Raw genomic sequence first — 529,248 nt, 5'->3', positions numbered from 1 at the left:
CTCTCCTGGTATCAAGAGCTTGAAAAACTGGTAATTTTGGCGAGTTTTCTGTCTCGATTGACACGAAAAAGCATCCTCCTGCGTTGGATGCTCTCCTGGTATCAGGAGCATGAAGAGCTGGTAATTTTTGGCGAGTTTTCTGTCTCGATTGACACGGAAAAAGCATCCTCCCTGCGTTGGATGCTCTCCTGGTATCAGGAGCTTGATAAACTGGTAATTTTGGCGAGTTTTCTGTCTCGATTGACACGGAAAAAAGCATCCTCCTGCGTTGGATGCTCTCCTGGTATCAGGAGCATGAAGAGCTGGTAATTTTTTGGCGAGTTTTCTGTCTCGATTGACACGGAAAAAGCATCCTCCTGCGTTGGATGCTCTCCTGGTATCAGGAGCATGAAAAGCTGGTAATTTTTTGGCAAGTTTTCTGTCTCGATTGACACGGAAAAAAGCATCCTCCTGCGTTGGCTGCTCTCCTGGTATCAGGAGCTTGAAAAACTGGTAATTTTGGCGAGTTTTCTGTCTCGATTGACACGGAAAAAGCATCCTCCTGCGTTGGATGCTCTCCTGGTATCAAGAGCTTGAAAAACTGGTAATTTTTTGGCGAGTTTTCTGTCTCGATTGACACGGAAAAAGCATCCTCCTGCGTTGGATGCTCTCCGGGTATCAGGAGCTTGAAAAACTGGTAATTTTGGCGAGTTTTCTGTCTCGATTGACACGGAAAAAGCATCCTCCTGCGTTGGATGCTCTCCTGGTATCAGGAGCATGAAGAGCTGGTAATTTTTGGCGAGTTTTCTGTCTCGATTGACACGGAAAAAGCATCCTCCTGCGTTGGATGCTCTCCTGGTATCAGGAGCATGAAAAACTGGTAATTTTTGGCGAGTTTTCTGTCTCGATTGACACGGAAAAAGCATCCTCCTGCGTTGGATGCTCTCCTGGTATCAGGAGCTTGATAAACTGGTAATTTTTGGCGAGTTTTCTGTCTCGATTGACACGGAAAAAGCATCCTCCTGCGTTGGATGCTCTCCTGGTGTCAGGAGCATGAAGAGCTGGTAATTTTTGGCGAGTTTTCTGTCTCGATTGACACGGAAAAAGCATCCTCCTGCGTTGGATGCTCTCCTGGTATCAGGAGCATGAAAAGCTGGTAATTTTTGGCAAGTTTTCTGTCTCGATTGACACGGAAAAAGCACCCTCCTGCGTTGGATGCTCTCCTGGTATCAGGAACATGAAAAACTGGTAATTTTTTGGCGAGTTTTCTGTCTCGATTGACACGGAAAAAGCATCCTCCTGCGTTGGATGCTCTCCTGGTATCAGGAGCTTGAAAAACTGGTAATTTTTGGCGAGTTTTCTGTCTCGATTGACACGGAAAAAGCATCCTCCTGCGTTGGATGCTCTCCTGGTATCAGGAGCTTGAAAAACTGGTAATTTTTGGTCAGTTTTCTGTCTCGATTGACACGGAAAAAGCATCCTCCTGCGTTGGATGCTCTCCTGGTATCAAGAGCTTGAAAAACTGGTAATTTTTAGCGAGTTTTCTGTCTCGATTGACACGGAAAAAGCATCCTCCTGCGTTGGATGCTCTCCTGGTATCAAGAGCTTGAAAAACTGGTAATTTTGGCGAGTTTTCTGTCTCGATTGACACGGAAAAAGCATCCTCCTGCGTTGGATGCTCTCCTGGTATCAGGAGCATGAAAAACTGGTAATTTTTGGCGAGTTTTTTGTCTCGATTGACACGGAAAAAGCATCCTCCTGCGTTGGATGCTCTCCTGGTATCAGGAGCATGAAAAGCTGGTAATTTTTGGCGAGTTTTCTGTCTCGATTGACACGGAAAAAGCACCCCTCCTGCGTTGGATGCTCTCCTGGTATCAGGAGCTTGAAAAACTGGTAATTTTTGGCGAGTTTTCTGTCTCGATTGACACGGAAAAAGCATCCTCCTGCGTTGGATGCTCTCCTGGTATCAGGAGCTTGAAAAACTGGTAATTTTTGGCGAGTTTTCTGTCTCGATTGACACGGAAAAGCATCCTCCTGCGTTGGATGCTCTCCTGGTATCAGGAGCTTGAAAAATTGGTGATTTTTGGCGAGTTTTCTGTCTCGGTTGACACGGAAAAAGCATCCTCCTGCGTTGGATGCTCTCCTGGTATCAGGAGCATGAAAAACTGGTAATTTTTGGCGAGTTTTCTGTCTCGATTGACACGGAAAAAGCATCCTCCTGCGTTGGATGCTCTCCTGGTATCAGGAGCTTGAAAAACTGGTAATTTTTGGCGAGTTTTCTGTCATGATCGACACGGAAAAGCACCCTCCTGCGTTGGATGCTCTCCTGGTATCAGGAGCATGAAGAGCTGGTAATTTTTGGCGAGTTTTCTGTCTCGATTGACACGGAAAAAGCATCCTCCTGCGTTGGATGCTCTTCCTGGTATCAGGAGCATGAAAAACTGGTAATTTTTGGCGAGTTTTCTGTCTCGATTGGACACGGAAAAAAGCATCCTCCTGCGTTGGATGCTCTCCTGGTATCAAGAGCATGAAAAACTGGTAATTTTTGGCGAGTTTTCTGTCTCGATTGACACGGAAAAAGCATCCTCCTGCGTTGGATGCTCTCCTGGTATCAAGAGCTTGAAAAACTGGTAATTTTGGCGAGTTTTCTGTCTCGATTGACACGGAAAAAGCATCCTCCTGCGTTGGATGCTCTCCTGGTATCAGGAGCATGAAAAACTGGTAATTTTTGGCGAGTTTTCTGTCTCGATTGACACGGAAAAGCATCCTCCTGCGTTGGATGCTCTCCTGGTATCAAGAGCTTGAAAAACTGGTAATTTTTGGCGAGTTTTCTGTCTCGATTGACACGGAAAAAGCATCCTCCTGCGTTGGATGCTCTCCTGGTATCAAGAGCTTGAAAAACTGGTAATTTTGGCGAGTTTTCTGTCTCGATTGACACGGAAAAAGCACCCTCCTGCGTTGGATGCTCTCCTGGTATCAGGAACATGAAAAACTGGTAATTTTTGGCGAGTTTTCTGTCTCGATTGACACGAAAAAAAGCATCCTCCTGCGTTGGATGCTCTCCTGGTATCAGGAGCATGAAAAACTGGTAATTTTTGGCGAGTTTTCTGTCTCGGTTGACACGGAAAAAGCATCCTCCTGCGTTGGATCCTCTCCTGGTATTAGGAGCTTGAAAATCTGGTTATTTTTGGCGAGTTTTCTGTCTCGATTGACACGGAAAAAGCATCCTCCTGCGTTGGATGCTCTCCTGGTATCAGGAGCTTGAAAAACTGGTAATTTTGGCGAGTTTTCTGTCTCGATTGACACGGAAAAAGCATCCTCCTGCGTTGGATGCTCTCCTGGTATCAGGAGCATGAAAAGCTGGTAATTTTTGGCGAGTTTTCTGTCTCGATTGACACGGAAAAAGCATCCTCCTGCGTTGGATGCTCTCCTGGTATCAGGAGCTTGAAAAACTGGTAATTTTGGAGAGTTTTCTGTCTCGATTGACACGGAAAAAGCATCCTCCTGCGTTGGATGCTCTCCTGGTATCAGGAGCATGAAAAAGCTGGTAATTTTTGGCGAGTTTTCTGTCTCGATTGACACGGAAAAAGCATCCTCCTGCGTTGGATGCTCTCCTGGTATCAGGAGCTTGAAAAACTGGTAATTTTTGGCGAGTTTTCTGTCTCAATTGACACGGAAAAAGCATCCTCCTGCGTTGGATGCTCTCCTGGTATCAGGAGCTTGAAAAACTGGTAATTTTGGCGAATTTACTAACTCGATTGGCATGGAAACAGCATTTTCCTGGTTTGCATGCTCTCCTGGTATCAGGAGCTTGAAAAACTGGTAATTTTGGCGAGTTTTCTGTCTCGATTGACACGGAAAAAGCATCCTCCTGCGTTGGATGCTCTCCTGGTATCAGGAGCATGAAAAGCTGGTAATTTTTGGCGAGTTTTCTGTCTCGATTGACACGGAAAAAGCATCCTCCTGCGTTGGATGCTCTCCTGGTATCAGGAGCATGAAGAGCTGGTAATTTTTGGCGAGTTTTCTGTCTCGATTGACACGGAAAAAGCATCCTCCTGCGTTGGATGCTCTCCTGGTATCAGGAGCATGAAAAACTGGTAGTTTTTGGCGAGTTTTCTGTCTCGATCGACACGGAAAAAGCATCCTCCTGCGTTGGATGCTCTCCTGGTATCAGGAGCTTGAAAAACTTGTAATTTTTGGCGAGTTTTCTGTCTCGATTGACACGGAAAAAGCATCCTCCTGCGTTGGATGCTCTCCTGGTATCAGGAGCATGAAAAACGGGTAATTTTTGGCGAGTTTTCTGTCTCGATTGACACGGAAAAAGCATCCTCCTGCAGTGGATGTTTTGCTGGTATCAGGAGCTTGAAAAACTGGTAGTTTTTGGCGAGTTTTCTGTCTCGATTGACACGGAAAAAGCATCCTCCTGCGTTGGATGCTCTCCTGGTATCAGGAGCATGAAAAACTGGTAATTTTAGCCAGTTTTCTGTCTCGATTGACACGGAAAAAGCATCCTCCTGCGTTGGATGCTCTCCTGGTATCAGGAGCTTGAAAAACTGGTAATTTTTGGCGAGTTTTATGTCTCGATTGACACGGAAAAAGCATCCTCCTGCGTTAGATGCTCTCCTGGTATCAGGAGCTTGAAAAACTGGTAATTTTGGCGAGTTTTCTGTCTCGATTGACACGGAAAAAGCATCCTCCTGCGTTGGATGCTCTCCTGGTATCAGAAGAATGAAAAACTGGTAATTTTGGCCAGTTTTCTGTCTCGATTGACACGGAAAAAGCATCCTCCTGCGTTGCATGCTCTCCTGGTATCAGGAGCATGAAAAACTGGTAATTTTTGGCGAGTTTTATGTCTCGATTGACACGGAAAAAGCATCCTCCTGCGTTGGATGCTCTCCTGGTATCAGGAGCATGAAAAACTGGTAATTTTGGCGAGTTTTCTGTCTCGATTGACACGGAAAAAGCATCCTCCTGCGTTGGATGCTCTCCTGGTATCAGGAGCTTGAAAAACTGGTAATTTTGATCGAGTTTTCTGTCTCGATTGACACGGAAAAAGCATCCTCCTGCGTTGGATGCTCTCCTGGTATCAGGAGCTTGAAAAACTGCTAATTTTGGAGAGTTTTCTGTCTCGATTGACACGGAAAAAGCATCCTCCTGCGTTTCTGCGTCGCCAAAAATTACCAGTTTTTCAAGCTCCTGATACCAGGAGAGTTTCCAACGCAAGGTTATGCTTTTTCCGTGTCAATCGAGACAGAAAACTCGCCTTGTCTAATTGCACGGTAACGATTTTGCTTAGAGCAAAATTTCGCAAAGTAGTTCAATCTTGCAAAAGACCCACATCTCATTTCGTGACAATTTACAGCCTACTGAGGCTGTCAAATCATTACATTGTTTTACAAGCCGGCAGCGGCGGATCAAACGGTAGGCGGAGTAGGCGTTCGCCTACGGCCTCGCCGTGTTGGGGGCCCCAAACAACTTGTGCCGATTGTGCGATTTTTGGAAATTTAGCAGCAGAGTTAATTTATAGCCTAAAATCTAATTAAAAAGGTAGAAAATTGATCGAAAATATCCTTATCCTTTAACGGCACGACATCCTCAGGATGTTTTATCGTACCATTTCTATTTTTTTTTTACTTTATTTACCCCTAGGATAGTCAGTGCTGCTTACGGAGGTTTGGTGGTCCAAATGAATTTTTTCCGTGATCCTGTCTTGTGCAGACCGGCTGCGCTACCAATACACCATCTGACCGCCCCGTGAACCCTTATATGCCCTTTTACTTCAACCTTTTCATGTATTCTATTTCTTGAACGGGATTTTTTCATCTGTTCGTTAATGATCCTACCGTTAGATGCTAGAATAGAAACCATGCTTATTTTCGCGTACGCAATATTCGCAAGCTATTGCCATTGCGATACTCAGCGGCGGATCAAACGGTAGGCGGAGTAGGCGGTCGCCTAGGGCCTCGCCGTGTTGGGGGCCCCAAAAAATTTGTGCCTATTGTTTAATTTTTGAAAATTTTAAAACAAAGTTAAATTATAGCAAAAAATAAATTAATTTACAAGGTAGAAAATTGATTAAAAATATCTTCCTTGGTTATATAAAACATTTTTTTCTATGTGATAAATTAAATGCAGAGAAGAATATCGACTTTGTGACTTTAAAGTATAAACGAAATTGCACCAGGACCAGGACACTAATTTTCCCGTTGGTCGTGAAAAATTTCTTCGAAAACCACCAGTTTCCGAATTTAAAGTACCAGGAGAGCATGCACGGAAGAGGTAGCTCCTGGTACTGCGCCGTAAGGTATGCAATGTTTATACACTAACTTTGCAACCAACTTGCAACGCAATGCGCCGTAAGGTATGCAATGTTTATACACTAACCTTGCAACCAACTTGCAATGCAAGTTTGGTGCATGCAAGAAACTTGCAGCAAGATGGCGCCCAACTCCGTACTTGCATGCAAGCTTGCATGTAAACTTGCATGCAAACTTGCATACAAGAACTTGCATGCAAACTTGCATACAAGAACTTGCATGCAAACTTGCATGCAAACTTGCATACAAACTTGCATGCAAACTTGCATGCAAACTTGCATACAAGAACTTGCATACAAGAACTTGCATGCAAACTTGCATGCAAACTTGCATACAAACTTGCATGCAAACTTGCATGCAAGAACTTGCATGCAGACTTGCATACAAGAACTTGCATGCAATCTTGCATGCAAACTTGCATACAAACTTGCATGCAAACTTGCATGCAAGTTTGCATGCAAGAATTTGCTTGCAAGAACTTGCATGCAAGTTTGCATGCAAGTTTGTTGCATGCAAGTACGAAGTTGGGCGCCATCTTGCGCGCCATCTTGCTGCAAGTTTCTTGCTTGCACCAAACTTGCATTGCAAGTTGGTTGCAAGGTTAGTGTATAAACATTGCATACCTTACGGCGCATTGCGTTGCAAGTTGGTTGCAAAGTTAGTGTATAAACATTGCATACCTTACGGCGCAGTACCAGGAGCTACCTCTTCCGTGCATGCTCTCCTGGTACTTTAAATTCGGAAACTGGTGGTTTTCGAAGAATTTTTTCACGACCAACGGGAAAGTTAGTGTTTAAAACATTGCATACCTTTCGGCGGTTTTTGAGCAAAATTGCTGCAAAATTTTAACTTGACCAACGGGAAAGTAAGTGTTTAAATATTGCATACTTTTCGGCGGTTTTCGACCAAAATTGCTGTACAAGGTGCTACCTCTTCCGTGGATGCTCTCCTGGTATCGGCAATCTGAAAACAGCTGGTTTTGTATGGAATTTCGTACCAGCCGACGGAAAGTTTGAGCGAGATGAAGGATGCTTTCCGCTTTATTGATTTTACTTATTAGCGATCGTTCTCACGTGTTTGATAGTATGCAATAGCAATTGTGATGGGCAAATTTGTCCCAAGTTGCAGATGTCACCTCTTTTCATGAAATTTTCAATGTTTCATGAAATATTTCATGAAACTTTTAATGAACAGCCAGGTGTCACCAATTGAAAAACATGCTCTCCTGGTATCGAAAGTCTGAAAACAGATGGTTGATTTGCAGAAGTTGGTTTGAAAATTATTACAAAATATTAATACCAAAAATTATCAATTTTTCAAGCTCCTGATACCAGGAGAACATCCAACGCAGGAGGATGCTTTTCCGTTTCAATCGAGATCGAAAACTCGCCAAAAACTACCAGTTTTTCAAGCTCCTGATACCAGCAGAGCATCCAACGCAGGAGGATGCTTTTTCCGTGTCAATCGAGACAGAAAACTCGCCAAAAATTTCAGTTTTTCATGCTCCTGATACCAGGAGAGCATCCAACGCAGGAGGATGCTTCTTTCGTGTCAATCGAGACAGAAAACTCGCCAAAATTACCAGTTTTTCAAGCTCCTGATACCAGGAGAGCATCCAACGCAGGAGGATGCTTTTTCCGTGTCAATCGTGACAGAAAACTGACCAAAAATTACCAGCTTTTCATGCTCCTGATACCAGGAGAGCATCCAACGCAGGAGGATGCTTTTTCCGTGTCAGTTGAGACAGAAAACTCGCCAAAAATTACCAGTTTTTCAAGCTCCTGATACCAGGAGAGCATCCAACGCAGGAGGATGCTTTTTCCGTGTCAACCGAGACAACAATCTAGCCAAAAATTACCAGTTTTTCAAGCTCCTGATACCAGGAGAGCATCCAACGCAGGAGGATGCTTTTTCCGTGTCAATCGAGACAGAAAACTCGCCAAAATTACCAGTTTTTCAAGCTCCTGATACCAGGAGAGCATCCAACGCAGGAGGATGCTTTTTCCGTGTCAATCGAGGCAGAAAACTCGCCAAAACTTACCAGTTTTTCATGCTCCTGATACCAGGAGAGCATCCAACGCAGGAGGATGCTTTTTCCGTGCAATCGAAACAGAAAACTCGCCAAAAATTACCAGTTTTTCATGCTCCTGATACCAGGAGAGCATCCAACGCAGGAGGATGCTTTTTCCGTGTCAATCGAGACAGAAAACTCGCCAAAAACTACCAGTTTTTCATGCTCCTGATACCAGGAGAGCATTCAACGCAGGAGGATGCTTTTTCCGTGTCAATCGAGACAGAAAACTCGCCAAAAATTACCAGTTTTTCATGCTCCTGATACCAGGAGAGCATCCAACGCAGGAGGATGCTTTTTCCGTGTCAATCAAGACAGAAAACTCGCCAAAACTTACCAGTTTTTCAAGCTCCTGATACCAAGAGAGCATGCAACGCAGGATAATGCTTTTTCCGCGTCAATCGAGACAGAAAACTCACCACTGATACCAGCAAAACATCCACTGCAGGAGGATGCTTTTTTCGTGAAGATCGAGTTAGAAAACTCGCCAAAAATTCCAGTTTTTCAAGCTCCTGATACCAGGAGAGCATCCAACGCAGGAGGATGCTTTTTCCGTGTCAATCGAGACAGAAAACTCGCCAAAAATTACCAGTTTTTCAAGCTCCTGATACCAGGAGAGCATCCAACGCAGGAGAATGCTTTTTCCGTGTCAATCGAGACAACAATCTAGCCAAAAATTACCAGTTTTTCAAGCTCCTGATACTAGGAGAGCATCCAACGCAGGAGGGTGCTTTTCCGTGCCGATCGTGAGAGATAACTTGTCAAAAATTACCAGTTTTTCAAGCTCCTGATACCAGGAGAGCATCCAACGCAGGAGGATGCTTCTTCCGTGTCAATCGAGACAGAAAACTCGCCCAAAATTACCAGTTTTTCATGCTCCTGATACCAGCAAAACATCCACTGCAGGAAGATGCTTTTTCCGTGTCAATCGAGACGGAAAACTCGCCAAAATTACCAGTTTTTCAAGCTCTTGATACCAGGAGAGCATCCAACGCAGGAGGGTGCTTCTTTCGTGTCAATCGAGACAGAAAACTCGCCAAAATTACCAGTTTTTCAAGCTCCTGATACCAGGAGAGCATCCAACGCAGGAGGATGCTTTTTCCGTGTCAATCGAGACAGAAAACTCGCCAAAAATTACCAATTTTTCAAGCTCCTGATACCAGGAGAGCATCCAACGCAGGAGGATGCATTTTCCGTGTCGATCGAGACAGAAAACTCGCCAAAAATTCCAGTTTTTCAAGCTCCTGATACCAGGAGAGCATCCAACGCAGGAGGGTGCTTTTCCGTGCCGATCGTGAGAGATAACTTGTCAAAAATTACCAGTTTTTCAAGCTCCTGATACCAGGAGAGCATCCAACGCAGGAGGATGCTTCTTCCGTGTCAATCGAGACAGAAAACTCGCCAAAAATTACCAGTTTTTCAAGCTCCTGATACCAGGAGAGCATCCAACGCAGGAGGATGCTTTTTCCGTGTCAATCGAGACAGAAAACTCGCCAAAACCTACCAGTTTTTCAAGCTCCTGATACCAGGAAAGCATCCAACGCAGGAGGATGCTTTTTCCGTGTCAATCGAGGCAGAAAACTGACCAAAAATTACCAGTTTTTCATGCTCCTGATACCAGGAGAGCATCCAACGCAGGAGGATGCTTTTTCCGTGTCAATCGAGACAGAAAACTCGCCGAAAATTACCAGTTTTTCATGCTCCTGATACCAGGAGAGCATCCAACGCAGGAGGGTGCTTTTCCGTGCCGATCGTGAGAGATAACTTGTCAAAAATTACCAGTTTTTCAAGCTCCTGATACCAGGAGAGCATCCAACGCAGGAGGATGCTTCTTCCGTGTCAATCGAGACAGAAAACTCGCCAAAAATTACCAGTTTTTCAAGCTCCTGATACCAGGAGAGCATCCAACGCAGGAGGATGCTTTTTCCGTGTCAATCGAGACAGAAAACTCGCCAAAACCTACCAGTTTTTCAAGCTCTTGATACCAGGAAAGCATCCAACGCAGGAGGATGCTTTTTCCGTGTCAATCGAGGCAGAAAACTGACCAAAAATTACCAGTTTTTCATGCTCCTGATACCAGGAGAGCATCCAACGCAGGAGGATGCATTTTCCGTGTCGATCGAGACAGAAAACTCGCCAAAAATTCCAGTTTTTCAAGCTCCTGATACCAGGAGAGCATCCAACGCAGGAGGGTGCTTTTTCCGTGCCGATCGTGAGAGATAACTTGTCAAAAATTACCAGTTTTTCAAGCTCCTGATACCAGGAGAGCATCCAACGCAGGAGGATGCTTCTTCCGTGTCAATCGAGACAGAAAACTCGCCAAAAACTACCAGTTTTTCAAGCTCCTGATACCAGGAGAGCATTCAACGCAGGAGGATGCTTTTTCCGTGTCAATCGTGACAGAAAACTCGCCAAAACCTACCAGTTTTTCATGCTCCTGATACCAGGAGAGCATCCAACGCAGGAGGATGCTTTTTCCGTGTCAATCGAGACCGAAAACTCTCCAAAAACTACCCGTTTTTCATGCTCCTGATACCAGGAGAGCATCCAACGCAGGAGGATGCTTTTTCCGTGTCAATCGAGACAGAAAACTCGCCAAAAATTATCAGTTTTTCTAGCTCCTGATACCAGGAGAGCATCCATTGCAGGAGGATGCTTTTTCCGTGTCAATCGAGACAGAAAACTCGCCAAAAATTACCAGTTTTTCATGCTCCTGATACCAGGAGAGCATCCAACGCAGGAGGATGCTTTTTCCGTGTCAATCAAGACAGAAAACTCGCCAAAACTTACCAGTTTTTCAAGCTCCTGATACCAAGAGAGCATGCAACGCAGGATAATGCTTTTTCCGCGTCAATCGAGACAGAAAACTCACCACTGATACCAGCAAAACATCCACTGCAGGAGGATGCTTTTTTCGTGAAGATCGAGTTAGAAAACTCGCCAAAAATTCCAGTTTTTCAAGCTCCTGATACCAGGAGAGCATCCAACGCAGGAGGATGCTTTTTCCGTGTCAATCGAGACAGAAAACTCGCCAAAAATTACCAGTTTTTCAAGCTCCTGATACCAGGAGAGCATCCAACGCAGGAGAATGCTTTTTCCGTGTCAATCGAGACAACAATCTAGCCAAAAATTACCAGTTTTTCAAGCTCCTGATACTAGGAGAGCATCCAACGCAGGAGGGTGCTTTTCCGTGCCGATCGTGAGAGATAACTTGTCAAAAATTACCAGTTTTTCAAGCTCCTGATACCAGGAGAGCATCCAACGCAGGAGGATGCTTCTTCCGTGTCAATCGAGACAGAAAACTCGCCCAAAATTACCAGTTTTTCATGCTCCTGATACCAGCAAAACATCCACTGCAGGAAGATGCTTTTTCCGTGTCAATCGAGACGGAAAACTCGCCAAAATTACCAGTTTTTCAAGCTCTTGATACCAGGAGAGCATCCAACGCAGGAGGGTGCTTCTTTCGTGTCAATCGAGACAGAAAACTCGCCAAAATTACCAGTTTTTCAAGCTCCTGATACCAGGAGAGCATCCAACGCAGGAGGATGCTTTTTCCGTGTCAATCGAGACAGAAAACTCGCCAAAAATTACCAATTTTTCAAGCTCCTGATACCAGGAGAGCATCCAACGCAGGAGGATGCATTTTCCGTGTCGATCGAGACAGAAAACTCGCCAAAAATTCCAGTTTTTCAAGCTCCTGATACCAGGAGAGCATCCAACGCAGGAGGGTGCTTTTCCGTGCCGATCGTGAGAGATAACTTGTCAAAAATTACCAGTTTTTCAAGCTCCTGATACCAGGAGAGCATCCAACGCAGGAGGATGCTTCTTCCGTGTCAATCGAGACAGAAAACTCGCCAAAAATTACCAGTTTTTCAAGCTCCTGATACCAGGAGAGCATCCAACGCAGGAGGATGCTTTTTCCGTGTCAATCGAGACAGAAAACTCGCCAAAACCTACCAGTTTTTCAAGCTCCTGATACCAGGAAAGCATCCAACGCAGGAGGATGCTTTTTCCGTGTCAATCGAGGCAGAAAACTGACCAAAAATTACCAGTTTTTCATGCTCCTGATACCAGGAGAGCATCCAACGCAGGAGGATGCTTTTTCCGTGTCAATCGAGACAGAAAACTCGCCGAAAATTACCAGTTTTTCATGCTCCTGATACCAGGAGAGCATCCAACGCAGGAGGGTGCTTTTCCGTGCCGATCGTGAGAGATAACTTGTCAAAAATTACCAGTTTTTCAAGCTCCTGATACCAGGAGAGCATCCAACGCAGGAGGATGCTTCTTCCGTGTCAATCGAGACAGAAAACTCGCCAAAAACTACCAGTTTTTCAAGCTCCTGATACCAGGAGAGCATTCAACGCAGGAGGATGCTTTTTCCGTGTCAATCGTGACAGAAAACTCGCCAAAACCTACCAGTTTTTCATGCTCCTGATACCAGGAGAGCATCCAACGCAGGAGGATGCTTTTTCCGTGTCAATCGAGACCGAAAACTCTCCAAAAACTACCCGTTTTTCATGCTCCTGATACCAGGAGAGCATCCAACGCAGGAGGATGCTTTTTCCGTGTCAATCGAGACAGAAAACTCGCCAAAAATTATCAGTTTTTCTAGCTCCTGATACCAGGAGAGCATCCATTGCAGGAGGATGCTTTTTCCGTGTCAATCGAGACAGAAAACTCGCCAAAAATTACCAGTTTTTCATGCTCCTGATACCAGGAGAGCATCCAACGCAGGAGGATGCTTTTTCCGTGTCAATCAAGACAGAAAACTCGCCAAAACTTACCAGTTTTTCAAGCTCCTGATACCAAGAGAGCATGCAACGCAGGATAATGCTTTTTCCGCGTCAATCGAGACAGAAAACTCACCACTGATACCAGCAAAACATCCACTGCAGGAGGATGCTTTTTTCGTGAAGATCGAGTTAGAAAACTCGCCAAAAATTCCAGTTTTTCAAGCTCCTGATACCAGGAGAGCATCCAACGCAGGAGGATGCTTTTTCCGTGTCAATCGAGACAGAAAACTCGCCAAAAATTACCAGTTTTTCAAGCTCCTGATACCAGGAGAGCATCCAACGCAGGAGAATGCTTTTTCCGTGTCAATCGAGACAACAATCTAGCCAAAAATTACCAGTTTTTCAAGCTCCTGATACTAGGAGAGCATCCAACGCAGGAGGGTGCTTTTCCGTGCCGATCGTGAGAGATAACTTGTCAAAAATTACCAGTTTTTCAAGCTCCTGATACCAGGAGAGCATCCAACGCAGGAGGATGCTTCTTCCGTGTCAATCGAGACAGAAAACTCGCCCAAAATTACCAGTTTTTCATGCTCCTGATACCAGCAAAACATCCACTGCAGGAAGATGCTTTTTCCGTGTCAATCGAGACGGAAAACTCGCCAAAATTACCAGTTTTTCAAGCTCTTGATACCAGGAGAGCATCCAACGCAGGAGGGTGCTTTTTCCGTGTCAATCGAGACAGAAAACTCGCCAAAACCTACCAGTTTTTCAAGCTCTTGATACCAGGAAAGCATCCAACGCAGGAGGATGCTTTTTCCGTGTCAATCGAGGCAGAAAACTCGCCAAAAATTACCAATTTTTCAAGCTCCTGATACCAGGAGAGCATCCAACGCAGGAGGATGCATTTTCCGTGTCGATCGAGACAGAAAACTCGCCAAAAATTCCAGTTTTTCAAGCTCCTGATACCAGGAGAGCATCCAACGCAGGAGGGTGCTTTTTCCGTGCCGATCGTGAGAGATAACTTGTCAAAAATTACCAGTTTTTCAAGCTCCTGATACCAGGAGAGCATCCAACGCAGGAGGATGCTTCTTCCGTGTCAATCGAGACAGAAAACTCGCCAAAAATTACCAGTTTTTCAAGCTCCTGATACCAGGAGAGCATCCAACGCAGGAGGATGCTTTTTCCGTGTCAATCGAGACAGAAAACTCGCCAAAACCTACCAGTTTTTCAAGCTCCTGATACCAGGAAAGCATCCAACGCAGGAGGATGCTTTTTCCGTGTCAATCGAGGCAGAAAACTGACCAAAAATTACCAGTTTTTCATGCTCCTGATACCAGGAGAGCATCCAACGCAGGAGGATGCTTTTTCCGTGTCAATCGAGACAGAAAACTCGCCGAAAATTACCAGTTTTTCATGCTCCTGATACCAGGAGAGCATCCAACGCAGGAGGGTGCTTTTCCGTGCCGATCGTGAGAGATAACTTGTCAAAAATTACCAGTTTTTCAAGCTCCTGATACCAGGAGAGCATCCAACGCAGGAGGATGCTTCTTCCGTGTCAATCGAGACAGAAAACTCGCCAAAAATTACCAGTTTTTCAAGCTCCTGATACCAGGAGAGCATCCAACGCAGGAGGATGCTTTTTCCGTGTCAATCGAGACAGAAAACTCGCCAAAACCTACCAGTTTTTCAAGCTCTTGATACCAGGAAAGCATCCAACGCAGGAGGATGCTTTTTCCGTGTCAATCGAGGCAGAAAACTGACCAAAAATTACCAGTTTTTCATGCTCCTGATACCAGGAGAGCATCCAACGCAGGAGGATGCATTTTCCGTGTCGATCGAGACAGAAAACTCGCCAAAAATTCCAGTTTTTCAAGCTCCTGATACCAGGAGAGCATCCAACGCAGGAGGGTGCTTTTTCCGTGCCGATCGTGAGAGATAACTTGTCAAAAATTACCAGTTTTTCAAGCTCCTGATACCAGGAGAGCATCCAACGCAGGAGGATGCTTCTTCCGTGTCAATCGAGACAGAAAACTCGCCAAAAACTACCAGTTTTTCAAGCTCCTGATACCAGGAGAGCATTCAACGCAGGAGGATGCTTTTTCCGTGTCAATCCTGACAGAAAACTCGCCAAAACCTACCAGTTTTTCATGCTCCTGATACCAGGAGAGCATCCAACGCAGGAGGATGCTTTTTCCGTGTCAATCGAGACCGAAAACTCTCCAAAAACTACCCGTTTTTCATGCTCCTGATACCAGGAGAGCATCCAACGCAGGAGGATGCTTTTTCCGTGTCAATCGAGACAGAAAACTCGCCAAAAATTACCAGTTTTTCAAGCTCCTGATACCAAGAGAGCGTGCAACGCTGGATAATGCGTTTTCCGTGTCAATCGAGGCAGAAAACTCGCCACTGATACCAGCAAAACTTCCACTGCAGGAGGATGCTTTTTTCGTGAATATCGAGACAGAAAACTCGCCACAAATTACCAGTTTTTCAAGCTCCTGATACCAGGAGAGCATCCAACGCAGGAGGATGCTTTTTCCGTGTCAATCGAGACAACAATCTAGCCAAAAATTACCAGTTTTTCAAGCTCCTGATACTAGGAGAGCATCTAACGCAGGAGGATGCTTTTTCCGTGTCAATCGAGACAGAAAACTCGCCAAAAATTACCAGTTTTTCAAGCTCCTGATACCAGCAAAACATCCACTGCAGGAAGATGCTTTTTCCGTGTCAATCGAGACGGAAAACTCGCCAAAATTACCAGTTTTTCATGCCCCTGATACCAGGAGAGCATCCAACGCAGGAGGATGCTTTTTCCGTGTCAATCGAGACAACCATCCAACCAAAAAATACCAGTTTTTCAAGCTCCTGATACCAGGAGAGCATCCAACGCAGGAGGATGCTTTTTCCGTGTCAATCGAGACAGAAAACTCGCCGATAATTACCAGTTTTTCATGCTCCTGATACCAGGAGAGCAGCCTACGCAGGAGGGTGCTTCTTTCGTGTCAATCGAGGCAGAAAACTCGCCAAAACCTACCAGTTTTTCAAGCTCCTGATACCAGGAGAGCATTCAACGCAGGAGGATGCTTTTTCCGTGTCAATCGTGACAGAAAACTCGCCAAAACCTACCAGTTTTTCATGCTCCTGATACCAGGAGAGCATCCAACGCAGGAGGATGCTTTTTCCGTGTCAGTTGAGACAGAAAACTCGCCAAAAATTACCAGTTTTTCAAGCTTCTGATACCAGGAGAGCATCCAACGCAGGAGGATGCTTTTTTCGTGAAGATCGAGTTAGAAAACTCGCCAAAAATTCCAGTTTTTCAAGCTCCTGATACCAGGAGAGCATCCAACGCAGGAGGATGCTTTTTCCGTGTCAATCGAGACAGAAAACTCGCCAAAAATTACCAGTTTTTCATGCTCCTGATACCAGGAGAGCATCCAACGCAGGAGGATGCTTCTTTCGTGTCAATCGAGACAGAAAACTCGCCAAAACCTACCAGTTTTTCAAGCTCCTGATACCAGGAGAGCATCCAACGCAGGAGGATGCTTTTTCCGTGTCAGTCGTGACAGAAAACTGACCAAAAATTACCAGTTTTTCATGCTCCTGATACCAGGAGAGCATCCAACGCAGGAGGATGCTTTTTCCGTGTCAGTTGAGACAGAAAACTCGCCAAAAATTACCAGTTTTTCAAGCTTCTGATACCAGGAGAGCATCCAACGCAGGAGGATGCTTTTTTCGTGAAGATCGAGTTAGAAAACTCGCCAAAAATTCCAGTTTTTCAAGCTCCTGATACCAGGAGAGCATCCAACGCAGGAGGATGCTTTTTCCGTGTCAATCGAGACAGAAAACTCGCCAAAAATTACCAGTTTTTCAAGCTCCTGATACCAGGAGAGCATCCAACGCAGGAGAATGCTTTTTCCGTGTCAATCGAGACAACAATCTAGCCAAAAATTACCAGTTTTTCAAGCTCCTGATACTAGGAGAGCATCCAACGCAGGAGGGTGCTTTTCCGTGCCGATCGTGAGAGATAACTTGTCAAAAATTACCAGTTTTTCAAGCTCCTGATACCAGGAGAGCATCCAACGCAGGAGGATGCTTCTTCCGTGTCAATCGAGACAGAAAACTCGCCCAAAATTACCAGTTTTTCATGCTCCTGATACCAGCAAAACATCCACTGCAGGAAGATGCTTTTTCCGTGTCAATCGAGACGGAAAACTCGCCAAAATTACCAGTTTTTCAAGCTCTTGATACCAGGAGAGCATCCAACGCAGGAGGGTGCTTCTTTCGTGTCAATCGAGACAGAAAACTCGCCAAAATTACCAGTTTTTCAAGCTCCTGATACCAGGAGAGCATCCAACGCAGGAGGATGCTTTTTCCGTGTCAATCGAGACAGAAAACTCGCCAAAAATTACCAATTTTTCAAGCTCCTGATACCAGGAGAGCATCCAACGCAGGAGGATGCATTTTCCGTGTCGATCGAGACAGAAAACTCGCCAAAAATTCCAGTTTTTCAAGCTCCTGATACCAGGAGAGCATCCAACGCAGGAGGGTGCTTTTCCGTGCCGATCGTGAGAGATAACTTGTCAAAAATTACCAGTTTTTCAAGCTCCTGATACCAGGAGAGCATCCAACGCAGGAGGATGCTTCTTCCGTGTCAATCGAGACAGAAAACTCGCCAAAAATTACCAGTTTTTCAAGCTCCTGATACCAGGAGAGCATCCAACGCAGGAGGATGCTTTTCCCGTGTCAATCGAGACAGAAAACTCGCCAAAACCTACCAGTTTTTCAAGCTCCTGATACCAGGAAAGCATCCAACGCAGGAGGATGCTATTTCCGTGTCAATCGAGGCAGAAAACTGACCAAAAATTACCAGTTTTTCATGCTCCTGATACCAGGAGAGCATCCAACGCAGGAGGATGCTTTTTCCGTGTCAATCGAGACAGAAAACTCGCCGAAAATTACCAGTTTTTCATGCTCCTGATACCAGGAGAGCATCCAACGCAGGAGGGTGCTTTTCCGTGCCGATCGTGAGAGATAACTTGTCAAAAATTACCAGTTTTTCAAGCTCCTGATACCAGGAGAGCATCCAACGCAGGAGGATGCTTCTTCCGTGTCAATCGAGACAGAAAACTCGCCAAAAATTACCAGTTTTTCAAGCTCCTGATACCAGGAGAGCATCCAACGCAGGAGGATGCTTTTTCCGTGTCAATCGAGACAGAAAACTCGCCAAAACCTACCAGTTTTTCAAGCTCTTGATACCAGGAAAGCATCCAACGCAGGAGGATGCTTTTTCCGTGTCAATCGAGGCAGAAAACTGACCAAAAATTACCAGTTTTTCATGCTCCTGATACCAGGAGAGCATCCAACGCAGGAGGATGCATTTTCCGTGTCGATCGAGACAGAAAACTCGCCAAAAATTCCAGTTTTTCAAGCTCCTGATACCAGGAGAGCATCCAACGCAGGAGGGTGCTTTTTCCGTGCCGATCGTGAGAGATAACTTGTCAAAAATTACCAGTTTTTCAAGCTCCTGATACCAGGAGAGCATCCAACGCAGGAGGATGCTTCTTCCGTGTCAATCGAGACAGAAAACTCGCCAAAAACTACCAGTTTTTCAAGCTCCTGATACCAGGAGAGCATTCAACGCAGGAGGATGCTTTTTCCGTGTCAATCGAGACAGAAAACTCGCCAAAACCTACCAGTTTTTCATGCTCCTGATACCAGGAGAGCATCCAACGCAGGAGGATGCTTTTTCCGTGTCAATCGAGACCGAAAACTCTCCAAAAATTACCCGTTTTTCATGCTCCTGATACCAGGAGAGCATCCAACGCAGGAGGATGCTTTTTCCGTGTCAATCGAGACAGAAAACTCGCCAAAAATTACCAGTTTTTCAAGCTCCTGATACCAGGAGAGCATCCAACGCAGGAGGATGCTTTTTCCGTGTCAATCGAGGCAGAAAACTCGCCACTGATACCAGCAAAACATCCACTGCAGGAGGATGCTTTTTTCGTGAATATCGAGACAGAAAACTCGCCACAAATTACCAGTTTTTCAAGCTCCTGATACCAGGAGAGCATCCAACGCAGGAGGATGCTTTTTCCGTGTCAATCGAGACAACAATCTAGCCAAAAATTACCAGTTTTTCAAGCTCCTGATACTAGGAGAGCATCTAACGCAGGAGGATGCTTTTTCCGTGTCAATCGAGACAGAAAACTTGCCAAAAATTACCAGTTTTTCAAGCTCCTGATACCAGGAGAGCAGCCTACGCAGGAGGGTGCTTCTTTCGTGTCAATCGAGGCAGAAAACTCGCCAAAAATTACCAGTTTTTCATGCTCCTGATACCAGCAAAACATCCACTGCAGGAAGATGCTTTTTCCGTGTCAATCGAGACGGAAAACTCGCCAAAATTACCAGTTTTTCATGCCCCTGATACCAGGAGAGCATCCAACGCAGGAGGATGCTTTTTCCGTGTCAATCGAGACAACCATCCAACCAAAAAATACCAGTTTTTCAAGCTCCTGATACCAGGAGAGCATCCAACGCAGGAGGATGCTTTTTCCGTGTCAATCGAGACAGAAAACTCGCCGAAAATTACCAGTTTTTCATGCTCCTGATACCAGGAGAGCAGCCTACGCAGGAGGGTGCTTCTTTCGTGTCAATCGAGGCAGAAAACTCGCCAAAACCTACCAGTTTTTCATGCTCCTGATACCAGGAGAGCATCCAACGCAGGAGGATGCTTTTTCCGTGTCAATCGAGACAGAAAACTCGCCAAAAATTACCAGTTTTTCAAGCTCCTGATACCAGGAGAGCATCCAACGCAGGAGGATGCTTTTTCCGTGTCAATCGAGGCAGAAAACTCGTCAAAAATTACCAGTTTTTCAAGCTCCTGATACCAGGAGAGCATCCAACGCTGGAGGATGCTTTTTCCGTGTCAACCGAGACAACAATCTAGCCAAAAATTACCAGTTTTTCAAGCTCCTGATACCAGGAGAGCATCCAACGCAGGAGGGTGCTTTTCCGTGTCAATCGAGACAGAAAACTTGCCAAAATTACCAGTTTTTCATGCTCTTGACACCAGCAAAACAACCACTGCAGGAGGATGCTTTTTCCGTGTCAATCGAGGCAGAAAACTCGCCAAAAATTACCAGTTTTTCAAGCTCCTGATACCAGGATAGCATCCAACGCAGGAGGATGCTTCTTCCGTGTCAATCGAGACAGAAAACTCGCCACAAATTACCAGCTTTTCAAGCTCCTGATACCAGGAGAGCATCCAACGCAGGAGGATGCTTTTTCCGTGTCAATCGATACAGAAAACTCGCCAAAAATTACCAGTTTTTCAAGCTCCTGATACCAGGAAAGCATCCAACGCAGGAGGATGCTTTTTCCGTGTCAATCGAGGCAGAAAACTCACCAAAAATTACCAGGTTTTCAAGCTCCTGATACCAGGAGACAATCCAACGCAGGAGGGTGCTTTTTCCGTGTCAATCGAGACAGAAAACTCGCCAAAATTACCAGTTTTTCTAGCTCCTGATACCAGGAGAGCATCCAACGCAGGAGGGTGCTTTTCCGTGTCAATCGAGACAAAAAACTTGCCACAAATTACCAGTTTTTCATGCTCTTGATACCAGCAAAACAACCTCTGCAGGAGGATGCTTTTCCGTGTCAATCGAGACAGAAAACTCGCCAAAAATTACCCGTTTTTCATGCTCCTGATACCAGGAGAGCATCCAACGCAGGAGGATGCTTTTTCCGTGTCAATCGAGACAGAAAACTCGCCAAAAATTACCAGTTTTTCAAGCTGCTGATACCAGGAGAGCATCCAACGCAGGAGGATGCTTTTTCCGTGTCAATCGAGACAGAAAACTCGCCAAAAATTATCAGTTTTTCAAGCTCCTGATACCAGGAGAGCATCCAACGAAGGAGGATGCTTTTTCCGTGTCAACCGAGACAGAAAACTCGCCAAAACCTACCAGTTTTTCATGCTCCTGATACCAGGAGAGCATCCAACGCAGGAGGATACTTTTCCGTGTCAATCGAGACAGAAAACTCGCCAAAAATTACCAGTTTTTCAAGCTCCTGATACCAGCAAAACATCCACTGCAGGAGGATGCTTTTTCCGTGTCAATCGAGACAGAAAACTCGCCACAAATTACCCGTTTTTCAAGCTCCTGATACCAGGAGAGCATCCAACGCTGGAGGATGCTTTTCCGTATCAATCGAGGCAGAAAACTCGCCACAAATTACCAGCTTTTCAAGCTCCTGATACCAGGAGAGCATCCAACGCAGGAGGATGCTTTTTCCGTGTCGATCGAGACAGAAAACTCGCCAAAAATTCCAGTTTTTCAAGCTCCTGATACCAGGAGAGCATCCAACGCAGGAGGGTGCTTTTCCGTGCCGATCGTGACAGAAAACTCGCCAAAAATTATCAGTTTTTCAAGCTCCTGATACCAGGAGAGCATCCAACGCAGGAGGATGCTTTTTCCGTGTCGATCGAGGCAGAAAACTTGCCAAAACCTACCAGTTTTTCAAGCTCCTGATACCAGGAAAGCATCCAATGCAGGAGGATACTTTTTCCGTGTCAATCGAGACAGAAAACTTGCCAAAAACCAGGAGCATCCAACGCAGGAGGATGCTTTTTCCGTGTCGATCGAGGCAGAAAACTTGCCAAAAATTACCAGTTTTTCAAGCTCCTGATACCAGGAGAGTATCCAACGCAGAAGGGTGCTTTTCCGTGTCAATCGAGACAGAAAACTCGCCAAAAATTACCAGTTTTTCATGCTCTTGACACCAGCAAAACATCCACTGCAGGAGGATGCTTTTTCCGTGTCAATCGAGACAGAAAACTCGCCAAAACCTACCAGTTTTTCATGCTCCTGATACCAGGAGAGCATCCAACGCAGGAGGATGCTTTTTCCGTGTCAATCGAGGCAGAAAACTCGCCAACGCAAGAGGGTGCTTTTCCCGAGTCGATCAAGACAGAAAACTCGCCAAAAATTACCAGTTTTTTCAAGCTCCTGATACCAGGAGAGCATCCAACGCAGGGGGATGCTTTCCCGTTTCGATCGAGACGGAAAACTCCACAAAAATTACCAGTTTTTCAAGCTTCTGATACCAGGAGAGCATCCAACGCAGGAGGGTGCTTCTTTCGTGTCGATCATGACAGAAAACTTGCCAAAAATTACCAGGTTTTCAAGCTCCTGATACCAGGAGAGCATCCAACGCAGGAGGATGCTTTTCCGTGTCAATCCAGGCAAAAAACTCGCCAAAAATTACCAGTTTTTCAAGCTTCTGATACCAGGAGAGCATCCAACGCAGGAGGATGCTTTTTCCGTGTCAATCGAGACAGAAAACCCGCCAAAAATTACCAGTTTTTCAAGCTCCTGATACCAGGAGAGCATCCAACGCAGGAGGATGCTTTTTCCGTGTCAATCGAGGCAGAAAACTCGCCAAAAATTCCAGTTTTTCAAGCTCCTGATACCAGGAGAGCATCCAACGCAGGAGGATGCTTCTTCCGTGTCAGTTAAGACAGAAAACTCGCCAAAAATTACCAGTTTTTCATGCTCCTGATACCAGGAGAGCATCCAACGCAGGAGGATGCTTTTTCCGTGTCAATCGAGACAGAAAACTCGCCAAAAATTATCAGTTTTTCATGCTCCTGATACCAGGAGAGCATCCAACGCAGGAGGATGCTTTTCCGTGTCGGTCGAGACAGAAAACTCGCCAAAAATTACCAGTTTTTCAAGCTCCTGATACCAGGAGAGCATCTAACGCAGAAGGATGCTTTTCCGTGTCAATCGAGACAGAAAACTCGCCACAAATTACCAGGTTTTCAAGCTCCTGATACCAGGAGACAATCCAACGCAGGAGGGTGCTTTTTCCGTGTCAATCGAGACAGAAAACTCGCCAAAATTACCAGTTTTTCAAGCTCCTGATACCAGGAGAGCATCTAACGCAGAAGGATGCTTTTCCGTGTCAATCGAGACAGAAAACTCGCCACAAATTACCAGGTTTTCAAGCTCCTGATACCAGGAGACAATCCAACGCAGGAGGGTGCTTTTCCGTGTCAATCGAGACAAAAAACTCGCCACAAATTACCAGCTTTTCAAGCTCCTGATACCAGGAGAGCATCCAACGCAGGAGGGTGCTTTTCCGTGTCAATCGAGACAGAAAACTCGCCAAAAATTACCCGCTTTTCAAGCTCCTGATACCAGGAGAGCATCCAACGCAGGAGGATGCTTTTTCCGTGTCAATCGATACAGAAAACTCGCCAAAAATTACCAGTTTTTCAAGCTCCTGATACCAGGAAAGCATCCAACGCAGGGAAATGCTTTTTCCGTGTCAATCGAGGCAGAAAACTCACCAAAATTACCAGGTTTTCAAGCTCCTGATACCAGGAGACAATCCAACGCAGGAGGATGCTTTTTCCGTGTCAATCGAGACAGAAAACTCGCCAAAATTACCAGTTTTTCAAGCTCCTGATACCAGGAGAGCATCCAACGCAGGAGGGTGCTTTTCCGTGTCAATCGAGACAAAAAACTTGCCACAAATTACCAGTTTTTCATGCTCCTGATACCAGCAAAACAACCACTGCAGGAGGATGCTTTTCCGTGTCAATCGAGACAGAAAACTCGCCAAAAATTACCCGTTTTTCATGCTCCTGATACCAGGAGAGCATTCAACGCAGGAGGATGCTTTTTCCGTGTCAATCGAGACAGAAAACTCGCCAAAAATTACCAGTTTTTCAAGCTCCTGATACCAGGAGAGCATCCAACGCAGGAGGATGCTATTTCCGTGTCAATCGAGGCAGAAAACTCGCCAAAAATTATCAGTTTTTCAAGCTCCTGATACCAGGAGAGCATCCAACGAAGGAGGATGCTTTTTCCGTGTCAACCGAGACAGAAAACTCGCCAAAACCTACCAGTTTTTCATGCTCCTGATACCAGGAGAGCATCCAACGCAGGAGGATGCTTTTTCCGTGTCAGTTGAGACAGAAAACTCGCCAAAAATTACCAGTTTTTCAAGCTCCTGATACCAGCAAAACATCCACTGCAGGAGGATGCTTTTTCCGTGTCAATCGAGACAGAAAACTCGCCACAAATTACCCGTTTTTCATGCTCCTGATACCAGTAGAGCATCCAACGCAGGAGGATGCTTTTCCGTGTCAATCGAGGCAGAAAACTCGCCAAAACCTACCAGTTTTTCAAGCTCCTGATACCAGGAGAGCATCCAACGCATGAGGATGCTTTTTTCGTGTTAATCGAAACAACAATCTAGCCAAAAATTATCAGTTTTTCAAGCTCCTGATACCAGGAGAGCATCCAACGCAGGATGATGCTTTTTCCGTGTCAATCGAGACAGAAAACTCGCCAAAAATTACCAGTTTTTCATGCCCCTGATACCAGCAAAACATCCACTGCAGGAGGATGCTTTTTCCGTGTCAATCGAGACGGAAAACACGCCAAAATTACCAGTTTTTCAAGCTTCTGATACCAGGAGTGCATCCAACGCAGGAGGATGCTTTTTCCGTGTCAATCGAGACAACAATCAAGCCAAAAATAACCCGTTTTTCAAGCTCCTGATACTAGGAGAGCATCCAACGCAGGAGGATGCTTTTTCCGTGTCAATCGAGACAGAAAACTCGCCAAACATTTCAGTTTTTCATGCTCCTGATACCAGGAGAGCATCCAACGCAGGAGGGTGCTTCTTTCGTGTCAATCGAGACAGAAAACTCGCCAAAATTAGCAGTTTTTCAAGCTCCTGATACCAGGAGAGCATCCAACGCAGGAGGATGCTTTTTCCGTGTCAATCGAGGCAGAAAACTCGCCAAAAATTACCAGTTTTTCATGTTCCTGATACCAGGAGACAATCCAACGCAGGAGGATGCTTTTTCCGTGTCGATCGAGACAGAAAACTCGCCAAAAATTCCAGTTTTTCAAGCTCCTGATACCAGGAGAGCATGCAACGCAGGAGGGTTCTTTTCCGTGCCGATCGTGACAGAAAACTCGCCAAAAATTATCAGTTTTTCAAGCTCCTGATACCAGGAGAGCATCCAACGCAGGAGGATGCTTTTTCCGTGTCGATCGAGGCAGAAAACTTGCCAAAACCTACCAGTTTTTCAAGCTCCTGATACCAGGAAAGCATCCAATGCAGGAGGATGCTTTTTCCGTGTCAATCGAGACAGAAAACTTGCCAAAAACCAGGAGCATCCAACGCAGGAGGATGCTTTTTCCGTGTCGATCGAGGCAGAAAACTTGCCAAAAATTACCAGTTTTTCAAGCTCCTGATACCAGGAGAGTATCCAACGCAGGAGGGTGCTTTTCCGTGTCAATCGAGACAGAAAACTCGCCAAAAATTACCAGTTTTTCAAGCTCCTGATACCAGCAAAACATCCACTGCAGGAGGATGCTTTTTCCGTGTCAATGGAGACAGAAAACTCGCCACAAATTACCCGTTTTTCATGCTCCTGATACCAGTAGAGCATCCAACGCAGGAGGATGCTTTTCCGTGTCAATCGAGGCAGAAAACTCGCCAAAACCTACCAGTTTTTCATGCTCCTGATACCAGGAGAGCATCCAACGCAGGAGGATGCTTTTTCCGTGTCAATCGAGGCAGAAAACACGCCAAAAATTATCAGTTTTTCAAGCTCCTGATACATCCAACGCAGGAGGGTGCTTTTCCGTGTCGATCGAGACAGAAAACTTGCCAAAAATTATCAGTTTTTCAAGCTCCTGATACCAGGAGAGCATCCAACGCAAGAGGGTGCTTTTCCCGAGTCGATCGAGACAGAAAACTCGCCAAAAATTACCAGTTTTTTCAAGCTCCTGATACCACGAGAGCATCCAACGCAGGGGGATGCTTTCCCGTTTCGATCGAGACGGAAAACTCCACAAAAATTACCAGTTTTTCAAGCTTCTGATACCAGGAGAGCATCCAACGCAGTAGGGTGCTTCTTTCGTGTCGATCATGACAGAAAACTTGCCAAAAATTACCAGGTTTTCAAGCTCCTGATACCAGGAGAGCATCCAACGCAGGAGGATGCTTTTCCGTGTCAATCCAGGCAAAAAACTCGCCAAAAATTTGTAGCAGCTCACTGCATATTGCATGCAAGCGTAAATAGGAACACTCAACTCGCGAGTATAAATTATCTGCGTGAGCCTAGCGTTATGCGCAGATTCGCGATGTCACAGATTTATGTGATAGAATAAAAATTAGCTCTCTTGCTTCTTGACCAGCGAACCGATAGCACGTACGTATACCACATCATCCGAAGGACACATTTTCCGCTACCATCGATTCCCAAAACTGGTGACCCCGACCGTTCGATTGAACAAACATCCGAAGAAGTGAATTCCTGCACGAGAATACCGCGTAGTGAACGACCGAAACCGCGAAAGATTCCTTTTGTCTCATAGAACCGTCACGTTGTTAAGTGTGCCGCGATAATTATCACCCCGTGTACGCGTAGGTTACCGCACTCTTAGTTTTGCTAAAATGCCCGAGACAACGATCGACACCAAGCCGAAAGAGGAAGCAACCCAGATCGCCGTTACGCACACAAAAATTAACTTTCCGGATTTCGATTCCGAAGACGTTGAGACGTGGTTCGTCTGTTTAGAAGCAGCATTTTATGTCAATGGAGTTAAGCTAGATCGACATAAATTTAATGCTGTAATCGTTGCACTTGGCACTCGCGCGAAATTCTTCCATTCCGCCATCGCAAAATGCAATAGATCGGAAACGTCCGACAGATACGATACGATGAAGAATGCTGTCTTGGAATATTTTCGGCCGACGGAAAACCAACGATTAACAAGCCTACTTTCCGGCGTTTCATTAGGCGATCGGAAGCCTAGTATGCTCCTTTCAGAGATGCGCCGTCTGGGCGGAGAGGGATGCTCTGATAATGTCCTTGCTAATATATGGCTGCGGGCTTTGCCGATCACTGCACGTTCCATCATCGTCGCTATGCCGTCAGTGTCATTAGATGATCAAGCAAAGGTAGCAGACAAAATCCTCGAAGCTCCGAGTAGTGTAACGTCTACCCCAAGTGAAACGAGTGCAAGTGCATGTGCAACCATAAGCACGTTAGAGGCTCGCATCGAAGCTCTCTCACGCCGATTGGATGAAGTTCTAACAGCTGATCGATGCTGCTCATTTTCGGAAAGAGACACACACACACCATCCCGATCTAGACAGCGACACGCGTCGGGATCAAGGCAATCATGGGGACAACGAACCTCAAGTCCAGTGCGATCACGCACACCATCGAGAGCACCGCGCCGATGGCTCTGTTGGTTTCACTATCGCCATGGAAACAAGGCTGAAAAGTGCGAGAAAGAGCATCCTAACGATACTTCCACCAAGTGTATTTTTTTCGAAGAGCGTCTGCCGGTTTACTCCCGAAAAAAGTAGTTCGTTTCTCTCTTCGAAACACAAACCATCCCGAATCGCTCACGAACGATTATTCATCCGATAACGCAAGCACCAGCTATTATCGAACGCCACGCATAATGCACACCAAATCACACACTACACTCAGCACCAGCTCACCTTTAAACTCAAGCACTACTCACCATGAGAAAAATACCAGCATCAAGCTGAACCGTATGACCCGTGAACCGCACGAAAACATTGATCGCATTTTTGTTAACGATCACAGAACGCACAGTAAATACCTAATCGACACTGGTGCGGAGATTTCGGTAATACCACCATCCTACAGAGAAAGGATGAACCCTACGCCGACACGCAAGCTTTTTGCTGCAAACGGTAGCCAGATCGCTACTTATGGCACTAAAAATATCACACTCGATATTGGATTGAACCAACAGTTTACCTGGCCTTTCACTATTGCTGATGTTGATTCGCACATAATAGGAGCAGACTTTCTAAAACACTTCGACCTGCTCGTAGATATCAAACGCGACCGAGTGATAAAGAACGTAAACAGCACAGCATCTCTTTCCGTAGCCACATGCAGTGCCTCCGACAGGTTTACACAAATACTGAAAGAATTCAGCGATATTACGATACTCAACCTGAAAAGTCGATCGACAAAATCGAACGTTACGCATCAAATCTTAACGAAAGGGCCACCCATTTTTTGCCAACCACGCAGACTACCAATAGACAAATTGAAAGAAGCCCAAGCGGAATTTAAATTTATGATAGAACAAGGTATTTGTCAACCTTCAAAAAGCTCATGGTCCAGTCCATTACACATGGTTAGAAAATCAAATGGGAAGTGGAGACCGTGTGGAGATTATAGAAACCTGAACGCAGTAACAGAACCGGACAGATACCCGATACCACACATTCAAGACTTCGGTAGTATATTACACGGCACAAGCGTATTTTCCTGCATAGATCTCCAAAGAGCTTACCATCAAATCCCTGTTGCGGAACAGGATATACCGAAGACAGCGATAACCACCCCATTTGGTCTGTTCGAGTTTCGTTATATGACGTTCGGATTAAGAAATGCCGGTCAAACGCTACAAAGACATCTCCATTCTATTTTTCGCGATCTACCGTACGTTTTCCCGTATATCGATGACCTATGCATCGCTTCGTCGAATGAAGAACAGCACCTGAAACATCTACGAACGGTTTTTCAACGCCTAAGAGAAAACAGTTTGACCATCAATGTAGAGAAGTGCCAAATAGGTAAATCTTCAGTAATTTTTCTCGGTCACGCGATCACACCAAATGGTGTCAAACCAAATCCCGAAAAAATCCAAGCGATTCTTGATTTTCCACGCCCTAAGGTTGCAAAGCAGTTAAAAACATTCATTGGAACGATAAATTTCTATCGACGTTTTATTCCACATGCAGCAAGTAACCAACAACTTTTGCAACAGATGATTCATGGTAACGTTAAGAATGACCACACACCGCTAAAATGGGACAACAACACCGAAACGGCCTTTTTGAAATGTAAGGAAGATTTAGCTAATGCGACACTCCTTGCACACCCTTCGCCGCAAGCAAATTTGTGTTTGCATGTGGACGCGTCAAATGTAGCAGTTGGGGGCGCACTACACCAAGTAACTAACCATGGCCTCGAACCTCTGGCATTTTTTTCAAAAAAGTTGACACCAACGATGCAGAAGGCTAGCACGTACGATCGCGAGCTTTATGCAATGTACGAGTCGGTACGATACTTTAAGGACCTTCTTGAAGCACGTGTTTTTTGTATTTACACCGATCATAAGCCACTCGTGACAGCTTTCCTCCAACGACCTGAACGAGCCAACCCTACACAACAGCGTCGATTATGTTTTATAAGCGAGTACACAACGGATATTCGTCACATTCCAGGGGAAGGAAACAATGTTGCAGATATGTTAAGCCGGATAGAATCCATCTTTTCCGAACCCATCGACTACGTCCAAATGGCGGAGATGCAACGAACGGATGCCGAAATCGCCGAGTTTATCCAACAACCTCCCGCAGGCACCACGATTCGTGTGAAACCTTTCATACTTCCATCGAAACAAGGCACATTGTATTGTGATGTGTCAACCCCTGAGATTCGTCCTTTGGTCCCGAAAACACTCCGTAAGCAAATCATCGCCAAAATACACCACATTTCGCACCCTGGCATCAGAGGTACAACACATTTGGTGAGTAAACGGTTTGTTTGGCCATCCATGAGGAAAGATTGCAGGAACTTTGTCACCACCTGCATTCAGTGCCAAAGAAACAAAGTAACCAGGCACAACCTCACCAAACCGGAACAGATTACCGTACCACCAGATCGTTTTCATCACGTACACATGGACCTGATTGGACCTCTACCTCCTTCAGAAGGCAATATGTATTGCCTTACAATGATTGACAAATTCACCAGATGGCCAGAGGTTGTACCACTACCCAACATGACAGCAGAGACGGTATCCCGAGCATTCATCGCAACCTGGATTGCGAGATTTGGAGTACCAGCTAAAATCACCACCGACCGCGGCAGGCAGTTTGAAAGCGAGCTTTTCAAAAAGCTATCTGAAACACTGGGCATCGACCATTTAAAAACATCCCCTTACCATCCACAGGCAAACGGTCAGATAGAACGTCTTCATCGCCAATTGAAAGCAGCCCTCATTAGCCATGATCGAGCCAGATGGACAGAAGCACTCCCGTTGGTGTTGTTAGGGATGCGCTCCACGATTAAGGACGACCTAGGAGCAACGGTAGCCGAGCTGACGTATGGCACCAACTTGCGTTTGCCTGGAGAATTTTTTGAGAATAGCAGTACTGTCCCTAACCTAACACCCGAGTTTATTTCGAATCTTAGAGCTATCATGAGACGATTGAAACCCATCCAAACATCCAATCATGACACTAACAGAAAAACCTTTGTAAACTCTAATCTGCAGTTTTGTAGTCACGTATTTGTACGCATAGATAACGTTAGACCGTCCCTCACGCCACCTTACGACGGTCCATACAAAGTATGTAAGAAAGGAAAAAAGACTTATACAGTAGAAATTAAGGGTAGGAAAACGGCAATCTCGATTGATCGCCTTAAACCAGCATTTTTGAGTGAATTCACCAAGCCACTCGCCAAACATGATGGCCAAAAGATGTAACTCCCAGACAGCCGTCGTACCAAACCCGTTATGGCAGGAATATTTTTCGTCCACGAAAAAATTAAAGAAAGGAGGATGTGATGTAGCAGCTCACTGCATATTGCATGCAAGCGTAAATAGGAACACTCAACTCGCGAGTATAAATTATCTGCGTGAGCCTAGCGTTATGCGCAGATTCGCGAGGTCACAGATTTATGTGATAGAATAAAAATTAGCTCTCTTGCTTCTTGACCAGCGAACCGATAGCACGTACGTATACCACATCATCCGAAGGACACATTTTCCGCTACCATCGATTCCCAAAAATTACCAGTTTTTCAAGCTTCTGATACCAGGAGAGCATCCAACGCAGGAGGATGCTTTTTCCGTGTCAATCGAGACAGAAAACTCTCCAAAAATTACCAGTTTTTCAAGCTCCTGATACCAGGAGAGCATGCAACGCAGGAGGATGCTTTTTCCGTGTCAATCGAGACAGAAAACTCGCCAAAAATTATCAGTTTTTCTAGCTCCTGATACCAGGAGAGCATCCATTGCAGGAGGATGCTTTTTCCGTGTCAATCGAGACAGAAAACTCGCCAAAAATTACCAGTTTTTCAAGCTCCTGATACCAGGAGAGCATCCAACGCAGGAGAATGCTTTTTCCGTGTCAATCGAGGCAGAAAACTCGCCAAAAATTATCAGTTTTTCAAGCTCCTGATACCAGGAGAGCATCCAACGCAGGAGGATGCTTCTTCCGTGTCAGTTGAGACAGAAAACTCGCCAAAAATTACCAGTTTTTCATGCTCCTGATACCAGGAGAGCATCCAACGCAGGAGGATGCTTTTTCCGTGTCAATCGAGACAGAAAACTCGCCAAAAATTATCAGTTTTTCAAGCTCCTGATACCAGGAGAGCATCTAACGCAGGAGGATGCTTTTCCGTGTCAATCGAGACAGAAAACTCGCCACAAATTACCAGTTTTTCAAGCTCCTGATACCAGGAGAGCATCCAATGCAGGAGGGTGCTTTTTCGTGTCAATCGAGACAGAAAACTCGCCAAAAATTGCCCGTTTTTCAAGCTCCTGATACCAGGAGAGCATCCAACGCAGGAGGATGCTTTTTCCGTGTCGATCGAAACAGAAAACTCGCCAAAAATTACAAGTTTTTCAACCTCCTGATACCAGGAGAGCATGCAACGCAGGAGGATGCTTTTTCCGTGTCAATCGAGACAGAAAACTCGCCAAAAATTACCAGTTTTTCAAGCTCCTGATACCAGGAGAGCATGCAACGCAGGAGGATGCTTTTTCCGTGTCAATCGAGACAGAAAACTCGCCAAAAATTATCAGTTTTTCTAGCTCCTGATACCAGGAGAGCATCCAATGCGGGAGGGTGCTTTTTCGTGTCAATCGAGACAGAAAACTCGCCAAAATTATCAGTTTTTCATGTTCCTGATACCAGGCGAGCATCCAACGCAGGAGGATGCTTCTTCCGTGTCAATCGAGACAGAAAACTCGCCAAAAATTACCAGTTTTTCAAGCTCCTGATACCAAGAGAGCATCTAACGCAGGAGGATGCATTTCCGTATCAATCGAAACGGAAAACTTGACAAAAATTACCAGTTTTTCAAGCTCCTGATACCAGGAGAGCATCCAACGCAGGAGGATGCTTTTTCCGTGTCGATCGAAACAGAAAACTCGCCAAAATTACCAGTTTTTCAAGCTCCTGATACCAGGAGAGCATGCAACGCAGGAGGATGCTTTTTCCGTGTCAGTTGAGACAGAAAACTCGCCAAAAATTACCAGTTTTTCAAGCTCCTGATACCAGCAAAACATCCACTGCAGGAGGATGCTTTTTCCGTGTCAATCGAGACAGAAAACTCGCCACAAATTACCCGTTTTTCATGCTCCTGATACCAGTAGAGCATCCAACGCAGGAGGGTGCTTTTCCGTGTCAATCGAGACAAAAAACTCGCCACAAATTACCAGCTTTTCAAGCTCCTGATACCAGGAGAGCATCCAACGCAGGAGGGTGCTTTTCCGTGTCAATCGAGACAGAAAACTCGCCAAAATTACCAGTTTTTCATGCTCTTGACACCAGCAAAACAACCACTGCAGGAGGATGCTTTTTCCGTGTCAATCGAGGCAGAAAACTCGCCAAAAATTACCAGTTTTTCAAGCTCCTGATACCAGGATAGCATCCAACGCAGGAGGATGCTTCTTCCGTGTCAATCGAGACAGAAAACTCGCCACAAATTACCAGCTTTTCAAGCTCCTGATACCAGGAGAGCATCCAACGCAGGAGGATGCTTTTTCCGTGTCAATCGATACAGAAAACTCGCCAAAAATTACCAGTTTTTCAAGCTCCTGATACCAGGAAAGCATCCAACGCAGGGGGATGCTTTTTCCGTGTCAATCGAGGCAGAAAACTCACCAAAAATTACCAGGTTTTCAAGCTCCTGATACCAGGAGACAATCCAACGCAGAAGGGTGCTTTTTCCGTGTCAATCGAGACAGAAAACTCGCCAAAATTACCAGTTTTTCAAGATCCTGATACCAGGAGAGCATCCAACGCAGGAGGGTGCTTTTCCGTGTCAATCGAGACAAAAAACTTGCCACAAATTACCAGTTTTTCATGCTCCTGATACCAGCAAAACAACCACTGCAGGAGGATGCTTTTCCGTGTCAATCGAGACAGAAAACTCGCCAAAAATTACCCGTTTTTCATGCTCCTGATACCAGGAGAGCATCCAACGCAGGAGGATGCTTTTTCCGTGTCAATCGAGACAGAAAACTCGCCAAAAATTACCAGTTTTTCATGCTGCTGATACCAGGAGAGCATCCAACGCAGGAGGATGCTTTTTCCGTGTCAATCGAGGCAGAAAACTCGCCAAAAATTATCAGTTTTTCAAGCTCCTGATACCAGGAGAGCATCCAACGAAGGAGGATGCTTTTTCCGTGTCAACCGAGACAGAAAACTCGCCAAAACCTACCAGTTTTTCTAGCTCCTGATACCAGGAGAGCATCCAACGCAGGAGGATGCTTTTTCCGTGTCAGTTGAGACAGAAAACTCGCCACAAATTACCAGTTTTTCAAGCTCCTGATACCAGCAAAACATCCACTGCAGGAGGATGCTTTTTCCGTGTCAATCGAGACAGAAAACTCGCCACAAATTACCCGTTTTTCATGCTCCTGATACCAGTAGAGCATCCAACGCAGGAGGATGCTTTTCCGTGTCAATCGAGGCAGAAAACTCGCCAAAACCTACCAGTTTTTCAAGCTCCTGATACCAGGAGAGCATCCAACGCAGGAGGATGCTTTTTCCGTGTTAATCGAAACAACAATCTAGCCAAAAATTATCAGTTTTTCAAGCTCCTGATACCAGGAGAGCATCCAACGCAGGATGATGCTTTTTCCGTGTCAATCGAGACAGAAAACTCGCCAAAAATTACCAGTTTTTCATGCCCCTGATACCAGCAAAACATCCACTGCAGGAGGATGCTTTTTCCGTGTCAATCGAGACGGAAAACACGCCAAAATTACCAGTTTTTCAAGCTTCTGATACCAGGAGTGCATCCAACGCAGGAGGATGCTTTTTCCGTGTCAATCGAGACAACAATCAAGCCAAAAATAACCCGTTTTTCAAGCTTCTGATACCAGCAGAGCATCCAACGCAGGAGGATGCTTTTTCCGTGTCAATCGAGACAGAAAACTCGCCAAACATTTCAGTTTTTCATGCTCCTGATACCAGGAGAGCATCCAACGCAGGAGGGTGCTTCTTTCGTGTCAATCGAGACAGAAAACTCGCCAAAATTAGCAGTTTTTCAAGCTCCTGATACCAGGAGAGCATCCAACGCAGGAGGATGCTTTTTCCGTGTCAATCGAGGCAGAAAACTCGCCAAAAATTACCAGTTTTTCATGTTCCTGATACCAGGAGACAATCCAACGCAGGAGGATGCTTTTTCCGTGTCGATCGAGACAAAAAACTCGCCAAAAATTCCAGTTTTTCAAGCTCCTGATACCAGGAGAGCATCCAACGCAGGAGGGTGCTTTTCCGTGCCGATCGTGACAGAAAACTCGCCAAAAATTATCAGTTTTTCAAGCTCCTGATACCAGGAGAGCATCCAACGCAGGAGGATGCTTTTTCCGTGTCGATTGAGGCAGAAAACTTGCCAAAACCTACCAGTTTTTCAAGCTCCTGATACCAGGAAAGCATCCAATGCAGGAGGATGCTTTTTCCGTGTCAATCGAGACAGAAAACTTGCCAAAAACCAGGAGCATCCAACGCAGGAGGATGCTTTTTCCGTGTCAATCGAGACAGAAAACTCGCCAAACATTTCAGTTTTTCATGCTCCTGATACCAGGAGAGCATCCAACGCAGGAGGGTGCTTCTTTCGTGTCAATCGAGACAGAAAACTCGCCAAAAACTACCAGTTTTTCAAGCTCCTGATACCAGGAGAGCATCCAACGCAGGAGGATGCTTTTTCCGTGTCAATCGAGGCAGAAAACTCGCCAAAAATTACCAGTTTTTCATGTTCCTGATACCAGGAGACAATCCAACGCAGGAGGATGCTTTTTCCGTGTCGATCGAGACAGAAAACTCGCCAAAAATTACCAGTTTTTCAAGCTCCTGATACCAGGAGAGTATCCAACGCAGGAGGGTGCTTTTCCGTGTCAATCGAGACAGAAAACTCGCCAAAAATTACCAGTTTTTCAAGCTCCTGATACCAGCAAAACATCCACTGCAGGAGGATGCTTTTTCCGTGTCAATGGAGACAGAAAACTCGCCAAAAATTACCCGTTTTTCATGCTCCTGATACCAGTAGAGCATCCAACGCAGGAGGATGCTTTTCCGTGTCAATCGAGGCAGAAAACTCGCCAAAACCTACCAGTTTTTCATGCTCCTGATACCAGGAGAGCATCCAACGCAGGAGGATGCTTTTTCCGTGTCAATCGAGGCAGAAAACACGCCAAAAATCATCAGTTTTTCAAGCTCCTGATACATCCAACGCAGGAGGGTGCTTTTCCGTGTCGATCGAGACAGAAAACTTGCCAAAAATTATCAGTTTTTCAAGCTCCTGATACCAGGAGAGCATCCAACGCAAGAGGGTGCTTTTCCCGAGTCGATCGAGACAGAAAACTCGCCAAAAATTACCAGTTTTTTCAAGCTCCTGATACCACGAGAGCATCCAACGCAGGGGGATGCTTTCCCGTTTCGATCGAGACGGAAAACTCCACAAAAATTACCAGTTTTTCAAGCTTCTGATACCAGGAGAGCATCCAACGCAGTAGGGTGCTTCTTTCGTGTCGATCATGACAGAAAACTTGCTAAAAATTACCAGGTTTTCAAGCTCCTGATACCAGGAGAGCATCCAACGCAGGAGGATGCTTTTCCGTGTCAATCGAGACAGAAAACTTGCCAAAAACCAGGAGCATCCAACGCAGGAGGATGCTTTTTCCGTGTCGATCGAGGCAGAAAACTTGCCAAAAATTACCAGTTTTTCAAGCTCCTGATACCAGGAGAGTATCCAACGCAGGAGGGTGCTTTTCCGTGTCAATCGAGGCAGAAAACTCGCCAAAAATTACCAGTTTTTCAAGCTCCTGATACATCCAACGCAGGATGATGCTTTTTCCGTGTCAATCGAGACAGAAAACTCGCCAAAAATTACCAGTTTTTCAAGTTCCTTATACCAGGAGAGCATCCAACGCAGGAGGATGCTTTTCCCGTGTCGATCGAGACAGAAAACTCGCCAAAAATTACCAGTTTTTCAAGCTCCTGATACCAGGAGAGCATGCAACGCAGGAGGATGCTTTTTCCGTGTCAATCGAGACAGAAAACTCGCCAAAAATTACCAGTTTTTCAAGCTCCTGATACCAGGAGAGCATCCAATGCAGGAGGGTGCTTTTTCGTGTCAATCGAGACAGAAAACTCGCCAAAAATTGCCCGTTTTTCAAGCTCCTGATACCAGGAGAGCATCCAACGCAGGAGGATGCTTTTTCCGTGTCGATCGAAACAGAAAACTCGCCAAAAATTACCAGTTTTTCAAGCTCCTGATACCAGGAGAGCATGCAACGCAGGAGGATGCTTTTTCCGTGTCAATCGAGACAGAAAACTCGCCAAAAATTACCAGTTTTTCAAGCTCCTGATACCAGGAGAGCATGCAACGCAGGAGGATGCTTTTTCCGTGTCAATCGAGACAGAAAACTCGCCAAAAATTATCAGTTTTTCTAGCTCCTGATACCAGGAGAGCATCCAATGCAGGAGGGTGCTTTTTCGTGTCAATCGAGACAGAAAACTCGCCACAAATTATCAGTTTTTCATGTTCCTGATACCAGGAGAGCATGCAACGCAGGAGGATGCTTTTTCCGTGTCAATCGAGACAGAAAACTCGCCAAAAATTATCAGTTTTTCTAGCTCCTGATACCAGGAGAGCATCCATTGCAGGAGGATGCTTTTTCCGTGTCAATCGAGACAGAAAACTCGCCAAAAATTACCAGTTTTTCAAGCTCCTGATACCAGGAGAGCATCCAACGCAGGAGAATGCTTTTTCCGTGTCAATCGAGGCAGAAAACTCGCCAAAAATTATCAGTTTTTCAAGCTCCTGATACCAGGAGAGCATCCAACGCAGGAGGATGCTTCTTCCGTGTCAGTTGAGACAGAAAACTCGCCAAAAATTACCAGTTTTTCATGCTCCTGATACCAGGAGAGCATCCAACGCAGGAGGATGCTTTTTCCGTGTCAATCGAGACAGAAAACTCGCCAAAAATTATCAGTTTTTCAAGCTCCTGATACCAGGAGAGCATCCAACGCAGGAGGATGCTTTTCCGTGTCGGTCGAGACAGAAAACTCGCCACAAATTACCAGTTTTTCAAGCTCCTGATACCAGGAGAGCATCTAACGCAGGAGGATGCTTTTCCGTGTCAATCGAGACAGAAAACTCGCCACAAATTACCAGTTTTTCAAGCTCCTGATACCAGGAGAGCATCCAATGCAGGAGGGTGCTTTTTCGTGCCAATCGAGACAGAAAACTCGCCAAAAATTGCCCGTTTTTCAAGCTCCTGATACCAGGAGAGCATCCAACGCAGGAGGATGCTTTTTCCGTGTCGATCGAAACAGAAAACTCGCCAAAAATTACCAGTTTTTCAAGCTCCTGATACCAGGAGACCATGCAACGCAGGAGGATGCTTTTTCCGTGTCAATCGAGACAGAAAACTCGCCAAAAATTACCAGTTTTTCAAGCTCCTGATACCAGGGGAGCATGCAACGCAGGAGGATGCTTTTTCCGTGTCAATCGAGACAGAAAACTCGCCAAAAATTACCAGTTTTTCTAGCTCCTGATACCAGGAGAGCATCCAATGCAGGAGGGTGCTTTTTCGTGTCAATCGAGACAGAAAACTCGCCACAAATTATCAGTTTTTCATGTTCCTGATACCAGGAGAGCATCCAACGCAGGAGGATGCTTCTTCCGTGTCAATCGAGACAGAAAACTCGCCAAAAATTACCAGTTTTTCAAGCTCCTGATACCAAGAGAGCATCTAACGCAGGAGGATGCATTTCCGTATCAATCGAAACGGAAAACTTGACAAAAATTACCAGTTTTTCAAGCTCCTGATACCAGGAGAGCATCCAACGCAGGAGGATGCTTTTTCCGTGTCAATCGAGGCAGAAAACTCGCCAAAAATTACCAGTTTTTCAAGCTCCTGATACATCCAACGCAGGATGATGCTTTTTCCGTGTCAATCGAGACAGAAAACTCGCCAAAAATTACCAGTTTTTCAAGCTCCTTATACCAGGAGAGCATCCAACGCAGGAGGATGCTTTTCCCGTGTCGATCGAGACAGAAAACTCGCCAAAAATTACCAGTTTTTCAAGCTCCTGATACCAGGAGAGCATCCAACGCAGGAGGATGCTTTTTCCGTGTCAATCGTGACAGAAAACTCGCCAAAAATTACCAGTTTTTCAAGCTACTGATACCAGGAGAGCATCCAACGCAGGAGGATGCTTTTTCCGTGTCAATCGAGGCAGAAAACTCGCCAAAAATTCCAGTTTTTCAAGCTCCTGATACATCCAACGCAGGATGATGCTTTTTCCGTGTCAATCGAGACAGAAAACTTGCCAAAAATTACCAGTTTTTCAAGCTCCTGATACCAGGAGACAATCCAACGCAGGAGGATGCTTTTCCGTGTCGGTCGAGACAGAAAACTCGCCACAAATTACCAGTTTTTCAAGCTCCTGATACCAGGAGAGCATCTAACGCAGGAGGATGCTTTTTCCGTGTCAATCGAGACAGAAAACTCGCCAAAAATTACCAGTTTTTCAAGCTCCTGATACCAGGAGAGCATCCAACGCAGGAGGATGCTTCTTCCGTGTCAAGCGAGACAGAAAACTCGCCACAAATTACCAGTTTTTCAAGCTCTTGATACCAGGAGAGCATCCAACGCAGGAGGATGCTTTTTCCGTGTCAATCGAGACAGAAAACTCGCCAAAAATTACCAGTTTTTCAAGCTCCTGATACCAGGAGAGCATCCAACGCAGGAGGATGCTTTTTCCGTGTCAATCGAGACAGAAAACTGACCGAAAATTACCAGTTTTTCTAGCTCCTGATACCAGGAGAGCATCCAATGCAGGAGGGTGCTTTTTCGTGTCAATCGAGACAGAAAACTCGCCAAAAATTATCAGTTTTTCATGTTCCTGATACCAGGAGAGCATCCAACGCAGAAGGATGCTTTTTCCGTGTCAATCGAGACAGAAAACTCGCCAAAAATTACCAGTTTTTCAAGCTCCTGATACCAAGAGAGCATCTAACGCAGGAGGATGCTTTTCCATATCAATCGAAACGGAAAACTTGACAAAAATTACCAGTTTTTCAAGCTCCTGATACCAGGAGAGCATCCAACGCAGGAGGATGCTTTTTCCGTGTCAATCGAGGCAGAAAACTCGCCAAAAATTACCAGTTTTTCAAGCTCCTGATACATCCAACGCAGGATGATGCTTTTTCCGTGTCAATCGAGACAGAAAACTCGCCAAAAATTACCAGTTTTTCAAGCTCCTTATATCAGGAGAGCATCCAACGCAGGAGGATGCTTTTCCCGTGTCGATCGAGACAGAAAACTCGCCAAAAATTACCAGTTTTTCAAGCTCCTGATACCAGGAGAGCAGCCAACGCAGGAGGATGCTTTTCCGTATCAATCGAAACGGAAAACTTGACAAAAATTACCAGTTGTTCAAGCTTCTGATACCAGGAGAGCATCCAACGCAGGAGGATGTTTTTTCCGTGTCAATCGAGACAGAAAACTCGCCACAAATTACCAGTTTTTCAAGCTCCTGATACCAGGAGAGCATCCAACGCAGGAGGATGCTTTTCCGTGTCAATCGAGACAGAAAACTCGCCACAAATTACCAGTTTTTCAAGCTACTGATACCAGGAGAGCATCCAACGCAGGAGGATGCTTTTTCCGTGTCAATCGAGGCAGAAAACTCGCCAAAAATTCCAGTTTTTCAAGCTCCTGATACATCCAACGCAGGATGATGCTTTTTCCGTGTCAATCGAGACAGAAAACTTGCCAAAAATTACCAGTTTTTCAAGCTCCTTATACCAGGAGAGCATCCAACGCAGGAGGATGCTTTTCCCGTGTCGATCGAGACAGAAAACTCGCCAAAAATTACCAGTTTTTCAAGCTCCTGATACCAGGAGAGCAGCCAACGCAGGAGGATGCTTTTCCGTATCAATCGAAACGGAAAACTTGACAAAAATTACCAGTTGTTCAAGCTTCTGATACCAGGAGAGCATCCAACGCAGGAGGATGTTTTTTCCGTGTCAATCGAGACAGAAAACTCGCCAAAAATTACCAGTTTTTCAAGCTCCTGATACCAGGAGAGCATCCAACGCAGGAGGATGCTTTTCCGTGTCAATCGAGACAGAAAACTCGCCAAAAATTCCAGTTTTTCAAGCTCCTGATACATCCAACGCAGGATGATGCTTTTTCCGTGTCAATCAAGACAGAAAACTCGCCAAAAATTACCAGTTTTTCAAGCTCCTGATACCAGGAGAGCATCCAACGCAGGAGGATGCTTTTTCCGTGTCAATCGAGACAGAAAACTCGCCAAAAATTACCAGTTTTTCAAGCTCCTGATACCAGGAGAGCATCAAACGCAGGAGGATGCTTCTTCCGTGTCAAGCGAGACAGAAAACTCGCCACAAATTACCAGTTTTTCAAGCTCCTGATACCAGGAGAGCATCCAACGCAGGAGGATGCTTTTTCCGTGTGAATCGAGACAGAAAACTTGCCAAAAATTACCAGTTTTTCAAGCTCCTGATACCAGGAGAGCATCCAACGCAGGAGGATGCTTCTTCCGTGTCAAGCGAGACAGAAAACTCGCCAAAAATTACCAGTTTTTCAAGCTCCTGATACCAGGAGAGCATGCAAACCATGAAAATGCTTTTTCCATGCCAATCGAGACAGAAAACTCGCCAAACATTATCCGTTTTTCAAGCTCCTGATACCAGGAGACAATCCAACGCAGGAGGATGCTTTTTCCGTGTCGGTCGAGACAGAAAACTCGCCACAAATTACCAGTTTTTCAAGCTCCTGATACCAGGAGAGCATCCAACGCAGGAGGGTGCTTTTCCGTGTCGATCGTGAGAGATAACTTGTCAAAAATTACCAGTTTTTCAAGCTCTTGATACCAGGAGAGCATCCAACGCAGGAGGATGCTTTTTCCGTGTCAATCGAGACAGAAAACTCGCCACAAATTACCGGTTTTTCAAGCTCCTGATACCAGGAGAGCATCCAACGCAGGAGGATGCTTTTCCGTGTCAATCGAGACAGAAAACTCGCCACAAATTACCAGTTTTTCAAGCTCCTGATACCAGGAGAGCATCCAAAGCAGGAGGATGCTTTTTCCGTGTCAATCGAGGCAGAAAACTCGCCAAAAATTACCAGTTTTTCAAGCTCTTGATACCAGGAGAGCATCCAACGCAGGAGGATGCTTTTCCGTATCAATCGAGACGGAAAACTCCACAAAAATTACCGGGTTTTCAAGCTTCTGATACCAGGAGAGCATCCAACGCAGGAGGATGCTTTTTCCGTGTCGATCATGACAGAAAACTTGCCACAAATTACCAGGTTTTCGAGCTCCTGATACCAGGAGAGCATCCAACGCAGGGGGATGCTTTTTCCGTGTCAATCGAGACAGAAAACTCGCCAAAAATTACCAAGTTTGCAAGCTCCTGATACCAGGAGAGCATCCAACGCAGGAGGATGCTTTTCCCGTGTCAATCCAGGCAAAAAACTCGCCAAAAATTATCAGTTTTTCAAGCTCCTGATACCAGGAGAGCATCCAACGCAGGAGGATGCTTTTTCCGTGTCAATCGAGACAGAAAACTCGCCAAAAATTCCAGTATTTCATGCTCCTGATACCAGGAGAGCATCCAACGCAGGAGGATGCTTTTTCCGTGTCAATCGAGACAGAAAACTCGCCAAAAATTACCAGTTTTTCAAGCTCCTGATACCAGGAGAGCATCCAACGCAGGAGGATGCTTTTCCGTGTCAATCGAGACAGAAAACTCGCCAAAAATTATCAGTTTTTCAAGCTCCTGATACCAAGAGAGCATTAAACGCAGGAGGATGCTATTTCCGTGTCAATCGAGACAGAAAACTCGCCAAAAATTATCAGTTTTCAAGCTCCTGATACCAGGAGAGCATCCAATGCAGGAGGGTGCTTTTTCGTGTCAATCGAGACAGAAAACTCGCCAAAAATTATCAGTTTTTCAAGCTCTTGATACCAGGAGAGCATCCAACGCAGGAGGATGCTTTTCCGTGTCGATCGTGAGAGATAACTTGTCAAAAATTACCAGTTTTTCAAGCTCCTGATACCAGGAGAGCATCCATTGCAGGAGGATGCTTCTTCCGTGTCAATTGAGACAGAAAACCCGCCAAAAATTACCAGTTTTTCAAGCTCCTGATACCAGGAGAGCATCCAACGCAGAAGGATGCTTCTTCCGTGTCAATCGAGACAGAAAACTCGCCACAAATTACCAGTTTTTCATGCTCCTGATACCAGGAGAGCATCCAACGCAGCAGGATGCTTTTACGTGTCAATTGAGACAGAAAACTCGCCAAAAATTCCAGTTTTTCAAGCTCCTGATACCAGGAGAGCATCCAACGCAGGAGGATGCTTTTTCCGTGTCAATCGAAGCAGAAAACTCGCCAAAAATTACCAGTTTTTCAAGCTCCTGATACATCCAACGCAGGATGATGCTTTTTCCGTGTCAATCGAGACAGAAAACTCGCCAAAAACTACCAGTTTTTCAAGCTCCTGATACCAGGAGAGCATCCAACGCAGGAGGATGCTTTTTCCGTGTCGATCGAGACAGAAAACTCGCCAAAAATTACCAGTTTTTCAAGCTCCTGATACCAGGAGAGCAGCCAACGCAGGAGGATGCTTTTCCGTATCAATCGAGACAGAAAACTCGCCAAAAATTACCAGTTTTTCAAGCTCCTGATACCAGGAGAGCAGCCAACGCAGGAGGATGCTTTTCCGTATCAATCGAAACGGAAAACTTGACAAAAATTACCAGTTTTTCAAGCTCCTGATACATCCAACGCAGGAGGGTGCTTTTCCGTGTCGATCATGACAGAAAACTCGCCAAAATTACCAGTTTTTCAAGCTCCTGATAGCAGGAGAGCATCCAACGCAGGAGGATGCTTTTCCGTGTAAAAGGACGTTTAGGTTTATTAAAATGTTACCTGCATGTGTGTTCTTCGCTCCTGTTACTTTTCCGATTTTCGGGATAAAATTTCCGTCCGATCGAAGTGTCCGAACACGGCTGATAAACATGCTGAAGTTCATTGGAAATGTAATATAGTGTTACCTCCATGCCTGTTCTTCGCTCCTGTTAAAAAAATGAAAAATAGAAAAATAATAAAGTGTTACCTCCATGCGTGTTTTTCGCTCCTGATACTTTTCCGATTTTCGGGATAAACTTTTCGTCCAATCACAGTGTTCGATCACGGGTGATAAACATGCTGAAGTTGGTATAAAATTAATAAAATGTTACCTCCACGCGTGTTCTTCGCTCCTGTTACTTTTTCGATGTTTTGGGATAACATTTCCTTCTGATCGAAGTGTCTTACTCACTCCTGAGTGAATTTCTAGTCGGCACAGAGAGTGAGAGTGAGTATAAATGCAAAAGAGTGGTTAAAGGAGCCATAAAAACTCTTCGTGCTGATTTATACTCATTCACTCTCTCGAAGGTCTCAACTCACTCACTCACTCTTACTCAGCGCGCACATCTCTTGTCGCTGAAGTGCAAGTGAAATGGAAGAAATGGAAAGCTTCCGCGATCTCTCTCGAACTTCCCATCCGCAGATGCGAAATGCCATTCAAACGAGCCACAATCGCATTCTATCATACTCGTGAGAACGATCGCGAGAAACGACGACTATGGGATCTACTATATCGTGCGGAGGATTAGCTCTTGGTATCACAAATAAGAAAACTGTTCATTTTGTTAGTATTTTTTGTACGACGACGGAGAGTTTATCGGATGGAAAGAGACAGAGGAATCGCTCCGCTTCTACCGATATACTCACACTAAACTAAAACGGAACAAGATGAAGGGATATTTCACTACTACTTATTTCGTTCTCGGTGATGTATTCTTTCCTGTAAAAAAGGAAATATCCAATTCCGTTCCATTAGTGTGGCCTACGTAAATGAAGGCTCTGTGTTCTGCTTAACATTTCATATTTCCTTTGTTAAATTTTGCATCACAGCAAATATATTATTGCGAACTCGTTTAATCTGCATACATACCCAATCAAAGATCGAAAGACTGTGTCGAACCGTTATCTTCTCTCACACCAGCAGCCCCATCATCCATGTGTCCATTGCCCTTGGAAGGAAAACAGTGCCCGGAACCGGAAAAAGATTTCGATGACAAAAGCAGATAAAAATCGGAACGTTTCGCTCGGTTTAAGCATGTTTCGTATGGGTGGCACGTACCAACCGCATGAGGTCTCACTTTCGATGCCGTTTTTACGCCATCCTGGAGTAGTTTCTCTGCATTTTTCCCCGTAGACCCGGTTGGTTTGGGAACGGATTCAACCCATCCCCCAACAAAACCTTCTCTTTTAGGTTCCAAAGTGACCAAAACCCTTCGGCATGCCGTAAAAAAAGGACTCCGGATAAACCAAAAACCAATATTCCGATTGTCAATGCGTTATTAGAATTAATGAACTCTAACTCGAGAGAGAGAGAGAGAGAGAGAGAGAGAGAGAGAGAGAGAAAAGGGATACTCGAATGATGTGGTAATTGAGTTGGGGATGATGTTGGGGCACCAAACAGTGAGTGGGGATCCTTTTTTTCACATCCCATCTCAAAAAAACCACAAACGCAAGAAAGCAACATACCAATCAGATTATCGATTATCCTGCCTGACGAGTCCTGCACTACGGGTGGCGTGGTGTAGCCATACGGGCCCCACAAAACCACCAAACGGCCTCTCACACTTGTGTTTGTTGTTTTTGCTTTGTTCAGGTTTTTATGTGTGAGTGAGGCTTTGGTTTTTTTTTTTTTGGAGTTGACTTCAACTCAATCCGAACGCTGCTGGACGCAGCCTTAGGACGTAGGCTGATAGACGGAGTATTCAGCACGGGTCTACTCCCCAATTTGCGAGACAATGCTCCATCGTGTCGTGTACTTCAATGCACAGATACAAAGTGCCCGTTCTTCCCTGTTCCGAAGCGAACGGGAAGTGTCCCCTTTCTGTTTTCTAAATATAATTAAATCGTAATTACATTTTAATGGATTGGTAATTATTTCAATTATTTCGACGTCAAAACAGCTGAGCACCAGGCATCCCGGCCCGGGCGCTGGTCGATTTCGAGCTCTCCCGACCACTCTTGAGGGTGTACTTACTGACGGACTCCTCCTGCAGGACGTGAGGAATGTGGCCTGGATTTCATGAGCTACTAGAACCTGCGGTTCGTTTCTCGTGTGCCTCGTACAATCCAATCCCCCAAAAGCAAGCCGTCAGCGTGCTGGATTTTGGGCAGTCTTCAGTTTGTTGGAATCGAGATGAGAACACTGCTCGGTATACTTCCGGCGAACGGTGGCGTCCTGAGGAAGGAAATTCATTTCAAAGCAGATGAAATCGACTGAAGCGAGAATTTAATTCATTCTTCAATGGAATATCGCAGAAGGCCCGCTTAAAATATTGCGTCCGTATGCCCGAACACTAGACGTTTGCCTTGGAAGAGCGGGTGTGCATTTTACAGATGTCCTACCCTATTCTTCCGAGCCACTTCCAAGCATCCTTGGTTATACGTTCGGTTTAATATTATAACCCCGTTTGTCGTTCTGTTTCCGGCGGCTCGCAATGTTGGTCGGATGTTTTGTTTCGGAAGTAACCTTCAAAAATGCGTCTCTTTGGAGCGAGCGTGGTGTGACAGTCCCCGCAGAAAGGTGGAAAATATCGCGGTACGCTCGATTATAATATTCATTCAAATTTAAAGCGAATGCAAATGCGAGTTGCTGATTAAATATTAATAAAAATGGAGCAGGAGACTTTTGGGGCAGGACTACTCGCTGTGGACTTGCTACCCACCCTCCAGTTGAGATATCAGGCCCCCGTTCCCCTACCCCAGGAAATACATAATGGAGCGTGGTGTCGATGGGAAAAGCCAACAACGGCCAGCCAACTGATGCCGAAACGCAGGGGTATTGTGACGAGTGCTGCGTTGGGGAAGAGTCGTCACGCTGGAAGTTTATAATTTATATTGCAAACTTTCGCCATAGCCATAACAATTATGACAGTTAGTTTTACACTCCATCCAGAAGACAGCAGCACCTCGGGATATATTCCCAAATATTGCTTGTCTTTCACGATGATGATGACGATGTTGATGATGATGGTGATGGTGGTGGTGGCCTGCCTGTATTGTGCCGCCGGAATAGAATTCTACCATCAAAAAGCGTGCCCAAATTGGGTACCGATTGCTTTTAGACAGTGGAATTCAATGTACGCGAAATGCGAATCATTTTTATTCGCTTTTTAAATTCGCACCGGACGAAAGTGTACGACGTTCGCTTTTGGATTTCCATCCGCGTTCGTTGGACTTTGTAGCGTTACAACGTAGTGCGATTAAATATTTATTATTTAACAAACAAACAATCAATCCATTTGCCGGTTTGGTGTACGCGCAACGTCGGAATATTGTTTTTTTTTTCTGCCGTTGGAGCACGTCCAATGTTGACCGCAGGCCAATCATCCCACACCAACATCGGGGTTTCGTCGTTTTGGGTTCTGCAAGGTACCGTGATTTTTTTGGCGATCTTTGTAAGGTCTCAATTTGCTCGCTTTTTTCGGGTTCTCGGCGAACATCGCACGGGCCCACGCATGGTCGATGGTCTAAGCTGAGGCCATTTGGAGCGGTTTATGCTGCTTCGCCAAAGTATTCGCCGCGCCAGAGCCACCGGAGAGTGAATTAATGAACGGTCGTACGTGGCCACCAGGCCTGCCCTCACAACAAGGGACAAGGGTGGCAGAATGCAGAATGAACAGTCATCGACAGGCGTGTGCAACAGCGCGTCGTCCAAAACAGCGTCGTTCCAACAACGACGAGGGGCAGATCTGTGCACAGCAAAGCGCGGAGAATGTGTCTGTTTTGTCCCGGTTTTGTTAGCTTTTCATTTTCCAAACGGTCCCCGGTGGTGGCCATCGGGGAAGTTTGGAGCAGCAGAATTAGAGCGCCCCCGATCGACAAACAGCACCAACCAAACGAAACCATCGCATGGGAACACACGCGACCCGGGCGGGATGGGCGTCAAAAAAAGGCTTATAGAACTAGCTTTGAATCGTCACCCTTGCCAGTACAGTTTATGGTCCCGGTTGGATATTTTAATTTCGTGTCCATAGCGTACCTGCTCCCGTTGCGTTCGGTCCGATCCATCCGGTATGCGTGTATGTATTTATTGAATGAATGTACAGCTCAGTGGTGGCTTGCTGTGTCTGCTGCCAACTATTACTGCACCAATCTGTGTACTGTGTACCATAAAGCGGCAATAGGGGCAATGTCGACCCCGGGGTCGCCCGCAATGTTTGCCGAAGCACTAAAAACTGGATGGGACTCCAGTGACACAAACAAAAAAAAACCTCCCCAAAGGAACCCATCCATCCGGCGGCTGGTTTTAGTGCGGGATTATAAAAAATAATACACACTTGCTGCGGTGCTCTTTCCCAGGGTGTCCGGTGCAAAAAACTAACCTGGCATCGGGTCCGGAGGTCCTCCAAAAAGTGCATGACAATACCGTCTCCTCCTACCCCGGGGAGCCCGCTCCGGGCGCATTGATGGAGGAAAAAAAAACGGAAAATTCTGCACAGATTCTATATGCCTCTCCTTTGCTCGGTTGAATAAGGATCGCGCGTACGTGAAAATTCCCCCTCCACCACCACCGAGAAGCGCTGCAGAATGTAGAACGGAACGGAACATTCCACAAGCCCAAAAATATCTGCACACAGCAAACAACCAGCCTCAATAGCAATAAGGATAACAAAAACAACAAACCGCCACATACAACATCCAGACGACTATGGAGTGCCCTTTGATGGCAATAGACGAATTGGCTGATCGTGCCAACAGATAGTTACGGGACCAGGCGGGTGGGCTGGTGGTAATTTCGTGGCAGGCTCAACATTTTTAATGAACAACTCGTCAACCAAACAGTTGTTTTTCGGTTTTTATTTGTACAATTTGTTTTTTTGATTTGTTGCTGCTGTGTGCTGATGTAAGGAAATTGTGGATGATGTTTTGATGAATACTATTTGGCGCAAGCGATGCGGAACGAGCCATGGATCAGATTGTTGTACAATTAATTGAAGCTTGCTTCAAAGCTAAGCCGACGGTAAAGCGTATGTTGTTGTAAGTGGAAAGTTCTTCCTTTTTTTGCCCGTTTTCCCTCCTAGTTGGCAGAAATTTGCTCTGTGATGCATACGTTGACATGTGCGGTGCAGTGTTTATGGGGGGTGGTATGATTGAATTTGGGGATGGCTCGTGCTGGTGATGGCACACCGGAAGAGTTATGAATTAATCCCATATAGTGCAGGGCTTAGCATAAGCCCTGTTTAAAACACAAATCTCTCCAGATTGAAAGAATATTGTAGGGATTTTCAATGCAAAAGGCACCCCCCAACAGACAGTTGGGATATGAAAAAAACTTCAATGTCCACGTGGGATGTGGTCTTGACTTCTACCTTATAGTTGCACGTATTGAAGCTAACATGTAGGAGTCTTGGACGAAGGAATATATTAGCTGGTAAAGAAGTGGCAACACGTGTTTTAAAGGTCGAAGGTGAATTCTTAATTCAATTTCATTATCCACACGAATAGCTTCCTTTCACACTTAAGAAGAACATAAGTTGAAACTGTAAAATGTTCCTTAAACAAGAAGCAGGTTCAGATTCAGTTTAGAGCAGTGACCGGCGAACTTTTGAGACAAAGGGCCAAATTGAAGCCAGGAGAATACATTTTTTTATTAGCTCACTCGATTAATTCCATTACAAAATTCTAGATACAGGAGAATCAGTAAATATTATCAATCAATGCGATTGATTATATTTTTTTTTTTTCAGCCATTATATCCTCTAAACGAGGTTCAAATAATTTGCATCCTATCATTAATTATCATTGCCGATGGTCATCAGTTAATAAGGGCTCATTCAATTATTACGTAACGCAAAAACTGTCAATTTTCGACCCCCTCCCCCGCTATTGTAACAAAACGTAACACTGGACGCAACCCCCCTCCATTAATTACGTAACATTTCGTTGACCCTCCCCCCCCCCTTGTTTAAAAAAAATGAAATTTTCTTAAGTAATCCATGTAATTCCATCGTGTTTCGACTAATGCAAAAAGAAACAAACAACAACTGCCTAATAAATATACTACTCACGCCAGGTTGACTTGCTTGTTCGTTGCTAATATTTTGAAGCGGTTTTAGAACCCACTTCAATGTATACAACTACGATTGTGCGTACGATACTTCATTAACCATGTTTGTTTTCAGCTGTCCGTATCTTTCATCAATATAATTCATCATTGGCATGTACAAAGTGAACTAAACCTAGGCCGGATAAGTTCTGGTTAAAGATAGTAATTTCTGGAAGACGCTTCGTAAAAAAGTCTTTGACACCACAGATCCCTAACGAAGGATTCATTAGCTAATCGTCCACTGAGAGAAGCTTAAGAAGCTCGTTTTAAAGTTTATATTACATGACGAATCGATGTAATCTATTTAGAGAAAGAATTCGCACGTAAATTATTTATCAGTACTATTCCTTTCTTATGTATCCAGCAACCTTTCTTTTGCGTAGTTGTCTTCTGTTAATTCTCATTATTCATTCTCTTTTTTAACTAATTTTTTTTTTGATAAAACACAGATTTAAAGGATCTAAAAAAATAACGAAAGTATAAATACATTTATTGGTAAAGTAGATTTAGTAAATAATTTTCAGTTGTACGAAGCTGGAAGCATATAGAACTTATATAGCTCTAGTACTTACTTAGTCCTGTGAGACATGGACTTTGTCCAAAACTGACGAAACCCTTTTAGCCGAGTTCGAGAGGAAGATGCTCAGAAGGTTTTTTGGTTCCGTATGTGTGGAAGGACAATGGAGCCGCTACAATGATGAGCTCTATGAGTTGTACGACGAACCTACAGTCGTACAGAATAGTTGACCCAACAATTTTAGCCGGTATGCTGACTTCAAACACGGCCATACAAGCACCGAGCACGATGTTGCACGTTATAGTTGTTGAAAGTTATTAATTGTACCCTGAATCAGCTTCCGAGCACTAAATGATATCGAATAATTAACTGATGTATGGTTAATGATTGATGTATGATTGTATGAAACTCTTTACGATAGTGGATATCTTGGATGCATCATTCTGAGTCTATTTAGAGCTCTTCAAGCTCAATGTAAGTTTTAATAGTCGACGATGCTTGCTATGTGACAATGGATGCATACTGGATCCACTACAACACACAGGATTCCAAAATCACCATCTGAGTGGACATCAGAAGATATCAATGAGTGGGTATCAAAAGATACCAAGAAACTTGACCTTTAAATAATCGAAAAGTAGATAGGTAATATAGAGTTTGTATAAAAATCCCTTAAATAAGTAAATTTTCCATACATATACTATGAAGTGGGAATCTAAGTATAATCTTATTATATGTTACGTAACAAAAAGTTAAACCCCCCCTCTCCCTTATGTAACAAATCGTAACGCTGGTACTGACTCCTCCCTCCCCCCCCCCCCCCTATCAGCGTTACGTAATAATTGAATGAGCCCTAATGATCTCTAATGGGATTTTGTAAACTTCATTTTTGAAAATGTTTGTTTTTTCACATTCACATGTGCTGTCAAACATTGAAATATAGCTTATTAGCAAATGGTTTTAAATTATTGTACTGTTCTTGAGGCAGCAGCTGATAGAAAGTTATGAGATTTGAATCTTAAAATTTTGTTTGCAGACTGTAATTGTTTTGTAAATCAAATAATTAGTTTTATACTTCAAAGCTTCAGAAAAAAGGCACTAGAGACGTTAAAAGTAAAATATATAAAATAAAATGGGTAATATGATGAACCATTCTTAGTATACATACCTGACTGTAATGTTAGTTAAAGTATGTTTGAATATACCCATCTTTGGGGTGGCCGATGGTATTTTTGGTAGTGATGTCGGTTTTCACAAGAGCGGACCGATCCAAAATCCCATCCGGACCTATCCTCCATAGTAAGGACCGACTATCCAGCTGCAAAGAAGTCAAAGCAAATCAGAAATAGCACAGTTCTAGGCCTCTCGAGGTTGTTGTGTCTGTAAAGAAGAATGAAGAAAGCCTATATTTTAATGTGGTAGAAGCACGTTCATTGTTTGCAATTAAAATAATTCAGAAATATTGTAGACAATGTAACTGCATGATTCTAAATAATATAGCACATTTTGGAGATTCTTATTAGCGTAGAAATTTAAATGATACTTAATAAAATTGAAATGATACATTTATTTATTTTCAAGCATACGGATATAAGATTGCTATTGTATTGTAGATTGTATTAGGTACCATCGCAAGGGGCCTCGAAAAGTGTAAATCCGCCCCTCTGGTTGGCATAAAGGTTTTCCATTAGGTGAGGGTTAGCACACTAAAGCATACGACTTCACGTGTTCGTAGAACAAGAACTAGAAGGAATGCTACTGACCTAAATGATTATATAAAAATATAAACTCACTGAATTTTCCTCAATTCAATTTAAGTCACACAACCCCCCGGCTCCACATTCCATCTTTAAATATGTGTTTGAGTAATGCATCCCATTTACTGCTTCCTCGGAGTGTCAAAATCACTTCCATCAAGTAACCGATACCGAAATTCGGTGGTTCATGTCAGACCAGAGGGCCACACGAGTTCGAATGTGGAATGTACAGCCGAATTGTCACGTGCCTCTATAGAAGGGGACTAGGGCTTCTTCAGTGCGATGCAGCATTCAGCTGGGGCACCAGGAAATGCCTAACTAATTAACAACCTTTCAAACCTAGTTCCGTTGGAATATCGGAAGCAACGCAAAGGAAGGTGTGGAGACAATAAAATTAGAACTCGGTTACGCGTTTTTCCATTACGCAATGGAATGTATTTTTCTTCGCTTCAACGAAAAAGTTCGGGAACTCATGAATTCCAATTTCCACGGGCGAGAAATAATAAATCGACCTCATTAGCAGGGGAAGAGCGCACGTCGATAGGAATGCATTCCTTCCACAGGGAAAAAATATTAATTAGAAAGGCATCGACACACAGACGCACATGTGACTGCGGAGAGCGGAACCGATGGGTGTTTTTAAAAATAAAACATAAAACCGACGTAATACCCACAAAGAATCACAAAGAAAAGTTCACTCTTCAATATTTATGTACCATTTTCCCCTGAACAAACGTCATTTGTTCCAATTCGCTGTTCTGCTGTGGACATAAATTTCCCTTCCAGTGCCGTACCGGCCAGCATCGCGTTTAAAATAAATCCTCACGGCCAACAAGAAGAAGGAGAAGAGGACGGATCGAACTGAGCGATTGATTTTTGAAGTGCGTACCGTTTAATGTTCATTGGTCATTAAAAGTTTTGCACATCAAAACCGGGGCCCGGGCACGGGTCGCATATCTCCCACGGTGCCGGGTTTCCTTCTGCACACAGGACGGTGCGTGAGCGTTTAGTCGCGCGAGCGAACTACGGGAACAAAAAAAGTGGGTCGATAGGCGCTTTAAAGCGGCGATGGACGAATGGACACGACGAACCGGACCCTGGACACAACCAGTGTACCGGTTGGGGGAGAGACCATCGATGGAGATCGGTTCAAAGTTCGAACGGTTTGTAGATTATGTTTGGTACGCGCCCGTTGCCGCGTGTTGCTGTTGCTGTACGCTCGTTTGTGTTCGCTTTATTTAACATTTTCCTTTTCTTCCTTGGCTCTTCTTTGCCGGGTTTACTTTTCTTGAAGTCAGCATAAATTGCTCCACCTCGCCAACGACGGACTCTCCTCGTCCTCGGGTACCAACTTTGAAGCTGATTCGCTCTTGCGCTTTGGCCCGGCCTATCCGTTCGAAATCCGCGCTTTGGAACGCATTTTAATCGAATCGAATCGATCAAAAAGCTCGCACGACGAACACAAAACACGATGGACCGACCGACCCGACTCGGCCCGGTCCCGATGGATTGGATTGGATTATGGGACCGGCACGACACGATACGGCACCAACCCACTCGTGCGCGAATGATTCGACGTGAACGGTGTTGCGTAACGAGTGCCGAGAAGGATAGCGACCAAAAGCTAACCAAACACACACCTAAAAAGCGTGTTATATTATTCCTCAAAAAAGGGAGCATTAGCACAACGGAAGGAAGCACTGTCCAACCTATCGCGGCCGCTTCCAAGGGTAAGAATCGCATTCATTCTATTTTCCCAACCCCCTTTTCCTTTAACGCTTATCACATCTTTGGCCTCAGGATTCAGCGCAACACAGCGAAGAGGGCAGCACCCACTCACAGGAACTGTGGCCGCACGACGAGCACGCGATTCGACTTTGGCACGCGAGGCGCGAAAGGGCAACTTTCACACGCGCTTTTCCTGGCATCACGCGAAAGCTTTTCCAGCACCGGGCGCGCTGGGTGTCGGATCACGCGATCCACTTGGTCAACGGTCATCCCGTCTTCGGGGTCTATCGTACCATCAGGGCACCAGGGAACCCGTTGGCGAACGACACACGAACCGCGAACGAGTGTGGGAAAGCATCAGATAGCTTTCATCTGGAGTAACGGTGGGACTCCCGGGTCCCGGGTCCCGGGTGGGACAACGAGCAGGTGCAGTAACCTGAGCCGAGGGCAGGGAGAACCGCTGCCCGGTTAATGATGAGAAGCAGCACGATAAGACGCGTGGTACTTACTGCTGTTTGTTTTAAGGCGAAAGTCAAACAGGACGTAAATTAATCAATGTATCGTTCAATATCTATCCAAACAGCAGTTCGACGTTTCGAAGTTGATGAATGTGGTTTTACGACTTCGATATGTTAGAATTGGAAATAACTAACGAAATACCAAGTTACAAAGACAACGAGGTTCTCTATTTAGATGCCTGCGATTTAAAAGCTATCGAATATTCGCCATTGTATTCTGATGTATGCGAAGTCCATGCCAAAACAATGATTTGTGGATTTGGTGGAATAGCCTTCAGGTTGTGTATTATGAGCTAAAATTCGCAACTGTAATAGATTAAATGGTTTTAAGTTATTACGATGCTCTATGAGATTTAGAAATAGTTATGAATAGTTATTAAAAAAAATACTCTAAAAGAAACGATGGAGAAAATTTAGTGTAAAAGTTTGAAGTTTAAACAATGTGTCCAACTACATTGTTATACTTCTACCTCAAAAAGCAACTGTTATTATTTTTTGTTGAGCGCGCGCTCGCTTACGACTTATGAGTCCGTCAGTGGAATGTGGAATGTTTGACGCCTTTCCTGTGGGAAGGTATACCCGCCAACATCGGTCGCCACACGGTGATTTATGCGCCCTAACCAGTGGGTGTTGTGCATTGCGTCATTTGACGAATGACGTGTCGGAATAGTCATTAATTTCTTTCATTTTTTTTGCCTGAACTGCAGGAACAGTTTAAAAGTTGTAGGTTTAAAATGTTTTCTGTGCGAATTCAACACGTTCACGTTGAATGGACTTTATAAAAGCAAAAAAAAAACACGTGACAAGGAATATGATTCATAGATCGATTGCTCCCTTTCAAGTAGGCACCGAAGACGTCAATTTATTGGGTCACACAAAAATAACGTCCCTCACCACAACCGATCACTTTCATTCGATTTCGATTCACATTTAAATCAAGCTCCGCTCCATTCAGCATTCAATCAGCGCGCGTTCGCGTTTCTAATGCGTTATTACATTTTCATTTCCATTTCCATACCGACAGCCAGTATGGCTGTCCGAGAGGTGATGAATCAACCGGTCGGACCGCAAGCACAAGCGACAAGCGACCCAGGTTCAAACCCCTGGCGGTAATGGTAATGGATCTTACCGCCAGGGCCCACCCGCTGACGGCTGGACCAGTTCTGGGAAAGGGGCCCGGACAGAGGACACCCAGCCAAAGGTACAGAGAAACAGGGAACGACCGATCGCGCATATACTTTATTGCACGCGGCTTTGTTGTTGCAGATTGAGACGACAAAATAGCTCGCGTCTACGTGCGCCGCTCCGTCGGTACGAGATGAAGAAATCATTTTAAAATGCAACGGAAATCGGCACGGCACGAGATCGGCGACACACAAAAATAAAAGGGCGGAACATTAGCAACGGAGGGAATTCGGACCGGACTGGTCAGTGGTGTGTCAGCTCGGACATTGTGGAGGAGACTCATTGCTGGCTGCAAAATCTCCTCCACAGGGTCCAGTCACCTACACGGCACGGAACTAGGCCAAAAACAACTCGAACCATTCGACCCGGTTGGCAGTGCTATGACACACATTTTTTTTAGCGAATTTCCGGCCACGACATGACGACGGCTGCTGGAGTGTCTCCTCGGGCTGGAGTCGGGCTGGAAACAGAAGTGAGGGGGGAGCTCACGAAACACGCGTCCATAGATCTGGCGATCAATTTGTCCAGTGAGTTATGAGTCACACAGACGGCGATATGTGTGTGAGTCTGGAGAAGGATTTAGAGTGGGGAGGTAGGAGGAAACCTAGGGGGTAGGGGGACACATGGTTCCACCCCAGTCTAACCCAGCTGGCGGCATGGAAGTGGAATGTTAATTGATAATTCACGTTGCATTAACGCCGCTGTTTGACATCTTTAGCACTTCATTTAGGAGAGATCTCGCTCGTTGTTTTGTGTGTTCCAGGGCAAAAAAAAAGGTAGAAACATTAGACAGGAGAAGCCAGGTCCAGGAATGCATCGGGTATCCGGAGGGAATGAAAACGTAGCGTAAGGAGATAAAAATATAACACCTTGAAGCTGATTTGCTGGGGCGTTAAAAATAGAGCGTATTAACACGTTTATGTTTACCGGCAATTGAAAAAGCGGGCAGAAATATTAAACTTCAGAATTCATTTTAGTGTAACTGCTTAATATGTTCAACGTGTGCCACAACACCATTAAAACTGTCAATTCCGATTCATCACTACAATGTGCATCGAAGCTGTTCGGCTTCGGGGCCGGAATCGATTAGAACTCAACGAGAATGTGTGGTGGGTGAGTCAACACAATGAAATGAGTAAAGCTCCTTTCCGATGCAGGCTGCTAATTTATTGCTCCGGGTTGAGCGCTTCAGCCTACAGCCAATGAGTACGTACTGCTGTACGTCACATTCAATCACTTTGAACACCTTCTCGGACACAGGTTCGTCTTATCACGTTGTTTGTCGCTCGGTAGGCATCAGTGCGACCGAATCCGGAAAACCGATTCATCAATACGCGCCGTACACACGGACGCCAGGGTCCAGTGGTCAAAGGAGCGCGTACGGTCGGTGTCCACATTGTGCTTGAGGTCGGCAAAACCCGGCTGCGGTGAGATGCATCTGATTGTTTCCGGGTGGCGATTAATTGGGGCTGTAGTTGCCGATGAAAGATGCCTCATCAAAATCCCGCCAGCAGAAGGTCGGTGAAAATGGATGAAACCGTGTAGATTAGCTGGCAGTGGGATGCAACGTCATCACGTGTTTAATGGTGGAAAGATATATTGCAGTGAGCATGCTTCACAATTTAGGGGCGTATAATGGAGCCATAAATTAGAATTATGAAGCAAATGGTCAAAAAATGTGTTACTTATCGTAATTTATTACCACAGTACGTAACACAATTAGCTCGCTGTTATGCTCATACGATGGTGGAACGCATGTAGCTGTACAAACAGGGTAAGTTTTGCAAATTATTTCATCATGATTTCTTGCAAATTCATACTTTACTATTAAGAAAATTTAAAAGAACGATTTTATACAGCTCAGAACCAGAAATATTCGGTAACTATCTTAACTTACGAATAAAATTACTTTTTCGTGCAATACGGTTAGGTTACTTGACAAAAATTGTGGGACCAACATGATCTCTAGAGTGTTCTTCAATCATTCTCCATGATCAGTAAATGTTTTTTGGTAGTAAATAGTACAGCACATACTGGGCATGTCACCGAAGAAAATGAATAAATATAGAAATTCGGCGAAAGAAGGTGCCAATTCTATTATAAAATCACTTCACAATGACAACAGCTAAAATTAGACACTTAAATCATCAACGATAGCAAAAAGACAGAAATACAACCAACACACCAAGTATAGCACGCACTGTGAGGTGTGATAAGCTCTATGAATATAATCTCTCACCAAATGATTTTTTAATAGCCTCATCTCAACACGCATCGGTGGTTCAGTGGTAGAATGCTCGCCTGCCACGCGGGCGGCCCGGGTTCGATTCCCGGCCGATGCAAATTGGAATTTTCTTTTTTACTACAACGCAACTCTTGTTGTAATTAGTTGCCTCTCAGGGTTAAACTCATCGTTATCGTTTGCCCGTCATCATTACCGCATTGTAAACACAATCCTTCAACGATATACACATTATATGCCCATGTCTCCCCTCACCTTTACTAAACCTCTGGCGCACGGCCATCCACGCCATCCATTCCCGTTCGGGTTTTGTAATCCTATGTTCACCCGATAACTGTACAGAAGCTGTAAATGCCACACGCAAATACCGCTGACTCGGAAGCGAATTCCCGTGTGCTCTCGCTCTCCTTCCTTTGAACCCCCTTCAGTTGCAGCACCCGGGTATGGCAACATTATTCGCAAACATCATTATCGCCGGTTTGACTGAGTGATCCTGCCCGTTCTGCCCTGCGTTCTGCAACCCAACAGACAATGGCCAAGGTGCATATCAGCCTCCCTTACGCATCGATGCACTACGATGTGGTTGGGTAGTACGGGGTCCGACCACGCTTATTTCATCCCATGCGTACGCCACGCCCGGAACGCCAATTTACCGTCTGTGTTCGGTTCGTCGGGCGAATTATTGGGATTTTCGGTACGGGCAACAGTGACACGCGGTTACGCAACGGCATCATCATCTACCGGGGGCGGGTGGATGATGATTTGACATATTGGCCACATGTCTTTCCATCCTTCCATCCGGGTACACAGGTTGTAATCAGTACGGGCATCGTAGAATTTCCGTGGCATCTTTTTTTACCGATCGCCTTTGAATGGGCACATTGGATTGATGATGGTTGTGTGCAGCATCGTGATGGATTCATTCGCTCATAATTCGAACGGAAAAGGCGGGATTAGGCTTAGTTGGCATTATCGGTTGAGACTCTCTGTGGCTGCAGCTGCATTTTTCTGCCATCAGCAATCTGTAAACCCGTAAAGTGCATCCGATTGATCGTAATGTAAGTAGTAACCAGGATCACTAAGAACTATCTCACGAGTTAAGCATCTCCGAGTGGTTTATACTTGAGTGACTTGGATCATACAATTTGTTACATTTTCCACTACTTGCACTTGAAGGGTTAACGCCACCCGATTTCTATTTCCCGTGCAACTTTCGCTATCCGCTTGTATTGCTTGTCCGCTAATGGAGAGATCCTTGTGTTCTACTACTACAAAGTACCTCTCCAATTACATAGCCCGCCCAAACCCAGCCCACAGCCCGTCAACTGCAATCATGCATCGGCTGCATCCAGTCTGAAAATCAAAACCAACGAGCCCTCCCCTATCCTCCCTTCTCCACCCCAGAAAGTGCCCCCTTTTGCCGATGCCAATCGAACTCGAACGCGCATCTCCGGCTTTATTTCACTCACGATAAATTACTGTCCACCTGCGACAACATCAGCCTCCCTTCGCCTCCTTCCGACAACGCATCCGAGAGAAACTCGCAGCCGCTTTGAACGACAAACGGTTTTCGGTCTCCAAAAATTTAACTCCGAGGTAAATGACGCTGGGAGGATGGATTTGGGTGAAATCGCAACCCAATGAATAGGTGCGATGGAGAGGTTGGTGCATCCCCTTTGCGCACAACTCCACTGCCAACTCCACCGGTGCGTATGGTATGACATTACTATTCACTTTCAGACAGGTGGTAATAACCCTTCATTGGATGGCCGGTCGATCCCCTGCCCCCATGGGCGATCGATCCGGGAACTCGAACCCGGTGCAATTGGCTGAGGCCTAATGATGACAGATTGGAGGGAAATTTCGGTGGAAAACGATTTTTACCAATGCATGCAGGAACCTTCCATGTCCAAAGGGGTCAATCGAGGAGGGGAGGGGGGGGGGTGAGTTTTGGGATGGAATGGCAATAGCCGACCGGTGGGTGGATTTCATGCCATTGATTTTCTCGATTTGCCCAGCCAGTAACGTGATCTTCCGGGAAGTGAGTTCTGTGTTTAAAGCGAATCCCTCGGTGAAAAATCTCATTTCGGCAAATACGTAGAATTACCCTTCATTAACTGAGCGGTTTGTTTTTTGGGGCTTACGATTTTACTGTAATTTCATTACTGATATACTGAAACTGTCTGGAATTTGAGAGGCTGAATCTAAAACGAACATTTAATCCTGTCTAAATTTGAGGTAGTTTATCTAATGTTGGTGAAGTTATATTTATCTATGCTTACTGACTATACGGTATAACAGTTTGGAAAGAATGTGCTAGCTCCATCCATGTGGAGCATAAATAAATGCTCCATTTAAGATTAGACTTACAGATCTATATTGTTCAACTTGGTTCGTAAAATTACAGAATGTACAATGAAGGCGTTATTACATTCAGAACATGAAAAAATACGAAATACTTCCTTATGAATTTAATTAGTTTTAGTGCGTTGAGTTAGGTGTAGTTTAAGTTTAAGATTAAGATATTAGTTGTTAGGATTTATGCAAATGATCGTTAAAAAACGTACCTGAAACGTTAAAACGGCCTGAAAATACAACTAATCTATTTCATTAGTTGTTTCAAATAGTCGTTGAAAAGCAAGAGTGCTGTATCTCGCGGAACTAAATTTTGTAACTGATCTGGGAAAAAATAAATAAAACAAAATGAAACATTAAAAAAATACTTACTGACTTAGTGATCTTATAGATATTTTTATTTATCTAGCCTTGAATAATATGCAATACATCAGGAGAATTAAATGTCCTATATTCGTTGATAACCCTTATAGGAGTTTAAGAGATCATTGCTATTGATGTGAGTATTTAATAGTCACCTTGATATAATGACGATATACTGGGGTAGACCAGCTATCTCATATCTGGAACTCACCATCCAGTCATACCAGATTTGATCCACGATAGGACCAAACACTGAGGTGCGAAGGCACCACGAACCATTAACATTTTAGTAAGTAATATTCATTGCGCTATCATCAAAAATGTCAATCTTTTTTAATAGATTGCGCAATAAAATCTTAATGTAACAATGTGAATTGACAGGGCGGTGAAAGTAACGCACCGAACTTCACATTTTTGGTTCATTATGGTTGTCATTGCATTCGCGCTGGTGGAATGTGAACTTTCTCGTTTAATAATCTGCGGCTAGTGTTGACATGCTTGTGCCGCGATTCCCCTGGCCATTCAATTCATGATCTTTTGACCTCCTTCCTTTGGACTTTCCACCCTCTACTCTCCCATTCTTTTGGAGAAACAGCCCAGACAGTGGGTATAATCCTTTCTAATAGTCCAACATTGCTTCAACATTGCTTCAGGTGAGGAACGAAGTTTACGGTCAGCACGGTCAGCGCCTTCACTTTCAATCCGTCGAAACGAAACAGAAACCATTTTCCGCCACAAATCTCGCCACCCCTAATCCGGGTACCCGGAGATATCCAAACACTACGGGCCAGAACAATTCGTTCCGCACACGAATCAATATCAATTTCCCATCCGGGCGATCGGGAGAGCCACGTCTTCTCCTGGGCGACAATTAAACCCTTTTTTTTCGCTCGCTCACCCTCACCCATGTTCGTCTAATCTGGGCTTAGTGTGTCCCACTCTGCTGCACCGTACCACTCCCCTGACAACCCCCCCTTCTCATCCGTTAAAAAACCGTTACGAAAGGGCCATTTTGACGTGACGTTTCCGTTTCTTTCCGGGGTTTTTGTTGTGTGTTTGGCTATTTACTGTCGATCCTTCGACGTGACGACCCTTTAACCGTCCCCCCCTTCGGGTCGGTCTTCTCAATACAACCCCAGAAATTCCAGCAATATTTGACTGGTTGTAGCTTAATGCTGTTTCTTGTGTGTTTTGTTTTCGTTTCACCACTGTGTCCACTGTGGGTTCGTTCACATCTTGCCATCGCGGAAGTTACTGCCTCATGACGCACACGAGCGTAGGAGATGAATCCCAAAAAAAAAAACACCAACACCCTACCCATACTGGCCAGTGATTGCATCGGCATTTAGCATCGACAACCCGAACCCCGCGTTCGCGTCTCGCCTTAGTCGGAAATTCATACGCGATCGCACTTAAATCGGAACCCCGACGAAACATTATGGCGAGAAGCGGCACCGTACGGCAAGCCACTCTCAAATTGCCTCCCTGTCCATTCGGGTCCATGTTGATGGTGTCACCCCTCCCCCACCCACCCCTCTCCCCCTCTTTGGGTTGCTTTTCTTCGCTGTCCAGTGGCGTGTTGTGCCCAGCGGTTGTGGAATCCGTGCACGGCCACTCCAACACACTAACAAACAAGCCACAGATGTGAAGTTATCCGTACGAACGGACAGCGGAAGGGCAGCGAAACAGGGAAATGAGCTAGGAAAAATTGTGGGCCAAAATGGCTTGACGCTGCAGTAAATGACGTTTTGTAACTTCCAGCTCTCCGTGCGTCAAAGCATCACGGGGGCCTCCAGCGAGCTCTAGCAGCCCTGACCTCCTACCACCGGTACGGCCTGGTCACGAACTGGTCGGCGACCAGCGCAAAACATATCGCACTCTCGGTCCAACAAAAGCCCATTACTGCGCTCAAACAACAACAACGCCAAAAAGAAGGTACGAACGACAGCGAAAAAAAGCACTCCCGCGCGTCCCGGGTTCGTTCAGCTCGCTTGCATGATGTAAACAAATAAATAGAAAAAAGTGTGCAAAAGAATAGTAATAACAATGAACGGCGGGGCTTGCAGTGGGTGACCAGATGCCGGGAGTGGTTCAACTTATCACGATGCGCCCGCAGAGGGAAAATTGCCCATTCGCGAAAAGTGCCCACTCTACGCTTCGACGTACCGAAACGGCTACTTGTGTGCCGTTTGCTAGTTCCGCTTCGGTAGGGAAATGCAGGTGACTTCCCTATGGTCCACCGTGGTCTGGTGCCCTTATTGTACGGTGCTTTTGGGCATAAGCCGGAAAAAAAAAAATAGATGCGAACGCTGGCGTTGTGTTTCTATTTCATTAACCCTTGGGTGTATGAGCGCTTTTCGGTGTATAAGGGTCATATCGGACATATATTTTGAATATATATAAAAAAAAGGTTCTTAAATAATCGAAGAATTTTTCGACTAAAACATAAATGACTTGTGAGCTTAACATTCCTGAAATTGAAATGGTGGCTTTGCTTTACAGAGAGCTATGTACAAGTGCATTAGTTTCACGTTTTTCGATTTTGCAAGGTGAAATCAAGTTGATTATTTAGGATTATAATCAGATTTGTTAAAATTGTTGACATGTCGGATGAGTTGAGAAAGTCGCAAGTTGCTGACTTCAAAATGTTAGATAATTAGACAAGTTTTTTTTCGAGTTACGCAAATAATGCGTGCCAGAGAATTTTACGTAGCTCGAATTTCCTTTAAAATATTGTTTTTAATTAGTATTCAAATTTTTACAATAAATTTCAATTTTACATGATGATTCACATTCAAAATTACACGAACTGTCAAAATTTTGAGATTCGCGTATCTCGAGTTTGCGCAACTCGAGTGTCATGTTACTCGGAAAATGACTGTACAGTATAACGTCGATTATCTGGAACCCGATTAACCAGCGATCGGATTATCCGTGAGTTAAAAAAATGACAGCTGGCAAAATAGTTTGTTTTTCTTACCGGTTTACCGGTTGGCCTGAGAGGAACTTCAGCGTTTTCTGTAAAGAGTTTATTTAGTTAAACTCCCTGGAAAAATGTTCCATATTGTTAAATATAAACATACAAACATATAAACAATAACTTCTAATATTAAAAACATATGAATGCTTTTAGCGTTGACCTGTCATCTTCTGACCTTAAGACTGTCTGGCTGTTGCACAAATTGAAGTTGCTAATGTGCTGAGCATTTATATGCAAAGACTTTAATGCGTGAGAATTAGGCAAGCTTTGTACAGAACTGATATATCTGGAAATAATACCATCTTTGATAATTGGAATATTTAAACTATGTACAGTTTTTCGGCAAATAAAACCATTATAAAACGAAGTTATTATACGGTCAGCACTTTAAAGGTTAATTCTAGTACCACCGTCCGTGCTTCAAATGACAAATGCAACAACAAAAAAACAACAACAACAACATATACAATTATGATACCATCAAGCGGACAACAACCAACGGAACAAAGCGAAAAATATACCGTACCGTACCGTTGGTCTACCATCGTCATCATCATCCATCTGCCATGTTTGGTCCATCAGCAACCCGGCGTACCGAGGTCAGTTCGTCAGCATTTCCCCGAATTTCCCCACGCTTCCATGGCAATGACAGAGCCATTGCATTCGTGGCCGTATTATGCGCACAGTCAGCACACACCTTTTTCGGATTAAATCGGCCAGATCTTTGACCAATCCGTCGCATCGTTCGCGCGCGTACCACCTTCCATCTTGCCACCCTGACCTACCCTGATCCAGCCAAAGTGCAACCAGCGCTCGGAGGGAGCTCGCGAGTTCAAAAACTTTTCCCTAGCGTCAGACTAGCGGCGTGGGCAAAAGGTTGAAGTTTGAAGGTTTGCTATTTTTCCCGCTCTTACTGATGCTCGCATGCACTTTTTGTCCCCCCCCCCCCCCCTCCCCCCACGTGTGATTGAGGGGTTGTTGATGAGTGCTCGGTATTTAATCCAACCGTGTGTGTGTGTGTGTCCGTGCCCTTGCGCGGGAGATGGAGTGAAAGAGATTTAGAGGATTTGAGAGTTTGGGATTTTATTTTACCGAGGTGTTGATACTAAACAATCGACTCGAGTGCTAAAGTTGCCCCAACCTGCTGAAGGGGTTTGGGTTGTTAGCAACGATAGGTTGGCTTGTTTGCTATACGCTTTTTGTTTTTGTTTGCTGATGATGCCTTTTAATCACCGGGATTTGTGATGATTTGCGCATCGTGTGTTGCGCTGCTGCTGCTGGGAGAATGATAGTGGTTCGATGCCTTTTTTTCTTGCTTGCATCGCGCCGTGCTTTGGTCGAATTGTTTTAGAATGAGTTTCATCGTGTGTATCATAATGTAATTTGTTTTCCAATTAGCATGCATTGATGCTGAGCAGTGGAAAGTGTTCTGTAATTGTAACCAAGTGTAAAAACAATTGTACAAAGCAAATTATCCATATTGTTGTAGCAACTGACGAGGAAAAACATGTTTCAGCTTCGCGGAACAATTACGTAAATTAAAAGCACGCAATCATATCCAATTGAAATGAATTTCATTTTTTAGTTACTTTTTCCACTTAATTGGACGCATTGTTTTATAATTTATAGGGAAATAAAACAATGTCTATTTCAACGTCAGTGACATAAACCGATTTTATCACAAACAAACTGCTGCAATTGAAGACTCTTGAGAGCTCTGGAGACTTCGTTCTGTTCAACGTGTTTCGCTTCGAGAGACTTAGAAACGAGGATGTCTATAGCAACTAATCTTTAGAATACATTAATGAAGACGCACTTCAATGTTGCACTGCAGACCTTAGACTTTAGTGAAGTACTTTGAACTGTGGATTAAAGGAATAAACTTATCCTATCCAAAGTTCTGAGTCGCTATTTTTGCCCTACAAGTATGGATACTATGGAACAATAAGATCCAATTAATTTTACACTAGAAATGCAAATCTGACCTCGTTCAGAAAATCCTCAACTCCATGAGCCATCTTTTATTGAACTTCAAAACCCTGTAACGGTAACTATTGAAAGACCATTAACAATATCGACTTAGTATCGAGTGCAGTTACCATTTCCAACCGCAGCTTTAGACACCCGAAATGCATACCAAATGCACGCGAAACAACAGGCGCACACTCGATCGTATCGTCGCTAAATTGCGACTCCATTTAGATTTTTAATTATTCTACCCATTTCAACCAACACCATTCACTTTTATTTCACACCACTTACCGAGGTTATGATAGGGAAACTAGTGTCCCAACCAACAGCGTCCGGGCTCAGGCATCCGCACGGGTCCACAATTCGCCTCGAACGGAATTCGTTCGACCGATCGCGCTCCGGTCGATTTCCTCGCCGGTGCAGTTTTGCAACCAATTCCGATTTTAATTAATTAAATCTAGGAAAATAGTTCGATTTGTCCATCTAACGGTCCGTGTCGTCGTCCTGTTACCGTCCACTTTACCGAAAAACAGTCTAGACCAAAGAGTGAGAGAGAGACTGGGTGCGAGGTCGTCCTGCTAGTCATCCGAGGCTCGTCTTTGGTTGTGGTCTGCATCTGCGGAAAGAGATTGCGAACTGTACCAACCATTCGAAACCGAACGGAGCTACGTCGAGACGGATGCAAAAATGAAAATGGAACTCAATTTCCTACCACTTCCACTCGCTTCCGCTCCCCTTTCCGTGGTCAAAACTTTCCGAAGTAACATAGAAAAAAAAGGGGGCACTAGAGAAAGATGCATTCGAACACGACGGGGGCACACTTGGCCCGGGAAAACCCGTTCATGTTGATGACAGGCAGTTAATAATTTAAATGGCTACCATTTTGCACTCCCAGAGTGCCTTTGCTGCCGTTGTCCGGCAGCTCAAACCGACGGGGCTGCATTCGGGGAGGAGTATTGTGGTGGGGAGGGATGAAACGGGTAAGGTTAATTTTCGTAATCGCCACTAACGTGCGAGATGATTCGCATTCGGAGTTGCCGTGATTCGAAGAAGTGTTCCAGCAGCCTGAAGGGGTTTATTTTTGTATCCTGATCTCTGCCTCGTTCGCACCCGGTTGCCCGGGGACAGTGAGGCGTTGATGCCTGAGATTGTGATGGCCTGCTTGGTGATGGTTTGAGTGGGAGAATGTAACAAAGAGTGCAGGAAATGATAAAAACGAACATACCCAAGCGACAGAGTTATCTTGAGATGTCTTGAAAAAATAATTCGTGTTACTTTTAGCCGTGAATCCTTCATCCGGCCCGGATAATTCGCCTAAAGTTATGCTTTCTACATGACAATATTGTCTTATTAACAGCTTCTTAACTACTTGTTGGCGTATTCGACTAACAAAAAACAAAAGCTTCTTTTAGCTTCATTTCGCAAAAAAAGGACCCCGAAACAATGGTTCAAACAGATTGCTCCTATTCACAACAGACGATATCGACACCCGTTGTGCGGTACGTAAGCCGTGTGAATCTCTCTACTCTCCAGAAATCTAGCGGAAGGATTACCGGAAAGCTCCCCGGAAAGGTGAAAAGGACAAGAAACAATCCTTTCTACGCTACGATACCACAGGTCAGGTGTCATAAATTTGGCAATCGTGAAATATTTCCCCATTAGCGTTTTCTATTGTTTTGCCCGGTTTGCTCTCTCTAGCATCCCTTTGGAGCACACTTGAGAACAATCGTTCGCAGCATTCCGAGTTCCGCGCGAGTCGGAAGTACCATCAATGGTGAAACGAACCCGCACAGAGCGGGGATAGAATGGCTTTACAAACGAAACCCCGCCGGAAACGGCCTTTTGTTTTTTGTTTTGGTGGGATCGGCTTTTTTTATTCCTGTTGTTGATGACGGTTTGTTGTCCGTCCTGTAGGTTTACCTCAGCCTTTTCGTCAAGTGCCATGAAAATAAAACCAACGAAAAACAAAAAACGAAACAACCATCAGCCAAGAATTGATGGTGACGATATTTTACGTTCTCTTTGGTTTCGTTCCGTCTTCCGGCATCGTGTGACAGCAGCACACCGAGGGACGATATCACAGCCGAAGCCGTCAAGCCAGGATGATGGCATCTTCACACCTTGTAACGATCAAAATCCAACCTGCTCGAAACAAAGCATCCCCATTATGGGTGGTCGTAGAAAATGCATTCTTCCCAGCGCTTCCCAATATCTCTCTAGGTGAGTTGGGTAATTTGTTTCGTAAAAGTAAAAGAATTTATTAGCATCGACAAAACCATTTCTCGAGCATGAAAGATAAGTCGGAGGATAGATTCGACCAAAAAAAAGAAAAGAAAAAGCATCACTGAAAAGAACAGGCAAAAGGCACAAGAAGAATGGATCTTTGTGGACCTTTGCAGCCCTTGGGTGGCGTTTCGGATGTTTCAATTATCAGCCAAAAGGAGCCAAACACTCTCCCAGAAGGCGCATATGCGTGGTCGCGTTGTGTGTGGTTGGGTTGTTTGTTTGCTAGCCTGCTGGATGAAACAACAGCGAAAAGGCGCCATTCGAACCATAATGGACCGGGAACCGCACCATCCCACCCGATAAGCGTCGGAAAAGGTCCGAGAATGAGGGGGAAAATATCTCACCCAGAACCCTAAGTTTGAAGCTGTTCAACCTTCGATGCGCTTGTTTTGATGATTCTAAGTTTGCTTTGGTTTTGTTTGCTGTTTGCAGCCACAAGCTGAAAAATTGACCCATTAGGATGGTTTTATCGCAGGACTTTAATGATTCCCGCTTTGACAGGTTCGATCCCTTTCGGGCCGATCGCCATCGCGGCGGTTCGGGGGTTTGGAATGCGATAGTGTCGAGGCTCGAGACATCGGTGTGGCCTTTGAGCAGTTTGAAACCGGTGACAAATGAAACGGTTAACGCCTTTATGTGTGGGGGCAAGTCAGATATTTATTCTTTTCGTAGGGCGGCTTTTGCTTTCAGCGAGCGGTATTTGAAAGGAATTCGCTTTAATCATGAAAAAAAAGGTTACAAGAGCTTTTCCTGTTTTCCAAATGGGAGTTTGTTCGAAATTTAGAACTTAGCATAACAATTACAAAATATTACAAATACTTCTAAATGCACCAACAAATAACAAACATAAAACGTATCTTCATTTGATATCATTCTGTTTAAATATTTATAACACATTATTTTTTGAGTTTTCTATTTTAAGGAGATTATGGAGATTGAGCTGGGATTCGTTCAAGACAGCTTATCTAATCTTCAACCTAACCAACCTAGGGTCATCCGCGAATCGGAGGATCCAAAATTGGGAGTCATTTTCTTTAACTCAATCCAGATCTCTATGTACGCTGATGACATAGACCTCGTTGGATTCGGTTCTCTTTCTGGATTCGGCTCTCAAAATTTAAATTAGTGGTGAAACGCAGAGGTGACGCATAGATAAGGGAACGAACCTTTGAAATCGCCCACTAATCTTGGCCAACCAGTATTTCTTCAATCCGAGTAAGCTTCTCTACACAGAACACCTGTCGCGACGTAAGAGGTTAGGATCTAGATAGAACTTTACTGTTCTATTACTCACATATGTCTATGAGATATGGTATTTGTCCAAAACCATCTACACCAGACATGTCAAACATACATCCGGCCCGCGAGGTCTTTGAATCCGGCGCGCAAAGGAATAACGAGAACATCGATTTTTATATCAATATTTATATATTTTATTGCATAAAATAAAAACAATAAAAACATTCATAAAAATAAGAGAAAGCAGGTATCAGGAATATCAAGAAATTTATAATGTTAAACATTTACATGCGGAAAAATATAATTTTTAAAGTTCTTTACTGTTACTGATACTATAATACGACTGAATTTAATTTTCTTACCAACTCTTCCCATGATTGCTTACAATGGAATAAATGTATCTAAGAAAAATAGTAACTTAGGACATAGAAATGTATCTTAAGTGTCAATTTTTGGAATTTGAATGTTTTTGCAAGATTGTTATGTACATACATATTAAGTATATCCAAATATAATGGGATATGCATTATGCCGTGTGTAACTTTTATTTTAAATCGCGAAAAATGTCCAGGCTGGATGCATGTAAAGTAAATAGTCAGGCCGGTTTTGCAATACAAAAGGGATATTTTAAGACTTGGCCCGTAAGATCATTTTTGTCAGCAAACCGACCCGCAAGCCAAAATGAGTTTGACATCACTGATCTAGACCCTCTCAGTCGCGTTCGAGTTGAAGATGTTTGGGAGGATTTTTGGAAGAACACAACTAATTAGACTTGCCGGGTTTCGGAGAATGACACCGGACAACTCAACCCGTCAGGTCCTTTTCGGTCGTACACATGGACAGAGGTGGTGTGGTAGGTCCATTTTAAAATCGAGTGTGTCCGTCAAAATGTCCGGATGGCCTGACCGTGAGGGGTTTAGAGGATTCTTGTGGCAGGTCAAGATTGTGAAGCAGCTGTAGTCATTGATATCTTAGCAAAATTGGCTCCATCCAGCTCAAATCGTCTTCATTTACCTTAAAATGGTATGCTTGTTTCATGACATACTTTAATTCATGGTAAACAAAATTCTCAACATAAACACATTTTATTAAAACTTTAACTTCATTTACCGGAACCAAACACAACAGAACGCGTTCCTTTGTTTGCAATTGCAATAATGTTGTCCCCGTTGCAGTATGGGGCAAAACAAGAATGAATAAAATAAGCCCGATTAAATATCAATTCCCGAACAAGCGATGTACTAATAAAACCCATCCAGCTGAAAAGTTGCGTTTGCTTGCCTGCGATGGAAAATATGTAGCGCGTTTGCAATTTCCGCTTCCCAACACCTCCCCTCCCAAAAACGGCACGGACACGGGTGGGAACCATTTTTCTACTACATCGATCAAACGCTGAAGCACAATTAATGCATTGTTCAATTTATCAAAAATTACAATTTCCATGTATTACTACTCGGCAGGCGCACAATATTGACTGTGGCAAACAACCGGGTACTCCCTCCCCCCCCCCCCCCCCCCCAAAAAAAAAAACCGGAACTCCTTTCTGTCCTTCCCCGGGGTGGTCGGGGGTGGTGCATCGAAATACAATAAAGAAAATATCGTTTTTTCCAGCAAACTACTTTCATCGAATTTGCTGAAGTGTGTAACTGCTTGTCCTCTTCTGCCTTCCCATTCCATCGACTGGTTCGGTGGGGGGCTGGCTGTGCAATATTTTAAATGCATTGCACTTGTTTGTGAACGCATGATGCCCCACACTCCCACCTCCACTCCCCGCCAGTTTCCCTTTGGTGGAAATTTATCCTCGGGAACCACGATCGCACAAACACACAGCCCCATAACAAAGCGCTTTGAGAGAAGCAACAGCGAGCACACAAAAACCCATACAAAAATGAGCCCTCCTTGCCGAGCTGCATTCAACCGCCCAATACGGAGGTACCGTGATTGGCTGGCAGCTGTGAAAAATCAGGATGCTTCCAGCGGGGTTCCAGCGGGGTGCCACGGTGAAATTAATACGCGAAAATCGAAAAGAAAAACATCCACCATGACGACGGGCGAACGTGGAACGTGACTCTCGCGAACTATGGAGTAATCAATTTATCATCCACAGAAATTGATTCAAACATTAACACACAACAATCACGAGCTTCTTTTTCCACTCCGCTTTGGGGCAACCTCCCTTTTGTACCGCTTTATCCCTCTGTCGGAGCTTGGAGAGCTTCGAATACGCTTTCCCGGAAAATTACATGCCCATGCACTGCTCTGCCCAATCAGAATGCTGATGATCCCGATGATGAAGAAAGGCAATTCAGTACGCACAGTCCTCTCCTTCCCTCCTTTGGATGAAAGAAAGATGTACGAAAAACAAGCTCCCTCCAAAAAAAACCAAAACCGAACCATATTTCCGACGAGTATTCCGCATTCGTTTGTTGTTTGATTACTGAAAAATTTAATAATTCCACTCATCGTGCCATAGCGACTTTTCACTCCACTCAACCAACCGTTGGGCGCACTTGCTTAAATTTGGTTTCCCCTGGAAATGTGAAATGCAATCGAAAATTCTCGTCGATCAATTTTCCCGCTGTTTTCCACCGTTTTGAGCAGTAACGTCATCGCTTGCCACAGATATTTTTGGGGAGGGGGATGGGGGGGTGGAAGAAAAAATTTTTACACAAATTTATCATTCAAATAAATATTCACCTCCTCCCGTTCATCCTCCATCCCAACTCGTCCTCCTAACCCGCTGCTGCTTGGCGTTCGACCGTCTGGCAGCTGTCAGTTGATTGGGTATACATAATTTAATTAAAATCGTTTCCCAACATTACTTGTAATATTTTATTTATTGTTATGATGATCCACCGCTGCGAGCTGATCGGTGTACGGCATTACGCATTACGGCCGGTCTGAATGTGTTTTCCCAACTTCAACTTCAACTCTCCCCATTTGTTGTCTCACCCGATCAAACCGCGTGCAATGCATTTCATCAATTCCGTTTCCGTTTTTCCGTTGCTTTTTTTTGTTTGGTCCGGGCGGCGTACACAACTTACTTACGCCCGGTGATGAGTTTTCGATTGTTTTCATCGGTTTGCTTTCGTGCTTGTGGACACACGGTGCGTATTAATTGCTGCCACAACAACAACAACGACAACGACAAAAAGTCTTCGCTTCAACGCCATTGCCAGATCAACCGTGGGATGGGTGTCGGTTGCAAGGCAACAAAACAAACAGTAAGGAGTTAAATTGTCGCACACAATCTGGCCGATCGGTTCCCATTGATAAGATTATCGGTGCACTCCCGATAGTGATGGGAGAGAGAGAGAGGGGTAAATAAATAAACAGAACATTACAACAGCAGCAAAAAAACAAGAAGTATTGAGTAACAAATTTTAAACGAAGCTTAAGCACATTCCATTGCATTTAATTATCGTGACAGTGGATGTCGGTGCAAAATGGAAAGCTCTCAAGGAAATGGCATTGAGAGGCGTATTTTTATCTTGACTGCGATGAGGTGTTTTGGAAAGTTGGTTACTGATTATTATTACGATATCAAAACCTTTGCAAGGGTAAAGGTGAGATTTACAGGTGGATATGTTCGAATAATTTGAACAATTTTGTTTACATTCTCTTGAAGCTTGTGATTAAATCGTTTTATTGAAGAATGAAGCAGTTAAGGTCTAAGAAGAAAATAAAGACAAGGAGAGAGATGTGTAATGTAAACAGAAAAAGCTTCTGACACTGCTAATTTATTTACGTTAGGAGCTGTTGTTGTCCAGTATCTCCGATATGATGCTAAAGGAGTCATCTATAATATACTTATGGAACTAATGTAAACTTAGAGCCTTTCTTCTTCTTCTTTTTCTTTTTCTTCTTTACGGTCGTTGCGGCTTTTATTTTATTTCTAACTTATGATTATTTGTTTCATAGTCACCATTTTTTGACAGTCTGCAACATTTCTTTTCTCGTAGGCATTTCACCATTTATAACTTTTGAAAGTAGGCATACATTTTTGTCTCGTGACCACCAATTTTTGACAGTGAGCATCAATTTTTATCTCAAGTTGTGAAGTACTCCACGTAGGAAGAAAGTTTGAATGATTGCCTCACATGTATGGAATCTTTGATGGAATTAGATCAATGAAACATTAAAAGCAATTAACATTGTTGTTATGTTTTATTCAGCATAAACGAATAAAGTTGAAATTTAAATTGATTTTCACCTATTTAAATTAAAAAAATGGTTGCAAGCCTATTTATTTTTTTATATGTAAAACGGCCAGGCAAACAAGACTATTTCAGTACTGCAAATTTAACGATAAAATTCTATGTTTTTACCCTTTATTCACAACAAACTAATTAATTTCTTTATTTTTTTATACGGCAAATAAGGCCAAGCCGTATTATTTAAAACAAGAGGTAGCTTATATTACTAGTAGTCAAAAATTGGTGATCACAAAACAAAAATAATGCCCACTATCAAAAATTTATGGATACTAGATAAAATTTAGTGTCAACGACTGTATTAAAACAACAAACTCTAGAAGTCTAAGCCTGTCATTTCTGTTTTATTTTTCTTTACATTATTCTAGTAGTCATTCCCGCATTTGGAACGGCCCGGTGGCATAATGCTAGCAACGCCGGTCTTCACACGAACGAACCGGAACAAAATCCCATCCGGACCCAATCTCTCGTACGTAGGACTAACTGTCCAGCTACGGGTAAATAAAGACACAGATAGCCAGATATGGCAAGCCTCTCTCTCTGGCAACAGAGGTTGTTGTACTGATAAAGAAGAAGCCATTTCTGCATACTTGGAAGTCTTTGGAACCTTGCTCTCGTTAATAATCATTCTACGTAAGGATCTAGGGCAGATCTAGTGATCTCATTCTGGACACGTTAAACGGTAATCTAGTCCAATGGCATTCACCATCAAAGCTTCCTCTTTTTCTGCTATAGAACTCAAAATATCCATCCAAATCAACCGCAATACAATAATTAGAACCTAATCAACTTTTCCGTCAACCCAACATTTCCCAACCAAGCCAGTGCCGTACTTCACGTGCCACACTGCAGCAAAACCGTGGCAACATTGTAACAGCCGCCCTTTGGTGACGAAAGTGCGATCGCTAAGATGCCTCGCAAGATTGGAAATGATTTTTCTCCCAAGGCGATGAAGGGTTACTTAAGTCCGGCCAGGGCTCCAGCAAACGGGCACCAGAACCACGGACGAAAAACCAGAACCACGGCCCCAGGGCGCGCCACCGGATGGGATGGGTTTTCTGTTTCCGATGCAGAAGAAAATGAAGCATTTTCATTTCCCCTTCTATTTTTGTGCTCAATTTTAATTTCTGTGCGGTCCACACTTTTGTGTGTACGTGTGTTTAAGCTGATGCTGCTCGCACTTGCTTTTTTTTTTTGTTGTTGCTGTATTTTAGCAGCAGCAGCAAGAATTAACGAGTTAAAAACGGCAGACTCCAAAGCCCTGCGCGAAACGGGGGAGCGTTGTCTTTAGTGTTTTTTTGTACCGAATGCAACCAAGAGGAAGTTTCCAGCTCGTTCACAAATAATAAAAGAAAACCCTTCATCGGAGATTGCGAGTCGGGCTGCTGGTGCTTCCCATGACAAACGAGATGTAAATCTTGACGTCTTATGGAGCAGGGGAGTAGTAGCAACAAGAGAAAAAAAATGCGAGTAAAATAAAATTAAAAATCCAAAGCGGCTCGTGGTTCTGGTTTTTTCCTTAAACGATTCCGAGCCGCTCCCGACCCGGGGCCGAATGCCTGCCCTAAGCCCGTTTTTGCTAATGGTGCGAGTAACAGATCCACAGAAGGTGATATAAACCACTCCATAATGGCAATCGTCTTAAAGAAAACTCGGGTCCATCTCCACGGTGGAAAGGGTTTGTGTGCCACCATCACCAGCGGTCTCTGATGTCACTCTGCTTGCGGAACTCAAACTAGCAGAAACGATTCCTTTATGACTTTCGTTCCATTTCGTCCCCGCAGGGCATCCGCATCCATCTGCGACACACTCTCCTCCTTCTTGCCCCAAAAGCCAAGGCCACCGTGGATCGTGGAATGGAAACGGAAATTATTCCTGCGGCCGGCAAAGTACGAGACGCGCGCGCTAATTAACTCACTCGTCGTTTGCGAATTGATACTCCGCCGGTGTTTCTTTCCACGCCGCTTCACAGTGTTGCTGTCAGCGCGGATGGCATTTGTGGCGTGTGACGTGTGTGCGTGTTTGTGCACCTCCACCTTACACGGTTGGAATGTTTAATACAACTCCACGGAAAAGGACCGTTCAAGCATTAGAAGGGGTGGTTGACGAGGGAGGTTTATTTATTTTTGAGGGCTTTTTACATTCAAGTTGGGGTATAAAAACAAAAAAAAACCTCATCAGCAGTTTAACAAAGCTAACCCAACCGAAACGGTACGAAAACACGGCCATTAAACACATTCCCATTTTCTCGGGCAGTGAGCAGTTACCAAACATTAATTGATATCTGTTAAACACCTTCTTAACACCGCGACCCGTTTCTCACATTTTCGCGTCCAGTACGCGTACCGCTCAGTGTGAAGCAAAAATTGAAAGTGTTACGGCCACATAAACCGCGTACACAGAAGCACATCCTACATAAACACACCCAAAACATACATCCTCCTACCACCCACCTCCCCCACTCGCCCCCAAAAAAAAAGCCCAAACATTTCTGCTCCAACATGAAACCCCTTTAATGCGAGTTTATGCGTTGGATCGAGTCTGGCGACCGGCGATGTGCTGAACGAAAAGAGCAATTGCAAAATAAAAAGGAACAAGATGGCCAAAGACCAACAACCTTCGCCACAAAAGCAACACCGTTCGCCATCCTAATCATTAAAGCGCGCAGTTACGGTGATACGCAACAAGGGGGAAACGTCCGCACGTACATCAAAAGTTATGCTCTTCGAAGGGGAGCTCTACACACTTGGTATGAGTTTGGGGGTGCAAAGAATCTTTTAGCAAACTCGATTTATGATTGTGCAGTGATTTATTCAAATGCTCACTTTATCTCTCACACAACCGGCTGCATAATCAAACGGTGGTGAATGCGATATGCACCGAAATTGCACTCCTTCCAGGGACCCATTCTGTCTGGGTTCTGTTTTTTATGGAGGAGGCATTCATTGGGAGTGCACCAGTTGCGCATTATGGCTGCACATTTTGACGGACATTTGATGGTTGCGCAAACCAGAGTTTTATGTCACTTTAATGTCACCCGTAGCAGTTTTATTGAGTATTTTCTTAGCTCTACTATAACGCATGACAGGAGGAGTAAGCAATTTATTTCAGAATTTTCAAAACTTTTGAGTATTTTACTACTTAAAAGGTGAAAAAAACTATTTTTTCTTTCATGTCAGGAATTTATTTTTTTTGGGATTGAGTAAGTTTCTAATGAAGAAACTATTTTCAGTATATAATTAAGCTTTAGTGTTTTGAAACATATAAGGGAACATATCAGCAGATCGGGGGAAATTTGCAATTTCAGTCGTTGAAGAGAATTTTGCAATCACAAACAGGCAAACAAACAGCCCAAGGAACATTTCCTATGCTTTTTAGTCTTAGACATGTTTTAATAGAGTTTTATCATGGTTGTTCCACATCAGTTTTATGATGTCTTTTAATTGTGCTTATCAGTGTTTACATTTTTAACGTCTTTAAAATCCCTTAAAGATAACTACAAAACTGACCATTAAAACTATTTCCCAGTTAACTTAAAAGTATTGTTTAAAGCACTGATAAATGCGCCTTAAAAATTATTCATAAAACCAGTTGGATTTTTCGTGTCTTTAGTCTTTTTACTACCAATATTAAAACCAATCAGTATTTGTTTACATTTTTGACAGTTCGGTGGATATTTAAAAGTTATTGGACGTGATAAGTGCCGTTATAAAATATTATTGCTTTACCATTGCATGAAACGCTACGTTTAAAGGCTATTTTGAGATAATGCGGTATTGTGTTGATACAGTATTTGCAGTTTTAATATGGCTGTAATAATATTCTTCTTAAATCAAAGAAGAATTTTGGTAAGATTTTAGTTTTTTTATTTACAGTAAATATTGGACTTACCGGCGCGGTCCGGTGGTGTATTGGTAGCGGCGTCGGTCTTCACTCAACAGGACCGAGAGAAAAAATCTCATCCGGAACAAACCCCCGTAGCTAGGACTGACTATCCGGCTACGTGGTAAAAATAAGTCGATACGGCCTGGAAGTTTTAGAGAAACAAAACAAAATGTTAGCCATACTGATTTTTGAATAACAATTTCATGTATGAGCATGCGAAATTGATGATTTTGAAATAAAAGAAACCATTTTTAATCACGACAAATATAGCGCACTCATACAAAATGATTTTCGATCAGGCTTTAGGAACTGGATGTCTTCAAATAAGACTTTAGGGCATGGAAATAGCAACATCGTCAGAACCATGATAAAACTTAAAATGTTATTTGGGAGGACAATTTTGATAAAAACGCTGTGGAGAGCAATCTGTTGATTGTCATCGTTTCATCGCCAAATTTTTATCGACTGAGCACGTCAATAGAATGACACCGGAAGATCTAATGCGTTATGGCTTTGGCCTCATGGATCCGGTGGAGGTGTGTCGTACAGATATTAGACCAAACCATGCGATTTAAATAACGATCGCTTCGCCATTCGGAATACGACAAGATCACTACTAAATCAGATCCCAGCTGTCTCTCAAATGGAGGACTTTGAAACAAATATAGGAAAATGGTGTGGACGCGTTGCTGATGGGTGAATCTTAGGGAATTTGGCAGTAGTCAACATGTGTGCAATACACCTCAGTTGAAAGAACTTCTTAATGAAGTTGTGCATGAGAAACCAGATAAAGCACAACCATCATTAAGCGTTAAAACTGCACAACTGTTAATGTTATGGATTAGTTTCCCACTAGCAAAACTTCACAAACAAATTAACAACGAAGCAACTAGAAAACAGAGCTGTAGTTTAGCACCTTCGCTTCACGTCCCAATTAAAGCTTTCCCACTTCACCCTAATTAATGTCCCGTTTGCCAACCTTTCCGCCAACACCCAAAAACAAGCAAAGAAATAAACACAATCTTTAAGAGACCCATTTTAGATTGTTTGCCCATGCCACAGCAACCCTTCACCCGTCACTGTTGTTGTGTTGTTGCGTTTGCGTACCGGATAAGTGATGCAATCGTGGCTGTTTTTTTTTTGTTTGCACGTCTTCTGTTCCGTTCCCATCATCACGTCACCGATCGTTCTGACACCTCGGAATGGAGGTAAATTAAAATTCGCTTACCAAGGTTCGCCAAGGCCCAGGGCCCCCATCGGTGGTGACGCGTTTCTTCCGGGAAGGTGCGAGGCCACTTTCATAATTGCCGCCTTACCAACCCACCACCACCACCTAATGCCAACCAGGGTTTCCCGTGCCGCATGGCAAAGCATACCGTTACACAGATGGTGGGCCACGGTTGTGGTTCGTTTTGTCATTCTCTTACACTCTTACCAGGGGCGATTTTCTCAGGTGCGAGATTAATACCACGGTGTGGTTTTCTACTTTTCTACTTTTGCGGTCCGTGTTTTGTTCTCTGTGTGCCGCGCAAAAAGGAGGTCAGTTCGCGGTGGTAAATTCGCCAAACTGATGCCAGATGGTCAAAGTGGCCACGGCCGGCCGCGCGAGAACAGGGAAGCTGGCCCGAGCGCTCGCTAATGATGCCGATAGGTGCAAATATTCAAATTGAGTCATAAATTGAATAATTGCCCGAAATCACTCTCCAAACCCGCCTCCGGCACCACAACCGGGAGAGATCGGGGCCACGGACCCCGATGGTAGGTGGTGGTGCGCAAAAAAAAAACCAGGCACTACAAACGCACTATTATAGCACCCCCCCCCCCCCCCCCCTCAGTTTTACACGTGATCGGGGGATGGTTCTCTCCTTCTCGCACTCGTGTGCGTGCCCTGCGGCGTCTAACATTCTGGCGGTCCTTTTGGCAGACCGGTGCGGATTGTGGTCCACCCGGTGTTCCGGCGGCTCGCAAGCGATTATTGGAGGCAATTAACAACGTCGAGGGTGTCATAAATCACTACGGAATCATTGCAGATGGATGCCTATGATTTAGCTGGAGCGAAGAGGAGAGAGAGAGAGGGAAAAAACGTGGAAGAAACATAAAAAAAAACGCATGGAATCCGGAATGAGGGGCATCCGCATCTCGCGCATCAATTTTGAAATATATGCATAGATTATTAATATTCTGCGTGATTAGTTTTTTTCCCTCCCCTCACCCCGGTTGCTGTTGTACTTCCATGTCCGGTTCGTTCTTACTTTTTTACGATGATACCCCTTGTGGACCTATCCTATGCCCACCCCTAAGCTGGATGCTGGTATGGGAGAGAGATTAGAGGGAATTTTGTCTGGCTTTGTCAGTCGGCGGCCGGGGCGAATGCGCTTAGAGCGAGAGTCGCGCGTTGTTTATGGACTTAATTAAATTAATTGCTTTATTATTTCGAAATTGCAACGGTGTAATTAACGAGCTCGAGATTTCTGTCTGCACTAGAAAAGGAATGGAAAGCGAGGTAAGAGGAGGGATGGACTTTTTCCTATATTGCCCGCCTCGCGGCAACCGAGGTCAACGCATCCGCATCGCATTTATGTGGTGAAATGATGAATTCTCTCCTGCAAAACTCCATCAATTCCTAAGCGGTTGTAGTTAGTTGGTCTGCCTACCCTCCCTCGGGGGGAGTTGGGTTGTAGGTTCGAAGTCAATTAATTTACTGTGAACCAATAAAAGCTCCGTCACGTCAGGTAAGAGGGTGGAAAATTTGTACCAGCAGCAACATTAGACAGAGAGAAATAAACAGAGAGAGGGAGAGAGAAGATAAAAAAAATGATAGAAACAAAATGGCACGTTAAGCACTCTAATCCCTAATTGCTTCTCTGTTTGTGGAATTGATTATCATTATTGTGTGTGTGTGTGTGTGCTGTTGTTGTTTTTCTATTCTGCTTTTTTCTGCTTGTTGCTACTTCCGAGGAAAACTACTACCAATCTTGTACACTGTCTCTTGCAATGTGCATGTCGCAATGTACAGCTTCCGGAGAAAAGTAAACAAGTCTACCTGTTGGCAATGGTAGGAGTGAAGATTGGTTGTGAAGAGATGGACCGAGAAGGTAAATGACTTGACGATAGTTACATTAGACAGCGTAGAAGAAGAAAAATAAATCAAAAGTAACATGGACAGTGCGAGAAGGACATGCAAAGCAAAAACATGCCCTGGAAATGTTGCAATCAGGTTGATTGTATTGCAGGAAGACGTATATTTTTAAACAGCATGTATTTAATACTATTTCCGGAAGTTTATCAATCAAAGTAGAGTTTTACCGGTCTGTCTGGTTTGCTGGTCATATCAAGCGGCAACTCAAACAAGGAACTTCTATTTGCTTTATCAAGTGAAAATTATGAACGGTAAACGAGTCAGATGATAAGGCAAAAGTATTAAGTAAATATGGAACTAGCTATGAAACCATGTTGACTGTTTCCGTGACGTCAATGTGTTAAGGTGTTTTTTTTTTAATAACAGAGATGGAAAAAAATGTTCAATATTTTAGTTTCATTTTAAACGACACTTTATGTATGTAGGAATAAATTCTTTATTGGTTCCACGTGTCCTTCGACTGTCGTTTGCTATTAAAATCATAGCAGGCACCCATTTAACATTTTTCGTACAGCTATATTTCACTATAATCCCACATGTATGTGATTTTTCAAACGAATTACCAAGAGCAAAACAACAGCATCAAAAGTTTACTTAATTTTTCGTAGACATATTTTTTAACAAATATAAATTTAAATAGAGCTATCTCTTCAAAGTTAGACAGCTTGAACGGTTTGATCATTAGGATATTTTCACACTATCTCCATCATAAATATAAAAATTGTGAATATTCTTCTCGAAAATATCACACACTTGAAAAGAAGCGTCATAAATGGAATACGTATTAGTTCGCTTCAGTACGAATATCGGTTTTAATTGCAATAAAAGCAAGAAAAGCAATAAAAACGAATCCCCTTTTTAAAATGCATGATACGAAGTTTCTATTCAGCATTCAGTACCACAGTCAGCTAAATTGTCTAGTCAATGCTCGAACGATCAACGCAATACCATACCGCTCGGAAGCCGCTCGGAAGCCTACATTCATACAGTGCCTGTAAAGAGTGATCTCCTCACATAAAGGAACTCCACTCAACAACCCAACCAGTCGCTAATTGATAATATTGCCCATTTACATAAGACCCAGCTGCTGCTGCTGCTGCTGCTGGCTGCACCATTCCAAAGAAGCGAAGCGAGCGTCAGGTTGTATTGTACCGTTTCCCGCAAAAGGTAACCTTTTCCACGCCATCCTTATCCATCCCTACGTACATGGCACACAGGCGTATGCGAACGTTTATGACGCTTTTTCCAGCGGGCAATTGCAGATGCACATGACTTACACAAAAGTTGGCCCGCATATGCTGAAAGATGCTTTTGTGCCGTTTGGCCCACGTTTGATGTTTGTTCGCCGCCTCCCACAACACACACACACACCGGGCGCTTGTCCCGCGCACGAACCGGAAAAGTGATAACCGTGCACTTGCGTGTGTGTGAGTGCGATAGAGTGGTTCCGGTTTCGATGCTTGTGCCGGCGATATTCACAAAACGGGATGACGGCGACTTTATTGAATCGGTGCCACCTCACCGGTTCGCTTCGCGCTACGAATGGGAAGCCTATGCAAACCCCCGATTCGGAAAACGCAACATATCCGCCGGGATGTATATTGAGACATCCGCAAGCATCACCTCGTTCCATTTTCCAATTACGGTCGCGTCGTTCCTGCGCAACCCGGAACCAGAAGGATGCATGCAGTTTGATAACGAAACTATAAGCTTTGTTCCGGCGCAATGTTGTTTATTGTTATCTCGACCCCGGTCTCGTCCTTCTGCGCTGTCGAGCCTCAGTCATGCGGATGACTCAAGAGATGAACGCATAAATGCACAAAGTTTCGTTTTTCTCCCGTGTACGGTTCTTCACTGCGACCTGTGGGCGTATGGGCCACCAGCACTGCGGGAATGAACCGCATATTTTGGGAAATATTGAATGCACGTAATATTAAAACTTCATAAGCAAATTATTGGAAAAATGTATGGATTTTATTAACTTTATCAATAAAAGCAGATAGAGGACCACTCCGAATTTTATAGAAAAATTACATGGTCAGAAAATTATGGCAAAATTGGAATTAATTTGGAATTCGATTAGTTCAATTAATTTGTGTACACGGCTGAAGGTTACGGAAGTCTTCAAATAGAAATTAAATATACAGACAGTCCCCGAGATACGCTATTATAGCGGACCGCTATAATCCGGAAAAAAATCGCGTAACTCAAATTTCCGCGTAATCCGCTATGAAAAGTGTTTGCCAAACAAAAGTTTGTCAAAGGTGTGCCAATTTGTATGCCAAACAATTTTTCGGTAAACAAATGATTTTGTTTTCCGCAGTTTGCCAAACAGAATTTTGACAGTTTCTCCATACGATTGACACTTTATGTTTGGCAAACACTTTTCATAGACCAGCGGGTAATTCGAATACAGGTGCAATTTCGTTTATACTTCAAAGTCACAGAGCCGACTTCCTTTTCTAGACTTAATGTTTTCAACGAATCAGGCGATTTTAAGTAAGAATACATTAAAATAAGTTAGAAAGAAATGTTTTATGTGATAAAAAAAGGTATTTTCGACCAATTTTTCACTATTTTGCTTAAATTTTGTGCTATAAACTAGCTCATCTGTCAAATTTCCAAAAACCGTGTATCTCCGAATCCGCGTATAAGAGGAACCGCGTATTTCGGGGACTGCCAATATTGCTGCAGTCCTTTCATTGTGGATCTCATCCTGAAGCCTTCTTTATTACATAATAAATGCTACTAAATTACATGCAGATTGCTGCAATCTCAGTCGTTCGTAAGAGTTTAGTAATTTTCAAAAATATAATATCTGAAGCTGTCCAGATACTTTGATATCGGATTAATAAAAAAAAACATTACTTAAAATTAGATAAAGTTAAAGAAAAAGATTCCAATAACTGAACATATAAAACAATTTTTGATCTTGTAAAAATGTCGTCATCTTTTATAGCATTTCAGCCGTGCGCACGGAAAACAAATTATAACCCCCTTTGTGCTCTGCCTTTACCCATCGTGAATCATGCTTTTATGATGGTCCTGAATCGAATTCCCGGGCCAAACCAAAAAAAGAAAAAGAACGAAACAGAAAATCTCACATCCGCTCAACGCAGAGATGAAGAGTCTCCCGTCAGTCAATCGTACGACGCAACGCAACGGAACGGCACTCGGGGCAGCTATCATTGTAATTTAATATTTTACCTCCTCAATCAATCGCGAAATAAAATTCCTTACCGTGCTGCCTTTGCTTCCATTTCGTGCACTGATTTACTGCATTACCCCTCCGGTGCAGGGTTTTGCTTCCAAGGAGCAGCAAGCAGCAGTAGCAGGGTCCCGCCTCAGTTGCATTTCCTGAATGCATTTAGCGAATGGATAGGAGTTTCCCAAGTTTAAGAGGAACAGCGTTGCAGCGTTTTTTTTCTCTCTTTTCTTTATTTAATTTTTCTAACCATTGCGCTATGCTGGTGACAAGCTTTCAAGTGTAAGCGTTATCCTTTAGCATTCAGTATGGATCGCTAATGGTGCTCGCGTACGGGTTTCCAGCGCATCTCGAGTGCTGGTGGGTGATGCAATGCAGCACGGCACGAGCAAAGATATCCTTTTCGTTGCATCACTCCGAAGACGAGGCACAGAAAGGAATTAAATCAACGCGACAAATGGAACGGAATCAAGGAGCAAGTAAATGGACCTTTTAAGCCATTTCTTCCTGCGATAAGGTTTTATCCACCTGATTGCCTTTTGTAGTAGCGAATGCAATTAAATTTAGTTTATTTATTACAAATATTTTACGGACTGCAAGAAATATGCTACAGTTAGCTAACACAACACAACCAGCGTGCCCCGAAATGGGCCGCGAAACGAATCGAAATCCTTCCCTAAAACTAATGGACACTGTTAAACAAATAGCATTAGATGTCCATCGGAATGATTTTGTTAATTAGATTGCCCAAATCAATTATTGTCCCTTTTAGCCCCCCGGCGGGAATTTTGATCTTTTGATGCGTTATTCAGCTATGTGGGATTTGTGCGATCACACCATCATCAGCGAATCAATCAAAACCACGCGTTTGTGCATTTGACGGATGATTCTTTAATCAGCTCAACCCGCTGCCCGCGATCCTCCGTTGATTCTATCACGCTCCATCACAGTGTGTTGTGTCCTTTTGTTTCCGTTTTGGTAAATGGTAATCCACCAAAAGACCCCCTATTACGCATTCCGCATTCCAGTGTAATGAAGTCCTTTCGTGTGTAAACTGTTCACTCGCATGTTCATCCAAAAACCCGCCGGTCGAATGAATCGTTAATAGGATGGCAAATCGATGGAAACAGTTTTGTACTTGCACAAATTGCATCGCGATGCATTAATTAGAAACAATACCGGGTGAACGGTGAAGACACATAGCAACCACCCTCATCATCCCACACGTCCCACCAAACACATGGAAACAGAAACACACATAACCGTGTTACACGGGCCAGTGCGTTTACATTCATACATGATCGTGACTTTTGATTAATAAATGACAAATGAATGACGCATTCTGCTGTAATAGCGGAAATTAAGCGATGACAGTGGATTCATTCAAGCGAACAGCCCCACTATTGCACTGTTGCAAGGAACTCGAACCCATTGCGACAGAAGTGGTATAACCTGAAGAAAACTGTCCACTTACCGCCAGCCATTTAGAGTAATTTTATGTTAAATTATTCATTTTTGTACTCTATCAGAATGACAGCGGTGTGTCGTATGGGAAGGAAACAAAATTATTGACCTCAATAAAGGAGCGTCCCCCCCCTTTCAATCGATATGATTATTGGCCTTCACTTAAATTGATCCTGGGAATGGTTTTTTTTTTCGATCGATCCTGGGAAGGTTCGAAGGGAACATTTTATTTATTTACCAAACCAAAAAAACAGAATGTGGTCTTCGATTGGTGTGACGACGGACACACCACGCAGAAACCTGATGTCAATTATTCTTGCTCTTTTTTATCAACAATCAATCTTTTCTTTTCTTTTTTCTTAGTTTGATGTAAACGTTTCTGTGTTATTTTATTCACTCCAAACAATTAGATAATCATGAGGCCGGTAAAGGCACGATTTTATCCACAACCGGTGGAGTAAAAGTATCAAAGCTGAGGCACGAGGCCATTACATCAACAGGAATAAAGTCGTTTAATCGTGGTAGGCATTGTACTCCCAATCAAAGGAAATGATTTGTTTCCCAACATTCCGAACTTGAATAAATATAAAGTTCATTCAATTTAAGACATTGTTTTGTTTACTAAACTATGCAGCTTATAATTATATAAATATATAACTTTATAATTATATAAATATTATAAAGTTTAATAATATTAATAACATAATAATAATAATTGTAATAAAAATAATAATACTTTAAAATTAAATTATAATTCTATATTACATAAATAAAAAACAATACTTATTGCATTTACTGTACTAAATAATTATTGCATTTAATGTTATTGGGTTTAATTTTGTTGATTTAAAAACCAATAATAATTCAATAATATTGTGCCCCCGGTCTAACCGTAAGATAAAGTGACACATTTATTCCAAAATTTGCACTAACCATGAGCTGTGGCTTTATGCAATGACCGAACCTTATACTGACACACAAATTTTCTAATGCCCCATACAACCACGGACGTTTGCTGGTGCAAATTAATTTTCTATTCCTTTCGGCCAAAGCAACTCCTTCGCCGACCATAACGGCTAAAAATCCTCCTGGGTCTACTTCTGTAAAACCGAAGCAACAGTGGCACCGCACCACGGAGCGTGTGGACCGAAAGTTCTTCCACCCAAAACAAAACAAAAAAAAACGAGCTCCTCCCAAAACCATCCAGCGCAGCAGCTTAGGGACCGAGGCGGTCACCTACTTGGCCGCTTCCGTTCGTGCCACGGTCAAATTAAAGTAACATTCCTGCACGGTGGTTGTTTGGGGCGCGATGTGGTTTTGTCACACCAGCGAAACATTTTCGGCCAAGGACACATTTGCGCGCGTGTGGACACATGCGTTGTGATAGAAATTTTTTGATAATATTTTTCACCTCCAACTCCCACCTCCCCACACGCTAACCCGTATGAATCAGCGCGCTCCGTTCCGTTGGGCGAGAAGGGGCGTCGCGGTACTCGCGATGTGGTCACGGGAGACGGAACAGGAAGCCGAGAGTAATGAATTTTTAATCCAGAAAACCTCTTTAACCGAAACCGTTTTCATTCGCGCGTTGATGCGTTGACTTGTGGCAGGAAAACCCAGGTGGAGCTGGGGAAGGTGTGGAGTAGGAGGTCGATGAAGGATGAAGGGAGGTAACTCAGCGGTGGTCATAACTGCCCACCTGAGGGTACGGGCAAAAGGGTGAGGGCGTAAGGGGGAGTGGGGTATGGTAATTGATGGATGAATTGATAGACCACTCAAAATGGGCGAAACGCACACAAGGAAAACGCGGAAAAGCGTAGAAACGGGGAAAGGAAAACCCATCAGTCAAGCGCCTGTCGGAATATGGAAAACTCGACACCGGGGTGCAGAGAACAAAAATAAAAGCCAAAACATCCTTTCCACTTCCCTCTTCCTCCCCCTCCTTCCTCCCCTCTCACACCATGCCATCCGTAACATCTTCTTATCATGTTTCCACAAACGCACACAACGGAACAAAGTGGCTGTCTCTCCCGGACTCGAAAAAACGGGTGGAAAGGATGTGGATCAACATTTTATTACGGCTTTGTGTGAAGTGGCCACCTGTCCGAATGGGCACTGGAGTTGGGAAGGGGGGTGAGTTACTAGGGGTGATGGGGTGTGATGAAAAGTGAAGAGCGAGTATTTATCGGAAAATATTAATTATTTAAAATTAAAAGCTCTCCATGCGTGCGGACGGTCCTCGGGGGGTGGTGGTGGTGCAAGGATGTGAAGTTTGTTAAAAATTAATTCCCTCCCACGGTTTTGCTTTTGTGTGTCGGTTTTTTTTTCTCTCTCTTCAGTTCCATTGAGTATTTTTCCCCCTTTTGAGAGGGAGTCATTTGTGAGAGCTTAAAAATAAAAATGTAACATGCGAAGGATGTCTGCAGACGCAAGCCCCGCGTGTGTCCGTGGGTGATGCTTTATTTTTAAGCTCCTCACTGTATGCTTGGTTACCTTGGTTACGTGCGAGCTGGTTCGAAGGGCCAAAACAAGTCCAACCTCACATCGAGCTGGCGGCGGCTCCTTAATGGAAGCGAAACACTTTCGCCCTGTATGATGTAAATTGTTTGATGCCATGTTTTGACATTGTGGGAGCCGTGCGAAGTGGAGGTGCCTTTTTTCCGCAATGTTTGTCCTTTCCACATGAATATCCGGCGTCCTGGCTAAATGAGTCCCTTCAGGCAACGCGCCAGTATAATGAATTGATAAATGGCAAGCTGGGAATAGAGCAATTTTGGAATGGCCGTTTTGGGGCATTGTAGCGGGTGACCGTTCGCTGGTACATGCAGGCCAAAATGGGGAACGCGATTGTAATAATGAAAATGGACTTGAAACACACAACACATGGCCACGATCCGGGTATCCTGGATATGTGTGTGAACCCCCTCCTGCCTATAACCCGTCCAATCGATACAATTCATCGAGTTTTCCCGAACAATGGACTGGGGCTTCAATTATTGGGTGTCATTTCCTGACTGTATACTCAACCCCGCGGCCCACTGTCACAATACGACCTCGTTCATTAGGAAATCACTGCCTGAAGAAATGTTACACGGGCATTCACAGCGAAACGCCTTTGTTCGGAATGAGTTTTTTTTTGTTGTGTTGTTGCCATTGTATGTTTCACCGTTTTCACTATCGTGCTATTTTCGAATGAATTTTGCAGTAGAAAGGTCTGATTTGTGCGTAAAATGCGTCAACCGCGTAATGAGCGCTACAGCGAAGCGTGCTAGCACTCGCATTGCCTCGAAAGCTCTACTGCCGGTTTGACAAGTTAACAATAGCAACACTTCCATAATGAACATTCTATGGATTTTCCACGTACGAAGAATGCCACCCCGAGGTAATATGGAACAAAGCTTTCGCAGTTTGGAACCAGCAAGCAGAACTAGCGGCCGCTTTTTTCCGCAAACTAGAACGGGTAGAAGAACAGGAAGGATTTAAAAACGGATTCCTCTAAATAGTACTCAAACACCCATTGATGCTGCGGATGCTAATTTTATCACCGTTCATCTCATTAGCGCGTGTGCTGCCTGCCGGGAAAAACACATTTGTCGTAAAATTGATGATTAATTCTTTGAATCGCGTTTGAAGTTGCAGCTCTGTTTCGAGTTCGGACAACTTTTCGAAACCAAGCTGGATTGAAGTGTGTTACGGAGTAGTTGGTTAATATGGATCATTTGGACTGTTTCCAGTTAACAGTTTACATGGTACATGTTATTATATCAAGTAATTCATTTATAACGACAATAATAGCATCAGATTTTCTGAGATCGTTTTTTATGAAAATACTGAGAATAATTAAAATATGTGTAACAAATTTTGCAGAAAGATTCTGTGTGCAAAACAATTAGTGGACGAAATATTACCGTTGGACATTAATTCCATAGTCGATTTTTATGATCGGTTCAAAGATCGTACAGATAAAAATGTATCGAGCTTCACGATTAATTAATTTGTAGAGGCAAAATGTTCTCTACTTCGAAAGTTTATCCAGAGGGAACAATCTCAGCAGCAGATTTAATTTGGATGAACTTTTTTTCCAACTGTCCCATCTCTAACTGATGATCGTGCACCTCCATACAAGACCTTAGAAATCCGTAAATTTGTCAACGATTTAAAGTCCGTCTGGTCATTTCGAGGCTAACTGATGGAAAGACAATAACAGGTCGGCTGATACACATAGATCGTGCTAGTAGATTTAAATCCATATCATTTTTAGTTTGTACTAACCTTCAAACGAGTTCTGTCAAAATTTGACAGCACGCGAACAATAACTTAGTAGGCTAGAGCATTGTGTGACGCAGCTTTTGTGTTTTGAATAATCAAGGAAAAGAAGGAATTTCGCGTGATAATAAAGTATTGGTTTTTGAAGGGGAAAAATGCAGTCGAAGCTAAAAATTGGCTTGATGTAAAGTTTTTGGACACTGCTCAACCAAAATCAACCTTAAAATTTTGGTATGCTAAATTTAATTGTGGTGAAATGAGCGCTGAGGATGGTGAACACAGTGGACGAACAAAAGAGGTGATTACAGAAGAAAACATTTTAAAAAACCATTTAAATTTTTTACAAGCAACCGTAATGTGAAGTTGATCGAGGTAGCTGACACCCTAAAAATGTCTTTGCAAAAAATTTTACAAAAAAAAGTGTTTTACTGTCATAGGCCAAACAATTATCAGCCCACCTGTTACATCAATCTTCAACACAGCGTATCGTTAGCTGTTAATGTATGAAGTTGATGAGTTACAGCAATGCAATTTCCGGTTTGTATGACTTTAGACCTCACGATACACCGAGACATAGAATGTATTGCATCAAGGTCTGTGTAGGATAGAGGTCGAGTAATATAGAGCGATTTGACAAGTAGCCAAAAGTTCGTTACACGTGATTTGACGTTTGGACGCCCTTTTAAATTCAAATGTTTTGTTGATTAAACGGACCAGTCATGTTAACAAGATTTTTAAAGTTTTAGATTTGGTTGGAAATTTGTGTCGCTGTTTTTCGATTCTAGTCCGGAATAAGATCTGCAGATTTTATTGGCGATTGGGTGTTAGGTATGATTGGTGTTCAAGGTAGGTGAGAATGGCAGAGAATCGGATTTTGTAAAGCGATCATTTGGCAATGAGTAAGTGAGGCTCTTCACATATGAGGAAGAGGATGAGGCTCATCATATCTCCCGGTTCACAGTACGACGTGAAAGTCCGGTACCGTGTGATCAACCCTTGGTTTCAGAACACTAATAGGTGATGACCACACACCACTTTATAAAACCATCAACAGTTTGCTGTTTTAACTAAAGTCATTCAAAACGAAGGAAAACTTTAACGAACAAGCTAATTGTTAAAACTTCGCAATATACTTAACAAGTAGGCTAGACGCAAGGAATCTTACACGGGCGACCAAACGTCAAATGAAATCCAAAATGGCGAACCTCTATCTCGGCTATTACTCGACCTCTATCCTACACAGACCTTGGTATTGCATATAATTTATGGTTAATAAAGTGTGAACTCTTGTGGAGAATTGCTATCCGAGTGTGTTGGTATTTCAGTAAGTTTTCCAAATATTTCTATCCAAGCATGGCACTTTTAGCTCAGCATGAAACTAAAGTTATTAAAGAATAAATACGTAAACATAAATACGAAACTCTGTTTTGGCAGTTTTTCAGTAATGATTTTTACAGCTTTCGTTAATTATCCCTCAAACCAGAACCTCAAACATAGTGTAATTCCAGATTTTTTACATAGACATATTAAAGAAGTTCAGGAAAAAAAACAACTCTTCCCTAACACATATTCTTTCATCTGTGAAAGCGTGTGTTGCAACCAATAGCTGAGAGGAGGAAATGCACCGCTCCGAAACCAATCGCCTAGATGTGACAATGTTTTCATCAACTCGATTAACACAATTAAGACAACTGTAAACTACATGAACACCATCCGAAAAAAAACACACACACACAACATCCATCCAGTTACGAGTTTTACGACGCCGACTATCTAATCGGCCACACCATGTTATGCCTTTTCGCCTTGGACGTCGCACCGCATCGGCCGCTCGTAGTCCAAAAAACGGGAAAATTAAACGCACTAACCATCGAAAACAACGACCCCGCCCCAGTTCCGGTTCCCCGTCACGGTTCCAGTCGCACACGTCTTAATCAGGGAACCACACTCATGCACATGCCGCGCTCCTTTATCCGGCCGTGTTCCAATTTGTATCACCAACAAACGAAAACGAAAAAAATACACTCTCAACAAACCCAAGCAGGGACCCCTCGCTCGAGATCACAAAATTTAAACACAACTGCATTTAATGTTGGTTCCGTTCCGTTGCAGTGTGCGAGAACGTGTTTCGGTGTGCAACTGATGTATATATGTATGCTTACATGGATGGGTTTTTACTTTCTTTTCTGGCCCTCTCCCTTAGCGAGCATCATATGCCCCTGTTACTGCAGCCGGAAATGTTAAAGTTTTGTTGTTAAGTTGTGGAAATTTCTTTACCACACTTTCACCGCCCTTGCCCCCACATTGAAAAGCGGCCCCTGGAACTTTCATCCCTAATTTCGACTGCGGCTTATCTAAAATCTACCGGTTTCGATGGCGCGCCGTCCTTGTTTTCTGTGTCGTTGCGGTGTTTTTTCCCCTTCCCTAGGCTAGCCGGCCTATTAATTGCTGATACCTTTATCTATGACATATGGCGATGAAGGGCCGGCCGTGTGCGCACACCGGATCGGCCGGATCGAAAACCGGGACAGCTGATTTTTAAAGGACCACCGAAATATTTCCAAGTGGCCCTCATAAACGATGTTGCTACGTCGTTGCGGTGATGCTCGGTGGCTTTTTTTTTATTTCGGTGGGTAATAAATATGCTCGCACACACAAAAGGCAAAGGAGACCCCATCTAATGGCGAACAGCGAACAATGATACGCACAAAGAAATTGGATGCGCTTGAAGTGGGAATGATCACCCTTTTCCGGGCATTGGCGATCGAGACACGGATGATCAATCGGTTCGATGCTGTGTGTGTTTTTTTAAGGTTGAACAGTTTTGAGAAATGTCTCGTTCGGGAAATTGCGTGTTTTATTATCCCCTTAAAATTGAGCCCATATTTTTTCCTTCAAATCCTCATACCTTTCTCGGATGCTTTGACACATAACCTCCAAACGATAAGATGGGGCTTAGGTTTGGCATAAAAAAGATATCTATTTCAATTAATTCCCACTCAACAACACGGCGGGCGGAATGAAATATTATTGCATTGTTTTGCTGTCTCGCCGCTGAAATGGGCGGATAAACAACCGAAAAACCCCCCATGTAAGAAGCGGATCACAACCGTGTCAAAGAGTACCTCCAGCAAAGCGCCCATTTCCATTATCATCTTAAGCTACTTAGTGTCCGGCCTCTAACTGCGGCGGCTCATAAATTCGCCTTTAAAACACCTTTAAAACTTACGGACGTGTGGATGGCGAGAAATATGAGCCCGGAGAATAGATAAAAAACAGACTTCCACGAGTCTGACCAAAAAAAAAACAACAACAACACAACAAACCAAAACCACATCACGGCGCTTCATAAATATTGCATACATCTTCATTAGATGGCCGCGTCACTTCACGTCACGATTTTTACCACCATCTCGTGTGCTCGGTGTACCAACTGGCCAGTGCCTCGGTCCGGCACACATTGTATGTTAACTTGCGCACGCTTAGAAGCAAAGGGAGGAACACCTTGGAAGAAGCAGGATGGGAAAACCGAGCTTACGCAAAACCCTCCGGCCATACTCACGGTCGGCAGAAATAGACGCGCTGATAAAATTGGACCACAGGCCGACCCCACCCTCCCCAAAAACTCCCCCCCCCCCCCCCCCCCTTTTCTGGCTGCGGGATCTTCTTCGGCAGGGCGCCCGGAAACGGAGTCCCGAATACGGTCCAAATTGAATTAATTGACTAATATTCATAAACAAGAATTAATCATCGGGTTTATCACGTTTCTGTTTTCTTCGCTTCGGTGTAGCTAGGTTTAGGGCACGCTTAATTCGGTGCTTCCGCCCAACTGGTCTAGTTGATCTAGTTCTGACCATCTCTGACAGTGGTCGGCAAACTAGTGGCGCGTGTGCGGGAAGATCAGTTTGTATTTTTAAGTAGCGGAACGGCAAACAATTCTGCTTAGTTAGCTGCATTAAATGTCTAAATGTTTTAAAGTAACTAAATATCATATCTGAATATATTACGTTTCAACCGTAGAATTGTCAACCAAATTTACACACTTAAGTTGGCCATACGTTTTGACGTATACAATTAACGGTTTTCGTAGGTAAACAATGCTTTCTAATTCTTTCTGACAACTATTTCTAAATTATATATATATATTTTATCACACATATTATAATATAAAAAAGAAACAAGTAATAAAACATGCATTGTATTACAATCTATTGCCTCTATAGTCTATTTCGCTCTATTTCGCTATAGTCAGCATATTCATTGTCTTTATATTTTTAATTTTATGTAATGTATTTATTTTTAGTTTATTTATTTATTCTAGACATTTTATTGCATTTGCATATCTAAAATCTATTTGATTCATTCATTCAAAACTAACGATTCATATTTCAAATCCATTAAAATTGACTAGAAAATTAGCACAATATGAAAAGAAGAAGAAGAGAAACGTCATGTCAACGTCATGTCGTCAACGTCAAACAAAATGTATGGAATACCCGGGTATCCTGGTTGCCAACTTACGTGGTAATGTTTATAATAAATCAAAATACTTTCTTATTGTTGAAAATTACAATTTATCGCACCAAAAAATCGGAAATAAAAAGTTGGGAGGCTGCTGAAAATTTCAGGTATAAGCAATGAATCAAACGTAATTGTAGTTTAAAGTCGAACAAAAATACCTGGGTATCCGGTTGCCTGCTTGAAGGTTAAGCGGAAATCTTAATAGAAGAATTTTTTCAGAGCTTTAATTTTATTGACTTATGAACATATTTTTAAATCAACAGAATGATTTTTATCTACTTTACGAAGTGTTTTATGGTCTAGAAAGGAAGTTGACTTTCCCTTTGTAGGCTTTCTATGCTTTCTAAGTCCTACCTCTTATAAAAGATTGCTAAACGAATAGATTATACGAAGTTTTTTTTCGGGCAAAGCATAAACAAACAGGTTTTATAACCTTTAAGGCGCCAAAGAAACTTCTCATTCGGAAGACAAATAAGTAGAAAAATTATTGACATTCTGCTCGTGACTTTGCCGACCACTGACCACTGAATCCAGCGGACGCGGTGTGACCATGGAGGGGAACCGCCTGAATGTTGTGTGAATATGGAAGAAAAATGGACCGAATTCACCGTCATGTCGAGTGGACGCTCTCGCTAATGATCGATGTATGAACTTGAAAATGGACCATCATTAGAGTAAGAGGGTTTGCTTTTTTTTTCGGGTACGAACTTCAACTTTCAACGCCAGTTGGGAGGTTGTTTGCGGAGGGAAAACTTTGCCATAACGGTACGTATGCGTGCGTGTGTGTTTGTATTTTTAGAAGGAAAATTCGATGGAAAACCTCTTGAGTTGACTGTCGTCCTTCCATTCCGATTAGTTGAGAGTGGGGGAAGTTTTTTTCTTTCTCTCGGTCTCTCTGACTGCTCGTTCTGCCCCGTTTGCAGAACTTCAACCGCTCAAGGACACCGCGCACATGACCACAGTGACAGATGAACGTTCTGACCACTTGAGTGCATCTGTCGTGGATCGTCTAAGTGGGTCCCTTTCCCTTTGCGGGATGGAAGTAATAGAGGGTTGCAAACAAAAACAACACAAAAAATAATGGCAACATCCCGAACCACCCGTTGGAAGCAAAATGGATGCGTACCGAGCGATGGAAAAGGATTCTCCGTAGTCGGAACCTAGGATCGAATGGACTCGTTTTTTCCCCGGGTGTTGAAAAATCGATCCTCACCACGGCGGGAGGTCGGTCGAGCCAAAACCATTAAGAGGGTTCACCCGAAAACGCGCATCTCCCCGGGGGTGATTATTATTAGTGTGATCGTTTTTCAACGCAATTTGTTCCACACGCAGACGTCACCGGGCACAAAACCGTTACCCGATTGGGAAAACGGGGTGCTTCAAGTGTTTTAACAAAATTAAACTCAATCCCGGCTAGGTAGGCAGCAAGTAGGGGAGGAAGGGTTGGAAAACATTTCGAAGAATTTTACCCAAAAGTCTCGGTCCTTTTTACTTGTTGGCGTTAAAATATTTCACTTGACGGTAAGTAATTAAAATTTGGAGCAGCAAATTTTGATCGATATCGTCGCTTTGCCCCGCCTCGCGATGATAAATATTAAAGAACGTTTAATCATGTCTCGAAGCGTGTTGGCTGTCGCTAAACAGCGCCTAGATGTGGAAGAGGATGCGCCAAGGAGCGCAGGGCGAGTTAACACTTACTGCAAACGCTGCTTATCAAACGGTTCCGATCGGCCAGTTGCCATGTTCGAGAGCGCGCGGCAAACTTTCCGGAGCAAGGATCCGTCCATCCCGTCCCCGGCAAATCGCCATCTATCAAAACCGTGCGCCATCACTTTGACAAAAGCAAATGTTAGCGTGTCCCCGAGCACCCATCAGGGACCCATCACCGATGGCTGCAGCAGCACCCTGTGAAAAGTTTACATTCCGCAACACCTCTTGGTTGTGTTATCCGTTCTTGTTTTTTTGCCTCAGCTTTGTTTGATATAGTGGTTCGTGTTCATCATCATCATCATCACTTCCTTTTGTGGAGCACCACAGGATGGTAAGAATCTTGTTATTCTCTCTCTCTCTCCTTCTCTCTCCTTCTCTCTATATTTTCCTGCATGGTCCACTGCAAACCCGGGGAACCGGATGTAATGAGAATGAAGTGTAAACGGCTCACCGGACAACCGGAGGTGGAAAACTCTCAAGAAAGCAACCCCCCCGGTAAGTGCTTTCGTTGCTATCTCTCGGTACCGGGCTGTGGCACACGTCGCGTTCATCCCCGGCCTTCCCGAGCGGGTTTTCAAGAGCCGGTTGCTAAACACTGCGCTAAGAGCACTAAAAAGACACTAAAAACGAACCCCAAGCAATCGTACGCCCGCGGTTGGGCCAGAATTGTGGGACGTGTGTTCGGAAAGTTTTGCCCAAAGTTCTCCGTCGTCAGGCTACGCCATCGTACTTGGCGCAAAGTTCCGCTTGACCAGCTTATATACCGCTTATATTCGCACGGATCTCTTGTCTGTACCGATGGAATAATCGATTATTGATGTCGTTCCAGTGGCCATCATCGGCTGGACGGACGGTCGGACGCCAACGGTGGCTATTACTGTGTGGAAAAGCTTCTCCTCCTCAGGATCTTCACACTGATACGCCACCGAACGCACGTACCATGCCAGGACGCGATCGATAACGCAAAGCAGACCGCCTGCGGCAACCTGATCCATCGGCGAATCGGTTCCGAAGAAGCAGCGGTGGAGGTGGCGAGGTGTCACTCACTTACATCAAGTTTGCCTGCTACTTCTGGCCACTTCTTGACTTGAGCTGAATGTTGCCCCAACCGCACCAAACCATCCCGACACATCCACTAACGACCGTCTGCGGGGTTGAATCCCAATCTCCGCCCAAACCACCCCAAACCGACGGCATTGCATCGTCCGGGTACGTCGGGAAAAACCAGAATGGACGGATGAATGAATGATTAATGGACTGCACGCACACGCATCATCTCCCCGGGATGGTTCCAACCTCTCTCCACTAGAACTAATAGAGACTCGGGCCACATACACTGCTTACTGGTTTGGGCTTTGAATGGCCAGAAGAAAGTGGGCTGGCCCCGGAAGGGGGAAAACGGAAAACAAGAAAACCATCCCCATTTGCTCGTTACGAATCGTTTGGCGTATTTTTGCGGACCAGAACATGCCACAGATGCGTGTGCCGGACTACGCGCCCCTGTGTGTTTGTGCGTGAGTTTTGTTTGAAGTGGGTCGTCCGGGCGTTACGCATCCCCAAAAAGCGCGTCCCGGGGTTGTATTTCTAGTCAATCTGTTTTTTTTTCTTCTTTCTTTCATCTCCTCACTCAGTGTTTTGGTTTCTTTGGTCGTACTGGTGCCGTTTGGTGGAGCCATTTCTTTGGAGGTTCCCCACGTTCCCCAGTCGTCGTCGAGTGCCTACGAAGAAAAGGTTCGATGCCACGACAGAAAAAAAGCACATAAACAGACATGGGGAATTACACGGGAGAACACGAAACCGAACCTTGCCGTTGATTTGCCAGCTAGCTCCAGCTTGCCAGGAGGATGGACGGACAAATTAAATCGCACCGCAGTACACCAACGCTATGGTGTATTCAAATTAACCTACCGAAATGGTAGTCCCAGACACGTTGGCACACACCTCGTCAGAATTAACCGTGAAGCATAATCCTCCTGGAGGGCACTGACGCATTCAGTGTGTTCCAGAGAGCATTTTTTCTGGGTACCCGAAAATATTGGCAGTGAGCAATCTTTCCACGACTTGTTTTGTGAGAGAATTGCAAAATTTAATTCAATTCAATTCCTGGGAGAAAGATTACGCACGGAAAATTACTTTTGTGTTCGGTGAAAATCCCAACAAACAGGATATGATTTGCGATGCAATGCAGCTACCACTTCGAGCCTTTGGCTTTTTGGGGAACTGTAGCTGTACGTGTATGCGATTTGTTTAATTAATCTTTTAATTCCACTTGAAACATGCTTTGTTGAACGATGAATTAAAACACAGCAATATTATCATAAAATCACCGACCAGTAGCATCTAATTCATCGCAATGGAATATCGAAACAACCATGGAGATAATAATTGGAAGTTGAATAATTTTTCCTTACCAATATTTGCAATCTCTGCATAACAAATTGTTTATTTGGTTGCTCAGAAGTTAATACCATTCGTCAGAAACTCGGAGTATTAGTAGTAGTAAAATGAGATTAAATCAAGCACAAATGTTTTATGATGCTGTAGGTCAACTGTTTCCTATGGTCCTATAGTCACAAAGAACTTAACAATTTATTTATTTTTTTCACTGGGAATTATGTAAGTTTTTTTGTGCTGTTTGCAAATTTATTGAAGTAACATTAAACGAGTGACAATATAAATCGTCGCTATAAAAGCCAAAGGTCGTACACGAAAGTAAGCAATTTAATTTAAGCAATTTACGGCCACGAGATTTGACAAAATGCTAACATATTTGTCAAATGTCAAAATCAGTTTGTCAACTGCAAAAAATCACATTACCGTTGCCGCGCACACAATTGTACTACTTGACAAAGTTAAATGACAAGAATATCCACATGATCGAAGGAGCATTCGACAGTTGTTACCAAAAAAATAAATGATTTTATTATTTTTTTTTACTTAAATATTAAGATATTTGAAGAATAATGATAAAATAAAAGTTATAGTTCATTCAAAAATCAAGCTTATGTACTTTAAATGCAAAATAAAATATTATTTTCCTATAAAAAATAATATTAACATAATGCTTTAATTAGCAAGCGGTGCAAAATATTGTCAACTTTTTGTCGTGAATTTTCTACAAAACGAAATTTGACAAAAGCTCACCTAAAAGTGACAAATGCTTCGTTTTGACAAATTTTTCAGCATTTTGTCAGCTCTCGTGGTCCTGCATCGATTGGGAAGTATTTGAAATAATAATTCAAATTGATCATTTGGTTCTGTCGCCTAAATGAACAAACGAATTTCAATACTTTTCCTCGTATTTTTCTATTTTCGTACCACCTTAAGTAATTGGATGTCCGCTTCGTGGCGACAAAAAAAAAACACAGGCGACACTCACACACATCATGTTTGACATTGTTGGCGTTACCGTGCGGTGAAATTAAAACACAGTCAGTGGCACAAAAAAAAGAAAGGTACTGCCAGAAGGGGAGTAGAAGATGCTGTGGATGAGTTGTCTTTTTTTTTTGTTATTTGAGTGTCATCTAACTTCAAATCAGCCCCCAAAACCCGGGAGGCGCGCTGTGTTGCGAACGATAAAAACAAATAAAGGACACCTTAAAGAAGCAGTAAAACCAAGCCGTCTTCCAACCATCAGGCCGGCGCGCCAACCACCCCGAAAAAAACTATAAACCGACCGACCGAAAGAAAAAAAACGGTCGCGACATAAAACAAACCGAAATCTGGCTGGTTACGTTTGGTTAGCCGGCGTCTAAACGGGGATTGATTGGGGTTGACGCGCGAGGGCACCCAACAGGTATGGTAGCAAAGTTGGCCTCCCTACCTGGGGGGCAGGAGAGTTCAAGGCACCCAGCCAGCCAGCCAGCAAACCCCGGTAAGACAATGCTGTTTCGGGGGCCCGGAGCCCGGGGTACAAGAAATGAGATGTAAAACACATCTTGATTTCTTCGCCTTGGTCGCGCACACACACCGCGAAGACACTCGCGGAAAAGGGATCGGTGGTTTCGTGACGTGGGTTTTGGTGGGCCGTTTCAGTTTTTTGTTTTGTTTTTCGCTTCTCTCTGCTGTTGGGGATGCTGCCACACTCGCGACCACAGTTCGTTTTGCGGTTGAAGCCCGTTCGGATGAGAAGCTTTCTTCCGCAGTAGCATCACGCGATGGGTTGGCGAGCCTGCTAGCCCAACAGCATCATCTAGTCGTCGGCAGAATGCAGAAGTGTCTTTCGGATTTTATACCACACCACACTCTGTGGGGCCGCGTCTTCGGAAGACGCGTCTAAATTGCCCAACAATTGGGCCAGCTCTCTGGTGTTCCGCTTTGCCCCACAAAGCGGTCGGTCTGTGTATGCTTTATCGTTGGCCAAGACGATGACTTTGTACGACTCAGCAGAAAAAAAAACACTGAAAACCTAGGTTGACTCAGAGTAACTTGGATGCTTGGATGCTTGGATGGACCGAACGGCATTACCACATTTTGCGTGATTCGCCACCTCGAAAAAACCACCCGTAAAACTAACCCAAATCCCACCGTGAAAGTTTGCTCTAAATCGGGAAACGATCATGATGATGATTTTTCGGTTAGTTTGACCCTGGACGTGGACTTTTTCTTTGTCCTCTAGATGTCTCCAGATCCTCGGGATTTCGGTTACATCTCGGGCGGCTTATCGCGCATTGGTGCGCATCGTCGCTTCGAGTTTGGTTTGGAGTTGGCCTTTTGGTTGGCGTTTCATCGCGATAGGCGGTATGTGTCTGGTAAGGCCCGGACACGTTCGCCAACGCTTGCTCCAATAAATTCTGAGATCTCTGAAGTTCCGTAAAATATTAAGGCATTTTCGGAGATTGTTGTTTCCGAACTGCAATGGGGAAAAACCCACACATTTCATGCAAAAACCCCACTCGGGCTGCACACTGCGCTGTGCATGTGCATTATGCAGTGACCGTATCGATAGTACCAACTTCTCCCCAACAAACCCCAAATGCCTGTGGGTGACCAATTTTCCATAAACACCATTTTCCCATCGAACCATAACCACAGCAACAAACCATTCCTACCTTTTTCGACCAGGCAACCATCACACAGCTCAACCTCGACCGGTGCGAGGGAGTGCGAAGATTTCAAAGAAAAGAGAGAGAGAGAGAGAGAGACGAAAAAATCAAGAACTACTCTTACACACTTGCACTACTTCTTCCACTCTCTTTTGCTCCCTTTAGCCCTTGCACCACCCTCCATCATCAAGTTCCTGGGGAAACGAGTCTCGGCAAAGTGGTCAGCAATGCTGCCGACGGGCAAAAATGGTCGGGAGATCCGGAGACCGAATGCTGGACCGAATGCTCGAAAACAAATCAGCCGGAAAAAGGGAGCATCACTACGGTGTTCTTTTTTAGGTGGGCCAGGAGGCGTTCCAGGAGATGTTGTTGTCGGTGAGTCGCGAAAAAACGACACCAAAAACGGCATTCTGAGCAACGAGAGACAGAGCAGCACTTGGACGGTGTGAGGGAAGTTTTCACAGTTTCTTCGTTGCACTCACACAGACTTGGAACTTCATGGTCAGTTTGGTACATGGGAGGAAAAATGGAAAGAAGATTGCTGGAGGAAGGAGGAGAGGGCATGAGGTCAGACCAAGGCAATCCGGAACGGTATGCTAACGCCAAGCATTCAACCCTCCCCCCTAAAGCATAAGCGTACCGAGAGTGACCGAACGATAGCGCTGGAAAGAGTGCGAAAGACCCTTGGAAAGACTTGGAGCACGGAATTTGTATACAACTTAGATGCGATCGGAAAGCTTTCCGGTTTTGTTTGGTATGGTTTGAGTTGGATGGCAGCATCGCAGCAGGCGGAAGGAACCAAGGAGAGAAGAAGTACCATTCAATTTGGATGTACTGACCGATTGGTTCGTTTGGGGGGAAGCATCCGGGACTCCAGGTGGCGAGGAGACCTCAGGAAAAGTGGAAACGATCCGTTTATTCCATTCCCCAAATGGTGCGGGCCTGCGTCATTTCTATCTCTCTCATGCTTCATGATTTCCCATTTCGTTCCGTTTCGGTGCAGCGAAGGCGATGCTGTACGATGAGAGATGGCCGATGGCTCGGCTTGTTGTTGTGGCCTCAGCTGGGAAAAAGGCAATCCTTCACAGCGATTGGAGTAACCCATGGCAACGGGGCACAGACTGAGGTGGGAAGCACTCCGACCATCTTCCCAGTTCCAAACTTCTAGGCCACGAGACGCCGTTTAGAAGTTGCTACAGAAAAGGTGAGCAATAAATCTTCGCATCAATGAGCCGGCAGATGAGCATTGCGGACCCACTTCGGTGAGATGCTTGAAGGGGTGAGAATTAAAGATCATGAGCAGTGCAGTGAGTGCAGTAATTGCAACGTAACCCAAAAATACAACTGATCGGGTGGGGAACTACTGGAATTAATCTTTCCACTCGGTTGTTTTGCTAGATCTGTCTTTTAATGGCAATCGCCCATATTACTTCCTCCCGGTTTTTGAAAAGGGTCAGTACATCTTTATTCCCTGTACCAACATCCGCCTTTTTCTCGCATTACCTTTGATGAAGAAATATTTCCTTATCCTCGCTATAAAGCTCGCTATTATCTTTAGTGGCCATTTTTCCTTTTTTAAAAACTTTATTCCCAACACAAGATGAAGAAGATGGAAGATGACGCCCGGTCTGGTCCGGTATGCACAAGGCAGAAGGCGCTAAAAATGGCCAAAAACTTTAAAAGTTTAATGAGATATAAAAATGGATGGCTGCTCACCATTTTGCGGGAGCTTAAAGCGAGCAGAAGGACGGATTTGTCGGATCCCGAGAATAGAGGGTGAGAAAATGCGGATTGCCTTCCAATTGCGAGAATCAAATAACGTGCCCGGAAGGTTATGTGTTAGGACGAGAAGCTTAAGAATGGAAAATGGGGAGAAACAATCCAACACCCGGTGGCAAGTGCTTTAATTCCTTGGGAGCACTTCTTTCTTGATGACAATTGGGCCCCTTCTTAAAAGGGGATTAGGAAGCTTCATTCTCTTTATCGGTCGGTGGCTAAAAATAATCAATTATTAAACATTTCTTCTTGGTTGAGCCTTTTAAATCCTGTCTCCCGCATCATTCGCATCATTGCACTCGGTCCGGAATCAAACCTTTTTTTCGGATTTGATTTTTTTCCTGTTTGGTTCCCCCCCCCCCCCCCCCCCCCCCCCTGGTGTCAGAATTCTGTTGGTGCAGGGGAAAAAAACAAAGAAAAAGCTGTAGTTTTCCATCCCGAATGGTGCATCTTCGGTGTCCTTACAGTCCGCATCTTTAACCGCAGGTAACACGTAACGAGTGTCACCGGAGGAGTTGGGGGATGGGAGAGGATCGGGAGAAGCGGGAGAAAGAAAAACGGTTTCCTCTTCTGCACGGTGTGCAGAACGGCAAGTTCCCATTCGAAACCGTACCAAAACTGATCCTAATTTATTGAAAATTAGATTTTGGACTTGGTTCGACCACTTTCGGTCCCTGCCACTGTGCCCCGCGACGCTGCTTACATCCCATATAAAAAAAAGGACAACCACCATCAGGGAAAACTGTCGGAAAATGGGTTTTTCGTACACTTTGGAATGCTTGCAACCGGTGCATCGTAACAGTAATTTGCATCTCCACCAGGGGGAGAAAGATGTCGCACAAACGGAGCGGGAGCAGCGAGAAAAAAACAGGAAAGATTCGCATCCGAAATTCGAGAATGTTTTATGGAATTTCATCTGATTTTATCGGAAGGTGGAAAGAATCCACTTTCCACGTGGGGATGCAGCCACGGCGGGTGTGTGCCAACGAGCTGCGGGTGTGAAATTTACCGCTCAAAGTGAAATTACGGCTTCGGGGTTGGAACGTGGTCATGTTGCAGAAAAGTTGGAACGTTCGCTCGGCAGAACACAAACCCGGGATTGAAATCGCATCAGCAGCAGCAGCAGCAGTATGGGGACAAACACAAAATCTGATCGCCACCCGAAGAGAAATGAGATCGGGGAAAAAGTTAATCTTAAATTTAGCAAGAAAAAGGGATATTGCGCGCGCGCTGTGTGTTGTTTGTTCCATAAATTTGAGGGCAATGTTTAGTGGCCAATAAAATAAAAAGAAACACAGCAGAAACACAACCTTTTTCTAGTACAAAACAACCGTTGGATACATAATTTTGGAAAACGTTAATACAACGTCCGCATTACCGCTCAGGCTGCAGCAAGGGGGACCACTTTTGCAAATGAGTTTCCCCCCTTTACGTAGATCCGACGATCATCCCGGGACCGGACCTCCCACATTTTAAACATTATTTAGGATCGAAGAAATTAACTACCTTTCATCAATCTGGGATTGCGGCGCATACAGGTAGAAAGAGCCGCAGTTCGGTCAACAAAATCGTTTGCTTTCTGGGAATCGTCAGGTTCGATATAAAATGATAGATTAAATGGTTTGGCTTCGATGCTCTTCCGAAACCGATTTGTCCGCACCCAATGTGCGTTTAGGTTTTTGAGAGAGTTGCTTGTGTGCTGGTAAGGTTCGACCTTTGTGCGATTTATTAAAAATTTGGCATAATCATTGTAAAATTTGAAAGAATAAAAATAGTTGGAAATACAGTCTTTTCCCGAGCAATTCGCGTAACTCAAATTCCCTTTATAATATCGTTTACATTTAGTATTCAGAGATCGATTTCTTCTTTTCACGGTAAAATGCACATTAATAATTGATATTTTTACGTTTATTTCGACAATCAGGTTAAATTTGTAAAAAAAATAATTTTTCTAATATTGAAATGTTACGTATTTTTGGAAAATATTCAATTCTACATTCAAAATTACACGAACGGTCAAAATTTTGAGATTATGTCGAATTCGCTTACGATTATATTCTGTAGATTTATATAATATAATTTAATAACTAAAAAATCAAGCCCAAAATCATATTAAAAGTGTATTGAACAATTCAACCAGAGGAATTGAAGAATTTGAACGAAATAACCATACATTCTGACATAAGAAGCAGAACCTTACAAATGTCTGAATTGAAGATTTAAAATAACACTCACTAACTCCCTTCTGACGAAGGAAGGTGGGAGATGAATTAAACAGTTTTTCTCATTTGATGTTGGAATCGTTATATTTCCAACATGATTCCTATACAATATTGTCCTTCAAGAGCAATTTAGATTTGTTTTTGCCATCGCACTCAACCTTCTGTTCATGTTTACCCAAAAGCCGTCAACTTTTCCACACACCCAACATAACACAGCATTCGGGTTGTTTTCCTTTAATCAAATCGAACAAAGCTAGACAACCAGGAAGGACTAGCCTCCGGTACAGACGTTGTGGGAAGCAAATTAAAAATAGTCAAAAGAATTATGACCCTCAATCACGGACGATTTTTATTATTATTTTTTCTGCTCTCATCTGTCCGCCATCTTCTAATCGTATGTCGAAGATGATTTGTCTGCCGCTTTGTAACGTACCGAAACGGTCCCGAAACGGTCATTACCACGGAAAGGCGCAACGCACATGCTAAACGCGAAAACCCTGCCCCAAGACGCGAAACACCGTGGGCAATAAGATTTTTGATTTGTGACCCCCGGTAAGTCTTTGAAAATTGGAGAATCGTGGCAAAAAGTGGAAAAAGGGTTGCTCGTCCATTTGTTTTCGGCGAAATGTTGGCGATTCTTTTTTTTTTTTTGGTTCGACAATCTTTTCAGCTCAGTTTCAGCGTCGTCTTCATGCGTCAAATCATGCCGAAACTGTCCAAAAGCAGGAATGACCGAATGACAGTAATAAACTCATCCACACTGTCGCCTGCACCATTGACGTTCCGCGAAGGAGTGTGTAATGGAAAGGTTCACTCATCGGAGGGCCGGATCGCTGGAGAAAATTCCGGCTGCTATTTATGACCTTCTCCGGACCACAAGCTTTTTTTGCTGGCGTTTTTTTGTTTGTTAGTGATGTATTTTTTTTCAACCCAACACTCGATTTCGATAACGTTTCGTATCTGTATGTGTGTGTGTTTCTTCACTCTTCATTCCCATGTTTTTCTCGCTTAATTTTATTTCCATTCTGTTATTCGTTGTTTTATCTCGTCTCCCATTGCAATCGGGCGCTCCCGCTTGTGTCCGACTTTTTCGGTCGGAAGTTACCATACCCGGGGCCCGTGCTTTTATCTTTATCGCTTTCGCTGCCCTTCCGAGCGCCAAAAGGCTGTGGCATCTTTTCCGTGTCGTGTAGTTATGTTTCCACAGCGCCCGAAAACTTGGCCGTAACCCCACGGCCCACACAAATCCCCCAGAAGCCGCACCGGCCCGAGCGCCAAAACGGCGAATGAATGAACAACGGTAACGAAGAAACAAATAACAACAACCAAAAAAACGACAACATAATGCGCGTCTGTCCTTGCCTCAATCAATCCCTCTCCTCGGGGCTCTGGACTATTGATAATATTTTTACAGCTCTTCGTCGCCGTACGCTGTCGTCGAAATCGCGCCTTCCCGTACGTACCGCGGCGGCAGTAAAATTAAATTACGAGCAAACGAGCGATAGTTTGTGGACCTTGGTCGTGGATCAAAATGTTTCGCTGCAGGTCCAAAAGGGGATCTCGGAAAGGGGTCGAAGGGAGGGGGTGAGGTTGGGGGATTGGGGAGTAGTGGTTAAGCGCCGGGGAAATCTCAAAGCTACGAAGGGATGATAATGATAATTTCGTTAGCGTTAGCATAGCGAACGGGACAGGACAGTGCAGTGCAGAGGCTGGTGGAAATCTTTTCCATCCTCTTTTTTTTCCATTCCCCCCTTTTGTCCTATTCTCGTTTATGTTCTCGTGCCCAATTTCTATAATGAAAAGAAAAAAACCGAAACACCCCGCAAAAGAAAGAGACACAGTTACTAAAACTTCAACAAGATTTGTGCGACGGTTTGTGAAGTTAACGAGCGGAGTTTTTCGCTTAAGCTTTTGTTCTATTTTGACATATGCAAAAAAGTGCGCCGCCCGGTCCCTTTTGCGCGCAAGCAAAGTGGAACTTAAATCAAAACGCCCCGTCTGCTGCGCCCCTTGTTCACGTGCACGGTCGCGGAAAAGAAAATGTGACCGAAAATATGAAAAACACTAAACCAAAAACAATCATTTGCTTTATAACAGTATCAACAGCAGCAGTATCAACCCTCTGCCTTTGGCCTCCCCCAGTGGGGAGAAACTTTGCGACAGGAGGTTGCCGGGAATGAATGAACCTTAGGACAACAGCAACACAGACAGCAGATGTGTCAAACTCGATGCGTAACATGAATATATTATTGCAAACAAAAAAAGTAAGCTATTTGTAAAGTTATATCATAGCTGCTCTTTATGCAGGAATTTAGAAGACGATCTGCAGTGACTGAATCTCGTCTGATGAAAGTATGGTCCCTTAAAGTAATTGGTACAGACAATGAATAAAAATAAACCAATTATGAGAAATATTTATTTTTGAATTAACATTGAAGAAGAAAATTATTATTAATATTTAAGAAGTAAAAACTGAAAAATTTTGTAGCTCAGAATTGTTGTATACGATATGAGCAATTAATTAACATTCATACAAATGCAGAGGATCTTCCTTCTTCAAAAAATTAGAAAAAAATATATTCCAGGGTTGTCCGATCATTAACCATAATTTAATACATTTCTCGTACAAACTCTACCTATTCTTCTCCAAATAAAAAATTAAACAAGATTTACATTAAACTATTTTTTCCAAAACATCCTCCAAGTGTTCTTCCGCTAGGTGCATTTGGCAACACGTTTGACTCCCAGGACGAAATCGGACCACTGCTACTGTTCTTTCCGTCAGCGCGCGTGAAGGATAAGCGAGTCCACAACAGACAGGAAAAGTGAGCCACCCAACCATACTAGCGCTCACGACAGACAGTTTTATTGTTTTCGTTTCGGTAAGCGAAGCAACTGTGCGGCCACCAAACCATTTGCACTGCACAACTATCGTCGCGGTAAAGCGCGCGCGTAAAGTCACTGCCTTCCGCCACAACAGGGTTTCAGTTCGGTTCACACACCGTGCTTTACCGGCGTTGGTTTAATCTTCCCGCTTTTTTGTTTTAAGTTCCAGGTTCCTCAGCCAGAACCCAGCATCCCTGGTTGTCGTTCCCTTTTTTTGATGATCTATTGTTTATCTTTGGAAAGGGAGAAAGTCATATTGCGGATGTGCCGATGCTTTCTGCAGGATTCAGAATTTTATGGCACCTTGCAATTGCCAAAAAAAGGCACAAAAAAAAAACAGGAGAACACGCAAGGGAGGGGGGGGGGGAAGATTCTCCGCAGGGCCAGTGCTAAAACAAAAAGAAAGTTCAGAAGGATAAAGCTAACGCCATTACCAAATGTTTACCCATAATAGGTAAGGCACGGATCTGGTTCGAGCTTGGGGAAAACCCTTTCGGGGGACATATTAAACATGGGCACATAAACTTTTGATTGCATTAATTAATTGACAGTAAAACACGGAGTTTGTTAACTTTGTTCAATGGCAGAGAAAAAAGGATAACTTAACACATAAACTTATGTGCTAAATATGTTAAATTATAAATAAAAACTTTTTTTTTAAATACAACGAATAAAGTTATGAATTAAGCAACCTTATGGGTAATGTTCATAGCCCAGACACCTTACAATATTTGTATTAAAACCCTAACGACCACTTCAAGGGTTAGATCATCAATATCCCAACCGTACACCATTTATCTAGCGACTAACGATTTTAAAGAAATCCAAATTTATGGAGTGGAATTATTAAAACCAAACCATTCCACACGTAAATCCACTAGCCTGGTCGAGGCATGTTTTCCCCCCCTGCCTTCGCCTTCGTTATTTGGAAAGAATGTGCGCCACCTGTGCCCACCCCCTGGCCGCCCAAACGGCCCCTATCGCGTTGCGGAAATGCTCGAGAAAACTATACATACATATGCAATTTTGCGGTCACTTGAAGCACCGATGAAAGATGAACGCGCAACGATAACTTCCCCGTGCGCTGTAAAATGTTTATCCTGTGTGTAAAATTTCATGTTACCGTCATGTTATCCGACAGCCCCGAACCGAGGACCGTTGGAACATTTCACGCGAGACCCAATCTTGGGTACCCCGTATACCGCTCCATCATGCAATGGAGTGATGGGTCAAAAACGCTGCCTCGGGGTGTGTCTCGGGAGTAGTGTGTGTGTGTGTGTTTGTGTGGATTTTTATTTTCTCCTTTTTGTTTGCTTTATTATACGCAAACTGCATCTTATCGGCGTCCAGCATCGGGTGGCGCATTTTTTGTATTATCTTGTTGCTGTTATTATTTCCATGCCGCTGCCATCAACGGATCTGCGCTGAGGGTGGCTGATGCTTCACCCGGCCCCGGTATAGGTGTGCATTTTATTAGACAAATAAAGATATGCAAAAAAGGCACACACACACAACCTGCAAATATACATCCCCGTCCATGTCCGGAGTTGGCAGCCGTGCTAGATAAACGAATCATCCCGACTGCCAGCAGCAAACGAATGGGAAATCATCTTGCCCCTTCCGAATCTTCCACCTTCCACAAAAGGCGAGTCGGTTCCGTAGCGGGCTAGTAGGTATTTCCTACACCGTTTACCTTTCCCATTCCGGCTGATGGAATTTATTTGTTTCGCTTGTCTGACTTGGTTGCTTTCCGCGACTTCTCACCTTCTCGTTAGGCGCAGATAAAAGTAAAACAAGACAACAACATAAAAAAACACAATACTCGCGGGCATACAAAAAAAAACAGTGAAAAGGCAACACACGAAGCCGCACACAAACACACAAAATTGAAAATCAACGACAAAACGCAATAAACTAAAACAAAGAGAAACGGGAGGAGATAAAACAAAGCGTGGAAGCGATGAATCACACAACAACAACAATTGGTACCGGAGATGAAAAGTGAAGTTTCGAAAAAGGAAAAAAAGAAACAGTAAGAAAGTGAAGATCGCAAAAGATGAAACAAAAAAACACGGCAAAAGAGACATTGCTCTCCTCAGTCGCTTTTAAAAAAGAGAGACAAAAAAAATAAATAAACACGCGAAGCGCGAAATTAAATTACTACACTATTTAATTAAAAGTATAAATAGACGCAAGAGAAAGTGTGTGTGTCGGTGTGCTGCCTTGTTTCGTTTGGTGAGGCAGACAAAAGGATTAGGATTGGGACGCTTTTTGCGCTTGGGGTGAGACGCTCTGGGTGAGAGAGCGAGCGCTCACTAGTGACATCCAACTCAAGGGGGGTGTAACAAATTGTACTCCCGGGGATGTGCGCCTCCTTGCGGGAATTGCATTCAGCATCTGCAGTTGATGCATGCACGAAACTTCTTCGTGCCGATCTTGTTAATCCGTAATAATAAGTTTGCGGCACGATACCAAGGATTGCCAACTAGATGGATTTGGTCTATTATTAGAGTATATGAGTGTGCTTTCGCACTTATGGCGCGAATGGTTCGAAAGTTTCTGGATCGCGACACGTCTGGGTCGTCAAAAGATCAGATGGCAAAGAAGTGCATAAGAACAGTTGGAGCTTCAGTTGGAGCATCGTTTTTTCCCCACAGCTGCTGTACATCCACTAACTTCATTGAAGCAAAAAAAAAAACCATGTGGCATCACAAACAAAATGAAAAATTTCATCAAAATAATAATATGACTAACTCGCTGGGAAAACTCGCTGGGCGATCCCGTAAAAGGATCCCGTGCTTTTTTTTTTCTTTAAAGGAAAACTTACCGCTTGAATGTCTGCCATACACGACAGTGTGCCGAGATTTACGCTCACCCCGAGCGATGGTGGACAGAAGAAGAAAAAAAAACCGGGAAGTGGTGCGACTTTTGTGTGGTGCAAGTTTTGCGTGATGCCAAACCGAAAGCAGCATAAAAGGTGCTATAAGGCATGCGAGCAACATACATCGCTCGTGCGACCAACCAAAACAAAAAAAAAAGCTCACTGTCCGGGTTCGTTTCCGATGGATTCATAGAAGAGCTGGAAGCTTTTCTTGTGCTTTTCCCGCGTGGCAGAGGCGAGACGATAAGAGGATGGAGGTCACGCGAAATAAAAACCAATGCTGAATAGAACGAACCGCCGCACGCGTTCCCTGGGCTGGGAAACCAGGAAAAAGAGACCGGAATAAAAATGGCTTGCCCGAAAGGAATGGAGGTCCCGAACAGAGAAAGGTCGCGGCGCTACTTCGCGTAGCCTCCATTGGGTCATGGATGTAAACGCGTGCGTTTTGCGATTTTTACTTCTTTGCTTTTGCACATCCATAGCGTCGCAGTAAAAACACTAATGGTCACATACCCGAAAGTGCGGGTGCCGGAGATGGAACAGCGCGACTTGAGGGGCAGCAGAGGGTTTTTTTGGAGGGAGCATCGAAGGGAATTCAGCCAAACAGCCGAAGGAGGGACATGGAGGGTAATGGAATATTCGCCCAAAGTGGCGTGGATTGTATGGCACAACAATAGAGAATCGTTAATCATTTTATAACCCACCCAACGAACCGTCCCCCCCAAAAAAAAAAGCCACCCCCGGCACGACACTCCTCGTAGATAAACTGGGACCGACGAGAAAATAACGCACGCGTATGTGCAAAATGGCCCCCCTGCTTTCCGCTCACTGTTAACCTAGCCCCTAGCCCCTAGAGCTTTCGGTCCGAATGGCACATGACCTCCTACCCCGGTACGTATTTTTTAATACACGCCTCGCCATCTTCACCCAACAAACGCAAAACCGCAGAACAGCAACAACAACAGCAGCAGCAAAAAAACACTCCTTATACAATGGCTACCATGTGTGTGGGAGCAGCATAATGGTACACAGTGCAGCATAGCATAGCAAGAACACAAACACACACGGCAAAAAATAAACACGAACGATTCAAGCCATCACTATAACAGCAGCAGCAAGCAGGCAGCAGCAGCCAGGCACGAATCGAATGGTCAGTAACGCATGTCTTTTGCGTTCGGTGGGGTTTTTTTTTTTTTTTTGGGGGGGGGGGGGGGGTGGTGGTACCGGTTCCACCAAACAAAAACAAATTCCCGCCAGTATGTGAGAAAGATTAGAAACAAATGAACCGCACACACCATCCACATACGGATCACCACTAACAAATGGGGTAATTTCCGTTGAGGGTGCAAGGAGGACGGACGGGGAGATAGGCGGCCAGTTGCGGGCTGCATGCGTTGGAGTGTATGTGATTTGAATGGTACGATTGGGGTATGTTCTAATGGTTTGCTAGAGAAAACGGGCACGACCACAGAAAAAGTCGTATCGGCGACCACAGAAAAACACTAAAAACCCCCAGGCACTGGGAAAATCTCACTGCGCTGTAGCCAAAGTTCTGGGCACCCTAGAGGGTAGCGCAGATAATTTTGTCGCAATCGGAGTATATGGAATGGGGGAGTAATGGAATAAATCTTGAATAGATCCAACTACGTCTGGTCCATCCAACTTCAATGTCTGGTGGAACTTGATCGCTATTTTATACTAAAAGCTAAGGAAAATTGCCAAATTTCCCAGTAAACTCCTTCGCAACAAGACATTTTCTTCTCGGCGTATCGCCAAGCATCGTCTTTTGGGCAAAATCTCGTCATCGAAATGGGAGGCAAATTTGCACAGCCCAAATTACGTACCAAAACCAGGCCCTGTCGGAATGATTTCCTTACCACAGCACGCGGAAAAGCGCAACGCAACGGTTCCAATACATCAATATCCGAACCCCGCATCCATCAATCATTTACTTCGATAACAATAATATTTTCAATAATCGTCACGAAGGAGAAAAACGCGAACTCATCTGCATTTTTCGGTTTCCCGCGCTTTTATTGCGGGGCCTTCTTGTTGCTTTACTGCTTTCCTCTACTTTGATGGATCAAGGGAAGCCTCCCATTGCAGATAATACTTCCGGGTTCCGGGAAACGGGGATGGTTGTTTGCATTGGGTGCGTTATTAAAAAATCCGGCAGTGACAAATGCATCCACATCCACACCGCTGTCATCAATATCAATCCATCAATCAATACATTGAGGGAACAGAATGGGGCCATGCCACCATGCCATTGCCGATAAGATGCGTAAGCCGCAGTGAGCATCTTTCCGGACAGGTTTCGTTTGTTGACAATATTAAATTGAATTACTTAACCTCAATTTCAGCGGTGGAAAGCAGCAGTCAGGGGTATTATAAAACAAAATCTAAAAACATCCGAAAATTGATCACTTCTTAGCTCGTCCGAAAGCTACACACTTTTGCTGGTGACTTTTGCGGTAAGCCGTTGTCGTACGGAAGCTTATTGCATTTTTGTGTTACCGTAACACACCAGCAGAGACTTCATGACTTTTCTTGTGATGTAAAACGGGGCGGCGAACAGTAACACACGGAGAGTTAGCTGCTCAACGGCAGATAGGATCTTCGACTGCAGCGAAAGAAGTGTCGAAACTCACACCATCTTCTGTCCTGGTACGCCACCTGGACACTCCATCCCCTGCCCCTCCCCAACCCCAGCTCGTTGCCCAGCGGGATCAAGAGGTCTCGCACCGTTGGACCGAGCAGTCATTTGTTTGATTTAATTTGAGGATAAAATTCCGCAAAGATTTGTGTTGCTTCGATGCTCGTTGCTTGGAACCGGGCCAGAGCCCGTCGGAACCCCCGATCGGTTCCGACACCGATTCACCGTCCACACAAACACATTTGTTTCGAGGGGGGGGGGGGTGATTTCTGGGGGTTTTGTTTTGATTCCTTTTGGAATAGTTAGCTCCATTTCCTCCCCCTTTCTCCCTCCTGCCACTTGCCCCACTTTTGCCCACGATGCTATTCAGCCAGGCCAGGACACCGAAACCGAAAGAAAATCCGTGTTCCGTGCCGCTCAATTCGGGGTGACTTGTTTCGGGGGATGATAAATTAACCTCAAAAATGGAAACCTCACCACCAGCGCGCGCGCGCCCGTGATCCACCTCTGCTGCTGCGCTGGTAGTCTTTTAGCCACCCCGAAATTGCCACCACAATTTCACAATTCTCGGCTCATTGTGTTTTTTCCGACGGTGCGACGTTGGTCGCTCTATCTTTAGAGTGTTCCCAGCTGCCAAGAACGCCTAGATTCTCCCGAAACCCGCCGAGGAGGGGGGGGGGGGGCAAAAGGGGTCACGGTAGTTAGTTACCGGCATCCGACTGGGTGCTATTGTTTATGGGGAAGTTTGGACGAATTGATGGTGCCGTTGATGAGTGTGTGCCCGGTACCCGGGCCAAGGGAAGGAATTTCGCGCGGCCTACGGGACTTCGGTACGCACAACAATCGGACGTCAAAACAACGGTGCCCGATGATGATGCTCTTCGGAGATGGAGAGCCGTCGAGCCCGAGCCGGTAAACCGGGGAGCTACTTCGTACCGTGCGCGCTGGCGGAATACGACTCGGGAAGGATTTGTGGGGAAGGAAGCCCCAGCTTTGGGGGGGGGGAGTGAGATTTGGTGTCTGACAACTCTATGAAAAATGGATTAGCTGCCAGCTAGAAGTGCTAGGGTACGTTTTTGTAAAGGAACGTTGCGAAAGAGATCTTGATCCGTGGAGATCGTTCGATCCGACCTATTGACAGTGGGTTCAGCGCGGACGAGCGTTTGGACAGAATGATGGATTCCAGCTCAAGGTGATGTACAGTTAGGGCTATTGCTGTTGCAGGTACGAAAGCAACCAAAAAAATCCAAATGTGCTTGACTTCCAATCAATATCTGCACTATCGTCTCACGTTGACTGGAGCATTGATTCATTTTGGAAAAGAATGGTCCTGAGGTGCGTGTAGTTGAGTATCTTGAGAATTTCCACAAATTCCTCTAGTCATTATGGAAAAGAACTCATTTTTGAAATGTGCTGATTCCATTAAATATTTCATTTATAGACTTGGTCTCTATTTTCCTGACTATCAACCAAGCATTTTACAATCGTACAACTACTGTACAACTGATATAAATTATAAATTATTACAAATTATTTTATCATTATTATTTTTCTTATTTTGTTATTAAATTTTATAAAGTATACATTTTTAAGAGTACAGGTAGTCCCCGAGATACGCTAATATAGCGGATCGCTATAACCGGGAAAAATCCGCGTAACTCGAATTTCTACTTAAGTCGAATCCTGGTGCAATTTCGTTTATACTTCAAAGTTAGCGAGTCGAATTCCTTCTCTGCACTTGGTTTATTTAGCGAATAAGGCGATTTTTAGAAAGATTGCATTAAAATAAGTTAAAATCATACGTTTTATATGACGAAAAAGGTATTTTCGACCAAATTTTCACCTTTTCGCTTAGTTTTTGTGCTATAAACTAGCTCATCTGTCAAATTTCCAAAAACCGCGTATCTCCGAATCCGCGTATAAGAGGAACCGCGTATCTCGGGGACTGCCTGTACTCAGAATACCTAACCTAAAAAGAATTTCTCAACTTCTTTTCCTTCCATTTTTCCTTGCAAAGGAATGGAACTGATGGAAGCAATCTATTCTCCCAATTCAATTCAATTTAGAATAGAATAGTCCTGAGGTGCGTGTAGTTGAGTATCTCCAGACTAGTTTCACCAATTCCTCTAGTCATTATGGAAAAGAACTCATAGAATAAAAATGTTTGAGTTTTTGTGTTAATTTCATTAAATATGTAACTTATAGACTTGGTCCCTATTTTCCTGATTTTTATCAACCAAGCATTTTACAATCGTACAACTACTGTACAACGTATAAAAATTATAATTTTTTAAGTATATTTTAATATAGTTTAATTTTTAAATACTTAAAATTAATTACATTTAACATAACATGTTTTTTATATATTTTTAATTATTTTTTCAAAGTATAATTTTTTAAGAGTACTCAGAATACCTAACCTAAAAAAAAATTCTCAACAAACTTTCCTTTTTCCTTGCACATAAAAACGCGTTTCTCTCAGAGAAGAAATATTGCCTAACTTTTCGTCACACTGATGGAAGCAATCTATTCTTCCCAATTTCTGACCACTTCAATTTACCATATTCCACCCTGCGCGGATCAACACGCGCTTACAACAATAAACCAAACCATTATCCATCGACGTGAGCCGACGTAGGGTAGTGTATTGCGTTAGAAAAAAAAATGAAGATTCATCGCCTGGATGGAACCTGGAGTAGACCAACAAGCCAGGCCAGAAGCGGAGGCCCTTTGGTGCAATGGAAATGAATTAATCATTTACATTGGATGAGGGACATGATGGGAGGAAAATTTTTCTCACCTGGTATGTTGGCACCTCGCACTGGGAACCGGTTGGAAGGGGGGATGGCCGGGACGGATGCGAGATTGAGAGATCGTAATGATTAAACCAGCAGCAAATAGGCAGCAGGCCGTGGTGGAGTCGCCTGGTGTGCAGGGGTATTCGCCTGAACCCCGGAGGTCATTTCGAACCGCTCCGAGGATCGATCGATCCCAATCGAAGTGAGCGCAATCTTTTTTCAGTTCCCCCCCCCCCTCCCACACACACACTCCCTCTCCTTCCCTTCCCTTTTCCCACCGATTGCAAAACGTTTGCACCCCTGCCGTGTCGTTGCGCGAGGGAAGAAAAAAACATTAAACATAACTGGCCCTGGTGTTTGTATGGCTATCCCCAATAGTAGCTACAAACAAAAACAAACCGAAACAAAAACCTAATGCTGATGGTGGCTTGGTGGAACTGGTGGGATGGTTGTTTGGGCAGCATCATTTTTCATGCACTTCACATCATCCATCCGCGGGGTGATCTGGATGAAATCTGAAGGGATGGCCGAGTCTTCCCGCCACTAACGGTGGATCTAATGACAGAAGACCCTCCGGAGATGGGTGGCGTATCCCCCAATGCTCCAGACGGAGCTCCAAAGCTACCGTTAAAACCCCTCTCTAACAGAGGCGACTAGAAACGTCCCAAAATTAATGCTCCCTTCGCCTCCAAGGGATTGCGATGCACTCGATACACCGATGTGGCAATAAGTCGCCCGTGGCCAACTGTCACGGGGTAACGTACTTCGGACGCCTTCCAAAAGCGCCTTCCACACCCTCACATAACAAGCGGACCCGATACAATCGTTTAATTGTGTGTCTTACCCGCCGTCGCCGGGGCAAATTGCGAGCCGCGTTTGGTGCCTTTTTTATCATTGCTGTTCGAGCTGTGTCCCGACTTCGGTGTGGTACTCGATCGCGTGAACGATCAGATTTGCTTTTTTTTTACGCCTGAATGCCTCTTTCACCCCCGGGGGGGAGGATGGAAAGGAATGGTGTTGGATGTCGAGATTTGTGATTGATGGATCTCTGGGCGTATCGAAGCATTAGCGCCAAACACCACCAGCAAAAGCCAAGCCAGAAAGAAAAACCAAAACCTTCCTCTACTGCAGCCGCCGATTGGGGTATTGGGTATTGGGAGAGCTCGCATTGTGAGAAGCGGCGACCTAGTACCGCGGACACACGAGGTTGACACTATTTTGACGTTGACGTTTCACGTTTCGCTTTCGATTTTATCTTTATCGGTTGGGTTGCCTTTTTTCCGAAATCTGGCCGCGCTCAAAATCCAGACCCTATTGCAGGGTTGGCCAATGGAATTGTTTCTTATTTTTCTTTTCTTTTTTCGTTTTGCAAAACGAGAACTGAGACGGGCGCATTACATAAATCTAAAGCGACACACACACAAAAAGTCCTAAGCTCGCTAAACGATTTCGTAAACGGTTTTGGTGTGTATTTTTTCGAGAGAGCGCTCTTTAACCTCCAACGGGGGAGCGCATTCGTCCAGAAATAGAAGATAAATGACAATTGAAGTATAGATAATTAAATAGTCGCACCGGCTTGGCTGTGTGAAGCTATCTTCACTGGGTAGGATTACGGTTACCGTGTGGTAATAAGGTGGGGTGGATTTCGTTTGGAATGTTTCTGTGCGGGAATGGGAATTCGACGACTAACTCGAGGGTAACTATTAGACATACAGGGTTTACCAGTCCTGAAAACAACTGTCCACTTGATTATAACAACCGTCTCTTTGATTAGTCACCACTGTCTACCACTTGTACACACGACACACAGCGTAAGCTACTCTGTCCAAATGATTAACACAATTGTCAATTTCAATTGAACAACTGTCATTCTTGCTATTCAAGCTATATCTTTATCATGTACATGCACATGTATACCTGCTTTTCTAGATTGCTTAAATTATTGTGTAAAGATGAGATCTGCGAAAGGATAATCACTTTTTTCTAGTACTTAAAATACCAATTATCCTTTTTATTTCTAAAGATGAAGACGTTCTTTTTATTTTTTGCCTTACTCAACTCTACAAAATAATTAAGGTAATATAGAAATGCTAGGTGCATGTACATGATAAAGATATAGCTTGAATGGCAAGGATGACAGTTGTTCAATTGAAATTGACAATTGTGTTAATCATTTGGACAGAGTAGCTTACGCCGTGTGACGTGTGTACAAGTGGTAGACAGTGGTGACTAATCAAAGAGACGGTTGTTATAATCAAGTGGACAGTTGTTTTCAGGACTGTAAACCCTGTAAATCCCTTTTTTTTGCCGAATGTTGTGTAATACACTATTCACTATTCACTGCGCTGCTGTCAGTTGTAGATGTAAATGTGTAATGTGATTAAATGTGTCCAGATTTGTTGGGTGTTCCATTAAGGAAGATTAATTATGCGCAGTTTGAAGAAATGCACAGGCACAACATCAGGAACACTGGGAGAGCAAGTTGCATTCGAAAGTCATTTATAATCGCAACATAAACAAAACAACACACACCGAACTGTTGTGTTGTGAGTGATAAAAATGTTTACCAATGAAGTTCAAAATCAATTCGTACTACCACACTGAGCACCACAATGCGAAGGAAACTAAAGGGTTTTCGATTAGATTGGATTTCAGTTTCGATTTTTTTTTTTCCCCCACGTGTGTTTTCGGACCCCAACTGCGAGTGTGTGCGAGTAATTTTACAAATATTTTCTGCAACTTACCCGCAAGGTTTTCCGAAACCCGACCGTCCGTGCCGGTGGACCAGTCCACTGTTGGCGCAGTGACGTCCATTTTTATTTCTTTTCTTCTCTGCTGCTATTTGCTGCTGCTGCTGCTGTTGTGGTTACCGAATTTCGCCTGCAGGTCACCGGGCCATTGGAATTTTCAATTTTATTTCCCCCCTCAAATCCCCCTTTTTGAAGCGGGAAATCGCCAGCAAATACTCAGTTCAGTTCAGATTGTCTAGCACACACACAAACTAGGCTGCCGGAGTTTTACGTCGGATGTCCTTGTTCCGTACGGACACAAAAACGACCATCAAACGCACACCTCATTGCGGACGGAATCTCTCTCGCTCTCTGTTGCTGGCAGTGCAGTTACGGGGTTTTAATATACGAACTCAAACAGCTTCAGGCGCACCATCGATGATCGGTGAGGCCATAAAAATATCCTCCAGTATCCGATAATGCGGACATCCTGAATGTCGGGCGGGCTAAAAGCGGAGAAGATGCTGGGTAAGCACTGGTAAGGTGGGCTAATAATATTTCAAATATCAACACCTTGAACTGGAATGGAAATGTAATGTGGCGGCCATGGCGCCGAGATTTCCTTCGCACACAGACACCACCAGTCAGGATCCGGGTTTTTTGTATGTGTGTCCTTCTACAAGGAACTCTGTGTATGGCGGACAGCATCAAAGGCAAACTCGGGAACCGTACGCCAAGCTCACTCAATCAATCCGGTACGTGTATTTGTGTTTTATTAGATTATTTATTCTATAAATATTCATTTCCCCCGTTTGGCTTTGGAGATTACCTTTTCCGCCATGACACTAGCGCGACAAAAAAAGGGCTCCCTGCTCAGATTTACCTTCACGACTCGATCTAACCACTGGTGCGAATATAGAGGGCAAAACCTTTCCAGGATGGCCCCGTTCTTCCGTTACTCTCGCACTGGTCCCCCCGTTCGGTGATCGAAACCGTTTGATTTCTGTGTCAAAGACACACGAAACGTTTTATGGCGCAAAGAGCACAGCACACAGGGTTGACCGCCGTGGTCTTGTCGATAACGGATTGGGTCAGGATTTTTATATCCAGCGGAGAGAGAGAGAGCCAGCCAAATCTGGCTAAACCAATTTGTTCCTTTTTGGTCCTAGGCAACAAATAAAAAAAATAAAAAAAGGAAAACAAAATCACGACGCTTGAATGGTTTATTCGAATTCCATTTCGGGGTATATCTCGGGTTTGTGAACCATCGGATCCCCATCCCGAAAAATACGTCGGACAAATATAGACGAAAAATTCCCAGAAACACTTTTCTGGTGGTTTTTTTTTTTTTTTTGATACACCTTACTAGAGATAGGAGTTTTCCTATTTTCCATGACCGGGCGAAAAAAAAAAACCTCCACACGCGATGACCCCACTCAGATCGGATCTCCTCTAGCCGTTCAATTATTCATTCGTGTAGCTTTTCCCCTATTTGCGGAACTCGGAGCACAGTGAAACTTCAATTCCCGTACCGCCCGCTAGATGGCGTGACAGTGCCGCAGTTTTGCCGGACCTGACGAGCGTTTCGGAACGGTCAAGCTGAAGTGAACATTCTGACACTTTATCGTCCCCCCGAGTGCCAACTAACAAATAAAGCGGCCGAGTAATATGAAAAATAAATATTAGTTCAATATTCTAACTAACCTCAGCGTTCCAAGCAAAAAAAAATCCGCTTTTTCGGTCCGTGTTTGTTTTCCATACATTCCAGGCCGAAGTAATTGCCGGCTGGAAGAGCTTACAGAAATAAATCGTGGAAATTCGCAAACGATTGAATACGGGACTGGATGACGTAGAAGAGGAAGAGAAAAAAACCACCCCATCCCCCCGAAGTACGCTTTCATCTGAAAAAAAGCCCTGAAAGGACCAAAGTGGGCAGAAAACGATGAACGGCAGCTTTTTCACGCGCCGTTGTTTTTTTTTTCGTTGTTGTTGAAGAAAGCGTGCACATTTTTACAGAAGCTGCCCTCGATTGATCTTAAAGGTCCCAGCTCATCTCACACTGCCACACTGCAAACCCTATGCGAGACGGAACGATTGACAAAAGCCATCACTTATCACCCGGTTCGTACGTGCGCCTTTGCGCGTTGCTGCTCCGCGTGGTCACTGAGGTCGCTTGTTTTGCCTCCAAAAAAAAAAAACCAGCGCTCCCCAAGTAAGGAAGCGAACAGACGACATTCCATTCCACAGGAACGGGCGCATCGAGTCTCACTTTTGGGGGCCGTTTGTGCCGTAGCTTTTATTTGCTTCACTCGCCTCTGGTTTTTTTTATTGCAAGCGATTATCGAAGCAGCTTTGATGTATGGTTATGTCGCCTGCTTCGGGTGTGTTCTTTTGCGCATTCTTGGCTCAATTTTGACGTACCGAATGACGTTCTTCGTTTAAACTCCCCCCCCCCCCCCCCCATCCGGAGAGAGGTGGTGTGGGCGAGAGCGCGGGATGAACAGAAAAGTGGGCGCTTTTGTTTGTTTTGTGGCACGACGGAAGTGTACGACCGGAGGAAATAAATAAAGGAGCAATCTTACGAACAAGCAAACGACAAAAAAACCGATGACCATCAGGTTGGACAATTTCCAGACGAATGGCATCGTGTGTAAATCATCACGGTGGCGAAATGCAGGCCCCTGCAGTGGTGGTGCCACAATTGACGGTTTAATTGAAGATATAAAAGCCAAACGTTGCGGTTAAGGAAATAATTCACTTTAAAGAGACGGTAATTGTGGTGGGATTTTTGTTTTTTTTGTGCGAAATTCCATAATGTCTGAACGGACATTATTATAACATTGTAACGGAGGCTGCTTCTTATATGTCTACCTGCGGAGCATAAGACATCCGAGAACTTTCGGTAAGCCCGTGTCCGCCAGGAACCTGCACCTTTCATTCCAAAAAAGATCATAAAACTTATTTAATCTGTAAACCAATCCTAAGCTCCCGGTGTTACTGGAACCTTCCCTCGGGGGGCAACAGGGCATTGCCAGAGAGAGAGAGAGAGAGAGAGAGTAAAGACAAAATTATCGTCTTACACCGATTTGATGCAACTCCAAACCGAGTCAAATCCCGTACCTAATACCGATAAGAACACACCTAGAAAATCCCAAAAACCCAGAACTCTCACAAGGGGCCTCACCTCTGGGCGAGGAACTTCATCCGATCGTTCGCAAAAACACCCCCACTTGCTCAGCTTCCACCCAAGGTGGCCAAAAAAGGGAAATCGTTTGCCACCGTAAGGACCCAACTATCTTGGGTTTTTGAGTGTGGAGTTTGAGAATCTTCCCGTTCCCGTCTTGATGTGCTGTCCACCTTTTCTTGTGTCCAATTTTCCGACTCCTTATCCACATGACTCAGGTCTTGCGAGGAGGTTAGATTTCCCCAACATCTTTCGACCCACGCGAAAATTCTACCGTTTTTTCCCGTTTTTGTTTTGAAGCTCCTGCAAGGTCTCCACCTACTCTACTCTACTAAACCACAATTTCTTGCCGTCCGTGGACGCTTACCGTGTGACATATTGGTAGAATATATTCACGGAAAAGTCGTCTCATCTGGGGAATCATTGTCGTAATCTGTCGGTAAGGGATGGACTGGGATGGGGGCGAGGGAGATGGAGAATGTCCGGGGGTGGACGTAAAGCAGCTTCAGGGGGATTTAAGCATAAAATCGTAATCCGATCGTAGGGCGCCTCAGTGATCTCAGTGTGTAGGTGTGTGGGTGTGTGTGCTGGTTTTAAAGCTTTCGACACTAGGAACGACCTCGACCTGGACCACAGCCAATCTGCGTGACTTTCGGTCCCTCTACCAAACCAAAAGTCTTCCTACATCTTCCCGCACGGGTAAAACCGGAAATGACCCAGAACCGGATCTGAATCTCAGGTTTGAATACCCACACTAATGCACACATCTACATCGAACGACCGGCGCGCTAATGGCCGCAAAACTTTGTACAAACTTCCTATTCCGGTCATACTTTCCAGCAGTGTAATTGGATGGAAAAACTTTCGTCATCTTCCACTGGGTTGGTATCTCCAGTGTCTCCGGTACCATATCCTGGACCAGCTTTACACACAGCTTCCTTGTTTTTTTTTTTTTGCTCAACAGCTGCTCCCGTCCTATTTCTTTAACTTGCTTTCATCAACACTTTCTATTCGCAAAAAAAAACCCCCCACGACCCGATTCGGTCATTGACTGTCCAACCGCCCCAGTGCAGTGCGCACCAGCAATGGTAACCCGTTCCGGTATTGGCAAAACAAACTGCACCGACCACGGTGGTGCATTAAACGCAACGACAACGGAAGAAACCGCGTGCGGTAAGTGACTGACGGATTTAATATTTAATTTTATCGTCCACCTCGCCACACCGTCACCCCGCCGGGTGTTGTTCCTCTCTGTCCGTAAAGGAAGCGGCTTACATCATACCGTACAAAGTACTTTTTTATGGCGCTTCACGAAGAACTAACGCAAGCGCGAAAACGTGAAAGCTCTGCCCCACCTTCTTCAAGGTGGTTCTGGTGGATTCTGGTGGTGGAAATTAACCCTTAAGGTTGTAAAGTCTTGAACAGATGCTTCCTTGGCGGAGTATATCTCAGACATCTAGGTGGAATTGGATTCCAATTACTATGACAAAAATCTATTATTAATTAGAATATTGAAGTATTAAAATGTGAGGTGACTCATCGATCGCTACTCCACCATCTGTCTCATCTGAAAGGTTTAGCCGAAGGTTCATTGTGCCTTCCGGATGATGCCATGCAGCCGATGGCATACTCATGGCCAATAAGTGTGTATGCACTTGTAACACAAAGAAAAAGGACACACCACTTCCACCCCGGGGTCTCGTTCGTTTCGCGCACAATTAGCATTAAAAATATAGCACCATCTTCGTTGAAAAATGGCCGCTTAATCCGCGTGCGGTATTTTTGTAGGTCGCACAGTCGCACCCGCTTTTAGTACCGGTGCGCTAAAGCCAATCGGTTCGTTAGCATGTTTTGGGCATGGGAACCCGTGTGGTCACTGTCATACTTTGCAGCAGGAAGCTTCTGTTTGGCACTCAGCTTCAAACCCCACCAACGGTCCCGTTGATCGTTCAGCTTACAAAGCTACAAACTGCTACAAGTCATTTTAGGGTTTTAAATATTTAATGCGACTGATCATTTGCTTCAAATGTGATTTCTCTCCCCACCCCACGGATGGGCCCGGATGACAATCGAACGGTCGAACGGTTTTTGCAGCAAAAATCACGGGACGAAACGGGATATGCACGAATACGAAGTAAATCAAATGTGATTGAAATTTGCATCCTTTCTTCGCTTGGGTCGGGGGCCGCACAGGTCACCGCACACAGCAACCTCGACCACGAAATTCGGTATCATTATAATCGGATTAATAATGCATGAATTTTCGCTCCCCGAAAAACCCCCCGAAAATGCTGAAACCACGAACTGCATCACCCTTGGTTAAGAGGGCCGCAGAGTCGAAAGCGCAAGGGAGAGACAATGGCCGCGAGATTGTTCAACCTCCGGTTCACCCGTATCAGCACGCAAGAGGGAGAAAGAGAGGGAGAGAGAGAGAGAGAGAGAGAGAGGGTTCAAGAGGGTGCAAGGGGTCAGAGGCATTGCATTCGTCAGTTTGCAAAACTGCATTTGCACTTTGCAACACAGCTCGAAAGTTTCTTTTTTTCTGTGTTTACCAAAGCAAGATAGATACGGGGCGGGCAAAGTATGGACACAATGGCACGGCGGAAGTGACAGTTTTCAAAGCCAAGCACGAGGTCACTCCCTTCCACACCCCAAACCGCTTCCCAGCCGCAGTCCATCCATTTTATCCCGCAAGGAATGAGGTCAAAGTTGGATGACTTTTGCCGGACTTTAACCGAAACCGTTTTCAAACAGGAACAACTTTCAACGTCAACGTCCTATCATATGATATGGAATGGGGATGAAATGGGTGAAAAAGTTGCATCATCACAGTGAATGATCGAACACCCCCGTTTTCAACCAACCCCCTGCTCCGCTTTCTCCCATTCACCCTTCCCTGCACATGTGGGTCGTGAGTGCGTGGGAGTGCACTTTGCGTTCGGTTTGATCGAGCGGTCATTTCAACATTCAACACCGATAAATGGTGGCGCTATCGAGCGGAATGAAAAATTATGCCACCAGCAATGCAAAAAGGACTCGAGCGCATCACGAGACACACACGGACACGGGCGAGACTGACAGGGTTGGGACGTGTATTAGCGAGGACAAAAACCCCGGGACAACTGTACGTCCACCATCGCTCGTGGTGGCTCGTGGCTAACAGGAGGGTTGGGCGGGAAAAGTTTCCGAAACGATAGAAACCGTTTAATGATACAAAGTAGCAACGGGGAAATCGATGACGCCAGGCGATGTGTTTCGCAGGCGTTGGGTTAATCGAGCGTGGTATTAAAACTTTTCTCTGGCCCCCTCCCCGTATCCGATACCAATCGCTTGAGGTTATGAGCGGTGTCGAAGTTTGGCGAAAAGTGTGCTTTTTGAAGTACGGGGACCTAACGGGGGCTTAACGGATAACGTCGAAAAACAATCATTGAGACATGGGATACTTCGATAAATAAGTCCTGCTTAACCGGATGAAAGGAGGTGAAAATGGGTAATTGAAGGTTATGGTTTTAATTATGAACTTAAAGTGAAGTGAAAAAAAATCCTTGGAGGACTTGTAGACGAGGAATTGTGACGCTCTTCCAACAAAAGAACGTAAGGAAAGATATTTGAACATTATTTCATATGTTGGCATCCATTAATAATGAAACAATGGCTTCAAAATATACCCAAGTCTATAAAGCCATACGTGAACTAAGTAACAAGATTGATTGGCCTAACATATAGATCGTGCTAGTAGATCTAAATTCATATCATATTTAGTTTGTACCAACCAAGGTCTGTGTAGGATAGAGGTCGAGTAATAGCCAAGATAGAGGTTCGCCATTTTGGATTTCATTTGACATTTCGTCGCCCGTCCTTACGTCTAGCCTACTTGTTTACTATATCCCGATTAATCAACACAACTACACACAAAACATTTGAATGGAAAAGGGCGTCCAAACGTCAAATCACGTGTAACGAACTTTTGGCTACTTGTCAAATTGCTCTATATTACTCGACCTCATATCCTACACAGACCTTGGTACCAACCTTCAAACGAGTTCTGTCAAAATTTGACAGCACGCGGACAATAATCTAGTAGGCTAGAGCATTTTGTGTGACGCAGCTTTTGTGTTTTGAGTAATCAAGGAAAAGGAGGAATTTGGCGCGATAATAAAGTGTTGCTTTTTGAAGGGGAAAATACAGTCGAAGCCAAAAATTGGCTTGATGAAGAGTTTTTGGACACTGCTTCACCAAAATCAACCATAAAATATTGGTATGCTAAATTTAAAAGTGGTGAAATGAGCACTGAAGGTGGTGAACACAGTGGACGCCCAAAAGAGGGAGTTACAGAAGAAAACATTAAAAAAAATCCCCAAAAGCAACCGTAATGTGAAGTTGATCGAGAGAGCTGACACCCTAAAGATGTCTAAGGAACGTGTTGGACATATCGTTCACAAGTATTTGGATATGAGATAGCTCTGTGCAAAATGCCTGCCGCGCGAGCTCACATTTGACCAAAAACAACAACGAGTTGATGATTCGGAGCAGTGTTTGGAGCTGTTTGAGCGAGATAAATCCAAGTTTTTGCATCAGTATGTTACCATGGATGAGTCTTGGCTTCTCCACTTCACTCCAAAGTCCAATAGACAGTCATCCGAGTGGACAGAACGCGATGAACCTGCTCCAAAGCGGGAGAAACGCAACAATCAATTGGCAAGGTTAGGACGTCAGGTTTTTGGGATTCGCAAGGAATAATCTTCATCGATTATCTTGAGAACGGAATGATCATTAACAACGACTTCTATATCAAGGTATTGGAGCGTTTGAAGGACGAAATCGCCAAAAAAACGGCTACATTTGAAGAAAAAATAAGTTTTGTTTCATCAAGACAACGCACCGTGCCACAAATCAGTGAAAACAATGGCAAAAATTCATGAATTAGGCCATGAATTGCTTCGCCACCCACCCACCGTATTCCCCAGATCTGGCTCCCAACAACTATTTTCTCTTCTTGCATCTCAAAAGGATGCTCGGTGGGAAGAAATTTTCGTCGGATGAAGAGGTGATCCCCGAAACTTAGGCCTTTTTTGCGGTGAAGAACAAATACTACTACAAAAATAGTATCGCAAAATTGAAAGATCGCTTTAATCGATGTACCACCCTGCATGGGGATGTACGTTGAATAAAACAAATAATAATTTGGCCAAAAACAGTGTTTTACTGTCATAGAAAAAAAACAATTATCAGTTCACCTGTTAGATCATCAACATAAGTGACACCTGGTTGTTTATTTGTTACATGAAGATAATCCACAAGAAATCCTTTTTTAATGCCGACGTTTTTGGAATAAAAAAAAGCGGGATTTTGTGTGTGTTACCAGCTATTGATGCATAGCGACTGAAAAATAAATAAAACACTTAAGGTACGATCATTCTCAGAAAATTCACAGAAGCTTTAATGGAAATCGGTTGAAATAGAATTGTATCGAAAAAGGTGTTGGTAAGCGGATTTTATTTTATTTTCTTTTTATTAATTGAAGTGTGAAGTGAGAAAAAGTATACCTGAGATGCTCTTATGCAACCAGGTATGTAAAGTATGTAACAAATAAGAGCATCTCAGGTATACTTTTTCTCACTTCACACTTCAATTAATAAAAAGAAAATAAAATAAAATCCGCTTACCAACACCTTTTTCGATACAATTCTATTTCAACCGATTTCCATTAAAGCTTCTGTGAATTTTCTGAGAATGATCGTACCTTAAGTGTTTTTCTTTATTTTTCAGTCGCTATGCATCAATAGCCGGGAACACACGAAAAATCCCACCTTTTTTATTCCAAAAACGTCGGCATTAAAAAAGGATTTCTTGTGGATTATCTTCATGTAACAAATAAACAACCAGGAACTGCAGACCCGCCCGGTGGTACTGCACATAAAGTAGAATTATTTGCCCCAAATCCACTGTATCAATATTTACGAGATGAGATTGCGTTCGGCATAAATAAAAGCCGAGAGAGAACGATAAAAACTTTGTAATGCTTTGGCCATTTCCGTTTCGTGGCCGTCTCGATCGCCATTATTGATATGATTAAAGTCTCCGGCCAGGGCGTGCGCGCCCCAAAGATGATGTGCTCCGAACCGGGCACCGGGGCAGTTGTGGAAAAGTGTTTAGATTAGTGTTAATGCACATGCACCGAATGCAACGCGAGCGCTCAGGTTAATAAATGTTCCTCCCCCGTTACCAAGGCGACCTCCCCAACTCGGCGAAGATGAAGGTGGAATGATTTAAGACACCGAACACCGTGTTGGGTGGGTATGATTATTTTTATGGAGCGCGCTCAGTTCGGCGCCGGTAAAGAATAAACAGACCCGCGCACCGGGACTCTCCGGGACACCGGTGATGATTCCGGTCAGCTGGTTGTAGTCATCTATCGGAACTATTTTTCCTACACTCACAATCGTTTTCGAAGAGAGGGGGGAAAAATTCGTTTATAAACAAATCCGCCAAAGAAAGAAATCATAACACGACTGCCCCGTAAAATGACCCCCAGTCCCGGGGGTAAGTCAGTTCGAGTGATGAGCTAGCTGAAAGTGATCTTCAAATAAATAATTATACGGAAAAATAATTGGACATGCACCAGCACTATGCACACCGGAACCGTCCGGCAGACGGTGGGCCCGTAAGTACATCGGCTTCGGGGGAAGATTCCCCCGGTGGTTTTGGTGGAAATCCATCTTCCAATGGAACGGACCGAGTGCGAGTGTGTGTAAGTGAGCTAAAATGTTTACCAGAAATGTAAAAACACATTCAAGCAACAAGGTATAATTAATCAAGAATTTACAAAACACACATCTGCATCTGAAACGAGCAAAGGAAGAACGTGTGGGAGAAGCCGAAGGAAGAAAAGAAATAAACACACACCCGAACGAAGAGTTAAAGGAAGGCATTAAGCGGCAGCACCACGCTGTTGCGCTTCCTGTCCGCCATGCTTTCGCGTTTCGGCTCATTATGGCCCGGGCGGAACATAACAAAAAAAACCCCCCCGGTGTACGAGAAACAGCGAGAGTGAGGCTCGCAGCAACAGAAGCACAGAGGCGGCCGCAGCATAAACTTAACGCCATAAAAACGCGTCCACCCTCCCTTCCCCCAGCTCCATCATCATTCCCTTTTTTTCCCTTGAAGCATGGATCTCCCACAACCCGGGTAAGCGCTAAATTGGGATCACTTTCCTAATGTTCTTGCCTTTCCGCTTTCGCTCGATCGCATGTGAGCTCATAAAATCATAAACATCATCATGACCATCAACCCCTTGGCAGCGTTGTTCTTTCACCTATCTAGAGGGGCCCCGAGAGCCTGTATCGATGATCCCGTTTTCCACTAGCTCCGAAACTAGCTACAAAACCCACATACACCAATGCAGCCAGAAAATAACCGCCCCAAAAGCTTTTATGCTGCACACCGGGCAGGCGCGTGCCGCCTTGCGTTTGCGATCGGTGAAGTGAGAGGGAAAGTGGTGGCTGGGAAGCGAATGGTGGACATATGCTGGAGCAACGCATAAAACATCACCTTCCAGCACTATTCCCAGTACGGAGAGGGGTGAGTCACATCCGTTTAGACGAAAGGAAGCATAAATGCCAGTGTTTTTTCCCCCGTGTAGGAGAACCTGAATTCCTAGAAGCTAAGAAACCTGTCTAGGAGCACCATCACCGTGTGCAGATGTGTCAACTCGTAAAGCTGTACATGAAGTTCTAATTTCTGCTAATGATTTGACGCGATACTTTTCCAATTTTCCTACCACCCGGTTAACTGATTCTTTTCTAGCAACTTTACAGCCATGCCACTTCCCACCAAATAGCACATAGACGACCGAGATTTACGGTTTACGAAACCCACGGCCAACGCTCGCTGATACCGAGATGGGATGGAAGCTTCGCCTGGATGTTGTACTTTAATTGTCCCCTTGCTACCAAACCACAAACCTGACACTATAAACGACACGGCCTTTAACTGCCTTCCACGTGCGCCTTAACGCACCCGCGCTCACTTAAAGTCCACACTGCTGTGGAATCTCCTACACGCCATCACCACCACCAGCAGCAGTCGGTGAACTCGTCGAGATGTCTCGTAAAATCATAAATTCTAATACCACCGTTTTTCGCCCCCCACTTCCTATAAAGCTTTACGATCAATAAACCGACCCCCTGGACCAAAAAAAAAAGTATAGCAAACACCACGAGGACGACACATTCACGCAACTCTTCGCGTGCACATTATCGCCAATGTGCGGTAGGGGTTGCGCACAATTTCAACGGGCCACTCACGGCGCACGGAAACATAAACGAAGAATGGGGGGGAGGTTTTTAATTGTGAAATAATTTACCCAATAAGGCACAGTAAGGTGGCAAGGTTGTAAATGTGCGTACAGTAAAACGTGTTCGAGTCGTATTGTTTTTTTTTTTTTATTTGTTTCGGGGGAAGAAGAAGCTCTCTATTTATTTATCGGCCAATCATGATGCCAATTTGATAAATGGTACAATTTTCTGCTGTTTTGGTTTGGCCCAAAAGACATCAAACCTGGGAGAGCGTGGGAAACAGGGCACGAAAATCATTACCTTAATTGAGTGTCTCTTTTAGGTGTTTTAAATTGAGGTTAGGATTCCGGTAAAGAATACGACTATGCGTAAGTGGATCGTATACTACCGTACAGGTCGTGGGTGAAAATTGTCAAGATGGATCTAATTTCTTCGAGCGAGAGAAGCATTCTGTTCAGTTTTTGATACAAAAAAAGTGATGAAACATCTCGTTTGAAAAATGTCTTATTTAACTATTTAAAGAAAGTGTTTTGTGGCAATAAAACGAAGTAAAATGCCCAAAACCTGCAAAACCTTTCTCTGGAGAATTGGACTGTGACGTTAATGCAATCGTATCACAGGTGTAGATGAATTATGGATTATGGATTACATTACATGGATTGTATTACGTTTATTATAGTACGTACGTTAAATTATAGTAAAATAATTATAGCGAGACATAGGTTCGTTTGTATTTGTTAGTCTGTTAGTATTTAAAAGTGAAGTGCGTGATTGGTAGTTGTGCAGGCAGTCCCCGAGATACGCTATTATAGCGAACCGCTGTAACCCGGGAAAAATCCGCGTAAGTCGAATCCAGGTGTAATTTCGTTTATACCTCAAAGTCACAGAGTCACGACTTCCTCCTCTGCATTTAATTAAGGCAGCGAATCAGGCGATTTTTAGACAGATTACATTAAAATAAGTTAAAAACAAATGTTTTATGTGACATAAAAGATATTTTTGACCAATTTTTCACCTGTTTGCTTAAATTTTGTGCTATAAACAAGCTCATCTGTCAAGTTTTCAAAAACCGCGTATCTCCGGGACTGCCTGTATAGTGAAATAGGATAGAATAGGATCAGGATTACATAAAGATAGGGATAGCATTTAGAATAGTTAGCATAAGAAAATTAGGAATACATTATGTTAGCTAGGACTAGATAGGTAGGGTTTTAGTATAAATAGCGGTTAAAGATTAACGAAGCGCGTTTAAAAATTATATCCGTGGAAGGGGGGGGGGGGGGGGGTATCCCGTCACTAAGCAGGAATTCGTCATCCGTAGAAATAAATAGAAGCCCTACACTAAAAACGTAAATTCCTGACTTCGCCTAATTTTATACCAAAGGACCTTTATGGCATCATCTACTATAAATTCTGACAGCTGTCAGACAACTAAGTATCATTTTATGCTCCTATTTCTCTTGAAACATTTCGTCTACCATCATCAAAGTAGGGTTCTGGTCGAATCATATGGAAAGACAGAGGTCTACTTGAGACTCCAAAGAATAGTTCCTGCATGGTTCATCAGCAAAACAATTTTCTTCGTGCGACTACTATGAACTACGATAGCAAGTATCGCTTTCATACACCTCTTCACTTTCCTTCACAGAAACAAAGCAAAAGCATCCACAACGGAGCTTATTCTTCGAGGCATTCACAGACTCCCATTACATGGGCCGTCTCATTTCAAAACATCATGCCGCCCTCGTGCTCTGCTGCATCCAAGCTACTAGAAACATATTTGTCAGCAGAGCAACATTCTCCCATTATGGTCGTTGGACTTACGCAGAAAAATAACATTATTTAAAATTGCAAACAACACCGCGACCACCGGGAGATAGCAGTCACATCATCAGCAACCGCTCCGGCAGCCCGCCAGATTACATTCAATTCGATGTGTAGCCAGCCATTTATTACCGCACTCGGTGGTTCGGACCTGGGGGTGGAAACCCGGACGTGCTGGGTTTTCGTTTTTGTTTAAGTTCTTTCCGGGTTTTGCTTTCGCGTGTACGCGAAGCAGACAGCCGAGAGTTTCCGAAGTGTCCGCTGGTGGCCAAAAACGTGTAGAAAATGGAATTTTACATTCAAACAAACCTTCCGCAGAGAAAGCATGCCGACCGGGACCGGCGCTGTATTTTTCTCCTCGCTGGTCAGTGCAAATTGTAGGTCTGATGTTTTTATTTGTTCCACTTGCACCTCAACCCAAACCATCGCCTTGCGCCCTTTCGCCCATTTTAAAGTCTCGCCCTCGCACGAATCATCCGATCGGGGGCAGGGTGGGTTTTTTTTGTGCTTCGTCCAAGCCAGACGATCTAACCACACACAACCCGGCGCGCCAACAGTTCCCGATGGTAGGGAAAAAATTGGCCGGCAACGCGCGCGCGACGGAATTCTGCACAAACCCGTTCGGTTCCTTTGTGTTCCTTTGCACGACGACGATATTTGCTGCCCGCGGGCGCCCTTTAGTTTCTTCGGTTCGGTGAAGCGTTTTCTATTGCACACGCTCTGCAGCGCTTTTCCGGACCCTCCCTGGGACCCCCCCTGGGGAAGGGGTTGAAAAAAAAACATCGAAAAACTCCGGTTGGTTTAGAGCATGGTCAGCTGGGCCTCCCCCACCACCCCACCCCCCCACAAAACCGGGGGTGTATCGCACGTCGTAAATCGGAACGCTTCAGCGAGGCGCGAACGTGAGGTTATGCGCTGTTTCGCGAATCCATCCGAAACGTTCATCTGAACCCATGTACTAATAATGCATCATGGCCCGCCGGGGGCTTCGCTGTCGTCAGCTTATTTTGTGTGTTCAGCCTCAAGGCACCAACTACCAACTATGGCACCGAAAAAAAAAACAAGCAAGTCGCTCACAGTAAATGGATGCACATTCTCAACCCGCTGTCGTCCGCTCCGTTCGCGCTTAATGCGCTTGATGGTGTATGGAAGTTTTAGCTTTATTGCACCCCGTAGGAGATTTTTCTACTTTTTCTACGATGAATTGGTAAAATGCGCATCGAAAAGTATGCCCCACGACTGCCAAATACGGCCACAACACACTAAAACGATGAGTGACACCCTGCTGACAGGCGGAATGGTATATTCACCCAGTGATGCTGTGACGAAAAATGGTATCAGTTTCTTGGGTGACCCCTCCGCGGCTTTATGGTTCGCTCGCTCAAGATGATTAATTTGCTTGCGACATTAGCGACATCGGGGGATCTCCGGGATCCGGGAGGGGGACGTTGGGGGGAAAGCATTGTCACCCTGACATTTCATCGACCACAAAGCCATTACGAAAGGACATCATCGACGCTAGTGCTAGTGTTTAGATGTAAAGTGAATAAAATAATAATCCACCTTCTTGTGATGAAATAACAATGTCGAACTGGAACGAATGGGGCGATGGTGGTGTTATATATCTAGGGGATAATGGAGCTATATCCCTTTTGTACAAAAGTTTGTTAAATTAATTTTTTTAATGTAGTTAAGGCAAGAATTAAAATTGTTTAGATGAATAGAAACAAATAGGATAATCTATTCAAAACGAATATTTAACATATTTTATAAATTTGTTAAAATAAAATTCCTGATAAATATTGGAATTGGAGTGTCATGTATGGCATCTGCGAAATATGAGTCGTTGTCAATGAGCGACAATTAGAAACGGACTCTAGGAGGCCGTGCTTTTCACTTTGGTATTACGCGTATCGAAGTAACCTTGAGTATTGTAAGTTGCATGAAATAAAGTAGTTGGCATAAGAAAAAACACAACATGGAGGAAATTTAATAAAAATAATGTAATATTTTCCATTAACCAGTTATTGAATTTTCAAACAATCCAAAGTTTGTTTAATAATTTTTTTTTAATATAGTTAAGGCAAGAATTAAAATTGTTCAGATGAATAGAAACAAATAGGATAATCTATTCAAAACGAATATTTTAAATTAAATATTTTATAAATTTGATAAAATAAAATTCCTGATAAATAACTGGAATTGGAGGAAAGTCAATAAAAATAATGTAATATTTTCCATTAACCAGTTATTGAATTTTCAAACAATCCAATAATTCAGTAGTCTAATGCATTTATCATTACCAGGTGCTTTGAGCTTCGCTTTCCCGTTTGTAAAGAACGCGAAGCAAAGAAAGTGCCGCCTTCACTCAACCACCCTCCTAAGCCTCTACCAGCCAGCATTAATTCCTTCCTATCACAATACGGGGCGAGGTTCTGTTTTCATTTCCAGCACACTTTCTAATGGTAACGAAAACAGAACAACACACGCACAATGAGATCGATAGTAAACGGTTAGGATCGGTAAGGAAGAAATTAAAAGAATAACATCCTGTGCCCGTTGTTCACCACTTAGCCACCACTACCCGTGAACATAACCATCCCTTGGAGGGAGTGAGGGGGGTGAATGAGAATATGAAAAGTACACTTGAAGAAACGCAAAATTGCTGAGTAAATAGTTTTGAAAAAAAAACCTTTTTAGCTGGGTGGCGAAGGGAGCGAACGGCCGGGGCGGAAAAATCAACCTAGGATGAGATGAAGGTCGGGATGATCGAAGGTTTGTGCAGACGGAAGAGTCATAGACACACACACACGCACACGGACACCTGGACCACTTAAGGTTGGTGCTTCTGCCTCACTGTCAAACCGATTGTCTTACCGCCGCCGACGGGTCTTTGTTTGCCGAGTTCGGTTTGTTTAGCTTCTCCGTTCCCGTAGCCTTCCATTAGCGTGGATGGATGAGGGGAATAAAAAGAAAACAACATCCTAATCCACTGGCCATTCGAACGGGGAAGGGATAAGCCACCGAAGGAACCTGGGAGCAAAGAATCATACAAATAAGTAGGTTTATAAATGGCAATTAACGAGAAGTGGAAGTGATGCCATTACCTTGTAACCGGACATTGGAGTTCAGGGGTTTGGAGTTTGATGGGGTGAGTGTTTGATACACTATTAAATATCTATTAGAAGTGTATCGGCGCTGTTGGGCAACCCCATACGGTCTAGCGGTCTAGACTCAAGAACTAGGGAGGATTAAAAAAAAATGAAGGTAAACAACAAAACACAAAAACAATCAACAATTCCACGAGGTCTTGGTCGGTCCGGTAAGGGAGGCATTTGGTTCCCGTCCAGCCAGGCCAGGGTGTGTTTACTTTCCTTCCTCCCGGGGTCCATCTTGCAACAGCCTCTTTAGCTGTCTGGAATGTGTGTGTTTCCGTTGAAAAAACACTATACAGTGCGATCTCCTCAGAAACGGGAAGAATGTTGCCATCTTTGCAAACTGAGTGAACCACTCTGTGGAGGCTCGACGAAAAAAAAACCCATTTGCGCCATTTCGCCTTAGTTTAATGTACCCTTCCACCAATGGCAGATGTTGCCTTAGCGTCTGGTCCGGCTAAAGTTTGTGAAAGAAAATCCATCCTCTCACTAGCAATACGTGAAGCAGCAGACAACAAAGTGGAGTGGATAAAACAATAGCGGGTTAAGGCACTGTAGCGCATAGGCCATAGACAGCGGTGAGAATTTTAATGGCCATACCCACCCGCACTTTTGGGACTCTAAAATTTAACTATTCTATTCACATTCACATCCTGTGGTTTGGATGTCCTGCAGCCTCTATACCCATCCAAAGGGCATCCAAAGAGACCCTGCTGAAAGCATTGCAAACAGCTGCCCAAAAACCGGGGAAAATACAGATCAGATGACGTTTGTTTCGTTCTCCATTCCATCCGCTTCGTAGAACAGTAGACCCACACCAAGACGGCACTAGGGCCGGCACCGACAAAGCGTCCACTGTCAATGACACACTGCGGGTGGCGCCTTGCACTTGTGAACACCGTGACGCAAGCCGGGCCTGCAATCGAAAGCGAACCCACGGGGTCCGAGGGTGAAAAGAATGCAACAGATTTAAATTGTTTACTGCAGAACCGCAGAAGTCACCAGAAGGTCATCATTTCATTTCCCTCGATGCATGCAAGATGCACATCGTGTTGCAGCTGCAGTTTTCGAAACCCCGCAATAACAACAGCAGCGCGCCGGTCGCAACCCGATGATTGCGCGTCATGGTGGCGGCTAATGGCCTTGTAAATACGACTCACCGCTGGTACTGTTTGTTGTCTTGAGAGAACGTGTTCTCTCCATCGTTCGAGTTCGAGCCGGCAGGTAGTAGCGGTGAGGGAGAGTTCATTTTTCACTGCGGATTAGGGTTCGGATCGGCTTTCGGGAAATAATGAGCTGCACCACCAAGGATTAGCCTATGCTAATGCGTACTGATCGGTGACATTCATTAAACGAAGTGATTATCCGTTTTATCATCACCGAGAAGAATGGATATGAGTGTGTGTTTCGCATGAGACTTTGTACACGATACGCTGGATACGGATATGCAGCTTAATAATTTGACAAGACGCACTCTAAGTGTGAAAGTGACAGAAATAAATGACGTTAGAAAGGAAATAGGAAATTCGAGATTATCACAATAGACAACAACACAGAACGAACCTTCAAGACGGCACATGACTTTCCAACTATATTATATATGCCTGACTTCATGAGGAAATAGATTGCGGCTAGTAGATTGCCATATCTTTCCATGTGTCCAACTTCGTTAATATCCAGGTGAACTCCAGGTTAGTACTCCAGGTGAAGCCATTTACAAATGCTTAAGGCATAGGCAGAGTCCAACGACTGTTATGTAATCTCCTTGTTTGAACCAAGATTTTAGATTCAGTCCGAGATGGTCTAGAACAGAAATGTCAAACATACGGCCCGTTGAAACTTGGAGGTATTTGAATCTGGCCCGCAAAAGAATAACTAGAACATCGATTGATATATTGATATTTTTATATTTTAATGAATATTAATAAAATCAAAATTCGTTCAAAATTATCACAAAATCATTTCAATAGTGTATTAAAAGGTGCTTGCGCCCACACGATGAAACCTAATATTCAAAAGTTAGTCGAAGATAAGAGGAAGCAGGTGTCAGGAAAATCAGGAAATTTATAATGTCAAACATTTACATACGGAAAAATATAATTTTTAAAGTTCTTCGCTGTTATTGATACTATAATACGACTGAATTAAAGTTTCTTACTAACTTCTTCCCATGATTGCCTACAATGGAATAAATGTATCTAAAAAACATATATGCCTGACTTCATGAGGAAATAGATTACGACTAGTAGATTGCCATATCTTTCCATGTGTCCCATAATGGGATATGAATATGCCTTGAATTATATGAATTATGCCGTGTGTAACTATTATTTTAAATCACGAAAAATGGCCAGGCTGGATGGATGTAAAGTAAATAATCAGGCAAGTTTTGCAATACAAAAGTGATATTTTTAGAGTTGGCCCGTAAGATCATTTTTGTCAGCAAACCGACCCGCAAGCCAAAATGAGTTTGACATCACTGGTCCAGAAGCTTGTTTGAGAGGAGTATTGGTACAATCTTAACACATATTGCGTATGACAGAAAATTACAAAAGGTCAATCAATAAAAAATTCTCTTTCAGTTGCCAATTGACTCTTGATTGACCCAGTTGCCAAGCAATTGTTGAATTTAGAATAAAAATAAAGTGGGAATTATTCAAGAATTTTGTATCTTTAGATCAACTTCTTCTAAACCATGAAGGAACAGATATTTTATTCCTGGTAAAGATTTCAGGATGTGCACAAATTAACAATGATGGAAACAATCTATTAAAATTCATTCATTACTTTAATTGCTAGGAATATCAAGATTAATTACACTAGTTTTCAAAACAACACAAAAAAAACGATACAAACAATCATATAAAATGGACGCATGTAAAAGTAAATAAGTATTTTTAAATTAAACAACCTATCCTTTTTATCCACTTTAGCAAAAAAAAAACCAGTTTGGTTTGTTGATAAAAGCTATGTTTGCGACTACAAATATCAATTAACCAAATACGGTAGCTTTTTAAAGCATGCGTGTAAATGTACTATCTGTGCCCCACAGGACCAATGCATTCCGCATCTTTCAAATCCGAAGCATACCCAACTCGTTACGCACCGAAACCCATGCCCATGTTGACAGAAGTAATAAATGCAAACGTGAGCCGGATTTTTCTCTTAGCACCATTTGTAGCGCATAAATATGAAACCCGTCCGCTTTTTTGTTTTTTCGACAAAAACAAGTCTTCCCCAAAGTTCCAAAAAACCTCCTACGACACGACAGACAGAACTGGCTGCTAATAATCCACCAGCCATTAATGTATTTGTCACACACCCAGCACCCATGCAGGCGCGTTTCGCCGCAAAAGGCCGCGAAAGGGGAAACAAATCGAAACGTCAACAACCGAAATAAAAACGCAGTCCCGAGTCGCACAGAAAGTATAACCAAAGCGCGGTAGCCAGAACGAAACTAAAAAATCAACCAACATCCATCATCACTCCACCCGATGAAATCCGGTCAACCTTTGCACACCCCGGCGTGCTGCAGTCCACCTTGGTTGCGTCGCCTACGCTACGCTACGCCAGGACATCCGGTGACAATATCCGGCCGATGTGGATGGGCGACGGTGGCAGCAGCAGGAACCGAAACAACGGCGGGAGTGCCAGATCGGAATGGCATTTTAGCGCATCGAATTCATCGGAACAGGACACCAACGTCCATAGCACGCAACAGAAGCAGCACCGGCTTCACACGCGCTCGTCAGAGATATTTGCATGTTTTTTTTTTCGCTCCGATTTTCATCTTTGTATAGCTACATGATTCAGGTTTTTTTTATTACATTTTGTTCTCTAGTCTACTGCATGAAAATGCGGGAACAGTGATATTTTCCATTTGGGCAAGAATTGCACAATGGGAAACAATCAGTCATATCACGCTTCAATAAAACTAAACTACTAAAAGTAGTAAATAATAAATTTGATTCAGGAAGGGCATTTTAAGCAAATCTAGTAAAAACAATCTTATAAATACTGTAAGTATAAATATGATTTAAGGAAGATATTAAAATAATAATAGTTCTTTTGTTTTATTCTGCATCAACAAGGAGACAAAATTTCAGGACAATAATTTGAAAGCTCGTAATAACATTACCAGCAACAAATTGATTATTTGCTGACAGTACTTTAGTCAAATTGAGAACCGATACAAACAAATTCTCTTTTTCGCTCGGTTTAACGACCTACTAGATCATGCCTGCCATTTCTAGCCTACTAGATTTAATTTTACCACTTAGCCGAAATAGTCAGTCCTTGCTACGGGGGATTGGTCCGGTCCGTTAGTGTGAAGACCGGTGCCCCATAGAAATAAATTAGGTTTGCCGAACACTATTTTATTACTCCAAATGAATTTTAACAATCTGATTGTTGGAATTATTTTGCATGAAAGGTTTCACGCACTTGACGACAGACTAGTTGATAAATAATGAATTTTAGAATAAGAAAAGGAAGACAACCGAATAAATAGTAGCAAACAGAACACGGAGATTGTAGGACACGTTTTTTTGGTTTCGGTTACAGAAACATTTTTTGCAGTGCGCGGATAACAAACATTAAGTGAGATTTCTCATACTGATAATAAACACCTTTACACAATATGCAATAGTTTTAAAATTGTCTCAACAAAAAACAAGTAATTCAAACGATAAACATAAAAATGAAATAACTCCATAAGAGCTTTTTAATAGTTAGAATGAAAAATAAAACCAGAAAAAAATGCCCTTGTTAAATCTTGTATCATTCTGTTAAACAATTCAGACAATCCAAAGGTTTCCCAAACCCTTCTTGTTCTATCAGGATCATGAAGGAACAAACATTTTTGTCCTAAATTTTTCCCACCGTGTGATCACGTGCTGGGACACGATTGGGGAACGGGTTGGGAAGAGAAGAAATTATTTGAAACATTTTTTCACCCAACCATTATTCATTATGCCATATTTTATGTCTCATGCCGCAACCCTTTAGCCTAACCACCGCCACCCTAACTCACGGCAGTCCCGTAGGCAAGAAAGTGGTTTTGTCGAAACTGATTTGCTAGCTTCCTGCATTTTTCGGTAAAAAGTGTGGGTGTGTGTGGGTGGGTGTGTATGTGTGTGAGAGAGATCGGTTTTTTTTATTCGATACTTTTCCACCACGCCAAGGACGTGCGGTAGAGGCATGTGTGTGTCAGGGACACTGCGCTACAGTTGCCGCCTAGGAATTTCGTTACAGTGTGCTACAAAACTTTCGCTGATGACGACGACGACGAGGTGGGAAGGAAATTCCGTGCGAATTCGCTACCACGCATACCAGGAAAATATGATTACCGATTCATGTGCACCGGCACCAACGATAGTCGAAACATTGCCGGTAGGCCGTGTACAAGTGAGGCAGAAAAGCATAACCACTACCCGGTAGTGCGAAAATACCCACAAAATAGCAGACAGCCGCTCCCGGAACAGACAGCTCCCAGTAACTACTTTTGGGCAAATATGTGCTGATGTAGCTGGCGCAACAAAAAAAAAAAAAAGATTCCCATTTGCTTCACAGGATCGTCACTGTTCGGAACGTTCGGAAGATCGTTAGGATGCTCGGATGGAAAGAATATGGCCCCAACCGTTTTCGCTGCCGCCCTGCATCCCGATCATTCTCCACCATGGTCGATGAAACTTTGTACGCTTTTCGCACCGTCGTCACTCAGGGTTACAAAGAGCGAAGCGAACTACCGGCCGGCAGTCCTTTTGGCTGGATGCAGAAAAGTTTAGAATTTCAACCCGCATTCGAGCAACTACCGGGCGCGGGGTTCTTCCATCTTGCACCCACTCGCCCCCGCCGTTACGCCTTATCAACACGCCGGAAGCTGAAACCGGAAGTAAGTGTTCTACTTCCACCCATCGGGAATGGGCGTTGCACAGGGAAGATACCCAACGCAACAAAAAACCCAACTCCAACTGGCCAGACGGTACACTTTGGAGGATGGAAAGCGAGAGAGACAGAGAGAGAAAGTGTACTTCTGGCGGGTGTTTGGTGAAAATCTGATGCATAGGCGTCCTCACCCGAACCCAAACCATCGAAAAACCGGACGCGAATCCGAAAAGTTCGGTGCGAAAATCGGTAAAAATGGCCGAAAGGAGAGAAGTTTCAACCCGCTGCAGCAGCAGCACCACTGACTGCACTTTGGCAACTAGTGCTTCCGGATTTGGGGGATGGATGGCTGGATGGGGCGGAAAATGCAACCGGGGATGGGCAGGTAGGTGGATATCGCTCCCCTTTCAGTCGGATGCATTCGGGTGGGACGTTATTTGAATTTATCTTACGAAACAATGGACGGATGGGAAAAGGCGATGGAAATCCCCCTCCCCCTTCCCCCCCCCCTTCCCCACACTGAACCTCACCGGAACGGAAAACTCGAACGCAACGCACCCAAAACCACACCACCCGTACTGCGCACTTTTCCACGCTTTTCCATGCTGCGAAAAAAAAGGCAACAGAGTGAGCGGCGAGGAAAAAAGAAATAAAATAAACAGACACCGTGGAGCACAGAGCGATATGAAATTAATTTCCCGTCCAACGTCCTTTCCCCGTCCCACACACACACTCATATACATATATCCTTTCGGTCTCGGTCTCGGGATCGGTCCTGAAATGGGGTTTCCTATCAGTTGTCGGGGTCGGTTTTTGGAAACGGTCGAAAAAGTTCGCTAAAGTCCTTTTTCGTCCAGCGCCCGGAGTCCCGGGTGTCTGAGAAGAAAAAAATAGTGTGAGTGGGTGTTACTGGTGTTGTTGGTGTGTGTGTGTGTGTGTGTGCTGTTGTTGAATGAAGCGTTTTTTTATTCCTCTAGTTACTTTCACTTTAAGAGTTGGAGCACTATTTTACCGCAAAATTGCCGTCGCTGCATGGGTGCAACAATGCGACGATGGGGCGGGCGTTGCAGCATCGCATGCGACCGGGATAATGTCGCATTTCCACTGTGACATCCGGCGGCTGCTATCTAGTCGAGATGTGTAATCAAATAGCGCTTAATAATTGTTTCTTTTTCCTTTCATTCTGCCCACGCTCGGTAGCATTCGTGGTACTTGTTTACTGATTTTGATATAAATTGTGGAATGAAGCTTAATAAATTTGTTTGAAATAGTTTCTTTTTGCAAGTCGTTTTAAATGCATTACCCACGTGACAGTGGTGTTGATTTAAGCAGGTTTTTATAACAATTTTTAGACTAGTTCGTTTGTATTCAAGGACTTCATGTCCTGCTTGTAAAGGAATATGAATGGTAGGCTATTTTTAAAATCAGTGTGCAGAAATTTTAATATGATTATTTGAAACTCCAACAATTAAAACTCTTTTACGGTGTGTTAGATTACTTTCCATAAAATTTGGTAATTTTATTACAAAAAATAATTATTTATCTTAAAAATCTACACATAATCAAAATTTTATCTAATTCAAAAACTAAAAATATTAAGATTGAAAGTTAAAAGTAGACAAAAGAAGCAAACAAAATCAATGAAGAAACAACAACTGTTGTTAAATAAAAAAAAAAGAAGTCAAAGTAAAAACATCTCTCTAGTTCATATTTCTTATTCCTAGCAAAATATTATATTTGTGGCACAATATGCACCGCAACAACTTGCCACGGTAAAACATTGCGCACAAAACAAACCGAGTAGTTGCTAAATGAACGATTTTCGTTGCATGTTCACAAGGGAGAAACGTTCTTTTCTCGCTTTCCCCCCTCCCCATTGGGGATTTGAACGATTTCCCTTAAAAGCGGTTTAATTGGTGCGCACCGTGCGTTACAGTTCGGGCCCGACGATCGATTCTACCCCAGCACTGTCGAAACATTTTCTGCCGAATTTTACAAAATTGGAACACCCAATCAAAGCGAGTTTTTCCAACCCTTTCCCGGGGCAGTTTTCCTCTTGGCCGTGCGGGTACGGGAACAGGTTTTGTGTTTCTTGCAGTTTTTTCGAGCGAGTAGAACACTACCGACAAAGCCTCTGCCTCTCGCCCCGTTCAGTACACAGACACAATAAAGTGCAAACTTTTCCAAACCCCCACCGATCAAAAGAAAAAAAAAACGTGGACCAGAACGAGCGATCCAGGGATGGGCACAAAATGTTTAGGTACAGCTTCCCGGGAAACCGCATCGAATCATCCATCCTAAACTGCACACTGCAAAGCGAATGAGCGAATCGTTACGGGGTGGCAGCAGAGTATTGAAAACACCACCACCACGGCACGGGGGGGGGGGTTGGGCGCAAAAAACTTTACACAACATAATTAAAAGTTGCAATACGCAAACGATGACGATGATGCAGAATCCGAGGCAAAAAAAACAAAAAGTACACTACAACTCCTGCGCTGCACGTGCCCACACCGGGTTGGCATTCGGGAAATGGGGAAAAACTAAAGACACCGAAGCGATACACACCGCTGCGGGTCGATCTATTTTGAAATATGATGTTAACGATTTATAAATAGGAAAAGTTTTGTGCCACGCTCGCTTCACATTGTCCATTTCCACTTAGAAAATCCTTTGCAAAACTCCGTTTGGTGCGGGAGGGAGTTTTTTTTTATTATCCTTTTTCCCATAAAAGAAATCGAGCTGCAGTTTTCGATTGAAAATATGCATCCAAACACCTACAGGAAACACAATCGTAACACAAAACAACAACGCATCAAAGCAACCAGGGGCAAAAGGGAATATTTATTGGTTCCAGGGAAGAACAATCGAGTTAAGCTGTTTTTTTTTTATTGGAACTTTTTGGTAAAACATTTTCCATATTTTTTTCGCCTTTTTTCCTCCTCCGTACAACAGTCGATTTTGTGTCCCAACCGGCCCAACACAACCAGGGCGGAATGGGGGATGAAGGCAAGGCTCCCCCCCCATCCCCCCCCCCCCCCACCGGTTTTATTGTCAGGAATGGTATTTTGCAACAAAACTTTATCTCTTCACCGGTTGAGTTTGCTCATTTCTCACTGTTCACGATCATATACCCACACTACTGCCCGCGCTTTTCGGGAAGGTGTCACCAAGGCGGCAGGCAGCCTCCAGTGAGCCGGAAATGTTGTTCCAATTTTTCGCTGATCAGGACCCGTTTTCTCTCTCTCCCTCTGCAAAACCTTCCTCCAACCTCCCGGGCTGGCAGGACCAAACAAAAGTTACTGGCATGAAAAGTTTTCCAAATGACTCAAAATTAACCTGTTCGTGCGGAATGAGGACGAGCTTTTGATAGAACAGGCAGGTAAGCGAGATAGAGAACAGAGCGAGAGGTTTTTCCGACAGGAAAAGTTTCCCTTCTTTTTTCGTTTTTTGGTTTTTCTGCTAGAAATGATTTCTCCCTCCTCTGTTCTTGGCTTCGTAAATAGTTTGACTCTTTGCCATTGATACCGTGATGTGGTGGTGGTGGTGGTGGTGTGTGTGTTTCTCATGGTAAGTTTTATGCAATTTATGGACCTTCTTGCAGCGAGGAATGCGACAGAAGGCTTCATTTCGGGGAACTGCTTCCCACAACTTCCGATTGAATGGAAAAAAGCCAAACCTTGCATTGATAGAAAAATAAGTATTCGGAAATGACGTTTCGTTTGGTAAGATTGATCCTGGATCCGTGGTGTTTCCGTGTGTTGCCACGTACCAACAATTATGCTGTAGATCATGGGATCAGTGTCACAGTAATGTGTTTATTAGCATCCTTAAAAGGGGGAAGATAATCACATTCGAAATTAATAATAATCTCATAATCCTGTCCTTTTGTTTCGTGACGTTCGGCTCGAGAGCCGTAATAATTCGTTCCTTATTTGGTTTTTCGATCAGCTCAGGCCTAAAAGCGTCGATTAGGTTTACGTCGATGGTAGAACATTTACACTAGTTGGTGCAGATGAGTTGAAGCACCCCAAAAGTTAGCTTTTCACCAATAAATGATATTATTTATTTATTCCATGATGACGGCTTTCGCCGTATTATCCAATAAATGATATAGTTGTACTTGTTTTCTTTACTTGAAATTTATACATAAGGATGGAATAAGAATTTTTTTATGAGGTTGTCTTCTTCATGAAACAGTACTACACCGAAGATTGTTAACTAAATTAAAATTGTGACGATAAATAACGTAGCCAATAAAGGATATACATATTTAAGAACAAATAACATTATTGCTTCTTAATAAAATTCTTAAAAATAAATAATAAATAAATTTAAAAAAATTGCTCGTTAATAAATAAAAAAATAATAAAATTAAAAATTAAAAAAATATTAAAAGATTAATTAGTAATTATGCAAAATGAAATTATTAAGCTTTGTTTCGAGTGTAATAAAAAGAAATCATGATAATTTGATGATAAATTCAAAAAAAAATAAAAAGTTAATCAGTAATTATGCAAAATAAAATTTTTGAGCTTTGTTTCGAGTGTAATAATAAATTTTCATGATAATTTGATGATAAATTCCAAAAAAAATGTATAATGTTGATTAGTAATTATGCAAAATAAAATTATTAAGCTTTGTTTCGAGTGTAATAAAAAATTGTCATGATGTTTTGGTTTTTCAGGAAAAATTTAACAGGAATTAAATACTTTTCGGTTGCCAGTGTGTTTTCTGTTAAGCGGGTCATGTTCGACACAAATTATTTTATATGTTATGTATTAATTAATTTAAGTTAATTTCAATACCTCAACAACACCACAATGTTCTCAAAATTATCGAAATAATCATCATCAAAATTACATTCCAGCTGAGAATTGATCAGAATGAACCCATTCACACCGATTAGTGTGCAATGTAAGTTATTCCAGAAGCAACCGGCTTAGATCGAACTTCAATCTTCTTAGCAACATTATCGTTACAATAAAGGAGAAGGTTCTTACGATGATTCCAGTGCCCGTTTGCTCCAATCCCACCACACTCCAAGACACAATCAAGAAATGGTCGTTTTATACCCTTATTATTGTTTCTTATTCTACCTCTTGGTCCTCCGTTTTTGAGCGGTCGACCCCCAGTGGATGGTCGCCGGTGGCAACATATCTAATCATCACTCTTACGGCCCAAAGATTGCATACTAATCGTCACAATTATGTGGCCCTTCCGTGCCCACCTTCTCATGCGATTTCGGGGTAAACTCCGCTGTGTCTCCGGGAATTGCGGTTCCAATGCCAATGACACGTACCGTATGGTACCGGGACGGTGCGTGCGTGCGTGAGCTGGTTTGATTGAATTTCATTTTCGGTTTCCCGATTTTCGATTCCCCCCACTTTACTTTTCTCTCTTTCTCTCACACACAACCACCAAAAAAGGGGGAAACACACCAACCAACACGCTTTTTGTATGGAAATTGCCTTTTTTGCCTCCCTCCAATAAAAGCAAGAACGACAGCGTCCCTGCGTCCGTTTTCCCTTTTCACTTTCGCTGCCAGGCACAGGGAGGTCAGTTTTCAGGGTGCGCTGAGAATTGGTCCGTTCCACGACGTGTTGTTGTTTTGGGTAACGCTAACGAAGCACGGATTCTTTCTCACCGACGTTGGATGAAATGGAAATCACCCCAGCAACGCGAGCGCAATGAAACAAATCCCGGAAGTTCCATTACATGTCGGGAATGGGCCGAGTTCCTGGGGAGACGGGGGTGAAGCAAACACTGCTCATTTGAATGCAATCGCCATGGTGGTTCCTTTTTGGGCAGGCGCTACGACATCTCCCGGCAGGGGCCGTCCGTGCGTGGTCGGCTTTCTCCTTTGGTCTTCTATTGGCGTCCAGCGGGCCGTGATTTCTCACCAAATAATTCGTCCCTCCAACCCCCCCGGGAGCCACCTCGCACGACACACCGAAGGCGAACAGTCTGGTGTAATAGTTATGGGGGATTTTTGGGGGGAGGCTTGATTTCTTACTGCTGTCCCTGCTGAGATGGTGGACCCGGCCGCTACTTACAGTGATTCTAAGGGGTGCTCCAAATGCACCCATCCCCGACCCAGCGAGCGACCGGCAAAGCGACCCATGCTCTTGGTGACGACTGTCGTGGGCCAGAAGCAAAAGGGGGCACATTACGATGACTTACATTCCAATCACGATCACGATGGTGTGTGATGATTTTTTTTTCTTTCGCCTGCTTTCGCCGCTTCTACTCCACCATCGTGTTCTGTTACAAGAAAGGGGAGCGAATGTGCTCGTTACCACAAATCATAAACACACGGCTCATAATGCTACCGAACCGTGGTGGTGGTGAAGAATGTGGAGGAATAGTGGCAGATTGTGTTCGTACAATCCGGTGCGGTGCCCTCGAGCGGCCATGGTTCGATAGAAACATATTTCCACCTTATTATTGCTTCAATTGCATCAAAACATGCGAAGAACGGTTCGGTACGGCGGCGGCTCGTACCCGTTTGTTCATGGCTTCGGTACGGTTCTCCTACCCGAAAACATGCTCCGATTCGTTTCATTTCCCACCAAATTGCACTTAGAACAGCACACAGTGGGATGCACTTTTCCACAAGGATAAAAAGGTGAAAATAACAAAAAAAAACTAACAAACAGCAGCACTAGATTGAAATTTGATTTATGAGCGTGTTGAAGGTTAAACTTTAAGCTTTGGTGCCGTGACCAGGATTTAATTAAAAACCACATTTGAGAGCTTTTCCGAGGCCGTTTTTGGTTGCAATTTTTGGACGCTTACACAAAAGCAAACAGATGAACCATGCTTAGATGGAAATGCTACAGAATTGAAGTGGTTTCCACATGCACCCCCCCTGTTTACTGCAGCCACACACACACACACACATTGAAGGCAACCAATTGCCAACAATAAACGGCTCGAAAACTCGTTCCTCACAAACCAGTCAATCCCGGTTTCCCAAAAGAAAAGAAAAGAAAAAAGCGAACATAGGCTCGTCGTACCGTGTGCATGTAATGTGCTCACACCCGGAAGGCATTCGCGTTTCGATATTTATGTGTGTGTGTGTGTGTGTGTAACTGCAAAACTATCAAACCAGTTGTAAGTCGATCGTGCCAGGTCGCGCACAATAGATTCAGGCACAATTGTTTTGTTATTGCTTGTTTTCCTTCCGGGTCAAAGGGTCACAAAGGGCAGGCAGCGCAGGAAGAGGGTGGGGCGCGGGATGGAAAAGTCGAAATAAATACCTGTAACCATCATCCCTGAAGCATCCGGTAGCATTCCATCCGTGTACCATCGTCAGCCGATAATATGCAGCCGAAGTACCGGAAGAAAAGTGCCGTACCTTCGTGGTACGTGGAACAGAAAAAGTAGGAAAAAGGTAGGAAAAATTGAAATCACGCCGGGCGTCGAAAATTCCTTACCCACCCACCCACACACTTTCCCATTTCCCGAGAATGCACACTGGAAAACACTGCCGGAAAGTAGCCGGGTTTTTCCTGTGCCTGCAAGTCCACACGGCGAGAACGGAATGTGTTTTGTTCGAACTAATATTAATAAATTTTATCGTTCCCTTGAAGGGCTGGAGGGAAATGTGGAAATTGTAGGGTTACGATAATCTTGCTAGCGACGGGAAGCGTTGGAGTGGAGAGCTTTCGGTGGCGTTTGTTGTAAAGAATCACGTTTCCTTTTGTCCAGTTCCAGCGGAATGGTATTGGGGGTTTTTTGGGTGGAAGTAAATCTTAAGCACAGCAAGGTGGTGGTTGTATCGATCGATTGGCCATTCAATACCCGCCGCCCGGTCCCAAAGCAGCAGGAAGGAAAAAGGGTATTTTACCTTCCATGCTGCGTTTGATCCTTTGAACGACCATGTACCGGTGTGACAGTGTGGGGATAGTGGGATAGGCGACGGTCACAAATTGGACAAAAAATTGGTGTCATAATAAACATTGATTAAAACGAGAAAAAAAAAACGCTAATTAACAGATACTGTAATCATTTTCTGCTCCACCCAATCAACCCTCACTGGTGAGTGACGCAACAACGATGCCCACCCGAAACGAACTCATCATTATGTGGCCAGACAGCAAGTCTCCGTTCTATGAATAGCACAAACATACGAACAACAACAGAAAAAAAAACACGCACAAACTCCGAGACTCAATCAGTCATTGGCTGTTTGTTCTAGCAAACTGTCATCCAGCTTCTGATTAAAATAAGCCACCTTATCAACCCCGCAGCACCAAGCGAATCCGGCGACCATTAATCAGACGAAATGTTGTGTTCCACTTGAAGCAGAAATGGCCGCACGGACACAACGTGCCCCACGATTGACAGGGACAACGAAAATAATGATGAAATTTTAACGACAGCGCAGCTAAAAATCCCGAAACCCGGTAATGCTTGTCAAAGGCGTCAAAGGTGAAAGACGGCCACAAAACCCGTGACAGCACAAAGCAAGACCGAGCAGGGGCAGCGCTGGCCCCGGGTGTGGCAGAGTGCGGTCAACTTTAAAGCGTTGTGACACAGACGATTATCGGCTATTTCCGGTCGGCTAGGACCGTTCGTTTGGTGGACATTGGAGGTGACTTTTTACTCTACACGTGATGTCCAAAATAGACCTGGCTAACGAACGACACAGATTGTCATCTTGATGAACTCATCGTGGGGAACATCACCGTTTTTTTTTTTTATTGCTGGTTCTGGCTCGACAACCATTTACCGCTACGGACGTATGGTAGGTGGTAGAATTTCTCGCAAGTTGAACTGACAGAAAACACAAAACCCCGTTTGTCCCCATGATCAATGGATGCGGCGTTAATCATTCCGCAAGCGATGAACTTGACCTATTAGCTCTGTATGTAAGCAGTTTAAAATGTCTCACTCGACAAAAACCCGTCCCGTTCCCTTACCGCATGCTACAGCATGGCGCAATGGTGGCACAAAAACCCCCAACACACCGGCAACAACTCTCATCACAAGAACATTAAGTATGTGGCCATCGGAGAAAAACGCTTCCCCCAAAAAAACAGTGGGTAAGGTAAAAACTAAATAAATCACACTCAATCCTTTAACGATCTTGCTTTTTTTTGGTGGACGCTTCTTGAGTTCCGCTGTCGCCTTGCCTCCGCTGAGCACAATCAAATCAAACACGCTCGCCCGATTCGGATTTGGAAAATTCATCCCACACAAAAAAGCACTTCCTCAAAATGAAGGTGAAGTGTCGTAAATTAACCTTCACCGGCGGGGGTTGTGGATGTGTTGTGGATGGCAGTGTGTATCATCATCCTTACCAGGCGATAGGTTCCACCCGGTTCGCTCTCGGAGCCCAAAAAAAGGGCAGCCACGCAAAAAAGCCCTTCTCAATCCGCAAGTCTTGGAGGAAAGTTCGTTCTACGGCGTGTCGTTCTTCTGCGAATGTAATAATCTTTAAACGGTGTTGTTGGTCGGTTTTTCCCTCTGTTACGCGGATTTGACGCTGTATTTTTTTGTTTGTTTGGTTGCCGGATAGTCGGCAGATAATTTCCAGGTGATGTACACACCCACTGAGAAGGCAGAAGGAGGAAGAGTGGAAGAGTGGCTGTGCGCGTAAGAAAATACGCAGCAAAGGAGGAAAATGCTCGCTCCTGAAGTGGCAAAGGAAAGATAAATCGTTAAGCCACCGAAATGAGCTTCAAGCATTGCGATGCTAACCGTACCCATCCGTAGCACCGAGTCGGATTGGAATAAGTTGCCGTTCTTCATTGTGTCGGGGGGTGTTTTTTTTTTTTTTGTTCGCCAGAGCCCAACACCGGAATGCGAACAGGAATTTACGGATTTTCGTGTTTTTGTGTGTGCGCGAGTTTGAGCGCTTTTTTTTTGTTTGTGCTCTTCCAGCGTCACACACATTTGTGACGCAATTTGAAAACTACCAACAACCACAGTGTACCACCGCACGCGACATTCCCTTTGCGACGTTCCACCCAGGATCCCTGGTCCCACTGCTGGTTCCAGGGAGCCTGTGCTGAAGGAATAAAATAATATTAACATACCATAAAAAGGGCAATAAAAAGCAGACCACTCACTGGCAACAGGCAAGATGGTGAGGTAGGGCGGAGTTGGAAGGCTGATGGATACATGGATGCTGAAAAATCAGGACAATTCGGTTGTCCGGGTGGTTCTCCTCGATGCAGAGTGTCTCCCCGTTCGATTGGGATCATCAAATGGAATATTGGTCAGGGTGCTACCGAAAATCAACAAAATAAAAGAGATCACTTTGAAAGAGAGAGAGAGAGATGGAGAGAAAGAGAAACCCGGAAAGGGAAAATAAAATGTTCCAAGAAAACCCCCAAAAACTCCGAAATCTGAGAAGACATAGAATTTCTACAGTACCCGGCGAAGAATTTGGATTCGTTGTTCTGTGGAGCTTTTCCTTTTTTTGTTTTGCGGTCCTCGCGCAATTTCTCTCTCCCACTATCTTGGTATTAAGATTTCGGTCATATTATCCGGAACTCCGGCGATGCAATGGAGAAACGAAGGGATCTCAAACATTGGACGTCTTGTTGCTACGAAGAGGTCGTAGCTTTTAGATGCCGCTGTCAAACCGGACGATCAGTTTTGCTGTCATGCGAAGGTGACATAGGGAGTGTGTCCCTTTGCCGCTGCCGTGTACCCATTTCCTCACTGGGACACACGCGGTGCGGTCCTGGAGTGCTCCACAAAACAAGAGAACTCCATTTCTTTACCCCGATCCCTTAAAATAAGCAAACAAAAAAGATGGCGAATTTAGAACGGTTGGGGGCTGTTTGGTAATGTTGGCCGTATTCGATGCTTTATGTATTCTTCCGGAAGCTGTTTTCCTACGGTTGCATACACAGCACACACATACACACATCATTCTTGGGTTTCCGAATGTCTTCGGTTCAACATCCGAACCTCCAAGACGTACCAGGGAGTGGATACAGTTTTCCTTGTGTATCTCAAAGAGGAAGGCGAAAAAAAAAGCATTGGACACATTGGAATTGCAAGATCAAAACTGCAAAGCACGAAGGTACACGAGAAATGGGAAGCCGTCGTTCTTTCCGTCCACCTCAATACCTCAATTTCCTTTTTATCTCTTGCGCTCCTTTTTTTAAATGCCTGGCGCCTCGCTTCGAGATGCCAGGAGCAATTTTGTTGTCGCTACAAGAAAGCAACTGGACAGAATATGTAGGCCAGCGTGTATCCAAAACTGCTTCCCAGTTCCGTCGAACGCCGAAATGTACACGCACCCAACGGGGGGGAGTTTTCTCTCCTTTTGCGTATTTTTATGCTCCTTCTCCAATAAAAAAAAAGGAAGTCAACAACACGCATCAAAGAACACATCCATCGTTGAAGCGAACGGCAATGGATTGAGTTATGGGGGAAATTGAATTTCGATTCACAAGGACATCCTGGAGATTCGAGGTTTGCTTGCCTTGGGGGCGCTTCCAGACGCTACGAGTACGCCGGCTTTCCGGCGTATGATTGACGTGTTACCTTCGAGCGGGACTGTTCGTTTTTTTTGCTTGGGGAGAGCTTCTCGATAAAAGAAAACCTTCAAGTCAAGGTTATAAACCCAAACGCCGGCGAACGGTGGAAAAATGACAGGTGTCTCTCGACTCGAAGTCAACGCCTACTGCATCCGTTTCTACGCGACACACTCCGGCACACAGTGTACTCTTGAAGGATAATATTCGTAAAGTTGTCCAATAGTAACGCCAGAGATCTAAAAAGGCGCCGACCTGATATTCGCGTCCGGAGTGCAACCTTACTTTAAAGGTGTGTCTACTTTACGCTAACATTAGAACCTTTCCTTGACCATTTGCTTGCTACAATTATAGGTTGTGCAGTGAAGATCCCTATTTACAGCCGTCGGACATCGTATCCTAATCGCATCGACGGAATCGACGCTAGGCGCAAAAGGAGCCTCCATCAACCCGGAGTAGACCGGTGGCTATAATAGGACAGATAATAAGGTGTCCTCTTGCTCTCAACCGACTTTCGGGTCTCGGGTCGCTTTCCTTGCGGTTGTTTAGGTCAACCTCACGCACCAGGACAAACCTACCGGTCACGTACACCCGCTGTAGACAAACATTCACACACATACACACACACAGATAGACCGCCCCTTATTAGATCCGAACCAGCAACGCTGTAACGGTAAGATTATTAGAAAATTATATATAATTATCGTCCATAAAAAGGGCAGCTGCGTGGAAACCGGAAAACGTGCCGGAACGGCGTGTGTTTGGTTTCAGTTTCCGGGCCGGGAATTCTTCGGTTTCTTCGCCATTGGCATCATAGGCACCATGTGTCCGAGTGATATATACCACTGCCATTAGTAAAAAATAAATAAAAAGAAAAAGAGCAGCTCAACACACACACCTACTAGTGTAGCTCCTGGAACACAAATACAAAACACTGGCCCCCGGGGGGGGGGGCGGGTTGCGTTGGGAAATGTTTGTATGTGTGTATGTGAAACGAGCGAACCCTGCTTTTAATGTGATTTTGCTCACGCGTTCTTCACGGTGTGCGGTAGTTTGAAATTCTAACCTCACTTTTAACCACTAAGCTCACGCTTTCGCTTCGGCTTTCGCGCGGCGTGGTTTTGCACCGGGCCCCGGCCTGGAAACGGAAAATTAATTTAATTAAATCAAGCCCACCTCACCGTTGGTGTTGGGGTGTTAGTTGGCGTTGTACGGCGTTGCTGTGCTCGGTGTGCTGGGTCTTTAGAATGCGCTTGGCTCTTGGTAACGTATCGCTTCGTGGACCCGGGGGTAAGACCGTATGGTTTCACATGATGCGTCGCTGGGGTGTTTTGGGTGCCAAAGTAAAAAAGGTGTCCATGTCCACCACCGCGTGAGACTTTGCCACTGTGCAAAACAGATACCCCCTGCTGCGGTGGCTTTTTCTGGTAGTGCCGTGTGTGTGTGTATGTAAAAATAAAAGGAAACCATCACCAAACAATATTGCAATATGTGTGTGTGTGTGTGTGTGTGTGGAGGAAGGGGGAGGAGGGGGGGGGGGGAAGGGAGAGTTTGTTGTCGCTCTGTCAAGGGAGGTATATAGGGCGACATTGTCGGTTGTACGAACACCGGTATATGGATACTAATTCCCCATTTTAACCTAATTAATACCACTTTTCCGTGCACTGAACTGTACAACGATGGCGCCATACTCGCGCACACACCACGCTCACCCTCTTTCACCCCACACCCGGATCGGTGATCCTCTTAGCCCCCATGACAACACGAAATGGTTTTTGGGGCCGATTAGCGCAAAAGCACACAAATCCTTAAAGCGTTGTCAGGTGGGTGGGTGGTTGGTTGGTGGGAGACCGGATGAAGGAAAGGATTTTCCACAATTTTCCCAATCAACATGGCGACACGGCGGATTCGGCGGAACTCAACTCGCTCGCACGTGTGGAGGGCGCTAATTTTAATCACCCCCTTATGGTGCTGTGTCGAACCTTTCGCAAAAAAACCTTCCTAACCTACAAAATTGACAAACAAACGAACGGCGGTTCGAGACACCCGAAAACCCAATCGAGCGGATCCGCTTCCGGGATGGATTTCTTCTCGCCGTTTGGTGCGATTTTGGCGGCTTGGGGTGGTTGTTGTTTTCCTTGCCTTTGCTGGGCGGTAAATCGTAATCCTGTGCGCGATGAAGCAATGCTAAGTCCCGTAACCAACAGCAAAGTCAGACGACAGTGTCAAAAACGCACGAAAACATTCGTGGGACGATGCAGGGGGACACGTCCGCCTTAATGAGTGATCCAAATCTTTTTTTCCACCTCCCCGCCCCCCGCCCTGTCCTTGGGTGGGGAACTTTTCCATGCGTACGTGTGCAGACACACAACCACACACGCACACACGTAAATTGTGCTGAAAGACTTTGGTGAAGTGAAACCAAAAGCTTTGGGAAACCTTTGCCCAGGGTCGAGGGGGAAAGTTCGTACGAACACGTTTTTCCGGTACTTCCACTTCAACGCTCGCCATATCCCAGGGACGGAATTTCCCGCGTGTTTACTGGCGGTCGGTTTTTGTTTTTCTTTGCCATCCTCGCTCCGTTAAGATGCCAAGCAGAGAGAGAGAGAGAAAGCTTCAAACAACGTCGCTCGTGAAGGAGAGTCACTCGGGCAAGGATAATCGGTTCGTGTCACTAATTCGTGTGTAACTTTTCCCTGATACGTCTTTTGACGTCCGGTTGCTACCTTTCCCCGAGGAGAAAAAGGTAAATACCGATTTCCCGACTTATGGGGGGAGGAGGGAGGGGGGGCACAACCACACACACACACACCCACCTGGTACAGCAACATCCGGGGTCGTCGTGTGATGAGTGTTTGCAGAACGTTTGACATTTTGTCGAATACAAATTCAATTTGGGGGCCCCCCGCCGTTCCAAATGAGGTAAATAAAACATTTACGTGAAGCAAAATAATTTGTAATACAATTAAAAGCGATAGTGGCAATGGGAATGGGTCGTTTTTTTTTTCTTCTCCGAGCTTCAAACCATCGAAGGAGGTTGATTCGGGGGGGGGCCCGCATTTTTCCGCTCGATTAGCCGTATTCCGGAATGTAGTACTACCTTGCGTTATTTACATGAGGGTACTGGAATTCTTTATCTTCACATCGTGGAATTTCATCCAAATCTGTCTGCCTTCGGCCGTAAACCTATCCCGATATCCCTGTCCGAGTACCGACGACCCCGCCGGCCATCGCCACCAATCAATCACCTCGCGGAGATGGGTCCCCCGGATTCGGATTCGATGACTCACTAGGCGCTATCGCGCGCGCATCATCAAACGATCATTTAACAACACGCACAGAAATCAACTGGACGTGGTGCGCGTTTTGGGGTGGCTGTCGAAATCTGGCCAACTCACGCTCACGGACCAAATGAATCACTGTTCCACTGCGTCGTCACTGTCATCGGTGGAACGACGGCCGATACGACGATGATGCTGATGATGATGATGATGATACATCACAAAGCGCGTTCGATGTGGACTTTTCCCGCATGCCCGTGGGCCGCTGTTGCGTAGACTTTCGGATACGCGGGCCCCGCGATGAGTGATTGTGATTGATGCAAACATGCATTTCCTGTCCCTCGCTTCGGCTTGCTGCAGAAGACGAAACAGAAACTGTAACATTCCAGCGGCAAAGCACGCACTATCGCAATGTCGGGGAATGTCCACTATGCGTGGATCATGGTTTTGCGGTGTGCGTGGGAAAAGGTGGTTTACCCTTTAATTACATCGTGTAGGTTGATGAATCATGAGGTTAAAATTGTTTCACTAAATTACGCTCTCAAACAGGCGTTGTGAATCATTCTTTGCGACACAATTTGGTTTCTTTTGCCAGTTCGATATCAATGAGTTTTAATTCTGCTACAAAAATTAAGGACTGTTTGGTGGTATTTTCATGACGTGTCCGGGGTATTGAAGCTGCTTTTAAAGCCAAATTCTCTTTATTGTAGTGTTGGGCGGATCGGATCGGATCGGATTCTGGGATTGGATCCTTCATTGGATCAATCCGGATTCGATCCCAGATCCAGGATCCTCTGGATTGTAATCCCAAACAATCCTTTTCGATCCGGATCTGTCACGACGGGAATCCGGGATCGAAATCCAAAACAAGAGTCCGGATTCGGATCCTTCAGGATCCGGATTTGTCAATACGAGAATCCGGGATCGAAATCCAAAACAAGAGTCCGGATTCGGATCCTTCAGGATCCGGATTTGTCAATACGAGAATCCGGGATCGAAATCCAAAACAAGAGTCCAGATCCGGATCTGTCATGATTGGAATGTGGGATTGTGGTAGGGATTGTTTTCGGATGCGGATATTTTTTGATTTATTGCCTTTTTATTCTGTTCCATGTGAACGTATTTTCTCTAAGGCAGGACAAATTTACACGGACAGAAGAAATAGGCTGCTCCCCGGAGCTGCTGCTTCGGAGGATCGATCCCAAGGCGGATCCGTATCGGTCGGATCGAATCCCACATGGGAGTGATTTTTCCCATCACTACTTTATTGACTTTTTTAAATTAACAAAACTTTACAACCTTCTCAAAAATGTCCATTTGAGCGAATGCTATAGGGAACCTAGTTATGTAAAAATAAAAATCATGTCTAGTACTAAATTTCCCACCAAAAGATGTACCTGTACTTCAACATTTCACCTATTTGTTAAAGATGCTGCTTGATAAATGCTTTGTTTGCATTTCTATATTAAGCCGACCACCCCCGTCCGGCCATGATCTGATTGTCCTCTTGTCCAAAAGTAATAATACCTAACGTCAACTTCTCGTCGTCAAATATCGAGCCTTTCGCCAATTTTCTTCAGTTCAACCGGCACACTTCAGGACTTAAATAAGTAATGAGCGTTACTGAGCCTGAGACAGGCTCGATTCGACCACCAACCGGTGCCGGTGGTAACGGAACCGTTCGACTGCTTGGAGTGGTTTTTCGGTCTCGGCTGCCAATCGCTTCATCGTTGCCGCATTACGAGGGCACGAGGTTAAGAGATGAGCACCAAGTAGTAGTACCCGGCCGTCCTCGAGAAAACCCATTTCCCCACACCCCATTCACGGGTATGATCCGTCCGCTTTCTTGTATCGGGACAATCTTCACCACCGCGTCCCTTGTCGCTTTTGTGTTTGTCAGCCTGGGCCACCACCATATCTCGAGTGTCAACTTTCATGCTATCGAATAACCACCCGATGATCAGCCCTTTTAAGCGGTTCGAAGAAAAAGCTTTCATCCACCACCCCCAAACACCGATGACAACAAATTGCGGACGGCCAACCGTAAATGGTTATAAATATTTGAACAGAAAAGTGTGCCATTGGCAATGTTGCTTTTGTGCGCGATTAGTTAAATAAAACGCAATTTAGTATTAATCGATGAGGAAAATTCAAGCGATTGCCGCTAACCAGCAGCAAGCGAACGGATGTCGTAAACGGCGGCTAGAAAAGTGTTACAAACTCGTAAAAAAAACACCGACGAACGTCGTGAAGATGTTTTGGCCCCTAAAACCCAAACTACCCATCGAAAGATACGGTCTGGTACGAGCTAATAACAGAAAGTTAGCAACACAAAGGTTAATAAATATGACACTTACCTGGACCTGCCGTCGACTCCTCTGCAGCAAGGGACAGAGCGCCAGGAAGCGACAGCTTATCGATTGTCGCTTACCGTTTGGTGTCCGGGCAGTAGAATACCCCTCCGGAGACACCTCAACGCTACACTGGATCGATGGTTCAAAAGTCTTTCCAAACCCAACCAAAAGGGAAAAGGAACCCCAGCACCACAGCAAGAGTAGCCATAGAGAGCCGAAACCCATAACCGAACGATACAACACCCGAGATAAGACGTACAACGACACATCGTAAGACAAAAAAGGGCCAACAAAATGGAACAGATTTTTCCGCGAACTCATCATACGAGGTTTGTTGCGTTGTTTGGGAAGGGGGGGAAGGCATCAGGGTCGTCCCGGAAGTGGACAAATTATGATGCGCCCACATACGACGGTGGGCGAGAAGATGTATCTCAGGAGACATATCGAACAAGAGAAACAACCCACGGACCACGCGGTTGGGGTTTTGGTGATATTATTCGACCCAATTGACATCCTTTCGGTGCCACAGGCAATCAAAACACTGAGGATGTAATTTTTTATTTGACTTTTTTTTTACGATAAAACTGTTTATTTCTGCAGGTTTCTTTTTTTTTTTTGCTTCCGTTTTTCATCCTTTTTCATCTTTCACAATGGGGGTTGCGGTTGTATCTTTTTTTTTTGTTGTTGTTGTTATTCTTTTCTTCTTCCTTTTCTCCTGTTGGAATTTAAATGCTGCCTGGAGGAGGAGGGCTTCGTGAAGGGATCGGTTTGTTTTTTTCCATTTCATTATGTTACTCTCATCTGCTATTGTTGTGTTTCTCTTGTATGTATTTGTTGCGTTGTTTCAACATCTTTCGCTATTTCTTGTTTTCATTTCCTTCTTCTCGCAATATGTTTCGTTTACTTGTCTATTTAATGTTCCTCTCTTGTGATCATGTACATTTCTGTTATATTTATTGTTTGTTTGATAATTACATCTGTTCGTTCAAACAGATTTACTATTTTCAGTGTCATTACAATCGCTCAGATCATGTTGTTTTTTCTTTTCATTTTGTTTTCCTTTCTTACATTTAAAAAAAACAACGCTGAGCGGTTGAACATTCATGTGAGTTGCTATGTTTCGATGTTTATTTGCATTCTCGCTCTTTAGTGGCTGTCGATGAGAAACGGTTTGCATATGAGAGTTGCTGTGGAGAGTTGCTTGATGGTGGAGGTGGATTCCAACAGGGGCAAATGTTCTGTTGCAATCTGTGCTGCTTTGTATACTTCCTGTACCTATTGTTTTGTTCTGTTTGTTTGGATTCGATTCGATTTGCTGTTTATTTGCTTGCTTGCTTTGGGGGTTTTGTTGATACCGGGGAGCATCATTTTCGGATGCTCCTTTTCACTGTAAACTATTGCATTTTTATGATTTATGTATTGTTGTTGATACTGTTGCTTGTTTGTTGTTCGGGGGTGGGGGTTCTACTATATTTGCTGTCTGTTTTTTTTTTTTGCTATCGGATTGAAAACCTTCATCTTACCGATTTAGGCGTTCTTTGTTCAGGTTTTGTATTTGCATCTGATGTGGATCGGGGGCTGTTTTTTTTGTTTTTTTGTGTGTTCTTTTATTTTCTTTTCGAAGGATGCTTCTGTTGCATCTGTTGTTCACAATTTGCGGTGTTCTTTTAGAGTCATTTATTCGAGCCACCTTACTTTCTTCCCCGTTTTGTGATTTTCTCTTTATTCTTTCCTTTTTTTATTTTCTTCCTACAGCTTGGTTTTACCTTAGTTTTACAATTTTACCATCGTCTACTAGTTATTTTTTCAGTTTTTTTTCTCCACTTTTGCATTACGCCTGTTTCTTCTGTCCTGGTCTTTCGTCCTTTATACAGCATATTTATTTTTCTGTCACATTTTATCATTCCACATCCCAGTTCACTCGCACACACACACACCCATCCGACACTTAACGATACAATCTTACCTCAATTATGTGTTTTTTGTTCTTGTTTTGTTTAATTTTCGCAACATTCGCACTTATCACACATGCATACACACACACGCTCACTTACACTCATGTGTATATATATTTATATGTTGTTTCCGCATCTAAGACGGAAAATCACGACGGACTGGAGATTTCTTGATTTATCCTTGTTCGCTACATCCACCTACGGTTTTTCTTCCGGTGTTTATCTAAACGTTTAATTTTTCTGGTTTAGTTTAGTTCTCACGCTTCCTGCCCCTGGTTGCTACTACTTATATATATATATATATATATATATATGTAAACGACTTACATCATGTGTGGACACTTGACTCCGTCTCTGGTTCCATGACTACGCTCCTGCTCGTTCGTATTCCTTTAGTTCTCGAAACTCCCCGCCAATTTGCACCCATTCCCGGGGTGCTGCTGTAACCTACATTTCTTTACCATTACAATAAATTACTTCTCTTTTGCATTGCCCTCCCCTCTTCTCTGCACCCCCCTCACGTGTCCCGCCACGACACCCCGAATGTGGTGCGGGACTTAAAAGTTATGACAGCATGACTTACTCACCTAGCTTCACATCATCTTCGCACACGTCTATCGGGTTTAACGCTTTATACAACATTGAAGTTTTACACCGTTTTACAGGGTTCCACGCGAAACACATGTTCCGCCCGCCACGTACGCGATGCAATGTGCAACAAATCCGCTCAGAACTTTCCAACAGCAAAGAACAAAAAAAAAAACACAGGAAAGCAACGAGAAAACAAACTCCAACGAATACTGCCCCGAACACGTGGGCATGATGTGGGAGCAGCGGGACATGATACGGCGGGACAAAAACCGACCATTTTTCCCCCATCCATCATTAGTTTATGTTTGTTTGTGAAACATTTCCCGTTCCGTTTTTCTCCTTGCATGCTGCTCCAGTATTCCACACCTCGCTCGTGTGTGTGTTTTTTACAGCTTTGTTTGCATTTTAGTAGTGGTTTCGACTTTGTTTATCCGCACATTCACCATTTCGTGTTATCCTAATGCATTGTTTTTACTTTCATGAGTTGTGTTTGTTTTAGTTTCACTACGCGTTTGTTAGGGTTTATTTTCTTTACAACACTTTACAGCTTAGGTGTGTTTTGTTTTGCTTCGTTTGACTATTCTTTCCTCCCTCCCGCTGTTTTTTCACATGTGTCCGATTTTTGTTACTCTTACTTTTACATCCGAATGTGGCTTTTACGTGTTTTGCATTGCACCTTAATACATTTAAATATACTTTTTTTATACTTGCATGTGTGTGTGTGTGAGTGTGTATGTTTTCTTTATGCTGTGTGTGCCCGTTCACGTATCACAAGCACAGAGACATACACTTTGGGTGAATTTTTGCGCCAAATTCAGGCCGTTAGTAAAATTTGAAGGCAGTTCAGTAAAATCGTCCTCCTCCTCCTCCTCCTCCTCTTTCTTCTTCTCCTCGTCGTCGGGGGGTTTGCTTTCCCCATCCACTCATTTCCTGCATTCATCTCAACTTTAAAGCCCTTATACGTCCCATTTCAATGGCGCTAGACACTAACTGTGGTAGAATTCTGAATCCATGATCTATGTCGATTTGTTCCATCATTAATGCTTTCCCCCATTCTTCGAAATCACAATTAAATACAGTCATTCGCGGTTCGGTAATTGTTTCCTGTGCTATGAGTGTGTGTTTTTTTTGTTCTTTATCTACTACATTTCTTGGCTCCAATTTCAAAACTTAATTCACACACATTCGGTTACGTCCGAGCCGCAAAAACAGACTCCCAACCTGGGCTGAAATGGCTATCATCGAACCGTTTGGTTGCCCCCGTCCGTTTATAGCAACGATTTCATTTTTCGGCTCATTATTCCCTTCCAATCGTCCCAGTTTTTGAGTCTCGTTCTCTCTGTTTTATCTTGTCTTAATAGTTTGTTTTGTTTGTTTTCCCGTTTTTGGTAGATTTATTGGACAAACATCATTAATGGTACGCTCAAACAAACGCCCTCTCGCGAATCAAAATCCACATGTCCACATGCACATCCAGGCCAACAACCGAACCGACTTTTTCGTTCCACTTTGCTGCTTCACTTGACGACGACGACGACGACGACGGTTTTTTTTTCTTATACACATTTTTACTAACGAGCTTTCTTATAGCTATAATCCAGCGCCCCACTGAACGCGGATTGATCGCGATTTAAATCAACACGGTCGCGACATTTTATTCCGTTTTCAGTTTTTTATTTTTTTTTTCTTCTGTCACGCTTTCATTTCGGCCGCTAGTGTTCGTGTGGTTTCATGTCGTTGCAAAATTTACGTGACCGACTTCTTCTTCAACGTGTAATAATACTTTCGCGCTCACCGAATCGTCACACCACCACCGGTCGGGAAAATGGTTACACTCGACGAAGGACGAATTCCTTCACCGGCGAATGATCCCGTCCGAATAAATTGTCGACGTTTCGTGGCAAAAACGAGAAAGCTCGTCCCCGACTCTGCACCGAGTCGATTTTCGGATAAATTAATTTATTAATAGCTACACTCTACTATTTACAACCGTCGGCGGTACGGTGGGTGTGGAAAAAGGGAGGACGGGTTGGGGGTGGAAAGATGGCGGTTTCTTTTGGGTGGAAGGATATTTTAAGGATGCTCCAGAAGACGCAGCACCGGGTTCGCGTGTGTCAATGCAGCAGAGTGAAATGACCTTATTAATGGAATGCCGGAGCAAACATTGAAGAGATGCACAGAGATATTCAAATTTGTCGCTAATCCCAAAACTAAATGTAAAGAAATGGAACCCCCCCCCCCCCCCCCCCCCCAGCACCGTTGCGTAGCTTACATTACCCGCTCTTTCCATCCACAGGATTGAAACGAATTTTTGATTGTGAAAATTTATCCCGATTCCACTTCTACCCTTTTCACCCACGGTTGACATGGCGGCACTTCAATCCTTCTCGGAAGGTTTCGGCACAGAAGACTCGCGAACTTTCAATAACTTTTAGCTTGGCGCTTCAACTTTTAGCGCTTGGATGCAGCTTCGTTCTTCTTCGGGGTCACTTGACAGCGCGACCAGCGACCGCGACTCGCCAACTGAATGAGCTTTAATGAGCGAATGGATGTTTGCTGTCATTAGGACAAAATTGGTACGGTAATTGCTTTCCAGTTCTGTTGTGGCGAATGGAATTCTTTAAAATTGGGTGGTTTACTCATGCACAAATAAGGGCAGCGCGCTGGATGGTGTCATTCTTCGGGTGTTGATGGAGTGATCTTGGTGCTACAAAGTGTTGAAGCAAGTCAGAGAAGGAGAAGATCACAAACAGAAATAATCGGATTACTTTTAATGTGTTAATTTGCCTGGCGAAGCATAAGGCAAATGAGCAGTGGAACTAAACAGGTCGATATTAAAAACATATTCTACTTGCTTCATAAAAGCTTCGAAATTAGGAATCTCTGGAAGTTTAAATAAAAATAGATAAACTGCAACACATTCGCAAAATATTTGCTAGTGAGTATTTGATTGAAGGATCTGAAGCCTGCTTATTAAATATTAACAGCACTACACATGATCATTCAACGCTCATTATATCCTCTTCAAACTTTCCCATCTGTGGCTGTGGATCACCTTGACACATAAATAAAATGCACGGCACGAGAACAAACCGGGACCTAATGCAGCTGACACGTTTCACAGTGCAGCGCGCCGAACCATCATTGCATACCCACACACTATCGCATACACCGACCTCGCCATTCATTCAGAATTAGCAGGCGATCCTTTGAGGTCGTACCGAATCCTTGAAGACGCACACGATATCCCGTGGCGTTCCTGTCACCCTGTGTACGTACCGAACGCTCGCAAGGTAGCCACTTCACACAAACGACCCCTGGTCGATGACGACTCGGCTGCAGCTGCACCGGAATGTGGGCCCTTTTTCGCAACCACGGCACTTGAAGAGGCACCCTTCGCCCCGGTCCGGTACAGGCCAGGTAAAGGCCCAAAAACCCGAAAGCGAAACATAAAAGGTAACACATTATTCACCTTCCCGGAACAGAGGGAGAAAAGATCGTAGCGAAAACGAGAGAAACGGGGTAGGTTGGGAACACGGCGACAGTACGGCTGCGGGGACGGGTGATCCGATGAATGATCTTCTCCGTGGCGGATCGCCCAAACACGGGTCCCGTCACTACAATTCCATTCCAATTCTTCCCTCATTCAACGGGGGCCCCCCCCACAAAATAATCACAAAAGTCGAATCTTTTCGGTTTGCCCGTTTCCACTGCATACCTGGGTAACCATGTGCCCCGGGTTCGGTGGTGTTCCCTTTCCTATATTCCACTTTAAACGCCAAAACGAATTCTAACAACAATTTGGGATTCGACTCGAACCGTCTGTGTGTGTGTTTGTATGTGTGTCTCCCTTTTAGTCAATGTGGTTTTGTCTTTCAACGTCTTTTGAGATCAAAAATGCGTAAAAAGACTGTTGAGACCGAAATGGTAAACGATTTCCAATGGCATACAAGTAGGTAAAAGGAATAATCGTGTGTAAAACAAGCCTCACACGGGTCTGCTCACATGGGGAGGTTCCTAGTTTTTTCGTGATGCAATCGAAGAACCAGCTTCGGTGCTGAGTTACGGATGTCTTTTTCCGTTTTTACTTTTTTTTGTTCAACGCATTTTATCGCTCTTTTTTATCAGCTGTAAATTATAAGTTTTACGCTTATTAAAATTTAAAAAAGATTTACTTTAAATACTAAAAGTTGAAAATCTAATATATAGACGTAAATAATTATAAATAATGAAATAACAACTTATTTAAAGTTTTCCTTTAAATCACATGAAAACCTTTTTAATATGTTCTATTAAACGGTGGGACCAATTCTGCGTAGTGTATTATGAGCCAGATGTAACAAAGCTTAAAGTTGTACCTGTGAGGTGTTATTTTTCAAATCAACTTGGTACACAGTTCGAAAACTCTTTAATTCTGTTATGCGATAAAAAATACAAGAACCTTCTCATCGGACCTAATAATTCCCACTTTGGGTATTCTAATCCCAACCGTATGTTCGGGCCCGCAGAAGATATAAAGAATCCCGTGCCTTCGATTGTGCTGAGACCCTTGGAACCCCCCGGAGACGCACTCAACGGCACTCGATGGCACCTTTCTCTACCACATACAAGCACATATGTAGCACTGATTGTGTGTGTGTGTGTGCGTGCGGTAGTCTATTGTTCCCTTCAGTTCAGCCACCGCCAGCCGACCACTGGAAGGGAGAAAAGGAACGACGAAGCAAGCACCCGAACGGTGATCAATTTTCAAGAGGCCACCTTTTCTTCCCTTTTTCATCCGGTTTCCGAGCCGCTATCTTTCGGGCCCTGAGAGACTTCTCGAGAGTCTTATTTATCTCAGCGGATACCTTTACACGCATACGCGCCACTATGCGCTTATCCTACGCCAAAAACCAAGACCCTGCCCTAAATCTTTTAAACGGTTTAAAGAAAAATTAGGAAACAAGCTGGACCGAACAAGAAACAGGAATTGCGTACACATTATCATTTGCAGGGGTTCTTGTGTTTCGTTTCGTTTTTTTTTTGTTGTCGCTCTATTTCGCCATTTTCCAAGCATTTAATTCGAACGGATATTCTATCCCAAAGTTCAACAGGCAGAAAGAATTTCAAACCCCCCTCCGGTAAACTTCTCGGTCGGTCGGTGGAAAATATGTTGCAAGTTAATTATGGTACACGCTACCGGAGCGGAGACAAACCGGGAGGTCGATTAGTAATGTGTTTCGGTCACCCGGTTGGAAATCCTAATTTTGAAATCTCAACATACGGGTGTAACAACAAAAAAAAAAAACACCAACGGGGGAAAATAAAAGAAAAGCAATAGGGATGTGGTGATTTTTTTTGTTTCGTTGTTCCTTGTCTCACTTCTCTAATTTTATTTTGCAACAGTCAGCTCCGGAAAGGGGAGTTTTCTACCGGGTTTCGACCGGCTGATAAGGAGCGAAAGAAAAAAAAAAGCAACAGCATAAAACAGGGATCAGGATATTTGTTTCCTGCTATTGCCTAGCGCGATACGCTTCATTTAGCTTTAATGCGTTTTCCGAAGAAAAGGGCAAAAAAAAACAGACACAGGGTGATTTTTCTCATCGCTCTGCGTTCACCGGCAAGCTACAAACAGTTTTATTGGCCACTTGCGATCGTGCTTAAGCGTGCCCGATCGCGCTCACCGCGCCACTCTACGGCTCAAGACACGGTTTCCTTTCCCCCCCTCCTCGAGAGTGGTTTTGTTTTAATTAATTTTTTAATCAAACAAATTGATTTCACTTCTCGGCTGTGCGCGATCGAGCGTGGAGAATTGAAATTCCTTCGAAATCGGATTCGCCTTCCTCCCCCGGCACTACTAAACGGTAGCAGAATATTGATTCTCGCTCAGTCCCGTTTTAATCCATTCCGTATTTTCCGATGCGATGATTCCAGCGACGGCGACGACAGCGACGAATGGCTGCACTCGGCGCCAAAGTACGCCAAAACGGCATAAATTAAAATCACTTAACGCGCGCGCACACTAAAACGTCGCCCGGGTGGTGGTTCTGGGGTTTGACGCAGCAGCGATATAAACAATTCCACGGGGATTGATTGATGAATGAATGCGCGTGTACTTTTATTTCTTCCACCCATCCGGCAACGGCGACTGAGTGGCGCGCCAGTTGTTGCGCAACAATGCAAGGGAACGCCGATGTCTCTTGAAGTGTCCTGTGCGTTTGCGTTCGAATCAAACCCCAAAAACCACCCACCATTATTTTGTTGTGCCCAGTCCCGGTCAAGGGCACCAACGCACATTAATGGAAGTCAAATGAAAAAGGATGGCAGCGCACAGGGCGCGCAACAAAACGAATCGCTTTGCGACACACGAAAGGCGAAGGACAATCACTGCACAATGAAGACAAATTGATGCGACAGTCATACCTCTTGCAGTGGCTTCAGTGCGCTGCAGTTGCACAGTAATGGGTGCAACATTAATTGATATACATTTAAGAAAACAATTGTAGTCGGGAGTTTTGCTGCTATGTGTGTGACCCAATTTGCTGTCCGGGTCTTTAGTCATCACCGGGACATGCACATCCGTAAAGGTCATCAACGAATTCGTGTGCGTTTAAAACGCCCGAAAAGGGGGGGTAAGAGACCAGGCGAAGGCCTGGCGGTTGTTTTCCAGGCTACCATAAACTGCCATCAATTAATTGCACTTTTGTGCAGCAGCCGGAGCCGGAATTCTCACACTCCGAGCATCATCCGTGCGTGCTGCAGAGACCAAGGAAGTGCAAGGAACTCTTTCTTCATTAAAATGCTACGGGGCTTTGCCTTACTGGAAGCTAGAAGCAGGATAGCATTAAATTATAAAAGCTTTTGTTCACATGTAGCCCAATGCCGACAGGATAAAGTGCACCCGAAAGATATCACATCCTTGAGAAAATGACCGAAAGGCAGGGTTTGCCGCATTCAAATGTTCATTTGATCCACATTGAAAAGGTGTTTCAGAGTTTCAATGATACAATTTGACTAAAACGAAAGAAGATAATCGGATTATCATCGTTAAGAAAATAGAGACTATTTTAAGGTGGGTAGCACACAATAATTAAATAATGTTATGCAGCGCCATCTGTTGGTGGCAATATAAAGTACTAAGAAAGCATATAGGTTTAAGGTAATATCAACTTCAAAGTTTAACTCGGCTAAATGATTTTACGTATACAGGCTGTCCCCGATATACGCGGTTCTTCTTATACGCGGATTCGGAGATATGCGATTTTTGAAAATTTGACAGATGAGCTAGTTTATAGCACAACATCAATGCAAAATGGTCAAAAATTGGTGGAAAATACCTTTTACGTATTTATAAAACATTTCTTTCTAACTTATTTTAATGTATTCTTTCTAAAAATTGTCTGATTCGATGAAAAAATTAAGTCCAGAGACGAAAGTCGACTCAGTGACTATGAGGTATAAACGAAATTGCACCAGGATTCGACTTACGCGGAAATTCGACTTACGCGGAAATTCGACTTACGCGGATTTTTCCCGGGGTTAAAGCGGTCCGCTATAAAAGCGTATCTCGGGGACTGCCTGTACATTTAAATCTTCACACGGGGAAGCACAATTACAGGAATATTACAATCCAACAGCAAACCCCTGTAAAGGAGCGAATTTCTGCAGGACCTTCCAGCGATACTCACGGCACGGTGCCGCCGAGCACGCAACAAAACGTATCCCTGGGTATAAAACCCATCTAGCGGACCTTTAGAAATGGCCTTTCCAATATTAGTCGACACTACACTAAAACCCCTGTCACAAAAGAGGCTTCCGTGCTTCTGAGCACACCGGACAAGATACACGATCCGGGCCCGCAAATCCTCGGTCCTCGGTCGCTGCCCGCCGTCAGTGTAAAGGCGAAGGATTAAGACTCTACCGTCCGCCACCAAATCACCCGGGGGAAACGATGGGATGCACAGGGTAAAAAGGTAAAATACCATCCATATGGGAACGTCCATCCAGCAAACTCGTCCCTGCCTTTGTTGACGTGTATGGCACCCTTCCCAACTGTGTGCTTTCCACCATACCCGGTGGTGGTTGAATATACCCCGACGCACACGCACCAAATCTCCATTTTGCGATAAACATTTAATTAAAATTAATAATAAATAATCTATTCATCTTTTCATTCGGCCGCTTCGGTCCCTGCTGCCTGTCTGGGCCTGCTGGCCTGGTCTTACCGGTTGGGTGTTTAACGTGTGCGATCGCCGAGCTTCTGGTATGCCGCCGCCGCGCGTTACCGTTGTGCCTCTCTTACGGAAGCGAAGCAGCAGAGTAATGAACGCAGGCGTTAAACCAAGTCGGCGTTAGCGTCGCGTAGGCGAGCGGTGTTGGTCGTCGTCGAAAGCCGCCCCGGTATGATGATGTCTAGCTATTCCTGCTAAGCGTCAAAAAACGGGGGTGCGCAACCCCTGGAAGGTGGATGGATGGGTTAAGATAAGACGAAGTAATTGAGCCTACACAACGACCGAACGAACCAGCCAGCCAGCCAGGGGAAGGGAGGAATTTTGCACCGGAGAGTCACCGGACGCAAAGTGAATGGCGAGAGATAGATTGCGAATGTAAATTGAATAGATGTGTATGTGTCTGTCAACATTAGCTAAAAGCATTGTGTGCGATGCAGAATGCCGGAGACCCCCGTAATGGAACATCGGGCCAACCGAACCCGACACCCTTCCGCGGGTATCGCCGGACCTGTTTTACCAACTACCGGTTCTACCACAGACAGGTCTCGCCGTTGTTATGCTTGCATCCAAGTAGCTGGATGTCGGGGAGAGTGACAGCGGCGGAATAATGAGCCCCGGAGCACACAAGAATCCCCGATCAAGATTACCCAGAACCACCGGGGGGAGTTACTACCAGGGTAGGCATCCGGGTGTGACTTCCAAACCGGACGTTTAACCATACAAACACACGCCGTACCGTTGCCCCAAAACTGCATCGTTCGAACAACCAATCTATCATCTTTCATTTAAATTTTTAACAACCAGCGCTCTCCCCTTCTCCAAGCAATTGATCAGGCACGCGATCGGTACGGCAAGATATGTGTTTATGTTTGGGGGAGACTGGAAGGGACTCACCCGTCCCCCATATAACGGGGTGACACTTTGTTTGTTTGAGAGATTCCTCCCACCCTCGCTGTTCTCGTTTCGGGTGATCCAAGCAATTGTCCAGCTTCTTCCCGCATCTGGAATGCTCTCATCAAACGTCAACCATCGTTAGCGATGTTGCGCGGGAGTTCCGTTCCGTTTTGAAGTTTGATGAAACAGGGGCGCGCGCTTCGTACAGGGTTCGCATCGATCTCCATCTCCCGGAGCCAATTCAGTAGCCATTGTTATGCAAAGCAGCAGGCGCACACACAAAACAAACGCACTAAAAAGAAACAAGAAGACGCACTCACACATACAGGTCTCGAATTGTTGGACATTAACGGTGGCTCTCACCCTTATTGTTGTCTTTTGGAAAGCATAAGCGAAGGAACCTTATCTGCGCCGTACCCAATCGGCGGTCTTCCTCACGCTGCTCGTTCTTACACCGTGGCCGGACAACCTGGGCTCCAAAGCATTCCGAAAAAGAACACCGAACAAGGAAGCAACACATAACGGAAAAAAATACGGGAAGCGACAAACAACAGCTCGCAGCAAGCAAAGCGAGCATATTGCGCCCGAGATAAGAGTGAAGGCAATGTCGGTGGCCGGGACATTGGGCGGTTGGAGGAAGTAGCAGTAAAACGGTACAGATCGAAGCAAAACGACATGAAAACGATGCGGATCGATTGCCATTGTTACACCGTCGTTGCTGTCGCTTCTCTTCCTTTTCCTGAATGATTTTTCCTCATCAGAGCGACGAAAACCGTGAGCAAAAATGACAATCACCCGCGTTACGCTTTTCCCCCCCTCGAGCTTTCCATCCTAAATTAGCACCTTCACCAAGCAAACCCCCGAGAATGGCGCTTCCTTGCCTTGCCTCCTTCCACAAGGCTTCTTTCATTTTGTCCTCATTACAACAAATCACGCAGTGTCGAAATCGGTCCTGCCATTAAAAGCGAAAAATCGAACCATTTTTTTTTGTTGTGTCCCCCTCAGTAACGGGCACGGGAAAGGAACGACAACAAAATACCTATTCTGCAGCCTCCCGGCTTCACCTTCGGGCTGATAATGCTGATGATGATGGGTGGGTGGGGGGACACTGTGCATTGATGATTGAAAGCACATCCGGAAAATGGCACTTCTGGAGAAAGACCGTGCGCCAATAATGCCAGCGTTCCCGGCTGGATGATGGAGAAGAGGAGACAAAAATAGAGCCCCGAAATCAACGCCGCACGGAAGAAGCGGTACAGTGCGTGACGTAAAAAGAGGTTCACTCGAAGGAATCATTTTTATTGTCGCGTTGGGAAAATTCGAGTGGAAATTTTTAAACTTTATTATTAATATTTGTATTCAAAAGGGACGCTTGAGAAAGATTTTATCTCAAAATCGTGATATTATGACGTTCTTTTGCGTCACCTACTGTACGTCGCGCGCAGGAAGATAAATTGAAATACATGAAAGAAATCAACGGTTTACAAATTTTGCACCCAGCATAAATGGGAAAGTAGTAACCTGCAAAATCTCAACACGATGCAGTCAAAAAAAAATAAATATACAGCAAAAGGTGCCCTTTTTTTGTTGCTTTGTGTGCGATTTTTATCTATCGAGCGTCCCACCCCGCTTTCCGTTGGCCCCATTGTACCGGCGGCAACCAAAATGGTGGAAGAAGCGTTGTTTTGTTCTGAGACAGTAGAAGGGAAAACAATAATAATACCACGCAAACCGAACGACGAAAGGGACATCATCCCACGTGTTTTGTTGCGCTACCAAACGTTTCCTCGGGTGCTCCCCGATTTGGGCTTCTTCTTGCGTACCGTTTTTCCACCGAAAGAGCGATTTCAATTGATTCCCAGCATTGTTCCTGCATTGTCTATTATTCCGACTGGCCTCCTTTTGTGGTGCTTTCCTCCGACAGTTTGTCAAAAATCGTATCGTTTGCATAGGCGAATGTAGTGCCAGTTCCTTCCGGTGTTGCTGTCACTGTTCCGTTTGCGTCTTCCAGCATCCCTGCGGCAGAAGAGTTCCTGTTCCTGAGCCACCCCAGCGTTCCCGTCCCCGCCCAAGGGCACACAAATAAATCCGGACCAATTACTCGCCCAGTCAAGCGCCACGAACATCGTCCATAACAGAAGGGGGAGATGTCGACGGACGCGTAAAGAAAAAGGAAACCGGGAAAGATTTTCGATTTCCTGCTTCGTAATTCTCGATTCTCGCTCATTTGCCCCAAATAAGTAGCAACGAATCTCTATGCGGAAAGAAAATTGATACTTTTTTCCCTCCCTTTACACGGTACACGATTATTTTGTCGGCGTTTTCCCAGGAACGTCCCCCCGGAAGGACAGATCGATGGAAAATTAATTATCCTGACGAAAATGTTGTTGCTCGTTCGTTTCTGTTGTCCCTTTCTGGCGACTTCTCATCAGGCGCCACCTGTTTCCTTCTTCTATTGTCACTCCCTGGAGGGGTCACAAGGGGAGGATGGAAGGATGGGATAGACAGTGGTGTCCTCCCAATCGATTTCCTTGCTTTTCTTGAGGATGTTAAGAAAAAGGACACTTCTGGGTTATGCAAGTCCAGGACCGGATTCCCATTGACCGGCTACAATGCAAGGGTGACGCGGAACGAGGCGACGGAGAGGTATTAAATTATTTTGGGGAAGAATTTTCCATTTCCATGTGTCTTCGTCTTCCATTTTGTTTTTTTTTTACAATTACAATAACCTGAAAAACACGTAGCCTGCCCGAAAAGCAATAATAATGACGACATTTAAGTCACAGTCTATTTCTCATCACCTTTGCGCCTCGCTGTTGGTGCCGGTTTGGTGCCTGGTGAAAACAGAAGATTTAAGGGGTTTTCCCGGTGGAAAATCCCGGTGGAAAATTAAAGGCATGAAGTAGAAATTGGGCCCATTCCTTGCTTTCGGTGATTATTGATTTCTGTTTCGATTTCGATTGATTTTAATCCACCTGCATCGAGTGTCTCGTGGAGAGAGAGAGAGAAATGAGTTAATAAGAGGATTTTGACATACAGATTGCCTAACTTTAGGCGTTTGTTATTGTGGCTTTCAAACTCCCGATGTATATAAGTGTCACATTTGCTCCCGAAGCGTGCATTCTGTAGGACACAGTAATTTACAGCTTATTTGGTTTAACAATTCCATCTACTTGTTTAACTTCTTAAATAAGACTTTCAACGATGGCATATTCTCTCTCTCTCTCTCTCTCTTTCCAGCAACAATGCTGACGTGGGGGGTCTTGTGCTTATTTTCATCGGTTTTATTGCAATTTTTGCCGCTTGATCCGAAAGACCACAACCGAACCACTGCCCGCTGCAAACGAGCCCCGCATAAACAGTCGTGGTTGGATCGGTTCCAAGCGTTCGGGAACGCATCACTGTATGCTACGAGCTGCTGCGCCCCAAACGTGTACACAGCACACAGCTTGGCCGTCTTTATCGCCGTCGTCGCCGCGTACTATTTAATTATTTGTTTAATGTTTATTTTATACGATCCAACCAACCGGGGCACAAAACCCCCCCCCCCGGGTACCAGGAGCCGCCAGCCAGGGCGGTGCGCACCAGATGTGGGCCATAATAATTTCACTTTACCCCATTTGGTTTCGGCCGTAGTACCCCCGGGCCCGCTTGGGTCACGTACCGCCCCCCTGGCGGATGTCGCGGTTGGTGTAAAATGAGAAATTTGTCCCGTTTAACTGCCGTTTTGGATTGCCTTCTGTGCTGCCTAATTAAAGCGCACACTTTTACTCCCGGTGAGTGTGAAAAACAAACGTTGCGGGAAAGTGTGATTAAAAATACATCTTTTGCGTCTCGCAAAACCGAAAAACACATTATTATCGTATTACGCACGTACCAGATCATGTCGGTGGCATACGCCTCAAAGTGTGTTTTTTCGTTGACGCTTTTTGGTTCGACATGTGTTACAGAGTTGACTTTCGCGCGGGGAGGGGGAGAGAAAATCCATGAAAAACCAATTCTTTTTGCATGAAATTTTCCCAAAGCTCGGTATGAGAAATAAAACTAGGCGAAGAACTTTTCACCGGGCAAAGGATCACAAAAAACACTTCAGGGTCCGGATTGCTTTTTGCCGTGGGTGGGTGTTTGAAATTCATTTCCTCCACCCCGGACGACCCCTGCACTAGCTGGTTGGCAGTAACACACGCTGTTGGAATTTATACGTTAAGATTAGGAAAGATTTCATGAATTTATGTGTTGTATTTGTTACCCTTTGACAACACTACGAGCTAGCAGTATAAACGGACGCGTCATGACAGATTAGGAACACTAGAGAAATGAAACGAATGAACTACATGTAAAATGAATTTATGGAACGATCGAATAAACAGTTGAAAATTGTAAGCCCGCGAGAAAAGACATACACACCACGGATAAATCACACTATTGGCTACGCCACATCCTAGCATCCTGCCAGTGGAAATTTCTTACATTTTGGTCCTTCGAGCCGGATTTTAAAGGGTGCTATTTTGCAGTGTGATATCTTCATTACGTGAAGAACGGAATTTGATCTTCGTCAATTTGTTCCGTGTGTGCTCGTGTGTGTGTGTATGTGTAAGGCATAACGTTCGTTGCTAATCGAATATTGCCTTAAACATTAAAAGTCCTTACATTGAAGTTTTGTGTTACTTGCTACGCAAGGGCACAGTTTGTCGTGTGTGATTAGATACTCCGTATCAATAACATTCGTGTATCGTTAGCTTCGCGTCCCGCAAGCTTAGCGTTCCTTTGGCAACAGCCAGCGACGCATGTGCCCATTTTGAACTTGTGGTTTCCCGCGTTAAACTCCCGTGAACTCTATCTTGTGCGCAAGTTGTGTGCAACGTTCCCGCGCCCGAGTGCAATACGTGACCGTGCTCACTACTACATACACCAGGACTTGACTTTAAGTGCGCGACAATTGGTGTAATACGTGTTCGAGTGTGAGTGATAAAGCGTCCTGATTTGAAAATGGAGAAGAAGATCAAAGCCGCGCAATTGAAAAAGCGCCAAGCGCATGCGTTAATACAAAACCTGGAACAGTTTAAGGATTCCTACACGGCTAGGGATAGTGGCGATATTCCGGTATGCTTGGAACAGTTGGAATGCCACAAGGCGGATTTTATGGATGCTATCTCTAAGCTGGAAGAGTTAGATGACCGTCCCGAAGCCATCGACGGTTACATACAGGAACGGTGTGATATGGATTCGCGTTTCCGACGCTTAAAGGGTTTCTTTCTTCAGCAACAGCCTACGGAGGCTAACCCCCTTAATGCTTCTCTTCTGTATGCCAACGCGAGTGCCCTGTCGACCAGCCATACTGGGTCGATTAATCTCCGCCTACCGAAAATCGAATTACCAACGTTCGACGGTGATTCGACAAAATGGTTGACGTTCCGGGACAGATTCGTGGCTATGATTGATTCTTCTGTGGACATCCCATCGATTATGAAGCTACAGTATTTGCTGTCGTCACTGAAGGGTGATGCCGGTTTGCTCTTCGAGCATACCACTCTGACGGCAGATAATTACGCCGTCACTTGGAACTCTCTGCTGAAACGTTATGACAACCCGCGAATGCTGACCCGTGAATATTACAGGAAGATTCACTATCTTCCCGCTGTGCAGTCGGAGAACGTGGATGAACTCGCGCAGCTAGTCGATGAATTCACGCGGCATGTCAACGGATTGAGGAAGCTGAACGAGCCGATCGAGACATGGGACACCCCGTTGACGAATATGCTGTTCCTGAAGCTGGATTCGAGCACCATCCTTGCCTGGGAAAAATTTTCTGCGCATCATGAAAAAGATAAGTACAAACAATTGATAGATTTCCTACAGGATCGCGTCCGAATCCTTCGGTCGACGAGGACATATGCGCAGGAAACGGAGTTGCATTCGAGAAAAATGACCGGCAGTGAACAGAAAATGAGACTAAAGGCTGGGGTGAATGCAGCAACGGCACGGAGGCCGCAACCCAATCCAGCAACCGTACCATCGTCGTCGTGTCCGTTAGGTTGTGCAGAAATGCACAATCTCCGGACCTGTCCGGAATTTGCAAAGAAAGAACTGCATCAGCGGCGACAAATCATCGTTAGTGAACGGTTGTGCTGGAATTGTTTGAACAGAGGGCATCAAGTAAAATCCTGCAGCTCGAGTCATCGATGCAATACATGCAATGCACGTCACCACAGCATGTTGCATGATCATCTACATCCGAAAGCTATATTGAGTGTTCATGCGGATGTCGATGCAGTATGCCTCGAAACGGTCGTTCTCAACCTAGTAGATGATCATGGATTTAGATACGAAGCTCGAGCATTGTTGGACTCTGGGTCCATGTGTAATTTGATTTCGGATTCATTGGCAAGGCGAATGTTATCAACGCAGTCAAAAGTTAACGTCACGGTGTCGGGTATCGGACAGGCATCACAGCAGATTAAGGGCTGCATTGTAGCCACCGTAGAGTCGAAATCGCAGCAATTTTCGAGTCAGCTTGAGTTCCTCGTGCTGAAAAATCCAGTAATGGACATTCCTACGGAACCGATAGATGTGACTGCGTGGAAATTCCCAACAGACAATCTAGCAGATGAGGCATTCAACATCCCTGCCAAAATCGATGTTGTGATAGGAAGTGAAGCATATTGGGAGATGCACACCGGTAGGAAACTTTCATTGGGAAAGGGCAAACCGTGGCTGGTTGAAACTCCCTTCGGTTGGGCAGTTGCTGGCAATACCTCCCTTGTATCGACATCCATTCAGCGGTCATGTCACACAACGACCATTCAAGCTACGCTTGATGGGATGCTACAACGATTTTGGGAGACAGAGAGCATCATGGAGGGTCCAGCTATGTCAGTGGAAGAGAACATGTGTGAAAAACATTACGTTGCCACTACTCATCGTAATGCACAAGGTCGGTACGTCGTTTCTCTACCTCAGAATCTAAGTTCATCCCGTGTGCTTGGACTATCAAGGGCGATCGCCGATCGTCGACTGCTAGGTGTGGAACGTCGTTTGAAGAGCAATCCTGAAATGGATATTGAATACAAACGGTTCATGAGAGAGTACGAGGAGCTGGGGCATATGAGGAAACTTACAGAACCGGTGGATGACAGCATAACACATTGTTACATACCTCATCATGCAGTGCTGAAGGAATCCAGCACAAGCACCAAAGTACGAGTCGTCTTTGATGCATCCTGCAAAACGACTTCGGGATACTCCCTCAATGACACCCTGTTAGTTGGGCCAATCGTTCAAGAGGATCTCTTGTCGATCATCTTGCGATTCCGGTCTCATGCCATAGCAATCGTTGCGGATGTAGAGAAAATGTATCGGCAGATTCTCCACAGTGATCAGGACCGGAATCTTTTGCGTATACGATACAGAGAGAGCCAAGTAGATCCCATTGCAACGTATGAGCTGACAACAGTCACGTACGGTACGGCGTCGGCTCCGTTTCTAGCCACTCGAACACTGCAGCAGATTGCCCATGACCATAAGGTCAAGTTCCCGAAGGCTGTAAATCCCGTCCTGCATGATTTTTATGTTGACGATCTGCTTACCGGAGCGACCGATATAAACGAAGCCATAGCAGTTCGGAAGCAAATTTCAGCTATGCTGAATTCAGCTGGCTTCACTTTGAAGAAATGGGCTTCTAACGTTCCGGAGTCACTACGAGACGTGCCGCAGGAGGATCTTGCGATTCAATCCTTGCACGAGTGGAAGGATGGACAAGCAGTCAGCACATTAGGGTTAGTTTGGGAACCCGGAAACGATATGTTTTGCTTCAAGGTCGATCTTCCATCACCGGCAGAAGTATTAACAAGGAGCCTTGTATTGTCGTATACCGCAAGCATTTTTGACCCTATTGGCCTACTGGGTCCGACCATCATCCTGGCGAAAGTCTTTCTGCAGCGGTTGTGGTGTTTAAGGCATGATGGAAAGGCATACGATTGGGATCGTGCACTACCCAACGACCTCCAAGAAGAGTGGAGAAAGTTTCACTCTACCTTATATTTGCTACGCAAACTCCGAGTGCCTCGATTTGTTGCTCATCCAAAGACGGTCAACCTACAACTGCACGTTTTTGCTGATGCGTCACAAACTGCTTATGGAGCTTGCTGCTATGTGCGTGCAGAGTCGATGCACACAACTTCAGTGAAACTATTGGCTGCCAAATCCAAGGTAGTTTCATTGGCAAATACGCACTCAATTGCCAAGTTGGAGCTCTGTGCCGCACGATTGGCAATTCAATTGTACCAGAAGGTGAGTCGGGCTCTTACGACTTCTACGATAGCCGTTTGCTGGACAGACTCGATGACGGTGTTATACTGGCTGAATTCCCCACCACGTCGGTGGAACCCGTTTGTTGCCAACAGGGTGGCACAGATCCAGGAAGAGATAAGAGTGGCAGAATGGCGTCATGTTCCTGGTAGTGACAATCCGGCGGACGACATATCACGAGGACTAAAGCCGGAAGAACTGTTGGAGTGTAATCGTTGGTGGCGTGGGCCTCAGTGGTTGGCTTACGGCCAAGACAAATGGCCAAAATCTGCACCAATCCCAAAGAAGCACGACGGGGACATTGAAGAACGAGTAGCTGCGTCACGGATCGTAACAGTTTCTACGAAGTGTGAATTCCGTGGCACCTTCTTCAAGCGGTTCTCCGTTTACAACAGAATGAGACGTGTGATGGCATACTGTCTACGATTCATTGATTGTCTTCGCAATGCATCAATGGTCAGGTGCAAGAAGCAGACTATCATCGGGAAGCTTGAGAACACTATTCCACCGCTTACGGCTTTGGAACTGCGAAGAGCGGAGTTGAAGCTATGCTTCTTGGCTCAACAGGACTCATTTGCCGATGAGATAACATACCTGAAAAAGGAAAAACAGATTTCATCGAGCTCCAAATTGAAATGGTTGTCACCTTACCTCGATCATACCGGTATGTTACGCATCGGTGGCCGGCTTGGTAATGCTGAATTACCAGAAGAAGGCAAACACCCAATTATTCTATCGTCGAAGCATCCATTGAGTGTTTTACTGGCAGTGGCGTATCATGTAAAGTTGTTACATGCTGGTCCCCAGCTATTACTAGCCACACTTCGCCAAAGGTTTTGGATGATTGGTGGTAGAAACCTTTCAAAGGCTGTTTTCCATCGCTGCCAGGTTTGTTTCAAAAACAAGCCCACACTGATAAAACAAGCCATAGCTGATTTGCCGACATCAAGGGTTTCTCCAAATAGACCCTTCTCGATCAGCGGAGTGGACTACTGTGGCCCATTCATGATCAAGTCAACAGTCCGAAACCGAAGTCCTACGAAAGCATATATTGCTATCTTCGTTTGTTTTGCGACCAGGGCAGTTCACATCGAGTTGGTCAGTGATTTGACAACAACAGCGTTCTTGGCAGCACTACGTCGATTTGTTGCCCGCCGTGGCAAGGTGTGTGAGTTACACTCAGACAACGCGACAACGTTCAAGGGAGCTGCCAACGAACTACGTCGTCTCTACGAGATGCTGAAGACCAACGATGAGGACCGCAGGAGCATAGTCGACTGGTGTGCCAACAATGAAATGGATTGGAAGTTCATACCTCCACGGGCACCTCATTTTGGAGGACTTTGGGAAGCGGCGGTGAAGTCGGCTAAAAAGCATATGATGAAGATAATTGGCACTACTAGCATAACGCAGGAGAATATGCTCACCCTTCTTGCTCAGGAAGCAATATGCAGGCTGTCCCAGAGGTTGACATGAGGTACATTCCGAGCAACCGCCTAAAGGAATACCAACTCGTGCAGAAGCAAGTCCAGCAAATCTGGTCACGATGGTATCCGGAGTATCTGCAGCAGCTTCAGGCTCGAGCTAAGCACTACAACAACGCGCCGGTTGAGCTGGAGATCAATCAGCTCGCGATCATAAAGGAGGACAATCTCCACCCGACCGTGTGGCCGCTGGGACGCATTACAGCGCTACACCCTGGCAAGGACGGAGTCACACGCGTAGTTACGTTGCGCACAGCCGGGGGAAAAGCAATAACACGAGCCGCGAATAGGTTAGCTCTATTACCACGACCGATTGATCCAATAGAACGTGTGATCACAGAGTAAACAATGAGCGATCATTGCTGAGACAACTGTCATCAGTTGTAAACACTGAGTGGAAAGTGGTAGGATAGTGCTAACGAGCATATTTAGGATTTTTGCTGCATGAATTACCTTAGAATCATAAGTATAGTTAAGGGTTTAAAAGAATTCTCTTTTGGTGGCCGGAATGTTGGAATTTATACGTTAAGATTAGGAAAGATTTCATGAATTTATGTGTTGTATTTGTTACCCTTTGACAACACTACGAGCTAGCAGTATAAACGGACGCGTCATGACAGATTAGGAACACTAGAGAAATGAAACGAATGAACTACATGTAAAATGAATTTATGGAACGATCGAATAAACAGTTGAAAATTGTAAGCCCGCGAGAAAAGACATACACACCACGGATAAATCACACTATTGGCTACGCCACATCCTAGCATCCTGCCAGTGGAAATTTCTTACACACGCATAGGAAAGTAATAAAAATTGAACAAAATAACCCTTAAAATGGTTACACCTTTCGGCGGGCCGAGAAGCGCCTGACGGGGGGGTGCGGAAGAATTTCGGTCCCGGCCGGCCCCCTCACACACGTATCGATCGGTTTGGCGTGTGTGCGTTTTGTGTGCTACTCCCCCCTGCTGCTACCCATTCCATCCGTCCGCTTTTCCTTTAGCCCACCGCATCATCATCACCAACGTAAAAGCGTGAAGTGAAAACGTCATAAAGTCAGTTACAAATGTGTTTCGGCATTTTTTCCCCCGGCCCTGAGGGTTTGACTCGTAAAAGGTGTAAAAGCTCCCTACAGTGGAAATTCGAAGGATTAGGGGTTCGGAGACCGGGAGACGGGGCTAGAGCTCAGGTAACGGCAAGGTGGGGCCGCTCCATTAGGGTGCTAGAAAAAGGAAACGTTGAAGGTAGCACCTTACACAGCACCTCGTTTTGTGGAGGACGAATCGAAGAAGAAAAAAAAAACCCTTTCACAGTCGGGTTCACCCAGTTCACACATTGCTCCCGTGCACAGTTCTAGCCGCGGCGTATGTAGGGAGTGTCGTAAAATTGAAAAATAATGCCAAATACTCACCCTTAAAAGGTGCTGAAATAAACCCTTCGCCAACGGTGGGTTGATGGTGATGATGGGGGGAACAAGTGTGGCCGGGGGATTAGCCCAAATTTGTACCTCTGTCCCGAAAAGGTGTAAACTTTCATGTAACTGCAGTGTGTTACACCACGTTCCTCTAGTCACTTTCAGCAGACAAAACAAGGTTGAGGTGCACCCTGCCCGAAAAGAAAAACAGAAGCAGAGCGGGATGAAATACATATTTTTTGTTTTTTTTTCAAACGATGGCTGGCAACACTGCCACACTCTGACGTTCCAGAAGCAAACAACCATGCTAGGTAGGCTTTGGAGGAGCCATTTAAGAAATGAACATGGCTTTATAAACTCGCCAACCCAACGCCATCCTCGATTCACAGGATTCACATACCATACACACACGCACGCACACACACTAGCACCACATATGGGAGGATGTGTAAGACTCAGACAGACGGAAGCTCCCCAAAAGAATGGAAGTGGGTTTGAGGGTTTTTTCTCTTCCAGACATCGACATCAACGACTGGGGCTGTCGCCTGATGCATTGGCGCTTTTTTTTTGTGAAGGGAGGAGAATGTGGCGGTGGTGTTGAAAAGAAGCAAATGTGACTAAAACGGATGACTCTTGAACGGGGACGAACACCATCCTTACACACACACACACTCACGCGCGTGTGTCTCTGTGGAACATCGGTGGCCCAAGCGCGTGGCCGAACAGAAGAGGTAAAAATGCAACGACGTGTGAAGAGCGCATACAAGTGCATAACCCACCGTGTTTTTCTTGTCCCCTCGTGACACACACACACATAAACTCCGGGAAGTCTTTTCTTCTTTGCACATGTGTGTGGTGCTTGTCGACTTTTTTTGTTGTCTTTCTTCCTAACACATCCTTTCAACATTTTGTTCAATGTACTTACTTTTTCCGGTGGACACACTGACGGTGTTTTTTGTGTGTGTGTTCCAGAAGTAAGAGACAACACGAGGAAGAGAGAGAGAGCATGAATTCAGCGCCATTTTCATGTCCTGCCGAATGCAGAAACCAAAAACTGCATCACACGGGCATGCATGCCACCCCCCGTCCTAAGTGCAATGCATTTACACTCCACGCCTGAGCGTGCAGAAATGTGTGCATTTTACATTGTAAGGGATTTAACCCGTAAACTGCTAACTTTTCCCCCCCAGTCAGCCGCCAGTCCACGGTCGTGTTATTTCATTACCGTAAACGTAAAAGAATCTTCCTCTTCACATGCTTAACGAAACGTGAACGAATGCTTTTAGCATAAGTTTTGGGTTTAGAATCTTTACCGGGGTTGTTGTTTTGTAACTATTTTTGTTTGTACGCTTTCGTTGTCGCTGGCTTTATTTTAAGTTCTTCTGGGTCGAAGCACAGTGAAGACGACGAGTAGACGAGTTTTTTGTAGTTTTCCGAGAAGATTCTGGGACTCCTTCTTCGAACTTGATTTTGAACTTCGCAAATTTGGGACAGAATTTTCATATTTTTGAGCAGTGCTTTACTGACGCTTGCGGAATTTCGCTACTGAATCCGATATTAAATTTGAAAAAACGACAACCACTTCCATTCACAGCCCATTGTAATTATTAGCCTTTTATGTCACAGTAGAATAATTTGTGAAGAAATAGAATACAACCCCCGTGCTACATTTTAATGACTTAAAATCCCCCACATGTTGTGTTGTGAGTATTGTCCGCAGAGGGAAGACTCATAAAAAAGGAAGCAAAAGCAGCACAAAAACAACATCAGCCACAAAGCCCAACGATCGCGAAGAAGCTGTGGAGCTGTGGAACCTAGAGCACCTAGAAAAGGAGGTGTAAATCGCGCCTGGTGGCCACTCCAAATATGGAGCGTACCATCATCACGCCACCTAAAGGCGTCGCGTGTTTGTCTCTCTCTCTCTCTCTTTTTCACCCTGTGGGTGTGTGTAGGCGTCACAACAGAGGGGCAGTGCCGAGGCTGTACGCTTCTGCGTTTGCCACACCGTATCTTGATCTATATCCCGCGTGTCGCTCGCATGTTCCGCTGAATGGTATAAAGGCACGCGAAAGGCGAAATGGGTTAGGTGACAAGAGTACGGTAATTGAAACAAGCAGCCTTTGATAGGTCTTGCCATGGTCTTGCCATGCCTGTCTATAACGCTGGAAATCAGCGCCGCGTCTACACATCAAGCTCATCTATCGGACGCACTGCCACAGACATGACATCATGCGAGGTCGTTCCTTATTTGTTATTCATCCTCAAAGGCGTGTACGGGCGATGGGCGACGAAGGAAAAGCTGCTGTGTCGGCTCCTTACTTACTGCTGCTGCTAATATAACAGCTCAGCAGAGGTGTTGTGTTGCAGCACTTTTTTCCCCGTTTTGGTGAGTCTTTTGGGACACTGTTTTTTTTTTTTTTTATTATTCGCCAATCTTCATCGGAAGCTTTCAAGCTGTATACGGCGCGGTCTCTCCACGCAGCGTTTCTCCATTCCCATACAGACATCAATCATTCCGATCGGACCAAAAAAAAAACCACCACCGTACGGTTGACAACAACAACAACAACGCACATGTGAAAGATTGGTTGACAAACGCGAGTCGCTCTCTCTCGCTCTCTCTCTCTCTCTCCCTCTCTCTCGCTTTTTGAAGTTTCTAAAAAGGAAAACCATTGCGTGCATGTGGTGGATGGTTTTCCAGCATGTGTCGCCTTTGTGTGTGTGTGTGTGTGTGTGTGTGTGTGTGTGTGTGTGTGTGTGTGTGTATGTTGGTCACCATCCATCTTCGGTAACGTGTGTGTGTGTGTGTGCTGCTAAGCGTGGCCTTTGGTGTCAGGTGTGGAATCGAACACCGTTTTCTCAGCTGTCAGTGTGGCGTGAACGGCAGCAAATGATGGCGCGTCACCGTACGCATTTGACAGACAGCACACTGACACTAGCCCAGGAAGGGGAGGGGAGTTGTCATCCCTTTTTTTTCCCCCGCTGGTCCAAAGGGGAACCATGCGTCTCCATCGGTAGGAAAATGCCGCTGCAAACGATGGGAAGGGAGGGTTTGCAATAAATTCGTTCACTAGTGAAGCACCATCATTTTAGGAGCGAAACATACTTCCAAACACCTAACGACGACTATTAGCCCTCGGTTGCGGCACATTTTATCGGTTATCCTCTGGCCACCTTCTGGCGGGTTGGTTCCCCAACACCCCTCCCCCCACCCCCAAAAACGATCAGCCGGAGCCAATCAACCGCACTCAAAGTGGCATAGCGAGCGCGCGCGCGTGTGACAGGCAAGTGTGACACTTTTCCGTGCCACCGTGCGCACCGTGGCACCCGCCTGTAGATCACAACCAAACCCCGGGTCCATGAAAACCGAGGGGGGTTTGCTCTCGCGCGAGCTAAAAAGGTCATAGAGGCATAATATTATTTTTGCCCACCCCAAATGGGCGCTGGGACGCGCTGTTTGCCGGCTTTAAGCGGCCAATTTTGCCAACGATAATGTCCCGCCATCTTGTTTCCTGTTTTTTTCTCTCTCTCTCTCTCTCTCTCTCTCTCTCTCTCTCTCTCTAGTTGCTATTTTCCATACCCCAAAACTCATATCTACTCGGCGCAATTTTGAAATAGGAAAGATTTCATTATGCGAACGCATAAATCAAACGGCTCTAACGAAAGGTGCGGGGTTTCAGCAAAATAAAAAAAAATGGCAACTCGAAGATGGGCTAACTTTTCAACTCCCCCGGGGGCCGCGCTTTCGGAGCTTTTTATGACGGTGGGCGAGAGAGGGGGGCACCGTGAATTAACGGTCTCAAAAGGCTTCATCGATCCCCGGCGCGGTGGTGGTGGTTACGCACTCCGCAACTCCAGAAGAATGTATTTTCCTACTCAGTAGGCTGCGCGTGTTGCCTATCGGGCACGTGCTGCTTGCCGAACGAAACCTTATTGTGGTGCGGATTGCATACTTTACGGCAAAAGCAAGCCAGTAAGCTAATCTTCCGCGAAGATGCGTTCGATTCACTCGATCAAGCGCCTTAAAGTATGCAATTTGCTTCGCAAAAGTGATGTTTTAAAACGGAGCTTCATCTGCCAGCTTGTTTGTCACGCCTAACGAGACAGTTGGCTGGGTTATGTTTTCCCTCCCCCTAAAGGGAACACAGAAAGGGAAAGTTGAACACCGGTGGCCATGAATTTACGTATTGTGAAGCAATTCCTACACAATCACGGGACGGGATCTTCGGTGCGGTTTCGGGAATGAAAAATGTCACCAATCATTTCCTCATTCCAGCGCCATTATAAAACATTCCATTTCACAGATTGGACGGAATCGGTGAAAAGCCGAAACTAGACTTTTCCAGCAACAGCAAATAAGGTTATAAAATACAACAAAAAAAAACCCCCATAACCCCCTAGAGCCTTTTTTTTATTTTTCACCCAATTTTTCCTATTGCCTAACTCGCAAAAAAAATAAGAATCCCAATCGTTTCCATTAACCACGAAACGGATACAAACAGCGGAAAAACTCCTAGAAACAGGCGCTGGTTTTTATCGGTTTGTTAAGAGATAATGCAGCACGCAGTGCGGTGGGTGGATGGGTGGGTGTGAATAGTAAAAAGCTCTGCCTGCACGAAAAGAAGCGCCGAAGATAAAACCTTTCTCCAAAACCATGAACTTTACCGTGTATGTGTATTTTTCGGTTTGTTTTTCCCGGGGTGGTTTTTTTTTTTGTTTTGCTCCACGGAAACGTTACAAATCGCTTACACGATTGCAGGATTGCGTGCCGGGAAAGCAAAATCTACAACACCCACCCGGCACTCGCGTAAAGAAAAAAACAAAACGCGGAGGAGTCTGTGGAATGCTAGCACAGAACGTGGCCAAAACAAGCGACAATCGGAAAATTTCCGCCCCGTCCCCAAAGCAGCAGAAAACCTTCGCTTTAATCACATTGCGCCTTGCGGAAAGTTCGACGGAACGCGATGAAAACGGGAAGTAAAGTTTGGCGTGGGCTAAAGCAAAATAAATTTGTGCCCGCGGAAACCCAAAATTCACGTTCCGCCGCCGTCGTCGTTGTTGTTCCCTTGTCAAACTTTTCTTCCCGATTTGGCGGAAAAGTGAAACTTTGGATCCCTTTTTTGTCCCCTGTCCCGGATTTGGTTTTCTTGCTCCGTCCCCGGCTTCTTCCTCTGTCCCCTTACCATTCTGTAGACAAATCCCTTGGCTGTTGATCCGGAGACGATGTGTTCTTTTTCACGTTCTGCGGAGAAATAAATCTCGCTTTTTTTTTGGCCAACGACCAATCCCCCCCACATAAAAATGCGCTCGGTTTGCATATCTTGTGCTGGCGATGTGTGTTTGCCACACAACCACACAATCCATAAACAGGAAGGGGAAATCCTGATTTCCTTTTAGGGCGCCCACACTCACACTCACACACCTTCACAAACAAACGCCCACAAATGGGCGGAAAATTGAAGACATCAAGAGATTGGAACACGAAGGAGCAGATACGAGGCGAAAGATGCTGGAAAAAACCCCCACACATTTCACCTTATCAGCCCAACCAAGGCCTTCCATCCGAGGATTGTAATATATGAGGTTGTTTGCAGATGGCAGCGTTCTTCAGGAATGCGATTTGTGACAAAGCGTTGCGTCCCTGACCGGCCTGATCAAACAAAAGATTGATTATGTGAGGAGAGTCGTACTAGAATAAATCACGCATCCAAATCAAGTCATCGGACAGTGCACACGAAAAAAAAATGGAAAATCAATTTCCCTCTCCGAACAAAGAAGAAAGCTTGGAGCCTCTCGCACTGACCCCCTCCCCGTGAGTAAAGAATTATTAATTTTACTCCAATAGAAAATAGTGATCTATTCCTCAAGAATTCACCTCTACGTGGTATTTGAATTTCCTCCATTCCGGGCCACATTTGGCCACACTAAATAATAAACGGCTGTCGAACGCGTTGCGTTCCGCTGTCAACCGACGCACACAAATGGTCGCCCACCGATAACGATGACGCAATGGCGCGCGGGTAACATGGGTATTCAATGATCGACGACAGGCAAGATTTATGGGAAAATGCTCCCTGGGTTGTTGTTTTTTTTTTTTCTGTGATCATCCCATCGGAAAATAGAAAAGACGACACGCAACAAAAACCCTAAAGATGATTAATCATACACTGTCTTTTGCCTTAAAACACATGTCAACACACACACGCACTGGCATGGCCTGGATGTGTGGCCCTCATTTTTCATGCGCAAAAAAAGGGAGCACAGAGCTTTGCATATTACTTCCTTTCAATCAGTGTATGACACAACGATTGAAAACCGTTCTCGGTTCACCTTCCATGTGACCCAAACCGTTTTGGGGGGCCTTTCCGCTTTTCTCTAACAAATCGCGTCCTTCATCACAGAACGGTGGGTTGTTGCCAACCAGCCAGTTTGAAACATCGATTAAATGTCAACCCGACTGCGAGACACCAGCATCAGCAGCAAAACAGGATGGAAACCCAAAACAAGTAGGGGGGAGTTGCCCCTCAAAAATGGTCTAAAATACCGTAACAACCGGCATTTTTGGGAAAAGACGCACACACACTAGAACGCATAGACGAGAAAATCGGCGTGTGGTGGTGGTGGTGGTGGCGAAGGAGTCAAGGAGGAGGAAACGTTTTCCGATGAAAGTTTTCAATCGTCCTCATTTCGGATGAATGATTTCTCCCGGAGCTAGGGCGGTGGTGATGGAGGAGGGACAAGCGCGCCAGGAACACAATTAGTGTCTGACGGATGTGAAAAAAGGTTGGCCCTCACTGCGCCCCCTTGGTCCGTTTCCTCCCCCCACCCCCTTTATCGATTGGGGAAGAAATGTTTGGTGTAGAAAAAAAATAAGCAAAACCACACAAAAATATAACCTGAAAATGAGGCCACGCAGCAACAAACAAACACCCACCCCAACAAAAAAAAAACATAGAGCCCGAAACAACCGGACGTCCGATTTTCTGCCCATCCCGAAACGCGGGAGGAGGAGGACACATTTGGTGGCAAAAAGAGATGAGATTGTTTATGGAAGTGCCATCAATAATTCATGGCCAATGCCAAACGGGGCCGCACGATGAGAGACAAGGATGTCCCAATGTACCCTCCGTAAGGTGTCCTTCCGGTTTTTTTTTTGACAGGTGTCATACAGTGAAACGAAGCGTCGTTTTTTTTGTTTGGCCTTATCGCGCAGTATCAACGCTCGACCTTTTTGCTTGTTTTTCATTTCCCGGTGGGTTTTATTTTGTTGCTAGCAACTTTTTCTTTTTCGCTCTCTCTTCTCTAAACGGAAAACTTCGGAAATGGACGGTCCAGCCAAGCTGTCAGGCCCCCCCCCCTCTCAGCAGCCCTCGGGTTTTCCTTCCGGGTAGTATTTTTCCGGTCTTCTTGTTTTCGGCCGAAAAGTGGACAGCATAATCGGGGGAGGGAGTGCGAAAAATATGTTAAAAAACCTACAAAACACCTCACTTTAAAACGTGAAAAGTTTTTGCGTGGCGGCATTTGTTTGGAAGGTGGAAAACGCGGAATGGGAAGAATTTTAAGTAGTTTAAACGGTTTTTTTTCAAAAAGGGGGCTTTTGCCGTTAAGGTTAATTTGATATCCGCTTGAAGTTGTGTTATTTGTGTGTTCCTTGTTTTATGTTATTTTATGTTAGATGAATTTTCCACCGATGATTCTATGGCACACACGCGCACTAAATCACAGGCACAATTTAATAAACCATAAATCACATCACCGACTGCAAAAAACCGTCAGTGCCCGCACATATACACGCCACAGGCCAGCTAATGCGTTCATCCAACTGTTCCAACGTGCGTGTTATTGCAAGTCCTGCCAGCGCGTAAAGTCAACACACGTAGTAACTAGCCCCTGATGCCCGTCGCGAAAAGAACCCACCGTTCCTCCATATTCCCCTGCACACCACCTACCTGCCGAATTGACTTAACGTGGCTTTGTATGTTATTTTTCCCCCTTTTGGTTTGCACTATGTAATTCTTGATGTTGGAGGGTTTGTTTTCTTTTTTTTTTGCATCACAAAAACACCCCAGGAATTAGTCCCGGTGGAAGAAGAAGGGCAGTTTTCCTTCTTCCTACGCTTCCCGCTTCCATATGTGCACGTGTGTGTGTGTGTGTATGTCTGGAGAGGGTAGGCTTCACCGTGACGTTCCAGACGCACATAAGATGGCTTATGCACCGCCACCACTCACTGTCCACAACCCCTTGTGTTGCCGCACACACCACACATCACTCACGATGGGGTTTTGTTTCACGAGGGCTTTCCCGCCGTAGCCCCGAAGGATTCACCGTCCCAATGGTAGGAAGTCTTACTGCACACCACTGTATTCACGATTACTACGGGTCGCAGAAACGGTCGCTAGAAAAATGCTTTAAATAAGTAACAAATAGATTTCGCCCCCACTTTCTGGCTCATAATACGCAACCTAATAAAAGGTCCCACCAAACGCAATTTTTTTTTTTGTTAAAAAAAACCCCTCAAATTGAGTGTTGTACAGTATGGAAAGTTTTCCTAGCAATTCCTACCCCGTTATGATGCAACCATCTAGCACATTCATCAGCTACAGAGAGAATGCCTTCCCAGCGCACAACCAATTTTCAAGTACCGCCCCACCACCACCACCGTGCGTGAAAGTGATCTTTTGTCAGTTGTTCTTAATTGCCCGGTGATCATCTTTTACGGCTGCTCGTCTTTTAAAACCACGTCTTCGGTCCCCGGGGGGAAGATACGGAAGATACGGAAGCTTCGGGCACGAAAAACTTTCAACGATTGGTAGCGCGACGAACAACACGCGACATTAAAGCCCTACCTAAGGCTAGCTCCCACCATATTTCCTCCACCTAGTGGGAAGAAAAGATGGCGAGAGAGAGAGAAGGAAATTAAAGAAGAAATAAATCATTGAAGACGATGGATAGCTCGCTGTGTGTTGTGCCCGAGCGCGCGCGTGATGTCCCAAACCAACAAGATGCTGATGCTTTTCCCGTTCAAGATCTGAGGACAAGCTCACAGACACAACGCACCACCACTACCACCGCACATCGATAACTTTGTTGCACCAGAAAAGGGACCTAAAGGGAAAGCTAGCAGACAGGGGGGGGGAAAAAATAACTGCACGTGCATTGCTGCTTTAAGTATGTTCTGTCACATGTTTTCTCTCTCTCTCTCACTTCTCACCACACTTCAGCTGATCGGTTTTTTTTTTCTCGGACCGGTGATGGGAAACAAACGAGCTTACGAATGTGCCGCATGCGTTTCCACTTCCACTGTTAGCTTCTCATAAATTCCAGCTCGTCAGCCAAAAGTACCCAAAAGAAGAAGGACCCTAAAAACATCACCCAAAAAAAAAAAACCATTCACACACACACACACGGCAATCGTTCTAATTTTCCTGTTGCGGACATACAAACACACACATTTTGGGAGCATAAAGCCAATCCCCATCCATCCGTACGGGGTTTTTTTATGTTGTTACGGAGCCCCCGCCGAAACGCAGAAGATGGAGCACGCCACGGAGCAACATAGCACACAACACCACTTAATTTATGTCTGTGTTACCGAAGCCTTCCACCGGGCTGCGAGGCGTCAGTGTGGTGATCACCAAAGCCCAAAATACCCTCGCCGCTCCTCCAACCACCACCTGCCTGCCTCCTCACCTTTAAAAAAACGAGGGAAGAAGTAAGTAACGAATGAAAATCATAAGCCTGAAACCCTTTTTGTGTGTTGAAAAGTGACCACCGGCAACACCACCAGAGAACCAGCGCGCCCAGCAGAACATCTTCGCCGTCTCTTCGTGTCGTCGCGGTCGGATCGATTTGTGAGCCTCCGCCGTTTTCGTTTCGCGTTCATCGCTCTGCGCCGTAACCGGTTTTCTTTTCGTTTTGCTTCTCTCCCTTTCTCTCTCTTTCTCTCTCACACACAAATACCCCCCCCCCCCCCCCCGCCCGTGACATGGAGCACACGCACACAAAAGCATACGCACCACCTTCAGCATAACACCCTGCAACATTTTATGGCTCCCATGCTTCGTGGAGCTGAAGGTGGCCACAAGTCTCGCGGGAGGAAGGCGGGGGCCTTGGAAGAAGGTACTTATGGCTACTCTCGGCACGGTGCAGAACCCGAATGGGGAGCTAAAGAATGAATGAAGGCAAAAAAGGCAAAACCCCTTGCAGCAACACACGAGGAAGGGGTCCCTCCGTCCCCCCTCCTTTGGGTCCCCTTTGGCCTGTGTTCGAGAAAAGAACGGACACCAACACCGGCAACCGAGAAGCCCTGATATGATGGCGAAAGGTGGACCATACTGGCCAGCAGCAGTAACGGGGGCAAGTGAGTGTCCTACCCCTCCTCGAGATCGCACTTTGTTTGCGCTTTGTTTCAAGGAAAGGAGGTCGATATTTACATGAGGCCTCCAACAGTGTCTGGAGACACTCTCCAGACCAAGTCTGCCCAACCGAGAAGAAGACCGTCTGATGTCTATCGGCGGAGAGGCATCCCCGCGAAAGGGTCACTTTTGTTTGCCTTTTTTAATACACCCGCGTCCATCCACCATCCCCAGACAGACGGACCCAAGCAAACACCTAGGAGCCTGCACCCTGTTTCGCTTCGTTCCAAAAAAGCCATCCCCGGAATTCCTGGGGCGCGAACGCATTTCATTGCGCGCCATGAATTGAAATTTCTTCCAATTCAGTCCGTGCGGTCATGAGCCGTTTGAGACTCCCAGGCCTCTAGGCCTAGAGTTAGTCACACAGTGGCCCGCCGGAAAAACAATGACAGCGATTAAAAATAGTGACATGACATTAATTGCACCGTGGCGAAGATGATGAGTGTGGTGATGGGCCGTGTTTGCCGTGGGGTGTGGAACTTAAGTGGCTAATGAAAATAAAGCAAACAAATCATGATTAGCATGACGAGCGTGCGCTGTACCTTCTTGCTGGTAGCAAAAAAAAAACATGAAGACATACCCACCAAGTGTCAATCATGGTGTACCGAGTGAGAGAGAGAGTGAGACAGCACCAACCAAGGCTCATTATGCAAATACACCACCAAAACTATGTTTACCGATGTCCAACACACATCAAACTAACCCTTCTCGCAAACTGGCCATCCTTAAAAAAACCGGGGGGTTACGGGATTATCTGCCTCGAAAAATCAACCAAACTGCAGGGTTCTTCTGCCTTGCCACAGGGTGTGAGACAACAACAGGGTGAGGGTGAGAGGGAAAAACAAGTGAGCTGCTAAAGTGAGTTAAATTAATATGTAAAACCTTTTCCACCGTTTTTTTTTTTGTTTTGCTTCAAATTCTTCACAAAATGCCCTCGATTTTTGTGCTTTTTTTTTGGGGTGCTTGTTTGTTTTCTCCTCTCAAGCAATCCAGAGGCATCATGACCAGTCATGGCCGGAAAAGACGACCCCCTTTGTAAGCTTGAGACATTGTACTGGTTGTTCCCAGACAGGGCGCGATGGATGTTGTTTTGTTTTATTAGTGAAGCTTGTCACGTCCCGTGCCAAATCAACCACGAAAAGCTCGCCAGAAGAATCGGGAGAAGGGGGGGGGTCCAGGTTCGATTCATTAATTATTCCACAGACGAACACGGGCGCGCCGCCACGGTTTGGGTTTGGGTTTGGGGCGAACACTTCAAAAACATTGGCCAGAAAAACGTGATTCGTCATGTTTCGGTTTGCTGCAAAAGGGTGACGGTATCCTTGGCACTGTGTTACGCCACCACGGGAGAAAACACAGGGAACTATTTCGTTATGTTACTTTTTAGCCCCGCCACCGAAGAGCAAGCTATCAGTCGCTGTCAGTGTGCTGCTGCTGCTTCAAACAATTCACAACAAACAAAACGGGACCACAAGCGGAGGAAAATGCACTTTTCCAGCTGCAGACTGCAAGAGTAAATTGAACCCGAAACACCGGAATGACAATACAGTATGTAAATGCGGAAGAAGATGGTCTCCATCATCTCGAAGACGAGTTCCTTCACGTTCGGAACGGACGTCCTATAGGACGACCGATTGTGTTGGTTTAGAGCACATCTCACCCGACTCTTTCGAGGACTTTCTGTTTGTCAGTGTGTGTGTCCGTCCTCTTTTCCAGGGTTAGTGATTCCAGCTCAGAATCCTTAATGCCGGATCCGGTGTCACAAAAACAAAACGCACAAAAAGCGCTGTGGACGAGGGTTTTTGGAAACCGATACTTGGAGACGGGGCCAATCACCACCATCCGTATTCCAGAGCGGTTGTGTATTATTGGAGATGATAGTTCTGAACTCTGTGTGGCTCTGAAGGTGGAATTCATTTCAAATTCATCACACGTACGTGTTAAGTTCGCATCGCTACAAACTTCTTTGGCCGGACTCTGCCGGTGGACGATAAATGGTTGTTTAAACAGCAACATAAGAGACACGATTTTAACACGTCAATTTCCCCGTACCCGTACGCTGTTTTTTTTTCCTTAAAAGGGTTTTGTTTTTTTTCTCCCCCTGCTTTTCTCCCTGTTTCTACTGGGTAACAACAGACGGAGAAAGATTAGTGGCTGGACTCTAAAAAAAAAAAAAGAAAAAAACATAAACACACACACAAAACCACAAAGTCATTCGAGCGTTTTTCGGTTAAAAGAAACGACCGTTTATAGCTCGGAAAATAAAAAGTACAAATAAAGCCAACCGTTTAAGCGAGGCGAGCCACTACTCAGGTGTTGTTGCAGCACCTGGGGGTGTTGCTCCTTGTACCGGCGCGTTGGACATGCAATCAATTCATCAGCACCACAACTCCAAAACAGGGTACCAGGGATCTCACAGAGTCTGCAATAAAACCGAACCGAACGAATAGCACCAACCTACAGCAAGCAACCAACACCGTCCCCAAAATTACTTTTTTTTTCGGTGGGAATTCATCTCGAGTCCCCCTTGCGAGTCCGGGGAGGGCCCGGTACCAGCAAGAAATTGAATTTCTCACCCGAAAAAAAAAACCCGGTTTCCCATTCTTTGGTAAAACATAATCAAGAGAATGGAAAAAAATTAGTGCAGACAGAATGCGAAATATGGCACTGCAGACACATTTGTCGCTTCCGCGTAATGAGGTTCCGGAAGTGTGCGGGAACATGCAGGAACGGCAAAGAGACCAAAACCCCAAATGCAAGTTTCCCTTTGTCATCCAGGTTGTGTGTGTCGAAGGGGAGGGGTTTGTTATTTGCGAGCAGGAGAGAAGAAATGCAATATCGAAAATAACTAATTTGAATATTCATCTCTGTGTGTCGGTCGGAAGGAGGAACGATAAAATGTTTCCCCAAAAACCGAAACCGAGCGACGACGACTTTGGTCGATCGGGGAGAGCATCATCTGCAGTGGGGCAAATTGTTTGTCTTGCCGAGTTATCAGACGAAGTCATTTACTCAGTACGGGTATTTTTTTTTGTTTTCTCGTTGGTTCATCATAACATATAAATGGCAGACAAGATGGTTTGTCACAATATGTTTTGTCTGCTTAGATTTTCCAGTAATTTGGCAAAGATGTTCTTTTTTTTGTGTGTATGTGTGGGACTTTAGTTAATTCAACGAAAGCACACCTTAAGATGATTCGTTTCGATCTGTCTCGATGCATGTTGCTAGGAGATCTTCTTGCGTACCAAAGAGTTCCTAACATACGTCTCTAATGTATCCTCCTTTAAGGACAAACATTGGCCATCGTGTGGTGTGGAGGTGTTTTTTTTTCCACGGCTGATCCAATCGGTGCTCGGATGACCTGAATATGGGACAAAACAGCAGACACAAGAGACTCAAAAGTCAATTTACTTAACCCAGTAAATCCGCAGCAGGAAGTAGCAAAGCAACCAAGATAAACCACGTCCATCGTCTTTGTGACCGAAGAACCTTACGGGATATTCGCCATCTTTCACAGCGGGGAAAGGAGTAGCAGTAGAAAAAAAAACAGGATTGATTCAATTCCCAACGGCTTATCCAGGAAACTTCCCACCCACTTGCATCGTCACCGTACAGGGACCCGGAGAGACTTTGCTGGAACAATCCTTTTTAAATGTCCTCCAAGTTGCTCGCGCCACTACTAGTGCACAGCGAACGACGCGTAAACGCTTTCCCTCTGCGCTGGTAGCAGAAACAAAGCAAATAAAAGTTGAAAGCGCATCAGTGACAACCCATTTGCATGGCTACTGTCAACCACGGTACCGCACAAGCACACCCACAGTGAGACATTATTGCCCGGTCCCTCCTGACACGCCGGGGACGGGTTATCTTGCGACTCAAGCTTGACTGAGTTTTCCGACATCCGTTTTCGGAGTTCCACGTCGTTCAGAGTTCCTCCCCTGAGTTGGACCGGGTGAGATGTTGTGCGACGGTTTCACATTGGTGCACTGCACTGATATCCTCCCCAACTTGGTGACATTTCCGACGTCTGTTCGTCCCGGGGAAAAAAACACCTCCACCACCATTCACGCGCCGTCTTCACGCGCTCGTCTATTCCGGGTGCGTTTGTACCCTGGGCTGCTGCATCTCGGAGGCTTCAAATTTCGGGGAGTATGAATGCGTGTCTACTCGATTTGCATTCCAACGATACCATTCCTTCGCTCCGGGGAAGAAGTCGGCTAGAAGTCGGCGGGGACTTTCGCGTGCCAAAACGGGAACCGTTCCTCCGCTGCTTCTTTTTTTGTTTTTTAGCTCCTCGACGCAGCGTTGCAAATTATTGCCAAGTTAAGGGGGGGGGGAGATGGGTAGTAAAAAGAACCAGACTCCGGACTCACCCAGACAGTGTCGGCATCATCAAGGCAACAAACGGTGAGCAGAGCGCAACTAAAATAAAACCAAAAAAAAAAAAAAACAAGCATAACTTTACCATGTAAATTACCAGCACCACACACCATTTTTTTCGCGTGTGTGTGTGCGTTCTGTTTTGCTTTTTTGCACTGCAGATGCACCGCATACTGCAGAGCGCCGTTGCACTAGGCGCTAGAAACTGCATCAAAACGAGAAGGCTTTTGCGTTTTGTCTCATCGAGCATGCACTGAGCACCAGAGCCTGCTGTTTGATTTTCCCCGGTGTGGAAAATAACATTCATTCGCTCTCTTTCCAACGCGGTGCTCTCTCTCTCTCTCTCTCGCACGCTCACTTCCACTCAAACAGGAAGAAGGCAAGCACGTTGTACGGGCTGCGATTTGCTTTAGCGATTTCTCACCTTTTTCCACTCACTCGACAGTTTCGCCACCGCTTTTTCTCGCTCGCTCACGCTCACGCTTTTTGTGGCGGGGATGGACGAGAAAACTTCACACTCATACACACACACACAGCGACACGGTACGGGGAGGGGGGGGGGGGGGGGGACTGCAAAAACCCCAAACTGCAGAAGCAAAATGGTTGAAGCCAAGTAGCCGTAGGCGGCGGAAAACTCGCTCATCGTTTTTCCACTTTTCCACACTCTCCCCCTCACACTCCAAGAGACCCCGACACACACATGTGCAAGCGAAAAAACACCTTGGTGCTCTAGCCCTTCTATTGCACATACGTGCAGCGCCCACACACGCGCGCCACCACCATCTCACACGAAATGCATCAGGCACGCGCACGCATGGATGCACCATTATGTGTTGTAGGCGCGCGCCCGGGTTGCAGGCAGTTGTGGGCCTGTTTTGCGCGACCGTTTCCCCGTTTCCTCCCGACCCGCACCACGCCGCTCCCCGGGACACGGTGGCAACGGTGTTGTGTGTTGGGTGGAAAAGCCCGATTTTCCTCCCTTGTGCGGGAGGCAATATGGAAAGGAAACTAGGCACGGCTAGGCATGTGTCCATGTGTGCCATACATGTACACAGTCTCGCACACACCTCCACCACTCGACAGACGTTTATTCTATCGCGTTAGTAAGAGCGAGAGCGAGAGACAGGTAGAGGATTTTCCCGTTCGCATGGAAAACTGCTGCTGTCGTCTGAATCGAATGGGGGGGAGGGTTGCGATTCAGAGGGGGCAGCTGGAGGGGGGAGTTTTCGTTATCACGTAATTTCCGCCGTCGCCGGTCGGCCCGAAGTTTTTGTCTGTGGATGGGCCGCTTTCTTGGTGGAATGTTGTTGGCTGGTGAAGCAAATGTGTCCCGCATGTATCCTGTGTGTAGGTACACGGAGTGGCACATACAGCACCGCACTCACACACATACACACACATGCAGCCAACAGCGCATTTTCCGATAATCACAACGTCAATCCTGCCCATCCTGCCGTTTACAGCTTCCCTGGTTGGTGAATGCTTTAGCAAGCGAAAAGGAGCACACACACGCACACACACACATACGTATTACATGGGCGAAGAAAAAGAAGTAGAAAAGAAATTATGTTTTCCCTGTTTGCACCCTTTCCCTAGTCCTTGGACCCATCACCACCACCACCACGACGGAAAAGCCTTGACGCGTAAAACGAAAGAAACCCGATGCCCTGGTTGGGTTTTCTTCTCCGTTTTTTTTTCCTCTTTTGCTTGTTAGTACTGTGCATACCTACCATACACTGACTTTTCACAACCGGGGCCTAATGCTTACAGTCCGCAGGCATACACTCACACGGCAACAGCGTCATCGTGTACCGTTGTCACTTTTGCTGACATTTTCCCATTTCCTGTGGTGTCTTCGACCAGAAAAAAAAACACAGAAAAGCCACCCACCTACGTACCACGCGCTGTGGGCGAGATTTATCCTTTCCGCTTTTGCAAAGTACATGTTTTTTTTCTGTTTGTCCTTTTACCGATTTTGTTGGTTTTTTTCTTTCATCCCAAGGCCAGCAACGTCGAGGAAACGAAAATTATCACCAACTGATGTAACGTTGCGTTTTTATGGAGGAAAAGCAACATTAACAATTAGTCGCACCAAATAATTTACACGAAATTAACGCAATTGTTGCAGAAATTTATTTTAGTATTGGTAGTAGCGCCGGTCTTTACACTCCCATCCGGGTTAATCCTTCGTACGCTGGACTAACTATCTGGCTTACTCACGTACTTATCAACGCCATCACTCCATCTCAATTTGAGCCTTCATCACGCCTCCTCTGTCCAGGCAACTACGTGGAAAATAAAGTCAAATTAATTGACCGCTTGAGGTTTTTTTTGCCGATAAAGAATAACTAAAACTATTGCCAGCAAATGCAATATCAAAAAAAGGCTCACAATACACTACCCCAACTGTGTCCCACCACCAACGCGAAATCTAGTTACCGTTTGCTGCTGCATCTCGCAGTGGAATGAAATTGGTTTTTTTGCATTTTAAGAAACCCTGAATGGATTTCTCAAAACTCAGGGGTAGCACACACCATGTCCCACCAGAAAAATCAGTTTGATCAACCCGTTTTTCAGCGCGCATTACAGGCAAACGCGATTCCTGTAATAATTTTCTACACAATCAAAAGCACTTAATGGAAAATGCCATTCTGGTGAAGGTGGAATAACAAAGCGAACCTTCCACAAAATTCCGCTAGGCCTACTACCACCACGTGGCAACCGGTGGTAAGCGCTGGTTTCTGCTGGTGGCATTTTCATCGTTACTTCCCAGAATTTTGGTTCGTACTCCGAAATAGACAGATTATCGGAGAGACACGAGTGCAAACAAGAAAAAAAAACAACAACGTTGGTCTACAAACAACCCAATCCTTCGTGTGCTGTTGTGTTTCGTAGCTCGTACAGGGTTTTTCCTTTCTTTAGTGATTTTTGGTGCCGTGTGTGTTTTTTTTTCTTCTTCTGTGAAGGCCCTTTCCGCACGGGAAGCGAAACCTTGCGAAAGACCAAATGGGTGCCATGTGAACCATTTGCCACCCATTCTACGCCCCGCGGAAGTATTGGAAGTGATACCCACACGCGTACGCACGCGTGGTAAATATCGAACATCATTCCACGAGGCAAAAATTGCAACCCAACGGGCATCATCATCATGGCTTTAGTGCGGAGTGCGCGTCGAGATCTCTTAAAATATTCATACCCCATTCGTCCCCCAATAACCCGCAATGCCTTAAAGGGGGATGTAATTCTTTTACCTTTATCGCTTCTTCCCGGTTCGGTTGTTTGTTATTGTTAGCCACGAGCGGAAAATGCGACAGGACGAGACGACAGTGCGAACAATAGGCGAACCCCCCAACAAAACAGATAATGTGCCTACTTTGTTTTGTTCTCCGTGCCCGTGTACCAACCAAGCAACCAATAAAAGAAGACTCATGCAGCTCTTATTCTGTCATTAGTCGAACATAAAACCACGATCAACGGGAAGGGGGGGGACCCCGCCGGTATACCGCTGGAAGTTGAATAATTTCAACGAAATACCTTCAAACCGGCTTTTCTTGACATTGCACACGCGCGCTCCTGTCACCCCATTGGGCGCAATCGTCTTATCAGGTTAAGTTGAAGTAACAGTGGTATATTTTAGGAGCTAGAGCGAAAGACATTTCCCAGAATGTCACCACTGTCTTGGTGACCTTATCAACCGAATCGGGTGAAGTCAGAAGGAGGAACAACAACAACGAAAAACCGCTAGGAAAATAAATCAGACGATACGATACAGCACTCGATGCGAAACAGCGTGAGCAGCAAAAGCAACGAACAAAACCAAAGCCATTTACCCAAACGTTGGCGGCAGTCACCTACCTTTCACACATCCGTCTGACGGGGGCATCTTGGGTGTGCGCGCGCGTGAGTGTCACACTTCAACCACATCATCAAAACCGTTCGGGAAAAAGTTGAAATTGAACAGCCACCAGGTGTGACACACGAACCGGGTACCGCGCGTCTCCATCAATTGCATGTCAATTTCCCTGACAGACGACATCTTCATTCCCTTGCGGGGGGGGATGGGAGAGGACGATGGTTTTTTTTTTGGGGGGATCCGATACACGCAGGCTACTTACTTCATTTGGGACTCGCATTTTTTCTTTGTGCCCTAGAGAAACATACTTCCCGACTAGAAAAAACCGACGACGACTTTCCTTTTTTTTTCGACAACAATTTCCTCCACTCTGTCAAGGTTAGAGGACACGTCCAAAAGTGAGGAATGTTTTTTTGTTTGCGAGGAGCAGGGTGAACATTGAATAATCCTGTATTTGGTTTTAATAAACAGCAAACATTTCTTTGAACGATATACTTCGACCCACAACCCACAAACCCACCCAAACAAAGGAAGGGGTGATCGTCGTTTGGGGGGCTCGGGGTCATGATAAAAGACGGAACACAAGGCAGTTTGTTGTTGTTGTTGTGTTTGATAATTTTTTGCGAAAATATTCACTATATTTACAAAAATAAACATTAAAAAGAAAAAGGACAAGGTTTTTTGTTTTGCATTCGCTTTTCCCCCGGCTGGGGTGTGTAGTACCAACCGGAAAAGCAAAAGCAAAAGGCCTCCCCCCCCACAAGCTACTAAAAATCGACATATTAAATTATTGGTTTTTTGTTTGTTACTTAACATCGAACATAGGTTCCACCCGAAATATAACGTTACGCTTTCGTTTTTTCCTTCTTTTCTTATTTTTTCTCTCTCTTTCTCTCTCTCTCTCACTTTTCCCACTTTTGCCCCTGTGTGTTTTTTTGTTTGTTTGTTTGTTTGTTCTACATTTTACACCCTTTACTGCCTATTCAATTTGCTTTGCTTCGTTAGGATTTAGAACACTATTTATACACACAACGTTTTCATCAATCCGTGTCCTTCCCACCATTTCTATCGTCGTCTTTTCGTTTCTTTTTCCACCTGTTTTAGTGGAAACTAATAGTGTGTGCGGGTGGCGTTGTGATGTGATAAGGATGATGCACGATTTGCCATTTAACGTACGCGAGATACACGCGAGATGTGACTTAGAGTATAGTAGTGCCGGCAAACCGAAGCAACTACCCGGACTTTCGACTTTCGCTCCCAAATTCGCCCCACGGCACGCGGTAAGGATTTGCATCATCGAGAGATTCATCGGTTGTGTCGGTTTGTATGGTACGGAAAACATGGCCATCTCGCACAGCACCGCACTCTACCGTGTTCCAATGCGGAAGTGTTTATAGCAAAACAACAACGATAGCGAGAGAGAGACGAAAAATGAAACTCCATTAAACCGATTGTTCCACAAGCAATAAAAGTACCATCTTCACTATTTCCACGCTAATACTCTGGTCTGGGAGTAGGTTTAGACCGTGTGTGTTTGACTTTTGGATGGCAATACGAGTTGGAGGGGTTTTACGGGAATATAAAATAAAATAACTTAAAGCAAACACAGTGCGTGCAAAGCGCAGTGTGATCGCTGCCTACATAATACCGTTCCACTGTGAACATATAAGCTTTATATAAGTGTTTAAATTACACACAAATAGTGGAGTTGATTGCATGGTGGTGGTGGTGGTGGTGGTGGTTGCGGGGATAATATTGATTTTGCTTCTCTTAATGGATAAACATTAGGAAAAACACGCACATTTAAAAGATTAGATACACACACACGCACACACTGCGATGCACTTCGGTTGGACACACAAATGCATATTGGTTGGGGTTTGTTGTGGCATTAAAAAAAAAAGAAATACGACAGCGTGAAGGAGCCATTGGTCAGTCTTTTAAATGTCTCTATATCTCATGCTCACTCGCGAACACCTTTGCTTTCGGGAGGGATGGAAAAAGACTTATGGGAAAATAAATGCGAACAAGGTGTTTAAAGGAATCCTTTTCTCAATAGTAGTCCAATTCTTAACCAAGCTTTATACAGGTTGTATGTTTGGTCTTGTGGCTGTGGGTTATTATGAGACAGCGCTTATGCTCCCGACCGCGAGAACATATTCACAATTTCACTAAACTGGATGGCGACCAAGATGTGTACAGATGTTGTGCGCGAAGGCTTCCAACAATTTTCTGTCACATAAGTGTCATCCATTAAAACGTATAAAATAAAAAATATGCCTCGTTTTGGAATACCAAGGTGTGCACAGCGCCAATACTAATGTATATAAGTATTCAAACATGAAATTCATGAAACCATGAGTTGGAATTCATGGAACTGTAACAAACAAATAAATTTTACATAATTGTAAATGAATGAAATAAGCATATAACTCCGTGTCAGCAAAGATGGCAACCATTCAGAAACAAATTAATAGAAGTTTTTATCAAAATTTGTTTTTAAAAAGCGTAGACCTCAGTTCTTCCTTTCCAAAAACGAGAAATAATGCAAAGAAACTGCCATTAAAAAAAAAACCTACGAAGTGTATTAAGCTTGGTCAAAAATGACATAAATACTCCCCAAGAAGAAACACCTTTAATGCCTACTTTAAACACCTTGAGTACTAGGAAATGTATGGCGCATTACAGGGTTTTCCGTTTGTTGCAATTTCGTTCCGTTTCCAATTTATGCTAGGCTCACTTAAGGTGATGTGATCATCATTACAATTAATTTAACTTTCTTTACCGAATCGGGCCGAATTAGGAGGTCGAATTAACAGTGACGCACGTTTGCTGGGGGTTTTTTTTTTGTTTGTTTTGTCCGTGGGAATTTTGTTCTTAAATTTTCGTTTCTATTTTTTTTTACAGGGTTCCAATTTTCATACTTTGTCCTACTTAGTTGCGCAGTGTTAAAATAACATCTTCCTCCCGCTGTATCAAATCTCCGAAAGGTTTCCTTTTTGTCTTTCTGTTCACCTTTCTTACATACTTTTTAATCGTTTCGTTTCGTTTTGCTTTAAATTAATATCACTCTGCTCTACTACACGACTACATGGTTGGTGTGATCCTAATTTTGGGAATCGGGGGAACTGGGGAAGATTAATGGGAAAGGGAATTAGGATGCGCACTCACACACAAACACACGTACACATACACTCATATATCCCTTCTTCTTGCAGTTTTTCACTAATAAAGAAAAATCGCGTGCATCTACTGAAGACTTTAAAATACCGCCGTGTGGACGAGTCATCGCTAGCTCTCCTAATAGAATTGTGTGGGGGAAAGGGAAGGGGAATGGGGGGGTTTATATTAAACGGGATCTCTTCTTCTCGCGTGACTATAATGAACGGGATGGTGTTACGTATACGTACGTAACTTGCCTGTTCTTCCTCAACAAACAAAAAAAGGATCTATCTACATGGCGCAGCCTTCCCTCGACCCAGGACACCTTGTGGAGACAGCAAAAGCGTCCATCATCGCCAGCGTTTCAGCCACCGCGGACCAACAGCTAACTGCCAACCACGGCCCTGCAGCATCCGTCACATCCTCATTATATCCGGACATTGAGGGGGGAATCAGGATTGCCCGGAGGGAGGGAAGGTAAGGACACACTCACACACACACACACACACGCGGACTACTGCAGCGAAAGGGATGTCGTGACAGGACCGTCGGCGAACGGTGGTGATGGTGGTGGTACATCGCCTGCGTGACCTCCGCCTTCGCCTCCATCTACGCCCGGTTCTTCTGCACCTTCCTCACACAATCCTCAGCTCGTCAGCAATCGCCAACCGGTGGTGGTGGTGGTGGTGGTGCCGATCGGTGTGGCAGACGACCACCATCCGAACACTAGCGAAATGGCCACTACCAGCACCACTACCGAGCGGGATGAACACCGCGCTGGTGCCATTGCGCCATTGTTGTACGTAAGCTCCTCATTCTTCACCACCTCGTTCGGGTGCTTGTCGTACTCTTTCGTCTTCTTCGTCGGTTTGCTCTGGCCCGGATGCACATTGGACGGTGGACTGTTTATGTTGTAGTTATGGTTATTAAGGTTACCGTTACCGTACAGACCGCCGGAACCGCCCGACCCCACACCCATCCCCGTGCCGCTGTTGATCGAGGTGCGGGGTGGTGACGCGGTGTAGTGATGGTTGTGGCGCCCGTTCACACCGATGATGGCGGGCGTCGCGGGTGGCGGACGTACGTGCGGTGGTAGATGCGGGGGCTGCTGATGCTGCTGACCATCGTTCCACACCGGCCAGTTGACGGTGTTCTGCACGATGTTGCCCTGGCTGGTGTTGATGGCGGGTGGCAGCAGCCGGGAGTTCGGATCGAACGCGTCGATCGAGATGGTGTTGTTGGTGTTGATCGACACACCGCCACTGCTGGAACCGTCATGGGAGTGGCCACCACCGAGCACGGTGCCGTTCGAGGGCAGATGGCCATGATGTTGCTGCTGCTGCTGCTGGTCATCCGCACAGCACACCTTGAAGACGACCTTCATGTTGTCGGTGGTGCAGCGGCCCCCTATCCGCCGGTGCAGATCATCCTTGGAGGAGGTCGAGATGAAGTAGTAGTCATTGCCCGGTAGGAACTCGAGACCGCCCGGCTGCGGCGTGAACGGGCGGAACGTGATGGTGAAGAACATCAGCTTGTTCGGTTTGTCGCAGATCGCGATGATGCGCGGATCGTGGTTCGTGATCCGGCACGTCTCGTACTCCACCTTCGACACGTTGTAGATGATGTACTTCTCCGTCTCGTTGTCGAACGTGCCCGGCTCGTACACCGGACAGATGATATGCACCTGGTCGTACTCGAACTGCGCGTTGCCCTTGTTCACGTCGATGATGTGGTCGGTGTTGTCGATCCGGAAGATGCTGTTCGTCGTGTTCCAGTGCATGTAGAACGTTTTGGCACAGTGCAGCACGGTCGGTTGCAGGGCGACCAGCTGCAGCGCGATCACCAGCGCGATCGTCAGGGCGGAGCTGGTGCCAACACCGGGCAGGCAACACCTTAACCGGGCATTTACGTTTCTGTACCGGCGCCGTTTGCTGGTGAGCGTGTTGCTGTCATCTTCCCGGGGAGGTTCACTGTCCACCGCTCTACTGCTTCTCCTTCGCCAGCCAGTCCCGGAGGTACGGCTGCCGTTATTACTGTGCACTGTCGACGACGTTCGCCTCTGCCACCGAAGATTCCGTCCATTAGTTGCTACTGTTGTGGTCGTCGACGATACTGCTGCCGTTCTACTACACCGTCGTCGATCGATGGCATCTGTGTCTACTACCCTCAAAGCCATACTGCTGCTGCTGCTGCTGCTGCTACTACTGTAGCAACCTTTGTCACTCTTGGTACCGTGATGAGAATGATGCCGGACTTTCATTCTGTTAGCATTTCACACCACCACACACACTCGTTTCACTAAAGATCTCCCTCCTATACTGAAAGTTCTCCGTTTCTCTCTCTCTCTTTTACGCGTTGCACAGTGCGGAAAACACACGATCAAGATCAAGGCTCACCGATGACAGCTGTCATCAGCTGATGGTGTGTCTTTCGTTTATCTACCCACTTATCAGCAAACCGGAGTCATCCATCGCGGAATCTCACACAGAACACACAACACTGTCTGGCACAGCGTATCCGCAAATGTCAAACGGTTTCCTCGCAAAACACGATTAGGTTTATGCGTTCCAACAGGGACCCGACGCGAATTGACACCATCCAAGCAGCCGGGAGAAGATGGCGGATGTACTGCATATATATGTTTATCGCATCAACCCCGCAAGGCCAACTCAGAGCTCAGCTTTACCGCTCGGTGAGATTTATGCTGAGTGCTTTCCGTTGTTTCTCACACGCACACTTCGATGTGTAGGGTAGGCAACGGATAAAAAATAAAGAAAAACACCGCACAAATCAAGAGCCTCCCAAACACAACAAACAAGCGCCGGCAGGAACGATAAATTGAATTTTCACGAACGCGAGTTTTTTTTTTTCGTTTTGTTTGCTGCTTCCCTTCCGCTCACACCGTGGGCATTCGATTTGCCAATTTTAATCTTCCTTTTTTTGGTGGGGGTGGGGGATGCTCTTTTTAGCTCACTAAACGCCACACAATCTACGCATATTTCATTCTTCTACACTGCTAAGGGAAACAATAGGGAGTAGGAAAAAAAAGGTGCGTTAATACACACACACCCAAATACACATCCTATTCACGCATCATCAATACGGTCGCCTGCACACATACACACTGTGTAATTTCCACTCCACACACCGTGTATGTGTGTGTGTGTATGTTGTGTAATTCTATTCCTTCTTTTCCATTGTGTACAACATCACACATACACCCACACACACACACACGCACACGTTTCCATAAACACACGAGTGCACACGTACGGTGGTGCACACATACACTCACGCACTCACGCAATGAAGGTGGTGTGTGCGGGCACGGCTCAAATATTTTCGACCATTTTCTTTTTGCTTTTCTTTTCCCGTTTTTTTTTTCGTTGCTTTTGTTATTCCACTTCACGGCTTCTTTTTTTCGGGCTTTACAAATTATTTTTCTCTTTTCTTTCTCTCGCTCTCTCTCTCTCTTTTTCCTTTCTGCTCTCGTTTGCTTTTTCTTCTTCAAACGCACAATGTGCCGGTAACAACACAACACACCGTGTCTGGGTTGTCGAGAAGGGAGCGGCGTGTGAGGGTGGTGTGTTGTGTAGACGGCGGCACACACTTGCTCACACACTCATTCACGGAATGCACACAAACGCACACACATACACACGCTCGCAGCAAAACACTGCGTGAAGAAGCGAAGAGCCACACAGGCACGTACGCACACACTTCCTGAATTATTCTTCGTTTCGGGACCCACCAAAACCACCTTTTCTTCTCTTTCCTTCGCTGCTGCTCGCTCTCGCTTCTCACTCGCGACCACGCAACGCAAAGCCTTCTCGCTTACACTCGCGCGCCGTACTCGCTACTCGCTGTGCGTGTGTTTTAATTTGGGATTCTTTTTTACTTTCCTACTACAGGAAACAACGAATGTAAAAAAAGAGGCAACACACACACACACATAAGCACACACACACAGAACGCTACTGCTGCTGCATTGGTTTCAACTCAAGCTGGCTTGAGTGCCATGCCATTGGGTGTCTGGATGTGGGCTCCGGAGGATTGGTAACAAATTATTCAAATCCACCTACGGGGGCGCACATCATCCATCCTCGGGGTTTGGGTTTGCTTGCTTGCGGTCGAGGGCATCGGCTGGTAGAAACACAAGCAGCATAAATCATTTACACCTCGTTTACACACTCTCGCGCCGGTGGTATGCCGAAAAAAGACACACTTTCTTCTTCTTGCCCCTGGCTGCCTACAACACCAAAAGGCAGATGAGATTTGTTGGGGTGCCTCTTTTTTTTTGCTCACTTTTCGGCTTCCTTCACAAGTTGAGTTGTCGTATATTGGTGGGTTAAGAAGTGGAGAGAAAAAACAACAACAAAATCCAATTTATCACGCAACGAGCACCCAAGCACCAACAGTGTTTCGTTTCTCACGCCCGTTAAACACGCTTATTTCACCACGCTCTGTGAAAACTGTTGACAAGTAGGCTTTGCCTACGGCCAAACGAAGAAAAGAAGTGAACTTGAGTGTGTATGGTAGCAACAATACGCACTCACTCGCATCACGAACCTTTTTTCACGAACCGATTAACCGGAGATCTATTCCCGTGGACTTCTTAGCACGCACGCACGCACGCAAAGAGAAATAAATTCCTTCCACAGATCCGACCGATGGTAATATGGCAGCATCCAGCACCACCACGCAAGGCCCGGTGAGGAGGTGATGTGTGCAGGTAAAGACGCGCGCGCCCGGTTTTCAAGATCACACACAACTTGAAAAACCAGTACCTTTTGCTTTTTCCCAAATAAAAACCAACCGTCTGGGAATGTCTTCGAACTGTTCCGTCTTCCCGTTCTCTCGCTTGCTCACGCACACTTTACACATGCAACCATTTATCGACACTCACTACTCACTTTGCTGCCAAACAACAGACCGGGCCCCCCAAAACCACTAACAAAACACACACACTCACACACCTTTCTGTTCGAGTACTGCTGCTGCCGTTGTTCCGCAATTGGGAAAATGGTGAATTTCTTCTCACGCGGTGACACGCGGTTCCGGGCACAACACTAATTTGTTCTGCTTTTTTTTTCTTTGCTTTCTTCACTCCTGTTTGGCTTGGTATGCCCTCCCCTTGCTATTGTTTTCGTTTCCCGTGCGTGAAAAAGTACGGGCCAAGTACGCAGCACACACGGCACAACCGCTCGGCGCGACGTTCCGATTGCAAGTGAGCGTGAGAGCGTACGAAAGCCGTGCGAAGAAACATTTTACACTGCGTCGGGTCGCTTCTCGCGGCTCGGCTGTGCGCGCGTGCGTGTGTACCTGTGTGTGCGGTGTGTTCGCGCATACCTTCGGGAGAATATTTCTCCCGAGTGTAGGCAGCGAGAGCGGTTCCGCATGCTATCGCTCTTCCGCTCACCATTCGAGCAGCTCACGAAGTGAATCGAGCAGCGCGCGAAGTGAGAACATGATCGGGTGCTCCACACACGGTGCGTTTCAATTTGTGCTTCTCACTATACAATTACGAGCCGGGCTCGGTGAAAACTTCGCGTTACAAAACTCGTGCCTGCATGGGTGTGCGTGTCAGCAGCGGCTCGCGAAAGCCGAATGGAATGGGCCGTGTTTAAGTGTGTGCGTGAGATTGGGAAAACAATTCGCTTCTGGCTCGCTTTCGGGTCGGTTCTTACTCGCGCAAACCATTTCCGTGGATGAATCATTTTTGGTGATGCGGTTTTTGTTCTACCGACGGGAAAATTCTAAACCTTCAGTGTTCCATAAAACATGTTTCTTCCGGTTCTCGGCACTACACGTTCTGCAGGATTTGGAATGCAGTAGTGCTACAAGCTTATCAGCTATCGTTTTGTGCAGATAAATCTTTGCTTCAAGATGAAGTAATTACTGATATCAGCAGGCTTTGAGGTGTAATTTTAACTCTCGTAAATGAGTAATCATTATTATTCATCCTCGACATTCTTCCAACTCTCACACGAAATCAGATCTGAACACATTTTTCAAGGTGTTTATTTTATTCTAGCGTGAGACATGATCTAAGATATTTCTGAAAATTACTTCATAAATGAGTTCGAGCGCGTGTGTTTGCACATAAAACTTCTTGTCGAAAGGCGTTACACCAGTTCCTGGTCGAGTTCGACCGTCCCCAGTGCCTTATCAAGCCGTAACTGCGCCGCCCAAAACAGCTACGCATCTTACACGCCCGCAATCCCGGTGTGGACCGGTTTGTCGTTAAAAAAGCCCCAAAGTGTCGTTGATCGTTTTAACGATTTTATCCTTGGCCAGATTCTTTCACTTCACCAACACCACTGTACAAAAACTCACCCAGGGCAGTAGAAGTAGTTGACTCGTGTGCTGCGGTGTGCGCTGATTTTGTCACTGATTGGCCAACGGCCCACATCATCACCACCGTACCACCCATAAAAGAAACGTTCCACTTCCGGTCCGGAAGGGGCCCACATAACCCGAAATTAAGCCCACGAAAGTGGAGACCTGAGCGTAGACGGGCCATTTCCCTGCGCGACCGAGAAGCAAAGGGGTTAAATCGACGAAGGGCGGAAAGAGGAACAAAGGTGTGGAAATGGAAAAATCCTTCACTATTTGCCGTAATAATTAAAGTCTTTATCGCTCGCAACGAATCACTAGCCCTCCTTCAATGGGGAACCAACCAACCCCCACCGTCGCAACTTCCTTCCCAATAAAAGAAGTATGGGGAAAAAGCGTCCCCCCCACCTCAAAAAAAAAACCCGGAAAAACCCTCCCCACCCGAGGAGTTTCCCTACCAGAAATGTCCTCCCTCAGGGTAGAGCAATCGATTTTCTGATTAATTTATGCTCCTGCGTTGTCGGAAAAGGAGGCGCCCTCGGGTTAATACGCCGGCGTTGAGAGGGCGCTTTGCCACATGTAACGTTGCAATTTAGCTTCCAGACGGTGGACTGTTTGCTGAAGAAATAAAATTAGCCAAACAGTCCCGGACAGGGTGTGCTGCAGTTTTACCTTTCCACCTCCCCCATCCGGGCAAATGGGCAAAACCCGTCGCAATCGCATCGTGGTCGGATCGTTCCGTTGATTATAGACATTACACACTGCACTAAATCGGATATCCCGAGCATTGGCAGGTGGTCCTTGCTGGAGGTGTGCTGGAGACCCCAGCCCTCCTTTGCCCGCCCGGTCTGGGCTTCTGGGGGTGGTTCCAGCTTTGCAGCAAGGAAGTATCGATTTCGGACGACGGAAAGACCCCGAGCAGCGTCGGGAGAGTGTGAGGTTTGCTCCTTCCAAGGAATTCCCCCCAACCTCGGGACGCTTTGATGGTGGTCAGGCGTGGTCAGGAATCATCAGACTCATGATTACCGGGCTTCCTTAAATGGTTTACGAGCCGCTCACCGGTATTCAACGTGATCGAGACGGTGATGCAAGATGGATACACGAGGTCCTTTTTCCCTTTTTGCAGCCCAGGGAGCACAGTCCCGGCATAGTCCGTTAAGCCACCATTACGAAATCTATCCGTCCGTCGATGAAACATCAATTTTTGCAACGGGTCTCCTTTTGCTATTTATTCACTCAAACCCATCCTCGTTGTGCGTCGGTGGTGTGTGCGGCACAAACCACCCTTGGCCGTTCCGGTGCCATAACATATTGGATATTGAACAAAAAAAGGAAGAAGCGGGAAAAAAGGTACGATACAAAAAAAAACATCCAACAAACAAACAAACAAATGCACACATACACACATGCCAGGGCCGAAAGGAGAACTGGACGGGGAAGAGATCCTTTCCAGTCAATTACGTCAATTTATACATCGACCGGTGGAGCAGCACAACACGAGGACCGGCATCGGTACGTATTTTGGGTCCGTAAATGGCAAACCGACCATTAACAACCAAAAGGCCTGGCGCTGGCTTTTGGTAGACGTTTTCCTCCCATCTCTCTCTCTTTTTTTTTTGTTGGTACACCAGTAGTATTCATTTATTTCTAGTTTTCTTTCAAAACTCCAACCGAGGTCCTGTTTTCATCGCTATCGCCTCCCCCAAAGCCGCCACAATCCTGCGGACAGGTTAGAGGGCACAACAAGAAACGGCAAATATTGAGTAAATATGCTGCTTCTTGCGTAAATCATCCTTTTCCAGATGGGTTTTTGTCTGTGGAAGATTTCAATTTGATTTTGCCTTTATTTTTCGCTAGAAGAAATTAATGTGTAGCTGTGCTTGAGAACGATTTCATCCGTTATGGCTTCATTGATAAAATTGATCAATAAAAGGATAGTGTTCCTTTAGGCAAGGAAACTCATGACTTTTTTTAAAATTAGAAATTAGAGTCTTACACTAGACTGATATTAATTTATGTGACTGTAGTAAGTAATTACAATATACAACAAATCACAAGTAACATAACAGTAAACGGAAGCAATTCGAACTGTTCGTTTGTAATTTAAAAAAACAAATACATTAAACCACAAAGAACAATAAAAAGTTAAATAACTAAGAAGTAATTGAAAATAGTACGAAATAAATAACAGTGAATAAATAAATGATTAAATGAAGGAATGAAAAAATAATACAATATTTAATATATGGATAAATACATCCATAAACAAGTAAACAAATCATGTAAATGAATGCAAAAGAATACAAAAATACAAAATGCACACAAGAAACGAAGAAAAAAATAAATAAATAAATAAATAAATAAATAAATAAATAAATAAATAAATAAATAAATAAATAAATAAATAAATAAATAGCTTAAATAAAAGTGGTTCGTGTAGGAAAGTAAAGTATAGGAAGAAATGAACAAATAGTTCAGCAATGAGAATATCTGATCTGCCAGTTCTGATTCAGTTTAATTTTTGTAACGATCTGCAAGACATTTGACAGTAGTCTCTCTCTTACTCTCTCTCTTCTTGGCGTAACGACCTACTAGATCATGCCTGCCATTTCTGGCTTACTAGATTTAATTTTACCACGTAGCTTAAATTTTCAGTCCTTGCGCTACGTGGGATTTGGTCCCGTCCCGTTCGTGTGAAAACCGGCGCCGGCCCGCCCCAATAATAGTAGTCCTTTCCTGCAGAAAATCATCTCCACTTTTACTAATTTATCTCGGGCAGGCAACAAAACTGGTTTGTGTGTTTACCAGCGTTTCTAAAAACTATTATTAGAATCAGTTCGAACACCGATCCCATCACACAGTCTTTTAACTACCAACCAGGGAACTAATAGACCACCCAGTTACCCTGTATCAAATCATCTAAATTGTTCTAGCATTTTAAAAATTCAATATTAAACCCAGCGGCGATTACAGCACACACCGTGGTATTGGGTTTAATTTTCCAATTACTTTCAAATCGTGCTCATTTCATTCGCTGGCATTTTCTTTCCACCCAGCGCGTCCTTATTAGTGATAAAAATGGCACAACACAACCACACGCCAGAGAAAACCACGAGAACCAAAGAAAAGGTGTCTGTCCGCTTCATGACTAAGCCGACCAGAACCAGAAGACCGGTCGCTCGCTTAATAAATGATGATGACTGGGCGCAAGTAGGACTGGCAAGTAAACATTTTCCCCACGGCTAATGTAAATCCTTCGGTTTCGGCGGTCCAACGGCCACAACGGGAAGCCAATGGACATGATCGAGCATTGGGAACGGAACATTCATCCTCTGTGTGTGTGTGTGTGTGTGTGGGGTGGTTGGCAATGGGTAGGATAAATAAGGATCAAATTCATTCAGGACAACTAAAGGCGCGGAGCGCGCTGTACTGTATCTCGGCGGGTAACGTAATTACCAAAAATCAATACTCGCCAGTACAAAGCGAGTTTACCGTGGAAATGTGCAGGTCAGCACCAGTTTCGGTGTGTACGGGTCCTGTTGTACAATGTTCCGTCCGTGTGGACGTGGTTCCGAAGGTGGGACACCCTCTGCTCCCGCCCCGCACAAAAAGAGACAAGGTGGTCCCCGTGGGTTTCCATTCACTTCGTTTCGCGTGCTGGGCCCAGAGTGTGGCCGAGCTTCGCGAACTTTGCCTGTGTTTTTTTGTCGAAGAAAAAGTGATTAAGGATGCAAACTATCATAAATCATGCGATGTTGATGATTAAATTAAATTACTTCGAGACCCATCCACGGCCCTTAAATAGGCCGCCGCCGCCACCGTGTATTTGTCCGGGCAGTGAGGAAGCAGCGGGAAGAAGCGAAGAACTCCTTGAACCTGCGGTTTGGGAGGCCATTGATGATAATTTGAGCCATTTTGAACCCACCACTCCTTATCCTTCCTTCGCGTCGCCCTGCTTGAGATTGGATCGGGATCTTTTATTCCTCGCACGTTTTCACGCTCCGACGGGCCGACGGAGTGGTTTGAAATCGGTGGGGTGGGAGGGTTTGGAAAATCCTGGCCGATTTCCTTACAATTTAGAAGCTTAGAATCACCGCTCCGCTCTTACAATAAAACCTCAGCACGGTGTAGAAGAAGCATGACCGCGGGAAGCGGAGAGAAAAGCGATCCGTTTTTCTTTCGAGCCCGAATGTAATTTGCATACGGAGGGAAAATTATTAAAAACCACACAAAAACCCCCCAACATCCGCTAACAGCTAAGCGTTCTGGCACATACACACACACACACACAATCAGTATCCCGTATCATCACCATCATTCACCGTCATCGTAACGTGCGTTAAAAACATATAGACGATTAACGTGTGCGAATGTGTGCTTTTGCTGGCGTGAAATTAAACTACGGAGGAATACAATGCTGCGGCGCTGCGGAATAGTTTCGACGCGAAAACAAAGCACTCGTCGTTTCGGGCACAACAATTTTTAACGCACCAGAAAGTAAATAGTTTGATAAATGGTTTTTACGAAATGCGAATGACATGTGCTCAACTTGGTTGAAACTGTTCACTTTAAAGTAAATTGTGGAGTCCTGGGGGGAAAACATTATAAACATTATCCTTTTCTATTTAATTTTAGCATCACTGGAGGTCCTTTTTAGAGGTGAACGAAGCTGCCCAGCTCAAAGTCTCTATAAAAACAGCAAACAACAACACAACTGGAGTTCCATGTTAAACTACAACGTAAGGAATATAATGAACTTGTAGCGGTTAAACACCAGCAACCAAACATAGCATATAAACGTAAACGTAACATAACTGTCAGTCAAACTAAAATTTGACAGTTCACTCACAGACGGGAAATAAAACAGAGTGGACACACAGCGACATCAACGACAGGCAAAATCACGTGTTCTTTTATTGAATGCGCAAGAAATTAGAGAGTATCGCATTAAACTCCAATTGATAAAATAAGATAACACTAAAAAGTAAAATCACCCCTACACACATCCCCATATCCTATCCGGAAAATCCCTTATTACTATTAAAAAATGGTACCTGTTCTAAAACAGAATAGCCAAATAGATCATTATATGTTGCAAAACGATAAATAATAATAAGTTAAGATTAGCTAGGATTAGAACTATGAATAGGATTAGACTCTGGATTTGTTTTAGTTTCATTATTATTAATTTTTTCCTCTATGTTTCCTTTAAACTAATGCAGGTTTTTACATTCAAATTTTTTCCCCGCACAACTCCCGTCAGAACGCCTAAACAGGTAACTCAAAATCCACAACGACAGGCTCAAAGATTTGTTACAAATAACGAGGAAAGACAGGGTCGAACCCGTTACATAATTATCAAATAATGTGTACACTGTACTAATTAATGTCGCAATCAAATATATTCTTCTACTACTACTACAACTGGAGGTCCTAATTCAAAGAGAGATGACTTCATCCAGTGTTGTAAAACTGGACCATATATACTCAAATAATTTTATTTATTCTATTGTGATGTTTAATTTAAGTAACACTTAATTCCCCTTGATGGGTGCATCACTTTTATTGAAATATTTGATAAATAATGCAGTAATTCTTCAACATAAAAAATTAACAACATCAACATAACTTCCTGCGCAAGCTCCATTAGTAAAAGGAAAATTAACACCGCACAGTAGCAAAGCAAAAAGACATACACAATTTGCGAACTTTTATCTAGCCCATGCTGCCCACATTAACCATTAATTCAGTTTTATTTTTTCTATTGCAACAAAAATTATGTACCAAAAAAACAAACTATCTTTTATCGTCCGAAAGTAAAGTAACTGTACCGCGCCGGAGCATTTTTATTGCAACCGAAAAAGGGATAACTTTTGCTAGAATGTCGAAAATTAAAAGCATTTTCCCGGCTGCCTTTTCCAACCGAATGGTGGCCCGAATTGTGCGTAGTAAAAATGAAGTGCAAAATTTCCAACTCCTCTACACCAACTCCCCCTTACTCACCTCCTTTTTTTATGTTCCTCCTCCCCCCCTGTACCACCCGGGGCCCATTTATTTACCCCCACGATTTTAACAGCAAAAGTTGTAACGGAACATCGTCATGTAATTATTTCCGTTGCGTTTCTCTCTTTACTCTGATTGTGTGTGTGTGTGTGTGTGTGTGTGTGTGTTTTGAAAAAAAAATTCATACAAAACTAGTGCAGAAAGGGAATGGATCCCTGTTTTTTTTGTGGCCGGATTTCAGGCTCACTTGGTTGGGGGGTGGTGGTGTTTTTAGGACTTCTCGAAGCAACTCCGTGTTTGCCTCGATTGCATCCACAAATTGCACCATTTCTTCACGTTCTGCCACGTGGCGTCGTGTGTGAGCGTTGGAAAAGTCAACCGCACACGATGAACAGTCCTGAGGTGAGTCCTCTTCAAACGGCCCATGGACACAACCATGGAGTGTGGTGGTGCAGGGTGTATCGAAGAAACGCTTCCGCCAAACCGGGACAAAAAGTGGTAAAATACCTTGGAAAGCAAGAAGGAATAACAAAAAAACACACACACAAACCCTCCCATAAAGCACACGCACCATTCCTGGCGCGCTGTTGTCGCTGGAAGTTGATGATTTTCCTGCCTCTTTTTTCCCGGCTTTCTTCCCGGCTGCTCAGAAAGAGCCTCGGGTAATTATCGTAACGTAAGCATCGGTTTTCCAAACGGTGTACAGCCCATGCACCACCGAAAGGGCCAAAAGGAAAGAAAAGACGTGTGTTGGGAATGTAAAAAAAAAAATGAAATAGTACCGGAAAAGTTGACAAATTGGACGGTGGAAACTCACCGTGTACCGGGTCGAAACCCAGCGCACGGGAAATCACATACGCATCGCACATAAGCTGCCCCCCCCCCCCCCCCCCCCCCCCCGCCCGAAGTACATATTTTGCTGGCCCCGGAGCAAAACAACGACAAGTCGCACTGGTAACAAAAAAAATCAAGAAAAAGGAAAAAAAATACGCACAGAACCAACGTCAACTGCAATTGCAACTGCGTCAGCCGTTTGCACTTGGTAGGATGCTTCCCCGTGGTCAGAACCATAAAGAGCGAACGGAGCGCGCGGTTAGGCTTTGCTGTGGCCAAAGGGGGAAAGGTTTGTTTTACCGAGTACACACACACACACACACACACACACAGACACACACACACCGGCGTACAGCATAAATTTATGGAAACCCCCAAAACCGGTAAAGGTGTGAAAATTTGGGGATTGTTAGTTTTACACACGCGAGCTCAAAAACAAAAGTGTGTCCTACACATATGGCTTTCCTGTGGGGTTTTACAGCAATTTGTACCAGCAATGGGACACACTAAGTCATTAGAAACATAAAACTCTCGGTAGAAATTACCTTTTGCAGGGGTTCATCGCTTGCGTTGAAGTCTTTCCAAGCATTCCGGTGTTTGGATGTTGTTTTCGTGCGTTTTATGCAAATTCCTCAAAATTTACATTCGTACATCCCATTTACGTCTAAATTAACCGGATGTGTGTGTGTGTGTGTGTGTGCGAAGGTGTGTTTGTTGTGTCATTTCAAGTTTGAATGCATTTTTCATACAGCGCCCACTTCTGGCTGCAGCTGCTGCTGCTGCCTAATGATGCATTTGCATTGCAGAATGAATGGTTTGCAAATTGATGTTTTTCTTCCTCGGTTCTCTCTGCTGGGTGTGGTAATGTTTATTGATCTTGGGTTAGTCATTTGTTGTCATTAGTCGTTGAAGCTCATTTTTTTAATAATTCCAAAGAAATGATTATTAATAAAAAAAAACCACATAACATCACTTTTCCATATGGAATAATTGACAATTAAAATGCAATAAACGAGCGTGGGATCAGGTCGCCGTGGTCTACTATGACCTATTGCGGTTTTTACCCATACCATCGCAAATGTTCCAGAAGTTGCCGATGTGATTCGTGAAACAAACTAATACGCAACTAAAAAAGCAATTTTGTTTGTTTGGTGGGATCAATCCGTAGGTTTCTATTATGAGCTGTATCAAGTGTTTTACTGATATCTAGAGGCGGAATTATCCCTTTTCGGAGTCCCAAGCGGTGCTACTTAATGGAGCACCTAACCGTCTCTCGTAATAATTACAATCTAATATCAGTAATGCTTGAAAATAAATAAATAAATCATTTTAGTTTTTTTAGGTATCATTTAAATTTCTATGCAAATTAGAATCTTCAAAATATGGTATAGCCCTAATTTAGTAAAATGTCTTAAAATGTCTTTAATATTTCTGAATTATTTTAATTGCAAACGATGACCGTGCTTCTGTCACATTGAAAGATAGGCTTTCTTCTTTCTTCTTTACTGACACAACAACCTCGAGAGGCCTAGAGCTATTTCGGCCTTTATTTGACTTCTTTGCAGCTGGATAGTCGGTCCTTACTACGGAGGATAGGTCCGGATGGGATTTTGTAACGGTGCGCTCTTGTGAAAACCGATATCACTACCAAAAATACCATCGGGTGACCCCGAAGATGGGTATAATCAAACATATTTTAACTAACATTACAGTCAGATAAATATAATAAGAATGGTTCATAATATTACCCATGCTGTTTTATTCTGTGCTAGTTTTAACGCTTCTAGCACACTTTTCTGAAGCTTAGAAGTATAAAACTAATTATTTTCTGTGTACGTAGGTTTTTAATAAAAAAATCTTTAAGAATATATCATATATCCTCGATACAATCATTCAGCGATACTCACAAATTAAAACATATTCCTTCGTACCACAACTATACTGCTCGATATGGTGTTTAAGGCTTAGATGTACATTACTCAACAAGTTTATTGTATGAACTAGCATCAACTTAATTTTCACTAAGAGACCAAATAAAATTTTTAATATTTCTTGATTGGTACATGCAACAAAAAAAGCTTCTCTAACACTAAAGCCGAAATAAAATGTTTTCTGGAAGCACGTCTTGCACTCACGACTCGGGTCCCCTTAAGGTCGGGGCCTTCCGGCGGCCACTCATTACAATGCCATAACAGGAGCTTCACAAAACGTTTCATTTATTTGATTAATCATATCGGAAAAAATATTATACAGAAGAAAACATTATAGCAGCTTGTATCTATGGAAACTATTCAAAACAAAATCTCTCTTCCCAATGCGGAATGTCCCATTTCTAAAAAAAAACAATCCCAATCCTTTTGGCTTCTCCTGACAGTGTATGTGTGTTCCGATTTGCATCCAGCAGTGTTATGCATGTGGCGGTACGGAATCGGTTCTCCTGGCACAACGCAAGGCACAACCAAGCGAAAGGGGGGCGGGCGGTTGCAGCAGTAGAAACAAAAAGGTGTGAAAAGGTACTTTTCGTTCGGTTTTAAAACGAAAACAGAAAACCTGGAACATTTTCCCCCATCTTGTCTCCCCGCACCATTTCAAGCCACCACCATTCGGTTCGGTCGATCGGCGTTGTTTTCGCAGGTTTTGCTTCAAAGCAGAGTGACAGCCAGCTCCCGACAGCTCCACCCAAGCGGGTAGCGGGGATGGGATGGTCGATGGGGGGAAGGCTCACAGGAGGCGTTTTAAAAAAGGACAGGAATGTAGCAGAAGAAATTCGATATGGAGAATTTGTTAAAACAAAACAGCAACAGCAACAACCCTCTAAAACGCGTACTACAATGCAACCTTTTCGAAGGGTTGTTTTTTCTCTCTCTCTCTCTCTCTCTCTCTCTCTCTCTCTCTCTCTCTTCTTCACATAAACGCACACACTCACTCACAAGTATGGAGTATTGCGTTAAGGGTCAAGGGAGGAGAGACCCACAACCGATCAGGCGTGACACGCTGGCCGCAACCGATGGTGGAAGCGCAGTGGATGCAGTTCGGCTTGCATATTATGCATTTTTTTCCTTTTATGTGTGTGTGTGTGTGTATTTTTTTTACACCCTTTTGCACCATCACTTGCATCACATCACAAATTGCGCTCGCCTACTTCGGTAATGCACCGATGAGGGCAAAATAATGAAGCCCGAGAAGGAGTGGAAGAGATGATGGTGAAAAACGGGTGAAGCTCCTGCGTGCGTGCGTGTGTGGGCGGGGCCGGATTTAGAGAGTGAGGAAAATTAAGAAGAAAAGTGGTGCAAAAAGCAGCAGGGAATTTGCAAGAAAAAAAAAACAAAAACATACTCAGAAAGAAGCTACGAGAGGAAAAAATAAAACAAAAGTTTCCTCCCCCTCACCCCCACAACACTACGAAGGAGGAAAAGCAGGGGGGGAGCTGGAACATGATGCTGGATGGAGGCATGAAGCGGCAATGAGTGGGGTCTGTAATTCGATCCTCCCTTTTGTGCGTGTATGTGTCTGGAAGTTTATCTTTTACCTTTTCGCCCTCACACACTGCGCGTAAGTGAAAATGAGTTTCATAGGTTCAAAGCTTAAAGAGTGGCGATGCAAGTGACGGCGGGAAGGGCCAGAAGGGTTTTTGAATGCTCTACCTGCCCAAATGCATGCAAACCATGCACTGGGAGTTCTGTTAGTATGTGTTGGGGAGTTGTGGGCAGTTTTAATCTTCTTTCGCCGCTTCCTCACTTTACATTTTGCACTTTTGCACAAAACCCACACGCACCCACCGTGAGGGCATTAAGGAGAAATGGCAGGGAACACGGGACGGATGCGTACGTCGGTAGTGCGAAATGTGTGTGCATGATTGAAGGTGATGTGGTGGACCTTTTTTCCCAACTTTTCTCTTGGTGTGTGTGTGTGTTCTTGAAGGGAACTCGAGCTTCGAAATGGGGCACCAGAATGGACCCAATTTAAAGTATTGTATTTCAGCATCATTTGAGCCGTTTTCGTGTTCGCAACAAAAATATAAAACTTACCGAACGACGGTAGCACAGCACCACGCTTCACGAAAGGATAATCGATTCTTTTTTAGGAAGAAAATATTGTCTAAAAGTGTGCTCTTAAATCGCTACAATTTTTGTTCGTTTTTACTTAAGAGCCGTGTCTCTGCAAAGAGTATTTATTCTATAAGCTGTGTTCTAAAAAAATATCCATTTGAGAGGTCCATTCCAAACACTCTTCAGATCTGATTTATTCATTTAAAACATTTTAAAAAGTGTTTTTTGTTTTAATAAAACCAACTCAACACAATTAAACAACGGGTTCAAAGTGTTTCTTTATCGCTTCACAACGCTTGATAAAACGGCAATACGAAAACAATTTCCAATAAAAATTCTTCCATCTCGAGCACCCAACCCCACGATGGTTACATGCAAAAACCTTCCTTCAACCGAAGAAGGCTTAAATCAAAATTGGATGGACCTGAAAAGTGGATGGATTGTAGTACAAACCGGTGAGCTGATTTGCACACAATATCCAACCACCCCGTTGGCACAGCAACCCATCCGAACATGGGCTACTGCGTTCTGATGTGAACCTACAAACGAATCCAAACGATTTGCTCCACAAAGCCTATCCATCCATCCATCCATCCATCCGTCCATCGCGCATCCATTGATCGAACCCCACAAGGACGGGCAATTTGCGTGATGTGGGGAGAGGAAATCAAAACCGAACTGTCCCCCCGAAATGGGAAAGGGAAATACACAAAACGTAGATAAAAATTGTCACAAGCTGAATGAAAGAAAAAAAAAAGGCAACGAGCACGAAGAAACGGAATGTAAAGCAAAAGGGCACATTGTGAAAAACAAAGCCCAAAACGATTCGCTCATTTTTCGCCCACATCTCTGCTGCGTCCAGCAATCCTCCTACGGTGAACTTTGAGATAGAGCGCGAAAGAAATAGGAAAAGCACACGGAGAGACTGCCGATAAGGGCCGTAAAAGGACTTCCGTGGCATTGTTCCGTGGCGACGTTCGCGCGAGGACTTTTGCACGGTTTCGTTCGATTGTGGTCGCGAGGTCTTGCGCTTACGCGTTCGGAGGACAATACGCTGCGGCGTCCGTTCAACTACACTGTGCTGTATTAAATTGTGGTATAGATGGGCAAGCTTATTTTATGGTTTTAAGAAGCTGTTTTGCAGTACAGGGCAGCCCTCGAGATACGCGTTTCCTATTTTAAGTTGTTTTAGGAAATTTGACAGATGAGTTAATTTATGGCACAAAATTTAATTAAAATGGTGATAAATTGGTCAAAAATACCTTCCTTTTTCCATATAAAATATTTGGTTTTATTTGATTTTATTGTACTATTTCAAAAAGTCGCATAATTTGAAGAAAAAATTAAATGCAGACAAGAAAGTCGACTCTGTGCCTTTGAAGTATAAACGAAATTGGACCAGAATTCGACTTACGCGGATATTCGAGATACGCAGATTTTATACAGGGTAATAGACGTCCGCTATAATAGTGTATCGCGGGGACTGCCTGTACAGTCATCTCCCAACTTACGCGATACTCGAGTTTTGACAGTTCGTGCAGTTTTGTTTGTGGAATTCAACTTTTGATTTGTCAAACTTCAAATGTTCATTAAAACATTTACATTTTTACATTTTTATTTTATAAACATAATTTTTGATAAAAATTTAACCTAACGATTTTTTCTTCCGATAAATAAAAAAAACCTAATTATCGAAATAAACGTAAAAATATCAATTATTAATGTGCTTTGTTTGGTCAAAAGATGAATTAAATCTCTGAATAATCCATCCGTTTTTTAAAGTTCTGATGTTTTTTGTTGTTATTTTTAGTAAAAAGATTATATTACAGGGTTTTTTGAGATGCTGAGTTGCACTGCGATTGTGATATCATGTGCTTGCACTCAAGTATGCCTGCTGGGCCGTTGAAATGTAAGGCCGTTGAAATGTCATGTGCTGCGCTTAAGAGGCGAATGTAGCTGCCCAGCTCAAAGCCTCTATAAAAACAACGAACAACAACATGTGCGGCGCTTGTGATGATAGGTGCTTGCGTTGTTCTATCATCTGAAAAACCCTGTATTTATTGCATTTATCGCATTAAATATGCTTAATTTCATGAAAAATACAGTAAATGTAATTAACAATCATCGTCTGGCTGTGAAAATTCATGCTAGGACACGTGTATACTCCCCGGATCGTACTTCACTTCTACCGTCGTACTTTTATTGCGGTAAGCTGCGCTGCGATTCTAACATCACATGCTTGCATTGAAGTATGCATGCTGCGGTTATGGTGTCTAGTAAGAAAGTTGAAATGTCGTGTTGCACTGTTGAAAATTGAAATGTTGTTCTATCATCTGAAAAACCCCGTAATGTCATGGAGTGTAGAGGAAGAACAACTCCAAACAATAAAAGAAAATGTGAAATTTACTTCGAAAACTTATTAAAAATAAGAGGAAATAATTATTAGTTTAAAATAATTTGAAATCTTTCCTTTCCAAAAAAAACCTTCATTGCTTCTCGCATAAAGCGCTTTTAAGATATAAGCTCATAGTGTAAAATATTTTACTAGTCCCACCATAACGGTGATTGCTGAAGTAAAATTAGTTCAAAAATAGTAACCATCAAAATGGGACATTTCTTAATCTCGCTTTCGCCATAAGTATACCCGTATACCTGTTGCAACCATGTGCAACACAAGGCGAAAAGCATGCTTTCGCGCTTGAAAACTTTTCGCGTCCAATACGATCGCCACATTTTTCCGATTGTACGGCGCGCGCTTTATTTGGCACCAGAAACTTCACCCCCTTAATGCACACACATCGATGCCCTTGAAGCCTTCCGTTTCTGGTGTTTGTTTTGTGCTTCGCGTTGCCGGGACACAACTTTCGGTGGAGACATTTTTCCCCAAAAACATGCACTCAAAACAGCGAAACAAAAGGGAGGAAGTAAAAAAAATCACACCGTTCACGCAACGACGAATGGCGGGGCGACGACGCTGTCAAAACGATTATCGCCTTCACACTGCGCCTTCTCGCAATGCGCCTTGACAGCAAACGATGCGAGATGAAGTCGAAAATTAAGTGCAACACTTTCCATTATTGGATTTAATGCATTGCGAGCGGGGTGCCGGGCCGCTCCAGGCTCCTCGTCGCCCATTTTTGAGACTTGTAACCGCCGCTCGGTAAGGGGTAAGGTAAAAGTTGCCATCCTTCTTACCATTCGTGTTTTTGTTACGGTTCATGAAATCATTCGATGAATTTTGTTGTGTTCGCTGCACCTTCCTTCATCCCTTCAGCCCCAGTTGCAGGCTGGAATGTACCAATTATTTTTTAGAGCGCTCATACCACACTCGCGCAAAAATAGTAACAAATATTTACTGTCCCTTCATCGCGCCGGAAATAATTCGTTTTTCTGATATTGTTTGCGTTTCCTTTGCGCTTCCATAAAACACCGAACCGAACTGCTGTGCCTGCGTCGGGATACGGACCGCAACAGCAGACAAACCACAAGTCGAACAGAACTTGGTTCGTCGGTTCGGGCTTCACGGTGGCGTAGGTTGTACCAAAATTGGCCTAATTGGCATTGGCCCTTCGCTCTAGCCCCGCTAAACATGCCCAGAGAGGGCGGGAAGGAAGGCAAGATAATTAGAGCAACGGATTCCAGCAGAATAAACCGCGCTGCTGCTCCAAGCAGAACTTTGCCGACTGCTAACGCATTTTTCGAATAGTCCCCGTACCGTCGTCCCGGTTCCCGAAAAGGGTTCGCGAATGCGGGATGCGGGAGTTTTTGGTGGAAAAAACCGCGACATTTCGCTAGCGAAAATCCAAACGGCATAAAATACCCTCGTACCTTCGTGGACGGGGTGTGATTTGCCGGGTGACACAGTGCGCGTACACCGAAACAACACCGTGACAGGAATGTCAGGTTTCCATCACGGTGAAACGGAGGTCACCAGCAACGGTCGGCAACCGTACCTGAACGACAATGGTAAAAGTTTGATCGGGTTTCGGTGATTCGAGGTTTGCCCCCGGAAAGTGCCTGTAACAATGTGAAAACCAACGCTCACCGGTCGCGAACTGTCAATCAGACGACTTGGAAGGATTGGAAAAAGAAGTTTAACTGTGACGATGCGCATCCACCGCTCGTCGGGTACACTAATTGCCACTAGAACCCGTGTTTGTTCAACATCCACAGCCGACGACCGATATCAAAAGTGTAATTCAATTCGATGGAAAGCATTAGGTTTATGCTGAACCTATTTATAGTGAGTTCCACATAACTCGCTCAGATGTATGTCAATTGTGAGATCAAGCACAAACACGGATGATTAAATTCCTTCGAATGCACTTGTATGAGTTATTCCTGTGCACAACTTATTGGCATTCATTGTTCTATCGAATGAGCGACATTTATATTTCACATCCTGCACTGCGGAAAAGGATTTACATACAGCAGAGGCATCAAATGAATTCATTGGAAATGTCTGTAACAAGAATTTTCAACGAACATATGATCAACATACTTCATGTCGTTAAGGGGACATAGAAATAGGGATTATTTTCATTGCAGAAATGTTCCCTAGAAGCAATCCGATGCAGGAAGAATTGATTGAGTTTTTATTGGTCAACAAACACCGAAGGTTTCGCGTGTTTCAAGTCAGGGATGGGCAACCACTTGTTTGAGGTTAATTGTCAGAAACAAAAAAGGTATCTTGGATTCATTTTATGAGCAAGCTTCGAAATTCAATCTTAGCAACATACGTAAATGAGGATAGAGCAGACATGTCAAACATACCTTCCCGTAAGGTCTTTGAATCCGGCCCGCAAAGGAATAACGAGAACATCGATTTTTATATCGATATTTTTATATTCTAATAAATATAAATAAAAACAAAATGCGTTCAAGATTATCACAAAATCATCTCAATAGTGTATTAAAAGGTGCTTGCACCCACACAATGAAACCTAATATTCAAAAGTTAGTCGAAGATAAAAGGAAGCAGGTGTCAGGAAAATCAGGAAATTTATAATGTTGAACATTTACATACGGAAAAATATAATTTTTAAAGTTTTTTACTGTTAGTGATACTATTTTTTTTTTGTTTCATTAGATCGGCCTGGCCATATCGACTTATTTTACCACGTAGCCGGATAATCAGTCCTTGCTACGGGGGATTGGTCCGGATGGGATTTGGTCCGGTCCGTTCGTGTGAAGACCGGCTCCGCTACCTTCATGCCACCGGGTCGCTCCTTGATACTATAGTGATACTATAATACGACGGAATTTAATTTTCTTACTAACTTCTCACTGACTTACTAACTTCTTACTACTTCTTCCTATGATTGCATACAATGGAATAAATGTATCTAAGAAACATAGTAACTTAGAACAATTTTTGGAATTTGAATGTCTTTGCAAGAATGTTACGTACACACATATCCATACATAAGTATATCCAAATATGGGATATGAATTATGCCGTGTGTAACTTTAATTTTAAATCATAAAAAATGTCCAGGCTGGATGCATGTAAAGTAAAAAGTCAAAAAGGTTTTGGCCAAAACACAGAAGTGATATTTTTAGAGTTGGCCCGTAACATTGTTTTTATCAGCAAACCAGTCAAAATGAGTTTGACATCACTGGGTTAGAATAACAAACATCTCATTCCTCCCTTTAATATTGAAATTACTTTGAAAAACAAAATTTAAAATTAAGTTGTGCAACCCTGATATTAGACATTAATCAAACCTTCCGTTTTTTTGTTGCTTGATTCCTTTCGTCCCCAAAAGGGCAACAAAATTTAAAATTAAGTTGTGCAACCCTGATAATAGACATTAATCAACCTACCGTTTTTTTGTTGCTTGATTCCTTTCGTCCCCAAAAGGGCTTCTAAGTAAATGAGTTATTTGCCTTTCGAAAAGGCACTTCACAACTATTCCCGTGCGTTGATTAAACAAAACCAAGGCCAATTTCATGACACAAAAAACCCCCCCCCGAAAAGTACTTCCTAGTTTTCTTTGCCACCTCTGATTGATTTGTGATAATGCCATCAATGTTTGTTTTATGATCCCAGGCAACGACGATGGCGTCGTCACGAAGGCCGACCACCATTGTGTGTCGTAAAAATTTTAACAACTACGCAAGGGGGATAAGTAATTGCAAAACGACCAAACTTCCGGTAGCATTCCACACCCGGTCACAAAGCGGCTGTGGAGCAACGCAAAAAGGAACCCAACTTTCCTAATCACCGGTGTGTGTGTGGTAAAGTTGATTTGGTATAGTTTTTTTTTCGCTCTTCTTTTCTGAGTGGAAAACTAATTTCTTCCACCCCTTCCACTTTAAATTAAGAATTGCAACAAAAAAAACCTTCAAATTGAATACCTTCCACCGTGTTGTTGTAATGCGTGTAATCTTTCCCGGTTTTTTTGCCCGGTGTTCTCTTTTCGGAAGGAAAAAGGTGCAAAAACTATATATTTGTTTTTTTTTTCGGAGGGTTTTACTATGGTCAAATACATACAAAACATTGCACACTTAACAAACCAGCAAAACATACAGAAATAAAAAAGTAAAAACTTCATCAAACAAAACGAACTCCAAACCAGCAAGTTCGTTTTTGCCTCGTTGCGTTAATGTCCTTAAAGAAAAGTGGAAGTCATTTTAGAACGATCTTTCTCCCTCCCTTCCCTTCCCTTACCTTACGGCAAGCGCGGTCACACATTATATGCTGCGACGTGTCGATACGTTTGTATACTTTACGTTTTGTAAGGATGGTTTGAATTTGTCAGTTTTGCTAATTGTGAAATATTTCCTTCGGCACGCAATCTGCCCCGAAGGGCTAAAGGGGTCTCCTGACGCCGGTTTTAAGGGGACCGGGAGCAGTGCAAATGGAATGATGAAGTAGCACAACACGGTACGATTGCATCCAGCCGGGGGGAGCAGCTGGGAGCTCAAAGGAGCATACCAAGCACAAACTACCAGCTCGACAGCACTTAAGTACATTGCGCACACGCACAACACCGAACCGTTCCGAAAGCAACGTGAAGCATGAAGTGAAAAAAAGAGAGAAGTTAAGTGTTAATGTAGGTAGAAGTGGAAGGAAAAGGTGAACAAAAAAGCAGCCACAAACTGTAAATGAGCCTGGTTTCGATGCACCCGGCTGCTTGGGGAGAAGATAAGGCGGACACATGACAACAGCACTGGAGGGGGAACTGACGAAAAAAAAATGTGAGAAAATGTGTTTTTGCACCCTTGCATTTCGGAAGGACCCTTCCCTTCCTTGGTTGTGCCATCCCGACGACCCTCCGAAGACGGAAGTGAAGCCCGTCCGTTAATGTCCTGCTTGATGATGTTACTTGATTAACTTTCTTCTATTTTCGCTTAATTCTCAAACACCCGTGTACGATGTTTTGTGTCCTGTCCTGTGTCTTCATGAGGACTCTTTGTCTCTCTCTCTCTCTCTTTCTTCTCTTTGATTGTACACTTAATTTTGCCATTATTCACAATAATTAGCACCGTATACCCTGGTTCCTTTCGTGGCACAACCAAAGAAAACAAAAAAACAAGTATCAGTTAAGATCGGTTCGTTTATTTGCGTCCTCAGCGATAACTGATCGTTACCTCAGATAATACAAAAAAGAAACACAACGAAGATAAAGTGAACCAAAGCGATAGAGTGATGTGAAAATGTCACACCAAGCGAGTGTTGTGTGGTAACCGTGTGCCGTCGATTCGGATCCTTCCGAGCCAGGTCCGGCCGAAAGGAACTTTGGTGGTACCATTTGCCGCCACCCAATTTTGCGGACCCTTTTCGTGTCAACAATGGTTCGGTCCCTTTAATTAAATTACCAACACGGCAAACGATGCCGAACCAGCACGAAACGCACCTCTAAATGCGGGATCCTCCTCTGTCGGGATCGTTACATCTGCCAACGAGAGGGCCCACCAACGAGAAGGAGGGACGGAAAGCCGCGAGTTCCCAATATTTTGGGGTTTTTCTTTTCTTCGCTCGTTTCGGTTTGAAGAACAAGCGCGCATAATTACAAATTGCACTTTTTCGGCGTTCTCTGCTCTCTCTCTCGGGGTGTCATTCGGCGTGTGGATGTGGACAACGGTGCGAGACTGAGGCTGGGAACGGTTGGGAAGCGGCATCGAAAAGAAGGTGCGAAATGCGGAACCGTCTTTCGGTAGGCGCGATCGTAGCGCGCCCCGCATAAAACCCAATCGTTTGTCGGTGCCCTTTTGGGCCGTGCCGTGATGGGGAGTAGTGGTGTGTTGGTGACCAACTTCACCCTTACCCGGTTTCTTTCTTTTTTTGCGATCTGCCGTTTGCGGCACGACGATGCCGCCGGGGACGGCTCGACGCTTTCCGGCAGCGGATGACCAAAAGAGGAAGGGAAATGGGTGGCGTTAATAAGGGGTGTGTGTGTGCGTGAGGATCGAGGTGTGGAACCTTGTTAGCTTCGATCGAGTTAGCTCGAAGCTCGCCCGAAAGGGCCTCATGCTTGTGGGGTGTAGTAGAATTTGCGGCCAATGCTACTGAAGCAATGGACTGAGGCAAATGAACAGTGAAGGATAAAATTGCAAGTGGATGTTTTGTGTGTTTAAAAGAGTTATAAAAATGTGGATTCTACCTACGGTGGGTTCGAGGGAGGAAAGTAAAACTAAATTATAGCATGAAATGTTGGGAAACGTAAAGAATTCCCCACGAATACCGAACAAGACAACTGCACCCAGCTGAGCATTAAAGGGCGTACAAATCAATTAAATTCATAAATAAGCCTGTAAACCTTATTAAGCTTCTTAAATACTACTCATGTGACTAATGTACCTCATTTTATATCAGTGAAATTGAGCCTCCAAGAAGCATCTGTAATAAGTAGGCTCTAATCAATACTATCAGCGGGGAGGCTCTGTGGCATGATGGTAGCGGCGTCGGTCTTCACACCGAACGTCCTGGACCAAAATCCCAATCGGACCAATCCCTCATACATACGCAGGACTTAATTACCCAGCTTTCTACGGTTAAATAAAATCCACAGAGAAATTTAGAAATGGCAGGACTTTTAAGAGACCTCTTTTTCAGGTTGTAGTGCCGATAGAGGAAGTAGCAGATTCAAAACTATCTCAGACATATAGAATTACCAAGAAATGTATATCCACCTCTTCTCACTTAAATCGATTTCTCAAATATTTTCAAGCATACAATTGATCTTCAAGATCACTGAAGAAACTTGATCTTTCAAGATCTCTTGAGTAATTTAGCAAACATTTTCAACCCTCAAGGCCTCGCAAATTGTACTCCAATAAAATCCCCAGAATTTGTACATTTCAAGAAGGACCAAGAACCTAGGCAGACTTGTGCGTTACCCCCCCACCTGATAAAAGGCGTTAACGATTGCCTTAACCGTGTAGAAAATTGCACTCCTATTTATCCATGAAACTAACCACTTAAAGACGAATTCGATATGCTTTGCAGCTTGTTGAAGCTTATGCGCCACAGATTTCCGACCATCACTGTCACGGGCCACAGTTCCCGGAATGCCCCCTTTTGTACCCGAAACCGCCCAATCTCCTGTACTGCAGGCGCTCCCACAATTTACTTCCCTCACGTTCGGCCACCCTCTATCATCGGCCATCACAGGCCCGTGTGTTCCGATGGACGGTGATGATCGATGGCGAAAAGAACCGAAGGTAACATAATCAGCGTTAACCACCTCGCTGCTGCTCCTCGCGGGAGTTTTGTTTCATTTTAATGCTCCGATCTGCCGATCCGTCCTGCGACTAGACGACTTATTGGGGAACCGAAAACAAAAATACGGAAAAAAAACTGAGTACTTTAAGACCCGTCTCGTGCGTACCTTGGCCGCTTTACCAGAGAGAACATATGAAGCCGAGTTCACCCCGAAAACGATCATCCTGCGTTTTTTTTCTTTTTGCGCACGATCATTTTTCTTCTGTGCACTGCGCTTTGGTAAAACACGACGGCGCACCGCTACCACCGGTTTCCGGCGCACACTGGGCCAGAACGCGCCAGAACTCGTTCCAATCGTGGCGTGAAGTGAAGGTGCAGCACACAACGAAACAGACACCCCCCGGGAGGCCTGCTTCTCTGATTGCACCGGACCATTGCACTAGGTGGCCGAAGGAAGAAGAAACAAAAAAAAAAAACGCCCCTACCAGTGGGGAAAAACGGCTAGAGGAGGTCGGGTGAAAGAAATAATTTAGGAGAGAAAATCGACATTTGATATCTTCTCGTTTCGCGCTTCGGTCTCGTTATTCAATTACTTCTACCATCCTTAACCGATCGCGAAGTGTGGTGAGAAGAAGATCGGCAAAAAAGGATTCGCTTTCGGTCGGTTCCGCAAAACGAGAGAAACTGGTAACGCAAATGAATGCCGCACGCCATCCATCCATGTCTCTCCAAGTGGTCCAGAAGTAGCTGGACGTATCGAGGCGAGTTAACGCACCCGTACCTTGCACCGACAGGACATCGCCGTGTGTACAATTTGTCTTGCATTTTTTTTTTCAATTTTTGCTGTTAAGAGCTGGTGCGTGTGGCGCACAACGTTTTCACACTCCGGTGTAAGATTCGGCAAGCAGAGGAGAAACCGTGCGTTGCGAGAGTGCAATTCTTCTCCGTGTGTCCCGCAAGAAAAGGTGCAAAACGGAAATTGACAACCGTACCAGGTACTCGTCGGCTTCACCGTGTCCAAAACTGGCCATTCGCGCATTGTGGTAAAGGAGGGCAAGCGAAAGAAACCCTGTCAGTAAGGTGAAATATGAGTTCCGTCCCGACGTGGAACATCCGCTTGTAACCACGATCCTTTCCCACTGCTCGCTTCACTTCACACAAACGCAACGTATCCTTTTGATCCCGTCCGGCCATCTAAAGCCCAAAAAAAAAAACAGAGTAGTGAAAGAAAACTTGCCGCAACTCCACAACTCTGAGAGCCACCGCGCGTGTGCTTGCTCAGTTAACATTGTTGAGATGGTTGATTGCATTTCTTGCAAACACCACCATCACACACGGGTCAACGTGCAGACGATTTATATGAAGCCGAAGCTGTTTTTTTTATGATCCATCCGATTGTATGTTCAATGAAAGCGCAATCACAGGTTTTTTATTATTCTCCCATAGATCACATTGAAGATCGATTATTGTAGTGATCGGCTTGGGAACAGGTACTCCTCACAACCATGAAGACAAATGCGTTGGACAGATTGTGTAAATCCATCCGTAATAGAACCGTCAACGTTAATGACAATTTCCCAAAGAAAAGGTCATTCTTGCGAAAGGTTATTTCCCGACCATAAATCACCAATAGTGTTGATGACACCTCCTTGCTCTTTTTTTTTCCACAAACGTCAAGAAAGGCCAGAAGACAGTTGAATTGAAATAGAACTCTTAAGAGTAGTTGAATGAGAGCTAAAAATAATTGTAAAATAAAATAACAATACGAAGTTCATAGACGGACATAACGGACATAACGCATAGGACACACTTACTACCACCATTGGAGTTAGCCGGAGTAAAAAAGCAGATCAAGTACCTTTAATATTTTCGGATATCGCATTCTTATGAAGCTGTTTTGAAAGAAGCAGAAGAGAAGCATAAATTAATTATGGAACTTTAGGGACTTTCAGCAAACAATTAATTATCTCACCTTTTGATATCCTCCGACGGGACCTGAGTCTGTGATATATCAGCTGGACAAAATCGGCGAACACTCACGAACACTTCGGATGCGTACATTTATTCGCGTTTAGATGCACTAGAACTAGTATTCGGGGCGTAACAAGCAACAAGTTACCTACCGCGAGCAGTACCCTAATTTTTCACTGAACTTAAAAGGCCTCCGGCAACACTTATTGCCGCTCGGTATTGCATTTAGAAGAAGAGGACAGCGGCTTTTTGGGGGACAGCAACATCCCAAACGCTTCGTAAGGAAGGAAGGAAATTGCTTGCGTTAACCGTATCTTTGCTTCATTCCAACATTAACACTTTCATTACACCCGCAAACGTTGCGCTGTGATCCACTAAAACGGTGTCGTCCTTCCATTTGCAGCGCCGCACACATCACAAATCAATGCATCCCTTTGCACTCTTCCACCGGGCACACAACATAGTGTCAGGTGAAGAACGTTCTGGTCTGGTTTTGCATGTTTTTTCCCGCCTTTTTTTTTGCTGCCTGCTCTTATCCTGCTACTGTTGGTCCGCAATGCGCAATATCCGTACCCGTTGGGCGGGATGAAAGGACCCACACGTGTATGTATGTGTGTGTGTGCTTGGGGATGAAAGTTTTTCATTTTCCCTGCACCGTTGGTGGTCGGGCATGATGATGATGATGGGCATTCGGAGGCCAGCAATAACGGGGTTTTTGCAACCGACGGTATCCATTTTCCCGCGGTGTCATCTTTCGCGTACCTCGCTATATATATATATACCCGTGTGCCGAAGGGTGCGCAGGACCCAGGACATTTTCATTGAAGTGGTTGTACCCGTTCTGATGTTCGATTTCAATCTCACTCACAGCGGGCGGTCCACCGAACGGGGAACCGCAGCGTTACACCACTAGCGAAAGGTTTCGCGATTTGCGGTCGTACCGGTAAAAGTATGCAGTAAATTCGGGGACGAACGAACCGGTCCGAGTGCGGTGTGAGAGGATGTGTCAATAGCAGAGTGCACTAAACTTCCGGTGTACAACCGGTTTAGCAGAGCGCGACGTGGCGTTCTTTGATCCTATGGGGACGGAGTGGGCTCTCTTAGCCTGTCTATCTTTACAGCTATCTAGCATTCGCTTGCCGATCCCGGTGCCCGTTAAGCGCCCGGCAGATTGTTCGTAGTCAGGGGTCAAATAATATTTCGTCTCCCTTCGCGGTAGCTGTGCAGGCAATAATAACGGATGAACGTAAAACGACATCGGGGAACCGCAAATGATTGTGATGGTCGCATAACATACCGATGGCTGTTCAAGAACCGTCACGACCAACAACTACTTGTGCATTGCATTGTCCGGAAAGGATCGTCCGGACCATTTACGTATCGGTAGGTAAATTTCTATTAAGTTTCACTTTTTTTTTGTGACGAATTAGTTGGAGCACATCGATGCGGGAAAACGTTTGGCTACGATAATGGAGGAGCATTTATGTCCCGACTATTTGAAAGCATCTTCCAAGTGTTCCTCCCCAGTGGACATGTAGTCTAAAAAGGAAGACACAACTGCATGGGAACGATCCCTATACTACACACTAAATAATGTTTAAGATTGTTTGAGTAAAGATTAAATAACAAAACACTTGGAAGGATTTGAGCGTCCGGCACACACAAACACCCTTTGCATGGAGCGGTCTGCCTGTGCCCGGGTAACAAGCGACACACTGTGTGAGTGTTTTAGCCCGTGATAGCTAGTGATGCTGCTCCAGCACCTTTAGATGTTTTGCTTTGGTTCGATGGAACCGTTCTTTTCGGTGTTCCTCCACCACCGTGCGGCTGTTGCTCGCGTTCCTTCAAGTACTGATGAACGGAGGCGAACTTTTGTTGCCGTGCAACTTGCAGTGGCGTATAGCCATCCTGGTTCGCGATGGTGTAGTCCGAACCGGCCGCTACCAGCTGCTTTACGATTGGGAGATGGCCAAACATCACGGCGGCATGGAGCGCTGTTTCACCGTTGGCAAGTTTGCCGAGCGCTGGTCGAAATTTGAGCAGCTCGTGCACGACCGCACTGTGTCCTTTGTGTGCCGCCTTGAACAGTGCCGTTGCTCCATCCTGCGAGGTACGGAAGAAAAGATACATCAACATCAGGAGTGGAGACACTTCGTACGTACTACTATTACTTACGCATCGTACCGCATCGACCACGGCTCCATTATGAAGCAATATCTTGACGACATGATCGTGGCCCATCTGTGCCGCTATCCACAGCGGTGTGGCGCCATCGTTCCGGGGTGCGTCCGGGTTCGCACCAGCAGCGAGCAGCAACTTCAGCACCAAACTGTGCCCGTTCTGCGCCGCTATGAACAGCGGTGTAGCACGGTCCTGTGAAAATAAGAGTGATGGCGAAGATGGAAGATGAGTAATTCTGAGCAGCAATGAGACACAAAGTGTGGAATGATAAATTTTGGGTATCGTAAACTTCCAGGAACCGATTCATTCTCGTCTACTTGGGAGGCCAGACCACTTTTAAAGGTGGGTGCGAAAATTTTCTCCCACGGCACTAAAAAAATGAGTTCCGGCTGACAAGAGTAATGCCCAATACGATGGTCTACGGTCTAAAGCAATCCGCAACCGAGCCGACTTAACCATCATTAGACGACGACGACGACACACTGGTGGATGGAGTTTTGTGGTTATGTATGCACGCGAAGCGGGAAGGTGGCATGCTTCAGGGAAAGACCTTCGGGTGTGACCTGCAACATTCTAGTGGAGGAAATTGCACACAGCCTCGCAGAAAAAACCCAACCAACCCTCAACACCGCCAACCACCAGCGATGGGGGAGTGTTTGGTAGTAAATCAACCAATTTACAGTTACGGACCTGACCTAAATCCCTTCCCGAGAAGACTTCTATAAATTACCGACCCCAAACCAAAAAACAAGCATCCCTTTCGGACAGCTGATGGTGATGATGATGATGATGGACGAAGGAAGTGGAAGATGCGGTTCCAGTGGGCTTCAAACCAGCTTAAAAACGCCAACAGCCACACCAAACCACAACAGTGCTCGTCGGCAGAGCGCTCGAATTGTACGAGAGTATTGCCGGGCGTGAACTACTTCTCCCTTCCCGCTTTGTCCCGCGTGTCTTTTGCGTGCCACCGATCCGACGATCCGACGAGCCTGCAGAACCGCAAGCAAATTAATCCCGCGGGCGCCCCAATACGGACGCGGTGGAAGTAGAAGAAAAAAAAATGGCGCACACGCTCTTCTCATTGAGCAAAAACCTTTTCATAATTCTTGATGATTTTTGCCCCACTCGAAGGGCCCGGGGAAAACAGGGGGCAGAATTCTGCGGGACAAATTCGTAAAGGCGCTGCATTTCGGGACACATCTTTTGATGGTTTTCTGGGGGCATTCTTGTTCCTTTTTTTTCCTCTTTGCTGTGAAACCGCACCTGAAGAGGCCCACCCGGTGAATCCTTCTGCTCGGTGGTTATATATGGTGGTTCGTTACTTTCTAAGCAAACCCTACCTTCTCGGAAGGCAAAAGAAGCTCGGGTAATCGTGCCAATTTTTCACTTTACCATCTTCTCGCTCAGAATCGACCTACTTACCCACGCTCTGATAGGCTGCTGGATCGTCATGGGGAATTTTAAGGCCAAAATTGGGATAGAAAAAGTGGAATCGTGTGCCATCCCACAAAGAAATTTTGCAAGATTACATCTTTCATTCGAACGATCGAAGAAATCGGTCACAGAAGCTATGCAACGATGCCCCGGTTTCAGGAGTCGTTAGAATCATATGCAAAACGTAACTTTTTATAGCTAGGAATAGGAATTGCACTCGGTTTTCGTATACATACAGCACCAGGCAAACTAGCATATTGAAGGGTAATAAGAGCAATAAAAACTGGTCACTTATCGTATTTACAACACTTTCGTCCTCACACAACTCTTGCCATGGAATGATAGACATTTATGGACGGTGATAAATTGGGCGAATGATGGAGCTGATGGGAAGCTTATGGCATTTCATGTGGCGTAGTAAGGTATTTTAAGTAAGTACAGGCAGTTCCCGAGATACGCTATTATAGCGGACCGCTAAAACCGGGGAAAATCCGCGTAACTCGAATTTCCGCGTAAGTCGAATTCTGGTCCAATTTCGTTTATACTTCAAAGTCACAGAGTCGACTTCCTTCTCTGGATTTTTCACCGAATCAGGCGATTTTAAGCAGAAATACATTAAAATAAGTTGGAAATAAAGGTTTTATGTGACAAAAAAAGGTATTTTCGACCAATTTTCATATTTTTGCTTAGTTTTTGTGCTACAAACTAGCTCAGCTGTCAAATTTCCAAAAACCGCGTATCTCCAAGTCCGCGTATAAGAGGAACCGCGTATCTCGGGGACTGCCTGTACTAATTTTAAGCTTCATAAATTTTAAGAAGGTCATGCCGGAACTAGCTTTATTTACAATTTATTTCATGGACGGTACTGGGTTGATCATTTAAAGATCTGCCAAAAAACTGATGTTATAAAGGGTGTCGCCGAAAGTATAAGCACGATTTCTACGTGACGTATCTAGTAAACGGATGGCGTAAAACAGCTGATTCTTGATATGCTTGATTGTTTACATTCAGAGGTACTAGCTAGTGCGTTAAAACTATTTGTTTTCAATAGCGTCTGTTGAAATGCGAGGCATTTCCGTCGAAAAGCGCAAAAGCACAAATGGTGCTCGACTCCTGACATTTCGTTAAGTCAATTAGCGAAATCGGAAGGTGTGAGTATCGGAGCCGTAGGAACCCCCATCCAAAAGTTTCGGGAGGAGTCCAGCTTCGAGAATCGAGCTTCGCCGAAAAGTGGCCGAAATTCTGGTCCTGTCGATCAGCGGTTGGACCGGGACATAGCAAAAGCGTTCGAGCAAAGAAAGGAAAATTCCATTCGCGATGTGGCTCAAAAACTGGGCATATCAAGCAGTAACATCCAACGTGCCAAGACAAGATTGAATTTAAAAACGTATAAGAAATATAAGAAACCGAAACGGAGTACAAAACAGGCCTCATGCGTTAATAAAATATCGGGCTCGGAAGCTGTACGTCAATAATCATGCATCGTGACGGATGATGAGTTGTTACTTAAATTTTGACTACAAAACTCTTCCGGGGAGTCAATATTACACCGTGCCTGAAAGCCAGGACGTCGAAGAAGCCGACAAATCTATATTTCTCGAACAATTCGGAAAAAAGGCGATGTTGTGGCAAACCATTTGCGAATGCGGGATGATGTCCGAACCGTTTAGTGATAACGGAGACGATGAGGACCGATCCCGACACCCGGGAGTGTTTGAATCGACGTTTGCTGCCCATGAAACGAAAACATGCTGGTCCAGTGTTGTTTTGGCCAGATTTGGCCTCTGTCCACTATGCCAAAGACACGATCGCATAGTATGAAGAACATGAGGTAAGGTACGTGCCGAAGAAAATGAATCTCCCGAACTGCCCTGATGCCAGACCGATCGAGTTATTTTGGACGCAAATCGTGGCACAATTGAGAAAGCTGCGGAGGACATCGACAGTTTTCAAAAAGACTGGAAGAAAGTGTCAAAAATCGTTCGGGACAAGTCTGTGCTGAACCTGATGGGAGGCGTCAGATCAAAAGTGCAATCATTAGCATACGATTATTATTATTTATTTTTGTTTTTTTGGAAATAGTACAGAACACTCCTCCAACTCTATTTATCAAATAAACATTCCGTTTCTAGAAAAGATTTTATTTTTTGTCTAACTTTTAAATCGTGGTTATACCTTCGGGGACTCCTTTTAATTAGCAAAAGCTGAGCTATTATTAAACAATTTTCCAATATAAGAACTGGACTTTAGCTTGAGGATACCTCCTCAAGGATGCTATAAGAAATCATAACCAAAATTTGTCATCCAACTGACGTTTACTAGTAAAAAGAGTCAAGTTCCAAGTAAGAATTTACATCTCCAAGAAATAAACTACTTCCTTCAGCATTTTTCACATCTCCAGGACATAAATTATCATCCTGCACCTGCATCCTTCTCATCCACGTGGAGAGTACACGTGTGCCAGTCAACATTTCCTACTCTTGGGAGATATTATCCCACAGCGCACAGCGAGGCGAGTGAAGAAATTGTGTCACTTAACGAACAAAACCAGAATATCGAGAGAGAGAGAGACAACACACCGGCGGTGTCCTTTTCTCAATATCCTGGACGCATTTTAAGTGCCCGAATGGCTCTTTTTTACGTTCTATTAAGCAAAATTTCCATTAAAATCTAAATTGTCCACATGCATCATTTATCTTCGTTTCATTAGAATTGTATAAGGTGCATGCGGCGCCGGCCGTCGTTTTATGGTGGGTCCCACGCTCACTGACCGTGCTCCTTCCGCATTTTGCATTTTGGTATCGGATTGCGCGTCGTCTCCGAGATCTGGAACGAGACCTGGAAATTGGGATGGAATTATTTCGTTCTCCTCTCTCGGTCCGCCTCCGGACGGCACACCGCCGGTGTGTACTTTGCGAAAGGGAAACCCCGGGGTTGGGTTGAATGGACATGGCCCGGCCGGCTGAAACTAATTTCAGCTCATCCACCCTACCCCGAACTGCTTCACCATTTACGCTTACCGCGACGCAACCAACCAACCAGCGGCCATCGGAAATGAAATCCAATCCGATTTTTCCCTCCGATTCGGCCGGTTGCCTAGAACACCGAAATTTTTCGAACCACTCCGAATGCAAAAGGGAGCATCTTTAGGACCGTTTTTCGCTTATGCTGCTGTGGGCCGTCGTTCAAAAGTCATCGTTGATTACAATGTTCACGAGTTTTAACAAGGGTGGCGTCGGCTGGCTGTGGCCGCTGCATAGCACCGAGCGCAACCGACAGCAAGCAAATGATGCTTCGCCGGATGCCTGCGGCAAACGGCGATGGCCAAACACCAAAAACCCCGGGAAGGGACGAATCGTGCCGCATCTCCGGCCCTCGCCTTGCTGCCGCCGGTGGTGGTGATGGTACGCGCGTCTTAATCATGTAATAAACTCATAAACATCGTTGCTAAGAAACGGCTCGTTTCCAGAACCCGGGGCGGACACCGCCGGTTCTCGGCGTAAAAGGCGAAACAGGAAAACTATCGTAACCCTCTAACGAGTTAAGGGGGATAGTGAGAGGGGGAGGCATCGGGCGGGCCGATATTTTCGATTATGCTGAACGCTCTGTTAGCGCGCTCGAGTAAGAAAGAGTGAATGCCAACGAGGAAAAAAAGAAGGCCAGAGAAGGTAAACTATCCCTGCCCAAAACCACCGACCGACCCGTTTCGCCCGATTGCCGGATTGTGGTGGAAAATTTTATGATTTGTGAACACAGCGTCCTCACCGCTGCGCGCTGCAATGTCGTTAACGGTTTTTTGTAGTTTTTGGTACGGGAATTGCTGCCACGATTTTTAATGCCCAATTGCGAAACCCGATTCGGCACGACGGAATTCATTGCTCTAGCATTTTTATATGCTCTATCGAGATGTGTGTGTGTGTGTGTACCGGAGATTGATTGGATACGGAAAGGGAATAAAAGGGATTTGGCATACGCACAACAATAAATGCATTTTATGACGTTTCAATCAATGCAGCAGCAGCGGCTGGGTTCGGCGGACGGTTGTTAGACACGAACGTGACTCACTGTTAGCGCTTTGATTGTGCATAGCAAATAGCGAACGGTTTCCATTTCCATTCCGTGTTTGCAGCATTACAGTGAGAAAATATTTAATTTGCCTAATAGGTGTATCAAATGGTTTGCTATAGTAGTGATGATTGCACTACATTTTATACAAACAATAAAATAACTCATAATGAATTACCTTGGTCGTCATAGGGTAATCTATCTTTTGGCAGCTTGAGTAAATTTGATTAAAATACATGAATTGGATCGTAAAAAGCCTTCAATGACACATCTACTAGTTGCCTTACTCATATGCACATAATTAGGATTGGGATTCGGTTGTCTGGTGTCATTTTAAAGACATGTTCTACGCTTCAGTAAGTTACCTCTTATGCCATTTTGGATACATAGAATTTATATAAAGTCCAGTTAAAATGTAAATGCAAGAGGATCTTCCACAAAATCTGTGTCCGATAAAAGTGCAAAAGAAATTCCTTGATTATTGCAGTGAGAAGACATATTATTTGCATATTAATAAATAACAAGTTTAGCATTTTATTACGGTGAGAGTGTACAAGATCAACCGAATATTTCTTTACGTTGATTCAGAGTTTTCCACGGGCTTCAGGGATGTATTCAACAATTATAAGAATGTGATAGATTCTCAGAATGGTAAGCAACTTTGTAAGGTCTTTTGTAAGAGATATGTGCTACTGGAAGCTTCCAATATGCATCCAATATGATCTGGTTGTTGAGATTAAGTTTGGAGAGAGTTTGGAATTGCAAATATTAATTAGAATCACACTCATTATTTGGGGCGACCCGGTCTTCACATGACAGGACCGGTCCAAAATCCCATTCGGAAAAATCCTACGTACTCCTACGTAATCCTACGTAAGTCTGACTATCCGGCTACGAATAAATAAAGTCAAAGAAAGCCAGAAATTACAGGCCCATACCTCTTGAACTTGTTGTGACGATCAAGTAGAAGAAAAAGAATCTTAATCACAATTTCAATTTGTTTCAAATGGAAAAAAGATTGCATAGAATTGCTCTGAATAATGGAAGAATCTAAACTACTACAAGACCTGTAAGGATACGAGTAGAATTCTCAACCCTCTCAGCGAAGATCCTTGAAGAACTGTTGCCACAGTAACCTTATTTATATGCTACAAACAAAATATTATATTAAATGATGTCATACCGGATACTGAAAACGGATCCTGAAAGATGTTCATTACGTGTGAACATTTGGAGAAAACAGTTAGACATATCCTTGCACATATCCAGCACAAGATGTGTCAAAGAAAGAGATAATTTAGATTTAGAATAATTTAGATAATATTTTAGCTAAAAAAAAAACTAAAAATGAAAGCAATATTTGGAACTTTGTTAAGAATATTGAACTATGGAATAGTTTGTGATGAAGTAAGGGAACTGGGATAAATGTTCAAATGGTGTAAAGCAAAGAGGCGAATGTTAGCGTATAATTAATGTATTTAGACATATTTCACAACAACACAGTATTAGTTTTTAGTACCTATATACACTATATTAGTTTTTAATGTAATACAGTTGCCATTTAACTACAAACAAATCGTCACTCACTCACTCACCACTTCTGACTCTCCAGCGCCCAAAAAAGGACAAATTCAACAGCAACGGTTCGCCCAATCTCTGTTTCTTTAGAACCAGATTTGCAAAACCTTGCTGTAAAACTACACCGAGGCACAAGTTTGCCGTGCGGCTCATTTATCAAAGGACCATTTCCCTTTCAAACGCACCGAACCGCTGCGCCATGTAATCCGGCTTGTAATGCTGCTACCTCCCACCACCCACAAAACAACTCGATTCCGTGACATGTTAATTACTCCACCACCAGTTCACCCTTGTCCCGTGTCTTGAAGGGTCCCTTCTTTTCCACAACCAGGCAACTAAGACATCCTCTTACCGATGATTAATTTATGGTTGGCGGAAAAACTCGACGTGCCCACCCCGTTCCACCGTCTCTCCGTCGCGGGAGAAAGTGTTTAGCGAGTGGCCACATGCGCCACTTCCCAAGGAGCGTGTGCATGAAAATGCTGCAGAGCCGGGAAAGTCTGCAAGCCCGGTTGCAAATCGTCATCCCATCCCATCATGCCCACCATTCCCGCGGCGTATCCGTCTCGTTTGCAGCCAAGCTCCAAAACAAGCGCTCGGGCACAAATTATGGTAGCATATTTTATTTTCACTTCACTTTTTCTTCAATTTAATCTCCATCCACCCCCAAAAAAAACGCCTTCTGCCGGGTGCGCGCTCTACTCGGAAGTTCTTAATCCTAAAGTTCGGTGGTGATGTCTTCGTTCCGGTGTACGGAATACACGGATCAATCAGGGCGCGGGAGGGCAGGGCTGCAGGCAGACGGCGAAATGAAGGCGTGAAGACGTACGATAAGCGTAATGAGAGGGCAGGGTGATGCGGGCTACACGATGTGCAAAAGCAATTTTTGCCCATTAGGAGGACTTTAATGAAGTAGAACGTTAATTTTTAATACACTCCTGCGGCTGTCGGTCGCTTGAGACGATGCTGCGGAGGTGAAGACGGTGAGTAGCCTGGCCCGTGGGTTGGAAAATCAAACACACACACACACACACACACACACATCTGTGATACACGATGAGATCGAACGTTCGATCTCCGGTGCCATGTTCGAACATGAACGCGCATCAAAAACTGATACATAATCTTCGACATCGTTATCAAAACTTTGCCGACGTTTTCTGAGGGCAATTTTGCTTGCCTTCCGTACATCTTGCTGGCTCTTTCACGCTAGTAGTCGATGGACGGGTGCGGTATGGGGTGCGTAATCTTCATCAAAACCAATACTTAAATGCACGGTTGCCTACGGGAATCGGGCGATGGAACGAGATGCTCATGCCCCCGTTGGCTCATCCTCGCTTCGGTACCAAAACTCCATCAACTTAAGACGTTCAACATCGGTTTTTATGATCGTCAGCTTGGTTGCTTCACCGCATCCCTCCTCTCTCGCGTGACCTTCTCCGCATCACGCTCCCGAAGGGCATGTACCGAAAAAAGGAGTAAATTAAACACCAATCATGATGCCACCGTCAAACCACCTTCCACGATTTTTCCAATGAGGAAAAGCGGAAATGGGTGTGTGTGTTTGTGTGGTATACGCGAGCGGCACTTTTTTGACGAGAAAATCCTTGATTGAATTTACCGTCACTACCGCCCAGCAGGCACTTCCTGTTTCACCGCAACAAGGATTCGATCGGGAAGAAATTTTCCAACGCGATCCATTTTCGCAGGCCAATGGAAATTTTCCGGCCAGCGTGGGGCCGGTGGATTGAGGCAAGCGAAGAAGCAAAAAGTAAAACACACTCCGAACGCAGACGACCAGCTACCGTAAGCCGTGTCCAGATCCGTCCCGGAGGCGGCGAGTTATTACACGGAAGCATCGGCATCGGTGGCATCGCAACCGTCTCTGAGACAGCTTGGTGGAAGTAATCCGAGGTGAAATAATGAAAACTAATTACGAAACCGAAACTCACCTTCATGCAGGCCTGCACGTTGGCACCGTGGCTTAGCAGCTCGCTCACCATGGCTTCGTGGCCACCCTGGCAGGCAACGAACAGGGGTGTCCCACCGTCCTAGAAGGGAAGAAGAAAAAAAATATGAGACAAGAAAAGAAACAAAAACGCACATTAAACAACATCATCATCCACCAGGACATCATCATAAATGGAGTATGGCGAACCGTAACGCGGTGTAGCGGACGTTTCAAACCAGGTGACAAAGGAAAACAACAAAAAAAGTATCAGAAAACAATAACGAAAGATTTAATTAAAGTAAAGAGAAAACCGAACATCCCTCTCTCACTCAGGTGGGAGGATCACTTTACGGAGGATCGCGCGAAAGAAAAGTGCATTCTTTGCATAACATGTTATTTTGTCCCCGTTGTGCGCAGATGCTATTCATGTTTTGGTTTTAATTTACTTCGACAGTTTTGCAAACAATGCATTCTATTTATTTTAAAATTCAGTGGTTGTGAGAAAGAATACTACATTGATTGAAAGGTAACAATAAAGCTTAAAGCTTTAATATTTTAAGCCAACAACTTTGTTGTTGACTCACAATACATGACGTCAATCTTGTCCCACCAAACAGTATAAAAGTGTTGCGAGTATCTGGACGAATATGATGTCTTTTAATTAATTTTACGTCATACCACGACTTTGCATAATATTGTACTTTGTACAATACATTTGCATAATACAAATTTATTACTTAGAAATGTATTCAACAGCTTGCCGGTACCGATTTACAACCATTATTTACGCTATCCTTTAACCACCCCGTCTAAAGCGCCCACTTCGCTAATGTTGATTTCCGCACCGGATACGGTTGCATTTGTATGTAAAAAATTAATAAACTCGTCAACAGCATTATCCTTCACCCGGCCAAGTTACTTACCACGGACGAACAGTCGACCGGTGCGCCCGCCTTTAGCAGTATCCTAGCAACATCCACGAAGCCACCCTGTGCAGCGAAGAACAGCGCCGTCGTACCGGTCTGAAACGTACCAGAGAGAGAGAGCAGAAAAGAAGCGAATCGAAACGGAGGTTAGTGGTATGCCTTCATCGTGCGCCAACGGGAAAACCCTTCCTCTTTCGGGTCACTAAAAGCGGACAGCAATAAAAAAAAATGTATGCTGTAACATGTACAGCAGATGCAAACAACAGTGTTCCAATTTGGTGCGGTAACTATAGCAACCTGCTGTATCGGTAGGAAAGTAGTGCCGTTGTCGCCCATGTCAGCAGGTCCAGTTGGTCCATCGGGCCATCACACACAGAGGGGACACACACACCGGGGTTATCATGGCAAGAAAAAATGGATCCCTCGTCTGGCCACATCTCCCACGACTGTCGGGGGTGAGTTTTAATGTAAAAATTCATTTTTCCCATGGTAACCCATAACTTGTCCCTTTCTTCCATCACGAAATGGTTTCGAAAACTACTGCCTGCTTGATGGGCAATACATTTTCGAGCTCAGAACACTGCTTTGCTCTTGTTTTGCTGAGTTTTCAACCGTCGTTTCATGCTTCCACTGTGCAATGAGCTGCTGCTCGACACATTTAGTAGCCGCCAAACGTGATGTGATGTCTTTGTTCGTCTGTCCCGGTGTGATGGGGATGAAATATTTCAGTAATGTTTCAACTTTTGCCAAAAAATGACATTAAACATCAGATGATTATGGTCGGGTTTAAGTGCAAAACGAGACCGTCGGGATGATGGAAAATATAATATATGTAACATTCCATACCGCCACATCGGCAGACGCTTGTCTCGTACATCTATTTGTACTTCTCGCTCAGCTTTCTGTTGCCAATTTCGGTAGAACCATTTCTACCAACCCAGCAACGGGGCTAAGTGTGTGTTACACATTCGACAGGAGCATTATATATCGTGCGAAAGGGGGAAATATTTTCCATTCACCCGAATCCATAAACTAGCAACAAAATTCAAACTGGAACGCGCTTTGGTTCGTTTCCTGGCTGGAATTAACCAGCTGGAAAGGATGTGAACACCGGAAGGAAGGCTCAACATTTTACCGGGCCGGAATGAAACCACCTCCCTCCCCAGCTGGACACTCTCGCTCGATATCCGGGCAAATGTGAATCCACAAATTTCACCGGTCTCGCTTCCCGCGTGAGAAGAAAAGTAACAACAAAAAAATCACATCGCTTCGCTGAAGCTAAAGAATTTCACATTACATTTTTCATATACAAAAAAAAAAAACTAGAAAAGCTTCCTTTTTTGTTCGGGGTTGGAGCAAAACTAGTTGGGAACGATTTTCCTAGTTCCATTTCCCATTGATTTCAAGCGCACGGGATGATTCACGCTCACGCTAACGAATATTATAATTTGTATCACGTTCCACAAGGCACCGGGGAACCGAGAGGCATTACTTACCACTCGCCGGGCATTCGGATCGGCACCCTGTTCCAGTAGCTCGATGACGCAAGCTGTATGTCCACCGGCGGCAGCCAGTATGAGCGGTGTGGTGTAGTCCTGCGGGCGAGAAGCGAGATGGAATAGGGTAAAAATTAACAAACCAATGGAATGTCGTAGCGCCAAAGATGAGAAATACGAAAAGTGGAAATTATTACGCTCGGAAAATGCCGCTTGTAGTTTGCGGCGAGCCGGATGGGTAGAGGATGAGGGATTTGGAGAAGGAATCAGGATTCAGTGGCAGGGGTTGGCAAACTGTATAAATTGTATATTGTAAAGTATATGCTAAAATTATTGAAACAATGTTTTGTTGTTGAATTTTGAAGCATATAAAATGCCTTAGTTCATTACATTTTCTTGGTGGGACCCGAAAAATATAGCGTATTATGAGTCGTATAATTATTTAGATGATAATTTATTGAAAGCAGGGCTTAAGTTACTTGCGTTAAAATTTTATTTACTGAAATTCAGATTTGAAATGCAGGAAATTAATTCGCCGTGCTTTATCCATAGAAAATTCATCAGTAAAGGTTTCTACATTGACGAACCCTGGAGCATAGAACCATGCTAAGTTCCACACATTTTACGATCAACATAAAAACCCCGCACCGCCCTGGGTTTTCCCTTCAAAGTAGCAAACTATTTATTATGGCGTTTTCAATTTCCGTTCACACTTATAAATAAAACCCCATTTCGGGGTGATAGTGAGCACCGAAATGTTGCAACAAAAAAAAAACAACGGCAGGACAATTTTCACGCCAGCAGACCACCCCGCCGGGTTTGCAAATGAAATTACGTTCACCTTGGTTGACTGAACTTCATTCGCGCCGACACCCCCCCCCCCCCCCACCCTCCTCCCATTCGCCCTCGGGCCGTACTCGATTTAATGACGGGATGACACTCCGGCATCTCGCGCTCATTCAACAACTCGACGGATGCTGGATGCCACCACTCCGCGTATCCTTACGAGAAGCAGCTAAAATTACTTCAGAATTTTAAGCATTTAAAAATGTAATCAGCTCTCAGTTGGTGCATTATTTTGGGCAAATGAGAGCCGTACCAAATGTGTGCCAACGTTGCAGCGTTTCAAGTACAATGGGGGGTAGTTACACCCCAACCAGCAATTGGACCACTCCCATCCATTTTTTATTCGGATCTCTCGTTCTGGCCTACATGCGACGCGAGATAAAAAATCGAACACACACGTGATACACACGCAAAATCACGGTACGCGATCCACGCCCTCCATCGCGCGTATACGGATATCGCAACGCACCAACACATTCAAAGCAACCGACCGACAACGCGTGTGTCGACAGGTACCTGTGTACTGTGCTCGCGTCTGCCGACTTAGAGTTAAATTTTGTCCTTGCAGCTTACGCGCCTATGTACGCATAGGCGAACACATTCAAAGCGACCGACCGATAACGCGTGTGTCGACAGGTACCTGTGTACTGTGCTCGCGTCTGCCGACCTAGAGTAAAATTTTGTCCTTGCAGCTTACGCGCCTATGTACGCATAGGCGAACACATTCAAAGCGACCGACCGATAACGCGTGTGTCGACAGGTACCTGTGTACTGTGCTCGCGTCTGCCGACCTAGAGTAAAATTTTGTCCTTGCAGCTTACGCGCCTATGTACGCATAGGCGAACACATTCAAAGCGACCGACCGATAACGCGTGTGTCGACAGGTACCTGTGTACTGTGCTCGCGTCTGCCGACCTAGAGTTAAATTTTGTCCATGCAGCTTACGCGCCTTGCAGCTCAGCATATGCGGCTCGAAGCCCACATATTCAACCTCTCATTTAAAGCGTCCAACTGACTGGCGTGTGTGGATTTCTGCATTTAATCGTACTTAAATTATTATTTATTTATAAACCATCGGTTGTAAAGTATTGGCAACACTTTAACTAAACAATTGGAACACTTTTTCCTAAGATATTTGAAGGACAAGCGCACAAATTCAATGATCAAAACTAGGTATAATTTGATACATTCGAAGACATTGCTTTGTGGCGATCGGTAACACACGGGAGTATTTAACAATAGCAGGAAAAGTTTAAGTGTTAGATACATACATTGTTCTACAAAGTGGTTAAGAATAAGAAATGTAGTTTTTCTATACATATTAGTGCTGATTTTTCCACAATTTTTACATATTTTTAAGAATAACTAGAAAAGTAGCAGAGATAGATAAAAATGATGTTCTACAAAAATGTAAAGAATAAAATAATACATCTTTCTATGGTGTTTGAAAAGTTCTAAAACTTATACCAAAAATTTTTTTTCATTATTTTTCAATGCAAAAATTATTTCAAAATGCCTTAAATTTTATGGTTTATTTAAAAACAGCCAATCGCCAAGCCATTTGAATGTTTTTCAAAATTTTCAATGACAAAAATCCTTCCCGTTAGGCTTTGTTTATAAACCGTTTGCAACGCACGTGAGCCAAGCTACTCGCGCGACCCTGAAGGATGTACCTATTGCTGCTGCTCGACCGACTTAATCCAATATTCTCTTTCATTACAGCACTATCGCCACGCAAATATATGGGGAAAAAGAGTATCATTCTCTGATAACGGCTCTCACGAGAGAGCCAGAGAGTGGTGCTGGTTCCCCCACCCCCCTTTTTTTTTGCATAGAATCATATTTTTGCTACGATCCGGCGTAGGTCCACACGCTGCAAAAGCCGCCGGGCGACTGAAGCGGGCGTGGTTACGCGCCGCTTTATATACCATGCGGTGAGAGTGTGTGCGTGAAGGTTGAAGTTCGTCTTCCTGTCGGTTGTCTACTCGAAAGAAACTTGACTCAAAATTTGACTATGAGAACAAAAGAAACTCGACCAAGAGACTCCGCCTTTGCATGACTGGGACCCTTTAGCTATACCACCGTTAAAGTGTGGCACCAGTCACGTCATGCGTCTTGCCAAAATTCAAGTGGACCCACACACACACACACACACACACCCCGAAACTGAGTGGGGTGGTTATGTTTTTTTTGTTGCTTCCTGCTTCCCTCTTTTTATTCGTCGGAAGTGGTAGCCCAAAAATCGCCATAATAACTCAAGTGTCCTCACCAGGCAGTGTGCCACGGTGATGACGATGACTCCCGGGCATCCTCTCGCAGCCGTACTCTCGTTTGGCAGCTCGGAGGATACGGTTTACCAACCGTCATGCATCATATTTTCTCCTCATCCACTCGAAGGTTAAGAAGTAGCTGGAGTGGTCCTTTTTTCGGGGTTTCCCATTTTTTTGGGGGCTTTCCGTTTTGCCATTCTCGCATGAAAATGTGTCACAAATATTCGCCTGACGGTTCACAAATTGATGTCACTACTTCTCGCCTGCACGAGTGGGTCCGAAATGGATCTTCGGGACGGGGGGTTGGGTATTAAAATTTGAATACAATACGAACTCGAGTAATGCAATTATTGTCCCACCAATACATGTACGGAGCAGCCTTGGGTTCGGTTACATACTCCTGCACCAAAGGATGGGATTAAACATACGCAACACGGCAGGATACGGCTCCTGAAGGAGAAGCAGTTGCACGTCGTTATGATTATTTCCTGGTGCTTGGTCCGCATCTGTAGGACTTTCGTTCAGTTCCGCCCTCAACAAGACGCAAGAGTGGTACTAAAAATAACTCCCACTCCCTGCACAGAACGTGCGGTAGTGGCTGGTTGGTGGTTCAAGGAAATTTGACAGCATGCTTCCATCGGTTCGCTCAAGATACTAAAAGAGACCGGGAAGTAAATTCCGGAACGGGACGGGACTGGCCAACCGGACGGGAAGGAAGTCCAAGGAAGGAAAGAAAAGCGGTTATCCTCACTAACTGGTTTTTACGATGTTTCCGCCTTCGCGCGCCCATAAGATTCTTCAGTCCTGCCCTATACCCATCGCCCAGTTTTCTTTGCCCGCTCTTTAATTTAATTATGTCCCTAAATCTTCCCGAAAGCACTTTTCATTACACCTCCATCTATTCGCCCACCCCTTATCCATCAATGCGTCATCGTTGCCGTCGGTCTTCGGGGGGGGGGGGCTACGAAATCGAGATCTCCACAGCAAGCGAACAAACCTCCTTCCGGAAGGACAGAATCATCCGGATCGACCACTGGACGCGTCGAGCGTCAAGGCTACCTACTGTGTATTGGGCTGGACGCGAAGAAATCGGCTTTACGTTTCTCGGTACGGGTTTTACGTTGTGTGTGTGTGTGTGTCACTTTGGAATAAATTAAAACCCCAAAAACCGACCACCCACTCGTCTCCCACCGAGAAGGGAGCGTAAAATCAAATCCTTCTCGAAGAATGTCCGATGGTTTCTTCTTTCGGTTGCTCACGATGATGGCTAACGAAATAAAAAATAGTAAAGTGGAAGTAGAGAAAGAGGAACAAAATAGACAAAGCGGTACACGTACCTCCCCAATGGCACGTCGTTTCCTCGGCCTTCAATATCCGGGAAGTTTACGTAACGATACGGCGCTTTGGTGCGAACAGCGAAGTGAATAAATTTGACGATTTTTAGATGATTGAAATTTTTGGACCAATGTTTCGAAGGACTTCCATGCACTATGGGATGAGTTAGCGGCCTTCCTCTAACGATTGAAATCGTGAAATTTAATTCTTCACGGCGACCTGTAACTCTCGATTTAAATCGTGAGTTAACTCTTGCGGGAGTAAACTCGCGATTAAATTCTTCACGGCGACCTTTAGAGAGATTTAAATCGCGAATTAGTTCTTGTGGGAGTTAACTGGCGATTTAGTTCTTTACGGCGACCTGTAACTCACGATTTAAATCGTGAGTTAACTCTTGCGAGAGTTAACTCGCGACCTAATTCTTCTCGACGACCTTTAGTCTTGAGGGAGTTAACTCGCGATTTAGCATAATATAATGATATAATGAGTTGAATCGTAAAGAGTTATAAATACTCTCCTTGGAAATTTGAATCAACTCACTCCCTAGGAAAATTTAAATCATTAATTCATTCTGAATCATTGTGTACATCACTAATTTACAATGAGTATGTCTTCCTTACGATGGTTGCTTCTCATAACCTCCAAAGTTCACCAAAGAGTAGGACTTAGGAGTGAGCTACAGTATGTAGGATAACATTTATTTTGTTTAACATTTATCTATTGAAAATTAAAATTCCCAACAAGCATCTTTGAGTTACCTTGCCATCTTAGGATATGTGAAGAGTTACAACTTGACCTCACAATCTAAAAACTGATAGTAAAACTCCTAGCTTTATGTCCCTTCTTACAACCACTGTGCACTGACTAAGAAATCACGACCCGGAAAAGCGGAAACAATATTTTTTATTCACGCGTTTTTCATTATCTTTCTCTTTCGCTGCCCATTGGTGTACCAAGCGGGTGGAGTATTGAGTTTTACAGGAGATTGGAGAAGAAAATACGGGATTGTCTAATCACTCTTTGGCCAAAGTTTAGCGGCCGAGAACTTTCACCTTTCCCAAGAACACAGACGACTGTGGATTATGGTTTTACGAGCAGCGGCGCAAACTTCAATATGGTTTGCTTCACCCAACCGACTGATTCTATGATCTGTTATCCTTTCGGGAGGCATAATAAAGTGTGAAACCTTGCAGAAAGTTTGTGCTTTTTTATGGTTCTAATTTTGCTCACCCTTTTTGGGGTGTATAAGGCACGTAACCAGCAGCGGAACCAGATCGAACGATGCTCGGCACACTAATCGTATCGCTAAGCAATTAATTTGGAAATCGACACCATGAAATAAAGTTCGATTGTTTGATACGCAGTCAATGAGCTACGGTGGAAATAGGCATTAATGCTTTCAGCTTTCAGGATTTTATGCAGATTGAAATGGTGAAAGCAGGAATGTTCAGTATGGTGCGTAATTGATATTCTGGCTGGCTAGTGTTATTCTCGTTCCAGCGAAATCATAACTAGCGCCTGATGAATACTTGCCATACCACGGTCAGTTAATGATGGGAAAAAAGCGGTTGCTGATATGATTAGAATTTCATTCAAAACATTCAATTGCACTGCGAATTTACATTTTCCTGCTCATTTTGCGCAAACACTCTCTGCCGGTTCTCGCACACATTAGCCGGTTGAGTCCATTCCACTTTAAAACAAAACTAGGCCCGTACCACACAGCCACAAGTTCCTAATTAATCCGTATCAGTTTTCTCAATTACAGCTCATAATTCTACCGGAGTCTCTACCACATCCCTGCGTGGGGTTTGAATTTTTAGCATTATAAGCCCCCATCCACAGGGGATAGAGGGAGAACTAGGGAGTACAAGTTAAAAAGGCGGTATGTGTAATGGAGAAAGTCCGGAACTAACCCGGTCCCGTGATATGTAATCCTTCTTCCGGCTCCCCCCACCCCCTAAAAACCCCCTTCCATATGTCCGCAAACGGTTTCGATACGATCAATGGTTTGAAAAGTTCACTCGTCCGGGGTCCGGTTCCGAGCACACTCCGAAGCGCTAAATCTCTAATCCACTCGAAACCAACTCCACTAGCTCACTTCACTTATTATTCCATTCCCCGGGAAGCGGTAGTCCTCCCCGACGACACCTTCCCATGTCCCCTCCCGGAAACTCTCCCATCCCGCCAAGAATGGCCGAAGCTTTGGACGGAAACGTATCAATTTAATTATATTTGATTTTCATTTGATTATGTTTGCCTTTGTTTTATCTCCTCACTTCAATCTCGCATTTTCTCGTGTCCATCCCGAACCGTTAACGCCACACACCCGCCTTACCAACTCCCCCCCCCCCCTCCCCTCGGCCCCCTAAAAGGTGGATGGCCATTGTGTTTAGGGGATGGCTTTGCTGGGTGGTGGTTCCCAGGCCAGGTCGTTTCGGTGGCACCGACGGAGTAGCAAATCCGTCAAGAATCGGACACGGTTCGGTTCGCCTTTTTGGCCCCGTAGAATCCGACCCCGGGGCGTATCTGGAGCACACTAAACGAGTTATGATAATCATGCCACATGCTACACCCTTTGTCCAAAGGCGTAACGAAAAATGCGTCAAACCATTGCCCCGACCGAGATGGGTAATGATGGGCAAGTTTGGCAAAGTTTGGCTTGACGTTCAGAGTGCTGGTTACCGCACACGACGCAGCGTACACGCGCAGCTGGATGTGTGAAGCGTGTGTACTTTTTGGAAATGATCATGGACCATTTCGAAAATTCCCAAAATATCGTTTCTAAAATTTAGAACTATCACTTACAGGAGTTAAACTATGGAACCATGGAGCTATGAAGGAAAGAAAAAATGATACGGTATCTTTATTTAATTTTAAGTATAACGGTCACTCCCAAGTGCAGTATTAATTTGTCAAAACTGTCAAGGTTCTCAGTTGTCAAGGTATTTAAATCGCCAAGCCCAGAAGAAGATGCCTGATTACTTTCGATCCACTTCGATCATAGCTTCACTTTTCACTATTTTAAATTAGTAGAGCAGGGAGACATTTCAAGCGAAGCAAAGGTATTTAGTTTCCTAAACTATTGTTAAATAGTATAGAATAGAAAATTCAGCATTAAATGTATAGACCTTGGTTCAAGCAATGTTTTTTGAGCATTATGGATACATACTTTGGAGCTTTTTAAACTTCTTATATTAAATATATTAATATTTTATTCTGAAAAATATTAAACGTGCAGTTACAGAAAGGCCCTAACTGAATTGAAGTTGTACTTAAATTTTAGTTTTTTTTTAAACTCATTAAACGTTTGACAGACTTTACATAAAATAGCATTTTTATTTAATACACATCATTCATCAAAATAATGAACCGTTCTAACTATAGGTATGTCCGTTTCGGTTACTATTATCAGAACACGTGAACACTTTCACCAGAACCGAGCAATAATATCGCTCAAACGCCATTCAATCTCGACGCAACATACCACACCCGGTGGCCTCATCATACAAAGTGTCTAAACGTTGGCCAGCACGCCCAGTATCTAAACGCCACACGCCGGTCCAGTTTTGACCGGTTGAATCCCACGGATCGTTTATGCGAGCATTGAGGCGGACAGTATCTTATTATACAATCATCATATCTTGATAAGCGCATGCAAACATGCCTACGCCACACACGGACTACGGGGCCGCCCGCTCTCGCAGTGCACCGCTGAACCGTTCCGCGACGGGAACGAGGCACGAGGGTTTTAGAAAGCATTTAGAAGTGATCCCATTCTGCTGTGTGCCACCTGCGCCACCAAACGGGATTCGTGTGTGTGATGGTGGCGCTGCGTACCGACACGGATGAGGCACCGGTATGCTGCTCTCGTCGGGACGATGATGATGATGATGATGAAATTGATAGCTCGATGATGTGTCCATCCAGAGCACGGTTTGTTACCGGCTGCAATCCCGAAGATCGTGCTCCGTTTGATAATCGAGCCCCCTTCTTCCCAGCCAGCGAGCGAAAGCGAGAGAAAATCACACACGAGCAAACGGACTAGCAATGGACTATCACATTATCCATTATTTTCAATTACCATATCAAATAAAGGCAATCCCTTCCGCATCCGTTCGGTAAAAGGGGAAAAACCTCTTGTGTTTGCTCTTTTCCATGTTACGGGAAAACACACACACTACGGAAAGCGAGTCACTCACTCACTTTTGGGAATTGTTTAGACTTTTAAACCAATCGTCCAAATCTCCAAACCCCGCACAAACACGTTGGGTTGGGTTGAGCAAGGGAGCTACCGAACTCCCGAAATCTGGCACTCTGGTGTGTTTTTCGGAGCGGAGGCATTGTTCCATTGTGGAAAACATGGAAAAATGGCAGGTACAATTTGCATTTTGGGTCGAATTTCTGGTTTGCTCGATACACTGTCAGCTTTTACCATGTGTTTTTGGGGGAACGGCACAATGTGAATTAAAGAAACTCCTCCATTTTACCGTCCCTTTCTAGAAGAGAGAGAGAGAGAGAGAGAGAGAGAGAGAGAGAGAGAGAGAGGGAGAGAGAAATCTGCACGAGAAACCTGATCCGACGATTTTCATCTAAATTTTCCATCACCCACGAGGCGAACCTGGCTGAGGATCGTTTAAACGGTTCTTTGGGTAAGCTTTTTGCTTAATTTAAAAATTAGCTCCACCAATGGGGGATGAAGGAAGGGGGAGCAAGCACCAAAAAAAGCGAGAAGGTAAACACCGATCCTTTTTTCGGCACGATACAAGCAAGATTTTCCACCTCGGTGTAGCGCTGTGTGCGCTATTCTATCAGGTGAAACATAACCACCTGTCTTTCTATTAAGCAAAACCTGGGTCTTTCGTACGCGTATCTTTCTACCCGTCTATCAGGGTTTTATCTAATCTTCCCCGAATTGTGACACATTTTCCGATCCACCCGTCCTGTTTGTGGGAGGGCAAAAAAGAAAGAAACAGGTCTGGGCAAAAAATACCCTGGGAAAATCTAAATTAAAGCAACCAACAACATCGGTGTGTGTCTGTGTTTGTGGTGAGTGAAAGAAACGATCAACTTGAGCGCGATAGATTTTCTTATCATAATCATTTCAGCAAAGGTTGGTAATTTCGCTTAGTTTCGCTGCATCTCCGTTTTCAGTGCCATTCACTAATCGCTAATGGATTTTGGGTACAGATAGCGTTCTTATATCCTTATAGGGAGTGGAAAATCCAAAACCCAACTGACAAACTGCCTTGCCTTGTTGAAAGAAAACAGTTAATAATTAAAGGAAGGAATTTGTTACCCAAATTACATACATTTCGGTACTTCATTTTAGGCACTTTTCAAGAAACTTTTAAAAACATAATAAAACTTCTCTTGCAAGCGACTTACATTTATTTTAATAACATCCTCTTAGTAAGAGTTGTTTTTCTCGCTTGATAAGATTTTCCGCTGGGAAACACTTCCCAAAAGCGACACATACGCTAGGTGTGGGGTTACCACGACACCCGCAAGCTCGATTAGCTGTACGCTTTACAGCTTCATGCCGCTCATCCGACGGAAGCGTGTCCCTTTTTCCTGCTGGCCTTTATCATCCTGTCACCCCCGAGAGAGAGAGAGAAAGTAGGGACCTGTCAAATCTGCTACATCAGCTTAGAAAAAAAAAGTGAAGTAAGTGAAAAAAGGGATGCTACTAACGGAACTGGGATGTTCCGTTCTACCACCCAAACCTCACCTCGCCGCCACCCATCATCATTATCCGGTGCCGTTGGCATTGATGGCTTTATTAGAAAAAGGTTTTCCAATTTCGACAAAACTCTTCCACCCAAAAAGGTAAACACACACCACCACCCGCTTGCGTGTGTACGTGCGCGCTCGCGTGCGTGTGTGTGTGTGTGCGAGGCCCTGTTTTAACAGCTTCCTTTTAACCATTTTGAATGAATAACAAAAAATTAAACAAGAGATCGGGGAAACAGGGGAAAAAAACCTCCGAGATGGAACAGGGCTTACCTTCAAAAGTGGGGCTGCTGGCCCCAAAAAACCCTCCCGGGGGGGGAGGTTGTGTTTGAGTTTACCGAAACCGATCCTGAGCAACTAAACTTATCTTTTAATTGATTCTGTCAACGCGAGAACCCGGATTAACCCTTCCGGGTTGGAGGAGAAGTGTGTGTGTGTTTTTTTTTTCGTTGTTGCTTTTGGGGGCAGAAAACTTTTCCGGAGTATCGACGAGCTCCATTAAAGCAGGATTTAGGATTATTGTCTGCTGGAAAACTCCCCACCGTTTTTCCTCGTCCCTTTTTTGTTTGCCAAAGCAAAGCAATTCCCTTTTTTTCATTCCCATAAACCATAAGAGTTTACTTAGCGTTTAGCAACACACCTTCTCCGATGTGGATCCTAAGTGCTAACATTTATCTTTTTTTCCACCGTACGAGATGGTTGATAAATCACACGCGGGTTCTTTTTCGTACGGTATGCCAGTGATTAAAACCACCCCGACAAGGTGTTTTCGCGTGATTTTCCTTACGAAAAAAATAGACAACAAAAAGGTCTGCTTCTACCCACACACACGCTGGGGGGATGAGGAAGGTTTGATTAGAATTGATGTGCTGTCGTTTCGTCAAAATCATTCCCTAACTATAGAGATTAAGTTATCACACCTAGTTCAGTGGTTCGCCGTGAGGATCACAAACAGAGAGAGAGAGACACAGAAAGTATACAAAATAACGAGGGTGATAATTTTGTTAAATTTATCATCCTGCGTGCTGGAACCATTTTGACTCAAACTAACGATTGATCGCACCTTTTTTTTCCCGCTCCCCATCACACACTTAATGGCATGCCAATTTTCTAGCTCACTCTCTTATCCAAAACAGAAAAAAAACCAACAACATCATCCTCTCGCTTAACCATTTCTAGCCGGAGTTACTTAGGACAGCAAACGAAACACAAAAATTGGCAAAAAAATGGCCTTCACACGCTCAGTGGCACGAGCGGAATGCCATGGGAACTGGGCGCTTGGTGCATATGGCGGCCATGGCACGATGGAAAAGAATGCCGGGAATTCCATCCAATCCGCCACAGCACTATAAAGGCTGTGATGCCACGCCACGAGGAAAACAAAGCCCAAAAAGTAAGCAGCACCACATCTAATAATGCCCGGTGGTGTTGATGCGGGAATATTATGCAAAGCTTTTTCTTTTTCGTTTCCCGCGATGGGATCCCCGAGTGATCAAGCGGTGATCAAATAATCGGCTGACAAATCGATTCCATTCCACACCATCGCTTCGTGCGAGTGGCGATTGAAAAATGGAATCTGCATTCGATTCGAGCGCGCTCACGCTCATCTGCCAGAGTCCATCATTGACAAATTGCCAGCAATTATGAGCTGCTGATTTCCTTTTTGCTAAACATAGCTGCGCTGTCGCTTTCAGGCCGACGACACAACACACAGGCTCTCTATTAGGTAGGTTGGTGGTGGTTGTTGCCTAGAAAAAGCATAAAACGCCGCATCAAACACAACACGCGGGTTGAAGAAGAATTAAAATTCCAACCCCCTTTTTTAACCTTCTTGGGATGGGGCGAGGGGGGGGGGTTTGGAGCAGAGAGCTAGAAGTGGGAACATAAAGCATCCCACGCCACACACACACACACATACGCACGCCCTGGCAAATGTTCATCGTTTTGTATCGGCAATTTGAAACATCAATCAACGGGGGAAACCTTTTTGAAGGCGGATTCTCTCGCTCGAGATGGAAGGATTTGGTTACTCGTCAGCAGGCAACAGCAGCAGCAGCAGCAACAGTCAGCAGCGTGTAACAGGGGTATATATACCCCAACAACGCATCAATGATGTTTGTAAAACCTTCCCCTCCAACCAAAAGCATCGTCCCAGAGGCGCGCTCGTCCATCGAATCCATCCCAATCCAAAAATGGGGATGTGGTGAAAAGGGTGTTCCGAAGCGGGGGGAAGGGGTTGGTTTTGGTTGGAGCTTTTTAATACTTCTTTTCCGATCCCCCCCCTTACTGGCCCCCACCAATACAGCGCGATCGTTCACGTTTGGGAGGCGTACCAGGACGCGCATTTTTCTTTAATTAAAACATCAAACCCGGCGTGTGACACCCACATGAACGGGTCGTTGGGAGGTTTGAACCCCCCCCCCCCTCCCTCCCTCCCTCTTATGTTCCTCCTTGGCCGTTATAACCGTCCTCCCTCACCATCCCTTCAACCTCGTCAAAAACGAAAAGTTAATGACGTGTGTTTGGTATGTATGATGTGGTTAGCTATGGTTCTGGTTTTGACGGCCATCACCACCGCTCGGGGTAAGGGGGGATAGAGAGCGAAATGAACCAAACAAAATTGGAACCACAATTAAGCCATAAGCGTGGCGTGGAAACGATAATAATTTTTAACCTCCCCCCTACTTCATCCTCCATTTCACCACCTTCTTACCATCCCTTTCGCAATCAGGTGACCCACAACAACAGTGTCTTGGCGTGGCTTTTTAACACCGCGCCAGGCCTTCCACACGAGGCTGACACGAGATGTCGAAGCCCTGACGAGCCCTGTTTGACGAGCTTTTGCGCCTCTCAATCAGCGGATGGCTGCACCGCTCCGAAGAAGTAGGGGAAGCAGTGAAAGAAGAAATGAAAAATATATCCCTCCCGAAAGCAACAACTCTTAATCTATGTCGCGATGAGAACTAGCAGTAACCAAAAAAAAAATAAAAACAGATACTAAATCGCTCCAAAAACACAAAAACCGGCACACGAAACAGATATAGACAACATGCCGTACAAAACGAACTTGTCCACCGGCAAAAGATCCAAGGCGCGATCCACATGATCTCGCGGGATGCGGGATGATGATGAAGGTGTGGAGGTATAATGGAGGTGGATATATTAAAAAAAAACCTCCAAAACAGAACAGCGGGAAAGAGACACACAGAGGACAGCAAAAAAAAAATGAAAGAATTAAACTAAAGCACCCGGGTGATAAAATGGATAGAAAACACATGTCAAATCGTCCACTAAATCGGTGTTGAAAGCCCACGAGACACCGGACAGTGAGAGTGGAGTCATAAAATGGATGGATGAATGGGGAAGGAGTACGAATGGGGGGAGGGGGGGGAGGGGGGGGGGGGGAGGGATCAAACGCCCCACATTTTTCTCGAGACCTTACATTCGGGGTCTCAACAACTCGGCGTAAGGCGAATACGCCACAAAGAAAGGTGATGCCTGGTGTTGTTGCCCCTACTGATCTGTAAAAACCACCCCCTCCCTCTGTCTATTGGGTGGGTTGTGATCTCGTAAAAGACTTTTTCCCCGGCGGCAGGAATGATCGGTAGTAAAAAAAAAAAAAAAGGAGGGTAGGAAGGAACCGGATCGGATAGCACCCGTTGGAATGTTTGCGCGGTGCGCGGTGACACAATCGGGTGCCCGCACAGTGTCCAAGTATGCCACACCACCACAACATGCACTCATTCACCACGCACACCACCATGGGCGGCGAGAGCGAAGGATACCTAACACACACGGCCGTAAATAGATGCCGAAATTAATATGTTAAACAAGCTGTTAAATTAGACGCAAATTAATAGAAACACTCGCAGCGGAACTGCCTCTTCGTGAGCATAAAATTATCATTAATAAGCGGACGGGGCACGGCCGTACGGTCGGGGGGGTAGCTTTCATGCCGCGGTGGACGCGCAACCGGGTTTTGATGGCGGGCTTCAACAAGCGGGGCTTCAAATCGGGCGGAGAAGACAGCGTGAGCGCGTGAGCCGCGAGTTAGCCCGGGGCTTAATTAGGCCAAACCATAAGGGAGATACCCGCGGAATATTGTGCAGTGCAGTTTTTTTTTGTTTTCAAATTCTGTTTGCTTCAAGGCTTTTCCTTTTCTCCTAAGAATGGTTGTTGTTGTGGTGTGGCCGGGTAGGTGTGGTGTTTCGATCCATTTGCTCAAGCGATTGCTCCACGGAGGACAAAGAGATAAGGAAACATATATTATTATATGTTGCGGCTTGTGACGTTCGATTTGCTCCAGTTGCTATTGGGGCTAATTTTTCTTCTTTGCATCTAATTATCTACGACAATAGGTGACGAAAAGAAGAAGCTCTTTTTCTCGATGATTAGCAAAGAGCAGTTAAGAATCAACAAAAGCCTAGAACCTCATAAATACTGTCCTTAGCATGGTAAATGTATGGTTAGACAGCGGAGACTTATGATGAGAATATTCATCAGCTTTGAAGAACTTTAAGGAAAGAATTGAATGATGAAATGCAACAACTCTTAACCAATAATACATATCTCAAATAATTCAGATACTACCGTTCAAATCGATTGAGAAGCTATATATAAACCTTGTTAAAACCCTTACCTAATACTGCGAAGATTGTGAATTATGGGCAGAACGAAGAATTCTTGTTGGTCATTGCTTGATAGGTATTAATCTGGTAATTCTTAAGGTCGAGAACCCGCTCTAAACACCTTGGGAAGAACTGAGCATCTATATATACATCTATATCAACCTTGATTCTGAGAGAATTCTTCTTGGTCATTGTTTGATAGGTATTAATCTGGTAAATCCTAAGGCCGATAAGCCACTTTAAACACCTTGGGAAGAGCTGAGCATCAATAGATACATGTATATCAACCTTGATTCTGAAGGAATTCTTGTTGGTCATTGTATGGTAGGTATTAATCTGGTAAATCTTAAGGTTGAGAAGCCTCTTTAAACACCTTGGGAAGAACTGAGCATCAATAGATACATCTATATGAACCTTGATTCCGAGAGACTGCGATCTACGACTTTTCCCTATCAACAACACTTCTACTACCACTATAAGTAATTAGTACATATGTACTAAAAACTCTTGAAAAAACATCTTTCTTGTGTTATACTGTTCTAGAAGTATTGAAATTGAATATAAACACGAGGAGCTGTAAGCTATAAACATTCAGCAATGTAGGCTGGCTGATACGGATCAATTAAGTCACTAAACTAACAACCTTGATTGGTATATCACAGCTTAAGGGAAAGCATGGAAAGAATGTTTAAGAAATATACATATGACACTCGATACCACCTTTTGTGATTAATTCGTCAAACATTTCATACTACCAACAACCAGTACCATAAACTACAGGTTCGGGGGAAAGAATCTCTGTCGCGACAAAAAAAAAGAATAATCCAAAGCAGGTTGACACCGCCCAGGCGCCCTCATTAGTCGCTCATTCCTTTTGCAGATTTACAGACCGCCTGGTTTCGTTACTTTAGCATATTTTCCCCCCTCCTGTTCCTTCCCACCTTCCCTGCGTCCCGTTTTTCTTTGTTTCGTTGTTTAAAAAAACGTGTCGGAAATTCGATCTCTCCTGCTGCTTCTCTTCCGGCCATCTCGCTCCATCCAATTCTGAAGCTCGTTAATCCGTTTAGTGAAATCTGGTGTTGTCCAGGCAGTAGTATTCGGGGAGGGTATATGCGACGATTCAGGGCCGCGTTTTTTTTTTGTGGAATGAAAGAGGCCAAGATCGAGGGTCACGGCCTCAACGCCACAGCGCGAAAGAGAAAGCCGGGCCTTCACACGGACCGGGTGTGTGTGTGACGCACGGAACCTCCCGGCAACCTCTACAGGAATCTTTCGGGCCGGAGCGCTTAGAGCGGGACCCCGTAGGTCGCCGGTGTCTTCGATGGCAGGAGAAATAGCCAGCACCAAATATGGTGGTGCCGTTTGTTAGCTGGATGATCCCGAGAGATCAGCAAGCCGATCCGCGAGATCACGGTGGAAGATCTCGTTTCGCTTCCTTATGCGTTTGGAGCGGAAATCGGATCGTGATCGGATCGTTTCTGGTGAAGGTCGGAACCTGGGTGCTGGGTGGTATTCGTGCAGGAATGTTTGAGGTTGCGAGTGTAGCCGTAGTCGTCGCTATCTCTCCTGCACCCACTATTGGCCGTGCTGGTTTAGGAATGGAGAAATGTCGATAATTTTGACACATGCCTTTGACGAGATAATTATCAATTTGCTTGTCCCCAAAATTCAAATACCAACCACCATCCCCCAGCCGGGCACTGTGTGGGTGTTTGGTAGTAGAGGGTTGAAAATGAATCCTCCATTTCTTGGTCTCACCTCAATGGTGAATGTTGGATGACTCCCTCCAGCACCAGCCAATGATTACTTCGTTAGAATCAATTCAGCAGCCAAGTCGTGAGGTTTGAAGGCATTATTTGCAATAAGAAAAAAAACTACCCCTTACTAGAGAAACTTCTTCAACTTTACTTTCTTCCCCAAAGGCGAAACAAGAGAAATGTATTGACGACATGCCGCACGAACAGGAAACTTGGTCGGTTTTTTTGTCTCTTCTTGGTTTGATAACTTCCAATGTCCTCACGGGGACACTTTCGTCGAGGTGGTAAGAGCACACGCTTTTAGACAAGTTGTATATCTGTATCGAGCGACCGCTTACCTTCATTTGCGTTCGGTCCGGTTTGCCCATTTCTGCCCGTTTGTACCATTTCAAGTTCGAATCTTCAACTCCTCTCCAAAAACCTGGTTAAGCGCGTTTTTCTTTTTATCTTCGTCTCTTTGCTTGTTCCGTTAGCTTATTTCCATTCCGTTCGTACGGACGGTGCTCGGCTCGGTTCCATTTGATACGATTTTTTCCATCCTCTTTTCTTGCTTTCCGGCATCCCGCACCCGCCCCGCACCACTATCACGCTTCAACGCCTTTTCCATCTTTCGCGCGCGCGCGGATCATCATAATAAATTTCATTATTTATGATGGCTCGTTTGGATTAACAGTCTTCACTTTGTACCGCTTCCCCTTTCTTTCCGTCCTGCACAACCCGATCGAACCGATTGATTCACCGGACCCTTCCCTTTCACCCGGGCCCTTGTTGTTTCGCTTTTCCAACTGATCACGACAAATTTTCGGTGTATTCGTTAGGCGGCCAGAGGGTGCGCTTGTCCGAAACCCACACAACACGGCGGCGGCTCAAGCAACACCTCTTCTTTATGATGATCGCTGTTGCTTTCGTCTGATGTCTGCCCCGAAACCTGCTTACCTTACCGCTTTCTGTACCCAACAAAAGGGGTTTCTTTCGTTTTTTTTTTGTTATAATCTCAAAATTCCCTTCCCGAGTGAATTGCAGTCGAAAATGGAGATTCATCGAGCGTCTGCGGGCCTGTTGTTGTTCATCGATCGATCAATCGACATCGGTCAGTTGTTCATCCGACGCTTCGATGCGAGAGGGTTCGCTTGTCATCGTTGGGAAGGAATTTGCTCTGTGTGGTACTCAACAGCCTTCGTCGAATAATCAAGCACCGATAGCAAATACACGGGCTGTGCACGGTGGAACGAAACTGCATTCAGCTGCATTCGTTTCGAATGGAATCCTTTTTGAATGGTGCTTTCAACGCAACATTCGTTACGCTTATCCACTTTCTGAAGGAGCAAACATCCTTGAGCTGAAAGGGGTATTGATTGTGTACAGTTTTTTCATCTTGGTTCTTGTTTTTTACAGATTATTATAATTGTATTATGAAATTACATTTATATGCTGAGTTTTTTTTATTGTTTTTTGTTTTATTTCTTTACTTTTTAACTATTGTTATTCATAATTTTAAATATTTTATTTACTTAAAAATCAACTAAAACACAATCATCATTTATAAAAAGATCCCATGATCTGTGCAATAACGAATTTTGATCTTGGAATTACTACATTGAATGATAATAGGACCAACTGACAGTTGGCACATTGACAGCTGTATACTTGCAGCTGACAGTTGGCACATTGACAGCTAACAGCATAACAAAAGGTACATTTCCAAAACCATTAAGCCTACATTATTTACAATAATCTTTGGAATGGAATACCGTCAAAGATAGACAGATATATTTAGATAGATAAATCGCTTCAATAATTCGTGAGTAAAGATCAATAGCACGCGTGAATAGTATCATATCCGGCAGAAGATTAAAACGTGTTTGATTAGCGTAAATGACTGTCTCGATCATGCTGTCTTCAAAAAAAAAGCTTTAATCCCCAACACCCGAAAACGCAAAAAGGCAATTTGAATAATGAAAATAAATATCCTTTGCACCGCCTAGACAAACAAACGTACTCGGTAAGGCAACACCACAGCATCATGACAAACCATTCCGTTTTTGATCGTTGATCGTGCCATACCAACTAGGTCCCCTTCACATGGCAGGGCATAATAATAGGGCCGATAGACGTTGTGCTCGTTGTGACGACAATCACGAATCGCGGCGACGACGTCGAGAATTGGTGGTGGTCGACGATCTCCCAACACCCTTTTTTCGGTGCACCTCATCCCGTATCACCCATTCATTCACGCACTTCCCTATTCCAAACTGCAGAAACAAGAAGATATTTCCAATCGAAGGGAAAAAATAGGCTCTTGGCCCAACACGATCTAGCGGCTACGATCGATTCGATACGAATAAATATTATCTTTAGCGCATTGCTCGTGCGAGTGCGAGATCGAGTGAAGTCCGAAAAAGGATGAGTTGACGCTTTTGGCACCTCGTTGTCCGGGCGCAACATCCACAATGAAACACGAACGAATCCGTCCGAGGATCACGTTTCCCGATAAAATAATAATAATCCGCAAGCAGCCGGATGGTGGAAAGGGAAATAAGATATTCCACCATTCCATTCAAAGACACAACGCACAGCCGTAGAACTGTATTTTGGTTGCTTCTCATGGCTCGGGAAGGGGCAAACAAGTTGTGCTGCGTTAAGAAGAGCAAATTTCTTCGAGCATAATCATTCCAAAACGCCGCATTTGGCCGTACGATTACCGTACCCCTCGGAGGAGTTGTCGATGATGATCGAGAGTAAATAAATGTAAAATGCCACTAGCCCTCTAATCATTCAGGACGATACAGTTTCGCTTCAGATACTTGCCCCGATCCGCCTGATGCCTCCATCGCTCTTTTCTCCCCTCGCTTCGCTTCACAAAGCATGGCTCATTTCCACGTTTACAAATCAACATAATTTCCATGCGCACCACAACACCCCTTCTTCCTGGCGTACACCCAAAGGCTTCATTTTTGGACATTCACGATCGTCAGAGTTGGTTGTTGCGGTACGCTTCTTTATCTTTACCATTCGGGGGCCCGGTGCGTTCTATTCTACGATCCTCTTCACAAAGCAACCAACCCGCTTCCAAACCACGACCGACCCGAAATCGAACCGATGGATGGCTCCGCACATTAGATCGCACGGGATGAGAAAATCTATTCCCACCAGATGTGGCCCACGGGGTGGATGGATGAAGGAAAGAATGAAACCAAGAGCGATCGGCGCATAAATAAAAGCACCAAAAACCAAACGCATCGTGATCGTTGTTGTGGCTTTGATCTATGAAGCATATCGAACGGAGTTGAAGGTTCTCGGCAGTTTGGAACGGATCGGCGGGGCCGCGGTGGGGCAGTGGAAAAAAAATCCACAAAATAATAAAACAACACATCTCAACGATATTGCCCTTCGCGGCAGACCGGCGAGCGTCTCCACGTACAAAAGATTGCCATGAATCATAGCTCTATTTATGAACTCGATCCCCCCTCTTGCGGTCATGCGGTTGAAACGGTTGTTTAGAAACGAATATTTACTCCCGCTGCTCTCGTGCATTGTTAGACGGTTCTGCCTCATACCCAAACGCGGAAACTATGCGTCGGAACACCAGGTTCGGGTGGTACTGCGTTTGCATTTGAATTTTTCCTCACGAATCTCGGCAGCGCTTCGCCACGTTAAGATTTATCCACGTCACAAGTGGACACGCAGGCCAGGCGAAGGTATGTTTTAATTCAAATTTATCGCCACATCCCAATATGGCACCGCTGCGACGGGGAAAAAAAGCGGGTCCATGCGTGGTCAGCAAAACTTGTTTTCAATTTAATACATGGACTTCAGTTTGGTACATTCAGACTACAGCATAGTTTAGGAGGAGCACTGCTGTTAGAGAGCTCACAATAAACAAACGTCTAAATAGATCTACATGACAACACCAAATAATCCTTGTTAAATGTAGTAAATATTATTCAATAAATCAGACGACCGTCATAAATCAACAGTGACTCATAATCCTCTCACACTCGCCCAAACGGCTCACCAGGGATATGACTTACTAGAATTTTTGCTGTCACGTAGGAGATCAACAATCATAAATTTGATCAACTACCTTAGAGGTTTAGGTGCTAATGTCGAATGTATGGTTCCGGAAAATCACAGCCCTCCTAACTCATAATACTCAACGTAAAAATGATCCCACCAGATAATAAATAAGTGTTTCGTATCATTCTAATCGTATTCGCTCTCTATTCGCTCTCATAATATTAAATCTGTGTTTGGTTCCACCAAACATGAAAGAGTTTCTCGATCATCGCGTTCCGTTTTAAGTAGCCCATAACAAACATTGTAAAATTGCTCCCACCGTTCTGTCGTTATACTTATAATATGGATATTATGAATAAGATTGAAAATACATTTCGAATAAAATGAAAATAATTTGGTAATAACTCATAATACACTTATAAAACAACTTCATTTTGTTAACGATACTATAATGCACTTAAATTGCTCCACACCACACATTGGCTTGTCTTGGTTGATCTAATTGTTGCACGAGTGTACCGATTCTATAACAGGCAACAAATCAACAATCGCATTATTCAAACAGTCCTTCTGACCCATATATACATATGTATGCACGAACAAATCGCTGGACGGTCGTTAACGAGCAACGTTCACAGCCAAGATTGGCAGCCGCATATAATTCCGGTCACTGTACGGGATCAATTTCGTTTGACCCAGCGTCATTCCCCGGGGCAGAGTGTTCGAAATGGTCAAACCTTCTCCGACTGATAAAAACGGGCCCTTTAACTATCACCACGAACGGCCTGTTTTTTTTTATCCGTACTCTCCGTCCAACCGAGGAACTATTCTTTCCCTTCGGAAAGCGGTGACTATCGATCAAATATATTTGAGATCTATCTTAGCTAAGACACGCTCCAATCGTTACCCGGGAAGCCGAAGGGGGAACCTTACTACTGCTCCGGTCGTGAAAGTACTCCAACGTCGACTTTCTTTACGTATCATTATCATTTCGCCCCGTCGATTACAGCCTATCTCCGCGGATTGCGGGTTTTTCGAAACCACTAAAAAGCTTCGCCTATCGCACCAAATCTCACCTACTCCCCTTTTTAGCTAACTATGCTGAAATAATGGCTGGCGGGTGGTTGTGCTCTTGTTTTGAATCTTTGCAGCGACCAACAATGATAACTAGTGTGCCGTCCGACCGGAGATCACTATCAGAAATCGCGAATGGATCGCCTCCTCCTTCCAAAACACTCTCCGACTGACCACACCGGAGCGGCGGGCCGTGAAGGGCGCGAGACGAGAAACGGGCGAAACTATACATCAAAATCTTTGAAGGAGTAAGAAAGGGGAACCTCACACAGACCTCGGAGGAGGGCCAATGGGGCAGAGTGAGGACCGCGAGACGCTGGAGACCGTCCGTACAGCCGAACCAAATCAGAAAACATGCAGAAACCAATCAATAATTTATTGTGTGCCGAACCATTTTCCCTCCGACGACCGCCGGCCCGACGACGACGGACCTTTCACACACTTACACACAATGCAATCGCAGCTTTGCGATCGATCGCTAGGAGTGTGTTTCTTTTTTTTTTGGGCATCTGATTAAAGACCGTGCGAGAGTGCACGTGTACGTGTACGTGTGTGTTTGCGCACGAGCAGTATGACGCAGGGAAATAAATGCAAAGCGGGTGGATTCGACACATCCACGGTGCCCCAAAAGGAGTGGAAGGAAAACCCGTAGCATAGGAGGAAGGTCTTTTTTTTTGCAAATCGCGCACTCGCCGGTGACCATCACCGAACCATATTTGGACACTGGCGGCCTGCAACACACGGTGAACCGAGGCAGCCCGGGATGCAGATTCCTTCCCGTTGGCATTGAAGCCGCGAGGGATAAATTCACACCACCAACAACCAGTAAAGCCAGTGAGAGCGAACGTACGATCGAGATCCCTTTTGTTACCGTCTCGCATAACTCAAACGGTGCACAAACAAAAGCGCCCGAAAATAAGTGGCCTCATGCGGAATGCCACTCTACGGGGCCATCTCTGTTGGTGAAACGGCCGCCAGAGATGAAGATGGGGGAGAGGAGTTTAAAAAATAATAATCATCCTTTCGATCCATCCACCATGTGGACCCGGGAACTCTTGGTCCACTGATTCGGGAAAGAGTGTCGTGATCGGGAATTTGAATAGAAAGGTTGACCACGATGTTTCGGGATGTCGTGCGAAGCAAAGTGTCTTTGCTGCTATTACAGGCAAGGTTAACATCGTTGAAAATATGATAACGACCAGCACCAGCTTTCTAAAACATCTATTCGATATTATGTTGTATCTTGATCTTTTAGCGATTTTTTATATATATTTATTCAAAAATAGTTAAAAGCAATGTTCCGAAAAATAAATATTAATTTGAGAAGATCATAACTGATTATTTTAAAATATTATCAAAACTGTTCCAGGAGATACAGATTTGGTGGGATCAGATAAAAATTTCGTATTGTGAGTTTTTAGATTAAATTAATATTAGATGAAAAAATAACTTAATTTCGGCAATACAAATAAAAAACAAGGCTGAATAATCCACAAGAACTTAAACATGTTGAGAATTTATATCTTTCGATAACTGCTATCGTCCGCAAAAAAAAACACACAAACACTTTACCGAACGACAAGTTGTTGCTACTTGGAAAGGGCATTCCCTTCTCGGCGTTCTTACCAATACTTTATTCCCGGCAAGCTTTTTTTTGCAAACGATCGCAACCGGCAAACGGAAAGCTAATTGAAATCGTGCCACGCGAGAACTACCGTGGGTTTTGCGCGATTGTCATCGAAACCGAAGGGCTTCGATTCTTAATAAAAAAAAAACCAAACAAAAAAATAAGCTCCTTCCCTTCAAGCGCACAGATAAGTATCGAGCCTTTAATATTGTCGGTGTCGGAGGGTTAGAGCATATCTAGCGATGTTTGGTTGGCGGAGCGTGAAAAAAAGCTCCACCAGTGGTGAGGAGTGTGTTCTATTCATAAAGTGGATACAATGTTGCGGGAACCGTTTGTTTACGGTTTTAGAAGTTCACCGTGCTGATGATAATGATGATGATGATGATGAGGTGTATGGAAGGGGGAGGGGGGGGGGGGAGAGGCGGGAGGCCAAGATTATCCCACGGTGTCAGAGCCTTTTCATTTGGATTTGCTTGCTAATCCGATTACGATCGTGAACGCGGCAAGGTGAGGGCTTTGTAATTAATTCTACAAATAGACCTGATTAGACGTTTACAATTGAAAAAAAAATGTTTGGATGTGGGTCAAAAAATTATATACGTTTAAAAGACTATTTTAAGAGCATAATTTGAATACAATACAGTTTTTTGCAAACGTAATTACGTTGGATTGAATTTAATGTACGTAAATGTTTATTTAAGGATGAAGTTAAATATTATTAATCCCTGATTTTATTTCTTTGCTGGGACTTGACATACACTATTGAGTGAAGTGTTACATAAACAATATTTTCATTTCTAAACAGCAACGACAGTTTCAGTTAAATAATTGCTCCAATCATGCATACCTTGAGGAATTAGTGTTGTTGAACATCGTTAAGCACATCTAAAAACTTCTCTCGGCAAATTTCATCACACAATCCCAATACATAAGCGATAAAGCTACTGTTTGGGTGATTTTTCTACGGAAATAATTAAGGTGTACTTCTCACGCCATTCAAAGTCGCAGGCATTGCAATAGAGGGCTGAAAGCATAGAAGAAAAACAAAAATATCCCCAACAAAAGCATATTTCTGTCCATCATGCTTTTCTTTTGGGGGCCGGAGGGGCCGGGAGTTGGCACATGGTACGGATTAGAGCATTTCAGCTGGAGGAAACCATTACCATCAGCACCAGTAGCATCATCATCATCTACATCAAAAGTACAGGGAATGATTTACAAAATTCCATCGTTAGCCAAACAACACGAAACGAACGCTGATGATGGCCCACAACAGATCGGAAACATTTCGTAATGTCTTTTCTACAACACCAGCAGCCACAAGAGCATCATGTTGCGCCCGGAGGAACATATTCAAAAAACGATAATAGCTTCCGTGTCCCCAATGTTCCCCCCACCCTTCGGACCCATCGATGTCGACATACACAAGTCAAACAATTGTGTCCGCGGGAGCTGAAAAAAAAGTCGATTTTTTAAGACATGACGGTACGAAACATCTTGGCGGAGGGTCAGAGAGAAACGAACGATACACAGTAGCACTGTGTGTCGAAGGCACAAGGCACAAGGACACGACATCGTGGCACGCATCATCCTTTCATCAATACCACCCCCCCCCCCCCCCCCCCCCCTCTACCCCAGGAGATGCATTTTGTTGAGCGTGTGTACTTTTTTATGAATCATTTCCACCATCGACCCGTGGCGGTGGCAACAAGCAAAGGGGAGGGTTCCCGGGGAAAATTTGATTCATTCTGTCGAATTTGATAAATTATCACATATTTTTAGGGCGACGCGGGCGGTACGGTTCGTGACGCTTAAATGATCGTGGACTGGGGATGGGGGTGTGGTAGTGATAATGCTGGCCACCCGGATGATGAAGATGAATTCCAACCAGCCGAAATTATGCTCGTCGAGTAAAAATAAATATTGAGAAAAACAGTACATTCAGCAGTGGAACCACACCTTAAGCCGTCCACACCACATACGAACGCGATGTGGGACTTGTTTTCGTATCGGAAACCCAACGTCTTTCCGTCGCCCGTTCACCATATTTCCCACGGTCTCGAAGCGTGGCGCATTTATCGCGGATGAGCTACCGGAATAAAATACACCCCTCAACGTACACACATACACACGCGCGCAACCCGCAAGCATAGTGGAATCACTTTCGAGGGCACACACCGGTGCCAACGGTCGCCGAATTCGATTGATTCTTCTTCCGCTGATGCTTTCGCAAAATGCCGGTCCACCACCGCTCAGCCGTAACATCAATCCAATTTGATGGATGACAAAGCAACAGTAGCGACAGGCCAACGACAGCATGGCGCACACCCCACCATACAAGCAACACACAACAGCGCCCGGCCCAAAACAAAAAGGACCCCCTGCCTGGGGGGAACCGAACCCAGCGATGGAAACAATAATAAAAAAACCCGAAAAAAAGCGATCAGTGAAATAAAAAAAAAAAACGCGAGACCAAAAATTGAATACTGTAAAATGAAACTCGGTAGCCTGCCAGCGGTAGCAGCGGCCGCTGGCTGTGTCGGTTTCGTTCGGTACACGTACGTGTGAAGTCAGCGAAAAGAATCGGTTTCTTCCGCTTCGGACGATGGGTGAGAGTAGGTCCTCCATTCAAGTGGACAAGGATCACACAAGGGCACAGTTTCGGGAGGTGGAAGGTTTATTATTTAAATTTATTTAACTTCATGGATCATGCTGTGCGATCGGGTCGCTACGCTACGCCCTTGCTATACGAGACACGCTACCCGTATAAAATTCTTTCTATTGGATGGCGCAGGCTTGATTCTTTTTAACCGAGTGCCTGCAATCGATGGCAGAAATTACAATTTCTTTTTCATTCTTCACGATATACAGAGGACTTTGGTGGGACTGATAAGCTGTTGTACATACATTGAGCGGAATTATCGAAGCGGAACGGAGGAATTCTTATGTCTCGAGTAGTTATATATTCTTCTGGGACAATAACTCTGTCCGAAACTACCAGTCCTAACTAGAATTAAGAGTAATCCTCTTAATCGTATTTAAGACGAAAATGCGCAGAAAATGCACAACAACCTCAATAGATCTGGGTCTGCCATTTCTGGTATTTTTTTATCTTTATTTACACGTTGCGGAATCCTGGCTCAGTCCTGTCAGTTCTGCGTTCTGGCAGGATTGGCCCAGATGGGATTTTGGATCGGTCCTGTCGTGTTAACATATTTAAGAGGAAAATGCGCAGATTTTCCGCACAACAACCTCAAAAGATCTAGGCCTGCCTTTTCGGGCTTTCATTAACTTTGCTGGATCCTAATCAGTCTTGTCAGTCCCGCGTACAGAGGATTGGTCCGGATGGGATTTTAGACTGGTCCTATCGTGTGAAGACCGGCGCCGCTACCAAATACATCACCGAACCGCGCCGATGAAGAATTGTTCAGTTTACTTACATACTTCTCTGCGACAAGAACTCTCAAATTAAAATATTTCTTGTCTTGAAGCCAAAATCCTTAAGGTCCCATAAAAATAATTAAGGACATTTAGTATAATCGCGATCAATTAAAGATCATCATTATAAGAAAATTGTTTGACGCTTGCTTATAGACACTTTAGCAATTCCTAAAGGAATTATTTGTTCTATCTCATGTATAAAAATAATCATTCAATCGCTCGAAATGAGTAAATTTTGCCCCCATTAGTTAAAAGGTACTTTTCCTACTTAAAACTCTCTTCATTGCCAGTTGCCAGCACGACAATCGCACCGGGAAACACTATTATAAAAGCATCAAGCGTGTATGCAAACGAAACGGTACGCAAAAAAAAAACCCTCCACTAAACTCCCGCCTGGATGTAGATCATTCTATGCCCGTCCCGATGGCAATGAGATTCCAAATCTCGAATACCCTGGTGGGTGATGGGAAAATTGTATAATATTCTATGCTTTGTGCGCCCTCTCCCTACAGCCGCCTCCCATAGCTACGCTCATCTGGTGATCAATTGATGAGTAATTGAAAACATTTTAGCCATCCTTCCCTTTTCTGGCCCTCCGCAAACAGCAGATGAACAGAGAAAAGGCGGCAAAGAGAACACACACAAACACATCGGTGAGACCTTTATCCCGGATCCAGTTTTTGTTGCAGTGCCGGTTGTTATTTGATGCTTTATGCTATTACTATCATGCTGACTAAAAAATCGTGTGACCACATATTGCTCGAACCAGCGTTTCGATAGTTGACCGATGTCAGGGTTGAAACCCCTTTTCAAACGCGAGGATGAGAGGTTGGGTTTTCGGGGATGAGGGGGAACCAATGACAAGCTGAGAGCAAATAGAATTTTCACAACACAAAACACCTCCCCCCCCTTTCCACCCCTTTTCCTCAACACTACCACCCGCACGTTTAGCTAACTCCCCGGCCGGTTGGCCACGATCACAGGACACGAAGGGTGCGAGGCTGTGGGTTGGTTTGAAAATTTGAATAGAATAGAGAAAGGATGTTTGTTACCGCGTGACGTGTCGATTTATGCGCCTCTTTTTTCCACCCCCCCGCTCGTTGCCCTTCTCCATTGCTTTCCTTCGCAGCGCTTGCCCACACTTTTGCTATTCTTTTCAAGCAACTTTCCAGCGCGTGTTAGCTGAACAAGGGAAAACTGGATTAGGAAAAGCGAGGGCCTGGGCGCTCTTGTTTGCCCGGGGACTAGAATAGATAAATGTGATTTTTTGTTTTCTGTGTGTTTTTTTTTTTGTTTGGTTTGGTTTCGTTTGGTGCTATTCCCGCTATACCCACGCGAGTGACACCTTTTGATATTCATCAGCATGCAGATTGTGTCCGTTTAATGTCAAAGCTGTAGTGGTGGCGATGGTGGCGGTATCGAAAGAATCTAATCACGAGTGTCACGAGTTTGATTTTGGTTGTTTGTTCGGTGCCTTAAATATGTCCGACCGATAAGGGGGGGATGGGTGAAAGTGATGCGCGGCAGGGGAAGAACATTTTTTTTGTGTCCGCAAGTTTTCTTTAATTTATTCTACATTGAGAAGGGGATTAAGTATGCTCTAAATGGAATGAATCTGTTTTGAATTATTCAATCGTTGCTCAATCTCTGATGAGCTTTTTTTTTGTTGGTGCCATGAAGTAGATTCTATCGTGAATAACACCATAAAGGAAGAGCTCGTGAATCTGAGTTCAAGTGTTCAATTAGCTTTAGTGTGTCACCTTTTCAAATGTCGTTGCACATTAACTTTACTAGAACTTTAATCAACAATGGAATTGGGATTCGCATTGGTTAGGTATTGAAGATACTGTTTTACTGCTTGATTCCCTGCTTGAAATACGTAATATTGCCATAAACTTCAGGAAAACATCTTTTGAATGAAAGGCACGGTTAAATCAAAGGCAACAATCGTCAGTTCAAATCAAGTTCCAGCCAAGAGAACTGGATTGCTAAATTGTTGCCGTCGAGAAGATTTTTAGTAGGGCAAATCATTTTTTTTGCAGATCGTCTGTGCTTCAATAATCCATTACACAAGCTGAGCAAAATATCCAGAAAACTTGGCCTGCTAATTCTGAGCTTTTTTTTAACTTTATTTACCCGTAACCTGGATAGTTGTTCTCGGGAACGAGGGATTGGTTCGCATGTAAATTTGTATCGGTCGCACAAATTTGTACATCTGATAAAATGGCACCGTATGAAATTTAAACATGTATGTGTCTGTTAATGGAAAGGTATGACTCATATATACTGAATCGGAAGAAGAAGTCAGAAAAACTCATGTGTAACCAGTGATACCTAAATGGGAATACCTACTTGACCTTAGACATATGCAATCAGTTGCAGTTTTCCAATTGTGAAAGACGTCGACTTTTAACGAAATTATGTGCAGTGCGTGCGAAAAGCAGGATAAGGAATAGGAGTATAATCTGATGCAAGATTGTTAAGAACTGCTTAAGTGTAATTTGGAGTACTCATGTTAAAATGATATGTTGCATATGAGCATCACAGTCCAGGTGGGAGCTGAACGCAAACAGCACGTGTCGTATATGTTTACGATACATTTCAATGGCCAAATATCTAAAACACGATGCAAGATGTCCAGACAAATGACAGACAAATCGCTATCTCAGACTAAGAGACGAAGCCGCTAAGGCTCATTGTCTGTTAAAACCTAAAATAACAATAATAGCTCTATGTGACTTGGAATATGCTTTGCCGAATAGTTTTTTACATGAGAGCCAAGGCTGCATCCAAGCCAAGGCATCTCGGGCGAACTGAAATTTGACAAATTATTAAACTAAATGAAATAAAATTAACAACGTCCATGAAAACAACAACATGAATTAAAAACAATAAAATTAACAACACTACTACTAGGAAACATAGATGATCCTTCGCTAGTAAGTTGGATTTCGTTTGCTGTTCTCCATGCTGCTGCTGATGTCCATGTCCCAATTAAGAAATTTTTTTGCGTTTAATGTAATTTCGAACAACGATCCTCGTTAAACCGTTCTCGGTGGACGAATTAATTAATAAACATTAAACATTAAACAACTACATAAAATTAAATTAACAATTGGGAAAAAAAACCTCTTTTTAAACATGTTTGGGTTTACGTACACAACGGAATTCTGTTGCAGAGCCCTATAACTGGGCCGATTAGCTAGTTATAACAAACAAGAGCAACTGGTAAAAATAAAATTAAATATTAAAATAAATAAAGACCTTACTGGGGCGCATTCCCAAAACGTTCCCCGTGGTCTCACAACGGACACACAACTAGCGAATAAAGTATGTTTTGCTAAGAGCATAATTGTTGTAAAAATTTGCATAGTTTTGCATTCAATTGCTATAATCATGCAGATCGTCACTTCAACTTCGGTGCACCGTATCCGGCAGGAAATGGGTCAATTTAAGGGGCAAAACGAGTATTAGAGCACAAAGCCAAAAGATTAACCTTCAATCGCAAACAAAAGAAAAAAAAAATCCATAAAATGTTCCATCCTCAATGTAGAGAATGTTTTTGTTCTTTCCATTGTGCCGGGGTTGTGTCAAGGCTAACGCATCACACTGGAAGTCAACTCACGGAAACTGCAACATCAACTCGGTACATCGGTACGAAAAAAGTACATCCTTTTATTGGCCGTTGACGGCGACCAACGATGGTCTCGAGGTGATCGACTAGCGCTGGACGTCACATGAAGCTAATAAGGATATAACTTTTCTCCCGTTTATCGTCGACTGTGTAACTTTGCACCTCGTGCTGTATCGTTACATGGACTGGTTGGATGTGTGTGTGTGTGTGTGTGTGTATGTGTGCAGCATTCGTGTCCGTAACCAATGATACACCGGTTACGATGAAGCTGCTGCCATTGGGAAAAGCACTATAGCGCTACATCGCAGCAACATCAAAGGGAAAACTTCCTCAACCACACGGACGACGCAGAGCAAACACGGACAGGCGACAGCAGGAACTCAACTGAGGAAAAGGTCGCTTTGTTGTGTATGTGTGTGAGTATATGTGCACTTTTCCTCAAAAGTCAAACGTCAAACCGTATCTCGATGACGATGCGACGATACGGTCATTCCAATGAGTTGCTCAATCTGGACGTCGAACGAGAAGTTTCAGACCCGGTGTCTGCTGAACCTGGTGTGTCCGAACGGAAACCGTGGCTCCGATTGGGCCCGAAAACCCCGAACCAACGAAAATGCAATTAGTTATTAGGTTATTGTATCCACTTCCGGGGTTTTCCACCCGAAACGGTGCTGGACGACACATTACCGGACCCCTCTTTTGTGTGCTGCCTCCTTCTTGCCGGGCACCTGAAAACCTCCGTGCACGAAATGACCAGAAGTAAGCGAGAACTTCACACTGGAAAGCTGGTACGGTACACAGCGTGGCGTATGGAGTTGATGTAGATTTAACTTCGCGGTTCATTAGCGTACCACGCCGCACCGGACGTCATCATCGTCGAGGTCTCGTTCTAGTTCTACGGTAACGCCAAAAGGGCCCTCCTATGTTTGCCCAATATACTTTCATCGGTTAGAAGGGGAGGGCATGGGGATGTTTCTGTAAAGATCGTACCAATATTGAGGCCACACCTTATACGATGGGTCATTTGGGTCATACACCTCCATTAGGCGAACGTAGACGAACATCTTGCATAAATCCAGGATTCTTTGAGTTTACTCAGCTCGCTCCCACTCCCAACCGGTCAAGAGGTGCGCCTGATGGCCACAGAGCTTGAACGCAGGAAAGCATCGTCGACTTTCCTGCACCAGATGAGATGTTTATACTAATCAATTAACTTAATTGCGATCGCTTTGCGCAAAAGCCAATAGTCCACCCACCCACCTGTGCAATCGATCGGTCCGGATAGAGCCATTAAGGGCCCAGGGATACTACAGGCACTGGACGCGAAAGCATCGGGTATGAGTTTTTCTAAAGCTCCAACAATTATACGCTCTCAAGTTCAAAGTTTGGCCGAAGAAAAAGAAACACACATCCACTAGAGCACAACGGCCAACGGACGAATGCTCAAGCAAAGGGCGGGAGTTGACATATTATGAGTTTTCCCATTTTCCTCGAGGAAGTTGCCATTCCTTCCGCTCCGCTTGCGACATGTGTACATGTGTTTGCGAAGGTAATAACCATTATAGAGCGCTCATTTAATTAATTTACTACACCTCAGGCAATTGAATTTAATGCGCTTGACCGCTTGGTTGCGAGATTTTGCCCCGATGGCTATTAAGAGAGATTCCAGAACCAATTCCACAATGCGAGGCTCAAGTAGCTATTTTCCTCCTTTTTGTTTCTCGATCTCGAAACACACATGAAGCTGCATTTGAATGTGCGCATCCTGTTTGATACGTCTTCACCATTCACGGTTGATAGTCGCTCGTCACGAATTCGCCCCAACGCAGTGTCAGTAAGTTCATCGCCATATTGCTTGTGTACCGTGTGTTCGTAGAGTTGATCACACTCAAAATCCACCGGCTACTCGATACTCGGAAGTCATCCAAAGAATGGTTGCTGCTGCCATTTTGTACCTTTTTTTCCACAAACCAGGACGAAACGTGTTGAAATGTACCATCCGGGCGGCTTGGTGCAGGACCAGCTTCCTCACGTTGAGGAATCCCCCCAACGGTCCCAAACTGAAGCGTCTACGAAAGGCAACCGGGTACAACATGGTGTACGATTATTGTTCGTGTTCATTTATGACCTTCCGGGGGCCCCCGAGATGTAAGCGCTGGTAACACTTTCCCCAGAACACCTGGCCACCCCCGGGTCAGATCCCGTATATCCGAGATCTCCGACGGGGAATTGAGCTCTGTGTGAGCGCTCCGCATGTTAACCGGGCACCCAATGCATCTCGAACACGAGGACTTGAGACAGAGAAAGAAGAGCGCTAGCTAGCGTACTTCAAATAACAAAAAAAAACACACACACACACACTCCATCCAACATCCAACATGCTCTCTCCAACTTTAATTACATTTATCACAATCCGATATCGTATTACAGTTCCCATGGCGATGGATGCGCCTCGATTCCTCGTTGCAATTTCCCGCAACCGGCGCAATTCTTCCTAACGCTTCTGTGCGGTGCGGTGTCGGGGCTCGTTATGACGTTACGTAACCGGTCCACCCGTTCCACGTTCCACGCTCTGACCACCCGTGGTAACTCGGCGGTAGTACTACGACAGTTGCGACGACTAACAACGACGACGTCTACGAGAACCGTAGTTAAGAGTCACAATTCCGCAGTCATACAGTCTACTTAATGAAAGTTCTCGCTTGAAAGAATCCAACCCCTCCTTCCACCTGACCGCATCCCGGTCCCCCCCCCCCCCTCCCCCCATCGGACACATCGGAAAAGCTGGTGCGTGTTAAGTTTACCGTGAAAACAAGCTCCATCCAGTGTGATCCGATTTCTGACTGGGCTGTGTTCGTTTTCGTTCGTCACGCGGTGGGGAGGGTCTTGATTGGGGAGGCAACGAAGGCCTCCTTCAAGGTTCTCCGCTTCCCTTTGGGGCCACCTTTGGTTGGTGGCGTGTCGAAGAACTATTTGCAACTAAGCAATACCCACTACCTTTCGGTCACTTCTTCCACCGTTCGGACGTTCTTTGATTAGAGAAGCAGCAAATCAGCAAGCACCAAACGCTGATCTAGGCGTCCCTCTTAGAGCGAGTTCCCTATTCGTTCTTGGAAAAACTGTCTTACCACGGCCATTACAGCAACGACCGAGGAGAGTCTCCGTTTTTTGTCTCGCTTGTGCTACATTCTTGGCCCAAAACTGGGAAAACGCACATTTTCACACTTCGCTGAACCGGTGTTGCGGTGATTGGTGACTACACCAACCGAGGAGGTTCGTTGCTGCCGGAAGAGAATTTCTCCCTCTCGGGGGGGGTGACCTCCCGTTTCGCCCCATGGAATTGGGAAACTTCCCTGCCCAGGGTCCTTTCGTGCAGGTGAACACATCAAAAGTAGTAGCCGAATAGGCGGACGGAAGTTTAGCCACGGCACGGAAATGTTCCGGCTTTTCCGGGCCCTTTTCACCTTCCAATGCAACATCGCACTTAATACACAATGGGAGTATAGGTGCCCCTGTTTGTGGAAGTTGGCGGCCCGCTGTGCCTATTTACCGGTGGGTTGTTTCGGTGCTTTTGCTGCATCGATGAACTTTCCCGCTCGCACACACACGTGTACGACCACCAAATTCCATTTGAAGTTGATCGAATTTCCTATCAACAGTTTGGTTGTGTACTACGTGCGCTTCACTCTTCCTGCCACAGAGTTCCAGTGTACCAGGGTGTCTGGAGCAACGACGTCGAGGAAGCCCCGACCGCCGAGACACACGATGTTCAAATGCAAGCTCACCTACATAATACAATTTTCATCGATCCAACTAATTTATGTAGACGCTAATGAAGCATTAAACATATTTTCGATGCACGCAGCCCGCATGCCCTGGGCCTCGGGTCGCTTGGTCCGGGCGCTTCGCTCCGCTGTTCGGAAAAGCGTTCGGAATATGGCCGTGCATATTTCATACGTACACATAAATTGATACGAAAACCTCCGAAACTCGTCCGTTTTCGGCACCTTTCCGGCCGGCGACACCGACACCGAGGAACCGACCCAGAAGGGCAGAAAGGGTTTTGTACTTAATCGTCCGGAGAAAACCCACATCCCACTTTATGGCCCGTTGCTCCATTGTCTCAAGCACGACCCATTTCGCGATGGTTCCGGTTCCGTTCCGCTACCGACCAAGCTATTCCATGTCTACAAACTTCCGCCGAAGGTCAAAATGGCGCCCCCCCCCCCCCCCCGCTAGTCGGTTTTTATTTTGCGCACACCCACATAACGAGCAAGAATGGTGCGCTGAAAAGTTTCATAATTTATCAACATCGGACAAAATTTATTGTTGCAATTCGTGGCGTAATATCCTTTTTTTTCTCCTCCCCCGTTTTGCGCTCGACTTTTAATCGGTGCTCACCCACCTAATGATTCATATTTTATTACACTCGAGAGAATATTTTCGAGCTCATTTCGCTACGGAGCTAATGGTGGAGTGGAGCAAGTTTCGACCAGTCCTTACAAATCAATCGATACAAATTATGTAAATTTAAGGGTGAAGTAGTAGCAGAAGACGAAAAAAAAAACACATTTAAACCACCGCCCTCCATTAATACAATGCCTCACGCTGGCGCATCTTCACTAAACGAGGTGGTGGTCAATGATGCTCGAAAAGCGGTGCTCGACACACTAGAATTGGGGGGTGTGCAGTGTTATTTTTGCCTCACAAACTATCTCGCCATCACCGCGCGCACTTGAAACCGGCACCAGGGACATGAAAACCCGCTCATAATTCATGCACTTAATCATCTGTCCTTACGTCGAGTGTTGGCGCCCACCCAGTGAGAGCGCATTTCCACTTCGGAAAAAACCACATAAAAATCTATTAAAAGCATTAAAGGTTCCCCCCAACAGAGCACACAATGTACGGGTAGGATCATTAAAGAAGAAAAAAGATGCGTATGTAATAATTTAAATAAAATCTGTAAAGTTTTGTAATGATGTATTCCGACGTATGTAATCCGACCTTTATGACAACAACGGGCACGACCTGAGTTTAAATCTGGGAGGGGCCTAAGTATCTTCTAGTAATGGAAAAGTTCGATATTTTTCGGAACGGAACGAACCTAGTAGGTTCGTTGTAATTAAAATTAAAATTATCCTATATGATATGATTATTCCATATTAGTTACCATTATAAAACATTCCAATAAAATTGTTTACAGTTTTGGTTTACGAATAGTTTTGAATGTAAAATTTGTTCTTATGTGGGCTCTGAAATAAAATTAAACACAGGAAGAAATTTGAAGAAATAAGGAAATCAATGGTACGTCAAGATCGAGTGATCGTTTTAAAAGTGTCAAAAAATATGTCGCGTATTAACACTAGAACTACCGGACCAGTCATTTTGACTGGAACGCTTCATTTTCATCACTTTAATTCTTCAGATTAAACAATTCAACCGTAGTTGATGTATGACTTTGAGATATCTATGCGGTGATACGAACAAAACAAATATACGAGTATTAAAACATAAAACCCAGGTTTGTCAGTATTGTTTTTAAGGTGATTATAAATAGAAAACGCTTAAAACGCTTCGTAGTTCTAGTGTTATGGCTCGCTGAGAGCTCGAGCGAGGTGAGAGATTTGACAACTCAATTTTCAACGCTTGAACTGCCATCATCAGCTGACTGCTTGTTTGTTTCTCAAAGGATGTTGTAAACAAATATTTTTTTACTGAAAAATTTCAGCGCCGCATCACCCTTATTCGAGTGCTGTGTGTTCATTTCTCCCCTCACGATTAAAAAACAAGAACTTATCGGACAGGTACCGATCGGGAGCACGGGTATCCGGCACAATAGATATGCAAGATGAGACAATTGGGGCTGGGAGCTTCAACACAACATATATTTGCGTGTGTGGTACAAATCCTTAGCAGGAGCATTGCAATGCAAAGTGGCTTAGAAGATGATGGCCGGAACCACCAATTTTCAAAATATAAACAAACAGCCGACCGCCATTTTGCTTAAGCGTTTCGTATGGCGTTTGAAGCGTGTAACTGTCAAAATCCGGGGCTGAGCGATCTCTCGCCTCGCTCGAGCTCTCAGCGTGTGTCTGAGCCATTGTAGGTCGTAATATTCGAACCGATTGCAAATACATTAACGATCGTAGTTAACGAAAAAAGGTTTTTTGTTAATGTTTTTTTTAATTTCTTAATTATCCACGTCGTTCAGTTAAAATCTGATCAGTTTTAGATAAAATTCGTTTCGTTCGTTCGTTCCGGAATCTAATGCTCTAGATCTGCACAATAATATCGTGACACACGGACAGCTGTAACCCATGACAATGTCATCATCATGGAATGGAATACAACAAGATCATTGAACAAACGTGGGCACATTATTGTTACTTAGAGTGTTGCTTACACTCACTACAGCTCTTAGCAAAAGTTATAATCTTCGTAAGACGAACAACACAGGTAGGAGCAAAAACATACATTATGAATTTTTACGCACCTAGGTTTGATCGATCCCTAAAAGAAGCGGAACGACCCTAGTAGGTTCGGAACGTAATTCCCATCACCAGCATCTTGATCCTACACGCCGGTTTCGGATTTATTGACCATAGAATCGATTCCTCCACAGTTGAACATCGAAGATCATAATTTATATCAGTGATCTCACTGCTTTGGACTGCATGGACCTTGTCCAAAACTGACGAGACCCTCTTAGCTGCGTTCGAGAGGAAGATGCTAAGAAGGATTTTTAGTTCTGTATGTGTGGAAGCACAATGGTGGAGCCGCTACAATGACGAGCTCTATGAAGGAACTTACTGTCGTACAGCGGATTAGACTCGCCAGGCTCCGGTAGGCCTGGCCGTACTCATATCGATCGTATTGAACGGGTGCAGACAGATCGTTCACCAGTTTTGCTGTAGGACAATCTATACTTGCGCTGTCCTTCTCTCAGCCTCGGAATGAATCCAGATGTCGGCTGCTTGATCTTCACCCCCAGAAAGACTGCCGCTGCCATATTCAATCCTCCTTATTCTTAAATGCCGCTCTCCTGTTAGATCATACCGATACTCCTTATTTACTCTTCTCCATTCATTTGTATATCTCTTCCTGTGTTTTACGTATTCGTCCACCTTTGTCCATTCCTACTCGTCGAACTTCAGTTGGTCGCAAGGATTCTCTTTTATCCGCAGTTTGGCAGTTTAATTCCGTTTCTTATTTCTTCCATTTACATCTTAGATTTCCCTCTTTTCGTGCCCGTCTCAGATCTCCTCCTCCTTATCCTTCCTAGCTGCTTAATGATTGCATGTCCAGGTTTAAGGGTTTAGGTTTTAGGTTGAAATAATTGATTGCAATACAATGAGAATGACACCGGGCGACCCAGCCCGTAAAGTTCTTTAAGGTCGTCCACATGGACAGAGGAGGCGTCGTAGGCCCAAATTGAGATGAAGTGATGGACTCCTGTAGCAGGCCACGATCGCGACGATACCTAACCCTAATGAACTTATTGAGATGTGGTGGACCACATCATGTAATATTATGTTATGTTAATAATTGCATGACTACCTCCATTCCATAGAACACTTCTATTATACTCAACGCTACGTAATACAGGAATACTTAGGAATACTTAGGCATATACTGGCAATGTAATTGTCACTAACTAATTATTACTTATTATACTACCGATGCATAATTTCATGGTGCAAACAGCTGCAGTTATGCCATCGTGCGCTGACTAAAATCTTTTTGAGAAAATGCATCAAACTTCAATCCAATCCACACAATCCAATGGTGAATCAATATTTTCACATCCATTGCCTGTATTGCCGTCACCTTGAACGATTGGATGCATTTGTCCCGATGCGAACAAAAATTCCCATCTCCTTTACCCGCCTTTGGCAAACGTTTTCCCAGTGTACATCATGTTTCGGTTGGTGTAATGCTTTCGGACGATAGGATTTAGCAGCGAAGTGGTCGTAATATGCGTCGGAACCCCCGATAGCCCCGTAGGGGAGGTGTAAAAGATGTACCCCTCGAAAGGAGATCTAAAAATCGAGGATGCCGGAGGAGTTTGGACGGGAACGTGCGCGCGCCATGCAAAGAAATCAAATTACAAATCTTACTCGAATGGACTGTGCGACTGTAGCATGAAAAGAACATGATTCTTCCGACAGTATCTTGATACGACTGTGTGCGGTGTTCTGTTTGTGGGGATGGTTCTCTTGCTCATTCTCTCTCCCTTTGTCGGTTTATGTATCCCCCCCCGAGAGTCGACAGCTGGCCAACTTGGAAGGTGTCCCAAGCGTTGTGTGGTGCAGGCATGCGCCATTACAACTTTCCCCACGATCAAACCGGACCGGAAATGACCCACACGATCGGGACTCGGGCCTATCCTCCGGCATTGACCATACCGACCATGCGTATGGTGTGTCGCTGTGTGCGCGCGTGTGTGTGTGATAATGTTTTTCTTCGCCCATCGCACAAAGTGAATGGTGGTCGCACACTATCCTGCGATGCGTACCCGATGATACCGGGCCCGTGTGGCGTTGTTCCTGCCAATCTCCCGAAGGGCCCCTATGTAGATCCCTATCCGAAACAAGCGATTCTTCTTATGCGCTTCCCTTCCCAAGCAAAAAAAAAACACAAACCTGGGAACCCAGGAATCCTGTGAAAGTCGTCCACCGGATCGCGGTGGTGATGACCGTGGCAAATGCAAGTCAACCCTTTGCGAGATGCATTTGCACCGATGCAGCAATGCGAACCACCGAATGGAAAGGTTTGCCCCGAAGTGAGTGTGAGTGTTGAGAAAATAAGAACGGCAGCCAAGGAACAAGAGCCAGGACTGGAGTAACCCTCCCCCTTCTACCCCCTTTCTTCGTGATCGCGATCGGACACAATCGCATAAGTTATATTTTGCTCTACCCGGCACAGGAATGCCCAGCCAGACTTTGCAAGCACATGCGGTATGATGTTTACCACCCTCGTCAGTCAGCTCTCCCCGCCGTTTGGTTTGGTCACATTCACTTTGTACGCGTTAAGCCATGCGAAGGGGTGGAAACGCAACAACGGCACACGCAATGCGCAATCCAGGATCGCGCAAAATGCAAAACGAGCGAGACACGCACGGCGGAGTGCACCGAACAAGTACCGAACACACAATAAGCACAGTGCAGCCGGGTAAAAGGAGGGGGTAACAGTAACTTCGTTCTGCGCGAACGGCGCATTACAACGAGATGAAAATCTAATTAAAGAATTCACCAGAAATCGATCTGATTAGCGCGAGCGCGCGAGTGGAGAGTGTTTGTGGCAGTGCGCGTGTGTACGTTACGTTGCCGTAGCCCTCGAGGCCTCGCGGTATTTTTCATTTCCTTTTCTTAAATGGTGTAGTTGAGTCGTAAGAATGCTAAGCACTATGGACCAAGCACCACGCGCGCTCGCCTGTGGCATTTTGCCATTTTGTGTGTTGGCGAGAGACAAAGGAAGGGATATGGTTTTGTTTTTGAAACGCTTACAGTTGCCCGTAACAAATTGCGAAAAAGTATTGAAATGACACACGGAACAAATGAAAAGAAAATGCAAGTGGTTATTAATACATAAATATGGGTAAATAATACATAAATTCGAAAATTCAAGACTACAAATGTAGAGAAACATGAGAAAAGAAAAAAAACATAAAAAGAAAGAACAAACAAACAAACACGATTCAAACACAGAGTAAAAGTAAAAAAACAGAAAAACTAACAAAACAAAATATAGAAAACATGTTCGAAAACATACTTCAACTATTTGAAGCAAACAGAAACATGCTAGTGTAGCTTTAGCTAAGAACACAAAACAAAACAATGGGGTGGAGAAAGTATAAGATAAAAAAACAATTCAGGAAGGGGAAAAACATAAGAAAAAACGAAGATAAAACTTAAAAAAACAAAAACCAATAAAACAAAGCAAAACAGTTCTATTATGTATCAAAAATTTAAGAAATTTTGATACGTTTTTCATTTCTTTAAATATTAACGAATCATTAACAGATTTATAAATCTTTTCAATGCAGACAAAAGATGAACTAACTTTTGATAATAAATAAAAAAACTACTTTGTTTTGAATTTACCAACATATATTCAAACTTTTACTTTTAACAAAACTATTTTAAAACCATTTTTACAAGAGTTTTCAAATGAAAAATGATTTTCACTATTTTCCTCATCCTCTCTAGGTGGAAATGGTTCTCGATTCTCCGAACTATTGCGTCCCTGTTTGGGGAAGTACGTCTTTCGGCGTATCGATTGCATATGCTGCCTTCCTCCCCTCCCTACCCACATCAATACCTTCAATTCCCTCATTGCCACCTCACCGCTCCCACATCCATATATTTTTTTGTTTGCGCCACATCCACTTACGGTTACGCAGAAAGGTTCAACCGAAATGAACCTTCTTCCCAATTGCATTCACGGTGGCTCCGTAACGGAGCGCTTGACGCTCTCACTACCATAGAAGGATGGAAATCTCGCCCGAACACACCGGTGCCTGCCTCTGCCCACTGAGAACGCACCCGGAGCGAGGTGGAATTCTTCGATGATTCCATCCCGTGTGCCCACTGCGCCACCCGGGCCCCGGCCGGGTTGTGAAATGCATCCTCCACCTTTTACGCATATGGCGGCCCCGCCGGGACGCACAACGCGAGCGATACCGATCCCGACCGTGCCGAAGGGCGAAAGGGCATTAGTTAAAGGCTGGCCCAAGGGCTCGGTTTCGTCTAGCGCTACCGGTACCCCGGTGTGGACGAATCCGGTAGACCGAGTATCGGTACGGCATCTCGCACATAACTTGATGCCGTCGTCGTCGTACCGTCGTACCGTCGTTGTCGTAGCACAAAAGCTGCGCGTTCGCGTACCCACGAACACGCTCGGCTGTAATTGATGATTACGGTTTGCGCAATGCATATCAGCCATCTCTCATCTTCCACAACTGCATCACGTGTGTGTGTGTGTTTGTGTGCAAGTGCTCAGGTAACTGGCACAGCCTGCAACAACGGTTGGTGCGGGTGTTTCTTTCCTTTTTGTGTTGGACCTTTACGTCCCTCTTGGCCACCTCACCCCCCACCTCATCTTGCTTGTTGGCAAGAGTGCGAAAAGGTCAACGCAAACGGTGCACACACCGGACCGGTGCACAGCTGTGGAAAACTAAGCGGCGAACTGCGAGGAGGGCGGTTTAGGTCCTAACGAACATTCCCAAGTCCTACCGAACCGAACGTCTGATAGGAACCGGCAGTATGTGACCAGACTGGGGGGGGAAAACACACATCGGAAAATATGTGCAACATTTCCTAGCGTAATGCTGTGTTTGTGTGATTTGCCCTAAGAGGCGCATTCCGAATAATTATTTTTTAAAAAATAATTCAGAAAATATAAACAAAACCCATTCTTAATTACAACTATTTTTGCCATTGCCCAACATGCACACACACACACAAACGCTCACATACACACCCCTTTTGGCACAACAAGCGGGGCCCATCAACTGGGAAAATGCAGGTTCCGTTTACCGGTTCACCATTTTTGCGCGGTGGAATCTCCATCTCAGCATCTCGCGGCGGTGCATCATTCCCGTCTTTCGCCCGTGTGTGTGTGTGTGTGTGTGTCGTATTGCAGCACCGATTCCGCAATTTAACCATCGGAGATAACGACGAAGAAAACGTATGGGCACAAACAACACAGAGGGCCTCGCGTTACCTCGCGCCAGGGAAATAAAGGCAAAGGGGACAGGCTTTATCGACGAGTTTCGCGATGTTTTTTTTGCTTTTTTTTCTGTTACTGTTCACTGACCAGACTGAAAGACAGAAGGGAAAAATCAACCACAAGTTTTCTCGGTAAGAATGGTCATTCCGGGGCTAGCGTTGCAATCGGTTTGCAGTTGCAGGACCGAAAACCGGCCATTGCCCGTTTGGAATGAGAGTTTACACGTATGATTTATATGCACAAGCGAAGGTAACTGGGGATGGAAAGTGGCCTGGGGTCAGAGAGTACCTACCTTCCCACCCATACCTCCCTTCCTCCCCCTCTTATACCCCTCTCTCTCACTCACTCACTCGCTCGCAGGATTTTCTCGGTTGCGAATCGGATTGTCGCTTCTTCTGGCCCATATGTTTGTGTTGGGAGTTCCGATTGTGACCATTCGGTCACAATTCTTTTCCCTCTATTTGTCTCTCGGTTTTTAGTGAAACGGACGGAAAAACGTAAAATTGTACCATTGACCACGCACCACGAAAGGGGCCGAAAATGGAACGGAGAGAAAACGAGAGAACATTCCTTCACACAAGGAATGCAACGACGATACGGAGCCACATGATGGGATCTTTGCGAGCTGAAAACCTTTTCCTTTTACAACTCTTTTTTTTTTTTGGTTGTTGTTGTTATTGCCGTTCGCGCTTCCTGTGTCTAAAAAGGGCTTCGCGCACCTTGTGCATACATTAAGCCGCGTGCATTGCGGCCACTCTCGTTAGGCGTGATCGGTCAGATCAGACACGTACTTTTCGGCAAACCTTCTTTTTCCTTACCGTGTGTGTGTGTGTGTGTCAAACGATTCATTTATTCTGATTAAAGCGAAAGGCGGGTCGACGACGTCAAACAAAAAAAAGTGTTGAAAGAATGAATGCCTTTTCCACCCAACCAAAAAGAAACACAAAACACAAAAGTTAGAACGAGAGCGAATTCAAAATATCGAATCCTCGCTCAAACGCTTAAAGCTCCAAAAAGCGAAACGCATAACATACGCACGATGCGACTGTTTGCCTCACGCAATATGGGCATCATTTGCAAAGGAGGCCATAACCTTCCGAGGGAAAAACAAAAAACCCCAGCAAAAGTACGCAAGTCGCAGTGCGCGCGTTAATCAAATTACACATCGACGAGTACTCGACCGGGGAAAAAAAGGGAAAGACACAACGCACGAATATCGGTGGCCGGTTTATTTCTTCGGCCTTGGGGGCAACCCATCCCCGGGAACCACCACAACAATCTTACCGATGCCGCGAATCACCAGGCTGAAAGAAATGAACAGCAATGGGATACCATTTTCGATGCACTAATTGGACAGCGTTAAGACCGACCGGGAGCAACAGAACAGCACAGAGCATCAGAATGCTCTTCTGCCTGTTCCTGTCCGGTGTTCGTTTCGATAAATTAAGCATTGATAACAGTCAACGGCGGCAAAAGGCTACAAAGAGATGGCTACAAGATGTGTCTTTGTTTCGTTTTTTTGTCTTCCTTGGCAGATCCTACGGTGCGCGCTGGAGATTTTGTCGATATGGAAACGGAAAATGTGGGAAATGAAGCAACAAGCAACTACAATTTGTCAACAAAAGGAAGCATTGTAGTGGCTATACAATGTAAAATTAATTATGCAACCGAGGAAAAGATTTGATTGACCTCGCAAAAGCTTTTATTTTGAACGTTAACACCACTGTCGATGGCTGTACTGGTGGCCTAGTGGTAAGCGTGGCGGGCTGTCAATCGAGAGATGATTCGATGTTCGAATCTTCGAATTTATGGGATTTTTTAAAACTTTTCTTAATCCATGAAACTCATTCAACGAGATGTGTTTCTTGAGGTAATTGATAAACAGGCACTTAAAATAAGAAAACATCATCAAATAGGGGCGCAGGGCCACGAGAGTTGACAAAATAAAATGCTGACAAATTTGTCAGGTTACAAAAAATCAGTTTGTCAACTGCGAAAAATCACATTACCGTTGCCACGCGCACAATTGTACTCTTTGACAAAAAAATTGACAAGAATATCCACATGATCGAAGGAGCATTCGACAGTTGTTGCCAAAAAAATAAATGATTTCATATTTTTATGTTTTGTGTAAATATTAACAGATTAGAGGAATAATGATAAAATATAAGTTATAGTTCATTCAAAAATCAAGCCTGTGTACTTTAAATGCAAAATAAAATATAATTTTCTTATAAAAAATAATATTAACATAATGCCTTAACCAGCAAGCGGTGATATATTTTTGTCAACATTTTGACAGTGTTATGTCATGTCTTTTTGTCGGGGATTTTCTACAAAATGAAATTTGACAAAAGCTCACCAAAAAGTGACAAAAGCTCCGTTTTGACAAATTTGTCAGCATGTTGTCAAAATATGCCAAAAAAAAGACAAAAAAAACAATTTGTCTTGTGGCCCTGCACCTAATCAGGGTTTTATTATTACAACTGAAAATTAACAATCTCTTCAAAAAATTATCTCTAAGGATGTTATTTACTTACACGAAAGTAAAAATATAAGAAAATATTTTTTTAAAATGAATTAAGGCCCAGCAGTTGCATGTATTGAAATATCTTATATTTGTCATCTCTAATATCACTTTATTTTGCAAAAATTGTTACTGATGTCCTACTTGCTCAAATAGTCAATTTTCTAAAATAAAATTACGATTTTCGTTGCGATGCAATTGCTAAAATTACTCAAACCATTTACCTGTCGAAAGCTCGATTGACTACTCTCATTTGAAGTATATAACCGTAGAAGAAAACTAGCAACGAAATGTACAACTCATCTTCCGCAAGTGTTGACACAACACACAGACTCCAACAGGCAACAACATAAACTGTCAATGGGCCGTTGTAAAGTGCGCGTCTCGTGTGATACGCTAAGAGCTACCATCCTTCCCAACAGGAACAACAATCTTGATCCAACTACTTACACCGCGTACACAGTTAAAGAAACATTATCCACAACGGCTCAACACCACGCCACGGTTAAATGCTTCTCATTCGCATCATCAATCGGAATCGGACGCGTGAGAAAATATCAACAAAAGAGCGCCGTGCAGCAGCCAGGAACTCCCGCTTCCTAGGTAGGTTGGCGCGCGATATATAGGCAAGTAGCTTAAACAAGCTTGATCGTTGATGTTGAGGTTGTTCCCTTTCGTCGAGGTTGAAACGTACGCACCACACACGGGGGCCCGGGAACAGAATGCAAAGTGGGAATTATTTATTATGCGAATAAACAAAACCAGACCCATTCTTTCAATCGGGTACCAACCACGCGCACTGTGAGCTGAGATGGGAAATAGAAGGTTCATCGCGCGATCGTTTCACCGACAATTGATCGAACGTTGATCGGTCATCGAAAGCACGGAGAGATGCTGTGCCCCGTGCAGCCACCCCAATGCATTCCTTTCCGCGAGGGTGGAGAGGGCTTCCGTGCGGGTTGGCCGTATGGTAACAATGACAGTTCGATCGAGCGACGGAGTTGGAAACAATGTGTACAAAACACACGGTATGTTCTGTTGTGTTCCCGCTGTACCCGACCAACATTTGTTTTCCCTGTGCCGGGGGGTGGTGGGGGAGATGCAAGAGGACCCGGCGGCTTGGCGGCTTTACATACAGATGAGGTTGATTATATTTATTTGTAAATCAGGTTTTTTTTTCTTAGGAGGAGGATGAGTAGGATGAGGTTGTGTGCACCATCTCATCATCCTGCTTCGCGGAGCACCAGTCTGCTGACACGTCAATGCCCGGGCACGATGCCCGGGACCAATCGGTTCGCCATTCTTAACACCACGAGGGTACCTTTTTACAGTGCGCCACTCCACTTTCCGGGAGGAGAGGAGTCTTGGGCACTCTAGTGCAGTGTGCGTGCTTGCCCAAAATCAAAACATCCCCTCCGCGCACCACCATCGACCAAAACATGACGTGAACGTGGCTAAGCTAAACGAACCAAACGGATTAGCATTCCTGCAGCTGATTTGAATCCGCACAAAACGCACACGGGGCCTCCCCCCTTACTCCGCGTAACAGGTCGCTCCTTTTTCGGGGGGGGTTTGCCTTTATAAAACGCATTACACCCAACCGGGCTTTTAACGGGAACGCAACGAGCGAATGATGAGACGAACGCCCGAAAATAATGCGAAACGCCATCCGGCCATTTCGGCCTCGAGCTTTTTTTGTGTGCCAAACGGAGGGGGATTTTGCCTTGGATTGGGACTAGGGAGGGAAGGCTGAAAATAAGGATGGTCTCTCTGGGTGAAATAATGCAGATATACGCTTGCTGCTCCACTCGCACACCCCGGTGGCTCCGTAAAGACGCCGTATAAGGATTTATGCAAAAAAATCGCTTCCCAAACGAGAGAACGACGAGATAAACGAGAATAGTAGGAATTAGCATCGAGCATTCGTGCGGTACAAACATCCCGCACACTGTCAAGGAACAAGGGGGCTGTTGTGGAGGAGTATAGCTGGGGGGGGGGGGGGGGGTTGAGGTGACCGAGAAGAAGTAAAAGCCGCCGTACGATAAGCAACATATACACCCCTAGCCATTTGGCGCGTATCTTCGTCTCTTTCACGTTCTCGCCTTGTTCTCGTCTTGTTCTCCCGTACTACCCTTCTGCTTCGGAACAAGTCATCTCCACCTCCCTTATCTGCCATCAGGAAACAACGTTCTCGCGCGCGTATAACTCCGTCAGCTTCTTGTCCACTTCATCCGCTGCAGCCCTGGTGGGGCACCAGGAAAAGAAACCGGACAACTTCCAACAGCACACAAAAAGCCTTGCGTGGTTCCCCTTGCAGCCAGCATCGGACAGTTTCAACCGGTGGCCAACAAGTCGCCCGATTGGACCCATCTCTCAACTCCACTACGACCGACCCGACTGCTGGGGCGCGAGATGATGCTGATTCAATATTTAAAATTTATGAAAAGAATAAAATGTCGGATTAAGGAAGAAAGATTACACCACATACACACACACAACCTCCTCATCTCGACCATACGGGGGGGTTCGGTCTTTTCTCCCTCATCCCAGCCTTTTGTCCTGCCTTCCCACGCGCCGTGTACGTCCGGTTAGTCGGATTTTATTCCCTTCCTGCTCTGTTGTGTAGTTGCGGCCGGACATAAGGTGACCACCGCACACCTCGGTTTTTGGCCGTGGGCTGGTCGGGTTGGTTCGCATCGTTTCCTGCAAAATGCGACCACGGTGCAAGGTTATCAGTTTCCGCACGATCAGCAGAATAACGCAAGCTAACTTTAAAACTCCCAAACCCTCGTTTCCATAGGCTCCCAGGTTGCTTCTTGCACGTCGCACCGGGCAACACTTACTTTGTAAGCCAAGCCTTTCGTCGTTACCGTGGGTGATAACGGGCGGGTGGAATGGTGGTGGCGCGGAGGCGGTAGTGGATCAAGAAAACCGATTGAACCAGAACCAGAAATACAGACCCCGCGCGGCCGCAGGCAAGAAGGTGTGAATCGCTGAACACTCTTTCTCTCATTGGTCATCGATCGGCAACGCACGAACAGCCGGGGCAAAGCGAACGACACTTTATTGGCATAATCTGGTGCCGGTGGCGCGGAGTGCCAAGCAAGAAGGCAAATGCTAACAAAGATTAGCCCTTGAGCAAACGAGGTACCACTGACAGCTATTTTGCCAGCGCCCGTGGGGTGCAAAATTGGTACAACTAGCTGTTGTTGATAGCTGCTGAAACTAATCCTTTATTTACCAAACAAAACTCATCTACTAGAAATCGAACCGAATGGATTTATGCTGCTGCTGTACATAAGAGATTAATGTAATTCACAAGCTGTGAGTAATAATTGTTAACTTTAATAGGGCTTAGGACGTGAAACCCTGGAAGGAGTTAATTTTATGGCAATTGAAATGGCATACAGATTTAAGTGATTTAAGTCAATAGCTATAGCAGAAGGTATTAGGAAAGAATATTTCAGTATTGAAATGTCATAAAAAATAATTATATTAGTAGACGTATTCAAGAAGAAGTAAGCTACAAAAATGGTAAAAGAAATTCATATGTTGGGCGTATAAGAGATGATTTTTTTTTTGAAAATTTGTTGCAAAAGTTGGTAGATGTAGAAAATATATAAACCTTGACCTACTGGATCATCAAGTTATAGAAACATCTAGAATTAAGTACTGCGTGGATATACACAGCCGCATAAAACATACTACAACAAGATGAATAAAATCAAGTAGCCGTGAGATCTTTTTGGACAGTTAAATGAAAAATTGTTAACGTTTTCCTTCCTTACAAAAGTGTTGCTACGTAGAGGCGAATCTTCCGAAGAACGGACTAATCGGTTATTTAGGGGTTCGAACTTCAAGTGAACGCTTAAGGGCCCGTCATCAAGGTGGACTCCCAAGCAAACTAGAGTGTAAAAAGTTTTTGTATTTGGCTCTGTTTGTGTGAGATAAGATAGAAAAGAGGTTCCTTGAAGGTTGGCGAGCATCCCTTTACTGGTGGGCGCCAACTATCATGCCGCTTATGGCCTTCAAGTAGTTGATTCCGCCTGTCAAAGTTTTGACACAACCTGCCCATCTAGAGGATCGGAGCTTAAAACAAATGACGGGAGAGGGCGCCACCATCAATGCAAAGATTGTTAAAAGATTGTAAAAGACTGTTAAAGATTCAACTGACGAAATCCGAAACTCTGCAGCACCGCCTTAGTAGCTATGTATTGAGCGTATTATCTTAGTTAGTTTTCGTACAAACTTTTTCATCAAAATGTCAAATCAGGCTAAAAATGACAAACCAGAACTGAGCTATGCATTGATCAGTATAGTATATAGACTTTGGGTATAGTTTCATACGATGACGATCTCATTAAATCGTAAGGATTTAAGGACAATGTCAGTCTAAAAACGTTGCAAATGGTACCGGGATTAAAACAATGTAGTATGAACAGTCTTCTACACGGGGATATCATTAAGTTTTTTGTACAGTTTCTCTTGGATTTGAAAGTATTTCGCTCCAGTTTTTCAAAAACATTAGGTCCATAATCTGGACCCACAATCCAGCATCGAATAAGTAAAAATCAAGAAATTAAAAAATGATATTCCAAGAACCATGAGGTATCAAATATCAAACGGAAGAGAGAGTTCTAATAACTGCAAAATGATTTTATTCACATTCTATGACAATATGTTACATTACTTCTAAATTTTATTAGTTTATTTTAGTAAACACTTTTTCATCGAAATGTCAAATCAAGCTCAAAATATCGAACCAGATCTGGGCTATGCATCAACCTCCATACTATATCGACCTTGAAGATGAAGTTGTATGTATCTTGCTCCTGAGACACTGTGCCTACTAGACTAAGGTCATACTATAGAACATAAAATGATCCCCCATGGCGTCAATTATTCTTAAACAAACTGCACATTCGATTGACTTTTACATTTTCCATTTGTTTAATTGTTTATTTATTGTCATAAGTCTCATTACTTCAATTTTGATTGTGGATTTGCACAGGTATTTCCCGTTGAAAAAAACTCCCAATAAAGCACCTTAGAGCAAATATGTGCAGTAATTAACTCTTCGCTTCTAGCATGTCTTCCTACCAGACAATGCACTATAAACGATAAACATACCGATCCATAATTTTTTTTCAAAAAAAATCTCTATATCTGCACAAATGTCTTGAAATTCTTGCCCTTCCTTCTTCGTACACCCGTTTCTTTCGAGCTATTAGAGCTCACTTTGTACCAACAATAAGTGACGAGGAGCACGATCGTATGCAATGCGTCCAATTCAACACATGTGCACGACGCTTCATCAGCAACCCTCGGAAGCTGGGAATGTTTACCATGGACGGGGTGAGCAAAAACTATGTTGCAGTTCCCGGGCACACGAGTAGCACACAAAAAAAACACACTCTCCGAACTCAACTAGCTACTGAGGGCCAACAATCGGTGGAAAAGTTTGAAGTTGCCTCGTTGACCATACTTTTCTGCATAGCCTCTTCAAGAAGAGCTTTCCGCGAGGGTAACAAACAAAAAAATCAAGGCCAATCTCCGTCCGGGTTCGAATCATCGCTTCATGATGTGATTCTGCCTTCTTACTGTCCCCTTTATTTCTCCAGTTCTCCGAACAAAAGCTGATCCAACACGGTAGCAGCAAGGGCGTCAGCTGCAAGCTTGAAAGTGCATACCAGCTGGCTAGCATACCCTTGGTCCAGTGTCCTTGCGCGACCACGTTCCAGCCATTTATGGGTGAAATTGGATTGGAATACGACCACAAAGGATGCACCTCCAGCACTTCGCTGTGCCAGCAGCAGCATCCGAAAACTGCTCTAAAAATCGTAACCCAAGCGGATGGGAGGCTGGCCGGGTCACTCACAAATGATTCGCGAGATTAAATAAAACGTACAACAAAGGAAGGTTAGGTGGTGTGGAAGAGATCAAACACACGTACAAGAAGAAGTGGGTGGACACAAAGTATTCTCCTTGGACGCAGGGGGAAGTTAAACGCACCGGGAACGACGCAGGCACGCTACAATGTAAAGAATTTATTCCTCAGTTCCTGTACATTACGGTCGAAAATGGACAAACTTCGCGCAGACCGGGGCCACAAACAACCGGGGGGTTCGGGTTTATCGCTGTTGCCCGCTCCACCCAACAGTTCCGACGACCGACGACCGAGACCGGGGATGCCTTTTAAAATCTATGCAAGTTAATCTAAATTCCGCAAGACCAAGGAAGGAAGTCGATACCATCGATGATTGTTCAATTACACATGCACATGCACAAGGGCAAACCGAAAGAGAACCCACCGTACGGAACGCATCTTGCAGAGGAACGCGCTTCTTCATTCACCGGTCACACGGTCGCCCACAATGGGAAGCCACCATTAATTTATCGATCGGTATATATTGCTGTTGTTGTTGCCGCTCGGCAACCCAGTGGCTGATATATTGGAGTATATCTCGCCCGTTCCTCGGTGTACTGTTCGCGACCACCCCCCCTCCCCTTTCAAGTCGCCCAAGATATTGCAAAACATTTTGAAAAGCGAATTTTGCGTGTCGATCGCTAACAAACACAGGCGCAAAATGCAAACATACGCCGTGTCTTTCTTGCCCCGAGTTTCACACACAATTTGGAGTTGGTCTTTCATTTTTCATCTGTTTTTTTTTTCTTGTCGTGGGAGGTCGTGTAGAATTGTGGTCAACTTGGTGACTTGGGCGCGCAACCTCCAAGTCCCCCGACTTCCGTGTGTTCTCGCGTTTTTGGTGTACATTATAAATTTTAATTAGCCGGACATTGCGTGATGCGTGACTGCTTGTGTGTGCTTGTCTTCTTTTCAGCCATGAAATTTGCTGCAGGATTGTTCCTTCCTTCCTTTCCTGGTGTGCCTCACCACCCTGTGTGTATCACACAGACAAGTAGCGATACGTACAAATCGGGACGGTGATTTTGTTCGCCTTAAACAGTTATTTGTCACTTTTTATGGACACACAGTCGTACTACTGTAATGTTTACTTTTTTCTGTTTGTTTGTTGTTCTGTGGCCGAGAAAAGCCAAACACACTTAACGCCTCGCCGGGAAGCAATCGGTCACGATGATCAAAACAAAGATTCATATAATATAATTTAAAAAAGCAAACAAACAAACAAATCGTCCGTTCACTTACGTGACGCGTTGTATTAATTTTTGCAAGATGAGCGTTATTTATATTATGGAACTCGCATTTTAGACAAACAGGCCATTCGAGAGCTTGCATTGATCCATATAGTATATAGACTTTGGGTATAGTTTATCTCATTAAATAGTGTGTATAGTACCTCATTAAATTGTATGGATTTTAGGACAATGTCAGTCTAAAAACGTTACAAATGTTACCGGGATTAAAACAATATAGTTTGAACAGTTTTCTGCACGGGAATATCATGAAGTTTTGTTAACAGTTTCTCATGGATTTTAACGTATTTCGCTCCAGTTTTTCAAAGACATTAGGTCCATAATCTGGACCCACAATCCAGCATCGAATAAGTCAAAATCAAGAAATTAAAAAATTATATTCCAAGAACCATGAGGTATCAAATATCCAACGGAAGAGAGAGTTCTAATGACTGCAATATGATTTTATTCACATTCTATGACAATATGCTACATTACTTCTAAATTTTATTAGTTTATTTTAGTAAACACTTTTTCATCGAAATGTCAAAATCAAGCTCAAAATGGCGAACTAGATCTGGACTATGCATCGACCTGTATACTATATACACCTTGAAGATGAAGTTGTATGTATCTTACTCCTGAGCAACTGTGCCTACTAGACTAAGGTCATACTGTAGAACAGAAAATGTTTTCGCATGGCGACAATTATTCTTAAACAAACAGCAAATCCAATTGACTTTTACATTTTCCATTTGTTTAATTGTTTATTTATTGTCCTAAGTCTTATTACTTTAATTTTGTTTGTGGATTTAAACAGGTATTTCCCGTTGAAAAAACTCATAATATAACACCTTAGAGCAAATATTTGCAGTAATTAACTCTTCGCTTCTAGCATGTCTTTCTTCCAGACAATGCATGCTTTTTCGGCTTGTTCTCAGCTTGTTCTCAGCTATTTCTTCAACAGAATAGCTTTGATTCACCATTCAAACGAAGGAAATATTCCGAAAAATTTATAACCACGCTCACCCCGCTCTGACTCCCTCGCGAATACGTCATACATCCTAATTAGCATCGTAAATAAATTGCTTCGATGATCTGCACCAACAAACTCCAACCAACCCCCCATTAACCATCCGACGAAATCTTGAAAAACACAAATCATTATATTTGATTACGACCACTCCAACAAAACTGGTGCAAATTATCCTAACGGGGTTAAAACTTACCCATAAAATACCTTCCCCTCGGTACACGGTTACAAAAGCAACTCCATCTGCTTACTGTTACTGCTTCCTTGTAAAACTAGTCGGCTCAGCTCCGCTTACAAAAAACTAAACCCCTCGGTTGAAATCATAACTCAACCGGATGCGCCGGGAGTAGAAATACTTCCACAGCACAAAGTAGCAATGATAGTGAGCAAGGTCGACAAAATTACCCATATTTTATTATCCTGCCTCTAATAAAAATATAAAGCATCTGGGTTTCGCGCTTCGCATAAAGTTTTGAATGTGAAAACAAAAAAAACAACATCGCCGCGGAAGCACGGCGAAATTCCGACTGAAGAAGGTAAGCTCGTACTCAGCAATAAGTCGGCTGGCATCGCCTGGAGGTGGTACGTACAAAAGAACAAACTACTTAAGCGAACAACATTTCCCTCCAAATGGGGCATTGTGGCCCCCCGTTCTCGCTTTGACGAAACAAGTGCATTTTCGGTAGTGATGTTGAATGAAATTGCAAACAAACCAAACAGAAAAAAAAAACGGAGCAAAGTCGGTAGCTCACCAAAAGAAGAAACATCCAGAAAATACGAACGATTCGCTGTCAGAATTCTACCGGAGGCTCAGTTCGCGAAACTGCGAAACTTTTCGCTTTCACAAAAATGAGCTCAACGATGCTAGGGAAAACGATCCCCCAGAATTATCCGTTAGCAGTAGTGAGGATCGCGCCCACACAATTCACTATGATCTCTTCCCGTTCTGTGTCTCTCGCTATATTTCGACAAAAGGCGAAACTTGCTACCAAAACTCACAACTCAAAACTGGCACCAAAATTTCCTCCCCCAACATCCTCTTTGGCCACCTTTCCGCACCCATTCAAAAGGTCATCTGTAGAATCGCGAGCAAAATAGCAAAACACAGAATAAAATAAAAGACCGACGCTAGAGCTTGGAAACTTTGCACCATCCCCACCCTCAGTAGTGGGGTCCATTTTCACCTGACTATCTGACTCACACAATTGATGGGTCCGTGTCGGAATATTTTCCTTTTTCGCATTTGCTTCCGGATTTCCACCTGTCTCTCCACCTGCTTTTTTTTCTTTTGCCTTTTTAACCTTTCCAAAAAAAAAAGTGAGAGAAACGACAACAAGAAGTTACAAATATTCTACAGCAGTGGATTGACTTCGCGAAATAAACTCGTGACTCGCAGATCCTCTTGCCTTTCCCATTCCTAGCAACAAGCTACGGGACATGCACGCGCGGAACTTGCAGCACAGCGCGCGCAATGGGGGGCTGCCCAACTTCTTGAAGAACTTCTTCAGCAAGAGGTAAAAGTAGTTCGTTTCTCTAATTAAAATTTCATTAACCGATGCTTTGGCAGTGGACAAAACCCAAAGATGCTGCTTGGGCGATTTGAGCGGCGAGGAGGAAAGTAAGCGACAAGCGAGAGGTTATTTCGCGTGATGGTAACTGGCACTTCGGTTTTTGGGTTCCAGTTCCAGTTTCACTATTTCCCTGAGAGAGAGCCCTGGAAAAAGAGACACTTTCAAGTCAAACGTAACCACACGATTACAGCAACATCCACACAGAGGCTATTGATGGTATCGACAGACGGAATTGCTCATCCCTCGTTGCCTTCGCAACCGTGGCCAAGACGTGCATGATGGTGGTGATGTCCACAGCGCTAGGAAAACGGGGACCGAAGATAAGTTGAAAACCACGTACCAATCACGCGATTGATAGAAAGGAGAGTGCAATTAATTGCATGTGCATCATTGCCTTCCCCTATATCTGGATCTCTTTTCTGTGTGTACGGATGTCCGTGTAGTGCTTAGTGTAACCCAACCCCGAACCCAGGCACCGGATGAACTACCGCAGTGCTCCGGTATCCATTTCACACATCACACTGTTTCGCTTTTTGCTGGTTAGCCTTTCTCGCCCAAAGTGCTACCGGAAAAAAAAACAGCGGGCCCACACTTGGCGTGAAGATGCTCCATCATCCATCTCCTCTGTGTCCCGCCGACGTCTCCTGTGTGCCGGACGACCATTCGCGTGAACCATCACGCTCTGCTTGTGGTCATCTGCCTCGCGCTGAATGCTTTTCCAGCGGCTGATGTCTCGGGGTTTTTTTTTGTATTCTTTTACGTCCATTACCTCTGCTTCGTGGGGCTCTGGCCATTCTAGCACACACATACACTAGGGCTCGCACACCAAAAATGGATGGCGTGAGATTTCCACACATTTCGTGCGCACATCGTCGTTACGGCTATATATATATACAGCAGGCGAGAGAGGCCTGCATGTGAAATAAAGGACCATCAATGTGGACGGGTCCCCCAGAAAGGCACACAGCACAAAGCGGGCCTCAGGATCGAAAATCTAACGAGTACGGTGGTTCCCGATTTGCCCTCAATGAAACGGGAAAGTCGATCGATCGATCTTGATTGGTTTCACCTCCAAACCCCTCCACGCGAAGAAAATGCCGAACGGTGGGAGGGTGGAAAATTGAGACGGACAAGTCACTTCGTACTGTGTGCTAAGTGTTTATCTTGATAAATTAGATGTACATGCACGTTTTTCCCAACATACGGGGTATGGTTAGTGGTCGCCAGGATGGAACTGGAGGAGAAGAGTTCGGAATACGATCGATACATTCTCTGCTACGTCTCCAACACACTCCATAAAGCACCAGCACCAGCATCACTGCCGAACCGACCGAATGAAGGAAGCGATGTCGATGTGAATCGTTCGAAATTCGAGATTAAATGCACCATCACCACCGTAACACACACCGGCACGAAGAAAAGGATGCACAGCAGCAAAAACCCCGTGATGAGATGGTAGAAGTGTCCTACTGCTCCTCCATCGCGGAATGGAAGAAATTCGAACCCGCGCGCGCAAGGCACAAACAACAAACCAGGACAAAAAGAAAATTGACATCCGGAAAAAAACCCCCGACGCGAAACGGTGGCGATGGCGTGACATAAAAATAAAATCTAAATTAATGCGTTCGATCGCTTCGATCCTTACCCCCAATTGCATTCGCCGTATTGTGCACCGATACAGGGTGGTGGTGTTGTGTGCCGGGTGTGAGAAATGGATAGGAAATATAAAGGAAAGCGATTGATTTTCCACCGCATTCGCATGTATGGGGCCCATTTTCGTCTTATATATTTATTCCAGACCCATAAACCATAGCATAAGCGAAAGAGAGAGTGTGTGTGGGTACATGATCGTACGAGAGGATAAAGGCGACGATGCAGCAGTCAGCAGTCGTAGACAAACCGCACAAATGTACATTATTTGTTTTAACTTATCCTGTCTCTTTATCGACGGGGACGGGGGATGTGTCGATTTCTTTCCGGGATAGAAGCAAACGATATACACTACCAGTGTTTGCTGTTTGCGTTACTGTTTTATCTTTGGCGAGAAATGGTATTGATATTACATTACTACTGTCCTTATATTCGCTCCGTTAGGGAGAAATTTGATATTTTGATCAAATGCAGAAGTTTTGCTATGAAGATTGCATACATTTAGGCGATATTTTGGAAGGCAAAATTTTTTAAAGTATTTTTGTTATGACAATTTCAACAATTCCTTTATGCCTATGTGCCTTTATATGTTACGAAAAGCGAACAACTTAAAAAGTTTCATGTTGTGTTAGAACTTATTATTCGTCACGTAAAAATGGCTAGCCATAACATTGAAAGCTAAGCATGCTTTACAAAATATATTGTTTTCAATTGATTATAACTGATATTGGTTAGCAAGCAACCCTAAACGTCTAACTAAAACAACTGAAAAACATATACTTTTCAAAAGTAATAAGTGTTAAAAAATAAAAAATAAGCAAAATAAACCTTTTGTAATTTTGTTTCGTTATTGTCAAAACTTTCAAAACATTCCACAAGGAGATATCTTGTGCCATTTAGTACAAGGTTTTTAAATTTAATGAAATTTCAACAATTTACTGTTAAAATTTTACATAAACATTTACTTAGACGAATTGTTATAATAACCAACAATAACCAAGCGTTTTCCCTAAATGTATGCAATTGGAGTAAAACTGCGCCTACAACTATGCAAATTGCAAGACAAATGTACGGTTTTTAACTGCTTTTCTATTTGCAGCATTTCGCATGCGATAGATTTACCTTAAAATACCTCTAATTGAGGCAAAGCATCGCCAAACAATTGCCGTTCGCTCAAATAAATTATCTCCAAACCTGCAAATGATGCGAAATTACGTAACAATTCGTATCGTAACACCCACAAAACACAAACCCAAGCGTAACTCAAAAACACACCCTTGCCACCCCGTTCGTATCCACGTCGTATTTGCGGCCCCGTCACTTGACAGATCCTCGATAACAATCAGCTAACAACTTCGCACCTTATATTTTTGGGGGGATTTTAAAAAGGGCTTATCCTTTTCTCCATCCCGAACGGGGGGGCCACTGTTTCGCAACGACGAAATCCGGTAGGAAAAGGGTTCAAGGATTGATGAGCGAGACACTACACAGAGACGCTACACCGCAATCTCTATCTCGAAAGACGGTTGTGCTGTTGTACCCGCACGTTCATTCGTCGACCAAACGCGGCCAAGTGAAGCGCCAAAAGGGAAATAGAAAATGGTATCTTTTCCACCCACGTGTAGTTTGTGTATGTATGTATGTGAACGTTTAAAAGTACGACACGTTGCGATGTTGTGTACCTCGAGCGATGGGGGGGGGGGTGCAAAGCAACGTAAGGAAATAAAGATAAACCCTACTCACTTTCTCGGAGCACGCCGGGACCTTGACAGGAAGGCAATGGCATAACCGCACACGGAGGCCACCGAGGACCAGGAAGGAGCGGGATGCTTTACGGATGCCGGGGAAAAAGGATATCTAAGGCAAGATATCTCTCTCGCAAAAAGGCGGCAAGAATTCGTGTAGGGTCTTCTGATGGGGGTGGGTTAGCGCAATGAATGGCGCAGGGAATAGATACACGGCAAGGTAGTAAGAAGATAGATGGCGTTTATAAAGATATAGAATTTCTAATTGATGCATGTACCGGATTGATGCTGCTGCGGACCGAGCTTCTCGGACCGAGTTCTCTGGATCGGGCAGTGCGCGCACAGTAGGGAAAAGGGAACTGTCTGCGATTGAGATATTGGAGCGATATGCGCTCTCCGCCCGTGTTGCCGATTCGTCTGTTGATGAGCCGCGTTTGCGATTGCCACCGGAAAGTGCAGCACACCGAGCGGTCCTTGTGCCCCCCCCCCCGGGGTGCTCCCCTTTTGAGGTACTCCAGCGAGCCGCGCATCTCGCATCGGGCACACAGTAGGGGTAGAAGAGAGCAGGGTTGGAGTGGGTGAGTTCCTTCCCGACAGATTGCTTTTCGCTGTCGAGCAGATTAGATTCCACGGCACGCGTGTATGCATCTCAGCTTCCCAGAGTGCGGGAGGACCCATTACTTCCAATCAACTTACTCGGCTTACACGTATAGCTGCCAGGGGTTTTTATTTTCCTTCCACACCCTCCAAAAGCATATTCTTGGCCGCTTGTGCAAACACACATGAAGGTGAAGTGAAACGGTATACAAATATATTGACAAACCGTACCGGAGATACACAACAACATCGTGGAATGTGACTCACAAAAGGAATAATATTTGTAACGTTATCGAACGCTCGGCAAAACGGGAACAGGGCCGGGTGTGACACACACACGCACTCGAGGTGACACACTGTGGCAAGACGATAGACGAAGGCTATCGGATGTAAAATGGGAAAGAAATTAATGCCACACAGCTGTACACCGGGGAGCTGTGTGAGAGCGTTGCTGCGGACCCGCTTTCAAGACGATTCACCACATCCACCAAAGGCAAGACAGACGGACGGACAGATTGGAACATTTGCGAATGCATCACCCCGGGCAAACGAGCGCAGTACGCACGAACACCACCGCGTATCGTCAGACTGATGGCCACCCTCGTTGCATCAGCTTGTTTGGCATCGTGTTAACGTCGCCCAGTGCCCCCTCTTCCCCTTTTATCATCGCACACACATCCGAACTCTCCAAATCGGTAGGTTCGGTAGTGTACCCCACCGGGTCGATGCAATCACAGTTACAAAAGGCAATAGGAAGGTTTTCGCTCGTTCGCTCGATTGCCGGAACATCTTGATAACATACTCATAACTCTTCCCCCGTACCTCTCGGGCTTCACACCAGGTTTGCGTTTCCGTTCCACTCATGTGATCTGACGTCCTGCAAAGTGCATATGTGGCCCGGGCAAACATTCAGCGACACACACTCCCATCAACTTCCGTCCGTTGTTTCATCTCCGCTACACCCCCCGAAACGATCAGCATCATCAACGTGAGTGGGAAACGTGGGGAATCAAATGTAGATTAACTTTTTCATCTTTCATATATCGGAAGCGACCATCAATAAGGATCCTCTGATCAACTGCTCCGAACGGATTACTTCAATCAATTCCATTACTGTTGGGGGCAACGATCAAGTTTATGAACATTGCTTGAAATTTGTCCAATTTTGCTTAGCATATAGAAAAAGTATTAAAGGTGGATAGTCTGATGTTAAGTTGCAAATATAACGAGAAGAATATTATATTAATAAGGTGCAAAAGATTTCATTTAACACGAAATATTAAACCATCTTTGTACGCCTTCAGACTAGTCACAAATTACGGTGGGACGAGAAAAAAAATCTATATTGTGAGCAATGCTAGGATTTCCATGTATTTTAGTTTAATAAGTAAATTTTTCAAAAATGAAAATTATTTAAAATCAATTAAATACGAGGACCAAGGTCTGTGTAGGAAAGAGGTCTAGTAATATAGAGCGATTTGACAAGTAGCCAAAAGTTCGTTACACGTGATTTGACGTTTGGACACCTTTTTCCATTCAAATGTTTTGTGTGTAGTTGTGTTGATTGACCGGGCCGGTCATGGCAACAAGATTTTTATTATTTTAAATTTGGTTGGAAATTTGTGTCGCTGTTTTTTTTTTCGATTTTAGTCCGGAATAAGATCTGCAGATTTTATTGGCGATTGGGTGTTAGGTATAATTGATGTTCAAGGTAGGTGAGAATGGCAGAGAATCGGATTTTGTACAGTGATCATTTGACAACGAGTAGGTGAGGCTCTTCACATATGAGGAAGAGGATGAGGCTCATCATATCTCCCGGTTCACAGTACGACGTGAAAGTCCGGTACCGTGTGATCAACCCTTGGTTTCAGAACACTAATAGGTGATGACCATCAACAGTTTGCTGTTTTAACTAAAGGCATTCAAAACGAAGGAAAACTTTAACGACCAAGCTAATTGTAAACCTTCGCGATATAGTAAACAAGTAGGCTAGACGCAAGGAATCTTACACGGGCGACCAAACGTCAAATGAAATCCAAAATGGCGAACCTCTATCTCGGCTATTACTCGACCTCTATCCTACACAAACCTTGACTAAAGGCATTAAAAATGAAGGAAAACTTTCACCGCCAAGCTAATTGTAAAACTTCGCGATATAGTAAACAAGTAGGCTAGCGGCAAGGAAAAAGTGTCGCTAATCCCACGAAAAGAAAGTGTGAGTGAGCATATTAAGCATCTTACACGGGCGACCAAACGTCAAATGAAATCCAAAATGGCGACCCCCAATATTGACTATTATTTGACCTCTATCCTACACAGACCTTGACGAGGACACTTTGATTTGACGGTCTTACTTGCTCACTGTCTATTTTATTCTGTTCTTTTTAAATGACAGCTGTCAAAAATTGTGGTCGTCGCTCAATGCGCGTTTACACGTACATACATCTATTTTATTATTATTTTATTTTTTTAAACTTCTACAATTATTTTTAATATTTTCTACATTAAAGCTGCATCGCAGGAAGAAACTTTTGAAGCAAAATACATCAGTTGTTTTCTTACGATTACTTTAACCTTATCCAACACGGCATTTGCATGTAATTTTATCCCGTGCTGCACTTGTCGTCGAAAGGCATGTCTTTCGATAAAACGATAACTTCATGTTCAACAGCAAAATTCTTCGCAATTCCGCTCCGCCCCGCCCCGTGTGTCCCATGTTTCGTGTTTGGGTGCAGCAAACAGCAGGCAACAACAAAAAAAATTACAAGAAATCTCCAGCCCGACGACATCAGCGACAAACGCATCTCAGGTTTCCCATGTTGCACAGCACCGTGTCCTGTGGGGGCCATGCTTCAAATCGCAAAACAGTGATAAATAAATAATACGCACGTATAATCTCTCTCTCTTTTTTTTCTTGCACATTTTCCCACCTGAACCGCGGTGTGGTGCGCGGTGTGAATTGGTGTTGTTTTGGGCTGCAGAAAATAAATGGGTCCGGCTTTTCGGGGTGATGTGCGCTAAACAAGCGGCAATACTTCATCCTAGCGGTGCAGTGAACCTTTCAACATGTAATTCCTTTAAAATTAAGCATCAAACATTCACACACACACACACGCACCCGCCATTTAAGGTGTTCAGCAAACCAACGGGCAGGATCACAAAAAAAAAATCGCTCACACACTGTCCTGGGGCTGGGGTGGGGTTGATGAGCATAGCTACCACTGATAAATCTTTTCCATTAAATCGTCCGCGAAAAAGCTGCCCAAAAACCTCTCGCAACTTCAAACAATCTGGCAATGGCAGGGAGAAGGTTTTTAGTTTTCTGGTTCGGCCTAGCCCGAAATAAAGCTTAATAAAATAAAGAATTCCAGCCCGAACGGGCGGCGGAATACTTCATGCTAGCACTCCAATAAATCTCCATATTCCAGTCAAGCATCCTTTTTTTTAGGGAGAGAGGGAAAGAGAGAGAACGAAGAGAGCTTGCCGTGAAGAAGCGGAGCGATGATCCTGATCCCGCGCGCGCTCACACACGCCGTGCGTTTGTTTCGGTCCGCTTTTCCACGGGATGCACACTGGCCGTACGCCATTCCTCTTTATACTGTGGCGACCCCACAAATCACCAAACGGTCATACATAACTCATGCTGCTCCCCCCTTTCGTGTCGGCATGTTTTTTCGGCGTGTTATTATTACTTCTACTACTACCACTACTACTACTACCGTGATGACCACATTGAAATCAAGATCTGTTCGACCGGATAACTCTTCAACCTTTCAACATTTTCGCGAGGATTCGTCCGTGTTGTTTTTTTTTGCGTTGCTTCACCTCGCTGCACGAGCTCATAACGAGGCTAAAAATAAATGGAAGTTAGCATTCAAAAAAAAAAAAACAAAAACCGAACGGGCATACAAAAAATTGCTCACGTCCATTCACCCGACTCGGGCCGAAAATTGCATCATTTAAAATAAGTTGTCCAAAGGGGAGGGTCGAACCGGACGAAACGAGGCAGGCGCAGTATTCATCCGGCAATGAAATGAGTGATCTTTCATTTCAACTTTGAAACCTACCGACCTACCAGCACTCAGACACACCACCCGGGTGAATGGTGAATGGGTCCATGACCATGACCATGTCTCGCTGATGATGTGCTGTCGGGACGGGAGTGGGACGACTAAGCAAAACCCCTGACACAGTCCACAATAATAAGAGCAACAAAATCACCGAAATAAATATTTCATAACAAACCACTAATTAATTTGATGAAATCTTTCGAAACCGATCTTACGTTTTGCTCTTATTTCGCGCGAACCCAAAAACAAAGAAGGGGAACGCGGCGGGGTTCGTCGCTTGCTCTCCTGCGCTGATGAGTGAAGTCTTCAATGTGGTTCAGCTGTCCCGAATGGTATCCCTACTGCAACTTATTTGCTAAAAAAAAACAAAAAAGAACACTACACACAACAAAAGGAAGTCGCTAAGAAAAAAAAAGCACAACAGATAACGACGCACATTATCCTGATTTCACCTGAGATTCGAAAAATGCCATACTTTCCAATCCATCATGGACTCACACGTACGAATCCTCGGACACAATCTCTCACCGATCGCTGTCATCCTGGTGGATTCGAAGCGCAGTTCATCCTCTACACCCTTCTTCCTTCCTCCCCCGGTGCCACCCTTCATTCAACAAGCAACAGGTTGATGAAAGTTGTAACGAGATAAATTTACATGTTACGCTTCTTCTACCGTGCGCTACGGCGATTGCTTCTTGCCACATTCAACTTCACTCGCCCGGCGAAATAAAAAACGGAATAGCGCGGTTCCCTCCTTTTTGACAGCGTTGACATACACACACACGTACAAGGCAGATCCAGCCAACGCAGGAAGATCAGTCCCGCGTGTACGAGATCAAACCGAACATGGAGATCACGATCGGTGCGCGATTTTGTGCTCGTTACTCTCGTTATTCTGTCCGCATGAGATGTGTTGTTATTTTGGGGCGACCGTAAAATTAATTTTTGCGAAACATCTCACGATAAACATCGCTGCCGATTTTGTATTTTCCCTTTTTTTTTCTTTTCGTTTTTTTGTTTTGTTTTTAGTGTCCCCCGCGTTTGCATGGAGGGAATGGGGTGGAAAGGAGGGGGCGGGACGACCTCCAAAAAATAAAAGACCATATAATCCTGATCAACGAATCAGTGGAAAGGCATCGTCACCGTGTCAAATGCCCGTTTTGCCGTTCTTTGCAGGGAACGCAACCATGCGCGCTTCGTGTTTCGCGTCTTTCCAGAAGCGTCCCATTAATACCAATCATCCGGCGAGGCGCGGACTGTCAAAAGAAGGTTTCCCAAGTCAACACGTCCCCCTCGCTGCTGCACGTTCACTCGGTGTGTGGATTTTTGTGGATCAATCGAGCAAAAGATTACCGGGAAGCTTTTGTAAGCGAGCGCGGACGAATGCGGGAAGGAGCATCAAAATCGGATCATGTTTCAACTTTCGGTGCGAAAACGGACCAACTCCGGCGCACACACGCATCAACAATTTGCACCGCTCTTATGGACACTGCTCAATCATTCTTCAGAAATCGCCACAAACACACACACACGCTCGGCATAAAATTCTTTACGGCATGAAGCTTTAATTAATCGTCACCCATCCGGCCACTGGAATTCTGGCGAGCGTTGACAGATCGCGTTGGCAATGTTCCCGGAGTGGTTCTCCAGAATTCGGATTAGGCGATACCGTGGGGCGATACCATCATCATATAGCAGTACACGCACCGTTTGAGAAGATATCCGATTACGAGCGTTAAAAATTAATCGACGGCGACAAATTACCCGCGAGGAGTGGATGATATTTCTCTCCTATTGGCTTTCGGGAGTTTTCGCCAGCGCACACTAATAAACTCATTTTACAAAAATTCTATCCCCTCTTGATGATTTTTTTTTCCTGTTTGCTTCACTGGCATTAACACGAGGTAGACGTTCTTAGATACGCTCCAGTATCACACGCACAATTCGATCTCGAGCAGGAATTTTTCCAACCCAAAAAAGCAATCTGTGACACCCGAGCCTCGAGAACATAAACCCAACAACCGTCCGTCCAATCTATCCATCCAACACGCGTCAATGGTGCGCGGTGGTAAGCGACGGCATGGGGCGAATCGCATGTCGATCAAGCCCGATCAGCACCCGGTGCCACCCGGATTGACACTATCAGAGACGTTCCATCGGAAGCCTGCCATGGGGGGGATCCTACAAATAGCGACACCAATCCGTTTCTCGCCGGCAAGGGAAGGTCAACGAACTGGTTCCCTTCACGTCCCTTCTTCGGACAGATTGTGCGTGTATGTATACCCTTATTTAAATACTGAATCCTTTGTGTGTGTTCCAATGGTGTAAAGAGAGTTCCGATGGCAGACAAAAAAAACACAACGGGAAGGTGCTGCAGCAATGAAATAAAAGTGCCAAACCTAACAAAAAAAAAACGCATATCCTGACGGAATATACCAACGAAAAACGGACCGGAGTGAGTTGGTTTTGGTTTACGCTTCTCGTTCGTGTCGATCATGCGTTTAATGTTGATCAAATTTGCTTAATTCCTTTGTCTCGTATTTCGCCAGCGCGCTCGGAAAGGATGTCGGAAACCGCCCTCCTCTCTGGATGCCGTTTTCTCCATATCCCTCTAGTGTTTTTTTTTCGGTTTCCCGCGACGAGATCTACGCCAACGGACAGCAGCTGGATGCGTGTGCCTCACCAGCCTCACACCAGCGGGTTCGATCTCTAAAGCCAAACCAAAAAATAAAAGCAAAGGTATGCAGATGTACTTACATCGTGCATCTTCATCTTTGGGTATGATAACAAAAAAATCATGTAATATCTTCAGAAAGTTCCAAAGAGATATTCGGCTTTTTGCAATTTCAACTGCCACATTTACTATATTAACTGAAAAGCCAGTGTTCTGCTCCGTGCATCGCTTCAGTGGGCTAAAGTATTTCAATGCGTCCTCATTAGGTCTGAAATTCTGCATTTTTGCACGGAAAGCTTTATGCGTTTGTTACACTTCTTCACCTCGTGCTGCTCCTAAACTCTGCATCACCCTGGAGTGCATCCAAAGAAGAAGCTTCAAATTGAATTATTTATTTATTCAAACAGTCCTCAACAGCCACCAAAAGCAGCACCCTCGGTAAGAAAAAAGGTGAGAAAACCCCACAACACAACAGCAGTGTGCGAACCCGAACAGGCATCATGAAGACATCACACAGCCACCGTCGACACCTCTAAGGACACGTCGAGCAGCACAAAACCCAAAACAAAAAAAAAAACATACACACCGCGAAACGAGCGACTGCTAACGATTTGCCCCATTCGAACGATTTATTACTCATTATCGGACACCATCCGGTGGACACGGGAAGGAAGAAGTGTGCGGCAACCGGAATGTTTCCATTTACTACAAGACAGTTGCGTTTTGCGCGGTTTTGGCACGGTTTGTGGCACGTTTTGTGTCAGTGCATCTTTTCCCCGGGGTTGAGAAACGCGCAGTCACGCAATACTGTCATACGGACAACGATGCCACAAACGACGACCGCGCTCGTTACAAGGTCGGTTCTGCGTGGCTTGGGAAAAATGTGTGTGTTTGAGAAAGCAAACTGGGAAGGGTACCGGGTAGGGGATGGCACAAATGCGACGTACGCGTCTTATCTGGGCAGTTTTATCAAAAAACGCATAACATGTGCAAAGTGCACGTTGCGTGTGCCGCCACTTTTGCTTGCACTCACGAATATGCACTTCTTGTACAAGCTCTTCCGATTCCTTCTTTTTTTTTGTTTTTGCTTAATGGTTTGCTTTACTTTGCTTTATCCCTTCGCCCGCCTGTTCCTTCCGTCCCCCAAGTCCCATCGTTATCGTCGACAAATTGTTTCACCCGCGTTTATGCGTCTGTATGTGCGTTTATGTCCATTCAAGATGACCGGTTGAAAAGGGGTTCCAAGCGAGGGACAAATATGCACCCGAGGGGGAGGGGGGGGGGGGGGGGGTGAAAAAATCGGAAACACATTTCAAAAACCTCCAACCCCTGCTAAACCGGGACAGGTGCGTCGGCCGAAGCCTTTCATCGTTTCACTAAAATGTGCTCACCACTCACACCCTTCGCACGCCAAGCGGACTATCGGAACATGAATGCATCCTTCAGTGTAAATGCTTAGGTACACACTACACCGCTAGGAAAACTCACCTCCCGGAAAGATGTCTCGGCAGGGGAAAGGCGAGCAAAGGGAGGTGGTGAAAAGCGTGCTTGTTCCGTTGCGTAACGCGCTTTTCCTGCTTGGCTAGGGATGAAGAACAAAGAAAAGTCCATCGCAGCAGTTTCCAGCCTGTCTCAGAATAGATTTCCATCACCAACAGTACATTTTCCCCATCGCAAAAACAATGTGGTCCGGGGTTCGAGTTAGGACTAAGGAAATTATTTTTTTAAATTTAAAAATAAATTTTTGAATCCTTTATTGAACCAACAATAAATTATTCATTTTGCCATTTAATTTATCTTCAGAGAGTAATATTTTTAAAACCAATAAATATATCCACAATGAAAACTAACAATAAAAATAAAATTCAAAATATGAAAAATGACTCATGATAAACTACCAAAATGGAGTCCCACCAACAAAACGAAGAAGTATTGTATATTTTATTTTTCTGATATAGAAGAGTTGTAATACACCGAGAACAGCTTCTACGATATTATAATATGTTCAGCAAAAAATGTACAATTTATTAGCTCACAATACACAATTTTTAATGAGACCCTCCAAAAAACAACAGCACTATTCTTCATGCTACGTAAACTCGTATTGATTATACGAAAGAGCTTCGAACAGTAATTCGAATTGCTCATATAAAACATCATAAAGTGACCTGATGTTCGCACGATTGCAAACCACTGTGCATCGCCGTGGTCATCGCGACCGGAACCCGTATCACTCAGGGATTCAAGATGAAAAATTACACCTTACACTAAAGGTTGGGGATGAAATACACTCTCCTTCCGGTTCTCCCTCCCTTTCCCTGCATATCATCCATCTACAACAGAACTTCTTTCGCTATTACTCGAACGTGAATGAAAAAGAACCACCCTTCGACGGGACCGGACCCCCTCCAACAACCCACCGGAAACCGGGTAGCGGGAAGAAACATGAAGAATCCTTGAGAGTAAACGGTAAGGCGGAAAAATCAATAACAATCTTGCAAAAGTGCACCCGCAGAAGATTGACCAACCCGTGCCCGTTTAGCGTTACTTCGGGCATCCAGCGAGCGACCGGCGTGGAAAAACCGGGATCGAGTGAATAAGAATTATCTTGCTTTTGGCGTTCCGAGTTTTGTTCGCTTCGAATCAAAACGGAAATCGTAGTTCCGTCCCACCAGCGACATCGATATGAATGATGGAAGGTGGTGTAAGCGCGCGTGTGTTTGTGTATGGAAAAACTAGGAAGGATAAAGGAAAAATCTCTTCTCTTCCTTCGCTTACTTACCCCGCTTTCCCACCAGTCACCTAGTCGCCAGTTTGCAAAAACAAACAGCATCAACGGTCTGACACAGACCATATCTCCAAGTGCTTTCCGAGTGACCAAAAGGGAAAAACGCAAGATAAACGCAGCCGGGATTTATGATTATTGTGATTCCTTCTTTAAGCTGCCCTTTTTGTCCCCCTTACGGGTTGTGTGTGTGTGTGTGTTTTTTTTTGTTTGCTCTTTCCCGTTCGCAGCGCAGGTTTGATTTGTTTTATTTACCACTCATTGGAGTTCGCTCGGGATCGCTGGCCCCGAACACCGACGACGGTACGAAGGTTGCCATCGGGGGTCAAGCACAGCGGTATAACACGGCGCGCAGGCAAAACATAACAAACAAAAACGCACTACACACCAAACCGGTAAAACTCGCCATCGGCACCATCTTGTTGGTCATAACAAATAAATCTATTCCGCAAGGGAATGCTGTCTTGCTTGCAGTTTGTTTTCAGTTTCGCAAGGTTGCGTTTTTCATCGAAATTTTAACAGTAACTTACATGCACATAAAATTTCTTCCAAAACCAAAAAACAAAAAAAAAGGAACGAACGAAGAGTACTGCGCACAAGGCAGAAAAACTCGCTCGCGTAAAGGTGTGTTCGGTGTGGGTGATTTTGATTCCGAAGGCGCCCAAGGAAGTGGGGGAAATAAAGACATCGCTTTTGCCGCTGGAACTGAAAGAATGCAACACGACACGGTTGAGTAGGTTTAATTTCTTGAATGATGAATTTTACTTACGTTTTAACGGCTGCTTTACTTTTTTTCCTTGCATTCGCTTCGGGGTGGATCTTTTTTTTTGCTGCAGGATTTTTTTTTTGCCCTACAAACAACTTCTCGCAAAGGAATATGAAAATAAAAACACCATCTTGTTACGCTTGGCACCTTGATATAGTGTGGCAAGACGGCAAAAAAAATGTTCAGCAATCCTAAATGGATCGGAACGGTCTTGACAAGAATGGAGCAAGCAAAACAATTACTTAACGATAGCCACAGGACGATAAACGCGGAATGATTGCAAAAAAACTTTTACTTATAATTTAATTAATGAGGCAAAACATGTGTTTAATGACTCTCTTGCTGTTAAATAGTAATATTTTTGTAACGGAAAATTAGCAGCGATTGTGATTTAAATAAATTAAATAATGCTCTTAATCATTTAAAACTTATTTTTAACGCATAACATTTGTAGAACAACGGTGATAAAAGTTTTTAAAATAGACACAATTGTTTTTAACAATTTAAATAATTAATAATGATTAGATTACTGACCCTGAAACTGGAATCAGTGCCAAAAAAAATGCCACACTGGTCCCATTATGTAAAACGAAAATTAATTAAAAATATATAAATTTCTAACATTCTCCGAAAGGAACACACTTAAAACAAACAAAATCGTTGTAAACTGAAGTAAAAACGAACTGCAGAAAAACACACACACACCGCACAACACGCCATTTTTGTACATGGTCGCTATTCGATCAAGCTGGGGCCCACCCCAAGCCGTCGCATCCAATCGTGATCGAGCCGGAAATCCAACACCTGTACCGAAAACCCCAAAAAAAAAAGAACAAACGCCGCAACACCTGTCGGACTTCCTCTTCCGAATGGCAGCCAAAAACAAAAGGCTCCAAAAACATGTGCCGAGGGTGCAATGTAAAAGGGTGCCTCCTGCACAATTGGCATCAACTTACCGTGGAGGGGTACCTTGGCCTGGTGTGCCCCTCCGTGTGTGAGGGCCACTTTCCATCGTCTCCTTTCTAGTGAATTCCTCATGATGGTGTATCTTCATTACCCAATTAAAACCGATTCCGATGGCCCTTTCCGACAGCCGGAATGGGAAGGGCATTCGATAGATGGTAAAAAACGGTGCACTTGCCCCCATCGAATGAAAAAAAAGGGGCAACCAAAAAACCTGAAACAAAATGGCTTTCGTTTAGCCATTTCCTTCCACCATCGTAGATTATTTGCCCATCCGCCTGTCCCTCTTCATATTCGCAACGACAGTGAAAGAGTTTCTTCCAGTGGTTGGAGCAAACGGTTCCTTGGTGCGGGGAGCTCGAACCATCCCAATGAAAATTCGCTCCCCACAAACAAACACACACCGCCAACCTTGATGTGTCAGTCGCCTTCTTGACAAGCCATTTTCGTTTTCGCCGAAAATGCGCAAAAATGGTCGAGAATTCTCTCTGCACTACGCCATCATTAAGCGCATATCCCAACACCGAACCGGGAACGTTGCGCTGGGCCGGGAACTATGGAGGGGAGGAAAAGCACAAAAAAGAACGGAAAAACGAAAAAGGGAAAATAAAAATCCCCAAACGCAAAGTAAGCCATGTTTAATTTGCAGCTCTAATTAGCAAATTTTTCACCACCGAGATCGGACCACCGTTACCAATCGGAACGGCACTGGATACAATAAAACGATCTTGAAAAATCGAGCGCATTTTACACTTCAGTTGCTTTTGATTCCCTAGCTCGACGAATGACGAAGCGCGTAGCTCCTTATGCATTATTATAATGATGGAATGTTTGTCGTTGAATCTACAGTTTGAAATATATTAGATCTTTCTTTTGAACTGCTTGCGTAGCAATATCTATTTATACATCGTACCAGTTTAAAATAACCCTTGGAAAGCATCCAATGCTTAGCCGGGAAGCGAAATACACATTTAATCAATCGTGACAATACAAAAATAAAATTCCCTCTTCCTTGCACACCTACACCCCCGATCACACAAAAAAAAACATAACCTCAAACGAAAGCGAATTTCATTGTCATCGAAAGCGTTTCACTTTGCACTCGGGGGCCCGAAATAGAGGCGAAAAAAATCATTTTTCTCCGTTTCCACCACGACGTGACAGAAGCTTTGAGCTCAGGATGAAAGGCTTGAGTGGAACGCAATTCGAGCTAGACCCAAATAAAAGCCTTCCCTCCCCCCCCCACCCTTCCGGAAGCGTAGGGATTCAGTTTGACATTCGCGTTGAATGGAAAGGAAAACAAAACCGGGCGGCTCCAAAATGGCACCGGGAAAATTCAACCATTTTTCGTTCAAAGGACAACAACAAGCGGAAAGAAGAGAAAAAAAAACAAGACGTTGAATGAAAACGGATTTCTTTGCGCTGTGGTTGTGTATTGGTGTGCTGCTACAAAAAAAAAAGAGACAGAGCCACACACACACACACCACAGAAAATACTCCACAAAAATGAGAAAAAGTAACGCGCTAAAAACAGCAATGGTAGTGAATTATAAAACTGAAACCATATGAACGCCTGTTTCCATCGTTTTGCTTTTGCCGAGGGATAGGGAACTTTACAATTGAGCTCCTATTACACACAAACAGGCAAGGAGCCAATGAGAAAGTGAAGAGAAACCCTTTTATTTTACCCTCCGTCGAGATGGCAGTCATTGTCAAACAGTTGGCAGTTTTCTTCGCGGAACGTAAAAGATCGCGAGAGAAATGCATCCTCATGTTAATGTGCTTCACGGTGTGAACGGAGTGGGTGCGTTCATATTACGTATCCTAGCGCGGAAAACAAAATGCACCCTTAACCCCCTATAGCGGGAGCGCAAAAGAGATAGAGATGAAAAGCAAAAAAGGAGAGAGAAATCGAATAAAATATCGAAACGATTTTCTTCTACGGTTTCATTCACCATCTCACCATCTCATCATCATCAGCATGATCATCACATGATGCGTCTTTCACATCACCTTTATCATCCTTACAACAGCCTCCCCAATGGTATATTGTGCGCTGTGTTGTCTCGCCTCCGTTATCTTTAAATTATGATGTGAGAAAATTTAACATGTTCGCTTATAATAAGTTCAGCTTCGTGTTATGCAATTTATAAGATGATGAATAATCGTTCACCCACCCGCAAAGCGCAACTGGGGTGGAAGAAGAGACAGGTCTGTTAGCAGAACGAATTTGCTGAATTCTCTCGTGCAGGTTAAAATAATCCACGGAATCGAAAAGGCTGAAGGACGCGTTGGACACGATATGCCTGCTCGTCGTCCCAAAAGGTGGGAGACTCCCGAGACTCCAAAACACAAGAGGGCGGCGGTGTAGAGAGATCGATCACGAAACGTTGGTGCAATACGATTCCGATCGAGAATTCCGTGGCGAAGGTTGACAAAAGGGTGGGCGAACGGTGAAGGTGGCACACACCACCACCATTGGCAGTTAATATTTCACATTGTGATTATCACCTCTGGAGCATTTCTCGCTTGTGCTGCTCGCCGAACAGCGGGTGGAAATTATGCAGCGTGTATTATGCGCTGTACACTGCACTTTAAACTTTCCCTCCTTACGCTCTCCCACTGTGGGACGCGGGGGGGTGTGTGGAAAACGAAACCGTATGGTTCTTGACCTCTGATTATCCTGGCCCGTGATGGGCTTAACCTCTTGCCAGAGATCCGAAACGTAACGAGATCTCTCGATGCAAGCAGATCGCTCTTCTGCTAGAGAGTCGTGATAAAGCGTGTGGGGCGAATTGCGAAAGGCACTGGGGTGGGGGTGCTGTAGCAGGGTTGTTGTTCTATGCCATGTTTACGAGCATGTACTCAAATTGGTCCGCTTTGCTTGCCCCAAGGGGTGGTCTCCGTACCGTACCTTCACGCTCTCTCTCGCCGAAAAAACACGGCAGTGGTTAAAGGTTACGATTTATCTTATTTTTGCCACTCTGCACACCTAGAACCAGCCAGAAGAAGCGTATCTTCGTGTACTGAACAGATTACACCTTTCGCAACAGGCTCAATATGATACGGCAGATCCGAACAGCATGGTAATGGCAAAAACAATCATTTTCACTCGAAAAAAAATCGATGTTTCTTCCTATCCGTCCGCTGGTTGCATGTCTGTAGTTCAACAATTTGCATAACACCTCAGGTGTAGATGAAAATAAAATTCGGTCAAGGACAGGTACCTAAAATGGCAAAACAATATCAAATCAGTGGCAATAAGAAAAGAAGCCAATATGCATAAGATCAAGCACTCACCAGAAAAGAACCCCAAGCACGTTTTACAACTTTGCCCCATAAAATCTGCAGTTCGTCGGTGTAAGTCTGCCTTCATTGTTTGGGGCTGGATGTCCACACGAGCGTGTGTGTGGCTGTTTGCACATGATCCGTCATCCATCAGTTCCGCAACGCCACCATTTCCACCACCCACCTCAGGTCGTCCCATAAATCATTGTCAAACCTCACGAGAGTATGGTTTTCGGAGCTGCAAAATCAATTCCAAAAGTGCTGCGGGGTAATACAACTCTAAAAAACAAATCGAAACCGATCTGAAATGGCGTGAAGTTTGGCTGCTATAAAACCGCCCCCGTTCGGTGCCCCTCTCCGTTCCCCTACCCCACTTACTGTCACTCATTTCCCACGGTAACACATCATTACCATAGATGCCATAAACTCGGTTCGGACCCAGCCACGAGAGCTAGCCACGGAAATTGAAGCAACACGAAGGAGCAAGCAGGGTATGCAGTTACAATAACCATTTCCACGTCCACGGAGCGTCGGATGGGAGCGTTAGATTTATGGGAGGGTACCAACGTAGAGCGAAAATAAAAGAAAAACATACCCACAACCCCCGGAAGGCTCGTGCAAAGGGTCAACCGAGACAGGCCGGCACAGCACCGCTACGGGGCCGGGCATGTATGGGTTCGCGTGCAGTAAAGGTAGTAAATTTAATTTACACCTTCCACTACGATCCATCACATCACTAGGTCTAGGTGAAATTCCAACCGTGAGTGACCGCGGCACGGTGGAGAGGCCGTAAAAAAACATTACCTTCATTCCTTTAGTCTCCCACAGCGCACGCTAACACCAGAACGCTAGAAGGTCCACTAACCTGCGCCCTAGCGCGAGATGGGGGTGGCAGCAAGATGGCAAAGATTCAAATGGTTCCAGCGGCACAGAAAGATAGAGACACGGTCCGACGAATGTCAGCGCGCCAATGTCCGCAAAAGGGGAACCGAACCCTCCACTGAAGACAGTTCCGACCGACACGATGGTGAGATGTTGCATAAATTGGTCTGTGCCATCATCTGGAGTTCATCATAATCAATGCGAACACAAAACCCGTCGTCCCGGAACGGTGGTTCCACCATTTCCTTGCGGCGATATGCATTGCAAGATCGTTTTTGCATGAGGATCCCCCGCAACACCCCGGCACCGTCGTCGCATTTATGAGCGCAATCTAACGAGACACGCTACGGACGGGTCCGTTCTCGTGGCGTGTGATGCATTCTTCCGTGCGCCACCTTAAAACCGCCTGTGCCAAGGGCGTGTGGAACCGTGATCACACGGGCGGATATGAATATTGCAAGCAGGGAAGAGAGCAAAACAAAATGCAACCAACATTCTCGATCGCGTGGAGGACAAACCCATCCTATCCCATCTTTTGGTCCGGCATTCGATCCTTCCGGTTTCCTTTCGTACCGCATTTTGCGAGTGCATTATCATTTAACAACCTTTCTTTCAACCCAGCGAGGGCTGTGGGGGTTTTTTTTTTTTGCTGCCGCTCCGAAAGAATGTGGTCAGCGATTCGCATACGCCACGCCACCATCATCAGCCCTCCGTACATGAAATGATGCAACCGATGCACATGGTACACTGCCACGATCTCCGCGTTCTACGAGATCCACTTTCCGTACCGGTTTGTGGCCCCCGATCCCGCAAAAGCCTTTAATGCTTCGAGCTCGAGTGCGACGAGAAGCTCGCGGCATGATCGCGGGCATGATGAGGCGGCCGGCTTTAGGTTTAGCGCTTCTCAAGGAGCACAAAAAGCCGCTTCGTTGGACTGATCGCGGGTCCGTATCACCTTTTGACTCATCAGCATTTTTCCACCGAGAGACCGAGCGGTTTTTCTCATCCACTTTCAAAACACGCCCCGGCCCAGCATTATTCTTCGGCAGCGCGATCTGCGACCGTGCTGGGAAGATGAACGAGAATGATCGTTGCATGACACGGTCGGGACCGGGCAAACTTGAAGCGCATCGGGGAATAGGGAGAAGGCACGGGCAATCGGGTGAAGAAAAAAGGTATTATTACACATCAACATCAACACCATTTATCGCACCGAACACAGGCGCTCTCGGGAGTTGTTTCTGGACCCGTGGACGATATGGTCGAACCGGCGACTTTCGTACGCGAAAAAGGCTGATGAGATTTTGCAAACGGATGGAGGCTTTGCAGTCGTGCCAGGGGAACGTTGATATACAGACGTCTCATACCGGTGTGTGTGTGTGTGTCTGAATGCATCTGCTAGCTTATCCGACCCCCGTTTGGTCTGTAACGTCTGTTTTTGTGCGAAAGTTTCCAACAGGCACCAACATCGGTACAAGATGCTCGAAAGATGAATCGAGCGAGCGAGCGCATTCAGATCAGCAGAGAGTTCGTGGGGATTTTTTTTTTTTCGTTATATTCGCTTCCTTTGCTTTGGACCGTCCCCAGGTCCGCTGTGCAACAATCCTTTCGGGGTTTGGAAAGCTTGTTGTTATCTTTGAAAAATGACCATCGCGCTCGCTGCGCCTAAACTGATTCGACCGATCGACTGACCGGACCGAGATGGGAGGACGGAACGCAAAACTGGAGGCGCGCGCATTCGTGAGGTGTTGGAAGTAACACTTTTATTGCCGGATTAAAATAACAGCCTCGGCGGAACTTTGCAGCGGTATCCCATCAGCGCCAACAAGCGCTGTTCGGAAGGTTTCGCGCCATGAAGACCTTTCATGAAAATCCACTGGCCCGAGAGGAGGGATGGGGACGTGATCGCCGGTTTTGGTACGATCATGCACTCGTGATATCATGCTAGTATATTTTTATGGTGACGCGACCATCATCCACGATCGTTTGGGGGCGGTGATGGGAGCACCACCAGAAGACACAATAGTGGTGCTCATAGTGGCACAAAAGTACACACATCGGGATTGCGACGGGGTTTTTTTTATTCAAGACAGTTTTTTTTTCGGTGCTGTTGTTGTCCTCTGCGTAGGTGACGCCGGTCACTCTGTCACGACATTACCGGGCAGCGTACATCACAACACCCGGGAGTCTCGGGAGCTGAGAAGAATATTTAACGTGACCGCAAACAGTGGTGAACATGCGACAAGTAGCACCAGAAATTCTTGAAGATAGCTTTACTTAAAAAAACTATATTTCATATCAAAGTTATCAACATTTCATCATACTACAAAAAAAATAGCTTCAGCTTGTCAATTGCAAAAAAACACTACACCGTTGCCGCGTACACAATTGTACTCTTTGATAAAATGAATTGACAATAATATCCACATGATCGAAGGAGCATTCGACAGTTGTTACCAAAAAAATTAATGATTTCATAATTTTATTTTTTTGTTCAAATATTAGGAGATTTGAGGAATAACGATAAAATATAAGTTACAGTTCATTCAAAAATCAAGCTTATGTACTTTAAATGCAAAATAAAATATAATTTTCCTAAAAAAAATCATATTAACATAATGCCTTAATTGGGAAGCGGTGATACATTTTTGTCTTGTATTGTAGCTGTCACAGAAAATTTTGGCAGCATTTTCGCAACTTTTTGTCGTGGATTTTCTACAAAATGAAGTTTGAAAAAAGCTCACAAAAAGTGACAAAAGCTCTGTGCAAATGATGTATTTGTAGCGGAAATAATCCGCAAGTATAAACAGACGACCTCGTCTCACCTGAGCACGAAAAACGCCGAACCAGAAATAAAAGCCAGTAGATCCTTGTAAGTGAAAAAGATTGGACGTACCAAAAAACTCCTAAATTGCAATATCCGAAACGCCGTGAACAAACCCCCAAATATTTTATATCAGAATTTCATACAAAACTGCCACTTATGTCTTTAAAGGAACAGTGAGCGAAAGCGCTACTTCTATCGCTTCGCTCACCTAAATGAACTCGCGCAGTAGCTCCATACTGAGTCATGAGCGAAATAGAGCGCATTGAGCGATACGCTCCTAGCGATATCTATTGTGAGCGATATTTGAGCGATATCCCTTGGGTACTAGGAACGTATTAAGATGTTACCCAGCGCTTGACGATGGTAAACAAGTTGATGTCGTGTACACCGATTTTCATGCTGCCTTCGACTCTGTGGACCATGCACTACTGCTTGCTAAGCTATCCAGATACGGAGTAAACGATGCGCTAGAACGGTGGCTTTCAAGCTACCTAACCAATAGGAGCATTATGGTGAAAATCAACACATCTTTTTCTGCTCCTTTTACCAATTCATCTGGAGTACCACCAGGCAGCCTTCTTGTACCTCTGCTGTTTGTTATTTTTATCAATGACGTCGTATATGCGCTGTCTGATTGCTGTAAACTGCTGTATGCTGTCGACCTGAAGATATATGTGCCTGTTTCTGACATTGCTGACTGTGCTACTCTACAGAACTGTTTGTTAAACTTCATGTCTTGGTGTTCCCGTAACTACATGCGTGTTAACGTTCAAAAATGTTCTGTGATAACATTCGCTAGAAAAAGGTCACCTTTTCTATTTAACTATAAATTAGCTGGCCATTCAGTGCCAGACTGCACTGTTAGACTGCAGGATGACCCATCAAGAGCATTACGAACTCACCATGTCCAAAGCGTTCCGTCTTTTAGGATTTATGTGTCGTGTTGGTAAAGACTTTAAGGACCCCCATAGTCTTAAATCCCTCTTTTGCGCTATTGTTAGGCCAGTTTTAGATTTCGCCAGTATTATTTGGACACCAACACAGCAATATAGAATAGACAGGCTAGAATCAATCCAAAGAAAATTGACACGCATACTTTTTAATCGTTTGTCTTGGTCTCGTGTTGCAAGTTATCCATGTTACCGTGCTAGGTGTCTTCTTTTCGGACTTGACTCTCTCGAACATAGACGAATGACGGCGCAGTGCTTATTTCTACACAAGCTTATCAGCGGTAAAACTGACGCCCCGTCCATTCTAGAACAAATTAACTTTCATGCTCCTAGTAGGTATTTAAGAACACGACCATTTTTGACTACTGAGTTTAGATCTACAGAATTTGGCTCGAACGACCCCCTATTAAAAATAGTTAATTCATATTGTTCCATAAATAACTATGTCGATCTTAACACTAGTATGTATAATGTTAAATTAATCTTGCGTAGCACGTTTTAAAATGTTTTATGTATACTATGAGGTTATTTAGGCCACATTACGCTGAATGACTTTTAATTAATAAACAACAATTAAGATATTGAAGGATATTTTTATCGTTGAAGTTAAAATAATTAGTTCATTGAAATTCATGAATGTCTTGAATAACTCTCACCCATAAATCCACACAGCACTGTACTAGAGATGGCCATGGTGACTCTTTGGACGAAGAAACAAATAAAAAGCACACTCATCCACCGGGACCACCAGAAGCACCGGCAGAAGCTATGCGACGTACGACCGGGTAAGGTAATATCCTGCCCCCAAAACAGGAACCGGTACAACGACGAGGCTAGGATGATTTACGCCAGCACGCTTAACGTTGGACCAGGGTTAAGAACACACCGGTGTGTGATGGCCGTGTGTGGAAATTGCGATCGACAGAACGGATGATCGCGATCCATCAACGCAAACCACGCACGGTTCAACACCGAACATCATCTATTTTCACCTGGCACACCAGGTACAGAGCAGGCACAGGCCCAAAAGCGGAGGAGGACGCTTCCAATGGGAGGAAGCGCAAAAATGCTAATGACAAACACTCACGCAAATCGCCATCGGTGCCAAAAGCAAATCGCCAATCCCGCGAATGGACGTTTCGCTGCCGGCCGGCAGTGTGGAGTTCTGCACCGCATTCTGCCTCTTCTGCACCGATTGCGTCAGCTGAACGTCAAGGCTGAGGAGTCTGTCAGTGGCATCGGCGGCAATCCACACAGTGAGACGGTGCCGGGCCCGGGGACCGATAATTTAATGGCACTTTCTTAATGCACTTTTTATCGGTCGGTGCATGTTTTCGCACTTCGCGGGCACGAGATGACGCGATGCTTGCGACACGCTAATGGGGTTGAATTGAGATGGCCCCTCTTCTCGGTTGGCTTTGTTTTTTTTTTTTGTTTTTTTTTGTTTCTTTTTCATTTCAAGTTCCAGATAAAACTGTCGCCTTGCCTTAAGTGGACCCACCTAGAGAGGAGCGGTGGTCATCGCATAGTATTGCCACCATCATCATCCAATGGGGTAGTACTCGATCGATGGATTGAAGATCGATGACCGGGGTGGAATCGGTTCCACCTGTGTGCAAAAAAAGAAAACAAATACCACATCATCGTCCAGAGCTTGCTTTGGCGGACATTCCGCGATAGCGCGTGGGATGACAACGGTCGTCCCCCCATTAGTGTCGACTCGCGGGGGTCTAAAGGAGATGACAATTTTGGGTACGGTCGTAAAATAAATCCCGCACTGATAAACATTCAATCGCACACGCATATATGATGCACCAATCCAATGCCGATATCTTCGAAGGTGTGAAATGACCCACTCAAGGGTACGGTCGCGTACAAAGTACACCCCACTGTTCGCTGTTCGGGATTCCTTTATATTGCTGGAGAGCCGGCACAACCTCAATTCCTTTCACAGCAATTATTAATTTACGTACAAATGTGTGGCATGATAACACGGGTAGGACACTTCTTCGGGGTTCAGTGGTTCGATCATTTATGCCGGAGTGCATTATTTCCCTTATTGCATCCCTTATTTGTGAATATATTTATTTGCGACGTACTTATCTTATCTACCACGAAGTGACTTTACCTTTTTCTTTCCCAGAGTTCAACGGGAATATTCTACGGGTCTCATTTGTGAAATCGTACACGGTTATTTGCACAAGGCTCAACATCAGTTCATACGCACCTGCAACGAAATGAAGGGAGAAAAAACTCGGTAAGAAAAAAACGAAAAATGGTATATCACAATCTGAATCCATAAAATGTTCATAAATTTCAAATAGCCAAATTGAAACTGTTGCGCAATAGCGTTGTCGCTACCGACAGGCGCCCACACACGTATGGTAAAACACGGCATCCTTAGTGACGATGATGATGTATTTTTCGGGGTGGGTGAATCCTTCATCAAACAATACACCGAATACCCGACCCGAGGACACACACAGCTGAGATTCTCAATTTTCCCGTTTCCCGCGTCCAACCCCCCTTTTTTCCTTGCCAGGCTCACATTCAATTTAACGCCAAAACCGAAGGAAACGAAGTTATGGTGTGAACCTCACGTACGAGTTCCCACCCACCCCCACCCCCATATCTTCTTGTATCGCTCGACCTCGGCAACCGAAAAACCGGGATGAAAGTGAGAAGGGTGGAATAGAAAAACATCAACCACCCAGCGGAAACCGGGAACCAAATGTACCCACGGGCAGAGCCCGGAAGAGAGCGCGCGTGGCAAAAGTGCCTGGACTGAAAATTAATCACGTTGTTGCGCATCTTTCCCCCTTCACTGGGGGAGTTGAGGGGGTTGAAACCCGGTGGTGGCCGGGTGAACGGTAAAAGCCAAGAAGGAGTCGCTCTCGCACCACAGCTGGAAGATGTCGCCGGAGCCGGAGTCGTTCATTAAAAACACGGAATTCTTCTACGAGCCGTTCGGAAAAGCGTTGGTTGCTTCGCCATGTTTTGGGCTGCTCACTTCTTCTAACGAACCTTGGGCGACAAAACGACGACAGGATGAAGCACTTGAAGCGGTGTGCAAAACACGGAAGAGAAAAAAAACCCCCCGGTAAACCTTCGCTTTTGCTCATGAAACATGGCGTTCGATAGCGATACCGCAGCAGGGGGGGGGGCTGGTTGGTGGCGTGCTAGGCTCGGCAAGGAATGTATCTGGCAGGACATAAAAGTTGCCATCGCAACAAGGTCTTCCGTCTTTCCTTCGAGCGAGGTTTGATGATTGTACGCCGATAAATCGTACACGCTCGGGGGTAGATTGCGTTCGACAGTGCCACGCGCGCTGGAACGAACAACCCTCCAAGCTTCATCCCGTTCGCCAACCAACACGCGCGACGCATCATCTAAATCCCATTATCGTACAATTTTCCGGCAGAGGAAAAAATAACCCCGTCCAGAAGATGAGGCGCAATGCATGCGATGCTGTGCGTTCTCTCGTCGCCCGAACGCAGGAAGGGAAAACTCCCAATTTTCGAATTTTGGGGCGACGAAACAAGGGAAGGAAGAAAAAAAACTTTCCTTCCCATGTGCTCCGGAACCATCAGGTATACCAAGGAGGGCCACATACACATGTACCCGGGATGAATAGGAAAATCGATTCGTGGAAAATGGTTAAATTTCTCGCGAGTCAGGCGTTGTTGTTGCCGTGACGATACACCTGCTGCGAAGGGAAGATACCACTCGGTCGCTTTGTTTCTCTCTCTCTCTCTCTCCCCTCCCTGGAAGGAAACGATCTGTCCGTCACGTCTCAAGGATTGTGGTGCCCCCATCTCATGCAACGGGTCATAACTTCTCCAGAAGCTGGGCGTATTGTTCCGCCTAGGAGAAGCGTCCGCCGTTTGAATGCCGCACGAGATGAGGGAAAAACCTTCCGAGGTTCCACCTGAGCGACGAGATTTAACTGTTTCGCACCGAAAACCGAGAAGCCACAAAACGAGAAACGGTTCGATGGCTTCCGGGACCCTTTTCACGCAAAAATGGACCTGCCTGTGTCTGTGTAGCAGCAAAATTCCTTCCACGAACAGTGAAGGATTTTTCCATTGTACGGCCGAGAAAATAGGAAGAACGCAAGCTAGACGTCGGTTTCGAATCCTTCCATCGGCATCCGGGTTTGTGAGCTATCTCCGTTGTACGGAAAACGAGCAGCAGTAACTGACTGAGGGGAAAATATGTTATTCATAATTTTGCCCCTAATTCGAGTGTAATCTAATAAATTATCGATTGATTTCTTGTGCCAGGGGAAAGTAACATGCTAGTCATTTCCCGGCACCTTGCGTTCCTGGAGAAGATAAATTTAATTAAATATTAGAACAACTAAATTTTACACGAAACACCGATGGGCTACAGAATTTTGATCATTTTAAACGAATTGTTAAGTAAATTTGTTGCTGTTCTAAAGAGCACTACTTAATCTTAGAGTTCCCGATGGAATATTCTACCCAAAACTAATGTCCAATGGAAGAATAGCTTTTCCTTCACACCTGGAGCCGATCCCTTATTCGATCGATTTCTGAAGCATAACTTCCGGTCCAGAAATTATTGACAACGGTAAGCAATTTTCGCACCCGCCCCACCAACCCAGCCACTTGAAAACCTTGGAGCTCTCGGGGTAACCCGGGACTGGAACAACTCCAACGTGCAAAGGCCAAAGAGCTAAAAGGCGTAGATTCAAAATTGATTGTAAAACCATGACGGGGTAAGAAAGTTCGGTTGAAGTTTTTGACGCAAAGCCATTTATGACTGGCAACTAATTCTACGTCCGAAGCGTTAGTAAGGTAGTAACGCGTTGTGTCCGAAGCTTTTCTAAAGTAACACCCTTCCCCTGAAAGCTTTCAATATCTGTGAGTGTGTGAGGTTGCACAAGAGCAGGGACTAAAAACTGGAAGACTCCATTCATGCCGTTTTCCGGGTGTAGAACACAGTCAGTGGAGTTGAATATTTTCCAATTTTCTAGACATGGTTGTATGGAAACACTGTAAACATACAGAACAAGAAAAACATAAGGGCACTACTACTACTACTACTACTACTCAGGCTAATGCCGATCGACAACTTCGAAACTTGACGAGCCACTTAACTTTTTGAACAGCTCACCCGAATTAAGGCTTTTGCTTGGGGAAAAAAAAACGGGAGCTCGGCGTAGTTGCTGAGTTCCCCCCGACGTGGGTCTGGTCTGGAGACTTAGCGTCGGGATGATGTTTGAGCAACCCCAGCTAGCCATCCAGCGCGTTACGTTCGAGTTCTTGGCCAAAAATTTGCCATGATACGATATTAGACCCGCAAGCATAATCAATGACTTCCCGTCCATCGAGTTCGCTCCGTTGTGCCACCCCCAACGACGAGTAAGTGTCAATGAATAATGGAACGAAACCATTGATCCCTGCACTCGCTCCATTTGGGATTTGGGAACGCTGCCGTGCCTCGATGGACGAACTCGCATGAGGTTGGATTTCATCTTCCCATGTTCCGGCATTCCGGCAGACCGCTCGGTGTTGCCCACACCCGCCCTAAGTAAGCCATTATGAAATCCATGGATCGTTTGTGTTCAAGCAGCAGCAGCATCATCAACAATTTCTCCATGCTAAACCGTCCCATTTACAAGTGGATTAAAGCGACCCTCACAGTACCATCAGGTAGCGATGGTGTCTGTGTAGAAGCAAAACCAGGAAAAACAAGGAAAAGGGTTTGCACACACAAAAAAAAAGTCCAGCTAGAAGGATTCGGCTGCCCTTCGTCTCGCTTAATGGCTAACTTCGCAATATGGTGCAGCACGGGGCCCTGTGTAGGAAATCTCCACGCCAAAAACCTAACCAGACGCTAAGTGGGTAGAATGTCTAGATGGACATCCGTATAGTTTTTTTCGCCTCCCCCCCTTCTACAGCCTTTCGGTAGACTTTCTTCCGCTCAATCCACTCGATTTAGGATTTTTTCCTTCGTTCCTTTCTGCTACGGTTCCTTAATTTTACCTTTACTTCAAAAAGGCGGACCCACGGTAACCCCCCCCCCATCCGAGAGACCAAGAAGTGATGGAGTTAGCCCTTTTTCTCTTGCACGTGGCCGGTGCTCTCTGCATCAGTGCCATAAAAGTTGAACCCCATTTTGAGAATTTTCCCGTGAAATGGATAACTTCGTCGAAACACGAGCGTTGAGAGCAGCTACTACCGCGCATAAAGAGAACTTATAAACATTTAACGCAAGGAAGAAGAAATAAAAACTACAAACGACTACTTTACAGACTTTCGCTTAAAGCTGGCCGCCCCCGAAAAATCCTAACCTCAAACACAAATCGTGCGCTTGGGCGCAGGACGGACCCTACTGCCGGGAATTGAATTTACGATAATCGGGTGTAAAACTTTCTGCTTGACCGTTTGCACACACCGTTTTGCACAGAGGAACTTCAACTCTTCAGAAGGGTGGGTTTCAACTTCATGGACTCTGTGGGTGCTGAATAAAGTTTGCGTGATATTGTTTCCTTAATTATTGATTATTATTATTACAATGTTTGGGTTAAATTTGCATATGAGCTGCATAATTGTTCCCTGCTTTGTACCTCTATTTGTAGAGCTTTATGCTCAGAATAAACGTGATGACAATAAATATTCATATCACCAGTTCCAGAGTTACTGGTGCCTTCCAATACCCAACCTAACCATGGTCACTGTAATTACTGTAAACCCCGTGAGTAGTGTAATATGTTTTTACGCTGCGTTACCATGGTGACGAGACGACGCTTTTTGGGGACTGTGGACACTAGTCGTCCAAACGACAACTTCAATGCGTCGTCGTCCGGATTACTAAATGACAGTCGTGGTCTTCCCCTTTACATCACGGTCTAGTGACACAGGTCGGTCTGTGGGTACTTTTTCCCAACTCTCCGAACACTACCAGCTTCCTCCCAGTGGACTGCGCTACACACATTCGCCGTGGACATGATTTTGAGTCGTACCGGAGTTGGTGGTGGTCCGGTTCAAACTAATGCTTGCAGCACATGCCTGGACGTCAGGACGAACTAAACCCATACTGTTCCGTCTCACCCCCCGCTCCACGGAAGGTGTTGAGATGGACCAGGTATGATGCTTCCCGTTGTCTCCCTTCCCCTATCCACCACTCACCGCCTCTTCCAGGGTGTACATATGTACTCCGTAACCTGTCCCCCCCACCTCCATTTTGTGTATGGACTTCTGACCAGACCTGAAGAGAGCTTTCCCGTGTTACACTGGACAAGTTTATCCATCGGGTTTCGGCGAGTGTGTATTTACCGATGTTGCGCGCTGGTGTGGATCGTTTCAGGACTCTTCCAGGGCGAAGCCTGGCCTTGGTGGATGGTGTCGGCGGTGTCCAGACAGAACCCGTGTACCACCAGTCAGCAAAAGTAACTGACACATCAACTGATAGCTACGACGTAACAGCGTCAGGTCGTCCGCCAAGGAGTTAGTCGAAGCATCGGAAAACAATCCATTACTATAGCGCGCAATGGAATTACACAGACACATCGGGACGAGATACGGTATCAGCGCTACCAACTGCTGTAATAAAACGGACATACATGGACATGAACGTTACAGCAGAATGTGCTACCGAAGGTTGTTAAAACATCGTTCAACCGTGCGCTACACGTTGGGTTTGGAAGAAAAGCAAACCATGCGGTTGATAAATTACAATTCTTATCATTTTTGTTTACAATAGACCGTGCAACACTTGGAATATATGAATAAATTTTTTTAAATATATCACAATTTAACTATCTTTTAGAGTTCCTTTAATTGAAGAATGTTTTACATTTAACAGGATTAAAACACTAATTTACTAATTGTTGACCACGATAACAGTGAAGGAAGAGAAGTTTTGAAGATCACTCTAAAGTATCCAGAGTCGAGTCAAGTAATTCTTTCAGGAGGTTGTATGAAAAATGAATTCTAGAATTATCTTTAAATTCAGATAATTCATCTGAAAGGCTCAACTTATCAAACTGAAAGGATAAAAAATAAATAAAACTAAATTAACGATCGCAAATGATCCTTCTGCAACCTTGGACAGAGGATGTGTAAACTGTTCCAACATCCATAATGGTCGCAGGTTGTATTTCCCAGCCTTTTTGTTGCCACACCACACCTCCAGACAGAACACGTTACGAAGCTATGTTATGAGCCCCAAAACAACCAGACAGCAATGATTACTGACTCATTCAATCCTTAATTCCCACCCCATCCGCAATCTGCATACTCCACGCACTGTGTAACACACCCGGAATGAAATCACCATTTGGTGAATTTTATTAATGACCACCATGTGCATGACGAACCCGTCCGCTAAAAAAAAAAAGGAAAGATGAATTGCACCCGGGGGGGGGGGTGGTGGGGGCGAAGGCGAAAAAAAGGCGAAACCATCCGAGTGCTACAACTACCGAGCACCCGCGGTAGATGGATTTAAAAAGCAATAAACGAAAGCAAAATTGAAAATTGAATAAATTGTACGCTAATGATGTTAAGTTGAAAATTAGTATAAATCGTACCGCAAAAACTCCACCGCCTGGCCTGGGGCTGGCCATATTTCACCTTACGGGGCAACACCGTGTGGGACGCTCCAACCCGGTGTGTCCAGCCATCACTGGAAGCCATTTGTTTGAGGCCGCTTAAGCACAATGTAAAACAATACCGAAATGGTTCGAATTGATGCATGTGCGTATGTTTCCATTAGTGAAAACTAAACCAGCCAGAGTGTGTATGAGAGAGGGAAAGAGCGAGTGAACCTCATCCTGGCTCCCGCGGTAACCAGGCGCAAACCCAATTACACGGTGGAGGCCGAATAAATTAAAAACCATTTCGAAACGGTCGAAACGGTCTGATGTTTTCCTGAGCGTTCTCTTCAGCACTGGACGAAGCTAGAGTATGCGTGAACAATATCCTGCAAATGTTAATCCAAAAGGATGTATGTGTGCGGCCGTGCGTGTATGTATGCAGGAAACGCTTCGGTTTGATGAGGTCGTTAATGGGAATTTATTTTTGCCCACTTTGCCACTGACAAAGTGTTTGCTAATTAAATCATCACTAGTGGCAGTGGCAGCGCTACTGCCACCACTGCGACGACCCCTGCAATGGCAAACTACTACCAACTACTACAATGACTTGGACCAGCAGCAGCAGCAGTACCGCAAGCAAGCGGTGCTTTTATCATCGCGTACCCTGATGCACTATTGATGTGCATCGCTAGTGCATCCGACAACATTGTTAATACAGCCATTACACCGCCGTACCTCCCCCAAGGCACCACCCTGCCATGGCACACACACACACATGTACGCGGTTTGGAAAAACGAGGACCAGCAAAAATGAAAATGTCAATGTCCCTTCAACCCACGCACGGAACAAAACCCCAACCCGGGGGCCATGTTCACAGCGGTTTGCTCTGTATGCACCAGCGATCCAGTGTTTTGCGAGCCACAAGCCAGAACACACACGAAACGGATCGGGGGGAACGCTACACGGAAGCCGTTGTAATTGTGGTACAGTTTAGAACCAGACGAATCTATCAACCAAAAGCCATACCAACGAGTGCGTTCCTATGTACAAACTGTTTGAATGGAGCGAAAAATGTTTGTTATTCGTTGTACAAGTGTGAATGACAGGGACGAAACTCCGCACGAAAACAACAACAAAAAAACACTTTTTTGTGGTGGTTAGCCACCTCTATGGCTAGGCATCTCCGGGCTGACTTTTGGGGAACGGATTTAGCGGTTACCGTGATGTCAAACTGCAATACACAACAATTGATTTTCAGTTTTGATAGATACCGAGCAGACGACAACACCAAGCGGGCATGCCCACCGTGCTCGTAACCGCGTCACGCGAATCCATCTCATTAGCGCATGCATAATAAGGTTGTTGTACGGGAAAGCAAGAATTTCATCCGCACACAACATAACTGTCAAAGTTTTGACACAACCTGCTCATCTGGAGGATCGGAGCTTGAAACAAATGACGGGAGAGGGCGCCACCAGCAAGGCAATAAAAAGGGCTGCATTCCGAGGATCGGGCCCTATTCCTGTTGCAATCCATAAAGCCGAGTAATAAATTTTGAACGTCTCTAATTATAACGAGGCTGTTAAAAGTATACTTATAAAATCCGAATTTGCAACAATAACCTTTTACGTAATCATAGTCAACTCGGTAGGAGCCTCCGGTTCTGAAGATCGGATGGAGTTGAAATTTGAGAACCCTTGCCTATCTACGGAAACCACATGCTATTTGCCCTTGAAATGTGTCGCTAACATCACGAAAATCATCAAAATATTTGCTCTTGGACAGCTGTTCGCAACTGCACCGCACACAAAAGAAAATAGACACTAGAGTAGCAAAACTAACCCAAAAAAACAGTCATCCTAAGCTGTGTCCAAATATTTGGTGCTTTATGTCAAGTCTGCTGATCCGACAGCACCTATTAGATCTTAGACGAAACTATCCACAAGAAGCCATCTCAATGTGCAGCCCTCCCCGGATGTTGCTCCAGAACATGATCCAAAACAGCTAGCTCTCGCCTAGGTTCGGGTCTTCGGGTGCTCTAGTTCCACCAGCAAACAGCAGCTGTCAATTATCGACGAAACTAGAGATCCCATGAATAAAACTTTGTCCTCAGACTCCATAGACAACGCTCGCCAAGGTCCCGCCGCTTATGCTCAGTGAACTATGCACGTCTGAACATGACAATGTTAGGACACAAAAAATCGTCTACAAAACCGATCGAAGAGCTAGAACATTTGCTTTTTTTGTGGAGAAGAGTCTATGCAACTTGGCGAAAAAGTTTGGACATTAAAAAACATCAAACTTCACCGAGCGGCGCTAGGACACACGACAGTTCCAAACTGGAGACCACCCATCAATGCAAATAGTGTCACTGGCTGGCACGCTTTTTTCGACCGGTGTGTTGTGTGCCGGCGGTTGTGATGGACTAGGATTTTGGCGCATACAAACAGCTTCTTACATAGTGTCACCGAGCGCATATGTTGCCGGCGAAAAGAAGCTTCAGGATGGAAAGGATCAACCGATGTCCACCAGAAACCCAACGATGTCATCGTTGACACATTTATCTCCAAAAACTTCTGGCCAACCGTTTGCTAGCTTCCTTTTACACACACGGACACAGTTGGTACATGGCACTTATGCTGCAATCTTTCACCACCACCACACCCCACACAACCGTTGTCCAACCCAACCCGGACCAAGCCCTGTGTCATCAACGTCGTCGTTGTCGGTGAATAATTTATTCCCACTCCACGTCTAACCCGCCAACGTTTACTCCAACACTGCACAGCGTCTGTGTGACAGTTTAAGGCTGTGTGCGCGAATGATTAATTGATACTGACACATGTTTAAAGTTCCATTTATGAGCATTTTGGCCATCCCCTGTCGCGCACACGGACAGTGCGCCAGCCCCGCACAAATGTGTTAGCATATTCACGCGCCACTAAATTATTTTCCGTACACGCCGAGGCGCGTCCGGCGGTGCCAGTTGCGCGCCGAGATTCGGCACATCGTTTTGGGGGTCCTTCTACGTTCTTGCCTCGCACAATCCTTCGTTCTGGTTGGTTCCGGTTGTATGCACACCCCGTACTTCCTCCCTTCCATTGCCAGTACCCTGCGTTGTCGTCTTGAGCAGTTCTTCTAGTGGAAAAAAGGACTAACACCAAGCGGGGAAGGAATAAAAGAAACACGCAGACCAAACTGACACTTCATTCCTTCCTTCATTCCCGCAGACCACATCTATCCACAAGGTGAAGAAGACCTCCCCCATCTCTTACCCTTTCTGCTCAACCGGAAAGTCTTCGAGTTCCGCCAGCACAGGCCTATGCAGGTTTTACACTCTGCGACAGTTAGACAGATTTCATTCGCCTTAATTTGATCCTGTCGCCGTGATGATGAATCACTCTTCCCATTTGGAGTCTTAAAACGAGCTGGTTCCGAACGATGGTTACGATTTTGGAAGGTACGACGTCATCCGGTACCCTTAAAAAGGACACGGACAAACGAGATCCTCTCTCTCTCGAATGGATGCTCTACGCCACAATGAAAACCAAAACGAAGGCCCGGGGGAAGACATCTTGCCCCAAAAAAAAACCAGGGACAAAAAATTCGGACAAGGGTCCACAGATCCGCCCATCGAAATAAGGGGATGCACGAAAACGGAAGACAGAGACACAGGTCCACACAGAATGGAAGAGGGGATGGATTTATTCGTGAAATACGCAACCATCTGTGTCCACAGGAAGGAAGGCAAGCGAATGCACCCGATGCCGAGGTAGAAATGCATTTTTCTGTTGCTCGCTTTTGACTGTTCGTTTCCCTCTGGGTCCCCCAACGGCCCCTTCCGCCGACACGGATGGTCTCCACCAAAATTTGCTCCTTAAACTACTTGCCGGCTTTATCAAAACCACGCTTGAAGAACCTATAATTTGCTGATGAATGTTGTTTTTCGTTTTCTTCGCTCAGGTCTTCACTTTTTTTTGCATTCTATCTCGCTTCCTTCCGCGATGTCTTGCTATCTTCTATCCCATACTCTGTCATGCACAGGTTCGTTCTGTAAGTCCTCGATGCCGTTCGGCATCTTTTGCGCCATCCGTTTGAACATCCACGGGTTCCGCGACGGGAAGAACATGGAATGCAGCAAAACACAGCCGAAGAAAAAGATCCCCAAAACTCCACAACACAAACACACAGCGAGAGCGCATCCCGTGGTTTGGAATTCTTTCCTTTTGCAAATGTGCACACAAATTGCACACCAAGAAGCACGCCGAAAAGTCGTCCCGACGCTCCGGATTACAAGCACACCACCTCCACGGAATGGGCGGCTCGAGGTCTGCTGACCTCCAATATATCGAGCAGCAGCTTCTGTTATCTTTCACACTTCTCGAGTCGATCATTTTGGGTTCCACCGGTTCCACCAAAGTATGCATTCTCATTCGGGGCAGCAGTAAGGTTAAGAAACAGATAAGCGCTTTTCGAAAAGCTTTTGGTTGTTGCTGGAAAGATAAGCCAGCGTGTGGCGAGGAAGAAGTCGTCCGAACTGCCAGTCCGAGGGGTTCGCGCTTCCTTCTTATCAGGTGAGGATTAAGAACATGATGATGCCGATGATGGTGATGATGCAAGCGCACATTAGAAGTGGTTGTTAGAATGATTACAGAACCCCCTGGTAAGAATGGTAAGTCTGCTCAACTTATCGGGTGGCGCGAGAGCTAATCCGACCCAAAAGTCCATTAGCAAGTGGGAAAATATTTATTAGATTGATATTTCTTACGTTGGAATGCAGTTTCACGGGTGTTATACGTGGTTTTGAGTAACATTAAGATTAAGGGGTTGTTGTTGTAGGAAATTTTTTAAGAGATTTTGGACCTCCGAAGATGAAGAGGTGATTTCTAGACACAGAACTGCTAAGATAATTAGGATTATTAAGATAGTTTTTTACTGTATCAGGTGTCAGACCAATAATAAATACTTCGTCAATGTTAATAACAAGTAAATAAAACTAAAATACTCTGTCAAAGTTTTTGACACAACCTGCCCATCTAGAGGATCGGAGCTTAGAACGAATGACGGGAGAGGGCGCCACCATCAATGCAAATAAAACGGGGTTGCATTTCGAGGATCGAGCCCTATTTTTTATTGCAAACGAGTAAATGACCAGTAATAAATTTTGAAAGTCTCTCATATAAACAAGGCTGTTAAAGATTCAACTGACACTATCCGATACTTTGCAACACACTCTAAGCCGTAGCTCTGAATACGGTCCATCCATTTAATCCATCTTAAAGAAATATTCTATAAAAAAACATTATTCCCTGTTTTATCTACGAGTTGGCAACTGTAAATGGTTTACAAATTTTAATTCCGCGAACTCTCTCACTAACAATTCTAAGAAACTGTAATTAAGCTGGTTTAAAATTGTTTAATTAAAGTATGCTCTCAAATAAAAACATCAACGCTACCGTCATAAACTTCAAAGTAATTAGTCCCACGAAGGATTCCCAAACAAAATTTCCAGCAAGTAATCATAAAATTAATCATCATTACATAAACCAGCAGCAGGCAACAGCAACATGTTAGCAATCAATCATCCTAAAAACGTGTTACATCAAAGCGGTAGTATCGATCATTTACCTTCTAGGAACATTTTCCTAAATACAGCAAAAAACAATGTCCAAATATCATCCACATACCTTGCAAAACCTGCGCCGTGCCATAATCCCTCCACCGTACTCCACCACAACAGGCTCATAAAAACAAAAACGCAAAGCAGATTCCGGGTTAATTCCAAATTGATTAAATAAAACAAACTGCCTGCCTCGCATCAAGCGAATTTTCCTAATCTCTTATCCATGGAAAGTGGAGGGCTCGTAGCAAAAAAAAACTTCCGAGAACCGTGCGCCACAGCCAGTATGGAGAGAAAGTGAGGAAGAAATTGGGTAAACACATTCAAACTCCAATAAAACAAAGTAGAGACAGCAGGGAAAAGAAAAATCACACAACCATCGTGTGTTTTGATGACAAAATTTTTGAACGCTTCGCTCAGCCCCCCAAAAGTCTTCCGGGCGTTTCTCTACTGGAAGCTAACAGCAGCGACAACACGAAACACGTCAAGACATGACCCCAGAACGGTTGGTTTGGTTGGCTTGCTGGCGGGCCCGATTGGCTCTGGCTGTAATGCGTACAACTCTGTCGGATTCCGTTGCGAGATCTAAAGGCTGTAGGAGTTCTCGGAAGATGTTAAATCCATCCTTCGCTCGGTGTTTGGAATGATATCCGGGGAAAAGATTAAAGTATGCTAATATTCCTTCCTTCAGTTTGGACCAGCACAATGGGGTGGGAAATGGAGGTTACTGTTTTTTGTTGTTTCGTTGTTTTGGTGCCATTTTAATTCCGATTTCTCGGTGTTCGCTTTGTGTTTCGCCAGCACTCCAAAGCTGCAAAGGTGACAGGAAAATGAAGAGACACACCGCACGTCGAAGAAGCGAAATTCCTATTCCTTTTTCCTTCCTTCCGCCGTGATCAGTGATTTTTGTCTTGTTTGGGGCCTGATGTTCTTGAGTCGTTTAGTCTAATTCAACATTCGGTTGCAGCCAGTTTTTTTTTTTTGTGTGTGATCGAATGGCGGACATAACCTGCTGTGCGCGCCCGTCCAGCGGGAAAGGGAAGTGAAAAAATTATCGCCATGTCGCGCCGCATCCACCAGGAAGAAATCCAACACCGAGCCGAACAGTGCCCGACGACGTCAGGGATGAATGGGTTTTTTTGGGGGGTTCTGGTATTATTCGCCTCTCTGTTTCGGTTCCCTTCGGCTGCGCTGGCATAAAGGGCAACCCGCCATTCAAGGCCAAAAACCGGTAGCCAGACGAGACACCGTGTTCCGAGACACCCTGCCTTCCTACCATCCTCGCAGGGTGCTGGAGGTTCTACGGACAATTAGTCAATTTCACAACAACGCTTGCCGGGTAAAGCGTGCATCGGCGCTGGCATTGTCGTACGGGTGACCACACATTTAACGACGCCCAAGTGCACCGATCGATCAGTACACCTTTTTTTTTTGTTTATTAACTTCCGCTCCTTTCCCGCTGATGATGCGCACACGTTCGTGACGTGAATGTATCCTTTTTCGATGCTTTCAAACACACATTTTACGCGAAAAAAAACAGCAACATCATACGGAATGCAACAGCGCGCCAGCGATCATCCATCATAATTTACATCCAATCCATCCCCGCATCGAGATATGCGCGCGAGTTGAAGAACCTTTCGGAATGCCCACACGACTCGAATGCCCTTCAGGAGACGAACTTCTCGCTCCATCGCCCCGCTTCTTACCCCCTCCTCTTCTGGGGGGGGGGGGGGGGGGGGGGGTGTTTGATGGCCCAAGTACTACATGAATAAAATCGGGAAACCTTCACAAAAACCTTCACCGCCGAAAGATGGTACAATAAAGTATGCAGACGGTGTGACGGGTGCTGGTGATGGTCAGCACTCGTCAAAAACGGGGGGTACGAGCATTTTTACATTTTAATTCTCATCGTCCCCGTCTCTGTGGGGGGAGGGGGGGGGGGCAACCACTTCGTGTACAGGACCGAAACCCATATCGAACCGAAATCCATCTCATCGTTATCCGGCCGGTTTCCTGGTTCCTTTTCCCCGGGTCCCGGCAATATCAAAGAAAGGTACGATGGCCAGCGACAAAAGGCGAACGGATTAACACAAGGGGACACACAGCGGACGGTGCGGATGATGATGATCATGCTGATGAGTATGATGGACGTCATGGTCACGGACCTCCGCGAGTTCGCGTACCTTATCGGATTGTCGGTACCGCAACCAGTCGTCGGGCAAGCATGATTTGAATGTTTTATCTACGTTCATATTTTCTTTCCAAGCTTGTTTTTCTTTTTTTTTTTGCAAGCGTAATACACCGAACAACATATCCAGAGCGTTCACCTACTGTTTTTTTTTTGTGTTCGAGCGTGCATGTGTGTATGCTGACGGGGCGCCTTTGCGTTTGAAAAATCGGACCACTCGAGTTCGTGTGGATCGGAAAGCTGACAAAATTGACATATCCTCCCCGAGACACACACACACACACACATACAGACCAGACCAGACGACAGGACACAGCAAGGGCCACAAGCGCAACGAATCGGGAATCCATAATAATAATCGCGCCAGTTTGCTGTGGCGACGAGATCGATGAAATCACCACCACCAAACCAAGCACACACACACACACACACCGAAGCTCAAGCTCATAATAATAATAACCTGACAAAATACGGTTCCACCGGTGGTGCTAAGGAAGGGTAAAAAGGGCAAAAGCAGAAACCTACGGTACGGAACATCTTTCAATCATTCGACCCATTCTGTGCCGCATACATGTTGTTATTTGCGTCGCGAACAACAAGACTTCCCTCTTGTTCCGGGCACCCTGGAATTCTCGCAGCGTCGGAGTGTCCAACCGGAGGTACTGTGAGTACCAAGCCAAGCGCTGATTGACGTATTTGTTGAAAGGTGGTTTGTTTGTTGGACACTGGTTAAAAATGCATTCATACCATTTGCGTTCCGAAAGGGTTTTTCGCAGCACGATACGAGTCAGAGACAGAGAGACAGAGAGAATTCCATTTTATTTATTCATCATTTTAAGATCCCTATTAGCACGCAGAAGATGATGCCAACTAACGCCCCCACATCACATCAGAAAAAACATGTTTTCTACTTGATGCACTTGGTAAACATGCCCCAAAATGCATCGAACATCAAATGTCGAAGACACCTTCATTCATCGTTCAATTAGGTTCGGTTGCGAAGTAGGTTTTTGCTGAGTGTGCTGACAAAAGACACTGTCCAGCCTAGTAAGCAATGCAGCAAACTATGCAGGTCAGTGTATTAAAAGTTAAACCAACCAAAAAACAGGCCAGTGAGGCAGGAAATGCAATCAAACTGTGCCAACTGGGGTGTTCTGTGCAATGGTTACACCGTTTCAAAAGTCAGCATTTTTCAATTTTGCAGGGTTTTTCGCTTAATATTATCGAGCGGTAAACGAGGAAAAACCTTGAATGGTTTTTAGGAATCTAGGAGACTTCGAGCATTCTATCAGTTCTCGGAAGTTGAGTGCATTTATCAGATTGGAATCATAAAACTTGTTTATTATTATGTGTATATGTGCGCATGTGTGTTGTAATGACCAAGAAATACACAGTGCAAGGTGGAAATCAGGTTTTTAGAACACCTTTATACAACTTATCAAGTCTCGTTTTTTTGTATTTAATCAATCAAAAATACCTAGAGTGTGCGAGCCTAGAAGTATATTAGAACCCCTTGAATTGTAGAATGGTCGCATTTTAATTTCTGGATTTTAAATATACTATGATTAAATTCGTGGAATTCGAAACCTCCCGACCTGACTTCCGGAGGCCAAATCCGGAGGGTCGAACTACAACCGGGTACTCCGATCTGCGACGTGCTAACCAGCAACGACTTGAGGAATATGATGGTTGAAAAATTGATCCATTAAATTGATCAAATTGATCCATCAAGGCTCATATCTGGGAGGAAATGCCCAAAGACATTCAATTTTGGAAAACTATGTCAATCATACGGCCTTTGTCGGTCATAATGTAAATAAATAAATAGATAAAGTTTAAAACCGATTAAATAGAAGAACACTTCGATTTGACGGTCTTACTCGTTCACTCCCTTTTATATTATTTTTTTTTTTAAATGACAGCTGTCAAAATCGCTCAATGCGCGTTTACACGTATATATATATATATTTTTAAACTTCTACAAAAGATATGAAATTAATATCTGTAAACGACTTATTTTGTAATGCTGACGCAATAATGTTCAAGCAGTTTCTTCTACCAAAATCATTTTGTGCCAAAAACCCCTGCATGATGTTTGCACAAATCGCTTGCGCTCGCCTTACATGCGAACCCAAATTCAGGCCAAACCACCATGTACGGAGCAGGCACACATTGCCCATATTTGCAGCAAAGAATGTGCAAATGCAAATTGCAAAAAAAATATAGATCAATCATTATGAAAGCCTATGACGATGTCGCGACGTCAACCACAAAATGCTACCAGCGACGCTCGTCGGGTACGATGCTTTTCCCATGTTAAGTGAATTCCGTCAGTAAAAAGCCAATCAAGATCAAGGCGCTTCTAAGCTTCCGCGAGTTCGTAGGGGCGCTGCCTTCATGAGCATGAAGTACGAGCGGGCTAAGATTTGATGTAAATTTATGACAGGCGGAAAAGAAAACATACATTCGCGCTCGAACCCCTCGCGGGTTCGTGTGGAAGAAATTGAAAATTATGGAAATTCTCCCTTGGCACATGCTGGGAGCGCATGAAGCGAGCATCACTCCGAGGCGCGCACAGCCCATTTAGCCTTTTGCACACCGCTAACAAACCTGTTATCGAACTACAAACTCCAGGGTGACAACACCGTGGAGTCGGATCTCGAAACATCCTCGACGAAGTGCGCGACGAATGGTGTCGTTATCGGTGACATCGGATGTTCTACACCAGCGACAGCAGAGCAGTAGGCACACGGTGTGATCAACTTGCCTGGTAGCGCAAGTAGCAAAACCCAAGTCGCGACGTAGTACAGACCGCTTCTTGCTGTACCATCGCGTTCGGAAGATGATGTATTACTTCACCCTTCAAACTAACCCCCTTTGCAAGGTAAAGCGCCTTTTTCCTTCGCGAAAACCTGCGAAATCATCGGCACACACGTCGGGCCGTGGTGCGGCGGCAGCAGCAGCAACCTCCGCAATATCCGTGACACTTTCCGTCCACAGCCGATGCACGATCATCTGTCGCTGGGTGATGCGGGGATAAATTCATTAGACGTGCACCGGATTGCAATCCCGGACGTACCACTGCCGTGGACCTACCTCGTACCGGACTAACGAGTCCTGCTGTGCCCAACAAACGCTGACGATGACGACGACGACGCGGATAGGCAGAAGGAATTAATAGAGACATCATACTGCGGCTCCACCACGCCAAACGGTTACACTCCGAGGCCAGCTTCCCGCCTGTGTGATGGGTTTGAAACGCGTTCATTTATCATCCCTACGCGGCAGTGCGCTGGTCATGGAGACCGACCAACCAACATCAAGCGCTACCGGTTTCGACTAGCAGCAGTGGGCACTACTACTAGGCTTGCCAGGAACTGCTCGCGAATGTTTCTGATGCTTTTCCACCCGCTTTTCCACCTTCGTGCCACCCGCGAACAACGGGGAGGTTGTGTGCACTTTGTGTATTTTGAGATTGCAGAATGCAATTTACGTTCGCTATCACCGAAACTGGTAGTGACGGTGCGCGATTTTACTAACCCACTAAGGGGGGAGGGATGGTAGATGAGAAAGAACGTCAAGGTATATTGCACACTGAGAGATGTTTGGCCTCGAGCTGACCAGGAATGTTATTTTAAGCTCTGAGGACATTTAAAACTTCAGATTGTACAATCTTCAAGGAATGGTTGCCACCAAAAAGGTTCAAAATAAATAAAAATATAATCAATCAAACTATTTCATAACAACATCCTAAAGAAGATTGCATAAATAAGTTGCTGCAATGTCGTTTGTAATCAGAATATATTTTCCAGAACTTCCAGGTCTGAGACTTTTAAAACCTGAGGACATTCTAGGAGACAAAATTTCTTGGAGACTTGGACATTCGAAGTCGAATATTTTCTCATGACGTACACAAAGCCCCAAATACGTAATACACAAAATACCTTCTCTTTTTGTCCAAAGATGTCTACTCACCGGGTGCAATGTGTGGTGATCTTGCTACTTGCCCCTGTGTACTGCTACTGCTGTCAGAAAACATCAGCGAATATGCGAGATGTTATTACAACTAGACTAGACTCAACGTGGACTCCATCCAAAGTGTCCACCATCCACCATCATAGACCAGGGATACGAGTAGGGGCAAGAGCAGCATTCACAAGAAGAGTTACACCCGGACGGAGCACAACCAGGACACATCGCCCCAGTGGTAAGGCTAGAGATAGACAGAGCAACACGATAAAGAAACACAGAAACGCCACGAAAGATTGTCGTTTTGGACGATTTAATGCATTTTCCCATTTCGGATTGCATTTTCTCCCCCCGTGTCGCTCTCACGCGCGTACACCAGCCTCCATCAGACATCGAGATGCACTTCAGACGATGCGATGACATTTGCAACTCGCTCCGGTGCAGTTTGTGGCTACCGCCACACTATCATCAAGCGAATCGGCGAAGAAGGGGGGGAATCGGAATGATGGTTTGCAATTTTTAACAGTGGTTTAACGTCATTCATCTCCTTTGCTTCGTTCCAACGTCGCCGTCACAAACCACCACTCCCGTTGACCCTCTCTTACGGCCGCTTGTTAATCTTTTAAAAGTGTGCGAATGGTTCAACCCCGGTTCCAAGCGGGCGCGCGCGGAAAATTAAAGTATCCCTATAAAGAGTGGAGCTTGTAATTTCGCAAAAACAATTGGCGAATCGACAAATAATGCTATCTGTGTGTTTGCGTAACTGCCACACTACAATTCGCAAATTAATTGCTCCCTCAAGCGAAATACGGTTTCATTTCAATTATTGTATTAAGAAAATAATGCACCTTGTCATTCGTGCCTCTTTTTTTCATTTTTGATTGCATATGAACGCACACAAAATGCCGACCCGAAATCCGGCCATATGCTGCTGCTGATGCTTTTCACCTGTAAAATAAATGCGAACGCACCATCATCAGGGCAGCCTTTCCACAGGGCAATGGTACGTGGAACCGAAGGGGAAAATGTCGGAAAAGCACGCTGTGGCCAATCTGGTGGAAAAGTCAACAAGCTCAACTTACGCTCGATGACGCTCGTTCGATACGAGCGATCGAGTCTCGCTCAAGCTGGTTTCGAAAAATTTGCAATCCGAAAAGCACTTACCCCTCCTTCCAACCCCGGTGGCACCGTACCCCCTCCGTCCCGCTAACCTTCTTTCCGCATTTCGATCGTCCCGCCTAATGGAATTGAAGCATTTTTACGCGCTGCATAATTATGCTAATTTTCTGGTTCGTCTTTTTTCCCCCCGACTGTCACCTCCTTCTCACCAGTATCGAGACAATCCACCCACACTTGCGTGATCGCATTTTTTTTTTATGTCGAGAAGAATCATACTCGTTGCAAAATTTGTACCCCGATTTGCACACATTTCATTCGGGAGGGGTTTTTTTTTGTTTTCCTCGTGCTAATGAAGTTGTGGATAGTTGTGTGGCGTGAACGATCATCGCTTTGCCATTTTATGATCTTTTTTTCGGACTTTCCACTGTATGGCTGTTGAACATAATGATTTTTATTATGTAGGTCTCCTGAAAATTGAAAACACACAGGGAATATTTTTCTTTCATTTAAATAGAATTGTTGAGGTCAAGGTTTATTTAATGCCTCCTGCTGGAAGAGACAACTATTATATGAAACCTTTTTTATCACCTTTTTATTGTTTTTAATTGCCTCATTTTGCTTCATGTGTGCTCAAAGTACACATTCACGTTATGACCAAAAGGAAACTGAATGAAAGCATTCGCTCCCATTTGGGCACAATGACTGAGGGCATAAATAGCTATGAAAATGTTAAGGGTTTACGCTAATTATTGGATATTTTTTAATCAGATATAGCGCAAAATTCCTTCAAATAATTATTTAAAATGAATAATAATTTTGTTGTTAAATCTTCAGTTTTAAGGCCTTTGTAATAGAAAGAATAACAAAATAATGTAAATAATTTCTTTTGCTTATTATATAAATAATTAAATGAATTGATAACAGCGATTATTTACGACAGCCCATAATATACGACTTTAAGCTAATCCCACCTAACGATCGAATTTTTATAGCAAGCAATTTAAAATAATTATTTTAATGCACCTGCAAAAAAAAATCCTTAATCCAAAATTTAATTGAACAACATTATTTTTCCTATTTTTCCCGACATTTCACATCGCCTGATGCGTAATGGAAAAACATGGTTCTGTACCATTTCGATCGAACAACACCGTTGCACCATACTGGCTCGACCGCAAACTTATTGCAAACGTGGTACAGGTGTTTCGGCTCGCACTTCCTGGCACAGACCATTGCTACAGAAGGAACGCCAACGGAAAATGAGGAAAATTGTTAGCGAAAAGCAACAAACAACATACAGCTTGACAATTTTTGGTGCCTGACTCAACTGGTTTTATCAAATTGTTTTTCGACACCCCACCGAGCGATTCGGAAAAGACAAGTAGTCACAATGTAAACCTGGCCAAGCTTATTAAATCAACAACGGTGCTGATTATTTGGATTTTCACCGATTTTCCATCCGAGTCCGTTTTAATGTCCCGCTGTCAGAGCAGGATGGCCACCATATGGCCGTTGCTGGTGGGGAACTCAAACGCGATCGATGCAAAAATTCGCATTTTGCGAAAAGTGCATCAAAATATGACCTACAATTCGTACATCCGCACACGCGTCGCCTAGCAACCGCGGTGGTATGCGGTGCGAAAAATTGACATTCTATTAATTAGAGTCACCGGGCATGCAGTGTCGTGACGTGTGAAACGGTCAGCCTTTTTATGATTCTTTTTTTTCTCTTTCTCTCTCTCTCTCTCTCACGTTGCATAGTGGACACCACTGACAATGGCGATTTTAATTGCACTCCAAACATGCCCATCCCACCACCACCACCTCGTTCGTTCCTCTCTAGGTTAGTCGAAGAAGAATGCCAGCTAATGGAGGTTCTTGGCATGAGAAGTGAATTGATAATGCAATTACACAACCCCATGCACCGCTCATCCACCATCCCCCCAAAAAACTCCAACAACCCCCCCTAAGCAATTGTTATAAATGTCGGCCTACGCATCCCGACGTCCTGCGCGGGGTGGTTGCATTAAATTTTAAAATGCCTCTCGCTGGTGTCTCTCGCGCACCGTGCACTCGCTGCATTTGCCTTGGCCCATTTCCACGCACCATTTCATCGGCAATTGCAGCTGTAATTGATGACAGCAGCTATCGAGATATTGAAGAAGAAAAACAACACAACACATCCAATAAATACACACAGGCATATACTTATATTGATAAGCGACAAAATACTTCCCACATCATGCTCACTCACAACTACGAGCAACATGGTGATGGTGAACGTTTTTTTTTGCTCCCCACTGTCCACACCCGGAGGAGGAAACGGACAGAAAAGCGGAGAAAAAAGCATTACGCTGTTGGTATCAATTTAAGCGATTAATGCTAAAAAGACATTCTTTATCGGACGGCATCAGCGTGAGTAAGCGGTGAAGGTAATCATAATTTCTTGTGATAAACGTCGCAAAAAACGCTGCTGTCCGCATACAGAAATGCGTATGCTTTATTCAGCGCCATCGTTTTGCGTGTGTGTTTATGTATATGATCGCGTTAGATGAGCGTAATTATGTCATTAAAATATTGATTAAATAGGTGACGCAATGGTGTGCTTGGGGCAGTGGACGGTAGTTTTGCACTGGCAGTAGCATAATGGTTTGATTAAAGATGATTGAAATGATTGCAAAGCTTATTATGTGATTAAAACAAAGAACGAAAATATTTCTTTTGCTCATTAGCTTGTTAAAACAATTCAGACATCTGTCAAATATGGTGCCATTTTACATCTTCCATCCGTTCATCGCGATGCTACAAAGTCCGGATTGATTTAAAAACATGAATGGACTGTGTTCTCACACAAAAGCAGCATAAACTTATTCTATGATCTCCAGACATTTAGACGAGGCAAAGGAAAAACATCAAATATCGTAACAATTCCTAAATTTTACTGCTGGGGTAATTGATATCTGTTTTTTAAACTCAAAAACGTAAAGTTTCATAAAAAACAACCCTTTACTGATTTTCCTCAAACACAACATAACAACCATCTGATAGGTTTGTTTTGGATCTGTTGCTAACCCAAACAAGCGGTTCATGAGTATTATTACTTCAAGCAAAACACCATTACTAAGCATTCTCCCATCTCGACCAGCTATTCTGGCTTGGTTGTGCCTACCAAAAAACATGAGCTCAACACAGATCTCTTTGGGGGCTCTAAAATGGTTTGTTATTTCCTCCCCCTCATCCAATCGTACATTCGGCAAAAGATTAAATCTTCCCTTCTGTGTGACGAATACAAAAAAAAACCATCAACGGCCAATCCAACAAACCCAACCGATGGTGTTGAAACATATGCTACCGGTGTCTCATCTTCTCACCGCCCGGCGAGGTCTCTCGAACGTTGCAAACAAAACGCCAAACGCCATGGCACGATAAACACGTCCACAGCATTAAGGATTCAAAGCTTCATCACAAAATCCGTCGGACCGACTGGTGCTCGGCAGTAACCTTCAAACTTTTGTCAACATTCCCCATGAGGTCTGCCATGAGCGCCAACCTAAAGCACATCAGCGTCAGTGTGACTAACGTCAAGAGAGCGACATCAACCAACTAAAGCCAAAAACCAAACTAATGCACGGTGTGCAGTGTGTGTGTGCCCTCGGAAACAAAACAACAAAAAAAAACAATACACACAAACGAACATGAATAAATCCTCTAAAATCTAAAGCGCGTCCGGTAGGTACCGTGATACAAACTAAAATTTGCGAAAGAACAAAAAAAGGTACAAAAAAAGCGAAACAAAACAACAACAAAAACAGAAAAGAGCAAACGATAAAGAGATAACGAGGCGGCAAAAACAGTGTGTGAAATTTATATAAGATATAAAGCAACGCAAGGAAACAGGAAGAGTGAAACCAAAAAGGCGTGGAAAAACAAATGTCAAAATCGGGACGTGTGTTAGCGCATCGAACAAAAAAAACAAAACAACAAGAAACACAAGGAATAAAGAGCAATTTCGGGGAAAAGTGAACCCAATTCCAGCCACCATTTTTACGTGACAACATTCCCTGATTTTTATCCGCCCTTGTCCGGTGCAGCCTAATATCCCGCGACACCATCAACATCCCGGCGGCGATGGCAAGAATGGAACCAGGGGAGGGTGGATGACTGGACGAGGAAGTATAATTCCCTGCCTCGATCTGCTGTTTCTGCTTGGCCGTCTACTAACTTTGGGCAAACAATTTTATCAGCCAACGGCCACAAAACACGATAGAGAGGCATCGTTTGTCGGTCATTTGCAGCTTCCAATGGAGAGTATAGGGACGATAGGGGGTTGTGGAGATACAGAGAGGAATAAAAAAAAGTTCGACCACCATTCGAATGCATGCATGGAGCGGAAGAATAAGTTTCACACCGGAGCCGGGGGAGCCTGGCGAAGAATAGGGAATGGGAAATCGAAGTCTCTAACACACATTTTTGCACATTTTAACGTTTTATGTCGCTTGTTTTGCAAGGCGACTGAGAAGCTACAAATCGCCAATCGTGTCGCCCTGAGCAGTTTTTCCTCTCCACCGGACCGCCCGGACGAAGGGTTAGAAGGACCAGAGTGAGTTTGTCGGCTAATAACCAGCTCCTTCCCCGGGTTCGCTCTCGTGGCTGTCGAAAAAAGCGAGCCCTCGAAAGCGAATGGAGGAAGAGCACGGCGACGAATGACCTACAGACTTTCAGAGGCTCTAAACACCACTGTCACTGGCGTGGTGGCTGGCGCTGCATCAACCCCGAACAAACACACACACACACAGTGACACATGATTTCGTGTCCTCCAGTGTTCTTCTCTGGATCGTCTGGAAGCTTTTTGAAGGCTTATTCGGGTCTTCCGCCGCTCTAGGTATTGAAGGTGGAGGACGTGATTCTAATCGAGATGTGGAAGACGGGAAGCGAACGAGCGTTTTGTTTGGTAAACATTTCGGGGGGGGGACCCGGGGCAGATGAGGGAGCAGGGGGAGTCGGAAAGAGTGAAAAGCATCACGGAACCTTGTGAAATCGGGAACATAACACGCTGCCGCCGTAACACCCGTTCGCTTGGTCGAACCGTTCTAATCGGCGAGTTCCAATCTTTCCCGTCGCCGTTTTGTTGGCCATTTTTGCATCTCTATCAACCCAAGAACTTGTGGACCTGCGTGGTATGTCTGTGTGTTGAGAGTGGTGGACACCTAAAAACGGCCGTTCCACGTTTATGCTATAGCTTTTTTTTTGCGCCACATTGTTATGCACGGAGACACACAGACAGACACCGGGCATTGGAAATTCTAACAGAAAATCACAGAACATTGGTATATTGGCATTCGGTGGCTGGGTATGGGATTCCTACCATGGGAAGGGGGACCAAGAGTGAACGGGAACGCACACAGCATTAGTTGATTCGCGCGGCAAGTGCATTGGGTCAAGGGAATGGAAGAACCAGCCCAGGGTATAAACACAAAGATCGTTGAGTGACGCCTAAATAGGCGCTTCGCCCGGCACGATTATTATAGTGCGGTGTTTTGCGGTGCTTTGAAGGCATGCGCGAGAGGAAGACGAGCTTCTAATCAAACGATGTTTAGCAGCATATTCCCTCTGCCGCGCATCTTAACGAGTTCCCCGCGGTCTTAAAATTAATACACCCATAAATTGCGTTAGAATTTTCTTTCCTTACATCTCATTGCAGAACCCGTTCGAACAAAAAAAAAAGGTTATAACGGGTAGAATAAAGATGCAAATGTGTGCGCCTTCCATCCAGACCGTGTAGTCACGTAGCCGTCGATCGATCGGAACGGTTTCTCCAGCTCATTTGCTCATTATTCCAATCACTCGATTAACATCGTTGGCGTCATCATTGTGTACGGCACCAGGCTCCAAAACTTCCCCCGGGGATAAACCAGCCTGTTGCTTGTGATGACCGACCATAAACAACTGACCCGGGTTGGGTTGGTGTGCTGATATTCTTAGCGAAGTGTTGCGTATATTCTGCCATGGCTCTTAACAGTTTTGCTTCCCCTAATAAAATTATAATCATTAAGCCACCAATGCTAAGCTGCTCGTAATACCGTGGCCATAACAACAAAAGAGGCCTCAAGCCATTGCCACCATCTCAACACCATCTCGCCTGCTTCTCGCCAGAACTCCTGTTGCTCATGCGATGTTTCTCCTACCCTCCAAGGAACATCAGTTCCAGGCAAAAGCGTCGTACATGCGAAAGTAGTTGATTCTAATCCTGGCTGGTTCCTCTCCTCACATTGCCACACGGACTGTGGTGGGATGTATGGTGTTTTTTTTTTCTTCTAACAGGTAGCAACAATAACCACCCACAAACAACCACCTACACATACACATACATGTATGTCTTCCGAAATTTGCAAGACACCAGAGACACAACAAACCGCAAACGAATTTCTCGGCTTAAGGAAAGAGCAAACGATTCGTGAGGTTCGCGTTGTAACAAAAAAAAACTAAACGGCCAGGAGGAGGAAGCATCCTCCAGAGATTTTGGGTCTTTCAGGAGATCGTTTTTTTCTTCTTGCGTTGTCATCGGAATGTCTTGCTTGCTGATGGTTCTACGGATACAGGTAGGTACAAAAGTTTACGAGCAAATTGGAATTAGTATTCAAATTAGTATATGGTTTAATTAAAGCACACACTATACTAACAACACCCAACATATATCTCTTTAATTCTCGAGAATAATCTCTCTAATATCATCTCTTTCTCCCATACATCAACAAATATTACTCAAGATTTTACTGGCTATGCTATGTATCATCTTCATATCTCTCCCTTTTTCTGTGTTCTCTCATTCTCTAGAAATCTCTCTATCTCTCTCCTTGTCTGGATCTGTTAAATAATTTATTCTCTCCTGCGATCCGATTAAGATTCGAACTCCGGATCACAGTGATGTTCAACTCCAGATTTTCGTTGAAGGCTAATGTGGATGTTGATCTTCATTTGCAATATAGCTGCGTTTGCTTCCACAACTTTCGCCGATAGAAACGACCCATACGTAATTTTACAATAAATTAAAAGCCATTTGTTCCATTTTAAATATACTCTTATTTTAAAGTCCTACAAACATTGAGCATTTGAGATAAATTTAAATATTTTATTTTTATAAAACACGAATTACTACCAAAACAACAATATTCTAATGACAAAGTGCCCTAAAATGAGTGATCATGCTTTTGTATAGGAAAAAGCTTTTTTATTTCGTACGAAAACTTTTACCAACCACCGTGCATAAAGCGCCAGCCGAACCGCACCGATCTGGCGGCACTGTTTCGACATAACAACACACCCAAAACACCTTTTCCCCCGCTCCGTCCCTTCGCCTGGTGCACATTCCCGCGAACATTCCCGTCCTGTCCCGACCGTTAGCACGGCTCTTCGCGGACAACAAGGTCCCCCTCGACAAGGGGGGAAGAAAAAAAGGTGCATAAAAACAAAAAGCGTGATGATTATCGCACCTTCTCTCGGGTTTTCCCGCTCGCTTTTATGTTCGTTCTCGCGAAACGCGGCGATCGCTCCCGTGTGCTTCACCGTGTGTCCTCCCGCCACCCGCCATTTACACCACCTACCCACGCCGGGTATCGCCGTCTTACAATCTCATCCCGGAGTACACCGCAAGCCTGCCGATGGCTGATGCTGCGCCGTCTGTGCGGCGGAGGCTTCGCACTAACTAACCAACCAAACCATCCGACTAACTAACTAACTAACCGAGCAGCCCAAGCCGACGGTGCGACTAACAAACCATCCCAAAAACACACGCGGAGCCTGCCATTGCCGATGATATCGATCTCGCGCAGCCGAAGCGAAGGAAGCGGCAACCAATTATCTGTCTAACAAGCCCGACCCCAACCAACCACCTCTCCCCTTCACGTGTCACCCACCATCCTCCCCCCACCCCCCTTCAGTCACCCAACATTCCCCAGCGGTAACATCTTCCACCGCGAAAGGTGTCTCTCTTTCACTTGCCGCTGCTCGGCGTGTAGCTGTATGCATGTTTATACGCGTGTGTTAGTGGATCGAGTGGAACAACATCGAACGGACTCAGCACTCTTGGGAAAAAGGCATCCATGGCAGCTTCGCTGCCGACTAACTTTGGGCGTTTGGGATGTTGTGGTGCGAATAACGCAATAACGTAGCCAAACAAACAGAACCAAACCGAAAAAAAAACGAACAACTAGCCGACCTCATGAACGCAAAACCGCACACGGGGACGAACTGGAACAGTCGATGCTGTCTCGGATGCTTTTGCTCCACTTTTGCACCGTCCGGGAGTGGTGGTGGTGGTGGTGGCCCAAAGGTGTTGCGCCTGGTGGTTTGGAATGCTTCTTCAATGTTCCACGCCTGTTACGCCCCGACGGTCTTTCGGCAGCCGGGAGATGAGCGGGTAATAGTGGAGACCTTCCTACCTATTATGTCTAAGGAAGGAAGCTGTTTTCGAACAACTTTCGGAACTCCCTAAGAACCCGGGTTCGGTAGGATTTATGGTGATTATCTGCTACCGCCGCTAACCAAACCAACTAAGGGCAAAGATGGAAGAAGAAGCAAAAAAAAGTGATCCACCAACCCAACTCCAACTTCACCTGGGTGCGTACAACAACACATTTATCCCTGTCCTGCGTGGGAGCGAGCTCGCCTTTAAAGACGAACGGGCGCGTTAAGATTTGGTCATCCGGTAGTCACTTCCACCACATCCCGTAAACTCCGAACGCAACTCCTTCGCTTTCTCTTCGCGGTTCGCCTTCGCCTCGGTACAAACCCTCAAAACAGTGTACCAACGCCAGACAGAGGCCCCAGATAATCCCCGTGCCAGCCGCGTAGAAAGGAACTGTAGAGAGCAAAAGAACTCTCCAAAAAAAAAAACGAACAACTTGGTCGTTGTGGAGGACCCAGTGGAGGAGACGCGCCGATGATTGTTTGTCGTCCGTCGTGTTGGAATGTGTCTTACAACAGCTTAAACAAGTTGGCTTAAATATGTCAACCACCTTATACTTGCCTCCCGCAACTGCTCAGAATCGAGCTGCGAAATTGCGACTTTATGCGCCATCCTGTTACGCCGTCTGCTCCCCTCCTCGATTCGACAACTCTCCCTCCCTTCTTTTACGATGTTTTATAGCATTTTTTTTTTTTGCACGAAGCAGCGAACAAAAAAAAACGAGCCGTGAGAAGGAAAGTCAAAAGGAAGCAATAAATAGCAGCCGGGCGCAAAACATTTGAATGTTCTGTTTCCAAGTGCCATTAATTTATACGCAGATACGATCACCAGCCAGGGTGATCTTTGGAGCTGGGTGTTGGGAGATGAATGAATGCGAATTTGTTATCAGTGTGGTATCGTTAACAAAAATTTACTCAAAACAAATTTTTTAGGTGCTATTAAGCTATCCGTCTTCGACTGGAAATGAAAGCTTTCAGTAATACTACAAACATCAGTAACGTTGCTAAAAATCAGAGTTCCAATCCACACAGAAAATTTGCAATTGGTCATACGTCAGAAAAGTACACTGGTCCAATAGTAACTAATAGTTTAAGACTTCAATAGTGATCTTCATAGCATTAACACATGGTCTGTGTAGAAAAGAGGTCTAGTAATATAGAGCGCTTTGACAAGTAGCCAAAAGTTCGTTACACGTGATTTGACGTTTGGACTTCCATTCAAATGTTTTGTGTGTAGTTGTGTTGATTAAACGAGCCGGTCATGTCAACAAGATTTTTGTTGTTTTAGATTTGGTTGTGTCGCTGTTAGACACAGCATTTAGAATTTGTGTTGCTTTTTTTTTTTTCAATTTTAGTCCAGAATAAGATCTGCAGATCTTATTGGTGATTGGGTGTTAGGTATGACTGGTGTTCAAGGCAGGTGAGAATGGCAGAGAATCGGATTTTGTAAAGCGATCATTTGGCAACGAATAGGTGAGGCTCTTCACACATGAGGAAGAGGATGAGGCTCCCGGTTCACAGTACGGCGTGAAAGACCGGTACCGTGTGATCAACCCTTGGTTCAGAACACTAATAGGTGATGTCCACACACCACTTTATAAAACCATCAACAGTTTGCTGTTTTAACTAAAGGCATTCAAAACGAAGGAAAACTTTAACGACCAAGCTAATTGTAAAACTTCGCGATATAGTAAACAAGTAGGCTAGACGCAAGGAATCTTACACGGGCGACCAAACGTCAAATGAAATCCGAAATGGCGAACCTCTATCTCGGCTATTACTCGACCTCTATCCTACACAGACCTTGACTAAAGGCATTAAAAATGAAGGAAAACTTTCACCGCCAAGCTAATTGTAAAACTTCGCGATATAGTAAACAAGTAGGCTAGACGCAAGGAAAAAGTGTCGCTAATCCCACGAAAAGAAAGTGTGAGTGAGCATATTATGCATCTTACACGGGCGACCAAACGTCAAATGAAAAACCAAAATGGTGAACCCCTATTGTTCCGTCCGGGGGATGTCGATATTTATATCTTTTAAAATATTCTTGGCTCTGAAAAGAGCCGTTGGGGTTCACAAATGGGGTTCACAAGTGGGGTTTCCAAGAGGTGTAAGAACAAAGAGAGCAAGAGCTCTGTTGAGCCACAAAGTTAGGCTCCTTTTATATCCTCTGGCGAGGATCTCATTTTTATTTCCATGTGCTTTTGGGGATCTCACTGGGCACCTCCAATGTCACGTTCGCTTATGACCCAATTAACTTTCTCACGTCAGACGCTTGCCCAAACGTCTGATTAATCGGGATCGAACACCTATCATGGCTCTTATTTGACCTCTATCCTACACAGACCTTGGGATTAACAGAACAAAGGGCAGAGGAACTTAAACTGAAGTTAAGACTTCCAACAGACACCAACTAGATCAAGACATTAGCAATTTCCATTGGGCATTCACTGGAACGTCAATTGCCATGCGTTATATTCTTTATATTTTTTTTAGAAAAATCCAAACTTCTTCCGCTGATTTCCTCAGTGAAGTTTTATTGCAATGTCACCACCGTCAATCGCTTACAACTTGTCACCACGAGCTGATTCTTTTTCTGTTTCAACTTCTGATAGCGGATTGCTTTGATCAAAATCTAACTTTCCCATATACGTTCATACATACGGGTCGAACGCTTATCCTCATGAAACCTGACATTGCTTTCACATAACTATTGAAATTTCAACAGTAGCGTTAGTATCGGCATAAGTTGAGATTTTGTAGCTTATTTCTTTAGATCCAGTTTTGAATATTTTAGCGACAAATTAAGACCTCACAAAGATCACAGAGCCTATAAAAAGCTCTTCCATTTCAACGCATCAAGAGGAATCCATCAGATTTCATACATCACAAGCTCTCACCGGGTATCGGTGTAATTAGTAACCCCATTACGCTTCCCAAAATACCCCCTCCTTTTGCAAACACAATTATCCATGGGCCAATTCCACACAGATTTGATTGCTGGGGCAGAGAGACGAAGACACATCAGAATACGCGCAATGTCTACATCGGAATTAGATTTGTCTAGCCACAACCTTGTATGTTGTTTAACCTACAGAAGAACAAAACTGCCATAACAAGTGCCTATGTCACCCGGTGTGCATACACACACACACACACACACACAAAAAAAAAACGAAGCAGGACACACAAAGGCCACAAATTGCCACAATGTACAATGCACTTAAGGACTGAACTACTGTCCTGCAAATTGCGCTTGTCTTCCATATACACACACGCACACCGACACGAACAAAAAATGAAACAATACACAAAACTCATTCCGACAGAGCCGAATGACGGGAGCGACGGAAAATTGCCAATTCTTGTCTTTTGCAAGGAGTCGCTTAATAAACCATCCCGTTCGCCACCAGCTGCATTCATGGCTGCATGCAACACCACAATCAGTAAGGAAGCGATGGGAGGGATTGATGGGAGCAGAAGGTGCTAGGTACCCACAGGGCCAGACGGAAATGTAAATGTGACCAATAATAGCAGCAGCAGCAGCAGCAGTGGTAGCAGGCAAAACCATCGTCAGTAGTCACCGTTCGTCCGACCACTTGACAAAAGGAATGGATCATTTCTTTTCGTCGTCGAGCCCGTAGAGCTCTCGAAGCTTATCCACACACCGAAGGCGAGTCTGCCCGCGCAGGACGACAATTGGAGCACGGGGACAGGTAATGGAGGCAAAAATTGTCCTTCGGTGTGGTGTGGAGGACACAAAAGGAAGAACATGTCGGTTTCGCTTGCCTTGTGCCAGTAAAAGGCCCACCGCATTGTTCTTGCGGGCTGGACACAGCAGAGTAGTGCGAGAGAGTGCTGCTGCTGCACGGCCCGGAAACGAACTTCTCCGTTGCTATATATCATGAACCCGTTTGCATAAGGATAATGCTAAGACAACAGGCCGTTGGGGGTGAAAGAGATCCCCCCCCCCCCGCCATTCCTCCGTCCTTTGTTTCCTTTATGCTCTCACACAAGGAATTTGTTTGTTCGGCGACCTTCTAGTGCAGAGGAACTGTGTTTTTTTTTTGTTCTCATGTGTATTCTCCCCGAACAACATCTTGCCGCACAAGGCTCCAATTTCTTCCATTCCACTGCTACCCAATTTACATCACCGAAGCGAAAACAATGGTCAACGGGGTGTTGGTCACACTTGATATGTTCAAAGGGTTCGTCGTCTGGTGAATCTCTTCGCGAATGTGTCTGTGTGTGTGTTTGTGAGTGGATCATGCCGCGCAACTCTTGGACCGCTTGAGCAAACGAACGGCTAAACTGTTCGGTGTCAGTAGGTTCGAGCATAAACAAAAAAACAATCCCCCATCCACAGCATCATGCCACTGAATAAACGAACCAACCCATCAGCAACACACCATGATCAGCATCATCATCAATGTGGCTGAAAAGTGTACCAAAAATCCCGAACCCGAACGGAGGAACGTACAACAAACTTCCCACCTCCCCCTCCCCCTACTACACGCGGATGCATAATGCTCGCGCGATGCACTTTTGGTGCGATTCGTATGCAAGGCTCGGGCGCGAGGAAACGAACGTGATGCTTTCCCTGCAATCCTTTCCCACTCCCTTCCCTCACTGCGGCTCCTTCAACTAAAGTGGCAAGGGTCAATAATGGAATCCCATACACCGATGCCAACGGTGAACTGCATCACCCCGCATAGGCATCACACAGAGGAGGAATAAAATAAGATAAAATAAAATTTATATAAAAACACACACATACACACACAGAAAGAGATAGGAGAAAATCAAATGGCCACCAGAAAGGCCATCACCTTCGTCCCTTTTTGCAGCACAACACAAACACACCACGACACCCGGGCTTGTCGACCCCGGGGAGGGAGGGAGGGGGGGGGGGGTGGTGGGGAGGGATGATAAATATTTCACAAACCGAAGGTGTATAAATTTAACCGGAATATTAAGTAGGTTATTCATGTATGCGCATAAATATCGTCCGCGTTCGGCGTCATGTTAGCGGGTGCGGCGGAAAGGAAATTGGCGACGGTACTAGAGAGCCACCGGCAGCGCCATTCGCGGCTTTTCTGCACACTGCTGGTGGTGCTGCTGCTGTGCGGGACAAACAAAAAAAAAATCGTTGAAAATCGGTCCAGTAACCGACCACGGGCCACGAACCGGATTCTACACCATCGCGAGTGTGTCTAGGGTGCGCGCCCATTCTTTGCCACCGTCTTTGCCTTGGAATCATCTCGCTGTGTGCATATCTCTCTCATGTGTGCAGGCTAATGCATGCAATTTGCAACACAGAAGCTGCCGCATAGAAGACGAGTAGCGGTAGCAGCCCAAACCAGTCCGAGCAGCAAACAAAACGCGATGGCTCGCACGCTAAGTAGCCCTGCACCGGTAACGTCTCGGAAGAGGATATCCCCTCGGTACCCCGGCAGAACCTCGACGAGAGCGTGCCTACTAGATCCGTCCGTGGGAGTCACACGCGAGCGATGGCGAATGGTGGTGGCACAGTATGCTCGCGCGACCGATGATTTATTGGCCTTTCGGGGGAGGAGGCTGTGCCCTTTTTCACGCCCTTGTGCGCCTTTCGGAAGCGGAGATTGCGAGTTTTGCTCGGTTTTTTTTTTTTTTTTGCATTTATTTATTCTATACTTTTAGCTACCCGGTCTGTGGCACACAGGCTAGCCACCTAGAGAGACCGGGTGCAATTATCCGGCGTACTGCAGCAGCTGTACGAGTGTAGAACCCGTCAGGTGGTAAAGGTGTCAGGCAAACCTCCACAAAAGGTGAGAGCACCTCCCTTCCTTTCTTCGTCTATCTGCGTCATGCGAAGAAGGATTGGATTTCAATTAGGTTTGTGATTTATTTATTTTTTGTGCTGACGCACCTGCCAAGATGATGGCGTGAAAATAGCCGTAAGTATTGGTACTGCCTTCTATGGATTGGGTAGGAAATTTACGAAGTGAGAATATACGTGTATCCAGTAGCGATGATACATTGGCTTCTGGGTGCACAGTGATTTTACATACATCACTATGGACATTCGCTGTTATTATAAATGGTTTCTTCGGTAACTTAATTGTGGTTTATGGTTTGAGTTTTCACTTCGAAAGAAATGATGCTCTGTGAGGTTATGAAGCTTTTCTTCAAGATTTCAAGGTTCTAAAATACAAGCTGCATTAAGACTTATCAAGTGTCGGAAATAGGTTTTTTAATATTAAATCCTTGACAGTCACTGCTGTGAGTTGAGACGTAAGTACCTCAAATGCTCAGGTCAACTATTAGAATGAGCTCAGAGCGTTGAAAGCAGAAAAATGGGTAGCTCAAACGTCAAATGATCGATCAAACGATCGCTCAAAAGAGCACTTGAGTGAGTTGAGCGTGTAGAGCGCATCGAGCTTAAACAAGTGCCTTTAACAGGTTGGCTGATAAGTTCCCGGTCTGACACATAGATGGCGCCGCTAGTATTAAGTGCATATTATTTTTATATAGCACCAACCTTCAAATGATTCGTGTCAAAATTTGACGTCTGTATGTCAATTAGTTTGTGAGACAGAGCGTCTTTTGTCAAGCAACTTTTGTTATTGTGAAAAAAATGGAAAAAAAGGAATTTCGTGTTTTGATAAAATACTGTTTTCTGAAGGGAAAAAATACAGTGGAAGCAAAAACTTGGCTTGATAATGAGTTTCCGGACTCTGCCCCAGGGAAATCAACAATAATTGATTGGTATGCAAAATTCAAGCGTGGTGAAATGAGCACGGAGGACGGTGAACGCAGTGGACGCCCGAAAGAGGTGGTTACCGACGAAAACATAAAAAAAAAACCACAAAATGATTTTGAATGACCGTAAAATGAAGTTGATCGAGATAGCAGAAGCCTTAAAGATATCAAAGGAACGTGTTGGTCATATCATTCATCAATATTTGGATATGAGATATGAGCTCTGTGCAAAATGGGTGCCGCGCGAGCTCACATTTGACCAAAAACACCAACGTGTTGATGATTCTGAGCGGTGTTTGCAGCTGTTAACTCGTAATACACCCGAGTTTTTGCGTCGATATGTGACAATGGATGAAACATGGCTCCATCACTACACTCCTGAGTCCAATCGACAGTCGGCTCAGTGGACAGCGACCGGTGAACCGGCTCCGAAGCGTGGAAAGACTCAAAAGTCCGCTGGCAAAGTAATGGCCTCTGTTTTTTGGGATGCGCATGGAATAATTTTTATCGATTATCTCGAGAAAGTAAAGACCATTAACAGCGACTACTATATTAAGTTATTGGAGCGTTTGAAGGACGAAAAACGGCCACATTTGAAGAAAAAAAGGTTTTGTTTCATCAAGACACCGCACCGTGTCACAAATCAGTAAAAACAATGGCAAAAATTCATGAATTGGGCTTCGAATTGCTTCCCCACCCACCGTATTCTCCAGATCTGGCCTCCAGCGACTTTTTCTTGTTCTCACACCTCAAAAGGCTGCTCGCAGGGAAAAAAATTGGCTGCAATGAAGAGGTGGTCGCCGAAACTGAGGCCTATTTTGAGGCAAAACCGAAAGAGTACTACCAAAATGGTATCAAAAAATTGGAAGGTCGTTATAATCGTTGTATCGCTCTTGAAGGGAACTATGTTGAGTAATAAAAAAAAATTTTGACAAAAAAATGTGTTTTTCTTTGTTAGACCGGGGACTTATCAGCCAACCTGTTTTATTAACACAAATGAGCGGGTTGAAACTAGCGGGCCAAACTAAATTTCTTTTGATTTTAATGCATTTTTTATCTCTAGCGTTCGATTAGTTTGTCTGTAAGATTTGACAATAGCAGAACGTACAAATATACCATTTCCTACTATATGGAAATTATATTCAATTTTAAATCCTGAAAAAAAAACACTACAGTTTGATAGCGTTAAAAACGCAGCTTTTTCGTTAAAATATCCAGTCCTAACTACGGAGGAACGATGCGGATGGAATTACGGTCCTGGCGAGTAAAGATCGGTGCCGCAACCAATACACCACACCATTGAAAAATGCAATAAAATTAATGAATTATAAAATTAGAAAGTTAGAAAGAAGATTTTGAAAGAAGTCATATTCTAATAAATTTTAACGCACTGGTTTAAGCTTTATCGCTCAACGCGCTCGACACACTCAACACTCTGAGCTTCCAGCTACCTCGCACTCAACGTTCGCCTTGTTGAGCGCGAGCCGCTCGCTCAGCTCAATAAAATCAGCTACTTTGCCCAACACTAGTCACTGCCATCAGGATCAGACAACATTCACGGAAATATCGAATGTTTGCTATTCGAATTCACAGACGTTCATGAATCTAGAATTCCCGTCTATGTCGAACACGGCTACGGCATCTGGATACTATCGGTTATACTTCAAAGTTGATGAGTCGAACTTCATCTTGACTCGTCATACAATTCAGATTGCATTACTTGCTATACATTGAATCCGCGTGAATCTCTAAGAGAACATTCTCATTTGCTTCTACACGATGAAAATCGTTATAAAAACATCGAAATATTTGTAAACCGAAAGATCAACCATGCGAAATGCTTTAAAACTGTCACTTGCATACAATAATTTTGTTCTGTACTGTTAAGCATTATCATTATCTTCTGACTGTAGCCACTATCAATGTGTAACTGAGATAAATCGTTTGTAATACCAAATGGAATACTGTCCCCTGTTTTTCACTGCTTCAAAACACTACCAAACATGCTCCTATTCATAGCAAACAAAGTGATGTTTAATGTTTCGACCTATCGTTTTTTTTTATCAAATCATGCATTATCCCACAACCCCCACTAAGATTAACGGGCCACACTAATACTAAGTGTTGATGAAACGCCTCGTCATACCCACCGCCGCCCTCGCGTTCCTCCGCACATTCATAAGGTTATGTTCCCTGCTGTAATCCCCCTTCACACGCGTATATGCCACCAGAAAGGCCGGAAAACTAATCAACACCATTCGATAACACCATTGACGATCAATCGATGTGTAACGAAAGGTGGGGATACTCTCGGAAGGACTTAGACGGGTGAACATATATGTGCACCATCCAATAACCGAACGGGCGAGACAATATTAAAGCCTTACCACTTTACTTTATGCTGATCGCGATAATCCACCCTTCGCTTAAGGAAATATTTCACCCTCATCGATAAGTCGTTTCAGCGTGTGTGGGGGGTTCGGTTACGACCGAACGATACATCTTCGGCACATAATGTCTAAGTACTGCTCACGTTCATAATTAAATGAAATCAAGCTACTTTCGGGGCAGCTTATCATACGTAACGGGCTGGAAGAGTGAGAACCACCAGCACATCAGCGGCACCCGGAGGACGAACATAAATTACCCGTAGGAAAATCCTCCCCATGCGGCCCCGCTTTGGTTTTACGATATGACAACACACACCCGAGTTTGAAATAATCGCCCCAGTTTCGTACTGGTTTATAGTGCAATAAGTGCGTTCCATAGCGGCATACGAACCGCATTTGACATTTACGCCATCACCGCCGTAAAGTTAATATTCATCGATGTGCCGGATTCGATTCCTACGGTGCCGACGCGTTACCATACTCACTCCGTACCCGTAGTGCGTGCGGGTGCGTGTTTTGTTCGCTCATCCACAGAAAAAAAAAACCGACAAGGGAGATACAAGGTGCCGATGACATAGTAAGCATAGATGGCAGCACACCACCCGTTGGGTAGCGCTCGGTTCCGGCTTTTCCCGGGGGCGGAAAAACCCAGCTAAACAAACACATTCGAACCGTCGTCTCGCAAGAAGCGTGAAGAGGTGTCAAAGTCAGCCACGACAGGCCGAGGGCGGCGACCCGAACCCAAAGCAAAATCGCTTCCGATCCTCCAGACTCCTGGCCTGCCTGGTCAATTTTTAATCCTGCCAGCAGCGTGTGTGCAAAGGTGTGTAAATAACCCCTTGCACACCGTGCAGCTTCTTCCCCGGATGGGACCGAACGGGAGGATACAGAACGCCAGCGCCCGGAACGAATGTGAGCACCCCGCTGTTTTGGGCAGGGAAAACGCATCCTCGGTGCTCCTGGGGGCCCCGACGGAACCCAGGCAATCCCCGGGTGTTATTGTCATCGCACGCGCGCACGTGTAGGTTTGGCGTGTTTGGTGTGTGAATGGTAGCGCGCGTGAATAACGCATTCGTATGCACGCCCGGGCTCGCAAACGCCCAAATGGACGGGAAGCCAACGTCGTGCCCAATTGGGGACCGGGCGAATGTGAAATGTACCCGGTAGCGGCAAAAAGTCGTTGCGCCATTGCGAAACAAGCAACGAGGCACTTGCATTTGACGCATCGCTTACAGTTGGTTACAAATTATGGCGCAAAACAAGGTGTTAAAGTTACTCTAAATATTACAATCATGTTTTTTTTTGTGTAAATAAATTAAAAATTAATTTTTCTTCAATTTCGTACTTTTTTTAAACTACAAAATTACACAAAAATTATCACATTGACGGTAGAGAATAATCTGTGCCCCTTTCAGAAGGGTTATAATTCACAATTCCATTTAATGGTGGTTCCATATAGCAGCATGATAAATATCGTAATGCTTTTTCGTTAAGTTGGTTCTTACTTCTATCAGCTACTGTAATTTTACACCCTTTCGCCCTGGCGCCAGTAAGATTCCGACCAGTTTCTTCTCATTAACCGACAGCTCTCGCGCGCGCGCCCGCAAGTACCCGGTGGCTGCTTGGAATCACTTTCGACTCGCGCGCCTCTTGCAAAGTGTGAAAATCCAACGTGCCCGAAGATGGTGACAGATGACGGGCCGGGCTGGCAACAAGGCGGTTAGAGGGGTATATTTCTCCACATTTTTTCCAAACCCTCGTTTTTTTTTCTTCAACAGTACCATGTTTTCCATCACGCTGATGTTCTCTTCTCTTTAGCACTTCATTTGTACACCTACAAACAAAGTCCCCGATTGCCATCACCAGCATCCCAGGTATCCGTGTGTTTATAAGGCAACCGTGGGGTTTCGTGTATGTCCGTGCTCCGCGCTTCTGACGCTACGGGATTGCATGATCGTCGGTGATAAATCGTTGCGTGCTGGTGGTCATGTGGATGCGTACCACCGAGAAAGTGACACTGCTCACCCAATTGAATGCAATGCAAATGCATAACAAATGCCACCAGCAATGCATGCACTCAATCACGGTTTTAAGATAAAGGGCGAGAGCGTACTTTCGAGTGTTGAATGTACTGCCACCGTACATTCATCAAGCTTGTTTCGGTTTTATTTAAAGCATAAAAGGGACATTCGTTCCGTGGGATGCGATTCTTCGTAGGGCGGATTAATGGTAATGGCTGTCTGTGACTGGAATTACCCTATCGGAAGAATTGTTGGTAAGCTGTGCGGCTAGCATTCTACGCAGGAACATCCACTTACCTAAAAATAAACACAAAAAGAGAGAATAATTAGAGAATGTTATTCACAAAAATACTCTACGAAACTAATTGATCAAAAGAACTGTGTGAAGTGATCATCTTCATAGGCAAAGATCGCAACAAAACTACCATTTTTTCGTAACAGAAATTAATTTCCAACCTCCCAATATCCGATCCCCCCCCGGTCGCGCACCCGGGAAGAAAAGAAAGCTTGCGCTTTCCTCGTGAAAATCAATATTAGCTTCATCAAACCCGGTACACTTATTTTCCACGATTGGGTACTCATTCTTCCGAAAGAACCAGCAATGGTCTACAAACATATATACACACACACATCATCCATAAAGAGTGAAATAGAGAAAAAAAAATCTGCAAAAGGCCATTTCGAACCGAATTGCAACGGACAACCCCTTGGGCCATCAAACCAAGAAGGCAGTGGAACGATATTTCATTTCCGATTCTTCGTGTTCACGCTGGTGCTGCTGCTTCAGCCACTAACGTTCGCCAACAAAAAAAAAAGCGAAGTACGGAAACCCCAGAAATCCTCATCCGACACGACCATTACCTACGCCAATTAGCTCCAACTTGCCTTCCCCCCCCAGCCGGGGAGGGAGAAAAAGGATGGCGGAAAAGGATGGCGGAAAAGCGAACTTGAAGGGCATGTTGTGTGTACATTTCCGCTTTTCAACATGTTGGAATTCTTCATCGTTTGCTCTGCACACACAAAAACCTCGAGCCTCGATGGAAACACAAGCGGGAAACAGTTTTCATCAAACTTCAAGCCCCAAAAGCTGGATGCAGGAGTGGTTTTCATTAGTGTGTGAAGCTTTTCCGATTGCATGACGTGGGCGACACATACCAACACGCACATAGGGCGCAGTTGCCGATCTTTCAAGGTTCGATGGATGTACTTTATTGGATTGATTTCCTACTCGAGAGTTCTTTCGAAGAACAGCACACAAAAACGTGTAAGTTCCACACAGTAACTTCCCTGTACCCTGCGGGATGCATTTTCAGTTGGATGCAGTTTTCCGTACTCACAATCACACACACATACATATTGTCCTTGTCCCTTTACCAGTGGATGACCTTCTTAGACAAGAAACTCCATCTATGAAACAAAGGTTCATTTGAATATTTCCAGAGAGAAAGAGAGAAAGAGAGGGAGAAATAGAGGGAAATATAGAAAAAGAGTGTGAAAGAGAGAGAGACCAATGCAACCGGAAAATGCATGCATACTTAGGGGCCCTTTGCTTTACGGTGTAAGCAAAATATTTTTTTCCTTGCCCCAATAGAAACATTCCGTTCCAAGTTGGTAGTGAGAGTATGTATGCTGCTCTGTACCTTCAAATGTGTCGGTGTGATGGCTTAGGACACACATAATTACGCACATTCCATGCTGCAAGACAGCAGCTAGCAGCTAGCAACGCACACACATGCATGGCGACTTTCCCGTCTACAGCAAGTTGTAATCTCCAAGGAACTCTTCTCGAGAGCGAAGAGCCTACACCCCCTTCCGACCTCCAACCTAAAGACGCGTATCAAATATCATTACACTTCACGGCAAATGTGTGCATGGTGTGCATGTGTGCATTAGGAATACCCCCGCCCCAGAACCTCCCAAAGGGGTGAGGTTAAAGAAATAGAGTGGGAAGCCCTATCAACCCCCGAAGCACAGCACAGCACACACACACACACTTCTAGTATATATTCTCGCTCATAATACTTTGCCCAGCGCTTTGCTAGCAGGTGGCCAACATAACCTTAATCACATGTGCACATAAACACTCACATGGTGAAATCCGGCTCCTTCCTGCTTATGTAAGTCATCATGCACCGGCCCGGCACAGTGGATGCTTTTCCTCGGCCTCCTCCCCCCCTCCCCCCACGCAGAAACACACACACACACACGTGGGTAGGTTTTATGCGGCAAAAGGAAAACCCCCCATCTACGGGGCGAATTGTTGGTCGGCCCTTTTCCCCGGTCTACTGCCCTTCATAACTGCACTTCATAAATGAGGAAAGGTGGGAGGTGAGGAAAACGGGAGAACAGCGAAGAAAACTGTGCTGGACGTTACGGTTTGGTCGGAAAACTTTCCATCTATCAACACTTTTTTTTCTCCTCTTCGCCGAACAAATTGCATTCTCAGGGCTGGAAATGGATTCCCTTGCGGCCGGGGAAGTTCTCCCTTCCCGAGGATACCACCACCCACCAACAAACAACCCCATAAAGCGCCCATCCAAGTCACCCACACTTCGTCCGGCCTTTTTCCTCCATATGCAACAATCATTTTTCCATTTTCTTTCCATACGATCCCACCTCATAATTCCTGGACATTACACACACGCACGCACTAGAGTTCCTCCTTTCCTGTACGGTGTGTATCGAGAATCTTTTCTATGTTACGTTTTTCTTTCACTTTTTTGCACCTTTCTTAACTACTTTCAAACGGCAAACGAGCGCGGTGGCCATGTAAACACCATGTTTCAAGCACTCTCTTACCGCCCACCGCCCACCCATTCGGGGGAGATGATCCGGGCCACCTCCATCATCAACACTCCCCCCCCCCCTCGATTCATCCTTACAGGGAGTCCTCGTGTGCAGTTCCGCAAATCCTGCCAATGCCTACAAACAGTCCCGGGGGAACCGATGCACCGATGCATGTGTACGGGATGCAAACAAAAACAAAAAACAAAAAACAAGATGGAAAAGATGCATCAAACAGGAAGTTTCTTTCTTATTTTTATTTTTCTCTTTCTCACCTCTTCTCTCCCTCTCTCTCTCGTAAAACAAATGCATCAAACAGTAAAAAAAAGATGGCAGAAGCATAAAGAATGTGAAATAAAACAAATGTGCGGCGATGAAGAATATTTTCCCGGTGCGCTTACTTCCCCCCCTTGGTGTACTAACCACCAGCTGCATCGGCTTTGTTCTGCTACTTACACTGATCCAGATGTGTCCCCTCTATTGCTCAATGCTGCAAGCCACACACACACACACACGCATACATACGAGCGATAAAAAGGATCGTAATTCCAGATTCGCGAATGCACAACAAAGAAGGAAGGAGATGTGAATTTTTATGCGTAAATTCCTGGCTTCATTTCCATTCTCTAACATGTTCATCATCATCATCATCATCATCATCATCATCCTCAAAACCATTGTGCACGGTCCGATTAACACGTATGCAGTTTTGCACTCACGTCAAGTCCCCCTTTTTCTGTGACACTCTTTCACACTTCTTCAACCAAAGAAGCGGTACTGCTCTTTCGAACAAGATGCAATTGAACCAAAACCCTCCCCGTGAAGTTGTCGTTTGTCTTGAGGGTTGTGTAATTCCTCTTTTTTCTTTTTGTACTATAAAAACCCTCCGCCTACTAAGCAAAAACCCACAACCCCACACGTATATAAACCAACGGACAAATAGTTCGCTAAAGGGTTTTTGCTGGTGTATTCGATCAACCATTGGAAGGGTGTGCCGAAGAGATACGGGGTGCAGAAATATAAAAGACACCAGGGTGGAAAATGGAAATGTTCAAAGAAATGCGGCAAAAGATCGCAATAAGTGTCCACCTACTTCTTGCGATCGAATGAACGCGTACTGGCGGCTGGTAAGCATGAAGCAAAGGACTACAACAACATACGAAGCGACGTCGGAGTAAAGAACAGTTGGAATTTTCCGCGAGATCTCCCTATTTTCTTCCCGTTACGTCATGCGTGGAACACTCACACACACACACAAAACTGCATCTGCAAGCGTGCATGGAGTGTGGAAAAATCTCTCAAGGAAAAGAAACAAACGGCAAGGAAAACATCTCCCGCCTTTACCCACACACACTCACACATATATGCCGATAGAAAATGCACCGTATGGCACACAGCATGTGGGGTGTGTGTGACCATTTGGAGCACAAAATGATGGCGTCGCTCCTTCGTGCAAGTGTGTGCTGCCTGTGCAAAAATCATCCCAGGGAATTATAGAAGGAAAAAGGAAAAAAAAGACCCAACCCAACACACGTAACAGCCTGCACACGGGCGTATCATTAGGGCGTGCATGTGTTGCACATCGCTGTGCACCACACTGGACGCTTTTTAATGAGGGGTGAGAATGGGAACTCCCACCCCTTGGGACCTGGGTTTTGGTGGCTGCAGCTGCAGGCAAACACTGGATTTGTGCAATTGGCGAATGCGGGAATGGCAGGATGGCAAACCCCATGTTGCACTGCACGCACTTTTTTCGCCAAGCTTTTCAACCGGAAAAGAAAAACATAAGGGGAAGAAGAGAACTCGTCACTTTAGGGGCGGCCATGTTTGGGTCGTGTAATGGCGGCCATTTTTAACGATTGTTTTTTCGCTTCATTTTTGAAGGATGTAAATCTTTGTGATAAAAATATATTAGAATTTTTTTTAAGTCAAACATCAATATATTATTAGAGCTACAAAGTTATGGTGGGACCCATCTGGGATTGTTTATTGTGAGTCAAACAAAAATACAATTTCTGCATAAATAGTGTTAATGTTAGAAACATATTTTTCTACTTGCAGTGACTTTCATTACCTTTGGTTTTTCATTTTCAAACCAATCCGCAACACAATAAAAAAAAAATCCCGGTAACATCCTTGGCGTGCCCTTCGACCTATCTTAATCTCTTACCTAACCAACAACACGGAAAAAAAAACACCCAAGTAGGCTACTTAAGCCTTCCACCAAAAGGGTTTCCATTTGTTCGTCTATTTCATCTGTCCCCTGAAAGAAAGGATTTTTCGTCGGAATAAGAACCGTCCGGGACCGATACCGGTAGTAGTACCCGCGGTATACCCCGCGGTTGGAGAATAAAATTATACACAAAAACTTTCTCTGTCCGCCAGGCTCCCGCAGCATGCTTCCCCTTCATCATCGGTTCCCACCCAGTAGTCCCGCTACCACTTCCGTTTAGGTGAGATTTAATTATAAAATTTTAATGACGCACTCTTACGCGCCACAATTTCCGTTGCCTTTCGCGGACTTTTTACTGCTCGCACACCTAGGCGCGGCCGATGATGAGCACCACAGATTCCACTTGGCTACCGTTGGAAGTTTGGGGAGGGAGGTAGTAGTACACGGTGTTTTCGCATTCACAATTTTATGGTTCACCCCTGTGTTTTGTTGTTTTACCTTCCACCTCCTTCCTCTACCGCTCTCTGTGGACCGCTGTTCTGCCTTACTTTGGTGAGAATTTCACTAATTAATTTGATGCAAATGCTTTCCCCACTAGCGATCCCGCGCCGGGGTCACAATAACCCCGGATACCGGGGCTCGTACCGGAAGTGTGAGAAAACGGTTCCGAGACCGTGTTACGCGGGATTACAAATAAATCCATAAATTGATGGTTGTAAGTTTTGCCACAGATTTCGGCAAGGATTTATCCGCGTTGGGTTAAGGCACGAGTAGCGTTAACAGCTGGTTAGGAAGGTACAGCTACCAGCAGCTTATTGGGGCCATTGAACATAGCTAATGCATAATACGATCGCAAGGAAACGGAATACACAACCGCGCAAAACAATCCTAGTAAGCTGTGCTATTAGTTTCCACTTTTTTCACTCAAAACAGTACTCCATCATCATAATTTGCTTGCTTCTTTGCATGCCAAACGAGAGTGTCTTCTCTCGCAGGCTCTTAAGAAACAACTAAATTAATTCCACTCTCTGTGTAGGCATAGCGCGGCGAGGTAAAGAATTATTGCGCGATCTTATCGTGGCGGCGAAGGATAATGTTACCACACATCTGCACAATAAATACCCGCCCGGGTAAGAAACCTGCTAATGGAACGGTTGCCTTCCGAACCCAGGCGACCCAGGCGACACGGCTTAACAAGCTACTTAAGAACGCTTTCTTAAACAGGTTGTTATGCAAAAATGCACACTTTGCAGTGACCGTGTCACTCATAAGCCCCTTAAAGTATGCAATCTGCACAGGCAAAACCCCTGCAAGCATACTATCCGTCTAGCAAATCTATCTCGTTAAGAGCTTATTGAATCGTTTCTCGCCAAGAAACGTCACCTGGGGAATTATATGCGACTGCACACGATTGCTTGCGATCCTCTCACAAAACAATGACCAATCATCTCTAGCCACCGGGAACGACCGGCTAGCAAAAAGTTTCTACTCCCCAGAGACAAGAGCAATTCGTTAATTTTTCAATTTATTACGTTGTCGTTGATTATCGGGAAAGATATTTTACCAGACGTCTTGCGGGCCATACCTTCGCAAGCGCACGCACTCTTCCCGATTCTTAAACACCTGATAAATCTCTGTTACTGTTGCGATGCAGTCATCTTGATAGAGTCACCTCACTGCGTCCCTTTGCTTACTACACCGCGTGCTTGCTCCTTCCGTTGCTTCGTGTTATAAATTAATATTTAAATTATACAATTTCTTGCATATTTCATACCTCGCTCGTTGATAAGGTAGCGGCAAAAACAGGCTTTCGCTATTGTACAACGCCAACAACGGTTCTTGCCTTTCCTGGACACGCCGGCCCATTGCCCATTCGGAAATGGAGATAAAATTATGACGGTATTACTTTCTACTCAATACACGCTTCATCATATTTCCGATGCCAACCACCTCCTCGTCTGGGAGCAGGAGCAGGTTCTCAGTTTTCTGCCACACAAGCGCATCACAGGCACGCTCTCCCGCCCCCCTTAGTAATGGAGGATGATTTCTTATTTTTTTCCCTCTCAATGTCCATCTTCAATCTACCTGATGCCGCAGCAATCCGGGTCCGATCGATATCGCATTAAGCAATTACAATATCCTCACACAACTCATGCTCGTTACGGTCCACTTTTGCACAGCACGTAGAAGCACGTTGCCAGAAAAGTTGCCCCAAAATTCAATATGTTTCGTCCACAGCGATCCATTCGACCGCATTTTCCGGGGACGGGGACCATTTATCTATCTGCCCAACCATACCCACCACACCCGATGGGATGGAAATATATCTTAACAAAATCGTAGATTACGTTGTAGAAGCTGTACATTAGGCAGGGCAAGATCAAGCCATCATCCACAGTAAACGGAACGCCATCATTCAACAGCTTCCGTCGTCCTCCGGGGGGATGGCTGGCCGACCATTGCTACTTCTTCCGTCTTGTTGAACGTTTTTAATTAATTAATCATCCTGATTTTCGTACGGCTTCTGCCTGGAATTGTCGGTGCTTTCCCTTCGTTCTAAGACCATTTTTCGCCCCATGACCGCGCACGGTCATGTTCTCTGGTGAGGGAAACTTCCGTGAATACGTACACACATTTACGAAACACAAAACCACAAAACCTTGTCCACAAAATTGTCTCCGAGGAAAAAAAAAACGAACCGAATGTCCTAAATCGAGCGACGTTTGGTCCACCGGTCATGCACAACAAGCAGCAGATTCGCCCCGTTAGGTGCAAGGCATAAGCAGAGGGGACGAGCAAATTGGTTGTGGGATGGGAAAAAAAAGGAGAACCGTCATAGCACTTTCGGTAATTTCAACCTTTTTCCCGAGGATTGATGTCGCAGGGTTTACGTTTGCCGATGATAGAAAACACTAAAAAGGACACCAATCTTTTCCCCTTACCAACAGTCGGGAGTTCGGGTTGCAATCCGTCTTTCCTCCGATGGGCATGGTGGAAACCCGCACCCGCAGCAGCAGCCAGAAGATGATGATGATGATAATAATTGAAGGATATTAATCAAAGGACATAAACGGTTTCCCGCTCCCGGAGGGAATTTTACGCTCACGATCAAACGCGAAGGAGAAGCGACATTTCACGGGGTTTTCGGATTGCCAAAGGAGATGGGAGAGAATTAGAGTAGGGAAGGTTGATTTGATGTTGGGTAAGTTTTTGTCCGGAAAACCTCCTCGGTACCGAGGGCCATATAGTGGGCCACCCCCCAAAAAACCGGCTGCACAAAAAAAAATCATCACCTAATACAACCATCTCGCAAAAGGAGGGAATACTAGAACTGGGTGTACTACTTAAGGTAAAAGACGGTCCTTTTGATCCATTTCGTTTGGAGTTCCCACACACAAAAACCATTAACTTGACGATTTGCGAAAATGATTACTTAAACGTCACACTGGTGGGACAGTGATTTGCAGGGGAGTGATTTTTGTTTGGCATCAAAATCATCCTCCAGTAGTAATCGACCTGACCCGGATCCCACAACGCACGGCGTAGAACAGGAACTGGTTCTCCGGAAAAACTGGTTCCATCGGTCGGGGTGTGTGAGGTTTGAAGCGGAGGAATCCAAGAGGTGATAATGGAGGACGGTGGCATCGGTCATCATGTCGTCATTTGAGGTGTTTTTCGTGTCCCGCGATTATTTTTTCAGTGCGCTGCTACAATGTATAACGCACACACACGGTGGGGGGGTGCACCACCGAAAGGTTGCAAGATCGGATCGATCCACCAGCATGCAACACGAACCGAACCGAAGCAATCCAACGAGCGTTCCTTACAAATGGTTATCGATTAATCTTAACCGTACCACGGGTTGGATCATAATTATCAGGCGAAAAGGAGTGCGTGCGGCGAAAGAAGAAGCTTAAGCAGCTCGGCTGGCAAGGGAAAATGATGAACTGTGGAAAGGAGCGAGAAAAGTCCAAAAAATTTAAATCATACACACCGCGATACCACCCTAATTTACAATCATCTGTACCACACACCACACAGTGCGGGCAATGTTTTTATGTGCAGCACACAAAAACTGATGTGCCAGCGCCAGTCGGTGGTGATGTGGCCGACGGTTTTGTTTCCCGTTTCACGTTTTGCCAATATACTCGAAGATGAGTGAGAAGTTGGTAATCATAAGTTATCGAACCGGTTGTTGTCGGGGTTTGTAATTTTATACACCTTTTCTTTTTGGCTGGTTTACCTTTTGCACCCAAAAAACGTCCGATCCGAAGGTGATAACGTCGAACAAAAATGGGGTGGGGGGCCTCCAAAAATTCTACTCTCAATTGCCGTTCCATCGGGTGGATGCATTACGATTGTTGTTGGGGATGTGAAAAATGCATGCTTTCTGTTGGCCTCCGTCATATTTCCCTTCTCTCCTTCGCGGACTTGCCGCCGGCGATGGCGGCAGCGGTGAAAGAAGGAAATAATCACCTCATTTTATGCTTCCTTCACAAACCTTCGCGAATGGTTTGCAATCGCAATCGCGTTTTTTTTTTTTGGAGGGGGGTGCAGACTGGTGAAGTATGAGGTAGGAGTGTGAAAATTGGAACCATTTTCTCTCCGGAGGTCCGGCGGCAGGCATTGCCTACCTTCGTCTCCCCCATCCCCTGAGAGCAGGGTACGCGATCACGAGATAAAGAGTCGTAATAAATTCTTCGTTTTTAATTAAGTTGAAAAATCAAACGATCAGTGGACTTTTTCTCCTGCTTCAGATGTTCAGAAAATACTGTCACAAAGCGCGGGGAAAGCCATAAAAAAGTGCCACGATCATCAGCATCGCCAACTTCGATTGCATCGGGTTTGGCAGCAGGATTAATTGGTGCCACTCGCGGTTGCGCTTCTATTACAACGCATCGCACCGTCTGAGCTTTACACGATAGAGAAGGTTTTCTTCTGCCCTGCAGCCTTACATCGCATGTCTCCATTTCTCCTAACCGGTCCTTCTACTACCAGCAGCATAATGATTTCTAACAAGCTCAAGAAATATGCCCGCCGAGCAAATCGGCAATTAAGCACTGCACAACACCAAACGCGCGCGCCCACAGGGAATAAAAATGACCCAACCAAAAACGCAATAAAAATTGTCCATAAACGCGCGAAAGAAGCCGAACCGCGAAGACCGATTGATGAGCTTGGCACGCAAAACCAAACCCCTCCCTATACGATCACTTCGTTGTCTGTCCAAGGCTTGACCAGGAACAGGGAAAATGATGATGATGATGATGATGACGGGGGCATGCCACTAGGACCCAAGAACGTCGATAAAAAGACGATGTTCTCGTTCGAGTGTGCCTTAAGTTTGGTGTAAATGCGCGTGTTTCTACTAATGAGCAAACATCACACACACATTTACCAACCAAGTTAACGGAGGAAGGACCAACCAACTGCTGCCGCTACCGACTGCACTTTCATTTCATTACTTGTGTTTTATTACTACAATTACATCCGCAACGCAAGCTGCCCGGTAAACTTGTTTCCGTACGCCTAAAGACATTCGCTGGCATGTTTTCATGTTTATAAACACACACTAAACATATAACTTTTCATCACCAATCGAACCGAGGGGTGTGTAAGGGGTGCAAATTAGTTCGCAGGCACCTCTCGGGGTGCCAGTTTTTGCGCTTCATTAAATCAACAGATATGGCCGCCGTGTCAGTTTTAATGCACTGCAAAACAAACCTATGTGCGGAAACATTAATGGTGACATCTTGATGAACAGGTGCAGGCAGGTAGTTAAGGTTTAAGTTTTCTCTTTACGGGGCGGAAAATAGCCGTGGCACGTTAAATGGAACTAGTTTCAATGGGGTGTTAACCGGTGGTACGCATTGCATCGTTACGTGTGTATAATTTGTTCACATTAATATTCTACTTGAGTTGCACAGCTGAAGAATTGATCTTATAGTTCTCCGAATCGCAGAAGTAGTCGAAATCCTTCATGTACTCAGAACTTGCTTAATATTCCGTCAGCCAATCGTTGTTTTTCACAGGATTTTCTTGAACGAACTATCGATTAATCGGAAAGTAAGTAACAGGTCGGCTGATAATTGTTTGGCCTAACAGATAGATCGTGCTAGAAGATTTAAATCCATATTAGTTTTAGTTTGTACCATCCTTCAAATGACTTCTGTCAAAATTTGACAGCACGCGGACAATAATCTAGTAGGCTAGAGCATTTTGTGTGACGCAACTTTTGTGTTTTGAGTAATCAAGGAAAAGAAGGAATTTCGCGTGATAATAAGTTATTGCTTTTTGAAGGGAAAAATGCAATTAAAGCCAAAAATTGGCTTGATGAAGAGTTTTTGGACGCTGCTCCGCCAAAATCAACCATCAAATATTGTTATGCTGAATTTAAATGTGGTGAAATGAGCTCTGAGGACGGTGAACACAGTGGACGACCAAAATAGGGAGTTACAGAAGAAAACATTAAAAAACATCCACAAAATTATTAAAACCAACCGTAATGTGAAGTTGATCGAGATAGCTGACACCCTAAAGATGTCTAAGAAACGTGTTGGACATATCGTTCACGAGTATTTGGATATGAGAAAGCTTTGTGCAAAATGGCTGCCACGTGAGCTTACATTTGACCAAAAACACCAACGAATTGATGATTCGGAGCAGTGTTTGGGGCTGTTTAAGCGAAATAAATCCGAGTTTTTGCGTCGATATGTTACCATGGATGAGTCTTGGCTTCTCCACTTCACTCCAAAGTCCAATAGACAGTCATCCGAGTGGACTGGACGCGATGAACCTGCTCCAAAGCGGGGGAAAACGCAACAATCAGCTGGCAAGGTTATGGCGTCAGTTTTTTGAGATTCGCAAGGAATTATCTTCATCGATTATCTTGAGAACGGAATGATCATTAACGACTTCTATATCAAGTTATCCGAGCGTTTTTAAGGACGAAACCACCAAAAACGGCCACATTTGAAGAAAAAATAAATTTTGTTTCGTCAAGAAAACGCACCGTGCCACAAATCAGTAAAAACAATGGCAAAAATTCATTAATTACACTACGAATTGCTTTCCCATCCATCGTATTCCCCAGATCTGGCTCCTAGCGACTATTTCCTTTTCCCAGATCTCAAAAGGATGCTCGCTTCGAAGACATTTTCGTCGGATGAAGAAGTGATCACATCAACTGAGGACTTTTTTGTGGTAAAGAACAAATACTACTACAGAAATGGTAGCCTTGAAGGGATGTATGTTGAATAAAACAAAATTTGTAAAAAAGCATTTTACTGTCATAGGCCAAACAATTTTAAGCCCAACTCCACGAAGATTCCACGAATAACTACTTGTTGTGGCTCTATTAGTCCATGTTATAGCTTTAAAATATTTTGATCTCGAGTCGAGGCATTAGAGAGACTTTGTAAGATCGTTCGGAGGAATTCAATAAAAATTTGGATATAAGTCATCCTACTTCTCTGTCAAAATACGGACGTAATACACAATAATTAAGTATAAGGTAAGACATCCTCCGAATAAGGGGTTTAATTCTTAGACATGTTCTAATAGATTGGGAAATGGAGGCCTAAATTAGAGTTTCTCTTTACGATCTTCTTTGTGTTATAACTCACAATCCCGATGCACATAGAGATGGTTTTCAATTATTAGATGAATGTCCACGGGGTAATTACCAGAATATTCCATAACAATATTAATTTTGTTCCAAAATGAAAGAGAATTGTGAAATTCTTGTGGAACCCAGAGATATGATTAGCTATTTGATAGTATTGAGAGATGGCAAATAAACTAAGAACTCATAAATTTATCATTTCATGCAATCTGTAATACTGTCGTCTACAGTTTAAAGGACTTAGAGCAACTTTAAATCAATCTTTACATATGAATAGATGAAAAATAATGTGATACCAAAAGATACACTCGCTCCATAGCGCCCACAGCTATAGGACGACACATTCTCACCCGAAATGACAGTGATGATACTTTCGTCCGGGTAAATGTCGGTTTTTGCATCCACAAACTGAGGCACCTGGTCGCATACGCATCAATGCCACATTATACTTTGGCCAAAACAGCCGACGACCGACAGCGGGATGGGGAAATAAAACGGGCAAAACAAAACACAAAAAAAAAGCTTCCAAAAACCCTCTCCTCATTATGAGTGCAGCACGAATGCAACCGTGAGTTGCGATCTTCCACAGCGCAACCGTGCATGCCATTTTCGAACAGCACTTCACCGGCGAGGCATAAATCATCGTCGAAAATCGACTCATTTCACAAAAAAACCCATACACACACGATGGCAAACGATGGGTTTTGCAACGCCAGAGAGGGTGGGACAAAAAACACGGAGTGATCGGAGGCGCCATATCATTATCATCCAACACTGCCATCGTCTCTGCCCGCACTGGCTGTGTGGCTCACCTGTCGCATCCACGGCCGAGGAAATATGCGTGAGATTCATCGGTGCCGAAATTAAATAGAGCATCATGGCTGGGCTGGGTTTTTATGCATTTTGCATACAGACAGGAGGCTACACAGTTTGGTATTATGCATCATTGTGAGGCGCAGTAGTTCATCACAACCACACACACTTGAAGCGATTGCGTTGCAGTTGTTGCAATCCGAATCAGCCCGAATTTTGCAATCATTCTCGTACTCTGCCTCGCCGTTTTACCATCGCATCCCTCAGTCCCGCTGTATTCCACTCGAATGGGTTTATTTAGATTTATCAACTTTTTCGGTGCATCTCCCAAACCCATTTCACGGGGACCGGGGTGCGGAGCGACCTGGATATCATAAATGATCAGCAAAATCGACGCGACAGTTTTCGAGGCCGAGTTCATCAGAGTGTAATCATGAGTAATGGGATACACAAACAGGCGCGGTATTTACGCTTTTCATAGACGGAATTTTTTTTTTCCTTTTTATATCTATTTATATGTGCAGTGAGAGATGTTGCAGTGAGGATCTAAACCTCACGGTTCCAATTAAGACCATCCTCCAAAAAACAACTTGCACGTCAGCCAACGACCAGCCGAGTTCACGTCACTCATTAAAAGCATAGGGACAGACCAAAACAGAAGACACTAGAAGGCTACATTAAAGTGTGGCAAAGGGCAAGGGTGTTTTGAAAATAAAAACCGGATCGCTTTAACGTGACCTCGCCGTTCCTACCAGTTCGTTATCACATGCGGTAGCGCCAATGCAATTTTCTACACAACCTCGACAAACCACCTCGGGTTCGGGTTGAAATCCCACGGGAAATGTGATGAGCAGCGATAACGGTGGGTGCACAAAAGCATCCTGTTTTGATTTTTGAAAGCACCCATGTGCTTAGTTTTACTGCCACCAATGCACTTTTTCGGCCGTTTGTTACGTTGCACCGTACTCAAAACGGCAGTAACTTCAACGCGGTATTATGAAAAAAAAAGAATTCACCCAAAACACTTCCACTTCATTAGCGTCTGACGCTTTTTTGGCGAATGCCATAAACTGCCACTTCTTTGATGAGGATCGCAGCAACGCCAAAAACGAGAAAAAAGGCACTTAGCGGCAACTCGCTCAGGTCGATTTTAATGCTCCGCATGATGAAAGTAAAACGCGAAACTGTTGCTACTGTTGTTAATTACAATGTCACATTCTACGAACGGGCAAGTACCTTTCGGATACTTATACTACAAAGCACATCAAATGCCGCTGCTTTATACCTTTTCGCAAAGACGATTGGGATTTTTTAACGCTGAAGGATAGCTATCAAACATCACTTCGTTTAATTTTATGTTTATGGGAAAAAATCCCGAACTTTTAATGTATTACGGAGCCTTTGCTCGACAAATTGCATAACTTTAGGCTTTTCGAATTATAGAGTGTGCGATCGTTGTGTCATGTTACAGGCTGTAATACGTTGTGGGATTTGAAAACTACTGGTCGTTACCAAATTATAATTTTAATCAGAAATTCCAACAGAGAACAAAAATTGCAGACAGACAAATCTTGCTTTTCTATTTCCTCAACATATTGCATATTTGCAGGCGGATTCACCCTGTTATCAACTCACTTGTGATTTGTCGAATGACAATATCATGCTTATAATAAAGCTCCTTTCCCGTAGCAAGAATCTTCCCTTAGAAAGCCAAAAAAGGAACTCCAAACGAAAAATCAATCACGAAACCTCATCCTTGATGGCACTGTACATCCTAAACGAACAAAGCATCATTCGTTCCATTACACTAATTAAACCTCAAGTTTTGATCTGATCGATAACTTCCCCATTCTCGATACGGCGACTCGCCCCGCTCTCACATTGAAGCTCCTGCTGTTTCAGTTATCAGACTCGCCCCGGGCCGAATCGATGACTATCACAAAGCATTACATTCTCCGGCCGTCCACCACGCAGGGGATGTGCTTCGAGATAAGAAACGAAGCTTTCACCATGAATGCACACCCTGCATGCTGTGGGTGTATCCGGCATTCATCGTACCAGATAACAGATTACTGCTATTGAAAATGCAAAACTTGCAACTTACAGGCAAGCATCAGTCAATTTAGTTACAGATTACCTGGTTCGATACTAGCGGCACTCGGCTAGGTACTGCCGAACTCAAATAGTACTCATTTACTTCCTCTAACGCATTCAATTTACTGGACAAACCCATCCACCAATAGCACCGATCGATGCAACAAGAACAAAAGCGATACAACAAGGACGCGCGTGCGTTTGTGTGCCTGCGAGGTGCCCGCAACGCTGGAGTAGATTAAACAAAAGCCTCATACGCCTCAGAAACGGAAAAGTTAAATACACACCAACGTAAAAGGATGTCATTCAAAATTGCGAACAAATGTCGTTTGATGTTGACTAATGAAAGGCCTACATAACCCACTCCGGATCCAACTATGCTGTCCATCACCTTATCAGCACTGCACAATCTCGAACCACCGCTACTTCCTGCTGCCAGGGGCCGAAAACACCACCGAATGTAAACACCGTTCAGCTCAATCCGATTCCAACGAATACACCTTCACCACGGTTGCAAACTGCAATGGATTATACAAACACACACACACGCGCGTGTATGATTGATTCATGCGAATCCGGTCTAATAGTTGCGAAATTGATTTTACACTCGATTATGCACACGACATAACACATAATTCGCCATTAGCAACATGGTAGTGATTAGATCGTATGGGCCGCGAGGCGACCTAAACTTGGTTAGCGCAGCTCCGGACAGTTGATGTACATTTCAGCTGGTAATCGAACGACGATCAAGTGAGCACACACGCTAACGATGATTTAATTTCACAAGCCTATGTAATATGTTTACCAGTAGGTTGTAAAATTATCCCAATAAACTGCATTGTTTACCAAAGCTAAACAAACTGACCGGAGTAAATTACTGTCAGTAGTCTAATAAGACAATATAGCTTGGCGTGTTGCATACTTTCAGGCGGGTATGTTAAAAGCCCTTGAAGACTATGCAACTCTCAACACAGGAACCTCTTATTTCCTTATTCTACCTTTCTGCTAAGCTCTTAGCCATAGTTTGGTTCTAGAACAGAAGGAGAATCCTTCCAGCCAAACTTCCATTATCTACTACTTCCCAATTTACCCATTTCTAGCTAAAAGATCTAGCCAATCGAGCCTGTGTACGAGTGACATTTCGAACCATAATTGAAATGATTCTTTCTCCCTGAACTGCGCCCCTTTCTCTGCACTTCATACCTGAAGATTACCGTACTTTCTTTTCAATAAACCGGGTAGCCTTCCGGCACACAAACCACCCCACCCCCCCGGCCAAGAATCCCCTCTCTGTGCCTTTGCGTTTCACTAAAAAGATTGCCTACATTCAGGGGTTTCTTCCAAATCGTATCCAATTCCCTAACCAACTCGACCGAACACGATGGAACCAATACCCCGTGATTGCGTAGCACGGTTGCCAGGTCCGGTGCCATAAGCCCGAAAATACACCGGTCGACTGCTGACCGAAATGGAACACAAGAATGCCCGGTTCCGCAAACTCGTTACATTACCATCCAACTCCCCCCCGCTCCGAAACACCAAACCCGACACCGTGCTGTTTTTTTGCTAATACTCCGTCCTTGTGTGTATTCCACACACTCGGTGTGAAAATGAGAGAAAAATGACACATAAACCTACGACTATCAAAACACAACGAAGAGGAACAACCCCAAATCACAATGTTCCACAACCGTGGCGGTGGAAGGCAAGCCAGCAGCAATGCTTCTTACTACTACGGGGTGGCATTGAGGGTGGATTGAAGGGATTGCATAAGACCGTAAGAATAAACCACAAAAATGTGACCTCACTACCCCGTTTTCTCAACCCGGCTTCGGCTTCCAGTGCTGACGCTGTCACACACTTGTCCTCCGTTCATGCTGCTGAACGGGTGAAACATTAGACCCGGTGTTGCGGGAACCGAAGTGTGTGGTTGCCGGTTCGTTGACGGGTTTTGTATCGCCCGTGTATCTACCTTCAAACTTCCCCTTTCCGTCGTACGGAGATTCTATCGTGTGGCTTTAGTGTCGTGACCGACTGTTTTCTTGCCACATCTCTCCAAGGTGCCATTTGGTGTCACACTGAGACACTGAGACAAAAACACACACAGAGACACGCAGAAAGACCTAGAGGCCCTATACTACCAAATTTGTTCCTAGCGTTCGATCTAACAAATAGCGCTGCACAAACAATGCTCCTTCCGCACTCTTACTACCCGCGCATTCGTTCTTGTCCGCTACCTAGCCACTAGCCAAAATTGCATCTTACGAAATTATGACACTGCATTCCATCTTTCCGGGACCGAGGTTTACCCCCGCTCCATGCCCTCCGGGTGCACTATGGGAAGGCTGCCATTCGCTACTGTCATTCGTAACACGGTGCTGCCTGCCTTGCAGGGCCACAAACGTTTGCTACCGGCATAGATTTGGAACGTTTGGCGTTGCCTGCCATCGGAAGGACGCTGGGTTTTACGGATATCTGCACCCAGGTGAGAGCGACAACTTTGGAGGTTATTTTCACTCCGAACAGCAGGGAAATGGAGCACCGGTGTTGTGGTGGTGCTACGGTGGACACGTACAGACAGTTATCGTTGTTATGGTCCGCTTCCACCATTCTGTCCACGTGTGCTACATCTTGCGTTTGTAGTTTCATCGTCAATGTAAGTCCGCAGCCCAATCTTTTCAAAACCTCACAATGTCGTCGCAATGTCTTTACCGTACACATAGGTGCCTTCCTCTGATCGTTTCGGTGTTTCGACGTTTTGACAACGGCCCCGCAAATATCCACAGGACCGCATCTCAAACCAAGGCTTAGCCTACCCTAATATCTTGACAGCCGTAACCTTTCCTTCTCCAAATGTTTCTCCAAATCAGGCAGCACAACACGGGGAGTGTCACCTAGCCGGCAACTAATAAACTCAACATTCTGCATGGTGCAAGGGACCCGGTGGCGGTGCTAGTCGATCCTGTTTGACTTCTTTTCTCTGGGCGGTGTGTGTCAAATCGTCAGGCTACCGGTGTTTTCCATTTTTCAAGCTAATTCTTCATTGTCTGCCGTTACATATTTTTCGAGAATTCTACGCAACTCTAAAACGAAATTCAAAATATTAGACCATAGTATCCAGAGTTCACGGCGTTGAGAACAAAACCGTATGTCTTACCCGTCTTAAGTTAATCATTGCGTGTTGTGCATCTCATAACGACCGGTCCGTTGCCTTGCATTGGCGGCATCAAGTTTCATGCTCTCCAGTAGCATCCAATTCAACACTCGAAATTCGCATATCAAGTGGCCAACCGGTAGCCACAGCCAAATTGTGGTCCACAGAGCTGCATCCTTCTTCTTCACCGGCATGAAGGTGCGCATCATGCTTCGACGACTACTGCACCTTCAATTGGCTTCTGGTGTTTCGATTGCAAACGGTTTGGGTTTTAGCGTGATCGAGAGTAGTGCTCCTCGCTTTAAAGAAGTAAAGCCCAGTCTGACCACCGACCAGCTGACCCAAGGGGTGCAGGCGAGGACCCAAACGTGCAGTGCTTCTTGTCACGTTTTATGCTCGTTGACCATATCTTTCGCTTCTTGGTTGCTTCTCTCGTGTGTCTCGTTCTGTTCATTCTTCATCGAAATGAAACATAATAACAAGCTTAACCGCCACACCACGGTCACACACCACCACCGTGCACCGGAGACCGACGACGCCACAAAACCTCAGCATAACATATGAACGATCGTTTTATCTTCCCTGCCGTCACACACACACACACTCGTCCCAGACATTTATCCATCCCTCGAGTAGCACACATTTCGCACGTTGCTTTTCATCCTTTTTTGCATCTAAGTGAGGTCCTACACACTGCAAAAAAAACGACAGAAAACAACGCAAACGTTTTGGACAAGGCTTGTCACCTCTCCTCTCCGGAACCAGCGTGCCCCCTTCCCTCTCGTCGCATTTCGCATTGGGTTTCCAAACGGATTGTCGGACGCAGAATTTATGTATATTTAATAAAATATGTTCGAAACACGTCCACCGCCAACCGATCCGACGGAGGAAATAAAGAACTGAGCCCTGTCGGTACCTCGTGAGTGAGTGAGTAGCGGGGAAAAATGTCGGAAAGTCGTCGTCCCGGGTAAGAAGATTGCCATCGAAGCGGTTAAGAATTTCGTCCGACTCTTCACCATTCGCATCGCATCGCTTTCCATACCCTACACATCGCCAAAAGAAGTCCCGGTCGACGGTGGAGCGCCATGAAGTTCCGCTTTAACCCTCACATCGTTTACCACGCCGCCGAGCGGGCCCTCCCGGGCAACGTTTTTCGTAAGAACCGCAAATAATGAGATTAAGTGGTTATTACCTGATGATTACATTCTCTAAATAAGAAGAAGAACGTGCTCACATCAGATGCTATCAGTGTTAACCGTCAACCGGTCCCGTCCCGCAACAAGTTGTTTCCCCGTCGTTGGACCCGGGGACGGACGAGTGACAGGCATCGTGCGCGCGGCGGTGCCGCCATGCCGATGCCTGAAAGAAAGGGCATCTAACCACCATCGCTTCTCCTCATCACCTTTTTGGGCCAATCGATTGAAAAAGGTGTTCTGAAGTTGCGGTTACGTAGCCCCCCCGAATGGGCGGATGAAACAGCGAGGTAAGACCGGATGAAGGGGAGAGAACGTGTGTTTGAGATGTGTGAAAAGTTTGATTGATTTTTAAATTGGAAAATCTGCTCCGAAACCGAAAGAAACTTCCAAAGAGCAGCGTAAGAACACGGTCTAACGACAGGAGGTTGAGAGCACGCGCAACACACACACACACACACACACACACACGCACCTAGAACCTGGAGGCCGCGGGGCATAATGGGTGAGTGAGTGAGCAGTGATGATAAGTGGTGTAAGATTTAAATTGGAAAACAAAATCGTTCTGCATTTAGCGTAACTTCGTCGGTTAACGTCGGTGCGCACCGGGGTGGAAGGTGATGAGATCACGAGAATCGCACTGGTAAAAGCGATCGGTAGCGATGATCATGACCATTAACTAAAATGGAGTTGAACCGCACGATGGGAGGTGTCGCCGGTTTTTTTTTTGTATCGTATGGTGATTGTGCGTTTGCAGGGAGTCCGTTTTCTGAACTTCTTTTCGGGAATTTTGAAGGGGAAATAAAGAACGAACAGATACAGATACATTCCTTAATATTCTTATTCCATTTTCCATTTTTTCTACAACCTAGCACTACAATTTTCCCTTTGTGAGACTAATTTAAGAATAATAACGATACATTGTATTATATCTCGTAATATTTACTAACATTCGTTTTATCATGAGACGACGGTCAATCATATTCTTAAATTGTATGCTTCTTTTAAAATATACCGCCTTAAAGTATGCAACACGCACAACAAAACGAACTCAAGAGCATAGAATTAATGGTACACGTTGTGACATTTCCTCCACTAAACAGGTCCAATATGAAATACATTTTCGTTTTCTGAAATTCTTTTCGGGAATTGTGGAGAGAAAAGAAGTACGAACAGATACGTTTACCTTCGCTATTCTTAATTCATTTTCCATTTTTTTTCTACAGCCCAGCGCTACAATTTTTCGTTTGTGGCACTAATTTTAGGATAATAATGATAAAATGTATTACATCTTATTATATTTACTAGCATTCCTTTTTTCATGAGACGACGATCAACTAAGCTCTTAAATTGCCTTAATATGCCTCTTTTAAAATATACCGCCTTAAAGTATGCAACACGCATAACAAAACGAACTCAAGAGCCTAGAATGAATGGTAAACGTTGTGACATTTCCTTCATTAAACAGGTCCAATAAGAATTACATTTCCGTGATCTTCTTTTCGGAAATTTTGGAGGGAAAAAAGAACGAACAGATACATTTACATTCGCTATCCTTATTCCATTTTAATTTTATTTTCTACAACCAGGCGCTAGACGACAATCAATCAATCAAGTTCTTAAATTGCTTTAATATGCCTCTTTTGAAACAAACCGCCTTAAAGTATGCAACACGCATAGCAAAACGAACCCAAGTGCATAGCATGAATGGTACACGTTGTGACATTTCCTCCACTAAACAAGTCCAATATGAAAAAGACTAATAGTTTATAGACCAAAGAGTGGAATTCTAATGACCAATAAAATGGCTTAAAATCACTCCCCGTATAAAGTGTACAACCACGATCGAATGTCCTTAAATAGACGAATCAGAGTATTCATCCTGTGTATTCATATAACATAAACATTCATTTCAATAGTGCATTATCATGTTCTATTCATTCACTTATTTTTAGAGTATTTCCCAACGGATCTAAGCTCATCTATCAATTCTGATGATCATGCATCGTCGTATCTCGCGGTATCTTCACTTAATGACGCGTTCTGAAGCTCCAAACATGTGCTGGTGTTGCACCTTAAACATACCGGTTCCAGAATCTCATTAGCGACAGCAGGCACTCATCAAACATTGTTCATTTCGATGAAATCATTAATACGAAGCCGCTTCCGAGACATCAGGGGGAGTTGCGCAGCAAAAAAAAAAAAGCAACAACGGTGTATATTAAAATGTCACCACCACCACCGTGAAGGTGTCGGGGTGGATAAATATAAAAGGAAACCATATAGTTGCCAGCAAATTATAACCCCGTACTACAAACGACATATCAAAAGTGATGCCTCAGCAGGCAACCCCAGCCACCATCATAATGATGAGGTGCAAATCCGCGACCAGCCCCGAGATCCGGAGCGGCTAAAAAGATGGGCTGGAACGGTATGGCCAGGTATATGTGTTGATGAAAGTGGCATTGTTTTACGTTTCAATTCCCGGGCACAGCACACCGTCGCAACACCATCATAGAGATACGCACGCGTCCTTCCATTCATTCGTGTACGCACTTCAATCAATCATCATTATTCACGCACGCACTCACGGGAGAGGACGACATCGGATCAGATGTGTTGCTGCCCCTTGCTGTCAGTTCGGTGGCATCGCTTTCGCCGCTATCCGCGTCATCACACCCGAGGTCGTTTGGCGTGTCCCTTTCGGCTGTAACGGTGCCACCAGGCAGTATGATATCGACAGGATGATATGACGACCGAGTGCGTTCGCATGGAATTATTATGCAAAAACCCCGGGACGCTCGTTTTCCACCCGTTCGCCCTGATGTGTGCGAGGAACTTGATAGCGTCCTACCGGTGTCGATTGGTATGCACATGCACTTGGTGTCTTATTTCCACCCGATGCACTGTATCCCCCCCCCCCTCACGGACGGGATGGATGCACTGTGGAGCAAGCGGAAAAATATGCCTTTTTCATTACGGTTTTTCCGCATCGCTTTCCACCTCAAAATTACACACACTCACTCTGTCCCTATCTCTCTCTTGTCCAATTCCTAATTTTTGTTCTACTGCACATAGGACATTTGCAGGCACAAACGCATCGCACACAGCCTGTGTTATTGCTGGTGCAGCTGTTAATTTTAACACTTCCCCCCGAAGTGAAGCCTTTCACACAATTCCTGTCGTTCGATCGTACAAAGAGGAGTACTGCGGGCTGGAGTGAGATGAGCGGATAATTAATTTTTTTTCTTTCGCTCCATCACCCTATCTCTTGCCGAGCCTGTATGTTTTTTTTTCTTTTACAATCCATTTCTTCCTTTTTATATTTCATCTAGCTGCTGAAAGGGAGAAACAAATCCTTCTCCTTCCCAGGGAATCCCTTAAAGCAATCACATTTTCATCACCTTCCTTTTGCTTGCATTCCGTGGTGGTCTGTGTGTGTTTTTTTTCTTTCACTGCATTCCCCTTTTTTCCTTTTTTTTTTTTTGCTTGAGACGAAGCCCGACCCAAGTACGCACAAAAATGGGAACGCGTGCAGCACAGCAGTTACGCACAAAAGGGACCCCCCGTGGGGGAGGGGAGAAAAGTAGGCGATATTTTCTGCGCGTAATTTTTGCACACAATGACCGTATAATAGTTTCTGCAGACGAAGCATCGCCAGACGTTGGTTTTGCAGCAGGATGGCAGTGGCAGTGGCGAAGGAAACCTTTTCTTTACTAAACTAAACGAACCCATATATACATCCGTACCGACATCCTTACCAACCGGGCCCAAAAGATCGAGTGTCGTGTCGGAACACACGCATTGCGAGACGGTTTGGGATGGGATTTTTCCATCGTGGAACTCCCTCCCCCTTTCCAAGTGCATCCCCGGGAGCCTCGTGCGTGTGTGCGTAATGTGCGTAAAGTACGATTGCATTTTTCTTTTGTTTTCGACACAACCCCCTGTTTCCTTGTGCCGTTGTTGGCTTCAGCTTTTCCGCACACGGAGGCTTTGTGGTAATTTTAATTCTTACAACCCTCTAAGACGTCTACGCTGTTGGGGTCTCGGACCGTGAAGAGCCTTTTGAGCCAGGACAAGTAATGGTAAAAGTAAATTTGCAGCCAAGCACTTCAAAAACACGCAACAACCGCAGCCTCTCTAATCCGTCTGTCGTCCTTTTTTTTGCTACGTTGCATTCAACCTTCTGTGTGGCATTTAATTACCACTTGTCAATTAATAGTGCCATATTGCAGGGATAGATGCGAAAGCTGGGTTTCAATTTTTTAAATGGGAATTTAGCGACGCTTTCGACGATATCGAGCTGTGAAAATAATTTAAATTGCATCTAAAATTAGATGCATTCAACCGAACCATACATCAGCGGAGACTAGGAATAACTCATTGTTGGAAATACAGTAGTTTTCAGTTAAAGAATTCGATCCATTTATAAAAACATAAAGGAATGTTTTAGGACAAATAAAATTTATAATCAAGTAACCATAGAGCCAAGGAAGAGCAGGAAAAGGAGTTTAGTTTGTAACCAGAGAAGATAACACCTAGAACAGATTGAAGTTGAATATCAGATTGATGTTGAATATTAATTGAAAATAAAAGGCAACACTTGAAATCAACGGAAGGAGTTTTGGATCGTTATCAAGAAGAAATACACAACGTAGGGTAACTCACGCCAACACTCATAATATAAACCATAAAAATGGTCTCACAACTCCATATAGGGTAAACAATTATCTTCAAAGTGGTATCAGAAGTTGAAGCTCAAAGAGGTGAACTTCAAAGGGTGAAAATAAAATCCATAAGTGGAGTTTCTATCATATACAACACTTGAACGTAATTTATTTGACATAATGTTAAATATTTGCGATGAAACTGCTCTGTTTTCGCCATCGAAACTCTCCTCGCTAAACATAAACATTTGAACCGTACACACATAATAATACCCATAATACTTTAAATAACATTCAGGAAAATTAATTCCCATCACGGACTCCTCCGCCACTGTTCCGTTTCACACACACAGAAATTCACCCAAAGCATAATCCAAAATGCTGTTCATCGCCACATTCTGCTGCAGCCGTTTAAAACTAAACAATCAATTCATTAATTGGTACCAAAGCAACCAATAACAGTACATCCATACCATTCCGGCCAACAATCACATAATACCATTGGAGCGCCATTGGGCTGATTGTGCTGATACTCTTTTTTATCGCTCCACTTCTTATGCGTATCGTCACACACACGTGATCAGTAATCCGGCAAATTAATATGTTTGGATTACACATCACTCGTTTCGGGTACGGCTTCACCAAGTGTACAATAGGAACAAAGCTGGGCCCAATCTGTCGACAACGGCGGAAGGGTATATGTGATTGATAATCTGACCTGACCACACCAGCGGATTAAGGTTGAATACATTATACGTCGGCAAGCGACCAGAATGCAGTAACGAGGAGTGGAAAAAAAGCAGCGAACATTTGACAAGTGTACACGACGACTACTGGCGATGGATGAATGGAGGAAAAATAATAATCATAAATTTCACGCAGCTACCGAAACCGGGTTGGTTGGTTGGCCGCATAATTACATACCGAAACCACTTACATTGGGTTAATGGTTGGCGCTGGGGCAGACAGGACATTCGGTTTTTTATTGACAATTTTATATTTTATAATCCGCGATCCGGTGCATTACTCAGCGCAAAAATGAGCGTCAAAAATCGGATTTCCAGTTTTTCCTCTTTTTTACCAACGAATCGTCCCGAGTAATCGCCCTTATCCAATTATTGGATGTTGTTGTATCGATATGTACCCCACTGTTGAACGGTTTAAGGCAAACAAAAAACAGAACTCCCCTTTTGGATATCAAATATCAGATACCATTGACAAAGCCGATGGAATGTGAATTTAAGAAACCATTCGTAGAACATACGTACAGAATGATGAACGAAACCATTTCTAACCAGTAGGACCTCTTGATACACGTAAATTACAGTTTATCCTCTCGAAACAACGTACAATGCAATGCAAATGATTCACTTGACTTGAAAGTGCATAGATAGTCTTTTTTTTAATGTGCAAATAAAAAATTAGTTCAATAAATAAATTAAACATAACCGAGTATGCCCGGGATAAGGCAAATCGCAAGGAGGAAATGCCTTGTGACAATTGTTATTATCGCTCAACACAAGCGGTGTTGAAAATACGGCATTGCCGTCATAATATTAATTAAATAAAAAAAATAAAATAAAATAAATTAAACAATAAATTCTCCTATTTGAACTTCGGATATAATGAAGGTGTATTTAAAATAAACGTAAAGATGGGTAGACGGGGTAGAAAGACGATAACATGGAAGAAATAGGAACATTTTGAAGTAAGAAGTGCAATAAGTCATGTGGATTGCATACCTTTAGGCGCATTACTATGGTTATTTTGATGATAGCTTTAATCACAGCTAGAACTAAATGAAAAAAGCATCTTATTACGGTCTGCATTCACAAAAAGTCCTCCTCGTCAAACGTCCTCCTGAGCAAACGTCTAAAAACTAAAAACTTCCTCTTGCATTACAGTAACGCTCAATCAAAGACCTAAGGTAGGTAATGTATTCAAGCAAAAAGCCAAGCATAAAACCAGGGAAAAAGCTTTCCAGCTTCCCTCCGAAGGAAAAGGAGCGAACACCTTGCCTCAACTCAAACGTTCACATTTGATCCTTTCGAAACTTAAGCAAGGGTTTTGAGTGCAACGCCGAGAGCTAACATTTTGCAACATCCATCCTAGGGAGGGCAGTTTTGCCCACGGCTTGCCGAGTACTGGACAAAGCACAATGGTTGGACACGTAGCGTTGTAGGGCGGATAACAACAACACGTGCGCACACGTTTTCTGTTTCGCATTGGCCAACGTGGGGGGAAAAAAGTTAGCAGCAAAAAACCTGGAAAAGGTCATGATGGTGATTTAAAATCTGCACTAGACGTACATCATGATGATGCTAACAATTGGTGTGTTTTTTTTTTTGCCGATGCACGTTGCATCGAAATTACAAAAGCAGGCTTCTGATGTTCTCCTCTGCCCTGCAAATTAGAGGTTTTCCAGAGAAAGGGTTTCGATATGCGTTGTTTTTTTATTCGCAGCTGGAAGCGTCGAATGGTACCAACTGCAGCCACAAATATGTAAGGGTATTAAACAAATTTATGGTTCCTTCAATGTAAGTCCTTCCGTCCCAAAAACCGAATGTGCGCTGAAGTACTCAATGCACTCAATCGCTGCACACACTTCAAAAGTTAATCTTAAAAAAAGGACTTTACCCTTGCTGCACTGCCCCACTGCAGACAGGCTGCGCTACCAATCGTCCTTCCCTTACATCCCCAGAAGTAGGTGCTGTGGTGATGCACCATTTTCGCACCAAACAATTTTCGCACCCCGAAAAACACCCCAAGTGCTTTAGCAAACAACGAAACGGCGGGCCGAGAACGACACGGTTTGGCAGCTACAACCTTCATCCAGTGACAGCACGACTGCTGGAACACTTTAGCATACAAAAGCGAAAAGGAAGCAAACACGCACACAACACGAGTTGCACTGCACGGGAGGGATGATTTTGCTTTTGAAAAGGGCGTAAAAGTCATCCTTATTAGGTCATTGAACCTCACACCTAGTTTGCATAAAATACGACATCCCGTTGTCGCCTGCCGGGTTATCCGTTGGTTGACAGTAAATGGACAAGGTAGCAAACAACACGCAACCGGGCACGGTGCACACATACGCCGGGCACGGAACGGATGCACTTCTGCGTGGTGCACACACCATCGGCAAAACCTGGCAAACACATCCTGTGGAAAGGTACGAAGCGAGAACAAAACGAACCACTTCCGGCTGTGTTACACGTTATCCGGCATCCGTTATTCATCAATTCAATTAAGATGGAAGTTTTAGGACGTATTGTGTGTATTCAATAAATCAGAAAAGGAAATTTTATAAATAGATGCTACTGAACAGTTTTATGTTTATAATTTCAAATATTTTGTCTAAGCTTCAATACCCCGTCTAGAATTGAATAGCTTCCAATACATCGATTGAATGATGAAAAAATGTATTGCATACTTTAGGCGTGAAAATATGACAAAGCCGTTATACTAGAAATTAAATAAATACCTTTAGGCGTGCACATGTAACACGTAAGTGTTAATAACATCCTGGCGCAATAATTAACTATTAAAAATGCTATTTAAAAATAAAGAAAAATCTCTATGAAGTATAGTATAGTCATTATGCAGCCATTAATATGATGTTCACTTATTTAAAAAAAAAATAATTAAAAAGTCCGTCAATTCTTACGCTTATGCAATGTGTAATTAAAACCACAAGTCACTCGAACACAAGGACTTAATGACACCCGCTCTAGCCTGTTGTGTCGAACCTCCCTTCTAAACTCATCTTGAGAGATCGAGAAAAAACGATTGCATACTTTCAGGCGCTGCGATCCCTAGACTTATTCCAACGAAGCAGCAGAGTGATTATGGAGTTTATCCTTTCCGGCGTATTGTAAGAGATAGCTTTATGAATAATGTATCATATAAATCTGTTAAATATTAACACATAATTCGCATTCACATATTAACACGTCAATTAAATTGACGACAAATTGGCATTAGGCAGAAAAATAGCGATTTTTTTCATTATTTTCACCCTTGCTCGTTATTATGTAATGTGAAAATAAACTCACACACACACACACACCAAATTCTGTTTCCCAAGATGTGGCACTTTAACGAAATAAAAATACATCACACAACGTAACACGCACCCTTCACACATCATCATATTCTAGCACCCACACACGATGCACAGCAAAGCAACCAAAGCAAAAAAAGGTGCCTTCATTCCTAACGAACGCACGCTCCCCATCCCCACCTACTACGCAAAAGCACTCGAACGCGCCGCGACAACGCACAACGGGTGAAAATATCCTTCCACGCAATGAGCATCATCAAATCATACGCATCAAATAAAAAGGTACGCACCGTAACGCATAATGCTTATGCCCGCAAATGAGAATCTTATCCCCGTTTCTTCACTGCACGCTCGAAAATTGAAAGAAATAAGGTACGCAAACACACACGCACACAAGTGCAGGGAAGTGCTCACATCAGTTGCTGCCACCACAACAAAAGGATAGGTACCTAGGGCATAGTTATGCATTTGACGGTGTGCCTTCTTCCATCAGCGCAACCGCCCCGCAATTCATGCAGCCACCAACCAAATCGCGCAACCGAGAACCGAGCAAAAACACCACTTTTCCGGGTTTTTTTTTTCTTAATATGACAGGGAGTGAGAAAGGAGAAAGGTGGGTTTTGCTCGTTTTCTTCAACTTGATAAGCTCGTTATCGGCGCGTAGAAAACTTTTCGCGCGCGCACTTCAAAAAAGCTCCCTTCCCAACACACTCACTGTTTGGCTTGCTTTGATCGTACCTCCTTTTGGGGTGGAGGCGCATTCTATTTCCATAGCTGGGGAGACACGTTCCACCCAGCACTGCCACTCAAGAAAACGGATCCATCCCAACTTTCAAACCCGGTTCCATGCGATTGGCAGCAATAAAACCGGGCCATTCCCTTCCACAGCTCGACCGGGTGTGTGTGCTCCCGCCAGTTGTCTTGTTTTGTGACAATTGTCATGGTGATGGTTGCCGTGAGCATGTGTCTGTGTGGGTGGGGGTAGGGTGGGGGGATGGGTATTTTGTCTTCAAAGAAGCTCCGAAACACACGGGGAAGGATTCTTTCGACGGAGCCCCAAAATTGGGTTGTCATAAAACCCGTAAGGATGAGACTGTAGGTAGGTCAGGTTTTAATGGGATATTTGGGACAAATTCAATTGCCATCGCTCGTAATGAACCAGATTGTTTGTTGTGGTGCCCGGAAACAGATAGCATCTCTATTAACATCTCTAATCCAAACAAATGGTACCTCCCTCGGCAGCCAATGACACTCTGTGCCCGTGGAGTAGCTACGGCTTAATTCTATTAAAAACAGCACATTGTTTTAAGGGGCATATTTATTGCATCTTTATGCTGTAGGAGACGCGTAAAGCTCTCCGTTGCAAACTAAGGTCCAAATGTTTTACATAATACATATTCCTACGAGGCATTCAGGGTTGTTAACAATGATGTACACAACCTGTTTGTAATGCTCTACTGAAACGAAACCAGTGTCATGCGAATTGCATAGCTTCTGGCGGTTTGTCATATTACTTGTAAGCATCAAACGCCTAAAGTTATGCAACACTTTCACCATAAATATCGTGTTAACAACTTTTTTGTCACTCTTCAAGCTAGATTTTCCCGTTTTCATTTTAAGCAGCATGCTCACACCCAGTAACGCATTGTGTGGCACACCAAGGCAACTTGTCATACTACCCAAATACTTACTAATTCGCTCACATTAACCCCATCCGCTATGCGTTCAAACCCTCGCACACAAATCTACGAGTAAAAGTACAAAAAAAAGGATTCCGTTGGTGCAGGAAACCCCTTTGCCAAAGGACCTTGTGCCGGGGGGGGGTGATGATGTGTCTAGATGGTAAACAACGTTCATGAGTTTTACACATCGATCCGATGCCCGCAACAAATGCCGACTTTCTTTTCCTTTTCCCCGTTACGCAGGGATTCCCTAGTTCGGAACTGCCTCCGTTCGGTACACATATGAAGCCCCAAACCCACACACACTCAGGGGGAAGTGAGACTTGCCTTCTTGCTGTGTATAATATCCTTACTCCCCTGGTGGGGTACACTACATCGTACATTACGAGGGTTATGAGCACATGCACCCCATCTTCTCCTGTCAGAAGCTGGGCCATGAGTTCTCTTTATGGCACATCCTTACCCCAGTTGTTTAGGCCCCTCCTGTGGCCGTATGTACGGTGTGTTGAATGCAACTTCAGCAAAACGCCCTGCATCGATACTGGAGCGTTTGGTTGGGGGAGCCTGTTGGGAAGAGCCACAGCTCGGTTACGCACTTACCTACGGCAACATCCGGACCAACTTCTTCTGCATTTTTTTTTTTGCTGCCTGCCTTCATCCATGATCAACACCCCCATACCAGAAACGTCAACAAGCGAACCATTCCATCATTCCATCCGTCGGAAATGTGTGGAGACGATACGCGTTTACGACAATCTTCACATTCGCCCAATCTGCTCCTACCATCTTCTGTACATACCATCCATTCAAAGACTACAAACCCTGGAAACCGACACGACTTTCAAAGGACACACACACACCGTCGCGTGTGAGTGGTATGTGAGTGGAAAGACTTGAAGAAAACGGTGCAGGTGGGAAAAACGGCGAGCGGGTCTTGTTTCCTTAATTATTTTTTAAGATGCTCCCATTGAGCTCGATTCATGGCACATTCAAGTGTGAGCGGTGTTCAAGATTAAAATGAACGTCCGCAACCAGAAACGCACCGATCCTATACTCGGAGGGATTGGGCGTTGATATGTGTAAGGCGAGACACATTTGCGGATGAAACGCACGCACGTACCACTTCCCCCCCCCTCCCTGATTTTCCTCCCCGTAGTTTCCGCCCTTTTACGGTCTTTTATTATTGATGCAGAAAATCTGCAGGTGCATCGGGAATTCTTTTCAACGGTGCAGAAAGAATGAGAATACGAACTCCCCCCCCGTCCTTTAGCTCCTTCATATTTCTCTCAAGACCTTCTTGCACGAACGAGGTAGGTCCCCTTTATAAGAAGCAATGCACACAGCAAGGCACCTGAATGTGCAGCAGTTTTCTTACCGCCCGCAGTGTCTCGACGTCTCGTAACGTAAATGAGCCGAGCGAACCAACGACGCATGGAAGTCGAATGGTCGAAAGGATGTCGCAAAGCACTGTCCACACATACTGTCTCTCTGTCTCTCTCTCTCTCTCTCTCTCTCTCTCTCTCTCTCTCTCTCTCTCTCTCTCTCTCTCTCCCTTCCGCATCAATGGGGGGGAAAATGTGTACCATCTGCATCCTAGGCGAAGGCAAATCAAGATGTTGATGTTCTGAATCTCATCGGTTACGGCCGGACAAGACGATGCCTCTCGGTCCCTCAGCAGTCCGACTTGTCCGAACAGCGTCTTTGTGCACATTTCTTTGCCGCCTTTGGTGGTTCTTGTGTCGGTGGTAATTTTCTTCCTACCCCAAAGGTGACACATAAAAGCACCCCGGAAGAAAAGCGATCTGCCCCATCCCATCCCTGCTTGCACCGTTGAATAATGCAGGTCGGGGCAGGTCAACACCACAGCACACAGAGCCATATTCTCCCCGGGGGCTCGCGTCGTCAGAAAACTGGGGAAGCGAACATGGGAAAGAAATTAAGTTTAGATAAGATCCGGTGTGTTCATTGAAGAGGTTGTATTATTTTTTTGCAAAAATGGGCCATCGTCAAACGGTATTCAAAGCAAAATCGAAGTTGATAAGTATGCTAATTCATTTGGGCGCTATTTGATGCCGAAAAAGTGCATGTCAATGTCAATGGGATGAAATAATGTAGATTTTAGTTATGAAATATTCATTTGACAATTTGCAAACATATCAAATAGAATGCAAAAGTGCAAAGTTGCACTGTTTACTCAAATTGGTCAACGAAAAAAAAAACGATTCTTTGTTCAGCGTATTGCATACTTTGAGGCGAAATGATCAAAGAGTTTACCTAGCGTAACCAAGCAAATAAATGTATGCAATTTACAATTTACAGATGTAACTAACTAAACTAACTAAAAAACTAAGTGGTGCGTGTTTTTAAAGGGGTCTTCATACAAACATGACGTCATTCTCATACATCATATCGAAGACGCCTTTATGAAGTGTAATATACAATACAAAATCTGACAGCAGATTCCCATGTGACATGAGAAAAATGGAAATATCGATGAGAAGATCACTGAGACATGTTGAACACACGCTGAGAAGCGCAGGTGTGACTTTTTGAACTAGAAAGTGTGAGGGTCCGTGTTCCCCAAAAACCCCAAAGGAAAAACAGGATCTCAGTTGTTTATCGGCAAAAAGCAGCAAAGTGCAATTTGTTTGCTTTTCTGTTCCGTTCGAAATATCACGATAAAAAAATATCACAATATCAAATAAACCCAACCAGTCGTACACAATCTGGCACTACACCCCGAACCGAGTGTTGTTTGTTCCAATTATGCGAGATCGATTGCTAGAACTATTATTGTTGTCGCATGGTAGGAAAAAAAACGAAAACAAAATTGTTAAAAAAAACCCCCCACACACTCGTGCTCTTTGATTCTAAAGGATTTATTGTGATTTTACTGCGCCTGACCCTTGTCCCCTTTGCCAAATTCGTGCGACTTCACAACGGTCCCAACCCAGGCCCATTGTTGTTTTGCCGTCCAACTCAAACCAAACTGCAGCAGGACCTTTCCGCCGGACATAACAACATAACAACAGCACAAAATTCCCTTCACAACCGGGAAGGCAATGAATTCGATTTCCAGCTGATATGGAAGGTGGAAAATATAGCTCCGATCGTGAGAGGGGGGGGAGGAGAAAAAACGAGCAAACCATTTGACCACGCTTCGCTTTTTCATTCGGTTCGCACTGTTCTTGCACTTCAAACCAAATGAATTCTACAATCAACTCCTATTCGGGACAACAACAAACCATATACACCTTAGGAAAGGGTGACCGTTCCGTAGAGCGGAACAGGAATAGGGCGAGCGGCCAACATAAAACCACAACCCGTCGCTGGAACCGCAGCTTCGAAAAATCAATCCAACTTCCCAACACCATGCTTTTGCTTCCAATATCAACCAGCAACTCCACCTGCAAGTGCAGGTCCGTTACACACGTCCTGGCTAGACTGAGAGAGAAAGCGAGAGAGAGAGAACGCTAGAGAGGAACGAGAGCAAGCGACAGGTGCAAGCAACAGGACTCGTGTGTGCAAGGACTCCGCTGCATCGCATGCCCATGGTCGGGGGACGATATTTCAATAACTAAAATTAAAATGTCGTTTCCAGAGAGTTTGTCGGTTTTTGCCCATGTGGATGTACCTGGCCTTGTGCTGAAAAACTCCCGTACGGCCACCATTTACACACACAAACACATATAGGGGTGTTGATGACGCTGTTGCGCTCGGTTTATGCTGTGATCCCCAGCAACTCCTTTCCTTCCGATCGGAATCTTCCACCTGCAGCAATCCTTCATCCCTTTTCCCAACCGGTAAAAGCTATTCCCGTAGAGGTTAACCGAACCGATCCCCTCCTGCACGGTGGAAAGGACTGGTGGTGAATGTGACGCAACGAAGAAGGAACTTTCACCCACAACAACAAGCCACCTCCCCCGGCGGCAGTGTGCAGTCAGTCCATTTTGGGGGGAAAACAGGGGAAAGCGTATTCGGTACAAGTATTTAGTGGCGTGCCTGTCTTTCTCCAGTGAAGCAAGCCAGCATATTCAACACACCTCGACTCTTCGAGCTATGTGTCACTTCCGGCGTGTGTGACTGTGTGTTGCAGGATGCAGGACGAATGTGGCTCTTACCCCAGCGACCAAACTGTATTTCGTATTCGGTATCGAACACACTGCTCGAACAAACAATTGCATACCACCAGGCGCACGGAAACGCTGGGGTGATTTTGTTACGATCAATCGCTCTCACTGTTCTGCTCCTAAACCTGCTTCCTATGGACAGCATCACGGACAACCCCGGCCGGGCTGCATTGTGTGTGTGGCCTCACACCGTCAAGGTCTGTGTGGGCAGGGAGCATACCGAGGATGGGCAGGGGGGAAAGCTTTTCAAACTGTGCATCAATTGTTCCAACGATGTGCGCCATCTCATACCGACCGGGCAAAATGCAATGCAATTTCCCAATGAGGTGCCCGATGCCACACACAGATTCGTTTCCTAATGCGGATAGAATTCAACGAAAAAGCCACTCTCCCTAACCAACTCACCATCCACCAACACCTGCCTCGCTCACGAGTTGCGCGCCGCGCCTGCAACTAAACAATGAGACCGATTTTCAACTAAATTAATAAATAATGCTCGACAAATACTCTTTGACCAGTAGTGCCCGGTGCTGCTGCTGCAGCCTGATGCCTAATAATGCACACGATGGCCGCCGGCGCACACTGCCGGGTCACGATGTGTGCCTAACAGTGCCGCAAACACATAGTAGCGTCGCTGACCCGATTGAATGCACTTGCTGCACTTTATTATGACGCTGCCAATGATATGCTGATTGTGATTGTGCCTTCAGCTTCACCGCACTTCAACCGTGTCCCATGTATATGGGCGTGTGGTGAGGGATGGATTCTCGACCAAAGCCAGCCAGGAGGTGAGGTTTTTGGGGCGTGCAGAGACACATGTCCTCAAACCTCACGCACAGTAGCAGCACGGTTCGGTGTTACGCCGATAGACACGGCAGCTTATCCAGGCTTAAATGTAGATGTTTGTTTTGTTGGAAAGAAGGTTGAAGGCAAATCCTTTAAGGTCATCCTAACCTGTTGGGCAAACCGGCACCGTGGTACGACGTTGCGTAACGAGATAGCGATGAGACGACCTACAAATAGATTGCATGAATTAAGTCATACACTTGCTACGTACGCACACTTCTCAAAACTCACCTTTTATCTATAGATACATATTCACCGGGGCCCGCTTGAATTGCTTGAAGCTATTCCGAACCGAACCTAATGAATTCCGTTTTGTTCCATGCCGTAAACCGGCTTCTCCTCGACTGCTTCAACCTCAACTGGTCAGTGGCCAGTATTTACAAACTATTATTATAATTGCCCGGTCGGGTGCTTACAGGCTTTTCAGCTCTGACCGTGTCCGCCCCCCGCTCGTCATATTCCCTGCTTATTGCAGCTTATTTAAACATTCTGTTCCGGTCAATGCTATTTACACAACCAATCTAACTGCGAACCTATTTTTCACATCCAAGGAGGGGGCGCTCCTCTTACAACTGGGGATAAAGTATACACGGAGCTTTTCATTCTAATAATCATCTGCAAATGTTGTCTACAAGCTTCCAAAAAGTGCTGGGACCTTCCGAAACATGACCCCCAGCGTGTGCCGTTCAGCAATGCAATTAATTGCAATTTTGCACCCAAGCACGGTATGGGGCGACTTGCCGGAAAAAGCTACACAGAAAGTGGACCCCACGGGTAAAACGAGAGCTCGGTTAGCCACACAACTCATAACTTTACTCCAAAAACTACCTTTGCCCAACCACTGCCACAGAGGGTACCGGGGGTTACCGTGCGCGCATTTGCGAAACATCAATCTCCGCTACAATTAATGAACCGGGCAACATGACGACGCCAGGCAGAGAAATTCAATGCGAACATTCCTACGGGGTTTGTGTACGGCGCCCGAGGGCGCTGAACGCCCAAAATAATGGTCAGTATTTCCCGGACACGGGAACTGGAAAACTATGTTTAATTGAAATGTGAAACTAAATTCTGTTACCAAAACTTTTGTGGGCCACAATTTTTTCAAAACTTCCCCCCATCGGCTTGGGTTTTGCCCCAACGGCACACCTTGTGCCTGTTTTATGGGTGCGAGGCATAAAAGTTAACCCTTATGCACTCGCACACGCACCAAAAACGCTCATTTTACGGCGCCAGAATGTCCTGCAACACGAAGGCACCTCTCTCACCAGCAGCTCGGTGCGCGGCGGTGCTTTTGCGGTCAACCGAAAGTTTTGCATCATATTTCAACAATTTGTTTAATTATCAAAATAATTTCCTAGCCCCCCCCTTACATTTCACCTCCCTTTTCCCCCGCTTTTCTTCCATTGCTTTCTCCATTCCAAATTCAATATACATGAGAGGTGAATGAGGCGAAAAAAAAAATAAAACCCCTGCGCCACAAAACTAAACGCTTTTCCAGTGCATTCGAACCGCGCAAACCCATTTGCAGTCGATGGTGCATAATAAATTTGCTAAAAAATACGACACCGGCCCACCGGCAGTGCACTTGGCCACTGGTGCGTCCTTGGTGCATGTACACAAATCAGCAGTGAGGTTTTAAAGTGCAGCAAAAAAAAAATGATAACCGGTAAATTTTCCATATTGAAAAATTAATGACTCAAAACGAAACATCCAGGCAACATCAAAGGGGATGTGTGGTGTGTGTGTGTTGTGGACTTGGGGAAGCTAAAATTGGACGCTGCACAATTTAAGCACCAGGAGAGGCATAAACCAGTGGTCGGCAAGGTACTATCCGTGAGCCTCTTCATCGAAAATGATACGAATAATGCTGGCCATGTTGAATTTTTTATCGCAAAGTGAACCTGACTCCACGTTAATGATGCATTTTCGATGCAAATTTTCGACTCTAAACATTATTGAAATTTTCTTTAACAACAATGAGAACTTCCTGCGTCCTTGGTTTCACAGCCTCCCGGTAGGTCGTGCGTTCATTCGTATGATGTCTACGACTCCAAGGTTTGTAGCTGTAGTGTTGGATTCCATGACATCGGCCACATCCTCTGGTCATGTGGTGAATTCAACGCCTCAAGACCCGGTCTTCTAGCAGCCGTTCGGGCATCAGGAAGATCCGCTGCTGTGCCAATTCGCGACATTCTGGGTCAGAAGGACTACGAGTACGCACGGATTTTGTTCGACTTCGCCAAAGAGATCGGAATCACCCTATGATTCCCTCCCCTTCCCCATCCTGTAGGTAGTACGCACTATCGTTTGTTCTTATTTGTTCTTCCTTTTGTTTAGTCCTTGTTACAGATGTTTTTCCCTCGTTTCTGTTGTCCTTACTGTTATATGTTCTATTGCTGTTGTCGAGGACACATTGGGGAGGCTTGGACAGTCGCACCTATATAGTGCGACAACAAAAATTTGATTTCAATTAGCAAACTAATTGATATTTTCGTGAACATTTTCGAGTTAAATTCTCAATATACCCTGAATGTTCATAATTTAAAGCTAACTACCATTTATCACAGTTTAACTCTTAAAACCTCGTTCTATGCGGTCGCGATAATGAGCCCTCGAAGTTTGCCGACCACTGGTCTAAAGCAATGCAAATAATAAATGCCACAGAGCCACCCCGAGCTCGTCGCCGTCTGTCCGGTTACGCAAGTTACGCACGTGTGTCGGTACATCGGTAATTGTTCATCATCATAATCCACTCCCGGGAGAATTTATGTCTGGGCTGGACTGTTTGAGCTAGTTGTCCAGTATTTGAGTGTGTGTGTCTGCATGTTTGTGCAAGGGTAGTAGTTTTTCTCGCCAATTACTCGCCACATCTAAAATTATAAAAAAAACAAATCCTTTTAATTTGTATTTCTGCGTCCACCGCGATGCACTCCCAGCCCGACTTACCCCCGCTTGAATCCCTGCTTTTCACTGTGCAACATGCGTTGCAACAGTGTTGCACCACGGCGCTGGTCTGGCTCGCAACCAAACCCGGATTATGATGGTGGTCCACCTCCAAACAACTTCACTGTGCGTCACTCGGTCACTAATAAATCTACCAAAAAATCAATAGACAAACAATGGCACGCCACACACAGATGTGACCAAAACCTGCACCCAGCTCCACATCGGTTCCGCACTAGTTGGTGGGCGGGAGGTGTTTTGAATAAACGTAAAAGCGGATGCAAAAAAAAGGGGTGATTAAAATAACAACAAACAACACGGAAACACAAAACCATTTCTAAAACTGCAACGGAACCGTACCAATCGGCGCGTTTAAAAAGCAAACACCGTTGCAGGCGCGCGTGTATGTTTGTTACCGCGCCGACCATCGGAAGTGGTTGTCGGTTAAAGCTAACGGGCGCGAAAAACTAAACACTTTATCATTGCACTTTCCCACCTACACAGTTCCCCTCCACTGCATCTGGGGCTTTTTTCCATATATCCACCGTGGAATATTTATTACTCCATGCTCAATCCTTTTACGCAGTGTGGGCAGTGAAGGTTGCCGGAACGTGACAGAAAACGGACAAAACGGGCCCGAATATGGGGTGTGTGTCGGGGAGATGGACAACAACAAAAAAACAAAAGCAAAACATTGTGATTGTGAGTGATAGCGCTAATGATTATAAATTGCACAAACCGTAGCACCACCAGAACCCGTTGCTTCCCCGCTTCTTGGTGTGGCCGATCTGGTTTGGGGTGGTACGAGGTTTTCTTCATGCCCCTAACAAGGGCCCGGGTTCGGGGTACGTCCGGTTCTTCTATGTCTGTTGCTAATTTCAATTTTCACCCTTCCCAAAAAAAAAACATTGCAACATTGGAGGGTGAGTTATTTCCTGCTACCTTTTGCGCTCATTTTTTATCACCCCCAACCCCTAGAATGGGATGGTTGGGTCGCTGTGTTGCTTTTGAAAAGCCGACCGCGGTCCATGATCGTTCATGGACTGGAAAGTCCCTGTTCGCCCTAATTTACCGCTACCCCTTTTCCGTACTAAATGCGGGATAATCGGTACGGTCGTCTCCATCGCACAAAACAAAATGTTTGTTTGCATCCCCCCATCGGATGGGCGCCATTCCTTGTTTGTAAGTGGGATTATGTACACCAACCCGGGGCCAGGCCAGTGCGTTGTTTAGATTCACTTACCTCGTCACGGCAGTCGACGTGCACCTTGCCACTGTCCAGCACTCGCCTCAGCAACATTTCGTCACCACGCAGGGCAGCCAGGTGTAGCTGAACGTCCGAAAGGGTTTCTTTCTGTAATTTTTTTTTTTTTTGCGAAACAAGAACAAAAAGAAAAAAAAAAGATTATCATCAGACAAAGTTCGTGTGAATGGGATTATTAATTTTCCAGTGCGAGTCACTGCTTTTTGTACCGCACATTTAATGGAGCCGCCTGGTGGATTATAATTTTTATGTTGCTTTGTGTAAATATATATTTTTTTATGCAGGAAAGAACCTCCTCTATATTTAAACACAATTCATCATTCTCGTTTCAGTAGAACACTAATAATGAAATAGAATAGAGTGCAATATAAATAATAATTTGACTTTCCATTTTTCCCTCGCCTTTTAAATGCACACTCAGAAAACTTCCAATCCCAGTAATCTAGTAGCGTTTGAAAAAAATAATTTAAAAAGCAAACCCATCGGTGCATCATCAAGCAACCGTTTGCTTCTTTTGCCTCGCAACGCTAACTTTCCATAGGCAAACAAACAATAAAAACCCACCCACAACATAACCTCAACCTGAAGCAACGAAAGTACGGCAACCAAGAAGAATTTAGCAACCACCTCACACAACGCTTCTTTAGACAGAGCGGCAGAGGAACACCTATATCCGGCCACACCGACCAAGCCCAACAGCGAAGCAAAAATTTACCTTCGCGTGACCTTTAATTGTAATAGCAAATTAACCTTTGTAATAACATGGAATTATAATGGGTACACCACCATGTGTGTGTGCATGCATACGCATTAGCCAGGGGGACGGTGGGTATGCTTTTTTATGCGCGAAACGAAGCGCGAATCCCTAAGTAAACGAAGTGAACCCTTTTACTACTACAACAATGAGTTCGGAAGTGCACGAACAAAAAAAAAGGATAACGTACAAGTATCAAGTAACTCAAAACCCCACCCCACAGAACAAAGCGAGACAGTAGTGGCGGCAAAAACCAACAATCCGGAGTGTGACCGACCTGCCAACAGGGCAAGCCACAGCCGAGCGATGGTTTTGTAAACACAGAAGTGTGGCAAAATGGTGGGGAAAGGTTGGCCGTCAGCCGTTCCCTTAGAATGCAGAGCCCTACACCCCGGTAGAGCACACACACACAGAGGAAGTGTGTGAGGGATTGTTAGTCCATTGCGACTGGCACTGTGGTGGCGTGGAAGGTATGTTTGCATGGCTAGACTAATGTTAAAAAATTTTTGCACCCGGTGCCGCGATGCGAAAATAAAATATAAAGAAAAAACAAACCAAAAGCCATGCTGGCGCCTCCACCGGTCGTATCCGGCGGTAAGAAGGTAAGTTCTCGTGTGTCTGGATGCCAGCTGAAAGCAGTGCAGGGCGTGAAAGTGGGAAGATAAAGAAAAATGGAGTAGCAAACAATAATTTAGTGATGATTTACACAAACGAATCACCACAAACAAATGGAAGAAAAAGAACCAAAACGGGAAAGAAGGATTGGATAGAAAAAAAGGAAAAAAAAACAAAAATAGATAGAATTTCATTCGAACGCAATGGAAAAGCTTCAAAAGAGTTCATACAAAGATGTGTGTCTGTGTTAAGAGAACAAACAGCTAATCCCCGCGAAGTGGATAAAAGAGGAAAGCAGCAGAATGGAATAAAAACAAACCAAACCAAATAATCAAAAGCCAATTCGAAATGGTACGAACAGTTTTCCTCCGTGGTGATAGATTCGATCACCACTAATCCAGCATGGTTTAGGTGCTATGATAACCGAACCACCCATCAGGGGTTTTGCCCATCGTCAGCAGAAAATGGGAAACGTTCCGATAAGTTTGCAAAGAGTGTTGTGACAGGATCTTCTTGCTTTCCCCGCTCTGGCCGCTTCCCTATTTTCCAGCCTTCCCCAACGGTCAACGGACGGAGACATTGGAAATAAAGGACAAAGGGAGTGTGCTCTTTGTGTGCTCAATTGCAGACGTTTAACACGGTTAACTGGGAAGACACAGACACAGACTACGTAAGGAGTTGGCTGCTGCATACATTTAAGACTAGACAAAGGAACATCTCTTCGTTGATCATTTATAATGAACAGGAGAGAGGAAAAAAAAAACCCCGGAATGGAAAGGATTATTGCTAGCAAGGATGGAAGATAAAAAAGGACTTCGCTCCTAGTCGTAAGGATTTGCCTCTACGATTTTTTTTTTGCTCCGTTTGTAACTTCTTGGATAACTAATCATTTCATTATTCAATTTGTGCCTTACAAACCGCTGAGTTATGCTTGCAAAGCTGGATGGGCGAGGAAGATGAATGTTGGAGACTGGAAGCGGTGAACCTTGGGGTTATTATTTTATGACAGAAAATGGAATCCCAATGCAATTCTCTCATATCAAAGGATAAGGCGATATCCATTCCTTACGTAAAGATAGTAGGAGGACTCTTGGACAAGTCTTTGTATTCCCTTACAAGGTTTTAGAATTCCTTGAAAGGATGATCCAATAATTTACAACAGCCTGTGTGGAAAAATAGTAGCCTTAAAGGTAAAACTAAAGGTAAAATCTCTCAATTTTTACGTTACGTAGTAAACGTATGACTCCAATGGATATAGCGCCAACGAAAAGCGTCGCCAGGACGAAGAAATTGATGTTTAGAAGAGCAAGATCCTCCAAACGTGCTACAGTCGTCGTCGATAATTAAGCATACATTTAGAAAACCCATCCCGAATTCGACGACGTAATAAAGCTTAATTGGAAAATACCGAGTTACGCGCATGTATGAACGACCCCCCCCATCATCCCCCGGCCTAGCAAAAGGATTTGAACCACCAGCAAGAAAACCAAGTTACTGATGAAGTCCATTAGAAAGAGTTCTACAAAAAGCGCCACATTTAGCCTCCCAAAAAGCATCAAGACCTAATGTACGGGAGTAGAACTAATGAAAACGGAGCCCGAAACGAGACCGATTTGCATACGGTTTGGTACGACACACCAAACATCCGAAGGATTTTACGTATTTAATTAAACCGCTGCTTGCTGGCGTCCACAACATCATCGCAATATTAAATTGTTACGTTGGCAAACGGTGCTAGGTAAGTACGTGTACACAGTCTCGTGACGATCTTCAACGAAGAGGACCTCGAGAAGTTGGCGCTCCGGCAATTGTACGAATAAAACCCAATAAAAGCGTTTCCAACCAAGTTCACCTACAAAATCAAAGCATCCAATGACGAACCTGACCTACTACGTTAGGTCTCCACAACTCTCGCCCACCTTGCCATCGTTAGCGCCATTAGCGTTTTCCTTTTTTTTGTGGACTTAGCGCCCCTTAAGCTCGCTCAATTCATTTCCACCGGAATTCCATCAATGAAGGTGACTTACAACAAACTGCTGTCAGTGACACGCCATCGGGGCATTGCTTTTTTCTTGCTCCAAAAGCGTGAAGAAACCCGCAAACATAAAGCCAAACCGACAGGCCACCGAGCATGACCAGCACACTTTGCCCTTTGGCTGGGGTGGGAAAATGGGTCTTTTGGCACTTTGGAAAAATGTGGCAGTGTTGGTGCGAGTTCCTTTCCCACTCTCTCTCACACACACAAAGGGTTGTAGAGTTTCGCGTGAAGGCGAGCCAACGTCAAATCTCATTCGAAAATCCCATTAGCAGATGAAACAACGGGGGCAAGGTGGTCAGGTGGGAGGCTAAAGAGCCTGTTCCATTCGGTTAGCTCCTTCCCCCAGCGCGGTTCGCATACCGGACGTACGGCACACTAAAGGTTCGACAAACATGCAACGCTGTTAGATGACCTGGAATTCGCAACTGACGGGAGAGCAGCACAACCGAAGGGGCCAAAAACAACGGCTAGTGGAAAAACTGAACCTTCATACACCACCACCGTCACGATACACATCACACGAAGGTGTGACCTGACGACGCTCGACGCCATCTTATTACCGGTTGCCAATCGAATCTGACGTTCTCTCCCTGGTTGATCCTCCGGCGACCGAAGCATATTTACGCTCCAAGCCTTCCAAGCCTGGCAGAGGCGTGACTCACCTACCCTAAAGCCTCGGCGTGAAGCAGCCATGCGAACCTGTCAAATCTCAAGGTAACAAACCATTAACGCTTTCCGGTGGCCCGCGAACACCGACACAATGGTGGCGGACAGTTTTTCAGCACACAGCAAACTTTGCCCACCTAACCCCATCCAGCTCCCAACAGGTACAACCCTTGGTGGCGCCGAGAAGTTGGTTCACCACTTTTTTGATCCACGGTCCCAGCAAGAATAGTGCGCGCCACCCCAAAAAAAACTTTGCGAGACAACCGGAACCAAAACACGGTGGCCGGAATCAAAGCGCGTAATGGGTGGAATGTTTGATTTATGTGGCGGAGAGCAGCAGCAGCACGGTGCGCGATACGGTCAGTGTGAGAGAGTGCATCGAACGTCGGACGTGTGTAGTTTTTCGACAACAGTTTGCCTGACGCTCGTAAATGTAAACGCAACCAGCGCACAAAACACTTGCCGATCGTAAAACTAACGACCTGGAAGCTCATTTAGCGCGTCGTGCGGTGCCGGTGTACGGGAAAAAGTTGCGGTCTCTTGAGCAGGCAACTCTCCGTTTGTCCACCCGAACACCAAACACCCAATTATGCATCCTGAGCGTGTCTACCCCGGAAACGGTTTCGTTTTTGGTGTGGTGCAATGCTTAGCAATCGCTTACTTTCGCTTTGTCTGGTTGGCCCGTTACACCGCAAGACGTTTTGATGGCGTGTTTAATAATGGTAACTTCACGACCACGGCGAACGCGAATGTGTGCTAATAAGTGATTATTTTGTTTGTTTAACATTGAGCTCAGTATTTTGCTTCCCTTTTTTTTTTTGCTTGTTGCCATTCACATCCAACATTTCGCTTAAATGGAGCGTCAACGCATTAAACATATCATCATCTATCATACTTTCTCGGTCCGACGAGACGACTGTGAAACGAAGCCCTCAATTTACTGGACCACCAAATTAGAACCCCATCATTGGTGGTTAATTAGGACAGAAGCACACACACAGGAACAGGAAGTGATGTGTGGTCGAAACAAAAGCAATTGACACGATCGCAATCTGTGGTGCGCGGGGGTTTTTTGCTTCGCTGAGCATTGTCTCGGTGTATCCTCTACACGCCAGGTGATCAGTTTCGCCAGCTCCCGAACAACTGCAGCTGGTTGATGTACCGATGCACCACACGCTGCGGGTGCAGTTTTTGCCATTTTCATAAATTGACACCCTCTTTCGCTCGCTTTTGCTGTGTGATTTTTGGTTAGCCATAAGTAGCACCGTCTCTGGAGAGCTTGTAGACAATCGGTCACGTGGGAGCGGCAGCGTGTACAGGCGGATCCAAATAAAATGGGTGATTATTTATACCGGACCACGGAGCTACCAGATCGGGATATTACTTCCACTGTTGCCCTTGCCCTGTGACGCTTGCTCATGGGCGTATGACGACGGCGACAACGACGGCCACTGTTGCGCTCTTAGGGGGCGCGCACACCGGTAGTTTTATGGCCAATTAATGTCCGATTAATAATCCAACCTCACATACGGAGCGGGACGACAGAGCAACCACCGGACACAGTTGTTGCTCTACCGTGCTGCTGCCCTCGGCCGTGAATGATTGTGTCCATGAATCACACGATTTGATTGCCATTCCGATGCCGGTCGTAAGCGTTGGATGTTGGGGACTGGAAGCTGACCAACCACGAAGAACGCTGTGATGCTACATTCCTTTTCTTGGGCCCAACTCAACTGTGAGATGTTGTTATGGGGGTTCGATTACCATTCCTTTTCTTCCCGGTATCGATTTCCCACCCCTGCCACAGGACTTATCTCCGCCCCATTGCAACATCCGAGAGGACAATGTTCCTCAATGTTTGAAGTGTTTGTTGTGCTAAAACGGAAGAAAATAATGTTGTTTTGAGTACCGGTTTCCAATTTCCAGAAGCATGACACACACTTACCCCCAACCCATCCAACGGTCGATGATCGTAACCAGCCGGGCAGTGAGTCCATTCGATTGGCCGATCCTAATAGGATCTCCCGACGCTACCGGTTTGGATTGCTTCTCCAGACTCAACCCGAAACGGGAATTAAGCATCAGCGTTTAACGACCGTGCGCAGCACGGTTAAGCGCGAAGAAGCGCTTAATAATGAATAAAGAAAAATGTCTATTTTATCGATGTCTGGCTGATCGTTCCAAAACGGTTGGAGATCCGGGAGCAGCCAGCGCTGTTTCATGCGGTGTTTTACGATTATTTTTACGAACAACAATTGGTAACAGCTGATGGTGTACCGTCGGGCAGCGTTCGGTCCAGCAGTGGGATTGATTAAGACGGTTTATACAGTCATCGAGGGGTAAAATAGTATTGAATGGTTTTTTGTCATTTAATGCCACCGCGGGAATTGTTTTCCAAACGGTTGTTGGATTCTAGACATTTAAAAATGTGCTGATTTACTTGGAAGTTTTTATGATCGGAAAATATTTGGTTTTAGATCATCATCTGATCTGATTTGATGTCTTATCATTCTGTGTCCTCTAAAGCACAAGTTAAAGAAGATCATCAATTTTTTTACGATTCTAATTGTCTTGGAGAGTTTTCCATCAGCTTTGGGAGGTTAGGCAGATCGTGACTAGCATAAGGAAGATAACCGTCTGAGTTGTGGATATTTCAAGTCGCAAACAGCCAAACAATGTATGACGATGAATAAGATACTAAGATTCTAATGGCAAAGTATCGATTCGCATTAATAGTTTATTAATCGTTTGCTATAATAGCTCCAAAGACATGTTCTACTGATACACCTGAATTTTTTATTAGATCAGCTACTATTCAGCTCTCAAAATTTCTTTTTTTTTAACGACAAAACTTATTCCACAACCTTGCTATACTTATGCGATCTAATAACTGTACAGGCAGTTCCCGAGATACGCTATTATAGCGGACTGCTATAACCCGGAAAAATCCGCGTATCTCGAACTTCCGCGTAAGTCGAATCCTGGCGCAATTTCGTTTATACCTCAAAGTCACAGAGTCGACTTCCTTCTCTGCATTTAATTTATGCAGCGAATCAGGCGATTTTTAGAAAGATTATATTAAAATTAGGTAAAAACAATTGTTTTATGTCACATAGAAGACATTTTCGACCAATTTTTCACCATTTTGCTTAAATTTTGTGCTATAAACTAGCTCAGCTGTCAAATTTGCTGATAATATTTTGTGGTGTACTTCCATGACTGATCATGACTTTTCTTTTACAAAAACGATCACGACTTCAAAGGTTTGTACAAACATTCACACTCACGGCGCTAATTCTGCTGGTGTCAATAAAATAGAAGCACTTCCAGATACAAACTACACGAATAGCATGCAACCACATGATATCTGCCCGCTAAATCCACCTTAGGCTACCATGCCTCTTAAATCTAATAGAAATTCGCATCGCATTGCATGCGCAATGCACTGGTGCATTGTTAGGAGAATTGCAGCCATAAAGCTTGTGTTGTACATTCACCCCCCCTTTCGTAAAGATCCGTTGCGGAGTTCTTTGCATGCCAGATAATGGCTTCCCCTTTTCATTTCAATACATCAAACAACCATCAAACATGTGAAATATTGTTAAACAAGACCCGCGCGCCCTTCTCTTCCACAGTCACGCGACAAAGCGCGTTAAAGAAATGCAATCGTCTTGACGCCACACACACACACACACAAAAAGGGGGCAAGATAAAGCAAAAATGGTTGAGGAGGGGTGTTTTCCTCAACGCAAAAGCGCTTCAACGAAGCGGCAAAAAGCTTTAGCTTTACGGTCAGCGTGCAGCACCGTGGAACGCGTTTTTACGGTGTGCTTTTCAATAACTGTAGGAAATTTGCTTTTACGAGTATAATTCTGTTCGCTTTCGTTTACGATCGTCATAAATAAACCATGATACTTCTTCGGGGCATCGGTTCGCAACAGGAAAACATCATTCCAATGTTGTAACGGCTGAAACAGTGGTTTGGTGGAGGTGCAAAAGAGAAAGAAAAGACCAAGACCCATCCTAACACCCCTTTTACATCAGTTGCGACGTCTCACGGCGTTGTCTAAGCCCGTGCGGAACCCGCAGAAGAAGATGAACCTTCCCCGAAACGCATAAACCACCACCTCGTCCGCCCTTCGCTTGTCCATTTGATGGTTCATAATTTTAATGCTGATTGAAAAATTGCAAATAAAATATAATCCCATCGTCGGGGTTGCGATATACCGGGTAGAATGGGGGGCAATGACAGTAACAGCAGTAAGCCATGACAGAGTAGCAACCAAAATGAATCTGAACGAATGCGCCTACTAGGATGTTATCCTCATGGCAACGGGAAGCGTATATGTCTAACCGTTTTTACATCATTCGCGTACGATCGTCTACGACTGCTCCTCGTCAAGACTCTTCATCGCTACAACGTCGAGATTTAAGGTTAGTTGTGGCTGATACATGTCTACATTCCAATCCGCATCATAATCTAGGCTCTTTCTCCGACCCTGGCGGCCAAAGTGAATTTCTAATGGCACAACAACAAGTCAAGTGCCTTCCACGCTGGCAGTAAACTCCAGCCACGCCAAGAGGCCATTCCTCGGGGCCGGGTTGACTTTGGCGTTTTTGCTCAATCTGTCTCTCGAGTCTGGCAAGTGGCTTCTGTAAGGATGAAGAACGTTCGGGGAGAAATGAACAAAAAAAAAACCCTCCACCACTCTAATGCACTTCTTTTCGATTAGCGTAATGCACTACAAAAGTTAAGCTGCAGCATCATCCCATGGTGTATGTGTGTTCCAGGTTCGACGGTAGGTCGACCGGAGAAAATCCACATTTAAATCCATTCCTCAGCCGATTAGCCACCCAGATCAGCACAATAATCTCTCGAAGCTGTCTGTGTGCCATGGTAAGTAGCTAAAATACACCCACTCACACACTTGGAGTTTCGTTACGGCCAAACGTCAGCATCGGGGAGCGAACTCAAGCTCAACAAGCTCGCAAAAGATAAAATTACATATATTTTTTCCACAAAATTTGTTTATCTTCTTCACTGCGCCACTGTACGGTGAATATTAAAAGTTTTGCCACGGCCCGACCGGCGGGAAAGAGGACAGGTGTGCGCGATGGGTTGTGGTGGTGCGATGGGATACACCACGCGGAAGTTGCCAAGTAGCAAATTCAAATTGACATTACAAACATCAGTTCCGAGTGGTGATTCTTCTTCCAGAAACCTTCCTCCGGAGAACACTTACACGGCTTTCGCTAACATTACACAACCGAACCCACGGGCACTCGGCATGGCCTGGCATGCACTAAAAACGTAAACGAAACGAACGAGAAAGAGTCTTGTCTCGGATGGGACGGAGTCCCTTCCCCGTGCCTTTTTTTTTTGTCCTCCCACTACAAAACCCACCACAGGCAGGATGACGTTTGTGCAGTGCGCAACGAAGCGTAAGAAATGTTGTCTACTTTTCCTTGAGGTTCTCAAGTGTGTGGCAAACGCCGTGCCGGGGGGGAATGTTTGTCAGCGCGCATCACTGCTATCACTAAAATGCTTCCAGCGTCTATCATCCTCTTAGGACGAGGACGAGTTTTATGGTGACGTAGTGTGGAGCAGCGCTTACTTGGCGATGTTGTCGGGCGGAAAATTTGTATATTTATTTTTTCTGTAAACCACCGCCTGGGTGAAAGTTTTGCCAAAGTTGCGTTCTAATGAGACAAATTCCTGCGTGTTCCTTCCAATTTCTGATTGCTGGCAGGTTTTGCTATTCAAGGTTGGTTTTTTAGAACACCGGCAGAATCAATGCCAATTAGGCAGGGCATTGCCAAACAATGAGAAAAGTAATCAAGCAACTCATTTCAACGTAATTTCTGCATCAATAATATTAATTCGGTGTTGTTTATCAGTATTCCGCTTTAACTCAACCTCACATCAAACCCCTTTCCGGTATGTAACTAATTAAAACCTAATACAGAACATTAATTTACCTTCGGTCACTACAAAGGAAGCGGTCGCTTTTGAGCGGTCCATTCTTAGCTATTCCCTATAAAAGCTAAGTGCGGGCAGAACTTCTCCACAGTACAAAAGTGTTTTTTTTTTGGTATTCAACAATCCACTCGCATTCACCATGAAGCTTACAATCGTTTTGCTAGTTGCGTTTGCAATTCTCGCCTGCGGTAAGTAAAACGAATCTTACTAAAAACTTTAATCATTACTACTCATCTTTAAACGCTCTCTAACAGCTACCTCGAACGTGTCAAGCGATTTGGGAGCCAAAGGTTTAGTAGATAAATTCGTCCACGCACCCATAATCGGCGATTTGCTGCGGGGTATTGCCGAGCAGCTGGTTACACAGGACCAAACAACAACAGCAGCAGCGCCTGGAACCGCAGAGGAAACGACCAGCAAAATGAAATGATAGCACACACCACTGTGCGGGAAGTCTTTCGCGAGTCGCCTGATGCCGCAACCCGATAAGAGCCGCAACCTTACACGCTATGAATAGAAAGCATCCATGCAGTATATGCTTTTTGTTCCGAATTCATCTAAAGCGAAAGAAATTCGTTTAACGATCATTATCCTGCTCAGTGTGGTGCTGAGCTCATTTTCACTCGATTAAACCACCGTACGTAGAACCGAACGCATTTCCTGCGGGTGCGCGCCCATGGTCACTTGGGCTGCGGCCATAAAAAGCAGACATCCGACAGCCATTGCGCCACAACGCAATGTTGGCAGGCGATTGATACATTTTCTACCGATAAGCCTATACACTCCAGGGAAGCGAAGTTTCCCTCGCTCCCATTTCCCTTTCGGAACGAAGGACGCGCGGTTCTCCCGAAATGTAGTCCCGCTGATTACGGCCGTCCCGACCGTACACGAAATGAAGATTAATTACCCTGCTTAGGTGGAGGTCCACCCCGGGAGAGTGACTGATGTAATATGCTGCTATCGCTGCTGCTACTCGGGCCCGAATTTCATGAGGTGCCGCCGCTACGGCACACGGCGCCAATGTCACACGACTCAGCACAGCAGCGAATACCGCTTCGCAGCGCAGATGAATGTTAAATGATCCGTTAAAAATTTAAAATACTTTGCCACCATCATCTTCACCACCGAGAGGGTTCCACCAGCAGGAGCTGCCGCTGTCACTGGAGCATTGTGGATGCGTTCGCTCGCTTGTATGCTCTCCAGTCTTGCGAAGTGTAGGACATCTCGTGGGACATGACGGAACCGAGACGGCAAGTTTCGAAGGACTCAGAAAGGATTAGTATAGATGACAAACTCGCCTCACTAAGGCTGCCGTAGCCGTTCTAATGAATAGCGTCAACGAACGGAGCATACACCTCATGCATAAGGTATCGTCGTCTCGTCTTCAGAACCGTACAAGAAATGTAACGAAAAAAAAAAACAAAATCTTCATCGCCCAATGTCTCTATGTTCCTCATCTCGACACAAAACATCATTCATTTCCACATCTAATCCCTGTGTTAATACCGTTCCTAAGGTCTTAAGCGCATGGTTTTTAATCTGGCGTTTCTTGCATGAGTTACGATTATGAATTGAGTATTCCCGAACAACCATTAGCGACATTGACGTACTCAGGGACTGGGGGATGGAAAATGGCTGGCACGTTGAAAGAAAATTCTAACAATTTTAATTAAGAAATCTTCCATTTGGTGTATTTTCTATTTTTGGAGTAATTTGGATACACTTAAACGCTGAGATAGTCTTATTGTAACACTTGCTAACGGCGAAAACGATACACGATTAAGATAAATTGTCAAAATACCACACCACAAGTAGGTTTGTCCTGCGGATTGCATACATTTCGGCGTTTTATCATGCCAAAAGTATATTTTGCTATATTTTAGATAATTTTACACCTAAATCTAAGTTTTTCGGATTATTTTTAGCCAAATTCATACTAATTGAGCAGAATGTTCTATTTTTAAGCTCGTAGATATATTAACCTTTAGAAGCAATGTTTTAATTAGTAAGGAAAGAGAAAATTCTCAACCTTCTAAAGTGATCCTCCATTCATCAAGGCTCAAACTAATTGAGCAATGTATTCTATTTTAAATTCGTAAATATATTAACCATCAGAAACAATGTTCTAATTAGTAAAAGAAGAGAAAATTCTCAACCTTTCAAAGTGATCCTCCATTCATCAAGGTTCGAACTAATTGAGCAGAATGTTCTATTTTTAAGCTCGTAGATATATTAACCATCAGAAGCAATGTTATAATTAGTAAGGAAAGAGAAAATTCTCAACCTTCTAAAGTGATCCTCCATTCATCAAGGCTCAAACGGCTCATACGACACATCTTCTAAGCTTCCCAACAAACCAAATCCGATCTTAAACAAAGCAACACAAAGTAGTAGAAATAATTCCTCGAAATTGGAAAATAATTAACTGTTCTCACCACGTGCTGCACAGCACACGATCGATTGAAGAAAACGAGAAAAACGACGAGGCTGAACCCGCAGTAACATATTTGAATTTGTTAGCGCAAGCATCAGTGATTATCACATCATCATCTGCACCCGCCATCATCTTTCACGAAAGCATTTCTACATGCTTGTTTTTTCTTCTCTCCAACACCTCGTTTTTTTTTTGTGTGTGTTAGACCCACAGTCGGTCAATGAGCCACCACCACCACCTTCCACCTTGTGTTCGGTGGCAAGAAAGAATCAATTTTCCCAATCTCGCGCGGTGGAAAATTTGCACTTTCACCTTTTTGCAGTTTTCCCAGGCACGATAAGCTGATAACACCACGCGAACCTCTTACCCGTTTTCTGCCCAAAAGTAAAGATAAGTGAAATTGCTGAATCGTTTGGCTTTTCCCTTTCCGTTTTCCAATCATATCGGCACCCATTTACGTCTTTGTGTGGCAAGTGTGTGTGTGTGTTTTCTTGTGTTTTTTTGTTGTTGTTGCAACCTTCATATCTAGAAAAAACAGATTTGAAAAGCGAAAAATTGCACCACTCATTTACGGCGGTACGGCGGGGGGAGAATTTTGGGAAGATGTACTGAACCGTGGAAGGAACGCTGCATCTTGCACTTCTTCTCGCGAGCGCCTTGGGCCAATGCTAATGCTATCGGGTGTACGCCGCACTGCAGCAAATTTGCGCGCAATTCTACACGAATTGATGCTTGCTGCCTTTGCCGGGTACCATTTCATTTTTTCGCCTTCCATTTCCACCTGCAGCCCCACCTCAAAAGCCCCGGGAGTGGGTAACGAAGTGAAAATTCACCGAAACGTTTCGTTGGTTTTTTTTTTGTTTTAAATTTTCCACCCACCATACTTACTACTCCCGGGGAGCAAGGGCTTAAGCCGCCCATCGCGTTTTTCTCTGCTAATCCTCTATTTTCTTTCCACCCTATGTGTTTCTCGGCGGATGCAAGCAACGTAAAGCAAAAAAAAAAGCACAAAACAAAAGCACACCCAGGAGCAGGAGCTGCTTCTGAGGCAGGTTTTTGTGTCCCCCGATGCATTCTTTTCTTTGCCTCCTCATATCACAACCGATCCTCCACTCACACAAATACATTCATTTATGATAGTTTTGTTTTTACTTTTAAACGGTTGCAATTCGAGGCAAATTATCACAATCACCCCCGTCACGACCGCCGACAGTCGAGTGGCATCATCGGCAGCATTTACCGCAAGCAAAAAAAACACAATACAAGCCACCGGAACGCAGCATGTGCCGGCCACACTTAAATGAGCGATAATTGTCGTTAGGAGGAGTCATTGCGGTGTACAAGAGAGCTCCATGTCTTGTTCGTTTTTTTCATTTCATTCTCGTGTTATGTTTTTTTTGTTATCACTGCAAGCCCTTCAGCACCGAGAAGTGGCCGGGGGGGAGTTTTTTGTGGCCAGGCAAATCAGATGCACTACACTACCAAGTGGGGAGCAATAGAAAACGAATGAGGCGTACGATTTGAAGTCAATTTTAAACATCGCCCCGGTTATGGGGAGCCCTTTTTTTGCCTTACTCACGCGGGCGAATTCGTTCCGCTTTGGCCAGTTTTTTTTACAGTGATGGCGGCAATAACATAATTATAGCCAATTTGTACCGTATTTCGTGAGTTTTTTTAGATAGGTAACTATCACACTAGCATGAAGTGGGTATAATTTTCCGTTAATTAATTCATCGTTATGGTGGAAATAGTACCAGGAATTTAATATGAAACGCCTAAATGTATGCAATGCGTATAGCATAAGCATCCAGCTTAACAAAAAATTGTTACTTTTTTTTAAAAAAAATTTCAATTTCTTTTCCAGAATGGAGTTCCACACTTTGTGAGCCAATTTCTCACATGACCTCACATCCCCCCCCCCTCCCCCTTAGCCCTTCACACCTAACAACCTTGGGTCGGATAGGGTTTAAAATCGATCGAGCAAACCGTACTACTAACTCCATCTCCAACATACTGCTGTGGCGGCATCATCATACACACACTCCGCTCGTGCTACCGCTTTGGCACCTTTGCGCCAATCGTTCCATTGCCGGCTCCGTGTTTTTCCGCCATTTCGTTGCTGCGCCGTTTCCTGAAACCTCATTGCACCCGTCGAACGTTGTTTCACGGCCTTTTTTCGCGCGCCATTTGTGCAATTTGCTTTTTTTTTTGTTTGGCGTCTTGTGTGTGTGTGATTGCCCCGAGGGAGCCAATCATGCATGATGGTATCGCACACGATGCCTTTCTTCGTCCGCAAGGTGGGGGGCGGGAATGGAACATATGGTGGAGAAGAAGATATCGTGCACCTACTCGATCATACAGTACACACATCATGCAGTAATGGGAGGGGGGGTGATGGAGGAAAACATCCCCAAAACCAAACTGGCGAGAAAACACGAAAAGGGGGTTCGTTCCGTTCACGTTCACCCAAGCTAACACCTTTGCTGCATCGGGCGTGCGGTGCGCGCCGGTGAGCTTTTGCAAAGTGCAACGAAATGAAAATTTTCCACCCCGCGTTTGTTACCCGTACCCGGGACCCAGGGGGGGGCACTGCCCCGGGAAACCGATAGAAAGAAATTATCGCTCGTAGAAAGTGAATTTGAGCGAAACGATTCAATGTTTTGTTGGTTTGTTGGCTCAGAGCATACCGCGCGCGCGGCCATACACCTACACCAAACTCCCTCCGGTGAAGTTTGTGTGTGATTATGCTGCTTCCCTCTTCTCCACGTGCTTCTCTAAGCGCCCGCAAGTACACACGTTCCATTTCGTATTCCCGAACATGGATCTTTGACATGCGAACCAACCGAGTTGCCGGCTGTTGCCGCCGCCGGCTATAAACATACCTCCTTTTTTGTGACTTCGTTACCATTTCATCCCTTTTGTGTGCTCCGCGTGCTCTAAACACGCGTCACACGGAGTTTTGCATGCTTTCGCGCAGTTAGTCCACCCCGTTTTAGAGACCCTTGGCCAAACTTCCGCCGTTGCCGACGCAGAGACGAGATGCACAATTAGGAGAACATTCCTGATAGGAGATTTTCCAACGTGTTTTCCATACCAACGGCTCCCCTTTTTAAAAAAGGGGGTGCTAAATTACTTCTCTCCCTTATTTATTAGCCCTATTAACTTCATAGACATACATGAACGAGTTAATAATTATTTATTTTTTCGGTTGTTTCGTACAAAAAAAAAGTGTGCTTTAGGAACATGTTTTTTTTTGTAAACAAAAGGGTGAAAAACAAGCAGTTCCGTTGAGACGGATTCCTTGCGCCTGGGGTTCGTAACGCCTCAAAGTATGCAATCAATATTATTACGATCGATTTTCATTGTGAGAAGGGTGATTGTGGGGGGGGCGAGACCATAACCCAGGAAAATTGTCGATCGAGGAACACGACGGCTAATGGGCAACGATTAGGAAAAAAAATATTTGCATACCTTTAGGCGCACACTTATCTAATCACATTCCATTAAAGCAATGAGTGTGAATGTGAAATTCATCAAGAGATGTTCTATTCATTTTTATAGCAAAACGTTGAAAACATTCACACAATGTATTGTAAGAGATAATGCTTATTGCCTGATTCCACACAATAGTGCATTACTCCTCAAAGTATGCAATTTGAACGACATACGTGTCTTGTTAACGAGCAATTAAAGCCCGGTTGTCGGTGATTGGCTTTAAACAGCTGAGGATTCAAGCAAAAATTGCACAACATTTCTATCACCAAATCAATACGATATGATGAATATACGCAATTGAAAAGATACACATCATAATCAATTTATATGCCGGTTTACCTACCGGACCGATTATAACCCAAGGCCGGCCACAGGAAAACGGGATACTTTCTTGAAGAAATGCTCATCGTTCCCCATTACAATCCATCTCTAATTACACTCAACAATCGTTCCGGGACAGCATGCATGACAGTGGTGACTAATACGTCCGTTGTTTAATGAAACTATTGCAATACACACGATACGATTGTACGCTTCCCCCCGTCCGGATGATCATCGGCAACTGATTATTTTCCAATTAAACTTTGCACACTTTATGGCATCGAACCGAAACCGGACCACGGCGGTGTGCCCATCGCGTGGACCCCGGAGAAGCTCGAGATAAATCTTCACCGCCTCCTTCACGCCAGTAAATTCGGTCAATCGAAAACATTGCATCATATTAGCATATTAAACGAAAGCCACACCAACACCTTTACTCTCGATCTCGAATGACGCCCGTTTTGCAGCTTCCGGTACTGCCTGGGATGCTCAAAGCGATGGCTGCAAGGTCCGCTACAGATCAACAATCGCGCATTTGCGAATCGGTAAAGCGGAAATAAATAAAACTATCTTCGTATCTTGCACACCAGCAGACGCGACTTCATTTCTTCAAAATTTAGCACAAAATTTATGGTTCATTTCCTTGCCCGCACGAGCAGTCAGCCAGCGGCCACCGTCCGCGGTATGCCTTCCTCCGAAGGCAGCGATCTTCCGACCGGTTTCTTATTGGCGCTTTGGATCGCCCCGGATTTATAGCTCTCGGCCCGATGCAAAAACAAAGCCATAAAGTTCTAACAGGGATCGCCTTTGGTGGCATGATGTGTGCTGGTCAAGAAAGGATTTTTATTTGCCCTCCAGTTTTATTGTATTATTATCAGTTAACTTTCACTTTATGGCCATTTCCTGGGCTCTTCCGGCCTGGAACTTCGAGAGAGTGACATTTCCCGTCCAGCGATCGAGTCGAGTCGGTCGACACACAAAAGGACGACGTGTTTATCGGTTTGTCGTCATCGGCGAAGGCGGACCAGTTTACCAGTTGTTTCTCGCTCGTGTGGGAGCTACAGCTTCAGCTCCCCGTCCCACCCTGAATACCCCGCAGGACCAAATCCTGAATGATGCCCTTTTTTCGGGGAACTTTCCCGCGTGCTTCTCCACTTCGTTCCCGGGGGGGCCGTGACGTACGCCCAAGATCTAGGTCATCAGCAGCCGTACTTTTCTCCGGTAGGGGTGAAAAGTGAGAACACACTTCCCCCGCCCAGAACCCGAAAGCAGCACATTTTTCGCCCGTGCGCTAACCACGTGCCAACGCTGTCGTGCGGTTGGACGGACTCGCGTGTCCGCCTCATGTCCGGCAGGATGCTACTTTCCGCCGACCGTGTCTCTATTGTTATGCTTTGCAACCTTCCGCAAGATAATCTTACAGCATTGAAAGGCACTAACGCCAACGTACTCTGACTATTTGACGCAAGCACACACGCGCTCATAAATACAGACGGAAAGTACGCAGAAGTGGGTGCTGCAATGGGAGATCCCAACCGCCACAAGACAGACACCATTCTCATATGCATACAATTTATGGGCTTTTCCCGGGGTCTAACTTTTACGCTTTTCCCCATATAGAAAATCCCCCGTAAGGCGCATCCTCCCAAGAAAAAAAACCCACTCCTTCCCCAACATTGGGTGCTCGGTCCAAAAAGGGGCAGAAAGGGATTTTTATTTTATTTCCCCAACAAAATCTAAACCCTTAAACCTCCGGACGCAGGCAAAAGTTCTACCGAAACTTGCCGTTCATGGCTGTGTCGGTTTATGCTTCCTGAGATGCTTGGCATGGTTTGCCCGGCACCACACACACGCCCAGCCCAGCACACCAACCAACGGTCCGGACCTAACGCAACGCCGGGCCACCAGCAGCAACGGCACAATCCACAGGAAGAAAGGAAACCCGTTCCGACCAACTTATGCCGCCATTTCCGTCAAACCGACCGTGATTTACTGGCGGATGTCTTATGATTCAAACGATCGAATCATGTCTCCACTTTTATCATTCCACCCCGGGCCCGTGTCCCGGGTGTGCCCGGGGTTGTTCAAGCATCCGGAGCAGAAAGATGTTCGCTATTCGTTCACCCCAAATCGTCTTGGGGCTGCGAGGGGATTCTATCTTGCTCCTGTACATTTTTTTTGTTTTGTTTTTGGCAAATGGCCTCCGTCGGTCGGTCTGCCCTGAAACGTTGAAGAATTCGCCTGCCTTTTGGCCCATCTGTAACCCATAAAAACGAAAAACTTTAGCGATCCCCCGGTGCCAAGTGAAAGTGAAACAAATCCTCAGTTTTCGGCCGGGGTCGGGGTTTGTCGCCGATCGGCTTAGTTATGGCGCTGCTGACTTGCTGGCACAAACGCCGACAGATTAAAATTAAACGGGAATTATCTGCTCATAACTTACGTTTTGCCGAGACGTCCGCCGACCCCCGGCTGTCGTTGGGGGGAGGGCCATCCATCCCTTCCGACCACATATCATTCCCGCTGCCGCTGTTTGCAACGCGCAGAATAGTTTCCTTGGCCTTTTGTTTTCCCCGTACGCCTAGCTTAGCCTAGAAACCTTGACTGTCTTCTACCTCGGAGGAGGTTCGGGGGTTTTGCCATCGTTCCAGATCTTGCAGGATCGCGCGGAGCGAGCTGTGTTGGGCTGAAGAGGTGCAGCAACGGGACAGGAAAAGCGATGAGCATAAATCTTGTCCTCCTCACTACTCGGCCCCACCGGTTGGCACTCGCCGGCACATATTCGCTTACACACACACACATTCATGCCTACGTCGTCAGAGTCTGGTTTCGCTCGCTCCCGCTAGCATCCGGGTGTGTTCCTATCGATTCGGAAAACCGAAAGGAAATCGGACCAGAACCACTCCATATCCGTTCACTTTGATATACTCTTCTTCGCTCGTTCTCTCTCTCTCTCCAGGGACCGTGAAATTATACCATCACCAGCTCGGTATCCTCAGTACCATTTCCACCCAGAAAATGGCCATCTTCACAGGAAAAACCTCATCCATTTGCTCCTAGTTTGCACGCGTAACCAGCACATTGTGTGCGTGTGTGTCTGCGTCGGTTGGTTTGTTTGCGTTGCAAATACTGCCCCAACTGTCCCCCCTCCGTCACGGAAATAGCTCGTATTCGTCTGTTAGTTCAGTTTTTCCATTCATTCCTTTTTTTTGTTGTTGCTGTGAATCGCTCAAACAATCGCAAACTCAATCGCCAATTGTAACGGACATCGTGCTTGAGAATTAGTGATGGGAATTCGAGAATCCACTACGACGTGTCCTCTGAAAAAAGGGAATTAAGCTCCAAGGATATTCAGACGACTCCGGGAATTTCGAACGGCTCAGGGGATTTCGATTAGTTTAGGACCAATCCGAATTGTTTCGATGGTACTCCGGATTACTACGATGACACAGGACTTTTCCAATGACTATTATTCCGCTCTTGACTATTCGTTCAAGGTCTGTGTAGGATAGAGGTCGAGTAATATAGAGCAATTTGACAAGTAGCCAAAAGTTCGTTACACGTGATTTGACGTTTGGACGCCCTTTTCCATTTAAATGTTTTGTGTGTAGTTATGTTGATTAATCGGGTCGGTCATAGCAACAAGATTTTTATTGTTTTAGATTTGATTGAAAATTTGTGTCGCTGTTTTTCGATTTTAGTCCGGAATAAGCTCTGCAGATTTTATTGGCGATTGGTGTTAGGAATTATTGATGTTCAAGGCAGGGGAGAAGGCAAAGAATCGGATTTTGTAAAGCGATCATTTGACAACGAGTAGGTGAGGCTCTTCACATATGAGGAAGAGGATGAGGCTCATCATATCTCCCGGTTCACAGTACGACGTGAAAGTCCGGTACCGTGTGATCAACTCTTGGTTTCAGAACACTAATAGGTGATGACCACACACCACTTTATAAAACCATCAACAGTTTGCTGTTTTAACTAAAGGCATTCAAAACGAAGGAAAACTTTAACGACCAAGCTAATTGTGAAACTTCGCGATATAGTAAACAAGTAGGCTAGACGCAAGGAATCTTGCACGGGCGACCAAACGTCAAATGAAATCCAAAATGGCGAACCTCTATCTTGGCTATTACTCGACCTCTATCCTACACAGACCTTGATTCCGGTTAATTTAAACTACCTCTGTGGCTACTTCCACTTGTTCCGGGCTACTTCGATTGCTATTCCAGGAAGATCTTTCATTTGCGACAAGGTGCTCTCAATAACCCGAGTCCCATGCCATCCAAGGCGTGACGTCTGTCATATGTTGTGTAGATCCTAATTGATGTTAGTAAATAGCAAAACTTCACTTAATTAGCGAAGTATGGCGGACAAATTTCATCAACATTAAATACATTATTATCAGCTTCAGTCAATGTTTGTTTTTCTGTTTGAGGAACAGATATCCCCCCAGTAAAACTAAGTTCTGCATTAATCCGGGATCGACTCGCTTGCTACGATTACGGCAAAATAATCATTTTACCCATCACTACTGGAAATATGTTTCCATAGGCAATGAATGGACGAAGCCCTTGCAATGGGAGCTTTCCAATGGAGAAGAAAAATGGAGATAAGGACGAAAAATAACACACTCCAAACAATTGTACACTCGAGGGAGAGAAGAAAAAACATACACAAAAATTACACGACCACACACACACACTGCTGCTGCTACTGACCATCGGTAAATGGTGGCCGCTGTGCCTTGGCAAGTCCTGATGGCCACTTCCAGCGATGACGACGACGATGAGTGCGCTTCGGTCCGGGCGTCCGGGTGATGGTGGTGGTAGTAGTGCTCTTCAAAAACAACAGTTCATTATGCTTGATCATTTTTCTCCACCAACCGAAATGGGGAACCCAGACCCCAGACACAACGGATTTGTCGCGAAACGCATTGCGCGTGGTACGGAGCGGAGCATCAACGCGCATCAATTTGGATCCTGACAGAACAGGAAGCAGGAAGCAGGACTTGGCCACTGATGGATGTAACAGGGTGGTGGGTGGTGGGAGGCACTACAAGAGAATCCAATTTTTGCCATTTTTCTACCGCACGTCCCGTCTCCGAGGACCTCCTTCTCCTTTTTTCTTACACATTTTTGCCACTTCTGAGGCGCCCCCAGAGGAGCAGAACGAAAAGGGGGAGCAGGGTCACTCAATCGTGTTGCCCGTTTGAGTTAGCGCCAGCAACAACAACCCCCCCTCCCCCCCCAAAAAAAAAGGACAAACGTCCTCGGAAACTATTTTTTTATTGCTCTTCTTCGACTCGAGAGCTCGTTGGTGCTCGAGCAAGTACCACCACTCGACTCGAATCAAACCGACCGAACGCAAAACGAAAAACGGTCTCGGCCGGTCGGTGCACATCTTGAACTGCACGACTCTCGTCTAGAAATGGTGGGGGCCCACGAATTCACCGTTTTCATGCCCAACGGTCTATTTGCATCGAACATCAACACGGCCACGCGAAATGGATGTGCGGAAGGATTCGGGGAATTTTTGGAGTGTTTTGACTGGACGCAGGGCCAAGGCCCCGGCCGCCGGCCGGAGAACTTTTGCTGCAACTTTAGCCGGCGTCTCCTGGCCTTCCCAAGGAGCCACCCGCTGCTGTTCTGTTCTGACGCAATAATGAACTGCCCGCCGGGACCTATAGACAAAGCGGGCTCCCAATGTACCGCAGCGCTCTACCCTCGGGGCAGGGTATGGCAAGCAGATATGGCAACAAAAGCGAAGAAACAAGTAACCAACAGTATTGCAAAACTCGAAACCGAAGTGAAACGAAACAGCTGTCCCACTGTTTGCACGCGCAAAGTAAAGTATTAAAAAAGGCAAGATCAACACTACTGCGCTACAGTTACAAAATTGCGCAGATTGCGTAGGATGTGAAACACAATCTGCTGCAATATCAGGAGTTTCGCGACAATGAACTTTTAGTCAAAGGAAAAAAATAACACGATAGAAAATGACGCGTTCAATTGCTTGAATTGATGAGAAACAAGCAAATCTGTTCGAATGTGTCACTTCTTGCTTTTGTACAATGTCTCTCTCGAATGTACTTCGCCTAAGATCAATATCGTGTACGTACAGCGTGGGGGGGTACACACCACGCCATACATTATTATCATAAGGACCTAAATAGATCCTTTTTCAACACACATGCACACACACAAATTGGTTTCCGATTGCTCAAGAACGGTGCATGATCATTAATGTTGCATGTTGCGCTTCCCGCAAGACAATTTTCCGACTGTCAATTTATCGAATTAGTTTGTACTTGCTTGCACCGGGGCTGTCACGCGCATGGGGGCATGTAAACCAGTTCAACAGAACATTACCCGACCGTGCACGTACACAACAGCCTGGTTCGCGTACAGGACCTGATACATAATTCAGCCACTGTCATCGGGGGACTTTCGTCAAACCGTTCTGTACACCAGGCTCAGTGCAGTGCACCATAAAGAACAACTTCGTTTTCACCACGTGAACAACTAGAACAGGGACTGGAGAGAGAAAAACAAAAAGACATCAATTTGTGTAGCTCATCCTCTCGAAAGAAATCCCCCGGCTTGAAAGCTGGGGCATCATTTGCTGTAACTTAAGTCATCCAGTATCCAGTACCTTTCACGGTACGCACGATAAACAATAAACCTCCCTCAAATGCACCACCGTACGCGTTTGCTGTGTGCTTATGAACTGTACTGTTCTTTTCTCAATCTCTACCAGACCCGGTTCCTTTTCGCCACGCAGCACGCAACGGGCAAAATCAACGAGAAATTTTACGACGAAAGATAATCCATGCACGAAAAAAGAAGCCAACCGTCAAGCCATCAATCTCGTCCGTTTCAGTAGTTACTCAGCTCTTCAACACCACGGTTCCCGGGCGCTTTGGATCGTGGAGAGCCGATCGTCGGTTTGACTACCCGAGAACATCATAAAAATCGCAACATGATTCCTCCGTCATACAGCAGCAATCCCTCCCCAACTGCCCCAACACGTCTGGGATGGCACAAACGATAGAAACACAAGCAGCAGGGGCACTCCTCCTTCACAGACGACAGATTTGGCTAAAATGTGAAGCGAAAAAAAAAGGTATAAATCGATAGTCGAAAGAGAATGTTCAACATGAAACACATCATCAATATTTGCACAGAGGCCGCTAGGGGCCTGCAAGTAGCAGAGCCACTGCCAAACTCACCCCTCAGAGATCAGACGTTCTCAAATCACCTTGGAGCCCCGATTCGGCTACCGGACTTTGGCGAGCCGTGACCGAACGTGTTTCGGAGGGTCTGCATATTTGGGTGGACCGGCGGACGTAATCTGAGCCTAATTGACCGGACCTGTCCGGTCCTTCTTTTCGGTCCCATCCAGCGACGATTATTTTTTGAAGACTCTTGAGTGCCTCACTGCGTTGCCAGGCCACCCCGGAGATGGCAATAAACTTACACTCCTCTATGGCGATGTAACGTTGCCCACACTACCGAAGGACTCAGATCTCAAATTTGACCATCCCTCAACTATTCTCCACCCCTCCTCCCCAAAAAAAAAAACAGCAGAATTCCTCCACAGCACATGGGGAGTTCACACCGAATGACATAAAAAATCAAATTAACACACACCGTCTAATTCCCGGCGGACAAACGCTTTCGTCCGTGGTCCACAAATGAGTTTTCGCTAATATTTGCACAGGATGATGTGTCGTGGAGCAGGTGGAGCACACATCATGTGCCTGTCGAACGAAACACCATCATTGTGCCCAAAACCTTTACTGTCCGGAAGCTCGTACGCTTCCGTTCCCGACATTCGTTCGAGCGATAAGCGCTAAATGGGAGCGCATTCTGTTTCGGAACGACCAAGGTATCCTTCCCCCCATGAACACCAATGCCAATCATCCTCTTTCAATTTTGCCGGAAGGGAGGAGCACGATGGTGTGGTGCTACGCTGCTACAAGTGTTAATAAATTCTTGTCCAAATATCAATAGACGACCCAAAACGACGGCCTGATCGGTGGCGGTGTTTGTCCACCGTATGCCGTATGAGAAATGTCGACCGGCCATGCGAGCCGTGGTTTTCGAACGCGACCGGCCGGTACCGACGATGGCAAAAACAAAAAATGGGTCACATCATCGTGCCGTACAGCCGCCGTGTGCCTAAAGCGTTTCAATCTAAACCCCTTCAGCTGACCAGCTGATGATGATCATAACGGATTATCGCAGCATCGTGTGTCCGCCGGTTAAACGGTTTCACCGTCCAGCGCCGTGTCGTAGGGATCAAACCGCTTTTTCTTCCCTTTGTATCCTCCCATTCATTGCAAAACTCCATACGACACACACACAGACAGACACTCGCAAATACCATTCCCAGTCTGCTGCTGGGACTGCTTTTCGAGCGAGCGTTCGAGGGCAAAAAGAAATCCCGCTTTGGATCCCCGGGAAAGCTAATCGCGAACAAACGCGCACCATAAACCGGCAATAAACTTGCACTAACCTCCCAAGCGCCCAAGCCCTCGCCATTCTTTTGCCGCCTTTGCGACTCGACTCTTCGATACGGTCGCATTATTTTCCCTTTCTTGTGTATCGCGAGCGAGCGTGTTGCAGTTGGCAGACGGCAAGAAGGCGAATTGTGCAATGGAATGGAAACTGCAATAGCCCTTGCCGTGCTGCATGGAACACCGCGTTCCAGTTCTACGCACATATTACCCACGGGCGTGTGGCGGGTGTGATCATCCCAACGGCAACGGCGGGTTTTCGAGACTATTACTGCATTCAGGTGATTCTGTACCCCCCACCCATCCGTGCTTCCTTTCCAGTTCCTTTCCATTTCCGCACGCTGGAGGTGCAAAGCACAGCAAACAGTTTTGCTTCAGGAATGCATGCTCACTCAGCTCACCATACGGTATGCACTCATACGGAGGAACTTGCCTGGTTTCGTAGCGATCGTAGCGATAATGATAATGTGGAGCAGGCCAACACACCGGCAAACTATAGACCGGGTCTCGTCAGGTTTGGCGGAGTAGGTTCGGGCCGTTGCACACGCCGTACCCGGTTGCAGTATGCAACAGAACGCACCGGGGTCCACTCGGTACATTCGGCGATGGCAGGGGGACCCCCGATACTATCAGCAGATCAATATTTGTTCGACTTGACTGCGCCGCCCGGTGCTAAAACGGGGCCAGCCAAGAGACTCGGTTGTGCTTTACCTTCATGGCACCCGAGCTCACCTTTTCGCCAGTGTGCCACAGAAGGCAAAGCGCGCGCTGCAGTGCTTATTTGCATTCTCAAACGAACAATTAGCGGTGGGCAAACGATCCATGTGCTACTCTCTTTCTTCGCCTAGCAAGCATTACTTTCTTGCTCCTTTGGTGGATCCAATGCTCCATGCTTGTTCGCCTTAAAGAGTGTGTGTTTATGTGTAGTTTGTGCAGCTTCTTTCCAAACACCACAGACCGGAACTAAAACGAATTGAATGCGAATTATTATTAAATATTTACATCACGTACAATCGATCAATCTCCCACCCGGCTCGCACCCCCGGGCACCGTATCGCAAACAAAACACACCCAGGGGGAATATCACTAATAAATCTTTCAGATGAGTTAATTTCGTTCAGCCGTCGGACATCTTGTCGCCCATACAGCGCCGAAAGGGCCGTCGGAACGAGCAAGGATGCCGCATCCTGCTTTCTTTCTTCGAAAACCTTGTTCAATTAATAAGCTACCCAATAGCCCCCTTTATGGAACAGCAGCAGAAAAAGCCAATCAGTAGAAAGAACCGGTACGGGCAGATACACAAAATAATCCCCAGCGGCCATTTCCCGCAGAATGAGGGGCAGCGGTCCAGCATGAGAGAGTTGGAACAAAGATTTATATAAATCGATAGTGTAATTAATAACGCAACAGGAAACGCGACACGGCGATTCGGGCACGGAAGAAAGAGGAACCCTCCCGAAGGACCCGGTCACTAATGGTCGAATACGGCAGAAGATGCTGCTGAAACGTAAACGTTCGTCCGGGTGTTCGGGTCAAAGTCAACTACCCGCTTACCTTCAATGACATTCCAATTTCGCTGATCCGATTTGCCGAGCGCGTGGACGAGAAGCTTTTTTCCCGTCTCGCTGTGTTTGTCTCGCCACCACCACCAACCGCTGGGGTTTTCTGGATCGGATTCAATTTTCACCGAACCGGAAGGGAACGCAACCTGACAGCCAAGCGGATGATGATTGCCTGCGTCTGCACCGGGTGAAGGGACGAAATCTTCCGTCCACCGGGACCGGAACACGCTGGTTGTTTTTTGTACGATCGCTAGTCGCTCCTCGCTCGAATCGATGCGTTTGCTATCGTTGATTTATGTTCCAACGATCCTTCAATAGCGGACCACTTTGTACAACGCGGACAAAACTTCAATCGAAAAACGCGACTCCTTTCACACTCACTCGCGCACACACCCCGCGCTTGGATGATATTTAATTAAGCAGCACAAACACACGCACTTCCACGCGCACAAAAATCCGCCGAGCACATACCGAACACCATGAAAGCGGACACGAACACATCAATTGACCGCTACGAAATTACGCGCATTTCCTCTAACTACAAACAAGAAAACCTGTTGTTGTTTTTTCTTCTCGGATTTCCTAAGATCAGGACGCTTTTTGTGCGCTCTCTAGAGGCAATTCAACACGGAACACTAAGCACATTAAAAAAGATACTGCACCGGAAGCAGAACGTTTAACGGCTAATAAAGGTAAAAGACCCTCTCCTATCTCTCTGACAACAAACAACTGGTAGCAACGACGTTAACTCGATCGGATTTTTTGTATTAATGATCGCGCTATTGGAAGATCAACTGCCGCTTTTATCCAGTCAATCGGGATCTATTTTTGCCTTCCTTCCTTCAACACTTTTTTTGCTAGCGATTTCTCGAACTCGATGTGTTTCACTTCTGCTGGGCGATTTCACGCAAATAACAGATCAAATGACAGCCTCAAACCAGGCCAGCACTTGCACTCGATGTTTCACTGCACTCCGTGATGGTGTTGTGTATCCTACAAAGAGAAGAAAAAAACACAAAAACAGATAAAACAACTTCAAAATACACGCGCACGTACAGTGTGATACAACACGTTCTAGGGTTAGTGATTTCGAGACGCGGTATGCTCCACCCAAGATCCCTCCCGCAACAAACCAAGCGCACACACATATCCGAAATTGCAATCTATCCGAAACCCCGGCGCACCGGCGGCTTCGTTACATCACACACACACACACGCAACACACGGGATGGAGAATATTGCAAAACTTTGGCTAAACTACAATTATATAAACTTTTCCTCTTTGCAGCATCGTGTATCCGTTTCGCTGACGTGCGCCCACACACACGAAACAACACGAGAAACCCCCGGCGGTGCGGTGTACGGGAGTTTAGTTTCGTGTGCGAATAGCTGTATGGTGTTGTTCTGCACAAACCTGCCCCCGTTTTGGAGTGTATCGCTATCATGCGGCACTGAAGCACCGAAGGAAAGTTTTCGAGCATGACATGGAGAAGCATTATGGTCTATAAATACAACCAAATTTTTCGCCGTTCCCCCCCCCCCCCCCCACCCCCCTTCGAAAAACCCTTCATTTTGTTCCGATCTCGTCGGGCGACGTGATCTCGGCGACTAATGGTGATGGTGGCTAGGGCATATCGATTAGTAGCCGGGGGCGTCTCTCCACGATCGTTGATCACCTTGGTTTGTTTTGGGAAGTTTTTTTTTTGTGTGCCTCTAGCTCGCAGATGGGGAAGTTTCAATCGAATCGAGACCGGTTAGACGTTTAACTTTTGTTAATTTGATTTAGAAAAGATTGAATCCGATTCTGCCACACACACACTCACACACACTCACACACACTCACACACACTCACACACACGTGCTCAATAGTGGTAGGACAATTTCCGCAAACTTCGTTAGTAGTTCTTGCTGTAATTGTAACAGTTTATGAAGCTCTGTTACATATTCCACTTCCAACAAGGATCTCACCTTCAGGCACACACTTCAGACTCACCCTGCTAGCGGGTGCCCGGTGGAAAAACTTCAGACCCCAAAAGTCCCCGCTCTCCGTAACGTATCCGTCCATCAAGAAGTCAGATAGCAGAAGCAACCGTAAAATAGGTCAGAATTTGGTATTACGGTAATTCGCAACGTAAACGCCAAACCAGGCACGTGCATCTGACGCCAACGCTCAACAACCATCGCCATCGTGGTGGCATATAATGTGTCTGACTTAGATTCCACCTCGGGGATGGTTTCCGCCAAGCGTTCTGCCAACTATAGCGCAGCACACGGCAACCGTTATTACACAGGCAAATGGTGAAAGTTTACAGTCCTCCAGGCCGCGAGACACGACAGACAAACCGTCGCCAAAGCATTTGCGCGCTCGGTCGGTTACGGTGTATATTGGTTTTGAATTTCCTAATTTGCATTCACACACAAGTTCACAAGAGGGGGGAGGGGGAAGAAGTGTTGCCAAGTTTCACACCAAGCGCGCCAACCAATTTTGTCGCTGGTAAGAAGGGACCACCACCCGGAAATGCATGTACACATGTACGTCACCTTTTTCAAAACGTTCTCCTGGGTGGATTCCCGGGGCTGCTGTATGGCAGGACATGGAAACACCAAGTAGTTTCTAAATGCGCTTCAACTCTGGCAAGCTTTTCCGGACGTGACGCGAATGATTGAGCACTCGACAGAGGCGGCCTCGGCTTCAGGGTTCCCCGGATGGAGACAGCAGGATCTCGCAGCACCGGTACAGTTGCTGTACAGAAATCGTTTGCTGATATCACTTAGCTAACCACTCCACTCCGGAGGTACGACATCGCATACCGATGCAAATAACCAGCCGAACCAACTACCCAAACTCTACACACATCTCCCGATCTGCCCCCGGTGAGCTCATAAAAGCTCGCGTCTACCAACCATGCAACTGCAGCAGACGAACTTTGAACTGCAGCCCTTTTCTGTGGTTTTGCAGTCGGAATGATGGCGGTATAATAGATTTGCATTTTCCACAAGCTAACTTTTGCGACAAAGTTCTCCAGATGGGGAGGCGCGCGCGCGTTCGAATGATAACCTAACCGGGCTTCGTTTTCACACACATAGCGGGAAAACCTGCGCCATCAACCCTCAGCCCTCAGCGAGGTGTGGAACGATGGTGCAAATTTTAGCACCATTCAGCACGCCCATCTACAAACCGGGGAGCGGGACACAAATCAACCTTCAACTTCAGTTCCCCCAACCGTGGTATCCAGCGCCACATTCAGCAAAGTCAATGGCGAATGTTTGACATTCGAAGGCATTAACGGTGACTTAATAGCTGTTTAGTAGGGTGGGTAGTTGCATGCCCATCTACGGAACCGGGTGCGCCTCGGGTTCTCGTGTACCATCGTATTGCTGCTGTTGTTGCCCGTGACTTCAAAGTGCTAATTATTGATTCCATCCACCACCAGCGGGTACCAAAACTGTGGCAGAGTCACCATCATTCCTGCAGACGGGTTGATACTTTATCGATCCAACGAAACGACGGCCCACTGCAGCTAAGGAACCGCCGTCTTCGGCCGTATAGGAGGTTTTCCGCTCAAAAGCCACCACTTTTCAACACTTGCTAATGGGCGAACTGGGATGGGAAGATTCCATTTTCCCCTGCCTGTACCGGGGTGGTGCTGAAAGTGTTAGGTGATACCCCGCCCAACTAACCTCGGGGAAGAACCTGTTAAGGAGATAATCGTAGTCTATCAAATAATTTGTTTGCTAATAATTGAGCTCGATTATGACTGGTTTTGAAGTTTGACAGAACCGTGTTTGGGGAAAATACATTAGATGGGCCATAATTAAGACGGACTCAAGAATCGAGCTATTTTAGTACCGCAAAAATTAGGCAGTTATCAATGTAGTGCGTCATACTGTTAGCTATCTGTTAGCTACAATACATGTCAAGTGCAGTCCTCTGAAGGTTCATCATTTGTCACACTGCGATTAATGATCTTAGAGAGAAAGATCGCCAAGAAAATATGTTAACACCTTTAAAGAGAAAGGATATTAGAAACATAGATAAGCTACGGGTAAATGTAGTACAAACAATCCAGAAAAGGCCAGACATAATTGACCAGATCCAGACATGCCTTTCGCTTGTCAGCGTTACGGAAGAGTTCCTATGATTTGGTGTCGTATTTTTAAAGCTCTGTAAGGTACAGTAATAATTGCTTCGTATAAGCATGTTTTCTTAAAGCCCTGGCAAGTGATATCCAATGCCAATTTTGCCGTTCAAGTGTGTAAACTTGGTCTTGCTTCCCATGTACATCTTCAGCATATGCTAACCTAAAACAAATGTACTACAATGCCCGCAAAAGAATACACATGATGATTCCCAACGGTGCTTAAGACATGCAAAAAGATGAAAAAATCGACCTAGCAACACACACCTGTTGCAACACAGAAGAACGAAATGGAAAAAATTTTAGCGTCCATCCAATATCGATCGTACGCGATCTGCTTACCTAATGACGATGATCTTTCGGCTTAGAGTTATCGGATCAAACACATCAATTCACGCACTGTACCTTCCGAAGAAGATAGTACACAGAAAACTGCACTAACTTTACACACAAAAGATACTAAGAAAGCAATAAAACACTAGTAAAAACTTTAAAACTTTTAGAAACACTCGCGCGCCATTTTCTTCGTCCATTACCGCGTCACTATCAGATTGCACTGCTTAAACTCATTGAAATGAACCCTTATCGGGCACTGCTCCACACGACGACGCCACTCACACATCAATCTCTCGTCCCAGCAAACGGGAGAGTTAGAACTGGTTACCCGAATCACACCGATACACAGGTAAAGATCAATGGTGGTAGATCGATCTGACGGTGTCCGAATTGTCACCGGTGGTTAATTCTAATTCCGTCACCTCAATGTTAGACAACTGGCCACTTGTATTTTTTTTTTGTTTTGGTGGTGGCAACTATCAGGCCTTCCCGGGTGCAGCAGCTGACCGATTCTAGCTCGGGTTCTGAAACGCACGCGTCGATCGATTGATCGCCCTGTTTTAAGATCCCGCACACACCCACACTAGCACGCGCCAAGCACACCGCGTGTGTGCATATAGTTTCCGTACCACAGTGGATCACGATTCGCACGAGACTGCGAGCGCGTCTGGGATCGGAAATATAAACATCATTAAACCAATTCAACCACTACCGCCTGTGGGGGCCTGGTCGCCGCCAAACCAAACGGTAACTGTCAGGCGGTGGAAAATTCACTACCACCTCTCTTCGCGTGGCCGTGTAAAACACATAGGACCGTATCGGGCAAGACCCCGGGCCCGAGGAAGGCACGTAGTGTTGGGGAAAAGCAGTTGAAACGCACCACCTCAGCGCGCGTATTACCCCGGCGATCGCGCATCACTACCATTGTTGCTTCCCTTTTGGCCGCATGTGTACACATGGTAGGAAGGGTGGTGAGGCAGGCACACGCCACATAGCCCACCGCACACGCTCACTTTCCCCATTTCGCTCCAGTAACAACTCCCGCAGCCGCCTTTTTCATGTCGAGTTTCTTCGAGCTCAATCCGAACGAAGATGCACCCTGCAAAGCGCACCACAGCCCTGCACCTGATGCGGCCGGTAAACTGAATACACACACAACCGCACACCAGCAGTTTCTAACCCTCAACCCAAGGCCAACGGAACAAGTCAAGAGTGTGGCCAAAACATTCCACCATAGGAACGGATGAAAGCAAATCACGCTTTAAAACATTTCAATAGCTTGCCTTCTCAGAAACTGTCAGGAACCCGGGCCAGGGGGACCGCAATTGAACCTGTAGAGTTGGCCGATATCTTAACGGGCAAGCGAAAAATAAAACGCAACCGGCTACACACATCCACCAAGCATCCGACGTGCGCTTAGATAACCGAGCGGCCCGGTACGCGGCCCAACCGCTAAACCACAAACAACCGGTATCGTCGGAATTTGCTCTCCAAAACAGGTAATCATCTCACCTAGTTTTTTTTGCAGAACAGTTGCACGAGAGTAACACTTTGTCGACAGGTTCAAACCAGCAAACCGGATGATGGCGGAAGATGACCACTGTCGGGTGATGCCGATGATGAAGCGACAGAACAAATTTACGGTCGCCCCGAATGTGATAACGGCCAGTGGGAGACGGTGTAATGGCTGGTAAGATAAGAATTTCTCCTCCTTTTTTGGACATGGATGCAATAAAACGCTTCCGTCTGAAGGTTTTCTGCGATAAGAAAAAACAAGATACATTTAGTAGTTAAATTTGTTTGCGTTTTTACCATTCAAGGTCCGATACGATGTTCGGGGAGAGTGGCACGCAGTGTGTTCTTGGTTAGAACCAACAAACATATCCGATTAAGCCTCCAAGTCAAGGTTAAGTATCAATCAGTATACTGATTACCTCATAAAGTAATGCATGAAATACTCGATCGTCTTTGATTGTCGATCAATCTCATAAGAGATCCTCGAACATTTGAATAGCCGCAACTATTTTTTATTAGAAATATAAATCTATGAAATCTCCTTAAAGAAACTCTGTAATGTCGCATAGGACTTAAACCGTCCAACAGAATAAGACATACCATACGTGAAGGACAGGCTGTTTTGTTAAAGGACAACTCAAGTTACAGATAACCTGCCTTTAGACAATACTTGACATGCCTAGAAGGAAGCAGAGTAGACCTCGTCTTATGAAATATAATAAATTATTACAAGTGTTCAGTTAGTTAACTTATGCTTCAAATCTTACGTCAGTCATTCGCTTCCTATTTGTCTGTTGTACTAAGCACATGTTGCTAAATTTGCATACCCCTACGAACTGCAGTGTTTTAAATTCTCCAAACCATTACACGCCGGGACTTTCTTCGGACTCACTTTATCGACAATGCTAATGCCCCCCGCCATGGGCCAATCCGAATCAGATGTTAAAAATCTCATCACAAGCAACGAAAAGCAAAACTTTCGGTTGACTATTACCGAGCGCATTAAACTTTTCCTTTTGTTTTCTAACATTAACCATTGTCGGCATGCGTTTTTGTTAATGCTGCTTCTTCCACTTCGAGCTGTCGGTCGGTCGGTCGCTCGGAAGTGCAGTACAACCGACTTTTGGAGGTCGTCGGTGTACGCGAGGGAACGCGCGCACGCTGCTACACGTGCTGCTGTTGCGAAAGCAACCTGTGTTATCGGTCTGGTGTGTACAAGCCAACATGTGCGTGATTCAATTTGAATCGCCAGCTACCCCGCGATGAAAACTTTCCCCATCTGGCGTGGGGCCGAGACTATGGCCGGTATCGAACGGTGCGCTTTCGTACACGCCTGTCCGGTGTTCGTTCGGCGAGTTACCATTGTGTCATGACGGCAGGAGCATGAGTTATGAGAAGGAACGACCAGGAAGGTATGTGTAAAAGTGTACACACTGAGGCCATGGTCATGGTTGTTTTGCTAACCCATACAACCCACCGCGCTCGAAGAACATTGGTGTTCCGTCGCTTTCCTACCAATAAAACCGTAATCAACAAAACGCTTTATCTTTGCATCCAAATCGATCGGCTGGAGTGGGAAATTGACGTTGTGTTACGGGTGGGTAAAACTACGACCCACCCACAAAACCCCCCCTTTGGACCATTTCCGACAGTAGAAGGACATGTCCGGAACGATGAGAAGAAAGTGGAAAAAATAACTTCTGGCGCAACCGGAGCCGGGGTGCGTAAAAGCCCATCGTCATCGTTCTATATGTGCCGTTTGGCTGTCCTTTCCTTTGCGTGTTTGGATCTCTGCTTTCGGCTTGCTTTTGTCGCTGTTTCTGACATTCGCTTTCAGCTACTTCCGGCCAGACCGACGACTCCGAACCTACGTACTCGAGATCGGGCCATTAGAAGGGAAGATAAATGGACAACCGCAACGAATCGGAACTCCACGTGCGTTAGGATAATGTTTTGCGTAACCGATTGGCGGCGGCGATATCCTTCTATTTATAGGCCTTATCCGGTTCCCTTCGGCACCAAACAGCTAATGGAAAGTGAATATGCGTTAGTTTCTCCATTGTTTACGTTTATCGCTAAAGGATACCCTGCAGCCACCGTGCACGGTATCCAAAGGAAAAGCTTTTCCGATGGTGGAAAAGCTCACAACATCATTAGCAGCCCACTCGGAACTATGAAGAAAAGTACCTTTAAAGTCGTTCTGCTTACAAACTGCACTCTGCTAGTGAGACATTTTCACAGTTTTACCTTGACACTCGCCTTATTTACATTCCGATGCAAAACACACTCCCAACACACTTCCCAACGAAACTTTGATGCATCCTTTCGCCGGTGCTTTTCCGATGCCTCCACGGCTTTTCCACATGTTCCGCGCGCACACTACACGAAAGCTTTGAAATGACAACAAATCAACGAGCTTCTTCCACAATATATGACCGTTAACACTGAAATTATCATCTCTTTACTTTCATAACACTACAATCTATTAGAAAAACAGTCAAATGACCGCGAAACTATATCACTGAGCTTTGTTTATCAAGACACAAAATATATTTTGTGCTTGCGTATTTAAAAAAGCAAGAAAATTTTCTCCACTCAAGATAATCGCTGACAGCTGTGCAGCTGTCAAATGTACAGCTGTCAAACCGCATTTACGCACATTTTTTCTTTCATTCTTTCTTTCGCCGCCATTTGTCAATCCTTGTTGTCGGTTCAGAAATCCTCTGACTAAAAGTAAGATTTTTACGGTATTAAATTGCTTCTTCATACATAAATCATGCCGAAAACGATTGCTGACCTGTTCTTTCTTCTGTAGCAAACAAAAATGGAGAACGATGCTGGAGAGTTCGTCGATTTGTACTGCCCCCGCAAGTGGTAAGTTTCGCTGACTGAGTCCAGCTGTAGGCTGCGATAGGAGGTGCATTCACATTTCGTAAACACGTGTCGGAGAATGTCCAATAGGATTACTAAAGGATAGAACCGAATACTATCATGGATTTAATTATTATCCTGTGCCCTAAACGTAGATGTGAAGTTGATTGAATATGGAACAACCGTGTTGAATGAACCACTCAGATGTGTGGATTTTGTTTACGTGCCTAACCTCACTTTTGGTATTTGTTCTTTCGCATCTCTCAGCTCTTCGAGCAACCGCATCATCCACGCTAAGGATCATGCCTCCATCCAGATTAACATCGTCGATGTAGACCCCGAGACTGGTCGCATGCTGGACACGTCTAAGGTGTACGCTATTTGCGGTGAGATCCGTCGTATGGGTGAATCGGATGATTGCATCGTTCGTCTGGCCAAAAAGGACGGACTACTGTCAAAGTAAGTAACACGTACGATTAATTTCAACTCAGAACTAGAAGATGCTAACAAAATCTCCTCTCTTCTTTCAGGAACTATTAAATACATTTATATTTGTATTTGGTGGGGCATGTGAATAAAATTCCGTAAACATCCTTAGCTTTGTATGGTGCAAGAGTCCTTCCTTTCTCACGGAGATAGATGACAAGTGTAAAACTATTGCATGAACACATTGTATTTAAAGTGCAATCTATTTCATGGGCTTTTTGAATCTAACTGAATGTTTCAACCAAGCCCTCCGAATCCTAGCAAGTCTAAAATGCTTGGCACGCTGATGAGTCCTTCCAAAACTCACTCCCAAACGGCTAAGAAGGTTTGGTCAGTTTTGGGCTAAGTCCGTGTCTTAGAAGCCTATGTGAGCGTTGAAACGATATAAGTTCTGTACAGTTCCAGGTTCGTTCTTGGCGACAGGTGTTTTGAGCAGAGAAAAAGGAATATAAAATACATTCGTTGAGTTCCTCAGAAAGATACAGTCATTTGAATTCCTGACCCCTTGAAGTTTAATAGAGTGCTTATTTGGTAATGGTCATGCTTTTATCATATTCATTATTATTAGCATCGTAACTTTTTGTTCCTCCCAATTATATTGTTAGAAATGGGTTGTTTATGCTGAATTTGTGTCCGTATTTGCACATGTGTTGGTGTCATTTCATTTTACAACTGGGATATGCATAAAAGAATGAATAAGGAAATTTACCATTCCGCAAATATAATTCAAATATTCTTCATTTCTATTAGCAGCCTTATTAAATATTTTTTTAAATTATTTTCTATTTTCACTCGTTCGTGGTTTTCCCAAAACAAATTGTTGATCAACATGCCATCGAAATGACAAAGAATGACAGCTAGCGCACGCACACTACGCCACATTCGCCCAAATTAACCCTTGGAGATGCATCGAATGCAATGCAACAATCGTTAATGTTTTACCTATTTTACCATTCTGTGCACGGTCCGCCGTCTGTGTGCGTGTCATCTCGTAATGATCTTAGTTAAAAAGAATGGAAAAGAATAAGTACGCACAAAAGTGATTGACGCGCTGTGCAATCATCTCGCTGTGAGTGCTTTGAGGGTCTGAAAAAAAAATTACGCTTTCGGCGAATAAACATTATCGACGCGGGCAAACGGCGTGTGCGAAATATCAGTTGCCGACAGTGGAGTGTATATATTTTCGCTAAAACAATGGAATCTTCATCAGTAATTGTGCTTGACTCGGATTCGGATGATGGGGTGAGTAAAATGTCAACATTTTTTCGCTACGGTCAAGGAAATACGACGGCGTGTGCGAAAAAAAAGAAAATAGCGCACACAACCAATTTAGCGCGCCTACTGTGCGCCCGCTGTCGTTTTTGGACTTCCAAATGACAGTGCGTGATAAACATGTAATTAAGAATGGTTTGTTTGGTTACAATTTTAGGTGATAGCGGACAATCCCTCCAATAGTAGAGGCGGTAAAAGGAAAGCAACACCATCCCCGCACTCTGCCACCACCATGCATACCGGCCCTCAGCTAAATGGAACGAGTGGCGGCAATAGTGTTGTGACTGCTTCCGGAAGTGCACAGGATCATCCACCACAACGGAAACGCATCAAACCGATTACGATCGCAACGAATCTGTCGGATAAGCAATGGACCGACGGGAAAACACCACCACATAATAACAATAATCAGCCGATTGTTGGTAACGAAAACTTCGCGACAATCACTTACTCCGAGGATTGGGAAAAGGAAATTAAGCAATATCAGCAAAAGCTGGCCGGTGTTAGTGGAGACAACGGGGAACGTTCCTTGTCCGTACAGACAGCAACAGCGACAGTTACCGCCACTGCTACCAGTTGTCGCAACAGCAATACATCGAACGATGATACGCAACCAAACGGTAGTAGTAGAAGAAGTTCAACCGATGCTATGGATAAAAGCGGTTCCGCAGCACAAGCTAGGGATAAAAGTGCGTCTCGTAAAGCTCCATCCAAACCGCTAGACAAAAATCCAATCGGCAAAGAATTTCAGGAACTGCTGGATGCTTGTCGTCATGCGGACCGTTCTGAAGATATGGAAATGTTGATAAAGGGAAAGCTGATCCGCTACTATGAGATCGTTCATCCAGATTATGTAAACTCTAAAAGCTTCAAACAAGCAGTCGTACAAGTAACGGCCGGTATACGGGCACAACCGAATCTCGTATTTTACCGGTTACGCGAAATCGTGGAAGAGCTGAGTGCGCGGCGGAAATCGCGCTCCGTTGCGCACCCCGTAGCAGAACAGGACAATCATGTACCGGCACATGAGCTAAACTCGACCGGTAACGCTAAGAAAGATCAACAAATCGCCCTACTGAACCACACCCTGAATCGTCTTGTGAAGCGCATCAAACAACTAGAAGAGGCAGAGGTAGATTTCAACCAGGAGATAAATTCCACCTACCTCATGACTGAACGGTATAAAAAGCGTGCAGTCGAGATCTTTAATAAGATATGCGACATCACGGGGGAGGATAAAAATGCTCAGCGGTTGGTGCGGAAACCGATTCAATTCCAGGGCACGCAGTACGCGGAGTTCAATCAAACGTTGTCGGTCTTCATTAACAAAAACAAAACCGTGCCGGACTTTTGCGACGTGTTGAAATGTTTGGAGCACTGCAACATAAAGCACGACTACGGATTACGATCGGAGCGGACGAATCGGATCGCGCAGGATGCCTTCAGTAAGGTGGCCAAACTGCTGCAGAAACGGCGCAAAACGGACCTTTACGAAACGGTGATGTACCATGCCGGGGCGGAGAAGGATCCGGCCACGGCGGATCCTAAGTTGCTCGCGAAGCTGGAGGAGAATGGGAAACACTACAGCAAAGTGAACAGCATTATCGATAAGTGAGTATACCGGGTGTGATCGGTTCCTAACTGAGGGCGCAACATTTCTTAATGATGTGTGGTACATTCTTGTCCCTAGGTATGTCGAGAAAGAGCTAATTTTAAGAGAAGAAAATCATAAAAAGACAGAGAAAACCAATACGCTCGCTGAGCATAACAATGAAACAATGCCATCCAGTAGCAAACCGAGCGCTACAGCCACGAGTTCGGGCACCACGTTTCCGAATGGAAGGAGAAATGCTAACATTCTAGAACATACCCATGGCGCCGACGATGATGATGATGACGATGAGGATGATGATGAGTATGATGAGGATGAGGATGATGCGGAGTCGACTACGAAGGAAAACGTCCAACCGTACTTGTTCGAGGATGATGTGGTCATATCCGACGACGAGGAGCTGATCGTGCTAGATTCGTAGCATTCGCCAAAAAAATTAATTTTGTCTTAGTTTACAGATTTATTAATTCGCGTGTTCAAGTTCTCACATATACGCATCTAAATGATGGACTTAGTCCTAATCTACACATGGCTCTACAGTGACGGTAGCCGTTGCGCTGTATCAGCGCAACTAGACTCGTCTCGTCAAAGCTTCGGCCTTGCTGATCATGTCACTAGTGTAACGCTGCAAGCAATCGAAACGAGGAGGAGAAGGAGGTTGTATATCCGACAGTATATAACAATTGGCGCCATGATCACGGACACGGTTGTTGTGAGTGATAGTAAGTTAACCATTAAGTTCATTTCATCTGATCTCGTGTACGGGCAGATATTTGTCAAGCGACTGAAATACGAAAGCTTTTCCAAAACGTAGCGTACATATAGTGTTGTATATACGGAACAAGAACGGGGTATAGGCAGGCTGGCGACGGTGCCATTCTGTGTGCAGTGGAAGAAGAATAAACTACGAAATAAAAAGGAATTATCCATGTGACGGAAAATATTTTTCAACGGAACGTAACGTATTCCCTGTTTGTAAGGAAATTCTTGACGGATTTGAATTCTTGACGGAACACATTACTGTTGTGAGTATTGCAATGTTAATCTTTACTGAAGAGTTTTGTGATGTACGGTTGCTTTTTACTAGAGTTAGATCTGTTGTCCACCGGCACCCTCCAAGATGGCTTTCGTAATGGTATAATCAGAGGAAGCGAGATTTTCCACAATATCGAAGTGATCCAGGTTTGGTAACACGTTCAAGCTACTGCTCATCCCGAACGACTTCAGCCGATCGTTCATCTTTGATGACATGTCACGAAACACGTCACTATCGTGTTGCGCAGCGTATACGTGAAACCTTATCCCGGTCGATCGCAGATGATCGTAATTGGCAAACATGGGCGACAAGCGCTTAGCATTATCATCGTTGATGCCCAGTAGATTGTCTTTGTTTACGCTTCTCGTGTACCTTAGTTCCTGCACATTGTACACACCCGAGATGAGATAAACATCCTTCAGAAGATTAAGTTCCTCGCCGACGGCACTTTGAAATGACTCGTCCAGCATGCTAAGGATCAAGTGAGCTCCTGCCGAATGTCCAGCGATCGAAATGTGCCTTGAAAGGAATGGCCCCCACAAGAGAAGTGTTAGTGGATATAAATATCATCTCACTTACTCACGTCCTACTCACTTCACACCATTTTCCGTGGCATAATTCAACACAAATTCGCCGGCGAACTTAATCTGGCGCACCAGCTCCTCCAGCGATACATTCGGACAAAGTTCGTAACCAACGACCATCACCCGCATCGCACTGTCTATGAGTGGCTTGGCTGGATAGGCGGACGTTTCCTTCTCCAGCTGTTGCCAGTATCCACCGTGGATGTACACGAACAGCGGTGCATCGGGTGGTAGATTATCACCATAAATGTCCACCTGGTCCCGTTCACCGCTACTATACGGTACATCCAGTGTCGTTTCATACTCCGCCTTGTTGGCATCAGTCACTGTAACCAAGACACCGTAGAGCGGAGAATAATCTCGAATTAATATTCCGATTAAGAATCGGAGAGGTTTTTTTTTGTTCCTTCACATACCACTTTTTGCAAAATTGACATGATAGTCGATCACTTCCGCGGGCGTGGGAAAGCGAACACTCCACGCGGAAGGTGAATATTGCTTCTCCCAGATCGCTAGTGTGCTTTCCGAGGGTGGTCCTTGGCCGTCCATGTTTGCCGCACAGTCCAACCTTCCGTTAGAATTCCGTACGTAGCGTGCGAGTTTGTTAAACCAAGGCGAGGCGTGTGATGGCGGTTCCACTGCTGCAACCGTCAATCGCAACTGATGATGATTAGTGACGAATGCAAAGCACACGACAAATACCGCCCAACCGATGGCCGATCTATGCGTTATCAGTCCACCACTAGCCGACGTAATGATTTGTTTAGCCATGTTTTGGAGAGTGTTTGATTTTGGTTCGTTTGCTTCTTTGCTTTGCCTTGCACACTCGGGTTGTTCGCTGCCCAGGTATCGTTTCGACTTCCCTATCGAAGGGCGATACCTAGGTAGAAAGATCCTATTACTTCAGTTTACGATGAGTAACAAACTGCAAAAGTACCCTAAAGAAGCCCTACGTGCGCTTTCTCAGCTTGATCTTGCTGGTAACGACAATCGACACTACGTGCCAGCGAATGGAACCGGCAAACTGAAACCAATTGTTACATTCAATGCCTCAATATCTGCGTCTATAAGGTTGAGATAAGTGATAACTACTATCTTAAACTACAATTCATTATAATTTGTCTCAGAATATTTTTGTCTCGCATCATTTGCACGCGATAAGAACCAGCGTGCTGATATTTTGACACCTGCTGAAATGCCCGCCAAATCTTGTTGAACTTGTTTAAAATTTACTACGACGGCTACGGTCCTACCGATCATAGCGGACTTTTGTCTTTTTGAAGAGCGAGAAAGAGTTTAATTAAACAGCTCCCCCAACAACTCTACGAAAAAAAAATAGCACTATTTCGATAAATAGATTCCAGAAGATGCTTCTGCGTGTAATTTGAATGTATTTTTCAAATTATGCTCACTTCTTTCATTGAATCTTAAAATAGTAGAAATTTAAAATTACGCGCCATATTTAAGGGATGAATGTAACACCGCCCCCTTCAATCATATGTTTGTACGATACCACCCACACAACTACCGTTTGTTTACAACCCCTTTATTCGATAGCATTACATCCTCAAGGGGGAAGGTAATTTCAAGTCAGCTTGAAACCCCTTAAATGTGCGTTGAGTTTTCCTCTTCGGCATTCTTCCACCCCGCCTGAAGTGTTAAAGTTTGCACTGTAAACATTTTTCTCTCGCACACATTCATCAGCCCTGTCATTCGTTGCCAATACAATTCAATTCACGCAGGCGAGTCGGGTATGAATGAAATGCCTCTGCGTTGCCCTTTAGTTTCGTAACATGTCCATGCTTTCATCATCTGGACAATGCGGAAGAGTGTCGAGATAAGGTAGTAGAGTGTCGGTTGCCTAGTTTTCCATCGGGTAAAATTGCCTATTCATCCCTGCCAGCATCAGCTGACAACTCACCGTACGACGGAAAGTCGTACGCATTTAATACCGGGTGGCAAACTTCACCGTGATGGCAGTAGTGAACGGTACGGCGGTTCTGGTGAAATCCTTGGTCGCAACATTGCTAACCGGGGATAGAGATATCCTGCGGCGGATTGCAATCTCAGGGGTACGCCGGAACCACCACAAAGCACACGATCTAGTGGAGGAACACGATCGTCAGCATGACGTAAGTTGAAATCGGGGCAACGAAGCCCGAAGTGATCAAAGTTCAGCAGAATGATAAAACGACTCGCCGTCTTCGTTTATTTTTTTTGCAGGTAGAAGAGGTACGAATACCCGTTCCGTACGGTGAGATTGCCGGTAAATGGTGGGGCCCTCGGAACGTTCGGCCCATTGTGGCACTTCACGGTTGGCAGGACAATGCGGGTACCTTCGATCGCTTGATACCGTTACTGCCGAAGCACATGAGCTTTCTGTCACTGGATTTACCGGGACATGGCCTATCGTCTCGCATTCCCGATGGTATGATGTACCACACGGTCGACAACACGTTCGCACTGTTTCACGTTATGCGCGAGTACCGCTGGAAGAAGCTTTCCCTGCTGGGTCACTCGATGGGTTCCATCATAAGCTTCCTGTTCGCGGCCACCTTTCCCGATAAGGTAGATTTTTACATCGGCATCGATGCGCTCAAGCCGCACATTGTCGATGCGTCCAAATTCCCCGGCCGAATGGAGAAACGGCTTCCCCAGGCGCTGCTAGCCGATATACGGAACCGTGAAAAATCCGAACCACCATCCTATCCGTACGAGGAACTTATCGAACGGCTCCATCTCGGCACGAACAAATCCGTGTCCCGTGAGGCGGCCCCCTTTCTGCTGTATCGTAATACGCGCAAATCCACACTGCACCCGGATCGCTACTACTTCACGCGGGACAGCCGGCTAAAGCACGGCGTTGGGCTCGGGTGGGATCAGGCCATTAATTTGGAGTTTGCGAAACGGGCCGTGATGCCGTATCTGTTCATCAAGGCGAAACATTCGACGTACTACGAGGACAGGAAGTACTTTAACGAGTTTGTTGATCTGGTCAAGCAAAACAATCCACAGTTCGAGCTGGAGTTTGTCGACAGTACGCACCATCTGCATCTGACCGAGCCGGAAAAGGTGGCGCCTATCATTGATCGGTTTTTGCAGAAACACTGGAAGGCGGAAGGGATGTAATTGGAATCCATAGAAAAGGGATATAAAATCTATTTATTAATTTATGCGTTTAAACTGATGCACTCGGAAAGAAGTCTTTCTTCGGAGGTTTGCAACACAAAACCTACACTACCTCTTCTTAATAACTTTATAAATGTTTGTTAAATTAATGATGGAAAATAAAACAAATTTAAATGATGAAAGATGACCCAAAAGGTCTATTTTGTGACGAGTTTTGATTAAAAAAATCTTCCATATCAATTAAACCCTCAGTGTGATCAAGATTAATTCGTCCACATCTGCTTTTCAACCCATTTCCTTACTGACCCAAATACTCACACGATGAAGAAGGGCCTCTGTGTTTAGTGTACCATTTACAGTTCAGCGCTTACGCATGTATGCTCGCGCTACCACACACGCAACAAGACCGCATTATCAACCGTATCCAAACGTGAAACGGCAGCAGACAAATAGAAACCATCGTAGCGAGCACTAAAGGTGCAAGCGTTTTAACCTCCCGTGTGCTAACTGTAACGAGAAGGCAAACGAGTGTAATGTCTGTGCGAAAGGTGGCGGCGCTAGAGTCTAATCATACTGCCGGACAGGATGACGAGAGTCTGCGACCTATAAGCGGTGTGGAGCACCATCCATTGATAAGATTCATTGAGCTGCAGGATAAACAGAACAATGTGAGTCTTCTTTCCGGAGGTGTCACCCGAGCGGGTTTCTAATTCCCTTTGACATTTTCTGTTGCAGGTGACGGAAGTGGAAATTCCCGTCCCATTCGGAAAGATCGCCGGCAAGTGGTTCGGGCCGAAGAACGTACGACCGATCTTGTGCCTGCACGGATGGCTCGATAATAGTGGAACGTTCGATCGGTTCATACCACTGCTTCCCGAAGACGTAAGCTTCCTATCGATCGATCTGCCCGGTCACGGATACTCGTCCCGCATACCGGACGGTATGTCGTACTACGTTATCGATTGCATACCCCTCATCCTATCCATCATGCGGGAGTACGGCTGGGCAAAGGTTTCCCTGATGGCACATTCCATGGGAGCAACCATATGCTTCATCTTTGCCGCGCTGTTTCCGGACAAGGTTGATCTGATAATCGGGCTTGATGCGCTGAAACCGCTCAGCTTCTATCCCGACACGTTCCCGCAGCGCATGAGCAAAATGGTGCTAAAGTTCATTCAAGCTGACATCAGAAACCAGGAGAAGTCTGAACCACCGTCCTACACGTACGAGGAAATGATCGACCGATTGTACGAAGGGACCGCCGCATCGGTGTCCAGGGAAACGTGCCCTTATTTGCTGCAGCGCAACATAAAACCGTCGCGAAAGTTCCCCGGCAAGTATTACTTCGATCGGGACAATCGCATGAAGTACAACGTCATTCCGGGCTGGGCGGACAACGTGAATGTGGAGCTTGCGAAGCGTATCACGGCACCGTTTCTGACGGTGAAAGCGATCGATTCGCCCTATCCGGGCTCAAAGGAAGGATTCGAACAAACCGTGGCCACCCTGAAGGAATCGAACCCCAAGTATGAGGTGGTGTACGTTCCCGGATCCCACCATGTGCACCTGACCGAGCCGGAAAACGTCGTACCGGTGGTGGTGGATTTTCTACGAAAGTATTGGCGCAAGGAGATGGACGTAATTAGCAAGCTTTAAAGAGGCAACGGGGAAGAGGCATAAAGGGAAAGGAAACAGGTGTATTTATTAAGTTGGGGAATGTAATAGTGAAAAATATAAGATCGCAATCTGCCTTTGAAAGGGAAATCCTTGAGGTGTGTTAAACCATGAGAACTCTCCCCAATCAGCCGGAGTGTTCGCTAGTGTGCGTGACAGTCGAGGCGTGGAAGCTGTTCGCGTCATCGCCCAATAAGCTGGTGTGTTGTTTGATATCAAAGTTCGTCTGCGTAGTAATAAAACATTGCAATGAGTGCGCACAAATCTGCCGCGATAAGATGCTGATAAAGTGCGATTTGTGCGCGTACCCTGGCCGTTGTTTGGTTGCTTGCGGTGCGTTGCCCAATCGAAGGGGCTAATTTGTGAACACGCGCAGCTCAATAATTGTGGCCTTCCACAAAGGCAAAGTACAATGGACGTGTTGGACACGCAACCGATGGAAACGCTCGTTGAGCGGCACGATCGCGAACATGGCGTAAGTAAGAAGCTTAGAAGCACTGCAGCCAAACCAGTGTTTGTGTGTCGGCAAACCATCCCTCTAAACTATGGTGTCCACCTTGCAGGTGCAGGAAGTTCGCATCCCGGTGCCGTTCGGTGAGCTGGCCGGTAAGTGGTGGGGCCCCCGGAACGTACGACCGATCGTGTGTCTGCACGGGTGGCAAGATAATGCCGGTTCGTTTGACACATTGATTCCGCTGCTACCGTCCCACATGAGCTTTCTCGCACTGGATCTCCCGGGTCACGGCTATTCGTCACGCATCCCGGACGGTATGTCCTACCAGCCGATGAACATCTTCTATCTGCTCAACTTCGTAATGCACGAGTACGGCTGGAAAAAGATCTCGCTCATGAGCCACTCGATGGGGTCAGTACTCCACTACGCGTACGCGGCCATCTTTCCTACCCGGGTCGATTTCCTCATCTCGATCGATGCACTCAAGTCGCCGGTCTTCCGTCCCGAGGTGCTCGTTTCGATGATGAGCGAACTAACGCCCGAATTCTTGAAGGCGGATCTGCGCAACCAGGAAAAAACAGAACCACCCTCATACTCCTACGAGGAAACGGTTAATCGGCTTTTCGAAGGTGCAGTGAACTCGATCACGCGCGAATCCTGCCCATTTCTGTTGCAGCGCAACCTGCGCAAATCGACCAAATTCCCCGAGAAGTACTATTTCGCACGGGATAGCCGGCTGAAGTACGGGCTGGGATTTCTGTGGTCACAGGACGTAAACAAGCGGTTGACACAGAACCTGACGATGCCGTTCCTGTTTATCAAAGCGACTGAATCACCGTACTGGGAGCGGAAGCAGTACTACGATGAGGTGATCGAGATATTGGAGCGTAACAATTCACGGTTCGAGCTGCGGTACGTCGAAGGGACGCACCATGTGCATCTATCGCACCCGGAGCGGGTTGCACCGATGGTGACGGATTTTCTAAACCGGAACTGGCAGAAAGATGAGGACGTTGCGAGCAAGCTGTAGGCGATTTGGGGATTTAAAGATCGTTGGTTTGGGGATATTTTGTTATGATTAGTTAATAAACAATTCGAAGGACTGGAAATCGGGACGCGGAGTTGCATATTTTCCCCCTTTATGTTTAAGAATGGAATAGTTTCTAATGTAGACTGAAGTTGCCACTGGTACTCCAGAACTCTAGAAACAAAAAAATAATTATTAGCTTATCCATGATGACAATGTTCACTAAATTAGAACACTACTGAGAGCCAGTGTCAAGATGATGATCATGACTACTTCCTGTTCCTAGGAACAGATCTTTCCGATACTCCCGACTCCCCCCCCCCCCCCCCCCCCTCCCCCAGGAGCCACACCACTTTTACAGAGCAATCTATGGGTAGGATCTGATGTCTAAATCAGAATGTCCGCATAGATTGAGCAGACATGATGCTACTACTGTTAAAGCAGGCTTCCTATCAGGCAGTATGATACGCAGTTCTGTATTTATCTTTCCAAAGAATAATAAAACTAGTCGCAAAACTAGTCTTACTATTTAATTTGCATACAACTTCTCCGAATCGTCCAACGACCAACGCCGCTGCTAACATTATTCCCAAGGTCATGGCCCATTCGATTCGAACAGTCGAATTCAGTTTGATGCGCATAAGTCGCATAGATTTATATAATTGTACACCGTGTCTCCGGTGAATTCTCATTTCTTCCAAAACGCAAATGTTTTAAAACGGTACGGAAAATCACCAACAACAAGATCTTCGTGACGGGTTTTTACGTAGAGCGCGAGAGAAATCAACGAAATTGCCGGCAGTGGGGGATCTTTTTGCCTTCGTGGGTTTATCTAACACACGTTGTAAGTTAATACAATCGACTAGTGTTGTACTGTCATCATCATCATCATCAGCCACGAGCACGACGGTGCGTGTGCTGCAATCGATATTCGGTTCTCCCTACTACCGCTTCTGGCTAATGAAAAGATCAGCCTTGAAGCGCGGTGAGATTTAAACGGTTGTCCCATATTAAACATCAACCCATCAAAGATAGTGCACGTTGGGATCGGAAAGCCGTTAGGAGCACTTGGTGTGCGGTGAACCGTACCAGAACAGTGCCCGGAACCGAGCTGTCGGTAGTTGGTTCAGTAGCCAACCAGATTCAAACCACAACACAACGCAAGCAAGTGTTTCCTTCCGCCGGATCATGGCAGAGGCAAAACGACACATGGTACAGCAGAATGACGAACTGCACGGTGTAAGTGGATAGTTGAATTTTTCGCTAAACAGCACCAGAAACGTTACCAAATTAAACGTTTTCATTCAGGTTCACGAGGAACGGATTCGACTACCCTTCGGTGATGTAACCGGCAAATGGTGGGGACCGCGCGATCTTCGACCGATCGTTTGCCTACACGGCTGGATGGATAATAGCGGATCGTTCGATCGTTTGATTCCCTTGCTTCCGCGCGACATCAGCTTTCTCGCCATCGAGTTTCCTGGCCATGGCCGTTCGGCGCACCTGCCGGCGGGCGTGGCATACAATGCGCTGGACACACTGCGCCTTCTGCTACACCTGATGCAGCATTACGGCTGGGCGCGCATTTCACTCATGAGCCACTCGATCGGTGCGGTGATGAGCTACGTGTTTGCCGGCGTATTCCCCGATCGTGTCGATCTGCTCGTTTCGTTCGATCTGCTGAAACCCTTCATACTCGATCCGGATATGTTGCTGTTTCTGCTTTCCGATTCACTTCCCAAAACGCTCGATTACGACGCCACTGCCAGGAAGGAGGAGAAACGTTTCCATTATGACGATTACGTGGAGCATATGCATGCAGGATTTCACGAGTCGATCAGTCGCGATGCTTGCCATTATTTGCTCTACCGTGCACTGGAACCATCGCCCGATGGGACGGGACTGTACCGTCGCTTAACCGATCGACGCATTCGTCACAATCACGGGTTGGTTTGGTCACACGATTTAAATCTGGAAATGGCGCGCAGAATACGCGTACCGTTTCTGTACCTCAAAACGACCGAAACACCCCTGTTCGAGGATCCACAGTATCATCAGGAAACGATCGATGTGCTTACTGCTAGCAATCCACTGTTTCAACAGACGCTAGTTGAGGGCAAGCACCACGTGCATCTTTCGCATCCGGAGCGTGTGGCACCGTTAGTGAGGAGCTTTTTACAAAAACACTGGAGCAGAGAGAAATATATGACGTGCAAACTGTGACAAGGAACGTGTGGCGGAGTGTTTGGTGGCCTTTTAGCGGTGAAGGTGGAATTGCTTTATGTGAACTGTTTTTGTTCAAGTGCGAAGGTGATTATTTATCGATTTATGGAGCAGACTTGGGGCGTTTTTAGTTTCACGGTCGGGTAAAAATTGAGTGATGAAAAGCCGTCAATATAATTTTACAGTACATCAAATGATCCTTGTGCTTGTTTTCGAATGTTGATGATGATAAGTTTCACTTGGTTCCTGTGAAACATCGGCTTGAGAAGGAACGGGGCTAAAAATCTTACATCCTGCATTGGCCAGACGACCAAGCAGCAATCAATAATATATGTTCAAAAGACTTACCAGAATACAACTGCTCCTTGCATGGATACTAACTTCCTGATTTAACGGCCATATAGATGGGTTGATTGAATAGATGAATAGATGAGTGTCGTATCGACTTTCCAGATGGCTCGAGTGTGATATATATCGTGCGCCTATTCTCAATCCATTTAATAAGATCATCTGCTGTATATTTTGAGAAGCCACAAATAGATTATACCATCGCCAACACGGCAGCAGCTCATCATCACTCCTGCATCATTTCGACCTTTGCCTTGAACGTTACGGAACGTTCGCTTTTCGATGTGCTGCACGCCGATTCCCGGTCACCATCCGGTCGGCAGGATACGATGCAATCCTCGTACGTCCACTTCGGGAACACGCGCTTGTACAGGTACAGCAGTACGGTGTCGTGCGATTTCAGCTGACTATCGAACACACACTTCATGTGGCCGTGCGTACCCAGCGACTCCTTAATGTGTCCGACGCGGCCCAGCTTGGTGCGGAGCTTACACGGCTTAAAGTACGCAATATCCTCGGGATTAAAGAACATGAACCGAATGGTTGCCGATTCGCGATTGATCTTGAACGGATGACCGCTAAGCACCACGCGCTTCAGTACGACACGGTCCGGATTGCACGACAGCAGACTGCCAGATGCTACCATCGATAGCGATGTGTCGGGATTTTCCCGGAAGCAAAGAATCGGCGAAGGCGGGAATTGAATCGGCGCGAAGAACGTGGCAACGACCGTCATGCCGGTGCGGAAGTACCGCTCATACTTGTGCTTATCGCCGTTCGTATGCTGGCTGTAAATGGGATTCACGATGAACCGTCTGTAGCCACACTGGACAATCAGGCGTTCCTTCGATTTTATCGGGATGGTTGAGTTTTGCGTTCGCTTCAAGCACACGTTCATCACGGACATCTGGTGCTCATAGGACAACATACCGTAAACGATCAACCGTTCACCATTTCCGGTGGACAGGTATGCGCTCCACGCTTCCTGCGGAACATTTTGCACGTGCAACTGAACGTACCAACCGGGCATGGCCACATCGTCACCTTCTTTTTGTTGAGCCTCCCGTACAATGCGACGCTTGGTGTGGTCGAAGTTCTTGAACTGATACACCCGCGCGTAATCGAATGGAAGATTCTCCTTTACATTCCACGGGGAAGAACGGAATGATTCCAGACCACGGTACTTCATGAACCGTTCTCGTGCCGGTTTGTCCGCGGGTGTGTCGATTTCATCGGGAAATATTTCATCCACTTTTGCCGCTTGTATCATGGCCAGCGTGGCACGTTCTTCCTCCATATCTATCTCCTTATCGTACCGGTCTGCACTGACCGGACCGTCGTCCGAAACGCTTATCTGATCGAACTGATTACTGTCATCCTCGGAATCACGATCGCCTACCTTACTTTCCGTGTCCGATTCACAGGACATGTGCTCTTCATCGTCATCATCCTCATCATCATCTTCATCGTCGTCGTCTTCATCCTCTTCGACGATATCCGGAATCCACGATGCTTGATAGTCGCTCATACCTTTCGGGACACGCTTGATGATCTTCTTTTTGTTTTCTAAATATAAAATGACATACAATAACATCTCTCGTATGAGGAATGAATAGAAAAATAATTCACTTACCATCACGAGACGCTGCTATTTCCTCCTCCGTCGGCCAGGTTTGTTCAGCGTCCATCTCATTGGGTATGTTTTCCCGCTGCAAAGTAGTCTGCAGTTGCGTGTCGGCCACAATCGGCGCTCTTTCTTCCGCACTAGACATTTCTCCATCTTCCAGCTTGCGCATCCGGTACGGATCGGTTGGTGAAGTGATTTGTTGCAGTTGGAAATCACCCAACCCGGGTATGTGTACCAGCTGGTTCACGGATAGCGGAACTCCTCGTAGAAATCCGGTCACTTTCAACGTTCCCATCGGTCGATCTTGTCCAGCTTCCGGAACATTCGCGACATACTCAACCTTCTCACCTAGCATATGAGGACGATTCGAGCGATTATGCATCACCCTACGCTTCTGCCCACCGATACGACGCAACAGATTCAATCCGTCGGTTAACTTTTCCAGCTCCATCAACTTTTCGTCCGGAAGAATGCTGGAAACCACCTTCTGTATGTTTGCCTTGGTTTGGGTGCGCTTTTTCGGGTTTATCGATTGCAAATCCATCAGGCACACCATCGGCGTCGGGAGTCCTTGCGTTAGCGCCATGTTTAACACTTTTGCACCAAACTTATCGATCATCTCATCCGAATCGCCTGCAGCGGCTGTGAGCAGCAGAACGACGGAATCGCACACTTTCAGCGTATCCAGCACATTCAGCTCGCGCCCATGACCGACCTCAGGGACGACGAACGAAAACCGTTGACGAAAGCGTGGTACACTGGAAACAAGTAAAAGCACAACCATTAAATTGGGTCAACACTTCTCGCCACCGCAATGGACATACTTCATGTAACGGATACGTTCGGACACCTTCGTCACGGTAGCCTCCGGATCACAGCCCTGGATAAAGGCCAGCGCCGAGTTAGGATCAATCATTACGTTCAGGGGCAGCACGCACGTCAGGAACGGAGCCGTCAACGCACCGCCAATGGCTCGCTTCAGTGCAATCGCTTCCTGGCGCTTATTTTTCCGAAGTTGAACCGCCTGCTGACGACGTTCATCGCGCGATTGCTGACGATTCGGCCGTCGGGTGAGTGTCTTAAGGTTTACTTTACCTGCCAAGATGAGCAATACACAATTATGATCCATTTTGGATTGGAGATTTAACCAATTACTGTCCTACCTTTCGCCAAGCGTTCCAACTCGCGCTTGGAAGTGTGCTTCCCATGTTTGTGGGATTTGTTGGTCTGCTTTAACGCACCGGGACGATGAATCGTTTCAATTGCCATCGTTTTCGAATATTTACGACGCAAAAATGTACACTTTTCTACCAAATTCCGGCACTACACACGGTGGCACATGTTTTCGACTGGAGCGAAAATCAACCAGAAGAGTGTGGTTAGGAGTTTTTGTTGTGATTGCAATTGCCTGCTGCTGTCAAAAGCACGGTGTAAAAGCAACTCTGTTCATGGTGGCCAAAAAACATTCCCCACGGAATTAAATCACTTTGAACTACTGTTCATCCTATCCGACTTCAGATGAAACTTAGGTACAAAAATTGATCAAATTGATGTTTAAGAAACAATAGATCGCTGTGGGGAACTATATATTCGGTTATTGCATCAAAATCCACTTAACCCTTGAGGTAATTCTGCACGTGCTAAGTTACCTCTCTTTCTTGACAGATCGTGGAGCTTTCAAATGTCATCCCACCGTCATATTATTGCCGACGATTGATAATCAAAATTGAAGAAAGGCCCGATCTCTCCCAATTCCGTAAGCCGCTTAAATCATCCGCGAAAAACGGCCCATAAAATGATACGTTCCAGTGCGTTTATCAGTCGATTGCCCTTACGTGGTATTGCAGCAGCTACGTTCAACAGTAGTGGAGTAAGTATACCGAACTCGTCGACTGTTGAATGAAAGCATTCTGAAGTCATGTAATCTTATTCTAGGCGCTGTTGCAATCACCTCCCAGCCTAGCAGCATTGCAAACAACACAGGTCCGCTACCGATCGACACCGATCAACACGGTGGTAATGTTTGTGCCACAGCAAGAGGTAAGAACTCACCCTTGCGAAAAGGATTTGGATCTGTTCTTACGCTGACACTGGTGTTTTATAACTTTTTTAAGGCATGGATCGTTGAGCGGATGGGCAAATTTCATCGCATCCTTGAACCAGGCCTTAACGTACTACTGCCCGTCGTGGACCGCGTAAAATATGTACAAAGTCTGAAGGAAATAGCGATAGACGTGCCGAAACAATCGGCCATCACTTCCGATAACGTAACGCTCAGTATCGACGGTGTACTGTATCTACGCATTCTCGATCCATATCTCGCATCGTACGGTGTGGAAGATCCAGAGTTCGCTATTACTCAGCTCGCTCAAACAACGATGCGATCCGAGCTGGGTAAGATGTCACTGGATAAAGTGTTCCGGGAGCGAGAATCGCTTAACATTAGCATCGTGGAATCGATCAATAAGGCAAGTGAAGCATGGGGTATCTCTTGTTTGCGATACGAAATCCGTGACATTAAGTTACCGAGCCGAGTTCACGAAGCGATGCAGATGCAGGTCGAAGCGGAACGACGGAAACGGGCTGCCATTCTCGAGTCGGAAGGTGTTCGGGCGGCGGATATTAACGTAGCGGAGGGTAAACGACAGTCCCGTATCCTAGCATCCGAAGCCCAAAAGCAGGAAGAAATCAATCGGGCAAATGGTGAAGCCGCTGCCATCATGGCATTGGCCGATGCCCGCGCAAAAAGTCTAAAAATTGTTGCTCAATCTCTTTCGAGCGAACATGGTCGAAGTGCGGCTTCGCTTAGTGTGGCCGAGAAGTACGTGGTGGCTTTTGAGAAATTGGCCAAGCAAAACAATACCCTCATCGTTCCGTCGACCGCATCCGATGTGACCTCGATGGTGGCGCAAGCAATGCAGATCTATAACAATCTCTCCAATACCTCAGCTATTTCTCGAGCATCCGCTTCTTCGACGAGCGGAGATCAACAACGTCGGAGTGTGGACGATGCACAGAACGTGCTGGGCACGCTTAATGAAACTAGTTCGAAACTCGATGCCACACTGCCACCACTGGACAGCCATCATCAGGGGGACAACAGCATGGGGGGTTCTTCATCGAAATAAAACAAAAATCGTTACAATCGTTGAAGCGTATTGCATCATTATTGAAAGTCTTTTCGGCGCAGTAACACAATGCAACGGCACACTTGCTTACTTAGTTGGACAGGAAATAGGATAAACTAGGTATCTATATTCATTGGGCGCATTCTACTACAATTGCGGTATTTATGAAGGGCGAGAAAATAATAGGTCTAAACCCAGTGAAGCACGATTACTGTAAATAAATTGCTTGGTCGCGTAATCAACACAACCGAATCGGAATAATTGTATTACGAGTGTCAGTTCGATAATGCAACCTAGAGGATATTATTTGCTAATTGGAAAACATTTTGGGATGTTTGGAAAAAACGCTCAATACTTGCTTAAGTTGAGGCTATCTTCATCTTTGAACTTGTACACCCTCTTTGGATGGCAATATGTAATCTTATCTTATAGATCAATATCATCCACAAAAGCCTATCTACCTAAAACTAGCAACAGATATAGAAGACCACTAAACAATGTTCTCAACATGATGAAAAAGATTTAAAAAACGGTTCAGGCGAGAGTTACTGGTAAAAAAAAAATATTTATTCAAGTGTAAATAAACACTGTCATCAAAGTATTATACAACACTGTGATATATGGTGAAATCATTCCCCATTAGGTATCCTACTTTTCACCATTTCTCGTCTCCCTTCGGCACCTGAAATGCATATAAAAATGAAACATGTCAGATGGAGTGCGAAACCAATTCGGTAAAAAGTATTATTTGAGATTTTATGTTGAATCTTCAACACCAGAGACGGTAAATTAAATATTAATTCGATCAGCTTTCACGTATCGGTCACTGAAATGATGCGTACAGGTCCGTGATATATAATCATCATTTAATAGCAAAAAAACACACATGATACTCAAACTCTGGTGCGTCCCATTCTTTAACAGTACAAAGCAAACATAATCTTACCTAAAACAGTTGCTTTATTCCCAAGATGAGGGATGAGCCCCATTCATGACAGGAGGATCTGAAAAGTAAATCGTTCCAAAAAACGCAACATTAATAAAAAATTGTGCAATAATATGACTGACGTATAATTAATTAGATTAGATTCTTTTTAATAAGAATTTCAATTGGGTCTTTAACTTCATTCGTTATTAATTTTTTATTTACTTATGTTATTCTGAAGATCAAACGAATGTGAACAATGGAATGTGCCTTCAGTGCATACTCCAGGAATTAATACTATAGCTCAATGTATTTAGTTAAAGACCTATTGAAGTAATAAAATATAAATTTGTCAGATATCACGTATCGATCACCGAATGAATGCGTACAGGTCCGTGAATAATCATCACGAGAAAGAATATGGTTATGATGAAATTCAACCATTTGAAAGGAAAACATACCTTTAAAAAAGAAAAAACAACGATGATCCAATTCCAAAGAGCGATTTCTTTTCCTGAAAATATAACCAGAACAAGGGCAAGTTAGATATGCTTGATATGGAATTGCGAAATTCAGACGTAAGTGCTTTATAGCAATCAGTCCTGTTGAGCTTGAAAAATGTTGTTACAATCATCTAATCATCTAAAATTTTATCATCATTTTAATCTGAAAACTTAAATACTACTACTGTGCTGTTGTTGATGCTTACCATATATGAAATGAAATTTGACTTCAGTTTCGCAATTCACCTGTGTTGATAAGAAATCTGATTTCTTTTTAAGAAGGTCTGTAAACGGAAAAATAGAAAACACAATTAGATTTGCTGATCTCGTTCATTAAACGCAAGAGGAATTGATTTTTAATATTTTGGTCGTTATAATCAGTCCTGTTGAGCTTGATGTTGGTATAATCATCTAATCATTTTAAATTTTATCATCATTTTAATTTGGAGTCTTATACACTACTTCACTGTTGTGCATGCTTACCATATATTCAATGCATTTTTGGTGACTGTTTACATGTTTGCTCGTGGTGATAGGGAGTTCCAGCTGATCTGTAAACGGAAGAATAGAAAAACACAATTAGATTTACTGATCACGTCTATGAAATGCAAGAGAAATTGATATTTTATATGTTTTCCGTTATTATCAGTCCTGTTGAACTTGACTATTGTTTTTACAATCATCGAATCATTACCATTTTTTCATCATTCAAATTGTGAGTCACTTCCCTAACTAGTATTACGTTTAAAATAAATATAATTACCTTATGATCGCTGAAAAGAAAGCTGCATTTTAGTCTTCGCATCAACGGAAAGATTCCTGCAAAATGAAACAAATTCGTCAAATAATATTGTTTGGAATAATTTAATTAACATTTTGTGTTGTACGTATGGTATTGCAGCAAACACCCGGTAAAAGGCATTCATGTATCTGGTATAATACAACTTATGTCCACACTATTAAATAAAAACTTACCAATCAGTTTTGTTTGCGATTCTCCCGTTGACGCGTTCTCTTACTTCAGATTGCGCCTTGTTTGATTGATGGCTGGGCGTATCCATAATAAATCCATCATTCATCATACAAGAGGGTCTTCCTAAGAGTCAGCTATACAGTTGCTATCTGTAAACGAAATGAATTTTCCTTCCCAACCATCAAAAACCATCGATGTCCACTATTTCTCTCTTTAAACAACATCCACAACCAAAAGCAGTGGTGGAAAAGAAGGACACATATCTCAGTGTTGTTCTCTTCCGATTTTGTTCATTATTGATAGAAAACGAAAATATGAAAAGAGCATAAAACTGGGATATAAACACAACACAAGCAAACCTCAACGATTTCCTCGTTGTTGTGTGTGTATGTGGTTCGCCCGTATTATTCCTTGACGACAATCGTAATATAAATTAGGTAAAAAAGCAAGCAATTGTTTTATGCGACGTTAGTCCCGCCGTCCGTAACATAGCGGCGTCGAATTCTTCTCTATTTGCTGTTTATAATGTGTTTCCAACTTAGCCATCATCTCCAGAAGAAGAAATCTACTGTAACCGCATCATTTTCTCCTATATCGTCATCCTTATTATCGTTAAATCAACACAATTTCGTCGCCGGATGGAGGATGTGTCAGCGTTCCGTTCCTCAAATGTAGGTCTGTAATCTCTTCCGTCTAATAAAAAAAGAATCCAATCGTCATGCCCGGGCCCGTACTGAGCGCGTGAGTTGCATTTTGTGTAAATAAATTTATCCCGCTGGTGTTGTTGCGTTGTTGAGTGCTGCTGCTGTTTTGCTGCACAGTTGTAGTATCGATTTTATAATGTACTTGGTAAATAATATATGTGTGGGGTGTTGCTGCTGCTGCTGCCGCCTCTGTTAAAGCGTTTACAGTTTGTCCAAGTACTGCGCTAGATCTGGTAGACCTTCCTTCAGACCCTTACGCTTACGGATATCCTGGACGATCTGGAAGGGTTTAGTGGAGGCATCGGTTGGGTCACCTGGGAAGATCTGCCAGTGATCGAACACGCACTGCGGGAATGCCTGTCCACCGGTGTTGGATCTGGAAAAATGGAAACGAACACAATCGAAGAATGGTAACATTTCAAAACCGTGCGTTAGATGTTGAGGGAGGTCTCTGTATTGCACGACAGGTATTGCAGTTCCAGTGTGATCAGATACTACAATGTTTAATGGCAACTGAACAGTGTTCATTTTTCTTGCACGATCCACCGTAGATTGCACGTTGGGATAAAGTCGGCACAATCAAATTGAAAGGCGAAGTGGATCGTGCATATATCAACCGCATTGTATCTGAAAAGAGACTTACCTCAGATCGGCGGTGAAACCGAACGACTCGTTGACGGGCAGATATGCCTTGACGACGAACATGGGGGTGCCGGCAACTTGCGAGTCCTCGAACACGTGACCACGACGTCTGTTCAACACACCGTAGATACCACCGACGGCAGATTCCGGACACTGGATCTCGCACAGGTAGACCGGCTCCATGATGCGGGGCGCAGCCGTGATGTACGAAGCGTACAGGACACGACGAGCGGTGGGAATGATCTGACCACCTCCACGATGGATAGCGTCAGCGTGTAGTGCCACATCGTAGATGTTGAAACGCACGCCTATCACGAATGAACAAACCAACAAAACAAATAATCAATCATATATCGACTTGAAAAAGATAGATGACACTAGACATTTTCTTACCTCGCATGTTCTCCTCAGCAAGGACACCTTCCTTCGACGCCCACTGGAAACCAGCGACCACGGAATCCTTGATTTCGTTCAGATATTGCACACCCTTCGTGCAATCGACGACGATGTTCGGGCCAGTACCGTCCGGACCGAAGCACCAGATCTTACGGGCCTCCGTCACGTCATAGTCGTACTTCTCGGCCAGCAAACGGGCACGCTGCTTGAATTCATCACGAGCGTTCACGTCACCATTGTCGATGTCATCGGGCAGACCGTCCGGCATCGGGACGGCCTTCATGAACAGACGGTTGTGCTTGTTCGGCGACTTGGACAGACACATCTGATCCGACTCATCCGAAACCGTCTCACGGTACGACACGACCGGGTCCGACTTCTTCAGCGGAATGCAAGCGTGATCTTCCTCCAGATCCTTCAGACAGATTTCCAGATGCAACTCACCGGCACCAGCAATGATGTGCTCACCCGACTCCTCAATGATACACTGCACCATAGGATCGGATTTGGCCAAACGCTTCAGACCCTCAACCAGCTTGGGCAGATCGGCCGGGTTCTTCGGCTCGACAGCAACACGCACGACCGGCGACACAGAGAACTTCATCACCTTCATGTTGTGCGCATCCTTGAACGTCGAAATCGTACCAGTCTTCACCAGGAACTGATCGACACCGACCAGACCGCAAATGTTACCGCACGGCACATCTTCGATGGCCTCGACGTAACGGCCCATCATCAGAATCGTACGCTGAATGGCCTTCTCGTACAGATCCTCCTTCTTGCCCGGGGTAAAGTTCGGGCCCATGATGCGGCACTTCTGACCAGTGGCGACCTTGCCGGAGAACACACGGCCGAAAGCGTAGAAACGACCCTTATCCGAGGTCGGTACCATCTTCGACACGTACATCATCAGCGGACCCTCTGGGTCGCAGGTCTTCACGGCTATGGCAGCTTCATCGTCGTGCGGACCCTCGTACAACATCTCCATACGGTACTTCTGGGCGACGACCGGCGACGGCAAATGGATGGCAATCATCTGAAGTAGAGCTTCTCCGGCCGGCAGCCAAGTGCGCATCACTACCTTCAGCAGGTTCTTACCGTCCTTGTCCTTGTCCTCGTGCTTGAGCGTCACCTTCAGCTTCTCCAGCAGCTTCGGGATCTCGTCGGTCTTGTAGTTCATGATAGCATCGAACACCTTGTAGATCGGATCGAGGATGTACATCACGAACGAGCGCTTGTTGTCCTCGTCCTTAACCTTGGCCCACTTCTTCGTCTTCGAGTTGAAGAAGTTTTCACCCCACAGACGGTTCATCAGCTTCACTACGTCGATCTTGAACATGGCCGAGTACATCTCGGCGAACTGCTTGAGCGTGAACGCCCAACCGTGCAGTCCCGAACCGAAACCGACCGAACCACGGGACGGATCAATGCGCACTTCACCCATCGGACCACCGTCATCGTTGTACGTGGCGATGATGACGTTCACGTTCTCCACGATACGCTGGAAGGTCTGGTACAGATCCTCGGGGTCGAGCTGCAGCTCCAACAGTGCACGGTCCATCTTGTTCATGAACAGTACCGGCTTGATACGCTCGGCAATAGCCTGACGCAGCACCGTCTCCGTCTGGACGCACACACCGGACACACAGTCCACCACCACCAGCGCACCGTCCGTCACACGCAGCGCAGCCGTCACTTCCGATGAGAAATCGACGTGTCCGGGTGAGTCGATCAGATTGATCAAGAAACCCTTGCATTCCTTGTCGCGCTGATCCGGATTGGTGATGAACACCAGATCCTTCTCATCCAGTTCGAAGTACATGGAGATGGCGCTACCGAGCAGATGAACCATTTATTTAGGCGGAATGTTCCCAAGCTTAAGGAAATACATCTTTTCGACAGCGGAGTATACTTACGTCGACTTGATGGTAATACAACGTTCCTGCTCATCCTTGCGGGTATCGGTGAAACGGGTTTCACCTGCCTTAGCACCGGCAATAATACCGGCTTTCGACACCAGCGAGTCGGTCAGGGTGGACTTGCCGTGATCGACGTGGGCAATGACGGACATGTTGCGGATATTCCGCTTCTTGTCCATCATGGCACGGATTTCGTCAACGGTAAAGTTAACCTATGCACAAAGAAAAAGAAAAACATATTACAATTGTTTAGTGAGAACTATGATTGGTGGGGGCTGGGTGTATTGATCGATAGCGATACCGGTCTTTACACGACGGAACCAGTCAAAAGTCCCATCTCCAACCGGTCAGTACCAAGGACTGACTATCCGGCTGCGGATAAATAAAATCATAGAGCGCCATAAATGGCAGCCCTAGACTTCCTGACGTTGTTGTGCCGAAGAAGAACGTTGATCACGTTTGTATAAACAAAAAGAGCACTTACTGCGTCATGTTGGAAAAGCGTTACAACACATTACACGGTGGTGTAGGTCACCGCGCGTAGGTGGTTAAAACAAAAAAATCAATTCTCAACCATCTTACACACAGTCAACCAACCACCATTCATTCATAATGGGCACCATTGTTTTCTGCTTCCCGGATAGTGACGCAGTTGTGTGACTAAAAGGACGAAAAGCGCAGCTGAATGCATGTGCTGCATCGTATAGCGTAACGTTGGCTTGTACACGTCACGTACTCTCCCATACACCGTCCGCCATCGTCACGTTAATTCCTCGCGTTATCTCATGCGATGGAGGTGGAACCATCTTTGATCGAAGCGAGAACTATTTCACAATCAGCTGTAAACCTGCCGATGCTGACCATGCCCTATGCTCCCGGGCCCAGCTATCTCTCACCACCATTAACGAGTCTGCTGGGACTGGTGCAGTTGCAATTTTTACATTCTCTCTACTCTGCACTGCACGTCATCATGGCAGGCCGGGGGAGTGAGTGTAAAAAAAACACATGTAATCATGTAATTTGCGATGTAAGCCACTCGAGAACCTACCATTTTGGGGCGATTATCCTTTGCACGCTGTTAAACTGCCTGAACAATGTGAAAGTGATACCGTCGACGCTGCACTTTTTCCTACACAATAACACGAAAACGGTTCCAAAAATTCACAAAATGTGCTTTCCACACTTCGGCCAAAACTATGCGCGTTGCCGACCGTTCAACACTGTTGTTCGTCCGCAGAACGCACGAGGGATATGAATACAGCGCGAGATGAACCCTAAAGGTAGCAGCCAGAGCGCTAAGGTTCAGGTACTCGTACTTCCCTCAGCAAAATCGGGCACATAAAAAGGTCTTTTCCTAAAGGAAAACCAACATTCACAACCGGAAAGAGAAAGAGATGATGCTCTAGCACACATCTACCGAACCATACGGTTGGCTTGCTCTAGCTCAATCATCCGACATCTTGAAACGGCGGTGTCATCGGCCGTAGGTCGGGCACCGAGCCAACGTACAAATGAGGAAAATCTTTCTCACAATTTCCCACGCAATTCATCCACTACTTCGCCAAAATCGATCTCATCCTGGATCCGGTAAATGTCAGGATGCGTTTCACGCACAATTAGGACCTGTTACTTACCATCTTGCAGGATTTTCTCCGGGATCTTTACACGACACGAAAATCAACAACACGCCGACTGCGTGCACAGAAGTGAAAGAGATCGACGTTGTCAGTTTCCGGATCTACGAAGGTTCTGTTTCCTGCGAAATTGGATGACAGCTCTCACATGGTGTGTCGAACGGTCATCCGCGTTGACAAACTTACATTTTTATCCTACAAAAACGGCATAATTTTAAAACGATTGTTTTGGAAACTTAGCATATTGCTCATGGTAAAAGGATCCTTTTAAAATTAAAACGGTGCTCAATTATTATAGCTTCAACATTTGACTGGAAAAGAGTAAGAAAATTTCGGGAGAGATCACGGAAGGAAGTTCGAAAGAGCCAACAATAATTTGCCCACGTGTCTCGCCGCACTTAAAATGTAGTTTTAGAACATAATTTACATTGGTGCTAATATAATTCGATTAGATTTTCAATATTGTTCGTTTTTGGGACCTGGATAAAAAGTACCTATTGTTTCGCGGTAATTTCTAAAAGTTTATTTAGCAACGGTTCGATCCTTGGACCGGGCATCGTAAATGCGCTCCCACCATCGACAGGTCGCTTTGAGTTGAAGTCAGTTGACGGATCCTGTTCAAAAAAGGCGCATTCAACCGCCAAACAACGCTACAGGATAATTCCCGAAACATTCCATCAAAGAGTCCTCGAACAAACAAAGAAGCCTACAACGCATACCTGGTGTAAAATTCGTGTTTCTTCTACGATTTCCGTGCGAAGTTGAAGCGGTCCACTAGTGGCAAAAGCGTATCTACCAAAAAGAAGCTACAAAGATGAGTGTGAAAGATATTTACTATTCGGATAAATATTACGACGACGACTACGAGTACAGGTAAGGAAGTTGTGGCAAGCTACTTGCTACAGTGGGATGCGTTTACGTCGTCCTTGAACATGAACTCTGTACAGCAGCGTTAGAAGGTGCTGTACCGGCGTTAGTCAAACCGGGCGTCCTTGGGATGGCATGATGCTTGCTACTGCTAACGTCTTCTCGTGCTTTCTCTCCTTTCAGACACGTAGTGCTACCTAAGGACATAGCGAAATTGGTTCCAAAAACACACCTAATGTCAGAGTCCGAATGGCGAGCAATCGGTGTCCAGCAATCTCGCGGCTGGGTACACTACATGATTCACCAGCCCGAACCACATATTCTACTGTTTCGAAGGCCCATCACGAAGGCGTAAATCGATGCTCCAGCGATCGTTCTTCAGGACGATATGTCGATGTGTGCAGTGAGTGCATGTATTTGCGTGAGTGTGTGCGTATCCTCCGAACAGCCCGGAGACCCCTACGCGCCGTGAAGATTCTGGAAATGTTCTACGTAGCGTCGTCTTCCCGGATGTAAAATAAGCTCGTCGCGTACGTACACATCTCAACCCAGCCCAAGCGTCATTGTTGTGTTTTGTTGTGGTTCGCCCGTTCTGCTATTCTGTCTGTTGTGTAAAATTGCTAAAACATTTCATTTCCCTCTCCGTCATCAACTTGTTAATGGTGATTTTTAATCCGTGGTTTCGTTAGACGTCATCGAAGAAATTCTACCGGGCATGTACCGGTTTATTTGTGGGTGCATTGTACATCACACCGGCTGGTGATCAATTAACCGTGCTAATTCATCTCAGGCATGATGGACAAAAGAAGTCTGTAAATTCACCAACAGCATCAAACAGTAGCAAACGTTCATGTGCGATAAAAGGAGCATGTTAAATGAAGGGTAGACATACTTCACGAAGCAGGAAATCGCGATCTAGGAAAAAGGCGTACAATTCTCGCAAACTGGATGTAATACCTCCCCCAATGTATTCCCTCTCTTTTTTGTTCTTTAATGTACAGATTTTTCCTGACGAATGTATTTTGTTCTGTCTGCAAAAAAGCGAAATGTGTGCCTTTTTCTATAAAACCACGAAATTACATTTAAGGTAAATTGTACAAATATATTTATGGCTTAAAACAAAACAAAAAGAACGGTGCCTCGCATGGTAATGTTCTCGCGAAAGAAACACCGTAACCGGTCAATTAAAATTCATTAGACGAAGCCCTTCTGTAGGTGTAACCATGGTGATGATCTCATCTTCAGCTAGTGTTGGATCCGTTTTCCAATTTTCCACACTATTATTTAGCACCAACCACTAACGCTATCCTCCGCTTTAACCGGTTCTATTTCCAGCTAAATATGGATCACGCTGCGCAATGAGTTGACAAATGTGTGAAATTGATATTCATCTTCTAAATGAATAGTACGAGCGTCTAATTGCCGGGAAATGGGTGTCACATTCCATCAATTTGGACACCAGCGCTCGCCCAACGGTGGAACAGTACGCGCGGTTTCCGTGACAATTCTGCAATGGTTGAGATCCATTAAATATGTATGCATGCCCATACATATGTTAATTGTTAGAATTAGTTTCGAAATTATTACCGATCGTTGCCGTAGATCTGGCGGAACAGATCTTCTCGGTGCGTAACCAAGAATCATACGTATGGGTGCGATACGCACCATCGGCTGACCCCGGTTAGGTTAGGAGGCCGGGGAGACCTTGGGTTTGATGAGCGATAATTGAGGGGAATGGTTTTAGCTATTTTAAAGGTTGAAAAATGAATTCCCCGAAAAAGGTACACCCTTGTTGTGGGTGAAGAATTAGTTTATTTTTTCAAAAAGATCGTTTTTTAACAAAAAGGGTGTTGGAGAGCCCTTCAACTTAATAAATTACAATCTAGCAGTTAATCACGGTAATTTAGTCTATTTACAGCAGCTTATTTTGGAGTGTTGGGGGTGATTAGTAAGGCTAGGTTTGGTGGATCGATATATGGAGGTTAAGTTATGTTCGAGTAGCTCAAGGTAAATCATTTCTAGTTCATCCCACCGTTGATTAAACCACACCTAATTTAGTATCGGTTCACGGGACTTCTGATACCGATCAGTGTTATTATGATCGCAAACTCAAAATTGATGGTAATGGGTAGAATAAGGCAATGCAATGGATGATCGTGCAATCGATAACGCTCCTGTGATCGAATTGTGGACGCTTTCAATCAAACATTAATTGATTTAAATGGGCGGATGTGAATCTGCAGCAATCAATTGCTAAACGTTGCTGCTCTGGCGCTCGTGATGATCATGTGTGTTTGGAGCCAAGAGCGAAGAATGGTTATGAACTCCACAACAATAGCAGTAGTTCTACGGACCACAAACCGTGATAGTATTGTATTAACGTTATGCTACGTGAATTCATAAACATATGCTTCGTGGACATCCGTATCGATTGTTGTACACTGTGGTGTGCTTGGAATGCTAAAGTCCATAACAGAATTCACTCAGTGTATGACAATATTTAAATTAAGACATGTGTTGCACTCAATACATCAACCAAGATATGAGGGAACGAACAAATCCCGCACCAGTTCACAAGCCTTTTCGGAAGTGAATGTGATTTCAAGTGTCGGATCCAATTAGAATCCAACTCTGACCTAACGTGTGCCCATGCTGTTTGTGTATGTGGTGTCGGATAGTAACTGATCTCTTCCTCCCTATTGCCCTCCCTCCCCTACCGCTCCGATATGGCCGAGAGTGACAAAATGGTCATGTACGGTAAAACCCACATAAACCCATTTCAAACGCAGCAAAAAAGCATAATCAGCGGAAATCAACTCTCGAAGTAATTGTTTTTTATCGGCGCACTGTACTTTTTTACCGTTACTCGCACGGCCCCGTAAACATGATAATTTCTGCTGCGTAAGCAAAAAAGAACTGCTTTTTTTATTTGATACGCAATCGATACGCCCTGCACGATAAAACACAACGCACGGGAGTGTGAAAAGGTAGTATAGGAGTTAAATTTCTGGCGCTTCAATTTCACACTGCCCATTGGGTGGACATGATCAGCATATGATGCTCGGGTGTGTACGCTTTATGCCATTATTTCATTATGATTTGACATCATTTGTAAATGGTCCGCTGCCGTTGGTAGATTTATGGCCGTTTCACACAGTAAGGGGTTGCCGTAAAAAATAAATGTGCTTTCCTATATAAGAGGCCAGCTTGCGAACCGGAACGCTTCGGATTCGGTAGCACACCCGCGAGAACGCATCATGAACATGGGCCCTTACTAGCCAGCGCGCAGGAAAATACACGCAGGTTGGATGAAATATCATCTGATTGAGCCGTTTTACGCGCAACACTTTGTTCTACGGTTCAATTCAATGAAGCGATGAAGGGGCCCAATTGAGCCCCATCAAAATGCGCACTCCCACCGGATAGATCCAATTCACGGGGATATGAATTTGAAAGCAAGAAAAATGGAAAGAACGTATTCTCCACGGGGTTGGCATTTTCCACACCACACCGCGCAACGCGGACCGATGGTGGATGGATGCTGTGCTTTTTCATTGCAACGCAAGGGTCGTTGAAAGATAGGACATTTGTAATCATTTCTCCAAGGTGCCACACATTGCAGAGCCTCAAACGTTCAGACAAAAAATAGGGTTTTTTTTTAAATACTTTCCTCCCCAATAACGAAAAGGCATGGGAAGCGGATGTGACACGACGAAAAGGCGACAAAACCCCTTAGAAGGTATTTAAACCTCTTATGGTAACCCTTTTTTTGTGATCACTTCCGGCCACCGGTGTGAACGAATTGGTGTCCCTTTTTCGCATGATCGCGTCATCCCTATCGGGTAAAGGCTCTACGAAGGAAATATGAGTTCTTTGTACCAACATGTACCAAACCTTCAAATACTGCATACTTCCTCCAGTGTGTATTGTGAGCTTTGGTTCCATTTTTGCGCATTTCAATCACGCTTTTACTCCTAGGTTACCATGGGCAAACGAAAGCGGAAACGGTCATCCTTTTATACGCATCGGGTACTTTGTGCAGTATGTTGTGCTGCTTCGAGTCCCTCTTTTCCCGCCGCAAGCGACAGATTTCATTCATAAAACCTTTTTTTGCGTATGCGTGTTCATTTGATAATGGGAAAGATAGAGCAACGTACAGGAAAGGACGAAGAAAAAATGAAAACAAAAATATGCTACACACATCATCGATTTGGATCCAGATTTCACACTATTCGTTGAGCGCTGTATGTCCGCTTTTCACCATTTCTTTTGGTGCGACAATTACTCAATACCTGAAAATGAAGAGATGAAAAGTGAAAATAATTATGCAAACTAAGGGCATTCAAAGGGGAATGATCAGAAGTTAAGAACTAAATACCTTGGAGTCGTCAGAAAAGGGGACAATTATGTTTGACTCAATCTCTATTGAATGATATTTATCCTTTTTCACTTTCACACTCAGAAGAACCGGTTTTACGCGCGTGAGGTAGTGAAAGTTTGCCCACGTGATATGCGCAAATCCTTAATTAATCAACCAGCTGGGAACGCGTCTTTCTTTCCCCTTCCTCACACCGTTGCAGATCGAATTCAAAAATTGTGGCATGGCGTCAAATGTCCATCAAGCGTGGCTTTACCGAAGGACCGGAGAATCAGAAGATTAAATTGCCTCGTCAAGGAAGGAACGGTCAGAGGGGTGCTTTTTTTTCGCATAATCCTCAAGAGTGTATGAGAACTGAATCCCGTCAGCTGGTGGTTTTCTGCCGTATGGGGTAAAGGTGGGTGGGTTTTCTGGGGTGGTCAACGCAACGCAATGCTTTCTCTCGCCGCAATGCAATGTTCCGACGTTATGCTCTCGCGGGAGTTATGCCATCTCTCACGCACACAACACCCTTCGGCTGCGTTAGGGGTTGATGCGCCTGTCAAAGGGCAGGAAGGCACGGGGATATCGGCAAGGCAGCTGCCGTGACGAGAAGAGCAAACGCGCAACAAGCGAACACAAGTTCTCCGAGCCCGGTCGGTCGGATTCGCTTGCGGCTGGGGCCCGTCGTGTTGGTAGCAGCAATCCGGTCCGGCGTTACAGTTCGGTTTCATCTCTCATCGCGGAACGTGCTCGTTTTCTTGCGACCGAATTAACGCGCTGTTTGGTCAGTACGCGGTGACGACGGCGACAACGGAGACGTGTGCTTTCTTTACGGTGGTTCCGCAAAAAAAAAACGCGCGCACGGCGTACGAATTCTTATCAGTATCGAAGCGCGAACTGTGCCTAGCGGGCGTGAAGGTTTAGCTGCACTCTACACTACAGGCTATTGTTGATCTTCGATCACCGAGTGATCTGGGTGTAAGGTGCGTTCCGCCGTGTGTGTTTTGCTTGTTTTTTGTTTGTTTTTGCACAATCCTTTGGAGTTTTAATATGAGAGATCCTTTTCACTGCGTCTGGTGTTGTTCAGTCTTCAGTTCCCTCTGTGGAAAAAAAACAGAAAAAGGAGTTAACATAAAACTGCGTACGATTGAGTGTCTACCTGTTGTGCGATAGGCTTGGAAGGTACTCCGAAGTACAGCGGAACATCACGGTGGCGAAAAGTGCCTTTTTAAGTTAAGCGTAACAACCGATCTCCAACGCAGTGATACCACTAACAACAAACTGCTTACCGAACAGATAACCAACACTGTGTGCACGGATGATCGATCCTAGTGCTTTTTTCGAGCAGTGAACCGAGTGTCACCCTCGGCACCCGTACAAAACACGCCCGGAAAGTGTCAGTCCACCGCGGACCCAGTGTTGTATCGGAATTGTTTACTTAAAAATAGAATCGTTCCTCATTTGCAGGTTCTTCATCCACCGTAAAGCAAACCGTTTTCAGAAAAAAGGTTCCTATACACGTTTTTGTGCCTGTTCACACGGAAAAGCCCGGTATAGTGCCGGTGAACGAAGACGTGACCAGCTGTTAAAATAATAATAAAATGAGACATTGCGTCTAAGTGGCACTCTCGCATAAGAGACCGTGAAATGTTTTCGACATGTGCAGTGTGTACGAACGATCGGCAGGTTTTGGGTTGCGATCGAAACACAAGTTCACGATCGTGCAATATGAGGAAAGCCGTCTATCCGGCGACGAAATGAAATTATACACCCGAGAGAGAACAGAGTGACCGCCTAAAACGCTGGCTAAGTATAATCAACTTCGACCACAACGACATTTGCATGTAGCTCGGGGAAAGACTCCAAAGAACCAACTGTTTGCAACGGCAAACAGTAATGCAAACGCTAACGCATGCCCGAGTGTACTTCAGTGGAATAAATTACACGGACGTGTTGGGACGGTGATACAACTTCAAACTCTGCATGATGATCATCGATCGTTGATATTTGCTTTGACCAATTCACCAACGGGACACGAATACTGAGTAGATGCTTGTGCCGTTTAATGGGATTTATAAGAATCAAACCTCCCCGAAGAACGTTTCCCACGTTTCCCGGCTTCTTCCCGTTCGTTGCATTGATTGAGACGCGTTGTGGAATAGCACTACTCAACCCCTGTTTGTGCACATGCCTGTGTGACCCGTTGCCGCTCGCTTTTTAGGGGTAGAAGATTCTGGAACTTCGTCTTGACTCTTGACGAAACCCTCGACAATGACGAGGGCGCCGAGTTCGTGCAACAATGCAGCATGTGGCGTTGGAACCGAGCTGGTTGTGGCTCGGATGAGGTGTGGTACGCTTTATTTATCGAACTCTGGTAAGGCAGCCCCGGCCGGTTTCCTTATCAGACGGGTGTGCCGAAACAGTGTGCTGGCCTGGCGATAATGAAATGCTGTACAAGCTCATTATCGCCGTTATAGAAAGTGTGGACTGCAAAATGTGTGCAGCTAGGCATGGTGATCGAAAAAAGTACCATTTTTATTAGAACCGCTTCGTACGATAAGTGTGATATCGAATCCTAAGCGTACTGAACGTAATTGATACCAAGTTCTGAATAAGAATGACATATATATAATGTTCTCTATAGCCACAAAAAATCTGATATAGCAACAAAAAAAAACTATGAAAGATTTTCCGAATTTGCATAACACTTGGATAAAACCGGTTGGGTCCGGACAGAAATAAAAAAAAAACACACACAATCGGCAACGTGTCTTTTTAATCTTATTGGAATTCTATGATCAAAATAACCGGTCTTGAAATTCAGTGGATCACTCGTCCATGTGTCTCCATAGATGCCTTAGGGCATCTTTATTTTGAGCTGATCGCGAGGGTGATCGTACGATGTCACGATTTCCGCACGTTTCGTTACGGTAACGCATTGCCTTGCTTTCCGGTGGTGGGTGGTGGAAAGAAATTCTAGCTCTCAACACGTCTCCCGGTGCAAATGGTGTAAATATTTAAGCTCCGACCGGCTTGTTTGTCTCTCCGCTTCAAGTGTACATGTTGATGTGGTACCGGCACGTCGGAACCAGTATTTGAACGCTCGAGGGTAACGTCTTCTTTATGTTTGCTGGAAACGCAAGCTAATCATCCTTCTTTTAAATTGCGCAACGGAAATGGTTGAGGAAAATAAAAAAAATATCTTAAAAACCCTTCTATAGATCGCCCTTCTCATGATCGCAAATAAGATCGCTTTTTCACTTCCCCGTTAGCAGAAAACGAATTCTGCTAGACGCACTTTTGATGGGTCATAAACATCTTTCTATCGGGCACGACATGTTCCCCACAACTCGGGGTTTCTTGGGAGAAATTCCTTTTGACCACAAAAAAAAACCTCGATCATCTCCTATCGTACATCTCCTACTTCACGCTATGAGGGGTGGTCATTATTTTCGCTGCCGTTTGGTGGCGTTTGTGGAGACAAAAATAGAGTTTTGCCGAAAGTTGTCTACCGTCCGTGGATCCGAAAAGCCGGGAAGACATAAATCATGCCGAAAGTTTCACGAGAAGTGGCAGGACGTGGAAGCAACTGCCGTGACCTGTTTTGTGAACTCTTCGCCCTACCGCGCTTCTTTGTAGATCTTGACTTGTTCACTACAGTCGGGATCGCTCTGTAATGTCTAGATTGTATTGCTCGGTCATTCACAGATTAAGATGACGAAGATGCGTATGGGCATGACCTACATCTTCAAATAAAACTCTTCACTTGCGAGTGAGGATGAGGTAACCGGTGCAAGAACGAAATTCAAGATCACCAGCTTCTCCAGAATCGAAGGTTGGAACTGAGAGCAATCTGGTGTTTGGCTGCGTTTCAGGGCCACCCTTCAGTACACATGATGTCACGCTGTATGGTGTAGGTCAGGTTGAGGGAAAACCAGTGTTTGTGCAAATGAACCACACGGGTTTCCGGTCGTTGTTTCGCCCGCAGTATCAGGTTGTGTTTTTACTGCACAACAACCGAAACTATCCATTTTTGCATCCCAGCCCATGTGTGTGCGTGGGAGCCACTGAGGCAAATGGGAGGGAGATCTCGTCACAAACGGTCGGTGATTAATGATGGCTTCGATATCGCATTGCAAATTCACTGCTCAAGTACGGTGCAGTACGCAGCTTCCATTTATGATGTGCAGTGTGCGATACTGTGCGAAGGCGGCCCTCTCGCCGGGGAGGTGTAGTACACGAACCAGATGCATTCGATCGTGATTCCGTATTGAGTTACCGCCAGCGGAACACAATGCAAATGTTGTTGCTTTATTTTAAAATAATACAAAAGCACCATAGATGAGCTTGTCGATTGTGAGCAGCAACGCAATAGGTAGGACGCAAATGGCCAGCGGGAAATGCAAATATGGGGTCCACCTACACGCGTTCTATCGGAAAGGTGAGGTGGCGTTGTACGTGGTATCTAATGCGTCCACTGGGAATAGATTTTTAAATAGAGATGCTCTGTCGGGCAGAAAGGTGATACTAAACAAAAGTGGATTTGACGTGGTCATTAGTACGGTAAAAACATGCTGAAGTCCTGTCTGGGTCTATTTTCTGCTAATGAATGTTTTATGCTCGACGCGTAAAAAACGCGCGATAACTCGATCGTTTGTTGTTTCGTAAAAAAGGGATGACAACGGATGGGATGTTTTGTTTATGGGGGGAAATTAGGTGCGTGTTCAAATTAATGTGTGAAATTCGACAGCACCATCATTTTTTGGTGACGAATCGAGAATGTGAATGTTTTATAAAGAACAAAGTGTGTCTATAAAAAAACTTTATATTTATTTTATTTCTTTAGGCATAGAAATAAATCCGGAGCACATTTTTTTAACGTAAGCTATTGAAACGACGAACTCACTGTAGGGATTCATATAAATGCTAATTAGAGGTGGGTTAAATACCGGTTAATTCGATGTGAGATAAACAAGTTTTTTTACAAATAATTACATGGCATATGCTAGTTGTTTTCGATCAAACGCACGTATGATAAAAAAATCAAACAAATATTACTTTCCAATAACAAAGCACTCAAAAACACACCAAGCCATAGCAAATAACACCCTCGTCAAGCTGCTTTTCCTGGAAGTGTCATGAGTTTTATAGTGTTTCCAGTTTTTGTGTTTTGCTGCGCACCAATAAGCTATATAGATTCGTCGAAACATTAATCGCTGATGGGGATGCAAATTTTCCCCAAAATCTCCTAAACACTTCCACGCGCACTGGTGGAAAGTTCAAGGACCTAGTTGCGCCGTTCTGGTTGACCTATATTTTCCCTTAAGAGTTTTTCCTTTCTTTTATTACACGCACACTTGCAGGTTTCAAGTATCGTTTGGAAAACAGTGAGCGATTTGAATTCGTCACGGTGCGTTAATAAGGAGCAGGAGTTTCTAGCATCTTCCATTGGAATGGCGCTTTAATTTCGCGTAGGCGTCAGGTTACTGCTATTGGTTGATAGCGCCGTACGTTGCGGATAAAATGGTTTTAAAGCTTGTTTCGAAATTTTGAGAAAAAGCTTGGGTGTTTTGTCGCGCAAATAGTACACATTAGGGAAAATCTTTAGATAGAACTAGAATTTTCCAATAAACTTCAATGCTAAAGAACGCTCTTAAGTATGTGCCAAACAAGCGTATCTCTCTCACGCGCCCGGCATAGCAACAAGTGTCTGTCGCGGTTTCTGTGGTTTCATACTGTTTACTTCGTAATCAATTCTCGATTAGGAGCTCACCTGACAGCGCACCTCCCCACTAGCGCAACACCTTTAAAAGGTGCGGAGAACTAGAGGGTGGAATAAATGCACCCAAGCAATGAAGACCAAGAATGTCCGCACCAAGTTCGATAAAATATCATCGTTAGAAGTTCGATGTAAATTGAACTGTGAGGGATGCTAAAAATCCCAACCTCCTCAGAAATGGCTTGACGCTACCCCTTGGAAAATTATCAATGATATTATGCCAAACACGTCATCACCATCACGGCGATGCCTACTATGTACAATAGTGTGCACTTCTTCTTGAGTGCACTCGCCCTTCGGATGCACACGTCACGTACCGTGTGTGTTTGTGTGTGTACAGATGGATAGTGGGTACTGAGAGATCTGTGCTGTGGTGGCAGCCAGCTCGGCCAGACAATTCACGACGACGGTTAACGGTGGGCACGGGTACGGGTGTTTAAATGGTGTCTCCCCCCTAACCACAATGTACCCTGTCTTGTGTGTGTGTATGCACCCCGTGCACGATCAAGCAAACATGAAGATGAGAACCTCTCCGAAGAAAAGACACACGTGTGTCAGACAACATGCAAATCGGTACTTGTGAAATGGTGTTAATGAATGTGCACACATTATGCACCGCAGAATGCAACGGCACGGTCGGCCGGAGGGATGCGATGTTAGAGAGGCCGATTCAAAAGGTGTTTCTCGAGTGGTGCCTCCGTTGAGGGTGGCTTTGACCCGTGTTGACGGATGTCTCGTCCCGACCGCAACTCGGATGCGGTTGATTCTCGGCAAGGTGGCCCAATTTTATCATCCAACATCTCATGGATTGGAGATGAGGATTTATTTATATCCTAGCCGGTTCTATTCGTCTTACACGAGGTTTGATACAGGTTCGGTTGGTTGGAGGGGAAATTGAAATGTGTTTAACCACAGGAGATTGGAAGTTTGGCGGTAGTGTTTAAGAAGTTGCATCCAATACCCTATAAATAGGAATGCAATTAAATGGAGGGAAGTAATAAAGTACACTTATGCTTACTAGTTTGCAATTATGAGCAACACGTCGATGCCTGTGCCAAGAGCGTAGTTGACTCTAAAATTACCAGCCCGACAGTAAGCTCACCGTGCGGCAAACCTTCATCCAGTTCCGGTTGCGGATGGTTAGGCGTGTTGGAACAAATTTCGGCCAACCAGTCGTCCGTCAAATGAAAGGTGCTTAGACATCCACAACTGAAGACCGTAAAGATGGGAAATTCCATCCGCTGCAAGATGGTGCCAAATTTTATTCAAAATTACTTCTATGACGCTACAGAAGAAAGAAGTGTGTGTGGGGAGAGGTTCATTTATTGCACAGAAGCGACCGATTAGCGCTAGTTTTATCGCCCATAAACTGTGTTTTTCGACGCGCACAACGCTGTCCAACTTTATCGAAACGCGTAAAATGTTTAAACGCTCAATTATTCATTCATAAAAACAACAACGCTCGTTCGAACCAACAAACACATCGATTGAACATTCCGGGCGCGTCGAATGTGGTTGGCAGATGGGAAGGGGAAGAGTGCAATAAAAATGGCAACATTAAATCAATCATCCAACGTACAGAAAAACCTGCCACTGCCCATATGGGATGTTATCTTCGTCTACTTGGGTGCTCTCACTGTTTAGCACACTTTAGCAGTGGAACGAGCTCGGGCGTGCAACATTGCACCGCTTGCTTCACACACTGCTTCTTTGAAGGTAACGCAGCTTGCGATCTTGTGCGGAATATCATCGTTGATCGTACGAAAAAACCATGGAGAAGAGGAATCGGTGTCACCGTTTGCAGTCTGTGTGCTCTAGATGTTGTATTTTTAGGCAGCAACAGTAGCTGATCGTAAATAATTTTCCAACTTCAATTCGTTGATGAGAGGGATGAGATGAGAGGGATGAGAGATTCAACGAGCTCTGCTTATCTTATTCTTCGTAGATCTTATCGAATCTCGCTTGATTTTGCGGAATTTCAGCGAATAATGAATGAAAGGTTTATGAGACAGCTGTCAGAAGATTTGAGACTGTTAAAGATCATTTGATTGTGAGTTTATCATCCACAAACACTCAGGACACTCACTGGGATCAACTAAAGATGAAGATCAATTTTTAAAACAAGGATGAGGAAGAATATTAAGAATCATAATCCGTGGTTATCAGTACTAAATAATACGTGGTGTGTTATTTATACGTCATGTTAAATATGTTAAACATGGAAAAGTGGAATACCGCACAGAAGAGATACGGTCCAGTTGAGGTTTGAACCAAGACCGAGCGATGCTGTTCAATAGATACATTACCATTAGGCTACTTCATCGACCGAAGAACGCGCTGTTACAATCCCGTTTATATCTAATACACGCTATATCGTAATTCGCAAATCTCTTTAGTGTTTGTTGTTCACAAATAGGTTACGGCGGAAATATGATCTCATGTCTATTCTTGAAACCCTGTAACAAGTTGTATGTTTTTTTTTGCGCCGAAATCATCTGTCATCAACTTTTATTTGTGTTTGCTTTAACATGTTGGTCGTATACTGTTGCCAACGTGTGATAAAACGTTGGATTAGTTTGTATTCCCCTGATTGCTGTAGGTTGTTTTATATTTCCAAGATGTATGTGAAACAGGCAATCTTTTTTTTTAAATTATTTACATCATCACTGTGGTGGATATTACGAGCATGAGATCTCACCATCGTGGAAGGACAGAAGCTCCAATTTTCATCCCCCTGTACATTCGCAAACTGACGCAAACATAACTCACAACCAAAATAACATCATACCTTCGGCGAAACACGTTCGCCGAATCGTCAAAACCGGTAAATTCAAATCGTATTTTACACGCTACCTGCACAACCAATCTCACCCACAACATTGGGCATCAGCCCTGAGCGTAATGGAAGCGGATTATCATTTGGCAAACATTCATACATTTGACCGGGGTCTCAAAATGTGAAGGGGTTTTACTATATCAACGGCATTATTTTATGATTTTTTTCTCTCCCTCAAGCACCACTCGGCTTCCAACCGAATTGAGTGAGTGGCACATTTGTATGCAGATCAAACAGTACTTTAATTTAACACAACATCGAATGCCCGAAATGGAAAGTGCTTTACGCGCAATCTCCTTTTTCAGGGGGGGGGGCCTGCTAGCGGACACCTGTTGCTTCCGGTTCGCCTACTCTCTTTCTTTCTCTTTATGCATCCTGCTCTTACCATGTCCTCTCTCGACGAGCATCGGCTCATCGGATTAATTGGTATCTCCGGGCATATCGTGCACGCAATCCGGATTTCATTCTGCCATCCTCCTCCTGCGTGCAGTATTAATCAAAGACGAAGATGAATAAATTCCAATTTATTGTCCACGAGATATTCAGGTCAACCGTGAACTCTGACAACTTTTTGAACTCGCAATCCGTTAGTAACGCTACGGTACGGTGGTCGGCTACGTGCACCAAGTTTGTTGTTCGCCAATTGGCGAATGGCCCATCAAAACTCATCTCCTGTCCACTACACGTCACTCGCCTGTCGCTCGCTGTGGTCACTCTTTTGGGAATATGGCCAACCACTCCACCCGGGTGGACGTTGAACGCAGCGAAATTAAATGAATCAACAAATCGCATACACTGTAATACCTGCGCCATCTTTACTTCATCGAAGCGAAACTTTGCCAGGATGAATTGTGGCATAAATTGTTTATAATGACAATAAGCTGCCATAGAGCTGCGCCATGGTGGAAAGGAGTGCTGGCTTGCTTTCCATTTCCTTACCTCGTTGGCAAATGATTATAATAACTTGCTGCTTACGATTGCAGCTCCTGCACAATGCAAGTTTGCCCTCGGTCGAATTTTTAAACCCATTCCAGCGGACTAACGAATTGTTCCGTCAGTGCCGGGCATATTGTGCTATTTTTACCAATAATGCTACACTTTTCACCATTCAGATTCAGGGATTTCTTTCGCTCTCTCTATTGCTTATTGTATTTCTTTTGCTTCCGGTGAAACGCTCCTGCCACAGTAAGGGATAAGGTAAAGCATTTGCTTGCTTTGTTTGTTTTTGCCATTTCCGATGTGGAAAACTCAGTTTTTCCATCGCTGCATACTCGCCTACAGCCTCCAGATATTGTATTGGCTGTGTTTGTATGTTAAACAGCAGGAGCAAGCAGAAGTTTAGATCGTGAGACGTTTACGAGACCCACAGCACTAGACGGAGGCAAAACCGATCGATCAATAAACAATGCTGCCCTATGTTGATGATGCTCGCCATTCAATTCGTGCTATAAATAAGTGAAGTAAATGTGAATTTCTTAAATCATTTTTGCAAAAGAAACACAATACATTGAATTTCCACAGAAGTTTAAACCTCCCCCCGTCCAACGATGTGGTCCTGCTGTCCTTTGTTCACAGCGTGGATGTAATTCAGTGCGACGTATGCAAAAAAAAGGGATTCATTTTTTAAGCGGAAGTTTAAAACACGGCAAAAGAGCTATGGCATATTTCAAAGCGTGATGCTTCGAGCGGTAAAATGATTGTTTTTTGTCTCTCTGTCTGGGATGCTGTCTTTTCGATTTGACTGATCCTTGCACACTGACAACTTGCACAAAACACACGGAGCTTTGAAGAGCCTCATCAAGACTTCATCAACACAAAGCATTGAAGGGGATATTTAAAACATGTAACCAAATGGATCGTTGGATGTAGTTTGAAGTCTAATAAGAATACTTACATGTAAAAAAGTAGTATCAAAACCTTCCTGTAGGGTTGGTCAGCAGAAAAAAAATTAATGCAATATTATTTCCTCCACTCTACACTGCTAATGAGGTAAAATGTATGGAATAATTCATCCAAATAAAAATCAATTATAAACTGTGCTCCAGAAGCCGCATATGCAATAACTAAACGGCTATAACCACACAGAGCACGGCAAAAAGTTAGGTTAATTGCCATCGATGAAGCGGACGTTCGTATCCCTCGCTGAGTTGAGTCCACCGATTGCGTGGACATAATTAACTATCGCGTACAATCGGAAAGTTTAAAATTGCTTCCCAGCATAGAAACCACCCACGGTTCACGTTTTGCGTTAGAAAAAAAAATGCCTTTTCGTCGTGATGTTTTGTACAGCACACCCTAGACAAAACAAGCGCGACGGATGCGCAAAGATAAAAGTTTAAAATTAAAATAAACAATTTGCATTTTGCGGCATGGAAGCCGGAAGACAGTTCTGCGAACGGAAAATCGCACAGACAAAACACAACCACCGGTGGTGTGTTGATGGTGTGTATTCCCTTCGGGTATGGTATCGTTCGCCACTCGCTTAATTGATCGCAACAAACCCGAGTCGTCAGGTACTGGGCGTCTCCATACCAACCCGGAAGGCAGCAATCAGGGAGGTGGATCCGACAGGTGCAAAAGTTATTTGAAATGCTTTGACGCCATTAGAATGTTGAAATCGTGCGGTGCAAAAGAGTGAATAAAACGAGTGGAGTGTATGGAGCTGAAACCGTACCGCATGGTTGCCATAAAACTTCACGTGAGTTAATCATTTTTTCAACCGGGCTGAGATATCTGAATTCTCTCCGTGTTGCTGTTCCACCGGAGTGCTTTTCTCGATAACTCTGTGCTCTCTGACAAACTCCATGTGGAAACGTTGTGACCGCAAAAAAAAACATCTTGAACAGCAAGACAAAAAAAACTACAGAAGCGCTCCAAGAAACACCTGTTGAATGCAATGACTTTGGAAACGGAAGAATGATGCCCCAACCCTACCCTACTGGGAGAGATTGAGATAGGTCAACAAATCGTAAAAGCAGACGAACCATATGGTGTGGTTCATACACGTGTTCGTACGATGAACAAATATAAAACAATTTTTGTATGAGAATATCTTCACAATAAGCGCCTAGATTTATGCAACTCTCTAAACAAAATAGTTCTATTACACTATCCCAGCGAATGAGCCTTCAACAAGACAGCCGGAAGCTTCTTAGTGTTATTTGCCAACCGTTTTAAAACCTAAATGAATTAAACTAATTACTAACTGTTAGCGTGACATGTCTCAAAGAGGGCTTTGTGTTTCCGATTAGCAACCATGTGGAAGGTGTTAATAGGCTAGCGATTTGGGTAGGTCAAACAAACGTTACAGCGTCACAACAGTGCGTTCGGTGTGTAAATTTGATACTCGCGTGCGCTTACACGATCACTACTCTTGTGTTTGCACTTCGCCATTGACCTAAGCCGGCTCAATGTGGATTCTTCGGGAACGCAAATGAAGGTCGGATTGGTTTATTTAATGATTCAACAAATGGTGGGAATTGTTGATGCGTACTTCACATTAGCATTAACCATGAAGAAGTGTCCGGCAATAAAAAAGGAATCGTTTTCGGTACCACTCCTAACCACATTCGTTTAAGTTTGACAAGGAAAAAGGGACTCGGAATGTCTTTCCAGTTCCAGCGTTTCCCTTATCACTTTGGTGACTTTTTCCACCTTATCTAGTAGCTAAGACGAGGAGAGCGAATAAAAAGATCTTGAGCACACAGAAATTGTCATCCCTATTCTAATTTTGATCCCTTTTTTCTTGCTTACCGCTACCGCGTCGTGTCTTCCGAAACTCTTCCATGCTTTGTTTGGGAAGGGTTTTGTGCGCATTTATATTTACTTCCAACCATTCCAGAAATTCCCGCTCACACAAGTCCCAAGTACGCGGTATTCTTCAAGGACGTTGCGCCCTCTCCAGGAGAAGCCGGGAGTGAGCCTCCTGGAAACGGAGGAGAGTTTTCCCTTTCACACCATGTTTTTTTTTTTTGTAAGGGAAGGTGCAAGTGAAAGTGCCACTACCCCCGTTACCTTCCCTCAGTTGACGCAGACCGAAGCAAATAGAAGCAATTTCAATTCAATGAAAGATAAATCGCATTTCCGTCAAAATTCAACCCTCCGTCAGTCAGGAGGCTATTCATTCCCATCACTTCCAGTACTGGTTGATGGAAAAGGAAAAAAAAGAAAGCAATAAGGGGGAGGAAAAATACTTGGCCGCTTTATTTTCCTCACCCGACCACCACCACCCTGTTCCCCGGGGTGGTAAGCTGCAGATGCTCGGGATGACTCTAGAAGTTTATTTACCGCGCAAAATCTGATTCTTCGGTAAATGACGCCGCGGTAGGGCGAAAGGACGGGACGCAACTTCATGCAGACCAAAATAAAAAGGTTGGAACCTGCTACAGAAGGCGTGGAAGATGGTTGCCTTTTGCTCCAACGAACCATTCCGCGGGGGGGAGGTGAGTGCAATCGCAGAGTGATGACTGGTGCGTATGGCATCGTTTGTTGTAGTCTCGCGAATAGCGAAGACGACATTCCCACGGACCTGACAACGGCGGGGACTGGGTGTATTGAGGTGAAGGTGGCAAAACGGTAAATCTAATTTTCTCCCAAAAAGATTGACTGCGTACACAGCGCGCACTTCACGTCCCTGAACTCCCTATTCGGCCACGAAGCTTGGAAGGTTGTGCAGGGTGGGAGGTTTCTCTGATCCTTGTTTTACTCATTGCTTCGACAGTTGACGTTCATCAAACACCACCATCAGTCAAACAATCTACAGCAGCCCCGTACCGGGACAGGCCGGGTCGGTTGAGTTTCTATATCAGATATTTATGGTGCGGCATTGCCCGACTTACCTCCCACGGCCCACGGGGTCATAATTTTAACGATGAAAAGAATGCAGCAGCAGCGGGGAACTACTACTGGACTGGTACTGTTCCGGGTTTTGCCGGGACACACTTGAAATGGGATTAATTTTATTTCACGTTTCTTGGCCGCCCGTGTTTCGGTGGGCGGTTGTGATTTCTTGCGCTTAATCTTGGTATCTATGACGGTCTTCCTGTCGCATCTTGCCATGGAGACGAACCTTGCAGCTGTAGAAGGAGGTGGTATAATCAACGGTTGGGACCAACTTCACCAACAGGAACGCAGATGATTATTTAGTGAGAACCACCAGCACTGGGTACGGCGATCGGGAGGGAAGAGATGAGGATGCGTAGGTCCCAAAAGCTTGTCCCACCCAACAATCCATAACTCGGGACATAAGCGTAACTCAGCGCTCCAGGGTACAAAGAGCCTGATGGTGGTATCCCCTCCCTTGCCAAGCCGACAATCTGTCAGGATTTGCCCGGCCCGACATCCCCGTGCGATGTGGTCATTCTGGAGTTTGCTAACCGCGTCATAACGATACCAAGGCTAGAAAGTGTTTGAACATCCGCTGGCGCGTGGGCGGAGTACACAAGCGGATTAGCCTGTGTCGGTGCGGCCAAATAAAAGCAAATCGGAAAAAAAGGCGAACAAAGTGCACCCATCGTCCTTATCGGGCGTTGATTGTGTGATCTTGTCGTTGTCGTTCCGCGGAGGACATTCAGTTTTTAGCATCCTCCAATGCCACTGCATCACAACCTGCTGTCGGAAGCTCTATCATTATGATCCCCATCCGTAGCTGTGACATTGGACAACCGGTGGATGGTGGAAACCTTTGATTTTAGCTCCACTCTGCTGGCTGGCTTTCAATTCCACGAAATGTAGACGCGCATAAAGTGCTCACGTTATAGGGTTTTTTTTGTGTCCGCTCTACTAGAAGTAGGAACAAAAAATATCCGGATGAAAGCTCCATATGGAAAGTGGTGCTCACTTCCGAAAGAGTTAAAATGGGCCTTTAAAGAGGTTATTTGTCTCTTTTTGTGTGTTAGTGTTATATGTGAATTGAGGTTGCTGGGGTATATTTAAAGTGCTACTAACTATTGTACTACTCTGTGCTTCATGTATGTAATTCCAAGTGCGCACACACCTCCAAACGGATGTGTCCTGACTGTTAAGTGCCTTGTTTTCCAGTACTAGCAACAAAACTAGTCCTTTTAAAATCGTACCAACACATGCCTCGCGTCTTGGAACTGCTGTAATGATGTCAAGTGCGCATTAAACTACCAATGGCTTCCTTTCTTTCCATTTCCTAACCATGAAATCTACTCTAATCGTGCAGGAGAGAATAAAAGGGCTACGTAAAATGCATTATACATCATGTCGCCGCTTACTACGCTTCAAAAGAGCCGCACGATCCAGCGACAACGAGCTAGGATGGCGAAGCGGTTCCAGCTGTAGGTCACTGTTTGGCGTAAAAATGGTCGTATTTTCCAAACAGTGGTTCGATCCAGTGTTGATAAACGGTGGACTCTTTACCGTGGATTCGCTGTGTTACGGCCAGGATGAGATCATTTCGCGCTTGGTTTTATAGCTTGTTGTTTGTTTTTAATGTGCATGCTGCTTCCCTGACCATTCTGGTGCTTCTTTACCACTGCACCAAGCCCTGGATGGAGGCGCTTTTGTACACTTTCTCATCCGACAACGACACGCTTATAGATTGCGATTTTTTCCACCCTTCTGTTCGCAAAGGAGTGAACAGGGTGGCAGAAGTGTATGGCTGATAATTGATAGAATCAACTTACTGACAACACTTAACGATGTGATGATCCCGACCCGACGAATGATGTGCATGATCCAACGTTTGTAATCGCAGTGGGTGTTTTGTCTCTGTCTGCAAAAAAAAAAGATTTATAGGATCGACCGACCGGTGGCCGGTCAAGTTCGAGCTATCATCTGGCTGTCGGCCATGGGCAGAACTTCAAGACCATTCCGATTCCGGTTAGGCAAACATCTGTGCCACTTGTTGAGAGATTATCTCGCCTTATCAATCGATCGGTATAAACAGTCCTGAAAAAAGGTGATTTAATCTTCATTTGCTTGATGGATTTCTTGTGCGCCAAGGCACGTCATTTTGGGCAGTTGGACAACCACCCGGCGAAGATGCCACTCCTCACAGACAATACCTTACTGATGATAAGACAAAAAAGCTGCTTGTTATCTAAGGAACACAATTGTTTCCAATAATAGCTTCATGCATCTGAAACCTGCAATATGCCACGGAAAATCTGCATTCGTCGATATAATTCATTCCAACAGGTCATAAACTCATGCTCCTCAACTCATTTAGCTTCTCTAACAATCGTAAATCCTTTTATGATAACATACTTCACAGTTATCAGACACTCTCGGCAAAAAACGATAAGGCAACTGAGGCTGTTGATGATAGCAATACTTCATCAAACTCCACTCACTAACGATTGGATTAATTTGTACGTTCTCTTGATTCATTCGTTCTTCGGCCGAGATCATTCAACCGGTGCGAACCAGAATAGATTTAAAGAAGTCAGCGTATGTTAACGAACGCGCATACAACGTCCAATTTTAGCTGCTCATCGTTCACCAATTCTGGACGTCTGCATATTTCAATTGAAGCCTTTTTAAAGACAGATGATGAGTTCAATTCAAAAGAGACCTCCCAGAAATGATGTACGGTATAAGATAAGTCAAGCTATTCACAACTTCTAAAAATATCTGCTTCTCACTCCACTGCAGCAAGGAATTCTTTCAACAAGAAAGTTGTAATTAAAATAGCTCCCTCCCCAGTGCCAATTCTATTCAAGCAGAAACTCATAATGACGATGTCACTTTGTATTGTGCACCATCTTCTAAAGCGGCAATGCTTAGTATTCCTACAGGGACTCTTTGCTTATTATCTCCAATTTTTGTAAGGAGATTCACTAAGAAGGAATATTCCACTACCCAAGGGGGCATGATAATAGCAACATTTGTTTAACTTTTTATCGTACACCTTCAGCTCAGCAATGCTAACCTGTTGATGCAATTTATCTTGAGCTAGAGCACCACCGATGCTTATCATTGTTTTGCTAATGCCGCATCGCCCTAACCGTGTACGCGGTGTGGACGAAAGCATAATAACTCCCGACCATACAAAACGCGACGTAATCGCTCAACTTAAACGAAAAGATGTCACGAGTAACGAATCTCCGCTCGTTAACAATGTTTGCTGGAACGGGAAGTACGGCGAGATACGTAGACGCATCATGAAGATGCCACCATAATTTAATCGCTCCCCCATGGGTACTGTGTAAAGAAGTCACTGACAGAAATCTCCCTGTGTTTTGTTTCTTCCGTAGATCCACATCGCCTCCCCGAAAAACGCAAAGGCAATAACCCTACACGCCTGGTAGTGTAGTGGACATAATAGCGAATATGTCGAACTCGTACGCGACTACAGGCGCACGGCCAACGTCACGATGGAAGCGGTTTGTAAAGTCGAACCTGCTTACCTTCCTGACCGTGGTCGGAGTGTTCGGTGGTACCGCGCTCGGGCTGCTGCTGAAGAACTCGGCCGAACCCTGGACACAGCGTGAGGTGATGTATATCCAGTATCCGGGCGATCTGTTCCTACGGTAGGGTTCCAATCCTATCCACGCACTGTTGTCTTCGACGAGTAGAACCAATTACTTACCAAGGTGTACCTTCGTTTCGCTCTTCCTCTCTACTGCCAAGTCAGGATGCTGAAGTGTCTGATAGTACCGCTGCTCGTTTCGTCGATCACCAGTGCGATCGGTTCGTTGGATTTGAGCATGTCGAAGAAGATCGCTTTCCGGGCCATCGTGTACTACTTCACCACGACGATCTGTGCCGTCGTCTTGGGCATTATTCTGGTCAGTACTATTCGACCCGGAGCGGGCCGCGAGGTGAGCAATATTGGCGGCAAAGCCACCACGAGACAGGTGCTTACGGCCGACACGCTGCTAGATCTCGTAAGGTACGTCACCGGAGGGAAGATAACTTTGGAGTTAGACATTAATCATTGCATTGCTCTTTTTTGTAGAAACTTATTCCCACCGAATATCATCCAGGCCACGATGTTCCAGGTAACAAAAAACGAACGCGGATGCGCGCTTCTTGAGCAATCATTAACCTCCAAACTCTCTCATCCTTGCAGTTCCGAACCATTCTTGTCCCTCCAGCAAATGCCACCGGTGGTAAGTTGCTCCGTACTGGAAAAGTTCTGTGATTTGTACAATCTTTATGCAACCACGCAATGGATAGCATCGACGAGGGGAATTTTGCACCGGATGCACAGCTATCAATCCGCGATTTCCACACACACACACACACTACATGGTATCCCCGTTGTGCTGGGGGATGAGAAGCGGTACATATCGTTTCGCTTTAGGGGGGCGCTGTCCCAACATCAAACAAATAAAACCAAACGAAGGAACAAATTTAGCAGGAAACTCTCACGAAGCGCGGTCAACGGATGAGCCGAAATGGAGCTTCTAATCACTATTCCGATACACACCTTTCCGCTACTCTTGCCCTCCCCAGCGGCAGAAGGGATAAATTGCGGAAACGTTCACTTGTCACCGTCATATCAATTTTAGGGGTAATCTACCCGCGACACGCCACCAACACGGGCGCATATGTTGGTCTATATGGTGCCTGTAGATATGGTAACCGCTCGTACCGCTGATTATCAATTGGTGGTGACCTTCTGAGAGGAAATCCCAAACGTTTACGTTAATTGTTAAAAATATGTTTGCGAAACTGGGGTAGTCTCACAGGGTGGCAAGCAGCAATTAAACGTCTACCTTGTTCAGGGTGATTAATATAAACCGTTTCTCGTATATGCTACCGTTCCAACAGTTCCCTTGACGCAGTACAAGATCACTTCCGAGTTTACCGAGGGCACGAATGTGCTCGGTTTGGTTATGTTCAGTGTCGTGCTGGGTACGTGCATAGGCAAGATGCGTGAAAAGGGCAAGCCACTGCTCGGACTGTTCGAAACGCTCAGTGAAGCGATGATGATTATTACCTCGTGGGTCATCTGGATCTCCCCGATCGGTGTACTGTTTCTGGTAGCGGCCAAACTGCTGGAGATGGCATCCTTCGTCGAGGTATTGGGACAGCTGGGATGGTACTTTATGACTGTGATGCTGGGACTAATACTGCACGGTTTCGGTGAGAATGGACTCGGAAATTGTTGGACAATAACAAGTCCTGACTTGTAAACAAATTCCAATTTTAGGTACAATTTCGGTAATCTTCTTCCTAACCACGCGCAAAATGGCGTTCCCGTTCATTGCCAAGATGAGCCAGGTTCTGGCAACCGCATTCGGAACCGGTTCCAGCTCGGCCACGATGCCCATCACGATCCGCTGTCTCGACAATATGGGTATTGATCCGCGTGTGACACGATTTGTCATTCCCGTTGGAGCCACGATCAACATGGATGGTACGGCACTGTATGAAGCCGTCGCTGCTCTATTCATTGCTCAACTACGTAATATTCATCTGACCTTTGGTCATATCGTTGCTGTGAGGTACGTCCGCTGTGTATGATATTGTAGGTGTTTACCTTTCTTCGTGGTAAACCTGTGTTCCTTCTTGTCCGTTTCCTCAGTGTGACAGCTACGGCTGCCTCCATCGGTGCGGCTGGTATTCCGCAAGCCGGTCTTATAACGATGGTAATGGTGCTGGACACCGTAGGATTGCCGGCCGAGGATGTCACCATCATCATTGCCGTTGATTGGCTCCTGTAAGTGCAGTCAAGTGCTTTGGGAAGATTTGCTATTAATGGCTGATCCATCTATTATATCTGTCCCACAATTTAGCGATCGATTCCGTACGACTATTAACGTTATGTGCGACGCCCTAGGAACGATTCTCGTCAACTCCCTATCGAAAAAAGATCTATCCGGTGAAGCCAACGGCCATGTACGAAATCCCAACATATCGGTGATCGTGAGCTGTATCGCAAAAAAAAAATTAATCATCCTTTGATATGCTTTTAGCTGGAACTGGCTGAACCACACGAGCTGGTAGAATTGCGACCCGATCAGAAGGAATAAGCGTTCCCAGTCCTCACCCATGGGTCAACTGCGGACCGCAGAACAACATCTCAACTTCATCCATTTTGCCCATACTTTTGAACGCGTTCTGCATTTGGGGCATAGTTGCCGTGTTTTTGTACCGCGAATTATACGTAAAATACGTAATTATAGTTTCGGACATATCTTACACACGATCGAATTGACGGCAAACGATCCTTCTAGAGGCAGACAGAGCAGAGGCCACCATTCATTTATCTATTCATCGACGCTGGTCTGTGAGAATGTTCGGGGACATTGGCAGCACAGGAATGAAGGGAATATCATCCATACACCGATTGCAGTTTGTAACCCTGAACATCTCGTGGTACTTGATTGTGAGTACTACTGCCAGACTGTGGTGCCCAGCCATGGTGGTACCCAAACCATGGCCTAGAATGCTCAATAATGTTGACATATTTAGCGAAAATGAGTACCACACTGCCCATTTTTCATTCATTCTATATCTCGCTGTTTCTCCACACGTTCTAATCAGTAACGAAACCAAAACATCCTAAGCCAGCGTTAGTGCCATGGAACAATAGAACGCGACAATAGGCAAATATATAGTAGGAATTACTAATAATTGGAAGAGAAGCGGCGCGGCGTCGTGTTAGGGAAATCATTTCATCGATTGTTTACAGGTTAAATTAATAGTGTAAGCAACACAAAACATAACAGTATCTACGTAAGAGAGGGTGCAAAGCACGTTCGACTTTGCCGAAGCATTAGGAACAGACTCGTGGTAGGCACAAGCAAAAGACTAGGACCAGAATACAGGATACAGATATACTATACGGAATAGAACCAGCCGTACCGGACACAAATCGTCTTGCTCCCTATATGCCCCCACTTCCAGGTTAGCGCCGAACATCGATGTTATATGTTTCCATATCATATCGATGTTTAATACTCAACTAGACTACTTACCCGGAATATACTGCACACTATACTATTGATATCACTCGCTGGCTCCCTTGTTACACCGGGATGAAGTTTCCATACACTGCGAACTTGTGGCGCTCGTGTACAGTGCGTGTCGAACTAAGCGTATACGGAAATGTTGATCCTCCTTCCTTCTTGTTCTTTTTTTCTTGATTTCCGGTGCATTTTAATTACGTGTAGACCACTTCATACTCGGTAAGAGTTATAGTGAGCGGGAGGGAGAAAAGGATATCTTTTTGCTAGGGTCCACTTCCTTTTTGCCGGTACCATTTTCAGTTCAATGCAATCTGACTTGTGCGCATACGAAAGGCTTCTTACCAGATTAGGCACGTAACCTAGGGTTTTTAGTATAACTTTCGAAGTCAAACGCGATGCGTGCTGCGTGAGTAAATGAGTGTTTGTATATTTCAAAATACTTACAAATATATTTTAATGATTCACCTTTTGTATCATACTTTTTCTTTATTTTTCTTTTGTTCTTCATTCAATTCGTCAACATGGTTGCTCCCGGGTTAGGAGATGGATTTTAACGTTAATTTTTCTTTGTTTCTAAATTAAACGCAACTTAATTTGGACGCTTCTACTTCATTGGCAAACACAGAACTGTTCTCTCGATTTGGCTAGGTAACTACTAGGGATGTTGATGAACGATAAGCCGTAATTTTATTGGCGCGAGAAACATTGATGTATGTGCTGTGTTGGGTGTGAGTTTCAATAATCCGAACTGCATGCAAGAGAAGAAAATGTTTAGCAGAAGCTAGGACAAATAGTTTCAAGAATGTGCTATTCAGTAAAGAATGCCAACCGAGAGTTCAGCATCCGAGCGTCCGAGAAAATTCCGGAACAATAGTTAAATGTGTAATAGTGTGTGTGAGTGTTCACTGTGTAATTGCTTCTAATCGAAGTGTAAATTTAAGAGTCGTCAATAAACATTATTTAATGTACCTAGTTTGTCTACACGTTGCATCCTGCTTCCTGTAGCGCTTACAATAGGATCGTAACAAACAGCTTTACAACACTGTCAACGAAATGAAAGTCATATTTATTTCAGATTACAAATGAAAATATATAGTAGTCGCATCAAAGCAGATATGATGGGGGGAAAAGAAATCGTTCTTAATTAAACATTGTAATATTTCATAAAAATAGCGCAAGGCTAAGAGCTAATTAATCACCTTGCGATTGATCGACCGTCTGCCAGATTAGACGCTCCTCGTAAAAATCTATAACCAACTGTGGACAGTGCTTTCTTGCCTCTTTGGACTTTACCAGCTGCGCTTTATCCTTGTCTTTCCATTGAATCAGGAACAGCAGCTCATTGTCGCCTTCCGTGGCGCCGAGAATCTTCTCCGGGACATGGCCCTTCTCGAACCCGTTCAACTCCTCGACTTGTTCATTTTCCGTCTGCTTTCCATCATCGTCTACGGTTTTGGATTTGCTTGATTTTGTTGACGCGGTGTCGTCGCGCCCGTCGTCATCCGATCCGTCATTTTCATTGTCCGAATCGACGCCAGACTTCTTCTTCTTGGTCGTCCGCTTTTTGCCGGCATCCTTTTTCGCATCCGTGCGTGACTGTTCGAACGCTTTGATCAGTTCCGGACAGTCCAAATTTTCCCGCGGCTCCCAGGAGTTGCAGCTCGAGTCGTAGCCCTTCCATTTCAGAAGGTACTCCACCTTTCCCTTCTTTTCGCGACGGTCCACAACTTTCTCGACCACGTACTCTTCCTCGGATTCGCTATCGTCGCTGTTGCCGTTCGTATTTTTCGGCTCCTTTGTGCGACCCATGCTTTTTTTTTTTTGCTTAACTACAAAATTGGTAAAGAGCAACACTGTAAAGCAATGCGGCGGCATCGGATGGCGGCACTCGAAACTTACCTGTGTAGGACACAAATCTAAATCGTTCGCGTTCGACGGACTGTAGCGCAAACTATTTACCAGGGACACAACCTACTTCAAGTAAATCTTTTACGGGGAATTTCTCTGCTATTAGCTGCGTTGTGTGCTAGGCAGCGACGCTTGGATATTGTGATGGCGCTTGTTGCCGCGAATAATGCAGGAAGCCTGTTTACGGCACTCGGTTCAAACGTTGGATCTCGATATGACATTCAGATTGTCAAACGGGGTTTTTTGGAGCTGTCATTTTGAACTGTTCGTTTCGAAAGGGGTAATTTTTCAGTGGATGGAAAATGCAAATGAAACATAAAAGAATTAGTTGTTATTGATGGGATATTACATGGTAATCGAAAATAAAAAAGGATTTATTTCAATTCGACATACTTTCGACATCGCCGGGTCGCCCTTAACATCTCTGTACAAGATTCTCTTCTCTTCTACAAAATTTTACTTTTCGAATGCATTTCTTAAAAGAAATCGAAAATGTCCGATCACTTAAAAACCGATAAAAGGTTGTACAGTCATGCTGGATCAAGCACCAGCACTCAATATTCCAACGAAATATTCCAAAATATCAACAATGTTGAATCGTCATCTATCTTTTAGTGAAAAATTAAACGAAAGAAATTGCATGTCTGTTAGCCGAAATATTTCTCATACAGAATAACCGTTTTGCCAATCCTTTGACTCAATTGTTATTGTTTTATTTTCATATCTTTGTCGGCTTTTCAGATATACTGAGGATTGAAGAATTAGATTGCCCACCGAACGCTGCCATAATATCATCTATCAACGTTCCCGCGCTCTTTCAACTTACGCCATCACATACTAAACTGGATCTCAATAAAAGCACAGAAATATCGTCACTAATTTGAAATTTGCTGACATGCACTACGGTCGTTATTTGGGAGGGTTTTGAAATCAATTTTTATCTAGATTCAAGAGTGCAGCCAGTGTACAGCAGTGCCTAGATAACGCGACAGCAAACATTTGTCCATAGGAACCTGTAGTCGATGTTTCACTGGTGGAACAAGAAAGAAAACTTCTACGCCAAACACGGTACACGATGGTATTATATATGGAAAAATAAACAAATACGAAACAGAACAACGCTTAAAGCTATGCCGAAGGCTTGTTATGGTACTAGAGTTGTGACCGGGTGGATAGGGATTTCTAGTCACTTAAATGGAGGACGTTGGTGGTCCACCAGGAGGGACACCGCCACTACTGCTGCTGCTAGCTTCGTTTGCCTCAAGGTTGATCAGGTTCGTGGACATATTGTTCACTGGTGCAGGGGACGGTAGACTAGCCGTGCTGGGCAAGGATGGGTTCGCTGGCAATTGTCCAACGTTGCCGCTACTGCTCGACACGGTCATCGTTGGTGGGGGAGGTAATGCTATCGCTGGACGATCCACCGTCATGGGGAAACCCTGAAACGGTGGAAGCCCACCGAACTGCAGCTGATGTTGCTGATGGTGATGCCCGTGGCTGTGCCCATGCCCGTGACTATGCCCATGGTGAGACCCATGATGGTGCTTTCCAGTGGTTGTCTGCGGGAATGACTTCGGGACGGTGTTTTGACGACTAGAGTCGGTCGTTTTGGACAACCGTTCGCTTAGTGCTTTGAGAGCAATTTGCCTAAAAATGGAAACTAGGGATAAACTTACGTACTTGTACAATATCATAGGTGAGCCTACCTTCGCCGTTCCATATCGTGAGGATCTACACCGGGCAGCTGTACACTAATCGATTGCAGAGAAGAAGAGTTTGACTGCTGTGGACTCAACCGTTTGACTAGCCCTATTCGCAAACAGCCCAGGTACACCGGGTTAGCAATGACTGCAATGAATGGTTGCAAAACGTTCGGAAAGAAGCTTGCAAAGCGGAAGTTTTCAGCACTGTCACCACGCGTGCCGTTCGAGTGCCGCTGATAGAATCGCAGATACACCCAGGATACGTACAGACCCGACGCAAACATTGCTGGGTAGGTTCCATCTAGTAATCCACAAGCCCATAGCAAAATTGATGCTATGACAACGGTCAGCGGTACATTTCTGCAACAAACAGTCTCATTTTGCAATCAATACAGTAGCCGAATGGAAGTTTAGTAATACATACCTGTTGGAGAATTTACCGAGCGGTGTTCTGGCTATTAGATGGTCGGGCATTATCTGTGTAACGGCTACACTTATTGCTACAACACGTATTCAAATGGATATTCATTATCAGCTCTATAATGGCACTTTACATTATCACCTACCTGCATTCATTCCAGCAAGCCCGTAAATACGAACGTTAAATAGAATCTCCGCATCTTTGGTTATCATCGAGTAGAACAGATAGTAGAAGCTTGTCAAGATGGCCACCCCAGTGTTGGTGATGGCGAAGTAATGTAGCATTTCCATCTGACCCCAGGACGGTTCGATCAGTTTACCGCACAGCCCGACCGTTACCAGATCCACTAGCACCTCCCAGAAGTGCTGCTCAATAAAGAAGTAGGTAAAGATGGTCCATATCCAGAACGTCGGTGGCATCAGGTAGCCCGGTGTGACGCACAGCAGTACGGATATCCGCTCGGAGAAGGAAATCATATACCCGACCAACGTCGCTATGCAGATGAATTTTATCGAAGTCGACGTACTGCCCAGCAGAGCCGACATCTGCTGCCGGATATACATTGCGTTGTTGCTAGCCATTTTGGATTTACCGGGCGGCGGTTTGTTTTACGCAATCCTTCGATCAGGATGGCAGGCTCTTTACTTCCCTTTGCACCGCAGAACGCGCCCTGATCGGTATCCTAACATTTATGCCGTGTCAGCAGCGACGATAACAACAGCAACGGCAGCAACGAACAGGGCAGACCTTCGAAATGGTGGTCATACAAACACCAGGGCTATCAGGTACGCACGCTAGAAGTAGAGCAATGCAGAAATGATCAAACTTTATCGATACTGTTCGCGGTGGAAATAGGGGATTTGTTTCGCAGTCGATTGCTTTGCGATGTTGTAAATTTACAATTTTTGATCGCTGGTTGTTTTGCTGTAACGTCAAAATAGTTTTTCTGCGTTTGGTGTGCGCGAGTGTGCGTGCGATGGTTTATATGGTAGAGTTGAAGTGGCAGTAGCTCATGCTGCTTTGCTGATGGCTAATTAGAAATTTTAATTCGATTTCATTTACGTTTTGTAAGAAAATGTTATTGTCTATAATTTCATCTTAGCTTTTTCCAATTTTTTGTCCATAATTTATTTTAAATATGCAGGTAGCTCAAAAAGAGAGCCTCGATTGATAGTTCTCTAGCATTGAAATTTTCGACGAAACTTTCATCGACTCGATCTGCAGCAATTTTATCAACTAATTTCATTTGTAGCGAGTATAGTTTAAAACCTGTCGAGATTGGAGATAAGAGTCGTATGGAGCCCAGAAATACCCAGAAGCAAAGTTTATTTTGAATAGGTTGGACTTTTTACTGTTTTACTCCATTACTACACACTCTCGATTCATTTTCATAACATATACCCCACGGGGGGTGCTAAACATTCGATTGCCCACAATCGCACAAGGTGGCGTGTCGTGTTGTAAATGTAACCTGGCCCTCCCCAGCCTTATCTTATCTAGGAAGGCAAGGTAGCAATTATTGCCAACGATGCGCCTCTCCAACGGTTGAACCAGGGGATTCAAATGAAACGTCTTTGAGCCGCATGATGTAGTTGCTGTTATTGCAACCGTTTGGTTTTGTTTATTTGTAACGATAGCTTAGAGACACAAACAATTTTATACAGAAACGAAGAGCAAAAATAAGCTAAACAACCCCACTATTTTCGTACTACTGCAAAAAGCGTGTAAGAACAGAAAGGGCGGGAAAACCTAAACCCGGTGCTCTGCTTCTAAGCATTACTATGGAGCGAGTTTCCGATAGAGTCTGTCAACGTTAAGCACTGCTCACACTAATGACGCGTGTTTTTAGGACTATCGCTGTATCTCACGATAAAGAGAATTGTGATTTGTTAGCGTAACTGTAAGCGACCTTTTATGGTATCTTCTCAACATAACAATACCTGCTGTGCGTTAACTTTTTCTCCGTCGTATTACGCTATATATGAGCTTTGTAATATATCTGTGTAATAGCGTGGTACCATTATCCTTGATTTTTGCCCTATCTATATCTGAAAATACTAGATTCGTACTGTTGGTAAGATTCTTTACTGGGTGAATAGCTATGTTTTAATAACGGTTATGTATATGGCTATGTTGAAATGTCTATGAAAAAACCTAATTGCCGGCATTTGATGCCTGCCGGATATCAAGAAGAAAGTCACCCCGTGCCTGAAAATGTTCCCATTGTTCGTTAAACAGCGCCCTCTTATCCCTGCGTTTGACTAGCGAATTATCACCCAATTATAAATTTACATTTACGTAATTTGTTTATAAGATTAAAAAAGATAGCTAAAAACGGCACCTGTACTCCCTTCGTCGTGTTTCATGTTTGTCACTAGCCAATGTAATGTAGCTGCACCATTGTTTGTTGTTGCTTTGGACACGTTTTGTTTGTTCATTCTCCGAGTGTTTTGGTACGGTTTACGTATGGTACTATTCGTATAACAGCATTTCACAGTACATCCACAGCGTTCTGATTACAGGAAATCGACCGTACGCAGGGGCGACGTATCGTACAGCCCGTCGTTCCCGGGAAGGCAATCAACACCGGCATCCTTGCCGACAGGCGGTTCGGCAACCGACGAGGTCGGTGACGTAGGAACCGGCAGGGAGCGTATTGTGTGCCCGGGCATATCAGTGGATCAGGATTTTCCAGTGCGACTGCTCGGTCCAGGAAATACGATGTTTGTAGTGGATCGTTCCGATATTGCGTCTGCATCCGGATCGTCTTCATCTTCCTCGTCCGGATCGTCCGGGGATATTCTTATTGCCTGGTACCATTTGTTGGTCAAATCTGCCATTTGGCTCTTACAATCATGAAGTTCCTAAAATATAAAAAGGTACAATGAGTCTTAAACATCCAACAAAACCCCTATTAAAGGGCTCTCACCTGATGCGTAAAACGACGCGTAAAGAAAGGTGTAAAGAATTTTCGATCCCATCGTGTAAATCCTCCAATTCTGGATTGCGTAAAACTGACCTCTTCCTCCTCAGTTAGCTCGGAAAGATGTTCCGAATCAATCGCTTGGCCCCATTCGCGCGTCTTACTCAACGACAGTGCTTTCTCTTTCCGTTTTCTTCCGGCACGGCCAGCTCGCGACGCTCGCTTTACCTTTTTTCCACCCTGCAGGTACTTCATCAGTGGCATCGTAGAACCGCCGAAAAACAGCGTTGTGAACAGCACGATAATGAGCGTGGTCGTGATAACGACGTGCCGGGACTCCTCCGTAGAGAACTGCATGTGAAGCGAGAGCGCGTACGAAATTGCGCCACGCAGCCCCGAGAACCACATGATGAAAGCCATGCGGTTGGTAATTTTGTGCTCGCGGAACCGGTTCACCAGCCAGGCCAGCGGGAAGATGTTGCAAGCGCGCCCTATAAGACACAGCACGATTGCCCAGATCACGAACGATAGCTCGCAGCGATGCTTGAAGGAGAATATGGCCAGTCCGAGGTACGCGAACACACACGTTTCCGCAATAAAGGCAAGGGTTCGCATTGTCTGCTGCATCGTGATTTGCGTCACCGTGGACAGGTTGAAATGAGTGTAGTGTGACATCACGATACCGCAAAATAGAATTGCCATAATACCGGACAGATGAATTCCTTCGGCCAGCACGTATGGCGCGTAGGTGAAGACCAGCATCAGGCCAAACTCGAGCGAGGGATGCTTGCGTAGATCAATGTGCTTCAGCAGAAGCGCACTCATCAGCGCAAACACAACGCCAATGCCAGCCGAGGCGAAGAACATCATGCAGAAGGTGTTGAGAGCGGAAAAGATGGATTCGCCAGTGCTGGCATTGGTACCGGAATCCGACACCATCGGCATTACGGTTGTGGTAAGCACGATTGAAATCGCATCGTTTAGGATCGATTCACCAAACACCAACATGTTCAATACAGGATCTACGTTGAGTGCGTGAAAGATCGCCACCGTTGCTACTGGATCGACAGCAGAAATGAGCGACCCAAAGGCGAACGATTCGACAAAGTTCAACCGATAGGCAACTTCCGCCAGACCGAGCAGATACACGCCGGAACCAATCACCAGCGCCGAGATGGTGGTACCAATGATGGCAAACACCAGAATCGAACCGATATTTTGGAAAAAGTTACCCTTATGCAAATTATACCCCGATTCGAAAATGATCGGAGGCAACAGCACTAGAAAAAAGGCGGTCGGTGAAAACACTTCCTCGCGCTCCCAGTTGGCGATATGCTTCACGGAGGAAACGTTCAAAATTAAACCGATCAGTGCACCCAAGAATACGACCACAATACTTTCCGGCAGATACTGGAAGCCCGTCTGCAGCATCATGTGGATCAGCAGAATCCCGAGCGCTATTACACACAGGACGAAAAATATCGACATCGAGCTGTAGTGTTCCTGCTCCACGGCACTCTTTTCCGGTGACATGGTCACGGACGTACTGCTGTTGGCGCCAGTTGTACTTGCCGCAGTTGCAGTCGCTGCCAGCGATGATGCAGTGTTGACTGCAGTGCCATTTTTCTCATACGTAGCCGGAGCCGGAACGGGTGAAGCCGATGGTGGTACCGCACCGACCGTACTGCCGGTGACAACAGTCGATGAGGATCCATTCGCGAGGGTTGCTGCTATTACTGCTGCGGTCGTCCCGGCCAGTCCCTGCGATGGTACCGCAGGACGCTGAATAGCCACGTCAGACGCAACGTTGTAGAACGAGGTGAACAGGAATGCACATATAACTAGAAAGTAGATTCCTGCGGACTTCATCGTGTCCTTGAGCGATTGAGTCATAGCACTGTTGTTTGTTTTTTTTCGGTGGCCAATAAGACCCAACAATTGGCCTACTAGGGGACTTTGGTTTCGGTTTTTTTTAGCCTTACGTTTTCACACGCGTCGAACGTTCGCGAGTTAGATGGTCCATTGCATCGTTGTCGTCGTCGGTGACTAGATTTGTGTGTTGAGATTTGAAATGTTTTCCACCCAAAACACGGTCTGAAAACACACGACCACGCGAATGGAAGAGAATGGAACGATTGCGGGAAGTGGGAGAATAATAAAAAAACGCTAAACGTCAAATGGACAAAAGATAAACATTGGTCGAATCACCCTGTGATGCTGCAGTAGGCTTCATGGAATAGGTGTTGTATGGAATATCAGATCGGCTTCAGATGGTTTACGAATGATAAATTAACTAATTTTTCTTCATTTTAGAGCTCATCAATTTGTTCTGCTGGATCGTTTTAATGGGAATGGTCACTTCGTCATATGCAATCAGACGGAACTTGGAGAAACATTCCACAGGGGATTTTCATCTTGTGAGGTGATGCTGAAATGGGATTCTTTTTGCTCGCTACAAACGCTATGATCTACGGGTGATGTTATTCTACATCGGAGTGAAGAACACGCCTGAAAGGTTAACAATCTTATCAACATAAGTTCGTAACTGCTTTGCTTTATTTTAGATTCTATTGTTACTGTTTTTGGACGATGCTTCCAAAATTACTCCAAACTTAAACCTGTGTTGAGGACCAAATTAGAATCCCCTCACACTCTTTTAGCCCTTGTGACCTCGTTCGACTGTAGGATAAGAATGACTTCGACCGTATGATGAAGTTTGTGGACAGAAGTAAATTTGAAACTAATCCTTGACCTTCTGTACTTCCTCTGTCGTATTTTTAGCACATCCGGAAACTGTTCAATTCATGTATGACAAGCTGTTCCCAGTCGCGATATACATGCAGCTTCCATTTTTTAAGTTTGTCTAGCACACGGAAGTTTATTTTTTCTTTCTTGAGCATTTCAAACGCGACGCATTATCATATGAATGGTATTGCTCGTGGTCGCGTGTTTGCGCGAGCGTGCAGTGGATTGCGTGGCTTGCTTAGCCTAAAGCAACTTTCAGGAACGACGGCAACAAAGCATCAATGCTTATCAATCATCGAACGACTCTCGAAAAGGTATTGTAGCACACAGAAGTGTTCTTTCTCGACAGAAACGGTGCATGTGTTGACGATCCCGGGGTCAATCGTGTTTGTTGAAGTGATTTCAGACTGGGCAAAAAACAAACCGTCTGGAAGGGAAGTATTTTGCTAGTCAGAATAACAACATCCAGCTATCGGTACACCGGTGTGTTAGGATTGGTTGGGAAGGGACAGAACTGGGAAAGGGAAGTTGGCAACCGTGGCGTGGATGGTTATTTTGAACCGTTCTCCTCGCTGCTTAAGTCGGGAAATCCTTATCAGCTGTTAGACGCCGTCAACGGCCATAATAATGACCGGGCAGATTCGGCGAGCAAAAATTTAAACAAGCTTTATAAAATATGCCAGCCCCTGCTACGGGGAATTTAGTTGCAGGAAGATCGTCCAACGTGGTGCATCACGAGTGTGTGGTTAACGGTTCCAGTCGCAGTTTCGATCACAATTTGGTGACCAAGTTGTAAACAAGTGTTTGAGTTTGATCTAGTGCACACGGTTGGTTTACTATTTGTGTACTTTTTCGCAATAATTCTTGACTCTGATAAGAATTGTGCCAATCTGTACAAAAGCTCAGCTTTGAATCCCTTTTATTCCAAATTCCTCATCGCTTCCTTCTTCCGGTGCGAAATTTAAACGAGCACGAAGCGTTTCGCTTTTCATTCACTGTCCTACCCCCCCATGCATTTGACAGTTGTGCAAGAACTTCGGCAAACTCGGTTCGCTCGAGCTGATGTTGCCTGTTCTCGTTCTCTTTTCCACAAACATCGGCGAAGCAAAGACGGGTTTTAGGCGGGCTGCTGTTAGGCCGAATCTGAAAATATTGCTTCCCTTTAACCAACTATTAATAACACCCAAATCGAGAGCAAATTAGAATTGTTTTCTGCGCCACATAGTAATTGTCAACATTTACCCTTTAAAAACAGCATTAAATCCCGTGCGGTTGTGTGACACCAACAAAAAGCGGCTCCCCGGTTCTGTGTGTAGAAAATTTTGACCAAGTGTGTTGCTGTTGAAAGTATTGCTCCGTGCAGAACAGTAAAGTGAAGAATTTATATTTGTGATAAAAGCGACCGATAAAGAACCAAGCAAAATGCCACAAACAAATGGATTTGCTGCGAACTCCAACGGCCACAGCGGCTATGAGATGGAGGATGGCTGCTCCTTTCTGTTCACATCGGAATCCGTCGGAGAGGGTCACCCCGGTAAGTTACAATAATCTATTACTAACTTATATCAGAAAGCTTTATTGCAGTGTCTGAAAACATTAATCGCAACATCAGTGTCCTTATGTGCCGTGCGTGAGTCTCTACTGCCTTGAGTGCGAATGAACATCGATGTAGGCAAGGCGTGCAGTGTGTGGCTGAATATCAAATCTTCCCTGTCCGCAAGAGCATGCCGTCGTGCTATAAGCGCAGAGTGTGCGCTGCGGTGATATTATTTTTAGGTTAGGATTGCGTGTGGAGGTTTCGACCCGTCGTATCGAGTGGTGGCCGTGTACGGTACGGCAGCGCGAATGATGAACCTGTATGATCCGTCTCTGTGGCCTCATTGAAGTTACGAAAGACGTTCTAGGCATGGGGCAGAGTACCCCAGACACAAATCGCATCAAACATAGCACCGTTGTAACAGCACCGAAATAAGAGGAGCGAGAGCATTTCGGGTGGTCTTTGGAGATGCAGTTTTTGGTAGTCCCCTTGTTATGCAATTAAATGTTGATTAGGGCGTGTATGGAAATGATTTTTTGTAAAAACCTCGCATGATGCGTTGAGAGGAGTTAACTAGATTTGTTACCATGGTCTCGTTCGCCATGAAATCGATCGTATCATCTCTGATTACAGAAAGGAACACTATACGCTGTGCTGTCATTGCTATGGTGTTACGGATTGAAAGCAAAATTTTGCTGCGCTATTGATTTTTCATCGCCAGACACTCGCAGTCTCCCTATTGCCGTGTGTTGTGCTGTTGCGTCTGTACGCGATAGTATTTACATGGGATTTGCCCAGTATTGCATCATTTCGGCTTGTATTACAATAATGACCGCCATTACTGTGACGCAGTTTTGCCAATAATTGGTAGTGTTTCCGGGATTTGTTTTGTTCCGGCAGGCGAAAAACACGTGGAGTTATCTTTTTTTTATTACGCACTATCTCAACATGGGGCTTTGTCCGGATCGACACCGACACATTCATACACCCGTTGGTCCAGTCTTCCAAATAGGTGCCGCAGTTTCGCGGGCGCTGATGAATTATCATACGAACCGCGTGTTCAGAACATATTTCGTCCGATGGCGGCATGGCTGCGGTTTTTATCACCTTTACGAACACATACGTGCACTGTAGCTAATATAGAACGAACACACTGCTACAACGTGAAGGAGTGTGTTACAACAACACATGGAGCATGTATGTGTGCGTGCCCGAATGCGACGGTGTGTTTGTTTATGTTTTTTTCTGGTTTTCTTCCCATTTTTGGCACCCTCTAGTGTTTTGTCTTCCAAGGGGATGATGTTTTTGTGTTCTTTAATGATGGTTTTAAGTTTAATTGTTTTTTGCATACTTTATGCTTTATGCCAGCAGGCCACGTAAGAGACGGCAGGGATCATTAAAACTGTTCTGATGTTTTCTTATTACAGTTCAGATAATTTATGCTTTTAATTTTTCGCGATGATTATGCTCAATTAAATTTTGTAACGATTTTCTGCTCGGTGTTCCCATTTTTTGAATGATCTTTTGAAATGAAGCTTTCAGCAATATCGACATTTTAAGTCATACTTTAATTGATTAAATAGTTCTCTTGTATTTTATTGATCATTGTTATTGATACTCATATATGTGCTGTATTTCATGTACATTTTAGATAAAATGTGTGACCAGATCAGTGATGCCATTCTGGATGCCCATCTCGAGCAGGATCCGAATGCCAAAGTTGCATGTGGTAAGTAATTCTATTTTTATGTTCATCATATGTCTCGTGCTAAATGCCATCTTTTCTGCTTACAGAAACGATCTCCAAGACCGGCATGATTCTGTTGTGCGGAGAAATCACATCGAAGGCCGTCATCGATTACCAGCGTGTTGTTCGGGAAACAGTCAAGCACATCGGTTATGATGATTCTTCGAAAGGTAATTTGATGTTTGAAAAGGCGCGGTATATTTCTTCACCCATCACCCATCCTCAAACTTTCCACAAGAGCCAAGAATCCTAAGCCATCCTTCTCCCGCTATGAACCTGAAACAGGCTGTTTGTTTTTAGTCCGTGTCTGTTGTCATACGGAGTGACGATACGTTCGGCAGGCATTTATTAGGTTTCCTGTTTCTCATGATATTCCTTTACCATGCCGTGTACATGTAGGTTTCGATTATCGTACGCTGAATCTGTTGGTAGCGATCGAACAGCAGTCGGAGAACATTGCCCAAGGAGTACACGTCGATCGTGATGAAGACAGCGTGGGTGCAGGTGATCAGGTACGGAGGAAATCTCGTTGGATTTATAAGAATGCGGCATCTAAACAGTTGTATCTTGTCCGCCAAGAGTTGTCAAACCTGCATCTGTGTTGTAGTTGTCGTTTTTCGCTAGAATAGTCGGCGTAGTATTGCGATGTTCACCGGTACCACAGCCATCCGTTACTGCGTCAGGCATGACATTTTCTGCAGCTCCATATAACATCATTTTCATTTGAAATCATTGTGGATTCTATTCGGATTTGATCAGTTATCAAAGAACCGGAAAATTTGCAGGATCTGCAGACATACATTAAAGTCTAAAATATTAATACTGCATGAGTCGCTTAAATCGTCTCAAAGGTCCAAGTTCTAGAAGTTTGTCTCACCATCAACCGCATGATTGATTAAAATTCTCACCGTCGCGAACTGGAAAACGTCTAGGGTTCATAGGTCACATCATTAATGGCCTGTTCGGTCCGATTGTGTGGGTAACTTTTTATATTCCGTCTAAATCTTACACGGAATACATCCTGATTAATCATTTTAATCTACTAACAAACGCCGCTGATAGCATCGGAAATCAACCATGAATGGACGTCTGACCGATGTAGTGGAAGTCTTGCAATGATGCTGAGCACGTGGTTGAGGACTACACACATTACGATCAGACTGATCGTGTTTGGCGAATAGTTCATAACCGATTCAGAATGAATTTGACGTCAATGGCCGTACATTTCTATCTGATAGTTAGGTTCATGGGTTAAGCTATTAAAGGGAAATATGTTTCTATGGGATTAGAAGGATCAGTTCTTCTGTTTTGTTGATATGTTTGCTAGGGACGGATGCTAGGATTGAGCTATGTTTTTTTTCCATCTAGGTTGACAACACCTTTGCCCTTTTCCTTTATCATCCCTCAACCATACAGTCTCTCCTTTCCAGTTTCAATACACTCACGAACACAAACACCTGCAAACTACAGACAAACAATACACACAGCCACATCTGTCGACCGGTAAAGAAACGAATGGAAATTAATAATATTTCACTATTTTATCTTTCTTTGCATGCATCGAAAATACGTTTCAAATTTTACGCGTGTGTGTTACGAATCCTATTTACGCATGATGGTTGGGGTTATTCGATATTCGGGTCTCTCATTTCTACCTCAATGATTTTAACATCCAACACTCGATTCGATCACTCGTTCTACATATAAATACTTTTCTTGTAATGGAAAAAACGGTTGTAATATGCGCGGATCATATGTCATCGGCCTATATTACGATGCGCATTCGATGAACTCGTCCATCTGTAGGATTCGATTACAAAACATGCAACGTGCTGTTGGCGCTGGATCAGCAATCGCCAAACATTGCCGCCGGGGTGCATGTGAACAGGCCCGAGGAGGAGGTCGGCGCGGGTGACCAGGTTAGATCATGAAACGTTAGCCAGGAGGAAGCGGTTAATCGCTACTCTCTTGATTACATTTCGACGTGTGCACAGTTTTCTCACTACTAGCTACATTTTTTTAGTATACTTTGCTCTATCTACTTAAGTACTTTCGTGTTTAATTGGCATTATTTTATTATTTGCACGCACATTGTACGTTTCACTTTCTATTGGGGTTTGCTGCACGCATTTCACTTTAATCGGGAGTCATTGTACAAACAAATTTTGTGAAACAGAAGAAAGTCAAAATTATGGCAAGGGTTGTTGGAATTTGTAGCGTAATTGAAGTAGGAGTAAAATTATTGCTAGGAACAATCTATTTTTCTCATAATTTTGTATGATTTATTGGTTTTATTTTGGGTGCGTGGGTTTATGTTATTACTAATTGTATTAATTTTCATTTAATATAGTAGTGTTTAAAATTTATTGCATGTACATTAATATAACATTTTATACATTTAAATTAATGCGCATTAATAATAGTCCGAGTGCTTTAGCTTGTGTGTGTACAAATGTAATGTTTCGACAGAGAGAAGGGAAGGGAACTTATGATGTGGGCATATTAGTGGCAATCGTGATGACGACATGTAGAGCGATTGGAGGTTGCTATCAAATTTAGTACTGTTGGTCGAAAGACAAACGTAGACGTGCCTTTGAGATTAAGAAGAAGTTCCGAATATATTGGCCTTTTAACGCGTTGTCAAAACACTGCTGCCCCATTCATGATGACCTTCGCTTTCGATCAGTTGATGTAATATTGTATCAGTAGCAACAAAAAAAGGAATAAAAATAGGGGATTGGCTTCTAGACGGTGATAAGCAAAACCGTTTGCGCACAACTGGCTGAACTATTGACATGCTTCTAGTAGGTTCTGCATTCGGCTACATTCTTGTATTTGTTGTGTTGTGTACGCCACTGTTCAAAACATGTACCCTAGTTGACTTCATCTTGACGTCAGAGTCATTGAACTTTTGCTTTATTTTTAGCAATTAGGTACGTCTAACTCTCATACGCAGTAATTTGTAGTACAAATCGAACAACTTCCACAGCATGTCAATAGTTCTGCTTGTAGACATGCTAGAATGCATGCATGATTGTGTCGCTTTTTTGTTTATATATTTCTGCAGGCAAAGTTCGATAACTTATATCTTCTAAACTTTTAATCGTTACAGGGTTTGATGTTCGGATACGCTACGGACGAGACTGAAGAATGCATGCCGCTGACCGTGGTGTTAGCCCATCGATTGAATGAAAAGATCGCTGAACTGCGACGCAGTGGAGATTTCTGGTGGGCTCGTCCGGATTCGAAGACGCAAGTCACTGCGGAATACGTGTTCGAATCTGGTGCATGCGTGCCGCAGCGTGTGCACACTGTTGTTGTGTCCCTGCAGCATTCGGATAAAATCACCCTTGAAGAGCTCCGCAAAGAGATAATGGAGAAAGTGATCAAGGATGTGATCCCGGCCAAGTACTTCGACGCGAACACGATCGTTCACATCAATCCGTGCGGATTGTTCATTATCGGTGGACCGCAGGGTGATGCGGGACTGACTGGGCGCAAGATCATCGTCGACACGTACGGAGGCTGGGGAGCGCACGGTGGTGGTGCCTTCTCCGGAAAAGATTTCACAAAGGTGGATCGTTCCGCTGCGTATGCTGCTCGTTGGGTTGCAAAATCGCTCGTCAAGGCAGGCATCTGTCGGCGATGTCTGGTGCAGGTGGCATACGCCATCGGTCTGGCAGAACCTCTATCAATCACCGTGTTCCACTACGGCACATCCAAGTACAACCAGAAGGAACTGCTAAAGATTGTGTCGGATAATTTCGATTTGCGTCCGGGCAAAATTGTGAAGGATCTGAAGCTACGCACCCCATTCTATCAGCGCACCAGCACATACGGTCACTTTGGTCGCTCCGGTTTCCCATGGGAGGAGCCCAAAGAGCTGGTAATTGAATGATGTCATCCGGATCCGGTCAAGCTGCCGCCAGCCATCAGCGATGAGAGCGTTTACCGCCCGACAAGCGGTACGGTCACATCAACCGAGTCCGAGATGGTTGGTGATGAGGAGATGGAAGCCAGCGCTTCGAAGAAAGCAAAACTAGATTTAACAGTGACCTCCACGTTGCCGTAAATGGTTCTTTATTATTGCTTTTGTTAAGCAACCTTTTTTATGATAATTATTTTGCTCATTTTGCACATAATGTGTGTGTTCATACATGCAGGATTGTAAGGAGGCGCATCACAATTTAAATACACCTTTCGGGTGACCTTTATTCATTTTTTTTTATCTAAACGCAAACCCAGTAGAATCTTGCAAACCCGTCTTTAGCTTTCGCTTTATGTACTTGAACTTAAAATAGCATTATCGACGAAATGCGAAGAGCAGGGAGAAAATTAAACACAAAAGGAAGACAATTTACTATGTTTTCAGGAAAAGTTAAGATAGTCGTAAGATTAAAACAAAAACAGAAAAAAAAAACTGTGAATTCTTTGTCCCGCGGAACTCGAGCGGAGCTAGACCATTCGGTTGGCCACAGTAGGAACCAGTTTCAGATCAAAGTGCTCTACACCGGAATACCACCTCCGGAAAGGAGCTACCTGCTGCAAAATTTGTTGTGCGGTGTGAGGAAGATTGCTTAATCACCTTGTTACCTTCCATAGTCCACTGAACAAATACTATCGAAGGAGCACTACGTGTGCCGCATGGTTACCAACATTTTAAGGGTTATGTCGAATATTAGATTACAGAAAACAGGGAGAGGAGAGCGATAGAGTTTGCAAAACAAAAATCCAGGAAGACAAATGTTGCTAGCCATGCAGCAAAGGATGCGTTTGGAAACCGTATTTATATTGGACTAAATCTGATCTGAGTAGATGATTGACTATTCGGTTATTAATTTAGAGAACGTGAAGAGCACTTTGTTGTCCATTCGTCAAATATGCTAGAAAACGGCAGTAGGACACGATCAAGCTAAAAATGAAGTGCCCCCTACTTATCTACGATGAAACGTTTTAGTTCTTTTGCAGAGGTGAGCATTTAAAGAGTGAGAAATGATGGTTAAGGAAAAGATTGTCGTGTAATACGGGCTAGTATCGGTAGATGAGAACGCATACTAATATTGGAATCCAAAAGGTGCTGTGGTTTGGTGGAGCGATTAGGTTGTGTTACAAACTGCACAGACTAGCGCTTGCCTCCACAAGAGTTAGGATTACTAATGTGGGCTTTATTTGAAGTGCAACCTAATTATTTGGTTTGGACGAAAACGGAGTATGTACTGCCATTACATTTTACAACAGCCAGTAGTGGAACACTCCTAAGCACATTCTGCACAAATCAGTTCATTGTTGCATAATCTACTACGTAAACTATCTTCCTGTTTTTTTCCCTTTTTGTGTGTTCTTTGAAGAATGGTGAAATCCCAGTGCATTTGATGCCGTCATTGTTTTGTGATTTTAGGATTTAAAATCCATAAATTTAAATTCTAAGAGTACGAAATTATGAAACAGCACCATCATTCGACATTGGCCATCAACCAGCACTGAACTGAACGAAGAAAGAGACGTACAACAAACAGCCACACACATCTGATAGCTTTAGAGTACTGGTAGACTGCGCAGCGCGGTTGTAAAGCGAAGCACACAACACATACAAACAGGGCAACAATGGCGCAAATGTGAATCTTATAATACAGAATTGCAGAAACGTTAGTTATCTGTTGCGCAAAAGCTAGTCCAATTAAAATGCGGTTTCATCTTCCTCACTCTACCAGCACACGTTTTGTGTTGTGTTTACGAAAAGGATTTTATTTGTGGAAAAGAGCTTTTTCGAAAATACTCCGGTCCGCTGAATGGTCGAAGGATGCCTCTCGGTACAATAACAGCAGCAAAAGAAAAAGATGAAAAAATGTGTATAAAAAAGATGTCAAAAAAAAAAAAGAATAAACAAAATAACCAGTGAAAATATTAGATTTATTATAAAAACGTGAAACATACACATCCAGACGAAAACATAAATTGCCATCTCAAACATTTAGCCAGTGTTAGTTATACTCTAGCGTTTGATCTTATAGTAGCTCACCACCGGGTGGGTATTTGCTGCACAATGGAGTGTGTTTCATTCTGCTCGAAATAATACGATCGATGCCATACTTTTTTTCTGACTCGTCCTGCCACCAACTTGTGTCTGCCACGCGTTCTCGAACATAAGAATAAGATAGCTTGTCAAAATGGAACAGATATTGTAGCAGATTGGCAATTAAAGTTGTTCAAAGCGCTCTTGATACTTCTGTTAGCATGCCCATGTCGAATGCCTTGTTACTAATAATTGACAAGAAATTGAGATGCTGATGGGTATTCAAATTGAGTTAACTAGGTCTTGATCTCATCAACCAACAAGCACCTACCTGTCATTTATAACCCTCTATGATAGAGATGACCGATACCGCCATATCCTATCACAGGTTAATCCCAGAATTTGCTAATCGTAAGTGCCAACAGAAGAAGCTATCATTAGAGAAAGAGTGGTTCGATTTCAATCCTTCAGCAAAACACCACAATCAGCAAGGACGGAACCTACCAAGCAACAATGGCGACATTCATTTGAGCTTATACGGGGTCAGATATAGCAATGCAATACAAACCGGTCACACGGTAACAGAAAAATCGATCCATAATAGTGGCAAAAGTCAGAAAATCGGTCTCCAACTGAGGCAAAAGCCAGTGAAGAGCAACTATGCATCAAAGTTAAACCTTTCAACAGCATCTGGGGCAGCTTTTATTTTGCACATACATTTTATAAGTTAAGAAGTTTAGAATTCCCTTGATAATAGCACACGTACATAACACACACACACAGAAACAAAAGAATGAAACAAAGGGGAAAATATTTATGTACCGAGACAGACACACCACGCACACGCTCCATGATAGAGTTGCGGTGTCCCATAAAAAAAGTGTAAAACATAATAAGATGCATCATTATAAAAAAAAGCAGTGTAAAAGTGTTTGAAAACCAGATTTCTTCCTTACTGAGGAATATTGAGTAACAAACGAGATGATTTAAAATACACCTCCTACTTCTATTCTATTTCAACCGAGTGAGATATGCAATATTTGTGGAATGTTATTTGAAAGAACGTGTGTGTTTTTTTAAAGACTAGAAAAGGAAAGAAAGCATTACATTTATTACGCTAACAACTCATGAATCATTATTCCTTGATTACGCAACACTTCAAAGCCATTAGCACCGTCCATCATGTCACGAAAATGACACCGGACGACCCATAACAAAGAAAGAGAATGACGAATTATGTAGTCTGCGGCCGACTGTGGCTGTAGTAGTGCTGTTTGATAAGAAGGTACTGACCTGATTGCAGAGAATTATTTTTATACACAAGGCAGTTTTCCTCAAGCCTTTCGGAACGAGCTATTAATGAATATAAAACTTTATGTCTTTCCAGAAAAAGAAAACAACCACACCGTAAGGGTACAATCGCGAGGTGAAATGCTTGACCGTACACATTTATCAGCTTCTTCTCCCCACCTGATACGGGAAGGGCAGCCTTCAAATATTGCGGATGCGCTTCAATAGCGTGCAGAAGGAGTTACGTTTGTGATTGATTGTCAAGTTCAAGTTCAAATGGAAACCGTTTCCTGTTTAACCGTTCCCCAACAAGCGGAGCGTGTACAACGCTGGGAAACTCGTGCATAGCTGCAATTGATGCAGCTGTTTTGCTTTGCCCACGAAAGTTCGTAAGTACTCGGGGTGGGTGCATTGGTGGTTGGTGCGGTATTATTTTGTTATGATTGTAGGGTGTACAGCGCAGCGCATCACGGCGAAGTTCACGACGTTTAATCCGGGTGAAGGTGAAAAGGTTCGGCACTGTATCGCAAGATTAGCCAACGGTGTGTGAAACGGTGTGCAGCAAAACCACCGGCATTTACAATGAAGGAGGAAGATGCCACGGCCCAGTCATTGTTATTATGCTGCTCGGCGATGATAAGATCAGTCGCGCTGACTTTGATTAGCATGTGCACGTTGCTGTGTGTGTAGGTGTGCGAGACGGCTGCATTTGATTGTGGTATGCGAACGAGAGAACGCCATAAGAACCCACCACTATCGCCGGTTTGACTATTATCGGGAGGTTCGGGAATTTTTCGCTCTAATCAGCACCCCAACCGTGCTTATAATTTGTGGCTTGTTTTGGCCCCCTTACACGGTTTTCCCAGCGCGCGGGAAAGTTCAGTGGCCCGGTGAAGAAGCTTTTCCTAATCTATGATCGTGCGATCGTGGGTTCAACGGTGGGCCGATTCTAACCACCGAACCGCGGATTAGCGGACATCTCGTTGCGGTGTAAGATAGTGAGAGAGAGAGAGAGAGAGAGAGAGAGTGAGAGAGAGAGAGAAGGAAAAAAAATTGGCGGATAATTTGTAGCGCATCTGCTTTCGAAATAGGGTGCGATTATTGTGTGAGATCGATTTGCTGAATTGATGAAAGGTTCGCTGCTAGGTGTGCGAAGGTTTGCCATTTGCCTCGTGCAGAAGATCACATGAGCGAACAAAGGCTTGATAATAAGGTTAAATATGCTTGAAAAGAACAGAAACGCTACGTATTTAACAGTTCGATAACAACCTCCCGCCAGGGGAGTGTATATAAATCAAAGGAAAAAATTGCAAATCATCAAACATTCTACCACAGCAAAATTGTGCAATCAAATATTTAAATTTCGCCTCTTCTCACATTTATAGTGGCTCACAGAAAACAACACCTTGCGGGGTATTTTGCTCTCCCATTTTTCAAAATTTGCCTGAAACAAAAACAGGGAAAGAAACGAGATGAAATAATTATTGATTACTGCACACATCTGTTCGGTACCCCGGTTAAACCTGTCAGCCCATGAGCGTTTAAGGAGAAAGCGTTTATTTCGCTGATTGGGCCCATTAGAACAGTAAAACAACGAAAACAAAAACAAACCCCGCGGTGAAAATGCGATCATTCTCCCGCCCCGTGGGCAGGATTCGTTTGATGTTTTTCCGCTTCGTGCCATAAATTGGCAAACCGCCGGGTGAAGGAATCCGGGGCCGGTGGTATGGACAGGGAAACAACCGGGCAATATGATTCATGAAAATCATTTTTGCCCAATGTAGGAATTTAATAGCGTTTAGCCCGATCATTACACGATCATTTGCGCGTGTTGGAGTGTTTTGTATATACAGTTTAAATTTGTTTTCGAATTGAAAATGCTATCTGGTGGCTATTATTGTCGGTGCAGTAAATAGACTCTTCTGTTGACCTGATATGTTGTTCCCTTCTTTGTATTCATTATGCATCACAATAAAGCGAATTTTGCATTGTAAATTTCAATCGTTTTTTTCCAGTTTCTTCTACCCGAAGCCAATTAACAGTGATATGCACGCTGAACTGTTAAAATTGGATTGGAACGTTTTCAAAATTAAACGCTTCCATCCTGCGATGCCGGTGGTCGGTTTAATATGTGCGTTAATGTTCTCCTTTTGCATAATGGACGATGGGGAAAAATGATTATTGGACTGTTGTTTTTTTTTGTTAAATAGCTTTCGGATGTACGCTATTTTTACTTGTGTAGTGTTAAATTAGATAGATTAGATTCATCTAAAATAGTTAAATATTTTTTGGAATGTATTATTAGTTTTAATTTATCTCAGCTAGACAGTTAGTAATAAATAGCATTATTAAGTGAAATTGTCTGTATTCCACAAGCTCTGTAGCGAGTTCTTAATTAACAACGGTCTTAACTTGGCTTAACAACTCCTCATTCGTTCCTTTAGTGATGCTACTAGTTGGGAAGCTCCATCGAAGAATCATACCACTCTCAGTGTGAGTTGGCGCAAATGGGCTGAAAATCGATACATTTTTTTCTTGTTTTATCCGCCATTACCGGTGGTGGAAAGTTTTGCCGGATAACGGATAAGAAGTCGGTACAGTAGATAATGAAAAGCGTGTTTTGTGTGTGTGCTGCGTATGGGGATTCGTAGAATCCGTACCGCTTGAGCATGATTAGCATTGGTCTGTGTGCGTATGTGTGATGTAGGGGTGATGAGTTGTTTGAGTTGCGTGAGCTAATGAGGCAAAAATAGGGGGTAGGACTACCTTTTTTTTGCCCCCGTTTCCTACCCTTTTGCACTAATTACGAGCATCCTCCACCAACCGGTGGTTGACCACCCAACCAGGGATTGGGAATTGATGCTTTAAAGTGCAGATAAACGAATGCTCTCCACCCTTACGGTATGGACAGTGGTGAGGGATAGTCGGCCGAACACCGAAAAAAAAGGCCATCTCACTCACTGCCTCAAACGCTGAACAGTTATCGACCGGATCTGGGGGGATCGATCGCACAACACAGGGGATCGAGTGAACGCAGGATGACAACAGCGTGCGGTGCATTAAGGCACGTTTTTCAATTTCCAGTGCGGGATGAGCGAGTTGCCACAGAACGGATCGGTTGATTACATTTATCTATCAGCATATGCACGACCGACCGGGTCGGGTCGGCCCGCTGGAAGTCTTCACGTGCGTTTCCATCCTCATCCGGTCGTAGGTCGGCACCGTTCGAGGTTTTCCACGGGCATGTTTACGCTGACCGTTGTATTATTTTGTACAATCTTGGCCGTTTTTTTTTCATTACCATTTGTATATTCTTCTTCCGCTAGCTTTTGTGCAGCCAGGAGATGTGGAGCCTCCCAGATCTTGACCCGAACCCGGCCGGGCGTGCGATCGAAATTGTTATAACTGTTTGCGGTAATTGGATTACTTTTGCGTTCGACTTCGTTCTGTGCCACCCCACGACTGTAATCCCTCGGTAGGTCGAATCCAACGATCGATTGTCCGATCGCGCGAATCGACTGACCTCAAGACCGAGAGAGAGAGAAAGAAAGAACGCCAGGAACACGGGAGCTGTTATAAGCAACCAGAACATTGTGGATTAAGCAAACCAATGGCAACGAAAATTGTGCCGAAGATTCAATTGTACAGGCTACCGTTGCCTAGTAGTCGCACACACACACACACACACAGCAAGTGCGCTCAAATGTGGGCTAATCGTGGACGGACGGAGTAAGATTCTAGTGGGAAGAAGTATTCAACGCGGGACGAAGAATAATACGGACCTGCAAGTTTAGAAACGCTTAAACATCCCAACGGTCTGGTGAGATAGAGGGAGGGATAAATGGAATTAGGGAGATAGAAAGATTGCGTAATTCTGTAGAAATTGGGTCTTTTTGATTATGTATGTCTGGGGATTTTTTTTGGTTGTTGGTGTATAAGAACACATCCACATTTAATGGAGGTGGAACTGAAGGCTTTTTTAAAGCGATGATTTGCCAATTGGCATGTAATTCAATTTAAATCCCATTCCCTCATTCAATTAAACTCATGCGTCAGTCCGACACTTTTGCGAATGTACACTGTCAAAGCGGGTTCCTCGCTTGTTACCGCTTGTTGAAGTCTTTTGTTTTTTCCGTTTAAATTTGTTCTCAAACCGATGAATTTATTTCTACAAATCGAAAAATGCCGAAGAATTATTGTATTTTTTATGTGTTGGTTTTTTTTTTCGTCGTTTAACGTGCTTCGATCATAATCATCAATCGATTGAGGTTTAGAAAAAAAAGGATGAAATCGATGCACTCGATGTCACGACGCGACAATTTGTTTCGTCCATTCAATACATCCTTCGTACGCGGGATTGGGGAAACCGTTAGCTTTGGGAGCAATTGGAAGAAAATTATTTTCCGACCATCGCTGTGGGGGTCATTCTTACTACTTACCTTCTTCTCCTTTTCTCCTCGATCCACGCACCCTCGTTAGATCATTTGACAGTAACGGAAAATGTGACGGTTTGCAGACATGAGATCACATCGTATATCACTGCGCTTGTTGGGGGGGTGAGTGTGTGGACAGAATGCAGAATGGACACTGGGACACTGGGAATTCGAAACCACACGAGAGACCAATCCCAGGGAGCGATTTGGGGGGTTAAGGAGTGACAAGTTGTCCATTGGAGATCGTATAACAAAACAGAGAAGCAGGGGTACACTACACGATCTTATCCCGCGCGAACGAGCCTTTAAAAACGACACAAGACGCAAAGAAAGGTTAACCGTTTCGACATTCCTATCGTGCCAGCAATTTGTCAGGCAATGAAAAGAAGAATTTGTCACCGCTCGGACAAGAGCTCGGTTTGCCATTCAATGGAAATCAATTGCCGTTTCCGAACTGACACAAGGAAGGGGTGGGTCGCTTTTTTTTCGTCCGCACGTTGCTTGTTAACGATGTTGTGTTGTGTAAATAAACTACATTTGATTCAAGTCCGATTCCCTCTTAGCCCCGAAAAGGGTTGGGTGACAAGTGCTAGTGGGAAGACTTCGTTTAGCACGGGTTTGGTTACAACCGGGGTGTTTCTTGTATGCACATACCACACAGCATTTAATAGCGCAACTTTCACACTCCGGTGGCGCCTGTGGACGATCGATTGTAAGCGGCCTGTGGTACGGCTAATTTAAAACCAATTAATTTCCACCCGTGATTACAGAGGCCCCCGAAGGCCCTCATTGAAGGTTGCGGAGGGTTCTTAAAGGTACGCCATCGGTTACGATTAAAGCGCTAGGCGGGATAGGCTCTTCTTCGGGCTTCGGAGGAGGACGCGGTTCACATGTGATAACGAGCGATTTCCAGCGAGGGAACCGGTTCCGGTACGACAAAATTGGAACAGCGATCCGATTTATTGACCGTCTGCAAAGGACCGCCCCAAGACGTAGGACGGCATCTCTTTCTGGATGGTTTTCTAAACGGTGACCCAGAAACCGCGCACGATCGTCGGCCTCCAGTCGGCGAGGCAAAGGTGAGCGGACGGAGCAACGGGCCAGCAGGACGGATGGTTGTCTTTTTAATTAAAAGCACCTATAATCGGTTTGGAGGTAAAGCAACCTTGAAGCGTACTTCCTCGACAGCGTAAGTTACGATGCAACTGGATAATTACATGATCCATTCCGTACGGAACCACCGGGGTTGGTTAGCTAGGTAGGAGAATCCGCATCGTTCACATACGCCATCACCTACGCGCGATCGTCGGGCTTGCCGTACTGATTTCTGTCACATCCACTGCTTTTTTTTGTCTTTCCCACTCCAAAGACACCGGATGAGTGAACGATTTGAACGATGGAAAGCCAACGTCGAAATATAGAACATCAGATACAGTCTAGCGTGTATGTGTGTGGTTGACACGAGGTGCATGTTGCACCATACGCAAGTCTGTGCGCTTTCGTCGTAGATCAAAGGGTGTAGATTGCTTAAGGGTTTGGCCAGCGGTAGGAAGTGAGCCAACTGCATTATTAGCGTTGTTGTCATCGTTTTCCATCCGTGTCATGGTTTTAGTGATATTGTGGTGAATTGCAGTTGCAGTTTTGTGGTATAAAATTGGGCCACACACACTAAGGTCGGTGAAAAATAAGGGAGCAAGAGAAAATGGGGTCTGTTTTGGGGTTTTATAACCTGGTTTAGGTATAATCGCTGGTTTTCTCTATTCCCGCACTGGGAAGAAAGCTTGAAAGCGAAATACAAAACATTTAAAAAAATGCTTCCTATCATTTATTTTTATTACTTATGCAATCAGGAATTGTAAAGAAAAGGTAAAAATTTAGCTGTGGTTTTCCTTTTTCCCACGAAAAACCTTCTTAAGTTACCTTGCTTCTTTTGGTGCTGTTTGCTGCAGTTTCCGTGCCGCAAGTAGTGTGGCATTTGCTTTTTTTTTTGTTCAAATAAAAATTGCAATTCTCTGTAAATGATTGCAAAAAGCAATTTCAACTTCCAAAGAACGAACTGCCAAAATGAAATTGAAGAAAAAACGGAAAACGAGAATTTAAAACGCTCGCCACCACAATGTGCTTGAAGGAAGCGAATCAGATCAGCAGCCAAAATTGATCGATGCGTTTGAACTTCCCCAGAACCGACGAAGACGAGAATTACGTTCTTATTTTCCTTACGATCCGGTGATACGATCCGGTTCTGGTGCATTTTGGATGGCAAGTGGCGAGTTCGGAGGGTAGCTGTTTTTTTGGACGATGCTTTTAAACCTTTCAAACGATTGGATCCGCCCTGCATTAGGTTGGCGATGTTGCAGTTTTTCGACAGCGGAAATATAAAATTGCATTTCTTCCCTTTTGTTGTGCTGCTTTTGGTACATCGGAACGGATGCAAACCATTTAAAGCAGGGTTTGTGTGAGGCGTTGCTTTGATTGTATATCTGCAAAATTCATTTCTGTGCAGGTTTCATGAATAACTATGAATTGTTTTTTAGAGCTTTAGACAATGATCTTTAGAGAACTAGTTAAGATTAGTTAGATAAATTAGTTTTTGAATTATTTATTGGAAGCTTCATTAATTCGACATTTCATAAAACATTGAACATCATCGCCTAAATGTAGGCAATATAGAATAAAAATGCAGCTTAATTGAAACACTGCTACTTTGATCCACTTTGTTGATCCCTGCTTTTGCAAGTGTCTCGGTCGTGGATGTTTCCCATGAAAGCTTGCGTAATTGGAAATCTCCTGTGGGGTCCCTGTCTTGATCCTTCCCGGTTGTGAGTTCAAAAAAGCCGGTTTTGTATGCGGTTTGCAATCATTCGTAACATCATCTTGGTTTTCTTTCGGAGGTTTTTCGTCTTAGAAACGGATGTAGCGAGTAAGGTTTACTGTTAATGTGTTCTTTTGCCTCTTTTGTAGCGTCGTCTGTTGGACAGGTAATCCTTTGAGGCCTCTGCATGAGATTCTCATGGGTAAAAGGGGGTTTCAAAGGAGAAGAAAGAGATCATGTAATTACTGAGACAAGCTGAGTATCGCAAGTACTCACCAAAACCGCTTCAACTGATGGTGCACAAATCACATGCTCAGCCCCTTCACATACACGCGGTAATTCGCTCGCGTACCTACGAAAATTGCATACAATCATACTTGAGAAGATGGTTCGAAAATAGATCAAATCTAATCCACACTTCCAGCGAAGTAAAAAGGGTTAGCTAAGCCACAGAAGCGCAGAAGGGAAGTAAAAATCAAGTACATCCTACCGAATGATTTAGGTATCGTTCGATGGTTTGAATTACCATGCCATGTCTGCATTTTGGCCGGCACCAGAAAACGTTAAAGAACCGTAGCAAAATCTTCGCCTGTGCAGGAGGCAAAATGGTCACACGAGTGAAGTGAACCGGCAATGACCGATTTTCGGCAAGTACGTGAGTACTCGTACGAAGCCGGCTTGCCGGCCTTAAAGATATTGCCTTATTATAGCTGCACCTTTTTTGGGGTGGCTAATTTGGGTGCGGAGTTGGGTTTTTGGTACCCCCCTTGGAGGGCATAGTTACAGGAGAACCCGAAATAACGTATTCCGGGAGCGTGCAATGTGTGTGTGTTTTTTTGTACTTCCTTAAACCTCACCGGAAGTAGAGTGAGTGGGGTAAAAAAAAAATTGCACGCATAGTTTCGTCATCTTAATATGGAACTACTTCCTTCTTCCCTTCTTTGAAGCGTAGTTAAATTAAGTGAATTTCGAAGCAGGTCAATGTTTACAGTGTATTATGCAGGCATTATCTGCTCTTTCCTGCTTTCCGCCATACTGGATTAGATAGGTTTTCGGCTGTAACAAACCCACTTTGCTCACTTGCTCATAATCGCAACGTGCCGGTGTTCCGCCGCCTGCGGGGTTGATCTTCGGGGGCTGAGCGCGTGTTCAGCCTCTCTGCCCAACCAGATAAACGGTTCAATGTTCTGTTTTCAATTAGCTGCCCATCGCCTATCGGTCGATGTTTCCGTCGGGTTTTTTCTTTCTTTTTCGCATCCCAACCCTAGGCTGGGGCTCGATATAAAATGCCCATTAAATAATTAAACTTGATTTTGTGCGTTTTAAGACCGCGATCCAAGATCGTATAAAGCGAGCGTGGAGTTTGGGGGTTGTAAAAGTGACTGATTTCGGTTTTTGGTGGATGGTGTGAATGTTCATCGACCGCACAGTTCTTTACAATGATGGTCTCCGGCTCGTACCTTACTACCTCGTAAAGTCATAAATATCTGGTTTAAGCTAACAGACCGCGCACGGGCGCAAGGCGTACTATAAAGTTTGAAGGTCATGGTGTAGCAGTCTTTCACTCGCACCGATAGTGGAAACCGCCTTCATCGATACGATAAGCAGTGCGAAAAGAAGAAGCGGCAAAGCGAAGCAAAACGACCGATGGTCATAAAAATGCCATTCGCAAATAAGAAAAAAGCACCCCCAAACCTGACTGGCGTCCGATACGCTTCGCAAAGCTTCCCACCGAGTTTGGAATGTTTCGCTTTCATTTTTATAGACGAACAAGAAACAATCGTTGCGCGGTTGGGAAAAGGGGACACACGCGTATTGGTTGGTGGAAGAGTTTGGTTTTTGCAAATATGTTTAATTTAAATTTATTAAATTACCCTTTTAGAGCGGGCGGGCGGCCCGTAAAGTCGATCATAACTTTTCATCCGCACAATACAATAAACATTTTTGCTTTGCACATGCCGCCCTTTATGAGTGCATATTCTGGTGCACTGTGGCTGGGTTTTTCCGTGCCGCAATGCAGTGAAGTTTACACAACGGAGATTGTTGATCGCATATCATACGCGATCGCATATGCAAACGATTTTCCACAGCCTTCGCTGTCAATGTGAAACCGATTCGGCCTGCTGTCTGCTTATGTCGGCGACATTGTTTAGCGCGTGCATTATCGACCTGTTGCTGGGGCAACATACGGCAACACACAGAGCACACCGCTTCCTGTCGCGATGTCTGGCCCACGATATGGTAAGTGATTCTGAGAAAAATATTGCCAGCACCTTGTGCAAATGAAAAATGTATGCAAACGATTTGGAAAAACGTCCATTTGCAGGGGTTTCAGTGGACTACGTTGCATACGTTCATTGTATGATGTGTATTATGGCGCGCATATTTATGTCTATATCACAAATGGTAGGTATAGTTTACTAATAACAGAGAACTATTATTTAATAAAGATAAAATTGATAATATTCTTGTTCTTATTAACACTAGTCCCCTTTAAATGCGATGCATGTATTCATGTCAACATGAATAGAAGTATTTCAAATAGAAATTGCATACCTTTCAGGCGCTGTATTATTGTGCAACTTTGTTAGCAGACTATTTGCACAATAAACATGTTAATTTTAATTCTCCGCGAAGAAACCCCTGTAATAAAAGAGTGAAGCCCAGCAAATCAGCGGCACGTCTCACATCATGATTCCGTCCGTTATGTTGGAGTTTCTAGAAGCAAGTGCAGTTCATAAATTAGGGCCCTACGCTGGGACGTGGTTGCGTGTTCTAACCTTTACCAATATACGGCCCAAGGTACCGTAACGGTTGGTCGCACCGTGTGATTTACCACGATCCGGTGGATGAAGTTGTAAGATCGATGGCTTCGGTTTTTTCGCTGGACCTTTGGAATAACCGGAAGGAACGTACCACGCAACAGGAAGTGCTACGTTTTTTTTGGTTAGTGTGTCCACGGTTCGTTTTGTTTGATGAATGATGATGCGGGGATCCCAGAGATTCCGAACCGATCGAGAACGAGATCGGTCCCGGTTGCGCTCAGCAAGACGCCACCTAGTCTCAAATGAGTCTATTTACGTTTACGGCCCACTTAAATTATGCCCCTTATTGGTCGGCATGAAGCTTCAAAGTGTTTGGCGGGGAAAGCTTACTCCGTGGAAAAAAAGCCCCAAAAATCGATCGGGAATCGGGCCCATTAGTTAGGTAACGTTTTATTCTGAACGGCGCTGAAGCTCATGTGAGTTTCATGAGATGTCGAAGGGAAAGGCAGAAAACAGGGAAAGATCTAACATTCCGCCCCCTCCTTCGAAAGAGACCTCTAATCGATTCTATCAATCGCTTTCGAACGGGAGCTAAGCTTCGATCTACGCCGATCAACAGCAGTTCCGTTCCGAGATTAGAAGTGCTATAAGGGGAGAGCCAACAGAAAAAAAACACCCCGTCATTGTGTTCCGTATTTGAAGAACGTATTGTGAAGTTTAAAAGAACCCCGAAACCTAAAACATGCTAATCAATCCACCTCCAACGGCAATGCAATCGAGCAGTGATGCGGAAAGTGTGGTAATTAATCCAACCTCAGGGATTTTTGTACTAAAAACCCGTTGGATCTACCAACGAGAACCGTAAGGCACCGATTTGATGAAGGTTTTCCGTTTTCTGGTCCGTAAGGTACTTCCCACCGAATGAGAGGTCATCTTCCTACGCATTGCTAGAACTGCACCCGCATTGGTAGAAAGTTCATACAAATGAACAAATTATGCTAACGATCGCCCGATCGCGGCTTCTTCCTCGGCTAGTGAGAGCTTTTGATTAACGGAAATGGACACATAAAATTGGACCCCCCGAGTTGTTGGTTCGGGGGGTCGTCCCGAGCGCACGTTGATGAGCATTAAAGTGACAGATATGAGGGAGTTTTTTGACATCCGTGGTCAAAACGCTGTTCCTTTTGGCACTCGGTGCAATAATTATTACATATTGTTTGTTTATATTGTATGTTATTTTATACGGGACAGATACAAGATAAAGTTAGTTTTAATGTCTAGCTACTACTTCTTATCTGAGCATCAGCAACACTTCGAAATGTATCTTCAACATCATGGTAGAAGCTGCCGGTAAAATAAACCTCAACTATGCCGTTAGCGAGCAAAGCAAGACACACAAATGAAGAAAGCAAAGACATCCCCCGAAGTGACCTGACTGACCGATGGTTGTTGGTTGGCACTGTCTTTTGGAAGCTGGAAGAGTGCTAAGGCCCTCACCAACAGCCCTCACCTGTACGCATATTTCAGTTCGGTGGGAAACGCTTTTGCGTTTTGTGCGGACTACTGAATGAAGTGCTGCGAAAAGCGCACTCATTAGCAGCGCAAAAAAAGAATTTCTTTCGGTGCTGGGACGGGAGGAGGAATCGTCGAGTTTGGGTGGAAGAAACAAACTGTAAAGGTCAGAACACATGAACAGCAAAACAATCTGCAAAAGCAATTTGCGTTAAATGGCGCACAAAGATAACTGTTTCCCCCCCGGGTGTGGATTGTGTGGAAAAGGGATCCGGCAGTACACGTAGGGTATATGTAGATGTTTTAGTTTCGCGATTTGTAGCCCACTCGGTGGGCAGTGTGGTAAAACAAACAGTGACGGGGTTTCACAAAACACCGCACAAAACACCCGGTAGGAGATGCGAAACGCTTTCACCGGGTTGGGCGTTGGTTGGTTGGTCGTTGTTCTTATGCAGATGGAGCAGGAAATTTCCTCCGGTGGAATAATGTTTGAATGTTTCCTTTTTCCCCCGCAATGTACAGCATCTTCAGAGAAAGGTGAAACGGGTCCGGGCGAGTAGAATTGTTGCACTTTCTTTCTTTCTGGAATCATTTTGCGGAGAACTCCACCTGGAAGGGGGGCTTTTCCACACAGTGCAAAGCATTATAATTGACGTGCAAATATTGGGTGGGTTTGCTGCGGGCATCTCATGACGCAGCCACCCTAATGGTAGTGTTTAATGACACTTGACTGCAGCAGCAGGATGGCGTACTTGTAGAGCTGTCCCTTCTGTGGGGGTGAGTCCATTTTCATCATTATTAGCACTGTTATTAGCAAATGCTGTTATCCGATCTATGTCCGAGGGGACATACACATAATAAAAGTGATCGTGGAGTACAATGCTCTTTAAGGTGGGGGACTAATTTTTTGTTAATCAAGATATTTATCCCTGCCGGTCATTGTGGAGAAGAAGTCATCAAAAAGAACAGTTTAATTGTAGCGATTTCCCTAATGATATGTCCAGTTCGTTGTTTTTTCTGTGCTCACAACTTTTGTTCATGTAGTGCAAAATTGATCTGTTCGTAAACTATGTTTAAAACAACTAAAATGTAAGCTGATAAAGCTAAACTCTAACTGCTTTTGCCTTATTAGCTGTGAGATGTGTTGCAAATTGCATACTTTTAGGAGGCGATTTTGTATGTAATATTTTTATCGGAATTTTGACTATTATGGAAATGTTTTTAACGAATAAAAATTTTGGGGAAAAAATATGTTTTGAAGTACAAAAAGTTAGTACAAATTTTACCTAGGCATTGACCGTTACTTCCTCCCAAGAAGAAAGTGAATGAATGAAAGGTGAAGAACTTTCTTTATACGCTTTTCTAGCTGCTCTACAAGCTCCCTCAGGGGTGGAAGAATTTGAAGAGTAAAAACAACTTTCTATCCACCAACACCCTCCAGCACTTGAAGTTAATTAAAATGACCCAACGGTTTATTATCACTGCGAGCAGCGAAGCCAAGACAAACAGGAATTACAGTTTAGTAGTGTATTTTGTTTGCGGAAGAAAGTTCTCGGGAACGTTAGAGATCAGTTTATTGTTTTGTCTTATGCTATAACCCCCAACCTTGCGTTGGCTACACCAGCAACGTTTAAATTTATGACGTGCGGTAATATGGGGAGGGCAGAGAAAACATTAAAGCCACGCATTAAGTGAAGCAATGAGCATTTTCCCGGTGAATGGTTAAGCATTAGGGTCACTTTATAGCATGCCCTTACCGGGTAGGGCGGCAATGATGTAACTGGATCTTCACTCCAGACGGAGGGGGGGACGGTTCGATCGGACAGTATCTTAATCCAAATCAGCGAGGGAAGCCAAACGCGTGCCAAACCCAGGTTTGCATCGGGTTGCATTATCTCACGGAATACAAGCGCAGAAATGACAAAAGAATTTCTAATCTCTGTTGCAACCTCCCCTCCTCTCGGTAAGATACATACCGTAATGTCTGCGGTTAATGACCGGGATGCACACGGCAAACTTGACATTTCGCGCTAATGTGAAGAAGCTTTAATGTGATGTAAGATAGAGCTCGGAGGCCCGTTGGAATGGGGGTTCGTCGCTTGGAGATTGCTGCAGTCGTTTAATGTTCCTGTTTCTAACTCACAAGTCATTTTGCTATTTATGCAACTCGCTGACCATAAACGCTGCGATACCACAAGTAGGCCTTGCAAAAGCGTATATGGAGTGACACTTCAAGGAAAGGCCATGATGCGTTTATTCGCCACGATATTTAAACAGTTCGTTATTTATTTGATGAATTGTGAAAGAAATTCATTAAATTGCTAACTTAAAGGTGGGAATGTGGAATCGCTCACCAAATTAAATGGATTTAAAATACCAAACTTGCCGCCCAATTCCGGAGGCGCAAACCGCCTTCTAAAGAGATGCAATGAATTATCCTCAATTAAAGTGAAGCACGGCGCGTTTGGCTTAATTCCGTGCCACTCCAATAGTGTTTAATTTATGCCAGATGTGAGATGCTGGAGCCTATAATGGAGGATAATTGCTCGGGACATTTATTACACTTTCCAAAAACAAAAAAAATCGTCATAATTTTTTCTTTCTTCTCTCCGTACTGAGAGGAAGTCAAAATAATCTATTAAAGATTGAGCCGAGCGTTGGAGGTCACCCAAGGTGCCGAATTTCCACCGGCCGTGGTTGGTGCTGGGGGCGTGAGAACTGGCACCCCAGAGTCGGCCGGTAGATTACTGTAGGGCAAAACAATAAACATCGCAAATCTGATGTTAATGTCTAGGCTGCCCGTGGCCGGGTTTTGGTGGGCATCATTATTCCACATTGCTATTGATGATGTGTCCAGCGCTTAACGACTTTCGGGATGGAATAGAAAGGCACAAAACCCCGAAAGCGAGCGATAGACCAGTGGAACAGTGTCTTGGAGTTCTATTGACCCAGTTTTGGTTGGGACGGACTATGGAGGAGAAAAGGAGTGCAGCTAAAAGAAACGGGGTGGTCCAGATGGAAAGGCACACTAAACACCATGCACGTTTACTGGCCGCGCGTTGGTGTCAAGGAAAGATGCGGCTGCCTAATGCCCTTCGCGGTTCAATGGGTGAGGTACAAAATTATGAAACAACAAATCATCATTTATCAGCCCGAATCAGGCAGAAAAGCAAGGCGGTGGCAAGGGAAGGGGAGCGCACACATTACGATTTCAAAGTCAAGATCAGGGTGCACGATCGTTGGCACTGCGCACGAACGTGTGTACGTGAACCCTTCGCCGGCACAAAGGAAAACCGTTTTCACACCCGCCTTCGAAGTGGCCGGATCAAGTGAAGCTGCCGGCAGCTGCAGAAGAACTCGTCCATAATCGTTTCGGGCGAAAACGATTGTGCCCAGGCCCAATGGTGGTGGACAGCAGCGCGTTTTCGGAAGGTACGTTGGTATACGCTGCTGCGCGAGGTGTTCTCACAATTACTGACCGTGTTTATCCGTCCGATAACCGTAGCAAAAGCGGAATAAAGTGTGTTGAAATGTTAAATAATTATAAGCCCACGAGGGGGAAAAAAGGTGGTCAAAACAAACTGTTTACCTTTCGCCAGGGGAATAGGGAGCGTACTATTTGGGAGTTGCAAAAAAAATAACCGAGGCAAAATACGAACACGCGAGAGTTTATTTTTGGTTCCAGCGGAAACGAACGCTAAAGATGGAAGCTCCGGCTAAACGTTTTTAAGGTTCGCACAGTTCGCAATACGTAATTCCATGTACAAAAGCGCATAATAGAGCGCATGTAGAACGAAAACGAAGCTGCTGCTTGGAAAAGTGGCACAACCACTTCGGGAAAATAGCATAAACCCGGTACCGGGATGGTTTAACGTGTGTGTTAGACAACGCGCTTTTGCTACCAACTTCTTCCGATCGACGAAGCGACCAAACGTTCGTCGCTTGCGCTAGCGTTGAAGTTTTTTGCTTCCTGCACTACTGCGTACTGTTGAGGTGCGTTGTCAAACCTTTGAATGGAGAGTTTATTAAAATTTCGTTATTATTTATTATTTATCATTCGTTAAGCGAAATGAAATATGCAGAATTTTGATAAGGATTGTATTGAATACATATGTTTTTTTTATATTTTATTCAACAGTAAAATCAATTTTCTTCTTAGTTTGACACCCCTGCACGAACGTGCTTCTCGTGCGTGCGTACACGATATAATGCAACAAATTTGCCCCTTTTTTCCTTCCGATATACCAGCCAGCTAGCCTAGCCACAGTCCAGAATAACGGGTTCCCCTCGGGAGCGTTTATTACGCTTTTGGCTTGTGCCGTACACTATCGACATCGGGCACTTATTTTACTGTGGACAGTATGAAAAAAATTGGACACTCAGACAAACGCTCGCGCGCATGCTGATAGTTGATAGTTTAGATAACAATAATAGAAAACCCTGACGACTGACAAAATCGTTGCGCCTACGCGCGTATAACAATGTAGAGTCATGAAGAAAAACAAAACGATCATAAATTTGTGACAAATGGCCCCCTGGAAATTGAGTAGATTTCACTCGATCTGGGGATTGTTTTTGTTTGTTTTCACTGCGTCCTTTATCGTACCGTTCGAAGTGGAGTTCCTTGCGCCACAGCCAAGGAAAGTGGGCACGAGTTTCACTTTGATTTGCTTATAGGGTTTAAGAAAAAGCGAACCAAATGGCTGATGTCAATTGACGATAAGTGACGAACTCGAATTGTGGGAAAATGACTCGCTTGGTGATATGATGGCGATTAGATACAATTGTCTTTGATCGTGTCGTTGAACTCTGGTGAGAACAAGACGAGCAGCATGGGACAATTCGTATTAGATTGAAAAAACGCAACCTCCACAACGTTCTTGGTGAGTTATACACGAAAGTACAGGTCCATAACCGCAAGAAAGATTGCGCCTTGCCCTACCATCCGTGGCACGCAATTTATTCAGTCAAGATTGTTTTTTTGTTGCTGATTTCGCATCAAATTCTAAGGGTTGATTAGTCATTAGCACGCCAATTGTTGAAATCTCTTTCTCTCACTCGCGTTCCAGAAGCTGCGTCGTTTCGGGTAACATTAATCTCCGACGTGTCAAAACGAAGTCGCACCCCCTGTTACCACGCTAGATCAGCTGGAAGCAAAACAACAGAACATTGGGTCCCATCATGCGTGACCGTGTTGTTTTTTCGGGGTTTGCGCGTATCGGGAAGCAAAATCAGGCGCATCCGTGCGCGAACACGATTACGTCGAAACCGTTCGGTGGGTGACTTCCCGCTGGGGCGTTTCGAGCACACGCAAACACGAGATAGTCCCACTAGAATCGATCCAACCGGCGCTACCATGGCCGCGCTTGGGAACTTGAGAAGAACCTGGCTACCATCTTCTTCCGTCCCGTTCTTTCGTGATCTTTCCGCTGCATTACGGGTGGAGTCTTGATCTTTCCTCGCCAGCTCCTGCTCCAGAGGCCAAGCGATGGACTCGAACCATGCGCGAGGTGACTGGTGTCGACGCCCTCGGTAAGCGTATCGTGCTGTGCGTTCTTTTCTCCCTCTATTAGCACCAGACAGCTATGACAAACATCTGCTAATTGGGTACGGGATTTATTTTATTTCTCTCCACCGGTGGTGTGCACCGTGCGCACCGCTGATAGTGGAGTCAGATTTCATAATTCTCGGTGATCAGTAACATTTTAATTTAAGCAGACATCGTCGTGCCTCGAAGTGCGGGGTAGACGTGGTAACGGAGGTTTTGTGCATGATTGCGTGTCTGGTAAGGGAGTTTCCAGTGTACTCACGGACACAGTGCATTGGAGTGCATTTTGGGATGCTAATAAGCATGAACATCTTCTTTACCTGTTGAGCTTAGGATGAGTTCTAGCCAATATCATAAGATGAAAAATTGGAAAGATAACTCATGGATTTCTACTACGGAATCCTCTAACAAGTTTACAAAATAAACTGCGAACTAAAACCAGCCTCCTAAGTGATGTTTACTTTTGTTAAATTTATTCTTGGAGAATGCTGAGGCTCTTTGACTATTATCCTCATAGATAACTAACTTCTAAAAAGGGAACTATTCAGAAGCTCAGATCGAAATTCTAATTCAAAATTCCTGAAGAATAAATGTCACTAGATTTCTTCAATATCCAGAATTCCTCACATCGATTGACTTGTGACGGCTGTCAAAATTGCTGAGAGCTGTCAAACAGGAGTATTCCAACCGTCAAAATTAAATACTACGAAGAATTTACCACCGTGCACACACAATAATTGGCCAACATGTTTATACAACAAATGACTCCCCCGTCGCTCACAAACAAAACCTGCCATTACGCTGGCTGGCAATCAGCCAAAACATTGATGTTTTAATTAGCTTCCTTTCTAAGCCTTCCCATCGCGATTGGGTCTGTAGTTTTTGGCAATCATTCGTCTCGTCTCTCACGCTTAAGAACGCAGCAAAAATGGAGCAAAACACAAAACACACCTTCCACTGTTCCGTCTTCCTCTTTCGGGTTTGTGTGCGCGCGCGTGTGTTTTTTTTTTGTGTGGTGTAGTTGCAGTTCCACCACGGACGATCTTATTTCCCGACGCCCCGGCGTACTCATTTCCATATGCGGGCGCGGGCAGGCGTCTGCAAGATATTATTGTTTTCTCTCGTTTCCTTTCGGTCTCTAATGATGGTTTGATAGCCTGATTATGTTTGTCTAACGGATTCGGACGATTTCTCGCTCTCGCCTTTTCCCTGTTGGGGACCGTTCGTTTGGGGCCGCTGTGAGAAGGTTAAATTCTTAATGGGCAGGATCATTGAAGCGTTCTGGCTTCTTAAGTCGCGGCTGCTCAGGTGAAGTCACCTAAAGAGACCATACCACCCTAATGTGCCCCGGAGGAAGTGGTCTTCCCGAAGGTGAGACAGGCACACTTACAGACGCGCAAACTCCACTGCACTGGACCGCTGGAGATTAAAGTTGTGTGGAGTTGTCTTTTTTGTAGTGTTGCTTTGCCCAGAGAAGATATTGTTGACTTTCGTTTCTTCGGTGGCAAAGGTATCGTTCTTCTCCTGTGTTTTTTTTGGTTGTGTGTACTCGCCATAGAGCCAAATGCTTCAGTGTTGATCTGAACGCTTCTCTGTTTTTCGTTTCCCGGCCGTGCGCGAAATGCTTCGCTTTCGGTGGATTTTTCTTGCATTCCTGCACACACACGCATCATCATCATCATCATCATGATCGTCATCG

At 44.8% G+C, this 529,248-nt stretch overlaps 19 protein-coding genes, 1 long non-coding RNA gene and 1 other non-coding gene across 32 annotated transcripts; 12 read left to right on the top strand and 9 right to left on the bottom strand.

Moving 5' to 3' along the window:
* Nucleotides 1-57,625: 57,625 nt before the first annotated feature.
* Nucleotides 57,626-57,696, top strand: Trnag-gcc (transfer RNA glycine (anticodon GCC)). Its single transcript has one exon. It is a non-coding gene; the product is annotated as a tRNA-Gly (tRNA).
* Nucleotides 57,697-174,308: 116,612 nt separating this feature from the next.
* LOC128302651 (uncharacterized) lies at nt 174,309-179,102 on the top strand. Its single transcript, XM_053039517.1, has 2 exons — nt 174,309-177,094; nt 178,706-179,102. Exons 1-2 carry the CDS (start codon nt 174,309-174,311, stop codon nt 179,100-179,102), a joined length of 3,183 nt encoding a protein of 1,060 aa, XP_052895477.1.
* Nucleotides 179,103-199,541: 20,439 nt separating this feature from the next.
* On the bottom strand, nt 199,542-207,548 carry LOC128300237 (uncharacterized). 6 transcript variants are annotated; one of them, XM_053036232.1, is made up of 2 exons: nt 205,630-207,548; nt 199,542-205,350 (listed from the first exon to the last, which is right to left on the bottom strand). In XM_053036232.1, exon 2 carries the CDS (start codon nt 204,592-204,594, stop codon nt 202,981-202,983), a length of 1,614 nt encoding a protein of 537 aa, XP_052892192.1. In that variant the 5' UTR covers nt 204,595-205,350; nt 205,630-207,548; the 3' UTR covers nt 199,542-202,980. The 6 variants fall into 6 exon arrangements, with proteins under 6 accessions (XP_052892192.1, XP_052892195.1, XP_052892196.1 ...); XM_053036235.1 differs by having other exon boundaries at nt 207,241-207,548; XM_053036236.1 differs by having other exon boundaries at nt 199,542-205,347; nt 207,241-207,548.
* Nucleotides 207,549-231,286: 23,738 nt separating this feature from the next.
* Nucleotides 231,287-429,423, bottom strand: LOC128301703 (ankyrin repeat domain-containing protein 29). The gene is made up of 7 exons (XM_053038296.1): nt 429,297-429,423; nt 402,901-403,011; nt 244,829-244,927; nt 243,330-243,428; nt 242,408-242,506; nt 233,373-233,570; nt 231,287-233,300 (listed from the first exon to the last, which is right to left on the bottom strand). The coding sequence occupies exons 1-7, from the start codon at nt 429,306-429,308 to the stop codon at nt 232,926-232,928; spliced, it is 993 nt and encodes a 330-aa protein (XP_052894256.1). The 5' UTR covers nt 429,309-429,423; the 3' UTR covers nt 231,287-232,925.
* Nucleotides 429,424-437,931: 8,508 nt separating this feature from the next.
* LOC128302596 (40S ribosomal protein S21) lies at nt 437,932-438,763 on the top strand. Of its 2 annotated transcripts, XM_053039449.1 has the most exons (4): nt 437,932-438,028; nt 438,111-438,169; nt 438,434-438,625; nt 438,697-438,763. In XM_053039449.1, exons 2-4 carry the CDS (start codon nt 438,120-438,122, stop codon nt 438,704-438,706), a joined length of 252 nt encoding a protein of 83 aa, XP_052895409.1. In that variant the 5' UTR covers nt 437,932-438,028; nt 438,111-438,119; the 3' UTR covers nt 438,707-438,763. The 2 variants fall into 2 exon arrangements, with proteins under 2 accessions (XP_052895409.1, XP_052895410.1); XM_053039450.1 differs by lacking the exon at nt 438,697-438,763 and having other exon boundaries at nt 438,434-438,629.
* A 959-nt stretch (nt 438,764-439,722) lies between these two features.
* Nucleotides 439,723-442,468, top strand: LOC128302393 (daxx-like protein). The gene is made up of 3 exons (XM_053039209.1): nt 439,723-439,894; nt 440,082-441,535; nt 441,615-442,468. The coding sequence occupies exons 1-3, from the start codon at nt 439,847-439,849 to the stop codon at nt 441,955-441,957; spliced, it is 1,845 nt and encodes a 614-aa protein (XP_052895169.1). The 5' UTR covers nt 439,723-439,846; the 3' UTR covers nt 441,958-442,468.
* On the bottom strand, nt 442,393-444,133 carry LOC128302394 (kynurenine formamidase). Its single transcript, XM_053039210.1, has 3 exons — nt 443,573-444,133; nt 443,167-443,482; nt 442,393-443,091 (listed from the first exon to the last, which is right to left on the bottom strand). The coding sequence occupies exons 1-3, from the start codon at nt 443,925-443,927 to the stop codon at nt 442,626-442,628; spliced, it is 1,137 nt and encodes a 378-aa protein (XP_052895170.1). The 5' UTR covers nt 443,928-444,133; the 3' UTR covers nt 442,393-442,625.
* Nucleotides 442,781-446,469, top strand: LOC128302395 (probable serine hydrolase). 2 transcript variants are annotated; one of them, XM_053039212.1, is made up of 2 exons: nt 442,781-442,808; nt 445,387-446,469. In XM_053039212.1, exons 1-2 carry the CDS (start codon nt 442,781-442,783, stop codon nt 446,283-446,285), a joined length of 927 nt encoding a protein of 308 aa, XP_052895172.1. In that variant the 3' UTR covers nt 446,286-446,469. The 2 variants fall into 2 exon arrangements, with proteins under 2 accessions (XP_052895172.1, XP_052895171.1); XM_053039211.1 differs by lacking the exon at nt 442,781-442,808 and adding an exon at nt 444,920-445,288 and having other exon boundaries at nt 445,380-446,469.
* A 315-nt stretch (nt 446,470-446,784) lies between these two features.
* On the top strand, nt 446,785-447,973 carry LOC128302144 (probable serine hydrolase). Its single transcript, XM_053038891.1, has 2 exons — nt 446,785-446,953; nt 447,021-447,973. Exons 1-2 carry the CDS (start codon nt 446,819-446,821, stop codon nt 447,939-447,941), a joined length of 1,056 nt encoding a protein of 351 aa, XP_052894851.1. The 5' UTR covers nt 446,785-446,818; the 3' UTR covers nt 447,942-447,973.
* A 332-nt stretch (nt 447,974-448,305) lies between these two features.
* Nucleotides 448,306-449,526, top strand: LOC128302145 (probable serine hydrolase). Its single transcript, XM_053038892.1, has 2 exons — nt 448,306-448,434; nt 448,523-449,526. Exons 1-2 carry the CDS (start codon nt 448,372-448,374, stop codon nt 449,441-449,443), a joined length of 984 nt encoding a protein of 327 aa, XP_052894852.1. The 5' UTR covers nt 448,306-448,371; the 3' UTR covers nt 449,444-449,526.
* Nucleotides 449,527-450,545: 1,019 nt separating this feature from the next.
* LOC128304610 (probable serine hydrolase) lies at nt 450,546-451,850 on the top strand. Its single transcript, XM_053041816.1, has 2 exons — nt 450,546-450,679; nt 450,749-451,850. The coding sequence occupies exons 1-2, from the start codon at nt 450,629-450,631 to the stop codon at nt 451,661-451,663; spliced, it is 966 nt and encodes a 321-aa protein (XP_052897776.1). The 5' UTR covers nt 450,546-450,628; the 3' UTR covers nt 451,664-451,850.
* A 319-nt stretch (nt 451,851-452,169) lies between these two features.
* On the bottom strand, nt 452,170-455,010 carry LOC128300985 (pre-rRNA-processing protein TSR1 homolog). The gene is made up of 4 exons (XM_053037265.1): nt 454,802-455,010; nt 454,463-454,733; nt 453,645-454,396; nt 452,170-453,577 (listed from the first exon to the last, which is right to left on the bottom strand). Exons 1-4 carry the CDS (start codon nt 454,905-454,907, stop codon nt 452,238-452,240), a joined length of 2,469 nt encoding a protein of 822 aa, XP_052893225.1. The 5' UTR covers nt 454,908-455,010; the 3' UTR covers nt 452,170-452,237.
* Nucleotides 455,011-455,377: 367 nt separating this feature from the next.
* Nucleotides 455,378-457,762, top strand: LOC128304888 (stomatin-like protein 2, mitochondrial). The gene is made up of 3 exons (XM_053042132.1): nt 455,378-455,508; nt 455,574-455,678; nt 455,753-457,762. Exons 1-3 carry the CDS (start codon nt 455,434-455,436, stop codon nt 456,764-456,766), a joined length of 1,194 nt encoding a protein of 397 aa, XP_052898092.1. The 5' UTR covers nt 455,378-455,433; the 3' UTR covers nt 456,767-457,762.
* Nucleotides 457,312-459,392, bottom strand: LOC128304889 (uncharacterized). The gene is made up of 7 exons (XR_008287439.1): nt 459,170-459,392; nt 458,958-459,013; nt 458,678-458,745; nt 458,401-458,478; nt 458,153-458,205; nt 457,713-457,770; nt 457,312-457,448 (listed from the first exon to the last, which is right to left on the bottom strand). It is a non-coding gene; the product is annotated as an uncharacterized LOC128304889 (long non-coding RNA).
* A 228-nt stretch (nt 459,393-459,620) lies between these two features.
* On the bottom strand, nt 459,621-464,587 carry LOC128304887 (eukaryotic translation elongation factor 2). Of its 2 annotated transcripts, none has more exons than XM_053042130.1 (5): nt 464,463-464,587; nt 462,826-463,040; nt 460,907-462,741; nt 460,515-460,821; nt 459,621-460,247 (listed from the first exon to the last, which is right to left on the bottom strand). In XM_053042130.1, the coding sequence occupies exons 1-5, from the start codon at nt 464,463-464,465 to the stop codon at nt 460,073-460,075; spliced, it is 2,535 nt and encodes an 844-aa protein (XP_052898090.1). In that variant the 5' UTR covers nt 464,466-464,587; the 3' UTR covers nt 459,621-460,072. The 2 variants fall into 2 exon arrangements, with proteins under 2 accessions (XP_052898090.1, XP_052898091.1); XM_053042131.1 differs by lacking the exon at nt 464,463-464,587 and adding an exon at nt 463,877-464,028.
* A 510-nt stretch (nt 464,588-465,097) lies between these two features.
* Nucleotides 465,098-466,436, top strand: LOC128302444 (cyclin-dependent kinases regulatory subunit). Its single transcript, XM_053039269.1, has 2 exons — nt 465,098-465,335; nt 465,513-466,436. Exons 1-2 carry the CDS (start codon nt 465,277-465,279, stop codon nt 465,682-465,684), a joined length of 231 nt encoding a protein of 76 aa, XP_052895229.1. The 5' UTR covers nt 465,098-465,276; the 3' UTR covers nt 465,685-466,436.
* A 4,000-nt stretch (nt 466,437-470,436) lies between these two features.
* LOC128305663 (excitatory amino acid transporter 3) lies at nt 470,437-490,661 on the top strand. Of its 2 annotated transcripts, XM_053043231.1 has the most exons (10): nt 470,437-470,672; nt 486,527-486,802; nt 486,907-487,164; nt 487,231-487,273; nt 487,345-487,384; nt 488,049-488,363; nt 488,431-488,725; nt 488,806-488,940; nt 489,017-489,119; nt 489,197-490,661. In XM_053043231.1, the coding sequence occupies exons 2-10, from the start codon at nt 486,603-486,605 to the stop codon at nt 489,251-489,253; spliced, it is 1,446 nt and encodes a 481-aa protein (XP_052899191.1). In that variant the 5' UTR covers nt 470,437-470,672; nt 486,527-486,602; the 3' UTR covers nt 489,254-490,661. The 2 variants fall into 2 exon arrangements, with proteins under 2 accessions (XP_052899191.1, XP_052899192.1); XM_053043232.1 differs by lacking the exon at nt 470,437-470,672 and having other exon boundaries at nt 486,763-486,802; nt 486,903-487,164.
* Nucleotides 490,656-492,008, bottom strand: LOC128305665 (chromobox protein homolog 1-like). Its single transcript, XM_053043233.1, has one exon. The coding sequence runs from the start codon at nt 491,999-492,001 to the stop codon at nt 491,384-491,386; it is 618 nt and encodes a 205-aa protein (XP_052899193.1). The 5' UTR covers nt 492,002-492,008; the 3' UTR covers nt 490,656-491,383.
* A 1,156-nt stretch (nt 492,009-493,164) lies between these two features.
* On the bottom strand, nt 493,165-495,109 carry LOC128302014 (transmembrane protein 115). Its single transcript, XM_053038723.1, has 4 exons — nt 494,370-495,109; nt 494,228-494,303; nt 493,807-494,163; nt 493,165-493,747 (listed from the first exon to the last, which is right to left on the bottom strand). Exons 1-4 carry the CDS (start codon nt 494,803-494,805, stop codon nt 493,291-493,293), a joined length of 1,326 nt encoding a protein of 441 aa, XP_052894683.1. The 5' UTR covers nt 494,806-495,109; the 3' UTR covers nt 493,165-493,290.
* A 372-nt stretch (nt 495,110-495,481) lies between these two features.
* On the bottom strand, nt 495,482-499,217 carry LOC128302012 (sodium/hydrogen exchanger 8). Its single transcript, XM_053038722.1, has 2 exons — nt 497,154-499,217; nt 495,482-497,088 (listed from the first exon to the last, which is right to left on the bottom strand). Exons 1-2 carry the CDS (start codon nt 499,038-499,040, stop codon nt 496,906-496,908), a joined length of 2,070 nt encoding a protein of 689 aa, XP_052894682.1. The 5' UTR covers nt 499,041-499,217; the 3' UTR covers nt 495,482-496,905.
* Nucleotides 499,218-500,702: 1,485 nt separating this feature from the next.
* On the top strand, nt 500,703-509,117 carry LOC128305808 (S-adenosylmethionine synthase). 3 transcript variants are annotated; one of them, XM_053043421.1, is made up of 6 exons: nt 500,703-500,719; nt 501,148-501,426; nt 503,081-503,158; nt 503,224-503,346; nt 504,983-505,095; nt 506,289-509,117. In XM_053043421.1, the coding sequence occupies exons 2-6, from the start codon at nt 501,315-501,317 to the stop codon at nt 507,072-507,074; spliced, it is 1,212 nt and encodes a 403-aa protein (XP_052899381.1). In that variant the 5' UTR covers nt 500,703-500,719; nt 501,148-501,314; the 3' UTR covers nt 507,075-509,117. The 3 variants fall into 3 exon arrangements, with proteins under 3 accessions (XP_052899381.1, XP_052899380.1, XP_052899382.1); XM_053043420.1 differs by lacking the exon at nt 500,703-500,719 and having other exon boundaries at nt 500,989-501,426; XM_053043422.1 differs by lacking the exons at nt 500,703-500,719; nt 504,983-505,095 and adding an exon at nt 503,576-503,688 and having other exon boundaries at nt 500,989-501,426.
* Nucleotides 509,118-529,248: the final 20,131 nt, after the last annotated feature.

Source organism: Anopheles moucheti, chromosome 3, assembly GCF_943734755.1.
Source record: "Anopheles moucheti chromosome 3, idAnoMoucSN_F20_07, whole genome shotgun sequence".
Lineage (NCBI taxonomy): Eukaryota > Metazoa > Arthropoda > Insecta > Diptera > Culicidae > Anopheles > Anopheles moucheti.
The sequence above is the reverse complement of the archived record's forward strand: the minus strand, read 5'-3'. Positions and strand labels throughout refer to the sequence as shown.

Coding starts and splice junctions, on each gene's coding strand:
- LOC128302651 (XM_053039517.1), top strand. CDS start 174,309: ATGGAGAAGAAGATCAAAGCCGCGCAATTGAAAAAGCGCCAAGCGCAT. Junction 177,095..178,705: donor CAAGCAGTCAGCACATTAGG/GTTAGTTTGGGA, acceptor TTTTGCGACCAG/GGCAGTTCACATCGAGTTGG.
- LOC128300237 (XM_053036232.1), bottom strand. CDS start 204,594: ATGAAAGTCCGGCATCATTCTCATCACGGTACCAAGAGTGACAAAGGT.
- LOC128301703 (XM_053038296.1), bottom strand. Junction 244,928..402,900: donor ACGTCGACTGCCGTGACGAG/GTAAGTGAATCT, acceptor TCTCGCCCGCAG/GACTACACCACACCGCTCAT. Junction 233,301..233,372: donor TGGTCGATGCGGTACGATGC/GTAAGTAATAGT, acceptor CGTACCTCGCAG/GATGGAGCAACGGCACTGTT.
- LOC128302596 (XM_053039449.1), top strand. CDS start 438,120: ATGGAGAACGATGCTGGAGAGTTCGTCGATTTGTACTGCCCCCGCAAG. Junction 438,170..438,433: donor TTGTACTGCCCCCGCAAGTG/GTAAGTTTCGCT, acceptor CGCATCTCTCAG/CTCTTCGAGCAACCGCATCA.
- LOC128302393 (XM_053039209.1), top strand. CDS start 439,847: ATGGAATCTTCATCAGTAATTGTGCTTGACTCGGATTCGGATGATGGG. Junction 439,895..440,081: donor ACTCGGATTCGGATGATGGG/GTGAGTAAAATG, acceptor TTACAATTTTAG/GTGATAGCGGACAATCCCTC. Junction 441,536..441,614: donor GTGAACAGCATTATCGATAA/GTGAGTATACCG, acceptor TCTTGTCCCTAG/GTATGTCGAGAAAGAGCTAA.
- LOC128302394 (XM_053039210.1), bottom strand. CDS start 443,927: ATGGCTAAACAAATCATTACGTCGGCTAGTGGTGGACTGATAACGCAT. Junction 443,483..443,572: donor TGTCAATTTTGCAAAAAGTG/GTATGTGAAGGA, acceptor TCTTGGTTACAG/TGACTGATGCCAACAAGGCG. Junction 443,092..443,166: donor GCCACGGAAAATGGTGTGAA/GTGAGTAGGACG, acceptor ATTCCTTTCAAG/GCACATTTCGATCGCTGGAC.
- LOC128302395 (XM_053039211.1), top strand. CDS start 445,130: ATGGCAGTAGTGAACGGTACGGCGGTTCTGGTGAAATCCTTGGTCGCA. Junction 445,289..445,379: donor AACACGATCGTCAGCATGAC/GTAAGTTGAAAT, acceptor TTTTTTTTGCAG/GTAGAAGAGGTACGAATACC.
- LOC128302144 (XM_053038891.1), top strand. CDS start 446,819: ATGTCTGTGCGAAAGGTGGCGGCGCTAGAGTCTAATCATACTGCCGGA. Junction 446,954..447,020: donor TGCAGGATAAACAGAACAAT/GTGAGTCTTCTT, acceptor TTTCTGTTGCAG/GTGACGGAAGTGGAAATTCC.
- LOC128302145 (XM_053038892.1), top strand. CDS start 448,372: ATGGACGTGTTGGACACGCAACCGATGGAAACGCTCGTTGAGCGGCAC. Junction 448,435..448,522: donor GGCACGATCGCGAACATGGC/GTAAGTAAGAAG, acceptor TCCACCTTGCAG/GTGCAGGAAGTTCGCATCCC.
- LOC128304610 (XM_053041816.1), top strand. CDS start 450,629: ATGGCAGAGGCAAAACGACACATGGTACAGCAGAATGACGAACTGCAC. Junction 450,680..450,748: donor AGAATGACGAACTGCACGGT/GTAAGTGGATAG, acceptor GTTTTCATTCAG/GTTCACGAGGAACGGATTCG.
- LOC128300985 (XM_053037265.1), bottom strand. CDS start 454,907: ATGGCAATTGAAACGATTCATCGTCCCGGTGCGTTAAAGCAGACCAAC. Junction 454,397..454,462: donor GAACGTATCCGTTACATGAA/GTATGTCCATTG, acceptor ACTTGTTTCCAG/TGTACCACGCTTTCGTCAAC. Junction 453,578..453,644: donor AATAGCAGCGTCTCGTGATG/GTAAGTGAATTA, acceptor TTTTATATTTAG/AAAACAAAAAGAAGATCATC.
- LOC128304888 (XM_053042132.1), top strand. CDS start 455,434: ATGATACGTTCCAGTGCGTTTATCAGTCGATTGCCCTTACGTGGTATT. Junction 455,509..455,573: donor CTACGTTCAACAGTAGTGGA/GTAAGTATACCG, acceptor ATCTTATTCTAG/GCGCTGTTGCAATCACCTCC. Junction 455,679..455,752: donor TGTTTGTGCCACAGCAAGAG/GTAAGAACTCAC, acceptor AACTTTTTTAAG/GCATGGATCGTTGAGCGGAT.
- LOC128304887 (XM_053042130.1), bottom strand. Junction 460,822..460,906: donor TGCTGAGGAGAACATGCGAG/GTAAGAAAATGT, acceptor CATTCGTGATAG/GCGTGCGTTTCAACATCTAC. Junction 460,248..460,514: donor GGTTTCACCGCCGATCTGAG/GTAAGTCTCTTT, acceptor CCATTTTTCCAG/ATCCAACACCGGTGGACAGG.
- LOC128302444 (XM_053039269.1), top strand. CDS start 465,277: ATGAGTGTGAAAGATATTTACTATTCGGATAAATATTACGACGACGAC. Junction 465,336..465,512: donor GACGACGACTACGAGTACAG/GTAAGGAAGTTG, acceptor CTCTCCTTTCAG/ACACGTAGTGCTACCTAAGG.
- LOC128305663 (XM_053043231.1), top strand. CDS start 486,603: ATGTCGAACTCGTACGCGACTACAGGCGCACGGCCAACGTCACGATGG. Junction 488,364..488,430: donor ACTAATACTGCACGGTTTCG/GTGAGAATGGAC, acceptor TTCCAATTTTAG/GTACAATTTCGGTAATCTTC. Junction 488,726..488,805: donor GGTCATATCGTTGCTGTGAG/GTACGTCCGCTG, acceptor CCGTTTCCTCAG/TGTGACAGCTACGGCTGCCT.
- LOC128305665 (XM_053043233.1), bottom strand. CDS start 492,001: ATGGGTCGCACAAAGGAGCCGAAAAATACGAACGGCAACAGCGACGAT.
- LOC128302014 (XM_053038723.1), bottom strand. CDS start 494,805: ATGGCTAGCAACAACGCAATGTATATCCGGCAGCAGATGTCGGCTCTG. Junction 494,304..494,369: donor GCTTGCTGGAATGAATGCAG/GTAGGTGATAAT, acceptor TACGTGTTGTAG/CAATAAGTGTAGCCGTTACA. Junction 494,164..494,227: donor CTCGGTAAATTCTCCAACAG/GTATGTATTACT, acceptor TGTTTGTTGCAG/AAATGTACCGCTGACCGTTG.
- LOC128302012 (XM_053038722.1), bottom strand. CDS start 499,040: ATGACTCAATCGCTCAAGGACACGATGAAGTCCGCAGGAATCTACTTT. Junction 497,089..497,153: donor CGCGTCGTTTTACGCATCAG/GTGAGAGCCCTT, acceptor TTTATATTTTAG/GAACTTCATGATTGTAAGAG.
- LOC128305808 (XM_053043421.1), top strand. CDS start 501,315: ATGCCACAAACAAATGGATTTGCTGCGAACTCCAACGGCCACAGCGGC. Junction 501,427..503,080: donor CGTCGGAGAGGGTCACCCCG/GTAAGTTACAAT, acceptor TGTACATTTTAG/ATAAAATGTGTGACCAGATC. Junction 505,096..506,288: donor AGGTCGGCGCGGGTGACCAG/GTTAGATCATGA, acceptor TAATCGTTACAG/GGTTTGATGTTCGGATACGC.